This window comes from Panthera leo, chromosome C1, assembly GCF_018350215.1.
Source record: "Panthera leo isolate Ple1 chromosome C1, P.leo_Ple1_pat1.1, whole genome shotgun sequence".
Classification (NCBI taxonomy): Eukaryota; Metazoa; Chordata; class Mammalia; order Carnivora; family Felidae; genus Panthera; species Panthera leo.
In genome coordinates, this window is record NC_056686.1 from 107,464,466 (window position 1) to 108,041,181 (window position 576,716).

Consider the following 576,716-nt stretch of genomic DNA (forward strand, 5'->3'; position numbering starts at 1 on the left):
AGGGAGTCTGTGGAGCAGAGAGGACCCAAGCCTCTGGAGAGTGTGATAAGGTAAGGGCTAGTGTTCTGGTATTGAGCATTTACCCCAGGCTACACATTGCACTAAGTATGTAACCTCTAGGTTTTTGCAGCATTTCCATGAGGTCTGCATAGGAAGAACTCACATTTCACAGATAAGGAAACAAATGTAGAGAGATGAGCAAAGCTTCCTAAGGTTTCAAAGCCAGGATATCAATAACAGAAAGCCTGCTTACCTGAACTGGAGCGTGCCTTGTTCTTTCCCAGGCCACCCCACTGTGGGCCCCAACCAAGTGCACATAACCGTCTATACATTTCTGGATAACCTGTGATGTCCCAGCTGCTTGTGAGCCTCCCATCCTCTTCTCTCTCCTGCCTTCCGCCCCTTTCCTCTAGCATCTGTGCAGCCTCTGCCAAGTGGGGTATCTGTCTTGCCACACAGGGACACCACAAGAGGGCAGCTGAATGGTCTCCCATGTGGCGTCCTGTGTAGAAAGGTTGTGGGACACACACACATTCACACATAGGGTCACCTATGTGAGCATACCCAGGCCCCTCTAGCCTGGTACCACTTCCTGAGACCCTGTCATGTGCAGCCTCAGACAGAAGCTAGGCCTGTTCCACAGTCCAGAAATCCTAGCTCCCAGATGGCTGCTCCTTCCCTTCAGATAGGACTGCCTGACTATGACCACTGAATTCAATCCAATGTGGTGAGCATTCATTGCACACTCCCTGCTAGCCAACCAGACAGGTTTGGGGGACATCAAAATGGGGGACACTTCTCAAGAGATCAGAGATCAGTGACCAGTGAATCATGGCAATAGGCTGATCCATTTAGATGTGCCCACACACATGCAGCCAGGACAGCTGACAGCTATGCATGAATGTAGGAAGCCCTGTATGAGCAGAATTTTGCTTTGTTGTTTTATTTTTGTTAAACAGTCATCCCTAAGACCTGCTCAAGCTCAACATTTTTGCAGAGGAGTAGTACCATGAGGATCCTGCAGGGGAGATCTATACCTTGGGCGGGTACAGAACCAACCACCTGTGAGAAAGCCTGCCATTCCTGCCAGGAAGCCTGGGGGTTCAGTTGGCACCCTTCCCCCTGGACACAACAGGCTGGCCAGCCTCTGACCAGCTCATCAGCATGCCACGTTAGCCAGCAACACCTCCTAAACCTTGGGGACCTCAGGGTACCTGTCTCCGTGCTGTGTTGGCTGTTCCTTCCCTCAAGCCTGCTGGCTGCAGCCACACTGACTCTGGGCCTCCTGCTGCTGGCAACCATCCTGAAGAGCCAGAAGCTGTGGCAAGAGCTCCACTACCTACTGCTGGCTAACATCCTGCTTTCAGATCTGGCCTACCTTGTGTTCTACATGCTTATCTCATCCAGCAACCTGGGTGGCCGGACTCTGTGCCACATCACCTGTGGTGTTCTCACAGATGTTGTCTTTGCTACCTACACCAGCACCATCCTGTCTTTCATGGCCACCATGCTGCACACCTACCTGGCAGTTGCTTATCCTCTGTGCTACTTCTTCTTCATGTCCTGTGAGGCTGTCCAGAAAGTGGTGGCCCTCATCTGGCTGCTGGCCTAATTCTTCCCTACATGTGTCATTTGGCTTAGCAAGCAGCAAGATGCCAGTTTAGAGAAACAAGGGGCCTTATGCATCCTGCAGCTGACCCTGTGCAATGAGCAAGGCTGTGGCCCCCTGGTCACTATTACCCACACCTACATTTTATGCATTCACTTTCTATGCACAGGTCTCATCACCTACTGCTTCTGGAGGATCTATGCAGAGACCAGGACTTCAGGCATCTGGGTCCAGGGCTATTCCTGGGCCATGGGCACCCTGCTCATCCATACAGTGCTACTCATACTGTACATTAGCCCTGTTATGGTGTTTTGCCTGGATATCATGCTAACCAAGTACAACCACATTGATGCCAAAACTCATGTGTGGCTCATGGTAGCCAACAGCGAGGTGCTTATGATGCTCCTTGTGCCATGCTCCCATACCTGTATACACTCCACTACTGGTAGCTGTTGGGGATGGTCGGGGGCCACTTCTCCTCCAGGAGGCACAGTGACATCTTCACCATTTTTAAGAGCTACAAATTTCACAGTTTGGCAAGCTGAGGTTAAAAAGTATATGTTGGATGCATCAGCGTTCAATTATCATCAACTCCAGAGAACTGTAATATACTTGTGCAACAGGACCTTTAAGATGACCTCAGCATTCAACATTTCAAAAGTTTTTAAGTAGAGAAAGCTAACTTCTCACTGAAGCCCTACCTGAAAATTGAAGCAAGTAAAATGACTCAGCAGAGCTCTGATCAAAGTGAAGCTGAGGCCAGATTTGTGCCTTTCCAATGGTTTCCCCCATACCCTCCAAGGCCACTGACAAAGCATGCTGCTGACAAACACACAGAAGCCAAAAGATTACTGAAAGTAATCTGAACCTGAAAAGTAAGCAAGCAGATTTGCTGAATCTGGGACCAGGAACCTCCATTTGGGTAGCTTCTCAGGATGTGGGAGGGAGGAGAGCAAACCTAGGACCCATCTATACCAGGGAGTGTCATGAAGACATCTATAAAGCTGGAACCCCAAACGATTATAGTCTCAGAACAAGGATATATGACAACTAACAAACAGCAAGGACTTTACTGTCTTGATATTGGTGCTGTGCAGAAGAGGAAGAAAATTCCTCAAGAATTCTTAAATAGAAGCTACCCTTCAGACAGGACTAGAACTAGGTTTCAAATTATTTTTGTGGTCAACAAACCTCATACTGTGGTTGATGTGGCTCTTCTGCAGGACTAGAGCTTCAGCTCATGCTTCAAAGAATTTCCCTGGTAAAAGAATGCCAAAGAAAATGAATTGCATTTGGTCAAGACTCACAAAATCACACAAAAGAATAAGGCACCATGAAAGAAAGTGAGAAGAAAAAAGATAGCAGCAGTATACTCCATCCAGCTCCTTGAACTATCAGACACTTGGCTAATACAAAAATGTTCAATGTTTGTTTGTTTTTAAGTAGGCTCCATGCCCAGTGTGGGGCTTGAACTCATGGCCCTGAGACCAAGAGTCACACGTTCTACTCACTGAGGCAGCCAGGTACCCCTCAATATGTTTTAAGACATGAAAAATGACATGGGCCTATGAATAAAGAGCAATACATTTTTACAATAACTGAGAAGATTAGGGAAAAAATTAAATAGAACTTCTAGAAATAAAAATATATACATAATAATTAGAATTGGAAAAGATGGGTTATATTTAAAATGGGTTAAAAAGTATAGTATGCAGCAGATTCTTCATCACAGCTAATTTTGAACTCTCCGAAGTTATGTTAATAAATATTTTATGCAATACAAAAAAAAGTATATTAGACACAACTTAAGAGATATTTTGAAATCTGGAAGATAGGTTTAAATAAATGATCTAAAATTCAGCCTAGAGTGACAAAGAAATAAAAAAATATAAATGAGGGGCGCCTGGGTGGCGCAGTCGGTTAAGCGTCCGACTTCAGCCAGGTCACGATCTCACGGTCTGTGAGTTCGAGCCCCGCGTCGGGCTCTGGGCTGATGGCTCGGAGCCTGGAGCCTGTTTCCGATTCTGTGTCTCCCTCTCTCTCTGCCCCTCCCCCGTTCATGCTCTGTCTCTCTCTGTCCCAAAAATAAATAAAAAACGTTGAAAAAAAAAATTAAAAAAAAAAAAATAAATGAGAGATTAAGAGACATTGTATTTAGAATAGAAAAGACTGACATCTAAGAATACAATAGAGACAACGTGGAAAGGAAAATACTTAAAGAGATAATATCTGATAATTTTTCAGATGTTTGAAAGATATCAAACCTCAGACCCAAGAACTCTTAACTAGTTACAAATACTACAAATGACAAATAATCCACCTGAAGCACATCATGTGAAACTGCAGGAAACTGAATACAAAGAAAAGCTATTTAAGCAGGTAGAGATAAGAGACAAAAGAATAACAATTTAAAAGACAGCTGACTTCTGACAAAAACAGCAAAAGTCTGATGTAATGAGAGAAATAACTGTTGATCTGGAATTCTACACATGGGAAAACAATCTTTTCAGAAAGCAAAATAAAAATCATTATAGAACACAAAACCCAAAAGACATTATTCTTAACAGTGCACATTAAAGAAATTTTAAAGGATATATTTCTGGCAGATGGAAAATTATTCCACATGGATGATTTGAGGTGCATGAAAAAAATGGTGAGGAATAAACATTGAAATCTATGTGCATAAATCTGAACAGTCATGGTCTGGTTGGCTGTATGAAAGAAATAAAAATGTCTAATTAGGGGGTTAAAAAAAGTATCATACAAAAATATCATATGAATGGGATGGTATAATTGCACACAAATCATTCTAAAGTTCTAGCAGTCTTCAGGACGAGGGTAGAAATATTAATCTAAGACTTTGTTAAGCAAGTATGTTAAAATACCCAAGGTAACCACTAACAGAGTAGGCAAAAAGAGGAAAGCTTTCTAAAAAATCTATGGAACAAATACAATGAGTAAGAGAAAACTGAAATCATCCAAAATAAAGCAAGAAAGGAAAAACTATATAGAAAAGTCAGGAAAAATAGCATAAAATAATATGATAGAATCCAAACAACTAGTTTAAATGTACGAAAACAATACATTTAAATTGACTAAAATTTGATGATGGGTAGACAATATTGTCAGTTTTCTTTTAAATCAGATATATGTCATTTATAAAAGATAGCCCTAAATAAATAGCAGAGAACTGCTGGAAGTAAAAAGAACAGAAAAAGATACAGAAAGCAAATGCTCATTAAATGTAAGCTAACAGAAGACAGAAAGTAGACTTTCAAGCAAGAAAATCATTACTAAAAAAGCTCATTGCATAATGATATGAGGCCCAGTTTATCAGGACAAAAAACTAACACAGAATAACACTGAATAACAGAGCAAAATTGATAAAGTCATGAGGAGAAATGAATAAATCAACCCTCATAAAGAATTTGGGGATCATTTCTCCTTAATTGGTAGATCAAGCAGGCAAAATAAACAAGGATATTGAATTTTGAACAACACAATTGACAAGCTTGACCCAATGGACAAATTTAAAATATGACACTCAACAATTGGAGAATATATAGGATATCTAAACATCTGAAATTATTAAGAAAATTGACCACATGCTACCCACAAAGCAAATCTAAGTAAATTTCAGATAATTGAAATTCTTGTGCAGACCACGTCTTCTGAGTCCAGTGCAATTAAGTTAGAAATAAATATGAAAAAGATAATTAAAATATGCTTGGAAATTTATTTTTTTTTCAATATATGAAGTTTATTGTCAAATTGGTTTCCATACAACACCCAGTGCTCATCCCAAAAGGGATGGTTGCCTTTTATTCCATTGTGAATATAAACCACAATTTCTTTATCCATTCATCAGTTGATGGACATTTAGGCTCTTTCCATAATTTGGCTATTGTTGATAGTGCTGCTATAAACATTGGGGTACAAGTGCCCCTATGCATCAGTACTCTTGTATCCCTTGGATAAATTCCTAGCAGTGCTACTGCTGGGTCATAGGGTAGGTCTATTTTTAATTTTCTGAGGAACCTCCACACTGCTTTCCAGAGCGGCTGCACCAATTTGCATTCCCACCAACAGTGCAAGAGGGTTCCCGTCTCTCCACATCCTCTCCAGCATCTATAGTCTCCTGATTTGTTCATTTTGGCCACTTTGACTGGAGTGAGGTGATATCTGAGTGTGGTTTTGATTTGTATTTCCCTGATAAGGAGCGACGTTGAGCATCTTTTCATGTGCCTGTTGGCCATCCGGATGTCTTCTTTAGAGAAGTGTCTATTCATGTTTTCTGCCCATTTCTTCACTGGGTTATTTGTTTTTCGGGTGTGGAGTTTGGTGAGCTCTTTATAAATTTTGAATACTAGCCCTTTGTCCGATATGTCATTTGCAAATATCTTTTCCCATTCCGTTGGTTGCCTTTTAGTTTTGTTGGTTGTTTCCTTTGCTGTGCAGAAGCTTTTTATCTTCATAAGGTCCCAGTAATTCATTTTTGCTTTTAATTCCCTTGCCTTTGGGGATGTGTCAAGTAAGAGATTGCTACGGCTGAGGTCAGAGAGGTCTTTTCCTGCTTTCTCCTCTAAGGTTTTGATGGTTTCCTGTCTCACATTCAGGTCCTTTATCCATTTTGAGTTTATTTTTGTGAATGGTGTGAGAAAGTTTGTTCTGTTTTTAAGAGTCTCTTATGCTTTGGCTCTCTTCCACTCTAACCTCTTTTTTTTTTCCTTCCCCTCCCCCATGGGTTTCTGTTACGTTTCTCAGGATCCACATAAGAGTGAAACCATATGGTATCTCTCTTTCTCTGTATGGCTTATTTCACTTAGCATCACACTCTCCAGTTCCATCCATGTTGCTACAAAGGGCCATATTTCATTCTTTCTCATTGCCACATAGTACTCCATTGTGTATATAAACCACAATTTCTTTATCCATTCATCGGTTGATGGACATTTAGGCTCTTTCCATAATTTGGCTATTGTTGAAAGTGCTGCTATAAACATTGGGGTACAAGTGCCCCTATGCATCAGTACTCCTGTATCCCTTGGATAAATTCCTAGCAGTGCTATTGCTGGGTCATAGGGTAGGTCTATTTTTAATTTTTTGAGGAACCTCTACACTGTTTTCCAGAGTGGCTGCACCAATTTGCATTCCCACCAACAGTGCAAGAGGGTTCCCGTCTCTCCACATCCTCTCCAGCATCTATAGTCTCCTGATTTGTTCATTTTGGCCACTCTGACTGGCGTGAGGTGGTATCTGAGTATGGTTTTGATTTGTATTTCCCTGATAAGGAGCGACGTTGAACATCTTTTCATGTGCCTGTTGGCCATCCGGATGTCTTCTTTAGAGAAGTGTCTATTCATGTTTTCTGCCCATTTCTTCACTGGGTTGTTTTTCGGGTGTGGAGTTTGGTGAGCTCTTTATAAATTTTGAATACTAGCCCTTTGTCCGATATGTCATTTGCAAATATCTTTTCCCATTCCTTTGGTTGCCTTTTAGTTTTGTTGGTTGTTTCCTTTGCTGTATGCTTGGAAATTTAAAAGCCATGATCTAAGCAACTCATGGACCAAAAACCAGTTCATTAATATTGGAACTTAGAAAATGTTTAGAATTGAATAACAATAAAATATTAAATATCAAAAATTTTGACATGTCAGCAGAATTTAGAGGACAATACATAATCATATATGCTCTATCCAAAAGGAAAAAGTCTCACAATTAATGATCTAGTATCCAAATTAAGAAACTGAAGATAAAACATGTATGTTATCAGTTAGCAATGGCTGTGTCTCATCAGGATTTTGCAGATGGAATCCTGAAAAGGGAGGATTGTCCTGGATTATCTGCCTGGGCCCAATGTAATCACAAAGATTCTTACAAAGAAGTAAGGAAACAGGAGGATAGCAGGAGATGTGATGATGGAATCACAAGTCAGAGAGGGGGAACTGTTTGAAGATGCTATACTGCTGGCTTTGAAATGGAGAAGGGGCCATCTTCCACAGAATGTGGGAGGTTTCTAAAAGGTAGACAAGAAAAGAAAATAGATTCTCCCTTATGATCTCCAAAAGACACTTCAATTTTAGTCTAGTAAGACCCATGTTTGACTTCTGATCTTCAGAACTGTAAGATAATAAATTTGTATTATTTTTAACAACTAAGTTTTGGTAATTTGTTACAACTGCAATAGGAAAATAATACAGTGGGTTTGGTTATGGATGGCTCTTCTCTGCTCCCCATAGTGTCACATCTACCACAGATTAACCTGGGCAGTTCACATGGCAGCGGAAGTTTCATGGGAGGGGAAGCACTCAGAGACTTGGAACAAGCACACCATTACTTCCAACACATTCTATTGGATAAAGAACAGCACCACCCCACAGTCAAGAGATGAAACAACAGACTCTACCTCCTGATGGGAGGAGCTCCAAATCACATTACAAGGGACAAGGATACAGGGAGGGTTACTATAGGAATTTACAGCCATTTTGGAAAATAACAAGGTTGAAGATGCCCTACTCTATAATCCAGGAATTACATTTCAAGATACAGTCCCTAGAGAAACATTTGTCAGGTATTTTGTGTTCACAGCAGCACTGCTACTATAGCTAAAAATGGTAAATGACCCCAATGGCCAGGAAAAAAAGAATGGGTAAATGCATTATGGAATATTCATACAACAGAACACCATACAGCATTGAAAAGTGAACAAAGAGCGTACACATTAACATTGGTGAATCTCATAAGGATATTGTTGCTGGAAAAAGCAAGTGACAGAAGAATACATATTTTCCAGTTTCATTTCTATAAAGCAGAAGGAAATGGAGAAGATTAAACAACATGAAGTTTAGCAATACATGCTTATGTTTGGAAAGTATAAAAGAGAATGTGATTAACACAAAATTCAGAAAAAAGACTATATGTGGGAAGGAGGAAGATGTCACTGGAGATAACAGGGATTTTCTAAATTATGTTTAATATATTTTATAAGCAGGGTCCACAGTATTTGTTCCATTTCTTATATTTAAAATTGCATAGAACTTATACATACTTAACATATGCTGTGTTAAACAAAAGAATTAATAAAATACGTGACCTACAGACTTTCCTTCTTCAGCTCTCCCACCTTTCTACCTCCCTTTATATATGAGAAGGTAAAGACCTAGGGAGGGTAAGGAATGTGGTCAAGAGAACAAGCATTTCTAGGGCAACTGTAATTGGCTGTTACTGGCCCAGAGATGAGCATGTATATTAACTTTCCCATTAATGGCAGGGAAGTCTTGGACAATGGGACACAGATTTCTCATTTGTAGGCTCAATGGAAGCCATCTGTGGACACCTGGATGAGAGAGCTCTGTACTCTCTCGATATGTTTTGGGAAGTTAGAACATCCAGATTCTGCTTCCCCTCCCTTACAGTTTGTCCTGCCAGTGGTGGGTGCATGACTTGGGCTTGTTTGGTGGGATGTCCCCAACCCATACATGGAAACAGGAGCCAGTGATGATAGCAGAAGAGCCAGGTCCATGCTGTGTGGTCAATGTGAAAGCCACAGCCTCACCTTGCCAGGAGCAGAGGAGGTACTATGGTTTGGGCTGGGTTATGGCTACATGGCCTCTATGTCTTGTTCTGCAGGGCTGTTGAAAATTCTGAAACCTACTCAAAATTTTTCAGTGCAGTCTTTTCTCTGGATGAACCAGTCAGAGGACAGTTCTGTTGCTGGTGACTAAGAACATGAACTTATATAGAATTTGGTCCAGAAAGTGGGGGTGTTATAAATTATGAGTTTAAGCAACAACAAAGAAGCCTTGAACTCATAGAAAGCCCTGTCCTGAATATTCTACATCATACACTGGACAATTATTTCTACCAATTGATAGGTTTAACATTATACCAATCCATACTTACAGCAATGTTGCTTTGGGAAAAAGAAATAGTGAACAAAGATAAAGGAACGGGGAATATTCTGAAAAAGAAGACTGAGTGGGCATTAGTCATAGCAGAGACATAAAACAATGTGGTACTAGCACATGAACTGTCAGAAGAACAGAACAAAATAGAAAGTCCAGAAATAGTTCTAAAACATATGGCATGCAGGTTAGTAAGCTATTGTCCCCCTGCAAAAATTCCCACCCTTTATACTTATCTTTGTGATGCTGGAGCTGGGCTCTCAAGCCACACTCTCCTTTGCCCGCTCGTCTCTTGTTAAACTCTGTCCAAAAGGGTCCTAGAGAGAGAATGGAGGGCACAAGGAGGAATAAAATACTGACCCTTCCAGTTTTGCTCCCTGTCCTTGTCTGCATCACCTCAATAATAGCCCTTTACCTCAGCAGTAACAATTGGTTCCAGTTTCCACCCTTTTGGATTCTCTCTCTTTGTGTCCCTCAGAAGTATCACCAGAGAGACAGCACCTCTTCCTCTGAGAGTCTGAGTTTCAGTGACACAAAACTTCTTCACTGAGCTTCTAGGTCTGGTAACCCCAATCACTTCCCTTTGTTCCCAATCCTAGATAAGATAAAATAATATGATAAGATAATATAGATGGTAAATGGATGCTAGATAGATAGATGATAGATAGATAACAGATAGATAGTAAAGGCATTATTCTGTATCAGTGAGAAATGATGAATTATTCAATTATTTTAGGACACCTGGGAGGCCATCTAGCTTTAAAAACAATCTCACATGAAAGAAATATTTGAATATAAAAATAAAGCCATCAAAGGCAGTAGAAAGCCTTCTTAAATGGGATATAGAACACAGAAGTGTTACAAGGAAATATTAATTGATTTACTTATCTAAAGCTATAAAACTCTACAGAAGGGAAAAAATACCATAAGTAAAGTCAAAAGACAAATCAAAAGTTGTGACAAAATACTTGCTACTGATCTCAAAAATGAGTGGTTTCCTTAAAATATAAGGTCCAGGGGCGCCTGGGTGGCTCAGTTGGTTGAGCGTCTGACTTCAGCTCAGGTCATGATCTCATGGTCCATGGGTTCAAGCCCTGCGTTGGGCTCTGTAATGACAGCTCAGAGCCTGGAGACTGCTTTGGATTCTATATCTCCCTCTCTCTCTGCCCCTCCCAACTCACGCTCTATCTCTGTCTCTCAAAAATGAATAAACATTAAATACATATATATATAAATATATATATAGTCCATAATATATATATAATATATACATATGTATATATATATAATATATATAGTCCATAAGTTTAACCCCAAATCACACAATTAAAAACTGCTGAAAAACATATACCCGGTGCACATAAAAGAAACTAGTCAAGTCTTACAAGTTTTTGAAAAGGTGATTCACTACACTAATACAATAGACATGGAAAATAAAACAATGACATAACATTTTCCACTTCTTGAATTGATAAAAATTCCATAAGTTTAAGAATACCTTTTTTTTTTGACGACTGTGATAAGCATGGGTTGTAAGATTATAAATTGTTCTAAACTCTAGGGAGGGCAATTTGCAGTAACTAACAATGTTTAAAATTCACACAATAATAACGCTGTGTGATAGACACCATGTCATCTTTCCCACTTACAGATTAGGAAAGTCAGACAGAGAGAGAAGTTAAGTACCTTCTCCAACATCACACATCTAATAAGTGGTAGAATTGGGATTCAAACTCAGGCAGTCTGGTGCTAAATCACATGCTCACAAATCTTAGCCCATATGAGCGTTTTTACTCATACACCTGACCCAGGATTCTATTCCTAGTTATTTATCCTACACTTATCATTGTACATGCACATTTTCTTTAGTTAATTGAGATATAATTGACATATAATATTGTATATGTTTAAGGTGTACAATATGTTGATTAGATACATTTATATATTGCAATATGATCACCAATATAGCTTTAACAAACACCACTGACACAACACATAATTATCATTTCTTTATTATGGTTAAAACATTTCAGATCCAGTCTCTTAGCAATTTTGAGGTATATAATACAGTACTGCTATCTGTAATCATTATGCCATGCAAAACTCTAATCTTCCAGTTGCAATATTGAATCCTTTAACAATTTTCTATGCTATATCTACTCTCCATTTGTATGAACTTGCCTTCTTTGAATTCTATGTGTGAGTGATGTACAGTTTTTGTCTTTCTCTGTCCAGCTTATCTTACTAAGCATGATGCCTTCAAGGTCCATTCCTGTTGTTATCAATGGTACAATTTTCTTTTTTATGGTTGAATAATATTTCATTGTGTGCATATGTATATATACATCTTCTTTTTCTGCTTGGGTTATTTCCATCAATAATGCTGAAGTAAACATAGAGATGCAGATATCTTTTCAATATCCTGTTTTCATTTCCTTTAAATATATACTCAGATGTGGGATTGGTGAATCATTTGGTAATTCTATTTTTAGTTTTTTGAGAACCTCAAAAACCCGTACTGTTTTCCATAGTGGCTATATCAATTTGCATTCCAACCATCAGTGTACAGTGTTCCCTTTTCTCCACCTCCTTGCCAACTTGTTATCTCTTGTCTTCTTGTTGATAGCCATTCTAACAAGTGTGAGGTGATATCTCATTGTGGTTTTGGCATCCGTTTCCCTGATAATTAGCAATGTTGAGCACCTCTTCATGTAGTTGTTGGCCATTTGAATGTCGTCTTGGAAAAATTTCTATTCAGTTTCTCTGCCCATTTTTCAATCCAGTTGTTTGGTTTTTGTCATTGAGTTGTAGGAGTTGTTTATTTTTTAATATATCTTGGATATTAACATGTTATTAGATACAGATTTGCAAATATTTTCTCCCCTTCTCTAGGTTGCCTTTTCATTTTGTTGATTGCTTCTTTTTCTATGTGGAAGCTTTTTAGTTTGATGTAGTCTCATTCATTTTTGCGTCTTGTTTCTTGTGCTTTTGGTGTGTTAACTAAAAAATCATCGTGATGAGGTTCTTCCCTATGTTTTCTTCTGAGATTTTTATGGCATCAGGAATTATGTTTGTTTTTAACCCATTTTGAGTTAATTTTTGTGAATGGCTTAAAATAAGTTTCCAATTTCTTTTTTTCTGCATTTGATTACCCAGTTTTCCTAACACCATTTGTTGAAGAGACTATCCTTTCCCCATTGAGTATTCTCGTCTCTCTTGTCAAATAATAAATGGCCATATAAGTTTGGATTTATTTCTGGGCTCTTTATTCTGTTCCATTGGTCTTTATTATGTTGAGGTATGTTCTTTGTACACCCAATTTGTTGAGAATTATTTTTATCATAAAGGATGTTGTATTTTGTCAACAGATTTTTCAATCATTTATTGAAATGATTATATTATTTTTTCTTTTATTCTATTAATGTAGCTTATCACATTGATTGATTTGTGTATGCTGAACCATGCTTGCATTCCAAGGATAAATCCTACCTGGTTATGGTGTATTATTCTTTTCATATGTTATTGAAATCAGTTTGCTAATATATATTTTTTAATTTGAGAGGGAGAGAGAGAGGAGAATGTGAGTAGGGAGGTATGGGGAGGGAGGAGAGAGAGAATCTCAAGCAGGCTCCACACTTAGCGAGGAGCCTGATGAAGGGCCTGATCCCATGATCTGGGGATCATGACCTGAGACGAAATCAAGAGTGGAACATTCAACTGACTGAGCCATCCGGGCACCCCTAGTTTACTATTTTTTGCAAATGTTTGTATCTATATTCATCAGGAATTTAGTTTTCTTTTCTTGTAGTGTCTATATCTGGGTTTGGTATCAGGATAATGCTGCCTTTTAAAGTAAGTTAGGGAGGGTCCCCTCTTCTTCAATTTTTTGAAAGAGTTTAATAAATATTGGGGTTAATTTTCTTTAAATGTTTAGTAAATTTACCAGTGGTTTTGAACACTTCCATGCTAGGAGTTTTTTGAATACTTATTCAATATACTTAGTCTGCTCAGGTTTTCTATTTCTCCCTGATTCAGTTTTGATAGAATATACATTTCTAGGAATTTTTCCAATTCTCCTCGGTTATCCAATTCACTGGTATATAATTGTTCATAGAAGTCTCTTATAATCCTATGTAGTTCTTTGGTATCAGTTATAATATCTCCTCTTTCATTTAGAATTTTTTCTGTTTATTTATTTATTTTGAGAGAGAGTGAGAGTGGGAGGGGCAGAGAGAGAGGGAGAGAGACAGAGAATCCCAAGCAGGGTCTGCGCTGTCAGCACAGAGCTGAACACAGGGCTTGAACTCAGAAACTGTGAGTGAAATCGTGACCTGAGCCAAAATGAAGAGATGGACACTTAACTGTATTGAGCCATCCAGGCACCCCCATTTCTAATTTTATTCATTCGAGGCTTCTTGCTTTTTTTCTTAGTTTTGCTAATGGTTTGTTAATTTTTTCCCACCTTTCAATAAAACCCATTCTTTGTTTTATTCATCATTTCTATTGTTTTTCTGGTCTCTATTTCATTTATTTCTGCTCTGATCCTTATTATTTCCTTCCTTCTGCAAACTTTGGGCTTAATTTGTTCTTTTTTTTTCTAGTTCCTTAAAGTGTAAAGTTAAGTTGTTTGAGACCTTTCTATTCTCTTACTATATGCATTTATTGCTATAGATTTCCCTCTCAGAGCTGCTTTTGCAGGATCTCATAGGTTTTGGTGTGTTTTTATTTTCATTTGTTTTGAGATTTTTAAATTTCCATTTTGATTTTTTTTATGCATTGGTTGCTCAGGTGTGTGCTGTTTAGTTTCCATGTGCTTTAAAAATTTCCAGCTTTCCCCTTCTTGTTGATTTCTAGTCTCATGCCATTGTGGTCAGAAAGGATCAGTGGTATATGATCTTTTCAATCTTCTTAAATTTGCTGAGGTTTTCTGTGTTACCTATCATATGATCTATCCTGGAGAATGTTCTGTGTGCACCTGAGAAGAATGTGTGTTCTGCTGCTGTTGGATGGAACGTTTTATAGATGTCTGTTAGGTCCATTTTGACTAATGCATGGTTAAGTTCAATGTTTCCTCATTGATTTTTTATGTTTGGATGATCTATTCATTGTTGAAAGTGGGATATTGAAGGCCTCTACTATTACTGTATTGTCTGTTTCTCCCTTCAGATCTGCTAGTATTCAGTTTATATATTTAGGTGTTCTGATGTTGGGTATGTATATATTTATGATTGGTATAGTTTCTTGATGTATTGACCCAATTATCATTATATAATGATCTTCTTTGTCTCTTGTTACCTTTTATGGCTTAAAGTCTATTTTATCTAAATATAGTTACCCCACTTTTGTTCTATTTGCCTGGTTGTTTTTTTTTTTTTTTTTTATTCCTTCCCTTTGAGCCTACATGTGTCCTGAAAGCTGAAGTGAGTCTCTTACAGGCAGTATGTGAGCTGGTCTTGTGTTTTTAGCCACTCCAGCACGTTGTGCCTTCTGACTGGTAAATTGGGTTATTGTTGAGTTACTAATGCTATCTTGTTCATTGCTTTCTGATGTTATGTAGTTTCATTGTTTCTTCTTCCCTCTGTTTCTGCCTGCTTTTGTAAATTGGTGATTTTCTGTGGTGGTGTGCTCTGTTTCCCCTTTCTTTATTTTTTGTGAATCTACTCTAGGGTTTTGCTTTGTGATGATCCTGAGGCTTACATAAGACATATCATAGATAAAACAGTCCTTTTTAAGCCAATAGTAACTTAACTTTGATCACCTGTTAAAAAATTCACCTTTTAATCCACTGCTTTTATTTTTGATGTCACTTTTACTTCTTTTTATATTGAATTCATTAACAAAGTATAGTAGCCATAATTATTTTTAATACTCTTTCCCTCTGACTTTCAAACTATAGTTAAGTGGTTAACATACCATTCTATTACAAATTATCATTTTCTAAATCTGATTGCATATTTACCTTTACAAGTGTGCTACATACTTTCATATGTATGAAACACTCCCAAGCAAGCAAAATACACAAATCAATAAAATATGATACACCATATTAATAGAATGAAAGAAAAATCATATGGTTACTTCAATAGATGCAGTAAAAGCATTTGACAGAATTCAATGTCCTTTCAGGATCAATATGCTCAATAAATGGATATAAAAAGATATACTTCAATAAAAGCCATATATGACAAGCACACAGCTAACATCATACTCAACAGTGAAAGGCTGAAAACTTTTCTGCTAAGACCAGGAATAAGACAACTTTCACCACTCCTAATTCAACATTGTACTGGAAACTATAGGCAGAGCCATTAGCTGAGGAAAAGAAAAAAGAGAAATCCAAACTGGAAAGGAATATGTAAAACTGTAATTGTTTCCAGATGATGTGATATACATAGAAATTTCTAAGACTCCACCAAAACATTGTTGAACTAATAAACAAATTTAGTAAAGTTGAAAGATGCAAAATCAACATACAAAAATCAGTTGCATTTCTCTATGCATTTTAGTGTCATATTTTAAAATTCATTGCCAAGACCAAGACAGCTTTTTCCCTTGTCTTTTCTTTTATGAGTTTTATAATTTCAGGTCTTAAATATATTAAGTCTTTAATCCATTTTGAGTTAATTTTTATAAGTAATCCAAGATAGTGCTTGAAATGCACTCTATGCATTTCAATAATCTGAAAAAGAATTAAATAAAATAATTATATTTGTAATATTATCAAAAATAATACAATACCTAGGAGTAAATTTAACTAAAGAGGTAAAAGATTTGTACACCGAAAACTACAAGACATTGATGAAAGATATTAAAGATAGAAACAAATGGGAAAATATTCCAAGCTTGTGGAGGAAGAATTAATATTGTTCAAAGGTCCATACTATCCAAAGTCATCTATAGATTTAATGCAATCTTTATCAAAACTCTAATGGCACTTTTTAATGGAAACAGAAGAAACAATCCTAAAACTCCAAAAGACCACAAAAGACCTTGAATAGCACAAATCTTGAGAAAGAACAAAGCTGGAAGCATCACACCTCCTGATTTCAAATTTTATGCCAAAGTTGTAGTAATCAAAATAGCGTAGTACTATAGCATAGCATAGCTGTAGTAATCAAAATACTATAGCATATTTATAGACTATGAATAGTCTCTTCAATAAACTGTATATTCACATGCAGAAAAAAGAAACTGAAGCCCTATCTTAGATTACTTATAAAAATTAACTCAAAATGGATTAAAGACTTAAAATATTTAAGACCTGAAATTATAAAACTCATAAAAGAAAAGACAAGGGAAAAAGCTGTCTTGGTCTTGGCAATGAATTTTAAAATATGACACTAAAATCATAAGCAACAATAGCAAAAATAAAGTACAACTACATTAAACTAAAAATCTTCTGCACTGCACAACAAAAGAAACAATCAACAAAATGTAAAGGGCATCTATGGAATGAGAGAAAATATTCACAAACTCTCTATGTGATAAGGGGCTAATATCCAAAGTATATAAAGAACTCATACAACTCAGTAACAACAGCAACAAAACAATTGATTAAAAAATAGGCAGAGGAACTGAACAGATATTTTTCCAAAGAAGACTTCTAAATGGCCAAGAAACATGAAAAGGTGTTCAACATCACTAATTATCAGGGAAATGCACATCAAAACCACAAGATATTACCTCACAATTGTTAGTATTGCTATTATCAAAAGAACGAGAGACCACAAGTGTTGGAGAGACCGTGAAGAAAATATAATCTTTGTATGTGGTTGTTGGGAATGTAAATTGTCATCCACTATGAAAAAAAGAATGGAGGTTCATCAAAAAATTAAAAATAGAATTTCTTATGATCCAGCAATTCCACTTCTGGGTATATATCCAAAGGAAATGAAATCACTATCTCAAAGAGATGTCTGCACCCTCATGTTTCATTCCAGCATTATTCATAATAGCCAAGACTTGGCAATAACCTTAGTGTCCATCAATGGATGAATGGATAAATAATATGTACATGTATATACATGTATACACACATATATACACACAAACATAATGGAATATGATTCATCTATAAAAAAGGAAGGAAATCCTGCCTTTTGTGACAACATGGACGTATCTTGAGGGCTAAGAGAAATAAGTCAGACAAAGACAAATACTATATGATTTCATTTGTATGTAGAATCTAAAAAAGCTGAATTCATAGAAGTAGAGAGTGGAAGGGTGGTTGGCAGGGGATGGTGGGAGGAGAAATGGGGAGATGTTGACCAAAGGATAAAACTTCCAGCATAAGATGAATAAGTTTGGGGATCTACTGTACAACATAATGACAATAATTGACAATACTGTATTATATACTTGAATATTCCTAAGAGAGTAAACTTCAAATGTTACTACAACACCCTAATATTGAGGAGGGATGTTTTGCCATATATACATGTATCAAATAATCAGGTTGTATGCCCTAAACTTCCATATGGATATGTCAGTAATACCTCAATACAGCTGGGAAAAAAAAGACAATCCAATTTAAAAATACATAAAGGACTTGAACAGACAGTTCTCCAAAGAATTTATACAAATGGCTGATAATCACATGAAAGATTTCTTACCATCACTAATCATTAAGGAAATGCAAGTCAAAGCCATGATGAGATACTACTTTATGTTCGTTAAGATGACTATTAATTGAAAAACAACAAAATCATGGAAAATAGCAAGTATTGGTAAGGATGTAGAGAAATGGAGAACTTTGGCATTGCTAGCAGGAATGTAGTAAAAAGTACAATGTTCCTCAAAAAATTAAACATAGAATTACCATTTCTATCAAATAATTCCACTTCCAGGAATATACTCAAAAGACCTGAAAGCTGAAACTTGAACAGATATTTATATACCAATGTTTATGGCAGCATTTTTCACAATAGACAGAAGGTGGAAACAACTCAAATGTCTATCAATGGAAGAATGGATAAAGCAATGTATTCAGCCTTAAGAAGAAATGAAATTTTGATACATATTACAACATGGATGAATCTTGAAAACCTTAAGCTCAGTGAAATAAACCAGACACAAAAGGACAAATATTGTATAATTCCCTCATTAAGAGTGTGTTTGTTTGAGATTGGGGAGAACAACTTTCTGCAGGAGAACTAGCCTGAGTACTAGAGTTCCTCCTCCTCACCCAGATACCTACTCCAAATTGTGGCCCTTGAAGCATTTCTTCTCCAAGTTGACAGTCCCAGCCCTGCCAGCCTTCCTAGGATCCCATTGTCTCATTTCCCAGTCTTCTCTGATGTAGGATCCATAAGGAACTACTGAGTTCAGGCTGCAAACATGGATTCTTGCACCATGACCAATGCAGTTGACAGATCAGCACCTACGTATTGTATTTGTGTTCAGTCAACTGAAATCTTTTGGGTCTTTCAGAAAGCAAGGGTTATGGCCAGAAGGTCTGAGACCCGCTGGACAATCAAGAGGACAGGGAGCAAGGTCAGAGAACCCTAAGGACTCATGCCAGGGATGAAAAGAGTTACAGCCATGGCCCAAAAATGTTGTGAGGTCTGATAAGAAAACTAAGTGTGTTATAAAAATTACATAAAGGAAGTTTACAATAGGACACTATTAAAGAAAAATCATCAGTAGTTTCTGAACTGGGAAATCTTGCTGTGAAAGATCATTCCAGGGGATCCTTGTAGAAGACCTGATCCCATATCTTTGGGAAAGAAAAAAATTATATATTATAAATTATACACATAGTTTGTTTTGTTACCTAAAAGTATATTTTATATTATTTAAAAAATTTTTCTAATGTTCATTTATTCTTGAGAGAGAGAGACAGAGCATGAGCATGAGCATAGGAGAGGCAGATACAGAATCCAAAGCAGGCTTCAGGCTCTGAGCTGTCAGCACAGAGCCTGATGTGGGGTTTGAACCCACAAGCTGTGAGATTATGATGTGAGCTGAAGTCGGACACTCAACTGACTAAGCCACCCACCTGCCCCTAAAAGTAAGGATGTTTTAAAATTCTCTGAAAGGATGAGAGTAGATGGCTTAGAATAGCTCTCATTGGCCCAAGGGTGACAGGTTCAGATGGAAAAGAGCAATTATCACCCACTGGAAGAAGTTAAGCCCATAATTATCCTCAAAACGGGAGAAAATTAAGAAAAATATAAAGTCCTTGTAATGCAGAAGATGGAAGATCCTAACAGAAGAAAGTAACGTTTGTTAACTTCAGCTAGTGAGGACTGTGGAGTCTGTGGGAATCCTCCTCTTGATTCAGGGTGTATGTGGCGATGAAACATAGACCAGCCTTTGTTTCTACCTAACAGGGAAGAATTGACTGAGGGAAGTCTGATGGCCAGAAACTGCCAGAAAAGGTCAGGACTACACCACAGGGAGAGGGGACACCTGGGGTCATCTTGCATCAGTCACTAGGTAGAAAGGCCCTTTAACAGCAAGAAATGCAATTAGGTGGACTTATCCAAAGGTGGTGGCAGACACTTTCTGGAGGAGGGGACAGCAGTGAGAAGCCTCTTGACTCTAGGGTGAAATGATCTCAAGATGACTATAAAGAAGGTTGATGGGTTATGCCAAAGACAGCCCACACCAACATGACACACCCTGTGTCTAGGGGGGTTTTTGGACATGGGGACGAGGTGAAGGCCATCAGGCTGAAAGGAACTCATGGTCTTTGTCATTTTCCCTAGTCCTGACCTCTTTTGGGTCTCAACCCAAGGCTGGACTAGGCGACCCCTGACTCCTTCCTTCCATCATTCACTGCCTGCACTCACCCCTGTTGTGTGGGATCAGCCATCACCACCACCCGGATCTCTGTCCCCCTTACACACTCCTGAGGGATAGGCAGCTTCACCAGCACCAGCTGTGCGCTCCCGCCCCCTCTCCACCCCACACACCCTCCCCCATGGTCCTGGCACCGCTCCCAGAGCCATCCAGAAGTTATTTAATCCTTACTTTATTCCTTTCCCACCATCAGGTCCTTGGTCCTGAGCTCAGAGGGGAGAGTCCCCACAACATTTCTGCTCTTCCCCACAAAACTGCTGCAGGGCAAAGCACCGGCTGACTTCACACAGTAAGTACTTGTAAGGGAAGCGTTCCATTAGTAATACAATTCGGTACAAGAAAGGCACTCTGTAAAAAAGGTTCTGTAAAACTGAGCCCTGCATCCGAGACTGGACTGCCACTTCTTCCAAGCCAGCTCGGAATCTTGAGTAGGAATCTTTAACTAGGCCCCGTGTGCCCAGCCCTTCCGAGAGCGTTGGGATTAAATCTGCCTGGGCGCTACCGGCTGCAGGGATTAGTGCACCCACACCTGTTCCTCTAAGGGCTTCAGACCGCCGCGCAGGCGTGCAGTCGCGGACCAGGAGAGACCATTGGGCGTCTGTACATCCTGGCAGCCCTGGCAGCAAGGCCTGAAGGATGTAAAACCACAGCGCTGCGGGGAGACAGACACACAGAGACAGAGACCGGGAGAAATACTAACAAAGCGAGACCGAGCGGGGCCCAGGCGGTGGCGGCACAAGGAGGCTGCAGTTCTCCGGGAGCATCCCCCACCCAGGCCCAGAGCCCTTCATCTCGCCCACTGCTTCGCTGGGGGCGCCTGCCTCTCTGGCGAGCTGGCTCCCGGCCCGGCTCCGCCCCCGCCCCAGTGCTCTCCGGCAGCTTAACCCTCGCCTGCCCGCCTCCTGCCGCAGCCGCCCAGCCCCTCCAGCCGCTGCGGGCGGGCTCTGGCCCTCCTCCTCCCCCACTTGGCGGGGACGCGCGGCGCCGGGAGCTGACCGTGGTGCTGAGCTCCGTGAGCGGCTCGGGAGTGGCTCCCGGCCCTGCCAAGGACGCTTACTGCGACACTCCCGGCCGGCCACCAGCGGTAAGTCGCTAACGGCCCTCCGATGTAGACTTGGAGGAAAGATTTGGGGGGAATTTTTGTGCGTTATTTCGCGCAGTGGACGGGCTGAGTGGAGGAACCAGGGTCTGCACCCTCTCAACCCTGCGGTGTCCTGCGTGGCTGATGAGGAATCTGGAGTCTGAGGGAGAAGACCCTTTTAGGTCTGGCTACGGGAGGGGAGAGACCCACTGCGCGCGGATGCAGGGGCTGGGAAAGAATAGATTAGATTCAAGACCGATTTTCTTTCAGTTGAGCAGCCCAGGAACACCTAGAGACTCCCTTTAGAGGAGGTGGGCCAGAACCTTCGCTCCCTAAAGGGCCCTTTGTCTCCCTGACGTGGGGGTTGGGTGAATTGGTGATGTTTTCACTGCGGATTCTATTTCTGCTTCATTCCCCAACCCACACCCACCCCATAACACGAGGCTTTCTCTCCCCACAATAGCCTTCACTCCATCCATCCTGAAGGTTTTGGCTTAGACAGGTACCTTCTACAGAGATAAACTATGGCCCCATATATAGTCTCTCACCCTGGCCCCAATGTCCTGGATGTCCCTGGGCAAGGCTCCCCTCTGAGGCTTTTTCTTTCTAATCACTATTCACCTCTTTGTATGTCTAGGCTTCTGGTTTTACTGGGTGTTGGGGGCGGGGCCGGAGAAGGCATGGCAATGCCAAAACTATTAGTCAAAATGTTTATATCTCCAACCACTTCTGTTACATATGTGTACCTGAGCGATTTTTATTTTCATCCATGAAACACTCAATCACTTTCATGTTAAAAAAAAAAAAGAAAGAAGAGCACAGAATTACCTTCCCAAAGGAAAAAAAAATTGTAGGCAGTTGAGCTAAAGTTATTTATCATGTAGAAAAGCAGCCATTAGAATTACTTCATTTGCTCAGTTTGTAATAAATCCATATGCAAGTGCATACTTTGTGTAAGGTGCTGAGAGGAAAGGTTTACATACATGAGCAGTCTCTGTCACTACTTTCAGCTAGACCCTGCTCTGGCTCCTAATCTGTCTTTTTTTAATTTTTATTTTTTTAATGTTTATTTATTACTGAGAGACAGAAAGAGACAGAGCATGAGCATGGGAGGGGCAGAGAGAGGAGACACAGAATCCGAAGCAGGCTCTAGGCTCTGAGCTGTCAGCACAGAGCCCAAAACGGGGCTCGGGCCCACAAACTGAGAGATCATGACCTGAGCCAAAGTTGGATGCCTAACCAACTGAGCCACCCAGGCACCCCTAAAAACTGAATATTAGCCATGTTACTCACCCTTGATGGCTGGATCTCATGGTGCATAGGATAAAAGCATGGTGCATATGCTCTCCATGGTGCATAGGATAAAAGCCAAGACCCTCCCTGTGATCTCAGGCAGAGTACAGTCTGCCCTGCCCATTTCCCACCTTCATCCGGCTGCTCTGGCCACCTGGGCCTGCTTTCAGAGTTTTAAACATTCTTCCTCCTTTGCTCCTCAAGGCCTTTCTGCAGGATGTTCCCTCTGCCTGAAATATGCTTCCCACGTCTTTTGCCTGGTTGTCTTCAGCTGTCTTTTAGATCTTGGTTAAAATAGCACATCCGTGAATCAGAGTTGATTAAATAAAGTACATGGTATGGTTCTTGTTCTCGTGGAATTTGCAAGTTCATTTTAGAGATGAAGAACTCGGTCCAGGGTCTTGGTGTCACTGAGAACTGTCTTAAAGAATGATGTACATAAATTATGGAATTAAAAACTAGACTCAGTGTTCCATTTAGGAAACTTAGATGTAAATATATAGCTAAGATGTCTCAAAAACATAAATACTTCATTTAAATAAGTAGTAGCTCACAGTTGACCACCATTGGAGTCCTGAATCTTAAAGAAGTTTTCAACCTCACTGGGGAGTTGCAAGACCAAGCAAGCACCAGAATGAGCAGCCAGTGATCCCTGAGTGTTATAGACAAGAAGGCACCAAACCAGGAAAGGGACAGGCCTACTTTTTCCTTTGGGGAGGGATGTGGCACGTGGTAGAGGATTCTTTCTCAGGTTTCATGCTGGGATCCACTTAGGGGGTCTTTAGCCAGAGAGTTACAGAGCAGAGTGTACATTTTTGCAGCTGGGAACCTGGACATATTTGGCCTCTGCCCTTAGGCAATGACAGTGCCAGCATCTGGCTTTCCAGATAAATTCCATTCTGTCCCTGAGAACTGTCATGGAAGGAGACTGCTCAGCTTGTCTCCAGTTGGACAGTGAGGCCTCTGACCCCTCAGGGTGTTCCCACCCATGTCACATATGGGCTTCACATTTCCAGAGAGTCAGGCTCTGATAAATTATTTTAATGTGGAATGTGACCAGATTGAACATACACTGGATTTCACATGATTGCTCCAGTGTTTTGCAAGTCTCTCATTCATTATTCTGGACATTACCCCTTATTGTCCCATCAATGTGCCAAAGTATTAAATGAACTCAAGAAATAGGTTTGGCAACATCAGTGACACTAAGTCACACAAGCATCTTTAGCAGTGACTGCTATTCTGAGAGGCTATTTTACAAGTTCAGAATGTGGTGAAATTTCTGGTTCTTCATGAGTTTAAATCAGTTCACTGAATTGAGAAATAAGAAATCAGCAGTTTTATTGATAGAGATCGATATCAAATGAACCACCTTAGTTCTTGTAGTTGCAAATTCTGCACACAGTGAAGTAATCTTTGTCATGCTTACTTGAAATTATTTCCAAAAGTGTGTTAATAAAAATATTTTTCTAACATAGAATAGAGATCTCATAATAAAATATCTCCAAAATTTCTTGTCATAGAAAGTATATGACCTTCAATTATAATTTTTCTGAATTTGTGTAAGCTGCACTTTTGTTTTTAATCTCCATTTTCATTGTGCTTTCAAAATAATTCATAAGAGCACATTTAGTATTTGATTTTTAAGTTTCCCATGAAGAAGAGTTTGGGTTTTTGGTTCACAGAATGTCTGTTGTGATTAAGAGCACATGACCAGAATCAGACAGGCTTGGTTTCAAATCTTAGTTCTGTCACTTACCACATGTCTGACCCGGGCCAATTGACTGACTTTTTTCGACCTTATTCTCTCTCCTTTGTAAAATGGAAGTTATGTCTCTTATATGGTTATAGGTGAAGAACTCACCTGGTTAGGTAGATGCAACCATGACTCAAATCTGCGTTCTCCAACTCCAGAGTCCAAATATTAACCACTATGCTGTGTAAAGAAAATTCATCAGAGCTAAGGAAGGACTTGTCTCAGCCACAGAGGACTGTGGTGAGTGATAATGGGATTTGCAGGTATAGGGTAGGAAAGGCTTGGACGCATGACACCTCATAGGAGGCAGAAAGGTAACTTGAAGCACTGTCCCACTGTCCAGGATGCTGTCACCAAGAGCTGAGCTGCTGCCAGAGCCAAGTCCAGGTTCTGTGGTTTTCCCTGGCATAGCACTTTCTCCTATCTTCCAGCCAAAAGTCCCAAGTGTCCCCCTGTAGGGGAGGAAGTGCTGCCCATGAGTGGGAGTAGGGTTGAGGCCAATCAGCTTGTCCCTGTGAGCCCCTGCAGTGGCAGCTTTGTCACCACTTCTCATCTTCAGCTTTAATGTTGTCACCTGGGCTGTGAGGCAGCCCCTCTGTTCACCTCCAGGTCTTCATGTCTAAGCATTTGAGAGACTCCGAAGCTGACCCTGGTCAGCTCATAACTGTCAAGCAGCTTTCTGAAGGTAGCTGTAAAGCTTCCTGGGAAGTGGGTCTGAAAGGCAAGCAGGCTGACAGAGCCACTTGCCTTCACACCTGTGGTGTGCGTCCCTCACAGGCTGTGCACCAGGGGCGGGGGTGGGGAGTGAATTCAGATGCTCCCTATGGAGAAGTCCTTATGAAAAGCCAAAGAGGGGCACCTGGGGGGCTCAGTTGGTTAAGCTGCTGACTTTGGCTCAGGTCATGATCTCACAGTTGGTGGGTTCAACACCCATGTCACATGCCATGTGATGACAACTCAGAGTCTGGAGTCTGCTCAGATTCTGTGTCTCCCTCTCTCTCTGCCCCTCTCCTGCTCTCTCTCTCTTTCTCTCTCTGTCTCAAAAATAAACATTTAACAAAGTTGTTTTAAGAAGAAAAAAAAAAGAAAGTCAAAGAAACCATCCCCAAATTCTCTCTTCTAGTCTTTCCCTCACCAGACTGACAGGACTGACCCACAGGTCACTCACCACTCCCAGCTGCTGGGACAGACTGAGCTGTGAGCTGGGTACCTGTGAAGACACAGCAAGGGAGAGTCTGGGGAAGTTTGCAGGTGCCCTTGGGCATCACCTTCTTTTGGTCTGGTCTTGGGGGTCTCCAAGCTCACCCCAAAGGCCACATGTTTAAAACTAGAGCCTTGCTTCCCTTTTTCAAACCAGCTCTTAGTACAGGCCCCTTCCTCACCTTCACTCCACTCCCACTTCCTTACCGTTTCCCACTTTTCTTTGTCTGGATCAGTATTTACTGTTTCCTCATTGTTGATGACTTTTCTCTCTTTATTCAGCTGCCAAATCCTAGCATTTCTGCCTTTGAAAGGTCATTATAACTTTACCTCTCTTTTTCATGACTTTGACTGCAGTTTCCATCTGGATCTTATCTCCACATACTCAGACCACTTTAGTTGCCCTTTGTGAATCTTCTCTGCTCAAAGCTTCTCTCCTAATTTATTCTGTCCTCCACTTAGATATCAGATAAATGGTCTTAGACCACCAAATTCATTATGCCACTTTTTACACCCACCCACTCACTCAGAAGACTTTTATAGCTCTTCATTGATCTCAGAGTAAGGCCATACTCCCTAGCAATGCAAAAATGGTCAAGTTAAAACTCCTATGTGGCTTCCCCCTCCCATACCAGGACAGACATCAATAGTCAACCACAACACCCTTTCCCATTGAACTCAGACTGGGCATTCATCTGGATGGCACTCTAGATGGCATTCCAGGCATCAATGCCTCTCAGTTAAGATGTGCATAGAAGGTGATACCTGGATACTCTCCAGCCCATCATGTGTTGTGTCTATCTAAACTGTCTGATCCTGGCCTCATGCCTGCCTCCTCTCTTTTGCCTTCTACCATGATGCTGTCTCTCTTCTCAGTGCTCAAGCTCAACATGCACCATTAGATACTCAGCTGTGCCTTGCTGATGGTCTCTGTGTAGACCAAGTCTTACCTCCTAAGACAGATGCAATAGCTGTGAAGGGCAGTGTATGTGTCTCCCCTTCCAACTGATGAGCTACTCCATCCAGCCCAGGATACAGGCTTGGGTTTCCCTTTGAGTTTTGTCTCTTAGATGAAGTCAGGAACTTATTTGTTGAGTCCTTTCCTCCACCACTTGAAAGAGCGATGATACTTCCCCCGTGAGGATGGGTGCTATTTGTAGAGTGCCTGGGCATAGAAATGGGAATCTGACTTGGCCAGGTAAACTCTGAGATGATGCTTGGTTGAGTTGAGAGATCACAGACACAATAGAATCAGACCCCAGTCTGTCCTCATTTAGGCTCCTACTATGTGACTTTAGGCATGTGACTTAACTTCTCTGGGATCAGTTGTCTATGGAGCAATGAGCAGCCCTGGGGCAGTGAGTCTGGGTGGGGCCATCCCATCTCCCTCTCTCTTACCTCTGAAAGGATCCAAGTTTAGATGTCAGAGTTCAGCTCCAAAGCAACTATGTAAATAGGGACAGGCAGAGGTCTTCTAGAACCATAGGCCTCCATCTTGGATACTAAGTGCCTCCTGTTTTCCTTCACAGCAGCCTGGGGCACTGGCAGCATGGAGCTGAAGAGAGGAAAGACCTTCATCAAATCCAGCCTGCAGATTTCCCATGAGAAACCCCCAGACCCAGCAGCCACTGCTCCAGTCAGGGAGGATGCAGGTCCCTGGTCAGACTCACCAGGAGGGCAACAGCGGCCCTACAGTGAGAGAGCCCCACAGGTTAGTCCCAACGCTCAAGGATATGACAGATGCCCCAACAAGGGAGCGAAACCAGAACCCGAGGTGGGGGCTACAGCCTTCTGTGGGGCCACCTTCAAACTGGTACGAAAGAGCAAGACTCATGACAGTGTGCCTGGGGCTGGCAGGGTGAGTGCCACCACAGGGCACCTGGTGGGCAGCGCGAGTTTCCCAGGACCCTCTAGCAGCCAGCGCATGATTGACTACCGCCACTTTGTGCCCCAGATGCCCTTTGTGCCAGCTGTGGCCAAGAGCATACCAAGGAAGAGGATCTCCCTGAAACGACCTAAGAAGTGCTTTCGGAACCTATTCCACATTCGCAGAAACAAGACTGAGAACTTGGCCTCACTGGCAACCAAGAGGGAGAGCCTGTCCTCGCCTGGAGGCCCATCAGAGGCTGGAGGGCAGACAGACACAGGCTTCTTTCCCTTTGGTGAAGGACTGGGGCCAGATGGCCTATGTCAAGACCTATCTGACAGCGAGCTCCTGCCCGACTCTTCCTTTGACCTCTGTAGGGCCCTGTGTGAGGATGTGGCCTCACTCAAGAGCTTTGACTCTCTCACAGGCTGTGGGGAGATCTTTGCAGATGAAAGTTCCGTGCCATCCCTGGAACTGAACGAGGGCCTGGAGAGCCCAACTCAGGTATCACAGGCCCTTGAAAACAAAGTTCTTAGGGGCCCCTTCCAGGGCAGCATGGAACAGCTGGCATCACCCGCCCAAAATGAGATGTCTGACTTTGCCAAGTTCTGGGACAGTGTGAATCGCTCTGTGAGACAGCAGCATAGCACCCTACTGGGCCCATGGCTGGGGAGTCCCCAGGGGACAGATACAGACCGACCCAGGCTGGATACAGCTGGGCTTGCTGAGCTCCCCCTGTGTCCTTGCAGGGACCCCCACAGTGGCTCCAAAGCCAGCTCCATAGACACAGGTACCCCCAAGAGTGAACAGCCAGAATCTGTGTCCACAAGTGATGAAGGCTACTATGACTCTTTCTCACCTGGCCTCGAGGAGGATAAGAAGGAGGCTTCGAGCCCAGGCACACCTGCAGCTGCCTTCCCCCGGGATAGCTACAGTGGAGATGCCCTCTATGAGCTCTTCTATGACCCCAGCGAGGGCCCTGTTGGCCCAAGCCTGGATGATGACCTGTGTGTGTCTGAGAGTCTGTCAGGGCCAGCACTAGGAGCACCACTGTCTATGTGCAGCTTCCATGTGGGGGCAGAGGAGAACTTGGCCCCAACACCAGGTCCAGACCTGCTCAGCCAGAGCTTTTTGCAAAGCTCCTGGAAGGGCAAAGAGTGTCTGCTAAAGCTCTGTGACACTGAGCTTGCCATCACCATGGGCATTATCAATTGGCTTCGCCGTAGCCCTGAGCTCCGCACCCCGCCTGCCTCAGCCCCTGGGGATACTGCAACCTCACCCAGGGGACAGACAGAGAAACTGGAAGCTGGCTCTGAGCAAAAGAGCCCAGGTCCAGTGAAGCTGGAGGGCAGGGGGCCTGGGGCTTCAGATGCAGGTAGGACCATTGTGGGCTCAGTACCCAGCAGGCAGGAGCTGTGGGCACATTCGCTTACCAAGGGCCTACTTGCTGGAGAGAGCAAGGTCCTAGCAGGGCCTGAGCGGGTAACTAGCTCTCTGTCCAGGGACACATCTCTGGAGTGTGTGCAGGTCTCTGGGGAAGGAGGGACACAAGGCTGCTATGAAGGCTTGTTCTCCCCTGTGGGGTCTGCAACCTCTGCAACAACAGACACTTGCAGCAAAAACAAAGTCCCAAACCTTTGGCCTAGCTCCCAGGAGCCCAGACCACCTGGGAATCTGGAGTATTTCCGAGGTTCTTGGAGGCCTGGTCCTGGGGAAAGCACCCTCGATGTAGAGCCCACCCTGACAGGCTGTGCGGCCCAGGTTGCAGCCCTGCAGATCCAACCAGACTGCCAGCCCCCTACTAAACAGCCCCCAAGGCAGGACATGAGCAGTGGGCTCTGCAGGCAACCTCAAACCAGGGGCCCTGAAATTCTGCTGCAGAAACAGCCTAACAGCTTCCCTAGCGTGGCAGTTTCATGTGACCTGCCCTCCCTGGGTAGTCCACTACACAGCTCACAGGACCAGAGGTGCCCAGGCCATGTTCTTGACCTCAGCCAGCTCAGGGTGGAGCACACCAGGATGGATGCCCAGTCTCGTGCCTCTGTGGAGGACCAGCCCCTGTAGCTCAACTCAAGGGCTGTGGAGCAGGGGCACACAGGGGCCAGCTGGACTTATAACCCCTCTTGGCCCTGCTACCCAGCTGAAACCCCGGGGCAAATTGCCAGGAATCCTGGACTTCACTTCCAAAAACCAGCACGAGTGAACCCCTTCTGCAAGTGTCCCAGAAAGCTTCCTGGACCATAAGGGCCTCCCCTGAAACCAGCTGGAAGTAGGGGCCCTAAGCCAGCCATGTTTGAGCCTCACGTGTAGCACGGACCCCCAGTCACCAGGAACTGCATCTTTGTGGCCACATTCAAGAGGACTTAAGACCCAACTTTCCATCTTTGTCCCTGATGTAAGGACTATTGGGGGGTAGGAGGTGGCAGGACACAAGCAAGTGGAGCAGAGCATTTTAATATGGAGGCATCTATGCCTGAACCCACCAGCTCAGCCAGGCCAGATACTAGGTAGCCTAAGGCCAAGGACAGCTGAAAAGCTGCCATTGCTTTCAAAGTGTGCCTCACTGATTTCCCCACAGAGAAATGAAGACTCAAAACCTAGTTGGCTAAGTGGCCACACCTGGCTTCTCCTTATACAGCATGTCATAGAGAAGAACTCAGGCTTGAAACTGATGGGAAGATAACAGAACATCCTGTAAATGGGAGGTAGAGGGAGCCATGAAATCTGCATAGGGGGTTGAGAATAATAATAAATGTGTGATCCAAGGCTTAGGGGTGGGATGCAGAGAATGGGATACAGGCAGGATAGGGGGCCACGGATGAGCTCAGGAATGCCCACTGGCCCCACACAAGCCTGATCTCTACCTCCAGGACAAGCAGCCACAATGTGCTGGGGCCCTGAAGGACTTCTCATGGGAGTAAGAAGCAGGACAGGTCTCATCTCAGTAAGAGCCTTGAATCAACAGACACCATGTGTTACTGTGCAACCTTGCCAGGGCTAGCCAAACCCTGAAGATCCTGTGGGTGTTGGTGAGTTCTCAATTACAAATCAGCCCGACAATTTCCCTAAACTTTCACTCTCTAAATGAAGCCAAGGGTGGCAAAATATTCTTAGGGAAGAAGTTGATTGATTCTTCGCAACTCTGCCATTCTCATCCCTCCACACTGTCAGCATCCTTGCCTCCCCCTTCAGGAAAACTTACCTTGGAATGAAGCTGCAACTCTCATCTTCCCAAAAGCCACAACAACATGCACAACACCAACTGTCCAGAATCTTGGAGTGAAAGGTGGCCCACATCTTCAGGAAGAGCAGGTGTCAGGATATTGGGTACAGCAACAGACCACACATCAAGGTTCTCTGTGATAAGATCCTACCTCACCTGACATGCTGCAGTGAGATGTAAAGGATGGCCACCACAGATATGAACCTGTTTCTAGAGGAAAGGTCATCAGAAAGGGATAGGTTAAGTGGGGATAGGGGAGAAATGCCAACCATAGGGATGCAGTCTGATAGCTGATCACAGGCTGGGGCCTCTCCTGATTGAGGCTTCATTTCAGGATAGAAAATGCTCTGCCCTCATTAACAACTGCTTACTGGAGCCTACTGTGTGCTCCTATAGGCTGCTGACCAGGCCTATCCAGACCCTGGACACTGAGGAAAGACAGGGCCAGTCTTCCTGGGAAATCACACATGATGCTTCCTCTCAGGACCTCCACAAATGATTAGTGTTATTGAACTGTGCTGGGAACAGGTTACATGTGGAATAGTTTATCTCATCCCTGCATCAACCTGGATATAATTGTTGTCATCATTTTTCAGATATGGAGACCAAGGCACAGAGTGCTGATGTGACTTGCCCATGGATGCACACAGCTAGTGTGAGGGGTTGATGGGGTTTGAATCCCACACTTTGACTCCTAAGGCCCAGTTCTTCACGAGGCTCTAGAACTTCTCTTGCCGAGCTCCTGCAGCAAACACCTCTTTCAAAGCCTTCACTCCTCCCTTCTTTCAGGGCACAGATGTCTGAGCACTGTCTGGGTGCCAGCCACATGTCCCCCTGTAAGCAGGCTGAGTATCTCATTCAGTCATGGCCCTTATCACTTTGTACTGCACCTGAGCAGAGCAAGTGCTCAGTGCATATTTACTTGTTCAAATAATGAATTATCAAAAGGTTGCTCGTGGTTTTCTGATTTTTTAATTAAATGTGAGTCTTGTGTCTGGAGAGTAGCAGAGTTAAGGTTTTACCTTGGCAGAAGCTCTGATGGAACATTTCCTTGATGTGATGTGGTGACTGGTGGTGATGGAGGCAAATCCAGCCAGCTCCAAGAGCGCTGGGAGAGGCAGGAACTGAGGAGGTTCAGGCACAGTCAGGAGGGGCCTAGGGTCAGGATGACAGGACAAAAGTAGACCCAGTACCCAGAGGTTATGGTGAGGGTAGTCTACAGTGACACACAGCAGGGCAGGACAGACAAGGAACAGGTCCTGCCTCCTGAGAGAAACCCCCAACCCAGTGGCTCTCACTCTGGGAAGCATCTTAAGCAATCCTGACACCCTAGAAATTCTCATTCTCAGCAATGTTGGGGAAAGTCCCAGCAGTGGCCTGTTAGGCACCTTGCTGGGAGAATGGATGAGGCGCTTCCCTTTCTCTTGTGTCCAGAGGGTCTGAGGAAGCCAAAGACCATCTCTCTCCACATCCCACCCCTTAGGCTGCCCTCCCCTGCAAGAAGGGTCCAGGCAGTGCCCCTGTCAGGGTTCTGCAGGCCTCAAGGATGTTCTCCACGTGATCCATGGAGAGCATAGGATCGAACTGCAGGGCCAGCTCCTGGGTTGAGTGCCTAGCCCAGTGTTGGTAGTCGCAGAGGCCTATGAGGCATTTTCAGAATTCCGGTCATTTTTTACTCTCTCATTCACATGGCTATAGAGGTTATAGGAGCTTGTTTCTCCCATATAAAGTAAAATCCTGAGAAGTACGTCTAATTGTTGCAGCCCATAAATATTCCACAGAGTCTGACTCACCTAGGGTCATACAGTGGCAAGTAGAGAGCTGGGGTTCACCCTGGGGCCTGTGAACTATGCCTTTCAAACATCCAGTCTTCCAGGGTTGCATGGGGAAATGGGAGGTGCTGGGAGGAGGCCAGGCAGCCTCCAAGCCTGCCCTAAATGTGGTGGTGGCCTGGACCTACAGCAGAGTAACCTGGAGTACACCAGGGGGCAGGGCAGAGAACAGGGGGGAGGTGATGAAAACAGGTAAAGACCAGCACATGCTAAGGAAGAGCCTGTGAACTACATCAGGGGCTACTTCTTACCTTTCCTGGTTTCTTATTTTATTTTACTTTTTATGGAATGGGGATAAATAAGCAGGATACAGAACTCACAAGACACAGAAGAGAAGACAATAAAAAGTAAGTCTCTTTCCTTCTTTTATCCTTCTGTTGTTTTGATTACAAAATTTATTCCCATTTACTACAAACAATCCAAACAAAGCAAAGTGCTGAGCCTCCACTTCCTGGAGCTTCTTGAACACTGGGTATGTCCTCAGACCCTTTTTATGCCCATGAAATAAACACACATGAATGTTAATCTTTTTTACTGCACAGTGCATCACAGACATCTTCTTAGCAGGTGCCAGCAGCAGGCAGTTTCTCCACTCTCTTGAACAATTCCACAGCAATCTCCTATAGGTAACAATTAATTTAGATATTCTCCTGTTGATGGCTATTCAAGTTATTTTGATTTTTGCTGTTAAAAAACAATGCTTTGGTCACTTCTTTATTCTCCTAAGTCTTCTGTATTAAAGTCCTCTTAAAAACTATAAAAATGAAACTTAACAATGAAAAGATACATTTAAAAAGTGAACAATACATCCTGTTTCCTGTACTCACCCCCTGTCCAGCTGTCCTGAGGCCTTGATGTTAATGCTCTGGGCTCCATGGTGATACACACATATCACACACACCCATATTTAGGAAGGGAAAGGTGTTTTTTTGTTATTACATGTAAGGTGTTGAAAACTGCCATCCCCATCCTTACAACAAGAAAAAGCTGGACAAATTGAAAGTCAATGACTATTCATGACCTGTCAGAGAACAGAGCAAACAACTTCCTTGAAATATGGAGAAACAGGTGCATCCAGAGAAATATAGCAACCAAGACCTGGAGCAGAAGCTACGAAATGACAAAAACTGTTAGGAAGAGATAAAAAGTAATTTTGACAAATTGTTGCAGGCTGAGTAAGAAGCTGGAAGGCTGGACAGTAAAAAGGGGCTATGCTTTCATAGCCTTTTCCTCTAGGAACATTTTCAGGGTGAGGACAGAGAAAGATCTTCTCATAGGCCTGGCAGAGGGAGAGGAAAAGTAGCTACTATGAAACCCTCCAGACCATTCTCCCTAATAGGTCTACCTCACATGGGAAGGACTTCTCCAGAGGGCGATTCTGAAACTTTTCCAAGCTGAAGGAAAAGAACTCCACCCCACTCCAGTCCTCTCCAACCTTCCTTTCCCATGTGTGAATAAATAAGTAAATAAGTAAAGTATGTGACAGTCAATTGGAAGAGGGACTTCAAGAAAACAGATTGGAAACAGTAGGAGAGAGACTAAATCTTCTTAAGGTCTAACGCCACCCCCAAAGCACAAGCCCACAAAGGACTGAGACATACTTAGAAGCTTAGGTGTAAAGGAACATCCCTTCCCCCCCCACCCTACCCACTCACCCTATCAACACACTAATAAGCATCCAGTAATAATAACAGTGAATCACAGCCAGAAGATTTACAAGATAAATATTCCATCTAAGGACCAGAACAAAGGGAAGCAGAAGCAGGAGGAGGAGGGGGGAGGGGAAGAAGAAGATGGAGGAAGAGTAGGAGAAGGTGAAGCAGGGAGGGGGAAGAGGAGGAGAAGGATGGGGAAGAGGGAGAGGGAGAGGAGGGAGAAGATGAGGAGCAGGAGGATGAGGATGAGAAGGGAGGAAAAAGTAAGCTCACTAGAGTAATATGAAGCTCTTGTGCCTTTAGCTGCGACTAATATTAAAACAGACCAACTCTTAGCTACGACTAATATTAAAACAGACCAACTCTTAGCTAGATTAATGTAAATCCTTACACTAAAAGCCTATTTGCCTCAGTACATATTACTCTATACAATATGTCCTGCTTTCAACACAAAGTTATAAAGTTCAAGAAGAAACAAACTTTGAAGGACAAAGCTATCATCAGAACTGGACTCACAGATGTTGGAATTATCAGATAAGTATTATAAAATAAGTACGATTAATATATTAAGAGCTCTAATGAGAAAAAGTAGACAACATGTAATAACCAGTGGTAATAACAACTTACAAGAATAATTTTAAGAAAGAAATAAAAAGAAAATGCTTGAAATCAAAAGTACCGGCACAGAAATGAAGAATTCCTTTGATGGGCTCATCACAGACTCAACATGGAGGATCAGGGAACTTTATTTAAAAATACCTTGAGACAAATAAAAATGAAACTCAGCATACCAAAACTTATGGAATGCAGAGTAAGCAATACGAGAGAAATTTATATCTGTAATGCATACATTAAAAAAAGAAAGATTTCAAATCAATAATCTGATTTTATACCTTAAGAAATGAGAAAAAGAAGAAAAAACTAACTCAAAGCCAGCAGAAGGAAGGAAATAATAAAGCTTAGAGTAGAGATAAATAAAATGGAGAATACAAAAACAATTGACAAAGTCAACAAAACCAAAAGTTGGTTCTTTGAAAAGATGAACTAAATTGACAAATGTTTACCTAGATTGAAAACAAAAGAAAGACTCAAAGTACTAAAATCAGGGATGAAAGTAGGAATGTTACTACCATTTTACAAAAATAAAAAAGATTATAAAAGAATGCTATGAACATTTATATGTCAATTAATGGGATAATCTAGATGAAATGGACAAATCCTTAGAAACATACATCCAACAAAACTAAGTCAATAAAGAGACTTATGAACAATAGAATAGATCATTGAAGCCTGCAACTGGCTATTTGAAAACATCAACAAAATTGATAACACTTTAGGCAGACTCATCAAAGCAAAAAAAAGAGTGAAGACTCAAATAAATAAAATCAGAAATAAAGAAGGAAAAATAACAACTGACACCACAGAAATACAAAGGATTTTAAGAGAATAGTATGAAAAATTATATGTCAACAATTGGACAACCTAGAAGAAATGGATGAATTCCTAGAAACTTATAACCTTCCAAAACTGAATTGGGAAGAAATAGAAAATTTGAACAGGCCAGTCCTAGCAATGAAATTTAAATAATAAAAAATAAAACAAAGCAAAAATAATAAAAATAACAAAAAAAACAAAACAAAACAAAAAACCCTACAACAAAAAAAAGTCCAGGACAAGATAGCTTCACAAATGAATTCTACCAAACATTTGAAAAAGTAATACTTATTCTTCTTAAACTATTCCAAAAAATGGAAAAAGAAGGAACATTTCCAAATTTATTCTATGAGGCCAACATTACCCTGATACCAAAGCAAGATAAAGACACTAAAAAAAAAAAAACAAAAACTACAGGCCAATATCTCTGATAAACATATATGCAAAAATTCTCAGCAAAATATTAGCAAACCAAATCCAACAGTACATTAAAAAAATCATTCACCATGATCAAGTGGGATTTATTCTAGGGATGCAAAGATGGTTCAATATTTGAACAAGTCAATTAATATGATCATCACATCAATAAGAGAAAGGATAAAAACCACATGACATTTCAATAGATGCAAATATTTTCATCCTTTCAAATAGATTTCAAAATCTATTTTGGCAAAGTACAATATCCAGTCATGATAAAAACTCAACAAACTAGGCTTCGAGGGCACATATCTCAATATAATAAGGCCATATGTGGAAAACCACAGCTAACACCATACCCAATGGTGAAAAACTGACAGCTTTTCCTCTGAGATGAGGAACAAGACAAGGATGTTCACTATCACAACTTTTATTCAATATAGTACTAGAAGTCCTAGCCACAGCAATCAGACAAGGAGAAGAAATAAATGGCATCCAAATTGGTAAGAAAAAAGCAAAACTGTCACTATTTTCAGATGACATGATACTATACATAGAAAACCCTAAAGATTCCACCAAAAAACTACTAGAACTGATGGGGTGCCTGGGTGGCTTGGTCAGTTGAGCATCTGACTTTGGCTCGGATCACGATCTCGCAGTTCATGGGTTCGAGCCCCACATTGGGCTCTGTGCTGACAGCTCAGAGCTTGGAGTCTGCTTCAGATTCTGTGTCTCCCTCTCTCTTTTCCTCCCCTGCTCATGCTCTGTCTCTCTCAAAAATAAATAAAGATTAAAAAAATTTTTTTAAAAACTACTAGAACTGATAAATGAGTTCAGTAATGTTTCAGGATACAAAATCAAAGTACAGAAAACAGTTGCATTTCTATACATTAATAATGAAGTAGCAGGAAAAATTAATAAAACAATCCTATTTATAATTTCGCCCAAAATAATAAAATACATATAAGTAAACTTGACCAAGGAGGTGACAAAACTTGACTCCAAGAACTATAAAACTTGATGAAAGAAATTAAATATGACACAAACAAATGGAAAGATATTCCATGCTCATGGATTGGGAAATTAGTATTAAAATGTACATATTTCTAAATCTATCTATAGGTTTAATGCAATCTTTATCAAATACCAACAGCATTTCCCACAGAAAATGCTAGTTCTATTATTAGAACTAATAATCCTAAAATTTGTTTGGTACCAGGAAAGACCATAAATAGCTAAAGCAATCTTGAAAAAGAAGAATAAAGCTGGAGGTATGACAATCCCAGATTTCAAGGTATAGTAAGCTGTAGTAATCAAAACAGTACAGGACCAGCATAAAGTAGACACATATATCAATGGAACAGAATAGAGTACCTAGAAATAAACCCATACTTTTATGGTCAATTAATCTACAACAAAGGACACAAGAATATGCAATGGGAAAAAGACTGTCTCTTCAACAAATGGTGTTGAGAAAACCGGACAGCATCATGCAAAAGAATGAAACCAGACCACTTTCTTACACCATACACACAACTAAACTCAAAATAGATTAAAGACCTAAACGTGAGACTTGAAACTACAAAATTCTTAGGAGAAAACATAGGTAGTAATTTCTTTGACATCAGCCATAGATTCATTTTTCTAGATATGTCTCATCAGGCAAGGGAAACAAAAGGAAAATTAAACTTGAGACTACACTAAAATAAAAAACATTTGCACAGTGAAGGGAACCATCAACAAAGAAAAAGCACCTTTATTAATGGAGGAAGATGTTTGCAAATGATATACCCATTGGTTAATATCGAAAATATGTAAAGAACTGATACAACTCAACACCAAAATAACCAAATAATCCAATTAAAAAGTGGGCGGAGAACCTGAATAAACATTTTTCCAAAGAAGACATACATACAAATGGCCAACAGACACACGAAAGTATGCTCAACATCGCTCATCACAATGGAGATGCAAATTAAAACCACAATGAGATATCACCTCACACATATCAGAATACCAACATTAAAAACACAAGGAATAACAATTGTTGGCAAAGATGTAGAGAAAAAGGAATCTTCATGCATTATTGATAGGAATGCAAATTGGTGCAACCACTGTCGAAAACAGTATGGTGTTTCTTCAAAAAAATAAAAATAGGGGGCACCTGGGTGGCTCAGTAGGTTAAGCATCCAACTTTGGCTCAGGTCATGATCTCACAGTTCATGAGTTTGAGCCCTGCATCAGGCCCCACATCAGAATCCATGCTGACAGTGAAGAGCCTGCTTGGGATTCTCTCTCTCACCCTCTTTCTCCCTCTCTCTCTGCCACTCCCCTACTTGTGCTTTCTTTCTCTCTCAAAATAAATAAATAAAACTTAAAAAAAAGTAAAAATAGAATTATGGGAGGAGTTAAGTTGGCAAACTAGTAAGGGGACCCTAAGCTTGCCTCATCCCTCGAATAGAGCTAGATCAACACCAAACCATTTTGAACACCTAGTAAATTGATCTGAGGATTAACAGAACAATTTATATAATTTCAGGGAGAGAACACAGCAAGTACATGGTGCAGAGAGGTGAACTGGAGAGAAAGGAGCTGTGGTGCCACAGAGGGGAGGGAACCGTTTTCATGGAGAGGAGAAAGAGAAGGCAGGGAGAGAGCAGTGCATTAGGCTTCTGTGAGAAAGCACTCCCCTTGAAAGCAGCTAGAAAGAGTGAAAACACACACAGTGGACTGCACAAGAAAATTATTTCCCAAAACCATTGAAAGGGGGGAAATAGAGAGGGTTTCAATACTGTCAGTTTTTATAAATAGCAAAGCATAGAGTCTGAAGTTTCAGAGGTCAGCACCTGGTAGTGCTCCGGTGAGGAATCAGGATGGAGTCACAGGAGCAGGCAGTGTGGTCTGAGGAGTCCCTGTGTCACATGGAGAGAAGTGTTTCCTCTGCTTGGAGTGCGTTTGGTAGAGGTGTTATGACTTCTCCACAGACAAAAGACCCAGCAGGTGCCATCAATCTGCCATATTCATCCATTTAGGAACAAAGATGCCGGCTGAGAGCAGCATACCCTGGTGTCAGCTGTGTGTTGCAATTTACCAGAAACACTGAGACACTGCCATTGCCCAGTCACAGTGTCACTTCCTGAAACAGGCCAGCACTAGCAACAGTGCGGTAAAACCCTCCCCCAGAAGACCACTGCAGGTCCAAGCCCAGCCACAGGGGTCTCTGAAGTGTGTGGTTTTGAAATACAGCCATGCCTGAGATAAAACTCTGGAGGGAGGTACCACCTGGTAGGCAGACAGCTTGGACACAGACAGGGGAAGGCAGGGAGCTGACAGAAGTGGGAGACACAGGAGTGGTGATTGATCGCTCAGCTGTGAGGGTCTGAACTTCCCACTCCAGAGACTAGAGTGGGGTGAAGCCACTTTCACCAGTAGCCCAACACTGATGGACCTCAGTGAGCTAAACAGTACCACCAAGTGGGGAATAGAGCTGTTATACCTGTGCCTTCCAAGCACACCTCTACTAGGGCAAGTTGACCTGAGAATCAGAGCAGCAAGCCCCTCCCTGAGAAGACCAGTACAAATCCCGTCCACACTCTTTGTCTACTGACCATAGACTGCTGCAAAGTTTCAGCTCTATTTGTCTGCTTTTTTTGTTGTTTCAGTTTTTGTTGATGTTGTTGTCTTTCTTTTGTTTCTTGGATACAGAAAGAGCAAACTTGTATTTTATTATTTAATTTTTATAATTTTTTATTTTTATTTGTTTCCTTCTTTTTTTTTTTTCTATTAAGCTTCTCTTAACAAGCACACGAAAACACACCTAGGATCTAGCTTCCTTTATTTGATTTTTTTTAATTTTTAAATTTTTATTTCATTCTATTATTGTTGTTATTGTTTTTCTTCCTCCAAAATGACAAGACAGAAGAATTCACCTCAAAATAAAGAAAAGGAAGAAATGATGGCCAGGGACTTAATCAATGCAGATATAAGTAAGATGTCTGAACTAGAATTTAAAACAACGATTATAAGGATACTATCTGGGCTTGAAAAAAGCATAGAAGACACCAGAGAATCCCTTTATGCAGACATAAAAGAACTAAAATCTACTCAGGCCAAATTAAAAATGCTATAACTGAGATGCAAACACTATTGGAGGCCATAAAAACGAGGGTGGATGAGGCAGAGGAGCGAATTAGCGATATAGAAGGTAAAAGTATGGAAAATATTGAGACTGAAAAGGAGAGGCAAACAAAGGTCAGGGATCACAAAGGCAGACTTAGGGAACTCAGCAATTTATTAAAATGTAATAACATTTGTATCACAGGAGTCCCATAAGATGAAGAGAGAGAAAAGGGGGCAAAATGTTTATGTGAGCAAATTATAGCTGAAAACTTCCTTATTCTTGGAAAGGACACAGATATCAAAATCCAAAAAGCACAGAAAACTTGCATTAAATTCAACAAAAGCCAACCATCACGAAGACATATCAGAATCAAATTCACAAAATACACAGACAAGGAAAGAATTCTGAAAAAAGCAAGAGAAAAAAGTCTTTAACCTACAAGGGAAGACAGATGAGGTTCAAGGTAGATCTGTCCACAGAAACTTGGCAAGCCAGAAGGAGTGGCAGGATATATTCAACATGCTGGATGGGGGAAATATGTAGCCAAGAATTCTTTATCCAGAAAGGCTGTCATTCAAAATAGAAGGAGAGATAAAGAGTTTCCCAGACAAACAAAAACAAAAGGAGTTTGTGACAACTTAACTAGCCCACAAGAAATTTTAAGGGGGACTCTTTGAGTGGAGAAAAACAAAAAGGGACCAAAAACAACAAAGACTAAAAAGGGTCAGAAACACCAATTCTACAGGTAACAAAATAGCACTAAATCCATATCTTTCAATAATCACTCTGAATGGAAGTGGACTAAATGCTCCAATCAAAAGACATGGGGTATCAGAATGGATTAAAAAAAAAAAAACAAGATCCATCTATATGTTGCCTACAAGAGACTCATTTTAGACCTAAAGACACCTGCAGATTGAAAGTAAGGGGATGGGGAACTGTCTATCATGCTAATGGACATTAAAAAAAAACCCTGAATAGCCATACTTACATCAGATAAGTCAGATTTAAAATTTTTTAATGTTTATTTCTTTTTGAGAGAGAGAGAGAGAGAAAGCACAAGCAGGGGAGAGGCAGAGAGAGGAAAACAGCAAATCTGAAGCAGGCTCCAGGATCTGAGCTGTACACAGAGCCCAATGTGGGGCTCAAACTCAAGAACTGAGAGATTACGACCTGAGCCAAAGTTGGATGCTTAACTGACTGAGTCACCCAGGTGTCCCTAAAACAAAGACTGTAACAAGAGATGAAGAAGGATATTATATGGTAATTAAGGGACCTATCCACCAAGATCTAACAATTGTAAATATTTATGCCCCCAACTTGAAAGAACCCAAATATATAAATCAATTAATCACAAACATAAAGAAACTCATTGATAATAATACAATAACATTAGGGGGCTTTAACATCCCACTTACAACAATGGATAGATCATCTAAGCAGAAAATCAACAAGGAAACAATGACTTTCAATGTCACACTGGGCCAGACGGACTTAACAGATATATTCAGAACATTTCATCCTAAAGCAACAAAATACATATTCTTTTCAAGTGCACATAGAACATTCTCCAGAACAGATCACGTACTTGGTCACAAACCAGTCCTTAAAAAGTACAAAAAGATCGAGATCATTCCATGCGTATTTTCAGATCACAATGCTATGAAAGTTGAAGTCAACCACAAGAAAAAAAAATTGGAAACCCCTCAAATACATGGAGGTTAAAGAACTCCTACTAAGGAATGAATGGTTAACAATAAATTAAGGAAAAAAAAATACATGGAAGCAAATATTAATGAAAACAAGACAGTCCAAAACCTTTGGGATGCAGCAAAGGTGCTCCTAAGAGGTAAGTATATTGCAATTCAGGCCTATCTCAAGAAACAAGAAAGATTCCAAATATACAACCTAATCTTATACAACCTGAATGAGCTAGAAAAGGAACAGCAAATAAAGCTGAAAGCCAGCAGAAGAAGGGAAATAATAAAGATTAGAGCAGAAATAAATGATACAGAAACAAACAAAACAAATGGTAGGACAAATTAACAAAACAAAGAGCTGGTTCTTTGAAAGAATAAAATAACTGGTAACACCCTACCCAGGCTAATCAAAAAGAAAATAAAAAGAACTCAAATAGATAAAATCAAATGAAAGAGGAGATATCACAACCAACACCACAGAATACAAACAATTGAAGGAGAGTACTATGAAAAATTATATGTCAACAAACTGGGCAATCTGGAAGAAATGGACAAATTCCTAGAAACTCACAAACTACCAAAACTCAAACAGGAAGAAATAGAAAATTTAAACAGACATATAACCAGCAAAGAAATTGAATCAGTAATCAAAAATCTCCCACAAAATAGACTTCTGGGCCAAATGGCTTTCCAGGGGAAGCAGTCAGACATACATTTATACATACATACATACATACATATATTGCATCTAAATCAGCAGGAAGAAGTCAAACTTCTCAGATGATGATACTCTTTGTAGAAACTCAAAAGACTCCACCAAAAAAATTGCTAGAACTAATATACAAATTCAGCAAAGACTCAGGATATAAAATCAACATGCAGAAATCGGTTGCATTTCTGTACACAAAGCAGCAGAAAAAGAAATCAAGAAATCAACGTCATTTGCAATTGAACCAAGCACAATAAGATACCTAGGAATAAATCTAAAGAGGTAAAAGATCTCTGAAAACCATAGAAAGCTTATGAGAGAAATTGAAGAGGACACAAAAATGGAAAAGCATTCCATGCTCATAGATCAGAAGAACAAACATTTTGTCTGCTTGTTGAGGCTAAGACTTCCAGTGCTCTGTTAGATAGTAATGGTGAGAGTGGACATCCTTATCTTTTTCCTGACTGTAGTGGAAAGGCTCTTAGTTTTTCCTCACTGAGGATGATATAGCTGTGGGTCTTTCGTATATGGCCTTAATGAGGTATATTCAATGTATTCCTATGTTGTTGAGACGTTTTATCAAGAATAGATGTTGTATTTTGTCAAATGTTTTTCCTGCATCTATTGACAGGATCATATGGTTCTTATCCTTTCTTTTATTAATGTGATGTATCACATTGATAGATTTGCAAATACGGAGCCAGCCCTGCAGTCCAAGAATAAATCCCATTTGATCATGGTAAATAATTATTTTAATGTACTGTTGAATTCAATTTGCCAGTATCTTGGTGTAATATATCAATATAATGTAATATATCAAATTAATACAATGAAGGATGAGGCGATAGTGGGTTAATCACAACAAAGTTGGTGAGTAAATTTAATTTCCTGAAACAAATATAGTGTATAACTTGGAGTGAGTTGATACAATTGTCTATAGTAAACATTCTGAGAAATCCAGTTTCCTATAACAATTATCCAGGGTCTCAAGGACACAAGTTACAGACCTTAGGATCTGGATGTAGATGTAATACTCATCATTATTACCAGGGACTTCTTTGTTCTTTGTAGTAAATGATGCAGCTGGTGTATCAATTTATCGTGACAAGATGGAAAAAATATTCAAATTGACCTTTAATAGGTCCTTCACCTTATGAATTAATATGTGTAAATTTCTAGAACCAGTACCTGACTTATAATAAGTACTGTATAAGAATTTTTTTAAATAAAGTATTTAAAGGATAAGATTTTTATCCCATGCACCTTAATGATAACTAGTAAGTATTTCTCAACCTTCTTATTCTATTTCAAAGGGTTGGTTTCATGGACTAAAGTGTCTTCTTCCTCTTCCCCCCATTAATATGTTGAGGCTGTAACTCCATTTATGACTTGTATTTGGAGATAGAGCCTTTATGAGATAATTAAGGTAAAATGGGGCTGTTAGGGTGGGCTCTAATCCAATCTGACTGATGTCCTTATAAGAAGAGGAAAAGACACTAAGGTTGTGTATGCACAGAGGAAAGACATGTGAGAATACAGGGAAGAAGACAGCCATTCACAAGCCAAGGAGAGAGGCTTCAGGAAAAACCAAACCTGCCTACACCTTGACCTTGGACTTCTAGTCTTTTCCAAACTGAGAAAATAAATTGTTTAGGCCATAGGGTCTGGTATTTTATTATGGCATCCTGAACACACTGAGACAGCTGGCATTCCCAGAAGCACACAAGTTATCAATCCTTTTTTTTCTCCCTCAGGTTTTCTCTTTAAATATTACCATGACCTTTGTGTTTACAATTTTAACCAAGACAGAATCACAGTATTTGGGGCTTATAATTTTCTATTTCTTCCATATTTTAACAGCTCTAGCCAGCTTGATCATTATCTTAAGTAATAAGACTTGGTTAAGCAAGGTTTGGTTCAAAACAATTTAGATGATTTTCACCAATCCAATCTCACTCAAAAGTCTACGCCAGGTTGATTTTTTATTTATGTCATTAACAAAGTGGTTTTGGAGAGGTTTCCTCAAACTAGGCCCTGATGTGGAGCCTGCAATGAACAGACATGTCTCCTGGCTTGTTCTCTAACATGGCAGCCATAGCAGAGAGGGATAGAAGGGCCCATGAGCATGAAGAAATAACATGCACTGTCAGCTAGTCCAGCCCTGGGCACAAAGGGGTCAGGGTCTGGTTTCTTGTGGCCATGATTTCTAGGAAAGCACAACTGGGAAGCCAAGGTAAGAGTAGGACTGTTGAGCAAAAGTCAAAGAAGCATCTGCCAGAATTCAAGTATAGTCTATCAGCCAGCTTCTAGAAGATGAAAGATGGATGGAACCAGTAGGCATTATCCCAACATGGCTGTCCCATCTTGGTCAGGCACACAGTGGCCCCACTTTAAGATCTCAAGTGTGAATGGGTGGGTTTGTAATCAAGATGAATTAATAAGTACTTTTTTGTTCATTACAAAGGAGCTCACAAATCCTATTAATATTCTTCCTTAGAGATAGCACTTAGCAGCACCCTGCTGTTCCCCAGCTTCAGTACACACCACCTCTCACTTGGACAAGCCCCATCACCGGCTAGATGTTTGACCTCTTTCCTGTGTACCCCATCTACAGTGCAATTTCCACATCAATGTAACCTTCCTTAAACTCTAAATTCTCCATGTTGCATTGCTACTTCAAGGACTTTCAATGGATCCCTATTATCCCTGGAGTCAACATCAATTTTCATCATGGAACTCAGTATCACAGGCTATCCCACAGATACCTCCATGTTCCACACGTTCCAACCTGAGCTTAGCATCTTCACTTTGAACTGCTCTTTTCACTGTTCCCATGTCCTCAGTCTCACAGGGCATTCTAAACCTACTCTGTCTGTCCAACATGTTATATCCAGACAAGTTCTATCAGTTCATCTATTCTCCCTCTCAAACATTTATCTGTCACCCCATCCTCTGCCTCTGTTGGTCTTTCCAGCACTACTGTGCTACAAGACTCTGGTGTTGTTCCTAGAGCCTGGTCACAGCCTTTTTTCCACCCTTGGTTACAGACTTTTAATGGGGCTTCTTGCCTTTGGTTCTGCCTCTTTCAGTCTATCCTCTATACTTCAGCCTGGGAGATTTTCTCAACAACATCACTCCCCTGAATAGAAACTTTCAATGACTCTCCCTCACCAGCCACAGTGATTTTGAATGCACAGTTTTGGGCTAGCTGTACAAGAATCTTGGGTAACTGATTAGGACTTGAGGTGCTTCAGCCTCACCTGGGCCTCCTGGTCAGACCTTTAGGCAGAAGCCCAGATAGTTCTTGACTTAACAAATGCTCAGAAGAGCCTGTTTTTCAGACTTTCTGCATGGCCCACAAACTAAGAATAGTTTTTGTGTTTTAATTTTTTTCTTTTTTATTTGCTACTGATAATTTTTTCCAGCTTTATGGAAATACAATTGACATATTATATTGTGTAACTTTAAGAACTACAAGGTGTTAATTTGATACATTTATATATTTCAAAATGACTACCATCATAGTGTTACCCAACACCTCTATCACATCACATAATTATTACCATTTATTTTTTGTGGTGAGTTGCTCACTTTGGCAGCACATATACTAATATTGGAATGATATTTCTTGTAGTGAGAATATTTAATATCTAATCTCTTAAGCACCTTTGAGGTATATAATACAGTGTTGGTAATTATTATTAGTAATCACCATGCTGCACATTAGATCCCCAGAACTTAGTTATTTTATAACTGGAAGTTTGTACATTTTTTCCTAATATCTCCCCATTCCTCCTAACCCCCAGTCCCTGATAACCACATCATTCTACTCTTTCTCTGTATAGGAGTTCAACTTTTTTAGATTCCATGTATGAGTGATACCATATATTTATCTTTCTGTGTCTTATTTCACATAACAATGCCTTCAAGTCTTATCCATATTGTCATAAATGGCAAGATTTCTTTCTTTCTTATGGCTGAATAATATCCCATTGTACATATACCACCTCTTTATCCATTCATTTGTTAACAGACACTTAGGTTGTTTCTGTGTCTTGGCTATTGTGAATAATACTGTAATGTGCATGTGGTACAGATATCTCTTTGAGGTTGGTTATCTTTTCATTTATTTGGATATGTATGCAAAAGTGGATCAATGGTAGTTCTATTTAAAATAATTTTGGGGGGTGCCTGGGTGGCTCAGTTGGTTAAGCGTCTGACTTCAGCTCAGGTCATGATCTCATGGTTCGTGAGTTCAAGTCCCGTGTCAGGCTCTGTGCTGACAGCTCAGAGCCTGGAGCCTGCTTCAGATTTTGTGTCTCCCTCTCTCTCTGGCCCTCCTCTACTCATGCTCTGTCTCTCTCTGTCTCTCAAAAATAAATAAACGTTAAAATAATTTTTTAATGTTTATTTATTTTTGAGAGACAGAGAGAGTACAAGCAGGGAAGGAGCAGAGAAAGAGGAAGATATAGAATCCGAGGCAGGCTCCAGGCTCCGAGATCCCAGCACAGAGCCTGATGTGGGACTCAAACTCATGAGCTGTGAGATGATGACCTGAGCCACCCAGGCGCCCCTGGTGGTTGTATTTTTAATTTTTTGAGAAGGCTCCATACTGTTTTCCATAGTGGCTATACCAGTTTGCATTCCCACCATTAGTGCACAAGAGTTCCCTTTTCTCCATGTCTTCACCAACACTTGTTAACTGTTTTTTTTTTTTTAATTATAGCTAACAGGTGGTATCTCATTGTAGTTTTGATTTGTATTTCCTTGAAGGTTATTGATGTTGAGCATGTTTTTGTTTACCTGTTGGCCATTTGAATATCTTCTTTGGAAAAAATGTCTATTTAGGTTGTTTGCCCTTTTTAAAATTGGGTTATTTGTGGGTTTTTTTTTCAATTGAGTTATGTATGAGTCTATATATTTTATAAATATTTTCTCCCATTACATAGGTTGCCTTTTCATTTCATTGTTTCTTTTGCCATACAGAAAATTTTTAGTTTAATGTAGTCTCACTTATTAATTTTTGCTTTTGGGGCTGGTGCTTTTGGTGTCATATCCAAAAAATTATTGCCAACACTAATATTGATAAGCTTTTTCTCTATGTTTTTTTCCTAAGAGTTTTATGGTTTCATGTCCTACATTTAAGCTTTGAACTCATTTATTTTTTTTTATTTTTGTGAGTGGTGTAAGGTAGTGATCCATTCTTCTGCATGTGGTTATCCAGTTTTCCCAAAACTGTTCACTGAAGAGATGAACATTTCCCCACTGAGTATTCTTGGCTTGTCAAACATTAGTTGACTGTAAATGCAAGTCTTTATTTCTGGGCTTTGATTCTGTTCTATTGGTCTTTGTGTCTATTTTTATGCCAGAACTATATTGTTTTGTTTTCTATAGCTTTTTAGTATAGTTTGAAATCATGAAGTGTGATGTCTTCAGATTTTTTCTTCTTTGTTAGGATTCTTTTGACTATTTGGGGATTTTGTGCTTCCTATACAAATTTTAAGATTATTTTTTGTCTATTTCAACGAGAAATATCTTTGGAATTTTGATAGTAATTGCATTGAATCTGTGGAGGGCTTTGAGTAGTATGGACATTTTAATTACAGTAATTCTCTGAATCATGAATATAGGATATCTTTCCATTTGTTCATGTCTACTTCAATTTCTTTCATTTGTGGTTTTTTTGTTGTTTTTTTAATGTTTATTTAGTTTTGAGAGACAGAGCATGAACAGAGGAGGGGAAAAGAGAGAAAGGAAGACACAGAATCTGAAGCAGGCTCCAGGCTCTGACTTGTCAGCACAGAGCCCAGCGTGGGGCTCGAACCCACAAACCTGAGATCATGACCTGAGCTGAAGTTGAATGCTTGACTGACTGAGCCACATAGGCACCCCTCATCAGTGTTTTATAGTTTTCAGTGTACATATCTCTTACCTCCTTGGTTAAATTTATTCCTAAGTATTTTTATGCTTTTGATACTGTTGTGAATGAAATTGTTTTATTTCTTTTTCAAATGTTTCAACATTATTACACATGAATACAACTTATTTTTTTGCAACTTATTTTTGTATGTTGATTTATACCCTGTAACTTTACTGAATTCATTGATTAGTTCTAACAATTTTTGGTGGAATATTATGATTTTTTATATATGAGGTCATATCATCAGCAAAAAAAGGAGACGATTTATTTCTTCCTTTCTGATTTGTAGGTCTTTTATTTCTTTTTCTTGTCTGATTTCGCTGCAAGATTTCCAGTATTATGTTGAATAAAAGTGGTGAGGTGGACCTCCTTGTCTTTTTCCTGATCTTAGAGGAAAGGCTTTCAATTTTTCACTGTTGAGTATGATGTTAGCTGAGGGTTTGTCACATGTGGCCTTCATTACGTTGAGGTATGTTCTTTCTATACACAGCTTTGTGTATTTTCACAAAAGGATGTTGAATTTTGTCAATTTTTTTTTGCATCTACTGAGGTAATTATATAATTTTTATCCTTCATGGTATTAATTTGATATATTACATCTGTTTATTTGTATATGTTAAAACATATTTACATCCCAGAGATAAATCTCACTTGATCACGGTGGGCCGTTTTCTCAAATTATGTTGAAAAATTTTACATCTATATTCATAAAGGAAATTGACCTGTAATGTTCCTTTATTGTAGATCCCTTATCTGGCTTTGGTATTAGAGTAATGGTGGCCTTGTAAGTGGCTTTGGGAGTGTTACCTCTTCTTGAATTTTTTTTTGGAAGAGCTTGAGAAGAGTTTGTTGTTAGTTTTTCTTCAAATATTTGGTGGGATTCACCAGTGAAACCATTTTGTTCTGGGCTTATACTAGAGTTTAATAGTTAACACAACACCACATCACAGTATTAGAGTATTCTGAATCTGCTTGAGTATGCTTGTCTTCAACAATGTGTTTTATATTTTCATGTAAATAATTAATATCATGTTGTTTTAGCTTGAAAAACTCTTTTCAGCATTTCTTGTAGGACAGATCTAGTTGTGATTAACTCTTTCAGTTTTTGTTTGTTAGGAAAAGTCTTTCTCTAACCTTCATTTCTGAAGGACAACTTTTGTGGGTAATGTATTCTTGATTGGCAGTTTCTTTCTTGCCACATTGTTAATATGTCATCCCAATATCTTCTAGCATGCAAGATTTTTGCTGAAAACTCCATTAGTAGCCTTATGGAATTCCCTTATATGAAAAAATTGTTTTTTCTTGCTGCTTTTAAAATTCTGTCTTTCATTTTAGACAGTGTGATTATGATGTGTCCTAGAGAAGATTATTTTGGATTGAAATTTTGGGGGTGACCTATTAGCTTATCCAAATCTCTCCCCAGGTATGGAAATATCTCAGGCTTTATTTCCACCCCCTTTTTCCTCTCTTCTCTCTCTGGAACTCCAACGATAATTACATTATTTATCTTGATGGTATCCCACTAGTCATGTAGGCTTTCTTCATCCCTTTTCATTCTTCTTTTTCTTTTTGCCCCTCTTATTGGATAATTTCAACTGATCTTACCTTCTAGCTTTCTAATCACATCTTCTGTTTGGTTTAATTGCTGTTGAATCTCTATATTGAATTCTTCAATCACTGTATTCTTCATATCCAAAGTTTTGGTTTGGTTCTTTTTTATGTCTTCTATTTCTTTGTTAATCTTCTCATTTTGTTCTCATAGTGTTTCCCTGATGTCATTGAATCATTTATCTATATCACTTGTAGCTCTCTGCGCATCTTTAGAAATTTTATTTTGAATTTCTGGATCTCCATTTCTTTGGTGACAGTTATAGGAGGTTTACTGTATTGCTTTGGTGGAGTCATGTTTCCCTGATTCTTCATTACCCCTGTAGATTTGCAAAGTATCTGTACATTTGAGGAAATAGTCTCCTCTTCCAAACTTTATGAAATGACTCTGGTAAGGGAAGACTTTCACCTGCAGGTGGGGGCATGTTGGAATATACTGTACCCCTGGGTCTAGTGGTGCAGGGTGCCAAGTGTGGGGGCATATGATGGCATAGGTCCAAAGGTGCGTGATGTCTCTTCAGCTAAGGCTACTGGAGTCCACATCATTGATAACCATGTGGTTTTGGTGAGCACTGCAGGAAGTGTTTCAGGGTTTTTGGGTCCTTAGTATACCTCCAGTTCCAGTGAGCAGGCAACAATGGTGGCTGGAGACTTGGCTGCAGGGATTACCTGTAGGTGCCTAGGTGCAAGGTGCAGAAACACACCTAGTAATGGGGGCAAATGAAAGAAAAAAGGGCCGGAGCCAAGTATAGGCTCACTGGCAGTTGTAGTTGCCCAGGTTGTCAGCATGCTCTCCCTGGCTGCTCAATGTATACAGTAATAGAGGCTGGTGATGGAAGTTGGGCTGTAGACATGCAGGCACATAGCTAGAGGGGTTAGCCCTGAGCACAAGCATACAGAGGAGGATGGTCAGCTGTGGGTGTTTAGGCTGGTGTCTTGCGCTGTGCAGCCACAATGTCCTGGTCTGTCTGCCATTGCAGTTCTTAGGTTCTAAAGGTAGGGGGTGGAGAAAGTAAGGAGGGACTCAAGTGTCAACAGACATAAATACCTGTTGTGCAAAAGCTGGTGAAGTCTGCAGAGGGCCCAGGGTGGTTTTGCTGACTGTTTGTTTTTTCAGTGACAAAATCTGCTGGGTTTGTTTGCACAGCAGGTCACTGTGAACTACAAGTGCTCCTTCATCATGGCTACTATTGGTAGCCCTTTCTTTTCTTCCTTGTTCCTAGCTATTGATAGCCTCTGCATTTTTTCCCTTGTTCTTAGCCATTCCCATACATCTCAGCTTTGCCAATCTGAGCTGCATAAAACCAAAGCAAGAACTTTGTGTGGTTCTCCAAAAGGCTGGGAATGCTGGTGCTCACTCTACCCTTTCTGGTGAGAAGAGTTCTTTCTAGTGAAGAAATTCTCCCTTGGTACTGAGCAATGCTTACTTTGGGAATGGGATGATGCAGGCAAACTGAAGCTGTTTTCCTTCTCTTCTTTTGCAGTTCTTCTCAGGCTTTTATCCCACTCTGTTGCTAAAGTTTCTTAAGTGGACTCCAGAGATCTTCTAGAGCTGTTTATGCTGTGGATATCTGTCTAATTGTTGATCTTCATGGGAGACCAGAAGCTGAATGTCACTCATGTCACTTGGTCTTTATGTTTTTAAATGGTTGATCTTGTGGTTTTAAATTGTTAATCTTCATTCATGGGAGGATAGAAGATGAATGTCACTTATGTTACTTGGTCTTTATGTTTTTTAAATGGTTGACAAAATACAAAGAATCCTTTCATGATATGTGAAATTATATAAAATTCAAATTTAAGATCCATAATAAATTTTCTTTAAAGAATTTTTTTATTTGTAATTTAACTTTATTTTTTATTTTTTAAAATTTACATCCAAATTAGTTAGTATACAGTCAAGCAATGATTTCAGGAGTAAATTCCTTAATGCCCCTTACCCATTTAGCCCATTCCCCCTCCCACAACCCCTCCAGAAACCCTCAGTTTTTTCTCCATATTTATGAGTCTCTTTTGTTTTGTCCCCCTCCCTGTTTTTATATTGTTGTTTCCCTTCCCTTATGTTCATCTGTTTTGTCTCTTAAAGTCTTCATATAAGTGAAGTCATATGATTTTTGTCTTTCTCTGACTGACTAATTTCACTTAGCATAATACCCTCTAGTTCCATCCACGTAGTTGCAAATGGCAAGATTTCATTCTTTTTGATTGCTGAGTAATACTCCATTGTGTATATATATATATACACACACACATATATATACCACATTTTCTTTATCCATTCATCCATTGATGGGCATTTGGGCTCTTTCCATACTGTGGCTATTGTCGATAGTGCTGCTTTAAACATGGGGGTGCATGTGTCCCTTCAAAACAGCACACCTGTATCCCCTGTATAAATGCCTAGTAGTGCAATTGCTGGGTTGTAGGATAGTTCTATTTTTAGTTTTTTGAGAAACCTCCATACTGTTTTCCAGAGTGGCTGCACCAGCTTGCATTCCCACCAACAATGCAAAAGAGATCCTCTTTCTCTGCATCCTCAGCAACATCTGTTGTTGCCTGAGTTGTTCATGTTAGCCATTCTGACAGGTGTAAGGTGGTATCTCATTGTGGTTTTGATTTGTATTTCCCTGATAATGAGTGATGTTGAGCATTTTTTCATGTGTCCGTTGGCCATCTGGATGTCTTCTTTGGAGAAGTGTCTATTCATGTCTTTTGCACATTTCATCACTGGATTATTTGTTTTTTGGGTGTTGAGTTTGATAAGTTCTTTGTAGATTTTGGATACTAACCCTTTATCTGATATGTCATTTGCAAAATTTTCTCCCATTCTGTCAGTTGTCTTTTAGTTTTGCTGATTGTTTCCTTCATTGTAAAGAAGCTTTTTATTTTGATGAGGTCCCAATAGTTCATTTTTTCTTTTGTTTCCCTTGCCTCTGGAGATCTGTTGAGTAAGAAATTGCTGCGGGCAAGATCAAAGTGGCTTTTGCCTGCTTTCTCCTTGAAGATTTTGATGGCTTCCTGTCTTACATTGAGGTCTTTCATCCACTTTGAGTTTATTTTTGTGTATGGTGTAAGAAAGTGGTCCAGGTTCATTCTTCTGCATGTCACTGTCCAGTTTTCCCAGTACCATTTGCTGAAAGACTGCCTTTATTCCATTGGATATTCTTTCCTGCTTTATAAAAGATTAGTTGCCTATATGTTTGTGAGTCCATTTCTGGGTTCTCTATTCTATTCCATTGATCTGAGTGTCTGTTCTTGTGCCAGTACCATACTGTCTTGATGATTACAGCATTGTAGTATAGCTTGAAGTCTGGGATTGTGATGTCTCCTGCTTTGGTTTTCTTTCTCAAGATTGCTTTGGCTATTCGGGGTCTTTTCTGGTTCCATACAAATTTTAGGATTATTTGTTCTAGCTCTGTGAAGAATGCTGATGTTACTTTGATAGAGATTGTGTTGAATATGTAGATTGCTTTGGGTAGTATAGACATTTTAACAATATTTGTTCTTCCTATCCAGGAGCATGGAATCTTTTTCCATTTCTTTGTGTCTTCTTCAATTTCTTTCATAAGTTTTCCATAGTTTTCAGTGTGTAGATTTTTCACCTCTTTGGTTAGATTTATTCCTAGGTATTTTATGGTTTTTGGTGCAACTGTAAATGGGATCGATTCTTTGATTTCTCTTTCTGTCGCTTCATTGTTGGTGTATAGGAATGCAACCGATTTCTGTGCATTGATTTTATATCCTGCAACTTTGCTCAATTCATGAATCAGTTCTAGCAGTTTTTTGGTGGAATCTTTTGAGTTTTCCATATAGAGTATCATGTCATCTGCAAAGAGGGAAAGTTTGACCTCCTCTTGGCCAATTTGGATGCCTTTTATTTCTTTATGTTGTCTGATTGCAGAGGCTAAGACTTCCAATACTATGTTGAATAACAGTGCCAAGAGTGGACATCCCTGTCTTGTTCCTGACCTTGGGGGGAAAGCTCTCAGTTTTTCCCCATTGAGGATGATATTAGCGTTGGGTCGCTGGTATTTGGCTTTTATCATCTCGAGGTATGATCCTTCTATCTCTACTTTCTTGAGGGTTTTTATCAAGAAAGGATGCTGTATTTTGTCAAATGTCTCTGCATCTATTGAGAGGATCATATGGTTCTTGTCCTTTCTTTTATTGATGTGATGAATCACGTTAATTGTTTTGCGGATATTGAACAAGCCCTGCATCCCAGATGTAAATCCCACTTGGTCGTGGTGAATAATTTTTTAATGTATTGTTGGATCCAGTTGGCTAATGTCTTGTTGAAGATTTTTGCATCCATGTTCATCAGGGAAATTGGTCTATAGTTCTCCTTTTTAGTGGGGTCTCTGTCTGGTTTTGGAATCAGGGTAATGGTGGCTTCATAAAAAAGTTTGGAAGTGTTCCTTCATTTCTATTTTTTTGAACAGTTTCAAGAGACTAGGTGTTAACTCTTCCTTAAATGTTTGGTAGAATTCCCCTGGAAAGCCATCTGGCCCTGGACTCTTGTTTTTTGGCAGATTTTTGATTACTAATTCGATTTCCTTACTGGTTATGGGTCTGTTCAAATTTTCTATTTCTTCCTGTTTCAGTTTTGGTAGTTTATATGTTTTTAGGAATTTGTCCATTTCTTCCAGATTGCCATTTCATTGGCATATAATTGCTCATAATATTCTCTTATTATTGTTTTTATTTCTGTTCTGTTGGTTGTGATTTCTCCTCTTTCATTCTTGATTTTACTTATTTGGGTCCTTTCCTTTTTCTTCTTGATCAAACTGGCTAGTGGTTTATCAATTTCGTTAATTCTTTCAAAGAACCAGCTTCTGGTTTCATTGAGCTGTTCTACTGTTTTTGTTTTTTTGTTTTGTTTGTTTTTTTTTTTTTTTTGGTTTTGATAGCATTAATTTCTGCTCTAATCTTTATTATTTCCTGTCTTCTGCTGGTTTTGGGTTTTATTTGCTGCTCTTTTTCCAGTTCCTTAAGGCGTAATGTTAGGTTGTGTATCTGAGATCTTTCTTCCTTCTTTAGGAAGGCCTGGATTGCTATATATTTTCCTCTTATGACCACCTTTGCTGTGTCCCAGAGGTTTTGGGTTGTGGTGTTATGATTTTCATTGACTTCCATATACTTTTTAATTTCTTCTTTAACTGCTTGGTTAGCCCATTCATTCTTTAGTAGGATGTTCTTCAGTCTCCAAATTTTTTCTTGTGGTTGATTTCGAGTTTCATAGCATTGTGGTCTGAAAATATGCACAGTATGATCTCAATCTTTTTGTACTTACTTAGGGCTGGTTTGTGTGCCAGTATATGGTCTATTCTGGAGAATGTTCCATGTGCACTGGAGAAGAATGTATATTCTGCTGATTTAGGGTGAAATATTCTGAATATATCTGTTAAGTCCATCTGGTCCAACATGCCATTCAAAGCCATTGTTTCCTTGTTGATTTTTTGATTAGATGATCTGTCCATTGCTGTGAGTGGGGTGTTGAAGTCTCCTACTATTATGGTATTACTATCAATGAGTTTCTTTATGTTTGTGATCAATTGATTTATATATTTGGGTGCTCCACATTTGGTGCATAAATGTTTACAACTGTTAGGTCTTCTTGGTCTATAGACCCCTTGATTATGATATAATGCCCTTCTGCATCTCTTGATACAGTCTTTATTTTAAAGTCTAGATTGTCTGATGTAAGTATGGCTACTCCGGCTTTCTTTTGTTGACCATTAGCATGATAGATGGTTCTCCATCCCCTTATTTTCAATCTGTAGGTGTCTTTAGGTCTAAAGTGGGTCTCTTGTAAACAGCATATAGATGGGTCTTGTTTTCTTATCCATTCTGTTACCCTATGTCTTTTGATTGGAGCATTGAGTCCATTGACATTTAGAGTGAGGCTGAAAGATATGCATTTATTGCCATTATGATGCTTGTAGAGTTGGAGTTTCTGGTGGTGTGCTCTGGTCCTTTCTAATCAATTCAAACCTGAGTTCCTTGAGTACAGCTATCAGAAGCACAACTAGGAGACACCTGCTAGGTGTCCCAGGGAGGGTTCCTTGGACATTACTCACACATCTTTTTCTCCAATCCATGAGGTGGGAATGAATTTCACTAGCCTTTTAGGAGCCCCAGGATACCCTAAGAGGTCTCTGCCAATTCCTGAATAATCAGGCTGCTAGAAAATAAGGGTGACAGCGTGACAAGGAAGTAGACATAGAAAGTAATTCATCCCATAGTTATTATTTGTCCTTCCACACAAGTTCCTTGAGCTTTGGGGGTACAGCACAAACTCGATTAATTAAAAGTTGATCACTAACACTACTAGAAAAGGGGTCACGATCTAGGGGAAAATGGTTAAAGTCAGACAGAAACAAAATGGAAAAGAGCTGGTACTGAAAGAGGGCAGAGAACTCCTAACAGTTCTGAGGTAGGGGCTTCCAAGCTGGAATTGCAAAAGTAAAAGACTTCACGATTCACAGTCAACTTGAAGCCACAGAGCAGGGCCAGCCTTCTCCAATTTCTTCCACCACCCATGCTTGGTTTGAACTTGACAGTAAAAGTTGAAAAGACTAAGGATCTGTGTTTTCATGGAAACTCTGGTCTAAAACTACAACCACCTCACATATTGAGCACCAGCCATCTGTCTGGACCAGAGCATGTGTTTGCCCTCTCTTAACAACACCTCTGCAAAGTAGCTATGCTTATCTCCATTTTGAGCCCAAAGAGATTGGGTGACCCAGGTCAGAGATATGCCTTAACACCTGAACCTTCCTCCAGCCAAGGAATACACCAGCTGGTCAGCAAACAACACAGTTCTGCCCCTGCTTGGTACCACAGGAATCAGGTAAAAGCCTGGACCCAACCATGCCTGATTTTAGGTAACCCAGAAGAAAAGGTCCTTACACCATCTGGGATGTCATTTGTCCCTTCATGGTTGTAAGCCAGCAGACAGTGCACAGAAAGTAAAGCCATAGGAAGCCGGGGCCACAGGCAGGCCCTGCTGGACAACAGGCTCACAGCGACAATCAAGCCACAGTTACTATTGAGAGAATTCTTCAAGCCATGGAGTCAGCAGTAAATATCTGTTTACTGCCATTTATACTCCTTAGTAGTCACCTTCAATCATATAAGCCTGTTTACTTAAATAGGGTTGTAAAGTAAAGGCAAATATACTCTATTAGTAAGGAGGTATTAACCACCTAATTGTCATGTTGGCCTATGATGTATGTCCCAACATCTGGGCTGCACAGGAGGGTGCTTGACTCAGCAAGAGGTAACACAGCAGGCAGCTGGGTCTGTGCCAGGCCTTGTAGAATACTTACACCTGCCCCACACCCCCATGGGCTGGTATTCTAGCAGCTATTTTTTTTTTTAAACTTTATTGAGATATTATTTATATACCATAAAAGTTACCCTTTTAAAGTAGACAATTCCATGCTTTTTTAGCATATTCACAGAAATGTGCAGCCTTCACATAGTTCTGATTTTAGAACATTTTTGTCCTTTCTTTTAAAAACCCTATATTTATTAGTAATCACTTAACACCCTCTCTTCTCACCAGCCCCTGGAAACCATCAATCTATATTCTCTCTTTACAGGTTTTCCTATTCTAGACATTTCATGTAAATAGAATCATAGAGTATATGGTCTTTTGTGACTAGCTTCCATTAGGTAGCATAATGTTTTCAGATTCACCCATGGTGTCACATGTATCAGTATTTCATTCTTTTTTATGACTGAATAATATTCTATTCTGTAGTCATACCACATTTTATTCATCCACTCATAAGCTGATGGACATCTGAGTAGCTTTCACTTATTGACTACTATGAATAATGTTGCTATGAATATTCATGGATAAGTTTTTTTTGGATGTATGTTTTCATTTTTTTAAGATATGTACCTAGGAATGGAATTACTAGATCATATAGTAACTCTATGTTTAACATTTTGAGGAACTGCCAAACTGTTTATCAAAACAGCTGCACCTTCATACATTCTCACTAGTGATGCATGTAGGTTCCAATTTCTCCACATCCTTGCCAACACTTTTTATTATAGCCATTCTAGTGGGTATAAAATGATATTTCATTATAATTTTGATTTGGACTTTCCTGACAGCTAATGATATTGAGCATATTTTCATGTGCTTATTAATCACTTGGAGAGATGTATATTAAAATCTTTTCCCTGGGGCGCCTGGGTGGCTCAGTCTGTTGAGCATCCGACTTTGGTTCATGTCATGATCTCACAGCTCGTGAGTTCGATCCCCACATTGGGCTCTGTGCTGACAGCTCAGAGCCTGGAGCCTGCTTCAGATTCTGTGTCTCCCTCTCTCTCTGCCCCTAACCCACTCATATTCTGTCTCTGTCTCTCTCAAAAATAAACATTACCAAAAAAAAATGTTTAAAGATTTTCCCTTTTTAAACTTGGATTTTGTCTTTTTATTGTCATTGTAGTTCTTTATATACTTTGGATACAAGACTTTTATCAGATATACATTTTGCAAATATTTACTCTCATACTGCATGTTGTCTTTTCACTTTTTTGATACTGTCCTTTGAAGTACGAGTTTTTCATTTTGATGACATCCAACTTATCTATTTTTTTCTTTTATTGTTACGCTTTCATTTTCATATATAAGAAACCATTGCCTAACCCAAGTTCATAAAGATATACTTCTATGCTTTCTTCTAAGAGTTTAATACTTTTATGCACTTATGCCTATCATCCATTTAGAGTTAACTTTTATATATGACATGAGGTAGGGATCCAACTTCATTCTTTTCCACATGAATATCCAGTTATCACAGTACCATTTAGTGAAAAGATTTTCTCCCATTGAATTATCTTGGCATGCTTGCTAAAAACCAATTGACCATAAATTAAGAGTTTGTTTCTGGCTTCTATTTGATTCCATTTATCTATAGATCTCAACTTATACCAGTACCATGTTGTCTCAATTACCATAGGTTTGTAGTAGTTTTAGAATCAGGCAATGTGAAGCCTCCAAATTTGTTATTCTCTTTCAAGGTGATTTTGGCTATTCTGGGCCCCTGAATTTCCATATAAACTTTAAGATCAGCTTGTCAGTTTCTGACAAAAAGAAAAAAGAAAGAGAGTTAGCTAAGATTTCAACAGGGATTGTGTTGAATCTATGGATCATTTGGGGGAGTATGGCCATCTTTACCATATTAAGTGTATTAATTCATAAACGTGGGTGTCTTTCCATTTATTTAGGTCTGTGATTGTTTTCAACAATGTTTTGTAGTTGTGAATGCACAAGTCTTACACTTCTTTTTGTTAAATTTATTTCTGAGTGTTTTCTTCTTGATTCTAGACAGCTAATTTTTAAGAAAGGAAGCAAAGATAAAATTATTTTCCAAAATCTAAAATACAAACGATAGAGAAGACGGGAGGAGATTCATTTCTACTATCATCAATGGAGTTTCATGATGCTGGCCAACCATAGGCTGGATTCTGAAATCCAGGTTGTCTGTGCCACCATCCTGCCTTCACTACTCAACTATTTTTCAGGAAATGGGGGGTCAGTTACCTGTGTCCTCCACCATATAGTTCATCATCTTATCCTCAAACCCAGAGATGCACTCAATGACATGAATAATTTGATTTTTTTAAAGAACATTTTAATTCCATTCCTTCATCATCTGGTGTATACTAAGTAACTTGAATGTGGCAGGAGCTGATGGCCGATCAAGTAACTTCTAGATAGTCCCTGCTTTCAGTGGGTGGAGGCCCATTGGGAAGACCACCACACAGACAGTGATATCCAGGGAGGAAAGTGATTTGATGGAGGAGTGCACAGAGGAATCCTGGACCCCCAAAGATCATGGTCAGTTATACTCTTTAGGAGAAGTTTCCAGGAGGCCCCAACCTGCATCTTTAAGGATAAGGATAACAGCTGAATGCAGGGCTATGGATTGAAGGTCATGAGCTGAAGTGTGGAGATGGGCAGGCATGGCAGGTTGGGTTAAGGAGACACAGGAGCTCAGTGCAGAGGAGATGAGGACCTGGGGACAAAGGCAGACAGTAAGGTGGGAGGGCCCCATTTTCTCTGCCTCTGTAGAGAATCTCCTTCCTGTTTTCTTGAGGGGTTGGTGCCCACATGTTCCCTGAAACCTCCCCTTGAGGCAGAAGGGACTGTTCAGTGTAAAGAACTGATAAAGCTCCCAGAAGATAGATTTTTTAAAGAGAATTTTATTTATTTAGTACTATTTAAAAGATACCAAAACATATAAATACTGCACAGTGGATACCTGTGTGCCTACCACTAGCCTACAAAATAAAACATCATTCTCATATGCCTCTCCCCAGTTGCTTACACCTCCCTCCCTCCAGAGTAACTACTATCCTGAATTTGGTATGTATTGTTAGCACCATGCATCCCTTCATACTTTTACTCAATATAGATTAATTCTTAAACTATATACTGTCCTTGTAACTTGCAGTTTTTATATTTTGCATATAGAGTATCATTCTGTAGAAATTCCTGTGCAACTTGCTCTTCTCACTCAGCTTTAAGTCCCTGACATATATCCATAGTTAGGTGCACTTCTGGTTCATGTACTTCCCCTATGTAATATCCCATTTTTATTATCCCAATTTATTCTCTTGTTGCTCATCCTGTCATTTACTCATGATCTTTTTGTTCTTTCAAGTGCTGCAGTGACTAACTTGGTATTTCCTGATGCACAGACAGCTCTTCCTCCAGAAAAGAGGCTTTCAAACAGTTTTTTGCTGTGGTTCACAGAGGAAAATTGGTTTTATGTTGTAACTCAGTACACATATGTTTATTAGAATTCTATGAAATAATACTTGCTCTAACTACCTTCAGTGCACTGCTGATATTTTCAATTCTACAGCATTTTTGGATGCTGGCCTTGGCCTTTTAAACTAGGTTCATGGCTCACAATGGTTCCCACCAACCAGTGAAATTCCTTATTCTTACCTTTCTATTCATTTGACTGGGATTACTGAGTGTGAGGAGTGCATCCCCCAAATTGACTCCATCTGCCAAACTGCCCTCGTCTTAGCAATGATGGATCCTGCCTCCAACAGCAAACAGGACTTCCCATATTGTCAGAAACTTTTGTTTGGGGCCATCTGGTGGGTATAAAATATTTCATTGTCATTTTGCTTGGCATTTCTCTGTGACTAATGAGACAAACCATTTTTCATGTTATTCTGGGTTGTCCACACTTCCTTTTCTGTGAAATGTCTTTTTATGTCTCTTACCCATTTTTCTATATTTCTCTTACTGGTTTGCGCAACTTCATTATGCATTCTGTACACTAATCTACTATTTTCTCCCTGTTTGTGGACTGTCTTTTGGTTTTTGTTGCCTTTTTTAGGTTTTCTTCTTAAAAAATTTTTAAATGTTTATTTATTTTTGAGAGAGAGAGAGCAGGGGAGGGGCAGAGAGAGAGAAATCAAGACACAGAAGCAGGCTTCAGGCCATGAGCTCTCAGCACAGAGCTTGGCTCATGAGCCATGAAATCATGACCTGAGCCGAAGTCAGACAGTTAACCAAGTCACCCAGGTGCCCCTGGTTGCTGTTTTTTATGATGTTGTCAAATTCCTATATGATTTGCATTTTTGTGTCTTGTTTATGAAATCCTTACAGCAAACTCATAGCCTCCTCCAGATTTTTCTAACAGTTTTAAATGTTTTATTTTCATATGTAGATCTTTAGCCCATTGGTAGTTTATTTTTGTTTGTGGTTTAAAACAAAGATCCAATTTTATTTTATTTTCCATGCGGATAACAAATTGCTCTTGCAAATTGATCTCTCAGCCCACCCTTTGCCCACTGATCTGCAACCTCTCTTACAAACCAAATTTCCACCCATGGGAGGGTCTGCTGCTGAGTGCTCTATTCCACCACATGGTCAGTTTGTATTTCTCTGTACCAATACCATCGTGTTGTAATTATTAAATTATTACAGCTTTACTATAACATCTTGACTATCTGTTGGGCAATACCTCAAGTCTGTTTCTTGTTTTGTATTTTCTCCTTGGAAATTATAAGGAGGTTGTCTTAAAAGAAATAAATAAAAATTGGCAAAAACAAACAAACCTGGGTTTGGGGCCCATGGCAAATTATGTTGAACATCATCCCTGGAGAAGTCTTCTCTCTAAGCCTCTTTAATGTATGACCTTGTCTGTGAGCAGGCCAGGTAGAGGAAGGAGGAAGGGACTCTGTGACTGAAACTGAAAGCCTCAAAGCCTGAGGTAAAAAGGAACATGGTGTCTACAGGAGAGGCAACACTACCTCTGACAGCTGTAGCACCAGGGCCTCTGGGTCACCCAATGCCTAAGTTTCACCTGACTCTGTTCTCAGCCTGGAAGCAGTGGAGTGATCATTCCCCTTCCCCAGGCCTCTACTGTACCCTGACAAGAATCTCTTCATAATTCTAAAAGTCTGGAGCTGCAGCAGTGGCTGAGGTCTTATGACTCCCTCCACCACCAACCACCTCCTCCAGGCTGAGAGCATTCTTGGAGGGTCAAGTCCTCCTTCCTGAAGACCCTCTGCAGGTGCCTATCCCACAATAAGGCAACCAGCCTCTGTCATAGCACTCAAGGATATAGGGTGCTCAGACCCAGGAAGGGGTCCCAATACTTCTGGACCCTCAGGTCCAGTGTCCAGGTCCTTGGCCTCATGGCCAAGGGCAGCCATACTCCTGTTGGAGCAGCCTTCTACTGTGTCTGACCAAAGTGTCTACAGAGAAAAATGGAAATTCAAGGCTTGCCCAGGCCACAGTGTGATGGTTTCCTGCCAAGGCCACTACTGTCTATAGAGTTGAAGACCTTCCCACTTCCTCTGACTCAGGCCCTGGCTGCTGCACCAGCTCTATCCACTTTATGGTATAGAGAGAACCATTGAGGATGAAAGGTCTTACTGTAGCAGGCACCCCAGACAGTGGGTATTGCAGTGCAAAGACCTGGGGCCATGGGGCAGAGCCTGGTCAGAAGCAAGACTTCCTATAGATCAGCCATACCTACAGGTTGTGATTTAGACTTGATTGAGGAGAAGGATTTCCTTATGCAAGCTCAGCTGGCACTCCTCCTTACTGTGATGTTCTTTACTGGGCCATTCACACCTTCAGATGGAGGGCTGGATAAGACACAAATCACTGGCTCAACAGGTCTGAGGTAGGCTGGAGAATCTGCATTTCTAACAAGTTCCCCATCTGGAAGAGCCTCCAAAAGCCTTGCTCTCAGGGTTCTCACCAAGGGTTTTTCAGGTCCCCCCATACTGACGTATCCAGATGATGCCACCAGAGCCACTAAATCCTGGGCATTTCTTCCCAAAGGGGCTTCTTTATCCACAGAACTCCAAGCTTTGCAGAGGGCATGGAAAGGTAGCCTCTTTGAGGGCCTGCTTGGGTTCTCTCTGTCCAGCCCAGGGGCTGCTGGAAGAGGGAGACAGGCATCCCTTCCTACCACACTTGGGCTGAGCTGTTTTCTCAAATGAGTGCAAGGCCTCCCCACAATTCCAGAAGGAAGGGATTCTGATCCAGTTTACAAATAAAGAAATTGAAGTTCCAAGGTCATGATTCTGATCATTAGCAGAATAACAATTCAACTTGAAGTCTACTCAAAACCTGTCCTCCACAGCAGCCTCCTCCATTTGCTTTTGTAGTCTGTGCCTCCACTCCCACCCTCACCCCATGCATACCTGAGTTTTGTACACCCTGTATCCTCTGTTCAAGGGAGTCACATGTGGAGAAGGAGTGGCTAGCCTGACTAGACTTGGAGAGGTGTATTTTAGTTTATTAACCTGTCTGCTGGGGACACAAGATAACTTAATCCATTACTCCCTGTCACAGACGGGCTTCCTTTGAAGGCTCCTCACAGGTGTAAGGGCCAGTAAAGCACTCACTGCAGACTGTGTCCAATTGTCCATAGGATCCAAGATTTTCTGCCAAGCGCTTGCTCTGCTTTAGGAACCCAGCATAGTAGATGGGATGCTTCCAGCACAGCACAGGGCTAGGCCACATGCAATGCTGGTAGTCAGGGAGACCCCACCCCACATCTTCATGGACACAAGGCCTCTAACTTGGGGATGGTGGTGTTGGATTGGATATATGGAGGTCAAGGTTCTGCAGGGTTAGAGATTCATGATGTTCTGGAGATGAACTCTGAACTCACCATCATGTAAGGCCATAAGCCCAGGAAATGCTACCTTCCCTGCTCAGGGCAAAATGGGGAGGGTATGTCTTCTATCAGAGACACATTGTGCTCTCTGAACCTAAAAGTCAAGATGTTCATGCTGAAGAGGGCCCAGTGGGATCATTGACCTAGTGGGTCAATGGATTTTGGTCATTTCTCTTGACTAAAAGCAGTAAACTTCAGACTTTTGAAATTAGTTGCTAATAGTCCTTCCTTATTAACAGCAACTGCATTTACTGACCATATGCCCAGTGAGGGGACACTGTGGTTTTCTCCATTTTAAAGATGAGTAAACCCCTTCAGGGAGAGATTACTTGAATTGTTTATGGTCACACAAAGAGAGGCTTCCACACTGGTGGAGGGCCCAGAGCCTGAGCTTCTCATGCCACCAGCACAGCACCCAGCACCTGCCATTTCCACAGATAGCTTTGGCCTCTGCGAGAGGGCTCATGACATCATGACCATGACTGGGGCTCAGCAGTCATCTGCCTGCCAGAGAAACACATGGTGCTTCTCTCCTAGGTTTTTTGTTTTTGTTAAGATTTTATTTCTGAGTAATCTCTACACCCAAAATGGGACTTGAACTCACAACCCCCAACATCAAGAGTCACATATTCTTTCAAGTAAACCACCAGGTGCCCCTCTCCCGGGTTTTTTGATATCACTGAAGACCTGAATCTACTTTTCAGGGACCACAGGAAGGGTCGGGCCAGAAGCCCAGACACACCTATAGTCCCAGATTCTGCAGGGTCAGGTCCACTGCGTCTCCTGGTGGGCCTATCCAGTAATGCACTGTTGGTTGCTCAGCCCTTGCTAATGCAACACAGGGTCATTCCAAGGTGGCCTAAGTGCCCTCAGTCTGGCAAACAATAAGTGCTAACTCTGAGTCCAGTAGTGCAGCCTCCCCAGACATGTCTCGCACAATCTGCCCTTTGGGGCCACTGCTGGAAGGAGCATGAGGAGAACAGCAAAGCCAAGGGAGACAATGTGCTATTCTTTTTAGGGTCTCAAGAAGAAGGTTTGATACAGTAGGAGTGAAAGGAGATCTTTCATTTATCATTAGGTTGAGTAGGGAAGGGTGTCAGGGTGGAGTGGAAGCCAAATGAGGCCTTTTGTCACTGTTCCTGATGTCTTCTCTTCCCCTTCCTTTCTGGCCATTGGGATGGGGAGGACTTTAGTGGATAAAACAGGAATTTACATGTTATACTGCTTTCTGGAAACTGTGTAGATTGCAATAGCCCTCTTTGGAAGTAAGTCTGCCAGGCTGGTAATCACATCACCTAGAATCCAGCAATTCTGGAATCCATGTGCAAGAACCCCATTCCCCCCAATCTCGTGTGCATGGTCATGAGATTGGGAAAAGTTGGTGCAGGCAGAAAGAGTCATTTTGTTGGGATGTCACTGAGGGACAGGGATCTCCACATGGGCCAACTGATGGTTCAGTGCTAGACACAGAGCAGGACAATGGCAATGATTGTTCAGACTTTCAGTTTTTTAAGTTAGCCCCATCACAACAGGTGGGAAAGATGCTCTATGTAATTCCCATGGTAACCACGAAAATAACTATAGATTATATACAAAAGCATACAAGAAAGGAATCAAAGCATTGTCACTACAAGAAAAAAACTCAATGAAACACAAAGGAAGGCAGCAAAAGAGGAAATAAGATATCAAATACTTACAAGACATACAGAAAACAATAAACAAGATAGCAATAGTGATAGTTTTCATATTAGTAATTAAATGTGAATGGATTAGTCTCCAATAAAAAGACAAAACTGGCAGAATGGAATAAATAGGAAAAAAGATCCATCCTATAATTCTAAGAGACTCACTTTAGATCTAAGGGCACACCTAGACTGAAAGGGAAAGAATGAAAAAGATACTCCATGCAAATGATAATGAAAGGAGAGTAGGGGAGGCCATACCCTGGTCACACAAAAGTATTTAAGTCAAATACTGTAACAAGGGACAAAGAAGGACATTATATAATGATGAAAGTGTCAATTATCCAGGAAGAAATAGCAATTGTAACTATATATACACCAAACATCAGAGGTCCCAGATATATGAAGCCAATATTAACAAAAATGAAAGGAGAAATGGCAACACAATAATGGTAGGAGGCTTCAAAACCTCACTTTCAAAAATAGATAACACTACAATAATAGTAGGAGACTTTATACTCCCCTGCAAACAGTGGACAGAACATCCAGATGACTAAGGAAAGAGAGGACTTGAACAACACCATAGACCAATGGACCTAATAGACATATACAGAACACTTCACCTAAAAAACAGGATACACATTCTTCTCAAGCATTCCTGGGACTTTAAGATAGACCACATGTTATACCACAAAACAAGTCTTAATTTAATAAAACTGAAATCATACCAAGTATGTTTTCTGACCATAATGCAATGAAACTAGAAATCAACAGCAGAAAGAAAACTAAAGTTCACAAGTATGTGAAAATTAAACAACACACTCTTAAACAACCAATGAATCAAAGAAGAAATAACAAGAGAACTTAGAAAATATCTTGAGCCAAATGAAAACAAAATCATATCATACCAAAAATCAGGAGGATGCAGTAAAAGCAGTACCAAGAAGGAAGTATGTAGTGGTAAATATTTAGATTAAAAAGAAAGATCTCGGGCATCTGGGTGGTTCAGTCAGTTAGGCATCCGACTCTTGATTTTGGCTCAGGTCATGATCTTGCAGTTTCATGACTTTGAGCCCCACATCAGGCTCTGTGCTGACAGTGCAGAGCCTGCTTGAGATTCTCACTCTGTCTCTGTCTCTGTTTCTCTCTCTTTCTCTGCCTCTCCCGCACTTGCACTGTCTCAGTCTCTCTCAAAATAAATAAATTTAAAAAAAAGAAAGATCTCAAATCCACAATCTAACTTTACACCTCAAGGAACTTAAAAGAGCAGAAAAAACTGAACTCAAAGATAGCAACAGGAATGAAATGATAAATATTAGAGAAGAAATAAATGAAATAGAGAAAAGAGAAACAATAGAAAAAATCAACAAAACTAACAGTTTTTTTTTTTTTAAGATCAACAACATTGGTCAACCCTTAGCTAAATTAACCAAGGGGAAAAGAGAGGACTCAAATAACTACAATCATAAATGAAACAGGGATATTATAAGCAATACCAGAGAAATAAAAATGATCATAAAAATGTACTATGGACAATTATATGCCAACAAATTGGATAACTTAGAAGAAATGAATAAATTCCTAGAAACATACAATCTAACCAAGACTGAATCATGGGGGCACCTAGGTGGCCAGTTGGTTAAGCGTCCAACTTTGGCTCACAGTTCATGAATTCAAGCCCTATGTAGGGCTCTGTGCTGATAGCTCAAAGCCTGGAGCCTGCTTTGGATTCTGTGTCTCCCTCTCTCTCTGCTCCTCCCCTGCTCATGTTCTGTCTCTCTGTCTCTCAAGAATAAATAAATGTTAAAAGAAAAAAATATTGAATCATGAAGAAATAGAAATTCTGAATAGATGTGTAACTAGTAAGGAGATTGAATCATTAACCAAAAGTCTCCCAACAAAGAAAAGCCCAGGACCAGATGGCTTCACTGGAGAATTCTATCAAACATTTAAAGAAAAATTAACACCAATCCTCCTCAAACTCTTCCAAAAAAAATTGAAGAGGAAGGAACACTTCAAAACTCATTCTATGATATTCCCTGATATCAAATCCAGAAAAAGATGCAAGAAAAAACTACAGACTTTTATTCCAAGTGAGCATAAATGCAAAATCTCTCACAAATAATTAACAAACGAGTTCAACAGTATCTTAAAAGGATTATATACTGGGCATCTGGGTGGCTCAGTTGCTAAGCATCTGACTTCAGCTCAGGTCATGATCTCACAGTTCGTGAGTTCAAGTCCCACATCAGATGAGCTTGAGCCCAGCTTCAGATAAAACACAAGCCCCTAAGAGTCAAAACATTCTTTTAAAAAGAAGAATAAATTTGGAGGCCTTATACTTCCTGATTTCAAAGTATGTTATAAAGTGGCAATAATCTAAACAGTATGGCACTGGAATAAGACAGATAGAATAGAATAGAATAGAGGACCCAGATGAATCCTTACATACATAGTCAAGTGATCTTTGATGAGAGTTCCAATGGAGAAAATCTTTTGCAACAAATGGGGATGGGACAACTAAATATACACATGCAAAATAATAAAGTTGGACCCTTACCTTAACACCATATATAAAAATGAACTCAAAATGGATTAAATACCAAAACATTAGACCTAAAGCTGTATAGCTCCTAGAAGAAAACAGGAGGAAAGATTCATAACATTAAATTTGACAGTGGTTTCTTGGATATGATACCAAAAGCACAGGCAACAAAAGGAAAAATAGACAAATGTAACTACATTAAAGTTAAATGCTTCTTTGCATGGAAGGTAATAATCCATAGAGTGAAAGGGCAATCTAGAAGAAAATATTTGCAAATTGTAATCTGATAAGGGGTTAATATCCAAAATATGTAAGGAACTCCTACAACTCAGTAGCAAAAAAAAAAAAATCTGATTAAAAAATGCAGAGAGGAACTGAAAAGACATTTTTACAAAGTAGATATACAAATGGCCATGAGAAAGTGGTTGATATCACTGATCATCAGGGAAATGCAAATCAAAACCACAATGAGATATCACCACACACCTATTAGTATGGCTACTATCATAAAAAAGGGATGGGAGGGAATAATGAATACTTGTGAGGATATAGAGAAATTGGAATCTTTGTACACTTTTTGTGGGGACATAAAATGGTGCAGCCACTGTGGAAAACAGAGTGGAAGGTCCTCAAAAAATTAAATATAGAATTATCATATGATCCAGCAATCCCACTTCTGGGTATATATCCAAAAGAATTGAAAGCAGGATCTTCAAGAGATATTTGCACACCCATGTTCATTGCAGCATTACTCATAGTAGCCAAGAGACAAAAGCAACACAATGTCCACTAATAAATGGATAAAAAAACATGGTGTGTGCATATATATGTATATACATACACACACAATGGAATATTATTCAATCTTGAAAAAAGGGAAATCAAACACAACAACATGAATGACCTTTGAGGACATTATGCTAAGTGAAATAAGCAGGTTACAAAAAGACAAATACTGTATGATTCCACTTATATGAGGCACCTAGTGTAGCCAAACTCTGAGAAAGTCTGATAGTGGTGGCCAAGGGATGGGAAAGGAGTTTTTCCATGAGTATGGAATTCAGTTTTTTAAGATAAAAACGTTCTAGGAGTCTGTTCACAACAATGTGAATGTGAATATAGTTAACACTAACTGTACACTTATAATGGTTTGGATGGTAATTTTGGGTTTTTTTTTTTTTACCACAATTAAAACAGTTTTTTAAAGACCACAATTTACATGAAATGTTCAGAATAGGCAAGCTCATCAAGACAGAGGGTAGATTAGTGGGTTCCTAGAGCTGAGGAGGAGAGGATTTGGAGTGAATGCTAAGGAGAATGGAGTTTTTTGGAAGGGGAGGGAGGATGAAAATATTCTAAAATTATATTATGGTGATGGTTGCACAACTTTGTGGATATAATAAAAGTCATTGAATTGGACATTTTAAAAAGGTGAATTGTCCAGCCCCCACTCATCCACCCCCACATCCAATGGAGAACCAGACCTGCCCAACAGGGTCAGAAGCAGGATGTCAGGGCCAGAGAGGCCTGCTGAAACTATCCCCGGGCAGAGAGACACCCTTTAGCAGTAAGATTAGATAGATAGATGATAGATAGATATATAGATAGATACATGATAGATAGATAGATAGATAGATGATAGGTGCAGATGATAGATTTTTTTAAAGGTGGATTGTGTGGTATGTTAATTATATCACAATAATGCTTTATGTTTATTTTTATTTTTTAAATATAATTTGTTGTCAAGTTAGCTAACATACATTGCATACAGTGTGCTCTTGGCTTCAGGAGTAGATTCCCATGACTCATCGCTAACATACAACACCCAGTGCTCATCCCAACAAGTGCCCTCCTCAATGCCCACCACCCATATTCCCCTCCCCCCCGATCAACCCTCAGTTTGTTCTCTGTATTTAAGAGTCTCTTATGGTTTGCCTCCCTCTCTGTTTGAAATTAATTTTTCTCCTTCCCTTCCTTCATGGTCTTCTGTTAAGTTTCTCAAATTCCACATATGAGTGAAAACATATGATATTTGTCTTTCTCTGACTGACTTATTTCACCTAGCATAATACCCTCCAGTTCCATCCACGTTGTTGCAACTGGCAAGATTTCATTCTTTCTCAATGTCGAGTACTACTCCATTGTAAATATGTACATCTTCTTTATATATTCATCAGTTGATGGATATTTGGGCTCTTTCCATAATTTGGCTATTGTTGACAGGACTGCTATATACGTTAGGGTACATGTATCTCTATGAATCAGCACACCTGTATCCTTTGGATACATTCCTAGCAGTGCTATTGCCGGGTCATAGGGTAATTCTATTTTTAATTTTTTGAGGAACCTCTACAATGTTTTCCAGAGTGGCTGCACCAGTTTGCATTCCCACCAACAGTGCAAGAGGGTTCCAATTTCTCCACATCCTCACCAACATCTGTTGTTTCCTGAGTTGTTAATTTTAGCCACTCTGATGGATGTGAGGTGGTATCTCATTATGGTTTTGATTTGTATTTCCCTAATGATGAGCGATGTTGAGCATTTTTTCATGTGTCTGTTGGCCATTTGGATGTCCTCTTTGGAAAGTGTCTATTCATGTCTTCTGCCAATTTCTTCACTGGATTATTTTTTTTTTCAGTTGTTGAGTTTGGTAAGTTCTGTACAGATTTTGGAAATTAACCCTTTATCTGATATGTCGTTTGCAAATATCTTCCCCCATTCCATCAGTTGTCTTTTAGTTTTGTTGATTGTTTCCTCTGCAGTGCAGAAGCTTTTTATCTTGTTGAGGTCCCAATTGTTCATTTTTGCTTTTAATTCCCTTGCCTTTGGAGACGTGTTGTGTTACACGTCTTACATGTTCAAGTAAGAACAGAGGTCAAAGAGGTTGTTGCCTGTTTTCTCCTCTAGAGTTTTGATGGTTTCCTGTCTCACTTTTAGGCCTTTCATCCATTTTAAATTTATTTTTGTGTATGTTGTAATAAAGTGGTTCAGTTTCATTCTTCTGTATGTTACTATTGAGTTCTACCAGCACCATTTGCTAAAGAGACTGTCTTTTTTCCATTGGATACTCTTCCTTCTTTGCCAAAGATTAGTTGGCCATGTATTTGTGAGTCCAGTTCTGGGTTCCCTATTCTATTCCATTGGTCTATGTGTCTGTTTTTGTGCCAATACCATACTGTCTTGATGATTACAGCTTTGTAGTAGTGGCTGAAGCCCAGGATCGTGATGCCTCCAGCTTTGGTTTTCTTTTTCAACATTACTTTGGCTATTCGGGTTCTTTTGTGGTTCTATATAAATTTTAGGATTGCTTGTTTTAGCTCTAAGAAGAATGCTGGTGCTATTTTGATTGGGACTGCATTGACTGTGTAGTTTACTTTGGGTAGTATTGACATTTTAACAATATTTCTTCTTCCAACCCATGTGCATGAAATGTTTTCCCATTTCTTTGTGTCTTCTTCAATTTATTTCATAAGTTTCTATACTTTTGGAATACACACCTTTTATATCTTTGGTTAGGGTTATTCCTAGGTGTTTTATGGTTCTTGGTGCAATTGTAAATGAGATTGATTCCTTGATTTCTCTTTATATTGCTTCATTATTGGTGTATAGAAATGCAACTGATTTCTGTACATTGATTTTTGTACCCTGCGACTTTGCTGAATTCATGTATCAGTTGTAGCAGCCTTTTGGTGGAGTCTTTCAGGTTTTCCATGTAAACTATCATGTTGTCTGTGAAAATTGAAAGTTTTACTTCTTCTTTGCCAATTTTGATGTCTTTTATTCATTTTGTTGTCTGATTGCAGGGCTAGGACTTCAACACTATGTTAAACAATAGTAATCCCTTGGTAATCCCTCTTACCAAGAGTGGTATTCCTGATCTCAGGGGGAATGCTCTCAGTTTTTCCCCATTGAGAATGGGGCTTTTCATATATGGTTTTTATGATGTTTAGGTATGTTCCTTCTGTCCCAACTTTTTTGAGGGCTTTTTTTTAAGAAAGAATGCTCTATTTTGTCAAATGCATTTTCTGCAGAAAAAAACCATACTGACAGGATCACATCGTTCTTATCCTTTCTTGTACTGATGTGATGTATCACATTGATTGATTTGCAAATATTGAACCAGCCCTGTAGCCCAGGAATGAATCCCACTTGATCATGGTGAATAATTCTTTTAATATACTGTTGAATTTGATTTGCTAGTATCTTTTTCAAAATTTTACATCTATGTTCATCAGGGATATTGGCCTGTAATTCTCCTTATTAGTGGGTTCTCTGTCTGATTTGGGAATCAAGATAATGCTGGCTTCATAGAATGAGTCTGGGAGCTTTATTTCCATTTCTATTTTTGGGAACAGCTGGAGAACTCTGCTTTAAATGTCTGGTAGAATTCCCCTGGGAAGCCATCTGACCCAGAACTCTTATTTTTGGGGAGATTTTTGGTAACCGATTCAATTTCTTCACTGGCTATGGGTCTGTTCAAATTTCCTATTTCTTCACATTTGAGTTTTGGTACTGTGTGGGTGTCTAGGAATTTTTACATTTCTTCCAGGTTGTCCACTTTGTTGGCATATAATTTTCATAGTATTCTCTAATAAATTGTTTGTATTTGTTGTGGTGTTGGTTGCAATCTCTCCTATCTCATTCATGATTTTATCTATTTGCGTTCTCTCTCTTTCCTATTTGAGAAGTCTCTCTAGGGGGTTATCAATTTTGTTTATTTTTTCAAAAAACAATCTCTTTCATTCATTTATCTCTTCTACTGGTTTTTTTTGGGGGGAGGGGGATTCTGTATTGTTTATTTCTGCTCTAATCTTTATTATTGCTCTTCTTCTGCTAGCTTTGGGGTTTCTTTGCTGCTCTGCTTCTAGTTCCTTTAGGTGTGAGGTTAGGTTCTGTATTTGGGATTTTTTTGTTTCTTGAGATTGGCCTGGATTGCAATGTATATTCCTCTTAGGACTGTTTTTGCTGCATCTCAAAGGGTTTGGAGCGTCGGATTTTCATTGTCAATTGCTTCCATATACTTTTAAATTTCTTCTTTAATTGCCTGGTTGACCCATTCATTCTTTAGTCAGATGTTCTTTAACCTCCCTACCTTTGGAGGCTTCCCAAATTTTTTCTTGTGGTTGATTTCAAGTTTTATAGTGTTGTGATCTGAAAATATGCATGGTATGATCTCAATCTTTTTATATTTATTGAGGACTGTTTTGTAATGCAGTGTGTGATCTACTTTGGAGAATGTTCCATGTGCACTTGAGAAGAATGTGTATTCTGCTGCTTTTGGGTGAAAAGTTTTGAATATATCTGTTAAGTCCATCTGGTCTAGTGTATCATTCAAAGCCATTGTTTCTTTATTGATTTTTCTCTCTAATATGATCTGTCCATTGTTGTAAGTGCAGTATTAAGGTCACCTACAATTACCGTATTGTTATCAATAAGATTGCTTATGTTTATGATTAATTGATGTATATATTTGGATTTTTCAAGTTGGGGGCATAAATATTTACAATTGTTAGCTCTTCTTGGTAGATAGACCCCATAATTATGATATAATGCCCTTATTCATCTCTTATTACAGCCTTTAGTTTAAAATCTAGTTTGTTTGATGTACATATGGCTACTCCTGCTTTCTTTCCACTTCCAGTAGCATGATAGGCAGTCCTCCATCCCCTCACTTTCAATCTGAATGTGTCCTCAGGTCTAAAATGAGTCTCTTGTAGACAGTAAATAGATGGATCTTGTTTTTTTATCCATTATGAAACCCTATGTCTTGATTGGGGGCATTTAGTCCATTTACATTCAGATTGATTATTTAAAGATATGGATTTAGTGTCATTGTGTTATCTGTAGATTTCATGCTTGTGGTGATGCCTCTGGTCCTTTGTAGTCTTTGCAGCATTCCATTCACAGAGTCCCACTTAGGATCTCCTTCAGGGCTGATTTAGTGGTCATGATGTCCTTCAGTTTTTGTTTGTCAGGAAGAGCCTTTATCTCTCCTGATCTGAATAACAGCCTTGCTGAATAAAGGATTCTTGGCTGCATATTTTTCCTATTCAGCACATTGAATATTTCCAGCCACTTCCTTCTGGCCTGCCAAGTTTCAGTGGACAGATCTGCTACTACCCTTGTGTGTCTGCCCTTGTACGTTTTGGCCAGTTTATCCCTAGCTTCTTTCAGAATTCTCTCTTTATCTTTGTATTTTGCCAATTTCACTATTATATGTTGTGGAGTTGACCTGTTTTTGTTGATTCTGAAAGGAGTTCTCTGTTCTTCCTGGACTTGGATGTCTGCTTCCTTCTCCAGATTAGGGAAGTTCTCAGCTATAATTTGTTCAAATAAACATTTTTCCCATTTCTCTCTCTCTTCTTCTTCTGGAACCCCTATGATATGGATATTATTACATTTCATTGAATCACTGAGGTCTTTATTTCTCCCCCTCATGGTCTAGTATTTTCTTATCTTTCTTTTTTTTCAAGCTTCATCGTTTTTTGTAATTTTATCTTCTATTTCACTTATTCTCACCTCTGCTTTCTCCATCCTTGCTGTCGCTGCGTCTAGTTTATTTTGCATCTCATTTACATTTCTTAGTTCATTGTAACTATTTCTTAGGTCCTTGATGTCTGCAGCAATAGATTCTCTGCTATCTTCTATGCTTTTTTTTTCAAGCCCAGCTATTAGTTTTATGGCTATTATTCTAAATTCTCGTTCAGATATATTGTCTATATCTGTTTTTAGCAATCTTTGGCTGTCATTTCCTCCTGGAATTTCTTTTGAGGAGAATGCTTCCATTTTGTCATTTTGGCTAGTTTTCTGTCTTCTACATGTTTTAATAGTTTGTTATGTGAGAGTACTACTGAGAATACTACTATATTAAAAAGAGGTCCTCAAAAAAACAAATACACATTAAAAAAAACTTAGGGGCACCTGAGTAGCTTAGTTGGTTGAGCATCCAAATTCAGCTCAGGTCATGATCTCATGGCTTGTGAGTTTGAGCCCTGCATTAGTCTCTGTGCTGACAGCTTGAGCCTGGATCCCATTTGGAATCTGTGATTCCCTGTCTCTTTCTGCCCCTCCCCTGTTCATGCTCTGTCTCTGTCTCTCAAAAAATAAACATTAAAAAAATTATTAAAAAGAAGATGTCATACACTATCCAGGGCCTGGCCTTTGAGATGTTTTTTGAGTGTGTTGCATGTTCTCTGTTTTTGTGACTCTGGTTGCTTTATCTCCCTACTTGTAATGGTGGTTTGGACTTTCCACCAGGTGTGCTTTTATTTGTGTGTTGAAGTAACCCTGGAAAAAATTAAAAAGTTGGGGGGTGGGGTGGCAGAAGAAGCCTTATCCCATACAAAGAGAGAAATGACAAGGGCAGGGGAAAAAATTGACCAGGCAGAGAATCATAGAAACTATATGGCTTAATCCAGAAAGAGAGAGAGAGGAAAATAAACAAGAAGGAGATACAGAAGAGGTGTAAAAGGAATAAATTCAAAATGCCTGCTTAAACAAACCAACAACCAGAATAAAGAAGGGAAGAAAGATGAAAAGAGAGAGAGAAAAAAAAAAAAATATATATATATATATATATTGACCAAAAATCAGATCAGAAACTGTAAAACCACTGGACCATTGTGTGATGGTGCCTTGGAACCAGTGGCTGTGCTGGTCTGGAAGCGGCCCTCTGGTTTGGTCAGTGTCAATCTTGCTCCTGCAGATAGGAAGTTACCAGGCATGGAGGGGCGGGGTTTGGTGTAAGTGGGCCCCACCTCCACTGTGGGTCCCCTGTCCTGTTCCCTGAAGCCCCACCTTATTGGTGGTAGGGAGGAAAATGGCAACACCCCAGTCTCCTCTCTGGACTGGTGTCCCAGAGCACTCTGTTCAGTCCGTCCTCACAGTACCGCCCAGGTGTGAGTAGGCTGGTTTGTTCTGTTCCACAGTCTCCTGCGCCTCCCAGCTGGGATTCAAACCCTGATGTCTTAAAGGATCCCACTCCCCATGCCTTGTTCTGAGGTAACGCCACTCCACCCAGCCGTCAAAAGCTTCTGGCTGGCGCCTGCAGGGTCTTTTGTCCTTGGAGCGGCAATATATCTTCTTCCCACAGCACTGGAGGGAGGAAACTGTTCTCCCAATGCACCCCTGAGCTCACTACCGTGCCCAGGGCTGGCCCCCTCTCCCCTGGGTCAGGCATGCACACACAGCAGCCTGCTCCAGTCCAGAGAAAGTCGTGCAAACCTGGATCGTCACTCCCAAGGCTGTTTGCAAGTTAGAGATCTCCGTTTTTTCCACTCCCCAGTCCGTGGTCCAGAGAGGTTTTTCTCTTGTCCAATTATAATCCCACACTTCCACAGCTTCTCTTTCTCTTCCTTTTGTCTCTCCACTGAAGGGTCTCCCCCTGCTCTGTGCCTACGCTGCCTGTTTTCTCTCTCCTGATTTGCAATCATGCACCTCTGTCCCACCAAGCTGAATCCTTGTGGCTCTGGAGATGTTTCTATTACTCTGTAGCCAGGATTCCTGGAATTCCAAGTCTTCTGGCCTCAATACTGCTGTGTCTGAGGGATGAGGAAACTTCAAGCTCCCCCCTACTTCTCTGCCATGTTGACCCACCATAAAGCTGTTTAAAAAGGGCTGTGAGGGGTGCCTGGGTGGCTCAGTCGGTTGAGCGCCGACTTCGGCTCAGGTCACGATCTCGCGGTCCGTGAGTTCGAGCCCTGCATCGGGCCCCTGTGCTGACAGCTCAGAGCCCGGAGCCTGTTTCAATTCTGTGTCTCCCTCTCTCTGACCCTCCCCCATTCATGCTCTGTCTCTCTCTGTCTCAAAAATAAATAAACGTTAAAAAAAAATTAAAAAAAAAAAAAAGGGCTGTGAATAGTGAGACTCAGAAAGTAGAAGCCATTGGAATGGGGAGCAGGGAGAGAGGGAGGACTGTGAAGAGAGAGAAGAGGTGGGCATAGCACAGCAAGTGCCAGAGAGAGAGTGGGATTTATTATAAGTGATGTTTACATAGTTTGTTTGTTATAACCTGATTTTCTGTTCCTTATAAAAATTTGACAAAAGTCCATATTATTTGCACATGTTTTAGGAGTTTCACAAAGTCCATATTATTTGCACATGTTTTAGGAGTTTCATCTGCATATGTGCTGAGTGTGACCCCAGGGAGACCCAGCGATTCTTGAGGTACCCACACTTAGCACAGTGTATGTTGTAGGTACTCAGTACTGCTGATTAATTGCAGGAAGGAATCCATGAATGAACAAACAAACTGATATCTCTTATATTATCCTGTATTTCCTTCAGGGTCTGGTGCCTCTTTTCCCCAAATCATCTTTGCTGATTTCCTAATGCTAATGTCACCTTTCTTGGGGGCCTGGCATGCCAGTGGGAAAGGAATACCTATTCATCAAGCATCTACCTGTGCTAAACATCTTGCTAGATGTTTGACCAATTTTCTTCATTTAACCCCATAATAAACCATGTAAGATGATAACTATTATTACCTCATTTTACAGATTAATAAAGCTTAAGTGAGTTGCCCAAGACAACATAGAGAGTAAGGATATAAACCCATATCTCCCTGCTCCAGAGCTTTCCACTCCCCCTTAATTTCTTGAAGACCTCAAATCCTTTAAGTTTCAATGTATTAAGTTCTCTACAAGTGGACTTCCAGGCACTGGTGGGTGATGGTAGTGCAGGGAGATTCTTGGGGGCAGTAGTTCTCCTACAATGAAATATGTATCAACCAGATATTTCTCAGTAAAGACCAGAAGAAGCACTGAAAGCATTGTTTGAATCTTAAAAGTGGGTAGAAGAAAAGATTGGACCTCTGGAGAGGACAGATCTCATCAGGCTCTGGGGAAAGAAACCAACAGGCAGAGCATTAAACCAGACCTTGGCTACACCCAGACACACCCAACATCAGCCAGCACAGGTTCATGGCCAAGGAGAATCTGTGGCTGACTATAGTGGTGGAGGCTGGCTCACACCCTGGCAGGACTTGAGGGATGAGGACAAGTCCCTCAGAGGCACACTTCCTAGGCCCTGATTCTCAGGTTGGCACACATGAAGTCCCCTTTCTCCCTTCCCCCTTGGCCCCCCAGGCCTACTTCCACACCTGGACAACCCTCCCACTCCCTACACATGAGCCACTGCTAAAACCACATACTGTCACACCCACATTCATACATGTAACCTGCACTCATCTGCTCAGATGTGCACTTACACACCTGCACATACAGCTCAGAAGCTACTAGCTACTGTCCTAGGAATAGATTGATGGTTTGCAAATAGGAAAATCAACTCAAACCATTGCAATAAAAGTATGTGGTATATGAAACATTGAAATATTATTCAGCAATAAAAAGAAACAAGTTCTAATACATGCTACAACCTGGGTGAACCTTGAAAACATTATGCTAAATGAAAGAAGCCAGTTACAAAACACCAAACATTTTATGATTCCATTTATGTGATTGGCAATTCAAGTGAGGAGGGTAAAAGTGTTCTTTAGGGAGTGTTGAAAATCATATAGTGGTGATGGTTGTATGACTATGTGAATATACTAAAAACACTGAATTGTACTCTTTACAGAAGAAAATTATATGGATGTGAATTGTAGCTTAATAAAACTCAAACTCAGCAATATATACATACATACATAATAAAGTATGCACATATACATGTTTGTATGTGTCTGTATAGACCATGTCACTTTTCCTTTCAAACCCTCCAAGGTCTTTCTGTTTTATTCAGGGTAAAGACCAAGACCTTGCAATGCCTGTAATTCTTTACACCACCTATCACAACTGGTTCTCCGAAATCTCATACTATTCACCCCTGGCTCACTCCACTGCTGTCAAAATGACCACATCAGGCATTCCCAATATTAGGGTCCTTACACTAGCTATCCCTCAGCCTGGAATGTCCTTTCCTCTAGGATCTTCATGACTCACTCTCTCACCTCCTATGTGGAGAAAACAAAGTTGACCTTTCCTTCACCTGCTCTGCATTACTTCTATATGTAGGAGTGAAGGCAAAAATGTATGGAATAAACATCTTTTTTTTAACTTTTTAAAAAATATTTTTTGTTGAAGTATAATTAACATACAGTATTATATTAGCTTCAGGTGCATGACATAATGATTCAACAATTCTATACATTACTCAGAACTCATCACAGTAAGTGTATTCTTAAAATCCCTTTTAGTTATTTCACCCATCCCCCCACCGACTTTTGTTTTCATTTTTAGCTTTGAATTGTAACATCATATTTTGTACAACTAAAGCGATATTAATAAAATGAATACTTTGTACCCACCACCAAACTTCAGAAAAAGAACATTCCAAAGCCTCAGAAGTCCCATGTGTCCCTCCTTAATGCTATCCTTTCTCCCCACTACTTGAGGAATTTTGTGCAAGATATTCCCTTGCTCATCTTTATAGCGATGTGGGATAAGGAGTTTCTTATAGGAATTACACCTTCTAGCTTTCAGTGAAGATCTGGAAGGGACTGTGGGAGAGATGGAAGAAAAAACACTAATCAGCTCCTGAAGCTGTGTGTGGATGGGCCAGCCAACATCTCAAGGAAAAGCTAAGAATCCAAGCCACCAAGCAGGGCTACAAGGAGGCAGCTGCAGAAGACTGTGTAAAGTGACTGACTCTGCGTGGTGGTCCCTCTGTGAGTCCACTGCCAGCTACCTGCAGTTGGCCAAAGGGCCAGCAGTGGACAGAAGGGCTGGTAGCTGCGGAGAGGAGATGAAGAGTAAGCAGGAATCCAGCACCTCTGTGTCTGTCTGTCACCACATTTGACTGCACATGCCTTTCAAGAAAAGGGGCTGCTGCTTCACTTCTGCCTCCAGTATCCTGTTTAAGTTCCTCTTTTGGTCAGGTTTAACCTCAAACCACACAGGGAAGGGAACTCGGATTTGTAGTTTGTAATTTAGCCAAATTGGCAATAAAATACACCAGCACTGCTGCCTATGAGTGAAACTTAACCATGTACTATTGAGTTTTGGCTGCACTTTATTGTAACAGGAATCATGCAGCTTAAATTGACATAGAGAAGCAATCAAATGTTCTTGGAAAAATTGTGCCTGGAGATTTGCTCAGCACAGCAAAAAACACAAGTACATGTGTGCAGAAAACACAAAGTGTGGTAAAGCAAAATGCACTAAATGATGCAGGCTTGTAAATATGTAAATACCACGTGGAATAAACAACGAGGAGGGTTTGGGGTTTGGGGGCACCAGGGTGGCTCAGTCGGTTGAGCATCTGACTTTGGCTTAGGTCATGATCTCACAGTCTGTGGGTTCGAGCCCCGTGTTGAGCTCTGTGCTGACAGCTCAGAACCTGGAGCCTGCTTTGGATTCTGTGTCTCCCTCTCTCTCCACCCCTCCCCCATTCATTCTCTCTCTATATATATCAAAAATAAACATTAAAAAAAATTTTTTTAAAGAGGAGGGTTTTGCCATATCGATGATAATCTGTGAACCCTGCAGTAAGAATTAAGAATAATTCAACTCCCTGTGCCTCAAGTACCAAATTGAAAAAAAGACAAGCCAGGGACAGAAAAAACACTGCTGAAAATCATGCTGCTCTGAGAGGAAAAACTTAAGATAGAGATGAAAAAGAGGGAAAGAGACTTTCCAAACTAGTGTCCAGAAAGGCAAGAAAATGAGAATCATAGATGATACGAGAAGGTACTTCAAACATTTAATTGGACTAGAACAAGGAAAGGAGGAAACAAATGGGGCAGAAACAATATTTAAAGAATAAAGACTGAGAGTTTTCCAAAATTCATGAATATAAATCCTCAGATTCAGGAAGGCTGAGATGCCTGAAGCTGGGCAAGGAGCAGGGCCTAAGGTCAGGACCTCACTCCTGCAACCCCTGGGAGTGCACAGGCCAGCCCAAGGTGGAACTATATGCATGGGGACACCCATGAAACAATAGGCATCCACTCCAAATAGGAAGTGGAAGCCCTCTTGGTTGGACTACGTGCAAGGCCACAGGGGAACTCAGGGTTAAGCATGATCTAGAGCAAGGAGGCAGCCCCACGGTTCCATCTCCTTCTAGCCACCACCCTGGGGACTCACCAGTCCCTATGCATGTAGCAGAAAGGAAGATGGCAGCTCATAGCCATGGTGGCGGACCCAGAGCAGAGCTGGCATGAGGGTCTGGAACTAATGAGCAGAGTCAGCTGACCTTGGCATTTCCTGACATCTGCCCCTTGCCTGAACTGCGGGGATCAGGCTGTTCTGATCACCTCAGCTGTGCTGCCTGCTGGGTGCCTGTGAGGAGGGCTGGTCTTCGCCCAGCATCTTGGGCTGCTGCAGGCTGCTATCTGCAGGAAGCATCTAGGTCTGGCCCTCCCTCCTCTGTTGGTCGAAATGTTCAGAAAACCTTTTAATCACAACTAGACTAGGGAAGTAAAACCATTATTGTAGTTTTCTTCCTCTGCTAAACATCTGGCAGCCCTGTGCATTCACAGAAAAGCATGCCTAATGTGGAAAAACAACAACAACAACAACTACAACAATGTTATTCCCAGAGAGCTATAGAATGAATAGGCCGTACTGAGAAGGAAAGAAAACACCGCCAGCTAGAGGCGAACTTTCCTTAGCAGGAAAGGAACCTGGCCTGAGGCCACTGCTTATGATGACGAATTTGCTCCCAGAATCACAAAACAAAGTGCTTTCAGCCTGAAGCTTCCAGTTTTGGAGTTTTACAGAAGTCTAAGGAGGCATTTACATCCTAGTGTCAGAAAAGGTGCTCCCCAAGAGACAGGGAAGGAGGCACCTTCACACAGACTTTTTCAAGCTGGGATTGGGTATCTAAGCTGGGGCCTTGTGAGCAACTTGAGGAACCTTCTTCAAAGATGCAGCACACAGCACTATTAGGAAAATCACTGAATCCTATGAAATTAAGTAATAGTGCAGCTAACACATGAAACTTGTGCTTTAAATCCATTGTCTTTTAATCTTTCTAGTAGTCCTGTAAGGGAAATATTGCCATAATCCCTATTTTACAGGTAAGGAAATTGAAGCACAGAGGGGTTTAGCAACTTGCTCCAGGTAGCACAGTAAATGTGTCAAAGCTGGGATTCATCAGGCAGTCTAGCTCTAGTCCAAACTCCTACTACTATCTAATGAAATGAAATGAAATGAAATGAAATGAAATGAAACAAATGGAGAGAATGAAATGCCTGGCTCATAAAGACTTCATAACTATATCATAGAGGAAAGACTCCTGTTAGTAATAGTTGACTCTTGAAGTCTAAATCTGAAGTAGGTTCCTGACCACATCCCAGAACAGATTACTAAATACTCTGTGGATTTCAGAGAGTTTCAGCTCTGTGCTGAGATGGTCTGAAACATGAGGCCTGACCCACAAGGTAAAATCAAGCAGGATAAACCTGAGGTCCCAAGTCTGGGCTTGAAACACCTTCCACCTGAGTGTTCTCCGTGGCTGGAGATGCTGCCCAAGGGGACCATGTTACAGGTGTGTGGTTTCAGCTCAAGGTGGGGAGTCCCCTGCACCATTTCCCAAAGGGCTGGGCCCCATTCTGGCAGACACCACTTAAATCAGCAAGAGGGCTGGAGGGAATTCATGTATGTCCAAAAGGCTGAGGGGTCTGGGCAGGATACACAAAGAGGGCTGGAAGAGGAGAAGGAGTAGGTGTGCACACACCTGCACTGCCTGCAAACCAAGGCAGAACTGTCCCAGACGAGAGTGTGTGACCAGCTGAGCCCAGCTAATTTCAGAAGCAGGACTGGGACCTCTGTGCCTCTGGATTAGAGACTGTTGGGGCTTTGTGTTGGGGAGTAGGTGGGTAAGCTCACTAACAGACAGATGTTACCCAAAGCAAAGTGAACAGAACCTCTTGGGGTGACATATGATCAGAGCTTTATTTTAAGCATTTGATCCTACATGGTTGTGGAGGTGGGTAATCAGCCTGTGTAAGGCTCTTATTTTTGCCCATTGAGCTGGGGCTTGAAGTACGCTGGGAAGGAGAAAATTGATGTCCGTGAGGGAAAGCAAGAAGGGAAGGGACCCACTGGAATCCCCAGGACCATCTGGAACTTCCAAGGAGGATAATGAAAGTCCTGCAGGTAAAACTGCCACCCTTCCCCAGGTGCTGAACATGCTTCTGGCTCAAGGTGAGGGAGGATCCAGAAGGGGCTGGCAGAGCTGTGGCCAGGCTGCTGCTCACACCAACAAGGTGAACCAGCCAGCCAGGGAGCACTGTGAAACCCTTCACCAACCTCCTGAATAAAAATAATGTGACACTGCTTTGTTTTCACATCCCAAACCTCACAAACAAGGTCTCTTGTGACTCAGAGAGTTGAGAGCCCTCCTCCTTTTCTCACCTCCTCTTCCCAAGCACCAACAGCTCCCTCCAACTGTAGCCACAATCTGAGGGCTTCTGTACATCTCAGCTCTCAGGAATGCTCATGAGGAAGCAGCCAGCTTCATGCTGCAGGTTGGGAGCCCTGCTGCACCTGCAGGGCCAGCCTTGGCACCTAGAATGGTAGTTTCTATAAAATGGCTGGACAGTCCAGGGTGGCAGAGGCTAACCCCATCAGCAGCTCCCGAGGACTGGATCAGATTGCAGAGCATTATTGACGGCATAGCCCTGGTGCCCCGGCTCCCACAACCTAGCCTTGGCCCCTGTGCCTGCCACAGGGAGGCAGACAAGGGAGAGGTTGGGAAGGCAGAGGGCTTTGCCACGCTTTGCACCAGATGTACCATCGCTTCAAGGGTCGCAGTTGCAGAAAGGGCATCACCGTCCTCAGTGTATGGACGTGGAAAGTGATGGCAGTTAAGAGACCTGTCCACAAGTCAGTGAGAAAGTTAGAGTCCCCACTCATCTCTTCTCTCCTTCCCCTGTCTGGCCTTCCCTCTCTGATGCAGTGATAATCTCCAGGCTGTGCTGAGCTCAGCTGGGGGCTGGGGCAACTCAGGAGAAGCAGGCCTTATGGTGCCGGATGACACACCTGGCTGGGAAGCGGGAGTCCCACCTGTGGGACTGCAGAAGACGCTGCAGGTGGTACAGATCAAGGCCATCCGTGTGGGGCAGAGGCCAAGCTGACAGAGCAGCTGACCATGCCGTGTCCACCGCAGACTCTTCCTCACCATGACCCAGCTACCTACCTCACAAGCTGTGGGAGAACTAGCAACAAAGCCTAGCAAGAGCATCCAGCCTCGTTCACTCAGGAGGAGACTGGCTTCCCCGATGCCCATTCCTGAAGCCAGGATAAGGAGGTGTGGGAGACACACTTGTGGTCTCTGCACCCAGTTCTTGACACAGAGCTCCTAAGACCTTTGTAATTTCCTGATAGGAGTGTCTGCCACTGAGCTCCCAAATCCCTTGCAATGTCCTGGGTGGTAGGGGTGTTTTTTGTTTTAATGAGGCGACTCTCAGTGTGCTCCTGGATATAGACTGGTCACCAGAAAGACCAAGCCATGACTAGAAGCTTGGAAATTTCAGCCCCAGCTCCTATTCTGCAGAGAGGGGAGAGGGGCTGGAAATGCCTCCCCTGGTCCTGCCTCCATTTTAAAAGTACAGGATCCAGACCTTGTGAGTTGGTGAACATGTGAGTGTGGCATGCCCAGAAAGCATGGGAGCTCTGTGCTCCTTCCCATGCAGAGCTTGTGAGTTGGTGAACATGTGAAGGTGGAGTGTCCAGAGAGCGTGGGAGCTCTGTTCTCCTTCCCATGCAGAGCTTGTGAGTTGGTGAACATGTGAAGGTGGCATGTCCAGAGAGCATGGGAGCTCTGTGCTCCTTCCCATGCAGAGCTTGTGAGTTGGTGAACATGTGAAGGTGGCATGTCCAGAGAGCGTGGGAGCTCTATGCTCCTTCCCATGCAGAGCTTGTGAGTTGGTGAACATGTGAAGGTGGCATGTCCAGAGAGTGTGGGAGCTCTGTGCCCCTCCCCCTGACCTCACCCCATGTAGCATTTTATTTGGGTGTTCATCTATATTCTTCCTTATATCCTTTGCAATAAACCTGTAAACACAGTGTTATCCTTAATTCTGTGAGCCATTCTAGCAAATTGTCCAACACAAAGGAGGCAGTTGTGGGAGCCCCAATTTACAGCCAGCAGGTCAGAAGGAATGGGGACAAACCTGACCTTGCCGTTGTCACCTGGAGTGGGAGGGGCAGTCTTACCAGACTGGTGGGACGGAGTGCTGAACACATTCTGTCAGAATGTGCTTAAACTGTGGGACACCATCTGGTGGCATAAACCTCACACATGGGTGTCAGAGATACTGTGAATGTGTGGCTGAGTGTTCTTCCTAGACACTACTCTAGAGGGCACTCATGGTCACTTGGCCAGGCCCAAAGCATAGCACTGAAGGCAGAAACCCAGATACACAACTATAGCACAATAGTGTTTGTGTACTTTCAAAATACATTCACAAAGAAAACAAGACACCTGGTTCCAAGAACACACTCCAAATCCATTGCCTGTAGTGAGGGAGGGGTGGGGAGTGGCGGGATGGAGGGGAGGTGGGGGGAAGAATTCCACTAAATGTTATAGATCACTGCTAAGATCATTGAGAGTTAATGGGTGCTAAGAGAGGGTCTGTAACTAGTAGACCATGTGCCCTGTTTTCCCAGCATACTCCTGGTTAATGTCTTGATCCCAGTGTAACAACTTACAGTGTTCCTTTTACTTGCAAAGCATCCTGGTTTGGGGTGCACATGCTTTAAGACATGCCCATCTGAGTGCCTTCATGTTCATCCCTGGTTTGCCTCTGCAGCGGGCTATAGCTCTGACCAGTCCACTCAGAGACTCCAACTGGAGGAAACTAGTTTATGCTGACGGGCCACTGACAAGCTGGAAGGGTGACCCCATTGCCCTGTATTCCCCTACTGGAGAGAGGAAGGCTGCTTAGAGCTGACCACCTCTACCCAGCATCCATTCCTTAGGGAAGAGAGATGAACACCCCCTCTGTGCCAGGTGGAGCTGCCCTTCAGGAGTGTCCAGCCATTGCAGACAGAGATCCACGTGTTTCAGCTGGGCCACTGTTATCCTGCTGGCTGCCTCTTCCTCTGCTTATCCTATATCAAGGGGAGCCCCTGACCTTTCTGGGAGGAGGGAGAACAGATGGTATAGCACTTTCATGACATCCTTTCAGGCTGGATCGATGACCTCAAGAGTCCATTGGTGTAAGGCCCACCCCCTCCACACACTCCCTGTGCCTTGTCAGCCTGTGGCATTGCTGGTTCATGGGTGGCTCCAGGGCAGGTATGTGGAGTTTGGGTGTGGGATCAAGGAAAGGATTTACTCTCTGGGGTCAGGTGGACAGGGAAAGACAGGAACTGATGGCCACGCTGGGTCCTGCATTGAGTTGGTCCTGTTGGAATCTGCATGCCTGGAAAGATGTGGAGACTGCTCTCAGAACACAGCTGCTGATGGGGGTAGGAGGAGGTAGATAGGAGTAGGGACCTTGAGGCCACTTGCTGACATGTTAGCAGAAATCCAATCAGCTTTTTGTGGGTGGGATGTTTGGGCTATCCTGCTTCAGGAGAAGTTGGGTTCCGACTGTTGAGAGACCAGAGAAAAATCCTTTGTGTCCATCTCTGTAGCGTGTCTGTGCAGGACCAACAGCACTCCTGTGGGATGGAGCCCCTTGCTGTCATCTTGTTTCCAGGTGACAAGCGTCTGCAGGTGAAGCCACTCCAGCACAATTTAGCTCTAATCCATGTCTCCCTGCCTCTGATTGGAGATGTCCCGGTGCTCAAATTTCCTGGCTGTATGGACTTAGACATCTGGCCAGGCAACATCCATGGACAACCACCAAGGCACAGCAAAGGGGCAGTGACTAAGCCAAGCAACCCAGGGTACCCTTTTTCTTTTTCTTTTTCTTTTTTTATATAATTTATTGTCAAATTGGTTCCCATACAACACCCAGTGCTCATCCCAACAGGTGCCCTCCTCAATGCCCATCACCCACTTTCCCCTCTTCCCCACCCCTCATCAACCCTCAGTTTGTTCTCCGTATCCCTTTTTCTTATTCCTCATGCATTTATTCCAGTCCCCTCCCCACATAGGGACTTGCTGAGACCACATGGAAGGTCCCAGGTGAGAAACCTGATGCCTACAGAAGCTGGAACATTCTCCCAAGGCCACAAGAGACTTAGAGTCAGAAGCACAGCCTGGCCCCAGCCCTGCCACCTCCCCACTCTATCTGGCAGGCCTTCCCAGGGATGAGAGTAAAGCAATCTGCCCTGGGCCTTTCTCCTGGCAGCTCAGCTCCAGTTACTGCCCGCCCCCTCCAGGCATACTAAAGCCCTGCCACTCTCCCCCTCCAGGCACACTAAAGCCCTGCCATGCCCCTGTGACCTGGCTGCATCCCCAGAGAACCCTTTATGAGTCTCAGAGCACACCTCCTATGCCCTTTTCATTCAGTAGAAAGTCAGCCAAGCCTGAGATCATTCTTGATTCTGCCACTCCCTCATTGGAAGGGACAACTTTGGGAAATCATAACTTCTGAGCCCCCATTTCCTCATTTGTTAAATGGGCTACTGATGTAGGTAAAGTGCCTACTCTGTGGTCTGGACGCTGGGGACAGCAACTGTCAGAAGACCAACAAAGCTGGCCCAGCTCCCCAGGGCCACCAGCTGGGGCCTGTACACACCCACACAGACAGGACATCCTGAGCAGCCCACAGCATGACCACCTGATCATTTCTTCATAGGAAACTGAAATGTTCTTGTGAACACAGCTGAAACTGTTGCTAAACTGCTTTCTTTATTAAAAATTCTGATTGTTTTCTGTGTGACAGAATTGATTCACAAAGACAAAAACTCACACAGCACAGAAACTTCCAAATCTCTTCTGTGTTCTGCTTTGCATGGAAGGATGAGTCACCAAGACTCTCAAACAGACCCCTGATGGTGAATGGTGGTGATGGGCCCTCATTCAATCTTTTTGTTCTGCTTGAGCTCAGCTGTCTCATGTGTAAGCAGGAATGATTCACACACACACACACACACACACACACACACACACACACACATTCCCCCTCTGTAAAGGCGTTTCACACAAGTGCACAATCACAGTGGCCAGCAGCCAGACATGGCCTGAATTATGAGCAGATTTCTCCCTGTTCACCCCGTTGCTGAGAGCAGCCTTGGCCTAGCTCCCAGGCACAAAGACCCAATGTCTATCCTGCTGCTGGCATGAGCCATGGGGACAGAGTGGGGTGGGGTGCTCAGGTCCTACGGTGTGGTGGTGGTGCAGTAAAGAGAGTGAAGGAGTGGCGAGTGGGCAGTGCTGCAGGGTTCCCCTGGCTCTGGCCCCTGCCTGGTCCATCCTGTGTACATGGGCTCCGAGGACTGCCTTTCAGGACAGGACCTGTTGTTTGCTAGGAAGTGTTTAGTTTGAGGTCAGCTTCTGGCTTATAAGAGAGGCCAGACCAGGACAGCCACACAGTACAGCAGAACACAAGCCCTTCACTCAGGTGTGAATAAAATCCCAGCAATTTCCAAGGGGGTCCCCCCTTCCCAGGCTCCTCAGCCCCTCCTTTCAGAAAGTAGGTCTGTGTGAGTGAGAGGCCAAAGTGCATGGACTCCCCAGCCCCAGTGTCCTTCTCAAAGGAAAACCTGGTCTTACCCTATCTACCTGTCAGATGGGGGCCTCACCTGCCCCTGGGCAGCCTCCCCCACAGCTCAGATACGATAAGGCCAGGGCAAGGCACAGAGGCAGGGTGATGCCCAGGGGTCACTCCCATGTGACTGATGCTCCCCTCAGGTCCAGGCCTGCTCTTGAGACAGGAGACAGAATTCACAGCCTGGGCAGATGCGCTGTGGGAGGTGAGGCTGCAGCTCAGAGAACTTAGCCTTCTGGCTCTGATTTATTCTTCCTTCAACTAAAGCTCAGTGGCCTTTTGGCCTTCTGAGAGAGAGAGAAGTCTCTGCCATGGGAACAATCACTACTCGGCCTGCAAACACGCCCACTGCCCTGCTACATCCGGACAGGCACAGGCTGAGCCTTCTCCACCTGAATGGAGTGCTTCTCTCAGGCTCCAGAGCCCCTGGTCAGGCCCCTATTCAGAGCATGCAACTCCCTGGCCTTCTGGGCCTGGAATAAAACCTACTTGTTGCCTAGTGAGGGTACTAGGTGGGCATCTTCACCATGTTTTATAGCCCCCTTTCTTTCCTATAGTCATCTCCTCCCTCCGCCCCTTTCTCTCCATCAGGCCTGGGAACACACACCCCCTTCTGCTGCACACAAAAGCCCATTCTGGCCTCTCTCTTTGAGACCAGGCAGTGGCAGCGTCACCCCTGGAGACCGGCGCCTTCTGGCCCAACGCATCCATCCCCTTCCCTGCCCATGCTGGCCCAGCTCAGCCCCAAGTGAGCTCTCAGGTTATGGAGCCCTGCTAGCTGCCCCCACTTCAGCTGGACTGCTTCCTCTCCAGGGAAGCCTGGTATCCTATGGGCTCCCTGTTCTTCCCAGGAGCCCTGCTGGCTCTGGATGCAGTGTATTTCATTTGCAGCCATCACTCTCACTTACCTGTGGTCCCATGTTTGCCTCTCACTCCAGTCCTTTGAGGCCTCCAGAGCCTGGCTCAGCACCCCTCCCCCAACAATGCCCCCATGAGAGGTTCCAATCCTGTATCCCTTACTCTTGAGCCACAACCTGCATTACATTGCAGGGTGCGTGGGGGTGCCATGAGAGGCTCCAGCCCTATATCCCTTACTCTTGAGCCACAACCTGTGTTACATTGCAGGGTGCGTGGGCCACTGGTTCATGTCATCCCCTCCTGGAGCTTCACACCAATCAGGGTGGCAAATCACAATTCAGTAATAGAAGCAGACACAATAACTTGGGAGCTGATGCTGACCGGTGATTGCATGTGCTGGATGCTAGATGCTGCTCCCTGCTTTGTGTATTGACATTGGGCCTCACTTCAACAAAAGGAGACAGGAGCACCCCAAATTTAGGGGCTTCACACAATATTTTGTTATGATGTTTTACAGTTTTAGAGATTGAAAGGACTCAGCTAGGAGGTTCTGAGTGTGGAGGAAGAAGTAGAGGAGTGTCTGTGTAAGAGGCGCCCAGGCCCAGGGAGCTCAGCTGGTAGGGGGGGGGGTGCCTACTTTGCACACAAAAGATCCCACTTCCTCTTACTGGTATCATTTATCATTAGAGCTATAATAACAAACTGAATTCAAACAATGCACAGTATTTAAAGGGAAAAGCCTAGCCCCAGGGGTGTTGGTGCTGCCAACAGTTTGGGTATCACAGCATCCTGTCATTTTATCTTTCCTCACAGCCAGGACCTGGGAAGTGGGTCCCAGATCAGTGGTATGTGGCTTCACCTGATATGTCCACACACACTTGATCTGTCGGGCTAACAGCAGCCCTAGGGGGCAGGTGCAATGACTGCCCCTATTTAACAGAAAGGAAAGGAGGCGCAGAAGAATCAAGTAACTTGCCTCTGGCTAGGCCCAGAGCCCATGCTCGCAGCTGTTCTGTGCAGGTCCCCAGGCTACCTCAGAAACAGCATCCAAAGTAGGGAGCTCATCCATGCACCTGAGGGACCCCACGTTGAGCATCCCCAATCAGGGTCTGACTCAGAATCTTGAAGTCACTGGCTCCTTGTCACCTGCAGACCTTGGCTCAAAGGCACATTCCTACTCCTGCATCATCCTCAGTCAGTCCACCCTCAGTTGCAGTCCTGCCTCCTTGCTGAAGGTCAGCTGTGAAGAGAAGAACTATGGCACCAGCATCTTGCAGAAGCAGCAGCAGCACACCACTCCTGCTCTGGAGTTGGCAGGGGTGGGGGGGTTGGTGGTATGCAGAGGGTGTTCCCAGATGAGGACAGAATTCATCTCAGCATGTGAGGGGTGGCTGAAGTACAGGGCAGGAGAACATGAAGGCACAGAGTGCAGTGTGGTGGGGAGGAGGGGCTGTGGGTCAGAGTCCCTGAGGCTCCACACATGCCCAGGTTTCAGTAAACTTCATTTCCCCCACACCCTGCCTTTTATTGGAGGATGTGCCATGAGGAGTTACAGCACCCCCTTCACATACCAGCTTAGCCCCCAATGCCTTTCTTCAGCCCTGGCCACCCCTCTGGGACTCTGCCCACCCAGGGCTTGAACCCCTGGGTTCTCTTATGTCCCCTTGTCCATGGTCCTGACCTCCAGGGTTTTCCCTAGGAAGGTGGAGGGCACTGTATGTGTAAGAACTGCAGGCAGGAACTGAAGCTCAAAGGAGGTCCTGGGACTCTGAGAGATGCTTGCTTTGCTCTTAGCTTGAGGGTTCCAACAGCAAACACAGAAGAAGGTTCCCATTGTTCTCAAATAAAGATTCTGCTCGTTCTTCCTTCCTTCCTTTCTTCCTTTGTATTTCTTTTTCTTCTCTTTCGCTTTGTAATAAACCATCCATGGTATTAGCCAGAGACTCTGTGGACATTTCTTTGCCCTGCTCAAAACATGCTTCATGAGTCATGACCTCAGAGAGCTGGACAGAGGCTCACTTGAGTTTTTTTCAGACTTGAGGGCAGAGATGAGTTGTTTGTTAGTGCACTGAGCTGGTCATGCTATTGGCCAATCCTCCACTTTTTTAGGCTCAAAATGCCCCAGCTTCACCTGCATTATAGTCAGCCCTGTCCTGACTCCTCTGTTCAGAGGAGGTGGGAGGGAACAGCATCTAGTGAACATTCTGCAATGGGGGCTGGAGCTGTGGTCTGAACCCAGGTGGTTACCCCAGAGCTCCACCTCCCAGCTCTGTGGGAAGCATGGCCTGATCCTACCATAAGACCCATGCGGAGCTTTTCCTGGGGCACCAGTAACATATCTCTGTTGCGTAGAACATAGTTGATGGCCCTTCCTGCCTGAAGGTCTCTGAGTCCTTAGTCCCACCACTGGAAAGACATACCTGGGGTCTATGCCCTGCTCCTTTCCTCAGTAGAAGTTAATTGAAACACTGGTGCTCTCCATGACAGAGGGGCTGACTACCTACACAAGAGAGGGGAGAAGGCCTCAGGGGCAGGGCTTCCAGGCTGCCTTTGAGCCAGAAGTGCCTGGGAGGCTCCATTCAGATCTCAAAAGGATGGAATCAGAGCTGTCAGTTACTAGAGACCAGGAAATGCTGAATGTGTGTACCCAGGGGCTTGGGAAGGGCATGTGTGTCCTGCTCCTAGGTGCACACTGCATATGTCTGTGTCTCACTGAAAGTCTGTGTGGGTACAAGTTGCCTCCTCCAGGAAGACAGCCCAGGCCCTACATTGTGCCTGCTTCCCCACTCATTGGGAGCCCTCTGAGGGCAGACATCAGTCCATACAGTTCCGCCCATCTGGGGGTCAGATGGCAATTGATGGTGTGGGGCACTGGGATCCACACACAGCCACTGGAGGATGAGGGTGAGGCCATGCAGAGACTTGCTGGGAGTTGGGTGCAGCTGCTCCAGACCTCTGTGCCAGGACCCATCCGATTGAGGAGATTATGCAGCTATTTGTGCATGAAAGTCTGATATAAAAATGAGCTTAGGAGCACCTGGGTGGCTGAGTCAGTTAAGTGTCCAACTCTTGGTTTCAGCTCAGGTCATGATCTCATGGTTCATGGGTTCTAGCCCCATACTGGGCTCTGTGCTGACAGCACAGAGCCTGCTTGCAATTCTCTCTCTCCCTTTCTCAGGCCCTCCCTCATTAGCTCTCTGTGTCTCTCAAAATAGATAAACTTTTTTAAAAAGTTAAAAAAAAATGAGCTTCAAGTGCTATTCTGATATGGCCCCTTCTTCCTTCTGGGCACCCACCTTTGCCCACAGAGGCACCTTCTCTCTCTCAACAGGGTTTCTGGGGCACCTGGGTGGCTCAGTCGGTTAAGCAGCCGACTTTGGCTCAGGTCACGATCTCGCGGTCCGTGAGTTCGAGCCCCGCATCGGGCTCTGTGCTGACAGCTTGGAGCCCGGAGCCTGTTTCAGATTCTGTGTCTCCCTCTCTCTCTGACCCTCCCCCGTTCATGCTCTGTCTCTCTCTGTCTCAAAAATAAATAAATGTTAAAAAAAAATTAAAAAAAAAAAAAACAGGGTTTCTGAGGACCTATGAGCACTAAGGCCTCATCAGGTGGCAGGATTAGAACTTAATTAAAGGAAAGATTGCTAATTGTAGGAGCAAAGAATGACTCCTGACTGATAAGAGCATTTACCAGCCCTCCAACCTGAGGAAAGGGATCCACTCACTTCCCCAGACAGCAGAACTGTTCTGAGGGTCTGCAGTTCAGTGCATACATAGCTTAATACCACCCTGCACCCAGGAACCCCATCCTGCTAGAGGCAATGAGTCTGCTCTGGGTGAGGGCACCCAGGCACCACGGACAAGACAGATGGGCCACTTCCCAAGAATTGAGCAAAGTTGCCTCTGAGAGGTGGGTCTTGAGTCAAGCCTGGACACTGAGAAGATGTTTTTGTGGCACAGGGGAGCCAGGGGAGTTGGGAAGCATATGGGGGCAAAGATATTCCATGAGCAGAGAACATCATGACTAGATGTGAGGAAGTAGCATGGGAAGGTGAGAGGACAAGGGCCAGGGTTGGCCAAGATGGGACCTGAGGACCCTAAGGCTAAGGCTGTATCATCCTCTCTTTCTTCCCTGTGTGGGACCTGGACACAGGTAAGCACTCACAGGACAGCTTCAGCTCAGGCCTCTCATGCTGCACCCAGCCTGCATGATCCTTGCACCCCAATCCTCTACCTCCTCCCACCTGTGAGCTCCCCGGTCCAGGGGGCAGGAACCCTACTCTCATGCCTTCCAAGTCCCCTGGGACTAGACCCAGAGTAGCATCCCAAACTTCACATGTTCAAAACTGAATTCTTGTACCCCATGCCCACCCACAAGTCATCTTCCCTAGGGGTCCTCCCATCTCGCTGAATACCACTAGTATCCCTTTACTTTATCAGACAAAAAAAAAACTAGTTTCCTCCTTTTCCCAAAGCCTTACACCCAATTTACCAGCACTTCCTGTTGGATGTACCTCCAAAATGTACCCTAGTCCCACTGCTCCTAGCCACCTGCAATGCCTCAGCCTTGCTTCAACTATTGGCCATCTACCCCCAGGGCCTCCAAAGTGATCTCAAAAGCCTCCTTTCTTCTGCACTTAGCTCAGTGGCTTATCACTACCCTCCCTGTGGCCTCTTGGGCCCACTTGTTCTGTCTCCACACCTAGACTCCCACCTCATCCCCCAACTTTCCTTTCTTCTTTTAGCATCCGCACACAGGTACCACATGGGAACTTGGACAAGGTCTGGTCTCCTGCCCGTCACATCTTCCCTCCATAAGGGAAGGGGCTCATATCTATGCCTTGGGCCGCATGCAAGCCACACTCATGCCCCTCACAGCCACCTTGTAAGGGGTGGGCATTCTCCTACAAGTGCTGATAAAAATACCTGCCCCCCCCCCACTGACTTCAGGGCTAAGTGGGGTTACATAATCATGACATGGAATCCCGAGGCTATAAGGACAACATCCCTAAGAGCTGATACTATCATCACCCCATTTCACAGATGAGAACACTGAAACACAAGGGGTTAGGTGACTTGCTCAAGCACACACGGGCTCAAGCACACACGGGCACTGTTGCATCCTTCCTTCACCACAGCCTAGAGCCTCCATCATCCTTACACAGAACAGTGTAGTCCTGCCCACATGCAGATGTAGTAGAGAGATAGGAGAGCACCATAAGTTGGGTGTCCTGGCTGCAGTGCAGGACCCAGTGAGGTGGCCAGGAGAAGACCCCAGTGTCTAGAGAAGTGTCAGCCTGGCTTCTCAGACCGGGCAGAAGAAGATCACCTGGTGCCAGGCTAGAGTGGGGCCCATTTCCAGCCATCTCTGCAGGAAGGTGGGCCATATAGAGAACCCTGTGCAGAGGCCTGGGCTCCGGGCTCCAATCTTTCCTCCATTTCTTCTAGGTCTGTGTCCTGGGGAAGAGACAACGGAGCTGATGGTTTCCAATCCCAGCTCTGCTGATCCCTGGGCTGTCCCACCTGGCCTGGGCTCTGTCTGGCCTTCATGTACTGAATAGACTCTGCAGGGACCACTCTCTCAAAGACCAACACCCTCATGGGAATCCTCATGGAATATTCGTCCTGTCTCTGCTGCCCTCAAAGCTAAGCCAGGCAAGGGTCCAGCAGAGAGCTCATGGACACCCCACCCAGGATAAGAGTTTCTCCTCACTGAGTCCCCAACTCCTTTCAGGGTCCCTTCTCGCAGCTTCCCAGAGACTGACCACAAGGCTCACTCCTGTTCTGTTTGGCCACCCAGACCCTGGCTGCACCCCACACTCCATTGTGCCCTCATCTGTCCCTGACTGCTAGATTCCAGCTGTTGCTTCTCCAGGGGCCATCACACAAAGTGCTTTTCCTCTCAGAATCTCAGTTTCCTTAGGTGGTAAGACAGAAATACAGGTAAATCCTCTTGCCTATTCTGTAGGACAGTTTTCCATGCACAGCCAAGGAGTGTACCCATTTTCTATTGGGTGTTGTTTTGAATTGCTCTCCTGGGCCAGCCAGGCAATGAGTCTACAGGGCCTGCCTCTTCTGGCAGGGAGACAAGTGTGGAGAAAGAGATGGAAGGATAGACAGGGGTTTTAGAAAGACAGCCACAAAAAAAGTGGGTCCAAAATTAAAAAGACAGGGAGATGAGGACAGGAAGTGTGCCAGTGGAACAGAGTGGAGCAGGGTAGGATCATTGGAGCACCCAAGTCACGGATGAGCTGCTTTCTCACCAGTGAGTGGGTCTCTCTCACCCTCAAGAGAGGTAGTGAGGTCAGGTATGTGAGCTGCCTGGAATAGAGGAGGCTCTCATCCTGCAATTGTGGCACTTGGGGGAAGGCAGAAGGGGAAGGGAACGGTAGGTGGTAGGATGAATCCTTTGCAATGGGCTCAGCCTTCAGGCCCCACTTGCCCTCTTCCATGCGCAAACAGTTATCCTGGAACTTTGGAGGCTTGGGACTCTTTCAGGTGCTTTGCTAAGCTCCTCACAGGTGTCTCGGCCTCTGCTTGACTGTACTGTGGGCCAGCTGTCCTGCATCAGCCATCATCACAAAGCTCTTTACATCAAGGTCCATCCTGGTTCCCATCCTAGCTCTAAGCACTAAGCAAAGTGTGTCTGCCTACTTCTCCTGATGGCTCCTGGAGGATACCAGAGTGAGCTCCCCTTGGGCCTTCCCTAATTTCTTTCTGCCCTTCCCAAATGCTACTATTTCGGGATACCAATTTAGTTTGGAAGTCTCTGTTCTCAGAGCATTTCAGATCATCCCAGGGATTCATGAAAATCTGACTTACAGAGTTGGGCATGACAGGGCCAAGGCAGTGGGGGAAGGGAAGCCCCTCTCTTGGGCACTGCCTCCTGGACTGGCCAGGAGGGGACACTAATGCTGCCACATCTGTCTGGTGGCTGACCACCAGTGGTTGTGCCTCCTTGGCTGTCTGAGCTGTCTCTCTGCAGACCTGCTCTTATATCAGAGTTCATTTGGTCTCAGTTCAGCACTTTACATTCACTCCAGAGAATTGCATCATTTGGTGTCAGCTTGGCTTTCCAGCCCAAGGAGCTCTTTCAAATTCTATTTCCAATGTGTCTTGATTTGTCCCCCATTTGGTGACTGCAGTACAGGCAGGCTGGCTTCTTGCCAAGGAAGCTGAAGGCTCATCCTCTCCCTACCTCAGCTCCCCGGAACAGGCACACAAGTGGGGACTCCGGCAATCCTCAACTTTACATCTTGGGAGCTGATCCAGGCCCAGGGACCCAAGGGGTCACTGGCGGAGGTTGAGGCAGGCCAGAGGCTAGGAACAAAGCACAAGTGTTTGGGGCTGCAGCACGCTCAGGGAGAGGAACCAGCATCGGCCTCTCCAGAAGGGCATCTCTCTTGTAGTCTCAGCTGCAGCTGCCAGCTGCTGTGACAGCTTCTCCTGCTTTCTGCCTCTTCCCTGAATCAGCATCCCTCCACCTGCCTATGGATTTGTGGCCTACTCCACAATCTTCCAAAAACCCCATCATGCAAGATTAACTATGGGCGGCAGCTATTCTTTGTGACCCAGACCCTGGCTGGTGGTGTAGGCCCATCTACATGTGCACCTGGAGACTTGGGACAGAGGTGTAAAGCGAGTGAGAGAAGGCTACCAGTGAGGGGAAGCACGGTGCTCCTGAGCCCTGTCTGTCTGCCAGAGCCTATACTCTTCCTGTTGCCCCAGTGCCTCTTCGCATCTGGTGCAATGTTCTGTCTCTGACCACTTGACTCACCCCCTGACTTCCTGAACCTGCTTCAGGGCTATATGTGACAGACTCAAAATCGGGATCATAGAATTTAAACACTGTGCACGCACTTAGATTATTAGAAACCATGTCATGCAAATCCTTCTGAAAACCAAAGCGTCCTGCTGCCATTTGGTTTAATATACTATTTTTAGAGTAGTTTTAGGTTCACAACAAAATTGAGAGGAAGGTACAGAAATTTCTCATATGCACCTACCCCACAAATGCACAGCCTCCCCATTATCAGCATCTCCCCACCACAGAGGGACATTTCTCATAATTGATGAACCTACATTGACATGTCATTATCATCTGAAATTCAGAGTTTACATTGATTAGGGTTCACTCTTGGTGTTACACATTCTATGGGTTTTGACTAGTACCCACCATTGCAGTATCATGCACAGTGTCTTCACTGTCCCAGAATCCTCTGTGCTCTGCCTATTCATCCCTCCCTTGATGTCTAACCCCTGGCAACGACTGATCTTTTTCCTTTTATCTTTTAATAACAAAAGAGTGCATACCCTTTAACTCTACAATACAGTCAAGTTTCCCCAAAATCATGTTCTCCAGAAGGAAAACTCAGACATAAGACTACATTTAACTTACTTACCCTTCATCACCCAATGTTGTCATTTCCCCCAAGACTGCTGAGAGATTAAATGTCAGAAAATATGGCAAGGACCTAGTTCAGGGCTGAGACACAGTGGAGGTGCTTATAAATGGAACTGTTAGGATAGCTATTATCTGACCTGGGGTATGTCTCTCTGTTAAACTCTGAGACTGGTCCAGACCCCAGTTCCTGGTCCAGGGATTCTCTGAATGAAGTCCCAAGATCAGCAGCAGCAACAGCGTCACTTGGGAACCTATTAAAATGTAAATACTAAGGTGGTACCTGAGTGGCTCAGTGGGTTGAGCATGGACCCTAGGCAATGAAGAGTAAGGTTTGGGATCCAGGACTTTCTGCTCTGGTCTGGCTGCTCTGAAGGTCTGGGAAGAAGCAGAAGTAGGCTGGATGTGGGGGAGAAACTACTCTGCCAAGAAACACTGGACATGTGCTGCTGGTCAGAAATAGTAATCAAAGGGGCCAGAAATTGGGGAGGCCTGCAGGAATATGCAAAGCCAGTCTGGTCAGATGCTACCCCCCCCCCCCCCCCCCCCCCCCCCCGGCCATGAGGCTCTGGATCCCAGAAATGGTACAGAAATGGTAGGTTTGGAGCAGGAGTACAGTATGACACCCATGGGCCCTTGGCACTTTTCCTTCTTGGGTCTCTTTTAGAATAAATATATATAGATACAGATACAGATATATAGATATGATTTTAAATATATTTTTTACAACTGTGTTTGTATAAAGATTAATATAATCCAGGCTGGATATTATTACTATTATTTTACTCAAGTTCTTTTGTTTTTAAAAGCAATTAAAATTAAAACATTTTAGTTGGTTCATAAAAATCTTGTGGTTCTAGTGGCCCGTGGGAGTGTCTCTTGGACAGGCCTCCTGACCTAAATCCCCACAAAGAAAACAGCGAGGACTTCCCTTTGCCCCTGAGGGACGATTCCCAACTTATACCCTCCCTGCAGGGACGCGACTGGAACGGCAGGGAGAGGAGCTAGAGTGAATTCTTGAGCAAGAATTAGTCCTGGGGATTCTAGCTCATCCTCAGCGCTCGTCAGATACGTGAGCTCACACATGTTGCTGAGTCTGTCTGGGACTCAGTTTCCTCACATGGTAAATGAGAACCTCGGGCAAATGCTCTGCAGGCTCTCAAAGACTGAAAAGCAAAGCTCTCAGGCAGAAAGAGAGGCCTCACCTGCCCGGGAGTGGGGGCAAAGTCTCAAGACGAGGGTATGGCGTACAGGCCCGGGACTCGGCGCGACGCGCAACTGTGCCGCGTCGGGGCAGAAGCGCACGGCGCCAGTTCGCCCGCTCCTTCTTAGAGAGCGCTCCGAGGCTCCCCGCAAGCGCAGGAACCCCGCGGGAGGGGCGGTGGGGCTGTTCCCTGCGGCCCCTGGGCCGCGTCGCCGCCGATGGCTCCTAGTCTCGGGACGGGAGCGGGCGGGGCGGGCGCCCGGGAACGTCCCGGGAGACCCGCAAGTGCCCGGAGTGGCCGGGCGCGGGGAGGCGGGGCGTGTCGGCCCGCCTGGGGCAAGCGCCGGGGCGGGGCGGGGGCTGGCGTTCCGGGAGCGCAGGTTCTGCCGCTCGGCTGCGGGTCCTGCCGGCGGGCTCCGGGGCCCCGGCTCCGCGGGGCCACCATGCTCAGCGTCGTGCACTTCCTCCGGAGCTTCTTCAAGGTGAGAGGCGGCGTCTGGTCGCGCGCGGGGAGAGCGGGAGCGCCGCGCTGCGCCCTGGGCTGGCTGCTGGGCACCGGGTGGGTGCAGGCACCCTGGGCGCGCCTGGCCGCCCCCAGCTTTCCAACGTGCCGACCGGTGTTCAGAGAGTGTGGCTGCCCCAACCACAGGGAAGGAGAGGCACTGTGTCACAGGCTTGCCTGGACCGTCCTCGGCGAGGGCGACCGCCGGGTGCCGGCCTCCTGGGCACCTACTGGCCTTCCGCACGCGGGGCACTCGGCAGCCTAGGCCCCTCGGCGCAGGACGGCCGATTCCAGGAAGCACTGGCTTGTGCCTCAGCCAGTGGGCGCCCAGAAGTGTTTGATATTGTTATTACCTCAGCTGAGGGTTCCCAAGGGTACGAGGGAGGGGACCAACAAAGTTGGGGCACCATTTTGAGGAAGGTGTGTCTAAGCAGGAGGAGGGGAACAGGAACCTGACTCTCCCCAGGCCCAAAGTCCCGGACTGTTCACAAATGGCCCATGGGAACCCACTTATCTGGGGTACCTCTACCTCCCCTGCCCCCAGTGGGGGCCCCAAAGTGAGCAGTAGGTTCCAGGGCACTGTCGGATGGGGGAGCAGGGGGCATCTGCAGATTGCCAAGCTCCACCTCCCCAGGTGAGCAAGGTGGGAGGTGGGTGGGAGGGAGGCAGGGTGGGGTTGGCTCTGACTACCAAAGCAACTGTGTACAAAAGAAGCAGGGGAGTACTGCCAGAGCTACAGCCCAAGGAGGGAGCAGCTGTGAGTGGACCCAGGGCAGACAGTGGGGCTGTCCGTGGTGGGGGGAGTGGCCCTGCTTAGCAGGGAAGCCACTCTGTCCTGCCAGAGTGACAGCCCAAGGAGTGGGGGGCTGTGAGTGGACCCAGGGCAGACAGTGGGGCTGTCCGTGGTTGGGGGGGGGGGCCTGGCTAAGCAGCCCTGCTTAGCCAGAAGCCACTTTGTCCTCAGGGTGCAGACTAAAGGGTTCAATTCTCTGACTCTGAGAGCTCTGGGGAAAGCAGCAGGCTAGATGACCCAGAACTGGACCTGCGGGAGTGCTCCCCTCAGCCTGTTCCTCAGCCAGTGTGGACTCATCCCCAGGGATAATGACTTGTTTATAAACTTAGCAGGGAAGAGGGATGGAGTCTTTCAGCTTGCAGGGTACTCACTTCTGTTAGTGACTGCAGGAGATGCCTCAGAAGAACATAGGAGCCCGGCTGGTATCAGAGTTGTGGTTCTGAGCACACAGATGCCCTCTTTGAAGTCTGATTCTGTCATTGACAGGGTATACAATCTTGGGACAGTCATTTAACTGCTTTGGTGTTTTATTTTCCCATTTCAAAAATGTGGGTGATAATTCCACATCTTCCAGAGTGGATGGAAGGATCTTATTACAGAATGTACATGTTCTTATAAAAAGGTGAACCTGGGACCATGTTCCTTCCCGTCCATGCAGTGGCAGCAGTAGGTCACCTGGAGGGGAGTTGGCCAGGCAGAATCTGAGAAGCCTAGTGGACCCAGAAACTCACGGAGCAGACAGGTGTGGCTGGGGGAAGAGGTCCCTAGATATCTCAGGGCAACTGCCTTGCCCATCTGCTGACTGGGACCCTCCTTGGAAGGGGGACCTTTGGGAAGGTATTCTAAGGGGCACACTATCTCACATTCCCAACCTGTTCCGAGAAGGCTTTCTACCTCTCCTTGTCCCCAGACCCCATGCCTATCCTCAGGTCCCTGGAGGTGCTGAGACACCTCAGGCCTCTGTCTGTACACATATGATGATGATCAGATGTACCTCTCAGAGGATCTCTCTTTCTACTGTCCTTTAGAGCCACCCTTGGGAGGGGCCCTGAATGCCATTACAGTCCACTTCTGGCTGTGCAGGTATATCTTGCAGAGCCACCTGTAAACACAGTTCACACATGTTCTTCCTCAGACACTGGTCACAAAGAATGCTCTATAAGGCCACAGGTGCAGGAAGTGAAGGGAACCACCTGCTCAAGTCACCTCCTGATCCCTCCTGGTCCTGGGCCTGTCTTGATGGGTAACTGACTTGGTTGTTGGTTGATCAAGAACACTGCTTTGTCCTAGGAAACTCAGATCCTTGGGTCCCAGTCAGACTCTGGTAGCAGAGACACAGATAGACTCCACCAAGGCCCAGGGCAAAAACAGTCCCTCAAACCCCAGGCCCCAAGTAAGACTTGCTCCAGACTCTACACAGCATCCAGTTCTGCTGTGGGCACTCTTATGCTATGGGGTCCACAGGGTGTGACACCTCACAGTGCAGAGGGGGACTCTGCATTTGGGTGGGTCCCACACAAAGCTCACTGCCTTTGGGATCACTCAGCAAATGAATGGGAGAAGCACACCCAAGGAGGAAATATGTTGCCTCAAAACTCCACAGGCCCACCAAGCATTGTGAAATCTTCCTTCATGGTAGGGGGCCAATGTCTAGCAACATGTCTTTTGCTTTTTATTTTTCTTAATTGTTTTTAATTGTTTAATGTTTATTATTTATTTTTGAGAGAGAGAGAGAGAGACAGACAGAGTGTAAGCAGGGGAGGGGCAGAGAGAGAGAGGGAGACACAGAATCCGAAGCAGCCCCAGGCTCTGAGCTGTCAGCACAGAGCCTGATGCAGGGCTCAAACTCATGAACCACGAGATCATGACCTGAGCTGAAGTCAGAAGCTTAACCGACTGAGCCACCCAGGCGCCCTGCTTTTATATTTTTTAATGTTAATTTATTTATTTTGAGAGAGAAAGACAGAGACAGAGTGTGCACATGTGCATGAGCAGGGGAGGGGCAGAGACAAAGGGAGAGAGAGAATCCCAAGTGGATTCTGCATGCTGTCAGCCTGGAGCCCAACAAGGGGCTCAATCTCATGAACCGTGAGATCATGACCTGAGCCAAAATCAAGAGTTAGACACTTAACCAACTAAGCCACCCAGGTGCTCCTCTCTTTTATTTTTAAAGCGCTGTTCCAAAATGTTCCATACAGCTGTCCACTTCTGCCTGCCTGGAGCCTTCACCAACGTGGAAGGTCCTTCTGTTTTCATGGAATTTAGGTCCCACACTCTGGTGCACAGTAGGGTACCTTGCCACTTGCTGTTCTTTAAGTCCTGTCGGTATGATGTAGTAGACCAGCATAAGGTCCTTTGGGGTATAAAGGTCAGGGTTTCTTCTAACTAAATGGTGACACAGAATCAGGGAGCTACTGAAGCCCTGAGACAGGTGGTGAAGTTTTGTTGCTGTCCCTGTCTTGAGGAAAGCAACCTACTTCTGTTATTCCTATATGTTAAAATGGGAAACATACACACTCACACACGCACACACAAGCACAGTTTTCACCAAATCATTGGCTGAGGAGTGTAATAGATTTGTTCCATTTAAGAAGATCATTTGTAGGACAACATAGACCAGTCACAATTAAGCCTAAAACAGCGCACCAACATTCTTTAAGGTCTCACGTATTCTGCGCAAGCCAAGCTGGGAAGTTGAGTAAGGATGCAGTAGAGATCTCCACCCCTGGTTGGAGATTTTTTACCCACCAGATGTTAAATATTGCTTATGATGCCCTATTTTGGAGGAGAGAGGGTGTTCCAGAGGCTTCTGGTAAGCATTCCCTACCACAAAAGTCTCCACATAATGGATGAATGAACCAGGGTGGAGTTTCTATCAGGAACTGAGCATGTCTCTGAGCTCCCAGGGACTCACTATGATCCCCCAGGAACTGGGGAATCACCCAGGAACTGGGGTGATCCCCCAGGAACTGGGGAATCACCATAAGACAGATTCAGGATCCCAGGGGGCTGCTAAGAGGCTGGATGTACAGCAAGTCCCCATTTATGACCTGGCATGCCTCCTACCTCTTATGGGCCCTCATTCCTGGTGGTGAGCTTCCTGACCTTCCAGGAATTAGTGTTAGCTGTGAGCCAGTTTTCAGTAATCCCTGAAGTCTAGGTACTTTTCTGTATAGGAGCCTTTCAAAGACTCACAGTATGTGCTTAGGATGATTTTGCAAGTAACTATCTACCCCTCATTGAAGAAACTTTGGATCTATTGTTTCAAGTCTGAGAATCAGGCAAGAGGAGTGGAATCAGGCAAGTGGAGTTTAATCAGTGAACATTTTTTTTTTTTAATTTTTTTTTTTCAACGTTTTTTATTTACTTTTGGGACAGAGAGAGACAGAGCATGAACAGGGGAGGGGCAGAGAGAGAGGGAGACACAGAATCGGAAACAGGCTCCAGGCTCCGAGCCATCAGCCCAGAGCCTGACGCGGGGCTCGAACTCACGGACCGCGAGATCGTGACCTGGTTGAAGTCGGACGCTTAACGGACTGCGCCACCCAGGCGCCCCAATCAGTGAACATTTATTGAACACCTACTATCTGCCAGACACTGTTCTAGGCACTCATGGAGCCTTCTGTTTACCAGACCTAGTTTAATTCTTTGTAACATTTTTTTTTTATCAATATTACACAAGTACAATAGGACCCTATTGGTGTTGCTCATCCATTTTAGTTCTGGCAGCCCCATGATTGATTATTCAATGACAAAGAACCCCTGGCATCAAAAAATTCTGATATTACTTTGGCTTCTGGCACTTAAATACTGTTTCTCTTCCTTGTCATGCCAGCTCCTGCCATCCCATCTATAGAATTCCCACCCAAACTAGCATCTCTCATCAGCATTGCAAGCTGGTGGAGAACAGTGTTTATGGCAGTTTTCCGAGATGTTGACATTCTCTTTGCCAAAGTAGTTTTTCGTGCCTTGGTGGTAGGGCATGTCTTTTTGATCCTCCAGGGGACATAGTTAGGGGATGGTAAGCAGGTTGCTCTTGATAAATCCATTCCAACATTCTATTCCTTCAGATATTTGGTTTCCTTCAAGGACTTTCTGGCTTTTTAGTTTCATTTCATGGGTTGGTTTAGTTAACCAACACACCACCTACTGGAACACAGGCTGACTCTTGGAGCTGGTACATTGACTCCAAAATGGGTGGTCATTCCCATATCAATATATTTATCCCAACCCAGAATGTTTTCCTTACCTCCTTGGTCAGATAATCCCAGTATCCATTTCTACCCACCCGCTCAGCTTCTTTCCAGTACATGTTAGCAAAATCATAATTTTCTGAAACATGAGCCCTTTCCTCCATAGTTTGACTTTGATTGGTTCCCGTGGCCATGCGGAGATCTGACTCTACTTTGAGTCAGGGCAGGGCAGGCAGGGAAAGGGAAAGGGGTAGACGTGAGGAGAGGTGGGCTCAGTTTCCAGAATAGGGGCAAACAGGCTCTTGAAGCAGCCAGAGAGAGGAGCAAGGACTGCATGGGTTTATGAATTCCCTCACAGAGCCCCACTCCTAGGACCAGGGTTCCCATTTTTTCCTAAAAGACACTCTTTCACTCAAGGAGCAGGGAAACAATCCATTCAGCTGCCTTTTTAATTCAACAACCCACAGATAGATGGACTCAGACTGCTTTGGTTTAGGGATGTCTCAGGCCTGTGATTGCAGAGAGAAGAGACACTGTCATAGCGAGTCCCTGGGAGCTCAGAGACTTGACTTTGTTATTCTCTCTTTAAGCTGGCCAGAACAGTTAGAAGCAAGAAGTACACCCCATAGTACTTGAGTTCTTTGTGCCTTTTTCTCAGGTTTTGTCCTAAGAGTCACTTTTCCCCCCAAAAGCCCCTACTGGACATTTGGCCACAGCTGATTTAATTAGAGGTTTGCCATGCATGCAATGAGATGCCTGAGTTCCATAACTTAATTCCCAATATACTTTCACTGACTTTGGCATCAATTGGGTGTAATAACCAATCTCAGACACTCTTTTCCCCTTTCCTGACAGGTCTGTTATCTAAAATCATCTTGGCACCAGCTTCTTTACTACTGAAGTCTCTTCGTTGCAAAAGACAGAAATGGACTGCAGTCAAGTGAAAAAAAGTAACTGTCTTGGCAGGGTGCAGGGTAGCTCACAGGGATCCAGAGAGGCAAAGCACATTAGGTCCTTCTAGGTGGGCCAGCTGCTTAGGATGCTCCTGGGGGACACTTTACTGGCTCCTCACTAAGGATACTGTCTAGCTCCCTCTTGTAGACTTTTAGCTTTGTCCTCAAGTTCCAAGATCCTGGCTGGAGGTTAGCTGAGCTGCCATTTGAAAAGTAGGAAGAGAGGATATCTGCTCTCTTTCTATTTTTGACATGGATAGGCCCCAGTGTCTGAATTCTCTTAGGATCCCCTCCTTCCTCCCAATCATGGCTGCTGTTCAAATGCTGGGCAGGAAAGCAGAAAACACCCCCTCATGGCATGCAATTAAGGGAAAGTTCCACAAAGACTCACTCAGCCTCCCAGCTTTGGGGATGGGGGAGTGTAAGCCCCAGGTGCCTGGGGACATTTGCTAGTGGGTCACCCACATGTTTGAACTTTTCTGGATAAAGGTCAGAGCAGGTACCTGAGGCCACAGAGACCCTATCCTATGAGAGTTCATGGAGAGGCCTTCCCTTTGAGTCCTAAAGAAGCTTGTCCCACAGGATGGCAGAAAGGAGAGGGTAGATGGACAGGACAGACCAGGTATGGGGACCAGCTGCCTGCCAGGAGGCTGTCAGTACCTCCCCAGGGCTGCTGTCTCCCGGCCACCACTCAGAGACCCAGGGCTGTTCTCCTCCCTGGGGCCTGCTCTCCCACTCTGTCCGTCATGATCCTCAGCTGTGGCCATAAGTCAGAGGCCTTGGGGCATGGTTCCCACCTTTTATTCTAGCCCCTCACTCTGCTATCTCTGCCAACTTGGGAGGCAACCATGACAAGATCACCTCCACTCAACCATTCAACACATTCTTTGAGTACTTCCGTATTCTGGGTCCTGTTTTCTCCCCCTACACTGTAGACTCTGAGAGGGAAGGGCTAGGGGTTGAAGCATAGTGTGTCTTTGGAAGTGTGAGTGTAGCCTGTGAATTAACTGCAGAAGACCTCAGCCAGTGAGAGGGCCTCTTAATCCAGAGGTCCTGAGTAGGCAGGCAGGGTGGATGGTTCTGGAGACATGAACTCTTGCAACCTTCTCTCCAAACTCAAGTGAGCCTAGCCCTACTGTCCAGGCATGGGGTGGCCCAGCCTCCCCAACTCTGGGTGCCTGGCCTCCCCTTAGCTGTAGGCAGTGACAACACTCTACTACTTGCTGCAGACTCAGCCAACTGTGAGATTCCAGGCACCGTTTGATAACCCAAGGGAGGGTTTGGATTTACTCTTGGTCTCATGTGGGGCTTACTGAGCCTGAATGTTTTGTTTGCTTCTCCTGCATGGTGGAACTGGGTGGCATGCTCATGCTCTTTTGGGAGTCCTTTTGTGGTTTTTACATATCTACAGTGGGCAGTCTCTCCCTTGCCAGTTGTAAGGATGTGAGGTTTAAGTGATATTGCTAGTTCTGGCCCCATGCCTGGCTACTGAACCCTCCTGAGTTACCTAGTCTGAACCCTTTGGGGGTATGGGTGGTGCTGCCTGTGAGGCCCTCCACCCTCTCATCTGGTGACCCACAGGTATATCACAGGTCATTGGTTGGAGGCTCCCGCACACTCACAGGGTGCCCTGCCTCAGGGTGCCTCCTCACTGCACCAGCCTCTTGGAGCTTCCCGGCCCCATCTGTCTCTCAGGATGCAGTGTCACCTTCAGTATGTCTTCCCTGGATGCCTCCCCTCCCCCTTCGGGCCCCTTCTCTATGCTGCAGCTCAGCCTCCTGAGATACAGGAGTTCACTGGCTTGTAATTGTCTCTCACGCCTCCACACATATGTTCATTTAGATGTACCTTTATTAAGGGTCTTCTTACAGCTATTTCTGGTTTTCACTGTCCTTAGAAGACCCCATAACCACACAGTATAGTTTCCTCTTCCCTCAAATCCCCAGTTTTTCCATCTTACTCTGATGTGTGGCATGCCACAAACCCTAATGCAAAAACCAGCCTGATTACCTGAAGCTGTAGTCTTCCTCAGACACAGTTGCATGTCAGAACCACTGGCTATACCCAGACCAAGTGAGGCAGAATTCAGGGCAGGGCCCTAATCACCAATGGGTGACTCCATTGGGCAGCCTCGCTGAGAATTGCTGTACTATAGACCCTGGAGCTACCTGTATAGTCCATCAGAGCAGGGCCATTCTTGAGGCTTCGCTGGACTAAAGAGAAGCTGAGGTCAGACCATGCATTGCCCTCTAACCCTCACACCACCCTGTTATAACCGAGGCAGGGAGCATATACTTCCCTGCCCAGCAGACACCACCATGTTAACTGTAGTGAATGTGGGTAAGCCCCATTAAGATGCCACTACAGACCCATCCCACCCAGGCCAGCTTGTTGTGCCTTGAGCATCATCTGTGTTTGTACCAAGTAGGCTGATTGATCTCTCCTTGACCACATTTTGCCTGTGAGCTTGAGAAGGGATCTTCTTGGAGCAAGTTCTGGGTCTGGAAGCCACCTGCTGACCTGCTGTGGCACCTGCCCCTCCTCCTGGGTCCCCTTGTGTTGGTGGTGGACCCATGGATCCCCAGCATGGACCAGCTCTCTCACATTGCTCAGTGCTCCTTCATGTGAACCTGTCCATCTCAGGGGTGTTGTGGAAGTTAGCTGGGATAGTGAAAGCATGGGAAAGCGTGGGATTCAGGCAGCTCAGAGTGAGAACTCAACAACTATTAGTTATCTCCTTATATTTTTCTTCCCCAAAACAAATGGGTTTTTTTCTTATAGCCAGTGGAATTAAATGGAAACCCATGTCTTGTTACTGGGCCGTGATGGTGCTATTTATGCTGATGCCATGGGCTACAGTTCCTGATACAGGGACAAAGTCTGTGTTCAAGAGGAGAACACTATTAGAAACTCGCCTCAGAATGGTCCACACAGAAGATGGGAAAAGCCAGGGTCCTGGGAGTGTTTTCCTCCATGTGGACATTGAGGCTTGTGAGAAAATGGGAAACAGCTAAGTGGTGGTCCATCCACACCATGGAATACCATGCAGCAACAGAGAAAATGAGCTGCTGGTGCACTCACCAGCCTGGGTCACTCTCCAGAGAGCTAGGCTAAGTGTAAGAAGTCACAATGCTGTATAATTGCATTTATCTGAAATTCCAGACACTAATGAGTCTCTAGTGACAAGTAAACTCATCAGTGGTGCCTGGGGACAGGGTTCAGGGCAGGTGGGGGCAGGAGGGTGGGATGACAGAGGGACAGGAGGTGGTGGAGGCATGCGTTGTTTTGAGTGTGGTGATAGTTTCATGCTTTGTACTCATGTGGGAAACCATCCAGTCATACTTTCAGTGAGTGCAGTTGTACCTATCAGCTACCTCCTACCCTGGCAGAACCGGCCCAAGGTCTCCTGGCCAGAGCCTCTCAGAATACTCTTCCTACTCTGAAAACAAGGCCCTTTCTGGGTGCCACATGCACAGAGACCATGCTGGTTAGTGAGAGCATGGAGACCCTGCCTAAAAAAGAGACAAGGTGATTCTGGCTTCCTCAGCTGTGTGCTCAGCAGAAGAGGTCCTTAGGACATGCATGTCTGTGCATTGTTGATGCTGTGTCATTTCTGGCTGGTTCTGTGAGAGGTGTAAGGCCTGGGCACTGTGCCCACCTGGGGTACTTGGTCATCTGAGGCCTCACTCCTGAAAGTATGCAAATGCCTCCTTGCATCTCTGTGAGGTGGTATTAGAAGGACTGACTGTAGCATTTAGGCCTGGTGAGGAGGGTTTGGAGAGATTTAAGGAAGCAGGGCTTTGCTCTCCCCTGGATGTGGGAAGGAAGCAGGGGCAATTCTGTGATTGAGCGACTTAAGAAATCTTACCCAGCAGGAGGGACAACAAGTCTGAGGCTAAATCTGGGACTGGTAAAGCAGCAACTATCATTCAGAGTAGCCAGCATGGGGCTGTTAGTCTTTGTGAGCTGGACAATAAGCACATGCTGTCTGTGCCCAGCAGGAATATGACGGGGGCTTCTTCTTGTGTTTCTCCATCACTATCCCAGAGTAAAGTGATGTTCTGCCTAAAAGTGATGTTCTGTAACACTGTTCATGTTCCATAGGATGATAACAGGGCCCAGCTGTGACACTAGCCAGCTGCTGGATACTGTGGCTACTGTTGTCTTTCTTGCTCATTTGGAAACGAGTAGAGTACATATCCAGCCCCTAGAGAATTTTATCCACAAATACATGGCGAGACTCCTCCTGACCATGGTTACTACAGAGGGGACCCAACAGATATTCTAAGAAAAGCCCTAGGGTGATTGTGCTGTGTACCATGGCTAAGAACCCACATATATTCCTGACTTGCCGAGTCCAGCAGAGTTGGTACTCCATGCTCTTTCCACCACCACTTCCTCCTCCTGCCCCCTGCTAAGCCAACTCCACTTTCCAGCAGGTTCTTTCTTCCCCACTCAAGAATCTGGCCTTGCCCAGCATTGCAGGCCATCCACATGTTGCTCAGTGCCTAAGCCAAATCTCACCAGGGGGCAGCTGTGCACCCTGTCTCTGTCCTTTAATATCTACTTTTTACCTGTCTTGCAGAAGCTGCAAGACAGAGATGTTGATTACCATGGTGGACTTAGGGACACCACAATGTCCTAACTACATATTTGGTGTGACTTAATTATTCAAATCCACAGTCTTCAGACCTGTAAAATGGGCTGATGATGTCTCTGAAAAGTGGTTGTCAAAGTTAATGTGCTCACATTTGTAAAATACCTGGCCTAGAAACCTTGAGTGTTCCCAAGGACTAGAGCCCAAGTCTAGTCTAGTTCCCAAGGTGGGAACACATTGATATTCTGTCCATTCCTGTGTCTACTCCAGTCCCTTCTCTGTCTGTGAGTTCTAGAGTTTGTAAAATGTCAGGTGAGTGTTCACTGGAGAAAAAACACTGGCTTAGAGAAGGTGGAGGTGGCCTCTAGCTGGAGGGTGATGAGTAAGGTGTGGAGAAGATGGGCACTGGGAAGGCAGCTCCATGAAGGGGCAGCTAATGTGGCCCCACCCCTGTGTGCAGCCTGGTGCCTCTTACCCTATTCCACCTCCCTAGGCCAGCCTCTTACCTTCCCCACAGGCTCTTCCGCAACCCTGTCTCAGAACAGGGTAGGAGCTGAGTGTCTGGACAGGGAATTCTGTGGGCAGACGTGTATGGCAGGTCACCTCTGAGTGAAGCTGACTGGCCATGTGCAGACCACAGGTATGGGACAGGCCCTGTGGGAAGCAGGAACTCCTTAACTCAAAGGAAAAAGAGACGTGGACGTGGGACATTGGGGGCAGTGAACTGGCACTGAAGGCCCCAGTCTCTGAAGTAGGAGTGGGCTGTATTTGCAGTGTGATGGTATTTGTGTGAGGCAGTGTCCTCTGGGGCAAACTGTCCCCCTGACCACTGCTGTCTTTCAGGGCTGCCCTCGGCAACTGCCCCTGAATGGGCAGTGACTCCCTTAGGCCAGGATCAGATCTAAAGCATCCTACACTCTAGCCTGTTATACTGATTTGAACCCCAAAGTTCAGTTCATTCATTCCAACACATAGAATTTGCCAAGTCCTCTTTGATCCCAGGCCCTGTGCTAAGGAGACTAAGCTATGAGTAGGATACAGTCTGGCCAGCTGCAAGCCCCTGGTAAGTGATTCTGAACACTCTTGAATTATAAGGACAGCAACTTTTGAGAATTCAGTAGAGGATATATATGAACCCTCATGCTGCTTGAGGATTCATATGAACTCTATGCTTTTGTGTACATGGACCTTCTGCTTCCAATTTCAGAGGCCCACAAAGCCTGTGGATGGTGAGTTAAGACCCCTGCTCTGGGTTGCAACCTCCTAAGGACCAGGACCACTGTTTCTGTTTCCTTCCCTCAAGTGCCCAGCATGGAGCTTTGAGTGAAGTGGAGGTTCTGTACATGTTTCCGTGAAGGGACTGGTAACATGGCCCTTCACTCCAGGTCACTAAGACCTAGGTCCTAGGGGATAGGCGGGTTGTCCATGTTAGTGGGATAAGGTGTCAGACACTACCCATAGTGGGTAGGCTTCAGTGGGATCACAGTGAGGGGGGGTTGGCAGCCCCAGCCCAGAAGCATCTCCCTGCGGGTCCAGTGGCCTGGATTCTGGCTCTTATACCTCCGTTCAGTGTGGTCTTTAGCAGAGCAGCATCTCAGAGCATGTTTGTTCCTCTCTAAAATGGACACAGTGCCTACCTGGTGGAGCCCCCACCCCGAAGAGTTAACAAGAGAGTGTTAGGGGTCTCGGGGAGCCTTGGCTCCTCATAGGGGTTTGTAGAGAGGACACCCTGTTGAGTGTTCAGTGTCATGTCAGAAAAGCACAGAAATGGGCAGGGCAAGGAGACTTTGGGATGTGTGGAAGTTTTCCGTACCCTATACAGAGGTCCATTCCCTTTCCTGTCCACAGAGGCAGCTCTGACTGGGGCCCCAGGACCCTAGCTGCTAGGTACAAGCACAACAGCCACCTCCTCCTGGGGTACACCCAGAGGGCTGGCCCAGGTCACCTTTCTTCACAGAACCTGAAGGAGATTCACTTCAAATAACGTAGGAGAGGCACTGTAATGTCCCACCTTTCCTTGAGTTTAAGGTACACTTTAAAAAAATTGCTTAATACTTTTGAAATCAAGATGCACTTATACTTGATGTGTACGTTTAAAAGTGATTTATTGGGGCGCCTGGGTGGCTCAGTCGGTTAAGCGTCCGACTTCAGCCAGGTCACGATCTCGCGGTCCGTGAGTTCGAGCCCCGCGTCAGGCTCTGGGCTGATGGCTCGGAGCCTGGAGCCTGTTTCCGATTCTGTGTCTCCCTCTCTCTCTGCCCCTCCCCCGTTCATGCTCTGTCTCTCTCTGTCCCAAAAATAAATAAAAAAACGTTGAAAAAAAAATTAAAAGTGATTTATTCTTCCTTCTCAAAAGTTGTCATTAACTTAGTGGCATCTTTGCATTGAGGAAATAGGATAGTTGTAAACGTCACATATGATCAGGAAACATAGTGTGTGACCTCCCTGGGAGACCCCAATTCAAGCCCCCCCGCCCCATTTGGGGGCCTTATAACTCCTAGATCAGGCCAGTCTAGCCCATTGAGGGTTCTCGAAGGATCCTGGAATGCATTCTTCCAAGACATCCTCAAAGTGACACACAAAGACAGTTGGACAAGCCTCCCTGGCAAGAAGAAACAGATTCCCCCAAAGTCCCACAGAAGCTCCTTGCCCCAGTCCCCAGAGCTATTCATATCACCTCTTACTAGAAGTGTGTGTAGTCAGCATGTTTTTGTGTCTGATAGATAGAGCAGGAGCCATGTTGACTGAGTGTGTGCTGTATCCTTCTTCATGCAAATTGAGTCACCTCTCAGGGCATTTCAGGGAGCAGGCACTTCTGGTGACCCCTATGGTCTGGAGTCTGCCCAGAGAGCTGTTGGCACAGGCAGTGGCTGGGCCACAACATTCAAGGATTGTTTTTCTCTGGGGACTGGCTTTATGCTCCTCCAATGAGCCAGGTCCTGGGACCCCCTCCAACTTGTCTATCACCCACACCTCCCAACTCCAAATCCCCCCAAATTTGCCCAATGGCTGTCTCAGAACACACGGGCTCCCTCTGGCCCAGCTGCATGTGTCCTAACACAAGTCACAGAGTAAGTAAAACACACCACCAATGGGTAGCGGGGACAGACCATAGGAATGGCAGAGCCTCTAGAAGGGGTGATGTGGCAGCAGGCAAGCAGGTGTTTCTCATAACAGAGGCCTCATTTTGTAGATGCAAGAGTTAAAACTCAGGGGTGGTGAGCAGAGTGGTGATGGGGGAACAAGGAAATAATGGAACAAGATCCAACTTCAAAACCCCCACTTTTATGCATATTGGACAGCCCCCAGCAATTTAGGCTTTTCAGTGAGACCCTTTCTGATGACATTCTGAGGTCATACAGGGCCTTTGTCATGTATGTGCTTCTGTATCAGAAGAAGAAAACTCCCTGTGCAGGGTGTGATGTGCTACAGGCCCCACCATGCAGCCTGCACAGTGGCCTCAGAGCCCCCAGGTCCAGGCCCTGCCTTGGCTAGGACCTGGGCCTGCCATGCCTGCAGATCCGCTATAAGCCCTATTAATAGGTCTGTTCTGGTGCAAAACTGGAATAGCCACCCTGGTAAGTCCCCCACTCAGAGCTCTGGGAAGGTACAATGAGATGTGAAGTTCTCCAGGTTTGTGCACTGTGTATGGCACTAATCAAAAGTGAGGTGTACTGACTGGTATTAAAGTGCAGACATGTTTGCACTTGGAGAAGGACAAGTACTGCCTGTAACTGGGAAGGGATAGTTTCTCCATGACCAGAGGTCAACACACACCTTTCCCTTGCCTGTAGTAGGGTGGCAGGTTGAGGAGGGAGGAGTGATCCGGGAAAGGCAGAGCAGCGAGGACACAAAGCAGGATGCATCCATAAATGGTGATAGACATCGTCTGCCCACCACGGGCGGTTGATGCGCAGCTGGTATGTGGATCATTATTTCAGTTGTTGGGAGAAGAGCCTGTGCAGGTGCCTCACCTAGCTCTAATTTACATTAGGGGATTGTACAGTGTTGTTTCTTGGGCAGCTATGTTTTTTCAGAAAAAGGAAAGCCACACTTTTCTCCATGAGATGGACAACTAGGAAATGTGGGCAAGAGTGTGCCCCAACAGAGCCTGGGAGCAGTTCCTTCAGCTTGGGGAAACCTCTTTGGCTAAGTCTAAGGTGAACAGGCTACCCTCACCCTGCCAGGAACAGGATCTACTGCCAGGGTTTGGATGGGCGGCTTCATGCTGTCTCTGGTCGAGGAAATTGGAACAAAGCAGGCCATGGGCCTCGAGTGTACCTGCAAAGCTTCAGGTCAGAGTCCAGCATTTTGTGGGCCACATGAAGAGCAGAGTGACATCACCAACACAGACACTACTACTAATTATCCTGGTTACTGCCATCATCAGCTCACCTGTGATCTAGAGCTAGTCACCGACCCTTGCAGGGCCTCTGTGGTAATATGAGGATATGAAGACTCACTGTGCCAGTCTCCTGGGGATTCTATAATGTTTCCAAAACGTGAACATTCTATAATGTTTGTACACGCAGAGATTGGGTGTCAGAAAGACCTCATCCAGATTTAAATGCCACCAGTTATGCCATACCATACTTATGCAAGTATAGCTTGAGCAGATTGCTGTTCTGAGCCTCATAAGGATCCTGTAGAATAAAGACAATACTACCTGTATCCTTTTAGGTTTAAATAGTGTATATAAGGTACAGAGGATGTGGTGAGCACTTCATACATAGCTATTTTATTATTATAGGTGTTATTTTTATAATAGGAGAGACAAATTTCTCCAACTTTACAGTTTTTACTCAAGAGTTTGCTGAGCAGCTGCTCTGTGCAGTCCCTGTAACTGGGGTTCTGGAAGGGCCGAGACATTTTGTCCACTAGACTACAAGTCTAGCGGGAGAGACAGATCAGCCAACAACAGCAGCAGCAACAGCATCAATGGCAACAATAACAGCAACACCAGTGCAGCCAGGGACTGAACCCAAAAGTGGTCAGAGTTGGGGACCAACTCTGAGAGGAACACTCAACCCTGCCTGGGGCAAAATGGAGAATCCTGGGGAACCAGGGATACTGAGAAATAAACAGACCATGATGCAAAAATGTGGGAGTCACTAGTGTCAGGGGTGCCTGCTGCCTGGAGAAACTTAAGGCTGCATGGCTAATGTATACCTGAGGGAGACTCTGAAGAGTAAGCTGGAAGGAGCCTGGTGAGGCTGGTAAGGACAACATGCAAAAAGGCAAATAATCAGAGAGGGTGTGTATTGTGAGTGTAAGAATCTCAGAAAAATCACAGGGTATATGCTGGGACATGGAAGAGATCGTTCTGGAAGCAGACTAGGGCCAGGATGGGCCTTAGCCTGGACATTTCCTGAGGGCAGTGGAGACCCAGAATAGTGACATCAGATGTGGGTTGTGTAGAGCACAAAAGATGATTGATTGGGAATGAAGCCATATTGGACCTTACCAGATGATAATTCAAATCCATAAAAGGAAATGAAGAGAATCAGAAATGGTAAATAATAAGGTTAATATAACTAACTCTAAATATATATTTCTCTCAACTTTTAAAAAAATATAAAATTGTATAAAATAATAATTATAACAATGTGTTGGGTTAGTAATATTTATAGACACAAAAACATTAATAGCACAAAAAAGGAAGTATAGAGCTATATTGAAGTAAAGTTTTTATGTCTCACTAAATTAAAATCATATAAATCTGAAGCAGATCCTGGTAAGCTGAGTATTGTAAGCACTTAAGAAAACAGCTAAGAAAATATGGTTAAAAAAAAAGCACTAAAGGAATTAAAATGTCATGCTAGAAAATATTCTAAATGCCAGGAAGGAGGGGCAGAGGCACAAAAAAATATGACACATAAAGAAAATAAGAAACAAAGTGGCAGATATCATCTAAAGCAGAAATTGTCAGAATGGATAAAAAATAAAGAGGGACATTTTATAATGGTAAAAAGGTTGATCCATCCTGGGGCACCTGGGTGGCTCAGTCAGTTGAGCATTTGACTTTGGCTCGGGTCATGATCTCTCAGTCTGTGAGTTTGAGCCCTGTGTCGGGCTCTGTGCTGACAGCTCAGAGCCTGGAGACTGCTTCAGATCCTGTGTGTCTCTCTCTCTCTCTCTGCCCCTTCTTTGCTCATGCTCTGTCTCTCTCTCTCTCTCTCTGTCAAAAATAAATAAATATTAAAAAAATTTTTTAATAAATTAAAAAAAAGTTTGATTCATCCAGATAATATAACAATCACAAATACATATGTACTTACTAACCAAGACCCAAAGTACAGGAAGCAGAAATAGGCAGAATTAAAGGGAGAAATAAACAATTTAATAATAACAGTTGGAGACTTCAATATCAGACTTTAATTGATAAAATAACTAGGCAAAAGATTAACAAGCATACAGAGGTCTTGAATAGCACCGTAAAGTATTTAGACATAATAGACATCTATAGAGTGTTACTCCAAACAAAAGTAGAATGCACATTCTTCTCAAGTGCATATGAAATATTTTCCAGAATAGACCACATGTTGCATAAAACCAGCATGAAAAATGTAAAAGGATTGGGGTGCCTGGGTTGCTCAGTTGGTTAAGTGTCTGACTTCAACTCAGGTCATGATCTCACAGTTGTGAGTTCGAGCCCTGTGTTGGGCTCTGTGTTGACAGCTCAGAGCCTAGAGCCTGCTTCAGATTCTGTGCGTGTGTCTCTCTCTCTCTGCCCCTCCTCCCTTTGCATTCTGTCTCTCTCAAAAATAAATATTAAAAAAAATTTTTTAATGTAAAAGGATTGAAATCATACAACGTATGTTCTTCAATTAAAATGGAATTAAGAAATCAATGACTGAAGGACATTTGAGAAATTCATTAAATATGTAGAAATTAAATAACATACATTTATTTTTTTAAGCAACACACTTTTAAATAAACAATAGATCAAGAAAAACATCACAAGGAAAATTAGAAAATACTTTAAGATGGATAGAGGCAAAATCACGAGTTACCAGAACTTACAGGATACAGCTAGAGCAGTTACAGCTTAAAGGAAAGTGATAGCTATAAGTGCCTAATTTAGAAAAGAAGAAAGAATGAAGAATCCAAAAAGGAAATTTAAAAATTCCATTTATAATAGCATTAAAAAGAATAAACTATTTAGGACTAAACTTAATCAAGGAGGCCAAAGGTTTATACACTGAAAACTGTAAGATGTTGCTGGCAGAAATTAAACAAGACAAAAATAAGTGGAAATACATTCTGTGTTCATGGACTGGAAGACTTAATATTATAAGTGACAACACTACCCAAAATGATCTATGCATTCAGTGCAATCCCTATCAAAATCCCAATGACATTTTTTTGCAGAAATATAAAAACGCATTCTGAAATTCATACAGAATCTCATGCAACTCTAAATAGCAAAAATAATTTTGAAAAAGAATAAAGTTAGAGAAGAAAAACATAGGAGTAAATCTTTGTATCTTGGGCTGGGCAGTAGTGTCTTAGATAAAACACCAAAAGCAGAAGTGACAAAAGAAACATACAAATTTCGTCTTATTCCAGGGAAAAACTTTTATGCTGCAAACATAAAAATATGATCAAGAAAGTTAAAAGTACACAGAGTGGGAGAAAATATTTGTAAATCATATATCTGATAAGAGATTTATATCCAGGATATATATTAAAATATATAAATAAAATATATAAATTATTCTTATATAAATATAAAAATAAATAAAATATATAAATAAATATGTAAAAATAAAAAATATATAAAATAAATATATAAATATGTGTGTATATATATACACACACACACAAGCCTTAGAACTCAATAATAAAAACACAGCCCAAATATAAAACTAGGGAAAAGATTTGAATAAATATTTCTCCAAAGAGGCTGTATAAGTGGCCAATAAACACATCTACATTTGGTCAGCATCATTAGTCATTAGAAAAATGCAAATCAAGGGGCACCTGGGTGGCTCAGTCGGTTAAGGGTCCGACTTCAGCTCCCATCATGATCTCATGGGTTCGTCAGTTCGAGCCCCTCATCGGGCTCTGTGCTGACAGCTTGGAGGCTGGAGCCTGCTTCTGATTCTGTGTCTCCCTCTCTCTCTGCCCCTCCCCTGCTCACATTGTCTCTCTCTGTCTCTCAAAAATAAATACATGCAAAAAAATATTTTTAAAGAAAAATACAGATCAAAATTGCAGAGATACCATTTCACACCCACTAGCATGGCTCTAATAAAAAATATAGACACAAAAAAGTGTTGGTAAGGATCTGGAGAAGTTGGAACCCTAATACATTCCTGGTAGGACAGTAAAATGGTGCAACCAATTTGGAAAACAGTTTGGCAGTTTTTCAAAATGTCAAACATAGAATTGCCCCATGTTCCAGCAATTCCATTCCTATGCGTTTATCTAAGAGAAATGAAAGCAAACATCCACGCAAAGACTTGTACACAAATATGCAAAGTAACTTCATTTACAATAGTCAAAACCTGTGAACAACTCAAATGCCCATCAGCAGTCAAGAGGATAAACTGTGGCATATCCACACAATGGAATACTTCCCACAACAAATGAATGAATTATTGATACATACAACATGGACAAATCTCAAAATAATTATGGCTAGTGACAGGAGCCAGTCACAAAGATGACATGATGTACAATCCCACTTATAGGAAATAACCAGAATTAGCAAGTCTGTAAAAACAGAAGGTAGGGTGGGATTGAGGGTATGTTTTTGGATGTGTAATAGGGAATGCTAGTAAGATTTCTTTTGGGGGGAAAACATCCTCAAAGTAGACTGTGGTGATGGTTGTAGAACTTGATGAGTTTATTTTAAAAAATCCAATTGTCTACTTTAAATGGGTAATTTGTATGGTATGTAAATTATACCTCAATAAATATTTTAAAAGGTGGGGAGGTATAAGTGACAGCACCTGCATTAAATGCCTTCCATTTGATGGCAGAGACATGAAATGGCTTTGTGTTCTGGGAGTGGAACCAGTCAACTGGCCAGCATTTCTTGAACATCTCTGTCACATGTGGAACTCAAACAGTGCTGTAAAATACCGAAGTTGTGTTCCTTGTCCTCACAGGAGGAGCTTGTTTTTAAACAAGGGTTTGATTAGGAAATTTATCACCACAATTTAAGATTTTGAAGAATTCAGAGAGGGTTAGCATAGTCATAAACAGGCATCTCAAAAGAGGAAAATGTTTGCACTGGGCCTTTAGAGATAGGTTGGCTTTTGGTAGATGGTGGGGGTTTAGAGAATTGTTTTCAAGTGCTCCTTCCTTGTACAACCCTCGCAGGTGCCTTCTGAGGCAACTCACATGCTGTTGGGAAGCTCTAATTGCTGGAAAGTCTTTCCTTGTGTTAAGTAGAATCTTTCTCCTGCTGATAATACTGCCTTACCATTTATAATGCAGTTATTATTGCAAGACTGTGCTGAGCATCAGAAATAGTATCTCAAGTAATTCTTCCCATATGGGATAGGTGATGTCATTATCTTCCTCATCATTATCATTATTTTCCAGATGAAAAAAATCTGGCCCTTCAGTATTACATGAGCTGCCCACAATCACAGTCCCAGATCTCTTCTCCTCATGTGCACCTGTAGTACTGTCACTAGTGGATGTTCTTTCTTTCCTCTAATCCACACAGAACACGTCTAATTTCTCTTCCATGTGATAGTTAATAAAGGTAAAGATCTTTATCTTTTTCCTGCCTTTTAAGCCATTTTCCCCCCTTGGAGTTAAACAAACTCAGTTGCTTAATCATTCTTTATTTAGCATTGTTTTGAGATTCTTTCCCATCTTATTCACCATTCAGTGATCAAATCTGTCAGTCTTTTACTGAAGCATGGGCCTCAGAACTGAGATTAGTCTATTATGGCCTGACTAGCCCAGGAGCATATGGTACTGACCTCATTCTTCTCCTGTACTAGCTGTGTTTTTGAGCATCCTAACATAACCTTAGCTCTTTGGGCAGCCACATTCCTTTGTGGATTAAAATCCCTGCCAAGTTAGGTCCAGGGACCTGAACAGAGAAACCTTTTTAGAGCTGAATAAAAACACTGGGCCTGCTGTAGGATCTGGATGAGGTTTGGACCCACCAACAGCAGGATGGCCTCATTCCACCTAGAACCAGCCTTATACACAAAGAGGTGGCCATTCACATGGTACTCAATAAAATAACTCCTACTATCTCTCTTCCTAGAGTCACATTATTCTGGTGTCTGATACTTTTATTCTAGAATCCATTTCCCTGCCTTTTTCAGCTTCTAGTGACTGCCTAGATTCCTTGGCCTATGGCCTGCTCTACCTTCATAAGCATCACTTCATCTATGCTTTCAGCATCATATGGTCTCCTCCTCTGATCCTCCTTCATCCCCTTGAGAAGGTCCATGATGATTACAGTGGGCCCACCTGGATAATCCAAGGTGGTCTTCCCATCTCAACATCCTGAATATAATCATATCTTCAAAGTCCCTTTTGCCATAAAAGGTGACATTCACAGGTCCTGAATATTAGGAAATGAACGCCATGGGTGTTATTATTCAGCCTACACAGAGTTTTGTTGGAGAGGATGATGTGATAAACTGTCTAATTCATGATTTAGAAAGACCGGTCTGGCGACAGAGTGGGAAGAATAAGGCTGGAGACCTGAGAAGTACTTTGGAAGCTGCCAGTAATGAGAGCATACAACTGGATCAGTGGCAATGGGACAGAGAAGAGGATATATCTAGAGCACTCAGGAGGTATAACCCACAGGACTTGGAGCCAGCTAGGATGTGGGATGAATGAGAGAAGAGGTCTAGAAGGGCTCACTCAGGGTTTCTGCACTCATCAGATGGGCTGATGATGGTATCAGATGGCTGATTGGTGAGTAGGGAGTACAGAAGGGGCAGAGAGAGATGGTTTGTTTGGAACCTGACTTTGAGGTGTCTATGAGATAAGCAATGAGACCTGGTAGGCAGTTAGGTCTGTGGGTCTGGAGAGGAAGGTGGTGACAGCCGCTTGGTGTGCTGAGCACACAGACAGCACTTGAAGCCACAGTAGACCAGATGCCCCAGGACTGTCTAGAATTAGAGCATAGAAGCTGCCTAAGGGAGTGGGGGCAGGGACAATGGCTTCCACAGTTAGGGAGAAATATGGGTGTGGGAGGAAGCCAGAGAGGCAGGGGGAGCACCAGCAGAGTATGTTCTGTGTTGGAACAGAAAGTTGATGCATTTGCACTCAAACAGAGCCCTTCCTCCCCGGAGGAATGGCCACTTCTTATCAAGTGAAACCCTGCAGGAAAAGGGTAGAAATGGTTCTGTGTTTTGCTTGTTAACCTTGAGGGCCAGAGGCTCTGGCTGGGAACTGGGTTGTTTCTTGGACATTAGGTGCACGCACACATAGAAGGAGCTCAGTGAGTCCCTCTCACTGGAACTAGTCATGGCTAAGAGGACCTGTTTTGCTCTCAGGCTTGCCCTGGCAACAACTGAAAAGCTCTATTATTTGCCTTTCTGGGCACATTCACTGAAGAGGCTCAAGGTTTTGGTGCAATGCAGAAGTCTCCTGCCACTGAGAACAATATTCATCCTCTTCCGTCATTCCACTACAAGGGCACAGTGGAGAAATACTTCTGCAGGAGAGATCACTGGCCTTTGAGACTGTTTCTTCTATATGTGTTGCTGCCTTTCCTTTGTTCATGTTCCTTCCCAGCCCTGGGAAGAAAGAGGAGATAAGAGGATGGGACAGGTGAATGTTGGCAAAATGTGTAAGGACAGGCCTAATGGAAGAGGTGAGACTTAACATGTCCCCTGGGAATAGGATAGGCCTTTTGGTAGAACTGGATAGTCAAGAAGGGGTATATTTCAGATGGAGGGATGGGCATGTTAAGATGGAAAAGCAGAAGTGGGCACGAAGTGTAGAGGGGTGGGCCCAGAGATTGATTCAGCCAGAGGGCATATATCTCCTGGCCATGAGCTGCTGTGACACTGACCTAGAGAGGAAGCAGAAAAGGGGCTCTCTGACCTTGCTCCTTCCTCTAGTACAGAGCATTGCTTCATGTTTGAATGGTCCTTATTTTCCTGCATCCATTCCCAGGTAAGCCTTTCAGAATTGCGTGTATTGAGGTGAGCGAAAGAAAATTAAACAAGCTCCCAAAGTCATGGCAGTCAGGGTTAGTTCCAAGATGGAAACTGAGGGGGAGGGAACTATTTTTGAGTGCTACTTACGTGCGAGGTGTCTAAATACAGGTTGTCATTTGGGGCACCTGGATAGCTGAGTCTTAAGCGATCGACTTCAGCTCAGGTCATGATCTCGTGGTCCGCGGGTTTGAGCCCCATGTCAGGCTCTGTGCTGACAGCTCGGAGCCTGGAGCCTGCTTCAGATTTGGTGACTCCCTCTCTTTCTGCTCCTCTCCCACTTGTTCTCTGTCTCTGTCTCTCAAAAATGAATAAATGTTAAAAAATTTTTAAAAATGCAAGTTGTCATTTAATTGTCAGCTTTCTAGGACAAGTGCTGTCAGCCTTACTTTGTAAATAAGGAACAGAGATTCCGAGGTCCTAGGTAACACTGTAGTAAGCATTAGGATAGGGGTGGGGGTTTCCTAGAAGCATGTCTGCAGCCATGGAATGTCAAAGGAAGAGCAACTCCAAAGACATTACCATATAATAGTCACTTCAGTTTACTGACAGAAGACCTTGGTTCATAAAGAGGCCCAAGGGACCCAGCCTGCGGATGAGAGAGCTGTGGTGTGGGTCAGCTGTCTGAGCTCTACACTGGCCTTGGACAAGGGACTTTTCTAAACCTCAGCTTCCTACACTCAGAGCTTTGAAATCCCCACTAATGTGCAGATACTTTGAGAAGTCTGTAAGAAAAAACTCAATTTAACCTTAAGGCATTTTCCATAATTACCTAATTGTCAATCTCATCATTTGTTTTCCAAATCCTGTGGACCCTGCCTCAGGATATGCTTCATGCCAGCAATCTGGGAAACTCAGGTCTACTCCCCCAGATCCTGGGAAGACCCTCCAACTTCTTGTTAGAAATCAAAGAAGTTGGGACCACCTGGATGACTCAGTTGGTTAAGCATCCAACTTCGACTCAGATCATGATCTTGCAGTCCGTGAGTTCAAGCCCCACATCGGGCTCTGTGCTGACAGCTCAGAACCTGGAACCTGCTTTGAATTCTGTGTCTCCCTCTCTCTCTTCCCTCTCCCCCCACTCATGCTCTGTCTCTCTTTGTCTCTCAAAAACTAATAAACTTAAAAAAAAAATCAAACAACTTGACTCACTCCCTTACAGTTCTCCCACCACTGGAGCAAGAAAAAGGGAGAGACCTTATCTCCCTGGCTTTGATGTTAATTCTTCCTTCACAATCCACGAAACATGTTGGGCATAGCAACTGGTGAAATGTGGTTTCAGATCTTGGTGCATCACCTGTCAGCTGTTCACCTTAGGTGAGTACTTAACCTGGCAGAGCACAAACTGCATATCTGTAAAATTGAGCAATGGTGCCTTGCAAGGCTGCTCTGCTCTGCTAGGCAGTGCACCTAGCAGGAAGGGAACTGCTATTCTTTCCCTGGAGGGAATAGGCTTAGTTTTCTAAAAATGACTTCAAGCTTATTTCAAGTTGTTTACCTTGTTGGTAAGGGTTAATGGGTCTTTCTTTGCTGATTATCAAAATGCAGAGCCTAGGCTTCAGGGAGAAACTGGGGCGGCTATGTGGAGAAATGCCAGCCTTGTACCAGGCACACCCCAGTTTGTAAGCCTTGCTTTCAAAGACTTCTGCAGTCTAGAACTTGCCCTAGAAACTAAAAATAGTTTTGTACTAAAACTAGGAGTGTGTGATTGACAGCAGATGAAATTTTGAAATTGAGATTGTTTTGGGAAACCTGGCATTATTGACCTCTGTACCCACAAGCTCCTCTGTCCTAAAGCAAAACCCCTCTTGTTCCCCCACCCAAGCCTCTTGTCAGCAGAAATTACTCCAGAGTTTGGCTCCTTCTATTTCCCAGCTTTCTTCTTTGAGCTACTTTGAGCTGAATTATACCAATTGTGTGTCCCTTCCCCATGACCACTGGGTACAGTTGCAGTCTTACTGCTGGAAAACTCTTTTGTCTAATGTTTGCAAAGTTCTTAAAGGGGTTTCTAAAGGAGTCACTGAGAAAGAAGACTGTCTTTCTGCCAGTTCCTTACAAGAGGGAAGAATTTCCCTGTTGTTTTGGGATTATGGATTACAAGAAGATACAAAGGAGTAGAGGAGGAAGAATGGGCTGGGATATCAGTGCCATATGTGTAAAATGGGAGCACCAGTACCTCACAGGGCCATGATGCAATTTGATGGGATGGGGTCAGGCCTTCATGGTAGCCCACCTTCAAAGAGCAGGGGCCACCTCTGTTAGGCTGCCCAGGAGCACCTCCTGGCCTGCAGCTGTGCAACAAATGTTGCTGGTACCATGTCCATATACTCACCCATTGCCACTCATCCACACACTCAGTGTTAGCTTGTAGAACATGCTTTTAAAGGCTCCAAAGACTGCAAAGCTCCAAGTCTGACAACTAATACAGGGCTAACTGTGGACACTAATTTTCTTTTATTGCCTTTCTTAATCTTCAGAGGGATGGGCACACACAGGCTTGGAGCCAAACTGCCTGGGTTTAAATCCTGACTCACCACTTCCTAGCTTATGTGACCACGACCTAGTTACTTGATTTCTCTGTGCCCCATTTTCATCTTCTGTAAAATGAGGATATAGTACCTACCTCATATGGCTGTCATGAGACTCGTGTAAGGTATAGGTTCAATAAATATTATTGTCATTTCTCTAATTTTATGAAAGAAGAAAAGAAGACTCAGAGATTGACACTATTACCATAGCTATTCGTGGCAGAACTAACTAGGACATGTGTCTGATTCAGTTATAGTCCTCCCTAGTATGCCAGCTCTTTCATGGTCAAAGAAATGAATCCCAACTGGTAGGAGATCAAAAACCATATAGAGTAACACTGGGAAGTGTGTGTGTGACAGCAGGTGGGTAAGAGTGCTCCGGGGGTGCAATTTGGTTCAGTGATACACAGCCTTGGATTTCCAGGAAATAACTCCCAGGTTCCCTGGATAACCTGCATTGATCAAGGCCCTTTGCAATGAAATGACAACTATTTTGGGTTCCTTACTGCCCCCTGGTGGTAACAGATCACATGGGGCTCTTTCCCTAACAAATGAAAGCAGGAGGCTATTTTGAAATTGGCTTTCCAGATTAATGAAGAATTTTGAACTTTTTGTTTCTCTGTTTTAGCCTTCCTGGCACCTTTGGCCCAACAGCATAAATTAGTTCCTGTTTTTTTCCCTTTATGAATTAATGAATAGTTTACTAACTGCTTGACCCCAGCAAGCTACCAGCCTTTTAGGGATCTCCCCATCTGTAAAACCAGCATCTCAGTCTCACTCAGACACCCCATGATCAATTCCATTCTGTTCGTTTTTATTTTCAGCAAACCACAAGGTGGCAGTACAAGAGTGGGTTCCCCTGTTTTCTCCCCAAGTGGTGGGAGAAAGAGGAATTGTTGTGCATGCAGCATAGAGCTAAAAGTTAGTCTTCTACCCCAGGTCATGGCTACCCAGGACATGGTTAGGCTCAACACTCAGGCATGAGTCCTCAGTGTGATTTGCCTCTGTCTGTGTGTGCCTTCTCTTTCTTTTATGGCAAATAGAGACAAAATTTGCTCAGACTTCCTTAAAGGGCACCCTGAGGATTCACAGTAGCTAGTGAGTAGGGATAAGATTTTTTAAATAATTAAGTTAAATTTGGGGAGGGGGAAAGTTATTATGGATTCACATACAAGTTATAAGAAATAATACAGAGGGCTTCCATGTACTTTTCACCCAATTTCCCCCGATGACAGCATCTTGTAAAACTAAAGCACAATATCACAACCAGGGTGTTGACGTTGATACCATCAAGACATGTAGTACTTCCATTACTACAGGGATCTCTCCTGTTGCTTTTTTTATAGCCATACCATGCCCCCTCTTTAACCAATGACAGCTACTAATCTGTTCTCCATCTCTATAATTTTGTCATTTCAAGAATATTATAATGCTCACTTCGGCAGCACATATACTAAAATTGGAGTGATCAGAGATTAGCCTGTGCAAAAATGATACATAAATTCCTGAAGTGCTCCATATTTTTTAAAAAAGAATATTATATATGTTGCCATTTGTAACAACATGGATGGAGCTAGAGAGTATTATGCCAAGTGAAATAAGTCAGTAAAAGAAAGACAAATATCATATGATTTCATTCATATGTGGAATTTAAGAAACAAAAGCAACAAAGAGAAAGGGGGGGGGGCAAACCAAGAAACAGACTGTTAACTATAGAGGACAAACTGATGGTTACCAGAGGGGAGTTGGGGGGGGGGATGTGTTAAATAGGAGATGGGGATTAAGGAGTGCACTCATGATAAGCACTAGGGGTTGTAAGGAAGTGTTGAATCACTCACTATATTGTATACCTGAAACTAATATTACACTGTATGTTAATTAACTGGAATTTAAATAAAAACTTAAAAAATTAAAGAATATTATATAAATAGATTCATACAGTATGTAACACTTAGGTTTGGATTTTTTTCTCTTAGCATAATTCTCTGCAGATTCATCCAAGCTGTGTATATATCAATGGCTGTTGTTCCATTGGATGGATGTACCAGTTTGTGTAACTATTTACTTGTTGAAGGACATCTGGGCCATTTCTAGTTTTGATCTATTATGAATATTAAGCTATTCTGAATTTGAGCTATTATGAATAAAGTTGCTATGGGCATGCATTACAGGTTTTTGTATAAAGGTAAGTTTTAATTTCTCTGGGATAAAGGCCCAGAAGTGCAATTGCTGGATTGTATGGTAGTTTGTGTTTTTTGATGAATGGTTCCATTTCATCTAAGTTGTCAAATTTATATATATAGAATTATTTGTAGTATTCTTATCCTTTTGATACTGGCAGGGTCTCCTGTTTCATTTCTGATGTCAGTAATTTGTACCTTCTTTTTTCTTTGTCAGTCTGGCTAGAGCTTGGTCAATTTTACTGACTTTTTAAAGGACTAGCTCTTTCACTTTATTGATTTTTCTCTATTGTTTTTGTTTTCCACTTCATTGATTTCTGCTGTTTATTATTTATTTCCTTCTATCTTAGACTTATTATTATTATTATATTTATTATATTTATATATATTATTTATATTTATTATTATTATTATTATTATTATTATTATTTATTTCCTTCTGTTTTACACTTATTTTGCTCTTCTTGAACTAAGTTCTTGAGATGGAATTTAGGTTATAGATTGAGACTTATTTTTTCCCTAATGTGTGCATTTAGTGCTATAAATTTCCCTCTGAGCATGGCTTTAGCTGTGTCCCACCATTTTCTATATGTTGCATTTTCATTTTCATTTAGTTATTTTTTTTACATCTTCCTTGAAACTTATTCTTTGACCATGGATTATTTAGACATGTGTTCATTTGTTTCTAAGTCTTTGGATTGTTGTGTTCTATTACTGATGTCTGGTTTGATTTTGTTATGGTCAGACAACATATTCTATATGATTTCAGTTTTTTTTTAATGTGCTGAGGTTTGTTCTATAGCCAGAATGTGATCTAACTTGATGTATGTTTTGTACACTCTAGAAAAGAACTGCTGTTGTTGGGAAAAGTATTCTATAAATTTTTATCAGATTCTACTGGTTGATGGCATTGTAGAGCTTTTTGCTATCCTTGCTGATTTTCCATCTAGTTGTTCTATCAGTTGTTGACAGAGGGTTGAACTTTTCTACTATATTGCATATCTGTATATTTCTCCCTTCAGTTGTGTCAGTATTTGCTTCACATATTGTTCATTTGTGCATATACATTTAGGACTGCTATGTCTTCTTTTGGGATTGGCTCTTTAATCATTATGTAATGTCTCTTTCTATCTCTGGTCATTTTCTTTTTTCTGAAGTCTAGTTTTTTTTGTTATAAAATAGTCTTTCTTGCTTTCTTCTTACCAGTGTTAGCATGATGTATCTTTTTCCATTTGTCTATTTTCAACCTATCTTACAGGTGTATTTGGAGAAAATTTCTTGCAGACAGGAGGCATATGTATCATGCTTTTTAATCCACTCTGTCAATCTCTGTCTTTTTATTTCTATAATTAGATGATTTACATTTAATGTAAATATTGATATAGTAGGGGTAAGTCTTCCATCATTAAATTTTCTGTTTGTCCTCCCCCTTTTCTCTATTTTCTTTTTCCACTCTTTCTATGAGTTACTTGGGCATTTGGGGGTTTAATTTTTTATATACTTTATCTTTTTTAGCAATTTTAGGTTTATATAAAAACTGAACAGAAAGTACAGAGAGCTCACATATTTTTTCTTACCATCACTCACTGATTGTTTCTCTAGTTATTAACATCTTAATTGATGTGGTACATTTGTTACATTGATGCACCGATAGTAACACATTATTATTAACTAAATTCTATATGTAATTAGGCTTCACTCCATGTATTGTACAGTTTTGGGGCATTTTGAAACTTGCATAATATCATCTACTCACTATTACAATATTATACAACATAGTTTCACTGCCTGAAAAATCCCCTGTGCTCCACTTCCCTCCTACAACTGCTAACAACTACTGATCTTTTCATGTCTCTATAGCTTTGCTTTTTCCGGAATATTCCATAGTTGGAATCGTTTTATAACTGGCTTCTTTCACTTACCAATATACATTTTTGTTTCCTCCATATCTTTTGTGACTTGATAGCTCATATCTTTTTATCACTGAATAATATTCCTTTATCTTGATAAACTACATATGGTTTATCCATCTACCAATTGTATAACATCTTGGCTTTCGGGTTTGGGAAATTTTGAATAAAGCCCCTTATAAACATTCACCTGCAGCTTTTTTTGGATATAACTTTTCAGATTGTTTGGATAAATACCACTGAGTGTAATTACCAGATTGTAAGATAAGAGTCTGTTTAGTTTTGCAGGAAACTGCCAAACTGTCTTCCAAAAGTAGCTGTACTATTTTGCGTCCCATTCAGGAATGAATGAGAGTTCCTGTTTTTCCACACCCTTGTCAACATTGGTGTTGTCAGTGTTTTGGATTTTAGTCATTCTGATAGATGTGTAGTGATATCGCATAGTTGTCATAAGTTGCAACTCTCTAATGACATATGTTGAGCATCTTTTCATCACTTATCATCTGTATATCTTCTTGGTGAGGTATCCTTCAGATCTTTGTTCTACTTTTTAATCAGATTATTTGTTTTCTTATTGTTGATATCTCAGTGCTTTTTGTATATTTTGAATTTTAAGTCCTTTACCAAGTATGTGTTTTGCAAATATTTTCTACCAGTCTATAGCTTGCTGTCTTATTCTCTTAATAGCGTTTTTTACAGAGCAGAAGTTTTTCAATTTAATGAAATCCAGCTCATCAGTTTCTTCTTTCCTTGATTGTGCTTTAAATGTCATACCTAAAAACTCATTGCCAAACCCAGGGTGACCTAGATTTTCTCCTATGTTATCTTGTAGAAGTTTTATAATTTTGTATTTTACACTTGAGTCTATGACCCATTTTTAGTTAGTTTTTTTTTTTTTGTCAAAGATGGGAAGCCAGTGGCTAGATTAATTTTTTTGTGTGTATGAATGTCCAGTTATTCTAGAACTATTTCTACAACTATAGTCTATGGTGTTGACTTTTGCTCCTCTGTCAAAGATCAGGTGACTATATTTATGTGCGTTTATTTCTAGGCTGTCTATTCTGTTCCATTGATCTATTTCTTTCTTTTTTTTTTAACAAATACCATAGTGTTTTAATTATTGTAGCTTTGACGTAAATTAATACCATAGATAAATACCTTAACTATATGGTCTTGAAAAGTAGCTATAATTTGAATAATAGCTATATGGTCTTAAAGTCGGGTAGTTTTGGGTCTCTGAATTTATTCCTCTTTAACATTGTGCTGGCTAATCCAGGTCTTTTGTCTTTCCATATGAACTTTAGACCCAGTTTATATACCTTTCCACATAAACTTTAGAATCAGAAACAATTTAGAATCAGAACACAAAGTAGCCTACTGGGATTTTTATTGGAATGGCATAGCATATATATATCAAGTTGGGAAGAACTTAATCTTAACAATACTGAGTTTTAATATTCATGAATATGGACTATCTTTTCATTTATTTAGCTTTTCTTTGATTTCTTTTATCAGAGCATTGTAGTTTCCCTCATTTAGATCTTGTACCTATTTTGTTAGATTTATACCTAAATTACATATAAATTTAGATAATTAATTAGGTAGTAATGTAAGTGGTGTTCCTATTTTTTTTTTAATTTTAGAGATAAGAGTGTGTGTGTGAGTGGGGGAGAGGGGCAGAAGGAGATAGAGAATCTCAAGCAGGCTCCATGTTCAGCAGGGAACCTGATGCAGGGCCCCATCCCATGACCAAAATCAAGAATCAGATGCTCAACCGACTGAGCCACCCAGGAGCCCCTGGTGGTTGTATTTTTAATAAAAATGCCAATTGCTTATTGCTGGTATATAGGAAAGCAATTGATGTTTACATATTACTTTGTATCCTGAAACTTGATATAATCATTTATTAGGTCTAGGAGATGATGATGATGATGATGATGATGATGATGATGATGATGATATTGATTACTGATTCTTTGGGATTTTTCTGTATACACAATTACATCATCTATTGGCAAAGACAGTTTTATTTCTCCCTTCCCAGTGTGCATACATTTATTTCCTTTTCTCATCTTATTGCATTAACTAGGACCTCTAGTACAATGTTGAATAGAAATGGTGAGAAGGAACATCCATGGCATTCCAATTCCTTAGCAGGGAAGCATTGTCTCTATGATGTTAGCTATAGGTTTTTACATGTTCTTTATCAAGTTGAGGAAGATCTCCTATAATCCCATTTTTGAGAGTTATTTTTTTACCATGAATTGTATTAGATTTTATCAAATGCTTTTTCTTAAACATTAATATGGTCTAATTATCTTTTTTCTTTAGTCTTTTTATACAATGGATTGCATTTAGAATGTTGAACCAGCCATGCATAACTAGATCTCACTTGGTGTGTCAATTACTAATAGAGGGGTGTTGAAATCTCCAACTATATAATAATGGATTTTTCTATTTCTCCTTGTCCTTCTATCAGTTTTTGCCTCAGACATTTTTATTCTGCTTTTAGATGCATTTAATTCTTTTAGTACGTTGTTGGATTTAAGTTAATATTTTGTTGAAGATTTTTGTATCCATGTTCATGAAATATATTGGTCTATGATTTTCTTTTCTTATAATATTATTTTGTCTGGTTTTAGTATTAGGTTAAGGCTGGTATAATCTGGTCAGAACAGAAATAAACAATATAGAATCTAAAAAACCTATAGAGCAGATCAATGAAACCAAGAGTTGGTTTTTTGAAAAAATAAACAAATTGATAAACCTCTAGCCAGGCTTCTCAAAAAGAAAAGGAAGATGACCCAAATAGATAAAATCATGAATGACAATGGAATTATTACAATCAACCCATCAGAAATACAAGCAATTATCAGGGAATACTATGAAAAATTATATGCCAACAAACTGGACAACCTGGAAGAAATGGACAAATTCCTAAGCACCCACACACTTCCAAAATTCAAACAGGAAGAAATAGAAAACTTGAACAGACCCATAACCAGGAAGAAATTGAATCAGTTATCAAAAATTGCCCAACAAATAAGAGTCCAGGACCAGATGGCTTCCCTGGGGAATTCTATCAGACATTTAAAGCAGAGATAATACCTGTCCTTCTCAAGCTGTTCCAAAAAATAGAAAGGGAAGGAAAACTTCTAGGCTCATTCTATGAAGCCAGCATTACTTTGATTCCCAAACCAGAGACCCAGCAAAAAGAGAGAACTACAGGCCAATATCCCTGATGAATATGGATGCAAAAATTCTCAACAAGATACTAGCAAATCGAATTCAACAGCATATAAAAAGCATTATTCACCATGATCAAGTGGGATTCATTCCTGGGCTGCAGGGCTGGTTCAACATTCGAAAATCAATCAATGTGATACATCACATTAATAAAAGAAAAGATAAGAACCATATGATCCTGTCAATCAAGGCAGAAAAAGCATTTGACAAAATTCAGCATCCTTTCTTAATAAAACCCCCCGAGAAAGTCGAGATAGAAGGAACATGCTTAAACATCATAAAAGCCATTTTTGAAAAGCCCACAGCTAATATCATCCTCAATGGGGAAAAACTGAGAGGTTTCCCCCTGAGATCAGGAATATGACAGGGATGTCCTCTCTCACCGCTGTTGTTTCACATAGTGTTGGAAGTTCTAGCATCAGCAATCAGACAACAAAAGGAAATCAAAGGCATCAAAATTGGCAAAGATGAAGTCAAGCTTTCACTTTTTGCAGATGACATGATATTATACATGGAAAACCCAATAGACTCTACCAAAAGTCTGCTAGAACTGATACATGAATTCAGCAGTTGCAGGATACAAAATTAATGTACAGAAATCAGTTGCATTCTTATACACTAATAACGAAGCAACAGAAAGACAAATAAAGAAACTGATCCCATTCATAATTGCACCAAGAATCATAAAATACCTAGGAATAAACCTAACCAAAGATGTAAAAGATCTGTATGCTGAAAACTATAGAAAGCTTATTGAAGGAAATTGAAGAAGATACAAAGAAATGGAACGACATTCCCTGCTCATGGATTGGAAGAATAAATATTGTCAAAATGTCAATACTACCCAAAGCAATCTACACATTCAATGCAATCCCAATCAAAATTGCACCAGCATTCTTCTCAAAGCTGGAACAAGGCTGGTATAATCTAATAAACTAGGAAGTATTCTCTCTGCTTCTATTTTATGGAAGAGATTGTAGAGAATTATTTCATAACTGTTTGGTATTGTTTTAATTTCTTTAATAAATATAAATCTGTTCAGGTTATTCATTCTTTTTCACCCTGTTTGATAGTGTTTTGTGATGCACAAAAGTTTTAAGTTTTGATAGAAGTTCAACTTATTTTTTCTTTTGTTACCTGTGTGTTAGTGTCACATCTAAGAAATTATTGCCAAATCCATTGTCATGCAGCTTTCCTCCTATGTTTTCTTCTAAAAGTTTTATAGTTTTTTAGCTCCTACACTTAGGCCTTTGAGCTATTTTGAGTAATTTTGTAAGGTGGATATCCAGTTTCCCGAAACCCTTCATTGAAAAGACTCCTTTCTTGGCACCTTTGTCAAAAATCATTTGATCATTTATGTAAGAGTTTATCTCTGGGCTCCCATTTCTGTTTCATTGTTGTATATGTCTGTCTTTATGCCAGAACTATACTGTTGGTTACTGTAGCTTTGTAGTAACTTTTGAAATCAGGAAGTATGAGACCTCCAACTTTGTACTTTTTTCTCCAAGATTGTTTTGGCTATTTGGAATCCCTTGGTATTTCATAGGAATTTTAGGATATGTTTTTGTATTTCTTCAAAAAGAAGTCATTGGACTTTGATAGGAATTGCATTGAATCTGAAAATCATTTTAGGTAGTATTGTCATCTTAGCAATATTAAGTCTTCTGGTCTGTGAACATGGGATGTCATTTATTGGCATCTTCTTTAATTTCTTTCAGCAATGTTACATAGTTTTCAGTCTTTCACCCCCTTGGTCAAATTATTCCTGCTGTTGTAAATAGAATTGTTTCCTTAGTTTCATTTTGGATTTTTCATTATTAGTGCATAGAAATGCAACTGAATTTTGTGTGGTAATTTTGTGTCCCACAAAATTGATTTAGTTTTTGCTTAATTGCTTGTTTATTAGCTTTACCAGTTTGTGTGTGTGTGTGTGTGTGTGTGTGTGTGTGTGTGTGCGCGCGTGCGCGCATGGGTGTTTGGAATACAAGGTCATGTCATGTGCAAACAAAGATAATTTTATTTCTCCCTTTTCAATATTAATGCCTTCTATTTTTTCTTCTTGCTTATTTGCTCTTGTGAGGACTTCCAGTACTATGTTGAATAGAAGTGGAGAAAGTGGGAATCCAGATTTTGTTCTCATCTTGGGGGAAATACTTGTAATCTTTGACCACTGAGTATGATGTTAGGTGTGGAATTTCCATACCATATTGAGGAAGTTTCCTTCTAGTCCTGGTTTACTGAGTTTGTTCTATTTTTAGTGAAGAAAGGGTGTTAAATTTTGTCAAATATTTTCCTGCATTAGTTGAGATGATCATATATTCCACCCCCACGCCCCCAACCCCCGCCTTCATTCTAGTAATTGATTTTACTGCGTCAGTTTTCCTATGTTGAACCTTATCACATTCTGGAGATAAATCTCATTTGGTCATGATACATAATCCTTTTAATATGCTGCTGAATTCAGTTGGCTAATATTTTATTGAAGGTTTCTACAACAATATTTATGAGAAATATTGGTTGGTAGTTTTCTTGTATTGTCTGTCTGGTTTGGGTGTCAAGGTATTACTGGCTTCATAGAATGAGTTAGGAAGTGTTTCTTCCTCTGCAGTATTTTGAAAAGTTTGAAAATAATTTGTGTTAATTCTTTAAATGTTTGGTACTATTTAACAGTAAAGTCATTTGGCTCTAGGCTTTTTCTTTTCTTTTTTTCTTTTTTTTGGGGGGGGGGCTAGGGGGAGGTTTGGCCACTGTTTTAATCTATTTACAAGTTATAGGTCTATTCAGATTTTTTATCTCTTCATGATTCAGTTTTGGTGTATTGTGTGTTTCTAGGAATTTGTCCACTTCGTTTAGGTTAGCCAATGTGTTGGCATATAAATGTTCATAGCATTATTATTCCTGTAACATCAGTAGTATTGTCCTTTTTTTATATCTGATTTTAATAATGTGAGTTTTCTTTCCTCTGCCAGTTTTAGGTTTAATTTGCTTTTCTTTTTCTTAAGGCATAAGCTTAGGTTATTGATTTAAGACCTTCTTTTATCCATGTGTGCATTTATAGCTGTAAATTCCCTTCTTACCATTGCTTTCACTATATCTCATAGATTTTGGTATTTTGTGTTTTCACTTTCATTTGTCTCAATGTACGGATCTTCCTCAACTTATAGTAGGGTTATATCCCAGTAAACACATTGTAAGTTGAAAGTATCATAATTCAAATGGGAGAAGATATTTGTAAGTCACATATTTTATAAAAGATTAGTATCCAAAATATGTAAAGAAGTTATAAAATTCAACTACAAAAAAGCAAATAATCCATTTGAAAAATGGGCAGAGGACATGAACAGACATTTTTCCAAAGGAGACATACAGATGGCCAACAGACACAGGAAAAGATGCTAAACATCACTTATCATCAGGGAAATACAAATCAAAACTACAGTGATATATCACCTCACATCTGTTAGAATGGCTAAAATCAACAACACAAGAAACAACAGGTATTGGTGAGGATGTGGAGAATGGAGAACCCTCTTGTACTGTTGGTGGGAATGCAAACTGGTGCAGCCACTGTGGAAAACAGTAGGGGGTGTTCTTCAAAAAGTTAAAAATAGAACTACCTTGTGATCCAGGAATCACACTACTGGGTGTTTACCTAAAGGTTACAAGAACACTAATCTAAAGGGATACATACACCTTACATTTATGGCACTATTATAGCCAAGATATGGAAGCAACCCAAGTGTCCATCGATTGTTGAATGGATAAAGATGGTGTGGTGTGTGTATGTATATGTATAAGTATATGTATATGTATATGTATATTATATATAAATATATCTCGATATATCTACATAGAGATAGATGTAATATTATTCAACTATAAAAAAGAATGGAATATTGCCATTTGCAGCAATATGATAAGGCTAGAGAGTGTAATGCTAATTGAAATAAGTCAGAGAAAGACAAATACCATATGATTTCACTCACATGTGGAATTTGAGAAAGAAAACAAGCAAAGGGAAAAGAATAAGAAGGAGAGAGAGACAAATCAAGAAATAAACACTTAATTATAGAGAACAGTTATTGGTTACCAGAGGGGAGGGTGGTGGGGGAATGGGTTAAATAGGTGATGGGGATTAAGGAGTGCACTTGTTGTAATGACCACAGGGTGATGTATGGAAGTGTTGAATTGTACACCTGAAACTAATATAACATTATGTTAACTAACTGGAATTAAAATAAGAACTTTCAAAAATAAAAAAGTAAAAGTATCATAATTCAAAAATGCATTTAATACACCTAACCTTCTGAATATCATATTTAAGCCATAATAGTCTAGCCTACTTTAACCATGCTCAGAAAACTTACATTAGTGTACATTTAGGCAAAATCGTCTGACACAAAGCCCTTTTTATAATAAAGTGTCAAATATCTCATGTAATTTATTGACTAATGTACTAAAAATGAAAAACAGAATGGTTGTAAATGTATTTCCATTACCCTCATGATCACATGGCTGCCACTCCCCAGCATCACAAGAGTATTAATAGTATCACATATCACTAGCTCAGGAAAAGATCAAAATTCAAATTTAAAGTAGGATTTCTACGGAATGCATATCACTTTTGCACCAATGTACATCTGAAATATCGTAAGTTGAACCATCATAAGTAAGGACTGTCTGTATCTTCTAATTTCCCTTTTGATTTCTTCTTCCATCCTTTGGTTGTTTAAGAATGTGTGGTTTAATTCCCTGTATTTGTATTTTTTTTTCTGTTATTGATTTTTATCCACTGTGATAGCTAAAAATATTTTTTTATGATTGCAGTCTTTTAAAATTTATTGAGACTCATTTTGTGTCCTAACGTATGGTTTGTCTTGGAGAATGTTCTATGTGAATTTGAGATAATGTGTATTATGCTGTTCTTGGGTGTTCAGTATATTTCTGTTAGGTCTAATTGGCTTATGGTTTTGTTCAAGTCCTATATTTCCTTATTGATCTTCCATTGTCTGTTCTACCATATTAATAGTGATGTTTGGAAGTCTTAATTATTAATGTAGAGATGTCTGTTTCTCCCTTCAATTCTGTAATGTTTGCTTTATATATTTTGGGCTCTGATGTTTGATGCTTATATATTAAAATTGTTATATCTTCTTGGTGGGTTGATCCTTTTATCAATCTGTAATGTTTTTGTAATAGTTTTTGACTTAAAGTCTATTTTACTTGAATTAGTAGAGCCACCTTAGCTCTCTTTTGGTTAGTATTTGTGTGGAGTATATTTTTTCATCGTTTCAATTTCACCCTATTTGTGGCTTTCAATCTAAAGTGAGTCTCTTGTACATGAATAGACACTTTTCCAAAGAAGACATCCAGATGGCCGACAGACACATGAAAAGATGCTCAATGTTACTCATCATCAGGGAAATACAAATCAAAACCACACTGAGATACCACCTCACACTGGGCAGAGTGGCTAAAATTAACAACAGATGCTGGTGAGGATGTGGAGAAATGGGAACACTCTTTCCCTGTTGGTGGGAATGCAAACTGGTGCAGCCACTGTGGAAAACAGTGTGGAGGTTCCTCAAAAAATTAAAAATAGAACTACCATACACCCCAGCAATAGAACTACTAGGAATTTATCAAAAGGATACAGGAATGCTGATTCATAGGGGCACATGTACCCCAATGTTTATAGCCGCACTTTCAACAATAGCCAAATTATGGAAAGAGCCTAAATGTCCATCAACTGATGAATGGATAAAGAAGATGTGGTTATATATACAATAGAATACTAGTTGGCAATAAGAAAGAATTAAATCATGACATTTGCAGCAATGTGGATGGAACTAGAAGGTATTATGCTGAGTGAAATAAGTCCAAAATGTACCAAGGAAAGGTACATGTTCTACCAGTAGGAGACAACACAGTATAGCAGTCAAGAACACAGGCTTTATGATATGAACAGCTCAGCATCACTACATAGCTGTGCAGAATTAGACAAATTGCTTACTTGCTCCAACTCTCATTTTCCTCCTTTGAGAAATGAGTTCTGAAGGTGAAATAAGATAGTATTTGTAAAGCACTATACACAGAGCTTGACACACAAAGAACTATCCAGAAGAATATTGAAATTGCCAAGAATTAGGACAAGATTTTCGTTGGAGACAGTTGACAGTGAATTAGAAACCGAAATCTTGAAGGGATGGGGGTGTGTGATCCAGCGGTCAGTATATGGTTGTAGTCAGAGTAGTAATGGACAGCACAGTCCAGACATATGATATTCAAGGTTAGGTGACTTAAGACATTGAGTTACTGCCTTTTCAGGTTTGGAGTTCATCAACTAAGAGACTACAGTTGTGTGCAAGCTATCTTTGGAAGGCCTCCTCTTCCCCAGGGTTTTTGCTGTAGTGAATGCTACAGAGGCGAGTGTGGGCCAAAGTCAGTATATTTGGAAGGTGGCCCTTGAGTGTGGGGAGGCTGGAGATAAGGAGGAAACAGTGATGCAGAGTGCATGTGGTGAAGGTTTGCATGGGAAGCATCTGCTTGGAGCAGGTGTGCTGTCAGAGCAACTTGGGCCTGGGCCGAGATGCCTGGCTGGCTCAGTCAGTTAAGCATCTGACTCTTGATTTCAGCTCAGATCATGATCTTGTGCTTCATGAGTTCAAGCCCCATATCAGGCTCTGCTCTCTCTCTCTCTCTCTCTCTCTCTCTCTGCCCCTCCCCCACTCATGTGCACTTGCTCTCGCGCTCTCTCTTTCTCTCTCAAAATAAATAAATAAACTTAAAAAAAAAGAGAGAGAGCTACCTGGGTCAAAAGGGGTGGGTTGAGGCCAAGGCTGAGCTGGCTGGTCAAAGAAAGTATGCCCTTCTCTGGTCTGTCTGGGTGGCTGGTACATAGGCAGGATTCATGGGAGTCAACAGTGACTGGGGTGCAGACTCGAAGATAGCTTTGTATAGAGAATGGCCAGAGAGAAGGAGAGTTCACTGCCCAGAACAGAGAGGAGATCATTCATGATAGAATGGACTGAGGTAGCAAGTGGTCAAGCCAGACCTCAGGAGGAGAGGGTCTTCCCCTCATCCTCAGTCCTCTTCCTGCTTCTTGCCCTCAGGCCTGCAATCCAAAACCTGCCCCAACTCTCAGAGGCTCCTAACTCTTAAGGCAAAATGCCACTGTTCCAAATCAAGATGATGGTGACTTCACATGCATCATCTCCCACAGGTATTCACATTTTAAAAGAAGACAAACAAAATTAAATTTCTGATGGTGCAACAAAGAAGGTCATGTCCCTTTGGAGCATGAGGGAGCAATTGTCCTGACTTCTCAGGTTGCTCTGCATGGAGCAGCAACTCCTCCATCCATGTTATTTGCCATGGCCCCCAGGTACGGGGTCTTACATAGAGCTGCACGTCCTACCTAAGATTTTTGCTTTTCTGCATTTTAGCTTCTGTTTTATTTTAATTTCTTTTTGGCTTCCCTTTTCAACACAACATTTCATTAGCTAACTGCTCCTTACCCCAAGTAAGTGGTGATGCATCTTTTATTCCCTCTCTACCTCCCACTCTAAGAGTCATTTTCTAGGGTACTGTTAAGAAACTGAGATCTTTCAGGAGCAAGATGCTAGAGCCTTTGTGCTCTCCTGATGGCAGCCTGTTCCCCCTCAGTTAGAATTGCGTCTTACATATCTGTCTTTCCTATAAGATTTGAGTGAGATTTCAGGATTGAACTGACTCAATGAGATTTCAGAAATCTCATTCATCTTTGTATTATCAATGCCTAGAACATAGTAGACAGCTGGTATTTGTTGAAGTGAAATGAGGTAGAAAGAGGCTTATGGGACTTGGAGGTGGGGGATCCCTGTGTTTTCCAAAGAGTCTTCTTTCCTTCTGATCCTAAGCGCATTCAGGTGAGTGAGTACCGCCTGAATACTAAAAGTGCCCTGACGTCTTCAGGGATGCTGCACTCCCTCTTCTTATCTTTGGGATGTTGGTAGGCAGCTGAAATGGTAGGCAGCTATGGTATAATGAAACAAATCTTTTTTCTTATGGAAAAAAAAGTCCAACTCAAGGATATATGGATTTCTCAAATACCTCTTTCTTCCTCTCTCCCTCTGAAAATACTGTATTCTCTTATTTATAACACTTTTCTAAATTTCCTGCATGAGTGTTGACTTAGTTGTTCAGGCCTGGGGAAACCAGAAGCAAGTGCTACTCTCCTGGCTGTGACCCAGTCATAGAGCTGGTGGCAGCACCCATGTGTAACTATGGGTAACAGGGAGTGGGAGAGGCAGAGGCTGCTGTGAAAAGACTGTACATATCTGGGGCTCCCTCTCTGAGGTGTCTGACAGCAGTGGGCAGGTTGGTTTTCTGAAGAGCCTCAGGAAATCAATCTCCTAGGCCAGGGCTAGCAATGGTTCTGCCATTAACCATGTGTCCTTAGGTGAATTTCTTAACATTCTGAGCCTTGGTCTCCTCATCTGTAAAATATGTAATAATAGTATATGTTTCCAGGGTACTCATGAGAATTAATTTATTTAAAGTCCATACAATAATGGATAGCACATAATAAGTGTTCAAAAAATGTTAAGTATCATCACCATCGCCATCATCAGCATCATTATCATTATGTCCTCTTATACTGACATATTACAATGTTATTTTATGTTGTGAAAGCAAAAAATGGTATAGGAATTCTGAAAAGGATGAAATGTTTTCACCAAATAGTTTGGAAAGGCTTTTTGAAGGAGACAGGATATGAGCTGAGCCTGAAGAAATATAAGTAATGGCATATGAATAGACAGAAGAGCATTTAGAGAACTCAGTTTTATTTAGTTTAATGATTAAAAAGCACAGACTCTATAACCAGACTACAATTGTTAGATTACTGGTTTTGCCATTTATTAGCTATATAACATCGTGTAAGTTATTCAACTGCTCTGTGCCTCAGTGGATTCCTTTGTAAAATAGGGATGTTTATAATACCTATCTGAAAGGTAATTGTTATCAAAAGCCCTTAAAGACTCAACAGTGTTAGCTGACATTGTTAACTGTGTACCTAATATGTGGAGTTTGCCATGATTTTTGATACTTTGAAGACTAAAAGGCAGGTTGTATATCTTTTCTGAGCTGTCTGTTGTCTGTTGTCTGTTGGAAGATGCAAACTATTCACAGAGAACAGGTAATCCTAATACAAGCGATATCTCAAAGTGCCCTGACAGGTAGAGGGATTTGAGAAATACCGTTGATGGGCTAGGATGTGTGTTACTATTTTTCCAGGACTAGCCAGAAATGGCTGGGGGCCCTTGAAGCCAAGCCCTGCTGCCTCCCATAGAAGAGCTGATTGCAGACTCTAATTGCAGGCTGAGGATCATCCCCAGGATATGTCTAGACCAGGAAAGTCTGGCCTCTCTAGACCCTCTTCAGTGTCCTCATCACTAATATGAGGACAGAATCCATTATCTTACAGTACTATAGGGAAGAATTAAATGAGGTACCATATTTGAAAGTACAAACTATGTATTAACCAAACTTGGTTGTTATGGTTTTGTTTCTTACTATATTGCTGGATTTGGTATGATGGTACTTTGTTTTAGATTTTGCATTTTTGTTCATATGTGAGATTGATGGGTAACTTTTCATTCTCATTAATGTTTTACATTTTGAAATCAAGGATGTATTTACCCTATAAAATGAATTGACAGGTGTTACCTTTTTTAAAAATTCCAAAAAAGATTGTATAAAATTTTTATTACTTATTCCTTGGATATCTGGTAAAAATTCCTAAAGAAGTTTTTTGTGTGGAAAAAATATTTTAGTACTGATTCAGTGTCTTTAATGGTTATTGAGCTATTCACAATTCTACTTTTTTTTGAGTCGTTTTTGCTAAGTTATTTTTTTTTCTATGTGGTTATATAGTTATAAAGCATTGTTTGTTGAAAAGACTGTCCTTTTCCCAATGAATTACCCTGGCATCAACAAAACAGTGTATTTGTGGGTCCACATTGTTTAATTCCTTGTCTCTATTTGGTCTCATCAATCTAGTATTCTTACCCAATATCACATTGTCTTGCTTACTGTAGCTTTACTCTTGAAAGTCTAGAAGTCAGGCTATATAGTACCCCAGTTTTGTCTTTTTCTTTCAAGATTGTTTTAGCTACTCTAGAAAATTATGTATCTGTGTTAATCTCAGAATCACATTACAGTGTCTATGAAAAGCCTGCTTATGGGGCACCAGGGTGGCTCAGTTGTTAAGTGTCCGACTCTTGATTTTGGCTCTCAGAACATAATCTCATGGTTCGTGGGATCAAGTCTCACCTTGAGCTCTGAGTTGACAGCATGGAGCCTACTTGGGATTCTTTCTCTGCCCCTCCCCCTTCTCGCTCTTGCTCTCTCTCTCTCAAAATAAATAAATAAGCTTAAAAAAAAAGTCCTGCTAGAATCCTGATTGTGATTACACTTATTGCACACAACAATTTAGAAGAAATTGACATCTTAACAATACCAAGTCCAGTTTGTTAAATTATATTTTATGAGAATTTATAATTTCATTTAACCATTCAAATTAATTGGCTTTCCCCCCATAAACCTTCTTAGTGATGTTTTAAAATACCTGCAAAATATGTAATGGTATCATCTTTTTAATTTCTCACATTAGTGATGTATGCCTTCACTTCTCCCTTGACCTATCTTTTCAGAGGTTTGTGAATGTATTAAGTAAGGCATTCATGGTTTCTGCAACAACAACAACCAACAATGTGATATTATAGAAGTTTATTTCTCCAAATAGGTGCTTCTAGGTGGCAGTGGCTCTTCATCTTTCATTCTGTCATCTTCACAGTGTGGTTTCCAAGGCTGCCTTGCTTGCCTTTACCATGCTGGGAAAGAGAATGGAGGGCCACACATGAGAGGGCTCCATGGATTGGATTGAGAATGGCACATGTCACTGTTGTTCACACTCCACCACTAGAACTTTCACAGGACCACCACCATTCAGGGTGTGCTGGGCAATGTTAAGGAGCTGTGTGCCCAGAAAGAAGAGAAATAGGTTTGTACAGCTATCCTGTGTATTCTACAGAGATTTTTTGTTAGTCTTAAATAAAAACAAAAACAAAAACTCTTTACTGATTTTCTCTGTTATACATGGATTTTCTGTTTTATTAATTGTTCTTAGCTTTGTTATATTCTTTCTTATACTTAATTTGGCTTTATTTTTCTATTCACCTTCTAACTTCTTTTTTTAACTTTATTTATTTTGAGAGACATAGAGATGGGGGGAGGGGCAGAGAGAGTCAGAGAGAGAGAATCCCAAGCAGGCTCTGCACTGTCAGCACAGAGCCCAATGCAGGGCTCCATTTCACAAACCATGAAATTATGACCTGAGCCAAAACTAAGAGTCAAGAGTCATACACTTAACCAACTGAGTCACCCAGGCACCCCAGCACCTTCTAATTTTTTTAAAAAGATGCTTGATATATTAGTGTTCAACCTTTTTTTCCTATTATATAAAACTCTAAATTGTTCCCCTAAGAAATGCTTTGGCTGTATCCCATGAGTTTTCATATGGTATTTTTTAAATCATCCAGTTCAATTTCAATTGTTATTCTTTCTCCAATCCATGGGTTATTGTTACTTAATTTCTAAATATACAGAGATGAGACTTTGTTGATTTCTAGCTTAAGTGTATTGGATCAAAGAATGAACATGGAATTATTTCATTCTTTTGAACTGTGTAATCATTACAATATTTTTCTCTACTTTTTTAGAAGTTACACATTCTGTGTCCATTTTTTTAAATATTTGCCCAAGACTTATAATATGTATATTTAGCTTACCAAAATATAATAAATCAATTCCTTTATCTTCCTCATGGATAATACAATGATCTCAGAACAATTTGAACCTTATAATTTTACTGACTTCCTCTATATTGTTGTTCTATATTTAACTTTTGTTTTTTAACCCTACTAGATGTTACTATTTTATGTAGTCCATGTGCATTTTTATTTACCTACTCATTTACTACTTCCTTTGACTTCCTTCTTTTGTCCATCTAGGATTTCTCTCCTTCTGTCTGAAACTCATCCTTTATATGTTCTGAATTTTCTCAGCCTTTTGTTTTCTTAAATTGTACTTATTATTAAAAGATATTTTCACTGGAAATGTTTTATTATAGTTGGGCAGCTATTTTCTTTCAGAATATTAAAGATATTCTTCCACTCTATTCTGACTTCTGTTGTTTCTCTTATAAGTCTAACTCTTTGGGGCTCCTGGGTGGCTCAGTCAGTTGAGCGTCCGACTTCCGCTCAGGTCATGATCTCGCAGTTTGTGAGTTTGAGCCCCATGTTGGGCTCTGTGCTGACAGCTCGGAGCCTGGAGACTGCTTCAGATTCTGTGTCTCCTCCTCTCTCTGCCTTTCCCCTGCTCATGCTCTGTCTCTCTCTGTCTCTCAATAATAAATAAACGTTAAAAAAATTTTTAAATAAGTCTAACTCTTTGCAGTTAGTAATTATTTCCCCTCGTGCAACTTTTAAGGTATTTCTTAAAATACACCACCCCCTTATTTGGAATTTTTTGGTTTCACTCTAATTTGTCTATGAGTATATTTCTCTTTTTATTTATTGAACTTCAGATTTTTTGGACTTCTTAAATGTATAAATGGGTGTCATCAGTTTTACAGAATTCTCAGCCATTAATTAATTCTTCAAATATTGCATGTTTGCCATCTTCTTTCCCCCTCCCTTTGGAACTCTAGTTTGAACTTGTTACACCCTCCCACTTTATTCATCATGTGTCCTAAACTCTCTTCCATAATTTCCATCATTTTATCTCTCTGTGCCATTTTGTTAATTTCCTTTGACCTATCTTCTGATTCACTAATTTTCTCTCTAGCTGTATCTAATTTGTTGATAAAGCTGTTAAGTTTTTAATCCCTTTATTATAGTTTACTTCCAAAGGGTTTTGATTTATGGAAGTTAATATCTAGTTTCCTGTTTCATATATGTACTTAAGCTTGTCTCTGTTTCTTTAAACATAGCAAACAAACTTATTTTAGCTTCAGGTACTTAGCATTTGTTGTCTTCTTTAGTTCTCAAGACCTTATGTCTATAATAGTATCATTATGTCTATAATAGAGATAAAAACACAGAGACACTTGTCTCAAGGTCCACTAGTTCCTTTTCTATCATCTGCCTTCAGCTAGAAGCTGAAGCTCTGAAAAATTTCTCTGAGCCAGAGAGAAGTCTTAGATTTGATCCCTGCTGGGGATCTACAGAGAGATTGCCTCTGTCTGATGGAGCCTCCCCTAAACTATACAAGAGAGGCAGGGTCATTGAGCATGGAATAAGGTCTTATGGAACTAAGACTTACATTTCCATGATTCACTGTGAGCTTCCTGAGGGCAGGGATTGTGTCTGATGCATCACTACAGTGTTTAGCACAAGACTTAATAAATATTTGGTCATTGCATGACTCAGTGTTCTGGGCACAAAGCTAGGATACAAATATATGTGTAATAATTAATTAATAAATAACTAAAATATCAATATAATTAAAATAAACCATTTGGACTCTATTTGTTGAGCATTTATTAATATCTGGCTATGAATATCTAGATTGGAGCTTAGCAAGCTCTTTCTATGAAGGGGAAACAATAAGTATCTTAGACTTTGCTGACTGTATGGTGTATTTCACATCTACTCAGCTCTAGCATTGTAGCCTGTATTAGTCGTATAGGGCTGCCATAACAACAAAATACCAGACTGGGTGACTTAAACAACAGAAATTTATTTTCACATAATTTTGGAACCTAGAAGTTCAAGACCTAGGATGCCATAATGGTTGGTTTCTGATGAGTACTCTTCCTAGCTTGCAAATGGCCATCTTCTTGTTATGTCCTTATGTGGCCTTTCCTCTCTGTGTGTGCAGAGGGAGAGAAATAGTTCTTCTTATAAGGATATCATTGCTACTAGAAAGGCTCCCCCTTATGACCTCATTTAACCTTAATTAGCTCCTTAAAGGCCCTATCTCATTCTACAGTTACATTGGGGGTTAGAGCTTCAACATACGAATTTGGTAGTGGGGGGACACACTGTTCTGTCCATAACAGAGCCTAAAACAGCCCCAAACAACACATTAATGAATGAGTAAGGCTGTTTTCTAATAAAACCTTATTTACAGAAGCAAGTGGCAGACTGATTTTGTTCATGGACTACATTTTGCCAATTTCTTATCTAGATATATAAACGATTAACCTGTAAATGTGACAAAACTTATTTGAAATCATGTTTCTTTGGGGCACTCACTCTTGGCTTTTGACATTCAGAAAGAAGAGCACAGCATCTGAGGCATAGCCAGGGTCAGATGCTTTGTCCCCACTGACCAGCTGGGCGTTCTAACCTTAGCCTTTGCTAGAGAGGAGCCTAATTTATCAAAAGCACCTAAGTGATGAATTATAGTAAGTAGGTCCTGAACAAGTTCTATTTCATTGCCCTTTTATTTCTTATAGAATAAAGTACAAAATTTTATTTTTTTAAATTTTTTAGTGTTTATTTATTTTTGAGAGACAGAGATAGAGTATGAGTGGGGGAGGGGCAGAGAGAGAGAGGGAGACACAGAATCCTAAGCAGGCTCCAGGCTCTGAGCTGTCAGCACAGAGCCCAACATGGGTCTCGAACTCATGGACTGTGAGATCATAACCTGAGCTGAAGTCAGATGCTTAACCGACTGAACCACCCAGGTGCCCCCAAATTTTAATTTAAATGGCAGTTGGTGCAATGTATGTGAGACAGCCTGTATCATTCCAAATTCATGCATTTATTCAAATATTTTTTTAACAGCTCCTGTATATAAGACAGGGTTCTAAGTGCTAGGGATATAGATGTGATTAAGACAGACAAAACCTTGACCCCTCCTTGTGCATGCTGACAAGATATGACTCTTGCCAAAATTATAACCATTGAAGAAAGCCATAAGTCCTTGGTTGTGCTTCTTTCACAAGACTCTTTTACTCATTTCCATTTACATCTGCTTTTTGGGAGGTGCCTGCAATCAGGTACTTCACCTGAGTGAATGGATTTTCTTGGTTGCTTTCCTATTCTATGCAGTAGGTGTGGACCTGTTAAGTATAGCAAGTAGGTAAGACCTATGAGGACTTTGGGATTATAAGGAGAAATGTGTCTTCATTTGGGGTAAAAAGCTCTTTGGATTGACAAAGAAGGAAAGGTACCAAGATCAGCCTCAGTGCTTTTTCTCACCATAAGAGTTAGGTCTTCTTATACCACTCCCTGATTTTGGCATTCTGGTGGGTTTCATGCACAACTGCTGGTTTCAGTGACAAACCTGGGGCCATGCTGGTAGATGAGAGGGTCTAAGAACTGGCTCACTAGGATGTGATGGCAACTCTTAAAGGGGAGGCTGCCAACCCTGTTACTGGGAAAATGTTTCTGAGAGGACAGTGGAGTGAATGACCTGGTGAGTGGCTCCCTGTAGGTGGCTCCAGTACACTATGACCGGAGACAACACAGCCAGTCAGCCCACTGTCATCTAGCAGGCATTCACTGGGCACTGCCTTGTTATCTGGCCCCTATACAGGTGTGGGATGAGTGGGTGGATGGGACACAGAGGTAAAGTCATTGGAATATAATGGGTCAATGAAGAGCTGCATTTTCATCCTACCTTTGCCCTCTACCATTACCTCAAATAACTTTTCCAGGCTTTACCGAGCCTGTACCCCAAATTTAAGATAAAGGTTATTGACTATAACCTCTTCTAGACCATTCCTCTCAGGAGAAAATAGACGCTGGGTACCCATAAACTTTGCCCAGCAGCAAACAGCTCACTAGTGGTAGACTGAAGACTAGAACCAGCAGACAGGTCAGCTCTTCACCACCACCAACGAGCAGCAGTAGACCCCAACCCGCAATGCACATCTGTCCACAGGTTCTCCTCCTAGACTTCTAGCCTCCTCTCTCCTTTTTGAGGCCTGTGCAGATTCTGCTGCATTCAACAGCCCACCTAAGACCCACCTCCTCCAGGGAATTTTCTGTAGCCACCGGACCTGCCTCTGAGGTCCATGCATAGGCACTACCCTCCCTGCCTTCATTCTCAATGTCTGGATGTCTGTGTCTAACATGGCTCCCAGAGTGGATGTTCCTCACCCCAAAGTATGTTGATTTACTTTCTTATTTAAAAGCAGTGACTTGTAGGTCAAGGCCAGACCCTGAGCATGGCATACAAAACCCTTTGCATCCTGGCTCCTGCCTTCCAGTTGAGTCTTTTTTTCTGGCCATTCCCAATAAATGTTCCAGTTGTGCTAAATGACTCTATTTCATGGCATGTTTTCTCCTACAAGTATATCCTTAACACCAGATTTCCCCTCTGTGGTGCCTTCCTATATCTACTGGCTGAACTTCAACTCATCTTTCAAAGTTTAGCACATGCATTCTTCTTCAGAAAGCTGCTCCTGTCTGCCTTGGCTTACTTACCTGGGAGGTCCCACAAAACTTTTGCATTGGGCAATCCAGTACTCATCACTTGCCTTATAATTGTCTGCCTTCTTTTTTGCTTCAACTTCTGTGCTGACTTCCCTAAGGGTTAACACGGGGTCTTTTATCTTTATATCTTCATTACCTAGCATGGAACCTGGCACAGAGTATGTATCAACAAATTAATGTTTGAATAAATTATTGAATTATGGAGGATGAATATATTCCACCTGATTATAAACTGTCCTTCACTGTTTTTTAATAATTCACCTTGTGCCAGCCTTGGCTCTCTTCTGCTTTGTTCTGGCTGGTCTTAGAGCCTGGCACAATACCGGGAACAGAGCATGGCCTCAGGAACTAGGGTGTTGAATTGGGTTGAGCTGCTCAGTCTTCCATGCCAGTCAGTGTAGCCTCAGCAGGGTGGGGAGACATAATCTCCTCCCTGCTTGCCTTCAGGACTCAGTCCCACAGAGCCAGAGGGTGGAGCTCAGGAAGGAAAGCCTGTGCTTCCGTTTTTATCCATCAGGTGTTGTGGCCCCACCTGGTGAATCAGCCCAACCAGAATGGGCCTAGGGAAGCACGTGTTAGCATTGCAGGTACCCGGAGGCTCTTTCCAAACTTCACGAGGCCTCCCTCCCTGCCCAGTCCAGGCATGTTCCCCAGTTCTCTGCAGAAGGCTCTCTGCTGGCGAAGGCCACAACTTGGTTTACTTGTGTTCCAGGACAGCTGGACTTAACAGGTAAGAAAGGGCCACAAGTACTTCTAAGAGGGGAGACTAGTCTTGTGTCTGGGAAAACATTTTTTGAGAGATTTGGATGGGAGAGTAAATTCAGAGTTTAGATGGTCCTGTTACTGTTCTCAGAACCCTGCAGCCTACCCTGCCCTGCCCTGCTGTGCCTGGGTATGAAGAGTGTGCCAACCCACAGCCCACTGAAGCCATGATAGGGCACAGATAGACCCTGTATGAGTACACCTGGTCACTGAATATAGTTTCAGAATTTTGAAACTGTGTGCTACAAACTGGATATATGTGTCAATTTGCTATGGATGTGATTATTTTCTGTAAAAAAAAATCTGTTTATTAAACTAAATTGAACTTTAACTTAGTTACATAGAAACACAGAAATTGCCGTAAGGATGTTATCTACATGCATATTCATGCTCTTTGCTTCACCCACTGCCCACCCAGAACTGTTGCTTGATTTCTGTACCTACAGTGAGTGGTCAGAAAGGCCTTATTCACTCCTGGTATGATCCCTACAGAAGTGAGATTTGAGATTTTATGAGGAATACAAAGGACTGTTCAATGAATTCTGAACCCCTGGATTGAAAACTAAATCCAGGAGTGGATTTCAGTCCTTTTTCATTAAAGAACCACTGAGGAACCACCTGCAGAGGAAACAGGAGGACAGTGTGATGAGGGGTGTGCCCTGCCCCCAGAGGTCACTTCTGAGGCAAGGGCTGGGAGTCCTGGGATAGGGCATTCTACTGTCATTTCATATCGTTCTGCTTTATTGTTTTGTTTGCACAATGAACCATCTATTGCCTTTCTAATTTTTAGAAAAAAAACACTTTTCTCTGGAGGGGAAGAACTGGTGAAAATCTTTAACAGTTTCATCCATTCCAGGTTTTGCTGCTTCTCCCAGGGTCCTATTCTGTGGCTGCCTGCATGGCCTGCCCTGTCCCATGGTGTCAGGCTAGCCAGTTCACATCCTCTTCAGCAGATGAACCTCTGTTTATATGTATGCACCTTTCTCCTCCATTAGCTTCCTCCGTGGTTCTTTCCCTGACTATCCTAAAGATTACAACATAGATTTTTAAAATTAGCTTTATTGAGGTATAATTTATATATAATAAACTCACCACTTATAAATGTACAGTTCAATGAGTTTTAACAAATGTATACAATTGCATAATTTTCCCTGTAATCATCATATAGAACTTTTCTATTCCCTGAAAAGTTTTAACAAATGTGTACAGTTGCATAATATTCCCTATAGCCATCATATAGAACCTTTCTAGTCCCTGAAAAGGTTCTGCTCTGCCCCTACCTAGTAAATCCCCTTCCCACACCGAGTATCCCTTTCTTCTAGACTTTCACATAAATGGTAACATAGGTAGCCTTTGGTGTCTGACTTCTTTTACTTAGTGGAACACTTATGAGATTTAACCATGTTGTTGTGAGTGTGAAAAGTCCATTACCTTATCGTGGCTGAGTCATGTTCCGTGATGTCACTGTGTGTTTACCATACACCAGTTGGTGGACATTTGGATTGTTGCCAGCTTGGCTATTATGAATAAGTCTATTGTGAATATTTGCTTACAAATCTTTGTGTGAATATATGCTTCAGTTGTTTTTTCTGTAAAAACATAGGAGTCGAATTGCCAGTTGCATGGTAAGTGTATGTTTAACTTTATAAGACACTACCAAGCTCTTTCCCAGTGGCTGTGCCATTTTACACTCCCATCAGCAGTGTGTAAGAGCTGTGGTTTTAATTTACATTTCCCTAATGACTAAGGATGTTGGGCACTATTTCACATGCTCATTTTCCATCTGCATAATTTTCTTGGTGAAGTGTCTGTTTAAATTTTTTGCCCATTTTTTATTGGGTTGTTTGTCTTACCACTGAGCTATAAGAGTGCTTTAAATAGTCTGGATACAATGCTTGTCAAATGTATATTTTTCAAATATTTTCTCCCAGTCTGTGGCTTACCTTTTCATTTCTTTAACAGTGACTATTAAACAGCAAAATTTTTAAATTTGGATGAAGTTTGATTTTCACTTTCTTTGCGTGTTGTATGACTACATCATGTTTGCCTAGTCCAAGATGAAAAAGATTTTCTTATATTTATTTTAAAGATTTTTATGGTTTAGTTCTAATACTTAGGAATATGATCTATTTTGACTTAATTGTATATATGGTGTAAGGTAGAGGGAGTTTTGGATTTTGCATTTTTTGCATATGATTATACTTCTAGTACCATTTATTTAAAAGACTAGTATTCTTTTTACACTGAATTATAGGGTTTGGTTTTTATATAGTCTTTTTAATTAGTTTTTAATCTAAGGCACCGGAAAAATATGGTACTTAATATATAAGTTAATAAATGACCTTTTGTTATTTCTCTTTTTCTGGAATACTTGAAATGGCATAGTCTTATAATTCCTTATGTTACATAGAACCTTCCATGCTGGTGAATGGGAGAGATTTTATATGGAGTAGACAGGGAGAGCCTCCTATTTGTTGGGGTCCAATCAGAAACCATTCTCCTGGCAGCAGTGACTCAGGACCATTACAGTACTTAACTATGCAGGGCCTATAGCATATGGACAGTATGTGTACATGGGAAGGCAACTACTGTTCATTGAGCACATACTATCTTTTGGGTACCTAATTTAACTCTTACAATGACAGCACGAGGCTGCCTCATTTTGCAGGTAGCAAATGTGAGGCTTAGAGAGGATGGTTCACTGACCCACAGGAAACACACATCAGAGCTTGGATGTGAATACCATTTCTTTTTATTATACTGCTTCCACCAACACTGGCAGTTTTCACATTTTTTCTATATTAATTGTGTTCGTGTTCTCCAGAGAAACAGGATCAATAGGATATGTACAAATATATATGAGGAGATTCATTATAGGAATTGGCACCTGAAGTTACAGAGGCCGAGAAGTCCCATGATATGCCATTTGCAATATGGAGAACCAGGGGAGCCAGTGGTGTCATTCATTTTGAGCCCAAAGGTCAGAGAATTGGGGGACTGATGGTGTAAGTCCTGGGTCCAAATCACTAAACCAGGAGCACTGATGTTCAAGAACAGAAGAAGAAGGACATCACAACTTAAGAGAGTGAATCCCCCCTTCCTCCACTTTTTTGTTCTATTTGAGCCCTCAACAAATTAGATGATATCCACCTGCACTGATGAGCCCAATAATTTTTTCCTCAGTGTACACATTTAAACACTAATAATTTTTTCCAGGGACATCCCCACAGATACGTCTAGAAATAATGTTTCAGTAGCTATCTGGGAACCTCTTAGCTTAGTCAAGCTGACACATAAAATTAAACAACACATTAAGGATATTTTAGAACCAACTATCACTTACCAAGTGAGGGTACATTTGGCAAACAAAACTCAGGCCTCGTGGTAAAAGGGCTCAGGAATGAGCCTCTGAAGCCTAAGTTGTAGACCAGAGACCATGAGGGTAGGTGTCTGCATCTAGCAGCATCCAGGGTCAACAGTCCCCAGCTCCATATGGGTCCACACTGGTGGCTGCTCATGCCAGGGACTGTCTGCTGGTTCAGTAGAATTTAAGTCTCTATAGGAATAGTGGCAGTCATCCTCCAGGGTGGTGAGGATTGAATAAGATAGCACAGGTAAAATTCCTGGCATATGGTAGGAATAAATTATTGTTAGCCTGTTGGCCCTGATCACCAGACTAGGGAAGGACAGAAGAATGTAGTTCCTGTGGAATTTCAATGAAAGGAAGACCATAAGACACAGTGAAATCCATAAATGTTAGCTCCCATCCCCTAATGCTACCAGGATGAAAACATTTCTGCGGCACTGTACTTCCAGCCCATCATTAAACATGGCTCTGTGTTTTTAACTACAGCACACTCAAAAAAATGTATGTGCCATTTGCCTCCTGTGAAACAAAGGACAAGCAGTGTTTGCATAAGTGATTGTTGGTTACTAGGTGAGCAGAAGCTGCTGACTGCAAGTTAAGGAATGTTTGTTAGTTATCCTCCTGCCACAGAAAGACCTTCTTTCCAATGTGGAAGTGTGGGGGCTGAATGACTAGGTCAGTGTGAGCCAGGATGAAGGGCACTAAACCCAGAAGCAGGAGGCATGGACTTGAGTTCTGACCACGCTACCAAGTTGCTTAACTTTTCCCCAGCTTCAATTCTGTTAGTTTTAAAATAGAAGAGGTAGGGGCGCCTGGGTGGCTCAGTCAGTTGAGCAACCAACTTCGTCTCAGGTCATGATTTCACAGTTTGTGAGTTCAAGCCCCACGTTGGGCTCTGTGCTGACAGCTCAGAGCCTGGAGCCTGCTTCTGATTCTGTGTCTCCCTCTCTCTCTGCCCCTCCCCAACTCATGCTCTGTCTCTCTCTGTCTCAGAAAGAAATAAACATTAAAAAAATTTTTTTTAATAAAATAAAATAAAAGAGGTAAAGATCTAATATTTCTTGAATGTCTACTATTTGCTGGACATTTTACACCTACTATTTCATTTGACACACAAACACACATACACAATATGACATTTTTTCCTTCAGTCTTACACATCAGGAAACTTAAGTTTGGCAAGTCTGATGCCTTACCCTCAGACACAAAACTAAGTGGTAGCTCTTTCTGACAGCAGAGTCTTAATTTTTTGAAACATCATGCTACTATTAATTCAAAATTGAGGGTAATGTAATTCACAAGTAATTGTAAAGATCAAATGAGATAATGAATACAAAGATTACAAACTGTCAAGTACAATGGACCTATTTTAGCTATTTTTTTTATGTTTAAGCAACTAAATGAAACTTTTAAAAAAAATTTTTTTAACGTTTATTTGTTTTTGAGAGAGACAGAGCACAAGCAGGGGAGGGGCAGAGAGAGAGGGAGACACAGAATCCGAAGCAGGCTTCAGGCTCTGAGCTGTCAGCACAGAGCCAGATGCAGGGCTCAAACCCACAAACTGTGAGATCACGACCTGAGCCGAAATCAGTGCTCAACCAACTGGGCTACCCAAGCACCCCTAAATAAATCTTTATATTAACTGTACAGTGAACATGCCAGAAGAAACATACAAGTCGAGGCAGAATAGAGGGGTATACATATGCATGCTAAGATTAATATTTAAATATACAAATAGGAAGGGGTGCCTGGGTGGCTCAGTCGCTTAAGCATCTGACTCTTGATTTTAGCTCAGGTCATGACCTCACGGTTTCATGAGTTTGAGCCCCACATGGGGCTCTGCACTGGCAACACGGAGCTTGCTTGGAATCCTGTCTCTCTGCCCCTCGCCTGCTCATGCTCTTTGTCTCTTTGTCTCAGAATATATAAATACACTTTAAGAAACATACAAACAGGAAAAACAGCATTTTCTTTTATTTGTAGAGTAGTTTCATTTTATCCCCATTTTTCTCCTGTGCTATGAACATAAAAATGCTATTATGTACCCAGATGAGAGCCCTAGCTAGGTCAGGAGCATAGACAGATCTTCTGAATACTGTCCTGGATGTGAAGGTAAGACATAGATGTAGCTAAGCTCTGTGCAGCAGGGGTGGTGGAACTAAAGCCCATTTGAGCTCTGGACAGTGTGCTACATGTTTACACACACTATTTCAAGTCCTACTGCAGGCCTGGGAGGGAGGCCTTCCATAGGTATGGGCCCAGGGTGAAAGAAGTTATATCACTTTCCCAGGTCAGGGAACTGATAGTGGAGGGGTGAGTTAACTCTGTATTTGTCAGTATATTCCTAGTGTCGAGCACAGAGCCTGGCATGGAGCAGAGACTCTACACCAGATGGTAAATGAATGAAATAAAAATGATAGAAGGAATACGTAATTGTGGGATTTGGGTCTGGGAGAGCTTCAAGAAGTGGCAACCCTGAATAGGTTGATGAGTTGGTCAGAGAGAAGAGGGAAGTCCAGATTCTCAGGTGCAATAGGTAAGTACTCTGACTGGACAGACCCTTCAAGGCCCCAGGAGGAGCCTGGACACACCCATGAGAAGAAGGAGTATGTAGAAAACAGGGAAATGATAGGCAATGAGAAGCTGCAGACTGAAGCTGCTGCTTTCTCTGGACTAAAGCAGAGTCAAGAGTATGGGAGAGGGTTCTGGCTCACACAAATGCCGTCCTGGTGATAAGACTGATGTTAGCCACTATGCACATTGTATTTGTTTGATTGCCAGGCTATAGCATGACATGGGTTCAGTTTGATGTGAGGGTGCTCACCCTAGAAAATCTGCCCCCACTCTCAAACATATACACATATCTCACATTCACAGTTTCTCCCCGACTTATAGAATTCTTTACCACAGCTTCGTCTTGTGCATATCCCCTCCAGCGCAGAGCCAGTGAGGGAGTGTCCGAACTTTGCCACATATGGAATCTCTCTGCCTACTGCCCCATCTCACAGCCTTCTTCTGCTTTTAAGCATATGACTATTTTGGGCCTGCCCAGATAATCCGGGGTTATCTCTTTATCTTGATATCAACTGATTATCTTATTTATATCTGCAAAATCATTTTTGTCATGTAACATAGTTATGGGCATGATACTAGGGGCAAAAATTCTGCCTCCTGCTCTCCTTTTGCTTCCAACTCGAATGAGGGAATCAGAATTGATAACAGGCAGTTATGATGCAAACTAATGAATGCTACAAGGAGAGTAAGCACAGTGCTGTGGCATACTCAGGAGATCTCTCTAATTGAAGCAGGGGAAGCTTCCTGGAGGAAGAATATCTAAGTTGAGCCTGATGTGACGAGTAGAATGTAGTAAGGGATAGAAGGAAGAATAGCATAGACATGTGCTGTGCAGTGGCTCATTGTTGTCAGCCTGTGGAATTCACTTCAGGGAGCCCAAGAACAGGGCAGTGGAAGGACAGATGAGAGAGCCACCAATGACTCTAAGCTGGGAGCTGAGATGATCAGATTTTCATTTTGAAAGGTTGTCTGATAGCACTGTGGGCATGGACAGGATTATGTCTAAAAGGAGGGTGGCACACCAATGAGGAGGCTGTTGTGGTAATCCAAGCAAGATGATGATGGCTTGAAATGTGGAAATACCAGTGTGAGGGAGAGAGGTGAATGTGATACAATGTGGGATTCAGTGTGAGAGGTACCAAGTTGAGTGATTCCCGGGTTCTGGCTTAGCTGACTAAATGCAAAATGGTACCATTCACAGAGATGGAAGGATAGACAGAAGAATTGGAGACAATAAGCCGTTTTTAGAGATGTTTAACAATTTGAGGTGGCTGTGAGACAGTGAGTGGTGATGCCCCATAGGTAGCTCTAGAATAGTGGTAAGCTTTGGGAGTCATCCGTGAATGATTGAAACTATTCTCAATGGTGGGAGGGAGAAAGGGAAGCCAGAAAAGTGGGGAGAAGCAGCAGGTGTAGAAAAAAGAAATCCAGGGAAGCACCATGGCCCAGAGCCAAAGAAATAGGGTTTCAAGAAAGAACTTGAAGCCAAGTGCTTTTGAAAGGTCAAGTTAGATGAAGACCAAAAACGTCCATTGGATTTAGCACCAGCAAGGTCACTGGTGACCTATTAAGAATATTACCCATAGATGGTGGATAGGATCAGGTGGCAGTGCATTAAAGAGTGACACATGAGGTAAGGATGGTAGCTGGAGGGAACCAAGGTCAAGAAAGTTGGGGGTGTGTATTTTAAATGAGAGAATGAAGTTTATGTTTAAGTGCTATTGAGAGGAAGCCAGTGGAAAGGTGAACATACAGAAAAGACAGGATAATTGTTGGAGTTTAGAGGGCCCTAGATAAGCAGGAGAAGATGCGACTGGGAACACATACAGGAAGGATGGAGTGGGACTAGGTAGGAGGAAGGGATGTGTGACACTGCAGGTCCTGTAAAGGAGGAAACAAAATTGAAGGTACTCCTGAGTGACAATGTTGTGGTCTCTATGAAGGAGGTAGTCAGATTGTCTTCTGAAAGAGAGGAGAAGAGGAGATGGAGTAGGAGAACTGGGTAGCAGGAAGGTCTGAAGTAGCCTTGTGGGGAACAGGAGAGTGTTTGCTGGAAATAGAGAAGAATTTCAGGGCAGTGGTGATCACCCAAGTCTGCAGAGCCCCAAAGGGTTTGTTCTTCCCATTACATATGCTTAAGTGCACACTTAATGAGTGAGAGAAAGGAAAAACATTTTCTTTAGGGAAATAAAAACATATTTTCAAAAAATTTTAAAATGTCAATGCAATCCATATAAACAATATACTTTCCCCCTGGATATAGTTTTAATTAGATTAAGGGCTGGGGCAAGGGATAGAACATTCCCTCTTCCCTCACCCCCAGCAAATCTTGCTGTGAGCATGGCATTCATGTTGTCTAGGCTCAGAGGTGGACTTAGAATCTTTCTTAACATTGTATTTCTGGCATTACCAGTCAGTGAGAGTTGGAATGTGGTACGAAATTAAATTTGCTGTCCTTAGGACACTAAGTATCCAATAGGCACATTTATGTATTAATCAAGAAAGTATTCCCTAGATCTAGATAATGTTAAACAATAGTATATGCATTATATGGAATTTGAAAAAGTAGAATATTCAGTTAATTCATGCATTTATTCATGATTTTTTTTTGAGCACCTTCTATTTGCCGGTCACAGTGTATTCAGTATTAAAACAATGAACTAGAAATAGACCCTTTCATCAAAGAATTTATGTGGAAGAATATATATGGTAAATTAAATAACCATTAGGTCATTAATGATATAACCAAAATTCCCTACAAATACAACAAGATGCCCTATAAATGTGTATAATTTCCGCTAGATAGTGGTATAATTTTTACATATGTTCAAAGGAAAAAGAGATCATGTGAGTCTCCTGGTATTTATATAAAATGGCCTGGGCTCTGTAGGAAATATAGAATTTTTAAAGAAACTTCATAAATACATGGTGATTTTAATAGATACCAAAAATAAGAAGTCTCTAAGTAGGAATATCAGGCATTGCTGGAGAGTCACTCATTCTGATTCACCTCAATTGTTTCTTCCTTATCTTTAGTGATATTCTGGACTACGTCTGTTCACAAGGCTGGGTAGATGTTTCATAGCATTACTAAGTAACCCTATTAAAGATCATGAATCAGTGCTCTAGGGCCCTCCAGTCATGGCCAAATTATTAAGATTCATAAGTATGGCATCTCTCTCCATTTATATGTCTTCTCTAATGTCCTTATTTTTTCTTCATTCTTGAAAGAATTCCATTTTCACTGGAAGTAGAATTTTCAGTTGACAAGTTTTTCCTTTCAGCTCTTGAAAAATACCTACTTTCTTCCCACCTCCATAGTCTTAGATGAGAAATCCACTATCATTCATATTGTGTTTGCTCTAAAAAGTATGCCATTTCTCTCTGGCTGCTTTCAGGATTTTTTCTTTGCCTTTAGTCTTCATAAATTCAATTATGCTATGTCTTGGTATAGATTTCTTCCCGTTTATTCTACTTGGAGTTTGCTCAACTTTCTGAATCTTTGTAAGTTTGTGTCTTTTGCCATGTTTGAGACATTTTAGCCATTATTTCTTCAAGTAGTTTTTCAGGACTATGCTGTCTCTCCTCTCCTTGTGAGAGTCTGGTGATACAAAATTAGCTTTTTAATTATGATCCCATGTTTCCCTGAGACTCTGCTAATATTGTTACAACCTATTTTCTCTCTATTGTTCAGACTGGGAAAATTCCATTGATCTGTCTTCAAGTGTTTGTTGATTCTATCTTGTGTCATCTCTCCTCTGCTTCTGAGTCTATCTGGCAGATTTTTTCTTTCTGTTACTGTATTTTTCAGTTTTATAATTTCCATTTGGTCCTTTTGTCTTTTTTACTTTTTTAAAATTATTATTATTATTATTTTAAATAGGCTGCATGCCCAACATAGGGCTTGAACTTACAATCCTGAGATTAAGAATCATCTGTTCTACTGACTAAGCCCAGTCAGGTGCCCCTTTTTGTTTCTTATTCATCGATTAAAAAAAAAAAAAAGTTATCTTGTTTTGTCTGTTGTTGAGGTTTTCTAGTTTTAATTAGTTTCAAGAAAATTCATAACTGCTTGTTGAAGCATTTTTATGATGGCCGGTTTAAACTCTTTGTCAAATAACTCTGACCTCTGAGTCATCTTGGTGTTTGTATCTGTTGATTGTCTTTTCTCATCCATGTAGTGATTTTCCTGGCTCTTGGAAAGACAAGTGATTTTTCAGTTGTATCCAGGAAATTTGGATATTATAAGACTCTGGATCCTATTTAATTTTCCTTTTTTAGTAGGCAGTCCCCAGTTAAGATGTACTGCTAGGGCATGGTGGATGTGTAATGTTCATCTTCCCACTGGACCTTAACAATAACACCCCAATAAAAATGGAACATTGACATTGCCTCTTTGCCTGGACAAGAAGGGGAAGCAGCGGGCTGACTCATACCATGCTGTTGCTTCAGAGAGGGGTGGAAGCTTAGCTCCCAGCTGGGCCATAATGATACCAGAGAAGAAATGGGAAGGGGAAGGGTGAGGAAGGGTAAACAAAGTGCCAACAAGCCAACCTTTCACCACTCCTTCCACCTCAGTGATGCTGGGGCAGGGTAGAGGCTTGGTTGGGGGAGGTAGTGGTGAAGCATGGTGGTAATTACGTCCTCCTCATTCTGCCTTGTTAAGTCTGATTGCTACTGTTTTGGGGTTAAGGTCCAGCACCCTGCTGGCACTCGGATGGCAGAGCAGTCAGAGCACCACCTGCTTCCACTGAACAGGAGATCTTCTTTCTGCTGGGATCACTGACACTGCCCACCAGGGGCAATACCCACAGATGAGAAAACTTGAGTGCCACCTGCTTCCTGGGAGCAGTGGAATATCATCTGGGCACTCACCTTGCTGAAACAAAGGAACTGTGTTTTTCACTGGTATTCTTTTGTGAGGCTGCCCTTGTCCTGGCCCTTTTTTTAGGGCTGTTTTTGTCTGAGCCTGTTGTGAGTTCAGGTTTGGAAGTTCTTTTTTTTTTTTTTTAAATTTTTTTTTTTTCAACGTTTTTTTATTTATTTTTGGGACAGAAAGAGACAGAGCATGAACGGGGGAGGGGCAGAGAGAGAGGGAGACACAGAATCGGAAACAGGCTCCAGGCTCCGAGCCATCAGCCCAGAGCCTGACGCGGGGCTCGAACTCACAGACCGCTCACAGACCGCGAGATCGTGACCTGGCTGAAGTCGGACGCTTAACCGACTGCGCCACCCAGGCGCCCGGAAGTTCTTTGATATATATGGGAGGCAATAAGGAAACCAATGAACTTATGTCATTTCTTAAGTCTAGAAGTTTGTAAACAGCCACCTTATGCCTCCCACTTTTCAGAGACTTACTATGTCTTGTGTCTACAGTTATTTAGTTGTAAGGGGGAGAATGTGGGAGCAATGGGACTGCTCAATCTTTGGCAGAACAAGAAGTCCTATCATGTCATTCAATAAACTTTTAAATTGAAATTGAAATTTTACATTTAAAGTAAAAACAAAATTTTCCATGAAGCTCTTAGACAAATTTATATATATATTCTTAGGTACTGTTTTTGTTGTTGCTTTTATAAAAATTTGTCTCTTTTACAAGAAAGGATCAGAGAAAATCTTCACAAACAACCACAAAATAAGTAATAAAATGGTAATAAATACATATCTATCAGTAATTACTCTGAATGTAAATGGATTAAATGCTTCAGTCAAAAGACATAGGGTGACAGAATGGATTAAAAAAAAAAAAACAAGACCCACCTATATGCTGCCTACAAGAGACTCATTTTAGACCTAAAGACACCTGCAGATTGAAAGTGAGGGGATGGAAAAACACATATCATGCAAATGGATGTCGAAAAAAAAAAAAAAATGGAGTAGAAATACTTATATCAGACAAAAGATTTTATTTTATTTTAATTTTTTTAATGTTTATTTTTGAGAGAGAGAGAGAGAGAGAGAGCATGCACATGCAAGTGGGGGGGGGGGCAGAGAGAAAGGGAGACAGAGGACACAAAGCAGGCTCTGCACTGACAGCAGAGAGCCCAATGTGGGACTTGAACTTCCACCCAGGCACCCCTCAGACAAAATAGACTTTAAAACAAAGACTGTAACAAGAGGCAAAGAAAGACACTGTATCATAATAAAGAGGACTATGTTACAAGAAGATATAATGGTTATAAATATTTATGTACCCAACATAAAGCACCCAAATATATAAAACAGTTAATAACAAACATAAAAGAACTAATTGATAGTAATACAATAATAGTAGGGGATTTTAACACCCCACTTACATTAATAGATCATCTAAACAGAAAATTAACAAGGGGACAATGGCTTTGAATAACATGCTGGAACAGGCAGATTTAACAGATATATTCAGAACATTCAATCTAAAAGAGCAGAATACACATTCATTTCAAGTGTACATGAAACATTCCCCAGAATAAATCACATAACAGGTCAAAAATCAAGTCTCAAGAAATTAAAAAAAATCAAAGTCATACCATGCATTTTCCCACCACAATGCTATGAAACTAGAAGTCAACCATAAGAAAAAATCTGGAAAGTGCACAAATACCTGGAGGTTAAATAACATGCTACTAAACAATCAATGGTCAACCAGGAAATAAAAGGAGAAATTAAAAAGGGCATAGACACAAATGAAAATGAAAACACAATGGTCCAAAACCTCTGGGATACAGCAAAAACAGTTCTAAGAAGGGAGTCTACAGCAGTACAGGCCTACCTCAAGAAACAATAAAAATTTCAAATAAACAACCTAACTCTACAACTAAAGGAGCTAGAAAAAGAACAATAAATGAAGCCTAAAGCCAGAAGAAGGAAGGAGATAAGGACTAGAGCAGAAATAAATAATAGAAACTAAAAAACAAAAACAAAAACAAAACAGAACAGATCAATTAAACGAGGAGCTGGTTTTGGGGGAGAAAAATGAATAAAATTGATAAACCTCTAATCAGACTTCTCAAGACAAAAAGGGACAAGACTCAAATAAAATCATGAATGAGAAGAGGAGAGATCACAACCAACACCACAAAAACACAAAAAATCATAAGAGAATATTATGAAAAACTATACGCCAACAAATAGGACAACATAGAAGAAATGAGTAAATTCTTAGAAGCATGTAAACTACCAAAACTGAAGCAAGAAGAAATGGAAAATTTGAAAAGACTGATAACCATCAAGGAAATTGATTCAGTAATAATAAAAAAAAGCTCCCAACAAACAAAAGTTGAGGACCAGATGATTTCACAGTCAAATTCTACCAAACATTTAAAGAAGATTCATATCTCAAACTATTCCAAAAAAAAAAAAATAGAAAAGGAAGGAAAACTTCCAAATTCATTGTATGAGACCAGCAATACAATGATACCAAAATGAGATAAGGACACTAGAAAAGAGATCTGTAGGCCAATATCCGTGATGACTATACATGCAAAAATACTCAACAAAATATTAGCAAACCAAATCCAACAATACATTTTTAAAAGTCATTCACCACAATCAAGTGGGATTTATTCCTGGGTTGCAAGGGTGGTTCAATGTTCACAAATCAGTGTGGTACATCACATCAATAAGAGAAAGGATAAGAAACATATGATCACTTCACTAGATGCATAAAAAGCATTTGACAAAGTGCAATATCCATTCATGCTAAAAACCTTCAACAAAGTAGGTATGGAGGGAACATACCTCAACATAATAAAGGCCATCTATGAAAACCCACAGCTAACATCATCCTCAATGGGGAAAAACTAAGAGCTTTTCTCCTAAGGTCAGAAACAAGACAAGGATGCCTACTCTCACCACTTTTATTCAACATAGTACTGGAAATCCTATTTGCAGCAACCAGACAACAAAAAGAAATAAAAGGCATCCAAATTGGCAAGGAAGAAGTAAAACTTTCACTATGTGCAGACGGCATGAGATTATATATATATATATATATATACCATAGACCCCAGTTCTATGCAGAACTGATAAACAAATTCAATAAAGTCACAGGATACAAAATCAAAATACAGAAATCTCTTGCATTTCTATACACCAATAATGAAGCAGAAAGATAAATTTAAGAACATCTCATTTACAATTGCACCCAAAATAATAAGATATCTAGGAATAAACCTAACCAAAGAGGTGAAAGACCTATACTCTGAAAACTATAAAACACTGATGAAAGAAACTGACCATGACACAAACAAATGGAAAGACATTCCATGCTCATGGATTGGAAAAATGAATATTGTTAAAATGTCTATACTACCCAAAGGAATCTACAGATTTCATGCAATCTGTATCAAAATACCAACAGCATTTTTCGCAGAACTAGAACAAACAATCCTAAAATCACAAAAGACCCCGAATAACCAAAGCAACCTTGGGGGGAAAAAAAAGCAAAACTAAAAGCATCACAATTCCAGATTTCAAGTTATATTACAAAGCTGTAGTGATCAAGAGAGTATGGTACTTGTGCAAAATAGACACATAGATCAATGGAACACAATAGGAAATCCAGAAGTGAAACCACAACTATATAGGCAACCAATCTTTGACAAAGCAGGAAAGAATACCCAATGGGAAAAAGTCTTTTCAACAAATGATGTTCGGAAAACTGGACAACATGCAAAACAATGAAACTGGACCACTTTATTACACCATACATAAATATAAATTCAAAATGGATTAAAGGCCTAAATATGAGACCTGAAACCATAAAAATCCTAGAAGAGAATACAGGTAGTAACTTCTTTGACATCAGCCATAGCAATTTCTTTCTAGATATGTCTCCTGAGGCAAGGGAAACAAAAACAAAAATAAACTATTGGGACTACATCAAAATAAAAAGCCTCTGCACAGCAAAGGAAACAGTCAACAAAACTGAAAGCAACCTACTGAATGGGAGAGTATATCTGTAATTGACATATCCAATAAAGGATTAGTATCCAAAATATATAAAGAACGTATAAAATTCAATACCCAAAACCAAATAATCCAGTTAAAAAATGGGCAGAATACATGAATAGACTTTTTTTTTCAAAGAAGACATGCAGATTGCCAACAGACACATGAAAAGATGCTCAACACCATTTATCAGCAGAGAAATACAAATCAAAACTACAATGAGCTATCATGTCACACCTGTCAGAACGGCTAAAATCAACAACACAAGAAACAACAGTTGTTGGCAAGCATATGCACTATTTATGGGAATTAAAACTGATGCAGCCACTGTGGAAAACAGTATGGAGTTTCCTCAAAAGGTTAAAAATAGAACTACCTTATGACCCAGCAGTTGCACTACTAGGTATTTATCCAAAGGATACAAAAACACTGATTTGAAGGGACACATGCACCCCCAACGCTTATAGCAGCACTTTCAACAATAGCCAAACTATGGAGAGAGCCCAAATGTCCATCGTCTGATGAATTGATAAAGATGTGGTATATATATACAATGGAATATTAGTTGCCAATCAAAAAGAATGAAATCTTGCCATTTGCAACAACATGGATGGAACTAGAGTGCATTATGCTAAGTAAAATAATTCAGGCAGAGCAAGACAACTATGATATGATTTCACTCATGTGGAATTTAAGAAACAAAACAAACAAGCATGGGGACAAAAAGAGAGTCAAGCCAAGAAGCAGACTCTTTTTTTAACGTTTATTTATTTTTGAGAGACAGAGCATGAGCAGGGTAGAGAGAGAGGGGAAGACACAGAATCTGAAGCAGGCTCTAAACTCTGAGCTGTCAGCACAGAGCCAGACGTGGGGCTCAAACCCACGAGCCATGAGATCATGATCTGAGCTGAAGTCAGATGCTCAACCGACTGAGCCACCCAGGTGCTCCGCAAGAAAACAGCTCTTGGTCTGAGAACAAACTGATGGTTACCAGAGGGGAGAGGGGTGGGGAGATAGGTGAAATAGGTGATGGGGATTAAGAAGTGCACTTGTAATGAGCACTGGGTGAAGTATGGAAGTGTTGAATCACTATATAGTACACCTGAGACTAATATAACACTGTTAACTAAGAGTAGTTAAAATAAAAACTTAAGCCAAAAAAAGATGTCTTTTTTAAATTGCACTTTCTAAACATTCTTTGGTAGATTATAGAAATTCAGTTGATAATATTGATCTTTTTTTAATTCTTATAATTTACTTAAAGATTCTTTTGGAATTTCTATGAGAATATATGTGAGTAATGGTAACTTCATTACTTCCTTTGCAATTCTTTTTTTAACTTATTTTATTTTATTTTATTTTATTTTATTTTCAACGTTTTTTATTTATTTTTGGGACAGAGAGAGACAGAGCATGAACGGGGGAGGGGCAGAGAGAGAGGGAGACACAGAATCGGAAACAGGCTCCAGGCTCCGAGCCATCAGCCCAGAGCCTGACGCGGGGCTCGAACTCACGGACCGTGAGATCGTGAGGCGTTAAGGCGCCCCTTAACTTATTTTATATTTGAGAGACAGACAGAGAGTGAGCAGGGCAGGGGCAGAGAGGCAGAGACAGAATCTGAAGCAGGCTCCAGGCTCCGAGCTGTCAGTACAGAGCCCAATGTGGGGTTCGATCCCATGAACAGTGACATCATGACCCAAGCTGAAGTCGGACGCCTAACCGACTGAGCCACCCTGGCACCCCACTTCCTTTACAATTCTTGTATCAGAGAAACCTCGGAGATATTGCAGGTTTGGTTCCAGACCACTGCAGTAAAATGCATATCACAATAAAGCAAGTGAAATGAATTTTTTTTTTTGTTTCTCAGTGCATATGAGTTGTGTTTACACTATATCAATTGTGTATTACAATTATGTCAAAAACACACCAATGTACATATCTTAATTTAAAAATACTTAAGATACAAAACAGATGAACATAAGGGAAGCAAAAATAATATAAAAACAGGGAGGGAGACAAAACATAAGAGAGTCTTAAGTATAGAGAACAAACAGAGGGTTACTGGAGGGGTTGTGGGAGGGTGGATGAGTTAAATGGGTAAGGAGCATTTAGGAATCTACTCCTGAAATTGTTGCACTATATGCTAACTAACTTGGATGTAAATTAAAAAAATAAGTTCAATAAAAATACTGGTTAGGGGCATCTGGGTGGCTCAGTCAGTTAAGCATCCTACTTCGGCTTAGGTCATGATCTCACGGTTTGTGGGTTCGAGCCCCGCGTCAGGCTCTGTGCTGACAGCTCAGAGCCTGGAGCCTGCTTCGGATTCTGTGTCTCTCTGTCTCCCTGTCTCTGTCTCTCTCTAAAAGTTAAATAAACATTAAAAAAATTTTAACAAAAACAAAATACTGGTTAAAAAGCTAACCATAATCTGAGCTTTCATCAAATCATAATCACTGATTACAGATCACCATAAGCAAATATAATAATAATGAAAAACTTTGAAATATTGGGAGAATTACCAGAATGTGACAGACACATGAAGTGAGTAGATGTTACTGGAAAAATGGCACTGATAACTTGCAAATACAGGGTTGCCATAATCCTTAAATTAGTAAAAAAATGCGTTATCTGTGAAACTCAATGAAGTGAAGCACAATAAAATGAATTATGTTTGTGTTTTCTTGATTCTTCTGTCTTTTGTGCAGGATAGGATCTTTAGTACAATGTTGACAGTGTTATAGCAACCTCCTTGTTTTGTTCCTAATTTGAAAAGGTGCTTTCAGGGGTTGAATGTGATATTTTCTGTAGGCTTTCTAAAATACCCTTCATCAGATCTAGAAGTTTCTTTCTCTTTCTATTTTGATAAAAGGAATGAATGTTGAATATTTTCAATTTTTTTTTCTGACTCTGTTGAGATGGCTATGTTTTGTTTCCCCTTTAACCTGTTTTTTTTGTTGTTGTTGTTGTTTGCAAACTTAATCTACTTATGTGGTAATAATGAAGTGCTTTTTTTTACATCAGATTTGTTTTGCTCATATTTTGTTTAGAATTTTTGCATCTATGTTCGTGGGTGAAATTAGTAAGTGTGATATGCCGTCTCTGTTGAGTTTTTGTGTTCATATAATTCATCTTCATTAATCAAATGAGGGATAATCCCTTTTTTCACTTCTTTGGTAAGACTGGAATTATCTGATCCTTGACTATTTGGTAGAATGTTCCTTTAAGACTATATAAGTGTAGTACTTTCTTTATAGGATTTTTTTTTTTTTTTAAGAAAAGAATTTAACATGTTGCTGAGTACCTGGTAGTTCTCAGGAACTGTACTAGATTCTTATACATAGGCTTGTTAAATCTGTGTATCGGCTTCTTAAGGAGTCATCCCTGTCATTGGAGATGAAGAAAGTGAGGCACTGAGGGGCATGCCATTTCTCAAGGTCCCCAGCCAGAAATTGTTGGACCAGAAATTTTAATCCAATTCCATATGTCAAAAAAATGTTAATCATTCTTACTACACATTGCAGGAGACTTTATAAGAAACAAAGATGAATTCTAGTGTCATCATATCCACACAGCCTGGGCTCAGGGGTCTGAAAAACACTCACTATGCTGATAGATAGAGCCATCTCTATTTGTACATCTTTAGTTGATGATGAGGCTCTGCATTTCTCACAATTTTCTTTCTCTCTTTATTTGTTTTAAGTGTTCATTACTTCTCCTTTTATATAATTTATTTAATCATAAGTTTACATAATTTAAATTTGTAACTATTTACTTTGAGATAATTGTAGATTCACATGCAGTTGTAAGAAATAATAGAGAAATCCCACAGATGCTTTACCCAATTTTCTCAAATAATAGTATCTTGCAAAACTATAGTAATATATTACAAACAGGATTTTGACATTGTTATATTCCACTGATCTTGATCAGATCTCCCCCAGTTACTTGTACTTATTTGTGTTTGTCTTTGTGTTTAGTTCTATGCAGTTTTATCATACGTAGATTAGTGTACCTGCCACCGCAGTCAAAATACAAAACAGTTCCATAACCAAAAGTTTTCTTCACGTTGCCCTTTTATAAACACACCATGTTCCTCCAGTGCCCCCATTACTTATCCTTAACTATTGGCAATCACTAATCTGTTCTTGATTTGCATGATTTTTATCACTGCAAGAATGTTATACAAATAGGTACATATAGTAAACAACCTTTGGGGATTTGCTTTTTTTTTTTTTTTTTTTTTTTTTTTTTTTACTCAGGGTAATTCTCTGGAGATTTATCCCATTTATTATTTGGTATAATAGTCCATTCTTTTTACTACTGAGTTGTGTTCCACATTATGGGTCTACCACAATTTGTTTAATCATTTTCCCATCGAAGGACATTTGGGTTGTTTCCAGTTTGGGGTTATTACAAATAAATCTGCTATTAACATTTGTGGACAGGTTTTTATGTGAACACACTTGCTGGGTCATATGTTAGTTGCATGTATAGTTTTATGAGTATAGTTGCAAAGCCATTCTCCAGAGTGGTTGCACCATTTTATATTCCCACCAACAATGTATGAATGACACAGTTATTCTACATTCTCACCAGCATTTGATATTGTAATAGTTTTTTAGTTTTGCTATTCCAATAGATTCTTGTCATGTGCTTATTTCCCATCTGAATATCATCTTCAATGAAATATCAGTGCATCTCATTTTCTAAGTGATTTTCATTTTTTGTATGGAGTTTTGAGTATTCTTTGTATATTCTAGATACTAGTCCTTTGCCATACATGTGATTTGCAAGTATTTTCTGTCTGTAGCTTGTCTTTTTGTCCTGTTAGCAGAGTTTTCCACAGAGCAAAATTTTTAAATGTTAATGGAGTTCCAGTTTATCAAGTTTTCTTTCTATGGATGGGACTTTTGGTGTCAAGTCTAAGAACTATTTCCCTAGCCCTGGATCCCAAAGATTTTCTCCTGTTTTATTCCTTTTTTTTCCCTAAAGGCCTTGTGTTTTACATTTTAGTACATGATCCATTTTAATTAATTTTTCACAGGGTGTGAAGTTTAGATCAGGGTTTTTTGGGGGTAGGTTTGGGGTTTTTTGGTTGTTTGTTTTTTCCAAATGGATGTCCAATTCCAGGGTCATTTGTTGAAAAAGGTATTATTTTTCCTATGAGTTGCTTTTGCACCATTGTCAAAAAGCAGTTGGGTGTTTTCATGTGGGTCCATTTCTGGTTTTATCTCTCATTCCATTGATCTACATGTCTGTTTCAATGCAAATGCAAACTATCTTGATTACTGTAGCAGAATAGTAAGCTTTAATATAGGGTAGGTTAATTCCTCCCACTTTATTCTTTTCTTCAAGACTATTATTAAGCTATTCTAGATCCTGCTCCTTTCCATATAAATTTTAGAAAAATTTTTGTCTACATCTAAAAAATAAAAACGTTGCTTGGATTTTGATAGGAATTGTATTAAACCAATAAATCAATTTAGAGAAAAATGACATCTTAAATATATTTAGTCTTAGAATCTGTGAACACATGTCTCTCTACCTAGTTACGTCTTCTTTGATTTCTCTCATCAGCATTTTGTAAATTTCAGCATATAGATGCCGCATATGTTTTATTATGTTTACACTCAAATAGTTTGTTTTATTTGGAGTAATTAAAAATAGTATTGTTTTTAATTCTAATTTCTACATGTTCACTGCTAATATATAGAAATGTGATTGATTTTTGCATGTTGATATTGTATGTTGCAGCTTTGCTGAACCTCCTTTATTAGTTCTAGGAATGTTTTGTAGATTCCTTGGGACTTTTTAGCAGACGATCTTGTCATCCACAAGTAAGGACAGTTTTATTTTATTTCTTTCTTTCAAATCTGTGTGCCTTTTGTTTCTTTTTCCTGAGTGTGTGTGTGTGTGTGTGTGCATGTGTGTGCATGTTTGTGTGTTTGTGTTTGGGAGGGTGGGGGAATTGGTCAGAACTACTGGTTCTATATTATTATATATTATATTATATATTATTTATATATTATATATTATACATTTATATATAATATATACACAATATATATTATGTATATTTATATATATTTATATATTTACACAATTATATATATACATAAATAATATATATACACAATTATATATATATTATATATAAATATATATATATATTACTTATTGTCAAATTGGCTTACATACAACACCCAGTGCTCATCCCAACAGGTGCCCTCCTCAGTGCCCATCACCCACTTTCCCCTCTCCCCCACCCCCCATCAACCCTCAGTTTGTTCTCAGTATTCAAGAGTCTCTTATGGTTTGCCTCCTTCCCTCTCTGTAACTTTTTTCCCCCTTCCCCTCCCCCCTGGTCCTGTATTAAGTTTCTCAGGATCCACATAAGAGTGAAAACATATGGTATCTCTCTTCTCTGTATGACTTATTTCACTTAGCATAATACTCTCCAGTTCCATCCACATTGCTACAAATGGCCAAATTTCATTCTTTCTCATTGCCAAGTAGTATTCCACTGTATATCTAAACCACATCTTCTTTATCCATTCATCAGTTGATGGACATTTAGGCTCTTTCCATAATTTGGCTATTGTTGAAAGTGCTGCTATAAACATTAGGGTGCAAGTGTCCCTATGCAGAACTACTGGTTTTCTATTGAATAGGAGTAGTAAGAGTGGATATCTTTGCTTTGGACCCAACCTTAGAAGTAATGCATTTAGTCTTTCACCATTCAGTATGACACATCTGTAAATTTTGTGTAGCTGCTTGTATTGGGGTTCTCCAGAGAGATGTGATATATATAGATAGAAATAGAATATAGATAGATATGTAAAAAAGATGATTTATTATAGGAATTAGCTCAGAAGGTTATGGAGGCTGAGAAGTTCCACAATCTGCCATCTGCAAGCCAAAAAATCAGGAAAGCCAGTGGTGGTATGATTCAGTCCAAGACTAAAGGCTTGAGGACAGGGGAGCCAATGGTGTCTCAGTCTCAAGACAAAAACCTGAGAATCAAGGGGCCACTGGAGTAAACCTTGGAGTGCAAAGGACAGAGAACTCAGAGTTCTGATGTTCAAGGGCAGGAAAAGATGGACATCTAGGCTCAGGAGAGGGAATTCACCCTTCCTTCACTTTATTCTAGTGGGTCCCTCACTGGATTGGTTAATGCCTAGCTACATTGGTGAGAGTGGGTCTTCTTCACTCAGTCAATTGAATCAAATGCTAATATCTTCCAGAGACACCCTCACAGACACACCCAGAAATAATGTTTTACCAGCTATCTGGGCATCTCTTAGCCCAGTAAAATTGACACATAAAATTAGTCATCACAATGGTTCTTTATCAAGTTGAGGTAGTTCTCTGCTAGTCCTAACTTGCCAAGAGTTTTTGTCATGAATGGGTGTTGGATTTTGTCAAATGATTTTTCTTCATCAAGGTATATGATTTTTGTTTTCAAAGAACCAATTTCTTTTGTTTTATTGAATTTCTTCATTTTTGTCCTATTTTTAATTTTATTGATTTCTATTTTTGTTTTTACTATTTCCTTTTGCTTGCTTCGGATCTATTTTGTTCTTATTTTTCCTTAAGGTAGGAACTTACAGATTTGAGAATTTTCCTTTTTTTCTAACATAAGAATCTAGTGGTATAAATTTCCCTGTTGGCACTGCTTTAGTTTTCCATGGGTTGTACTTCCATGTTCATTCATTCCTGTGTACTTCATTTTAAACTTCCTTTGACGACTCCCCCTTTGACCCAAGGAAATGTGTTGTTTAATTTCCAACTATGAGAACACATTCTTGTTTTCCTGTTGTTGGTATCTAGTTGTATCTATTCTAATACAGAGAATATACTCTATGATATCAATTATTTCCAGTTTGTTGAGGTTTGTTTTGTGACCTGGGAAAAGGTCTGTCATGGCTAATGTTCCATGAGCATTTAAAAAGAATGTGTGTGGGGCGCCTGGGTGGCGCAGTCGGTTAAGCGTCCGACTTCAGCCAGGTCACGATCTCGCGGTCCGTGAGTTCGAGCCCCGCGTCAGGCTCTGGGCTGATGGCTCGGAGCCTGGAGCCTGTTTCCGATTCTGTGTCTCCCTCTCTCTCTGCCCCTCCCCCGTTCATGCTCTGTCTCTCTCTGTCCCAAAAAATAAATAAAAAACGTTGAAAAAAAAAAAAAAAAAAAAAAAAAAAAAAAAAAAAAAAGAATGTGTGATTTCTGGAGATGGATGGTGGGGGTGGCTCACAATAGTATGAATGTACCTAATGCCACTGAACTAGACACTGAAAAATTGTTAAAATGGTAAATTTTATGTTATGTCCATTTTACCATGATTTTTAAAAATAAATTAATTAAAAAGAATAAGTATTTTGCTCATGATGGGTGGAGTGTGTTATAAATGTCAGATCTGGTTGATTAAGTGTGTTGTTCAGTTGTTCTATATCTTTGCTAATTTTCCATCTAGTAGTTCTATCAATTGCTGATAGTGAGTTCTGTATTCCCCAATTATAATTATAGACTTCAATTTCTTTTTTGAGCTCTGCTTTTGTTTCATGTAAATTAAAGCTCTGTTGTTTGGTGTATACCATTTAAGATTGTTGGGTCTTCTTGTTAGATCATTTTTTAATCATTATTAAATTTCATTTATTTACCCCTGGTACTTTTTTTGCTCTGAAGTTCACTTTACTTGATAGTAATACAACCACTCCTGCTTTTTTTTTTTTAAATTAACGTTAGCATGATATACTTTGTTCCATCCTTTTACTTTCAACCTACCTATATTGTGCTTGATGTGAGTTTTTTTCCTAGACAGCATACAGTTGGATCATGTTTTTTTATCCACTGTCTTTTAAATTGTATATTTAAACTATTTCCATTTAAAAGAATTATAAATATGTTAGAGCTTAAATGTGCTACTTTATTATGTGGTTTCTATTGCTTGTTTCTCCATTTTTCTTTTCTTGCCTTCCTGAGGGTTACTTGAGCATTTTTTAGGATTTTATCTTATTTTATTCATACTGTTTTTGAGTATATCTTTTTTCTATAGTTTTCTTAGTGGTTGCTCAAAGTATTACAGTGTACATATGTAACCAATAACTGCCTACCAGTATAAACTTTTTACCACTTCTAGTGAAGTATTGTAACTTGATTTCCATTTAGGTCCCTTTACCATTCTGTCTTTTAAAATATAATTATCTCAAGTATTCCCTCTATATACACTGAGCACCACAACAGATAATTATAATTTTTTGCTTCAACCATCAAATATGCCTTAAGAAACTCATTAGGAGAAGGATAGTCTATAATATTTACCTCTATTTTTCCCTATTCTGTTGTCCTTCCTTTATAAGGTTCCAAGACTTCTTTTATAATTATTTCCTTTCTGTTGGGGAATTTCCTTTAGCCATTCTTTAAGATCTACTAGCGACAAATTCTCTTAATATTCCTTCATCTGAGATTGTATCTTGATTTCCCCTTTATTAGTAAAGGTGTTTCAGTGGATATTGAATTTGTGGTTGAATATTTTTTTAACACCACTTGAAAAATGTACCACTTTCTTCTGGCTTCCATGGTTTTATATTTTATTTTTTTAATGTTAATTTATTTTTGAGAGAGAGAGACAGACAGACAGACTGTGAATGGGGAAGGGCAGAGAGAGGGGTGCACAGAATCCAAAGCAGGCTCCAGGCTCTGAGCTGTCAGCACAGAGCCTGACACGAGGCTCAAACTCACCAACCATGAGATCATGACCTGAGCCGAAGTCTGATGCTTAACCGACTGAGCCACCCAGGCGCCCCTGGCTTCCATGGTTTTAGATAAGGAAAGGCTGGTCTTTGAACTGGTATTTCTCTATAGGTAATGCCTCATTTCTCTCTCATTGCTTTTAAGGTTTTGCCCTTTGGTTTTAGTTTTCAGAGGCTTAATTATGATGTATTTTTGCATAGGTTTATTTGGATTTATCTTATTTAGGATTCTTTCAGCTTCTTGAATCTATAGTTTATGTCTTTGGCCAAATTTGAGCCATTATTTCTTTAAAAACTGTTTCAGTTCTTCCTTTGCCCTCTCCTCCTAAGACTTCAATGACATAAATGCCTCTGAGGCTATGAAGTTTTTTTCAGGATGCTTTCTCTCTGTTCAGAATTCTATTGACTTGTTCTCAAGTTCACTGATTCTATTTCTGTTCCCCCTCATTCTGCTGTTTAACCTATCCATTCAGTTTTATTTCCATTATTATGCTTCTTTATTCTATGATTTCCATTTGGTTCTTTTTTATAACTTCTTTTTCTCCCCCTTTTGTATCAAGTGTATTCATACTTTTGAAGCAGTTTTATGATGGCTGCTTCAAAATCTTTGCCAGATTGTTTTGATTCTTCTCAGCATTAGTATCAGCTGCATGTTTTTTCTCAATTAAGTTGTGATTTCTCATTTAACTTGTGGCTCTTGGTGACAAGTGATTTTTCTGTTGTATCCTAGACATTCTGGATAGTGTTAAGAGACTCTTGTCCTATTTAAATTCTCTCTTTAAACAAAGATTTGCCCTATTTAGATTTAGCATGTAAGTCTGGCCTATTTTATTGGCTGAAATTCCAATGATAATTTAGTTTTCTGAGATTTTGCAATACTATTCTGGTTTGCTTCATTCTTCTATTTAAACTCTCCCTAGACTACTATTGGTGCTGTCTGCCTGGTCCAGAAATGGCTTCCCTGGGCTGCCTGACATTGTTTGGTAGGATGTGGGAATCCCAACTCACAGGACAGAGATCACTTCCCCTGGCCTGTTCACCAACAACCCAGTGCTGGTGGGCTTCCTACTCTACCTCTGCCATTGCCATTGGAGGAGAGAAGTGCCTACCTAGGCCACCTTCTGCCACTGAGAAGGGTCAGAAGCTATGGAGTCTGGGTAGTTCTCTGCTGTTAGGTGGAGTATTGGGAGACACCAGTCCTGTGTTGCTTTTGCTGCTGGGTAGAGGACTAGGACACACGAGGACAGCTGACACCACCTATGCAGGCAGAGGTTCCAGCTGTTCCAAGCAGGTGTTGCAGGGGGGGTTTATAGCTTGCCCAGGCTCTGCTGTTGGCCAATCAGCCTGCTCTTGCTGACATTTAGGGGGATTAGAGAACATGGCTTGACCTACCCAGGATCTGTTGTTGCCACTGCTGTGACCTCCATTATAGGTCCAAACTAATGGCCAAAATGGTTTACACTTGTCCTGAGATCCATACCCTGAATCCTTATCAAACTACCACACACCAAGCTAATATTCCTCCTGCCCTGAATCAGCCCAGGGCCAGCCCCTAATTCCAGAGCCCACTATAATTAGTCAAACTTGCTGATCCTAAGCTGTTTACCTTGTTCTGCCTTGTCTTTCTCTCAGAAACCCCAATAATGGCTCTGACCCAGGATGTCCCCGTGCTCCTTCTGCCTCCTGCCCAACAGTAGTGTTTTTTCCCATGTGGCCCTGTGTAGTATGGCATGCCCCTTTATCTTGGAAACTCTTAAGTAAACTAAATCTTCTTTTAAAGGCATTAGCCTCTCCATGTTGTTGCTTAGTCACCTCCATAACTTAAAATTCTATGGACACAAATGAAACAGAGAACAAGTTTTTCTTCCTTGTCTTCCTTCCTCCCCCACTTCTATCCTCCCTTCTTTCCCTCCCTTCTTTTCTTCCTTTATTTTTGCCTATTGATGGTTCCAGGTTGCTGTTTTCTCTGGCATCTTGTCTAGAACATTGGGGAGATAAAAAGACAACTCAAGGAACAAACTGTTTCATAGTTTTTAGTATACAAGTCCTACACATGTCCTTATCCACAGTCTGTTGCCATTGACACTTTACCAGTTTGAATGGAATGTAAAACTTTACTTCCCTTTACATCCCCTTACCCTCCTTCATTTATAATTATCTTAAATATTTCCTCTTTATATATTGATATCTGGCAGTGTTATAATTTCTGCTTCAAGAGTGAAACAAAACTTTATAAACTGAAAAGGATAAGGAAAATCTGTTTCCTGGATGTTATATCTTGTTGTAGTCCTGTAGATCCCTGAGGCTCTGTCCATTTTTCTATCCAATCTGTTTTCTCTCTGGTGTTCAAATGATATAATTCCCATTGTTCTGTCTTCAGGTTCTCTGATTATTTCCATGGCCTTCTCCATACTGCTTTTGAACCCATCCATTGAATTCTTAAATTTCAGTATTGTATATTTCATTTCTAAATGTTCCTTTTGGCTCTTCTTTATATCTTCTATTTTGGAGCAGGGGGACGCTGAGTCCACTTTTTCATTTGTTTCAAACACTTTTATGACGGCTGCTTTAAAATCCATATCAGATAATTCTAACATCTGTTATTTTGGTGTTGGCATCTGTTGAGTGTCTGTCCTTATGTAAGTAGAGATTTTCCTGCTTCTTGATGTGATGAGTTATTTTCTATTCTATTCTGGACATTTTTGGTATCATATTATGAAACACTGGATCTTAGTTAAATATTATAACTTAGCAGGCCTCCTTTGACACTGTTCTTACAAAGACAGGAGCACCACCTCATTACTGCCAAGTAGGGTTGGAACCCAGGTTCTCCACTGGTGAAATGAAGAAATGAAAGCTGTGAAGAGAAACAAGCACTATACTTTCTTGATGCACCTGCTATAGCTATGAATATTGATAATGAATCAGTATGAAGATATTGAGATCATTCTACATTATAAGGTCTTACAACTAAGCACTATGGGGTACAAAGAAGTAACTGACATAGCTCTTTCTCCTGAAGGTCTATTTAAATTAATAACAATGGGGCGCCTGGGTGGTTCAGTCCGTTGAGCAGCCGACTTCGGCTCAGGTCACGATCTCGCGGTCTGTGAGTTCGAGCCCCGCGTCCGGCTCTGTGCTGACAGCTCGGAGCCTGGAGACTGTTTCGGATTCTGTGTCTCCCTCTCTCTGACCCTCCCCCGTTCATGCTCTGTCTCTCTGTCTCAAAAATAAATAAACATTAAAAAAAATTTTAATTATTAACAAAATTACCTACAATTCATATTTATAAAAAGGGAATTCTTTCCAAATATTTTTAAGTTATCAGGGTAATTTAACCACTTTATGTGGCAAATAGAAAAAAATGTTTTGAGTATAACAAAAATGTTTCTTTGGTTTATTTCATTTCAGTGTTTTTGTATTTTTAAAACGTTCTATGGTCATAGAAATTCTGTATCCCACAATACATATTTTCTCTACTATTCAATAGCCTTTATAAATTACATTAAAAATTTTTTTTAACATTTATTTGTTTTTGAGAGAGAAAGAGCATGAGTGGGGGAGGGGCAGAGACACAGAATCTGAAGCAGGCTCCAGGCTCTGAGCTGTCAGCACAGGGCCCAATGCAGGGCTTGAACCCACAAACTGTGAGATCATAACCTTAGCCAAATTTGGACGCTTAACTGACTGAGCCACCCAGGCATCCCTATTAATTACATTCTTCATGGCTGCCTAATTGTCCATTGAGTGCATATGGCTTAATTTGTTTAATCATTTTCCTAGTGTGGATCACAAATTATTTCCCTTTTTAAATTTTGCAAATAGATCTTCAATGGACATGTCACATTACAGAGTCTTTCCTTAGGTTAGACTTTCTCAAGTGAGATTACTCAGTCAGAGTGTGAACCTTTTGATCACTCTTTACACATGACTTTAACATTCATTGGTAGATCTTCCCTGAAACAACTCTTACTGTGGCATTGTAATGGCAGTTTTCTTTTTCCCTTATTTTTTCCACATTCACTAGTTGTAATTTTTCCATAAAGAAGAATTTTCTTTTCTTCCTTTTTAAAAATTTATACAGTCATTTATTCATATTAGTATAGGCTTATGGATAATTGTTCTCTTCTTTGGGTTATAAGTCAATAATATGGTTATTTTTGTTACTCAAATTGTTCAAAAATGGGGAGAATTGGCTTCTTAGTAATATTAAGTAATAGTAATATTATTAATATTCAGTAATTATATTAAGCAATATTAAGTCCTTAAATCTATAAACAGCATACTTTCTTCATATATTTAGATCTTCTTTGATTTCTTTTATCAGTACTGATTAAAGAGCCATGCTAATGAAATATAGCATATAGATTCTGAATATATTTCCTTAGATTTATACCTATGGATATAATTTTTAGCTACTATTGTAAATTCTATTTTTTATTTCAAATTCTAATTGCTTATATAGAAATGCAGTTTTGTTTTGTTTTTTCTTGACCTTGTTGTCTTGTAACCTTGTTAAAATCACCTGCTAATTCCAGGAGGGGTTTTTATGTGTTTTTTGTTTGTTTGTTTTAGTTTCTTTGAGATTTTCTATATAGAAAATCACACACAGACTCTTTAGTTTCTTTCATTTTAATCTGTATTTCTTTTATTTCTTTTTATTGCCTTATTACACTGGCTAGGACTCCAGAGTTCAGTGTTGAGTTAGAGAAAAACCCTGGCCTTGTTGAAGTCCTACAGAGGAAGCATTCAATCTTACACTGTTAAGCATCAAGTTAGCCTTAGGATTCTTGTAGTTGACCTTTATCAGGTCCAAAACATTCCTTCTGCTCCTCGTTTGCACTCTTCATTTCTTTGTGCAGATCCAAGTTTCAGTCTGCTATCATGTTCCTTCTGCCTGGAGAAGTTTTTTTTTTTTTTTTTTTTTTTTTAAGTTTATTTATTTGTTTGTTTTGAGAGAGAGAGAGTGTGCGTGTGTGTGTGTGTGTGTGTGTGTGTGTGTGTGTGTGTATGAGGATGCCAAGGAGGAGCCAAGAGAGAGGGAGAGAGAATCCCAAGCAGGCTCAGCACTATCAATGCAAAGACAGATGCGAGACTCAATCACATGAACTGTGAGATAATGACCTGAGCCAAAATCAAGAGTGGGGCATTTAACTGAGCCACCCAAGCACCCGCTGCCTGAAGAAATTTCAACATTTCCTATGTAGTGGGTCTGCTGAAAATTAATTCCCTCAATTTTTGTTAGGAAGGTTCTTATTTTTCCTTCATGTTTGAAAGATTCTTTTGCTGGATATATTTTCTCTTTCAGCTCTTTAAAAAAGTCTCTCTGCTGTGTATGGTCTTGCATGGTTTCTGATAAGATTTTTGCTCTAATTCTTATCCTCATTTTTTTCCCTATAGTTTCTCTTTATCTATTTTCTTTCAAGATTTTCTCTTTGTCTTTGATTTTCAGTAGTTTCAGTGTGATATGCCTATATGTGAGCTTTTTTTCCTTTGAACCTTATGAATCTGTGGTTTAATATTATCATTCATTTAGGGAAATTCTTGGACTTCTTGCTTCGTATATTCCTTCTCCCCTATTCTTTCTCCTCTCCTCCTAGGATTCTAATTATGGTTGTGTTAGATCATTTGATATTAGTCTTGGATGTTTGGGTCTCCTGTCCCCCAGTAGATGTCTGTCTCTCTTCATATTTTGGGCCAGTAGTTTGTTCTGCAACCTCAGCTCTCAGATGTCCCCAAAAAAGTTATGAATTTGATGTTAATTTGGCTTTTTCATTGTAAGAGTGGGAGTAATGCTCCTTTGAGTTCATTTACATCCCAGGGCAGAAGCTACAGTCAGAATGCAGTCTTGGAAAATGCTAATCTAGTCATAAGCCTTCATTTACAAGTGAGGATGCTGAGGTACAGAATGGGGAAGTAAGTTGTATAACTCAAATTCTCATCACAATGAGTCACTAACTTTTTACCTCTCAAAGCTGTGTTTAAATGCCCATTTCCCACTGGGGATGGAGCTGGGTTGGTTTCTCAGGTGATGCAATTGACAACTTGGAGTAGTCCATGGGGAAAGTGTTGTAGGGGCCAACATGAGGGCATATAGCCAGACAATAGGGTGCCTTTGGTAGATGCCCAGCAGTGAGACATTAGAGGGTAACAGAAAAGACAAGTAAACAACTACAGTAGCTTTCCAACTGTCCAGGTTGACTACAGGTATACCACATCATGTTACTCTGTGTCTTAAATTCTTTGTTGGTTTCCTCTTTGAACTCAGAATGAGATACAATTCTTCAACCCACCTACGAGTCCCCACAATATCTGGCCTCTGTCTCCTTTTGCCCTTGCCTGTGAGGTCATAGAAACTGCCCCCTTTTACACTTTTCCCACCAGGCATCCATGAAACTTCATCTGTCATAGCACAGCTCGAAGGGCAGCCCCTGTAAAACCATCCTCCCCCTGAAATCACTCATTTTCATGTGTGTGTATAGTTTCTGTTTATACCATTGGTAGCACATGGAACACAGTTCAGTCTTGCCAGTTGTCTAGGTGGTTGTTCCTTTGTTAGTTCACAACTGCTCTGATAGAAGGGGCTTTGTTTTGTGTGTCTTTTATGTGAAATTGTTTCTGGCACATAATAGTTTCTAGTAAATGGCAACTTCTTAAGTAGCTCTGAATCCAGAATTTTGGCAAATGCATCTGTGCCCTTCCAGAAAAAATCAGACAGAGCAGAAGATAACTACAGGGCCTTTGAAAATAGAAAGTGTTGGGCACCTGGGTGGCTCAGTTGTTTGAGTGTCTGACTTGGGCTCAGGTTATGATCTCATGGTTTGTGAGTTCAAGCTCCAGGTCTGACTCACTGTTGTTGGGGAGCCCACTTCAGATCCTCTGTCCCCCCACTCTCTCTTCCCCTCCCCTGCTCATGCTCTCTCTGTCTCTCTCAAAAATAAATAAAATGTTTTTAAAAAGGGGGGAAAGATAGAAAGTGATATATGTGGAAATTCAGCCTGAGTGTATAGAATCAGGGATAATTAAGGGAAAAAGCAATTTGGAATTCTAGAATATTTTCTTTTTTTAAGATTTTATGTTTAAGTAATCTCTACACCCAATGTAGGGCTCAAACTCACAAGCCCGAGATCAAAACTCACACACTCCACTGACTGAGCCATCCAGGTGCCCTGGGATTCTAGAATATTCTTAAGTCAACATAATAGTAATACTTCTAGGATCACATTGTAACTCCCATTAACTGCCTAAAAGGACTTTACAGGTAGAAGAATTCCTGTCATCTAACAAATGGGTAAGAAGTAAGTGCATTTAGGTGCAGTGAGGTAGAAACTGCTTGAGTGAGTCCTTGGAGAGTGTAGAGAATACATCCTCCTTGTAATCCCATCAGTGGGAATGATTGACCTGGAAACCCATGCTTTTCAGAGAGTGAAAAGATAAATATAATCGGCTCAGTGTCAAATGTCAGGGATGGGTGGGGCATGAGGTTAGGTAAGCAAGTAGATGTGCTGGAGGTGATACCATATAGCTTGCTCTGAAACTGAGGTGAGCAGGGAGTCTCTGGGGCTCCTCACACTTCCTCAACTTTTTCTGGTCCTGTCAGCCTCTCTCCACCCCCATGATGTAACCTCCACTGCCTTCTACTCATTAGCTCACCTGCCAGACATTGACTGGAAAAATTTGCCCACTGTATGCCATGACCTGAGCTGTGACTGAAGGGTCACCAGATGCTCCTCCAGCAGCCAGAGGACAGACTGTAGTGACACTCACCCTCCCTCTCATCTGAGGTCTCGTGAGAATGGCACTTTAAGTCCAATTATTTGAATAAGAGTTTCCTTTTGTAAAAAAACAAACAAAAACCCCACTTCTTTACTCAAATAGAATAGTAAAATATTTCATTTCTGCAGCAAAATATATTCACAAATTGAAAAACTTAAACAGGAAGATATTCTGCCTCTGCTGGCACAGGTCTAATGCATACAATAAGTGGAACATGTGTATGTAAATCTGAATGTGCCTTTGAATATTATGTTTGGGGAAAATGACATATGAAAATAAAATGATAAGATATTCAGATCTTTAGCCGGAGTTTAAAATAGCCATCCATCAACAATAGCCAAATTATGGAAGGAGCCTAAATGTCCATCAACTGATGAATGGATAAAGAAGATGTGGTTTACATATACAATGGAATACTACTTGGCAGTGAAAAAGAATGAAATCATGCCAATTGCAGCAATGTGGATAGAACTGGAAGGTACTATGCTGAGTGAAATAAGTCAGTCAGAGAAGGACAGGTATCATATGTTTTCACTCATATGTGCATCTTGAGAAACTTGATAGAAGACTATGGGAGAAGGAAAGGGAGAAAAAAATAGTTACAAACAGAGAGAGAGGGAGGCAAACCACAAGAGACTATTAAATATAGAGAACAAACTGAGGGTGGATGGGAGGGAGGAGAGGGGAAAGTGGGTGATGGGCATTGAGGAGGGCACTTGTTGGGTTGAGCACTGGGTGTTATATGTAAGCCAATTTGACAATAAAGTATGTTCATGAAAAATAATAAATAAGTAAAACAAAAAAATAAAATAGCCATCCATTGCAGTGGTGATCCTGTGTAATTCTGTGTCCCTCAAATACTTACTTTGTGTTTACTCTGTACCAAGCCCTGTGCTAGATGCTACAGGAGATAACAGGTATGTGACATAATTTATGTCCTCAAGGTATTTGTGACCAAGCTAGCTGTGAAAAGAACTGATAGAATAGGGTGTTTATTTTCCACACTTGACATGGAAAAATCAAGATAACCTAGAGTGGTAGGAGAATATTTAGAATTTTTAGAGAGCTCTGATATCCTTCCTTCATCTTCCCCAAATCCAGTAGGGTAAGCACAATCGGCCACGTGGCAGTCATTGACAGAGATGTGGACTCAGGCAAGTGAGAAAAACAGGCCTGTAACCCAGACTCTTTACTGCACTGAAAAGACCATGACCTTTCTCTGGAAAACATCATAGTTCTATGTAACACAGTGCTTGGGCTTCATGCTAGTGTTACTACACATGCCCACTGTTAGACAACCATGGAAAACTCTCATGTGGGCTAAAACCAAGGAGTCAGCAGGACTGTGTTCCCTTCTGAAGGCTCTAGGGGAGAATCCTTTACTTGCTGTCTCCAGCTTCTGAAGGCCACCCGCATTCCTTGGCTTGAGGCCCTCCCCTGAATCACTCTGTTTCTGCTCCCATTATCACACATCCTTCTCTGACTCTCTTGCCTCCATTTTTCCCTTAAAAGGATTCTTGTGATTACATCAGGTCCACCCAGATAATTCAGCATAATCTTCTCAAGATATTTAACATAACCATATCTTCAAAATCCCTTTTGCTGTAAAAGGTAACACTGACAGATTTCAGGGATTAGGACATGGGGATCTTTTGGGGGAGAGGGATATTATTCTATCTATCATACTCTAGAAAAAATGATAGGAAAAAGTCTTTGCGACCTTAGGTTGTAAAGAGTCTTTAAAATTCAACACACAAAAATCAATGAATTGGACTTCATAAAAATTAAAAGTTTTCACTCTGTAAATAAAGAATAATTGTTAATAAAATGAAAAGGCAGGGCACAGGCTGGAAGAAACTTTGTGACCTATCTCTATCTCAAGCAGAAGACTTATATCTGGGATCTATAAAGAAGTCTTACAACTCAGTAATAAGACTACAACCCAAGTTTTTTTAATGGGCAAAAAATTTGAACTGATATGAAACCAGAGAAGATGTATAGATGGAAAAATGTGTATGAAAAGATGCTCAACATCATATGTCATTAGGAAAATGCAAATTAAGAACACAATGACAAAAAAAAAAAAAAGAACACAATGAGATACCACTTCAAACCCACTAGGATGGCTGAAATGAACAAAGCTGACTGTCCCAGATGTGGGTGGGGGTGTGGAGCACCTCGCCCCCATATATTGCCAGGGGAGTGTAAAAGGGAGTGGAAAGGAAAGCAGTTTGCTGTTTCTTAAGAAATTAAACATGGAGCCCTTCCATATGATCCAGGCATTCCATTCCTCCATATTTACTCAAGAGAAATGCAAGCACACATCCATACAAAGACGTACAAAAATGTTCACTACAGCTTTACTTGGAAAGCCAAAAACTGGGAGCAACTCAATGTCCATCAGCAGATGGATGGATAAACCAATTGTGCCACCTCTATACAATGAAATGTCACTCATTATCAACACATGCAGCATAGTGACTCTCAAAATAATTGTGCTGAGTGGACAAAGCCAGACAAAAAATATATACTGTGTGATTCCATTTCCATGGAATTCTAGAAAATTCAAAGTAATCTATAGCAGCAGAAAACAGATAAAGATCACCGGGGGGTGGAGGAGAGTGGCCAGGGAGAGTTGAGAGGGGGATGATGAGAAGGAACAAAAAAGCATCAGGTCGCTTTTGGAAGCAAGAGAAAGGTTCATTATCTTGCCTGTGGTCATGGCTTCCCGGATGAATGTAAAAACTTCAATTGTACACTTGCAATATGTACAGTTTATTTTATGTCAACTATACCTCAGTAAAGTTGTAAAAAATTAAAGTAAAAAAAAAAAAGTGAGCGAGAGAGGAAACCAGAGCCTTGGGTTTGGCAATGCAGAGGTCTTTAGGGGCGTCTGCCAGAGTGATTTCTGTGAGTGAGCAGACAGACAGCCAGGCCACGATGAGCAAAGTGATGGGAACTTTTCTGATTCTAGAATTATTGCAGATTGTATATTTCCCCAAATGCTCACTGCAACAAAAAGACATAAAACAAAGCATAACATTCCTTTAAATATATGCTGTTAAGCAAACCATTGCAGAGTTCACACAATAAAGGGAAATCCCTAGGGAAAAAAGGGGGAGGTCAAAAATAATAAAATATGGTGGTAAAAAGAAACCCAAACATACGAGTGGTCACAATAGATGCTCACAGGTTAAACTCTCTGGTTAAAAGTGACTGAAACATTGGGCTTCAAAACCCCAGCTCTATGTTGTTTATGAAAAATACACCTACGGGACATAAATTGAAAACTGAAATAAAAGAATGGGAAAGCATATATGAGGCAAATACCCAAAAGAAAGCTATTGTAGGTCTACTAACATTAGAGAAGATCACATTGAAAGTAAAAACCTTTATAAGGGATGAAGAAGGTTACTATGTAATAATAAAAAGAGCCACTCACTGGGAAGATGTACAATTATAAACTTTTTCATGCACCTACTAACATAGTGCTGAAATATGTAAATCAAAAGATGATAGAGTTAAAAAATAAATTGATAAATGTATCACTACAGTCAGTAATTTTAACGCACTTCTCTTAATAGCATATAAAAAACTGGTCATATTACTGAGGATTTAACAAGGATTTAACAATTCACAAACTTGAGCTAATGAGCACCTGTTAAACCCTGCATGAACCTGTTAGAGAATACACATTCTCTTCGAATATCCATGGAACATTTGTGAAATAAAGCCTTAATATGTATTAGGCCATAAACCCACTTTCAACTAATTTCAAAGAATCAATATCATACAGACCACACTCTCTGATTATAATATAATTAAACAGAAATCAGAAACAAAAAGATAACTAAAACATACATCTAAGTAAACCAGGGGTCAAAGAGCAAATCATAAAGGCAGCTAGAAAAAAAAAATACAGGAGGAAGTTCAAACATCTTACCCTAGTGTTTGAAGCTGCATATAGTTACAAAAACAAGATAATTAAGAGTGCCAAGGCTGTGACAAAAGAAAAAGAGCTTTTCTGCTTAAAAGCATTAAAATTTGACCACCACTCACCCCCCCCCAAAAAAAAAACTTCAAAAAGAATATTTTTGCCTCTAGCTTTAACCCGCAGGCCATCCTTTAGGATAACCCTGGAATTATATGGATCGGTGTTGAGAAATTATTTGAGGATTACTTACGAATCAAGTCAGAAGAAAATATTCTTTTTTCATAAGATTTAGAACCTAATATTCAACCAAATCAAATGCTTTTTTTAAAAAACATACTCTCCATATTTCAGCATTTGTACACTTTAAGGAAAATTAAATCTGCTATTCCAGTGCTCTTCCAGAGACTATGCCAATCTTGTGATCTGGAAAAGTTATATTTTTTTCCCAAAGTCTTTTATTTTTGTTGAGACATAGTGAGATCTCTTGCCAAAATGACCTGGAACTCCAAGAACAGCTTAGCCCTCAACAACACCCAGCCAGGGAGTCTGGTTTCTTGGTAGCAGCCCATCCCCTCCTGGCCCTGTTCTGGGAGGATATGCTGGGCAGAGGTGGGGACAGGAATGAGACCTCTGGTATTTTAGGGTACTCATTGTGCAGGTCTTCAGTCATTTGGAACTTGGGACTTTGAGATTCTCTGGGCCACTATGTGGCCCACTATGAGTATGTCAGGTGATGCATGTGAGTATGCCACTGTAAGTCTGTAAGGTGATGTCAGGCTATGACAGTGCCGAACGAACAGCCCACATGCTCCACGGTCAGAAGGTCAGTCCCAGCTTAATGACACGGTTGGCCAGATGAGTGAATAGAGGTGTTCCCAACGCAGCATTTACTGAGCAAGAGAACGCTGCAGGCCTGTAGCTGGCCTTCTCTCTTCACTTGTTCCCAAAACAGGCCTCTGTGCTTGCCAAGGCATGTTCACATCCCTGTCTTGCTTATCCTCCCCGGGCCATGGGAGGTGCCTGGCACCTGGCACACCCTTGCTGGGGACCCTGGGATCCCTAGCTTCTTAACCCTTCTCTCCCCTGGACCACACAGCAACCACAGGGTCCTCCTTTCCAAATGGTTTGATTTTTAATGTTTCCTCTCCTATTTCCCACTCCTTCCTACTTTGCAACAAATTTGAAACTATAGTATTGTGTTATTCCTGATATTCTGAATCTATCTTGTACCTTAAAAGCCTCACACAGCACATGCTTTGGTGTTCACCTGTTTTTCTCTTCTCAGTTTTGGAGAATTAAAAGCAATTTTACTTTGGGAAATCTCTTAAGACAAGTCCTGAGAAACCATGCTTAGGGAGGGCTGGTTGAGTGAATGGCTTCTGTACAAAACTTGTGTGGAGGCACCTTAGCTACAAGTGAAGCCAAGTGTCTGCCCCACTCCTGGTCCAGGGAGTCTGGGGAGTTTGGTAATTGAACGTTTGGTACAGCATTATCACCAAGTTCAAGGCACTATCTGTATAATACATGCTACAACCACAACCTACGGATGAAGCTCTAAAATACTATGCTGAAAGAAAGAAGCCAGACCCTGAAGAGTACATACGGCATATTCTGGTCATCTGAGAAACTCCAGAAAAGACAGATCTAGTCTGTGAAACAGAAAGTAGGTCACTGGGGCATGGGGGGAAGGGCGTGGGGAATGACTAGGAGGAGGGAGGGGGCTTTTTTGAGAAATAGAAATAGATTTTTATCATGGTGGTAGTTACATGGGTGTCTACATTTGTCAAAATGCATAAATCCATCCACTTTAAATGAATACATATAAATTTATAGCTCAAACAAGTTGATTAAGAAATGTATAATGACATGGGGGGCCTGGGTGGCTCAGTCAGTTGGGTGTCCAACTTCAGCTCAGGTCATGATCTCGTGGTCCATGAGTTCGAGCCCCGCGTCAGGCTCTGTGCTGACAGCTCAGAGCCTGGAGCCTGCTTCCAATTCTGTGTCTCCCTCTCTCCCTCTGGCCTTCCTCCGCCCATGCTCTGTCTCACTCTCTCTCTCAAAAATAAACAAACATTTAAAAAAAAGAAATGTATAACAACAAAAGGAAAATTTGCAAATATTTGCACAGTTCTCTTTTTTCCTTCCTGTTCTCAAAGCTGTTGGGCATTATAATGTCAAAAAAATATGTTTGAAATTCAATAATTCTTATATGTGTGTATATATATATATATATATGTATATATATATATATATATGTATTTTTTTTTTTTTACTCCAGTAAACCTAACTCAGAAAATACTTCTAAATATGAGGCTCTTGACTTTAATCCAGCTGATTATGTAAGAACAAACAACAGAAAGCAAACTTTTATTAATTTGTTATTTCCTGCTGAGAACATTAGACAGAGAGATGCTTTTTGCTGTGACTCACACGACGTATTTATACTTACTTAAACTTCACGTGTTTATTTGGCCTATTCTGACTTTTAATAGCGTTACGTTAACTACGCGCCACATTTTCTCCCTGCCGTTTGGGTTTGGCTTCATCACTTGTTTTCTGTGCTAATAAAAGGTAGCTATTCATATTCATATTTACCTTTCTTTTCTGAGGGGCACATGGGGGACTAATGAGATGTTTCTGAACCTTCCTCCTTCTGACAAAGGCTGGTGCAGTGTAAACGTGTGCAAATATCCTGAGGCCTCATCTCTGACTCCTCTCCTCTTGCCCTTCCAGCCTCCAGAGCCAGATGCACACCCACCCGGTGAAGACAAGATTGAAGATAAGCAGTTCCCCACTTCACCTGCAGAACCAGAGCAACCGGGATGGAGTCAAGAAACAGACCATGATGATTTTGAGACATTGTCCCACCAGAGCGAAAGTCAATCAGACACAAAAACCGACTCCTTTGAAAGTGCTTCCGACACAGAGTCCCTGCCTGGTGGCTTCACAGGGGGAACCTGCCTTCCTCTAAGTGGTACCTCTGTGGACAGAGAAGGACACTGGGGATGCCCTGACATACCAGCAACCAGAGCTCCTCAGGAGCAGCATTCAACTAATGTCCCTGAGCTTGACTCAAAAGAGGAACTAGATTTGTCCCCTGGCTTCAAGGAAGAGTCTTATGAAACTGGGTTCCAAACCTTTGCTGCAGTTGCTGGAGAAGAGAAGACAGAACACTTCCAGGACAGCAGTGTGGCCAGCCTGGAGCAAGAGTCTTTTCTGGCAGGGTCTCCTCACCACACAGAGGGCTGCTCACAGGGCACCACAGGCAGCTACAGTCTCCAGCCAGCAAAGGCAACTGCACAAGTCCTCGGGGGGTTCTCTATTTCTTCTCTTCAGAAATCCAGGTCTGAGAGTTGTCTGGACATCCCAGTGGTCTGGCCCTTCCTTCTCTGGTGCTGTGAACTGGGCCAGAGCTGGCCACATATCCACAGCAGGGCCAGGGGACCAGGGCTACCTTTCAAAGGCCCTGAGCACAGCACAGGCCCTGTGGGAGCCAGAACAAAAAAGGGAAGTACTCTAGGCCCTGAAGAGTACACAGACTTGCTCTGCTTCCAGCCCTGCTCTGATGCCCCTTGCCAGCTTCCTTTAGGGACATCTTGCCTCCTTCATGCCAAGCTTCACCACAGTGCCCCCGAAAATATTAATGACGAGGACAGAACATCCACAGAGCACTGCTGTCAGCACATGAGGACACTGACTAGGGCCCACTCCATAGCAGTGTTTCCCTTAAGATACCCTGAGAATCCTCCAGGGCAGAATTTTGTGAAATTTGGGACTCATTTGAAGGAATGGACTGAAGCAGAACGAGACCCAAGAACACGAAACCCTCTCCACCCTGTCTTCACCCGACTGTCTCCTTTACTTCCTGCTTCCCAGAGGAGGGCCCCTTATTTGCAGGATCAGTATAAACCCAGTGCTCTTAGCTGGAAAAGGGCCTTTCAGGACACACCCTGTGAACATCTCTGGCTGGAAAACCAGTTGGGACAGGATTCTAGATCCTGCCCAGTCTCTTCATGCCTTACTGCGGACTCCGTGAGCTTTAGCACAGAGGAAGTGCCAGTGCCCACAGAGTGCAAGTCGGAACATAGCCCAGAAAACCTACAAGAGGAACCCCAAGGCACTGGCCCTGCACCAAACGATGCTGATGTGAGTGACAGACAAAAGCACCTTCAGGACATTTCTGTTGAGGCAGGAAACCAAACCAGTAATTACGGATCAAAGTACATTCTCAGTGAGAAAAGAAAGCCACCTGTTAGGGCCAAGTTCCCACATCATTCCAGCAATAGCGGGACACAGGTGTGGAACAGAGACTGGATGGGTTGCTGCAAAGTGAGTGATTGTTCAGATACTCCAGAGACCACCCTGAAATCAAGTGCAACAGACACCTCAAAGGAGCTGGAAGATGTGATGGTTCTAGACCCCCAAGGCACAAAAAGTGCCTTGCTGGAATTTTCAGAAACCAGAGCAGCCCCTGTGTCTCCTTGCAGTGGTGGGGATGAGTGCAACCAGGGGCTGGCGGGTGGTGCCTGGCCCTCTCCTGAGGGCCTGAAGCTAGGGCCCAAGGTGGAAACATCTAGGGGCAGGTGCACACTCATCATTGTAGCTGTTGAGCAGAAAGGTCTGCAGGCCACCAGGAGGAAAACAGGTCCTCTTCCAGAAACACTGTCCGAATTTCTGGAGGAAAAACCAGGATCTCCCTGCGGTGCTGGGACGACCTCCTGGGAGTCTCCCAGGGCTGGGAAACCACAAACTTGCGGCAGTGAGTGTGAGCTGCCGGAGGCCAGCAGACTGGCAGACGACGATGGGACTCTTCAGAAGGGGGCCCACGACGCAGAGCTTGCGATAGTTCTGGTCCCCGAAGCTGCCTCGGAAGAGAGGCCCCGGGACAAAGACACTTGTTCCCAGGAGCCTGCCCAGGCCCGGCTGAGCAGGGGTGAGGCTGCCGAAGAGAAACCGCCTGGGGCAAGGTGGATCCCCGGTTTTGGGACACACAGGGCACAGGCTGCTAGGCCTCCCGCCCCCGGGCCTGAAGATGCTCACGGGGCCCAGGGCCTTCACCCCGAGACGGGGAGCCTGGCGGGTGGGACGGAGGCAGCGCAGATGGGTTCGGAAGCCCCAGCCTCTGCCTGCGCCCACGCACCCCCGCCGCCGCCGCCGCAGGGCCAGCCCCGCCGCCCCTGCAAGGCCTTGCAGGAGCCCGGGAAGCGCCGGACGGTTCCCAGAGTGACCTCCCTCAGGAAAGGCAGGTCCGCTTCCGACAGCCCAGGAGTGGAGCCCGGCGCGCAGGGACCCGGGCGTCTGCAGCCCACTCGCCCCGCTCCACCCGGTGCCTCCTTCCCGACCGCGGGTTCTTCGGGCCTTGAGGAACTGCGTGCAGACGGTCGGGGCCCTGCGGCCTATTGGCCGCTAGAAGTGGGCGCGGGCGCAGCTCTGAAGACCATTTCCCGGGGCGCAGGTGGGGAAGCTGCAGGGCTAAGGAAAGGGGACCATGTGGCAACACCAGAGGACCTGGGCAGCAGGACACCGTCCTCAGAAAGGGCTGATGCCAAGAGACTCAAAACTCCAGAGAAAAGGCTCAGGGCAAGACTGGCCTTAGCTCATAAGACCTTTGCAAATTTTTTTGAGTCAAAGGTTTTAGAAAAAGAGAACACTGATGAATGTTGTCCAGGTGCCCTCAAGGGCCGGAAGGAGAAGAGCAGGCCGCGCCAGAGTTCCTGGCGTGCATTTCTGAAAAACAAAGATGTAGAAGCCCCCAAAAGGCCCGCCGTAGTGAGTCTGGTTCCAGGACCGGAAATCTTGAATCTCCTCAGACCCTCTCCCCCAGGGACCAATAGTCACTGTCAGGAGCAGGCAGAAGACAAGGAAAGCTGTGTGTTTGGAGATCACTGGCCACCCCCACATGCTCCCACACCTTTGTCATCCAGCAATTTGGTCTCTCCAGATAACAGGAGAAAAAGTGAACCAACCATCAAATGCACAAGCCCCCAGGAAAGTGGTAGGTACCTAACTTCAGGTATCTTTCCTGAGAAGTCCTGGCTGATGTCACCCACCAGCCCTTGTGCCCAGCAGACTGGGATCAGCCGCACCCTTCCATCCAGCTCTGCCTGTTGCTTGGCATATGGGAGCCAAGGCATGCCCAGCAAACCCATGAGTCCCAAGCCCCGAAACCCCAGGCCTGGTGCTCATCGGGCAGATTTCCACTACCCAGGCAGGAGCAGTGCTGTCTCCATGGTTTCCCTTGGAAGCTACATGGATGTGGATAACAGCTCAGAGGCTTCTGAAAGGCCCAGGACCCCCAAGGCCCCAGCAAGCCTCCTACTTTCTCTGCAAACACTAGACCAGGATGACCAGAAGGAAGAGAGCAGGAAAAGAGGCTGGCATCACCATGGCCTGAGCACAGCACCCTCACTCATGGACCTTCCTGGGACTGAGGTGAGTTCCCTGTGATTCGCACCAACCTCTAAATGCAAGAAGCTACATGGTAAATGTTCCGAAGTGAGGGGAGAGGTGAAGCAAGAAGGCCAGTCTGCCTTCTGTGGGGAGGGCACCACTCACACTCCCAGATGGCCCAACCCTAATCAACACAGTGTGTGACCAATTTCTGGGAGTAAACTAAGTAAATAGCAATCTAACAAATAAGAACTGGCATTTCGCTATAATTCTGTGTTTCTGGCTTTTTGTTTGTTTGTTTTTTTTTTTTCCTTGATAAATCCAGCTGTTTAAATTCCTTTTTCTTCCAGCTACCTATTGATAGTCTTTGCCCACCAGGTGTTCGATGCAGGCTTTTTTTGTGTCTGCCTTCATCCTTCCCCACTGTGAAATTTTTAAAAAAGAAATTTCCCTATGTTGTCTTCTAGTATTTTTAATATGTTTATTTTTAAAATTTAGCTATAATACAATTGAATATGTTTCAGTATAAAGAGATAGTTGGTGCTTCTGAATTTCCACAGGTGCTCAATAAATGTTAGTTCCTATCCCTCTTTGCCTTTCAAATCTTACCGGAGGAGAGGGAAGGCCTAGTGTGCTTGCATATCAAAACACGTAGGAAGACAAGAGAGTACACAGGAATGGGAAGGGGAGAAGATCTTTGAAGTCTGCTCTCTGGATGAGTCCTGAGCAATCACGGAACTTGAAACTCAACGTGGATATATGAAGGCTCCCTCTTGTGGCTGCTTCTGGGAGAGCAGGCAGTGATGGTTGGAGTAATTAACAAGGAATTCAGTCCGCATTCCCGTTTCTGCCTTCCACAGTGAGTGCATTTAAGGAGCAAGAGTTTTTATTCCAATACCATAAGACAACCATTCTTAATATTTGTTAAATTTTCTTCCAGCTTCTTTTCTGTAAATAAGTTTTATATATTTAACATGGTTGTGATAATGCCGTCTAGAGAGGCCTTAGCTTTCTATGATTTTGCATCCTACAGTTTGTTTACTGAAAGCTCTTTTAAGGGAGAAATTCAGAAGTCATACAGAAAGACACAATGCACAAATGTATACATAATATACTGTCATAAAGCAAAAGCTGAATAACCTTCACCCACCAAGAAACACATTACCAGCCCCCAGCCCTTCCTGCTCAGCATGTCCTTCTCTCCGGCCCTAACCACTGCCAACTTTTATGGTGTTCACTTTCCTTGCCTTTTGTTATAATTTTACTACTTAACTTTACACCCCTGAACAACATAGTTTATTTTTGCCTGTTTTTGAACTTTATGTAAATAAAACCTTATGAATTCCTTTAAACCTATCCATTCTATTGTCTGCTTTCTTTAGCTCTAATTATGTTAAGACTCATCCTTAACGCTGTGTATCTAATGTTCTTTCATTGTCATTGTTATACAGAATTACTTTGAATTAGCACATGACCCTGTGTTTGTTAGTCAGCTACTTCAGGGCTTTTTCCAGTTTGGTGTATCATGATTAGGGCTTCTTGGATTGTTCATGCCCAGGTGCGTACTGCACAGGCACATGCATTTCTGCCTGGTGCATTATGAGGAGTGGGATAGCTGGGTCATTGGGGGGTGCAGATCGTCAGCTTTATTAGATACTGTCAAATATTTTTCCAAAGTGATTATGCCAATTTATACTCCTTCCTTTAAGAGTTTCTTTTGCTCCATATTCTCATCAGCATTTGTTTGGTATTGTCAGTCTTGCTAATGTTAGCCATTCTGCTAGGTGGGTAGAAATATCTTGTTGTGGTCTTAACTTTGCATTTCCTTTATGTCTAAAGAGGCTGAGCATTCTTTATATGCTTTCTGACAATTTGGATATCCTGTTTGAGGACATGTCTGACCTAATCTCTTGCCCATTTGTCTTTGAGGTTGCCTTTTTCTTACTAATGGTGTATATTCTGGATATAAGCCCATTGTTGATTAAATGTGCCACAAATATAATTTCCCACTCCATGGCTTATCTTTTTCCTCAGTAATGGTATCTTTTGATGAGCAGAAGTTCTTAATTTTAATCATTTCAAGTATATCCATATTTTCTCTATCCCAAAGTCATGGATAGAATCCCCTAAATCACTTTTATGAAAAATTTCCTGGTCTTTTTTTTTTTTTTTTGTATATGTCTGTGAGATGCCTAAAACGGGCTTTTGTGTTCTGTTGGTCGGCTTGTCCACCCTTGTGCCCATTCAGTGTCTCATCACCGTAGTAGCCGTATAGGAAGTGCTGCTGCCAGCTGATCAGATCCTCCCACCTGTTTCTTCAGTATGATGAACACGTACTGAGTGCCAGCCACCTACCAAGCCATATTCTAGGTGCTGTGGATACAATGTGGAAGAATATATAAAGATCTCTGTCCTCAAAAGAGGGGCAGGCATGGTGGGAGTAAATAAATAATTGAGGAAATAAGATTATTTCATATATTGAAGAGACTGTTAAAAAATGAAAATGTAATTAAGATATTCACAAGGTTAATGGGATAGAGAGTTAGGGGCTGTGAGGCTGGGCCTCCCTTACCTTGCAGGTTTGGAGTCTAACAGTTGAGCCAAGACTTGGGTCATGAGGAACCAGAAAAGGGGGCCTTTTAGGCCAAGCCCAACATTTCAGTGATGTGGAAGATTTCCCTTGCCTACACACTGCCATATAATTTAACCCTCTATAATGTCACCTCACACCTGAGAAACCACAGCATGTTTGTGTGTCTATATGATGGAAAACAGGAGGAGGCAGTCTTCGGGTGTGAAGGTGCCCTTTACTCATAGAGATTTCTTCCCCCCACCTTTTTTTTTCCTGAGACAGCTTTTCTTTTTTTAACTTTTTATTTAAATTTTAGTTAGTTGGGGAGCCTGGGTGGCTAAGTTGGTTAAGCATGTGACTTCGGCTCAGATCTTATAGCTCTAGAGTTCAAGCCCCATGTTGGGCTCTGTGCTGACAGCTCAGAGCCTGCAGTCTGCTTCGGATTCTGTCTCCCTCTCTCTCTACCCCTCCCCCATTCATGCACTGCCTCTCTCTCTCTCTCTCTCTCTCTCTCTCTCTCAAATATAAATTAATGTTAATTTTTTAAAATAAATTTTAGTTAACATACAGTGCAATATTGGTTTCAGGAGTAGAATTCAGTGATTCATCACTTACATACAACACCCACTGCTCATCTTAAGTGCCCTCCTTAGTATACATCATCCATCTAGCCCATCCCCCACCCACCTCCTATGGGAAGGAAGAAAAAAAGGGGGATAGAGGGAGATTTGTTCCTTTTTTAATTCAGGTTTAGCGGCAAAGAATGTATGATTCTAGGGAAAGCAAGCTCAGCATCTTATCTATAATCTTATTTGTGCACACAAGGGTTTGCACCCCTGGCTAAGGGGGCTTAGGAAGAAGACCAAGACCAAGAGGGAGCAAGATGAGAAAGAACTGTGGATGTGTGAGAAAAATGGGGAAAAGCTAGAAGTTTTGAACACCTGTGCGTGTATGATTCCCACTCTGTTACCTCCTAACCCTGAACCTTGCTGTAAGACCTCTGTTTTTGTATCTGCAAGGGTTGCATGAGGGGATCTCTTAGGCCTCTGCTAGATATTCATAAATATCAACTTTATGAATGGATGGTGGATAGTTTTCCTGACCTTCCCTCCATAGTCTTCTCTGATTTTGATAGCAAGGATCCAAGGTACTGCTTCTACTTAGATATTTTTAAATGGGGTCTGGAAGAGGGAACATTGTGAACATTTTCTAACCTTTCTGATGGGACTATAAAACAGTACAATTACTCTGGAAATAAAGGTTTGGCAATTTCTAATGAAACAAAACCTGGGTTTACCATACAACCCCACAATTTCCCCCTTGTACATTTATCTCAGGGAAACAAAACTTAGTTTACACATGAACCTACAAATAAATGTTCACAGCAGCTTTATAGCCCCCAAACTGGAAACAACCTAGATGTCTTTCTGTAGGTAAATGGTTAGTTAACACATGGTTTGGTTTTTTTAATGTTTATTTATTTTTGAAAGAGAGCAAGAGAGAGAGAGAGAGAGAGAGGAGACAGAACATGAGTGGGGGAGGCAGAGAGAGAGGGAGACACAGAATCCTGAGCTGGCTCCAGGCTCTCAGCTGTCAGCATAGAGCCATGGTTAACAAACTGTGGTACATCCCTAAAATATGAACACATGTAACAACTTTGACACATGTAACAACTTTGATGGATTTCAAGGGAATTATACTGAGCGAAAAGAAAAGCCAATAACAAAAGGTTATGGACTACAGGAGTCCATTTATACAACATTCTTAACAATGAAAAATGTATAGAGATGAAGAACACATTAGTTGTTGCCAGAGGTTGGGGGGAGAGTGGTGGGTGAGATTATAAAAAGCAGCAAAAGGATCCTGAAGTGCTGACTCTGTTCCATATCTTGGCTGTGGTGGTAGGTGCCTGAACCTACGTAAGTGATAAAACTGCACAGAACTACATATACACACACATGCGCACACACATGCACCCCACACACAGAAATAACTGCAAGGAAAACTAGGTAATCTGAGTAAGATCTGTGGTTTGTGTCAATATCCTGGTTGAATATTGTAATATTCTATAAAATGTTACCATTATGAGAATCTGAGTACAAAGTACAGGGGATCTCTCTACTTCTTATGTCTGCATGTATCTACAATTATATCAAAATTAAAAGTTTAATTAGAGAAAAGCACATTTATATCATTAGTTTAATGGCTGCATGCTATTCAACTGTATATACTCATTACAATTCTTAATCAATTCTCTGTTGATTTAAACATTTAGGTAGTTTACCACTTTTTAACCCATAAATAATGCTATATTGAACATCTTTGCAGATAAGTTATTCAGAATGTATTATTCTCTCTTTTTTATCCCATTTTTAAAAATTATCAAAATTATGCATGCACATGGTTATAAAATCACAAGGTACTTAGATAATGCTTCTCAAACATTAAAGTGCATATAAGTCACCAGGGCTCATTGGGGCGCAGGTGCTGATTCAGGTGTTTGGGACACCATTCTGACAAGTGTCCAGGTGCTGTGACAGCTGGTCCTCCCCCTCACTGGCGGTAGTGAAAGGTCAGAAGACTTCCTTTGAAAATGACAGCCACCTGGCCCATCCTTACCCTGCCCAGAGACAACCAAGTTAGGTTTTAATGGTAATTTCAAACTGCCATGTTGATTTATTATTTTAAAATATTATCTATTAACTTCCAGTTATGATAGTCATGAAGATTCCGCATCTTGCATTCCATCCCCCCTCCATTCCCATCTTCCTATACCTTCTTTCCCAACATACATTTAAGTCCATAACAAGTGATTATATCATTATGGATATGAAGATATTCTTCAATGTAAAGCGAAGCAGTGGACTACAGTGACATTTCTTATGTGTTTTTTTCTATAGTTAATAATTACTGCATTTTTCATATGTGTGGTTTTCTATAAATCTATCCTTAAATTTAACTATGAGATCACTTATAAACTATTTTCTAAATATTCCAACACATCAGCATTCTATCAAGTCTCTACTTTCTCCTCGAGACCTTCCTTCCAGAACTTTCTGACCTCCTGCCGTAAGTTGGACTAGTTGTTCCCAAGATACAGCTTTCTCCTCTGGTTTCCTGTTTCTTGGATCCTGAGGCTTCCTTTAGTCCTTTATTGTGTTCAAGAACATCCCTCATTAGCCTCCTAAGAATTTTAGGGTTCTCTCTTTTATCCCTAGTAATGAAATTTCTTAGCAATTGTTCTGGAAGTGAGTTTCTTTTTATTCATTGTGGTAAACATTCAGTGTACCCTTTGAACCTGGAGACTCTTAACCTTCAGTACTGGGAAAATATATATAAGATTTATTTGATAATTTTGTTCTCTCCTTTTCACCTGGGACTCCTGTTAGAGGTTGTAACTCCTTTATAAGGCTTTAATATTCTTAACATTTCTGTGAATGGTATCTCTACATCTTTGTTTTATTTTGGGGGGGTAGAGGAGAGATTTTCTCAGGTATATTTCCAACCCTCCTATTGAATATTTTCATTGTCCTCTAAATTTTATTTTGTAATAAAAGTGACTTTTTTCTGGTTGTATGAATAATACATGCTCATTATAAAGAACTCCAACAATATATAAAAATAGAACATAAAAATTCTCTGTAATCCTCCCACTTTGTTGTAATCAGCCCAATATTTTGGTGACCATCATTTTATTCTTCAATTTATGCAAACACACTCAAAGTCACATATACAATTTGTTACAAACAGGGTATCACTCTTGCTGTTGTGGTTTTTTTCGAGAGAGAGGGCGCAAGTGAGCAAGAGAGAGAGGGTGGGTGGGGAAAGTGAGGCTTACCTGGGGTTCATGTTCACTTGAAGCGGGGCACAAGTTCACCAGAAGAGGTTCACGAGCTCACCAGAAGCAGGGCTTGAGCTCACCAGATATGGAGACTTGAACTCATGAACTGTGAGAGCATGACCTGAGCCAAAGTCAGATGCTTAATGACTGAGCCACCCAGGCACCCACACTCTTGCTGTTTTTAATCATAGAGATGTTACCACTGTCCTTCTAACCTCCTCAGCATCACCTCATTGTGGTCCCCCATTAGCCCATGCCTCCAACCTAGTGACTGACATTCTATATTTTCTCCATACTCTTTTTTTTTAATGTTTATTTTATTTTTGAGAGAGAGAGAGAGTATGAGTGGACAAGGGGCAGAGAGAGAGGCGGACAGAGAACCCTGAAGTGGGCTCTGCACTGACAGCTTTGGTGCTGACAGCAGGGCTTGAACTCACAAACCGGAAGATCCTGACCTGAGCTGAAGTCAGACACTCAACCTACTGAGCCACCCAGGTGCCCTTATTTCTCCATACTCTTATAATCATATATAAATACATACTTGTACATGTGCATACACACCTATATAAACACCCTTTCCTGTATCTTATCCTTAACAACATTCATGGAAATGTTCCCAAGTTACTTGAAATTATAAGTAATGGGGCTGCATAATATTCCATGCTGTAAAGGTCTCAAAATTTGCTCCTCATTTCACCCATAGATAGCTACACACGTTTCCAGTTTCATTTAGTAAACACCATTTTATATATATAACTTTATAGATTAGTACATTTTAGTGGATAGAGTCTTGAGTGGAATTGCCAAAGATTATAAGCATTTTTACACTTTAATTGATTCCAGATTGTCTTCCAAAAAGGCTACAATATTTCATATTTCCAGTAGCATTTTACACTGCCCCACATCTCCATCAGTAATGAATATTATAATCTTATAGTTTTTGTTTTGGTTTGGTATTGTTGCTATTGTTTTAAAACTTAATTTAATTGTTTTAATTTTTGTTAGCACATATTTACTTAACTAGATTTGCTTTTTCTTGTTCCCTCTTGCTCTTTTTTAAACTTTTTATTTTAAAATAATTATAGACTCACAGGAAGTTGAGAAATAATACAGAGAGATCCAGGGTACCCTTCATCTAGTTCCCCAAGTGTAACACTGTATGTAACTGTAGAATAATATCAAAGCCAGCAACTGACATTGGTAGGATGCTTGAGTGACTCTGTCATCTTATCACACGTGTGGTTTATGTGACTACCACCATGAGCAAGATAGAGACTGTTCCATTACCCTGGTGCTACATTCCTCTACAGTCACATCCTTCCTCCCCTTCCCTGACTACTTGCAACCATGAATCTGAACTCCAGCTCTACTATTTTGCCATTTCAAAAATGTTACCTTTAGAGATTGGCCTCTTTCACTCAACATAAATCCACTGATTTTTTTTAAGCTGTTGTGTATATCCATAGTTCATACCTTTTTATTGCTGAATACTATTCCATGGTGTGGCTTTACCATATCTTCCTTAACCAATTACCTGTGGAAGGACATTTGTGCTGTTTCCAGTTTGGGGCTATTGCAAGTAAAGTTCCTATAAACATTCAAGAACAGGTTCTTGAGTGGACAAAAGTTTTCATTTCTCTGGGATAAATCCCCATCAGTGTGGTTGTTGAGTTGTATGGCAGGTATATTTTTAGTTTTTTAAGAAAGTGCCAAATTCTTCCAGAGTGGCTATACCATTTTTACATTTCCACCATCAATGTATGAGAGATCCAATTTTCTGCATCCTCAACCAACGTTTGAAATTTTAGATGTTTTTCATTTTATGCGTGCTAGTAAGCATGTGGTAATATCTCATTGTGATTATGATTTACATTTCCCTAAGGGCTAGTGATGTTGAACATCTTTCATGTGCTTATTTGCTATCTTAGTCAGCTCAGGCTGCTGTTAAAAAAATACCACAAACTGGGTAGCCTAAAATTTATTTATTTCTCACAGTTCTGGAGACTGGGAAATCCACAATCAGGTACTGGCAGATTTGGTGTCCACTTCATAGATGACCTTCTGCTCACTGTAATGTCACAGGCAAGAAGGAACAGGGTGCTTTCTGGGGCCTCTCTTACAAGGGCACTAATCCCATTCAAGAGGGTCTGCCCTCAAGGACTAATCACTTCCAAAGGCCCCACCTCCCTATACCATCACGTTGAGGGTTAGGATTTCAACATGTAAATTTTGGGAGGACAGACGTTCAGTCTGTAGCACTTGCCATGTATATATCTTCTTCAGTGAAATGTCCCTTCCTGTGTTCCTCATTCTCTAACCGAATTGTTACTTTTTACAGTGGAGTATTGAGAGTTCTTTTTTAAAAATGAGATAGACTTGACATAACATTGCATAAGTTTAACATGTATAATGTGTTGATTTGATGGAATTATATATTGCAATATGGTTACCAGCCCTAGCTAACATCTCTATCATGTCACATAATTTTCATTTATTTTTGTGATGAGAAAATTTAAGATCTTGTCTCTCAGCAACTTTGAAGTTTATAATACAGTAACCACTGTGCTGTGCATTAGATCTCCAGGATTATTCATCTACCAGGTACAAGTTTTTACCCTGTAACAACATCACCCAATTCTCCTACTCTCCAGCCCCGGGTAACCACTGTTCTGCTGGTTATTGGAACATTAAAGTGATCCTTGGGAATGTTATTTTCCTTTAATTTTTCACATTCTGTGAAGTTTTACATTGCTGTCTTCAAATTGACTTACTGCCTTCAGGACAGAAATACCTGCTATTAGCTCTGCTGGTGATTCTGAGGCTTTCTCAGACCTGGTATTAACCCGTTTCATCCTTCTTATCCCCTCTTCTGGTAATTTCTTAAGTTTATATGCCTTCTACATCCTGCAAAGCACCAGCCCGGGTGTGACAGTCTCCTTTTTGTTTTCCAGAAGGTGTTGCCAAAACTCAAGCTTGGGTTCTGTCCCTTGCCTACAGACTGAACTTGTTTTCTACATGTGCTCAGTAGCCACTTTTTCCACCCTTTTTATTTCAGCCTACCTATATCATTACCTCTGAAATGAGTTTCTTACAGTGCACATACACTTGGTTATATCATCTACTTTGCCCTTCTCCACTTGTAATCGGTCTTTTAACCATATACTATTGACCATTTATGTTTAAAATTTTTATTTTTTGTCTTCTGTTTATTGTTTCTATGTTCTTTTTCTCTCAGTCCTATGGGTTACTTGAGTATTTTTGAGAATTCCATTTTTATGTATGTATAGCATATTTTAATCTCTTTTTATAATTTTTTTGGTGGTTGGCTAGGTGTTACACTGTATATATACAATTTTAAATATGACTGGTGTGCACATTTTGCAGTTCAAGTAAAGCATAGAAACCTTACCTACCTTTGCCCTCTGCTGTTTATAATATAATTATCTTAAATATTTTCTCTAAATATACTGTGAACCACCTCAGGTAATGTTATAACTTTTGCTCCAGATATCAAAACATAATTTGGAAATCTCAAGACGAGAAAGAATGTCTGTTATATTTACCTATGCTTTTACTGTTTACATAGTTGTTTTTCTTTCCTGATGTTTGTTGCAAGATTCTAACTTTTACCATCTGTTTCAATACTTTCTTTAGACATTTTTTAATTGAAATATAGTTGACATACAATATTAGTTTAAAGCAGACAACAGAGTGACTTGACAATTATACACATTATGAAATTGTCACAACAACAAGTGCAGTTCCCATCTGTCACCATACAAAGTTATTACAACATTATTGATGTCCCCTACACTGTACTTTTTATCCCCAGGGTCTATTTATTTTATAACTAGAAGTTTGTACCTCTTAACCCTCTTCACCTGTTTCCCCCATCCTCCCATCCTCTCTTCTCTGGTAATCACCAGTTCTATGTATTTCTAAGTCTATTTTTAGTGTTTTGTTTGTTCATTTGTTTTTTTAACTCCACAAATACATAAATTATATCATGTGGCATTTGTCTTTGTCTAACTTTAACTTTAACTATAACACCCTCTAAGTCCATCCATGTTGTCATGAATGGCAAGATTTCATTCTTTTTTAAGGTTGGGTAATATTCTATCGTGCATATACACCACATCTTCTTTATCATTCACTTATGGATGATACTTGGACTGCTTTTGTATCTTGGCTATTGTAAATAATACCACAGTAAACAGGGGTGCATATTTATTTTCAAATTAGTGTTTTCATTTTCTTCAGTTAAATACTCAGAAGTGAAATTACTGAATCATATACTATTTCTATTTTTAATTTTTTGAGGAAAAAAATGTCCATGTGACTGCACTAATTTATGTTCCCACTAACACTGTACAAGGGTTCCCTTTACTCCACATCTTTTTTTAAGAAAATTTTTTTGCTTTTTAAAATTTTTTTATGTATTTTTTTCATCTCTCTGAACATGAGCTTTATTTTTTTTTTTTTAATTTACATCCAAGTTAGCATATAGTGCAACAAAGATTTCAGGAGTAGGTTCCAGTGATTCATCCCCTATGTATAACTCTGGTGATCATCCCAATAAGTGTCTTCTTTCATGCCTTTTTCCTATTTAGCCCATCCTCCCTCCAATAGCCCCTCCAACAACCCTCTGTTTGTTCTCTATATTTAAGAGTCCCTTATGTTTTGTCCCCTCCCTGTTTTTATATTATTTTTGCTTCCCTTCCCTTATGTTCATCTGTTTGGTATCTTAAATTCCTCATATGAGTGAAGTCACATGATTCTGTCTTTCTCTAATTTCACTTAGCATAATGCCCTCTAGTTCCATTCTTGTAGTTGCAAATGGCAAGATTTCATTCTTTTTGATTGCCAAGTTACTATATGTGTGGGGGGGATGGGGGAGGGGGTTGTATACCACATCTTCTTTACCCATTCATCTGTCAATGGACAGTTGGACTGTTTCCATACTATGGTTATTATTGATAGTACTGCTATAAACATTGGGTTGCATGTGCCCCTTCAAAACAGCACACCTATATCCCTTGGATAATACCTACTAGTGCAATTACTGGGTCATAGGGTAGTTCTATTTTTAACTTTTTGAGGAACCTCCATACTGTTTTCCAGAGTGACTGCACCAGTTTGCATTCCCACCAGCAGTGCAAAAGAGATCCTCTTTCTTTGCATCCTCACCAACATCCGTTGTTGCCTGAGTTATTAAATTTAGCCATTCTGACTGGTGTGAGGTGGTATCTCATTGTGGTTTAAATTCGTATTTCTCTGATGATGAGTGATGTTGAGCATTTTCTTCATATGTCTGTTAGCCATCTGGATGTCTTCTTTGGAGAAGTGTCTAATCATGTCTTTTGCCCATTTCTTCACTGGATTATTTGTTTTTTGGGTATTGAGTTTGGTAAATTCTTTACAGATTTTGGATACTAGTCCTTTATCTGATATGTCATTTGCAAATATCTTCTCCCATTCTGTCAGTTTCCTTTTAGTTTTGCTGATTGTTTCCTTTGCTGTTCAGAAGCTATTTATTTTGATGAGATCCCAATAGTTCGTTTTTGCTTTTGTTTTCCTTGCCTCCAGAGATGTGTTGAGTAAGAAGTTGCTGTGGCCAAGATCAAAGAGGTTTTGCCTGCTTTCTCCTAGAGGATTTTGATGGCTTCCTGTCTTACATTTAGGTCTTTCATCCATTTTGAGTTTATTTTTGTGTATGGTATAAGAAAGTGGTCCAGGTTCGTTTTTCTGCATGTCACTGTCCAGTTTCCCAGCACCATTTGCTGAAGAGACTGTCTTTATTCCATTGGATATTCTTTCCTGTTTTGTCAGAGATGAGTTGGCCATACATTTGTGGGTCCATTTCTGAGTTCTCTATTCTGTTCCATTGATCTGAGTGTCTGTTTTTTGTGCCAGTACCATGCTGTCTTGATGATTACAGCTTTGTAATACATCTTGAAGTCCGGGAGTGTAATGCCTCCAGGTTCAGTTTTCTTTTTCAAGATTGCTTTGGCATTCGGAGTCCTTTCTGGTTCCATACAAATTTTAGGATTGTTCTAGCTCTGAAGAATGCTGGTGTTATTTTGATAGGGGTTGCACTGAATACGTAGATTCCTTTGGATAGTATCAACAGTTTAACAATAATTGTTCTTCCTATCCAGGACCATGGAATCTTTTTCCATTTATTTGTGTCTTCTTCAATTTCTTTCATAAGCTTTGTATAGTTTTCAGTGTATAGATTTTTCACTTCTTTTGTTAGGTTTATTCCTAGGTATTTTATGGGTTTTGGTGCAATAGTAAATGGGATCAGTTCCTTGATTTCTCTATCTGTTGCTTCATTATTGGTGTATAGGAATGCAACCGATTTCTGTGCATTGATTTTATATCCTGTGACTTTGCTGAATTCATGGATCAGTTCTAGCAGTTTTTTGGTAGAATCTTTTGCATTTTCCATATAGAGTATCATGTCATCTGTGAAGAGTGAAAGTTTGACCTCCTTCTGGCTGACTTGATGCCTTTTACTCCTTTGTGTTGTCTGACTGCTGAGGCTAAGACTTCCAATGCTATGTTGAATAACAGTGGTGAGAGTGGGCATCTCTGTCTTGTTCCTGACCTTAGGGGGAAAGCTCACCCATTGAGGATGATATTAGCAGCAAGTCTTTCATTTATGGCTTTTATGATCTTGACTTATGATCCTTCTATCCCTACTTTCTTGACCCTTGAAGAAAGGATGCTGTGTTTTGTCAAATGCTTTCTCTGCATCTGTTGAGAGGATCATGTTTTTGTCCTTTCTTTTTTTTTTTTTTAATTTTTTTTTTCAACGTTTTTTATTTATTTTTGGGACAGAGAGAGACAGGGCATGAACGGGGGAGGGGCAGAGAGAGAGGGAGACACAGAATCGGAAACAGGCTCCAGGCTCTGAGCCATCAGCCCAGAGCCTGACGCGGGGCTCGAACTCACGGACCGCGAGATGATGATGACCTGGCTGAAGTCGGACGCTTAACCGACTGCGCCACCCAGGCGCCCCTTGTCCTTTCTTTTATTGATGTGATGTATCACATTGATTGTTTTGTGGATATTGAACCAGCCCTGCATACTAGATATAAATCCTGCTTGGTCATGGTGAATAATTCTTTTACTGTATTGTTGGATCTAGCTGGCTAGTATCTTGTTGAGGATTTTTGCATCCATGTTGATAAGGAAAATTGGTCTGTAGTTCTCCTTTTTAGGGGGTCTTTGTCTGGTTTAGGAATCAAGGTAATGCTGGCTTCATAGAGTGAGTTTGGAAATTTTTCTTCCATTTCAAATTTTTTTGGAACAGCTTCAAAAGTATAGGTGTTAACTCTTCTTTAAATGTTTGGTAGAACTCCCCTGGAAAGCCATCAAGCCCTGGACTCTTGTTTTATGGGAGATTTTTGATTACTAACTTGATTTCTTTACTGGTTATGGGTCCATTCAGTTTTTCTATTTCTTCTTATTTCAGTTTTGGTAGTTTATATGTTTCTAGAAATTATCCATTTCTTCCAGATTGTGTATTTTATTGGTGCATAATTGCTCATAATAGTCTTTTATTATTTGTATTTCTGCTGTGTTGGTTGTGATCTCTCCTCTTCCATTCTTGATTTTATTTATTTGGGTCCTTTCCTTTTTCTTTTTGATCAAACTGGCTACGGGGTTATCAATTTTCTTAATTCTTTCAAAGAACCAGCTTCTGGTTTCATTGATCAGTTCTACTGTTTTTTTTGGTTTTGATAGCATTGATTTCTGCTCTAAAATTTATTATTTCCTGTCTTGTGCTGGTTTGGGGTTTTATTTGCTGTTCTTTTTTTAGCTCTTTAAGGTGTAAGATTAGGTTGTCTATCTGAAACCTTTCTTTCTTCTTTAGGAAGGCCTGGATTGCTATATACTTCCCTCTTATGACTGCCTTTGCTGCACCCCAGAGGTATTGGGTTGTGGTGTTATCATTTTCATTGGCTTCCAAGTACTTTTTAATTTCCTCTTTAACTTCTTGGTTAGCCCATTCATTCCTTAGTAGGATGTTCTTTAGACTCCAAGTATTTGTTATCTTTCCAAATTTTTCCTTGTGGTTGATTTCAAGTTTCATAGCATTGTGGTCTGAAAATATGCACAGTATAATCTCAATCTTTTTACACTTGTCGAAGGCTGATTATGTCCCAGTATATGATCTATTTTGGAGAATGTTCCATGTGCACTCGAGAAGAATGTGTATTCTGCTGCTTTAGGATGAAATGTTCTGTATATATTTGTTAAGTCCATCCAGTCCAGTGTGTCATTCAAAGCCATTGTTTCCTTGTTGATTTTCTGTTTCAATGATCTGTCCATTGCTGTGAGTGGGGTGTTGAAGTCCCCTACTATTATGGTATTATTATCAATGAGTTTCTTTATGTTTGTAAATAACTGATTTATATATTTGGGTTCCCCACATTTAGAGCATAAATGTTTACAATTGTTAGATCTTCTTGGTGGATGGACCCTTTAATTATGATATAATGCCCTTCCTCACCTCTTGTTTCAGTCTTTATTTTAAAATCTATATTTTCTGATGTACGTATGGCTATTCTGGCTTTCTTTTGGTGACCATTAGCATGATAGATGGTTCACCATCCCATTACTTTCAATCTGAAGGTGTCTTTAGGTCTAAAGTGGGTCTCTTGTAAACAGCATATAGATGGATCTTGTTTTCTTATCCATTCTGTTACCCTATGTCTTTTGATTAGAGCATTTAGTCCACTGACATTTAGAGTGAGTACTGAAAAATATGAATTTATTGCCATTATGTTGCCTGTAGAGTTGGAGTTTCTGGTAGTGTTCTCTGGTCCCTTCTAGTCTTTGTTGCTTTTGGTCTTTTCGGTTTGTTTGTTTGTTTGTTTGCTTTTTCATCTTTTTTCCCATCAGAGAGTCCCCCTTAAAATTTCTTGGAGGGCTGAGTTAGTGGTCACAAATCATTTAGTTTTTGTTTTTCTGGGAAAGTGTTTATTTCTCCTTCTAGTTTGAATGACAGCCTTGTTGAATAAAGAATTCTTGGCTGCATATATTTCCGATTCAGCACACTGAATATATCCTGCTACTCCTTTCTGGCCTGCCAGGTTTCTGTGGATAGGTCTGCTGCGAACCTGATCTGCCTTCCCTTGTAGGTTAAGGTCATTTTTTTTCCCTTGCGGCTTTCATGATTCTTTCCTTGCCTGAGTATTTTATGAATTTGACTATGATATGCCTTGTTGATGGCCAGTTTTTGTTGACTCTAAAGGGAGTTCTCTGGGCTTCCTGGATTTTGATGTCTTTGTCTTTCCCCAGGTTAAGAAAGTTTTCCACTATGATTTGCTCACATAACCCTTCTATCCCTTTTTCTCTCTCTTCATCTTCTGGGACCCCTATGATTTTGATGTTATTCATTTTTAATGAGTCTCTAATTCTTATATTCTTATTCTTATATTGTGTTCTCTAATTCTTATATTGTGTTCTTTTGCCTTAGTCTCCCTTTTTTTCTGCCTCATTATTCCCCATAAGTTTGTCCTCTATGTCACTGATTCACTGCTCTGCTTCATCCATACTTTAATCATTGCTACTGTGGCATACATTCAAGATTGCAGCTCAGTTATACCATTTTTTTTTATTTCATCCTGACTAGCTTTTACTTCTTTTATCCCTGCAGAAAGGGATTCCAATCTATTTTCAATCCCAGCTAGTATTCTTATTGTTATGATTCTAAATTCTGGTTCAGACATCTTGCTTGTATCTGTGTTGATTAAGTCCTTGGCTGTCATTTCTTCCTGTTCTTTCTTTTGGGGTGAATTCCTTCATTTTGTCATTTTGGAGGAAGAAAAAGAATAAATAAAAATTTTTTAATTTAAAACAGCACAAAATAATCAAATAAAGGATGCTAGATCCTAGGTGTGTTTTGGTCTGGTTGTTGAAAGAAGCTTGCTAGAATATAGAAAAAACAGGAAAGAAAAGAAAGGGAAAGGAAAAAAAGGAAAACATTTGAAAATTTGGAAAAATAAATATGATAAAATAGAATAAAATGAGATGATTAAATTAAAATAGAATTTAAAAAATTAACAAAAAGGTGAAAATATAGTAGAAAAAGATTAAAGAAAAATCTTTCTTATATAAAAACAGAAAATAAAAATAATTTTTTCTCTTTATTCAAGAATAAGAAAAGAAAAAGGAAAAAAAAACTGAATAGATGGACCAGAGAACAGAATGAAATATGATTGAAATTACATCCAGTTTCCCCTAGAAGTCAAACTATGAAGCACTTTATAATCCATAAACTAAGCAGACATAAACTGAGATCAGATGGTTTGTCCAGTTGAAAGGGGCTTAGTGTAACAGCTCCATTCTCCACTAGATGGCGCTGTTTAGCTTACTGGGGTGGATTGTTGCAGCTCATGTAGTTGTGTATGTGCAAGTGCCAGAGGGGTGAAAATGGTGTCCCCCAGCTACCCAGTCTCTAGTATCAGAACTCTGTTCTCCCCGATCAGCAATCGCACACTAGTCTTTTGTCTCCAGCTTCCTTCTTCTCACCACTTCTACACTGTCCATGACCAAGCCATCAGACTGCCAGGCAGCACCTCCCTCCTGAGTTTTATCTCAGATGGGACTGTTTCCCAACCCCTCTCTTCTGAGGTACTGTGGCTTTGACCCATTCTGCCCCTCTACAGGAAGGTCTCACCGAGCAATGGCTGGGTGCTGGCCTCACCCAGGAACGTTTGTGGGAGATGTCCAGAGACTGTGGCTGGGTGCCAGCCTGCCCCAGAAAAAGTTCACGCAACCGTGTAGCAGCAGTGTTTTAGGGACTATGGCAAGTCAAAACACACATCTGGTGCCAGGCTTCACCCCTCAACATCCTTGTTCCAACACCAGCAAATGTGGCTGATCTCTGGGGTCCTACTGCTGATGTCCAGAGACTGTGGCTGGGTGCCAGCCTGCCCCAGAAAAAGTTCATGCAACCATGTAGCAGCAGTGTTTTAGGGACTATGGCAAGTCAAAACACACATCTGGTGCCAGGCTTCACCCCTCAACATCCTTGTTCCAACACCGGCAAATGTGGCTGATCTCTGGGGTCCACTGGGACCCTTGCCTTTGGCAAGGCTGCACAGACACTACCAAATGTCCTCCCAGCAGAGGAACTGCATCTCCCCAGGTGGCCAGAGAACCCCTCAGACCTCACTCTCTGCTCCTGGGGATTTGCCCTTCCCACCGGAGCACCATCAGATATAGAGCTGCAGAGTTTCAGACTCTGCACTCCCCCTGTTTATAGTGTCTTAATGGTATTGAAACCCTCTCCTTTCTCCTTTCTCCCTTTTTTGTTTAGTCCCTGTGGCTATTTCCACTTTTCTTTTTTCTCTCCAGCTACTTTGGGAGGGGGAGGAGTATGCTTTTCCCATACTCTCCCCCACCACCCCATCTCCGTCCTCTCTCAACAAGCAAAAACAGGTCCCTGCCCTCTGCGACTTCTCTCTCCCCCAGTTCACCTCTCTGCACTGTGTACCTGCCAAGTTCTGTGGTTCAGATTGTGCAGATTGTTGTGTTAATCCTCAGATCAATTTTCTAGGTGTGCAGGATGGTTCAGTGTTGATCTGACTGTATTTCAGGGATGAGAGATACAAAAAAAACTTTCATGCTGTTTTGCCATCATGGCCCCCTTTAAAGAATTTGTTTAGGTGTACTTTATTTATTTATTTATTTATTTATTTATTTATTTAGAGAGCAAGCAAGCAGGGGGCTTCCCTGCTTTCAAGCAGGCTCTGCACTGTCAGTAAGGAGCCCGACTCAGGGCTCAAACTCATGAACTGTGAGATCATGACCTCAGACAAAATCAAGACTCAGATGCTTAACCAACTGAACCACCCAGGCGCCCCTCCACATTCTTACCAACATTAATTTCTTGTCTTTTTGATACTAGCCATTCTGATAGGTATGAGGTGATACCTCATTGTAGTTTTGATTTGCATTTCCCTGATGATTAATGATGTTGAATATCTTTTCATGTGTCTTTGGCCATCTCTGTGTCATCCTAGAAAAATGTCATTTGAATCCTCTGCCCATTTTTAAATTGGATTGTGTGTGTGTGTGCATGTGTGTGTGTGTGTTGAATTGCATGAGTTCTTTAAGTATTTTATTTTATTTTATTTTTATTTTTATTTTTTTTTTATTTATTTTTGGGACAGAGAGAGACAGAGCATGAACGGGGGAGGGGCAGAGAGAGAGGGAGACACAGAATCTGAAACAGGTTCCAGGCTCCGAGCCATCAGCCCAGAGCCTGACGCGGGGCTCGAACTCACGGACCGCGAGATCGTGACCTGGCTGAAGTCGGATGCTTAACCGACTGCGCCACCCAGGCGCCCCTAAGTATTTTAGATATTAACCTCTTATCAGGTATGTCATTTGCAAATATCTTCTCCCATTCAGAGTGTTGCCTTTTCGTTTTCTCGTTTCCTTTGCTGTGTCAAAGCTTTTTAGTTTGATGTAATCCTGATTGTTTATTTTTGCTGTCCTTGCCTGAGGAGTAAGATCCAGGAAAATATTTCTAAGACCAATATCCAAGAGTTTATTGCCTGTGTTTTGTTTTAGGAATTTTATAGTTTCTGGTCTGACATTTGGACCTTTAAACCATTTTGAGTTTGTTTTTGTGTATGACTTAAGAAAGTAGTCCAGTTTCATTCTTTTGCATGTAGCTGTCCAGTTTTACCAACACCATTTATGGAAGAGGTTGACTTTTCCCCATTGTATATTCTTGCCTCCTGTGTCATAGACTAATTGACCGTGTAATTGTGGGTTTATTTCTGGGCTTCCTATTCTGTTCCATTGATCTATGGGTCCATTTTTGTGCCACTACCATAATGTTTGGGTTACTATAGCTTTGTAGTATATCTTAAAATCTCCAGCTTTGTTCTTTTTCAAGACTGCTTTGGCTTATTTGGGATCTTTTGTGGTTTTATACAAATTTTAGGATTATTTGTTGTAGTTCTGTGAAAAATTATATTAATATTTTGACAGAGGTTATACTGAATCTATAGATTGATTTGGTAGTATGGTTATTTTAACAAGATTAATTTTTATTATCCATAAACATAGGATATCTTTCTATTTATTTGTGTCATCTTCAGTTTCTTTCATTAGTGCCTTCTAGTTTTCAGAGTACAGGTCTTCCACCTCCTTAATTAAATTTATTAGTAGGTATCTCATTCTTTTTGATATAATAGTAAATGAAAAGGTTTTCTTAATTTCCCTTTCTGCTAATTCATTATTTGTGTATAAAGACAACATATTTCTGCAAGTTAATTCTGTGTCCTATAACTTTACTGAATTTCTTTATTAGTGCTAATAGTTTTTTCTATAAATAGTATCATTTTGTCTACAAATTGTGACACTTTTACTTCTTCCTTACTAATTCAGAGGCCATTTATTTCTTTCTTCTACTCTGTTTGGTGCATCCTTTACCATTTTTAAGGGTATATTGGATGGTAATAAATTCTCTGTTTTCCTTTCTCTGAGAATGTCTTTTTTTAAATTTTTTTTAATGTTTATTTAATTTTGAGACAGAGAGAGACAGAGCATGAGCAGGGGAGGGGCAGAGAGAGAGGGAGACACAGAATCTGAAGCAGGCTCCAGGCTCTGAGCTGTCAGCACAGAGCCCGATGCGGGGCTCAAACTCACAAACTGTGAGATCATAACCTGAGCCAAAGTCGTAAACTTAACCCACAGAGCCACCCAGGCACCCCTTCTCTGAGAAAATCTTGATTTTTCCTTCATTCCTGAAGAATATTTTCACTGCATATTGGATTCTGCATTAACAATTGCTTTCTTAAAAAAAATGACACTTGAAAATGTTGTACCACTTCTTTCTGGCACCCACAGTTTCTGAGGATGTCATTTAAATTGCTTTTCCCTTATAAGGAAGTTCTTTTTTATCTTACCACTTTCCAGATTTGTCTTTGTCCTTAGATTTCAGAAGTTTGATTATGATGTTTCTTCATGTGGATTTCTTTGAGTTTATCCATTTTGGGATTTGCTCAGCTTCTTAAGTCAGTAGGTTTATGTCTTTTACCAAATTTTGGAAATGTTTAGCCATTATTCCTTTGAATACATTTCACCGCCACCCACCTTCTTCTCTCTTTTTTGGACTCTATATACTGTAATGTTTGATTTTTATAGTCTCACAGGTACTTGAGCTTCTACTTAATTATCTTTTCAGTCTGTTTTTTCTTTGCTGTTCAGACTGGGATTTCTCTTTTTCTATCTTAAAGTTCAGTGATTCTCTGTCCTCTCCATTCTCTCTTGAAATCATTTAATTTTTAAATTTTGGTTATTATATTTTTTTTTAATTTTTTTTTAACATTTATTTATTTTTGAGACAGAGAGAGACAAAGCATGAACGGGGGAGGGGCAGAGAGAGAGGGAGACACAGAATCGGAAGCAGGCTCCAGGCTCTGAGCCATCAACCCAGAGCCCGACGCGGGGCTCGAACTCACGGACCGCAAGATCGTGACCTGAGCCAAAGTCGGACACTCAACCGACTGAGCCACCCAGGCACCCCAAATTTTGGTTATTATATTTTTAAGTTCTACAACTTCCATTTAGTTATATCTTCTATTTTTGTTAAGATTTTCTATTTTCTGAGATGTCCTTTTTTTTACTTGTTTCAAGAGTATTTCTATTGCTTGTTGAAGCATTTTTATGATGGATGCTTTAAAATCTTTGTCAGATATATCCAGCATCTGTGTCTTCTCAATGTTGGCATTTGTTGACTGTTTTTTCTTGTCCAAGTTGAGATTTTCTTCATTCCTGGTATGACAAGTTCCAATTTTATTCTGGGAATTTTGGGTAGTACATTTTGAGTCTCTGTATCTTATTTAAACCTTCTGTTTTGCAGACCACCTCTACTACTACTCCAGTGGGAGAAAGTAAGAACTGCCTCATTACTGCCAGGTGTGGGTGAACTCACAGATTTCTTATGTGGCCTTTTTGACCACCTGATGCAGGGGTGAATGTCTTGTTACTGGTCAGGATGGCGTTAAGGTTCACCATTAGAACTCCACTAACCCTTCCCTGGTTGAGCAGGAGACTGCTACCCATGGAGTCAGAAAGCTTTGTTAATGCTAAGTGGTGGTAAAGGTCCTGGCTCTCTACTATGCCTTCTACATCACCCTAGCAGGGCAGGAGAGAGATGCCTGTCTACTGCCAGGTAAGGGATGAAAGACACGATGGAGGAGAGCCTCATTACCAATGACAGGTGATCAGAGTCTCCACTTCCCACTAGGCCTTTTCAACACTGTCTGTCTGGAGAATTATGCCCAGTTATGGCTAGGTGAGGTTGGAAGTTCCCCACTCATGCTTTGCTGAGGAAAGCAGGGAATGAAGGAATGTTGCATGGTTTTCACCATGCGAGGATCGAGCAATTCTTGTCTAAAAGTTTTCTGTCTTGCTAGACCAGTCCTCTAGCTTTCTTTGGGGCTTTAATGTCGGTGCCTTGTGACATTTCCAGGTTGAAAGATTCTCCAGCACCTATATGTGGGGTATAAGAAAACCCAGGGAACTCATTGTTTGTTGTATTCTGGAATCCCCAGCTTGTGTGCCTTCTTCTCTGTATCATTCACTGCCTTTATACTTTTGTTTTATATATAACTCTCAAGTTTGTAGCTATACTTAGTAGGAGAGAGGGAGGGAGAAAAGGGAGTGGTGTGTCAGTGCCCTCTTGGCCAGAACTGTTGTTTATTTTTTCATAGCATCATTCTCTTGTGTCATGGTTAGTGTCTTCCTCTTTGTTTTTGAAGTTACCAATTTTAGCTTTTTTGAAGTCTTCTCTTCCCCACATTTCTATTTTCTATTTCTATTTCTATGTTTTTTTTCTTTTCCTATTTTTTTTTTTGTTTTGGTCTTTTTAGTGTATTGGAGTTTTTCCCTAAATGTGTGGCAGTCTTTGGCTGCATTTCATATTTATTAAGGGTAAAACACCAAACATCTGTTTGGTCTTATGGTCATGTTGGGAGCTAATCAACTACTGGGCTTCACTATAGGACAATTGAGTGAGAAGTTGCTCATTTTACAAATCAGTATTTAGAGGCCTTTTCTCTGGGGTGGGTAAATTTTACCAGAGAAGTATTTTCCCACCTCCTACCCAGGGACTGTAGCCTCATTTTGGGAATGCAGCAGGGAGTTGAGTCACCAACATACAGTTCATTATGCAGAATTTTTTTTGCTATCCCTGTTTTCATCCCAGATCTCTCCACTGCTTTCGCCAATCAGTGTGCTATCCCAGAATCTGAGTCCTCTGTACAAATATTCAATGCCATAAGTTACTGTGTTTTAATTTGGCTGACAGATGGTGTAGGAGAATGGAGAAATGGAGAGGGAAGTGTGCATAGTCCCCAGGCTGACTGAGCTAGAGGTTACTGGGGGGGCCACACTTTCACACACAGACTTTAACCCAAAGCCTCTGATGTTTCCCTAGGACTTGTGTCTGTCCTGCACAGTCCCTGATAACTTCTTTCCTTTAGTCAGCTTCCTGTGCTCAGCTATATCATTTACCTTTCCTGTATCCACTTACCCTTTTTCAGATTTTATTGAAATTCTTCACCTGCCATTGTCTCATCTTTTCTTAATTTTTCTCTTTTGGGGTTATAGAGGTGGACAGTGGGTACTTAACGATGATAGCTCCTTCAGTGTTTAGCTGCCTTATCCATAAAGCTGCTCTAGTGTTTAAATTAGCAGTTAAGAACAGAGGAGCTGTTGTTGTTTCAGTACCTACTATCTGCCATATACTTTTAATCTATATATAGAAGTTCATGCATTTATATGTTCCTATCATCCACTATATTTTGAGTTCCTGAAAAGCTGGGACTGTTTTGTCCATTTTTGTGTTCCCATTGCATAAGAAACTCCATGGCAGCAAACTTTGTTCTTTCCCTGCAGAATCTCTAGCATCTGCAGTGCTGTCTGTCACATACTATGTGCTCAAGAAAGCCTTGTGGAATGACTTCAGAAAGTGGCCTACCTACAGGAATATTCCTTTATTCTATAAAGTTCTAGTTTCACAAGATAGTGTACCTATGTCTTACACTATGTGGTAGTGGCTTTTGATATGCCTTGCTTATGCTGGCTGATAAAATGTCTAATATTAAACAGACAGACATTAGAACAGCATCTTCTTAATTTGTGGTAACAAGGTTACTTTACAAGGATGCAAACTGGATAAACTAAATCTGTACTGCCCAATACTATAAGGAGAGTTATAGATTTGTACTAGAAATTTACCCAAAGAAAGCCTTGAAGACACTCGAAAATAGAAATGAAAAATTGGAGAATGAGTTTAATGCTAAGTAGCATTTTTGCAGTGAAGTGATGAGGTGGGACCTGAAAGCAAATCATTCCAGAAAGATAGGACTCTCTTACTACCACAGCCATCTCAGCTGTGTCTTCCTATTAATAAACCACAATATTGGTTTGCCATATATTGATGTAATATATATGTGACAAGCATTATGCTAAGTGCTGTATGTTCACTATCTCATTTCATTCATATAACATTTTTGAGAGGAATTAGTATTCCCATTTTACAGATGAACAAATAGAGACGAAGTTAAGGTAAGTTGCCCAGAGTTATACTGCTGCTAAGAACCACAGCCAGGATTCAGCCTCAGTTTATCTAACCCCACAGTCTGCTCCCTGACCCTCCACCCTAGGACGCACACAAGGAACACGAGAACAGCCTGATCTGCCTTGCCTCTCTCTTATTTGCCTGTCTCTATAGTATAGTGATTCTCAAACTAGCCTTGCAACATAATCCCTAGAAGGTATTATAAACCGATTGCTGGCCCCACCCCCAGAATTTCTAATTCAGAAAGTCTTGATGAGGATTGAAAATCTGGGAACAGGATTGAACCTGTTCCCAAGGGTACCAGTTATCCATTACTGCATAATTGGCCTGACTTAGCTGGGTGACTTTGGCTCAGGATCTCTCATAAGGCTGTAGTCAACATGTTGGCAGTGGTGGCACTCATCTCAAGGCTGGACTGCAGGATGTCTTGCTTCCACACTTGCTCTGTGACAGGTCACAGATCCCTGCTGGCTATTGGCTGGAGACATCGGTTCCCTGTCACACGAATCACTCCACAGCACTACTCACAGTATGTCATCTGGCTTCCTGCAGGGCAAGGGATCCATGAGAGTCCCCCCAAAATGGAATCCACAGCCTTTCTTTTTTTATTTTTATTTTTTGACATTTATTCATTTTTTGAGAGAGAGAGAGAGAGAGAGAGAGAGAACGAACATGCGCACAAGTTGGGGAGGAGCAGAGGGAGAGGGAGACCTGGTATCTGAAGCAGGCTCCAGGCTCTGAGCTGTCAGCACAGAGCCCAGCACAGGGCTGGAACCCATGAACCGTGAGATCTTGACCTGAGCTAAAGTCAGACACTTAACCCATTGAGCCACCCAAGTACCCCGGAAGCCACAGCCTTTCTATAACCTAATCTCAGAAGTGGCATCCCATCCCTTCTGCTGTACTCTGTTCATTGGAAGCAAGTCACTAAGTCCAGCTCACTCTCAAGAAGAGAGGCTCAGACAAGGGCCTACACCAATGAGGTGAGGTCTTTGGAGATCATCTTAGAGAGTGCTCATCATACTGGGTGCTGCTGGTCTGGAGCCATACTTTGCAAATTACTGCTGTAATTAATGGCCTCAGAACAAAGACCTTTTTTCCTGAGAGCAAAGCTCTTTGTTAAGTAAATGGATATATGACCCTAGCCACCTCTCAAGGTAGGAAAAGGGGCAAGGGAGGAGTTAACTCTTTTCCATTGAGCATACAGAAAAAAAAAAATGAAGGTAAAGTTTTGCACTTAGGACACTTAGTCTCCAGCCAGCATTCTCTATAATGGCCCATAACCAAGCTGTGAAAGTAATAACATTCTAAAGTTATGATAAAACAGAAGTTGTGGATAAAACCGTCACTGATGGCATGAAGAAGCTCCAGTCAACAACTCAGGTTCAGGCTGGTAGGTTACAGAGTGGTGTGACGGAAAAGTCCGAGTTGCCTTCTAAGTTGAAAATAAGTGAGCTCATCTCTAATGGCAGTGAGTTACATTCTTGTGGAAGTGCCAGTACCAGGGAGCTTGCCTTCCTTCCAGAAGGCTTATGTCACTTGCCTAATGGCCCTAGAAGGACCCAGCTTCTTTATCTAGTGTACATAAAGTGCGTAACAGGGAGTCTTGCATAAAGATGTGCTCAATTAACATCCATTCCTTTTTGGGGGACTTTGAGAGTTATCAGAGTCTGAGGTGTTGTGCTTGCTTACTATGGAGTCATTCTATCTGCTTATGAAACAGTAATTTGTACAATGTTGTGAATGGACATGGAGTGTAGAGTCACAGTAGGATGACATACAGAGCCATGTGAACTCAGACAATCACTTAAGCTTTCTGAGACTCTATCTGTAGAATATGGATAATATACCAGCTGTTTCTAGCCCTCAGTAGAGTTGGGGAAAAAAAACTTAATGAAAGCACTTTTTAAACTTAGAGCAATATTTGGGAGCTAAAAAAATGAAACAAAACGAAACAGTGATTCTCAGCCTTGGGTGCATATTAGAATCACCAGGAGAGCTTTGGAAAGTCCCAGTTCCCAGGCTGTACCCCAAAACTATAAGTAACAGTTATGCTCCCTCCTCCTCTACCTTCTTCTCTCTCCCCGTGTGTGTGTATTCATATATATATATGCATGCATATATATAATTTAAGACAGACTCTTGAAATAGTTAACAGAAATTTCACCTTTGTGAAATTTTCACAAAGTATTTCACTATTTTCAAATAGTATACACAAAGTATTTGGAGATGACATTCCAAAGAAGTCTTGTGAAAGAGGTGTCCACCAGGGTGCAGTGGCAGGGGGCAGGAGGTGGGGGATAAGACTTAACACCTGTGAAGAAAAGGTGCACCTTTGGGTTGATCCCAGAGGCCATGTCAAACACAAAGGATGACCAAGGATGACAAAGAATGGCCATGTCAACACAAAGCCCACATAGTCTGTTAGTAGGGACAAATTTTATTTTGAATTCAGTTAGGTTGCCTGATAACTGTAAACTAGGACAAAGTGAAGGCAACACAGGTAAGGTGAAGCTGTGTGTACATTTAGTTAATGTCTGTGCCAAGAAAGAAGTAATAAGTGCCTAAGTGTGTTTGTGTTCAAATTCTGTTCTCAGGGTATGTTGTTTAAGCAAGAGCTTTCAAGTAATCACTTCAAGACTTTCAGTTATAACTTTCAGTAATCACTTTCAAGACTTAATTCTTTGATCAAGGTAGAAGACTTGATCTCTTTAAATAGTCTTGAAAGTACAGTTTTTAAAAGAAACAAGATTTGTTTTATTCCTAATCTTCACATTTTCCAGAATTACTGTGAACAAGGTATTTTACTGGAATCTGTATTTTAGGGGATTAACCCAAAGATGGGGGTGATACCCCAAAAAAAACTGAAAAGAAAAGGACACTGTGCCCAATTGATATGTTCTCCTCTCTGATCTCTAGAACTATATGCGGTGGGAAGAACAACAAGGCAAGAAGCCCAATTGCTCCCACAGTCAGAAAGCTTTTCACATTGAGCCAACACAGAGGCCATTCTCTACCACTGAGATGGTGGCATGGACCCTCCCCTCCGTCTCTGCAGAGGATATCCCCAGGGAGACTCCTTCACAACCTAGGAGCATCATCCCTCGGCACTCACGCATCAGTTTAGATGACCTGTGGCTGGAGAAGATGCAGAGGAGGAGGTTGAAGAAGCAGGTCCAGGTTGAAAGGAAGATGCACCCAGAGATAGCACATAAAGATGGAGTCCAAGTAAGCTGTTTACATGCCATGTATCATCAGACTTGGCCTGGTATCCCCTCTTCCTCTGCAGCTGCTTACATTTTCTAAGCTCTCCCTTGACTCTTTCCTGTGATATAGTTTGTTGCCCTTGGGCCCTATGTATACAGCACAATGACACCCTTCCTCATGCCCTCAGGCTCAGCATAGACTGCAGATGATATTCTACACAGTGGTATGTCTCAGAGCCAGAGGTTGTGGCTTCTCTTCCCTCTCTACAGTGTGTCTCTGCCTGTGTTCAGCTCTTTGCAAGGCACTGGAGCAGAACTGAAGAAGGCAGGGCCAGCCCTCAAGCTTTCCTGTAGTAATTACCATTTAGTGGGGACCTACTCTGTGTCAAACACTATGTTTGACACTGGACAGTATTATCTCTACTACTAATAAAGAACTATGACATTATGATATAATATTCTTAATTAAATTAATTAAACAAAGTTATACTAAGTCAATTAAATGCCATCCCTAGGGACATTTGACACCATGATTTTTTATGAAACTGTCATCCTATTAAAAAAACTTAATAGTGCACACAGCATACTTTTTACCCATTCCCAGACTCTGTTTCTTGTTCTTTCCCTTTATAAAATAGCAATTTTTTACTATCAAGTATTTGTGAAGTACACATCCCTGAGTCTCCCTCATCCCTTTTTTAAATTATGGTGAATTCACATAACATAAAATTAACCATGTTAAAGTATACAATTAAGTGGCATTTAGTAGATTCACAAGGTTTTGCAAGCATCACCTCTATGTAGTTACAAGACATTTTCATTATCTCAAAAGGAAACTCCACAGTCATTAAGCAGTCACTACCCATTTCCCATCCCCAGACCCTGGAAAGCACAAATATACTTTCTGTGGCCTATGGATTTGCCTATTCTGGATATTTCATATAAATGGAATCAATATGTGACCTTTCGTGTCTGTCTTCTTTCACTTAGCATAATCTTTTTGAAGTTCATCTATGTTATAGTATATATCAGTACTTCATTCCTTTTTAGGACTGAATAATATTCCATTGTATGGATATATTTGTTTGATGTCATTTACCCATATCATACCCATTGATAGACATTTGGGTTGTCTCCAACTTTTGGCTATCATTAATAGTGCTGTCAAGAACATCTATGTATAAACTTTTGTTTGAATACATGTTTTCTATTCTTTTAGAATAGGAGTGGAATTGTTGGTACATATGGCAATTCTATGATTAACTCTTTGAGAAACTGCCAAGCTGTTTTCCATAGTGTTTACACCATTTACATTCTCACCAGCAATGTATGAGGGTTGCAACTTCTCCACATCTTCACCAACACTTGTTTTCTGTTTTATATTGTTTTGTTTAAATTACACCATCCTGGTGGGTCTGAATGGTATACCTCACTGTGGTTTGATTCACATTTACCTAATGAGTTATGTTGAATATATTTTCATATGCTTGTTGGCCACTTGTAAACTTCTTTGGAAAAATGTCTCTTCAAGACATTTGCCCATTTCTAATTGGGCTTTTTGTCTTTTTGCTGTTGATTTGTGAGAATTTTTTTATATATGTGGATATATATTATGACATACATATATGTGTGTGTGTGTGTGTGTGGATATATATTATGACCCTTACTGAATAAGTGATTTGCAGATATTTTCTCCCATCTCTAGATTGCCTTTCACTTTCTTGATAGTGTCTACTGCCTTGATAGTGTCTACTTGCACAAAACTATTTAATTTGATATAATCCAATTTGATTTTTTGTTGTTGTTGCTTGTGAATTTAGTGTCATGTCGAAGAGTCAATTACCAAATCCAAGGTCATGAAAATTTACTTCCTTGCTTTCCTGTAAGAGTTTTGGGGTCTTTGATTCATTTTGAATCAATTTTTGTGTGTTGTGTGAAGCAGAAATCCAACTTCAATTTTTTCTATGTGGATATCTTGTTGTGTTAGCAACATTTGTTGAAGAGACTAACCTTTCCCTCATTGAATGGTCTTGGCACCCTTGGAAAAAAATCAAATGGCCTTCGATATATAGATTTATTTCTGGATCCTCAATTCTGTTCCATTGGCCTATATATCTATGGTTATGCCAGTACCACACTATTTTAACTACTGTAGTTTTGTATTAAGTTTTAAAGTTAAGATGTATGAGTTATCTTTGCTATTTATATGTATGGTGTAGAAGGCTATTGGTATTTTGCTAAGATTACAATGAATCTGTAGATAACTTTGGAGAGTATTGCCATCTTAATAGTATCAAATCTTTGAAACCATGAACACAGGTTGTTTTTCCATGTTTTAGGTGTTCTTTAGCTGTTTTTAGCAATGTTTTGTAGTTTTCAATGCAGAAGTCTTACACATCCTTGGTTAAAATGTTTCCTAAGTATTTTTTTCAAAAAACGTTTCTTGAGGGGCAGAGGGAGAGGGAGAGAAAGAATCTTAAGCAGGCTCCATGCTCAGTGCAGAGCCTGACGTGGGGCTCAGTCTCATGACAGTGAGATCATGACCTGAGCCAAAATCAAGAGTTGAATTCGTACCCAACCGAGCTACCCAGACACCCCTTTTCTTCAGATTTTTAATTGATGTATAGTTGAAATATAATATTATATTAGTTTTAGGTGAACAACGTAGTGATTTGATAATTATATACATTATAAAATGCTCACTACAATGAATATAGTCACCATCTGTCACCATACAAAATTATTACAGTAATATTGACTATATTCCCTATACTGTACTTTTCATCCCCATGACTTATTTATTTTATACCTGGATGTCTGCAGGTCTAATCTCCTTCATCTATTTTGCCTATCACCACCCTCCCCCTCTGGTAACCACCAGTTTGTTCCTGGTATTTATGGGCCTGCTTCCGCTTTTTGTTTGTGTTTGTTGATTTGTTTTGATATGTGATTTTTAGATTCCACATATGAGTGAAGTCATATGGTATTTGTCTTTCTCTGTTTGACTTATTTTACTTAGTATAATACCTTCTAAGTCCATTCATATTGTCACATCACAAATGGGAAGGTTCCATTCTTTTTTATGGCTGAGTAATGTTCCATTGTGTGTGTGTGTGTGTGTGTGTGTGTGTGTGTGTGTGTGTATACCACATCTTTATATATTCACCTATTTATGGACACTTAGGTCACTTCCATATCTTGGCTATTGTAAATAATGCTACAGTAAACATAGGGGTACATATATCTTTGATGTTTATTTTTTTTGAGAGAGAGACAGTGTGAGCAGGGAGGGGCAGAGAGAGGGAGACACATTTTCTTTTTGACAATAAATTGTCAGCCATTCTTACAAGTTACAGATTCCTCACTGTGGTTTTTATTTGCATTTCCCTGATGATAAATTGAGCCTCTTTTCAAGTGTCTGTTGGCTATCTGTATGTCTTCTTTGGAAAAATGTCTATTCAGGCCCCCCACCCCTACCCATGAAAATGTGTATTCATTACCCTACTCAGGGTAACATGGACCTAATAAAATAAGTTGGGAAGTATTCTCTCATCATCTATATTTTTGAACAGATTGATAAAGTTAGTTTTCTTTTTTTGTTTGTTTGTTTATTTTTGAGACAGAGACAGAGCATGAGCAGGGGAGGGGCACAGAGCGAGGGAGACACAGAATCCAAAGCAGGCTCCAGGCTCTAAGCTGTCAGCACAGAGCCTGACACAGGGCTCAAACTCACAAACCATAAGATCATGACCTGAACCGAAGTCAGGCACTTAACCCACTGAGGCACCCTAGCATCCCAATAAAGTTGTTTTTCTTTGCTCTGAAGTCTACTTTGATATGAATATATCCACTTCTTTTTTGATTTATGTTTACATATACTTTTTACTTTCAACCTGTTATTAATTTGAAGTAAATTTCTTATAAGCAACATTATTAGATGTTTTTGTTTTATCCATTCTGCTTACCTCTTTTAATTGGTGCATTTTGACCACTTCCATTTGAAATGATTATTGTGTTAGGATTTAAGTCTGCCACTTTATTATTAGTTTCCTGATTGTTTCTCCTGTTTTCTGGTACTCTTTTCTTACTTTTCTGTCAGTTATATGAATATTTTTAGGATTCAATCATAATTTATTTGTAGTATTTTTGAATGTATGGTTCTGTGTAGTTTTCTTAGTGGTTGCTAAAAGTACTGTTGTATACACACATAACTAATCACTGTCTACCATTATCAACATTGTATCACTTCCAATGAACTATAGTAATCTTACTCCCACCGAGGCTCATTTCCCCTCCCCACTTTATCATTGTCTAAAGTGTTTTCTCTATATACATTAAGCACCATATCAAATTTTTTAAATTTTTGTTTCAGTCATCAAAAATGATTTAAGACATTCGTGAGAAATGGATAGTCTATTATATTTACCCTAAATTTTACCCATGCCAATGTTCTTTCTTTATGAAAGTCCAGACTTTTTTTGTCATCATTTCCTTTCTCTTTAGAAAACTTTCTTTAGCCACCCTTTAAGGGTAAGTTTGTGAACAATATATCTTTTACTTTTCCTTCAACTAAAAATGTCTTTATTTTCCCTTCATCCTGAAGGAAAAAAGATACAGGCTTAGCAGTTGACAGTCTGGCCTGCATTGCTCAGACGACAAACTCCTTGTTAGGTGTACCATTTAAGGAATGTATGTTTGCTCTCTAGTTGCTCTCTTTAGTTTTCAGAGGCTTAACTGTGATATGCCTTAGAAATCATTTCTTTGGGTTTACCCTATTTGTGGTCCACTCAGTGTTTTAGTTAGCTTGGGCTGCCATAACATAATACCACAGACTAGGTAGCTTAAAGAACAAAAACATTTATTGCTCACAGTTCTGGAGGCTAGAGGTCCAAGATCAAAGTGCTGGCCAATTCAGTGTCTGGTAAGAGCCTGCTTCCTAGTTTTGAGATGGCTTCTTGCTGTATCCTCAAGGGCAGAAAGACAGATCATCTCTCCTGTGTCTTTTCTTATTAGGGCACTAATCCCATTTATGAGGGCTTCTCCTTCATGTTACCTTCAAATGCCATCACACTGGCGATTAGGGCTTCAACATCAGTTGAGAGGGGACATAAACATTCAGTCCATAGCATGAAGCTTTTTGAATTTGTGAATTCAAATTTCAAATTTCAAATTTCACTGAATTTGGGAAGTGTTCAGCCATTATTTCTTTAATACTGTTCCAATCCCATTTCTCTCTCCTTTCCTCCTAAGACTCTGCTCTTTTGTTATTAGCCCATGGGTCACTGGGACTGTTTTGTTTCAGTCTGTTCTCCTTCTGTTGTTCAGAATGAGCAAACTGTATTGATCTATCCTCAAGTTCAATGATTTTATCCTCTGTCATCTCCACTCTACTACTGAGCCTATCCAATAGGTTTTTGTATCAGTATTGATTCTTTTTTGGCTCTTTTTATAATTTCATTGTCTGTTTTTTTTTATTTGTTTCCAGAAAATGTGTAACTGATTATTCAAGTATTTTTATAATGATTGCTTTACATTGTCATATAATCCAACATCTTATTCATCTCAGTGTTGGTATGTTGTCTTTTTTCATTCATTTTGTGGTTTTTCTGTTTCTTTGTATAATGAGTGATTCTCTTGTATCCTCTATATTATGTGATGAGACTCTGCATCCTATTTTTCTTTCTTTCTTTCTTTCTTTCTTTCTTTCTTTCTTTCTTTCTTTCTTTCTTTCTTTTTTAGCAGTTAGTCCCCCTGATGAAAGTTGGGTACTCACTGTGTCATTGAATTTGGGTGGGGTAGAAGTTTATCTCCCTCTTCATCCCTACTTACAACTTCCTGGTAAAAGTAGGGCACCAACTCTACCATCTCATTGCTTCCAGCATGTAAGCTCAGCTCTCTGCTGGCCCCTGCCAACACAAGGAGAGAAGAAACAAAGTGAAATACCAGTTAGTCTTGACTCCCTTCTCTTCCCCTGCTTCATTACTGTCCAGTAGGTATGGAGGTTCATTTCTCCTATCTATCTGACACTGGGGCAGGTAGATATTAAAGTGGTAACTACTCCTGATTTACATGACATCATTCAGTCTCATTCATGCCAATTGTGGCAATCAACCTAGCTGCACCCCACTGACACAAGAGTGAGGGCAGTAAAACCTGTTGGTGCCTCACCCCACCTCACATTGCTTCCTTGTCTGGTTCTTGCTTCCTGAGGGTGAAGCTCAGCTCTCCACTGCACCTACAGACACTACTCTGGCAAGCAAATTGGCTCACCAGTGTTTGCTTCCCCCAGGCAAGGGATGGAAAGTCAGTTCCCTGCTTGGCCTGCTAACACCACTCATGGGGAAATTAGAGTGCCACCTACTTCTGCCTGGAAAAGAATAAAAACTTCCCACTCATTTCCATAGACATCACTGAGTGGGACATTACCTGCTTCTGCTTGGTGCGAGTTGGAATATAGCTTCCTGTTCAGCCCCACCAAACCACCTGAGAGGGGAATCAGAGCATGCCATCTGCTTCTGTGAGACAGGGAAGTGGGGTGAAAGATTAGCTCCCTGCTTGGCCCCACTTTCATTTCATGCTGTTTCTTTTGGTCTAAGCAGGTAGTGATTTTGCTGGTATAAAATTCTTAAGAACCTTTTGGGTCTCCCATGTATGCCACAGGGATTCCCTCAATTAAACAAGAGGCTCTTCCAAAGATCTTTCTGTTTTTGGCTTCTTTTGATATGGCTAAGGGGATTTTTGAGTCACGTGCTTAGTGTCTTCAAAGATCCTTTTGTATGACTGAATCTCTGACTTTCAGTATTTCTGAGGTATTAGCAAAAGGTAGTCTAGACACTCCATTTTTTCTCTAGACCTAGTTTTCTGAAAGTGATCTCTTAACTTTAGTATGTTTTGCCATCAGGGTAAGCTGAGAATTTCCGAAATCATCAAGCCCCTGTTCCTTGTTGTTCAGTAGTTCTTCCTTCTATTTCTTTCTTTCTTCTTGCATTTTAGCATAAGCAGCAAGAAGAAACTAGGCTGTACTTCTAACACTTCGCTTGGAAATCTCCTCACCTAACTATCCAAGTTCATCATTTACCAATTTGCTCTCTATATAACTACAGGGCACACTTATGCTTAAGCTTCCTACCACTAAATGACAAGGATTCTTATTTCCTTCTGAGCCCTCACGAGGCACCTTTAATCCATTTTCTATTAACAGTCTGTTTAAAACATTTTAGTTGTCCTCTAAGGCAATTTATGTTTTCTCTGTCACGGTCCTCACTCCCTTCTGAGCCCTCACTGCTAAGCATGACTTTAACATCTATGTTTCTACTAACAGTCTACTCAAGGAAATCTAGACTTTTTCTGTCATGCTTTCCCAAATTCTTCCAGCCTCTGCCCATTGCCTAATTCCAAAGTCATGTCCACATTTTTAGGTGATTATTACAGTCACACTCCCCTTCTAGGTTCCAAAATCTCTACCCATTTCCTATTTCTGCTATAAAAAATCACCACAAATCTAATGGTTTAAAACAACACAAACCTATTATCTTACAGTCCTGTACCTTGATAAGGTAAAAATCACATCAGTAAGGCTGTGTTCCTTTCTTAAGGACCTGAGGGAGAATCCATTTCCTTGTCTTTTCCAGCTTCTGTAGGCTGCCCACATTCTTTGTCTTCTGACCACTTCTGCATTTCAAAGTCATCACCATGGCATCTCTCTGACTGTTCTGTAGTTCCCTCTCTCTCTGAACCTGACCTCTGCTGGGAAATGTTATTTTAAGGACTCAAGATCAGGTTGGGCCCACCTAGGTAATCTCCCCCTCTCAAGACCCTTAACCTTAATCATATCTTCAAGGTCAGTTTGTTTGGTAAGGTAACAGGCAGGGATTAGGATGTGTGTACAGCTTATATTATCCTGTCTACAACAGCCATCCTTCTTCTAATGTTTTCTCCCTTGTTTAGAGGAAACAAGCTTTTCTTTGAGTTTTTCTTGTTTGTGCCTGTCATTGGTTCTGGTTGGAGGCTTCTGCACTGCCTTGTCTGGGATATATGAGAGGCATAAGGAGACCAGGTCACTCAGCACCCTGTTGCCTCACAAGTCTTGAGGTCTCTAGACAGCCTCTTTCTACCTTTCAGTCTTTCTACATTTGTTTGTTGTATTATATCTGGAAGTTTAGTTGGAAGAGGAAGGGCCTTGAAAGAGTGGGGCTACTCCATCCTAGCAGAATCAGAAATCTCTAAAAGTTTGCTTTTTAAGAACTAAGTGTTTTTTGTGGGGGTAGTGGGGGGGGTCCCTAAGGCACATTCAGTGATGTGCTAAAAGGACTCATGAGACTTAGCATATAATCATGGTGAGGCTTATTGCAGTGAAAGGATGTATGGTAGGATCAGCAAGGGAAAAAGACACAGGTGGATTCTGGGTAAGTAACCCACAAAGTCTTTCCATGCTTTCTCCCTCCTGTAAGGGTTCACATTGAGCTTGCTTCTTTCTCCAACAGGAGAGAAAAATGCAGTACCATGTGCCCAATGCTTCTGTCCAGGGAAGCCCACTAGATGCTGAGAGTTTAAGGTTTTTATTGGAGGCTGGTCACACAGCACCCCCTGCCTAACACATACTGAATTTCAGAATACTAGAAGGAAAGCAGGTGTTTGGCATACAGCACACTATACAATTGAAAACTGTAAGTTCTCACTTTAATTTGTTGATATATAAAAATTATACACATAACCCAGGCACAGGTGAACCCATCCTTATCAGTTAGGGAATGGTTCAAGGGCCTTCCAGATGCCAGCCAAGATACCAACCTTATACACAGGCACTGGTAAAGATAACATCCTCAGGTCTGCTCTTTGCTTTTTTCTGCATGTGAGTAACAAACTTATTTGGGATGTTATCAGATAGTACCTCTAGTCAACAAAATAATGTAACAAACAGCTTAGGATCTCACCAAATCCCACACCAGGGAAAATGCAGACCTATAGCTGGGAATCCAAGGGAGAATGGGTTAAGATTCAGAAATGGGGATAGTGCATAATATAAGGTCTTTTTACCATTTGACTATAACTCTCAAGGTGGGAATATAGGAGACAGTTATACATAACTAAAGGTCAGAGATATAAATTGCAAATTTATATCTTATAAATTATAAATTAAAAGTATTGTTTTACATTTTGAAATGAATGTTTTGATGCAGCTGCTACTGCAAACTGGCCATGTCAAAATGGTCACAAGTCAACCCATGAGTATAAACAGTTTTGTTATAACAACAGTCCTGTGAGGTGGTTATTATGTACTTGTTTTACAGATGAAGAAGCCGAGATTCAGAGACATTAAGAAACTTGCCAAATTCTAAGGTCATACGTTGGCAGAGACAGGATTTGAACCCAATTTGTGTGTCTCCAAAGCCTTTTCTCTTTCTAACTTGCATTGTTTCATGTAGGTTATGGAATGATGGGATGAAACTTCACATATTTTTTACTGTAAGTTCTCATTTTAATTAGCTTATATGTAGAAAAATTGTTGGAAGTATGTAACCACATAGGGCAAGAACAAACGCAGCATATTTAATATGGTACTTCTCTGGCTTCTAGACTCCCAATGAAAGGTGTACCTGCCAGAATCACTATCTAAAGAGGAAATAGCTCAATTCTAGCTATGCTACCAGTTTTTCATACTAAGATTTATACTGCCGTTGGGGAGGAACTCACTTAACAGTCAATGCATTTCAGTTTAAAGGAATAATTGAAAACTGGTCTCCCACCAAAAGCCACATTCCTGTCTGAGACTCAAAAGCAGAGTCAGGACACTGGTGTTCCCAAAGACTATATTTGCCTCCAGCACCCAGAATCTCAGAAAGCCTCTTCTCATTCCTTGGTGCCCTTTGTGTCTGGTGACTCAGTATGAGCTAAGAATGTTTTCCTCCGTGCTATTCTAACAATCAAAGAATGATTTACCACTAATTTTTATGAGGAATCTACAAAGTATGAAACTAAATACAGTTCCTTATTATTCATAGATTCCATATTTTTGAATTCACCTACTCACTAGAATTTCTAACCCCAAAATCAGTACTCAAGCCACTTTTGCAGTCATTCACAGGCATGTGCAGAGCAGCAAAACATTTGATTCACCCAATGCCAGGTCCTCAGCTCAGGTTGAACAAGGTGATGTTCTACCTTTATGTTTAAACTCTTTTACTAAACAAATGTCATTTTGTGGTCTATTTGGTATTATGTTTTTGGCGTCTTTGTGCATATTGTTGATGATTTTGCTGCTTAAAATGGCTTCCACACCTAGTGCTGAAGTGATGTCTAGTATTCCTAAGCACAAGAGAACTGTGATTGCCTTACGGAAGAAATAGATGTGTTGGATAAGCTTTGCTCAGGCATGAGTTGTATTGCAAGTGGCCATGAATTCAATGTTATGAATTAATCATATGGTACATTCAGAAAAAAGAAAGAGGAAATTTACTGATTTGTATATGAAGTCATTCTGGAAGATGCTAAAGTAAACAGCTGTAGTGTTATGATGTAACTATGGAAAATATGGAAAAGCAGCTAAAATGTGGACTCATGAGATGATGAACCATGAAAAAGTGTAGTGGGCAGCATGTTGTAAGACTGAAAGCCAAGGAGGGGAGCCTGGGTGGCTCATCGGTTAAGCATCTGACTTTAGCTCAGGTCATGATCTCACAGCTTGTGGGTTTGAGCCCCGCATCTGGCTCTGCACTGATAGCTCAGAGCCTGCTTGGATTCTGCTGTCTCCCTCTCTCTTTCTGCCCATATCTCTCTCTCTCTCTCTCTCTCAAAATTAATAAACATAATTTTAAAAATTAAAAAAAAATACTGGAAACCAAAGAAATTTATGGTCACCTTACCTAGGGTCAGGAAAATGTTAAACCTATCTACCTAGTGCTGCCCAACTCACTTGTTTCAAAGGGCTATATCATATAAGAAACATTAAACTTACAGGTGAGGCAAGTTCTAGGATCACGGGACTTCAAGAAAAAAATGTAAACACTGGCTAAGTGTTATACAAGAAAAGGGTTATGTGGAAGAGCGGATTTTCAATGCCAATGAGACTTGCTTATTTGACAAGGATGTTGACAAATGACACAATGTAATGCAAATAGTGTTTTGGTTGACAAAAAATTGTGTGACTAGAGGCTCACAGGAACCTATTTCCCCCAGGAATGAGGATTCAGTATTTGCCAATTCAATGTTTTCAAAGACTTTGTAAAATATGCATAGCACAAGTAGTGAGAATTGACTATAATTGGAAGACCACAGCTCCAGGAAGAGAGTATGCAGGAAGCATAGGGATGTGTGGATAGAAAGTTGTGGCTCATTTACTATTTTTATAATAAAAATCTTTTTCCTGTGGGATGCAGTCCCATTCCCTGCTTTTGTCCCTCCCACAACCAGACTGAACTTACAGAATTACTAAGGTTTTGGACCTGTTACTCATGCTGACAGGATGCTGTCCAGTGTTTATCAAGGCACTACATTTTACCTACTTAAAAGAGCTAGAAGCTAGATACTGAAAATATCTTGATTGAAGTAGAAGTTAGGGGACACCTGAGTGGCTCAGTTGGTTAAGTATCCAACTCTTGATTTCAGCTCAGGTCATGATCTTATGGTTCATGAGGTTGAGCCCCACATCAGGCTCTGCACTGACAGTGTGAGCCTACTTAGGATTCTCTCTCTCTCATTCTCTCTCTCTCTCTCTCTCTCTCAGCCCCCTCCCCTCTCTCTCTTTCAAAATAAATAAATAAACTTAAAAAAATAAAGTGAAATTTAGTTTTATTTATTCAATATGTTTAATTTTAATATGTTATTAGTAGTAGTTAAGGAAGTACCTCTCTTTAAAAAAAATTTTTAATGTTTATTTATTTATTTTGACAGAGGATGTGAACACGCACGCGTGAGTGGGGTAGGGGCAGAGAGAGAAGGAGACAGAGAATCCCAAGCAGGCTATGTGCTGTCAGTGCAGAGTCCAACTCTCAGCTTGATCCCACAACCCCATGACTGTGAGATCATGACCTGAGCTGAAATCAAGAGTCAGATGTTTAACTGACTGAATCACCCAGGCACCCCAACATATATTTAATTTTAAAAATAATGTATGGAGCACTAACATTGTTCTGGGTGGTGAAGATATAAAAATTAAAATACTACAATAGAGGAATGCAAGGATGGGGGAGGGGAGATGGGGGTGGGTCACAAGAGGAATGCTGAAACCAGTCTAGTAATGTAGATGTCCCTTGGGCTGAGTCTGAAAGCTGTGTAGGTTACTCAGAAAAGAAAGGAATGCAAAAAGGCTGTTAGAGCAGAGAAAACATCCTTAGCACAGATACGTTTGTAATTTTAAGGAGTTAGATTACCTAGTATGTAAAGTATGAGGGGGAGTGGCAGGAGATGGAACAGAGGATTAGGTCAAGGCCAAGACATAGAGCATTCTAGATGAAGAGTTTATAGTTTGTCCTTTGGCCACTATGTGGCTTTTAAGTGTGGAAGCAATATAGTCACTTGATGCTGACAATTGCATATCCTATTTAAAAAATAAGATACTTGGAAGCAGAGTAGAAGATGAATTTGAGGGAGACACAATAAGATATGAGGATCTGAATTAGTCAAGTGGTAGCCAGCATACGTAAAATTATAAAAATTGCTCTAGTATTTATCAAGCATGTTCTATGTAATAGTCACTAATTGATTCAAATGAAATAACACATTCATTCCTACAGATGGCATAAGATGCAAGTATTAATATTATTCTCATTTTTCTAGTAAGAAAATCAAGGCATAAAAAAACAAGGAGTTTGCCCAAGATCACATAACTAGCTGATAGCAGGGATATGATTCAAACCTAAGAAGTCTGGCTCCAGGGTCCATGTTTCAACCACCAGATGTTACATCCTCTCTAGGAGAAGGTTGGAGATGTATTTAATAAAGAAAAGTCTAAATATCATATGACTTCACTCATATGAGGACTTTAAGATGCAAAACAGATAGACATAAGGGAAGGGAAGCAAAAATAATATAAAAATAGGGAGGGGAACAAAACATAAGAGACTCTTAAATATAGAGAACAGAGGGTTGCTATAGGGGTTGTGGAAGGGAGGATGGACTAAATGGGTAAGGGGCATTAAGGAATCTACTCCTGAAATCATTGTTGCACTATATGTTAACTAAATAAATAAATTATTTGAAAAATAATAATACATAAGCAAAAAAAGAGAGGTAAAAGTTTATCAGATTTAGTTAGTATTGGATGTGAGAGATGAAAAAGGGAAGAAGCTAATGTTGGGTTTCAGCCAAACAATTGTGTAGATGAATAGTAACAGCATTCCCTGAGAAAGGAAATACAAGAGGAACTGGGATATAGAGAAAGGAGTAGAATATTAAGTTCAGGGGTGCTTGGGTGTCTCAGTCAGTTAAGCATCAGACTCTTAATTTCAGCTCAGGTCATGATCTCATGGTTCATGGGATTGAGCCTGACATGATGTCTGTGCTAACAGCACTGGGCTTGCTTGGGATTCTCGTTCTCCTTCTCTCTCTTTGCCCTTCCTCTACTCAAAATAAATTTTTAAAAAAGAATAAGTTTGATTTGGTACTTGTTCATTCAGGGGTACCTGTGGCTCATTCAAATGTATATATTCAGGAATCAGTGTTGAAATTATGAGTCTAAAGCTTAGGGAACAGGTCAGGGCTAAAATGGAGATTAAAGAACCATGAGAAGTTTGTATTCTGTCAGAAAAGGAGGAGGCAGAACCCAGAATGCCAACATGAATCATTACAAAGGAAGGAAAGCCAAGAGAGAAGGAAAAGGAATAGAGCAGAAACAGTGGAATGATCAGCAATGTCAAATACAGCAGAAAGCACTGAAAGTGACTCACTGGATTTCACAGTCAGAACTTAGTTATTGAGCTTTGTAAAGCAGTGTGAGTATAGAGTGTAGACAGAAGTCAAACTGAGTGAGTAGTAAAATGAGGAAAGTAGAGGAAATGAAGCAGTAGAAATGGAAATACAGTTTTATTTCAAAAATGATGGTCCAGAGAATAAGGAGATTTGAGACATCTAGCTTTGCTTAACCTCTTTGAACCTTTTTCCTCATCTGGAAAATGGAGATGTTAACTTCTTTCTATCTTGACTTGTAGGAATTAAATGAGAAATGATGAATGAACTGTGCAGTACATACCAGACACATATAAATTGCTTAATGAAAGCTATCCCATTTTTCTCTATCAGCCCCTTCCTGAATAATGAGCTTGATTCAGAATCATATGATGTGGATAAAAGATATAGATAGTCTCTTTCCTCAGGGAGCTTATAGTGTAGCTAAAGTGCCAACACAATAATAAAATATATGTTGTAATTCACTGAACACAAACCATAGAATAACCATACTGCAAAACAGATGCTGTAGTGATATCAACAGAATACTGTTAACAGAAAGGAGATGTGGGTAATTCTGTGTGGAGGGAGCATGGGAAATACCTTGCAGACAGGGAGATACTTGCATGAAAAATTGATAAATTTTCACCACAGAAAGCAAATTTTCACCACAGAAAGCAAAGTCAAGGGAATGGTAGGGGAAGTTGGTCCAAGATGGTGGTGTAGGAAGAAACTGAACTCACTTCCTCCTGTTCACACCAAATCTACAGCTACATATGGAACACTTCCATCTGAAAAAGAACTGGAAACTAGCTGAAATGTTTCTCCACAACAATGGATAAAAAGACCACATGGAGATGAGTAGGAGAGGCAGAGACATAGTCTCTCTAAAAACCCCACCCCAGAAGCAGTGACACCCAATAGGGAGGGATCTCTCAAGTCCAGAGTTTCTCTCAGAGGAGGGAGGGGTTTGTGCCCCACATCAAGCATCCCAACCCTTGGGACCTGCACCAGAGAGATGAGCCCCCAAAATGTCTGGCTTAGAAAACTAATGGGGCTTACATCCAAGGGACCCAAAGGACTGTAGGAAACTGAGATACTCCTTTTAAAGGACTTGTATGTAGTCTCACTTGCCCCAGAAACCAATGTAAAATCAGCAGTTTGAAAACCACTTTTACTACATATGAAGGGGATCCATTTGCTAATCTTAGGAGCAGGGCACAAGTAGGACTCTAGAGGCCAGCAGGGTACATGATTATAGCCCCCCAGGACTGGATATATTTGCATACTTTGAAAACTACTGCCTGAGAGTCAGACTTCCAATAAGCCTGAAACTAGGTGCTCAGATCTTTCTCCTTGGATCATGACAGGTCTTGGTGTACTCTCAACAATGAGGAACTATCAAGAATAAATCAAGCAGCTTAGACAACCAAAAATGTTTGAAAGACATTCATCACTTCCACAAAGCCACATTTTATCACTTCCACAAAACCACTCCTTCAAGACTTTAGAGTAGCTCTTTTTCATAATTCATAGAAACAAACACAAGACAGTCAAGCAAAATGAGGAAACAGAAGAATATGTTCCAAGCAAAATGGTAGGATAAAACCTCAAATATTATAAGTAATCTCTCTGATAAATAATTGAAAGTAATGATCATAAAGATACCAAACTTGGGGCAAGAATGGAGGAACACAATGAGAAGTTAAAGAGATAGAAAAATATAAGAAAGTATATTCTTTAAACAAAGTATATTCTTTAAACAGAAGTCACAGAGCTGAAGAATACAATAACTGAACTGAAAAATACACTAGAGGGGTTCAACAGCAGACTAAATGAATCTGAAGAAAGAATCAATGATCTAGAAGACAGAGCAGTGGAACTCACCCAAACAGAGCAGGAAAAAAAAAGATTTTAAAAAGTGAAGATAGTGTAGGGGATCTGTGGAACAAAATCAAGTGGGATAACATTCACATTATAAGGGTCTCAGAAGGAGAAGAGAGAGAGAGAAAGGAGTAGAAAAATTATCTGAAGAAAACATTGCTGAAAACTTCCCTAATCTGGGAAAGGAAACAGACAGCCAGATCCAGGAAGTTCAGAAAGCTCCCAACAAGGTGAATCCAAAGAGATCTACCCAAGACACATTATGATTAAAACGTCAAAAGAGAGAATATTAATGGCAGCAAGAGAAAAACAACTTGTTACATGCAAGGGAATCCCCAGAAGGCTATCACCAGATCTCTCAGCAGGAACTTTGCAGTTTGAAAGAGAGTGGTATTATACAGTCAAAGCTCGGGGCGGGGGTGGGGGTGGGGGGTCGGGAAACTTTCAACCAAGACTACTCTACTCAGCAAGATTATCATTCAGAATTGAAGGAGAAATAAAGTTTTCAACAAACAAAAGGTAATTAAGTCCATCACTACTAAACTGGCCTTACAAGAAGGGTAAAGGGGACTTCTTTGAGATGAAAAGAAAAGGCACTAATTAGTAACTAGAAAATATATGAAAGTAAAAATCACAACAATAAATTTAAATGCACAGTAGAGGTAGTAGATTAACCAGTTATAAAGCTAGTATGAAGGTTAAAAGACAAAAGTAGTAAAATTAACCATAACTACAAAACTTAGTTAAGGGATACACAAAAAGATGTAAAATGAGATATCAAAAAAAAAATGCTGAAGGGAAGTAAAAATGTGCTTTCACAATGCATTCAAACTTAAATTGCTATAAACTTAAAATAGACTATATATATATGTGTGTGTGTGTGTGTGTGTGTGTGTGTATATATACACATATACATATATACAGTCTATATATATATATATATACTATATATATAGTATAGTATATATATATATATAGACTGTATATATGTATATGTGTATATATATAGCCTACTATGTGTATATATATATATAGTCTAACATATATATATATATACATATATATATACACGTATGTATATATATATAGTATTATATGTGAACTTCATGGTTCATGTGAACTTCATGGTTCCACATAGCAAAACCCTATCATAGATACATGAAAGATAATGAGGAGTCTATACAACACTAAAGAAAATCATCAAAGCACAAGGGAAGAGAGCAAGAGAAGAAGAAAGATACATAGAACTATAAAAGCCGCTAGAAAACAACAAAATGGCATACCTATCAATAATAACTTTAAATTTAAATGGACTAAATTCTCCAATCAAAAGACATAGAGGCTGAGTGGATTAAAAACAACAGTCATCTATATGCTACCTACAAGAGACTCACTTCAGACCTAAAGATACATAAAGCAAATGGGAAGCAAAAGAAAGCTGATGTAGCTATACTCATATCAGATAAAATAGACTTTGAAAGAATAACAACAAAAAAGCTGTAATGAAAGACAAATAAGGGCATTACATAATAATGAAGGGATCAATCCAGCAAGAAGACATAACATTTATAAATACATATACACCCAACACAGTGGTACCAAAATATATAAAGCAAATACTAACAGACCTAAAGGGAGAAATTGACAGCAATAAAATAAAGGTTGGGGACTTTAAAACCCCACTTTACATCAATGGATAGGTCATCTTGAACAAACTCAATAAAGATACATTGGCTTTTAACAACACATTGGACAAGATTGACTTAACCAATATATACAGAACATTCCATCCAAAAGCAGCAGAATACACAGTTTTCTCAAGTATAGATGGAACATTTTCCAGGATAGATCACATGTTAGGCCACAAAACAAGTCTTAACAAGTTTAAGAATAATTAAATCATATCAGGCATCTTTTATGACCACAATGATAGGAAACTAGAAATCAATTCAAAGAAGAAAACTGAAAATATGACAAATGTGCAGTGACTAAACAACATGGGTTAATGAAGAAATCAAAAGAGAGATCAAAAACTATCTCAAGACAAATAAAAATGGAAACACAACTTTATAGAATCTAAGGGACAAAGCAAAAGCAGTTCTAAGAGAGAACTTCATAGCAATACAGGCCTATTTCGAAAACAAGAATAATCTCAAATGAATAACTAAACCATATACCTAAAGGAACTAGGAAAAGAACAAATAGAACAAAATTACTAGGAGGAAGGAAATAATAAAGATCAGAGCAGAAATAAATAGAGACTAAAAGACAACAAGGAAAGATCAGTAAGGGGTGCCTGGGTGGCTCAATTGATTAAGCATCCGACTCTTGATTTCAGCTCAGGTCATGATCTCACAGTTCCTAAGTTCAAGCCCCACATTGGGCTGTGCGCTGACGGTGTGGAGCCTGCTTGGGATTCTTTCTCTCTCCCTCTCTCTCTGCCCCTCCCCTGCTTGTGTGCACGCGCTCTCTCTCTCTCTCTCTCAAAATAAATAATAATCTTAAAAAATATCAATGAAACTGAGAGATAATTCTCTGAATAGATAAACAAAACTGACAAACCTTTAGCCAGGCTCACCGAGAAAAAAAGGGATAAGAGAGGGGACTCAAATAAATAAGTGAAATGAAAGAGAAGTTACAACTGATACCACAGAAATACAAGGACTGTAAGAGACTACTAAGAACAATTATACACCAACAAATTGGACAACCTGAGAAATAAATTCCTAGAAACATACAGACTTCCAAAACTGAATCATGAAGAAATAGAAAATTTGAATAGACTGATTAAAGGAGATTAAGGAGATTAAACAGTAATCAAAACCCTCCCAACAAACAATTCATGACCAGATAGCTTCACTGGTGAATTCCACTAAACATTCAAAGAAGACTTAATACCTATCTTTCTCAAAGTCTTCCAAAGAATTAAAGAGAAAGCAACACTTCCAAAACTCATTTTACAAAGCCACAGTACCCTGATCCCAAATCCAAAGACACCACAAAAAAGAAAATTACATGCCAATATCTCTAATGAACAAAGATGTAAAAATCTTCAAAAAAATTCTGAAGCAAGCCAAATACTACAAGACAATAAAAGGATCATACATCATGATCAGTTATTCCAAGAATGTGTGGATGGTTCAAAATCTGTAAACCAATGCAGTACACCATATCAACAAAATGGATAGAATCATGTGATCATCCCAATACATGCAGAAAAATGATTTGACAAAATTCAGTATCCATTCATGATAGAATTCTCTCAACAAAGTGGGTATAGAAGGAACATGACTCACCATAATAGAGGCCATTTAGGACAAGCCCATAGCTAACATACTCAGTAGTGATCTTAGGAAAGATCAGCAATAAGACTAGGATAGCCACTGTCACTACTTTTATTCACCTTAGTACTGGAAGTCCTAGCCAGAGGAATTAAGCAAGAGAAAGAAATAGAAAACATATAAATCAGAAAGGAAAAAGTAAAACTGTCATTATTTTCAGGCAACATGATATAACTTGTATGGAAAGCCCTAAAGACTCCACCAAAAAACTGTTAGAACTAATAAATGAATTCAGTAAAGTTGCAGAGTACAATATCAATATACAAAAAAAATTGATTGCATTCTATATACTTATAACAAACAATCAGAAAGAGAAATTAAGGGGTTTCTGGGTGGCTCAGTCAGTTAAGGATTTGATTCTTGATTGTGGCTCAGGTCACAATCTCACAGTTCATGAATTCAAGCTACACATCAGGCTCTGTGGTGACAGCACGGAGCCTGCTTGGGATTCTCTGTCTGTCTGTCTGTCTGTCTCTCTCTCAAAAGTAAATAAATAAACATTTTTTTTTAATAAAGGGCATTAGAAAAAATATTTTTAAAAAAGATAAATTGAGAAAACAATGCCATTTACAATTGCATCATAAAGAATACATTCTGGGGGACCTGGGTAGCTCAGTAGGTTAAGGGTCCAACTTCAGCTCAGGTCATGATGTCATGGTTAATGGGTTCAGCCCTGCTTCAGGCTCTGTGCTGACAGCTCAGAGCCTGGAGCCTGCTTTAGATTCTGTGTCTCCTTCTCTCTCGGCCCCTCCCCTGCTCTCTCTCTCTCTCTCTCTCTCAAAAATAAAATAAAACATTTTAAAAATTAAAAAAAAATAATACAATCCCTAGGAATCAAAGACCTCCATGGTTAAATTACACTGTACACTTAATTATAAGACATTAAAGAAAAACATTGAAGAAGACACAAATAGAAAGATATACCATGCCTATGGATTGGAAGAATTAATATTGTTCAAATGTGCATATTACCCAAAGCAATCTACAGATTCAGTGTAATCTGTATCAAAATTACAATGGCATTTTTCACAGAAAGAGAATGAACAATCCTGAAATTTGTATGGAACCACAAAATATCCCAAATAGCCAAAACAATCTTGAGAAAGAAGAACAAAGCTGGAGACATCATGCTCCCTGATTTCAAACTATATTACAAAGCTATAGTAATCAAAATAGTATGGTATTTTAGTTTTTTTGAGAAACCTCCATACTGTTCTCCATAGTAGCTGCACCAATTTACATTCCCACCAACAGTGACTGGGTTCTCCTTTCTCCACATCCTTGCCAAAACTTTTTATTTTTTGTCTTTTTGATACTAACCATTATGACTGGTGTGAGGTTAAAGCTCACTGTGGTTTTGATTGCATTTCTCTGATTATTGGTAATGTTGAGCACCTTTTCATGTGTCTGTTGGCCATCTATCTGTAAGCACTCTTTAGAAAAATGCCTATTCCTCTGCCAATTTTTAATTGGATTATGTATTTACTTGGTGTTGAATTGTAGGAGTTTTTTATATTTTGTATATTAACCCCTTATCAGATATACCATTGGCAAATACATTTATTTATTTGTTTGTTTGTTTGTTTGTTTATTTTAGAGAGTGTGTGAACAGGGAAAGGGAAGAATGAGGGAAAGAGAGAGAATCCTAAATAGGCTCTGCACTGTCAGCACAGAACCTGATGTGGGGCTCAATCTCATGAACATGAGATCATGACCTGAGCCAAAATCAAGAGCCAGACATTTAACTGACTGAGCCACCCAGATGCCCCTACTTTCTTCTATTCAGTAGGCTGAATTTTCATTTTATTAATGGTTTCCTTTACTATGCAAAAGCTTTTCAGTTTTATGTAGCCCAATTGTTTATTTTTGCTTTTGTTTCCTGCCTGGGGAAACATAGAAAAGTACTGCTAAGGTTGATGTCCAAGAGATTACTACCTATGTTTTCTTTTAGGAGACTTATGATTTCATGCATTAGAGTTAGGTCTTTAATCCATTTTGAGTTAATTTTTGTATATGGTATAAGATAGTGGTCTAGTTTCATTTTCCATATAGCTGTCCATGTTTCACAGCACCATTTACTGAAGAGACTATCCTTTCCCTATTATGCATTCTTGCCTGCTTTGTCATAAATTTATTGACCATACATGCATGGGATTACTTCTGGGCCATCTATTCTGTTCAATTGATCTGTGTTTGTTCTTATGCCAGTACAATATGGTTTTTTTTAACTGAGGTACAGTTGGTATAAAACATATTAGTTTCAGGTGGATCACATAGTGATTTGATAATTACATAACAAAATGCTCACCACAGTAAGTTAGCTACTGTCTGTCACCATACAAAGTTATTTACAATATTATTCCCTACAACAGTATTCCCTATGTTGTACTTTTTATCCCTGTGGCTTATTTATTTTATAACTAGAAGCTTTTACCTCTTAATCCCCTTATTTTATTTCATCTATTCCCCCACCCCCTTCCCCTCTGGCAACCACTAGTTTTTTTCTCTATATTTATGAATCTGTTTCTCTTTATTTGTGTTGCTTTTTAGATTCTACATATAAGTGAAATCATATATTTGTCTTTCTCCTGACTGATTATTTAGCATAAATCCCTAGTTCATCCATGTTGTCATGAATGGCAAGATTTCATTCTTTTTTATGGCTGAATAATATTCCATTGTATGTCTTCACTATCTATTCATCTACCAACGGACACTTGGGTTGTTTCCATATTACGGCTATTATAAGTAACGCTGCAATAAACATAGGGGTGCATATATCAATAGTATTTTTCACAGAACTAGAACAAAACAAATCCTAAAATTTGTATGAAACCACAGAAGAATAGCCAAAGCTATCTTGAGAAAGAACAAAGCTAGATATAAATACACAGTGGACTATTACTCATCCATAAAAGAAAATGACATCTTACCATTTGTGACAACATGGATGGACCTCTAGGGAATTATGCTAAGCAAATTAAGTCAGACAGAGAAAGATAAATACTGGATAAATTTGCTTATATGTGGAATCTAAAAAACAAAACAAAACTCATAGATACAGAGAACACAATGGTGGCTGCAGAAGGGAAGGAATGGAGAGTGGGCAAAACAGGTGAAAAGGGTCAAGAGGTGCAAACTTCCCATTATAAAATAAATAAGTCATGGGGACATAATATACAGCATGGTGACTATAATCAATAATATCATAGCATATGCTCAAAATTTGTCAAAAGAGCTAATTCTAAAATTATCTTTGTATGGGGACAGGTGGTAATTAGGTTTATGTGGTGATCACTTTGCAGTATACATAAATATCAAATAATTATGTTGTATACCTGAAATCAATATAATGTTATGTGTCAATTATACCTCTATAATTTTTTAAGGACATGGTAGTATGGAATTCATGGAGTATCAGGCAGTATTGAGTGGTCGGTTCTTGGTGGTAGAGAGGCAGATAATAGTGGTTGCCACAGTGGCTAGAAGACAAAATGTGAAAAAGTTGGCCCCCCATCAGTCAATCTTGACTTAATCCTATAAGAAATGGCAGGCTTTTAGGGCTTAAACAGGGAGTGGCATGACAAATATGGTGTACAGGAAGGAGAGAAGATTTAGGAGAATGTTTTAGTAATCCATGTGAAAGATGGCTTGACAGAAAGTTTTGGAAAAATGATATAGTGTCACCAGTTTATATGACTATTTTTAAAAATCAGGTGTAATTGGACCTACACAAATACATGTGTGGGGTCCATTGCCCCCTTAACCAGGACTAAAGTAGATTTCTAGAGAATTCTAAGTCTGAAATTCTCTGATTTTAACAGGTTTGGGGGCCTAAGAGAGAGTCCCGATAATTTAATGGGAAGTGGGGATTATGTACTAGTTGAGTCAAATAATGGTCTGATAGTTTCTACTAGTAAACACAAAAAGAATACTACAGTGTAACTTGAAAGAATCAGAACATTAGGAATTAAAAAAGCATATGTTGAAGGAATTGGAAAACTGGATTACAGTTCTCAAAGTGTGGTCACTGGACTACCATGGATTATTTTGAAGTGTGTTGCTTAATTTCTAAGTAGAGACTCTCTAACTTTCTATCACTGATTTCTAGTGTAATTCCATTATGGAGAAGCATATTCTGTATGATTTCAATCCTTTTAAACTTACGTTGTTGTTGTTACCATTGTTATTATCATTATCAGCAAGGATATAGTCTTTCAGTGAATATTCTGTGTGCACTTGAAAACAACACATATTCTGAAATTGTTGGGTGGACCGTTCTGTAATTGTCAGTTCTATTTGGTGGATGGTGTTGTTCCCTTCATCTGTTCACTTGCTGTTTCTTTTATTTTTTCACGGCAGTAGAAGTGTTAAAGTATCCAACCATAATTGTGGCATTTCTATTTCTCATATATTTTGAAGGTCTGTGGTTAGATGCATACATATTTAGGGTTGTCCTGCCTACTTGGTGAATTCACCCTCTTGTTATGTATGTAGTGTCCTCCTGTATACCTGGTAATTTTCCTTGCTCTGAAGTCTGTTGTGTCTGATATTAGTGTTTTCTTTTGATTAGTGTTTGTGTAGCATATGTTTTTCCATCCTTTTACTTTTTACCCACCTTCATCATTTTGAAAGTGGATTTCTTATGATAGCATATGGTCAGGGTCTTTTTTTTCATTAATCCATTTTGAAAATCTCTGTAATTATATGTTCGTATTTCAATTTAATGTAATTATTGATGTGTTTGGGATTAAGATCTACAGTGTTCTCTGCTTGTTCCTCTGATTCATTGCTCTGTTTCCTTTTACTGTCTTTGGATTATTTTTTAAATTTTCAATTTTAACTTATATGTTATTTTCTTTAACTATATATTGTTATGTGGATTTTTTTCTTAATAGCCAGGCTAGGAATTAATATACATCCTTAACTTTTCATAGTTCACTTATACTTGGTATTTTACTACACCAAGAGAGATGTCTAAAATCTTCCATCAAGGGGCACGTGGGTGTCTCAGTCAATAGAGCATAAAATTCTTGATCTCAGGGTTGTGAGTTCAAGCCCCACATTGGATGTGGAGCCTACCTCAGAAAAAAAAGAAAAAAGAAAACCTTCCACCATATAGGTCTCTTTAATATACCCCCTTAATGCTGTAGTTGTCATAGGTCATCTGCATATATCGAAAACCCTATCAGAAAATATTGTAATTTTTGCTTTTAAGTCAAACATACTTTAAAGAACTTAGAGAAAAATATCTATTATACTTACCTATATATTTACTATTTCTATTGCTCTTCCTTTAATTCCTGACTTTTGAAGTTTCTCTCTAGTATCATTTCCCTTTAGTTTGAAGAGCTTTAAAATTTCTTTAGCATAGGTCTGGTAGTGACAAATTTTCTTAGTTTGCTTCATCTAAGAATGTATTTATTTCACTTTCTTCCCTAAAGTATTTTTTTTGTTGGATATAGAATTCTGGGTTGACAGTTGGTGTAGCATTTAAAAAATACTGTTCCACTTCTTTCTGGCCTCCATGAAAAATGTGTAGTCATTTGAATGATTGTTCCCTTATATATATATGATTTGTTGTTAGTTTCTGGCTGCCTTCAAGATTTTTTTCATTGTCTCTTGTCTTCAGTAGTTCAGTTATGATGTGTTGGGCATTGATATTCTTGGGTTTTCCTGTTTGAAGTTTGCTGAGTTTCTTGTACTGTAAGCTAAGGGGTTTTTTTTTTCATCACATTTAGAATGTTTTCAGAAATTTCTTTTTTTTTCTTCCTCATTTTTTTAAATTTAAATTTTAGTTAGCTAACATACAGTGCAATATTGGTTTAGGAGTAGAATTCAGTGATTCACCACTTACGTACAACACCTAGTGCTCATCACAAGTGCCCTCCTTAGTACCCATCTATATCACTGCCTATCCACCTCCCTCCATCAACCCATATTTTGTGCTCTATAATTAAGAGTCTCTTGTGGTTTGTTTTCCTCTCTTCCCCCCACTTTCCCATATGTTTATCTGTTTTGTTTCTTAAATTCCAGAAATGAGTGAAATCATATAGTATTTGTCTTTCTCTGATTGACTTATTTCACTTAGCATAATACATTCTAGCCCCATCCATGTCACTGCAAATGGAAAGATTTCATTCTTTTTGATGGCTGAGTAATATCCCATTGTGTGTGTGTGTGTGTGTGTGTGTGTGTGTGTGTGTGTATGTGTGTGTATATATATATATATATATATATATATATATATATATATATACCACGTCTTCTTTATCCATTTGGACATTTAGGGTTTCTCCATAGTTTGGCTATTGTTGATAATAGTGATATATACACTGGAGTGCATGTACCCCTTTGAATCTGTATTTCTGTGTCCTTTGGGCAAATACCTAGTAGTGCAATTGTTGGATGGTAGGGTAGTTCTATTTTTAGTTTCTTGAAGAACCTCCATATTGTTCTCCACAGTGGCTGCACCTATTAGCATTTACACCAACAATGCAAGAGTGTTCCTCTTTCTCTGCATCCTTGCCAATACCTGTTGTTTCTTATGTTGTTAATTTTAGCCATTCTGACAGGTGTGAGGTGGTTATTTCATCATGGTTTTGATTTGTATTTCCCTGATGATGAGTGATGGTGAGCATTTTTTTCATATGTCTGTTAACCATATGGATGTCTTCTTTGGATAAGTATCTATGGATGTCTTCTGTCCATTTCTTAACTGGCTTATTTGTTTTTTGGCTGTTGAGTTTAATAAGTTCTTTATAGATTTTGGATACTAAACCTTTATCAGATATGTCATTTTCAAATGTCTTCTCCCATTCCTAGGCTGTATTTTAGTTTTGTTGATTGTTTCCTTCACTGTGCAGAAGCTTTTTTTCTTGATGAAATTCCAATAGTTGATGTTTGCTTTTGTTTCCTTTGCCTTTGGCAGTGTGTCTAGTAAGAAGTTGCTCCAGGTGAGATCAAAGAGGTTGCTGCCTGGGTTCTCCTCTAGGATTTTGATGGTTTCTTGTCTCACATTTAGGTCTTTTATCCATTTTGAATTTATTTTTATGTATGTGTAAGAAAGTGGTGCAGTTTCATTCTTCTGCATATTGCTGTCCAGTTTTTCCCAACACCTTTTGCTGAAGAGACTGTCTTTATGCCACTGGATATTCTTTCCTGCTTAGTTGAAGATGAGTTGACCATACAGTTGTGGGTCCATTTCTGGGTTTTCTATTCAGAACACCAAAGTTCTGTAGGGGTTCTGTATTCAGCGTTTTGTTTTCTGAACCCCTTAGCTGAGGCTAAGACTTCCAGTACTATTTTAAATAGTAATGATGAGAGTGGACATCCTTGTCTTGTTCCTAACTGTAGAGAAATGGTTCTCAATTTTTCCCCTTTGAGGATGATATTAGCTGTGGATCTCTTATATACAGCCTTAATGATGTTAAGGTATGTCCCATGTATGCCTACTTTGTTGAGGGTTTTTATCAAGAATGAATGTTGTATTTTATCAAATGCTTTTTCTGCATCTATTGACAAGACCATATGGTTCTTATCATTTCTCTTATAATATAGTGTATCATGATGATTTATTTGCAAATATTGAATCAGCCCTGCAGCTCAGGAATAAATCCCACTTGATCATGGTGAATACTCTAATGTACTATTAAATTCGATTTGTTAGTATCTTGTTGAGAATTTTTGCATCCATATTATCAGGGATATTGGCCTGTAATTCTCCTTTGAGTGGGGTCTTTGTTTTGGAATCAAAGTAATGCTGGCCTCAATAAAATCAGTTTGGAAGTTTTCCTTCCATTTCTATTTTTTGGAACAGTTTGAGAAGAATATGTATTAACTCTTCTTTAAATGTCTGGTAGAATTCCCCTGGGAAACCATCTGGCCCAGGACTCTGTTTGGTGGGAGATTTTTTATTACTGGTTCAATTTCTTTGATGGTTAAGGGTCTGTTCAAATTTTCTATTTCTTCCTGTTTCAGTTTTGGTAGTTTGTGAGTTTCTAGGAATTCATCCATTTCTTCCAGATTGCCTGCAGTTTGTTGGCATATAATTTTTCATAGTATTCTCATAATTGTTTGTATTTCTGTGGTATTGATTGTGATATATCCTCTTTCATTTGTAATTTTATCTATTTGGGTCCTTCCTCTTTCTTTTTGATCAGTCTGGCTAGGGGGTTATCATTTTTGTTAATTCTCTCAAAGAACTAGCTCTTAGTTTCATTGATCTGTTCTACTGGGTTTTTTGTTTGTTTCTGTAAAAGTTATTTCTGCTCTAATCTTTATTATTCCCCTTCTTCTGTTGGCTTTACTTTATTTGCTTCCTTTTCTATCTCCTTTAGGTGTAAGGTTAGGTTGTGTATTTGGGACCTTTCTTGCTTCTTGAGGTAAGCCTAAATTACAATATACTTCCCTCTTAGGACTCCCTTTGCTACATCCCAAAGGTTTTGGACTGTCATGGTTTCATTTTTATTTGCTTCCATGTATTTTTTTAAATATTTATTTATTTTGAGAGAGGGAGAGAGCATGAGAAGAGGAGGGGCAGAAAGCAAGAGAGAGAGAGAGAGAGAGAGAGAGAGAGAGAGAATCCCAAGCAGGCTCCACTGTCAACGCAGAGCACTACGCGGGGCTCTATCTCATGAACTGTGAGATCATGACCTGAGCCCAAATCCAAAGTCAGACACTTAACTGAGCCACTCAGGCATCCCTGCTTCCTGTATTTTTTTAATTTCTTCTATTTCCTGGTCAACCTATTCATTCTTTAATAGAATATCCTTTTACCTCCATGTACTTGAAGGTCTTCCAAACTTTTTCTTGTGGTTGACTATATGTTTCATAGTGTTGTGATCTGAAAATATGCATGGCATGATCTCAATCTTTTTGTATTTGTTGAAGGCTGACTTGTGACCCAGTATGTGATCTGTCCTGGAGAATGTTCCATGTGTACTCAAAAAGAATGTGTATTCTGCTGTTTTAGGATGAAATATTCTGAATATATCTGCAAAGTGCATATGGTCCAGTGTGTCATTCAAAGCCATTGTTTCCTTATGAGGAGGTATGTCCTGTGGTTTTCTGCTTAGATGCCATAACTGTAAGTGGGGTGTTAAAGTCCCCTACTATTATTGTATTATTATCAATGAGTGTCTTTATGTTTGTGATTAATTGATTTATATATTTGGGTGCTTTCAAGCTGGGGGCATAAATATAATTGATAGATCTTCTTGGTGGATAGACCCCATTATTATGATATAATGCCCTTCTTCACCTCTTGTTACAGTCTGTTTTAAAATCTAATTTGTCTGATGTAAGTATGGCTACTCTAGTTTTCTTTTGACGTCCATTAGCATGTTAGAGAGTTCTCCATCCCCTCACTTTCAATCTGCAGGTGTCTTTAGGTCTAAAATGAGTCATAGGCAGCATATACATGAATCTTGTTTTTTATTTATTCTGATGCCCTTTGTCTTTTGATTGAAATATTTAGTCCATTTACATTCAGAGTGATTATTGAAATATATGAATTTAGTGACATTGTGTTGCCTGTAGTGTTGGTTTCTGGTGACGCGCTCTGGTCCTTTCTAGTGTTTGTTGCTTTTGGTCTTTTGTTTTCTCCACTCAAAGAGTCCTCAAAATTTCTTGTAGGGCTGACTCCTGTAGTTTTTGTTTGTTGGGGAAACTCTTTATCTCTCCTTCTATTTTGAATGACAGCCTTGCTGGATAGAGTATTCTTGGCTGCATATTTTTCCTATTTAGCATGTTGAATATATCTCGCCAGTCCTTTCTGGCCTGTCAAGTTTCTGTGGACAGTTCTACTATGAACCTGATATGTCTTTCCTTGTAGGTTAAGGACTTTTTTTCCCCTTGGTGCGTTCAGTATTCTTTCCTTGTTTGTGTTTTTTGTGAATTTGATTATGACATGTCTTGGTGATGGCTGGCTTTTATTGAATTTGATGGGAGTTCTCTGTGTTTCTTGGATTTTATATCTGTGTCCTTTCCCAGAATAGGGAAGTTTTCATCTATAATTTGCTCACATAAACCTTCTGCCCCTTTTTCTCTCTCTTCATCTTCTGGGACTCCTAGGTTATAAATATTATTATATTTTAATAAATTGCTGAGTTCCCTAAGTCTGCCTTCAGGATCTCTCACTTTTGTTTCCCTCTTCTTTTCAGTTTCATTATTTTCCATAATTTTATCTTCTATATCACTATTTTGCTCCTCTGCCTCATCATCCATCCTCATTTTTATGGCCTCCATTTGGGTTTGCGTCTTGGTTATAGCAATTTTAACTTCAGTCTGACTAGATTTTACTTCTTTTATCTCTGCAGAAAGGGATTATCTTGTGTCTTCTATGCTTTCTTCAAGCCTACCTAGTATCCTTATAATCATTGTTTTAAATTCTAGTTCAGACACTTACTTAATTCTGCATTGATTAAATCCCTGGCTGTCATTTCTTCTGTTTTTTTCTTTTGAGGTGAATTCCTCCTTCTTGTCATTTTGGAGGAAGAAAACAACAACAACAATAATAGTAATAATAGAATGAAATAAAAATTTAAATTTTTTAAATATCAAATAAAGGAAGCTGGATCTTAGGTGTGTTTTGGTCTGCTTGTTAAGAGAAGCTCGATTAAAAAAAAGAAAAAAATTAAAATTAAAAAATAAAAAATAATAAGACAAAATAAAAAATTTTGCTCTTTTTGTGTCCAAGAAACAAAAGAAAAGAAAAACAACAACAAAAACAAAAACAAAACAACAAAAAAGTGAACAAACCAACAAACAGAAAAACCCAAATGAAGCTAGATCCATTTTCCTCTAGAGCTGAATCTTTGCAGCACTCTATGATCAGTAGGCTAAGCTCCCAGAAGGGATTTGTACTGGTCCTCTGGGGGAGGGGTCTGCTGATCTGATTCCAAGGCCCACTTACCCTAGTGGAGTTGGACCTGGAGGCAACAGGGATGCAAGGCTTGGTATAACAGCCCTGTTCTCCACTTAGTGGCACTGTTTTGCTCACTGGAGTCAATCAGTGTTGATGGGCTAATGGTGTAAATGGCTTCACCCTGCTCTCTAGTCTCTGAAGTGAGAAGCTCGCACTCTCACAGACATACGGATCAGTCACCCATCCTGTGCCCCCTGCTTCTGTCAGCTCTCTGCCTTCCTCCTGTCTGTGTCTGAGCTGTCTGCCTACCAGGCGGCACCTCTCTCCAGAGTTTTATCTCAGGTGCAGTTGTGTTCCAAAACCACACATCAGAGACTCCCATGGTTCAGACCTGCAGTGATCTTCTGGGGGAGGGTCTCACTGTGCTGTAGCTGGGGCCAGCTTGTCCCAGGAAATAGTCATCCCACTGCAGAATGGCAGAAGTTCAGAGTTTATGGTAACTCACAACACAGAGCTGGCACCAGGATTTGCTGCCCTAAGCTGTCATCCTTTGTTCCTGTATGGGTGCCATGGTGGCTTGATGGTGCCTACTGGATCTTCTACCTGTGGATAGGCCATATAACCCCTACCAAATGCACTCCAAGGAAGGGAACATCTTCTCCCCACATGATCCAGGGGATCCTCAGACCTTGCTGCCTGCTCCCAGGGCTCTGCCCTGCTTCCTCACCAGAGCACCGCCAGGTGCTGACCTCTGAAACTTCAGATTCAGTGCTCTAATGTTTATAAAAAACTGGCAGTATTGAAACTCTCTCCTTTTTCTCTTGTCAGTGGTTTTGGGGAACAGTTGTTTTGTGCAGTCCCCAGTTCGTGTTTTCACTCTTTCTCTCTAGTTGCTTTCAGAGGGAGTGCTTTCTTGTGCAAACCCAGTGCACTGCTCTCTCTCCCCCTCTCTTTTCCTCTCCATGAAAACAGCCCCCTCCCCTCTGGGGCACTGCAGCTCTTCACTTCCCCAGTTCCCCTCTCTGCACTATGTACCTGCTGTGTTCTTTCCTTCGAATTATTCAGACTATTCTGTTAATCCTCAGACTGATTTCCTAGGTGTTCAAAATGGTTTGATGTTGATCTCGCTGTGTTTGAGGGACAGACAAGTCCCCTTACTACTCTGCCATCTTAACTCTTCTTCCAAGAAATTTGTTGATATTGTTCTCCACCACACTTTCTCTTCTGTTCCTGCATCTCTGATGGCAGAATGTTAGATGTTTATTGTTGTCCTATAGGTCCCTGAGGCTCTGTTCATTTTTTCCAATACAGTAAAACCTTGGTTTATGAGTAACTTGTTCTGCGAGTGTTCCACAAGATGAACAAACATTTCTAATAAATTTTAACTTGATAAACAAGTGATGTCTTCCAATACAAGCAGTGTGTGATGCTGAACATTGCATGATCACAACTGAGCCAATGGTTCTTGAAATTCACTTTGATATATGAGTGCTTTGGATTACAAGCATGTTTCCAGAATGAATTATGCTAGCAAGCCAAGGTTTTACTGTATTATTGTTTCTCTGTTCTTCAGACTGGATCATTTCTTTTGAGCTATTTAGTTTACTGATTCTTTCCTCAGTAATCTTATGTTGTAATTAAAACTTACCAGTGAATTTTTTATTTCAGTTATTATATTTTTCAGTTCTAATATATCAATTTCATTCTTTTTTTTTCATCTATATTTAACCCTTGAACAACAGAGGGGTTAAGAGTGCTAACTTCACACACAGTCAAAATCCACACATAACTTTTGATTCCCATAAAATTTACCAATAGCCTATTGTTGACCAGAAACCTTACTAACATAAGCAGTCAGTTATCACTTCTTGTTCATGTTGTATGTATTACATACTTTATTCTTACAATAAGCAAACTAGAGAAAAAAAATGTTAAGAAAATCATAAGGAAGAGAAAATACATTTACAGCACTGTACTGTAGTTATCAAAAAAAAATCCACATGTAAGTGGACCCGCACACTTCAAAACTGTGTTATTCAAGTGTCAACTATATCTCCCTGCTGTTATTTTCCATTCAGTTCAAGAGTACTTCTTAGAGTCTGGTTATAAGAGCTGCTTTAAAGTCTGATAATTTCAACTACCATGTTACCTTGGTGTTGAGATCTGTTGGTTGTCCTTTCCCTTAAACATTACTGAGATTTTCATAGTTGTTTGTATGTTAAGTCATTTTGAATAATATCTTGGACATTTTGAATACTATGTTATGAGACTCTGGACCTTGTTTAGTTGCTGTGGAGAATGATGGCTATTACATTTTTTAAGAAGTTGATCCAATTTAGACTACAAGTTCTTACTGGCCTTCAGGGGCTTAGGTCATTTCAGTTTTCAAGGTGTTTTCAGTGCTATTTGGATAATTTAGATCACTCAGTGGCTAGTCTGGGACCTGTAAAATGTTCTATTCCATAGTTCAGTTCTCAAAGACTTTCTACCCTGTTTAGGCTCAGATCCACCCATGCACAGTTTGGGGTAAGTCCTGGAGTTTATACACTTTTTGGGATCATTTTCTTGAATTTCTTCCTCTCTGAATTCTTCCAGACACTTTATCGTTCCAGAAGCCCCTATATTCCTGATCTTTTTGCAAGAAAGCTGGGCTTTTGTTTTCCTACTTTGCAATATACTTCCTGCAAATGTGTCTGCCTCTAGAGCCAAGCAGCAGGAAAACAGATAGAAAAATGAAACAGGATTCTCCTCCCACCTCCATGTTCTTAGGACCAGAGCTCCTCTAGTCGTGGAGGATTCCCCTTCCTCAGGGTTTTAGGTGCCTATCGGGCTGTCACTGCCATACTACAATAGGATTTCCTGGGAATTGGGGGTGGGAGGAAACAACAACAGAGAAGATTTTCCCCATTCATTCATACTCTTAGGGGCCCCTTTTCCTTCTCTTCAGACCAGAAAGGGCTTCTTTTGGAGTACCTTTTGGGCACACCCAGTTTCAAGTTGCTGTTGAGATCAAGCCAGAGGATATCATAGGGACAACAAAAGAATTTTCTAAGCACTACTTGCTTAATCACTTCAGGGATACAAAAGAGAAGGAAAAGGAACAAACATTTATTTGAATACATACCAAAATTTTTAAATTTTTTTAAACATTTATTTATTTTTAAGACAGAGAACACAAGCAGGGGAGGGGTAAAGAGAGAGGGAGACACACAGAAATCGAAACAGGCTTCAGGCTCCAACCTGTCAGCACAGAGCCCGACATGGGGCTCAAACTCACAGACTGCAAGATCATGACCCAAGCCAAAGTCAGACACTCAACCGACTGAGCCACCCAGGTGCCCCTACATATGAAAATGTTTAAGCTAATCTAATAACCTTACAAAGTAGACAAAACTGGAAGGGGCCAATTTTATATCTGGATGATAGAATGATAAAGAATGGGACAATATCCCTTGTCTTCCCAAGACCCTATGCAACACTGGTCCTTACAATTTGAAGGGTAAGTCTGTCTCATATTTATGAAATGCCCAGGACTTCATGGGTAGTATTTTACTTAAGCACCCCTAAAATAATATGCCTTAATTAAAACTAACAGTCATGCTTTTGGAGAAATGTCAGGCTGTGTGACTGAGCAGCTGGAGATTTGGGAGTTTGGAGACCTTCTCAATAGTCCTTATTTCACATTGTTGAGTGACAACCTGTTCTGCCACAATTATCATATATGGCCATACAGGTTACAGACCCCAGGAGAAGTTTTCTGGGTTTTTTCCTCATGGATTTTGATGTAAATGGCACCTCCTGAAGCTGTGTGCATTTTGGCTGTGTATCCTGCTCACAGCAAAGATCCTGGACAATGATAAAAGTACGATGTGGCAATGACAGCATATCATCTCTTTTCTTCATTTACTCTCTGCCTCTTTCCTCCTCTCCCAGTGTTGGAGGAAGATGACTGTGACCTCTCCAGAGTCTTTGAGTCTCACTAGAAGAAACCATCCATTCTCCCAGAGTGCCCCAACAGGACTGAACTGCATGGGCTGGCCAGAGTACCTACCAGACACTGGTGAGTCATGTGCCTCTCTCTTTTGTTTTATACTCTGGTGTCCTAGAAAGGACAAGAAATGAGAGAGTATCGTTGACTGCTATGTTTACTTGTCTGGCAGAAGTAGCTTGAAGGTGAGACAGATAAACCAGTGTCTCTTATCCCTTCAGTTAGGAAGAGGTCCCTAGCACCCAGAGAAAGGGAATTATTGGCTTGGGGAAGATTCCATTATTGAATCCCCAAACCTGCCTCCATTCATTTATTTTGAGTAAAACTAATGTTCATCTCTTGGGTCTAGCAATAGGATATAACTATAGGATATACAACTTGCAGAAGAAATAATCACATAGAGAGTTGTCTTTAGTCTAGAATGGAACTTGAGTGTTTTCCCTTTGACAGACAAGCTTCTTCTGTGAGTTTTATGGCTGCCTCTCTGAGTCTCTTACCCAAATCTGTGGCAAACAGCATCACATCATATATTTGCCCATAAAAGCACTGGCCTTTGTGCCAGAAGGAAACTGGGCCCCAGTGAGAGCCAAGATAGGGCATCCTCATGCATAGCCACCACCTTTCCCAGACCTAACCTAGGAGGGGCTTGCATATGCTGAAAATGTTCAAGGGCTCCTGGTGTCAAGTGTCAGATCTTGAGCAGGTGCAGATTTTATTAGCAACCTTATTGTCTGAAAGCTGGCTGGAAGGAGAGGCCAATCTGGTGTTTAGGAAAGACAAAGAATGGAGGGCACCTGGGTGGTTCAGTTGGTTGAGTGTCCAACTTCAGCTCAGGTCATGATCTCACAGTTCATGAGTTTGAGCCCCACGTCAGGCTCACTGCTGTCAGCCTGTTAGTGCAGAGCCTGTTTCGGATCCTCTGTCCCCCTCACTCTGCCCCTCCCCGGCTTGCACTCACCCAAAAATAAATAAATATATATTTTTTAAATATAAAGAATGGTAAAGCCATAGACAGGGTTGAAAAAGCAAAATAGCTACACCTGTCAAACATGTACTTCATCCAGACTTGGGGAGTGGGAACAGGACTGACATTCCAGGCAAAAGATGATAGGAGCAGAGTGGCTAGGCTCTGGGGGTTCAAGTGCAGCATATGCCATCCTGAGGAAGGTCAGCTCTGATGCAGAACTGAGTCCTGAACTCTGAATCCAACTCAGTGCATACAAGGTGCTGGTCCTGGGGGAGCTAGCTGCTCTGATTAGGTGGTGGACATGATTATTTTCCATTAGAAATGTATGTGCTTATGCTGCATCATGCAGTGGACTTATTCTTTCCCAGATAGGTTGTGATTTAAATTCACAGTAAGCAAAGTCATGAAAAGGTAAGTTTGACAACTGCTGAAAGAATGTTTTCAAAGGAAACAGATATTTCTAACATAGGTCTTCATTAAGTTATGGGATTATTTACAGGCTCATGGAAGGAGCAGTAATTGGTGACAATAGTGTTTTTCCAGTGATAATTCTCAAGGCTAAATTTGCCCTTTGAAGTTAGAGCTTTCTTACAAATCCAAAGCTTAATAATCATATGTGCCTAAAATTTCAGAGGTTCATTTGAATTAACTGACAGGTGGGGGTGCCTGGGTGGCTCAGTCAGTTAAGCGTATGACTCTTGATTTTGGCTTAGGTCATGATCTCACGGTATCATGGGTTCAAGCCCCATGTCGGGCTCTGCGCTGACCCTGCGGAGCCTGCTTGGGATTCCCTCTCTCTCTCTCTCTCCCGCTCTCTGCCCCTCCTGATTCACGCTGTCTCTCAGAATAAATAAATAAATTTTAAAAAAATTGACAGGTGTGTGCGCCTGGGTCGCTAAGTCGGTTGAGCGTCCGACTTCGGCTCAGGTCATGATCTCGCAATCTGTGAGTTCCAGCCCCGCATCGGGCTCTGTGCTGATGGCTCAGAGCCTGGAGCCTGCTTTGGATTCTGTGTCTCCCTCTCTCTCTGACCCTCCCCCGCTCATGCTGTGTCTCTCTCTGTCAAAAAATAAATAAAACATTAAAAAAATTTTTTTTAAAAATTGACAGGTGAATTTATTGCAGAATAATCAAAAAACCTCAGTGACACATATGTCCTGACATGCTTGCACCCCAAGGATACTGCTCTGGATGTAAGAGATCGGGGCTCTGGCTCTAGCTGCACTAGATATGGGGGTGAGAAATCGTGCACATCCCTCATTTCTCTGTATTTCAGATTCCTTCATTATTCAAAAAAGGAATAATAATTCCTCTTTTCCCATTTCATCAGGTTAATATTGACAGTCAAGTTAATATGGACTTGGGTCTCTGTATTTAGCTTAGGAAAGCCTTCTTTTCTTTATCACTTCTATTCCAACTGTTCTATTCCAGACTTCTGGGGTTATATTTCCAGTCTCTATCCCCAGAACCTCTCTCATCATTTTCATTATTTTAAAAAATGTTTCTGCTTAGGTCTTGGAGAATTTCTGTTTTATCTTCTACTTTGTTTTTCTGGTTTTACCTACCTGTTCATTGCCTCCTAGATTTGTGATTCAGTGATCACACTTTTAATCTACAATAAATCTTTCCAATGTCCTATAGAAGTTTGGTAAAAACAGAATATTGAGAATTTCGTAACAACTTTCTCCTGTTCATGTTTTATAAATTTATTTGCAAATTCATCTGCATTTGTTTTGACTGGTAGTTTTTCTATAGGTGAAATTTCTCTATTTGCTTATCCTTACAGATATCAATCTTTCCCCAATGAGGGCTTGTTATCAAGTAGTTGGAGACAACATCCTTTCAGAGACTGCTATAGAGTGCTATTAAACTCCTTCAAACACAGCTGAAGCAAGAAGTGAAAGGCTTCCCTGTAATGTGTATCACAAGTTCAGTCACCTTGGAGGGAGCTGTAAGCAGTGCCAGCCGGAAACTTTGCTTCTTTTCAGCATTTCTTTTACATGTGTGGAGTAGTCAAGAATTATCCTCATGTGGGAGCATGCCACCCTTTGCCCCACAAGTTGGTGCCCAGAATAAATTGCACCACATCCACTCCACTCTCAGTGGAACCAGCAGAGCCAGATACAACTCTGCAAGTTGCCAGCATACAGATGCACACAGACTAGGGTAAAACCCTCTGCTCCTCCAGAGCCCATGCCCATTACTTAGGGAGGTTGGCGAGGTTCTACCAGGCACTTTCCTACTTGCCTTCTGTTTCCATTGTTATTTCGAAGGTATGGGTCACTTCTTTCTTCAAGCCAATTATATCTTATGGGTGAATTTCTCTACTTTTTAAACAGCTTTATTGAAATAGAGTTCACATTCCATAAAGTTCACCCATTTAAAGTGTACAATTCAGATTTTATTAGTCTGTTCACATATAGGTGTAATCATCACCACAAATTTTCCTATTCTGGATTTGCATATGAATTGAATCCTATAGGACCTAGTCTTTTGTGACTTTTTTCACTGAGAATAGTGTTTTCAAGGTTCATCCATGTTGTCACATGTATCATTCCTTTTGATGACTGAATAATAACCCATTTTATACAGATGTACCACAACTTGCTTATCCATTCATCTACTGGTGGACATTTGGATTGTTTCCAGCTTTCAGCTATTATGTATAATGCTGCTATAAAAATTCATGTACAAGTTTTAATGAAGCCATATGTTTTCACTCACATACATAGGACTAGAACTGGTGGGTCAGATGTTAACTTTATTTTGAATCATTTGAAGAATTGCTAAACTGTGTTCTTTTTTTTTAATATATGAAATTTATTGTCAGATTGGTTTCCATACATCACCCAGTGCTCATCCCAACAGGTGCCCTCCTCGATACCCATCACCCACCCTCCCCTCCCTCCCACCCCCCATCAGCCCTCAGTTTGTTCTCAGTTTTTAAGAGTCTCTTATGCTTTGGCTCTCTCCCACTCTAACCACTTTTTTTTTTCCTTCCCCTCCCCCATGGGTTCCTGTTAAGTTTCTCAGGATCCACATAAGAGTGAACGCATATGGTATCTGTCTTTCTCTGTATGGCTTATTTCACTTAGCATAACACTTTCCAGTTCCATCCACGTTGATACAAAGGGCCATATCTCATTGCCATGTAGTACTCCATTGATGGACATTTAGGCTCTTTCCATAATTTGGCTGTTGTTGAGTGTGCTGCTATAAACATTGGGGTACAAGTGCCCCTATGCATCAGTACTCCTGTATCCCTTGGGTAAATTCTTAGCAGTGCTACTGCTGGGTCATAGGGTAGGTCTATTTTTAATTTTTTGAGGAACCTCCACATTGTTTTCCAGAGTGGCTGCACCAATTTTCATTCCCACCAACAGTACAAGAGGGTTCCCGTTTCTCCACATCCTCTCCAGCACCTGTAGTCTCCTGATTTGTTCATTTTGGCCACTCTGACTGGCGTGAGGTGATATCTGAGTGTGGTTTTAATTTGTATTTCCCTGATGAGGAGCGACGTTGAGCATCTTTTCATGTGCCTGTTGGCCATCCGGATGTCTTCTTTAGAGAAGTGTCTATTCATGTTTTCTGCCCATTTCTTCACTGGGTTATTTGTTTTTCAGGTGTGGAGTTTGGTGAGCTCTTTATAGATCTTGGATACTAGCCCTTTGTCCAATATGTCATTTGCAAATATCTCTTCCCATTCCGTTGGTTGCCTTTTAGTTTTGTTGATTGTTTCCTTTGCTGTGCAGAAGTTTTTATCTTCATGAGGTCCCAATAGTTCATTTTTGCTTTTAATTCCCTTGCCTTTGAGGATGTGTCAAGTAAGAAATTGCTACGGCTGAGGTCAGAGAGGTCTTTTCCTGTTTTTTCCTCTAAGGTTTTGATGGTTTCCTGTCTCACATTCAGGTCCTTTATCCATTTTGAGTTTATTTTTGTGAATGGTGTGAGAAAGTGGTCTAGTTTCAACCTTTTGCATGTTGCTGTCCAGTTCTCCCAGCACCATTTGTTAAAGAGACTGTCTTTTTTCCATTGGATATTCTTTCCTGCTTTGTCAAAGATGAGTTGGCCATACGTTTGTGGGTCTAGTTCTGGGGTTTCTATTCTATTCCGTTGGTCTATGTGTCTGTTTTTGTGCCAATACCATACTGTCTTGATGATTACAGCTTTGTAGTAGAGGCTAAAGTCTGGGATTGTGATGCCTCCTGCTTTGGTCTTCTTCTTCAAAATTACTTTGGCTATTCGGGGCCTTTTGTGGTTCCATATGAATTTTAGGATTGCTTGTTCTAGCTTCGAGAAGAATGCTGGTGCAATTTTGATTGGGATTGCATTGAATATTTAGATAGCTTTGGGTAGTATTAGCATTTTGACAATATTTATTCTTCCAACCCATGAGCACGGAATATTTTTCCATTTCTTTATATCTTCTTCAATTTCCTTCATAAGCTTTCTATAGTTTTCAGCATACAGATCTTTTACATCTTTGGTTAGATTTATTCCTAGGTATTTTATGCTTTTTGGTGCAATTGTGAATGGGATCAGTTTCTTTATTTGTCTTTCTGTTGCTTCATTATTAGTGTATAACAATGCAACTGATTGCTGTACATTGATTTTGTATCCTGCAACTTTCCTAAATTCATGTATCAGTTCTAGCAGACTTCTGGTGGAGTCTATCGGATTTCCATGTATAGTATCATGTCATCTGCAAAAAGTGAAAGCTTAACTTCATCTTTGCCAATTTTGATGCCTTTGATTTCCTTTTGTTGTCTGATTGCTGATGCTAGCACTTCCAACACTATGTTAAACAAAAGCGGTGAGAGTGGACATCCCTGTTGTGTTCCTGATCTCATGGAAAAAGCTCTTAGTTTTTCCCCCATTGAGGATGATGTTAGCTGTGGGCTTTTCAAAAATGGCTTTTATGAGGTTTAAGTCTGTTCCTTCTATCCCGACTTTCTCGAGGGTTTTTATTAAGAAAGGATGCTGAATTTTGTCAAATGCTTTTTCTGCATCGATTGACAGGGTCATATAATTCTTATCTTTTCTTTTATTAATGTGATGTATCACGTTGATTGATTTGGAAATGTTGAACCAGCCCTGCATCCCAGGAATGAATCCCACTAGATCATGGTGAATAATTCTTTTTATATGCTGTTGAATTCGATTTGCTAATATCTTATTGAGAATTTTTGCATTCATATTCATCAGGGATATTGGCCTGTAGTTCTCTTTTTTTACTGGGTCTCTGTCTGGTTTAGGAATCAAAGTAATACTGGCTTCATAGAATGAGTCTGGAAGTTTTCCTTCCCTTTCTATGTTTTGGAATAGCTTGAGAAGGATAGGTATTATCTCTGCTTTAAACGTCTGGTAGAACTCCTCTGGGAAGCCATCTGGTCCTGGACTCTTATTTGTTGGCAGATTTTTGATGACTGATTCAATTTTTTCGCTAGTTATGGGTCTGTTCAAGCTTTCTATTTCCTCCTGATTGAGTTTTGGAAGCGTGTGGGTGATTAGGAATTTGTCCATTTCTTCCAGGTTTTCCAGTTTGTTGGCATCTAGTTTTTCATAGTATTCCCTGATAATTGCTTGTATTTCTGAGGAATTAGTTGTAATAATTCCATTGTCATTCATGATTTTATCTATTTGGGTCATCTCCCTTTTCTTTTTGAGAAGCCTGGCTAGAGGTTTATCAATTTTGTTTATCTTTTCAAAAAACCAAATCTTGGTTTCATTGATCTGCTCTACAGTTTTTTTAGCTTCTATATTGTTTATTTCTGCTCGAATCTTTATTATTTCTCTTCTTCTGCTGGGTTTAGGGTGTCTTTGCTGTTCTGCTTCTATTTCCTTTAGGTGTGTGTTAGATTTTGTATTTGGGATTTTTCTTGTTTCTTGAGATAGGCCTGGATTGCAATGTATTTTCCTCTCAGGACTTCCTTCGCTGCATCCCAAAGTGTTTGGATTGTTGTATTTTCATTTTCGTTTGTTTCCATATATTTGTTAATTTCTTCTCTAATTGCCTGGTTGACCCATTCATTCTTTAGTAGGGTGTTCTTTAACCTCCATGCTTTTGGAGGTTTTCCAGAGTTTTTCCTGTGGTTGATTTTAAGCTTCATAGCATTGTGGTCTGAAAGTATGCATGGTATGATTTCAATTCTTGTATACTTATGAAGGGCTGTTTTGTGACCCAGAATGTGATCTATCTTGGAGAATGTTCCATGTGCACTCGAGAAGAAAGTAGATTCTGATCCAATGTATCCTTCAGGGCCCTTGTTTCTTTATTGACCATGTGTCTAGATGATCTATCCATTTCTGTAAGTGGGGTGTTAAAGTCCCCTGCAATTTCCACATTCTTATCAATAAGGTTGCTTATGTTTGTGAGTAATTGTTTTATGTATTTGGGGGCTCCCGTATTTGGCGCATAGACATTTATAATTGTTAGCTCTTCCTGATGGATAGACCCTATAATGCCCTTCTTCATCTCTTGTTACAGCCTTTAATTTAAAGTCTAGTTTGTCTGATATAAGTATGGCTACTCCAGCTCTCTTTTGACTTCCAGTTGCATGATAGTTCTCCATCCCCTCATTTTCAATCTGAAGGTGTCCTCAGGTCTAAAATGAGTCTCTTGTAGACAGCAAATAGATGGGTCTTGTTTTTTTATCCACTCTGATACCCTATGTCTTTTGGTTGGCGCATTTAGTTCATTTACATTCAATGTTATTATAGAAAGATATGAGTTTAGAGTCATTGTGATGTCTGTAGGTTTCATGCTTGTAGTGATGTCTCTGGTACTTTGTCTCACAGGATCGCCCTTAGGACCCCTTGTAGGGCTGGTTTAGTGGGGACGAAGTCCTTCAGTTTTTGTTTGTTTGGGAAGACCTTTATCTCTCCTTCTATTCTAAATGACAGATTTGCTGGATAAAAGATTCTCGGCTGCATATTTTTTCCGTTCATTACATTGAAGATTTCCTGCCATTCCTTTCTGGCCTGCCAAGTTTCAGTAGAGAGATCCATCACGAGTCTTATTGCTGTCCCTTTATATGTTAGAGCATGTTTATCCCTAGCTGCTTTCACAATTTTCTCTTTATCCTTGTATTTTGCCAGTTTCACTATGGTATGTCATGCAGAAGATTGATTCAAGTTACGTCTGAAGGGAGTTCTCTGTGCCTCTTGGATTTCAATGCCTTTTTCCTTCCCCAGATCAGGGAAGTTCTCAGTTGTTATTTCTTCAAGTACACCTTCAGCACCTTTCCCTCTCTCTGGAGGGATACCAATGACTCCTCTGGAATACCAATGATGCGTAGATTATTTCTCTTTAGTGCATCACTTAGTTCTCTAATTTTCCCCTCATACTCCTGGATTTTTTTATCTCTCTTTTTCTCAGCTTCCTCTTTTTCCATAATTTTATCATCTAGTTCACCTATTCTCTCCTCTGCCTCTTCAATCTGAGCTGTGGTTGTCTCCATTTTATTTTGCAGCTCATTGATAGCATTTTTTAGCTCCTCCTGGCAGTTCCTTAGTCCCTTGATCTCTGTAGCAATAGATTCTCTGCTGTCCTGTATACTGTTTTCAAGCCCAGCGATTAATTTTATGACTATTATTCTAAATTCACTTTCTGTTATATTGTTTAAATCCTTTTTGATCAGTTCGTTAGCTGTCATTATTTCCTGGAGATTCTTTTGAGGGGAATTCTTCCGTTTCGTCATTTTGGATAGTCCCTGGAGTGGTGCAGAACTGCAGGGCACTTCCCCTGTGCTGTCTTGAATAACTTGCGTTGGTGGGTGGGGCCGCAGTCAGACCTGATGTCTGCCCCCAGCCCAGCGCTGGGGCCACAGTCACACTGGTGTGTGCCTTCTCTTCCCCTCTCCTAGGGGCAGATTCACTGTGGGGTGGCGTGGCCCGTCTGGGCTACTTGCACACTGCCAGGCTTGTGGTGCTGGGGATCTGGCGTATTGGCCGGAGTGGATCGGCAAGGTGCACAGGGGCAGGAGGGGCAGGCTCAGCTCACTTTTCCTTCAGTGATCCACTTCAGGAGGGGCCCTGCGGCACCAGGAGTGAGTCAGACCCGCCGCCGGAGGGATGGATCCGCAGAAGCACAGCATTGGGTGTTTGCGCGATGCAAGCAAGTTCCCTGGCAGGAACTGGTTCCCTTTGGGATTTTGGCTGGAGGATGGGTGAGGGAGATGGCGCTGGTGAGCACCTTTGTTCCCTGCCAAGCTGAGCTCTGTCATCCAGGGCTCAACAACTCTCCCTCCCGTAGTCCTCCAGCCCTCCTGCTCTCTGAGCAGAGCTGTTAGCTTATAACCTTCCAGATGTTAAGTCCCGTTTGCTGTCCAAACACACTCCATCCGGCCCCTCCGCTTTTGCAAGCCAGACTGGAGGGCTCTGCTTTGCCAGCAGGCTGCCCCTCAGCCCGGCTCCCTCCTGCCAGTCCGTGTAGTGTGCACCACCTCTCCGCCCTTCCTACTATCTTCCGTGGGCCTCTTGTCTACACTTGGCTCTGGAGAATCCGTTCTGCTAGTCTTCTGGTGGTTTTCTGGGTTATTTAGGCAGGTATGGGTGGAATCTAAGTGACCAGCAGGACGCGGTGAGCCCAGTGTCCTCCTACGCCGCCATCTTCCTCCCTTGCTAAACTGTGTTCTAAAGAAGTTGTGCCATTTTACATTCCCACCACCAGTGTAATTTCTCCAACATCAACATCCTCACCACACTTGTTATCTGACTTTTTGATTCTATTCAAACTAGTGGGTGTCAAGTGGTATCTCATTGTGGTTTTGATTTATAGTTCTCTTTTTATATACTTACCAGCCATTTATATATCTTTTATTCTTCTAAGAAATGTCTACTCTTTTACTCATTTTTTAAGTTTTTATTTAAATTCTAGTAAGTTAACATATAGTGTAATGTTAGTTTCAGGTGTATAATATGGTGATTCAACATTTCCAATACGTGTTGCTTATCACAAGTGGACTCCTTAATCCCCATCACGTATTTCATCCACCGCCCTCCACCCACCTTCCCTTTGGTAACCATCAGTTTGTGTTTTAATTGGGATATCTGGCTGTTTTTAATTGAGTTGTAAGTGTTCTCTATACCTTAGATGCACATGAATTATCAGATAAATAATCTTTACAAATATTTTCTCCTATTCTGTGGTTTGTCCTTTCATTTTCTTGATGGTACCCTTTGAAGCACAGAATTTTTTTTTAATTTTTTAATGTTTATTTATTTTTGAGAGAGAGAGAGAGAGCACGAACGAGGAAGGGGCAGAAAGAGATGGGGATACAGAATCCAAAGCAGGCTCCAGGCACCAAGCTGTCAGCACAGAGCCCGATGTGAAGCCCAAACCCACAAATGGCGAGATCCTAACCCGAGCTGAAGGTGGACGCACAACTGACTGAGCCACCCAGGTGCCCCGGAATTTTTTTTTAATATTGATGAAGTCCAGCTTATCTATCTTTTTCCTTTGTTGCCCATGCTTTTGATATCATATCTAAGAATCCTTTACCAAATCCAAGGTCATGAGTATTGCCTTTATGTTTTTTACTGAGAGTTTCATAGTTTTAGCTCTTACATTTAAGTTTTTTTATTTGAGTTCATTTTCATGTGGATATCCAGTTGTTCCAGTACCATTTGTTGAAAATAGTATTCTTTCCCTTTCAATGGTTTGGTAGCCTTGTAAGTTCATCATAGATATGGATTTATTCCTGGACTGTCAGTTCTATTCCATTGATCTGTGTCTGTCCTTGTACTAGTACTGCACTGTCTTGTTTGCTATGCTTTGTAGTAAATTTTGAAATTGGGAAGTGGAGTCTTTCTCTTCCTTTACCCTTCCTTTTAAGGAATGTCTTGGCTATTCTGAGTCTCTTGCAATTCCATATGAATTTTAAAATCAGGTATCAATTTCTACAAAGAAATAAGCTAGGGTTAGCATGAGGACTGTGTTGAATCTATAAATGAATTTAGAGAGTATCTTAACAATGCTGAATTTCTTGATCCACAAACATTGGATTCTTCCCATTTATTTAGATCTTCTTTTATTTCTTTCAACTATGTTTCATCACCTTCAGAATACAAGTTTGTACCGCTTTTGAAAAATTCACTCTTAAGTATTTTATTCTTTTTGATGCTTTGCGAATAAAATTTTCTTAATTTTCATTGAAAGTATATAGATCTATATAGAAATATAATCGATTTTTGTATATTGATCTTGTATCCTGCAACCTTGTTGAATCCATTTCTTAGCTCTAGTCATTTTTTTAATGGATTCCTTAGGATTTTCTACATACAAGATTGTGTCATCTGTAAATAGAGGTAGTTTTCCCATCTAGATGTCTTTTATTTCTTTTCCTTGCCTAACCGTCCTGATTATAGCCTCCAGACAGTAAAGTTGAATAGAAATGGCAAGAGTAGGCATCCATACCTTGTTCTTGATCTTAGGGGTAAAGTATCCCATCTTCACCATTAAGTATGTTGTTAGCTGTAGGTTTTTCATAGACACCCTTATCAGGTAAATTTACCTTCTATTCCTAGTTTGTTGAGTTTTTTGGCTTTTTCCTTAGTTTTTTGTTTTTTTACCATGAGAATGTGTTGAATTTTGTCAGTGCTTTTCCTGTGTCTATTGAGATAATCATGCAACTTTTGTTCTTTATTCTGATATGGTATATTACATTAATTGATTTTCAGATGTTACTCCACCCTTGCACTTCTTGTGGGATTTATCCTGCTTGGTTAAGATATATAAATCCCTGTATGTTTTGATGAATTTGGTTTACTAGTATTTTATTCAGGATTTTTGCATCCATATCCATAAGAGATATTGGTCTGTAGTTTTCTTGTAATATCTTTGTCAGTTTTGGTATCAGGGTACTATTGGCCTCATAAAATGGGTTGAGATATGTTCCTTCCTCTTCTACTTTTTGCAGTAGTTTGTAAAGAATTGGTATTAATTATTTTTTGAATGTTTGGTAGAATTCAGGGATAAAGCCAGGGATAAAGGGTCTGAACTCTTCTCTGTAGGTAGTCTTGTGATTACTGATCCAATCTCCACTTGTAGGTCTATTCAGATTGTCTCCTTCTTCTTGAGTGAGTTTTGAAACTTGTGTCTTCCTAGGAATTTGTCCATTTCATTTAAGTCATCTAAATGCCTGGTGTACAATAGTTTATAGTAGTCCTTTATCATTTTTATTTCTGTAGGGTCAGAAGTAACATCCCCTCTTTTATTTTTGATTCTAGTAATTTGAGTACTCTTCTTTATTCTTGATCCTCCTCTTCTTGAGTCTTCTTTCTTCAACTGAAGGTCTGCCAGTTTTGTTGATCTTTTCTAAAAACCAGCATTTGGTTTCTTTTATTTTCTCTATTCTGTATCTGTTCTCTATTTCTCTATATTTCTGTTGTCTGTTTTTTTCTGTAATGATTTCTACTCTAACCTTTATTATTTCCTCCCTTCTGCTTGCTTTAGGTTTTGCATTTCTTCTTTTTCTAGTGTTATAAGGTGCAAATTTGGTTGTTGACTTGAGAACTTTCTTCTTTTAATACAGGCATAAGCAGCTGTAAACTTCCCTATAAGTGTTGATTTAGCTGTGTCCCATAAGTTTGGGCATATTTTGTCTTCATTTTCATTTATTTCAAAGTGTTTTCTGATTTTTCTTTTGGTCTGTTTTTTGACTCATTGGTTACTTAGGAGTGTGTTGTTTAATTTCCACATATTTGTGAGTTTCCTAAAGTTCCCATTACTGATTTCTAATTTTATTCCATGTGGTCAAAAAACATGCTTTGTATTATTTCTATCCTTTAAATTTACTGAAGTTTGTTTTATGGACTAATATATGGTCTATCCTAGAAAGTGTCCCATGTGCACTTGAGAAGAAAATATCTTCTATTGTTGGGTGGTATGCTGTATAGATACTAGCAGGTCTAATTGGTTTGTAGTTTTGTTCAAGTCTTCTATTTGTGTGATCTTCTGTATAGTTGTTTTATGCATTATTGAAAGTTGGATATCCCTTTCTCCCTTCATTTCTATTGGTTTTTGCCTTATGTATTTTGGTTCTCTGTTATTAGGTATATATGTTTTTTAATTGTTATGTCTTCCTGATAGATTGACCCTTCTATTGTTAAACTCAGCTTTTAAATTCCACTGATTGGCAGCTGATTGGCCTACTGTTTACAACAATGCCTTGGGGCATAAGCTGCTCAAATTCTGGCTCCTTTGAAGGAATAGTTTCAGAGATCTGTGTTTGGTATTTGTTCTGATCCCAGAAGGGCTTATTCTTGGTTCTTTCTTGCAAAGAAATATCTCATTCCTGGTTCTTTCTTGAAAACGAATGGGCTTATAATTTTAGGCTGTATTTTCATTAGATCCATGAATATGTTCCCAAATGCCTTTCACCAGAAGCTTCACTGCTCTGGAGAGCACCTTTAGGTTTAAACTTCTCCATGCTCTAATACAAATGAGGGCAGTTCTTCTAGGAAAAAAATAGCAATAATCTGTTTACAGCCTTCCCACAGTCAAAATTCTACCCCTAGGCAAAATATTTGAGCAAGAGCTCTGGAGCTGGGGATGGTGATAATGGCAGACTTCTCTCTGAGTGACAATCACTGAAGGAGTGTACATTGGTTTATGGTCCCCTGGGCTTGCCTGGCATAGAATGACAGCCTCACAAGCAGGGGGAAGAGATATCAGAGCCTTAATATGCCCAGTGTGCTGAAAAAGGGAGTCCCCACTGCTCAACCATTCTCACCCAGGACTTAGCGTCAATAGCAGGTAGTTGGGGACAGAGTGAAAAATACTGCTCTTCTAGGGAAGTAAGCTCTCCAGCTGGGAGATGAGAGAGGGAGCCCCATGTTTTTTGCTTTAGCCATCTGGAGTGAAATCTCCCAACTCACTGAGCTGGGAAGAAGGGGAGAAGCAGTGGTACTGGTTCAGATATCACAGACTCTCACCTTTCTTAGTAAACTTTCACTGATTTTCTTGAACAGATTTTTTTAATTTTCTATTTTCCCCTAGGAATATATCTAGAGGTTTTAAGTGGCTATTTTTAAGTAGTTTCCACTAGTTTCACTGGGGAGTGGGTCAGTAGAATTCGTCATTGTCCTGCTTGCCTGAAGACAATCTCAATTTTCCCTATTATTATAACCTGTTAGTCATCTCAGGAAGAGTCTTAAAGGAGATAATTTGGATGGCTGAGCCTATATCATACTTATTCAATATCAAGATCCATTGCTTAAACTTCCTCATTATATCCCCAACAGCTAGCAGTATGCTATGTACAAAGTAGGCTCACAGTGTCTCTTGCCAATGATACTGATAATATTCCAGCAAGAACTGTCTAGAGAATCCTCAAAATCAGGAGGAAAGGAATTAACAATTACGTAGTGGTTCAAAGCATAGTTGGTGAGGACTGGAACCAATTCCACCACTTCCTAAATATGTGGCCTTGGGTTATTCTGAGCTTATTATTTTCAACTGAAAAATGAGGCTAATAATGGTACCTATTAAAGTTGTTGTGGAAGTTAAATAATATATGCAAAGTACTTAACACCTAATATATACTTAATAAATAGCTGCTAATAGTTCAGACATTGCTAGGCACTATTGTATATGCACATATCACTTCATATAATCCCTACAATAATCCTGCAAAAATAGTTCTCAGTATCATTATTTGATGGGTGAAGGGAGAAAGACTTAAGAAGTTTCAATAATTTGCCCAAAGTCACAAGTAGTAAGAGAAAAACAGAACTTGAACCCAGATCTCTCTGGTTTTAAAGCTTCTTTCTGTTTAACACTTTTGTAGAAACTGAAGTACAGGGTTAGCTAGGAGAGACAGGACAGAAGCCAATCTCTAAATTTAGACAACTGTCTGTTTCTACATGTGCAGCTGAACATTGCAGCTCCTATTTTCACATCATTGAACCAGTCTCAAACAGTGATCCTTCTGTGCTGACCTTTCTCATAAAGATGCTGTATTAACATTAATTTAGATAGATAGATAGATAGATAGATAGATAGATAGAAATAGAGATATAGAGATATAATTGTAAACCTACCATGTGATGGCAAGAAAACCAAAATCTCATCTCTCCCTTAATAGTATCAGAAATGGATGAGTTTGGAGGGTTTCCCATGTTAGGGAGGCAGCTAAGTCTCATTGCATCAACTTTCATCCCCCAAGATTCCCTTATCCTTGGATAGTATGTAGTAATTTCAGCTGCTATCACCACCATGGTCTTAAAAAATGTGGATCCCTTTTTCATACCATAGCTCAAATGAGGACACTCTGATCTTCCCTACAGCAGAGCTGAGACCGGGATAGCTGGTTCAAATAAGAATTTACTGAAGTCTCAGGAAGACTTAAAAGAAAAATGGACTCAGAAAAAGCATGGTGCTTGGCTGTCTGGTTGACTGTGGCTTACACAGGCTAGATCAGCCCATGCTGCTGCCATCTGGAGGCACCACCTTTGTTACCATCCATTCAGTATCACACATCATCTGCTCATCTGTTCTGAACCCACAGAACAAGAATGTTCTTCTCGTCCTGCTTAACTGGCCTCTTGCTCAGCTCCATGCCCCCACTCATTCCCCCATAGGCACTTACCAGGCACCCAGCCTGCAACAGGTGCTCTGCTCACACTGAGACACAGTGATAGGTAAGGAGCTGCTGCCCTCACAGCATCCGTGGTCTATGGGGGCAGACAACAGATAAACAACAAGCCATTGACAGATGAGTCCTAGGAAGAAATAAATGAAGTTTCACTGAGGAGATAACATTTTCTAAGATCTGATGTTGAGAAGGAGCCAGTACCTTGAAAAGCAAAAAAGAAGAGCATTCCAGGTGAAAGGAACAATAAGTGCAAAGGCCCTGAGGCTAGAAGGAGAAACAGCAAGGTGGCCACAGTGGCTGCAGGGCAGAGAGCAAAGGATGGGGGAGATGAACAGAATTGGAGAGATAGGTCAGGTCAGTACACGGGTTTTGAGGGTCTGGCTAATTGTGAAGAGATGCTTCTGAAGGGTTTGAAGCAGGAGCGTGACATGGTATGATTTATATTTTAGAGCTCTCTCGGGCTGCTCTGTGGAACAAGTTAAAAGACTAAAGCAGTCTTCCAAGCACAGTATGATTCTGGTAGCAGTAAAGTAAATATAGACAACTTTGACACTTATTCTGGAGGCAGAACCCAGACTTGCTGATGAGTTGGGAGTGGTGTCTCTTGATCTGTGCCTCATGCTGGCAATGACCATCTCCTTCCTGAGCAGTTCTTCCCACCCACAGGAACTTATCTCAGAGCCCTCAGCCTGACAGCCACATAAGAACATGAGGGGAGCCCTTCTTGCAGAACCTCCCATAATCAGGAATAAGGGGAGGACAGAGTTGTCCTTCCCGAGGGCAGGAAAGGATAGAGGCATGAATAAGAAGTGTGCATTCCAGGTATGGAGTGGTTAGGAAAGCACACAGTTTCCTGGAACAAGTACAGTAAGTTGAGGGAGGAGCTTCAAGATGCGGATTGGCTGAGTCACCCCCCAGGGCCCATCAATTGAACACCCAACAACACCAGCATTACCTTATGCTTGTATAGGGTTTTGTACTTTATATAAATGTTGGCATGCCATTGTCCCCAGCCCCTGAGTCTATTAAAAGCAGCAGATATTAATATATTAATCTGATAGAGGAGATAACAGAGGGCCTACAAAGAGAGGAGATAGATATTATGAAGACACAGGGTTCCCCATGGTACAGCGCTAGGAGCACACAGAGGAGACAGGCAACAGGAAACGGACCCCAAATGCAAAGAAGGGGAGAAAATGACCACTTTTGCAGCATCCGCCCTATACCAGCTGGTATGTGGCCTCTCATTTCATCCTCACTGTTGTTAATACTTCTGTCACTTTACAACCAGCTTGCTAGGGCTTGGAGGAGTTGGAGGAGGGATGTTGCTGGGGGAGGGGGGTGGGGTGGGTAGGAGGTTGGGAGGGAAGGGTCATTAAAAAGCTGATAAGTCCATATCAATCCATATTAGGACTTCCCTCACACATCTCACGTCCAAGACCAAGTCTCCCACTGTTTTCACCTCCCAGATTTTGTATTTCCTATAAGTACTTCTTGATGTATTGTCCTTGTATGGAACAGTGGATGTACTTCACCCTTTAGGTACACTCCAAGAACCTACAAAACGCTCAGGAGTGTCTGGGAGGGTCCGAGGAAACAGCAACTTTTTTCCCTAACAATCCCTATCCTCCCTCAAAACAAACCCCTGTAATCCCTGGCTGTCTTGTGCTTTGGGGCTCCCATTCTCATCTGTGCCTGCTGCTAGACTGTTTCAGGCACTTTCGTGGCGGGACCATGCTCCTGAGCGGGGCAGGCGCCTGCTGACTGGCTCTCCCTCCGCACACCTTGAGCGCAGAAGGCCCGGGGGCTGGGGGCGTGTCCCGGCCAAGCGCGCTCCCCCGAGAAGATGTTCGCGGAGGTAAGCCGTAGCCCGGCCCCGCGCTCCCGCCTGCGTTCCCGCCCCCACGTGGGCACGGACGCGCTGCCCGCAGTCTGAGCTGGGTCCCTGCGGAAGAGAAGCGAGCGCCCACCGGCCCTACGGGTGCGTCCCCTTGTCAGATGATCCCAGCCTAACTAACACACGCCCAGGAATGCTGGCGGCGGGGCGCGGCCGTGCGGGGACCCAGGGTGGCGGTGCCCCCGCGCGCCGCGCCCGCGCCCGCCGCCGCCGCCGCCGCCGCCGCTCCAGGTCTGCGTGCGCGCGTGCGTGAGCGCGAGCCGACCGGGCCCGCGACCCGCACCCGGGTGGCAGCCGCGGCTGTGCGCCCGCCAGGCTGGCCGGGGGCGGGCGGCGAGCGGTGGCGCCGCGCCCTGCCTGCTGGGCGCCCGACCGCGCCCCGCGCCCGCCCCGCGCGCGCCCCGCAGAGCCTGAGCGGGCGGCGGCCGACCGCGAGCCTCCTTAGCGGAGCCCCATGATGTCAGCCGGGCCGGAGCGGCGGCCGTGCGGCGGCGGGGATGGGGCCGGGGACGCCGCGCGCCCGCCCGCACGCCCCTCGCCCTCCGACGGCGCCGCCGGCCCCAGCCCGCTCGCCCCGCCGCCCGCGGCCCAGCCGCCGCCGAGCCTGTGGCTGGAGCTCGGGCCCGCCTGCAGCCGGGCACAGCAATGCCCGAGCGAGTCGAGCGGGCAGACGAGTGGCGACCTCGGCACCAGCAGCAGCGGGGGCAGTAGCGCTGGGCTGTCCCCGGGCTCGGACTCCGACAGCAGCGGCGTGGTGTGCGGAGGCCGCGGCGGCAGCGGGGGCATGCGCGGCGCCCTGTCGCGCTCCTGGAGCCTGGAGAGCCTGCGCTCGGCCACCGCCGGTAAGGGCGCCGTCCGCGCCCCTGCCGCGCCCCGCGTCTGTCCTCTCGTGACCTGCCGCTCCCCCTCCCCCGCGACACTGTCTCGCCTCCTCTTCTTTCCTGTCCTCTCCTCCCTCACTCTCTCTGATTTTCGCTTCCATTTTCTGGTTCCTTGCTGCCCGCTGCGTCGCCCTCCAGATTCCTTTTCTTTTCCCTGCTTATCTTCTGATTTACTGCCGCCCCGCCTCCCGTCATGCCTGTCCCTTCTTCCCCCCCACTTTCACCAGTGGGCTACCTGTTACAGCTGGGACCTTGTTTGCCCCCCACTCCCGTAGCAGGGCGCGTCGTCAGCCGGGAGACTGAGTGTTTAAGGTGAGAATAGAATTTGGTCCTTGATGCAACTGTTCTTGCTTGACCAACGGCACGTGGCTGGCTTTCCGAACTGCAGCTTTTTGACCTCTAAAACGGAAGAAGGTGGGAAAGGGCTCGCTGGTCAAGGGTGGACCAGATTCATTGTGTTTGGTCCTGGCTTCAGGACAGAGGCGCCCCACCCAGAGGAGGGGGCTTGTCTCGGGCCCTCTGAAGCAAGCAGTGCTATTTCTCCGAGATAGGGTTGCTCTGGGGTCCCCAGGACCATGTGCTCCCCGCTCTAGTCGGAGGACCGCGTTCTGGCTACAGATTTAGAAGACTTTGACCCTACGTATTAGTTAAGCAAGTCCAGAGTGGTTTTATAAATGGTGATCCCCAACCCTTGGTTAGTTGGCAAACTGGATTCTTTGTATTTTACTTCTTGCAAACATTCAAAAAGTTATTTTTGAGCCCCTGAAGTGGGAGCTGTAAAGGAAGACAGGTACTGCCCAGAAATCAGAAATCAGGCGGTAGGGGGCAGGAGGTAATGTGTGCATTATGCCTATGCATGGGGTAGAGGGTACAGTCTGTGGTCATACCCAGTGGTGGAGGTGGAAGTGAGGCGCTGTGTGTGCTCTGGTCAGAGCCGCCAACCCGAGAGGAGCAGGGGCTGGGGGTTGGGAGGGTGGCATGCAGACAGCAGTTCCCACCCTCCCCCAGGGGTGGAGCATAGATCACGTTGAGGAGTAGAGTCAAAGGTTGGCTCCCAAGGGTTGTACCTTTACTGGCAGATACAGGGTTGGGACTCTGCTCTAAAGTCAGTGGGTTTAGACAAGGAAGGTGATGCCCAGACGCTTGTATTGAGCACTCCACGATTCTCATCTGCGCTGTCCCAAAACAAACACATGAAACTCAGAAAAGTTGTTGTCTCCTCCAAATAAAAGGTTTTCAAAATTCTGCAGCTCTGACACCCCCCCCCCCCCATCTCAATTCCCTTGAAACTCTCCTTCCTCTCTGGGATACTTAAATAGAAACCCCACTTGAGAAAACCAAACTAGATAATACCGTAAGTGAGACTTTAAGGAAACTGGCAAAGGACTCCTTTTTTTCTCTTTGCCCAAATGGCTTTCCTTCCACTTCCAGAGTGAGAAGACATACCAGCTCCACCTTAGCAATGGCAAACAGGCCCAGAGAAGCTGGAGGAGGTGCCCTGGTGTACCCAAGGATTCCTTTGCCCCAGAGCAGGGGTGAGGCAGATGGAAATGGAAGAAACCCAGGTTTATTAGGTGACTCTGAGATTCAGGGGCTCTCCAGACCACACCAGGGGCATGGAGGCAGCCTGGATGAGTTTCAGAGATTATAGACAGCTGTGTGTGTGTGTGAAGTTCTGGGGTGATGTGTGTGTGTGTGTGTGTGTGTGTGTGTGTGTGTGTGTGTGTGTGTTGGGGGTGGGGCAAGGTAAAAGCTAAGGCCCAGAAAACTGCTCCTTGAGGGACTCAGAGATGCCCTTACAATGGGAGGGCAGAGTTTAAAGCAGCATGGTATTGGAAGAGTTTATGTGAGGCCCAAAAGCAAATGCCATGCCCCTCACAGAACACAGGTATCACTAGACTTATGGACAGAACAATGCTCGTGCTCAGGGAGTGCTGGTCAGTAACCAACTATGGAGACCCAGGGCTTGAAAGCATTTTGAATCCCCTCTTCATCCTCAGTCCCATCCCTCAACCCTCTACCACCTGCCTTGTTTTGGGAACCCTGTATCAGTAATATCCAAAACTAGATTTGTAACAGTGTACTTCCATGAACGCTGTAGAGCTTTGTGAGTCCATGAAACCATCTCAACTGGATTCCTACAGAGAATTAAGCCCTAATGTCCCAAGACATCTACTGGATGCAATGCAAGAACTCTCTTCTCTTCTGGAATGGTACTAGCTATTTGCCGTCCTTAGGAGGAATTGAGAAAATAAGCACTCAAGTAATACTCTTTGGATTTGTGGTTTAGATGAGGAGATCTCGGAAAGGCTGCCATAGATGGGGAGTCAATGGGAAGAACAAAGGGAGAGTAATTTTTTGAGTACCTTCTATATGCCAGGTATGATGCTGCATGTTACCTCCTTCACCACATAAAATCCAGTGAGGTAAGCATTATTATCCTACAGCTCAGGTACAAAACAGGCCCAGAGAGATGCAGTAACTCATCCCAGTCTGCCTAGCTAGGTCATGTCTCCCTAGAGCTCTAGGTCTGGATCCATGTGATTTGATAAGGGCTCTTTGCCAGATTTGGAGTGGAGGCTGGGCCAGGTCCAGAAAGGAAAGGTTGTGTTGGGTGGGGGAGGACATATCAAAGTACTGTCTTGGCTACTTCCATGCTATTATCTTTATTCAACACTCATGGCTTTTTTCTAGATCCCAGTTACCCCATTTTCAAAACGAAGACATTGAAATCAAAGACCTGACCTCTTCTCTAATCAACTATAAAATTCCATGACTCTAGTCAGAGCTATTGATTTGGGGTGGATACCGTCTGTGAGTCGGCATTTATTGTATGCTGTGTTTCTGTTTGGTCTATGGCTCTAAGACAAAGCATGTGTGTGTTTAATTGAACTACGTTTTTCTCTTAAGAAAGATTAAGAATTACCAGTAAAAGATCCTTAGCAAACTTAATTGTTGTTTTTGTGATTTTGTAATGGAGTCTATTGCTAAACATTTGTGTAGTTGTCATCAAGAACCAGAAAGGCTAGTACTGGAGACTGGAATTGCAGCTTACCTGCAGGGCAGAGCATCAGCCACGGAATCTACCAGAGACCTATAGATTCTCCTTATTTCCAAAAGACTTCTTGAATTTTAAATGTACACTCTTGGCATTTTCCATTGAAACCACACTTTTTCTGGTGCAGAGAGGGCTTTCGTTAAAGGCAGAATCTGAAAATAAAACATAGATGACAAGGTGGAATTTCTGTAACCCTTCTTTCTGTCCTGCTCTTCTCATCTCCCCCTAAGCAACCACCTAGTCTCCATAGCCCTCAGCCATGTTACCACATTGCCACTCCTGAGCTAAGGCTTTTAAAATTCCTACTCTGGGTGTTTTGTCTGACAGAATTAATTCTCAGTTCAGGCTTCTGGAGTTGACAGTTTTTACTACCTGTGCTTTTGCATGGTTAATGCCTTATGATTTCTTCTTAGGAGAAAAGGCTTGCTACTTCCACATTCCTCTGCAAGTCCCTGAGGCATTTTTCTGACTTGGATAGGAATCAGACTCATGAGAAGGCTAGGCCTCTCTTGCAGTCAGACATTTATTTAACACTCATCATGTTCCAGGCACAGTACTAGGCACTAAGCTGGTAGGCAAATCATACAAGGTTCTTGCTCTTAAATAAATGACAGCACAGAAAGAGACAGACAGTGACAGCTCATTATGAGTGCTCTGATAGAAGTGAACCCAGTGGTATGATGTGTCAGGGGGAACCCATGGCCCCAAGCCACTATCAGTGGAGGATTCTCTAGAAAGACTCACACAGCTCAGAAAAGCTGTTCCAGTTTATTATGGTGGAAGCATACAGATTAAAATCAACCAAGGCAAAATGATCATAGGCCATAGTCCAAGAGAAACCAGGAGCAAACTTCCAGATGTCCCCTCCCATGGAATCACATGGACCATGCTTGGTTCTCCCAGCAACAGCGTGTGACAACATGTAGGAAGTATTGCCAACCAGGAGAGTATGCTGAAGCCTTGGTGTCCAGGGTTTTTATTGGAGGTCAATTACTTAGGCATGTAGTGCCCACAAGACTGACCTTAACTACTTAAGTCTCCAAGCTCTCCAGAGGTCACACTGACACAGTGTAGCCCAGGGACCCCATGGTCAATCACACTGTTAGTATAAAGTCTGGAGTGGCTGAAGGCCCAGGTATACAAAGCCACTCTTATCAGGCAGGATATTTCAGACCCTTAGAGTCAATCTCCCTCAAACCAGCTGAAGGCCAGGCCTTTCTTCAAAATGTGTAAGGTTTGAACATCCCCAAGCCTTTATTGCACAAATGGGGAAGCTCAGAAGAGAGGCACCAGAGTCCACCCGTTATGAGGGGCAGAGATGGGGAGGAAGTGAGTCAGAGAAACCCTTCAGGAGAAGGTATTGCCTGAGTCTTCATGCCTGCAAGTTAGCTGGAGTGAGGAGTAGAAAGAGCCTTCATGAGAAAGGGCCAACATAAACAAATGCAGAACGATGTGCAAATGAAGAGAGCCTGTGTTTACTGAGTACCTGCACAGGTACTGTATCAGGTGCTTTAAATATGCAGGAATTGCAAATAATATGGAATGAGGAGCATAACAAGAGAGAAGGAGGACCAGGCTGTGGCTCCATGCTAACAACTGTGGACTAACAGTTCTTGGAGCTATGGAAAGGTTTCAAGCAGGATGTTGATGTGGTCAAATTGCTTGCATACTTTCTTTCCTTCTTTATTTTATTTTTGAAGTTATACACAGTAAAAGTTACTCTTTTTGCTGTATAGTTCTAAGAGTTTTGACAAATGTATACAGTCATGTAACCACCATGATAATCTAAATACAGAAGAGTCCCATTAATCTAAAAACTTAATGCTGTCCCTTTGTAGTCAATCCCTCTCCCCACCCCCAGTTCCTGGTAGTCTAGTCTCCATCCATATAGATTTGACTATTCCAAAGTGTCATATAAATGGACTCATTGTATTGCCTTTTGAGGTTGACTTCTTTCACCTGGCGTAACGCATTTGAGGTTCATCTGTGTTTTTGCATGTATCAAGTTAATTTTCCTTTTAATTGCTGAATAGTATTCCACTTAATGGATATACCACAGTTTGTCTATTAGTTCACTAATTTAAGGACATTTGGGTTTCCAGTTTTTGTCTATTATAAATAAAGCTACTATGAACATTAGTGTACGAGTCTTTGTATGGACATAATTTTATACCTAGGACTAAATTACTAGGTCATTTTCTAAGTGTATCCTTAACTATAAGAAGCTATCATACACTTTTTCAAAGTGGATGTACCATTTTCATTCTCACCATCAAAGTACGATGGTTCCCATTGTTCTGTATTTTTGTCAGTACTTAGTATTGCCAGTGTTTTATCTGTGTGATATCTCATTTGGTTTTAATTTGCATTTCCTCAGTGAGTATGATGTTGAACATTTTTTCATATGCTATTTGCCAGATATATATCTTCTTTAGCAGAGTGCCTGAATGTTTTGCCCAGTTTTCATTGGATTATTTGTTTTCTAATTACTGAGTTTTGAGAATTCTTCATATATTCTGAATACAGATACCTTGTCAGATATGTGATTTTCCAATAGTTTTTCCAGTCTATGGATTGTATTTTAATTATTTAACAATATCTTCTGCAGAGCAAAAGTTTGTAATTTCAGTGGAACCCAATTTATAATTTTTCTTTTATGGACCATACTTTTACTGTTGTATCCAGGAACTCCTTTACTGAACCTGAGGACACAGTGTTTCCTGTATTTTCTTCTAGACAGTGCCATAATTTTACATTTTATACTCAGATTTTTTATCCATTTTGAGTTAATTTCTATATAGTTTGAGATGAGGGTCAAATTTCTTTTTCTTTTTCTTTTTTTTTTTTTTTTTTTTTGCTTTTGTGTGTCCAGTTTCACAGCACCCTTTGTTAAAAAGGCTATCCTTTCTCCATTGAATTGCCTTTGTCCTTTTGTCAAAAACCAGCTGTCTACATTTGTGCCTCTATTTCTGGACTCTCTGTTCTGTTCCATTGATGTAAGGGTCTATCTTTTTGCCCATACCATTTGTCTTGAGTACGGTAGCTTTATAGTATGTCTTGAGAAAGATATATGAACCCTCTCATTTTATCCTTCTTTTTCAGTATTACTGTAGTTATTCTGGGTTTTTTGCCTTTCCATATGCAATTTATAATCAATTTATCAATATCTACAAAATGTCCTTCTGCAGTCTTGATACAGATTGTGATGAATCTGTAAATCAGTTTGAGGAGAATTGAGATCTTGACAATATGAAGTCTTCCAATTTTTGAACATTGTACATCAGAGGCTAGGAAGCCAAGCCATGGACTACCCACCAGATATCACCTCTAGTACCTACAGATTTGGGTGAATTCCTCCCTTCTAAAAGTTTCCTAAATATCCTCATGTTCCTGGGCCTGCCAGAAACTGACCTTCCTCACTGACCTATAGGGCTGGGAACTGTATAAGCCCCAAATCTAACCAGTTTTTCCAAGAAGGCTTTATGAGCATTGGCTGCATAAAGTCAGTTTTAGTTCCTTAAAAGCATTTCAGTGTACTTCATTAAATTCATATTCTTAAATATGATATTCTGTGCAAGGCTTTGGTTGTATAGCCAAGTTTCCAGGTGTGCCTCCTGTTAACAAGGAGGATAGATACTTACTGAACCTATGCAAACAATTATAATGCTATGAAAGTAAGAATACTCAGAGTGTCCAAATTCTAGAGGGCTCAGGCAGGGAGAGAAAGGTGTAATTAACAACTGTTTAATTTTACAAAAGCATGGTCTACCAAATGGTTATTCTTCAGCTGAAGGTAACTTAAGAGGAAAAAAAAGTGGTTCCTTATGTATCCAGAAAATAGAACATTAAAATATTAACAATATTTCAAAGAAAACCCACAATCATCCCTCATCAATTCATATAGTTTAATATAATTAATTCTTTCTCTGGTCTGTCTTGGTATTGCAGTCTCTAAAACCCATCTGCTTCTCTGCTAGAGTTTTAGGAATCCACTATTGCAGTCTCAAAGCCAATTATGTAACATCATCAGAACCCTACACTCAAAGGTACCTGTCATAGTCCCTTTCATGGGATTCTGAGACACTTCGTTGTTGCAGCAGCTCTTGGGCCAGTAGCTGAAGCATCAGAATAAAACAAAACAAAAAACCTATCTGCAGAAGACTTAAAGTGTCTGTGGTTAAATTATTACTAATAACTTTAAAAGTGAGAGATCTCATGAGATTCAAAATAAGAATAATATAACAGACAAGGAATTTTGGATCTTTCTGCAGTATACAAAACAAGATAATAAAGTCAATCAAAACATTTGAGACATAATTATAAACATAATGATTATCCCTATTTTCAAAGAAGATGGTTAACATTATAGCTAATTTATTAAAATAAATGAACATAATCTTTACAGAGAAAAAAATCTTCTGATATAATATATAATAATCCTGAGAAAATTTATTATGAATATACAAACCATGTAGTTAGAATATAGCAAGAATATCAATAAAGAGATTGAATAGTCTGGAGCAGGTCCTAAACATCTGTATATTAACAAAACTGCTTTATACATCTTATTATTTCAATCCCTAATTGAAAACTACTGGCCTACAAAATGCTAGATTCAAATTAAAAAAGTAAAAGTTGCAACCAAATTAACATTTAAAAATAAATGAGATCATGACTTATAATGCTATGTTATTGTTGTATGATACCAGGCAAAGTAGGATCAATACTCTGATAAATAGGAACACATCATGGATAGCAAGGGCATTGGCAATTCTCTATGAACTTGCCATAAAGCATACAATTTCTGAAATACTTATGTCAACCTTTTATCCATTCACATTTAACCTAGGGAAGGTCAGATATTTCTTTTGGACTTGACAGGTCTTCCCATCAACTCATCTATGGTAACATATCAGATAAACATAAATATTTATAACACTTGTATTTTTTACAAGGTGAAAGAACAAATGCTTTGTGATTTTCCAAGAACCCTCTGGGAGATCCCAAAGGCAGTTTCAGGTTCAGAAGTTATCTTTAAGAATTTAATTTTGGAAAGACAAAATATCAAAAGTTGTCAAGAGATTTGAACAGTGATTATGATAAGATCATGGGTTACTGAACAACACTTGACTATCTGTGTAACCAAAGTGTATTTCTAAAATAAACATGATTACGGGGGCACCTGGGTGGCTCAGTCAGTTAAGTGTCTAACTTTTGGCTCAGGTCGTCATCTTGCGGTTCATGAGTTCAAGCCCCATGTCGGGCTCTATGCTGACAGCTCAGAGCCTGGAGCTTGCTTTGGATCGATGTCTCCCTGTCTCTGCTTCTCCCTGCTGACACTCTTTGTCTCTCTCTCTCACTCTCTCTTTCAAAAATAAATAAGCATAATTGTAAGGAATCTTAGCTCTTGTCTGATTAAGAGATCTTTGTGATCTGGAGTGATCAGAGACATGGCAAAGTCAACATAAACACAAAGATTGGTTTCATAATATACAGAATCTCTGCTGTCTAGGCAAAGTACACAGAAAGCAATAAATAGCCCTATACAACCTCATATTAAGAGAAAACCAATAATCCAAGAAATTTTTGTTGTTTTAACAAAGGGAAAACCAAATTCTTCTTTTTTTTGCATAAGTATAATATTTGATACTATAGCTCCTTTTGCTAATCTTATAAAAGCTAGCAACTCTTCATCAGCTTTGACCATGACAAGTTGAACTCTTCTCTCACAACTTTCTAGTTCTATCTATACCCCTCACGGTATACTTCTCAAAGTAGAGAAAGGAAACACATTCATTAAAAGACCCAAATACATATATATAGTCTCTCTGTAGCATTAAAAGAACAAGAATACATAAACTTTATGTTTAGTAATCAATGAACGATTCAGTATTCTATCTTATTGAAATAATCTAAGTATCTATTGACTATCCATCAAGTTAACTCGAAGATTAAGTGACATAAAAATCTTGGAAATTATATTCAAGTTGACATACTTACTATTGAAAGAAAATTTGTTAGAATAATGATTCAAATTTGTTAAACACAAATGCATATTTTTCATAATGGGAAACATTTAGTAACAGTAATGCTAGCTTACTGGCATTAGCTTACTAGCTAGCTTACTAGTCAGTAGGCCTGTATAAATTTAGGAGGAACATACCCAAGTAGAATAAAAACCTACACATATATTAGTTAACACTAATAATTATTTAACATATAGAAAACATCACTCCATTTATTAAGTCACATATTAAACTAGTCAAACTAGTTAACTATTAAACTGTTAAACTGCCATATTAAACTGCCAAAGATTCACCTAAATTATCTGAACTTGAACAGTTAAACTGTTTCTCAGTTATTTTTTTCACGTTGAAAATATTTTAGGTTCAGGGCACCTGGCTGGCTCAATCACAACAGCATCCAACTCTTGAACTTGGGGTTGTGAGTTCGATCCCCACACTGGATATAGAGATTACTTAAATAACTAAAACTTAAAAATATATATATATTTGAGGTTCAATTTCCTTAACTTCTTTAATATTAGAAATATTCAATTATTACAAATGCTAATTTATTTTCAAGCTGATCAGAATAGAACTCCTTTAAGAGATTTTATGATCTAATTTGGTAATACTACCTGAAGTTAGGAAAATATTACACACCTACACAGTGAGAGGGAAAGACCTTTCTGATTACAAAGAGAAAGCTTATAAAAATTTCAGGCACAGGTCAAGCATACACAGAAATACAAAACTCGCCAGTCCAGATATCCACATGCTGGTGGGCATGAAATTCTTAATTGATTTGACCTTAACATAGACAGCTAGACAAACAGAAGACAAACCAGATTCTCTGCCATCTTCACTCAACAGAAACAAGATCTCTATAAACCATTATCTGTTTACAGAGATCACCAAATGGTCAAACCAAGAAACCAAATGAAGCCAGCACCAGAAATCAAGTGAGCACTCAAAAGGAATCAAAATCAAATCCTTACCATGCTACTGATGGACACAAGTGCAGAGCCCAGGACCAGGAGCCCCACACACCACTGTTTCCCCATCACCATTTGGAAAGGAGGGCTCATCAACTGCGTGGAGCAAACAGGGATCTGAAGGCAGGCTCTGGCACTGTACATGTCACAGAACCAAAACTGCCAAAGATGAAGAGCACTGGGCAATAGAGATGGTTTTATTCAGGCTACTGCAGTAGGGAGAATGTTCCTTACTGAGGAAAGTCTTGGAGAAGAGGGAGAAAACTTGGGCTTTTATAAAACAAGAGAGTCCTTACAGGACAGAGGTGGTCTTACCTTAGGATATGGGAGAAAAGGGTGGTACTTTGTGGTAGCCCTTTCACAGAACACAAAAGGATCACAAAAGGGGGGAAGTTTTTCTGTTTTCTGGGACCACAGGGCTCAGCTGAAGTTCAGCATTGTCAGAATTGTTCTTTTCTTTTCAATTTTCAGGAGATTATGTAGATTTGGGATTATTCTTCCTGCAATGTTTGATAGAATTAAGCAATAAAATTGTCTGGGCCTTGGAGGATTCTGCTGTTGTGGTTAGAAGGGTTTGTTTTACTATGAATTCAGTTTCTTTAACAGATATATGATTATTCAAATCATGGACCTTTGATAGTTGGTGTGTTTCAAGGAACTGGTCCACTTCAACTAAATTTTTGAATGCATAGGCATAAAGTGTTCATAGTTTTCCCTTATTGTGGTTTTAATGCAGGTAGAGTGTCCTTGCTTTTCTTGTTGTTATTGGTAATTTGTGTCTTCTTTCTTTTTTTATTTTTCAGTCAATCTAACTAGAGGTTCTTCAGTTTTATTGACTTTCCAAAGAACCAGCATTTGGTTTCGTTGACTTTTTTTATTTTTCTGTTTTTAATTTCATTGATTTCTTCTCCTTATTATTCCCTGCTCTCTGTTTTCTTTGGGTTTATTCTGCTATTTTTTCCTAATTTCTTAAGGTTTAAGTGTAGACAATTAATTTGAAACCTTTCTCTTTTTCTCATAGAAGCATTTAAACCTATGAGTCTTATTCTAAGCACTGCTTTAGCTATATCTCACAAATTTTGATATGTTGTGTTATTTGTATCCAATTAAAAATATTTTTTAGTTTCCCTTATGACTTCCTTTTTTATCCATAGATTATTTCATTTTTTTTAAACTTCCAAATATGTAGGGATTCTTCCAAATATCTTTTATTGATTTGTAGTTAAATTCAATTATTGTCAGAAAACATATTTTTGTATGATTTAGTTCCTTTAAATTTTTAAGGCTTTATTTTGTGGCACAGAGTATGGTCTATCTTGGTTAATGTTGGGTGCAAATTCCATCTTAAAATCATTTTTATTGTTATACAAGAAGAACAATTAGGAGTCCATCATGAACTAAGCTGAGCTGGAGAGAGTTGAGCTGCCAGGTTTTGGAGTAACTAATTAAGACACGCCAAAATGAAGCACAAGTCCAGCCTTTAATCACTCACTATGATTTATAAGCAAGAAGAGAAAGTACTGGCTCCCCCAGTGTTCCATTTTCCCAACTATCAGGGCAGATGGGGAGAATGTGTCACTACTGAGAGAGGACAAAACAAAAGACTCCTATTGTCTAATGGACAGGGGGGCAGGGGTTGGGAGCAGGGAAAGGATAGGAGTACTGGGTACTGAGTCAAAGTGGAGAAAAACATCTTCAAAGTTTCTCTCCTCCCCCCTATTAGGAGGTCTCTGCAGAAGCACCTGAGGAAGGCTAAAGGTCCCCAATAAAGAGGTCTCCAAATGGAGGCGCCTGGGCTAGGAATGCAAGTATGTGTGGGAGCATGGCTGGCCAGGAGGCCTGAGCCTTAACTACAACTCCCTTCAGAGACTGCAGTGCACTGTCTGCTGTGGGCAATGGGCAGGCGGGGGGAGGGGAGGGGGTGGGGGGTGGACAGCTTTCCCCAGGAAAAGTCTTTGTGATTGCCTGTGATCAGACCTAAAAGATCCCACATAGGTTTCTGGCCAGAAACCAGACTCTTCAGAATCTCTTGTGGATATCTAAGCAAGTCAAGATGGTGGCCATGAACTAAAACACTAATAATAGGGGAAGACTTGAAAGTAGATTTCACTGATGTGGAGTAGAAGATGTTGCCAGGACTTGGTAATAGATTGGTGTCATAGTTGTGTTACCTGAGAAACAGACTCAGAGAGAATCAACATCCATGAAAGAAGGGGAAGGACCTTCAGACTTGTCTTGATTTGGGCCAAGATGGCTCAGCCTTTAGCCTTCCACATTGACTGACTGTGGACAACTGGATAGAGGGGCAGGGCCTTTGGTAAAGGGTCTCCTTAAGGCTTTGGCAGTCCCTGAAAGGACTGTCACTGAAGACTGCCATCAGTTTCCAGCACTGGGCAGCAAGTCTTTTATCAGAAGGAGAACTGAGTGGTGGCTCACAGCAAAAGGGAGTCTATAATTCCTAGATGTTTGATCTAGATACCTGGGTAGATGGAGATGCTCTCACTGAGGTAAAGTAGTCCAGGACAAACAGGTTTAGGGAAGGAAGATGATGAGTTAAGTTCTAAACATGTTGACAACTTTGAAATCAATAAATAGGATCACATCCTCTTCTTCTAAGCGTACAAAGAATTAATTGCATTAATTATGTTTTTATTTGCTAATGCTTTGACATCTTGGGGCCTTGCTGACACCGTGGAGAAAGCCACTCCCAGACTACCTCTTTCCCAGAGAGCAGACACTCCATCTGAGACCATTCTCTTCTAATGAAGACTGACCAATCCAGAGCCCACACTCCCAACCCCCTCTTTTATGGAGCTCTCACGCTCAGTGCCACTATATATTCCCCTGCCCTAATCATCGCAGGGTCAATATGCTGAAATTATTCACACAAGGCCATTCTAGGCCTAGTTACCCCACCTCACCTGAAACCACCCATGTTTTCCCCCACTCTGCGTGCTTCTTTACTGATGCTGGTGCTTCCCCATGTGGCCTTGCATGGCATACCACACTTCCTGTTTGTAGGGAACTCTGAGTATTAATTTATTCCTTCATGAAAGTCGTTTCCATGTTCCCATGTCTTAACATACCTGATTAAAACAAATCTGAGGTACATTTTTAAACACCAACTTAGGTGATCTGGGCTTCCAGACTTATCAGTTAGGTACCTCTCCACCCACCCTCTGCAGTCAGTAGTTGAAAGGTGCAGATGAGGAAGAGAAAGAAGAAAGGCCACTTTAAGGATTTTTCTATGTACCTCACAGCTATCCTATTTCATAAATAAGAAAAATGGGATCTCACAGTTTAAGTAACTAATTTACAGTGATCACATCACAGCTGCTTGATTATCTTAGAGTTGACCTTAGGTCTATCAGATTTCTGGAACTGTTTGTTCATTTTAGCTGCCTCTGCTCTGAGGCTTCTATTTAGTCTCTGCTGAAAAACAAGGAATTGATGCATGGGGAGCTTGTCTGAGGCCATTCACGTGAAAGTGAAGCTAGAAATGTGTACCCGAGAGCATGTGGCCTGGAGCACTAGTCTTGAGCACTGTTCAGGGAAATCCATAGATCAAATCAGTTTGGAAAGCGCAGGTTCAAATGTTTCAGAAACTGTAATTTTCTTATCTGTATGTAATGCTTTCAAAATTCATTTGACTCCACAATTTTCCTGTGTGTGTGTGTGTGTGTGTGTGTGTGTGTGTGTGTGTGTGTTTGCGCGCACACATATGTATGTGTACATCTGAGGTACACACAGGAAATGCTGACTTCACCCTTCAGTTTCCTGCTTGCATGGGCACCGTGGGATACCATAAGCCTTTCCTGGGCTGTGAGGTCTCTGACAGGGATGGTTAGATAGTCGGGTGAGAAGTTATAAAGGAACCTTCTGAATAATGCTCGCTAAAATCAGCAAATAATAGTGCCAGCAAATAACTGACTTTGAGGGGAGGAGGAAAAATGAAGCCAGATGTGGAAACTCTTACTCCAGGAAGCTTCAGAAAATCAGATAGACAACTCTCAATGAATCCAAAAGTCTCTACTGAAAACCTGACATATGTTAAGATGCATTGAAGAAGAGATGGGACCCCATAGACTGGAGGCTGGCAATGTAAAATAAGAGATACTAGCTTAGGTAAAAGAAGGGATATGCTGTAAGAAAGGCAAAATGCAGTCTGGCCTGCAGAAAGCCTGGGAGTCAGGCAGGTGTGTGTGTGTGTGTGTGTGTGTGTGTGTGTGTGTGTGTGTGTGTCTATGCTGCTTTTCTGTGCATCAGCTTCCTTCTTAGTCTGCTTAGGAAAGCCTTTTGCAGGTTGCCTGGAGCAGCTCACAGTGTTCAAGGTCAAATGTTGCAATCTGTCCTCACATTCCCAATTTGAGGTCCCTTGAGGGGGATCCATGGCTTAACACATGTAATCATCTGAAGCCAGCATAGTCACAATTGCCTATTTCCAAGAGGTACCTACAGCAGGGATTTTCTAGTCTCATTAAAAAGCTGCTATTTATACACAAGAAGCAGTGGAGACACTGTTGCTGGAAAGCAGCTCAGACACCACTGTTGAGGAGGCTGAATGGGGAGAAGCTCCTGTGCAGGCTGGCGAGATTGGCTCCGAGAGGTTTGAGCTGGATGGGTGTGGAAGTGCAGCTGGTCTGTGCTTGTGCTCAGGAAGAAAGGGGCTGGGGGACTGCAGGATGGAACTCAAGACCTCCACTAGCAACTGCGGGGGGCAGGCTGGTTTGGGGCCCAGCAAAGGGAGCTCTTCTTATGGACACACTTCATTTCACCAGTGCCTCTGCCTGCTTTTCAGGTTGCAGCCATCTCCCCCAAGAAGAAAAAGGATCTTAAACGGGCTAGATGTGAGAGACAGGTGAAATTTTGGGAAAATAATTGGCAGTAGGTACCTAATAATAATTGCTTCCAAGTACCTGCAGTCCCAGTGCATCCCTTCACCTGGCTTCTCCCCCTTTCTCCTTCAGGCAATTCATCAGGCTTTGAAGCAGTATTCCCTCCCTCCCCCTCTCAACACTGTCTGAAGTGCCTTGGGTGCCCTGCCTGAGGTGGTCTGCATTGATGGGGGAGGGGCAGTTGGGAAGAGCACTTCCCTGGCCCTGAAGCAGCCACAGGGAGAATGAGACCCCTTCAGTGTGTTGTCACATCTCACCCACATTGCAAGTAGACTGGCTCTTCTGTATTCCTACACGGCTTTCTTTTACCATGTCTGTCATGGTGCTCCAGCAAGAATGCAGCTGGACACAGGGGGGCCAGGACACAGCCCAGGGAGCAGAGTGCAGTGCAGGGCTGTACTGTGCTGTCCTGGCCCTGGATACATCCATGCTGGGCCACAGGGAGACGGTTCTGTGAAGTCTGAAGGCAGCCAGCTTTCCCAGATTCTGGAAGGAGCTCTTCAAGAGCCCAACATGATGGTGGATCTCCACATTCTGATGCTGCTTCTCATGGAGGTCGTAGGCTGAGAGCCTGCAGACCCTCAGCAGTAGGTGTTATGAGCTGTGTCAAGGCCACATTCACTGTGAGATTTTAATGGAAATGCAGCTTGTGAATGTAGTGAAAGATATAGATTAACGTTCTATGCCTCAAATATGATCTTCTAATGTTTTAAAAAGAAATACCCCGTGGGAGGTACTGGAGGATTGCGAAGGACACTGGACTTGTCAGCCACACAGACACAGGGTTTGGATCTCAGGTGTGCCTCTCACTGTGACAAACTGACAAGGGACCTAATTCCCTGCCCTCAGGTTTGTCATCTGTAAAATCAGATGCACGAGATGATTCCAGTGGTTTTCATGAGGAATGAAGGCAGTAATGTGTGTGAAGTTCCTAATTTATTGCCTAGCACATAGACACTAGGTGCTCAATAAATGTATGGAATGAATGCCTAAATTTCTGGCAGTCTGCTGTGGATGAGATCTATGTGAGCCCCCAGAGTACCCAGGGAGCCTGGCTGTGCACCTGTAGTGCAGGCCCTGGCAGGCAGCCAGAGGAGGGCTTGGACGCCCTGAGTGCTATCCCGGGGCCCTCACCAGAGTCTGTCTCAGATTGGAAGCTTCCTCTTGGCCATGGATGACCAGAACTCACAGTTCCAGAGCTGCATCTGTGTATGCAGTATTTCATCCCTGGAAGCAGCTCAGGCCCAATCACAGCAGGTTGGAAATTAGTCACCTGAGAAGTTGTGCTGCATGGACACAGAGAACTGAAATGGATCTGGGGTTTAGGAGATTTAAGAATTAACTTTTAGTTGACTTTTATTGTTACAAAAACAATGTATGTTCATTATAGAAATTTTTTTTTAATCACTTATAATCTCCCAACCCAGAAACCATTGCTATTAACATTTTGGTGTATATTTGGCCAATCATTATTCCATGTATTAACTTTTTTATTAACAAAATGGAACACTTTCTGTATGTTTTGTTTCGGGACCTGTTTTTTTTTTCTCCACTCAATATATTGTGGCTTCTCTAGATGTTATTAAATATTCCTGTTATTTTCATGGCTACACATTAGTCTATTTTATGGATATGTCATAGTATTTTTAGTTAATAATGCTGTTGAGCATTTAGGTCTTATTTATAATTTTTTAGTATTTTAAGTAGCACCTTAATGGGTATCCTCCATATATCTTTATATTCTTCCATCATTCTTTTCTTTTTTTTAATTTTATTCATTTATTTTGAGAGACAGCGAGTGAGGGAGGGACTGAGAGAGAAAGAATCCCAAGTAGCCTCTACAACTGTCAGCACAGAGCCCAATGCAAGGCTCGAACTCACAAATTGTGAGATCATGATCTGAGCTGAAGTTGGATGCTTAACTGACTGAACCATCCAATCAATAAAGCCTTCCATGATTATTTTCTTTTTTAAATTTTTTTAATGTTTATTTATTATTGAGAGACAGAGAGACACAGAGCGTGAGCAGGGGAGGGGTAGAGAGAGGGGGAGACATAGAATCTGAAGTAGGCTCCAGGCTCTGTGTTGTCAGCACAGAGCCTGAGGCCGGGCTTGAACTCAACAAACTGCGAGATGATGACCTGAGCCAAAGTCGGTCGCTTAACCAACTGAGCCACCCAGGTGCCCCTCCATGATTATTTTCTTAAGCTAAGCTTCTAGAAATAGATTTGCTGAGTCAAAATACATAGAAAATTTGAAGGTTTCTGATAAGTTTGAGTTAGATTTTGATTGCAGTTTTAATTCACCTTGCTATGAATCCCTAGAACAGGATTATTATCTATAATTTCAATAATATATTAGAGCTGGTACATTATGTTAGGAAACTATACTATATCATAGATAACATATTTTCTAAAATATTTAATAGAAACACATTATATTCTTGGCAATGAGCATAACTATGATAAAAAATCTGAGAATGAATAAGCATAAAGGAATAGGACAAAATTGCCCCTAATCCCTCTTCCCAATTAGACTTATTCTTAACATCTTAGTATTTTCCTTCCAATTTTTTTTCTGTGCATTTAAACACAACTGAGATAATTCCATCTCCTTCATTTGGTACTTCTGCTCTTGTGATTTGTGTGTGGTGAAGGGTACTCAGCCGTTCTGTATCAGTTTTTTGATAAGAGGGCACATGTTTTATCCCTGCTTGTGGCCTGACATCACACAGCACTGTCACAAACCAAGCTGGTGCTCTATATAGACCTTCTCTGAACAGATTTGAGAGTCAGGAAAAGCAAAGGTAAAATCAGTCTTGTGGCCATATGGGCGGGAAATTACTGCCATGTTAAGCCTTAGAGCCTAAAGATGACTCTGCCCTTCCAGGATTAACTCACATTGCCCCATCTCAGAAGTCAGGAGAAAAACGGTTCCCTAGGCACAGATCCCTTTCCACAAGGCATGGATGGTGATCTTTTCCCCTGCACCGTCCCACACTAGTTTACCTGGGGCTTCCTAACCCCTGCTGTGTGTTGAGATCCATTCAGATTTGCAGCTTGGGAATCTAAAGGTGTTTAGGACCTGGGTTTTGGTTTCAGGTAAGCTTTTAGAGTTTGGCACATTCCAGGAAAAAAAAAAATTATTATACATAAAAGGATTTGATGTCAGGCAGACACAAGTCTTCCTTCTTCAGATGAGCCAATTGCTAATTCTATTGAGAAAAATATTCTGATTGGCCAAGGACTAAACAGTAAACTCTTTCTGCTTGAGTATTTTTGATTTTTACCCTAAACTTGAATCCATTTCTTCCCCTTTTTTAAGTAGTCTAGAAACTTTGATTTAATTTTATGTGTTAATTAAATATCAGCATATACTGAAGAAGTTTTTGTAATGGAGTAGACCTAGCATGGGCTTCAAGGTCAGACCCACCTGACACTGAGCCCTGGCTCCTTCCCTGGTGAACTACTTGGCCTTGGGCACTTATCTAGTCTGGAGCCTGAATTTTTTCATCTCTGGAATAGGACTAAAGATACTTCATTAGTTGAAATATTGGATGCAAAGTTCCTAATGTAGTATTTGGGACATATTAGATGTTTAATCAGTGTTTAATATTTTTTTTTCTGCTTTCCCTAAGAACCATAATAAGTGGTTATGACCTAAGACCCCAAATATCAGAAACTGGCCAAGAGCTGTAGGAGAAAAGGCATAGGAAATTAGCCCACATAAATAATGGTCTCTGGATATTAAGTCGTTACATTTTTTAATAAATCCTTAATAGCAGTTAGCTTTATTAGATTTTTTTTTCTAATAAAAATTGACTGTATCTGAAATTTAGTCTTCTCTCTTCTTAGCTCAATTTTGTTTCTTTTTGTCTCTGTGGCTGGAGGGAGAATATGTTTTATAAACAGTTTTAAAAGGTGTGTAAATCATCCTTGAGTAGAAGTGTTTTGAATGTTGGTAAAAAAAATAAGTTTTTTTTAAATTCACCAATCTGATATTTTCCATGATTTCTCTGTTAAAATTGATATTTAATTTTTTATTAGCTTCTTGATGAGTTTACAGTCTAAGAAGCTGCAATTTAGATAATGTTTTTTGTTGTTGTTTTTAAAGTTTACATATTTAAGAGAGAGAGCATGTTCTAGAGCAAGTGTGAACAAGGGAGGGGCAGAGAGAGAGAGAGAAAGAATCCCAAGCAGGCTCCATTCTATCAGCACAGAGCCCAACACAGGACTTGATCCAGCAAACCATGAGATCATGACCTGAGCTGAGATCAATAGTAGGATGCTTAATCAACTGAGCCACCCAGGTTTAGCTCCTGATTTAGCTAATGTTTTATGTATTGATAAAATTACAGCTTCAGTTCTGCAAGATGATAAACAGATAATCTGAAAACTTACCTGCCATAAACCCTTAAATATGCTGGGTAAAATGCAGCAAAAATTACCTTAACTGCATGACGCTGCTCGTAGCAATAGAGAACTTCTGGGTGCCAACATCAGGAGGCTCCAAAGAAGACAGTTGACAGTCACACACTCTGACACTGTATTTGATGAGGAAGAGAGGGATAGTTAGCCTGAAATAGCAGCTAGAGTTGTTGTCCATTTGGGAATGGAAGATTAGGCCTTGGGCCTATGCAAGGCAAGAGATGGAACTAAAGCCCTTCTCAAAACTGACATTCTCTAAGAGCTGCACTATCAGTGGGAGGGTGGATTTTTTTTTTTTTGGGGGGGGGAGGGTGGATTTTTAAATTGCACTCAACTCTTCCTATCTCTGGGTTCTGGGCCTGCATAAGGAAAGACAAAAAAAAACAAAAAGACGAAAACACTCTTCTTGAGAATTTGGAGTCTTAGGCCTGTACCTTACATGGATATAGGGTTCAAATTTCCATCATGCTGTCTGAGAACCTACAAGTTGGGAGATTGTCTAAAAATTAGTTTCTATTTATTGATAACTCAGGGCATTTGAGAAGCATTCATATATCTAAAGGTGTGCAAAAAGGGAAAAAATAGACTAAGAATCAATATTTGAAGGATTCATAGCTATAAATTTTCTAAAATAGATGAAAGATAAGAATCTTTAATTCAATAATCACAATATGCTGCTCACCATAATGAAATTACAGAACACCAAAGATGAGTGGGAGATACTAAAAGCAACCAGAGAGAAGCCAGGTCGCCTACCCTGGAATGATATTGGAATGAAAGCCTACTCATTAGCAGCAACTGTAGAGGCCAGAAGAATAGTAACTTCAGAAATTAACTTCAAAGTTCTTCCAAGTGCTAAGAATTCTTTATGCAAATGAAGTATCATTCAAGAGTGGGGTTAAAATAAAACATTGAGGCCCTTCCTCTTTTCTAATGCAAGTTTATATATTTTTCTCCAAGCAGATTAAGTTGCATTCTAGAGATGTTTATATTATTTTAATTAACATTCAGCTCAAAATATTTTCTAATTTCTATCTAAATTTCTTCTTTGGCCTGTGGGTTATTTAGAAGTGAATTATTAATTTCTAAATATATGCGGTTTTTCCAATTAGCTTTTTGTCCTTAATTTCTGACTTATTTGCATTAGGACATAGAAAAAATTTTTTGAATGATTTCAACCCTTTTGAATTTGTTAAAACTTGGTTGGTTTTCATAGTATTTTCAGTGTTTTTTTCTTTTATTTTTTCCCTTTTTTTAATTTTTTTTTTAATTTTTTTTAAAATTTACATCCAAGTTAGTTAGCATATAGTGCAACAATGATTTCAGGAGTAGGTTCCTTAATGCTCTTACCTGTTTAGCCCATTCCCCCTCCCACAACCCCTCCAGTAACCCTCTGTTTGTTCTCCATATTTAAGAGTCTCTTATGTTTTTGCCCCCCTCCCTGTTTTTATATTATTTTTGCTTCCCTTCCCTTATGTTCATCTGGTTTGTATCTTAAAGTCCTCATATGAGTGAAGTCATATGATATTTGTCTTTCTCTGACTGACTAATTTCACTTAACATAATACCCTCTAGTTCCATCCACGTAGTTGCAGATGACAAAATTTCATTCTTTTTGATTGCCGAGTAATGCTCCATTTTATATATATATATTATATTATATATATATATATATATATATATATATATATATATATATATATCACAACTTCTTTATCCATTCATCCATCGATGGACATTTGGGCTCTTTCCATACTTTGTCTATTGTTGATAGTGCTGCTATAAACATGGGGGTGCATGTGTCCCTTCGAAACATCACACCTGTATCCCATGGATAAATGCCTAGTAGTGCAATTGCTGGGTCCTAGGGTAGTTCTATTTTTAGTTTTTTGAGGAACCTCCATACTGTTTTCCAGAGTGGCTGCACCAGCTTGCATTCCCACCAACAATGCAAAAGAGATCCTCTTTCTCCGCATCCTCACCATCATCTGTTGTTGCCTGAATTGTTAACGTTAGCCATTCTGACAGGTGTAAGGTGGTATCTCATTGTGGTTTTGATTTGTATTTCCCTGATGATGAGTGATGTTGAACATTTTTTCATATGTTGATTGGCCATCTGGATGTCTTCTTTGGAGAAGTGTCTATTCATGATTTTGCCCATTTCTTCACTGGATTATTTGTTTTTTGGGTGTTGAGTTTGATAAGTTCTTATAGATTCGGGATACTAACCCTTTATCTGATATGTCATTTGCAAATCTCTTCTCCCATTCCATGTGCTGTCTTTTAGTTTCGCTGATTGCTTCCTTCACTGTGCAGAAGCTTTTTATTTTGATGAGTTCCCCATAGTTCATTTTTGCTTTTGTTTTCCTTGCCTCTGGAGACGTGTTGAGTAAGAAGTTGCTGTGGCTGAGGTCAAAAAGGTTTGCGCCTGCTTTCTCCTTGAGGATTTTGATGGCTTCCTGTCTTACATTTAGGTCTATCATCCATTTTGAGTTTATTTTTGTGTATGGTGTAATCAAGTGGTCCAGGTTCATTTTTCTGCATGTCGGTGTCCAGTTTTCCCAGGACCACTTGCTGAAGAGACTGTCTTTATTCCATTGGATATTCTTTTCTGCTTTGTCAAAGATTAGTTGGCCATACGTTTGTGGGTCCATTTCTGAGTTCTCTATTCTGTTCCATTGATCTGAGTGTCTGTGCTTGTGCCAGTACTATGCTGTCTTGATGATCACAGCTTTGTAATACAGCTTGAAGTACTTATTTTCAGTGTTTTATCTGTATGTGAAAATAATGTGTGGTTTGTCCTTGTTGAAGGCAATATTTGTCAGTAAGTCAAATATTGCTGTATTTGTTTGTCTGCTTGTTTTATCAGATGCTGAGAAAAGTATGCTTAAATTTTCCATTTGGATTTTTAATGTTTCTACTTGCTTTATAAATTTAGGGGCTATGTTATTAGGAATATATAAATTTAGATTTGGGTTATAGCTTCCTTAAATGTTAGCTTTTATTATTAAATGTTCTTTTTAATCTCTAATAATGTATTTTGCCTTAACATCTACCTTGATATAAATAGAGCTGCATCAGCTTTCTTTTTGTTAGTGTTTGATTGACATTTCATTTTCCATTAATTTACTTCTAATCTTTCTCTTAGACATATCTTTTATAAATAGTAAGTAAGGGGGTTTTTAAATCCAGTATGAAAACCTCTCTTTTAATTGGAATATTTAGTTCCATATAATTAGTGATATATTTTATTTTAAATCTACCATCTTAATAAATGTGTTTTATTTGTCTCATCTATTTTGAGTCGCTTTTTAGTCCTTTTTTTGCCTTTTTTTAGGATTGACTACATTTTTCCTTTTTTTTTTTTAATCTTCTGTTAGTTTGGAAGTTATAAACTTTATTAATCACTCAGTGGTTATCCTAGGGATCACATCATAAAACCACCTTCATCTTATAAGAGTCTAATATAAATTAGTACTTTAAATATCTTTCTGAATAATGCAAGGACCTTGGAACATTTATTACCTTACTCCTCTATTGACTTGTGGACCATTATTGTCATATATTTTAAGGTTTTGTGTATTTTTTTCTATGTTTTTTTAAATCAACAAGACATTATTGTTTTGTAGAGTAACTGTTTAATTATTATATTTTCCCATATATTTACGTTTTCATTGCTTTTCATTTCTTCCTGAATCTCCAATTCACACCTGGGATGCTTTTCTTTCTGCCGTGATAAACATGCCTAGTATTGTTTTGGGTTTTTTTTATGTGTATCTTCTAGTGATGAATTCCTCCAGTTTTTGTTTGTCTGAAGATGCCTTCCTTTTGCTTTAATTTCTTCATTTTTGAATATAGATATTGATACTTTGAAGATATCATTACACTGTGTTATAGTTTCCATTGTTTCTATCGAAAAATCAGCTGCTGGTCTAATTTTCCCACCCTTAAACTCAGTCTGTCATCTCCCCAGGTATTCTGTTTGCCTTTTATCAGCAGTGTTGCAATGCACCCAGATATAGATTTTTTCTTTTTCTTTTTTTTTTAATTTACTACTTAACATAGGATTCATAGAGCTTCTTAAATTTGTGGCTTGATGTGTGCAATCTGTTTCAGAAAAGTCTCAGCCATTTTTTTCAAATATTGCTTCTAGTACATTCCCTCTCTCCCATCTCCTGAGGCTATAATTACATGTAGACCTTCTCAGTGATTTTGCAGTGTCTTTTTACCTTCTCTTCTTTGCTTTCCATCTTTTTCTCTCTGCTGTATTCTGAATATTTTTATCTGAACTACCTTCTCTATTCAGCTGTCTAATTTTCAATTAAACCCATTCGCCAAGTTCTTGATTTCAGTTACTGAACTTTTTAACTCTGCAGTTTCCATTTGTTGTTGTTGCTGTTATTGTTATTGTTGTTGTTGTTGTTGTTGTTATAGTTTTAACTTCCCTGCTGAAATGATTATTCTTGTCTTTACCTCCTTGAACCTAAAAGTATGTTAATTTTAAGATCTGTATCTAATAATTCCATTCTCTTGATTGCCTGTGGGTCAGTATCTATTGAAGTTATTTCTTTTGTTCGTATTGCCTTTCCTCCACATGTGCCTGGTTATATTTGGTGATGAACACAGTATTTGCAGAATTGTTTATAGAAATAATTTTTAGTTTAGGAGGATATTATCTATCTCCAGAGCAGATTTGTATTTGTTTCTCCCAAGTAAGTCTGGGCACTAGCAATTAGAGTTACCTTGGCCCAGTTTAAAATTATTCAAAGCTAAGCCAAGTCCTGCAAGCGCCTATCTTTTATAACTTATCCACCCTCCTAGGATATAGTCCTTCAGAGTTCCAACACAAGGATAGACCCCACCCTGCCCAATTGTGTTCATTTCCTCCTCCTCATGTCTTGAGGTTTTCTAGCCCCTCAGCCATTCATCTGAGTTCACTTTTATTTTTTTTTAAGCTTATTTATTTATTTTGAGAGAGAGTGTGTGTGCGCGCAAGCAGGGGAGGGGCAGAGACAGAGGGAAAGGATCCCAAGCAGGTGCCACACTGCCAGCACAGAGCCTGATGCGGGGTTTGATCTCCCGAACCACAAGATCATGACCTGAGCCTAGATCAAGAGTCGGACACTTAACTGACTGACTCACCCAGGCACCCTACCATTCCTCTGTTTGATCAGGAGTCAGCACCTCTCTTCACCAGGGAAATACAGCACTTGGCTTCTCTGCTTATGCCTGTTTTCCTCTGGATCTTGAGCTGGTTGTTCTTCATATCTTAATCACCCTTACATGTCTTGAAACACATGTGTTGTATGCTTGTCTAGTTTTTCTGATTGTTCCCCATAAAAGGATTGTGTGAATTATAGTAGGCCATCACCAGAAGCAGAAGTTCCTTATCTTTATATTTTTTGATCTGCCTATGTTGCTGAGTATATTTTTAGTCCTTTGATTCTCACTGTAATCTATGTTGTGCATCGACTGCATTTTGCCTATTATTCCAGTGATAAACACCTAGATTGCCTTCAACGATTACCACAATTAGTACTACACAAAACATATAGCATTGTAAGTATTTCTTTATAAACATTGTTAAGTGTTTCTTTATAAAATGTGTGGGAATTTGGGGGGACTCTATCCCGGAAGAGTTTGCCAAAACATTGGGAATACCTGTGTTTGTTCTAATTAAGACCTGCCAGGTGACATGCATCAATCCAGTTTCATCACTATACTTTCCACCAGCACTGTCCCTACACTGTCACCAAAACCTGGAATGTTCCAGCTCCCCAATGTCTATCAAGTCTAATAGAAATAAAGTGATATCATAATTTTAATTTGCATTTCTCAGATTACAATTTTTCTATTGGATTTCTTTTGTCTCATTGATTTTCAAGAGTTCTTTTGTTTTTAAACAGTACCCTGTGTTAGATGCAGATATTGCAAATATATTCTCAATCTGCCATTTAACTACCATCTTATTCATAATGTCTTCATTGATAATATTGTTGGTTGATGACTTGTGCTTTGTGCTGTTATTAAGAAGTCGTCTACTGCCCTATTTCTTCTATATTATGGGTGTTTAATTTTATATTTTTACTGTTTAATTTATAAGTCTTCAAATCATCCGGAGCCGCCTTTCATATCATGTGTTGATAGGAATCCAATTTCATTTTTCTTGATATAAATAATCCAGTTTTCCCAACACTAGCTGTTGACATCTTACCTTTTCCTCTCTTTTCATTTCTTTTCATTTTTAATAAACTCCTGTCTTTTTTAAACATGTTAGTTACTAACCAGTTTTCAAGTTTTATCCCCCTAACCCCTTGTTCCCCCAAATCCTGTGATACTTGTTGCATGGTTTTACACAGCATCGTGCTTTTTAGGAATACATATGATACGTTGCAAAACTACATGTATTTGGAAATCTCCATGATAAAATCTTTTTACATTTTTAAAATAAAAACGTAAAACAAATAATTCTCTTTTATTCCAGTTTTGCTAAAAGGTTTTTTTTGTAAGTAAGCATTAAACTTTTTAATATGCCTTTTCAGAATTGATTGAAATATATTTTCAGTTATTTCTCTTTTTGTCTGCTATTTGGTCAGTTTTATCAATAGATTAGCTCATATGGAACCATCCTTGCATTTCTGGATGAATCCCTATTTTACCACAATATATTATGTTTAATGCATTGTTATATTTGGTTAGCTAAGATTTTATTTAGGATTTTTGCGTCTGCTTTCATAAAGGAGATCTAAACCTGATTCACTGTTGTCGTCGTATTCCCTTATTTGGTTTTGAATCATAGTTATACTACCCTCAAGTTAAGCAGTTTTTGTTCTTTTTCTTTTTTCTAGAACAACTTGTATAAGATATGAATTAACTATTCTTTTGAAGATTTATAGCTTCCTGTATAAAACAGTCTGGTCCATGGGATTTGACACAGGAAGTTTTTTGTTTTTACGCTACCATTTTAATTTCTTAGATCTTTGTTGGTTCAAATTTTCTTTTATGCCAATTTTACCATTTTATGTACATTTTCACCATTTAATGAACTTTTTCAGAATGTATTTATTTTATCTAGGTTTTCAGATTTAGAATTGAATGAGAAACACAACTACAACCATACCTAGAAGGAAAGATATATGCCTTAAAGTGGCTAGAGAAAGTCAAAACCAAAAAAGAAGCCCTAATATAAAGAAAAAAATTAATAAATCTGATAACATTAAAATATAAAACCATGCTTCAAAGGACAATCTAGACAATGTGACTTTTCAGACTAGAAAATAGGCCACATCATAGCGTAAGAAAGATATTTACAATATTTTGTAAATGGCAAAAGATTAGTGTAAAGAACTTCTAAAAATAGATAAAAGGAAGACAGACAGCTCAATATACAAATGGATTTATGGTACATATAGGCAATTCTTAGAAGAGGCACTTGAATAATCAATAAAAATATGAACAACGCTCAACATCACTGATAATCAAGAAAGCAACATACAAGTCATATCACATCCTTCAAATTGGCAGACACTTTAAGTGCAAAAGCGAAATATTGGTGAGGATGTACATGGTCAGGAATTCTTGTAAATTGCTGGTGGGAGTATAAATTTATATAGGCTCCTCAGAGAGTAGTTTGTCAATATCTAGTAAAGTTGAAGGTAATCTTCTGTGTATCCTAGATAAACTTGTCAGTATATGCATGAGTGTGTGTTGATTAGTGCTTCAAGGTTTCACTATAATCAAGGAACATAGAAGAAGCAGGGTTCAGAAGGATACATGCAGTATGATAGTATGATAGGGTTTATGTAAGTGTGCAAAACACAAATAACAGAATTCATAATAGTATACCTTTGGCTATATACATGTGTAGTATTAGCAATATAACAATACCTTTGGATATATACACATTTAGTCAGATTATACAAAATGCATGAGAATACAGGACAATTTTAAGTACAGAGATATACCTCTGGAGAGGAAGATAAAGAGTTTGCATGAGGATGGGGCATCAGATATACTCATAATATTGTCAGAGATCAACAGAGAATATAGCAAAATGTTAATTAGCACTTGTTTAATTTTTGTGATGATTGTGTAGATTTTTTCATTTTATTTCTGTACTTTTCTATATGTTTAGTTTGCATTTATTCAAAAAATAATTTACTGAGCACCTACTAGCTGTCAGGCTTTGTTCTGATGCTTAGGATAGAGCAGTGAACACGATGTACATGTTGTCCTGTCCTCATGGATCTTATAGAGTTTAAAATGTTTTAGAATTGGGGCACCTCAGTGGCTCAATCCAACTTCTGCTCAGGTCATGATCTCACAGCTCATGGGTTTGAGCCCCACATCAGGCTCTGTGCCGACAGCTCAGAGCCTGGAGCCTGCTTCGGATTCTGTCTCCCTCTCTCTCTGCCCCTACCCCACTCATGCTCTGTGTGTGTGTGTGTGTGTGTGTGTGTGTGTCTTTCAAAAGTACACATTAAAAAAATTTTAATAAAAAAATAAAATGTTTCAGAATTAAACTTTTTTAATGCTTAAGATAATTTTTTTAAAAGACCAATTTGCACAGAGAACAAACTGAGGGTTGCTGGAGGGGTTGTGGGTAGGATGGGCTAAATGGGCAAGGGGCATTAAGGATGATACTTGTTGGGATGAGCACTGGGTGTTATACGTAGGTGATGAATCACTGGATTCTATTCCTGAAATCATTATTGCACTATATGCTAACTAAGTTGGATGTAAATAAATAAACAAATAAATGACCCATTTGGGAGCTCTTCCTTCTATAAAGCTCTAATTACACTTTTAAATTCATCCAATTTCATTTCTCTTTATCCCTGGAATCAGGCACTTAAAAAGCTGCGGGGGCAGGGGAGCAGGGTGGTAGTTCACCTGGGTGGCTCAGTTGGTTAAGCATCTGACAGTTGATTTTGGCTCAGGTTATGATCCATCGGTTCGTGGGATGGAGCCCATGTTGGGCTCCACACTGAACGTGGGGCCTGCTTGGGATTCTCTCTCTCTCTCTCTCTCTCTCTCTCCCTCTCCCTCTACCTTTCTCCCTCCCTCCCTCTCTCTGTTTCTCTCTCTCTTTATGTCTCTCTCTCAAAATAAGTAAATAAGCATTAAAAAAAAAAGCTGAGGGCAGCAAACATACCACTATGGTGCAGAACATTGAGAGGAGGGTGCACGCGGCAGGAGGCATATAGGAAGCCACTGGACTTTCTGCTGACTTTTGCTGTTGCTGTGAACTTCAAAGTGCTGTTAAAAATAGTGTACTGGGGTGCCTGGGTGGTTCAGTGGGTTGAGTGTCCAACTTCAGCTCAGGTCATGATCTCAACTTTCATGGGTTTGAGCCCAGCGTCGGGCTCTGTGCTGACAGCTCAGAGCCTAGAGCCTGCTTCAGATTCTGTGTCTCCCTCTCTGTCTGCCCCTCCCCCTGCTCTCTCTCAAAAATAATAAACATTATTTCTGTCTCTCTCTCAAAAATAAATAAACATTTTTTTTAATTTTTAAAAAATAGTCTATTTAAGGGGCACCTTGGTGGCTCAGTCGGTTAAGCAACTGACTTGATCTCAGTTCATGTCATGATCTCACAGTCGTGAGTTGAAACCCTGTGTCCAGTCCCACATCCAGCCCCGCTCTGACAGCACAGAGCCTGCTTGGGATTCTCTCTCTCCCTCTCTCTCTGCCCTTTCCCCACTCACATATGCACTCTCTTTCAAAATAAATAAACTTTTTTTTAAATGGTCTATTTAAAAGGAAAAGAAAGCTATGGGGGAAGAAAGCTCTTTGTAAAATCAGCCTTCATAAACAGAATGTACAATCTAAATGAGCTATTGGTCTGCCTCCCATATTAGTTTTTCAGGATTGTGGTTTACACTTTTAGGTTCATAGTTTTTGTAAATAGTCACCTGTGGGAACTGTTTCCATGAATAAACAAGGGTGGCTTCTAATTACTGTGGTCACTGAACGTATTTGGGCATCCTTACTTTGTGCAAGACCACATAAGGGGCCATGGGGACCAGAGAACAATAAGCAGACTTCCCTGCTCCCAGAGCGCCAATATTGTTCGTGGTCATAATAGATACTAGTAACAGCAGCTGTGACCCTTCACTCTTCTACCTCCTGCATCAATTATTGAAAGATCTGGAAGACTGGGTCACCAGGGCACTCAAGGACTGCTGTGCACAGGACTCTGTGCCCAGAGATCTGGGGAGTCAGTAGTGGTTGAAGCATCAGTAAAGGATGGTAAAGGAGGCCCCTAAAAGATGAGCAGGCACAAGCTGACAGCCCTTTCAAACAAGGGAATGGCCTGACCAGAGGCACAGGGCCTGCCCAAGAAGTGTCAGAGCAGCCGAGTACTCAGGACAGGGAAGGTAGGTATCAAGCTATTCATGGATCAGAGGAGATTTTTTGAAACCACAGACATGAGTGAAAGGGCCAAAGGGGAATAAAAAGGCAGGAAGAGAGAGAACAGGAGAAGGCCAAGGGCAGAACCCCAGTACCTGGGTTTTGGAGTGTGGACACAATGGGAGGAGGTGAATAAGGAGCCAGCGCAGTTGTCCTATGCTGCTGAACCAAGGTTCTGAGTGGGCATGACAGGCAGCCTCTGTGCTCTGGGCTTGTGGGTCTGTCCAGGACTGAAAACAAGGAGCACTGCCTGACTGTGCAAACCACCATATACCCAAATTAGTGAAAGGCTTCCCCCAGGAAAGACCAGTAGTCACAGCTGGCAGCAGTTGTAGGACGGGCAGCATCCTTGCTGAGTCCTAGCATAGACACTGACAGGAGTCATATACACACAGGTGTCATATCAGGGTTCTGACAGTTCTATGGGACTTGCCACAGGCCATGTTCCAGAGTTAGTGAGGACCTGTGGTCCTCAGGCCCCCTTACTCCACTTCTACCAGATGCTCCAAATGTTCCATGGCCATGACCTGAGTTCCAGACTTTCCTTGAATGGAGGTCTCTTTCCTGAGGACCTGGTCAGTCTCACTTCTACTTCTGTACAGAAGTACAGGATGTACTGTACTTGAGGATGGCCCAGAGCAAAGCAGAGGCCACTAGTGGCAGTTGTGTGTAACCAGAGCAAAGGATTGGAGACAGTCCTTCCCCTCAGAACTTCACATGAAGCTCAGAGCTAAAGGGTCCCAGCCAAAAGAGTCCCTCTGGGATCCATGTCTGAGAGCTGGAATGTCCGAGTTGGACGTTTGCACCAGGTGTGTATGGGTGCCCTCTGTGGGTCAGGCCTTGGCAAGGTGGTGGGATACAGTTGAGAGCTGGAATGTCCCAGTCAGACGTTTGCACCAGGTGTGTATGGGTGCCCCTGTGGGTCAGGCCTTGGGCAAAGTGGAGGGATACAGGTGGAAACAAGAAGTTGTTCCAGGCTTTCACTGAAAGTTTACCCTAGCACAGGACCCAGACCAGTAAAAGGGGCAGTGAAACACACATTATCAGGAATGATTGCAGAGTGTTATTGTTCGTATTTCTGTAGACACAAGTACTGGGTGCTGTGGACATTGAGGAAGGAGGAATCTCACCAGTCTGGAAAGTCCCAGAAGATATCCAGGGGACATATGAAAAGGCCACAGCTAACATCCTACAAATGGTGGAAGACTGAAAGCTTTCCCCCTAAGATCAGGAATAAGACAAAGATGTTTGCACTCACCACTTCCATTCAGCATTTTACCAGAGGTTCCAGCTAGAGCAATGAGGCAAGAAAAAAAAATAAAAGCCACCTACATTGGAAAGGAGGAAGTACAACTATCTCTATTCACAGATGACATCATCTTCTATATAGAAATTTGAAAGAATACACACACATACACACTCACACAAAAACTAAAGCTGATAAATGAATTCCAGGATTCAGGATCACACACAAAAATGAATTCTATTTCTGTCGTCTTCTAGCACTGCACAATTTGAAGATGAAATTAAGAAAGCAGTTCCATTTACAGTAGCATCAAAAAGAAAACTTTTAAGAATAAATTTAACAAAAACAATGCAATTCTTATACACTGAAAACTATAAAACATAACTGAAATAAATTAAGGACCCAACTAAATGGAAAAACTTTCCATGATCAACAGATTCAATGCTATCCCTATCAAAATCCCAACTGCCTTTTTTGCAGAAATTGAATGATCTTGAACTTAATTCATATGGACTTTCAAGAGAACCAGAATACCCAAACAACCTTGAAAAAGAACAAAGTCAGAGGATTCCCAATTTCAAAACATACCACAAAGCTACAGGAACCAAGACAGTATAGTACTGCTATAGGATACACATATAGTTCAGGGCATCTGAGTGGCTCAGTCAGTTGAACATCTGACTTCAGCTCAGGTTATGATCTCTCAGTTTGTGAGTTCAAACCCTGCATCAGGCTCTGTGCTGACAGCTTAGAGCCTGGAGCCTGCTTCAGATTCTGTGCCTCCCTTGCTCTCTGCACCGCCCCTGCTCGTTCTCTCTCTCTCTCTCTCTCTCTCTCTCAAAAATAAACATTAAAAAAAATTTTAATAAAATAATAAAGGATACACATATAGGTCAATGGAATCAAGTTAAGAGTCCAGACATAGATCTATATATCTATTCTCAATTAATTTTCAACAGGTGTGCTAGGACCATTCCCTGTATGAAAGAATAGTCATTCAAAAAATAATGCTGACACAAATGGACATCCACACACAAAACAATATAGTTGGGCCCCTACCTCATGCCATATTAAAAAATTAGCTCAAAATGCAGCATAGACATAAATATAAGAAGTAAAATTTTAAAACTCTCACTGTGCAGGGCAGGATATGGGAGACATGGCTCCACAGGAGAAAAGCTACTGAGGGGTTTTAGTTGAAAACTAAAGGAGTCAGCAATAATAGGGTGGAGAGATCAAGCAAATTAAGACAGTCTTCCCAGCATTAGGCGGAGCGATTTGAAATCTAATCTTGGAGTGGTTGGCTAGGCCATTGCTGGGACATTGCAGATATGTGTACTACAATATAGGAAGGGCAGAGCAACCCAGAGTATGTTCAGAAGAGTGACAAGGCTCACTGTGCTGTGTCCACACCTCCTCTGAGATCTGTGTTCTGTATATATGTAGTAGTACTATCTCTTTCCCTGGGCACAGATGTGACCAGTTCTCTGGGTGTCACGAGGTGAACAAGACTGAGAGGTGCTTTTACTTGCCATCGAGGGCTTTCCCTTGTCTGAATGGACCTCTCCACATGGGTGTACTTGCTCTGATCCCTTACATACATCTGCTGACTTGAGAGTCCAAAATAGACTCTCAAGTACCAGCATGCTCATTCCTGTTTATGTGTCTCCACCCATGCACTTAGTAACCTCATTTTGAGTTCCTTCCCCACTCTTCTCTTTCTCTCCAAATCATACCTACCCTTCCCTGGCCATGCCAGCCCATATTTGTCTTTCTTAGCTCCTTTCTGGGTTACTCATTTACCCCTATGGAGAGCAGAGATGATCAGCTGTTACATTCCTGGACAATTTCTCAGTCTTCTGCTCAGTTATTGATGTGTATCATGGACAGTGGCAAGATTGGTATTATCTGTTCTTTCTGTTAACAGCTTGGTTGAAGTTATTTACATTGTTGCCTCATTTATCATGCATTGATAGTTTCATCAAGCAGACTGTCCCATCTCCCATAGATCATAACAGGAGTATTAAGCACATGGTTGTAGTTCAAGAATGCCTGTTACCTTACTGGTTCTACTGACTCTTTTGTTTGGGGACACAATTGTGTGATTACAAAGCCCATGTTGAAATCTGGAGCCAAAATTATTTACCATCAAAATGACTAATTCCACAAGGGTTTAGGGTCTTTGTACTCATAGCAACTTTCTCTGTTTTCATCTTTCCAAAGTTCTCCAAACAAACCTTTTTTCTCCAGTGGTCCAGAGCCCCTCACAGTCTTCCTGACAATCCAGAGCTTCTCCCACTCCTGGTCCTGCCCAAATTCCTTGCCCCTTCCTCAGGTTATCACAAATCCCAATTGTATATAAGGTCCAGCTCCAGTGTCTCTGGTTCCGGGAAGCATCCCCTCCACATGTCTTCCTTAGGGTCTTGTACATGGGAGTCCCTGCAATTCCTCTGCATTTGGTTGTTTACTATCATCTTGTTCACCGTGGTTTCTCAGCAGTAAGTAGTTTGCTCTAGATATAGCTAGACTTCACATCCAGGCCCTCCCACTTACTCCGGATCACAACCGCTCTGAGCCTTACTCAGTTCCTTATTTGTAAGACAGCGGTGATTCTTGTTTCACCCTATCTTTGTAGTGAGTAAAATAATATATATGAAAATTCCTGGTGCATCTTAACTTCTCAGTAAGCTTCTTAGTTTTATCTTCTCCTTCTTTTTAAAAAATATTTATTTATTTATTTATTTATTTATTTATTTATTTTGAAAGAAAGAGAAAGTGCATGTGCAAGCGGAGAAGGGACAGAGAGAGAGGAAGAGGGAGAATCCCAATCAGGCTCCATGCTCAACACTGAGCCCGATGCAGGGCTCAATCACACAACTGCAAGATCACAACCTGAACCAATAACAAGAGTCAGACGTTTAACCGACTGAGCCACCCACACACTCCTATTTTCTTCCTTCTTGAGCCTGAGAACCATCTCTTAAAATTTCTCCAGTAATCTCTGCAGAGAATTCTCTTCTCTGAGCAGAGTTCTGTCAAAGCAGAGACACTCAGTACTTAACACTGACTGATGGGAATGTATGGTTCACTGAGTCCCCAGAAGCACTGGGATGAATGCCCTTGTGGGCACATGGCTGAAAAATAATTTAAAAGACACTCTGTCCAGACTTACTGGGTCACTGAGAAAGATGACAGCCCAGCTGCCTAGGAGGGTCTGCCCTGTCTCAGAGACTCAAGTGACTCTGATGTTAAGATTGAGATAGTCTTTTCTGAACTCTGACTTAGCCAGCAGTCTGCCCTGCTCTGGACAGTACGTGACAACACTTGCCAGAATGCAGAACACTTGCTAAAATGCAGAAACATTGAGGAGAAAATGATATCTGACAACCTAGCCTAGAAATCCAAACCTAAGCAGTTATATGTCCATCAGCTGATGGCTTTCAAATCTGTCTCCTGGAGGAGGAGCCAAGATGGTGGAACAGCATGGAAGCTTTTGTGTGTCTCACGTCCATGAAATACAGCCAGACCAACACTAAACCATCCTACACACCTAGAAAACTTATTGGAAGATTAACAGATCTGTCTCCTGGAAAACAGGCTTTGGTGAAATTGATGGGCTTAATCAGAAAGAACTTAAGTAGGATAACTGGGTGATAATGGCTTTGAAACAGTTATGCAGAGATCCTTCACAAGGAGTTTTTGTTGAAGTAGGACTTTTTTAAACCTCAAAGCTTTCAACAGCCCAAGGGCCATCTTGGGAGGGACATCACGGGAGGGGAGCTGCACCCCACAGAGCCCCCCAATGCCCTGGAGGTCTGGACCTGCCTCTGGGGGAGATAAGTAAGGGAGGAGCCTGGGTCAAGTGTAGTGTGAATTCTGGGCACACCTTTGGAATCAAGATATGTTAGTTTTTAAACTACATTCTGAAATGTTTCCATTTTATGATTGTCTTTTCCCCTTTTAAATGCTTATTTATTTATTTTTGAGAAAGAGGTCAGGGGAGAGGCAGAGAGAGAGAGAGAAGGAATTTCAAGCAAGCTCTGTGCTGTCAGCGCAGAACTGGACATGGACTCAAAATCTCAAATCGTGAGATCATGACCTGAGCTGAAACCAAGAGTTGGACGCTTAATCGACTGAACCACCCAAGGCTCCCTTGTCTTTTCTCCTCAAAACAAAAAGAAAGGCTCAGGGAGGGAAGTGGGTTGACAAAGCTCACTTAGCAGCAGAGCTAAGCCCTCTTGGACACACCTCTGGAGCTGGTATCAATAGTCCTTCCAGGGCCATGCCCCAAGCTCTGCCTCCCTGTCACGTGTATTCGGACCACAGGGCCTGCCATCCTCAGCCAACCTCCAGGTGTGCGCAGTGGCCTCTGTGCCACCCACATCCTTGCAGAGCCCAGGTCTAGATCTCCGTGCCAATGTGAGAATGAAGAATGACCTGTACCCAGGGGGCACACCTTTCAACTGGTACCTTCTGGAGGCAACATCTCCACTTTTGTATTTAGTCCTGTGTTGGCATAGAGCTTGCATATTGTTTCATGGTTGCCTCATGGAGTGCAGGATCAATTCCTTGCTCAGTGTACTAAAACCTGGGAGAGATCTTGAGTCTGATGACACCACATATACACCAAGAGATTATGAAAAGGTTTGTTGCTCACATAAGGGGGCTCTCTGGGAAAATAGGGTAGACTGCCAGCATGCCTGGAATAGCTGAAGCAAAGAGTGGTATTGGTTTAGGATTTTATTGTGTTAGGGGTGGGTTGGGATGAGTGCTCTCCACTTCCTGCCACCTCAGAAAGGGCTGCAAAAGGCAGGGGGGATCCTCAACAGGATTTGTTAACCCCTAAAACACAGAGAGGACTTTGCCTTTCTGAGGGTCATAATCTAGTCCCGAGCTGTGCTGTTTGCAGTGTGAGTGGGCTTGTTCTATAGAAAAGGCTCAGTTGGAGTGTTTTTGGTTCAAAGCATGGATTTTATATAAGCCAGGCTTGGGGGGCATGGGTTTTGGAGCTAGAATGTCTAGATTTGAATCCAGCTTCATTCACTATTTCTTTGGCCATGTGACTTTAGACAGATTAATTTAAATGCTCTGTATCTCAGTTTCTTTAAACTGAGGTAATAGTGCCTATCTAGAGGTTTGTTTGGATTAAGTGAGATTATAATAAAACACTAACTGAATTTCTAATACATAGTGAAGACTCAAATTATTATTATTATTATTATTATTATTATTATTATTATTATTCTGAATGTACCAACACATGCAGTAAAATAAGAACATAAATCAGCCTGGGTGGCTCAGTCGGTTAAGTGTCTAACTCTTGGTTTTGGCCCAGGTCATGATCTCATGGTTCATGGGCTCAAGTCCGAAGTCAGCAGTGCAGAGCCTGCTTGGGACTCTCTCTCTCTCCCTCTCTGCCCCTCCCCAGCTCATGCTGCTGCTCACACACATACATACTCTCTCTCTCTCAAAATAAACAAATAAACATTAAAAAAAAAAAGAAAGAAAAGAAAGGCATAAAAATTGGAAAGGAGGAGGCAAAGGTATTATAATTTGAAGATTACTGTTTATTCCTGGAAAATTAAAGAGAATTAACTATTACATGCAAACAGATTCAGTAATGTAATTGGTCACAAAACTGGTGCACAGAATTATATATCTAATATAAAAGGCAAAATAAATAAAATGTTAAAAATCAGCCATTTTAAAATATATAAACAAGAATAATGCAAGAAAAGATGTCACACCTCACACCTATCTCTACTCAAAATTAAAAGATACCTTTTGATCTTGAAAAGAAAGGTGATGGAGCTATATAAAGAAGTTTTTAAAATTCTACTGAAACAAAACTTGAAAGTTAGAAAACTTATTTTTAAATATTATAAAGTCAAATCTCATCTCTTTCCTAAATTAATCTAAAAAGTCTACTTAGTTCAGTTCATTCATTTATTCAACAAAAACGGAGCATTTTCTAATGTCCTCCTGTCGTTGTTCTAGAAGTAAGGGCATAACCACAAACAGGACAGCTGTGGCATCTATCACAGTATGTGGAGGTAGCCAGGTAGTGGTGTTTGTGAAAAGTGGCATGGAGAAAAAGTTTAGAATATCATGAGGCCAGTTATACAAAAGTAGGTGTTCCAAACATGGTGGCCTACTTTTCTGAGTTAGAAGAAACTAAAAAGATACAACAATCAAATGCAGAGTGTAAATATTGTGGCCTTTTGTTGCTACCTAATACCTGATACCCTACCTGACCCCAAGTGTTCATTCATTCATCAAATTGTTATTGAGGCATTGTTCTTATTGCTGAGATACAATGGACACAGAAACCAGTTATAAAAACTTCTTTAGAGGATAATTGAGAGCGTTAATGTGAGCTATAGGCTAGCCGATATTATTGAACTAATGTTAATTTTATAATATTTAATAATAGTATTGTGCTCATATAGGAGAATGTCTTTCCTAGGAGTTATATGCTCATGCTTTGAAAGGTGAAGGGTCGCCATGGCCACAACTTACTTTTAAATGGTTTAGCACAAAACAAAGTGTGTGAAATAAATCACTTATGTGTGGGAGAAAAATGTATGTATAAAGAGAAAGACCTAGAGAGGTGCTGTTTAAGGGCACAAACCTGCAATTGGTAGCTAAGTAAGTTCTGGAGAAGTAATGCACAGCAGAGTGATTATGGTCAACAGTACTTACTGTATTATAAAACTTGAAAGCTAATTGTTCTCACCACAAAAAAGAAAGAATTATGTGCCTGATTACAAGTGTTAGCTAATGCTGCTACAGGGTGTTAATCACATTACAATATATAAATGTATCAAATCAACATGTTGCATTCTTTAAACTTACCCAATGTTATATGTCAATTGCATCTCAGTTAAGAAGAAAAAACTAGATGAAGTGAATGTGGCAAGTGTGAACAGCTGGTGAATCTAGGTGAAACAGCATACTTTCAGGTTTGCCATTTTCAAAATAAAAACTGGGGGGAAATCCAAGTTCTCTCTCTACAGTTAAAACCTCAGACCTCATACACCATTTGAGAACTGCCTTGTCAGCAGACTTTGGAAGACTTGTGAGCAGAGACTGGGCAGGGAGCTTTGATACTGAAGAGGAGAGAAAATTGCATCCTCACAGATGAGCAGGTTAGCATTTGAAAGAAAGGTTGCATTTCACAAGTCATGGTCACGTGCATTAGAAAGGCATTATAGGATCTCCTAATAAAACATTAAGGAGCTGTCATTTGTTGAGACTGTTTAGATTATGTCTAGTTTATGTCACTCAAGGTTCTCTCTGTTTAGGGGCCTGAATTTCTTCATCAGCATATTGGTTGTGAGAGCACAGTAATGGAGAACTGCCTCTTACAGTCTTCAAGAGACGGGGATTCCAAACAGTACTGGGTGCCTGAGTATTTCATGAAGAAAGAAAGTCCAGGTTCAACTCTGGACTCAAGCACTTACTATGAAATTTCACTATTTTTCTTCACCTCCACTTCCTTAGATTTAAAATGGAGATGATAAAATCTACTTTCTGAGTTGTTATTAGAATTAAAGAAGAGAAATGATGTAAAGCTCCTGGCAAAATGCCCTGCCATTTAAGAAGCATTCAGTGGTCACTGGTTCCATTTTTCCTTGGATAAATGTTAAGAATCATATATATGTGGATTTATATACAAGTTAAATTTTGAAAAGCTGAATCTTGACACGTAGGTATATGTATGTGTATAGAATATGGATCTAGAAAGATATCTGTCAAATTATTGATAGTGTTTTATACAGGGAGTATGGTGGGCAGTATTCCACTATTTACTTTAGATAATGTTTAAAATTTTTTTACAATGAGAACATATTTGTTTCATAATTAGAGAAAAGAAAGAAAAGCTGAGTGGTTTAAATGCATTGGATGTAGGAATGGGTTGCCTACTACCATTAAAAGGAATCTTGTGATGAATCCTTGTGATGAAGACTTTCCTTCTACCATTCATCTGCAATCATGATTTTATATGCAGGAGTTTTGTTTTTTAATGAGGTGTCCTAGACTTCTGGCCGGTAATGCTACACGGCAGGATGGGAGGAGAACAGAAATCGATAAGAAATCTGTCCTCAGGTATTTTGGCTTGCTCTACCCTTGCCTCCCCATTTCCTTCTAAGAGGATAGGATACGCCCTGGGCTCTGCTGGAAATGCTGGGGCTATGAGGGCCTGTCCAGGGGTCCCCTCTTCTATTCAGTGAAACTGTTTATATTCATTTACACTTTTAAATAACAGAAACTTAACTGAATGATTTAAGAGAACCATCATGCATGGCAGCATCCCATCTAGCAGACAGAAAGGAGCTTCATCAAACTGCAGAAAAGGAAAGGTTTTTAAAGGTAGAGAGCAGAAAAAAAGGAAATTATTAACAAAGAATCCATGGTTTTAGGCAAGGTCACCCTCCTCAGGGGGCCGGAAAGGGTCTATCAGTAAATTTCCAAGTGCTGACCAGGAAATTCAAGTTGATTCAAAGGTTGAAGATTACATTCCTGGGGAAGGAGGATAGTAAGTCTTGTTTGCGGATGTGGAGTCCTTAACAAAGTGTGTCTCCATTTTGGGCCTGTGGTTTTCTTTTTAACAATACTCATGGGACAGGCGTGCAATGGTAATATGTGCGCAGAACTAAGGCTAGTCTTTGGCTTGATAGAAGAATATCCCAAATGGCTAAAGGCCATTCTGGTTTAATCATTAACCACAGGCAAGAACCCCTTCATTATTACTCCCATCAGCCACCATTCCCCTCTTCCTGGATTGAATACATTAGTTTTGATTTTGGAAGACTTTATTGCTTTAGAAAAGGCTTCGTCCTTACACTGGGCCAAAATCAGCCTTTCTGTCGCTTTTCATTGTTGCTTATGCTTTAAAGTAATTCAGATAAAGTTTTATTGCTCTTAAATGTGACAACCCTATAAAAGCCTGAAAATCTTTCTCATCTACTCTGTATCCAAGTGTTCCCTTTGCCAGGATAACCACCAATAGTTACTTATAACTGTTCCTGACATTTACAGACATATCATTGTCCCAGTTACCTTCCACCAGACATGCTCATATTGGTGGGGGTTCATCTTGAAAGTATGTTGCCAAGTACCAGACATAGTATTCCAAATGTGTTCAGTCAGACACAATGGAACTTATACCTCCTTAGATCACCACAGTACTACATTTAAGATATGTGTATATATCTAAAGAAGTTAGAAAAAGAAGAGCAAGTTGAACTCAAAGTTAAATAGAAGGAAAGGAATACCAAATATGAGAGAAGATATTAATTAAGTATAAAGCCTTTAAAAAAAAAAAGGGGGGGCGCCTGGGTGGCTCGGTCGGTTAAGCGTCCGACTTCGGCTCAGGTCATGATCTCACAGTCTGTGAGTTCGAGCCCCGCGTTGGGCTCTGTGCTGACCGCTCGGAGCCTGGAGCCTGTTTTGGATTCTGTGTCTCCCTCTCTCTCTGCCCCTCCCCTGTTCATGCTCTGTCTCTCTCTGTCTCAAAAATAAATAAATGTTAAAAAAAATTAAAAAAAAAAGTATAAAGCCAAACATAGGATAAAGATCAACAAAAACAAATGTTGTTCCCTTGAAAAGTCTAGTAATTAATTTGTTAAAGTCTGAAATTCATAACCCCTACCAAGAGTGATCACAGAGGGTAAGAAAGAGAGAAGACACAAATTCCCAATGTGAAGATGGGAAAAGAACTCATTACAGATCATATAGATATTAAAGAAGTCTTAGGACCATATTTTGAGCAACATTTTGACAATAAACTTGAAACTTTGAAATCCTAGAAAAACCAGCTTATCAAATTTAACCAAGAAGAAACAATATCTGCAGAGTTTTATATCTAAAAAGAAATTAAGTTCATAATTAGAAAACCTTCTCACAAAATAAAATGGGAGTATGTGGCTTTACTACTGAATTCTACCGAACTTTTAAAGAAGAAATAACACCAATCTTATATAAACTCTTCCAGAGAATAATAAAGGAGCAAATACTTCCCACTTTGTTTTTTGAGGCTATATAACATTGAAACATTACAAGACATACTTATTAGAATAGAGAAAAGCTCTAAACAAAAAAATTAACAAACAATGCAGATTCTGCATTGTAAAATAATGGACACATCTAACCTGGTTAAATTCTCAAAAATCAGTCAGTAAGTATAACTACTGTGGGAAACAGTTTGGCAGTTTCTTAAAGAGGTAAACATACACTTACTGTATTACCCATTCCACTCCTAGGTATTTTCACATGAAAAATGAAAATATAAATCTTAAAAAAAATTATAGCACCTTTATTTTTAATAGTCACAAAACTGGAGGGGTACCTGGCTGGCTCAGGTGATGGAACATGCAACTCTTGATCTTAGGGTTGTGAGCTTGAGCCCCACCTGGTGTAAAGATCACTTAAAAAAATAAAATCCTTTAAAAAAAATAGTAGGGGTGCCTGGGTGGCTCAGTCGGTTAAGCATTCGACTTGGGCTCAGGTCATGATCTCACGGTTTGTGAGTTAGAGCCCCACATCTGGCTCTGTGCTGACAGCTCAGAGCCTGGAGCCTGCTTCAGATTCTGTGTCTCCCTCTCTCTCTGCCCTTCCCCCACTGTGTTCTGAAATAAACATTAAAAATAAACATTAAAAAAATTAATAAAAATAAAAAATAGTAAAAAATAACCTGGAAACACCCAAATGTCCATTAGTAGGTGAATAGGTAAACAAATGTGGTATATCCATACCATGGAATACTATTCAACATAAAAAAGAATAAACTACAGATACACAGAATAGCATGGATGCATCTCAGAACCATCATGCTGAGCAAAAGTCAGACAAAAAAGATTGAATGATTCCATTTACATAAAATTCTAGAAAATCCAAATTAATCTATATTAATAGAAAGCATAATAGTGCTTGCTGCAGACAGGGATAGATGGAGGACAGGATTTCAGAGGAGCACGAGGAAACTTTTGGGGATGACAAATGTAAGTAATCTTGAATGTAGTGATGGTTTCACAGGTGTATGTGTATATCAGCACTCATCCAATTTTACACTTGTCAGTTATACCTCACAAAGTTACAAAACAAATTGATCATTGTAACTGGCCACATGACAATAAAGGAGAAAATCATAAGATCATTTTAATAGGTCTAGAAAAAGCATTTGACAAAATCAACATTTATTCATGGTTTTTTGTTTTTTGTTTTTAACTTAAACTAACACTAAAAAGTGTTACCAATAACAACAAAGACCCTTAAACATCATACTTAATGGTCAGGTATTGGAAGCTTTTCCTCAGAGATCAGGAATACCACATGGATGCTGGTCAGCACCACTTCTGTTTAACATTGTATTAGATATCTTAGCCAGAACAACAAGGCAGGAGAGAAGAAATAACAACTGCAAAAAAAGGGGAAAAAACTCATTATTTCAGGATGACATGATTTCATAATTAGAGAAATCTGAGTCTTCCCATTGGAAGGTAATCAGGATAGTGATGTGTCTAGAAATACAAGGACACAATTAGAATTAATAAGTGTATTTATAAGGACACTAGATTAAAAGCCAATGTGCAAAAATCAATTGTATTTCTACACAGAAAACAATTAGGAAATGAAATTTTTAAATAATATATTTACTTATATTACTTAAATATATTTACTTATATTATTTAAATAATATATTTACTTCAATGCCAATTATTTGGCATTGAAAATACCAAAACATTAAGAAAAAATCTAGTAAAAGTTATTTAAGACCAGCAAGCTATACTATATAAGTGAAGGAAATTAGAAGACCTGAATAAATGGAGACATATACCCTGGCAAGGGATTAGAAGATCCATTCCTGTAAAGATGTCAGTTCTCCCCAATTTTCCCTTCCATTAACTTAATAATTATACATTCTTTTATTACTCGTTTAGTGGTTAGCCTACATATTACAACATCGTTGACTTGTTAAAGTATAAAATGGTATTTACAACTTCCTTGACAATGCAAAGACAATGTACTTTCATTTAATTTACCCGCCTCCCACCTTTTATATCCTGTTGTTTGTATTTTACTTCTATAGTTTAAATTCCACAAGATATTGTTACTGTGTACAGTCAACTGTCACCTAGAATTACCCACTTGTTGACTCCTTCCTGGCTTGTTGTTACTCTGTTAGAGATAATATGGCTTACTTAAGAGCAAGGGCTGCTGTCATAATTTTCTCTTTATCTTTGCCAATAATTTTACTCTGATGAGCTAGGAGTACTTTTCATTGTCATCATCCTGATCAGGTTTCACTGTGCTTCTTAAAACTATAGCTTCATATCTTTTGTCAGTAACGAAGAATTCCCAGACTGTACCTGTGTTTCTTCTGCCCCTGTTATCTCTCCTCTTTCTTTACTCCAGTTACATCCATATTAGTTTTTCTCATTGTATCTTTTATGCTCTTAACACTCTTTACTATATTTTCCACCTTCTTTCTCTTTATGCTTCAGTCTCAATATTTTTTCCAAATTGTGTTCCAGTTCACAAAAAATCTCTCTTCAGCTATATCTACACATTTAAACTTTCCTCTGGTTTCTTAATTTCACTTATTTCTCTTTCAGGTCTATAATTTCCATTTTGTTCTTTTTATAATTTCTAGTTCTGTGCTAAAATTCCCAACCTTTTCTTTTAATTCTCCAATGTATTAAGCATAGTTATTTGATTTTTTTTTTTTTTTTTTTTTTTTTTTTTTAGAGAGAGAAAGCAGGGGAGAGGGGCCGAGGGAGAGGGAGAGAATCCCAAGCAGGCTCCACACTCAGCACAGAGCCCACCTGGGTTCTATCCCTGAGTTCATGACCTGAACCAAAATCAAGAGTTGGATGCTCAACTGACTAATCCAACCAGGCGCCCTGTTAAGCATAGTTATTTTAAAGCCTGAGTCTCACATCTTCATTTTGAGTGCTTTGTGGATATGTTTCTATTGTCAATTATTTCCCTTAGCTTTCTTTTTTTTATTATTTAAAAAAAAAAACTTTTTTTTAATGTTTATTTATCATTGAGAGGCAGAGCATGAGACGGGCAGAGAGAGGGGGAGACACAGAATCTGAAGCAGGCTCCAGGATCCAACTGTCAGCACAGAGCCTGACATGGGGCTTGAATTTACGAACCGAGAGATCATGACCTGAGCCGAGGTCAGACACTTAACCAACTGAGCCACCCAGGAGCCTCTCCCTGAGCTTTCAATCTCATGCTTGTGTCTCCTCTTACGCCTAATTATTTTTTATTGAATACTGAACATAGTATACCTATATTTTGAGAAATAATTTATGGCTCTGAGTGATCCCATCTCCCACTAGAGAAGACTTTGTTTCTTATGGGCAGTTAGCTAGTGGCACTGTCAATCTTGTATCACCTCACATCTGGGATTCAGTCCCTGTATGAGAGCTGGTCTGTCTCTGTCTTATTTCTAGGGTGTGGCTCATTGAGGCCCCAACCCAAAGCTTTGGGAATTTACTAGGGTCTTTCCTCATTAGAATGTCCTGTCCCCCAGCCCCATGTGTCTGGTCAAAATCTCTGCTCAGCTTTTTCAGTCCCTGTTTCAATTCAATTTCAAACAAATAGGCAAATGCTTGAAATGGAAACAGGCCCACATGCTGCATATGCCCTCCAAGCCTCCCCTCCTCTCCTCAATTTTAGCCCTATAATTTCCTATTTCCTTAATATCTCCCTGGGACCTTCAAACAGATTATTTGTTTATATTTCACCCAACTTTTCTTAGCTATTATTCCTACCTTTTTTTTTTTTTTTTTTTTTAGCGAGGGTATTTTCTTCTGTTTATTGATTCCTCCCAAGTATTTGTTTTAAAATGTAAACAGCTTATATTTTCCTATTTATGAAAATAATATATTCTTCTTGGAAAATTCAAAATAACAGAAAATTATTAAAGTTAAATTCACTTGAAATCCCACCATTCAAAAAATTGACACTGTTAACATTTTGGTAAATAACTTTCTGTATATGTATATCTTTTTCATTATTTGTCTTTTCACTACTTTTCATAAATAAGGTCACACTCTACTTATGAATTTGTAACCTACTTTTTTTTTGAGTACTATGTTTTTAGTGACTTTATGTTTTAATATATAGAGAAAAATCATCCTTTTGAATTTGGCTGCATGATATTTCATTATATAAGTACTTATTTTCTTGGGATAAAGTCCTAGAAGTAGAAAAGCTAGATCAATATGGTTTTTTCTTTGTAAAACTTTTCTTGAACTATAATACACATACATAGAAGTACATACAACAATAATTGCTGTATACTTTGATGAATTTCACAATTTTAATTCCTGTGCAACCCACACCCAGATCAAGAAATAAGACATTATTCTCACAACAGTCTTTGTCTTTTAACAGGGGGTTTTAACTGAGAACAAACTGAGGGTTGATGGGGGGTGGGAGGGAGGGCAGGGTGGGAGGGAGGGCAGGGTGGGTGATGGGTATTGAGGAGGGCACCTTTTGGGATGAGCACTGGGTGTTGTATGGAAACCAATTTGACAGTAAATTTCATATATTAAAAAATAAAAATTAAAAAAAAATAAATAAATAAATAAAAAAATAAAAAAAAAATAACAGGGGGTTTTAGCCCATTACATTTAATGTGACCATTAGTATAGTTAGACCTACATTTACCATTTTTTTCTTTCTCTCACTTCTTCGTGTTCCTCTTTCTCCTTTCTGGTCTTCTTTTGGGTTAATTTATTCCTTTCATTAAATATCATTTTTGTTTACTGTTGGTTTGCTACTATTGCTTTGCATTGTTTTATAATTCTTGCTCTAGAGATTATAATATATATCTCTAACTTCTCACAGTCTACCAAGAATAATACTATGCCACTTCATGCAAAATGTAAGAACCTTGCATTTATTGCTTTCTCATTTTTTATGATAGGGCTGCCATATATATTCATCTACACAAACTATAAACCCCACAAAATAATGTTATAATTTTTGCTTTAAGCGTTTTGAAGAAGTTGACTTTTTTAAAGAACGTGTTGTGTGTGCCCACATTTCCACCACTTCCGGTGCTTGTCATTTCTTCTGAAGATCATCTCTTATTATTTCACCACAACCTGAGGAACTTAATATTTTTTGCAGTAATGATCTACTTGGTCACTAACACTCTTAATTTTTATTTTTTTTGAAGCTGTCTTTATTTTACTTTTATTCTTAAAAGACATTTTTGCTCTGCATTGAATTCTGAGTTGACAGCTTCTCCCCTAGCTCCCAGCAATTCAAAGATAGTCTTTTTATTTTTAATGTTTATTTATTTTTGAGGCAGAGAGAGAGAAAGAGAGACAGACAAACAGAGCGTGAGAGGCAGAAGGGCAGAGAGAGAAGGAGGCAGAATCCAAAGCAGGCTCCAGGCTCTGAGCTGTCAGCACAGAGCCCAACATGGGGCTTGAACTCATGAACCATGAGATACTAGTAGGATGCTTAACTGACTGAGCCACCCAGGCATCCCCCTTTTTTTTTTTTTATTTTTTAATGGTTATTTTGGTTTTTTGTTTTTTGCTTTTTTTTCAATATATGAAGTTTATTGTCAAATTGGTTTCCATACAACACCCAGTGCTCATCCCAAAAGGTGCCCTCCTCAATACCCATCACCCACCCTCCCCTCCCTCCCACCCCCATCAACCCTCAGTTTGTTCTCAGTTTTTAAGAGTCTCTTATGCTTTGGCTCTCTCCCACTCTAACCTCTTTTTTTTTTCCTTCCCCTCCCCCATGGGTTTCTGTTAAGTTTCTCAGGATCCACATAAGAGTGAAACCATATGGTATCTGTCTTTCTCTGTATGGCTTATTTCACTTAGCATAACACTCTCCAGTTCCATCCATGTTGCTACAAAGGGTCATATTTCATTCTTTCTCATTGCCACGTAGTACTCCATTGTGTATATAAACCACAATTTCTTTTTTTTTTTTTTTAATACAAATATATTTTATTTGAAATAAACAAAAATGCTTACACAGTTCAACTGGTCACTTGGAAACAAACTTGCTTGACTGTATTACTGAGCAAAAACAAAGCTGAAGCACAAACACCCTTCTTTTTTGACATGTATTTGGATAGGTAGGAAGACACTATTTGGTTTTTTAAAAACTGACCTTCCCTTAAGGCCTGGTCATAGAAGTGTAAACAATGTAAATGAATCCACCATTACCAGCTGTCATATCATATCTATGTCACCTGTGTATTCTGAGATCATACATATACCTGCCAATATACCTGGGAAGGGTTGCTGAATCACAGTTACATTTAAGTTCTTGGCAGGCAGGACTGAGGAAAAGTAATTTGGAACAAGTTTTACATCCTATTTAGAACAAATCACTAGTATTCCCTTAAATAACAGGTTACAATAGAAAGATACTGCCTGGAACGTATCCTTTTCACTTTGGTTCATTTTTTGTTTGTGTTTGTGATTTACATAGTTGTTTGAATCATCTGCTTATAGTATAATCCTGCCACAAAGTATTAAAGCACGAGATACTATTATTCCTTCAACATCTGCATTTTTCAAGTTTTATACTCTACTACATCCCTAGTACGTCAGCAGTTCTTGAATAATACAAAATAATAATAAATGGGTAAAACTCTTCTAAAAATGCAGATGTCTATAACTATAATGGTACTAGATGGGAAGGAGACAATGAGGGAAGAGAAAAAAAGCAAACACGTTCATGTGCAGGGAATGTGGTTCAAGTCTTTGGATTTAAAAACAACTTCCCCAGAGAAGCTGGCTATAATGGAATTTCCAGAAAACTTCCTTTGCCCCCACAAAAGGACCTGAAAAGCCCAATCCAAACTTTTGAACACTACAGTTATGAGATGTTATAAATGATAATCAAAGCAGTCAGAGGGAGAAGGATGAATGTGTCTTCCATTCAGCTAGTTTGTAGCATAGCCTCTTTACCTGTTGGTGGATCAGTAAAAACCACTAAAGTACCAGAAGTGCTTTGAAGGATAGGGGTAGAAAAGTACTGGGCATATTACCTGTCTGTATCAATAACAGGGCTTCATGGCTAGGAACATTTTCTAAACAGTAAAATGACTCCAGGATAGATCTCTCTCCATCATTAAATGTGGCAGAATTAAAAAAAAAAAAAATTACAAGTAGAGATAGTGAAAACAGAAAATTACAAGGCAGAGAACACAAAAGAATCAAGATGATGCTATAGGTTCAACAGTATTCCATGAGGCTAGAAAACCTGTTAACTTTGAAAGCCCTAGCAAAATATCACTCTTGTTTATAAATCACTTATTTATCATATGACCGCATGTTGAATCCTTTCTTTCCACATACTGAAGAATCCTACATTCAGCCTTTAAGCATTTTGCATTTCTTTGCCAATCTTGTAGCTGAGTATCTTGTTCCAGTCGATTTTGGTGCGGGTAACCGGAAGCTGCCGGCGCAAGGCCTTGAATGTGGTGTCTGACATTGTTTGATAGTTTTCACTAATTGCTGTCTGATATTCATTTTCTGCATGCTCTATGATTTTAATAAACTCCTTGGCAGTTTGGACTTCATTCGAAACAGTTACTGAATCCTGTACATCTTTATGACTAACCAACTGAACATTGCTATCTTCATAATAGTGAACCTGAATCTTAAGTACTCCAACCACCTGGGCTGTAGGTGGTGTGATGGTGAACTTCCACTCTGATCTCCAACGACCATTCCAGAAGTTTTTAGGCTGAAACTGGTGGCTTTCAATACACGCAATAATGGTCTGTTGCCCATCTATAGTTTTAGCATAAACAGTACAGAAGCCGTTGGAATAATGATCTTTCACATAGGCCCTTAAAGCACTGTCACAGGATTCTCTCCAAGACTTCAGACCTCCATCTACATCCTCTGGCTGGGGGTCACTTGCTTCTTTCCGTAGATGGTCAAACTTAAAGGAAATTTTGTTTCTTGGATCTAAAAATCTGCTATTACCCAGGTCACCATGTTCTGTAATTAAGACCTGATCTTCATATCCTTCTATCTTCACAGGCGTGAACTGATCCATGTTATACTGGGCAAATGCATGTGCTGCCCCTTCCCTGAGGAGATTGTCATTGTTAAGTAGTAGCCGGACATCATTGAACACTTCATTAAATTCCCCTGGGGGTGCATGAGTGATGAATTTAGCAGCTATGCGTACCTTCTCCTCATCCGACACCCGATCCTCGAAGTCGGCCATCCTGGGCTGCCTAAACCACAATTTCTTTATCCATTCACCAGTTGATGGACATTTAGGCTCTTTCCATAATTTGGCTATTGTTGAGAGTGCTGCTATAAACATAGGGGTACAAGTGCCCCTCTGCATCAGTACTCCTGTATCCCTTGCGTAAATTCCTAGCAGTGCTATTTCTGGGTCATAGGGTAGATCTATTTTTAATTTTTTGAGGAACGTCCACAATGTTTTCCAGAGTGGCTGCACCAATTTGCATTCCCATCAACAGTGCAAGAGGGTTCCCATTTCTCCACATCCTCTCCAGCATCTATAGTCTCCTGATTTGTTCATTTTGGCCACTCTGACTGGTGTGAGGTGATATCTGAGTGTGGTTTTGATTTGTATTTCCCTGATACGGAGCGACGTTGAGCATCTTTTCATGTGCCTGTTGGCCATCCGGATGTCTTCTTTAGAGAAGTGTCTATTCATGTTTTCTGCCCATTTCTTCACTGGGTTATTTGTTCTTCGGGTGTGGAGTTTGGTGAGCTCTTTATAGATCTTGGATACTAGCCCTTTGTCCGATATGTCATTTGCAAATATCTTTTCCCATTCCGTTCGTTGCCTTTTAGTTTCGTTGGTTGTTTCCTTTGCTGTGCAGAAGCTTTTTATCTTCACAAGGTCCCAGTAGTTCATTTTTGCGTTTAATTCCCTTGCCTTTGGGGATGTGTCAAGTAAGAAATTGCTATGGCTGAGGTCAGAGAGGTCTTTTCCTGCTTTCTCCTCTAGGGTTTTGATGGTTTCCTGTCTCACATTCAGGTCCTTTAGCCATTTTGAGTTTATTTTTGTGAATGGTGTGAGAAAGTGGTCTAGTTTCAATCTTCTGCATGTTGCTGTCCAGTTCTCCCAGCACCATTTGTTAAAGAGACTGTCTTTTTTCCATTGGATATTCTTTCCTGCTTTGTCAAAGATTAGTTGGCCATACGTTTGTGGGTCTAGTTCTGGGGTTTCTATTCTATTCCATTGGTCTATGTGTCTGTTTTTGTGCCATTTAATGGTTATTTTTGAAGGAGAGAGAGAGAGAGAGAGAGTGTGTGTGGGGGGGGGGGGGGAGGGGGGGGAGGGGGAGGCAGAGAGAGAAGGAGGCAGAATCCAAAGCAGGCTCCAGGCTCTGAGATGTCAGCACAGAGCTCAACATGGGGTTTGAACTCACGAACCGTGAGATCATGACCTGAGCCAAAGAATTCATAGTCTTAACACATTTCTGTCCTCATAATGATCAGTCAACTGTCATTCAACTAAGGTCTGTCTAATTATGTTTCTATTTATACTGCTTGGAGATCACTGATAACCTTGAATCTGTACCAAATTTGTGAAATTTTTGGCTGTTATTTCTTAAGATTTATTTCTGCCCCATTTACTCTCTCATGTTAAATATCAAATGTTAAACCATTTGATATTGTCCCACAAGTCACTAAGGTGCTGTTTATTATTTTCCAACATTTTAAAATCTCTTTTTCAGATTGGATCATTTCTTTGGTCTATATTCAAATTCACTGACTCTTGGGGCACCTGGGTGGCTCAGTCGGTTAAGTGTCATACTTCAGCTCAGGTCATGATCTCACGGTTCACAAGTTCAGGCCCTGCGTTGGGCTCTGTGCTGACAGTTCAGAGTCTGGAACCTGCCTCAGATTCTATGTCTCCCTCTCTCTCTGCCCCTCCCCTGCTCGCACTCTGTCTCTCTCTCACTCAAAAATAAAGAAATATTAAAAAAAACAAAACAAACAAACAAGAAAAACAAATTCACTGACTCTCTCCTCTGATATCCCCAATGTGCTATAAGCCCATCCAGTGAATATTTTTTATTAAACATACTATACTTTTCAGTTCTAGAATATCCATTTGATTCTTTGTTAGAATTTCCATTTCTTTGCCATTTCTTATTTCTTCATTCATTAGAAACGTGTTTTCCTGTATATTTTTGAGCATTATCACAATAACTTATTTGCTGATTCTGACATCTGGATCATCTAAGTGTTGGTTTCACTAATTGACTCACTTTTCTCTTGAGAACCAGTCATATTTTCCTTTTCTTCATGTGTATAATAAATTTGGATTGTATATTGCTTGTTGAATGATAAATTGTAGAGTCTCTATAATCTGTTTCTCTGTAGAGTAGTATGGTTTTTTTTTTTCTTTTGCAAGAAATTAAGTTTACTGAATTAGAACTTCACATTCCTGTTCAGTTTTTTAGCCCTAGCGAGACTTCTTAATCTTTCCCATGCCTCCAGAGTTCAGGAGTCAGCCAGAGATTTGGGCAGAGTTCCACCCAGAAATTATTTGTAGCTGTTCCCTCTCAATTGTCTCTTTTCTGGGATTGTCTTCCTCACTCCTGCTTTTATGATCACCCTGAATCCTGTTTTCTGATTCTCCTGACAATGAGACTGTGACCGCAGGTTCCTACCTGAGTTTTAGTGAGCTCTTGGACCCTGCCTTAAGGCAAAAAGCTAGAAGGACAGGAAACTCCTCCAGTAGTGTTCTGTTTTTCTCACCTCTAATTTCTTCTGGCTTTGGGTCATTCTCCAGGGCCATCAAATTGTTGACTTCTACATTTTTTTCAGTGGGTATAATTATCCATGGGAGAGTTTTTCTGATAGTTTATTGCACTATTAACTAGGAGCCTTTGAGATAAAAATATTTTATTTATTGAGTTGAGGGAGATATTTTGACATTCTCTGACATGGGAAAATACATTTTACTTGACCTTAAACACCTCGAAGTAGAATAATTTAGGATGAGTGTAAGTCACAGTGAGTGTTAGTGTTGTAACCAAGATTAATTTATTTGCACACTTGGTAATAAAGTCCTACATTTTATCATATTTTAAGGGACTTTTCTACTTCAGAAATCAAATTCGTTCACATTTGTGTTTTAAAAGGAGATTCAAAATGTACAATGTCTTTAAGTTAATTCTGGAGAGGTCTTCAGAAAAAGAAAAAAACAAGAGCTGGGTAAATTGGTAGTACAGAGGTATATGTGTCAGACTTGAAGACATAGGACTCAAGTTTGTATGTCAGTTCTGCCACAGTTTACCACTGTGACCTGGTAAAGCTCTCCAGGCTACAGCATTTCTCTCATGTAGAATGAAGACAAATAACTTAGTTCACATGACAGAGGAATAAATGCAATATTTGTTGAATCTGAATCTTAAAGGTTTAGACTGCATTTTCTTGGTATTAAAACAAAAGAGTCCAAGCATGTTAGCATACCTGATCTTTTAGCCCTCTTTATCTCAACTTTAACCCTTTTACCTCACCCCCAGATTATTCTAAGTTTCACAGTGTTCATGCCCATGGCCAGGATTTTTATGGGAAATATTTTGACAATGGGAGGAAAGTAGCCTTGAGCAAATTTATTTTATCTGTCTAAAAGACTATGATCATTTGAATAGACAGTATCAGGATTGATAGGAAAAGGGATGGTAGCAGAGAAGAAGAAAAATGGAATTTCTGGGAAGTCTTAATGATTCCAGCAGTATTCTAGGACTTGAGCCTCAAATGTCAGGATGTAAACACATGCCTCTCTCTGCATCAACTACTTTGGCCAGCAGTGCATGTTATTAACATCCACATGAGTGGTTCCCAGTAGCTTCAATCAAAATTGGCTAATCCTCAAGGCACCTAGGTGACTCAGTCTGTTAAGCATCCAACTTCGACTCAGGTCATGAACTCACAATTCATGAGTTCAAGTCCTGTATCAGGCTCTGTGTTGACAGCTCAGAGCCTGGAGCCTGCTTCGGATTCTGTCTCCTTATCTCTCTCACCTTCCTCCACTTGCACTCTGTCTCTCTCTCATTCAAAAATAAATAAACATAAAAAAAAGTGGGATTAGTAGATCATATGATAGTTCTATTTTTAATTTTTTGAGGAACCTCCATCCTGTTTTCCATAATGGCTGCAAAACTTTGCATTTCCATCAAGAGTATACACAAGTTCCAGTTTCTCTGCATCGTCTCCACTTGTCTTCTAGGTTTTTTTGATACTAGCCACTGACAGGTGTGAAGTGATATCTCACAGTGGTTTTGATTTGTATTTCTCTGATAATTAGTAATGTGGGGCACCTTTTTATTACCTGTTGGCCATTTGTATATCTTATTTGGAAAGACATCTATTCAGGTCTTTAGCCCATTTTTTAATTGGGTTATTTCTGCTATTGATTGTAGGAGTTCCTTTGGAGATTAACTTTTTATCAGATATATGGTTTGCAAATCTCCCATTCCATAGGTTACCTTTTCACCTTGTTACCTGTTTCCTTTGCGGAGCAGTAGCTTCTTAATTTGATGTAATCTGACTTGCTTATTTTTGTTTTTGTTGCCTTGTTCTTTTTGGGTCATACTCATTAAATCATTGCCAACACAAATGCTGTAAGCTTTTCCCCTGTGTTTCCTTCTTTACAGTTTCAGGACTTACATCTAAGTCTTTAATCCATTTTGAGTTGACCTTTGTGTGAGGTGTAAGATAAAGGTCCAGTTTCATTCCTTCATGTATGGATATCCAGTTTTCCCAACCCCATCTGTCAAGGAGACTATCTTTTCATCATTGTACATTCTTGGCATCCTTGTCAAATGTCAGTTGACCCTATACGCATGGGCGTATTTCCGGATTCCCTGTTCTGCGGCATTGGTCTACATGTCTGTCTCTCTGTCAGTACCATATTGTTTTAATTACTGTAGTATAGTTTTATAACATAATATAGTTTAAAATCAGGAAGTGTGATGCTTCCAGATTTGTTCTTCTTTCTCTGGACTGATTTGTCTGTTTGTGATCTTTTGTGTTTCCATATGAATTATACAATTGTTTTTTTTTTCTATTTCTAAAGAAATGCCTTTTGGATTTTGATAGAGATTACATTGTGGGTAGTATGAACATTTCAATAATATTAAGTGTTCTGGTCCATGAACACAGGCTGTCTTTCCGTTTGTTTTTGTCTCTTTGATTTCTTTATTCAGTGTTTTGTAGTTTTTAGTAGACAAGTCTTTCCTCTCCTTAGGCTCATTTCTAAGTATTTTTTTTTGGTACTATTTTAAGTGGAATTGTTTTCCTTTTCTTTTCAGATGGTTTTTGCTAGTGTATAAAAACACAAGTGATTTTTGTATCTTTATTTTGTATATCCATCCTTCACTGAATTCATTTATTAATTCTAACAGTTTTTCTAATAGAGTCTTTAGGGTTTTCTATATATAAGATAATAAAATGCAAGCAGGGAAAATTGTACTTCCTTTCCAGTTTGTATGCCTTTTTTTCCCCCTAGTTACTCTGGCTAGAACTCCCAGTACTGTGTTGAATAGAAGTGGTCAGAGTGGGCAATCCTTGTCTCATTCCTGACGTCAGAGGAAAAGCTTTCATGTTTTTACCATTGAGTACCATGCCAGCTGTGGAAATTTATACATGGCCTTTATACATGTGGAGGTACTTCTATCCCTAGTTTGTTGAGATTTTTTTATCATGACAGGGTAGTGAATTTTGTCAAATACTTTTTCGGCATCTCTTGAAATGATCACGTGATTCTTATACTTTATTTGGTTAATATGGTGCATCACATTTGTTGATTATCATTTGTTGAACCAGTTGTGCATCCCAGGGGTAAATCCTACTTGGTCATTGTTTGTAATTCTTCTAATGTAGTGTATGATTCTCTAATTTGGTTTACTAGCATTTTGTTGATGACTTTTACATCAATATTCATTAGGGTTATTGGTCTACAGTTTTCTTTTCATATTCTGTCTTTGTCTGGCTTTGGCATCAGGGTAATTACAGACTCATAAAATGGGTTTGGAAGTGTTCCTACCTCTTCAGTTTCTTGGAAGACTTTGAGAAAGATTGCCATTAAGTCTTCTTTAAATGTTTGTGCACAAACACCTTTTAGACAACATGAGATTGTGCTATTGCATTTAACTTAAGCAGCCTGTACACTAAAAGAAGAAAGTTGTATCATTTTAAAGCCCCAATTTATTTCAATAACAGGCTCAACTATAACCTACCATAAACAATCATGATATTTTATTTGGTACTTAATTTTTTGCAGTGAAATTTATTGCAGTAATGTATGACATGATTCTATTGCATTGCAGGGTAATGAGGTAGAAATGAAAACTTTCATTAAACCATGTGACAGTATTTTACTATATTGTAGAGTATAATTACTCTATAGAGTAATAATTGGATTACTCTACAGAGTAATAATTATAGAGTAATACTCTGTAGAGTATAATTGGATTATATTGATTTACTAAAACTTTACCAAAAATTTGGTCAAAGATATTTCTATCTTTGGATTTGTACTCCAAAAGTCTATGATCTAGAGTATTATATTGTGGGCTGGTCATATTAAATACAAAATCAAAGTCATTATGTAAATTTTGCAAGTCTGTATTAGAGGAACAGTTACTGACATCCTTAGCACCTCATCCTTAGCATCCTAACATAAAATTGCCATGTGTCAAAAACCATGCTTCACTTCTTGCTAAAGCATGACATGTCAAATTTTTTTACATTTGTTTATTTTTGATAGAGAGAGACAGAGCACAAGTGAGGGAGGGGCAGAGAGAGAGAGGGAGACACAGAATCCAAAGCAGGCTTCAGGCTCCAAGCTGTCAGCACAGAGCCTGACGCGGGGCTAGAACCCACAAACCATGAGATCATGACCCAAGCCGAAGTCGGACGCTTAATGGACTGAGCCACCCAGGTGCCCCTACATGTCACATTTTTTAATGTAATTGCTTTTTGAAGTAATTGTGATCACAAAGCCTCTTTTAGATGTGGAGACCTGCACTTTGACTGATTTCCCAAGTACTTAATTCTTTGAGTAATACGGAACCATAGCACCATGCAGCCAGGTGCAAGAGGGTGATCGCCGGGCACGAAGGCCAGAGGGAAACGAGGGGCTGTGTGCTCATGAGTGCAGGACAGCAAGGAGGCCCTCGAGAGGTTCAGGGAAGAATGTGGGCATTTGGGCAAGTTTTATCCTGCCTTTGCTGCTCGCTATCTGTGAGACCTTCACAAGCATCTTAACTCTGGGGGCCTCAAGTCTTTATCTATGTGATGTGTCTAATATTACCCATCTCATAGGTAGGCTTGAATCTGATGTGTAAAGCAACCAGCACATTCTAAATGTTCAGAAAAAAGTTATTTTCTCTCTCCATAAAAGGACAGGAGACTAGAAGGGACAAGAGATGTTCAGGTCTTTCCTATGGTAAAACCCTGCAAGCAGGCCTTGTGGGACAGAGGGCATTCAGGTTTGGTGCTATAGATGCCATAAAGTTTTATTTGCCAGATGAACAAAACTCTCAGAAGCTTAAATAAGTGAACCTTTGTGCACCTAAATAAAAAATCTTGATCTGTGGAGATCACTAAATGTGATATAGGATCCTGGAACAGAAAAAGGATATTAAGGAATCACTGAGGAAAAGCTGAAGAGAGGAGGGACTTTAGTTAATAATATGTATTAGTATTGGTTCACTTTTGTAACTAATGTAGCTCAAGATCTTAATAATAAGGGAAACTGGGTGTGGGGTATATGGAAACTTTATTATCTGCTTGATTGTTCTGGAAAGCTAAAATTTCTAACAAAATCTATTAATCAAAAAAAAACTGTTTTAACCCTGGAAGCTGGAAAGGATTTAGGGCAGAAGTCAAACTCCAACTCATGAGCAAAGGCACCAGTGCAAACAAGAGCTCATGAAGAGAGATTAATCATGTCAGGACAGCCTGGCATCGAGACCAGTGGGGGCTGGCCTGAGAGGATGCCCCTCGCTCTCCACCCTAATCCACATTCCTGGCCCCCAGACCTGGCCTGGGACACAGTGCAGGCCCCTCCCCACCTAGATCCACACTCCTGACCCCAGACCTGGCCTCAGACACAGTGCAGGAAGTGTCTGCTGCACCTGGTTACTGCTAGACGATGCAGGGCAGGCAGTAGGTTATTAATGAATGCATGGGCACTGCCTATGCTATGTGCTCCTTTAACAATCAACACAAACCTTACCATCCCTTGTCTGACTTGCCATCAGCAGGAACCCTTCGTGCAGAAGAAGAGAAATAAATGTAAACAAACTCAATTCAAACAAACTCAGTTCGGTGAAAACAGCCCAGAGATCTGGCTGGTGTCCGAGCTTTGGCTCCTTGCCAGCGGGGTGATTTTTCGAAAGGAACATTACCTCTCTGAGTCCCCACTTCCTCATCTGTAGAACGAGTTACATAATTTAACCTTTTCTGTCCATGTCACTAGGATGTAGTAAAAAGCCTATGTGGTGACAGACCTGAGAATTTACTTCAGTTGCTAAGCAAGGGGCTGCCTAGGACAATGCTGTTTGCACCAGCTGTCCTCCCCAAGAAGTGACCATCAGACCTTGCCTCGTCCTTCCCTTTCCCTTTCTCTATTCCTGGAATTCCACGACTCTTGCATGTCCTTGGACAGCCCCACCCTCTTGTTTCTGGGGCCTGATGCTGCTGCCCCCATTGCCTGGAACACCCTTTGCCCCTGGTCCTGAAACCTCGAGGTGTTCAGCACGTTCCAGGCTTGGCCAATGTCTCCTGGGCTTGCTCTTCCGCAGCTCTGCCACTTGTCAATGGTTCCATTCCTGTTTCCCTCCAGACACTGATCCCCACAAGAGCAAGGAGTGTGTCTGTCTTCTTCACACCACATCCTCAGAACCCAGTGTGTATCTAATGGTACACACACAATGAGCACTGAGTACTTCTGAGTGAATTCAGAAAGAAAGAAGCAAATGCATAGTAAGTGGACCCCCTGGCCAGTGCCTGGGGAACAGCTGAGGCTCCCTTCACCACTCCAGATGCTCCGACATTCTCGAGTTCCTGTTTTTACTCTGCAACTATGTGCCAGTCTCTTTACAGGTTTCTAAAAGTGCCCTGAGGCCACCCCCTAAAGAATGTATTTCCTGATCTGCTGGAGCAGAAATTTCCTGGCAGTTAGTTAAGTCACTTTGTTAAGGACTCTTGACTGAGAGCAGCAATCTCAGACTTTCAGCTCTGCCTGCTGGGTTCCACCCCAGAGGTCCTGGGAACCCCAGAAACCGTATCTGTAACGAGTTCCCAAGTGATGCTAATGTCTGGGGACCACACTTTGAGAACTGTAATTTCCAGAGGTCTAGAGCAGCACCGAAAAGATTCCCCTGGGACTGTCTCCACTTGTTGGCAAAACCGTGGCCTTTCCTTATAAGTGGAGACAAGGAATAGTTTGGGTGCTGTTTGTTTATCAGAGGTACAAAGGCCTTGCTGACCTTTATCTAGAATCCAGATTTCTTGGTTCTTTTGCTGTTTCAGTGTTCTAAATTGTTAGATTCTTAGAGTGGATCAGACAGCTGACTTGTCTTCCTACATACAAATTAAAAATTTAGGTCACAACTGACCTTGGTCGTGACCAAGGCCATGGCTTGGTCGTGTTGACCAGGCCATGTTGTGGTCGTGTATTTATTTACCCAAAGATGCTTGTGGTACACTTGCTTCCCCTCTTTAGCACTTTCATTTAAGCCAACTACATGTGAATCTTCCACTTGGCCTTGCTTTGTAAGAAAGGGGTTTGGGCTACCTCTCAGAGAGAAGGTGACAACTCTGTCCCTGCCCATTTGTACAGACCAGCCAGGGCCTGGGTTCCCTAACTTAGTCCTGGGGTCATTCTCCCACTATGGCCTCCACTCACTCCCAGAAATTTCCCCCTCTTTCCTTTTAATGCAAACACTACCTCCATTCTAGACCTGGGTGATGGAAGCTGGATATTAGACAATGAATAAAAATATTGGGACACTCATGTTGAAACACTTTTCTTTTCTCCTGAGCTGCAAGTTTGCTAGGTGAGCAATCCTCCTGTGAGCTGCTGAGACTCCAGCTGGGACTGGCTAAGAAAAAAGGCAAGGAAAGTAGGGACTCTTACAATGAGCTTTATTTCCCCCAAGACCACTGATTTTTAAATTCCCTAGAGAAGAAGGTGTGGCAGAGAGAGAGAGACAGAGACAGAGACAGAGAGTCTGTATCTTTAAGACATATTCTATAGTATTTACAGATTGAATTATATGATGTGTGAGATTTACTTTAAAATAATGCAGTGTGAAAGAAATCAAAGATCTAAATTATTGAGAGATATTTTATGTTCACAGATTAGAGGACTCAACAGAGTAAAGATGTCAGTTATCTCCAAATTGATCCACAGTTTTAATGCAATTTCTATCAAATCTCAGCAACTATAGTATTTTTTTAACTATAGACAAGATTATTCTAAAATTTATATAAAAGGGAAAGAAATGAGAATAGCTAAAACAATTCTGAAAAAGAGGAATAAAGTAGGAGGAACCACTCTACCAAATTTCAAAAATTATTATACAGCTACAGAATACTATATGGTACAGACTGTGTGGTATTGGAGGAATAAACAAATAGATCATTGGAACAGAGCAGAGTATTCAGAAATAGTGCCAAACAAAAATAGCCAACCAATGTTTTAAACAGCTTTGTTGAGATATAAGCCACATACCATACAACTCACCCACTTAAGTATAAAATTCAGTGGTTTGTGGTATATATTAGTAATTTTTTAAATTGTGGTAAATATATATTATAAAATTTGCCACTTTAATTGTATAATTCAGTGGTATTAATTATTTTTATGTGTGCAACCATCACCACTATATATCACCAAGTTTTTCATCACCCCAAATGGAAACTCTTTTAACTATTACGCAGTAATTTATCCCTATAGCCCCTTGTAACCTCTAATCTACTTTCTGTCACTAAGAATTTGCCTATTCTAGGTACCTTATATAAATGGAATCATACAATATGTGTCCTTTTGTGTCTGGCTTATTTCACTTAGCATAGTGTTTTCAAGGTTCATCCATGTTGTAGCATGTATCAGAACTCCATTCCTCTTTATGGCTGAATAATAATATTCTGTTGTATGTATATACTGCATTTTGTTTATCCATTCATCTGTTGGTGGACATTTGGGTTGTTTTCCACTTTGGGCTATTGTAAATAATATTGCTCTGGATATCGGTGCATAAGTATCTGTTTGAGTCTGATTTCAATCCTATTGGGTCTATACCTAGAAGTGGAGTTGTTAAGTCATATGGTAAGTCTATGTTTTGGTTTTTGAGGACCTGCCAAACTGTTTTCCACAGAAGCTGCACTGTTAACTTTCCTGTCAGCAGTGCCTAAGGGTCCTAGTTCGTTCAGTCTTCTTCAGTGCTGGCTATTTCCATTTTTTGTTTTTTGGTTTTTTTAATCATAGTTATCATAAAGGGTGTGAAGTGGTTATCACTGTGGTTTTGATTTGCATTTCCCTAATTATTACTGATGTTGACATTCTTTTATGTCTTTATTAGCCATTTGTGTATCTTCTTTGAAGAAATATCTACTCAAGACTTTTGCCCATTTTTTATTCAGTTTGTTGTTGTCCTTGTTCTTGAATTATAGGAGTTCTTTATATATTCTGCCTATTAATCTCTTATCAGGTATGTGATTTGCAATTATTTTTTCCCATTCTGTGGGCTTCCTTTTCACTCTCGAGACTATCCTTTGATACACAATGCTTTCAAATTTTGATGTAGTCCAGTTTATCTATTTTTTCTTTTGTTACCCATACTTTTAGTCATATGCAAGAAACCATTCTCCCATCCAAGTCTTAAAGACTTTCCTCTGTTTTCTTCTAAGAGTCTTACAGTTTTTGTTCTTATATTTAGGTCTTTGATTCATTTTGAATTAATTTTTGTGTATGATATAAGGTAAGGATTGAACTTCATTCTTTTGAATGCAGAATTTCAGTTTCCCAACACTGTTTGTTGAAAAGACTATCTTTTCCCCTCACTGACTGTCTTGGCATCTTGGTCAAAAATCAAATGACTATATGTATGAATGAGGGTTTATTTCTGGGATCTCTGTTTTATTCTTTTGGCTCATATGTCTATCCTTAGGACAGGGCTCACTGTTTGATTACTGTGGCTGTCTAGTAAGTTTTGAAATCAGGAAATGTGAGTCCTCTAACTTAATTTTAAAGGTTTTGTTTTTGGTTTTGTTTTGTTTTGTTTTTTAGATAATTTTGGCTATTCAGGGTCCCTTTAGATTCTATATAAATTTTAGGAGGAGTTTTTCTATTTCTGTAAAAATGCCATTGGGATTTTGATGGAGGTTACATTGAATCTGTAGATTGCTTTGCATAGTAATGTCATCTTAATATTAACTTTACCATTTCATGAATACAAAATGTCTTTCCATTTATTATATTTTTTGTAATGCCTTTCAGCAGCGTTTTGTAATTTTCAGTGTACACATCTTTTGCCTTCTTGGTTAAACTTATTCCTAAGTATTTTTATTATTTCCTTTTTTAATGTTTATTTATTTTGAGAGAGAGAGATAGAGAGACAGAGAGAACATGCACACATGAGCAGAGCAGGGGCAGAGAAAGAGAGAGAATCCTAAGCGGGCTCTAGGCTCTGAGCTATCAGTGCAAAGCCAGATGCAGGGCTCAATCCCACGTTTCATGAGATCATGACCTGAGCTGAAGTCGGACGTTTAACCAGCTGAGTCACCCAGCTGTCCCTGGTGCTAATTTTTATTCATGTGTTTGGTAGAATTCACTAGTGAAGCCATCTACTCTTAGGCTTCTCTCTTTTGGGTAGCTTTTGATTACTGCTTCAATCTCCCTACTAATTTTAGGTATATTCAGATTTTCTGATTCTTCTTTAGTCAGTTTTGGTAAGTGTGTGTTCCTAAGAATTTGTCCATATCATCTAGTTTATGTAGGTATACAACAGTTGACAAAACAAAACAAAACCCAACTCAAAATGGATCATAGATTTACATGTAAAAGGTAAAAGACTTTTAGAAGACAACATAAGTGAAAATATTTTAGAACTAGGGTTTGTGATGAGTTCTTAGGACATGATTCCAAAAGCATGATCCATAAAAGGGAAAATCAATGAATTGAACTTTATCAAAATTTAAAATTTTTCTTCATGAAAACCTTTGTTTTTTTTTAATTTTTTTTTAACGTTTATTTATTTTTGAGAGAGAGAGAGACAGAGCATGAACGGGGGAGGGTCAGAGAGAGGGAGACACAGAATCTGAAACAAACTCCAGTCTCTGAACTGTCAGCACAGAGCCCGACACGGGGCTTGAACTCACGGACCACGAGATCGTGACCTGAGCTGAAGTCATTCGCTCAACCGACTGAGCCACCCAGGTGCCCCATGAAAACCTTTATTAAGAGGATGAAAAAATAAGCTGCTAAGAGAAAATATTTTCAAATCACATATCTGACAAAGGACTCACATCTAGAAAATATAAAGAGTTTTCAGGGGTACCTGGCTGGTTCAGTCAGTAGAGCATGAGACTCTTAATCTTAGGGTTGTGAGTTCAAGTCCCATGTTGTGTGTGGAGATTAGTTAAATAAAATCTTTAGGAGTGCCCAGGTGGCTCAGTTGGTTAAGCATCCAACTTTGGCTCAGGTCATGATCTTACAGTTTAAGAGTTTGAGCCCTGCATCAGGCCCCACACTGATAGTGCAGAGCCTCCCCCACTTGCACTCTCTCTCTCTCCCTGTGTCAAAATAAATAAATACGTTGCTTCTCGTCAGGGAAATACAAATCAAAACCATACTCAGATACCACCTCATGCCAGTCAGAATGGCTAAAATGAACAAATCGGGAGACTATAGATGCTGGAGAGGATGTGGAGAAACGGGAACCCTCTTGCACTGTTGGTGGGAAAGCAAACTGGTGCAGCCACTCTGGAAAACATTGTGGACGTTCCTCAAAAAATTAAAAATAGATCTACCCTATGACCCAGCAAGAGCACTGCTAGGAACTTACCAAAGGGATACAGGTGTGCTAATGCATCGGGGCACTTGTACCCCAATGTTTATAGCAGCACTTTCAACAATAGCCAAATTATGGAAAGAGCCTAAATATCCATCAACTGATGAGCGGATGAAGAAATTGTGGTTTATATACACAATGGAATACTACGTGGCAATGAGAAAGAATGAAATATGGCCCTTTGTAGCAACGTAGATGGAACTGGAGAGTGTTATGCTAAGTGAAATAAGTCATACAGAGAAAGACAGATACCATATGTTTTCACTCTTATGTGGATCCTGAGAAACTTAACAGAAGACCATGGGGGAGGGGAAGGAGAGGAAAAAAAAAAAAGTTAGAGAGGGAGGGAGCCAAACCATAAGAGACTCTTAAAAACTGAGACTCCTCTTAAAAACTGAGAACAAACTGAGGGTTGATGGGGGGTGGGAGGGAGGGAGGGAGGAGTGATGGGTATTGAGGAGGGCACCTTTTGGGATGAGCACTGGGTGTTGTATGGAAACCAATTTGACAATAAATTTCATATTATAAATAATAAATAAATAAATAAATAAATAAATAAATAAATAACTTTCTCACAGATAAATAAATAAATAAACTTTAAAAATAAAATATTTAAAAATATATATAATTTAACATTTTAAATAAAAAAAAAGAAAAAAGAATTTTCAGGGGTACCTGACTGGTTCAGTTGGGAGAGCACATGACTCTTGATTTTGGGATCATGATTTGAAGCCCCATGGTGAGGGCAGAGTTTACTTGATAAAAAAAAAGGGTTTTTTAAGAATTTTCAAATCTCCACATTAAAGCAATAAACAATCTAATTAGGAAAGAGGCAAAAAAAAAAAAAAACCTGAAGGAATACTGCACCATTAAAAATATATGGATGACAAATAATCACATCAAAAAATGTTCAACAGCACCTGCCCTTTGGGAAATGCAAAATAAGACCATGATGCAATATCACTGTACACCTATCAGAATGTCTAAAATATAAAATTGTGACAATACGAAATTCAGGTAAGGATTCTTGAGAAATGTACATTACTGGTGAGTATGTAAAATGGTACCACTACTCTGGAAAACTGTTCTGCAGTTTCTTAAAAAACTAAACACTTGGGGCACCAGGGTGGCTCAGTCGGATGAATGTTCGACTCTGGATTTCAGCTCAGGTCATGATCTCACAGTTCGTGAGGTCAAGCCCTTCCTTGAGCTCTGCCATATGACCTGGCAATTACACTCCTGAGCAATTACATTCATCCCAGAGAAATGAAAACTTGTTCATAGTACCTTTATTTGTAACAGTGTAAAATTGGAAATCACTTGGATGTCCGTCAGTGGGCTGAATAGTTAAACAAACCTGTAAACCCATTGCATGGAATACTAGTAAGCAATAAAAAGGAATGAGGTTTAAATACAAACAACTCAGACAGACCTCAAGGGCCTTTGGCTGAGTGAAAAAGTCAACCTCTAAAGCTTACATACTGGTTGCTGTGGTGGTTACACAAATCTACACAGGTGATAAAATGACTTAGAACCATATACACACATTGTACCAAGGTCATTTTCCTGGCTGTGATATTATATTAGAATTCCATAAGCTGTAATCACTGTGTGAAGGGTACACAAGACCTCTTCACTACTGTTACAAATTCCCTACACTCTATGGTTATTTCAAAATAAAAAGTTTTTTTAATGCTCTAGAGGAGAAGGTATGCCACTCAGACAACCTTTGATGGATTATAGTTTGTTTTAGATGTGTATTGCAGCTACATTTTTTATAAAGACAGAGTCCTCATCTCTTATAAATATATACTACAGTATTTACAGATGGAATTATGTCATATCCTGGATCTGTGGAGAGGGGATAAAGATGAAGCAAGATTGCCCTCATGTTGAGAATTGTTGAAGCTGGATGATGGGTGTACAAGATTCATTTACACTGTCATCTCTTCATTTGTACATATTTCAAACTTTCCATTATAAAACAATTTAAAAACATAAATCAAATAAAAATGATGAGGGTTCCTTGGGACTCTTGATTGCGTGGGTCAGTGGCAGAACTATTAGCTCCTGCCCCCAAGCTGGGCTCAGACCATTGCTGCCAGGCTAGAGCAGAGGGCTTTCTCGGGTCAGTTCCAGGGACAGGATGTTGCTCTCAAGTCACATGCTTCTGTTTCCATATTCAGCCACATGCATGGAACTTTAACTGTATTCCTGGTATTGGCTCTGCCAGGCCTCATAGGCTCTGCCTTCAACTATTCCTCTTCTAGGCCTCTCTGCGTTCATTTATTCATCTCTCCACTTTTTTATTCATCTGTTCTGTCATTCCGCTGTACACCATTCTCCCACCCATCTGTCTACTCATTCATTTCTTTAACACTTACAGAAGTCTACATCAATGAATAAGGCATGGCTACTGCCTTTGGGAGAGACAGTCAGACAATGCAATATATAGGGGACGTATGATAAATGCCATAACCATTGTCTGTACAAAGCACCTCGGGAGTGAAATAGAAGCCGATGTCAGTCCTTGGAGTGATGATGTCTAATAAGACTTGCACAGAGGAGGTAATGCTTGAGGTGAGTCTTGAAAGTTAATATTTTCACCTATGTTTGGCTCACCCGGGTAATCCGGGATAATCTCCCTATTTTGAGGTCAGCTGGTTTGCAGACTTAATTCCATCTGCAACCTTAATTCCTCTTTGTCATGTAAAATAACATATTCATGGACTCCAGGGATTAGGATTTTGACATCTTTGGGGGTCCATTACTCTGCCTCCCACAAGAATAGAGTCAACAACTTGATTTAAGGACAGAGCAAACATTATGGATCCATAGGAAAGGACCATCTATTCCACAAATAGTGCTAAGACAATCGCTTATCTTTACAGAAAAAATGAAATTGGATTCTAAAGGTTCTGGACCCCATTATCATGTGTGCTCCCACCACCAAGCAATTCTCAGGCACCAGTGAGGTGTCCTACGATTCAACTCAATTCTCACACTTTCTACCTGGAGATAGCATCAGATCCCACAGATTAACAGGGCTCAGTCCTGTACGACTACCCTTCTCCCACTTTGGACACTAGTCACAAACTCCAGGTGCTTCTGACCAACAGGCTGTAGATTGGAGGTTCCAGCTGACTCCCACCTTGTGTTCAAGTAATTTGCTAGAGTAGCTCACAGAACTCAGAGAAACACTTTACTGACTGATTACTGATTTATTATAAAAGGATATAACTCAGGAACAATGAAATGGAAGACATGTATAGGCAAGTAACGCGGGAAGGGTCACAGAGCTGCCATGCCCTCTCCAGGTATGCCACTCTCCCAGTCTCTGTGTGTTCACCAACCAGAAAGCTCTCCAAACACTGTCCTTTGGGTTTTTATAGAGGCTTCATTATGCAGGCATGATTGACTAAATCATTGGCCATTGGCTATTACCTCAACCTCCAACCCCTCTCCCTGCCCCAGAAGTAGGTTGGGGGATGGGACTAAAAATTCTAAACCTCTAATCTCAGGGTTGTTTCCCTGGCAACCATCCCCATCCCTAGGTTACCTAGGGGCTTTCTGGAAGTCAGATTAACGTAACAAAAAACCTTTATCTCTCTTATCACTGGATATTCCCAAGGGTTTTAGGAGGTCTTTGCCTGGACCGGGTGGAAGACCAAATACAAATTTCTTATTATAAATCACAGTACCACAGATTCCAACCCACACAATACACGATAAACAATACACAAATATATTCCCAATTGCATAAAAACTTAATGTCAAAAGAAAAACTATAGGGGGTACCTGGGGGGCCCAGTCAGTTAAGTGTCTGACTCTTGATCTCAGCTCAGGTTTTGATCTCAGAACCATGAGTTCAAGCCCCATGTTGGGCTCCATGCTGGGCATGAGCCCTACTTAAAACAAAACAAAACAAAAACACTATAAAACATTGAAGAATAACATAGGAAAATATTGTAACTTTGAGGTAGGGAAGAGTTTCCTAAACACAAAACCATATAGGACAAGATTGATAAATTAGGAGACAGGACAAGCCACAAAGTGGGAGACCATATTTATGATACATGTGGGTGACAAAGATTTAGTATGGAGAATGAGAGCAGTGTATGTACATATATATATATACATAGAAATAAACTTTTTTTACATTAATGATTACATTAAAGACCAACAAGCTCAGTTGACATAGATATTTCATATGAAAGGAGATACTAGTGACTCATAAGTATAGATAAGGTGTGTTTACCTCATTAGTGATCAGAGACGGGTGAATTCAAACCACAGTAAGATATGATTCCATACCCATCAGCCTGTCAACAATGTCTGACAATGCCAGTCCTCAGAGTGGTGGGAACATTCATACACACTGTCGGAGGTCTTAAGTGGTAGAATAGCTTTGGGAAACAGTTTGGCATACCTACAACCCAGGAATGCCAAACCTGGGCACCTGCCCCCTAGAGCATGACTTCACACCAGGGGTAATAATTTTGCCAAAGGGGGCAAAAATCTTAGGTATTATGATAGTTTGTGGCTTTCCAAAGAGCCACAGAACATAAAACAAACACAAGGTGTATTTGTAGTATTAAATTTTCATTGAGATGATTAGGAAAACCATGTATAAAAGGCTCTTTAGGGGTTAATAATGAGAAAGAGTTGAGAAACACCATCCGAGGTGAAATTCTAAGACATGTGCCCAGGAGGTTTGTAGGTATGTTTGCAATGCCATCGTTCACACTGGCAACAACACAGAAAAGCACCCAATGTCTCCAGCAGTGCAATGGGTATGTAAAATGTGACGTATTCATAAAATGCAAGATTGTGCAGCAGTGAGACTGAATCAGTCACAGCTGCATAACCCAAAAAAAAGCTGTTGAGTAAAAAAAAAAAAAAAAAAAAAATTGAATTGAGAAAGAAACAAAGAAAGAAAGAAAGAAAGGTCAGTCAGTCAAAGAGAAGCTACTGGATGGTCCCATTTATGTAAGGTCAAACCATGCAAAACTTGACAGAAATAAATGCTAAATACAGCATGGGTATGATTTATAGAACTTTGAAATATTGGATAGCCCTAAAGGAAAGAGAGAAGAGAGGGGAATGCAATTGGAGTAGGGCATACAGGTGGTTCAATTCTAAGACTCTGGTGTTTTTCTTAAACAGAGTAAGTACTATGGGAGTTCATTTTATTAATTTTCTACCTATATTTAAATGTATATACTATATTTCTTTGGAGATATATATATATATATATATATATATATATATCTCCAAATACATATATTCATATATATATATATATATATATATATATATATATTTCATAATAAATTGTTAGCATTATTCTTAAGGGCCTTCTATCAGACTTGGCATGTTGGTTCAGATGGAGGGGCTCTTGAATGCCATGCTCTGGCAGATATATGAGTTTCCTTGTTTATGGAGTTGGTGGGAATTGAATGGTGATTAACAGTGATGGGGTGAAAGTCAACCAGTGCCCTCTTTCAACTAGACAACGATTTTGCAGCAAAAAATGGTTTGAGAAACTAGTTCCCAGGTCTTCTCCCTCCTCTCGAAGGAGCATTTATCCTGAAAAAGGTGATCTCCTTCTCTGCCTGTCCCTCTTCCTCAGCTCCTCTTTGCCAGCTGGTGTCTCTCCTTCCAGCTATCCCTGATGGAGTTCTGGACCCGGCCATCCGTGCTGACGAGGCAGGGAGTGAGGAGGACCTGTATGAGGACCTGCACAGCTCCAGCCACCACTACAGCCACCCTGGAGGGGGTGGTGAGCAGCTGGCCATCAATGAGGTAAGGTCAGGGCTGCATGGGTGAAGGGAAGGGACTGGGACAGATTGCTTGGCTGTCAGGATGAGTCCAGCATGCTCACACAGACCTAGATGTCCACAGGCTCTGTGTTCCAAGCAGATGGCAGTGGCACCAGCATGCACACAACACCATTTGAGCCTGTGGTTCTCCCTTTAGGATGTGGTATCTGCTAGCAGAGCTAGCCCAAATACAGAGCCCACCCCTCTGCCATTATGGACCTACAGGGAACCCAGAATGGCAGGCATGACTCAGGACCTACAATCAAAGTGTACTGGTCTATCCTACCCAATTCCTGGATGCAGGAACTCTGCTTGGTGGAAGGAAGGCCAGGGCTTAGCCCCCTCCCTCCAAGAAGTTTTCAGGACAGGAGGGGAGTGAGGCAAGTGAAAATTGATTTCTTTCCTGTTGACTCCTAGAGCTCAAAACTTATTATGGTTGCTATGACAACTGTGTGCAAGTTACTCTTTTTTTTCTCTTTCTGTTCCTACCTACGCAGAAGAAATTAGTGACAAACTTCCTCTAGGCAAAACTGGTTCCCATACCGAGGACTCCTTCTGCATTGTCCAAGGACAGAGAAATTTTGAGACCTTGACTCCTCTCTTTTTATCACTTATACTCCTATTTTCTCCCCTTCTTCGCTTTTAATTCGGGGGTGGGGGGCATTAAACATAATGTGGTCCATAACCCACATCCATAACAACACCATGTTCTCTTCCTAGTCATGAGCTACTATCTATTAATGCTTCATCAAAACCAGAATCTGACCACCCAGGATCTTACACCTCGGAAGGGATCAATTTACAGTTTGAGTGAATGAGTGGGCTGGTGGGCTTCTCAGAAACCCTCAAGGAGTGTCCTGTCCTTATTACCTACTTACTGGACAGATGGTTACAAACTGTTGATGGTGGATGAACTCTTTCCCCAGGCCCAGCTCTGAATAAATGATTTAAAACAGTCATTGAATAATGCTTTATTCAAGATCCATTTGTTAAAGAATACATATTCAAATAAGTTAAATAAGTTGATTTTTCCAATACATAAAGCCTTTCTTTAAGTGCTTCTCATAAGTTATTTTGAATGGAAGATGTCCTAAAATTATGTCTTCTTAAGCAGAATTCACAGATAATGGTTTTTCTTGAAGTCTCAGGCTGCCCTCCTCAGTCTTGGGCCCCAGCCCTGGTGGAGAGCAGCATGGTGAAGAGGGGAGAATCCGGACTTTGGGGCCTCCCACTCCTGGATGGGAGTTCCTCCCTGCCCAGTACCCTGCCTGGCGTAAAGCTCTGAGCAGCTAACCCTCTGAATTCTGGTTTACTTAACTGTAAACAAGGATAGCCATAAGCTTACATAAGGACTAACTGAAATAACATAGATAACCTGGCATATGGTGGGTTCTCCAGCAATGAGGATGATAGTGAGGAAGGATTGCTAACATAAAGCTTTTAGAGACTCTGAACAGTTGTGGGGATATTTGATTGGCCATCAGTGCTGCATTGTTAGAGGTCTTGTGTCTGCTTTTCATAGTTGTGTATCTCTTACTTGAGGGTGAAATTCTGGTCTGTCATATCTTGCTGCTGGTAAGGAAGTGCCTTCTGGGGCCCTTGACAAGTTATTCATTCTAAAAGGTTTTGGATAAGGAAAGCCAAGAGCCAGGAGTGCTCTAAGAGAACTAATAGCTGCTGGCAGAGGGCACCTCTATGAAGGAAATAAAGGTAATTTAGATCATGAATTGGATAGCGCCTATTTTAGCTGCTTAGAGACTTTGTTTCTTGTTTGGTTCAAAGGTCTTTCTTGGTATTTGAGGTTCCTGAGTAGACCGGGGGGGGGGGGGGGGTGGGGGGGGGGGCGGAGGGGTGATGTTGTATCTTATGTTTAGAGTGCTTGGTGCTTCAGGGTACTTGTCTTTCCTGGACATGCCCCTGTGGGGAAGGACATGTCACATCATGCAGGAGGGCAGCCAGTCAGACTGGGGAGCCCCTCTCCAGTGATGCAGCGGCAAATGCAGGTGTCAGTGTCCACCAGGCTGCTCTCCTTCATGAGACCCACCAGCACTTCTAGATCCCTTTTCAGGGCAACATAGCATGAAGGGCAGGGCCTGGGTTTGGAGGCTGGCAGCACTGCATCTGCCCCCCAACCCTGCCACTGGACAGTGGAGGACATGTGGCCAGTCATCCCCTCCTCAGGGCCTCAGTTTCCTCTGGTGGGATGGGTGTGTCACTTGAGCTGCACTGGCAGCTACAGGAGGGTCACTGTACCCAGGTGTATAAGGGACTTAGGAAAGGCAGCACCCATTTGTCGGCAGCATTGAATAGACCCACTTTATCAGAAACTGAAGAGATATAAAAGGTGATTCTGCAATAAGGCTAGTTCACTTGGCCTTCCAAGAGCAGTGAAGCCCCACCATGAATGCCCTGAACACACCAGCACTCACTGCTGGTTCACATGTGTGGCAAGCTGATTTGCTAGGGTCAACATGAGTTTCATACTTAAGAGATTATAGCAGCAACAGATGTCAGAGAAAAGTCCATACTAAAGAATATTTATCTTGCTCTAAAATCACATATTCACTTCTATTTTTTAGACACACATATCATGTTCTAAATTGTGACACTTTCTTGTTTGTATTGACCTCAGAAGAAGACACCACATCTCAGTTTCCTAAACAGAAGGGAGTTCAAACCATCCAGTCCAAAGCGCAGTAGACATAGGGGAGAATAGTGAAGCATTTTTGTATTCTGGGTACAGAAGAAATGAGTGCATGTGCTCACAAACACATGCACCTGCAGGTTTATGAGTGTGATGTGTATATGTGTGTGTTGGATGCATGTGACATATTTACTGAGCATGTAATTACTGTCAAGTAATGTCCCAGGCCCTGGGATACAGAATATATAGGAATGTTGAGGGTGGGGGTAGACAGTGCATGTCTGTGTGCTGACAAAAGTGAAAAGGGACACAATATCATATTCATTCTGTATTCTCTGCATCTCACTTGTGCCTTGCGCCTTGTGATGGTCCAGACCCTGCAACATGAGTTAACTGCAGTGCCTAGAAGTGTTCCTTTTTTTTTTTTTTTTTTTTTTAGCATCATGCGGTCTGGTACCTTGTCCAGATGCCCATGACTGAGGCCTATGTCTGTCTGCCCAATTCCTCACCCTCTTCCCGGCCTTTCCCAGCCTTTCCCTGCCTCATGAGGCTCTGAGCATACTTTGCTGGGCTGGAGTCAGGCCTGAGGGTATCATTAGCCCAAGGATTTTTTTCTGGGATTGAGGGCTGAAAGGAGAGGTGTCTTCTTTTCATTTCCACCAGTCCTACACCACCCCCCCCCCCCGCCCAGTTGTGAGATGGGACCAGAGGAGGGGAGGGCATGGCTCCTGGCCTGGGGTCTTCTGATGCCCCCTCCGCTGTGCTGTGGGTGGCAGCATCTCCCCTGGGGGTCAGGTCATGGCTGCATTAACAAAGGGCGCATGTGTGGAGCCAGTCTTCCCTAGTTCTGCCCACTACCTGACTCTGGCTCTGAGGGTCTTATTGTATCCAGGTCTGCTCCAAGCACCTGATGTCCCCACTCTAGGAGGGCATGGAGGGGGCGTGCCAAGAACAGTTCCTGGATCCTCCTGCTGAGAAGAGATAAGTGTGAACTAGAGGGCAGTCAGACATAAATCTTGTCCTCTAACCTGGGGCTTAGAGCATAATAGGAGCTCTACCAATAATTAGGCCAGCACAGCGGGTGGGAAGCAGGACTGTCCTGGCCCACAGGCCATAGGGTAACCTGAGGATAGAAGAGAGTCTTGCCATCCTCAAGCTCCCAGAAACTCTTTGTGGAACACTAAGAGGACACTCAGGACACCAGGCCAGCTTATGACCTCCCCCTCCATGGAGATAGTCTGACCTTCTCTCCAGGTGTTTCTGTCTTCCCCAGTGTCTGTGAGCCTGGAGATCCATCCCAAGGCCTACCTGGCTCTGGTACCCCTTCTGGCACCAGCCCAAGGGAAGAGCCTGATACTGGTCAGTGCCCCAGATACCTTTTCATGCCTTGTTGTTGGACAACAACCTCACTTAACTCTCCATGAGATGGGGTAGCAGGAGACCCTGGGCCAGGACTGTAAGTTGTCTGGTGGCCAGCACACCCAGAGCAGTTTTCCTCATCCATCCCCAAGCTACAGTGCTGGGGGCTTATCCCTCATCTGTCCAAACACCTATGTCACCTGTCCATCTCCCTGCCAGTCCTGTCACTGGCAGTGCCTCCCTGCAACTCCCTGCTACCTCCTCCACTTATCTTCCCCTCCCTGGCTTGGAACCATCCAGTTTGAACCCCTCAAGAGCCAAGGCCTTTGCTTTCAAGCTTTTCTGGCTTTGCTTTTTTGGTCATGAAACATACACAAAAAGGACGTTGCCATTGTGTTCCCTGCTATCACCCCAGTTCACCAGGATCAAAAGTCTGGGTGCCGCCCGGCAAGGCAGTGGCCACCTCTTAGGTCTTGGTCCCAGCCCAGGTTCAGAGGTTCTTCTGCCCCAAGGTGGTCAGCTACAGGGGAGACAGAGGTCTTGTTCCAGAAATGGGCCATGGCTGAAGCCCTAAAACAGGCCTCTGGGGCCAGTACAGCATCAGGTAGAGTGCTATAGACCCACAGCCCTCAGCACGGTGCTGACCAGTGGATTCCCAGAACTGTCCTCTGTGCCTTTCTTCCTTGGAACCACAGGAACACAATGAAACATCTGGCCTAAAGTCAGGACTTCTGAGCCACACCCTCCCAAGAGGGCATGTCACACAGTCTTACAAAGGAGCCCTGGGATTTGGGGTGGCTGGGAGCCTTTGATGCCTTCTGTTACCCCACTATCCTCCTGAGAAATTGAGGGAGCAAATCTTGAGCCTAGTTTTCTGAACTGAAGAGAAACAGAAAAATGACTTTCCCCTCACGACCAGACAGATGGGAACAGAACCTTTAGATCTGAGGAGGGCAGCCAGCCTCTCTGGATGTAATCCTAGCCCTCCCCTGGCACACACACAGGTACCCACATGTGCACATATATCCCGGCACCTGCTTGGGGTGTTCAGCAGGATGGTGGTGTCCACAGGTGACTCATCTGTACTCACTCACATGCATGTAGTACTAACACACACACAGAAACCTCAATATACAGGAAACAAAGTCACTCATGTGTGAACACGTGCCTCTGCCCAAATTCCATGACTCCTTCTACCCCGGGAGGCCATAGTGTTGAGCATGGAGCCTGGAAATCTCTGAGCAGGTCTTTCTGATCTGCCTTTAAGTCTCCTTGGCCTGCTTGGCTGCATCCTTCTGATCCATCAGAGGGGCATGGTGACTGTGACAGAGCACATCTTTGTGGATGGAGTGATAGACACCTGCACATGAGCTTTGAACCCTACAGGGCTAAGTGTACAGTCTGTCAGGGAGGCAGTGGGAACTCCCCAGGAGGGAGCATAATAGGAACTGACATAGGATACTCCTGCATAGCTGACACAGGATTTTTTTAAAAAGCTGCTGAACCACATGCAGAAGATGAAATTGGGCCCTTAACTCACACCATACACAAAAATCAACTCAAAATGGATTAAAGACTTAAACCAAAAACCTGACACCACAAAAGTACTAGAAGAAAATAGGGAAAAGCTTCTCAACATTGGTCTGGGCAATGTTATTTTGGATATGATGCCAAAAGCACATGTAACAAAAGCAAAAATAGATAAGTGGGATTACACCAGGCCTAAAAGCTTCTGTACATTAAAGGAAACTATCAACAGAGTGAAAAGGCAATCTGTGGAATGGGAGAATGTATTTGCAAACCATATATCTGATAAAGGATTAATATCCAAAATATATAAGTAATTCATACAACCCAGTAGCAAAAAACCCAAATAATCCATTTTTAAAATGGACAGAGGACCTTAATAGACATTTCTCAAAAGAAGATACACAGAATGGCCAACAGGTATATGGACAGATGTTCACCATTGCTAATCATCAGAGACATGCAAACCAAAATCACAATGAGATATCACCTCACATCTCTTACAGTGGCTATTATTAAAAAGACAAAAGATAAGTGTTGGTGACAGTGTGGAGAAAAGGAAACCCTTATAAACTATTGATGGGAATGTAGATTGGTACAGCCAGTAAGGAAGCTCCTCAAAAAATTTAAAATAGAATTATTATGTGATCCAGCAATCATATTTGTGGGTGTTCCAAGAAAATGGGATCAGGATCTCGAAGAGATATGTGCACTCCCATCTTCTCTGCAGCATTATTCAGTAGCAAAGACATGGAAACAACCTAAGCGTTCATTGCGTGATGATTGGACAAGCAAAATGTGGTTTATATGCCATGGAATATTATTCAGCCTTTAAAAGGGAAAGCCCACCATTTGTGACATCATGGATGAACTTGGAGGACATTATGCTAAGTGAAATAAGCCAGACACAGAAAGATGAAAAGTGTGTCATCTTACTTATTATATGTGTAATCTAAAAGTCAAACAAACTCATAGAAGCAGAAGATAGGGGATTGCCTGGAGTTGAGGGAGGGAAAAATAGGGACATGTCAGCCAAAGTATACAAAGTTTCTGTTGTGCCAGATGACTAAATTCTGGAGATCTAATGTGCAGCATGGCAGCATGGTGACTATAGTTAAGGAGTACTGTGTTGTATACTTGAAGTGTGTGAAGTGGTTAGATCTTAGTGTTGTCACCACACACACACACACACACACACACACACGAGAAGTGATAGGGTAATTAGCCTGATTGTGGTGATTATTTCACAATGTATACCTATTTCAAAACATCAAATTATATCTCTTAAATATATACAATTTTTGTCAGTTATACCTCAATAAAACGGTGGCGGGGGGTGGGGGGCGAGAAGGGGAGTAGCCACTGAAGAAGCCAGCTGCTTTCCCAAAGGAACAAAATGCTGCTGGGATGGGTCAGTAAGGAGAAGTCCTGAGTCAGGACCTTCCTGGAGCACCTCCATGTGGGTGATGCCTCAGTCTGTCCTGACTCCACCATCCCTGTATTCCTAGGGGCTTTTATGAGTGAGCAAATTACCTGACCTTTGCAAGATGCGTTGACTCCTGAAGTGGGGGCCACGACAGCTCTTGGTATTAGGGATCAGAGCCCCTGGCCTATCCCCATGGCCCGGTACCCCAATACTGTGAAGCTTTGAGGCACCCCCCACGCACCTCCTCCCACGCCCTGCCCCGAGCGCCGCCGCGGCCCTCCGCGCCCGGTCAGTGCGGGGCCCCCGATCACCGGGAGCGCGTCTAGGTCCCCCTAGGAACCCCCCCCCCCCCCCCCCCCGTCAGGAGGCGCCCCGGGCAGGCCGCCTCGCACGCCCGAGCCTCCTCACCCCTCCCACCCCGGCTCCCCCGCCCCTGCGGCCGGCTCGGTTGCTAGGGCTGCGGGGCCTGGAGACGCGGCGCGCACGTCGCGAGCTGAGCTGGAGAAGCCCCGGGCCCGGTGACCGCAGCGGCTCCGCCCCCCTCCGGGCGCTCCGGGCCACCCCGCTCCCGCCCTATCGCGGCGGGATCTCAGGGCCGCACGGGGCTGGCAGGCCGGGGCCATGGCCAGGGCCCCGCAGTCCCGGCGACGCCCCGCGGCGCCCGGCAGCGCCCTGCGCGCCTTGCTGCGCTGCAACCTGCCCCCCGGCGCCCAGCGCGTGGTGGTCTTCGCCGTGCTGGCGCTCCTGGTCCTCATCAACGTCGTGCTGATATTCCTGCTGGCCTTCCGCTGACCGCCCGGGCAGGGCGCCGCGGGGGATCGCGCAGGGGTGAGTGGCGCCGCGCCGCCAAGCATCTTCCTTTTCAGCCGCGTCCTCCGCAGTGCCCGCAGTGGCCGGAGGTGCGCCGGCTGACCCCGCCTGGCCCTGGTGCCCCCCTCCTCTGCCAGCTCCATGTGCCACGGCCCAGTGTGTGCGTGCGTCCCCCGGGTGATGCGGCCCTGCAGGTGACTCTGGGGCTTGGTGACCCTTGTGCCACGGGGTTCTTCTGCCTGTCCTTTGTGCCGTGCGCGTGTGCGTGTACCTAAAATGGCGTGTCTCTTCGTGTAACTGAGGATGCGGATGCAGCTGTGGACACGGCTGTCTGTGGTTGTCTGGAAAGTGTACGTGTGACTGCCGTGTGCGCGGAACTGGACATGCGTTTCTGTGTGGGTTGAAAAATGGGGAGATGAGTGGGTTCCTGTGCACGTGTCATCTATAGTAGCTTTATCCAGGTTAGTGGTCTCGGCCAGCATGCCGCTACTACGGGTAGAGCCCTGCCTGCATCCCTGGAACGTGGGCATTCTGAACACCCCCTCTCCCCTGCTGGGCCGCGGCCTGGAGGAGCTGAGCCATATTCCTTCCCAGACTGATTGGAATCCTCCACCAGCCCGCATGTGTGAGAGAGAGGAGGAGATAGGACAGGGTGGGCATGTGTGTGAGAGAGAGGAGGAGATAGGACAGGGTGGGAAGGGTCGTGAGTGGTCATCAAGAGCAGCTTTGAGGTAAAGCCTGGCTTCCTCCAGCCTGTCAAAGTCTCCAGGGCACAAGACTGGATCCTGCCCCCTCCCTCTCCCGACCTGCCCCCCGGTAAACAGCCCATGTCTCAGAGCCAGCTTCTGCTCCCCACTGCCAGGCCAAGAATGAACCTGCAACCCTTGCCCCTCAGCCTACTGGACTCGAATCTGGGCTTCTGTGCAGCCGTACCTCAGACAGAGAGCTTCAGGAAGGGCCTCTGCCCAGAAACCCATCTAGTGTGGGCCCTGATGGCCTCTGGACTATCCTAGAGGTAGAATGCATGTCTGACCTCTTGGAGCTACATTTTATCTTGGTGACAGAGTGCCGCCCTTTTGTGGATCTATAGAGGAGCTTTGTGGCCCAGGGAGAGCACATGGTTACTGTGGCATCAGTGAGGGAGACCAGGGGATTTGCTGAAGACTGTGAGTCTGTCAGGTAACTCCTGTGCACAGCAAGGTACTAGGACAAGGAAGTGACAAACGTGACCAACCCCACCACCACCGCCACCACCAAGGGCTTCTGGATAACTGGACAAGGCAGGTATTGGGGCTTGTCCATAAAGGTCAGGAACCATGGTCTCTCTGGGAAGCCTTACCTGTTTGTCCCATACCTGGAGCCCTTCCCCCCATAGCTATACAGGAAACCACTCTGTAGGATGTGCACCTCTCTGCAAGGGCTGGCAGAATAAAGCAGAAGGGGGAGCCATTGGGCCTGACAAGAGGGGCTTTTGCTCAGGGCTCACTTGAGAAAACCTGGAGTTAGGAGGAGGCACCTGGCCTAGTTAATATTAGTAGGAAACAACCTGGGAAGAGAAATGGTGGGAAGCTGGGCTGTGTGGGTATGTCTGCATTGCTTCCTCCCTGCCTGGGCTCCAGCAGTGAAGGTAGCATCCATGCTGTCCTAGAGACCTGCATGTGTATGTAGCTGGTGTGAACTGAGGGTGGACAGCATACACCTGCAATATGGCATACTGTTCTCCGGAGATCAAAGTGTAGCATCCTGTTAGTGAGTATGTAAATGTGTGTTGGCAGGTGCATGTCAGGGTGTGTGCAGGAAGAGGGGGGTCTCGGAACACCCGCCTCTCAAGGATCAAAACTACCCAAATAGCCTATAGTCACATATTCCCTCCATCGTGATGCACACATTTGCCTGATGTCATACACACCCTCTGTCTTTATGCCCACACTCACCCATCATCACACACACCTTCGGTCCCGATGCACATGCTTACCTGTGATCACTGTCCCTGAAAGAGGACATTCACCTGCAGCCCACATTCTCATTGGCTCACCCATACCACCCTTGAGTACTTTCTTCCTCGTCTTCAGGCAAGATCTTTCAAGGCCAGGAGTGGTAGCCTGCTTGTGTGGAGTGTGCCAGCTATGGGCTGCCCAGTCTAGTGCCTGCTCCCTAGGTACAGCAGGCTGGCTCCTTTCATGATGCCTTGCTGAGTCCTCTGGTCTCATCTTGTCATATTGCAGCCAGGAGGTCTTGATCCTGGGGGCCAGGCCTTCTTGCAGAAGAGGACATACCTGTAGTAGGTCTTTTTAGCTGGGATGATTGCAATGGTCTCTTGAGGAGGCATGCAACCCCCCAGAAATAACCCAGTGCTTGGTGCCTGTGGTCTCTGGTGGGCCTTGGGCATCTGCAGCCCCTGAATGGCTGTTGTGTGAGAGTAAATGTGCGTATAATCATTCTGAGGAATGATTTCATCAGGGTTTGGAGCAGGTTCCATTCCCAGAACACATAAACTGAAGGTTTCTGAATGTGCTTGCTCAGGCCCTACCCTAGGGAAGGTTCCAGCCTGAGTGGGCTCTGGTACCAGGTGGCCCGCCCTACCCTTCGCTCTGCCCATTCAGGGTTTGGGGAAAACATTTTAGCTACTGGAACTCTCAGGTGAAGACCCAGCTAGTCTTGCTGCAGCCCTGCTCTGGTTCCCATTTCAATCTGAGGAACAGAACACATACTGCCCTGGGAGCACCGAGGAAAGGTCCCTGAAGCCAAGGGAGGATTCACACTCATGAATGGGGTCAGAGGCAAGCAGCTCAGAGGAGGAAAGAGTTGGCACAGACGGCCTGACTGGTGATGCTCTGAGGGAGTGACTGCTTAACCAAAGAGCCAGCCCATGGCTGTGATAGAGCCAACACTTGGTCCCAGCAGAAAGGGGCATAGATCTCACCTCTTGTATAGCCCCCTGTCTACCCTTCCTCTTGTCCTGAGCACTCAGAGCCATTCATTATTCACGGAGCAGAAACTGAGCCCATGTTACAGGAAAGCAGGTGTCAGCCCAACAGGAAATGGAGCTCTGAGCACAAGGGCTGCCTGGGGGCTTGGGGGGGGGGGGGGGGGGCGGAATTCCATCTCCTCCTGATGTGAGATCCATGATAGGAGCGTCGCTCCTGATGTGAGGTCCATGGCCATGTTGGAGTAAGGAAACACCCCAAGTTATTTCAGCAGAGAGAAATTAATATAAAGAATTATGAGCCAGTTTTAAAGTACTTGACTCCATAACCCGAGTGCACAAGAACAATCCTGAGGTATCTGTTACAGAGGTAGCAGCTGCAAGGTGAACCTACCTCTCCTACAGCTAGGGAATATAGGAAAGAGGTTGGAGTAATTAAAGCTGAGGATCCTGTAGGGCTTGGGACCTAGAAGTCTGAGGATAGGTGCTGCTCAACTAGTGCTGGTGGACGTGGCAGGGGAGGGCCAAGAGACCGGTTCTGCCAGTGTTGGAAAAACACTGCAAACCAGATCCAGCTACCGTGATGGCTGGGAACCTCTGTCCCTGGGAGGAGTGGTGCCGTTGCTTGCCAGGTGACCTCACAGGTAATGCAAGTCCACAAGAAGCCAGCAGGAGGGAGCAAGCCCTTCTCCCTCCAGCCTTGTGGTACCCTCCAACGCCACATTTGGAGAACCTAACAGGGAGCAGCTGGCACAGAAGAAATGTAGCTTGCTGTGCTCAGCCCCAGCATCACAGAGCAGAGCAGAGATGGTAAATGAAGCTGAGAACAATAATTTAATCACTAGTCCAATGGGGATGGGAGGAAGATGTGCCCTGTGCAGGGGAGTGAGCAACATGCTTGCCTCTCAGATTCTGTGGCTCACCAGTATTCTAGTGGTCAAGTTCACTTCAGGCTTCATCATGAGCCCTGCCAGTCCAGACATGCCCAGGGCATAGTCCTGTTCCCTGAAGAATGGCTGGCTCAGGAGGAGCCTCCATTCACTCCTTTGTAACATGAGTCAGGATCCCCTCTTCTCAGGGCTGCTGAGGGGTGGGGGGGCAGAAAACAGGAACACCCTGCCCCATGAGGAGGTCCCTGGCAGCTTTACCCCACTGATCTGCCTGTCTGTGGCTCTCTCTACAGCTCATCAGTGATGGCAGTGTGGTCTGTGCTGAAGCACTCTGGGACCATGTCACCATGGATGACCAGGAACTGGGCTTCAAAGCTGGGGATGTCATCGAAGTAATGGATGCCACCAACAGAGAGTGGTGGTGGGGTCGTGTTGCTGATGGCGAGGGGTGGTTTCCAGCCAGCTTCGTGCGGGTATGGCACCAGCCTATGCTTTCTCTGGGTCCATAAGGAGCCAACTGGCTCTGCTCAGAAGTGCAGACCTGAAACTGCTCTGGGGTCAGAGGTGCTGGGCATGGACCCCCACCTACCTATGGCTGTGCTGGGACTGCAAGACTGCGGGCTGGAGATGGGAGGTGTGGGGACGGGGATGTGAAGAAGGCCAGCCACAGAATTGTGACACAACCTTCCTCCACCCGCAGACCATCACAAACTCCTGCCTGCCCCACCCCTCCCACCAGGGTGCCCTTGGTGTTCAGAAAGGAATGGGTCAGAAACGATGGTGTGTGGATTCCTCCAGGGGGAATCTGCATGTTAGAATGCCACCACCACAAACAACTCGGTGTATCAGGCATTTACTAAACACTATTCAGAAAAGTTGGATAGGCATCTCAAACTTCCGCAACGCTCTGAGAGCTGGGAACAGCCACTTATACCTGAGAAAATTGAGGCTTGGACAAGTTAAGTCGTTAGCACAAGAGATCACAGGGAGGAGACCCAGAACCTACCTATGGTGGCCTTTGGTGTCCAAGGAAGGAACCCGGGTGCCCTCAAAGGCCATGCAGAAGGCAGTGGGGAGTAGAGTTCTCAGACCTTGGGTTTCATTGCTTCCCCTGCCCCAGACCTCATGGATAAACGGCCCATTGTCCACCCCAAGCCTGTCCTAGTTCCAGGTCACAGAGCCAGAAAGGCCCCAATCACCCATTCACTTCTGTCACAGGCCCTAGAGGGGCTGGTGTGAGCAGACACTGGTTCGGAAACCCCCTAAGAGTGAGCATCCACTCTGCTCCCAGCACGGAGTCCAGCACCAGCGCAGGAGGGGGAGGGGGACAGAAGACGACAGAGAGGGAGAGGGACAGAAGCTGGCGCCTCTGGAGGGGCTGGCGAGCCTCCGGTGTTGGGGGCAGGGGGCTGCCATGCCTACCTTCCTCCCAGCCTCAGTTCACCACTGCCCCCGCGTGCGGGCCACAGGGGCTGACCCTCTGGGCACTGACTGGCCACGTGCTGCCTGCAGCTGCGGGTGAACCAGGACGAGCCCGCCGACGATGACACGTTGCGGGCCGGGGACAGCGGGGCCGAGGATGGAAGTGCCGAGGGGCAGAGCAGCAAGGACCAGATGCGGACCAACGTCATCAACGAGATCCTCAGCACTGAGCGGGACTACATCAAGCATCTGCGGGACATCTGCGAGGTGAGGCCTAGCAGGAGGTGCGGAGGGTGGCGTGGGGGGACCAGAGAGAGACCTGACAGGCCATGGGCTGCAGGGCTACATCAGGCAGTGTCGCAAGCGTGCTGACATGTTCAGCGAGGAACAGCTGCGCACCATCTTTGGGAACATCGAGGACATCTACCGGTGCCAGAAGGCGTTCGTGAAGGCGCTAGAGCAGAAGTTCAACAGGGAGCGCCCCCACCTGAGCGAGCTGGGCGCCTGCTTCCTGGAGCACGTGAGCACGCCCTGCCCCAGCAACCTCTCTGCCCAGGGCCCATTCTCCAGGCCTCCCAGCCAGGCAGTCCCCCTCTGCCCTTCTTTGCTGGTGGTCCCCACTCCCCTGCACACACACACCCTGGCCCCTGAGCATGTAAGCCGCCCTTTGCCCTTGGCTCCCATTCTGGCCTCCTCACAGACAGAAGTGGGCCCTGTAGGCTAAAAGCCCAGGCAACTTGCTCTTCTCTTCCCAGAAGCTTCCAGGCTCCACTCCCCTAGTGCCCAACCGCCTTCACCCTCCAGCGCTGTTTCAGCAATGTCTCTGCCTCTTTGGGAGGCAGACCAAGTCAGAGAAGGCTCCTTGGAGCAGGGGGCCTTAGGCATCAGTGGGAAAGGTTTTCTTGGGCTACAGGAAATAGAAGGCAAAGCTGGGCGGGGCCACCTGCTGAGCATCCTCAGAGCTGTCATAGCAGATTCTGGGCTTCCTCACACAGTGAGAAAACTGGAATTTGTGTAATGTGTAGCACTTCCACTCTAAATGCCAGTTGGATTGGTGATTTAATTGGATTTAATTGGATGGTGTGGGCTAGATGGACTCCTGGCCTTGCCTGGTAAGGAAGCACTTGTTTCTGTCTCCTGTGGCATTTATGTGGGGTTGAGCAGAGGATGCCAAGGCCAGCCCATCAAGGACAATATGGGTTCCTTCCTGGCTACTACCAGTGTATGTGGGGGTGGGGGTTGAGGGGGCTGTTGGAAGGGCCCTATTACCTGGCTCCAGTGGCAGGAGAGCTGGAAGGGGAGACCTTAGATTCCCTGAGCAGGAATGGGTAGCGGGGTCAGAGCACCTGAGTGAGTGTGGGATTTGGAGCCAGTTATGCAGCAGGCAGAGTTGTGATGGGGGCTGGAAGGGAGGGATAGGCACTTTATCGACATTACCCAGTATGACCATCACAGCAACTGGCCAGTGAGCTTACTGCTGTTACCCTCCTTTCCCACCTAAGTCCATGAAGTCCTAGTCACTAAAGACCCAGTCTTTCTCTGGGTCAGGTAGATAGAACAACAACAACAACAAAAAAAAAAAAAAAAATGAAAAGAAAAAAGGCACAGCGAGTCTCATGTGCCTCATGTGTGTGTGTCTCAAGACACACACACAAGAGGTACCTGGGTGGCTCAGTTGGTTAAACATCTGACTCTTGATTTCAGCTCAGGTCATGATCTCGTGGTTCGTGGGATTGAGCCTGGTGTCAGGTTCTGCCCTGGCAGTGTGGAGCCTGCTTGGGATCTCTCTCCCTCTCTCTCTCTGCCCCTCCCCCGCTCATGCTTTGTCTCTCTCTCTCTCAAAATAAATAAACATGAAAAAAAAAATTTTTTAAACAATACACACACAATGTGGACGTATCTGTCACATGGTGAATGGATAAAGTGGCACTGGCTACCCAGATATGAAGCCAGAGCTTTGTGAGGAAGAAGCGAGACACCAGGGGGCACAGACATAGACCCTGGAAGCCATTTAATCTCCCTTAATCTCCTTCTGTCTCTCTCCTCTCAATCCTTCTCTCTGTCCTTCTCCCTCCCTCTCTCTCTCCTTGTCTCTGTCCCTCCCTCTCTCTCTCTTCTCCCTCTCTCTCCTTCTTTATCTCCTCTCTTCTCTCCCCTTCACTCTCCTTTCTCTCCCTTCTTCCCCCCAATCCTCTCTCCTCTCTATCCTTCTCTCTCTCCCTTCTTCCCCCCACTCCACTTTCCCCTTCTGTCTCTCCTTTCTTTCTCTTCTCCCCCTTCTTTCCCCTGTCCTCTCTCTCCTTCTCTCCTTTCTCTCTCTCTTTCTAGTTTTTGGCCTTGGCAGTGCTTCCTTATTAACATCATTGATTTCACCCTCCAAAAAAAAAAAACTGACATACAGTCAAAATATCTGCTGAGAAATCTGGGTGGTGACAAGACACATACATGCCTGAGTTTTCAGTGTCTAATACGCCTGTGTCTAATTCCACATAGCTTGTGCCCAGTGACATGGGTACAGAGAGTCTGGGCCCTCTGAGCCCAGCTCCTGAGGGAAATACAGAGGCCCCTGCTCCCTCTCCTATGCTGTGCCCCAGTTGCCTGGGTGGCCTGAGGGAGCAGGAGGTCACCATCCTGACCTCCAGCTGTGCCCCCAGCAAGCGGACTTCCAGATCTACTCGGAGTACTGCAACAACCACCCCAATGCCTGTGTGGAGCTCTCCAGGCTTACCAAGCTCAGCAAGTATGTGTACTTCTTTGAGGCCTGCCGGTTACTACAGAAGATGATAGATATCTCCCTGGACGGCTTTCTGCTGACACCGGTACAGAAGATCTGCAAGTACCCTCTGCAGCTGGCTGAGCTGCTCAAGTACACACCCCCCCAGCACAGGTAGGAGGCTGCTGGAAAGGGAGGGCAGTCTGAGGCTCTTCATGCCTTGGGTCAGCCAGAGTGTTGAGTTCTGACAGCACATAGTAAAATAGTCCCTGCTGTCACATGCTGTCATTACAATGAGAGAAGAGGACAAAAATAGGATATTAAGTTCTGTGGTGCCCAGACGCACCATCTGGCATTGACAAGTGAAAACTGCCAAGGGCATAGCCCCAGAGGGAGGCAGCTCCACAGCCCCTCTCTGCCTTCCCTAGTACAACCTTCTTCCATGTCTATTATGCCCCAGGGACTTCAAGGATGTGGAGGCAGCCTTACATGCCATGAAGAATGTGGCCCAGCTCATCAACGAACGGAAACGGAGGCTTGAAAACATTGACAAGATTGCTCAGTGGCAGAGCTCCATAGAGGATTGGGAGGTGAGGGCCCCACAGCTCGGAAAATACCGTGGGGCATGGCTCCTTGCTTTAAAATCACGCTTGCCTTTGAAAAATCTAGGAAGGAGCTGAAGTGGGAGTCATGCTCTGGGAGCTGGCAGTAGGAGAGCTGGTCCTCTGCCCAGGCAGAGCATGGAGCATGGAGCTGCAGGCCTGGTGGCCTCTTTCCTGGTCAAGAGTGCCCAGCATGTGTGACATAGGATGCTGCTCCCAGTGTGGTCAGCTGGCCCAGCAGGAGGAGCTAGTCCTCAGCCCTCAAGGGACAGGCCAGATCCCCAAGTGGCAGTAACTACTGGGACTCCCAACAGAAGGGTTCAGGCCTGCCACAGCATGACCGAAAACGGATTGCCATGGGTTTTCATTCCATTCCTGATTCCATTCTTCAGGCTTGCACATGCCCCTTATATCCACCAGTCTTGCCTTCTGAAGCCACCCAGAGACCTGAACTAATGGGGACATTCCTGTCCTTTAGAGGCCTTCCCATCCTGCTCTTTCCACCCCCACCCACCAGCCATAAAATGTTATGAAAATACAGATTCCTGGACCCCACCCTAGAAACACAGAATTAGAATCCCTGGTGTAGTCTTTGGGGTTTTTTTGTTTGTTTGCTTGTTTTCTTTTCCTGGTGACTGGTTCTGAGGCCTAGCCCTGGCTAAGGACCCCTACAAACTCACTTATCCCAAACTGAATGGCTGCCAATAACTGGCTATGGTTTGCATTTTCTAAGGAGGAACCAGAGTGAGGCGGGGCTTAGCCTGAAAGTTTGAGGTCTGATGATGGAGCTTCAGGTACTAACTATATTTAGCTAAGAAAACTTCATAAGCCCCTAAAGACAAGGCTCACAGGTGACTTGAGCCAGGTCTAATTATTCTTGAGCATAGCACTGTCTAATCGAAGTATCATGGGAGCCACATGGGTCATTTTAGATGTTCTAATAGCCATCTGGAAACAGAAAAAAAGGAGGTAAAATTAATTTTAATAATGTTTTAAGTCAGCATATCCAAAGTGTTTCAATGTGTAAGCAACAAAATCATTAGTGAAATATTTCACATTCTTTATACTAAGTCTTCAAAATTGGTGTTTACTTACATGACATCACAATAGGGATCAGTCACATTTCAAGTGTGCACATGACTGGCCGCCACTGGCCCCATTTTGCAGAGACAACTAACTTGTAGGTTAAACCACCTTTTTACTCCTTAACACCCCACTGTGCCCACCACTGCCTTGGGCTTCAAGAGCAACCCCTCCCTCTGTGGCCTGCTGCTCACTGCAGACCCTAGCCCAGTGGGGGCCACAGGCAGACCAGGCCAGTGGGGAGCCTGCCCCACTCATGACAGAGGCAGGGGGCAGTGCCCAGTGGAGGGGGCTTCCCAGTTTGGGTACACTCAGCTCATAGTGTTCCTTGGGGTCCACCAGGGGGAAGATCTCCTGGTCAGGAGTTCGGAACTCATCTACTCGGGGGAGCTGACCCGTGTTACACAACCACAAGCCAAGAGCCAGCAGAGGATGTTTTTCCTCTTTGACCACCAGCTCATCTACTGCAAGAAGGTACCAGAGCTGCTGTGCCCTGCTGGACGAGCCGTTCAGAGCGGGAATGGAGGGGGTGAAGCTGGGGGCTGGGAGTAGCTGCCAGAGAAAAGGAGCCACACACGTCCTGAGGACGTTCAGTACAGCAGGCCCTTCCCTGGTCAGGCCCATAGGGCCAGGATGAGGATCACTGTCTGTGAAGGAAGCCAAGTAGCCCGAGGACCATGGGGTGGCCCTCACAGTCTGACCAGGGTCCAGTGCTGTTGAGAACACCCTCCTTCATGACCTAGCCTCTGCTTGCTTCTAAAGCCACCTCAGCTCCCCCTGAGCCCTGGCATCCTCTGCTCCTATTGCCTCTTCTTTGCCATTAGCTTCTGCTCCTCTCAGCACATGGCCCAAGTGGCCCTGTTCAGGAAGCCCTCCCGGTCAACTGATACTGGGCCCGGCCCGGTAGGCCTGGTACTCTTCTGTTGTGCAGTATGGGCCCTGACCCACTGTCTCCATGGCTGCCTCTCTGTGAGGCAGTGGGTGCCCTCCAGGCTAGTCAGTAATTTCACTGAAGGCACAAGGCTCCTCCAGCATGGGTTCAGCACATGGCTGTGGGCCACACCACACTCTGCCCTTGTGAGCTTACCACCTGCTGGGAAAGTGGGTGTGCAGCCCGCTGGCCCTTCTGACTGCAGGGCAGGGGGTGAGGCATAAACAGGTCAGGAGAGTGGTTCAGAGGCCTGAGAGGTAAGGACTTGAAAAGCAGGATATAGAGCAGGAGCTCACAGAGTCTCTGGTAGGACCTTCTCCGCCGGGATGTGCTGTACTATAAGGGCCGAGTGGACATGGATGGCCTGGAGGTGGTGGACCTGGAGGACGGGAAAGATCGAGACCTCCACGTGAGTGTCAAGAATGCTTTCCGTCTGCTCTGCGGCACCACGGGAGAGAGTCACCTGCTGTGTGCCAGGAAGCCTGAGCAAAAACAACGCTGGCTCAAGGCCTTCGCCAGGGAGAGGGAGCAGGTGCGGCTGGACCAGGAGACAGGTGCGAGACCCCACTCAGCCTTGATCCACTGTGAGGGCCCACCCAGCCCTCCTCACCCCTGAATGCAAGGTCAGGACAACCTTGAGACTGCGAGGTAGCCATGTGCTACAACCCAGGGCAGCTCTTCATTTCAGCCCCAAGGCATGGCATGGTCTGTTGGCCTGTCCAGGTTTTTCTACCACACACACTCCATAAGGTGGGGGCCTTCTCAGTTGCAGAGAACTGATGAGGCCCCTTTCCAGCACAAAGAATTCAAGTAGGATTTGGGCATGGGCTTTGAGAAACCTCACCCATCCCAACATAAGCAAGATACCTCCCTGCTGCATTCCTTTTCTCTCCATGGGCCCCTGGACATCACACTCAGAGTGACCAGATTGGCTCTTGGTCTGGGAAAGAGCCTCCACCATAGTGGAAAGGACACTAGATGCTGAATAATACATCAAGGACTGGGTCTGGGTGAGAGATGGGTAGGGCAAGGTTGTAGGGAGGGCCCACTGAGCATCTCCTCTGCCTGGTTGGCCAAGGCAGGCTGGCTGAGCAGGATACGGAGCATCTGCAGCATGATGGGACACCAGACCCTGTGAGAGATGCAGGATACACCAGGTGCCGAGAGGCACAGGACAAGAGCAACACTGGCTGGGGAGGGGGAGGAGGTGGAAGTCAAGTCCTCAAAATAAGCAGAGGTCAAGCAGAGGTCTCATTTGCGGTCCTCCCTCCCAGGCTTCTCCATCACCGAGCTGCAGAGGAAGCAGGCCATGCTGAATGCCAGCAAGCAGCAGGCCACTGGGAAGCCCAAAGGTAAGTGGATGGTACCCTACCTCCTCCCACAGCAGCCTGGCCCTACTACCTGATCAAGATCAAACTCCTCTCTGACTCCCAGAACAAAGCCAGCTAGCACGTAGGTCCCATCTGCTGCCCACTGCCCTTTCCAGGTGTTTGTTCCCAAATGTTGGTGGTAAGGGGCCACTGGTGACAAAGCTTTAATCAGTGTGCAGTTGATAATTTTGCTCTCAATCCCCTCACATCCCCCAGAGCAGTAGCATTAGTGACAGCACACCTCCCCAGGCAGGACTGCTTTCTGGCAGGCCTCCGTACAACCTCCTGGCAAGGAGCCCATATCCCCATTCCAACAGAGCTGATAAATGCCTGGCAAGGGGCCTGTGCCATGGAGAAGCTCCAGGGCCCCACACCGTCCCAGGTTTCCTGGCCATCCCCTCTACAGTGGCTCAGGCCACTGGATGTGGTCAGCCCCATGAAGGAACTTCCCTCCCATGGGATGGGACCCATTCCACCCCCCCTACCAAGCAGAGGCTGCCACTCTGCCATGTGACACCTGCTCACTAGGCACCAGTGATCCCTGCTTTCTTTTCCTGCTCAGCCCTCAGCCGGCCCTACTACCTGGCACGCCAGAAGCACCCGGCACTGCCGGCCAGCCTGCCCCAGCAACAGGTTTTGGTACTGGCAGAGCCCAAGAGGAAGCCATCCACCTTCTGGCACAGCATTAGCCGGCTAGCACCATTCCGCAAGTGAGCCAGCCCCCACCCGACAGCACCGTATGGACCTGTCCCTCCAGTGGGCCTCCAGCTTTTTCTCCCTGAGGCCCACAGCATGTGGCCTCCTCTGCCTGTCATATGCACTGGAAGTTACAGGCTGAGGGAGGGAACTGCTCGGCGCCCCATTCTTCGTTTCTTCCCCACCACTGGTGCACTGAAGACACCAGCTGGAGGGGCAGGGGCCCACAGCGGTGAGCCTTCCGCCACCCTCTGGACCTCTATGGGGCCTCCTGGGAGCCACAAGCTCAGAGCCACCGGCCAGGCCAACACGCGTGAGAGGACTGGCCACTCTGGACCCTCTTCTCTGGACATCTTATTATCCTTCCTCCTGCTGTCTCTGGGCAGACTGCCTTCAGCCCCTGCAAAGTTGGGCTGTGTGCCCCTCTGCCCTCCTTCAGGCCGCTGGTCCCCAGCTGGTGGTGCCAGGCAACTTGCATCCCTGGAGGGTGGGAACCAGAATTCTGTGCACAAAAATGTCGGGCCCAGAGCCCACCTCTTTTGCCTCCCAGTCCCTCTCTAGACACTCCTGGCTGCTGGACACCCTCTTCACTTGTGATGTGTTTATAGTGGAAAGAAAACAAAACCATAGTCACTGCATACTTCTGTCAGGGTTTGTGACCAGTCCACGTGTAGTTGTGGGTTGACTCCAGAACCTGCTCCCAGTCTGTCTGGATTGTTCTGTTTTTCTAACATTGGGGAAAAATAATTGTTATTAGTGACACAGAAAGATTGCCTTACCCTAAGTGAGTGTGAGAAGCCATAAGGACTGAATTCTGTGGCCCAGCATCCAGGACTGACCCACTAACCCAGAGTCCAGTGAGCATGTGAGTTAAGAGGGAAGCCCATGTCCTGCCGAGAAGGGTCACAAGTACAGCCAGGACCTGGCTTGTGGGTGCGGGAACACTGAGCTGCCCCTCTGGCCTAAGGGAATTCAGCAGCATGTACAGTCAGTCACTCTTGCACTATACCTTCTCCAAGCCAGAAGCCACATTTAATTTCATAAAGAAACATGAAAAATAACCTGTTGGCCCTGGTTTTTCCATTTGTGTCTATGCATTTTCTCCTTTGCATGCTCCATCCTTCCTATGACAGTTACCTTTCTCTGCCCTGGGCCTCTCCTTAAACAGAAAAGATGAGCCCAGCATCGCCCAGTGTGGTGGAAGCTCACTTACTTGCAAACCATACCCTCAGAGCTTTGGTGGAAAGAAGCGAAGGTGGCGGGAGAAATGCTTCAGACGCTCAGAAGGAGCTGCGAGGACAGCATGTGGTCTGGGAGCTGTCCTGGTATGGGATACAGCTGGCTTGGCTCCTCCAACCACAGGGGCCTGGAAGCCTGTTGGCTCCCTGACTGCTCCCAGAGTCCATGTTTAGCTGAAGTAAGCAAATGTGAATTTGGGGGATTGGCAGTCTGCAATCTTTCTGGGTTTTAGCATCCTCTTCAATGAAATAGAGAAGAATGTGTCCTCCAGGATGGGGACCAGGACACAGGACCAAGAGAAAAGGAACAGGGGGTAAGCTTTCCTCCCCTTTCCCCTGAGGAAGCAGTCTTCCCAAACTGTTGCCTCCACACACCCTTACACACCGTGCTGTCACGCCACACAAGGTCACCACGGCCCAGCACAAGGCCTTCTGCCCCCAAACCCTGCATGTCCTAACTAGAAAGAAACTACACCACCTTCCAGCCAGGCCATGCCACCTCAAAATAAAACCTACAGGAAAAAAAAAAACAAAAACCATAAAAATCACACTATGCAACACAAGTCAATCTTTATTGAAAACTGCAGTATTAATACATAACAAGTCTTGTTACAATAAACGTGCTTTTAAGAATTTTAAATCTGAGCTCTACTCATCAGATTGCATAAAAAATTAAAATAGTATGAATTTACACTTAATGGAACTGGCTCAGGATGGATGTTCCATTCCTTTGTATTGATTGACACCGTAAGTTCAATGCAGAGGTGAGGGATGCCTTTAACACTGGAAGACAATGCCGACATAAGCTTAAAAAAAGTACCAAGAAAACAGTCTAAAAAAAGTATTTAAAAATCATTAAAAAAAAAAAAAAAAAAAAAGGAACCATTTCCTAGTCAGTCATAACCCACGTGGCTCCTTGGGACCTCTCCTCAGAGCAGCTATCACGTTAAACCCTGCCAGGAGCACAGCAGAGCCCATCTATTTTACTGACCACTAGTCTACACAAGGACCCATGGGAGACTGACAGGGCTCAGGAGGCCCAAACAAGACACCTGTCATCTCCAACACAACAGCCCTGGGAGCACACATTTCCTGAAGCCCACTGCAGGTTCCCTAAACAGATGCCTGCCTCTCCTCTGTCTCCCTGTCCCAAGTGAGTAAACTTTAAGGTTACCCCTAGGGTTTTCTGTTCTTCAAATGAATGGGGGGCCGGGGGGGAGACAAATCCTCTAAAACACGTAAGACCAACTTTGCAACTTTCTACCCAAAATGATCAGACCCTCCTCTGCAGTGCATCATCTGCAAGTTTGTTCAAAATAGTCTGACGCACCTTCAGAGAGCTCAGGCTGAATAATAAACAGCTCAGGGGAAAAACACAAATATTTGAGATATGCTAGAAACAGCTAAGCAGTCTTCCCCTGAGCCAACTACACTCCTCTCTAGAGAACCCCACCCCCACCCTTAGAAAGCACCAGAAAGAACCAGAAGCTGCCCCTCACCCTCCAAGCACTTGCCCTTAAAACTGCCCGTGAGCCTGCTGAGGGGTCAGACAGGCATCCTGTCCTGACTGGGCAACACCCAGGTTAGTGACGACTAGGGTATCCAGCCATTAGCTGCCAGGTGGGGAGAAGGTGGCCCAATCAGTCAGAGTAATACTGTTTCCAAATGTGTACAGGAACAGGTGAAGAAGGGTGGATTTCCTTTTGAAGTAGGCCCCAATATTGATGTGGTTGGTGTTGCCACCCTTTCACCACCAACTGGCAGGCACACTCACAGAAACTCATGTGCCAGATATCAGCATATCCAAAATGCCATAAGAATATATTTCCTCTTATTACAGAAGCGATGGTGCCACCAGATGGAGCAAGGCACTGTACGCCGAGAGTGGGAAGGGCAGGATGCTCACCAACAAGTACCTAGCCCAAGTCTCAAGACCTCTCTCATGTCCTATAAATACTACATTTGCATAGCACTCAAGAAACAGATTCACAGAACAGCAACTGGTAGGCCTCATAACCATACCAACAAGAATGGTCTGACAAGATTTAACACAGAAGACATAAAAGGTTCTGGAAGCGCCTTGCCTTCATGCCTCCCACGAATGGCCCTGGTCCTGATATTGGCCTCAATTCTCAGAGGCAGCAGGCTGATGGGACCATTGCTCATCACTAAACACTCAAGTCACCCGGCCCAGATCCAAACAAAACTTCCATAAGCAGAGAAACAGGCCTCCTGAACCTTGGCAGAGAGGCTGTAGAAGATTTTTTTTAATTATCCATGATGATGACGTTCATGTTTAGAGGAATTAGGTCCTTGCCTACCTGTCTCCACTTCCAAAAGAACCATAATTCAGCTGAAAGAGTATCAAATTAGGAATGTCACATACAAAAAAAGGCCGTTTCTCTGTTCCACAATTATGCTTGGGATATCAAATTATGCAATTTTATAACAAGTTCTATTCCTTATTTTTACTGGAACTGCTGTTAAAATTACTATCTATGATAGTTTTGCTACTATTCATATGTCCAGATTCTTACCTACTAGGTAAGATCTACCTTTCATTATCATATTTGGTAGCTGATGCCCTGATGTGAAAAGATTTCCACACAGATGTATTCCATTATGCAAAGGTATTTGATAAAGTCTCCCAACTCACCTTCACAAAAGGGAAAAAAGACTTTAAAAAATTATAGGGGGTAAAGTGTTTATGAGCTGATGTAAATGGGGGCAAAATGCAACCCAACCTTCTTGCTCTTGAAAACACTATTTAATTCAGTGCTCGTGAAAACACTCACCCTGTGTGCACCATGTCTCAAGCAAGCCCAATGAAGCATCCGATGTAACTTCTACATTTGAATGACTCCACCCTTACACATAGGGTGTGTGTGTGTGTGTGTGTGTGTGTTCCCATTTTGATGTTTAGGGCTTTTTTAAAGCATACACTAAAATCTTATTTTCTCCTAATCTATTACACTAAACTGGGGAAATGGACTTTTCTGTTAATTGATCAGTTCAGCCCTGGAACCTCATGGATATTATAAACCATCCACCATACAGATGGAATAACCAGCACAGAGTTAAAGTAGACACAAACTGTGTGCCTGGGGTACATGGTACACACACACACACACACACACACACACACACACACACACACTCTCTCTCTCTCTCTCTCTCTCTCCACACACACACACACACACACACACACACACTCTCTCCACACACACACACTCTCTCTCTCTCTCCACACACACACACAGACACACGTGGGTTAAGTGCTAATGAAGCAATTTAAGGTACTTATCAGTAAGCACACTATGTTAATAGACATTAGGAATAAGGAACCTTCTGTTTACAATGATCCATGCAAAAATATTCCTAAACTTCTTATAAAATAAAATGTGAAAAAAGAAAATTATGGGGTACTTACTATAAAAAATAAGGTTACCAAAGGCTCAGGGGTCAGGTGTCCCAGTCAGGAAATGGGGCAGAAAGCCAAACCAGTGCCAGAGCCCTGACCTAGCTGCCAGAGACGTAAGAGCAGGGTCCCCTCCCCAACCAAAGCCCATACACTTGAAATGATGGGGTGAACAGGAGCACACCCACCCCCACCTGACAGACTGCTGAAAGGGAACAAAACCCTCACCCTCCCACCCCCTCTGTGAACAGACACACTCCCACTGATACAAGCTGGGCACATTTAAGCAAAAAAAAAAAAAAAAAAAAAAAAAAAAAAAAATCCCCTTCATTTCTTATGTACAATATTCTGACTTTAAACACAAATTCCTTTCTAAATAAATCCTGGCAGGCAAATGCATTCTGATGCTGCCTGGGCCCTTGCTGTCCATACCTGCTTTGTGCTGAGAGCCCTCAGCTACAGATGGCAGACAAGGCTCACAGACCAGAGGCACCAGCCCCTCCCTCACACCTCCCCAGACCCATCTCCAGAAGTCTCCTCCAGATGGTGTCAGATGACAAGTCCCCTTCAGGTGGATGGGCCGAAACACAGCCACAGCCCTGCCTCTCTACAAGAAACAATTTCAAATCAAGTTTTGTTCCCTTTTAATAGTTCTTGTAAATATGTAACTTTCTTCATAACAGACAGCTGAAATCTTTGCCCTTCGTTGGTGGGGGGGTGGTAGAGGACAGCAATGCCTACATATGTTTTCCGTGGACTGAAACTTCTGGGGGCGGGAGGGACGAATGGTTTTCTAAGCTAAACAAAGGAGAAACCAATACCTCCTCCAAGTGTGACTGTTTCTCCTTCACACATCTTCCATCCCAGGAAAATAATTTAGTTCTACATAAGACTTTCCCAATAAAGACACAGAAAACCTCATCTCTACGTGTAGGAGACTTGTAATGAAAATTGAGATGGCAGAGAAAACTGCTTTGCTGATACACAGACAACCTCTTGCCCCTAACTGTACTGGCCATACAACTCTATACTTTCATGATCATCTCTAAGAATGTCCACACCACAATGTTTAGGCAAGCCTAAACGGCAAGAAAAGGGACGTCCAGAAAGCTGGCTGTGCCCCAGGCAGTGGTGGCCCACCCTGCACTTTCCCTGTCCCTGCGACTCTCTTCCCGTGCAGTCAGTGTGAAAGAAACAGATGGCTGAAAACTCAAAGTCCACGTTACCAACTGGCAACCCACATCAACCCCAAAGGCTGAAGAATCATCCAAGGGATTTCAGATACTCTATGAAGAAATTCACTTTAACACTTATAACTTGAAGACTCTGCATACATTACAACAGTGCATTAGTGATACAAGTTGTAAAATGCTTTTCCATTCCTTTGGGTTTTGCATATGATGGTTTTGCATCAGTCACTGCAGGTAGATTGAGCAAGCTTTGTTTTTTGTTTGTTTTTTTAAACATGCATTCAACTAGATATGATTCAGAATAGATTAATACTCCCTTTTTATCATTACAGTTAGCTAAAAAATTGCCAGGCAGCCCACAAAACAGGAATTGCTTTAAGACCAACCCACAGAGTCCGTTGGAAACTAATGGCGCTGGGACCTGCTGGGCCGGGCCAGAGTAGTGTTAGCTAAGTGTCGAGAGCATTAAGAAGAAAGTCCAGGTTGGAGGCGCGAGGCCTGCAGCACCAGCTGTGGAACCTCCATGATGTGACTGCACAGCTCCATCCTCAAACCTGGCAGGGGGAGAAAGACACACATGGTCACACGGAGCACCCCTGGCACCGCTGCTCCAAAAAGGAATTTCATTTAAGTCAAGGAGGACAAAACCCACTAGGACCAGAAAGGGCAGCAGTGGGAAAGGCCACTGCTCCTGGTTGCCGCACACCTTAGAGAGACTCCTGGTCACAACCAGAATCCTAGTTCCTGTAGGAGGCAGTAGGAGATTAGAGCACAGACTAAGAAAGGAACAAGTATATAGTGTACACAGCAAGTACTCAATGGTTTCCTTTCCTCTACTTTCTAAGAGTCCAAATAAGAACAAATCTTTAAATGCCACACTGCCCTTGGATTAAGAGGGGCATTTAAAGCATTTTTCTTGTTAGTGCTTAAAATATAGATTTGCCATTCTGTACTGGAAAAAAAGCCAACCCAGGTTTCACTAGTCACTTACATTTGCAGGGTGATCACCACTGAGGGGGCACGTAGCTGTAGGTGGGCGTTCCTGGGGCCCGATACGTGGGCACAGTGACTGGGTGGGGGGCAACAGGAGTTGGGGAGTGGGCGGTCAGCAGGGTACCTGGAAGAAAGAGCAGCTGTCTCAATGGCAGGCAGCACTACCCACATGAGGCTAGCCTATGTTACCATGCAGCTCCATGCTGCCTGAAAAGAGAGCTCTGGCTTGGCCTGCTTTAACAGGAAGAGGGGTGGTCATGACCTAGACTGCTGTCAGAATTCAGATCATACACAACTCAAAGTTGTATAAACACAGCAAGCTCATATGATAATGTCTGTAGAAGGCTCTGTACCTTCCCTTCATATAAGCATACTCAATGATTTTTGCAGATCAGATGATAATCAACAAATTAATCATTATTTACCCTTAAAAAGGAAGATATTCAGGTGCCTGGGTAGGTTAGTCAGTTAAGCACTGGACTTCAGCTCAGGATCGCACAGTTCATGAGTTTGAGCCCTGCATTGGGTTCCCCAGGGACAGTGCAGAGCCTGCTTGAGATTCTCTCTCTCTCCCTCTCTGTCCCTCCAAACACCCCTCCCCAAATAAATAAGCTTTTACAATGAAAAAATTTTTAAAAAGGAAGGAAATTTGTCCATGCTACCATGGATGAATATACAGGATGTCATGCTAAGTGAAATAAGCCAGTCACAGAAAGACACACCCAATAGGATTCCACTTACATAAGGTATCTCAAGTAGTCAAACTGATAGAAAGTAGAATGGTGGTGGCCAGGGGCTGGGGAGTGGGAGGGTGGGGCAGGGGAAAAAGAGAGCTGTTATTTAATGAGCACAGATCTTCAGTTTTGCAAGGTGAAAGAGATCTGTTTTACAACAAAGTGAAAATACTTAACACTACTCAACTATACAGTTAAAAATGGTTAAGATAGTAAAAATTAAAGAGAGGGAAGGAGGGAGATTCTAAACTACATGACCTTGTAAGTACATGAAGATAAATGTATTTTCCCTATATCTGCAGAAAACTCAGCAACTCTGAGTCCATCTGTAAATCAGCATAACCTCCAACCTAATGGCCTCACCCTGCTTTTCTTCACTTCCCATCTTCCTGCCCACAACCAACCCAGGGCCTGCCATCTCTCCCTTCACGTGCCTCAAACAAGCAGTTTCTGTCTGTGCCTTCACAGAAAAGTATGGGAAAACCAAATACAAGGGAGACTCTGAGAAGAAACACACATGGTATCCTAACACACCTTTCTCTCTGGCACAATCTCCCTATATTGGAGTTAAAGGGGGAAAAAAAAAGAGAGGGAGGGAACAATATTAAAACACACACACACAGCCATGGGCAAGCAATGACATCTTCCGTATTTGGCTGCGTGCCACAGACAACCCATATGACCACTGGGGGCTCACAGGGAGATGTGCACATCCTAGCCAGGAGTCTCATTTCTCTGTGATGTATTTTCCTGAACAAGGGAAAGGGAAGCCTTGGGAAATAAAGGTGACCAATGCCAAAGATTTTCTATAAGAGGCTGTTATGTCCATGAACACAAAGCCAGCTTTCCTAGATTCATGCAAACACCAACATTCACACAACTTGCCCTGCAGCCTACACTAAAGGGGAGTTATCAGGAAGGCCAGCCCACCCAGATACAAAGTGATCACCTTCTGCCCAAGCTTGGTATGTTCACTGGTGTGCCCCTCAGCCCTACTGCTAAGGGCTCAGCTCACCTGTCTAATACATTGATCACTATCCACTCATGCCCTATGGGGAAGGTACTTGGTTCTTGGCTGGTCACACCTGTCTTCTCAACCAAAAGAAGAAGGGGAAGAAATAAAAGGAAGGGAAAGAAGGATCATATGCTGTTCCTTTCCCAAAGAGTATATCCTTCCACACAACTCAAGCCATTGAAAAATCAAACCAAGGGTCAGAGAATTAGTGAGCTCTCCCTTCTCCTGGCTCTCATAAAACAGGCAACCCAGGGTCAAGGACTCACCTGCTGACATGGCCATAGTGGTCCCAGCCACCATGCCCATGGTGACGCCATTGCCTCTAGGTGGAGGGATGGGAGCAGGGTACACTGTTGCTGGCATGCCGTTGGGCTGCACCACCGTGGTGTGGTGGATGACATGAGGGGGTGCTGCATACAGGGGCTGTGTGTAGTACGTGCCCTGCTGCAGGGAGGAAGAGAGACAAATACCACAGGGCTCCACACTTCATGGGTCAGAGTCCAGAGAGAACCAACCCTTCCCACACACACAATGCCCAAGAGCACTTAATTAAGGGACCCATAGCACACCCAGGCCTACCTGTGCATAGGGGCTCTGCTGGGGGTAGGCACTTCGCACAGGGTACACAGCAGTCTGGTAGGGGTTGGGGGAGGAGGAGTATGGTGGCACTGCCCCGCTGGTGGGGGAACAGGACACTTTGTAAGGTGTGCCAGGAGTGTAACCTGAAACAAAGAAGCCAGTGGCCAGTGAAAACCCAAGAGATTTCCTCTAAGATCAGGATCAAGACAAGGATGTCCCCTCCCCTCTTACCACTTTTATTCAACACATTAATAGAAGTACTAGCGACAGCAACCAGGTAAGAAATAAAAGGCATCCCTACTGGTAAGGAAAAAGTAAAACTATCACTATTTGCAGCTGACATGACACTATATACAAAAACTAAAGACTCCACCAAAACTGTTAGAATAGATGAATTCATTGGGGTGCCTGGGTGGCTCAGTCGGTTGAGCATCCATCCAGCTCTTGATTTCAGCTCAGGTCATGATCCCAGGGTCAAGGGATTAAGCCTGGCTGTGGGCTCCGCACTGAGCATGGAGCCTGCTTGGAATATTCTCCCTCTTTCTCACTTTCTCTACCCTCCTCCCTCCCTCTCTGTGTCCCTCTCCCCAGCTCACGCTCTCTAAAATAAAGTAAAAAAAAAAAAAAAAAAAAAAAAAAAAATTATAACGAATTAATGAATTCAGTAAAATTGCAGGACATAAAATACACAGAAACCTGTTGCATTTATATACACTGATAACAAAGTAGCAGAAAGAGAAATTCAGAAAACCATCCCATTTACAACACCAGCACCAAAAACAGTAAAATATCCAGAAATAAATGTAACCAAAAGGGTAAAAGACCGTATACTCTGAGAACTGTAGGACAAACTGATGAAAAAAAACTGATGACAACACAAATAAATGGAAAGAGACACCACACTCATGTACTGGAAGAATCAGTATCATTAAAATGTCCATACTACTGATAGCAATCTACAAATTCAATGCAATCCCCATCAAAATACCAACAGCATTTTTCACATAACTAGAACAAACAATTCTAAAATTTGTGTATGGAACCACAAAAGACCCCCAAACAGCCACAGCAATCTTGAGAAAGAAGAACAAAGCTGGAGGTATCACAATCCTAGATTTCAAGATATACTACACAAAGCTGTAACCAAAATGGTGTGATACTGGCACAAAAACAGACACACAGATCAATGGAACAGGATAAAGAGCCCAGAAATAAACCTACATTTATATGGCCAATTAATCTACAACAAAGGAGGCAAGAATATACAGTGGGAAAAAGACAGTCTTTTCAACAAATGGTGTTGGGAAAATTGGGCAGCTACGTGCAAAAGAATGAAATTGGACCACTTTCGTAAACTAGCCACAAAAATAAACTCAAAATGGATTAAAGACCTAAATGTGAGACCTGAAACCTTAAAACTCCTAAAAGAAAACAGGCAATAATCTCTTGGACATTAGCCTTAGCAGCATACTTACGGATCTCTTAGGCAAGGGAAACAAAAGCAAAAATAAATTAGGACTACATCAAACTAAAAAGCTTCTGCAAAGCAAAGGAAACAATCAACAAAACAAAAGACAACCAAACTACTGAAGGAGAGGAGATCTGCAAATAAATCTGATAAGGAGTTAATATCCAAAATACACAAAGAACGCCAAAATAAAAGCACCCAACTGAACAGTGGGCAGAAGACCTGAATAGACAGTTTCCCAAAGAAGAGATCAAATGGCTAACAGACACATGAAAAGATGCTTAACATCATTCACATCAGGGAAATGCAATCAAAACCACTTTGTGAAATGAGATATCACTTCACACCAATCAGAATGGCTACTAACAAAAAGACAAGAAACAGTAAGAGCTGGTGAGGAGGTGGAGCAAAGGGAACACTGGTACACCTTGGTGGGAATGTAAATTGGTGCTGCCAGTACAGAAAACAGTATGGAGGTTCTTCAAAAAATTAAAAACAGAAATACCATGTGATCTAATAATTCCCCTACTAGGTATTTACCCAAAGAAAATGAAAACACTAGTTTGGAAAGATACATACACTCCTATTTTTATTGTAGCATTATATACAATACCAACATACGGAAGCAACCCAAGTACCCAAAGACAGAACAGATAAAGATGTCATGTATATGTATGTACACATACAGCCACACACACACACACACACACACTCTCTCTCTCTCTCTCTCACACACACACACACACACACACACACACACACACACACACACACAGTGGAATATTACTCAACTACAAAAAAAAAGAATGAGATGTCATTTCCAGTAACACAAATGGACCTAGAGAGCATTATGTTAAGTGAAGTAAGTTAGACAGAGAAAGGCAAATACCATAAGATCCATGTGATTTCACTTATATGTGCAATCTAAAAAACAAAACAAAACAAAAACCAGAAACAGACTCATAAATAGAGAACAAAGTGGTGGTTGCTGGGCTGGGCAGGCAATGGTAATAGGTTGAAAAGGTGAGGAGGATTCAGAAGTACTAACTTCCAGTTATAAAATAAGTAAGTCATGGAGAGGAATAAAAAGTACAGCTCAAAGAATACAGTCAGTAACATTGTAATAACACTGTACGATGAGAGATGATGAATACACTTATTGTGCTGTATAGCACACAGACAGAACTGGATCACTATGTCATACACCTGAAACTAACATAAAATTTAAAAAGAAAAGAAAAAAAGGCTTTAATTCAAACCCACTTTTGGCCTGGCACAGGGAGGAACCAAGCAGTGTTCTAGCCCTGACCGCAGTCAAGATGTGACACCACTATGGACCAGTCCATCCTCCACAAAGATCTGACCTCATTTCCAGACCTGATACATGTATGTGTGTGTGGGGTAGGAGCACGGGGCCTTTGGGGGAGAAGGAAAAAAACAAGGAGAAAGTTCTACTGATAGTATACTCAACACAGGAACAGAAAAGATATACCTGTTCTGTAGGAATACAAATGGGTACACGTCTAGAGCACAATCTAGCATTAAAAGTATGTCTGTCTTTATATCCCGTAAGTCCACCAAAAAAAAGCATAGATTGGAACAGACTCAACTGTAAAAATGCTCATCACAGTGTTTATCACAGCAAAATAAAGTTGGGGGGGGGGGGGGAGGAATTATCAAGCACCAGGGCTATGGTAAAAAGATTTGACTTAAGACAGTAAGGGGGCACCTGGGTGGCTCAGTTGGGTAGGTGTCCAACTTGGGCACTTGGGCTCAGGTCATGATCTCAGTTCATGAATTCAAGCCCCATGTCGGGCTCTGTGTTGACAGCTCAGAGCCTGGAGCCTGCTTCAGATTCTGTGTCTCCCTCTCTCTCTGTCCCTCATGTTCTGTCTCTCTGTCTCTCAAGACAGAATCAACATTAAAAAAATTTTTTTTAAATAAAAAAGTTTTTTTAAATAAACTTCAAAAAGTTGAAAAATTTTAATTACATTATTGGACTGTGGTTAGAAGTGTACATATATTTTGTCATTAATTTAAGAGAGAGGGGCGTGTGGGTGGCTCAGTCGGTTAAGGGTCTGACTCTTGATTTTGGCTCAGATCGTAATCTCACTGTTTATTAGATAGAGCCCCACATCAGACTCTGCGCTAAAAGTGCAGAGCCTACTTGGGATTCTCTCTCCCTCTCTCTCTCTGATCCTCCCTGTTCACTCTCTCTCAAAATAAATAAATAAACTTAAAAAAAAAAGTTTAAGAGACAGAAAGAAAATGAATGACTCCCAGGAAGTACACCAGCTCTAAATGATGCTTTTCTCAAGTCACATGAAAGAAATACCCCTTTGACAAGGACCGAGTCAGTCTTAGAAGTTCTTCTAACTGTCATGTACTTTGTGTGCCTAGGTTCACTCCACAGAATGCCTTTCATGGCGTTCATTATGAAGATGCTGATAAAGATGATACTGTCCAAAAGGTCACCCAGTCCCAAGTAGTAGAGCAGGTACAAACCCAGACCTGACTGTGAGTCCTGACTCCTTTGTCCAAACCAGGCAACTCCCAAGCTCAACTACTTTGTTTTCACTCTGAAGAGTGAAAAGACCCTTCCAGGTTTCCCTAAATTATTCTGAAATTCGTTTTAACTGCGAGGTTAACTGTAAGTGGCAACAACGAATAGCCACTCTCCTCAGGTACAGTGCTTCCATCAACATGACTGGTCACAAGTGTGCCCACCATGCACCTCACTGATCCTAATACAATAAACTAATTCAGAAAAAGAAGAGGCTATTTGAGGAAGTGAAAACACACAAGCAACAAATTCATGACCTGGATGAAAAATTGGAGAAAAGAGATCCTCTAAAAAACTTATCACTATTCCTAACAAGTAAGTTCAAGACCATTTTGTCACTGTTCAAACTGCAAAAAGAGCTTGGAGTTTTGGACTGCATACAAGGTGGAAGCTACCAACCTGAGCGAGCTTCCAGGAATACAGTATAAATCCAAAACAATGAAGACCCAGGCATACAGCCCTCCACAGAGAGGTTCTCTGATTCAGAATCACTCTTTTGGTCAACTACATGCACTGAAAGAAGGTGAAGTCCTTCACTCGCAGCCAATGAACGGTCAACCTACAATGCCTTTCTTCTTCTAATGGAGGCCAGAGGCCTACTGTTGCAGAAATCCCTCCAGCTGGCCCTAGGTTTCTTAAGGTGGCTTTTGTAACACCTGCCTCATATGTATGCTTTGTTGAAGATGGTGAGATGACTCCGAAAAGCTACTATGTGTATGCACCTGTGAGATTATGATTGAATGGTACATTTCATGTGAAAACAAAACTAAAATAAAACTGCAAACAAATATGTATATATTTTTGAGAGAGAGAGCACAAGTGGGGGAATGGCAGAGAAAGAGGAAGAATCCCAAGCAGGATCTGCGCTATCAGTGCAGAGCCCAATGTGGGGCTCAAATTCACGAACTGTGAGATCATTACCTGAGCTGAAATCAAGAGTCAGATGCTTAACCAACTGAACCAGCCAGGTGGGTATCCCAGAGCTGCAAACAAATATTAACAACATGCACACTGGAGTAAATGGGGTCAAGAGTAATTGACGTCCACAACTTACTTTGAAACACGTCAAAAAGTAAGATGGACTGAAGGATAGACAGAGGGATACATATGTGATACAAGTAAAATGTAAATTTTAAATGTTGATTGTAGGGGCACCTGGCTGGCTCAGTCAGTGGAGCATGTGCCACTTGATCTCAGGGTCTTGAGTTTGAGCCCTACATGAGGTACAGAGATTAAACAAATAAAACTTAAACAGAAATAAAAGTTGATTTTAAAAGATTTTATTGTGGAATTTTGGCAGTCCACAAGAGATTCAATGTGAATTTGTTTTCAGTTTCTCTGTATACTGGAAAATTTTCACAATAAATGTTGGAAAAATAGTCACCCACTATTTCTACTAATGACAGTAATGGTTTTTAATGTATGTTATCTTACTGCATATTCTTGTAACTATGAGCTATGTCCTAACACTAACCAGAAAATTTTGTGTTTTTATAAACGCACCTTTTATCCAACACTCAAGACAAATCAGTTTCAAGGAATAAAACCCTGTCTCCCAGTCACGTTAAAAACTGAGTGTGTGCTAGGCTAGGCACCTTCTTTTCGCTGCTGTTGTTTTATACAGCACTAGACCCACCATGTCACACAGGAGACCCTCAACAGGAAACTTAAAATACACACACACCCCTATCACATGGCATCCAAAACTGACATGGCCTCCTAAAATAATTGTTAGACTTGTCAACCATTCACAATACAAAACCAAATACCTTCGCTGCTCAGTCTTTTAAAAATATTAATAGCTTTCCAGATTCTCCTTTCCTAAAAAGACCATCCATAGCAATGCAACCCAGACAACAAAATGATTAGAGCGCTTCTCCTTTCACTCTCATCAAACAAGTGAGTCACCACTGGCTGACTTCCTCTTAGGGAAACACTCATGTATAGGGCCACTGTTCTGAGACTGCAAATCGTGAGGTGCCAAAAACTTTTTGTAGTAGAATAGATCATTTCTTCTAAAAGTACTATATACCACACAAGATTTTATATATTAAGTTTCTGAGCATAAAAGATGTTTATTTAGAAAATTCAGAACAATAGGGGTGCCTGGCTGGCTCAGTCAGAAGAGCATGTGACTTTTGATCTCAGGGTTGAGTTCAAGCCCCATGGTTTGTGTAGAGACTAAATAAATACTTAGAAAACAAATCTTTAAAAAATATTTAAAAAGAAAATTCAGATCATAAAATGTATGTGAGGAGGAAAGACCTGCACCAAAACACAGCACCATGAAATTTCAAAACACTGGAGACAAAAAAAAAAAAAAAAAAAATTACAGAATACCAAAGAGAAACACAGGTTATATTACAGTCAATCAAGCATCAGCAAGGTATCAAAATTCTCAGCAGCAACAACAAAAGCTAGAAAACAATTAAGCAATATTCTCAAAATTCTGGGAGGAAATAATTGTGAGCCCAGAATTCTATAAGCCAACTACTGAAGTGAGTGCAGAACAAAATGTCCTCAGATATGAAAAATCTCAAAACTGTGACTCTCCCAATCTCTACTGGAAGACTACTAAAAGGGATCCTCCACTAAAACTGAAGAGTAAACTAAGACACGGAATCAAGCAGAAGAAAAGGGCACAAGCAACTCAAGATGATGGAGAAGAATAACCCCCAGGATAAGGCCTCAACTAGGATACCAGGTCCAGGGAGGTCAGAGCAGTTGAAGAAAATAACCACTCACCACAGGATGCTCAAGTGGTCACATACCAGGAGTGGGAAGGAGAATGAGGTTATCTGTAAACTATGTGCATGTTAAACCTTTAATTTAAACAAGACAGAAACAGATCCCATGACTCCACAACCCAGTAACACTGTAAGGCTTTTCTCTCCCGTGTGGCTGCCATAAATGAAGTTTATTTTTTAAACAAACCTGGGGTCTTACTTCACAGACATAATTCAAATCTTCCCCAATTTATCCTCCATCCAGCCCTGCAGGGCAAAGCAACCAAGGAAACTATTTCATCACTCCTAGCAACATTTTTTCCTCCCTTTAAAATGTGTGCTGGTGGGGTGCTTGGGTGGCTGGCTCAGTCAGTTAAGTATCTGACTCTTGTTCTGCTCAGGTCATGATCTTGCAGTTCGTGACACAGGGTTCCAGCCCTGTGTCAGGCTCTGTGCTGGCAGTGCGGAGCTTGTTTGGGATTCTCACTCGCTCTCTCTTTCTGCTCCTCCCCACTCATGTGCACACCTCTCTCTCAAAATTAAATAAACGTTTTTTAGAAAGTAAAAAAAAATGTATGCTGGTGGGTGGGGAGATGGGTTACACGCGTGATGGGTAATAAAGAGAACACTTGTTGGGTTGAGCACTGAGTATCGTATCTAAGTGATGAATCTCTAAATACTACACCTGAAACTAATATTATACTGTATGTTAACTTACTGAAATTTAAATAAAAACTTAGAAAATAAATAAATATCCCCCCAAAATATGTGCTAATGTAGTGTTTGAATCACTTCTTAAATAGAGTTTACTACAAAGAATTGAATGTTTTCTTGGTGACTTTACATGATAATTATAAATATTAATTTCAGATACTCATGACTAAACGGGGGAAGTGTGAATGTGCATCCTCAGGGCAACGGGAGCCTGACTGTGCATGCTGCTTGCCAGAATCCTCAAATAGCACAGCTGAGGGAACATGTGAATTCATTATACAAATGCCAATAATGAGAAAGAATGAAATCTTGTCATTTGCAACAACATGGATGGAATTGGAGGGTATTATGCTAAGTGAAACAAGTCAGTCAGAGAAAGACAAATATGTATTCTCACTCATATGTGGAATTTGAGAAACTTAACAGAAGACCATAGCGGAAGGGAATGGGGAAAAAAAAATAGTTTCAAACAGAGAGGGAGGGAGGCAAACCAAGTCTCTTAAATACAGAGAACAAACTGAGGGTTGAGCAGTGGGGGTGATGGGCAATGAGGAGGGCACTTGGGATAAGCACGGGGTGTTGTATGTAAGCAATGAATCATGGAAATCTACTCCCAAAGCCAAGAGCACACTGTATACACACTCTATGTTAGCTAACTTGAATAAATTATATTAAAAAGAAAAACATTATACAAATGCTAAAAATGAAATAAAATAACTTTCCCAGGAGTGATACAGTCTGGATTTGAGCCACATCTAGCTAACTCCACAGCCCAAACTCTTTCCAATGTATTCCTCTGATTCTAAGAAAGGACAGCCCACTCTGGCTGCATGGGTACTCAGCCTGCTACACTTGTCCATGAGGATGAAATGAATGATGCCTCCACCTACAGGCTCTGAGTAATGGAATCTTTCAGCAAAAGATATGACATATCATTACAAAGTTCTCTAAACCCTCATCATGTCACACTTAGAAGAACTAAGAAATAAGCAATATTAGGACTACTAACTCTCTGAAAGCCAATCTCCACAAACACACCACCTGTACTACGTTAGTTTTATCTACAAACCTGGTGTGAAGAGAACCAGAAGGCAGACTGAGAAAACAACAGAAATGGAGACAAACTTCTTTTTAACTTTTTTATAAGGACAACTCTGGCTTGCTCATCAGGTGAAATGAAAGGCCCACGGAAAAGGAAAATTTTTATTTTTATTTTTTACATTTATTTATTTTTGAGAGACAGAGCACAAGTGGGGGAGGGGCAGAAAGAAGGAGACACTGAATCTGAAGCAGGCTCCAGGCTCCGAGCTGTCAGCACAGAGCAAAGCAGGGCTCGAACCCACAAACCGTGAGATCATGACCTGAGGCGAGGTCAGACGCTCAACCGAGTCACCCAGGCACCTCAAAAAGGCAAATTTTTAAATTCACAGTACAAAAACATTGAGTAGATCCTAGAAAAAGATGGGAGCAAAGCCGTGGCCCAGACTCAGGGAAGGTGGCTGAAAGCACTGCGAGACACTGGAAGGACCTTCAAAGTGCCTTTTATTTTCTCATTTGCAAGTTTCATATACATCTTTATCCTGGTTTCTTCCCAGCTTATTTTTTATTCTCAGCTTACTTTGTCATTCACAAATTTCATATACATCTTTATTCCCAGCTTTTCCTAAAAATCAGAGGGTCTGACAATACTGCACCAGCAGTCTGGCAGCTGACAACTCTGGCATCTATCAGCAAATGCTCCTCTGAATGAGGCAGCCACCGTTCCCAACAATGCCATTACTCCCACCTGCCTAACCCAGCCTTGTGGTTACAACAACCTGAGAGCAGTCATGGCAAAGTAGCAAGAAAGGACCTATCTCCCATGGGAGAAGATGGAGGACACTCAGGGGCTCCCACAGGAGAAGATGGAAGGCACCCAGAGGATCCCACGGGAGAAGATGGAGGACACCCAGAGGCACCCACGGGAGACGATGGAGGACACCCAGAGGCACCCACGGGAGAAGATGGAGGACACCCAGTAGCACCCAAGGAGGAAGCTGACCAGATCTACAAACACCAAGCTTCCTCTTGGGAAGCTATACACGCTGGGCAAGGAGAACAGCTTTGCCAGCCTCAAACAAATCTGAAGGTTTTTTGGTAAAAGAATAAAAGAGTTGGAAGCTTTTAGTATGCTTTTACATTAACTTGTACTCCAAGAAAACATGAGAAGTGAGCTGCTCTATTTTTTTAAATTTTTTTTTTCAACGTTTTTTATTTATTTTTGGGACAGAGAGAGACAGAGCATGAACGGGGGAGGGGCAGAGAGAGAGGGAGACACAGAATCGGAAACAGGCTCCAGGCTCCGAGCCATCAGCCCAGAGCCTGACGCGGGGCTCGAACTCACGGACCGCGAGATCGTGACCTGGCTGAAGTCGGACGCTTAACCGACTGCGCCACCCAGGCGCCCCAGAAGTGAGCTGCTCTAAAAAATTCTAGAATGTGACATTTTAGAGTGATCTGCAGCATGATCATACATGGTAACAAACAACTGATTCCTTTTTCCTTTTTTTAAAACATTTTATTTTTAAGTAATCTCTACACTCAATGTGGGGCTCAAACTCGCATGCTCCACTGACTGAGCCAGCCATATGCCCCACAAGCAACTAATTCTTATGCATGAACTTCAATCCATTTTTACCACCATATGCAAAAACTAAACCAAAATGGGCCACAGACTTAAATGTAAAACCTAAAACTATGAAACTTCTAGAAGAAAATAGAACATCTTTGTGATCTGGGTTAGGCAAACATTTCTTAGAAATGATACCAAACATATGACCCATAAATGAACAAAATGATAACCTGAAAGTGATTAAATTTATTTAATCATTTATTTATTTATTTATTTAATGTTTATTTATTTTTGAGACAGAGACAGAGCATGAACGGGGGAGGGTCAGAGAGAGAGGGAGACACAGAATCTGAAGCAGGCTCCAGGCTCTGAGCTGTCAGCACAGAGCCCGACCCGGGGCTCGAACTCACGACTGTGAGATCATGACCTGAGCCAAATTGGACGCTTAACCGACTGAGCCACCCAGGTGCCCCGAAAGTGATTAAATTTAAAAGCTCTTGCTCTTGGGGTGCTTGACTGGCTCAGCTGTGGAACATGTGACTCTTGATCTCAAGGTTCTGAGTTCAAGTCCCACATTGGGTGTGGAGGTTATGTAAAAATAAAATCTTTAAAGAAAAACATAAATTAATAAAAACTCTTGCTCTTTTAAAGACAATGTTAAGAGAATGAAAAAAGCTACAGACCAGAAGAAAATATTTGCAAATCATGTATCTGAAGAACTCTCAAACTCAACACGAAAACAAACTCAAAACTGATATACAGTGAAAGATGTACACACTCAACCAAAGACATTACAAATGGCAAATAACATAAAAAAAAGGTCAAAATTATTAGTCGTTAGGTAAGTTCAAATTAAAACTGGAATGAAAAATTACCACACACCCACTAGAATGGCTAAAATTAAGAAGAATGGCTACATCAAGTATTGGGAAGAACTGGACCTCTCACACACTGCTGATGGGGAACATAAAATGCTACAACCATTTTGGAAGACAGTCTGGCAATTTTTTACAAAGTTAAATATACACCTGCTTTAAGAACCAGCCACTCCCCTCTGTATTTACTCAAGAGAAACGAAAGCATATATCCATACAGACTTGTACACAAATCTTCATAGCAGTTTCATTGATAACAGCCCCAAACTGCAAATAATCCATACGTTCACCAACTGGGGAACGGGTAAGCAAACTGTTATTTTCATACAAGGGAACCTCACAATAAAAAGGAATGAATTACTGATAAAGACTACATGGAGGCGCCTAGTGGCTCAGTCGGTTAAGTGTCCAACTTCGGCTCAGGTCATGATCTCATGGTTCATGGGTTTGAGCACTGCATTGGGCACTGTGCTGACAGCTCAGAGCCTGGAGCCTGCTTTGGATTCTGTGACTCCCTCTCTCTCTTCCCCTCCCCTGATCAAGTTCTGTCCCTCTCAAAAATAAAATAAACATTACAAAATTTTAAAAATTAAAAAAAGACTACAATACGGATGTTAATTACAGAAGAAGCCAGTCCACCCCCCGCCCTGAAAAAGTACATTCCATATGATTCATTTATACACAAATTTTAAAATACAATCTATAGGGGCGCCTGGGTGGCTCAGTCAGTTAAGCGTCCGACTTCGGCTCAGGTCATGATCTCGCAGTTCGTGAGTTCAAGCCCCGCGTCAGGCTCTGTGCTGATGGCTCAAAGCCTGGAGCCTGTTTCGGATTCTGTGTCTCCCTCTCTCTCTGACCCTCCCCCGCTCATGCTCTGTCTCTCTCTGTCTCAAAAATAAATAAACGTTAAAAAAATTAAAAAAAAAAATACAATCTATAGTGAGAGAAAACAGATCAGTGATCTCCTGGATGAGTGGTGCCATTTAGCTGTTAGAGAATTCAGTGAGTAATAATATAATACTACTGATCCCAGAAAAGGGATTTCTTTTACAGACCCCAAAAGATAGGCAACAAGGTAGCAGGTACTCTGTGCCAGGCAGGAGAAAAAGGGTAATTAAAAGCTCCCAAAAACACAAAACAAAAACTATTTTGGAAAAAACAAGTCAATGTGGCAAAAAACTAGTCTCATCTGGGAAACCTTCATCTGGGAACATTACTCTGGCGTACGCAGGCAGGGAACATGAACCACAGGAGAAAGCTTGGGAGCAGAAGACCAAGCCACAGAGGTCGACAGCCTATGAGCTACAAGCTGAACAGATACAGTTAGAGTAGGGACAGGAAAGGAGAAAGGGTGGGCACCTGGGTGGATCAGTTGTTAGGTATCCAAATCCTGGTTTCAGCTCAGGTGGTGATCTCACAGTTGGTGGCAGTCTGAGCTGGCAGCTCAGACCCTACTTGGGATTCTCTCTCTCTCTCTCTCTCTCTCTCTCTCTCTCTCTGTCTCTCTCTGTCTCTCTCTGCCCCTTCCTTGCTCATGCGCTCTCTCTCTCTCTCTCTCAAAATAAATAAATAAAACATTTTTTTAAAGAAAGGAAAAAGGGATAAAAGAGTCACAGAAGGAAGAATTTTATGATTGGCAAAATACAGAGAATTCAAGGTAAGGACACTACAGCTATCTGCTTTTCTATCAAAGTGAACAGTGCGTGGCTAGGTGTTCTGAAATGAAAAAAGGGAAGCACCCCAGCAGACTCATAAGACCAAGCCTGAATTCAGGTCACTGTGGGCTACTGCTGCAGCAGAATCACAAAGTCCAATCTGGGTGAACAGAGCCTGCAACAAGCCCACAGCAGAGTGCTAACTCACAGAGGAAAAGTCCCACTCTCTTTACAAGGTTACAACCCAAACCATGTAAACTTTCAACTCTATCACTGATTTCTAAAATCTAAAAATATTCTCATGCAGAGGAAATAAGACAGCATAGGGAATATAATCAATGGTATTGTAATAGGGTTGTCTGATGACAGATGGTAGCTATACTTTAAGCACAGCATAACTTATAGATTTATGGAATCACTATGTTGTACACCTGAAACTAATGGAACATTGTTAACTATACTTCAAAGAAAAGAAGTAAAACTATAACCAAAGTGCTGTAATATGGGAGAAATCGGTTATCTCTAAAAATGTTAGCAACATAGAATTCCACCTATTAACTAGACAAAATAATCTTTAGTTTCTAGTAATCAACACTATTTCATAACTATGTGTCCTGGCTCTAGTTACCTGCAACTTACAACCTATGATTAGAATGAAGATCCATGTTGTGGAAGAACATGAGAAACGCAGTGTCCAGAGACCTCTACATGCAGTAAGAATAAAGCTTTTATTGCACTCAACAACAAGGCTAATCTTATGAACCAAGAAATCAACTCAACCCCAAATCCTAATTCTATAACCTCTCTTCTCAACACCCACCCACTTTACATTCTCCCCGGCCATGCAAAGCACTTCTACCACCCAGCACATACAAGCTGCATACCTGTTTGGAAGGTAGGATTTGCTCCAGGGTACATGTTGGGGGAATAGGCAGGAGCTGCGGCCGCATAGCCCATGGGGAAACCAGCTGGAGAAAAACAGAACAATGTAATGTCACCACTTAAAAGAGTAACACAATTTTACAACCATGGCTCCCAGACCCAGTCGTTTTTATCTTCTCCACAGACTGACTTAAGGGTATGTATGCTAAGCAGTTTGTCACTAGGTGTCTCCTTTCCTCAGAATTAGGATGGGTCATAATCAAGTCTTTCAAACTTACCAGTTTTATTCTAGATTCTCATCATATAATTTACTACTTAGCAAGAGTAATGAGAATGCTGAGATTGTGTCGTGAAGGGGCTGTAACTGGTACCACTGACACACGGAAATGGGAAAAATCCAATGTCACAACCCACTTACAAGCAACCTAATTACAAATAATTACAAATGATGAATCTTTAAGAACACTAAACCACAACCACTACTAATTCATGTGAATACAACAAAAACATCAAATAAAACAGTGTTACGGTCAAAATCCTAGTCACCAGGTGTCCACCAGCAGTGAGTAGGGCCTCAGTTACTTGCTCCTGGCCTCTTCACAGCCTAGGGAGCCCTGTAAGGCCCATGCCCAGGCATTCCCCTGACCCAGCTGGCTCACAGTCCAGAACACTCCATTCATGTGACAGCTGGAGCATTAGAAAGCCTTCCTTATATTCAGGGCACAGAACCAATAAAGATGACCCAGATTCACTAGTCTTTAGTATTGTCTGTCACAAACTAGTTATGAAAAGCTGTTACCTTCTCTATTCCTCTTGCCCTCACCTGTAAATAAAGTTGAAATGGAACAGGAGACTTCAAAAGACTCTGTGTTGAAGAGACTCAAAGAAAGTGTCTCCTAGGGATATTTAAGGCACTGTGGTTCTAAGAGTAACCAAAGTGAAAAACCACAAGGGTAGGAAGGTGACAAAGGAGAAAACAGAGTAGAATTCCAGAAGGAAAATCTTTGTGGGTCTGGCTGTCACCTGTAAAGGTGTGGATAAAGTGCCTTACAGAAACCCCTGCATTCTCCAGCACAGCTTGGATGCCCTTGGTCTGCTGCATCTCCTGCTCCAGCAGTGGTCCTGTAGGCTCTACGGGTCTCCTCGCAAGGCAGGGGCTCCAGACCTACCACTCCCAAGGGATCCCTACTTGCAAGTGCCCATTTCTCATCTCATACACAATCCTCTGCTTCGGAGTCGCTTTCCTTTCTCAAAATTGATCCTCCTCCACCTCAGCAGAAGCTATTTTGAGTTTCCTTCATAGATCACCACTTTCCCATTTGCCCAATTACTTAGAAAACAGTGTGAGGAGATCAAATGCTTACCAAATTCACTCATTTTGGACATCAAGGACAGATTCAACTTGAAATAGACCTAAAATGTCTATTTTAAAAAGACCAGGAAGGTAGTTTTTAATCTGTGTTCTATGAACCCTGTACAGTTCCTTAGAGGCCTCAACTGTGAGCAGCAGGAGGTCAAGCAGGCTCTGGAGCCTGCCCTCAATTCACCCTGCTGCTCTAACTTACCTTAGTACTATGGAACTACTTACAAATCTTCGAAAGTTTCATGGTTAAGAAAATTTTAAATACTACTGACCTAGATCTCATCGGGTAGGCCTCTACAACAATCCCCTCAAAATCCAATGTCCTCATCTCTCCATAAATTCTACCAATAAATCCTCCAGGGGCATCATCTGCTCCTGTACTTGTCTTGTGTCTAAGAGGTTCCTGGAACACTACTATTATGTTTGCTTGGCGCTTCCTATCCTAACCTTCTAACAATGAATTATTGTGCTCTAAAATGAAAGAGAAAACCCAAATAACAAGTATTTAAAACAGCATAATTAAACACCAGCAACAGGACATCCTCTGTACACCACACTCACACACCACTCACACCACCACCCTGACCCAGGGCCCCACAGCAGGACCCTACTTACTCTAGTCCAAAGGTTTCCACCGTAGCCACACAAAACCCCCCACGTGGAAACCCTTGAAAGGACTGCCTCCCCAGCCCCTCACGAACATTGCTTTAACTGGTCTTGGTTGTAGCACCTTCAGTTTCTTAATTTTTCCAGAAAATTCTAACTTGCAGGGGGGCTCCAATAAATAAAGTGGAAAAGCACTGTGCCTTCCTATTCTTATCAATCTTCCTGGCCACAGCACTGTGTTCCTAAAAATGCCCCTCACAGTAAGTACCACAGACTGTTTCCTTCAACATCTAGTCTAGCTCCCTTTTGAGACAGAAACACTAGAAAGCTAGAAATTACACAACCTAGACTCCACTCTTGTAAAACACTGGAAGTAATCCCAAATCCTAATCACTTTTATGACTAATCACTTCATGAAAATAAGAAGTTCAGAACAGAAGATACCATAAGCTAAATTAAAAAAAAAAAATACAAAGCAAAAATACTTGCAAATTATACAAAAAGTTAATATTCCTAATATATAAATAATTCTTAAAACTAAAAAAAAAAAAAAAAAAACCAATAGAAAAAAATAAATAAATAGAAGACATGGATAGAACTGCCTACTACCACTACACTGATCCCATTTCTAACATCAGATTGGCAAAAATCCAAGGCTGAAAACACACTTTGTTGGCAAGGTTGTGGGGAAACCACCATCTCACATGCTTCTGGTAGGAATACAAAACAATAAAAATCCTATGGAAGGGAAATCATCAGTATTTTAAAAATTACGTATGTGTTTACTCTCTCACGCAGCAATCCCATGTCAAGGAATTCACCCTGGAGATAATTTCCACAATCAATATAAGCTGCAGTATTGCTGGAATACCAAAATACTTCAAACAACATATCTATCCAAAGAACTAGTTGAATAAACTCTGGAAACCCCACAAGATGCAAGATTACAACAGCAGCATTATACAAAATATAAAAAAGAACAAGGCAAACCTCTGTGAACCAACATGGAATGACTCCTAGTATATCTTAAGTTGACAAAACAAAGTGAACCTGCATCACTATTCCAGAAAAGAACCCCCTGCTCAGCCATAAGGAGTATGTGGGCTGACTCCCAGGGCCACTTCTGCCTAATGAGGGCCTCCTCTAACCACCAATCCTTCCCTCACAGCTCTCCCATGAGCTGGCTAAGACCTCAGCAATGTGTAGCACAGTCCTGAGGCTCTCCCTACCTGATTCTGCTTCCTCTTCATTAGACCTTTCACAAGTGTTATCCTCCCCCACTAAAAAGCCTACTTCTCTAATTCTGTGTCCACCATGTTTTATGTAACAAAAAGAGAAATTCGAATACATGGACATATTGGCATGGGGGCATGATATGAACTGAATATGCCCCCTCCAAAATTTGTATGTTGAAACTCTAATCTCCAAATATGATAGCATTTGAAGATACTCAATTACAGTAATCATTTCACAGTGTATACATAAATCATCATATACCCCTTTAAAAAAAACATGTTGTACAACCCAAATACATGTAATTTTTACTTGTCAATCATACTCAATAAAGCTGGCTTGAAGAAAATAAAGCTCAATCAGTATGCTATCTTGCCTCACAAAGGAAGACATCAACTGGACCACTTACAATTCTTATTTATATTTATATTTATATGCAAGTTAGCTAGCATATAGTGCAATAATGATTTCAGAAGTAGAATCCAGTGATTCATCACCTACATATAACACCCAGTGCTCATCCCAGCAAGTGTTCTCTCCAATGCCCCTTGCCCATTTAGCCCATCCTCCCACCCACAACACCTCCAGCAACCCTGTTTGTTCTCTGTATTTAAGAGTCTCTTGTGGTTTGTCCCCCTCCCTATATTATTTTTGCTTCCCTTCTCTTGTGTTCATGTTTTGTATTTTAAATTCCACATGAGTGAAGTCATATTTGTCTTTCCCTAATTTTGTTTAGTATAATACTCTAGTTCCATCCATTGTTGCAATTGGCAAGATTTCATTCTTTTTTATTGCCGAGTAATATTCCATTACATATATTTATATATAACGTAAATATATATATATATAAACACACATATATATGTATATATATATCACATTTCTTTATCTATCAGTAGATGGACATTTGGGCTCTTTCCATACTTTGGCTATTGTCAATAGTGCTGCTGTGAACTTTGGGGTGCATGTGGCCCTTTGAATCAGCACTCTCGTATCCTCTGGATAAATATCTAGTAGTGCAATTGCTGGGTCATATAGTAGTTCTATTTTTAATTTTTTGAGGAACCTCCATACTGTTTTCCAGAGTGGCTGCACCAGTTTGCATTCCCACCAGCAGTGCAAAAGGGTTCCTCTTTCTCCACATCCTCGCCAACATCTGTTGCTGCCTGAATTGTTAATTTTAGCCTTTCTGACAGGTGTAAGGTGGTATCTCACTGTGGTTTTGATTTGTATTTCCCTGATGATGAGTAATGTTGAACATTTTTTCATGTGTCAGTTGGCCATCTGGATGTCTTCTTTGGAGAAGTGTCTATTCATGACTTTTGCCCATTTCTTCACTGGATTATTTGTTTTTTGGGTGTTGAGTTTGATAAGTTCTTTACAGACTTTGGATACTAACCCTTTATCTGTTATGTCATTTGCAAATATCTTCTCCCATTCCATGTGCTTTTAGTTTTGTGATTGCTTCCTTCACTGTGCAGAAGCTTTTTATTTTGATGAGTTCCCAGTAGTTCATTTTTGCTTTTGTTTCCCTTGCCTCCGGAGACATGTTGAATAAGAAACTGCTGCAGCCGAGGTCAGAGGGGTTTTTGCCTGCTTTCTCTTCCAGGATTTTGATGGCTTCCTGTCTTAGGTCTTTCATCCATTTTGAATTTGTTTTTGTGTATGGTGTTAAGAAAGTGGTCCAGGTTCATTCTATTGCATGTCGCTGTCCAGTTTTCACACCATTTGCTGAAGAGACTGTCTTTATTCCATTGGATATTCTTTCCTGCTTCGTCAAAGACTAGTGGGGGTGTCTGGTGGCTCAGTTGGTTGAGTGTCCAACTGTGGCTCAGGTCACGATATCACAGTTTGTGGTTCGTGGTTTGAGCCCTGCGTTGGGTCTGTGCTGACAGCTCAGAGCCTGGAGCCTGCTTTAGATTCTGTGTTTCCCTCTCTCTCTGCCCCTTCCCTGCTCATGCTCTGTCTCTCTCTCTCTCTCAAAAATAAACATTTAAAAAAATTTAAAAAAGAAAAAAAAAGATTAGTTGGCTATACGTTTGTGGGTCCATTTCTGGGTTCTCTATTCTGTTTGATTGATCTGAGTGTCTGTTCTTGTGACAGTACCATACTATCTTGATTATTACAGCTTTGTAATACATCTTGAAGTCTGGAATTGTGATGCCTCCAGCCTTGGTTTTCTTTTTCAGGATTACTTTGGCTATTCGGAGTCTTTTCTGGTTCCATACAAATTTTAGGATTATTTGTTCTAGCTCTGTGAAGAATACTGGTGTTAGTTTGATACGGACCGCCCACCTCCAATTTTAGTACACTGTGTACTAGTACACTGAATGAAAAAACACTAGGCATGCGGAGACAGGACCACATGGCTGAGAAACAAACAAAAAAAGGGACAACTGACAATAAAAACAGACCCACAGGTGATTCACAGACTGCAGTCACCAAGCAAGATCTTTAAAATAACTGTAATTAGTATGTTGGAGAAAAGAGAAGATTGGAGTACATGAAAAAAGTCAATTCAATAAATGCGTTTTATAGCAAACTGGAGAAGAATTAGCAGGATTAGTGAAATGGAAGCAGGTTGGTACGAAATATCCACATTAAAGCTCACAGAGGGAAAAAATGTAAAAGACAAAAAAATGCAGGACACAAGAAACAGGTAAAAAGATTTACTACACTTATAAATGTAAGTCCCAAGAGAGAAGGGAGGAGAAACAAAAAAATACATGAAGAATCACTGCTACTGCTATTTTGAAAAAAAAAAAAAAAAAAAAAAAAATCAACCTACTGAGGCGGTTTCCAGTGTTACTGAAACACACACTCAGTACTGTCTATGGCTGCTTTTGTTCTGGAAAGTAGGGGTTGTATAGTTTTAACAGAGAGCCACAAAGCCTGAAATATATACTACACCTGGACCTTTATATAAAGTTTGCCAATCTCTGCTTTTGGCCAAAGAACAGGAACAAAATTTAGGTATCTTGCACAGAACTGGAATATGAAAGGCAATCAATATTTTATTAAAAACACTATCAGGCAACACTAATACCATAGGGTTTTGCCTATTTCCGTTGCTCCAGATCCACCCAGGATTCTCCTCAGCTATTTGGCATTCTGTTTAAACTAGTCTGATGACTTAAAGATAGTAGGTCTTATTACTAAATTTCTTTTTATCAATTCCAGAAAATTCTGTCACTCCTTTTCTTCTAGTCTCTCTATTCGACCTTATGGAGCTCTTAATTCTCCCCAAATCTTCTCATTCTGACATCTAGATTTCTTAACTGCTCTCCTATAGCCCTCCCCCCTTTCCTTATTTGGCATCCTGGTTCTCCCATTCAGTGGTGTTTTACCTGCAATTTAACCTGAATTTTATTCACATGCCATTCCTTTTTAAGTTCCTTTGGTTCTTTATGGTCACCCCCCACACACACACCCATGTCTAGTTCCCCTCTTATATTCTCATTCTTTCTTTTTGATCTTCAATTATTCTAAACTTGTTTGTGTGATGTTGTTTCTACCTGATGTTCTATTCCTGAAGTCTATCATGACTGGTGACTCTTACTTGCATTGTTAACAGGCAGAATTCTGTGGGAAACCCACACAACCTGGAATGGGAACATATGCCTCCATAGCAGTTCTGCATTTGCTGCTGTCAGGTGCTTAGGGGTAATGAAGGCTGCAGACTACTTTTTATGTTAGTTTCTCAATTATGGACCCCTGGTAAGTCTGAGTAATACAAAGTGGAGCCTCCAATATCCCTGACTGGTTATAAAGTGTTAGGAAGGATTTCCCCCTTCCTAGAGCCCAAGCAGAGATAAAATTCCCTTGTGGAACCAGTGAAAGAACTGTTTTAGTCTACATCTTCCCTGGGAGTATGACCCTCTGGAGGAACAAGATTGGTGTAGGGTCCCACTCCCAACTCTCAGCCTCACAATGGCCTCACTTTCTGTCCCCTTGTGGGATGTTAAAACCAACTAAGAGCACATGCCCCTTAAGACAAGCTAATTATCAGCTCAATGGCCAAATGCACTGGTTTTTATGTCACTTTCATATTTAGCTACAGATATTTCACTCACTACCCTGCAAGTTCAGTTGTACATTTTTTAAATGTTTTATTCAATTTTTTAAAAATATTTATTTTTAAGAGAAAGAGAGAGCATGCAAGCAGGGGAGGGGCAGAGAGAGAAGGAGACAAGGATCTGAAGCAGGCTCCCACTGACAATAGAGCTCACTAACCGTAAGTTCAAGACCTAAGCTGAAGCTGGATACTTAACCCAATGAGCCACCCAGGCACCCCTAAATGTTGTATTCAATTTTCTAGAGGTTTTATAGCAACAGGATTTTAAGGTTATCTGTTCCACCATATTATCAAAACCCACAAAAAAATTTAACATTACAAATAATTATTCCTTGGGGTGTCTGGGTGGCTTAGTGGGTTGGGTGACCAACTCTTGATTTTGGTTCAGGTTATGATCCCAGTGTCATGGGATCCAGCCCCGTGTCAGGCTCCACGCTGAGGATGGAGCCTGCTTAAGATTCTCTCTCTCCCTCTGCCCCTCTCCCCTACTCACACATGCTCTCTAAAATAAAAAAATTAAAAATAAAAATTAAAAAAAAATAAAATAATGACTCCATGTTAGATGTCACCAACTAGGATGACCATTTGCTGTTTTCAACCAATCAGCTCCTAGTCCCCCAAATTTGCTTTACTGCTTCCCTCACAGCCCAAGTTTGACTAGCTGACTCCAATAAGGGAGGAATATGCCTCAGACCTGAATTAACCAGCAGAATCTCCTTCTGGCCCAGGGATGGAAGCTGAGTGCAATCAGAACACACCCCAGGACTGGTCTGAATAGAGAACGAGAAGCCCCATGGGGGTTTCCTGTAGAGCAGATGTAACAAGGCTCATAGCCAGTATACTGCTGGGAGTAGCTAACCAGAGAGAGACCACAATGGGGAGAAGTGTAACCCATGACCAATACTGAGCCAATCCTGAGGAAGTGAAGCTGAGTCCAGGAGGCAGAAACCAGATCCCAGTACCACCTGTTGGAGCCACCAGATCAAGCTTTGACCAAATCCAGTCCTACCTCTTGATTTTTCAGTTCCATGAGCCAAAACATTTTCTTCCTTGTGTAACTCACTTTGAGCTAAGTTTGTCAACTAAAAGCATTCTTAGGGACATGGAAATTTACTAAGTGCTCAAAGTTCCGTAACAAAACAAAGTTTTACTTGCTTACCTGGATAACCAATTCCTTTGGCATTTGCATAGGGAACCCCAGAAGAACCAGGGCTATAAACAGGATTCATGATTTCAAGAACTAAAAAGGAAAAAAAAAAGTCATTTAGCCAAGCACTTTTATTCTCTAGTTTTTCTCCAACATCAGTCTCAAAATAGCAGACAGCAAGAGTCCCTCCTCTAGTCTACTAAAAACAAGGCATCTAAGGCTGCTGCCAATCTACTTAGGAAAGGAAGGCCAGAAGTCCTGATGAGCACCCACCTAATATTGTAAACTTTCCTTCACAGCTTCTTCAGTCCATAGGAAGTTAAAGGGAAAAAGTGCTCTCTACGGCCCTACTTAAACCAGTGAAAAAAAATGTCCTTATAATTTAAATGTCCTTATAACAAAGAATAGTTAAGTAAACCAGATCTATTCAGAATATGAAATAGTGTACAGCTACTTTTTAAAGTGTTTAAGAACATGACTGACATGTTATATAGAAAAAGGAAGGGAATGATGCTGCATTATGTAGTATGATATCAAATCTGCACCCGCACATAGTATAGGCACAGGCATGTGTACTTCCAACACAAGCAGAAAAGATCTGGGAGAATATAAAAATATGAACAGAGACTGTCTCTAGATGGGGTGGGGTTAGTGTTCTTTTTGCACTTTTCTCTGTTTCTTCAATAACTTTTGTTAAATATACATATATTTTCTTAAAAAGAAAAATCAGCTACAGCCCAGCAACTCTATTAACCCATTCAATGTTTTTTCACAATCTTTTTCCTGTAAAGTTCAACTTACCCAGCTACAACCATGAATTTACCCCTTCCTCAATAGAAATATGATTCTCATCAGTATCTTCAGCAAGCTCCTCTGAATTCTATCGCCCAAAGTATTTTCCGAAAGTGAGTTTAATCAAGACTATTCTGCATTCCTCGTCCAGTAAGTCACTCACACCAATTTACATGGTAGTAAGGATTAAGGGGGACCCTAAATTTAAAAATAAAAACACCACAGGGTGGGGGGATGACAGGCAACAGGTATATGGGAATTCTCTGTACTTTCTGCTCAATTTTGCTGTGAACTTAAAACTGCTCTAAAAAAGTCTACTTAAAAAAATTAATAAAATGTACATGTATTTACTTGTTTAGCGTGTGCCTCCCTTACCACATCCCCAACTAGAAAGTGGCCCCATGCAGACAGCGAACAGGGACTCAGTCCTATTTACTGCAGCACCAATAGCAGTATCTGGCACAAAACAGGTGCAAGTACTTGCTAATTTTCTTAAAAAACACATGCACCTTCAAACACTGTAGGTATCAAATTCCATTACAAAGACATATTGCAAAAATTAACTACCTCAAGGTCTCAGCTTACCCGACTCATTCAGCATATTCATAATCAAGCAGTTCAATACAGAAAAAAATATATAAGGTCCCATCCTTAACCTTTGTAACAAGTTCTAGTCTAAATTAGGAATAAATTAGGAACATCTGTGATTTGGATATTCATTATCTGAAAAACTAATTTTTTTTTTAAACTTCTAAACCAAAAGGCAGGTGCCAACTTTACCGTGACATTCACAATTACAGGTAAAAGATAAATCTAGATCAGTACAAGCCAACAGTACTCTCTGCAACTATGAGGATGCTCTCTGTGCCTTCCAACATGGCAGCCATTAGCTAAAAGTAACTACTGAGCACCCAAAAACATGGCTTGGCTACTGCAGGATCTGATTTTTAAATTTATCTGACTCAAATTTATTTTTCTAAAGTTTATTTATTTATATAATCTCTATACCCAAGTGAAGCTTGAACTCAAGACCCTGAGATCAAGAGTTGCACATTTCTCTGACTGAACCAGCCATGCACCCCTCAACTTAAATTTAAATAGTCATATGAGACTAGAGGCTATCACAGTGAATGGCACATGTCTACAACACAGATGACAGAAAATAATAGGAAGCCATAGAAAGCAAGCAGGAGAATTAATTATGTATCTTATCCCACAGTTTAAGAATAAGCAAATTGGCAAAAAATAAATAAATAAATAAACAAATTGACAACTTCCAGTCCCTATTGTCCTGCACTTTTAACCCATTCTTAGTGGATGTACAACATAAGAATTGTGGAAACCCTCACAAATTCCATCTATCTCTGTAGCTCAACTATGATCTCTAGAAAGTGCGTACCTTCCAAAACTCTGTTTCTCTATCCTGTGCCAGGATCTAATTTCATTTACTCAACTGAATTCAAGATAAACAAAGCACTATGTAAAGGCCACAGAGGGGGGGAAAAAAAAAGCAAGTCACAGTCCCAGTTCTGAGTTTACAATCTAGGAAAGTGCTGTCCAATAGAAGTTTCTGTGAAGAAAACATATGGCAAGAAAAGAAAAGAAAAGAAAAGAAAAGAAAAGAAAAGAAAAGAAAAGATATGGCTACCCTGTCCATGTAAATAGCCATTAATGGCTGGTTAGTGAACACTTGAAATGTGGCTAACACATGTAAGGAACCGCATTTTAGTTTAACTTCAAAAGTCACACCTAGGTGATGGCTATTCTACTGGACAACACAGTCCTGAAAAACAAAAAACATGAATAATGGTGATATAGAACAAACAGTAGTAATAGCCACATTAAGAGCCATAAAGGAATAAAGTATTATGAGGGGTGAGAGGAGAGAGCAAAAATTCAACAGGTGAGGGGGGGAATGAATGGTCAGAAAAAACTTGGATTACAGAGGTGATATTTTCAACAAGCTCTGGACAAGTAGGATCCCGAAAAGCCACAGAAGTGAGAAAATACAAGATGTACTTCAGTAATACTGGGCAATTGGACTTGTAGGGAATCAGCAAATATTGTTATGGAAGTGGGGCTGAGTAGGAGATGTCATGGAGTAGGCAATGAAGCTCATGAATAGCATAACAATTTAACACAAGCATTACCATATGATCTGGTAATTCTACTCCTTGGTAAATACCCAAGAGAAACGAAAACATATACATCCACACAAAAATTTGTACACAAATGTTTATAACAATGTTATTCATAACAACCAAAAATTTTAAATAACTCAATGAAGCACTGAATACCACAAGGCTCTCCTGCCATAAGGATCTCATAGCGTAAACCAGTAACACAATTCTACTGTACATTTGCCACTAAAAATGTACAGAATTGCACCTGAATTCTCAATACCATAAGTTCCAAACTACTCAGAAGTTACACTTCCTGAAAGCACTTTTACTTCCCCAGAGGCTAATAATGTTTCCTAGAGTGATTGAAAGTCTTTAATGAATTAAAAATTACAGGTTAAGAAAATATAACAAGACTGATAAAAAAATGTTGCAGTTCCCTCTCCTATTCAATAAAAAGGCCTGAATAATATAAAGACAAAGTCCGTGAACTAATGTCAAAAAGCTTCTTAGGTTACTTTTGAAATAATGAGACTTCCCCAAGATTCTGAGGCTCAAGGACAGGGAAAATAATTTTCTCAGCTCTGTCTCCTTGCATTTCACCAATGCTTGGCACACAGGTATCTTATATGTATCTTCTGAATGTTCTTGAATAAAATAACTATCTAATAGAAAATATAACTTTTCACAGCAATAAATGTGAGATTGAGAGGTGCCCGGCTGGCTCAGTCAGTCGAGCACGGACTCTTGATCTCTAGGTTGTGAGTTTAAGCCTCATATTCGGCACAGAGCTTACTTTAAATATATGTATATGTATATGTGTGTGTGTGTATATATATATATATATATATATATATATATATATATATATATATGAAGTTGAAACGTTTATTTAAAATATAACTCAGAATTTAGGGGCACCTGGTTGGCTCAGTCAGCTGAGCACGTGATCCTTCCTTGCCTTTGGCTCAGTTCATGATCTCACACTTTGTGAGATTGAGCCTGGCACTAGGCTCTGCCAGGATTCTCTCCCCCATCTCTCTCTGCTCCACCCCTGCTCGCCCATGCTCTCTCTCTCTCTCAAAATAAATAAACTTAAAAAATATATAACTCAGAATTGTTGAAAATTTCTGTTTACTGATTAGTGGATATGAAAGCTGAACCCACTGGCCAATCTTAACATCATCATCACAAGTCAAACTGTTTAACACTAACAAACCAAAAGGGGGCATTTTAAAAATCAAATGACCCAGTTTCTTCAGTAAGTCAAAGGTCTGGAAAAAGGTAGAGGGGTGGGGAGGGCAGTTCTAGATTAAAATAGATTTACACATAAAAGTCATTAGGTGGATTTTGTTTGGATTTTGATTTATATTGAAAAAAACTGTAAAAAGATTTTACAGTTATAAAAATGTCCTCTAGAATGCCCCACTTATGGGTTTGTCTGATTGCTTCATGGTGTTGCCCACCCTATTCCTCCAATTTGTCTGTCAACTGGAAGTTGGATGTATAAGATCTATTGATGCAGACTGTAATGTTTTTTTGTAGCAGTACCCTTAGGTGATGCAGAGTACTTCTATCACATGAGGATGCACGTAGTGTTAAATAGTTTGACTCGTGGTGATGATGTTAAGATTGGCCAGTGGGTTCAGCTTTCATATCCACAAATCAAATATAAAAAAATTTTAAGTGTGCACACTCGTTCTCTCTTAAAACTTTTTTTTTTTTTTTTTTTTTTTTTTAAAGAGGAGAAAGTTCTCAACTCCCTCAAACTCTACCTTCACTACTGAGGTAGAAATTGGAAGAAATTCATGTATTTCTACACAGGAGTGGAAAGACTTCAAAGGCATATACGTAGAGTGGAACACAGATATCAGAAAAATAACTATTACTCTTTTAGGTTAGTGTTCTGTTGTTTTAAAAGTGCTCTCAACTGATCTAGGAAAAGAAGCTGTTTATGTGAGAAATAAAATTTCCCTTTAAACTACAGAACATACAAAAAATTAAAATATTTTTACAACGCACTTAAGTTCTTATTTTCCAATTCTAATCCTCTACCTCTACTACTAATTTTCCCAATGTTTGAAAATTCAACAATTTTGGCATTACAATTCTAACCATAAAGTAGAAATGAGTTGAAAGGCAGGTGTAGAGCAGAACAGTAACTAAAAATCCTAACAAATTTATCACGGCCTGATAAGAGGGCAGGGGCAGTAAGAGCTACAGCAGCAGATGGTGCTTCCTCCTGAGTTGCAGGCACTCACCTCACACACAGAACCCAATCTTTCCACTATTTCCAAAGGCAGGAGCCAGGAGGAGCGGATGCTACCTGCTCAACACTTTTAGCAACTGCTGCTCAAGGACACCCATCAGAAGGCACAGGCTGCTGGCTCTGCTGTCTTCAACTCTTAAAGCCTGCGGGGACCTCTATCAAATCTTATCTTCCATTTAGTCACAAACACAACTAAACATTAGCAACATACAAACACTCCCACCAAAGCAAACCCACTTTATAAAGCTTAAGGGAAATCTTCACAGTGTGTACTACAGTAGCTTCAGCATTAGGAAAAAGAGCTTTAAATTGTCCAATTGGCTGTCAAAGCAAAAATAATCCACTACTTACTCACCAAAGTTGTAAAATGGATCCCTCTTATTGCTCACAGCAAAAACTTTCAAACTTTTTTACGTATTTGAGAAAATAATCTCAATTACACGATGACTTGAAAATTTAAAGTGTGGAAATGAGACAAACCTTTTCACTTATAATTTTTTCTTGCATGCCACAAACACTCCCGAATATTCTCATGTACGACTTTAATAAAACATTAATTCATACGACCCATTAAGACGCACACTTGAGTACGCTGTAAAAGAAAAATACCGTTTGTGGACAGGCTGCAAAGATTCACTTCTTTAAAGTTAACCCAGACTGGGCGACAAAACGTCCTTTCTGAAATTAAAAAGCCTTTCAAGCTGGAGGGCGAACACTAAGCTTCTGCCAGGCAAACAATCATTTTTACTTTGTAGGTAGACAAGGTGACTAGTTTACACATTCGAAATGACGGCAACCACAAGAATCCCAAATCTAAGTTAGAGAAAACAACACCCTGCTGCCTCCCCATTTTTCATACGTTTTCCTGACCCGATCTAAGTCGGACCTTAAAAAGATCCAGCGAACATTCTTGGGCACGGACTCCACCTCTCACCGGCCACCTGGGCAGCAGCCCCCCACCACCCACACCGCACCTGCCCGCGCGCCAGTCCGCGCCCAGTTCCTCCTCCCTCGGGCCCCCAGAGGCCCGGTCCGTCCCACCGGACAAAGCACAGCCTGGGTTACCGCCGCGGGTGCCGCCAGGCCGTCCCCCCGCCCGGGCACCAAGCGACCCTAAGCCGCTGGCCCGACCTTGGCGCCGCCCCAGGCCGGCCGCACAAAGCGCCGCACTTCCGGCCGGCAGCGCCGCCGCCCGAGCCCGCCGCCCGGGCCCGCGCTCAGCCCCGGGCCAGACAGGGCGCAGCGTCCCGCCCCGCCCCCGCCCGGGGGCGCCCGCCTGCACTCACCGCGCCGCGGCAGCGGCAGCGGCAGCCTGGGCCTCGATGACCAGCGCACGCCGGCCCGGGGCGGGCTCGGCGGTGGGGCTCGGCGAAGGGCGAGCGCCGCGGAGGCCTGTTCTGATGCGGGGGCTGAGCCGCGAGGCCCCCGTCTCCGCCGCCGCCGCCGCCTCCCCGGCCCGCGCTTCCAGTCGCTCCGCTCCGCCCGGCCCGCCTCTCCGCAGCCCGCGCTCCCCGCCGACGCTGCGCAGCCACCGAGCCACCGACCTCACTTCCGCCTGGAGCGCGCCGCCGCGGGGACGCGCCGGGCACGTGACTGTATGGCTCCGTCCGGACTGGGGTGGCGGCGTGCTCGCTCCCGCTGGCGTCTGAGAGACGCCCGGATGGAGTCTGCGGGGAGCACCGCGTGGTGCGACCCCTGGCTGGGCTACCCCAGGGTCCCGGCGTGCGGAGCTTGTAGGGCGAGAAGCCCTAGCAGCTAGCGGCGCCCGTGGGAACGTCTGTGTTGACCTTAAGGAATAGGTGCTTACTATGGACTTTTTCCTCGCGCCATTTTTGCCTTTCTAATGCAATATGGAAAGAACGTATAGGAACAGAATTGTACTGATTACAGAATTGTACTGATTTCTTAGAAAAAATGCATTTCATTTCGTATTTTTAAAATACGTACGATCCTGCCACTGTACTGCAGGAACCTGTGTGTAAATGCAGACGGCAAAGGTGCAGTAGTGGTGTGTGACCCGGTCCTGGCTGTGATGCCCAGTGGTGGCAACTGAGTAGAAGGCTCACTCAGCACCCCCAGCCAGGGCTGGTGTGGTGGCGTGCAGGTGAAGTGCTATCCCACAGAGCGGCATGGGAGCCCGGCCTTGAACACCCTAAGGACCGTCGCAACAAAGCACATCCCAGCGACGCTGGGGCACCACGTAGAGGCTGCAGGCATGGGCACTGACTGCATTCACTCTGCCAATCATTGTTTCCAGTGCTCTGCATTCCTTAAGTCATTTAATATTTGTGATAAATCATTTTACAATTGAGGGAATTAAGACACAAAAAGGCTGACAAGCTTTCAAGAACACGCTATTAGAAAGCCCACTAAGGATTCAAACCCCAACATCTGGCGTCAAAGCGCTTGCTTTTAAAGGGGGAGTTCTGAGTTTTAGTTTTCCCAGAACACCTCTAGCTACTTGCACGACATTAACAGAACCTACAAGGTCCTAGCCTGAACTGAGAGTCCGTGAGTCGGCTGTGGAGAAAGGTGGAGGAATCCTGAGATGCAGTCTGAGATGGGTCTCTTGTAAGGGTCTGAAGAGAGTTGGACAATCCTGTGGGCCTGTACTCAACAGAAAGAAACCAGCAGTTTATCTTGCTGACTGTGCAGGTAACAACCGGATCTGGAGGGACACTCACTACATACAGTTCCTAAAGACTCTACCCAGCATATCTGTTAAGAGTTCTGGGTACAGATTAAAGTAGTCTCAAAGGAGATGATTCCTGGCAAGCTGTAAATGTTGACAGTTGTAAAAAAAAACGTTACTTTTTAAAACATCCATGAGAATATAAACACTATGGTGATTCAATTCGCATTTTTTTTCCATTTAAAAAAGACATGAGTAAATTCTATAACTAAAAGTTTAATTGCTCCTTTTTCTCCTTCCACTGCCCCCACAGAATTTTACCCTAATATATTTGTGTGTTGAGCATCTTTTCTTTTTTTTATTGTTCTTTTTTTTTTTTTTAAGTTTTATTTCCTTATTTTGTGAGAGAGAGAATGGGACAGAGGATCCAAAGCGGTCTCCCTGCTAACAGCAGAGGGCCCGAAGTGGGGTTCAAACTCACAAACCCATGATCCTGACCTGAGCTAAAGTCAGATGCTTAACCGACTGAGCCACCCAAGTGCCCCCTTTTCTTTCTTTCTTTCTTTCTTTCTTTCTTTCTTTCTTTCTTTCTTTTTAAATTACCAGTTTCTGTCAGGATAACTAGGAAATGCTCCAAGACCAAAACCTCAGTGTCTTCACACAACAGAATTTCACTTCTCACTTACACATGAGGTCAAAAGCAGGAGGGATTGTCCGAAAAACTATACAAACAATAAGAGCATTCAGCAAAAACCAATAATCAAAATGAAAAAAATATATAGCTATCATGTATCTAAATAAAAACCAATTAGAAGATATAACGAAATGGTATAAAAGATCAATAGTATACAAGGATACTTACAGGATAGATAGATAAATAAATAAATAAATAAATAAATAAATAAAATGACATAATACCTAGCAATAAACTTTCATAAGAACTGCACAAGATTGACGTGAATAAAACTTTGAATAATCCCTGAATGGCACAAAAGAACACTTAAACACATGGAGAAAAACATATTCTTGGAAAAGTGGATTTAACATCAAAGAGATGTCAATGCTCCCTAAGTTAATTTACAAATTTAAATGCAATTCCTATAAAACGCCAATAATTATTTTTAACTAGATGAAGTGATTCTAATTTACCTCTAGGAAATAATCAAGAAGAATTAAAAGAAAGAATCTTTCAGGAAAACTTTGAAAGTAAAGAGTAATAGGGAGGGAGCTGGCAACTAGACCTACCAAATAAGAAAACATATTTAAAAGCCTCATTAAAGGGGCACCTGCCTGTCTCAGTCAGTAGTGCATCTGACTCTTGGGGTCATGAGTTTTAAAAAAATTTTTTAAAATAAAAGCCTCAATAAAGCAGTGTGTCACTGAAATATGAATATACAGACTAATGATATATATAACGTTAAACCCAGAAATACACCCAAATAATTTTGGGAAGTCACCAGGGATAAAGATCAATTATTCAATAAATGGCATTGGGACAAAAATATACCCATCTGAAAAAACATAAAATTGGGTCCATACCTTACACTATACTAGAATTAAATCCAAATGAAGAAAGATATGAATATATAAGAACAAGAAGAAAACATGGGAAAAAATCCTTTTTAATCTTAGAGTAAATAAGGCCATTCTAACTCCTGTTCAAAATCCAAAAGCCACATTATGAAAAACTTTGGTTTGGCAAAAAGTGCCATGAACATAGTCAAAAGACAGATGATTAACAAGGAATAAATAGTTCCAACACTTATGATAGACAAAGGGTTAATCTCCCTAGCACAGAGAACTTTCAGAAGTTAATAAGAAAAAAATCCTACAACTCAATAAAAAAACAATGAGGGGAGTTCACAGAAAAGAAAGTAAATGGCTCTTAATCACATGAAAAAAATCCAACCTCACTCAAGAGAAGAATGCAAGTTAAATTTCTTTGAGATAGCATTTTCCCCCATTTGATTGGCAAGCATCCAAAAAATTGACAGTACACCTTATTAATGTGGCTGTGGGGAAGCAGGCACATTGCTAGAGTGTAGAAGGGACCACTTGATGTATTATGACAAGTAATACACAAAATATTTGACTCAACAATTCTACTTCTGGGAATCTGTCTATAGAGATGCTTGCTGGTGTAAAATGAAATAGGTGCAAGCTCATACACTGCAGTATTTTTTAGAGTAGCAAAATATTGGAAAAACAACCCTAGTGTCCATCAATAGGGGACTGATTGGCTGGTTCATCTATACAATAAATTACTCTATAACTCAAAAAAGAAATGAGCAACCTTTCTATAAACTGAAATGGAGATACCATCAAGGTAGATTGTAAATAAACAAGGCAAAGGATGGAACTGTTTCACAGGCTGAGTTGTGTTCCCCCACCCCTAATTCATATGCAGAAGCCCTAACCCCCAGTACCTCAGAATCTGTACTTGCAGATAGGGCCTTTAAAGAAATAGTCAGGTTAAAATGAGGTCAGTGGGGTGGGCCCTAATCCAATCTGACTGATGTCTTTATAAGAAGAGGAGATTAGGATACAGACAACACAGATGTATGGACAGCCATGTGAGGACACAGTGTGAAGGGGTCATCTACAGGCCAAGGAGAGAGGCCTCAGGAGAATCTAACCCTACTAGCACCATGATCTTGGACTTCCAGCCTCCAGACCTGGGAGAACATAAATTTTTGTCATTTAAACTGTTTTTTTGTGTGTGGTGTTTGTTACAGTAGCCCTATTCAACTGTGTTAAAGAACATCATGATGTTCTTTAACTGTTAAAGAACATCATGTAAAAAGGGGAAATGAAACTATGTATTTACTTGTGTATGAATACAGACATAATTTCTAAAATCCAAGAAACTAAGCAGTGATTTACTGTAATGAGGCTACGGACAGAGTGGACCCTGAGCAAATGGAAGACAGGGAAGAGATGAATAATTTTCAAGGTTTGTTTTTCCTTTGAAATATATGAATGTATTACATACTCTAAAATTAAATCATAAATAAATAAAATCTCATAAATTTGCAGGAGTGTAAAATGGTATAATCATTTTAGGAAAAAGTCTTGTTATTTCTTAAAAAACTAATCATACACCTGTCCTATCGCCTAATAAATTGTAGGTATCTGCCAAAAAGAAATGAAAACATACATCCATTCAAAAGAATTGTACAAAAATGTTCATAGCAGTTTTATTGATAATAGCCAAAAATTGAAAGAAGTCCACACATCTATCATCAGGAGAACAGCTGAACCAATTCAGTAGGGTGCCTGGGGCCTGCTTACAATGGTTTGAACTGGCTCCTGAAAGCCAAAGGATACATTTTCAGGAATTTGGCAAGACACTTGGCAAGCACAATTATTAAGATTAGGTTATAGAAATTTATTAAAAACAAAAGACGCAAAAACTTATCCCTTCCTAGTTATTGTGTTTTACTGTTGCCTGTGCCCTAAGGCTCTTTGAGGCTCTTTGGGGCTATTGGACCTGCCTGGCGGAAATGCTCTATAACACTAAGCTGCAAGAGCTTCCTTTCCTGCCTCCCCTCCATGAGGTCACATTGTAGCCTGAACTCTGACCATGGTAGGACTATCTACATCATGCAACTTGTCCAATAATACTAAACAAGGCTTAATTTATTGCTTGCCAATTTTATAAACTTAAGAATATGATGGAGGGGTGCCTGGGTGGCTCAGTTTGTTAAGTGTCCTACTTTGGCACAGGTCATGATCTTGTAGTTTGTGAGTTCAAGCCCTGTGTCAGGCTCTGTGCTGACAGCTTGCTCAGAGCCTGGTGGCTGCTCCAGATTCTGTCTCCCTTTCTCTCTGCCCCTCCCCGACTCACACTCTGTCACTGTCTCTCTCAAAAATAAATAAACATTAAAAAAATAAAAAAAAAAGAATAAGATGGAGAAAATATTAATGTAGATTAAACTTCAAAGGGGATAATGTCTATAGTTTTCCCTTTATGAATAGCACAAAAAATTTAGGAAATATTTTTCTAATATCCAAAAACTACTATCCTACTTGGGAAAGAAGTCACTCATGTCATTGACAAGCAACCGAAGTTCCAATAAGGTTTTTTCACTCAAATCTTACTGCTTAATATAAAGGGAAATATCAGTCTAGGTTATGAGACACCGTAACAATAAATTGCTGTTTTAAAGCATTAAATTTTGGGGTGAATTGGTACACAGCAGTACATAATCAGAGCAGCTCTCTCTTGAACAGCAACCCAATATCAGTCCCACATTGTGAAATCAATCTAGTCATTTATTGCCTGCATTTTAGAGTGAACTAGACTGGAAAACAACAAAATAAAAGAGTGCCTAGCACAAGAGTATGGTTAAGTATTACTTTGTAACTCTTCATATATATGTTTTTTTTTTAGTATAATTTATTGTCAAGTTGGCCAACATACAGTGTAAACAGTGTGCTCTTGGCTTCAAGAGTAGATTCCTGTGGTTCATTGCTTACATACAACACCCAGTGCTCATCCCCAAAAGTGCCCTCCTCAATGCCCATCACTCATTTTTCATATATATGTTTTTACATATATTATGTACTAGGTTATGAAGTAAATTCATTATGTAGGCGATAGTCAAAAAGTTGGAAAATACTACTCTACCGAGAAACAGAATTATTTGTTCACAGGGTACCAGCATCTTAAAACTGACTAGATAGTGTCAAATTGCTCTCTAAAGGTTTGTAATAAGCTACACCATCCATAGTAAGATACAAGCTCTGATAGCTTCACGTATTTGTCACATTTAGTATAAAACTTTAAAATGTTTGCCAATAAGCTGAATGTGTAATGTCATCTCACAATTGTTTTAACTTCTATTTCTTATGCACCTGATATAATCCTTGTAAATAATTTTTGACCAGAGTCTGTTTATTATGGGATCATTGCCCTAAACAATTACTGGCTTACAGAGTACGAACTATGCTAAACTTCTATGTTAAATCTTATACCAAATTTAACTCTGGAAGGGTTGCACCAATCTATAGTTGCACAAGCACTGTATGCCACTCACCGTCCCATCAAATCCTTGTATTTAACATTTCATTAAAAACCTTTTAAAATTTGATCACTGAAAAACCACTTGTTTTAATTTGCATTTGTTAGATCACAGGCAAGCTTCATTTACAAGATTCATTTGTTGTATTTGTGTTTTCTCTTGTGTGAATGATTTACTCATAATTTTTTGCCTGTTTTTATACTGGAGTCTTAGGGTTTTTCATGTCAATCCGTTTGAGTTCCTTCTGCATAAAACTTGAGGAGTTAATAGGAGAACAACACTTTTTTCTCTTTACTATCTAGCTGGATACAAAGTTTTTAAGAGTGCAAAACTCTGTTTTGGTTCAGCATATTGGATTAAACACAGGGATCTACTCTTCCCTTCCAAACCCTGTTAAGGTAAAAGAAAATGTGTTTTTAATGTATTATTATATTTATTTTTTTTATTAATAATTTTATTATTACTTTAAGGAGTCTCCATGCCTACCATGGGCTTTGAACTCAGGACCCTGAAATCAAGAGTTGTATGCTTTACCAACTGAGCCAGCCAGGCTAGAAAAGTTATTTTTTTTATTTTATTTTTTATTTTTATTATTTTTTTAATGTTTATTTTTGAGAGAGAGAGAGAGAAAAAAAAATGTGAGTGGGGGAGGGCAAAGAGAGAGGGAGACACAGAATCTAAAGCAGGCTCAGGGCTCAGAGCTGTCAGCACAGAGCCCGAAGCGGGTTGAACTCAGAAACATGAGGTCATAACCTAGCTGAAGTCGGACACCCAACCGACTGGGCCACCCAGGTGCCCCAAGAAAAGGTATTTTTAAAAGAAGGAATCCTGGGGCGCCTGAGTGGCTCAGTCGGTTAAGCGTCCGACTTCGCTCAGGTCATGATCTCGAGGTCCGTGAGTTCGAGCCCCGCGTCGGGCTCTGTGCTGACAGCTCGGAGCCTGGAGCCTGTTTCAGATTCTGTGTCTCCCTCTCTCTGACCCTCCCCTGTTCATGCTCTGTCTCTCCCTGTTTCTCCCTGTCTCTCCCTGTCTCCAAAATAAATTTAAAAAATAAAAATAAAAAAAAAAAAGAAGGAATCCTGAATAGTCCTGGAAAACAACTTAAGGATACTATTGGTTGACCAGATATTTACAGACAGTTGAGCATGGTAGAAAGCAATTAGGGTCAGAAGCTTCTCACTCAAGATGGCAGACCAAAAACACACTTTGGTCTTCTATTCCCTCTTTAGACTTCTATGAAATAGATAGTAGGTGTTTAATAAGCAACACAGCAAACTGAAGTAGTAATAGAGGCCGTGGTGAATGAGGGAGGAGAGGGACTCACTTTAATGTAAATGGTTTAAATAGGCAGAGCTGGTGTGAGGAGGGAGAGGGAAAGGTGGTGAGAAATAGCCTATGAACAGGGACAGTAATAGCTCTCTTTCCCATTCTCGTGTGCATGGACAGTTTCATGTTTATAGCGGGCAAAACCCCAAAAGAAGCGGCTCAACTGTCTGAAGAAAACTAAGTCTTTTCAGTAGATGTTGAGGGCAAAATAAAGTCAAATTTAAGTATGCAAAAACTCTTTGTTTCCTACCCAATAGAGACATTTCAGAATTTCTGTCTAGGAAGAGCAAAGGTATAGCAAGCTGAGTGAAAGAGCTTCCTAGTCCTGGGCTGGACTTCACTTTGGCTTGACCCAAAAGCCAAGTCTGTTTTCACTAGAAGATTTCCATTCCAAATAAAGTGGGATGTGGCATGGAGAGACATGACATATTACTTCATGTCTTATTTATTTTATTGAAGTTTATGTACTTATGTATGTATGTATTTTAGTAATCTCTACACCCAATCTCTGAGGCTTGAACTCATGACCCTGAGACTAATAGTCCCATGCTCTTTCAACTGAACCAGCCAGGCATCCGCATTTCCTATTTAGATTTTCTTTTCTAACCACAAAAGACTTAACATTTTCTTTTTTCAATTTTAGTACTAGCAAACAGGACAAAAAAGGGAGCACATAATTTGGTTTGACCAAGTTGAGGACCACAAATTCTATGGAGCCATGGAGCAAGGCGACCGATGAATATGGAGTCCTAGCGCGGTTCCTTGAAGCCCTCTTTCAGTTCTGGACCAGAGGACACATGTTCAGTATTGGCAGATATGGGGCTGGAAAGCAGGTATTCTTACCCCCACAGTTGGCCTTTTTCCTCCTATACTTTCTTGTCAGTAAACTTGGACAGAAAACCAATTTTACTGAGCACTGCTCCTCGTGAGAGTGCCCTTCAACCATCCTCAGATCAAATGCAGCACCAGGCCTAGTGGCAGCAAGTTGGGCATGCTGGTGTCAAAATGACTTAGGTGATTTGAGAGCATGTCAGGACACTCCAGAGGAGACTTTCATTTACCTCCTGCTTCCACTTATGGAGTCCCAGGAGTCCAGGCTGATTAGGATCTGCAAGTTGCTATTCGTATCACCGGTGACTGGCACACTGTGATTTTTCAATTCACCTTTATTGAATAAAGTGTTTGTAACCATGCACAAAACATGGTGATGGTGAGTGCTTGTGAGCTCTGCTATGTATGGTGGGATAGTGTATTAATAGCATAAGAGAACTGTTTTGACCTGAATTCAGATTAAAGAGATTGGAAAATTAAAAAAGAAAGAAAGAAAGAAAGAAAAGAAAGAAAGCCAATTTTACTAAACCAGAAAACTTACTAGGAGACACTTCCTGCTCCGGCTCCTAGAACGTCCACTTAAACCAAATTGGATTCAAATATTACCTTTTTCCTGTTGTCTAAGTGATTTAAAGTCAAGTGATTAATTGAAGAAAATTTGGAAAATACAGAAAAGTATGAAGAAATAAGTCATCCACAGCCCCAATGCTCAAAGACAAAATGCTTGTGTATTTTGGGACATTTCAACTCCAAGCCTTGAAAGATACCTAAGATTAACACAGAAGATAGGGCTAGCCTTATCACTTTACTGACAGATGGTCAGGAACTTCAGTGATGTCAGGTAATTTGCTCAGGCTTATTCTTGGGTAGTGGGACCAGGAAGAATTCTAGAAGACTCCAATCTCTGAACTCTTTGTTTACTAAGTCACACTATTTTACAAAACATTAGATTGGAAAGCATCACAGGACTCCCCACCCTGAATTTCTTTTCCCAGAGAGAAGCGAGGTTAAGACAGGAGCTCTTGCCAATTCAGTTTGGAGTTTTGAAGCCCATTAACTACAGGCCTTTCCTCCAATTTTTAAAATTTAAAAAATGTACGTGTGTGTGTGTGTGTGCGCGCGTGCAGTGGAAAGAGAGAGAGTTTACATGCAGATGTTAAAAATGAGAGAGCAGTCCCCAAAGGGAGTCACTTGTGCCAAATTCCACACTACCAAACCAAGACTTAATACCTAAGTGTAGTTTCAACCTCCCAGGAATGTAACCTTTAATCATACAATATGGAATTACCTGGTCAGCATGGTGAGTTAATCTGCTTGATAGATCCCCTTAGGAAGGCATCCTTGCCTGAAACTGCATTCTTTGCTAATAATTTTCCTGTTCTGTCCTCTTTCCACCTTTAAAAACCTTTCCTTTTCTACAGCTCATTGGAGTTCCTTTCTATTTGCTAGATAGGATGCTGCCCTATTCATGAATCCTTGAATACAATCAATTTGATCTTTAAAAAAAATAAATAAATTAACTCAGTTACATGTTTGCTATTTATCACAGAAAAGAAAACAAATCTTAAGCGCACAGCTTGATAAATGTTTACACAGTACTTACCTTTCAGGAGTAGAGTTGCCCAAGATTCCCTCAGGCCACTTTCCAGGAAGTGTCCCAACCCTGACCCTAGAGGCCCCACAGGGGCTTAAAAGCACCATAAAAGTTTCTCAGTAAAGGTAACTAACATTTCTTTTCCCCCTCCATTGCCTTCTTTGTTTTTAAATAAAATTTTTATTTTGAAATAATTTTAAATTTGCGGAGAAAAATTAGTATATTCAGTTTCCCATGATGCTTACATCTCACATAACCATGGCACAATTCTCAAAACTAAAAATCACTAGTAATTATTATTAAAGTCAAGACTTTACTTGGAATTTACCAATTTTTTCACTAACGTCAATTTTTCTGTTCCAGAATCCATCTAGGATCCCTCACTGCACCTGACAGTTTCTCAGTCATTCCCTGTTTTCAATGACCTTCATAGTTTTGAGGCATACTGGTGAAGTATTTTGTGGAACATCCCTCAATAGGGATTTGCCTGATGTTTTTCTCATCATTCCACTGGGGTGGAAGACCACAGGAAAAGTGACATTTTCATTACATCATGTCAGGGTTAAATATTACCAACATGACTTACTACAACTGTTGATGTCAACCTTGATCACATGGTTGAGTAGCGTTTGTCAGGTTTTTCCACTGTAAAGTTATTTTTCCCCCTTCTCACACTTTACTCTTTGGGAGGAAGTCATTATGCAGATTGGGGGGTGGGTGGGTGGAGATTAATAGCCCCTCAGAATGGGGGATGATTAGAATTCCTCTACAAAAAAAAACTTTTCTCTTCTCCCCATTAATTTATTTAATCATTTATTTACAAAAGAAGGGCTTGTTTTACACTGTAAGTTATAATCCAATAATATATAACTTATTTTGCTGCTCAAATTGTTCCAGATTTGGCCATGGAGAGCTCTTTCAGGTTGACTTCTGTATCTTATGACACGCCTCCACGGTTTATTTTTTGAGCATTCCTTACTTCTGGAGCTACATGAAGCTCCAGACTCTAGGTTGTACTTTTCCTGCCCCACCTCTAGAGCCACTCATTTCTTTAAGGAGCCATGGCTCTTTTTATTGGAGGGTTATATTTAGATGCAAGATCAGGGTGCAAACAGTTCCTTTTCAGTTGAAAAGTAAGCCTCCCTCCACTCCAGCAGAACTGAGGATGTCCCAGCCCCCTCCCCTCCCTCTCCAGCTCTCCTTTCCCCTGCCCTCCCCTCGGCTCCCCTCCCCTCTCCTCCTCTCCCCTCCCCGCTAATACCCAGGCTCCGCCGTAGCCCCCAAGACCATTCCAGGCCTGCCCCGCGCGGCCAGGCGCATGCGCCAAGGCGGTGTGACGTTGGACGGCGGCCAGGACGCAGGCGTGGGGCATTTGCAGCCAGAGAGCCTCAGCGGCGTCCTTGCGCTCTGTCGCCCTGCTTCTGTGCTCCGCGGCGGCGGCCCGATAGTTCGCAGGTAAATGTCCCTGTCTGGTTCCGGCGAGCCCGAGCCAGACCCACCTGCCTGCGCCCCTTCTTCTCCCCATCCCCCGTAGTTGGTCCCTTTGGAGCCTCTCTTGGGGCTCAGCCCCGTACTCCTCCGAGAAGACCCCCTCTCGGCTAGCGTCCCGCCCCTCTCCAGTGTCGGTCCTTGCAGAGCCTCTGCCAGAGTTGCCCCGCTCTGCGCGCCCTCCCCTTCCCTAGCGTCGGTCCCTGCTGAGCTTCCCCTTGAGCCGCCCAGCCCCGCACCCTTCCGAGAGGACGCCCTCCCGGGCGTAGGTCCCAGCAGAGCCTCCTCTAGCGCCGCCCACTCGGCGCCCCTCAGAGTTGACCCCCGGCCCACATTCTTTTCTCCCGTTGCTGGTTGTCGGCCCCACCAGAGCTTCTGCTAGAGCCGTCCATTTGCGCGCGCCCTCCTCTTCCACCGTGTCGGCCCCTCCAGAGCCTTCCCTAGAGCCGCCCACCCCGCGACCCTCTGAGCGAACACCCTTGGCTTCTACCAGGCTGGAGCCGCCCAACTCCGCGCCGCTCTGCAGGGACTGCCCTCGGCCCGCGCCCTCTCCCCTCCCTGGTGCTGGCCTCTCCAGAGCCTCCCCTAGAGTCTCCCAGCCCCGCCCGAGCTCTCCCGCAGCCGTTCCGCTTCCCGCAGTTTCTCCCGACCGGCTCGCTGCCTTTCCGCTCCCCGCAGGTGCTCCCACCCGTCCCGCTGTCTTTCCTCCAGCTCGGGTGTCCTAGTGCCGGCTGTCTGGTCGAGGAGACTTGGGCTCTTTTTCGTTCCCCTCCGGCACGGAGATCGCACCCTCTTTAAGGAATCCAGAACGGTATTGAAACTCTGCACTCGCGGGTGCGCTCGGCCCCCGCTTCGTTTCACCTACTCTTAGCTGTGCAGTCTTAGGGTCTTGGTTGTACTTTTTCCACATCTGATCCTTTCATTCATCCAGATCAGAAACTCTGGACCTCAGCGGGGGTTTATTTAGTGTTGACATAGAGTTTTTTGTTTTTATCTCAAATGTAGAGTAAATTACATAGAAGAGGCTTTGTAAATGAACGAATAGTAAGTTCCCGTTTTTTCAGGGAAGTGGAGGGAATGAGGTACGACTGTCACACTACCAAAAAATCTAGAGCAACGTGATTAATTCCCAACACCATTGACTCCAAGTCCCTGAGAATTTTTTTTTAAGTACCTCCTCTGATTAGGACGGGGTGGAGCCACTGCCGGAGGCAGTTCCCTTGTATTTAAAGGGAGGAAAGGGTCTCCTGGTCTTTGAGGAAACCAAAGCCAGTGCAGGAAGTGAGTTGTCAGAAGTCACGAGGGGAATTAGGGCCGAGCTGGGACTGTTTAGCTGCCTGTTTACTTTGGCTGTCTTTATTTGTTGAACAAATCAATGACCAAAATATTTGCCTATATGTGCTTGTGCAGCCAGGTTATCTAAGGGCCAGCCTGTACATGGGAACGAGAATGTCTAGGGTTTCCTCTTCCTGGTAGTGATTTTTTTTACTTGACTCCTCCTCTTCACCCCCCCCCCCCCCCCAGCAGCATACTGATCTGATCTCTGAGGGCAGAAATCCAACATATGTTGGAGGATCATCCTGGCAGATGAGGTAGTGTTCAGTAAATGCTTTCTAAGGGAGGCTGCAGGAAATAACTCAGAATCTGACAAAGGTTCTTCACTAGCATATTTTTAATGATGTCAGTACATTTTGTAAGTAAAATTCCTAATAATCTCAAGGACTGAATTTATGAAATGTGTGCATCAGTGGTATAGAAAGAACAGATACCACTCTTGTTGTGATAGTCCTATTATTCTTCTGGAAGATACTAGTTTTTCCTGACTCTCCCTAGAAGCTATGCTATGCTTCCCAGTTTGCCACCCTACAGGAATATTTGGTTTCTTTCTCCTTACCTCTGCCTTTTTTCCTTTTTCTAGATGTGTAAAGAAATTAAAAATGGTTAGTGTCTCTAACTACAAAAAACTGCAGATAGTAAAATAAACTATTAAACATGTTATAAAAAGTGGGCTGTCATGTTTTATTGGTTGTATATTTGCTTCTGAATTTGATCATGGGCACAGACAGTTGAACTTTCTTATCTGTTTAGTTTGTCTGCCCTTTGATGAGTACTTGTATTAGGCTTGTTAAGAAGTGGTTGCTACTGCCAATGGTTGTAGTGCCAACGCTACACTGACCTCTGAGTGATGATGGCTCACCCAATTCTTGTCCCCTGTATTTAGGGTACACTTGGGACTTCTTGTTGCCTTTACATTATTGTTATTTAAAAACTTTTTTTGGGGGGCAACTGGATGGCTCAGTTGTTTAAACATCCGACTCTTGATTTCCATTCAGGTCATGATCTCGTGGTTTGTGAGTTCGAGCCTGGGCTCCACATTGACAGTGGGAGCCTGCTTGGGATTCTCTCTCTCTCTCCCCTACTTTCTTTGCCCCTTCTATGTTCTCTCTCTCTCTCATTCTCTTAAAATAAGTAAAATAAACTTAAGAAAAAATGGTTATAATTTAAAAGAAAAATAATTTTTTTCGGGGCACCTGGGTGTCTCAGTCAATCATCCAACTCTTGATTTTGTCTGAGGTTATGACCTTATGGTTCATGAGATTGAGCCCTAAATCGGGCTCTGCGCTAACAGCATGGAGCCTGCTTGGGATTATGTCTCTCTGCCGCTACCCTGCTCATGCTCTGTTTTTCTCAAAATAAGTAAATATACATTAAGAAAAACTTTTTTTTTTTTTTTTAAGATTTTGTTTTTAAGTTATCTCTACACCCAGCATGGGGCTCGAATTTACCACCCTGAGGTCAAGAGTGGCACGCTCCACCTGATCCATCCAGGTGCCCCTAACATTATCATTTTTTTTTTTAGGGTTTATTTTTTTTTTTGAGAGAGAGAGAGAAAGACAAGAGTTCTAGCTGGGGAGGGTAGAGAGAGGGAGATAGGGAATCCTAAGCAGGCTCGGACCCATGAACTGCAAGATCATGACCTGAGCCGAAGTTGGACACTCTACTGACTGAGCCACCCAGGCCCTTCCCCTACACTATTGTTTTTGAAGAACAAAGTTTTCCTCCCTTTGATAAGGTAGGAACTTTTACAGTTAAGGTACAGAGAGGGCTAACTAGAGGAACCAGGATATTGTGAATGAGTCAGTTGTAGACACGCAACTCTAAATTGCATTTCTTAAAATAGTAACGTAATTATAGCAGTTCTCAGTTTTGGAGCACCTACAGGGCTCTTTGGGCGTATTATCTCATTTAATTCTCACACTAACCTCCTATGAGATAACTAGTAGTGTCCTGTTGTACAGGTAAGAAGAAAAGTGAAGCTTGGGAGGATTAGTATTGTGCTCAGAGTCATACCAGTTAGTAAAAGGCAGAGCTCAGAACTGACAGATTCCAAAGGCAATGTTCTTTCTACCTCTTAAATTAATCTCTTTTGGATTCAGTGCTTTTAAAATGATTTCAGTTCACATTTAAAATAATTTGAATTGTTGAAGGGCACCTGTGTGGCTCCATTGGTTAGGTGTCCAACTCTTGATTTTGGCTCAGGTCATGATCTCATGGTTTATGAGCTCAAGCCCTGCCTTGGGCTGCTGGCTGACAGCATGGAGCCTGTGTGGGAATTCCCCACTGCCCCCCACCTTTCCCTGCTCATGCTTGATTTTTCTCTCTTTCTCAAAAATAAATAAACTTAAAAAAATAATATGAATTGTTGAATATGGTTTATGTTTAAAACTTCCTATAGGTTTTCTGGCATGTGTGTAATGTGGGTATTTTGCAGCTAGTTTGCTGGTGTTTTATTCTGTTGAGACCCAACAGCAGGACTTTTATCTGATGAGTTTTAGTTTATGCAGTAGATCTTGCTCCAGGATATAAATAGTGAAGCGTTGAAATAAGTTATGAAGTGATGTGGACTTCAGCAAAGTAAGGCAAAAAAATATTCCTGTTCCTTTAAAGATGGATTTGGTTCTGTATTCAGGGATGTTTTTTGTTTGTCTACAAGATTTTTGTTTTTACTTCTAGTGTATATATGTTCAAATTTTGACCTTCAAGAGCATCTTAATTTATTAAGTCTTCTAAGCCATTTGAGAAGCCACCTAATGTGTTTCTGTCTTCTGGAATGTTTTGGGCAAATTTTATTCATGTGCTAGTGAGGAAGTAATAGTGATGATAGTAATTGCTGCATGAGCAGCTACCAATTCTTGAATTTTAGTAAATGTCAGGCACTATGCCAAATATTTACATGTTTTTTCACCCAATTTTCCAAATATCTATCAAGTAGGTGTTGGTATTCTCATTATATGGGCTAAGAAACTAAGCCTTGGAAAAGTTAAATAACTTGCCCAAAGTTATCTATAAGTGAGTGAGTCAGGATTTGAACATGGGTCATCTGTTTTTGTCTCTGCTGCTGGTCTCTCTGTGATTTATGCTTTGTTTTCCCCTTAACTCATTTTAGTTGCATTTCAGGAGGGAGCAGAGTTAGCTGTTTATGCTCCTAATAATCCATCTTTAATGTTGAAAATAGCAAAGCAGTCATTAGCATGGGTAATCTTGACATTATTGGTATATCTTTTGTCTTGGATTCTCATTTTAATATCACTGTGTGTCTTCTCTCTTTGAAAATAACTCCCCTGTGAATTACAGTGTTTAGTGATAAAAATACGGATTTTACAAAACCGTAATATTTTTGTTTAACACAGAAAGAAAAATTTAAAAAATGGATGTTTAAAGTCTGCCTCCCCCGCCCCAGCACTGTTTCTCAAGGCAGGGCAGGCTAGTAGGATCAGGAATTGGCCTAGGCCAATGAATAATAGTAGGATACCTCTTTTAGGCAGTGACATGTGAGTGCTCTGTAAGGCTGAAGGCAGGTGGACTGAGTGACAGTGTCTCCTCTGTTCTGGTCAGGGTTCAGGAGCTTGGCAGGGTATGGATTCTAGACAGATACAGCTGCGGTCCAGCTTAGGTGAGGTGGGTCATTTAAGGAGCCAGGTACTGGCAACTGCTTATTTAAGAACTTGTTGCCCTTGGTTTATCTTCTTTATAGGGCATAGTGTGGAGAGTCTGTATTGTGTTACATACATGTTGCTTATGGGTTGGGAGCCAGAGGCAAGGTTGCTCTTGCTGCTGGAGGCTGAGACTAAGGCTGATGAGGCAATATGCTGCATGTGGTGCTGGTGATAACAAACTGGTGCCTGACAGAAGAGGCTAGTAGTCACAAAGGATACACATCTCTTCAGTGAAGATAAAGAACTTGTTTTCCTGCCTTCAGTTGAGTGCCCACCTTGCTGTGTCTGCTAGATGGCAAAATGCCCTTGCCTCAGTCCCCCTAAGATGTGCTGTGTGGATGATATTGCCTGACTAGAGTGAAGATCCCACAGGGTGCTTGAGGAGGCTTTCATTATCATGGGGCTTTAATATTTTCTTCTTTTTGACTTTTCTGGAGACTGGCTTGTGAGTGCCTGCCCAGCAAGTACAAGTAACCGGACTCAGTGTATTCCTGCAGGTGTGAATTCCAGGTTTGTTTCCTAAAAGTCCTGCTCTCCAGTGGTTTAAGTTTTAGGCTGGTTTGAAGTCTATTCCTACAGTCTTCTCTACTGCTAAGTTTTATACACTTGAGTCCTTAACTCAGAAGTCTAGACTTTTTGTCTTAAAAAAGAAATTGTGGCATCTTGGTAAACACAACAAATACCCCTTATTATTACCATAATAACCATTTGAATTATCAAGTGAGGAGAAGGTATTATACAAGTCAGAGTGTTTAAACTTTCTTTTAACACCCCCCTCCCCTGGGCCCCCAGTTGGGTGAAATCCAAACTCACATCGGAAGTTGTGTGCTTTCTCTAACACATTCTATAGCAGTGTATATGGTTTTAGTCATCATTTTATTTTTAGGATGCCTTTCATCCTCAGTTGGTTCTAATGAACTATAATTATTGTTTTCGATTTGGCATTATTAGATGCTCTTCCTTCAGCTGGTTGGTTTTTTTTTAATCCTTTCTAAAGACATTCCTTCCTGAAACCGTCTTTAATTTTTTAAAGTTTAATTTACATTTTTATTTGTAGAGACAGTGTGCATGAGCAGGTGAGAGGGTGGGGGCGGGGAAAGAGGGAGGGAGAGAGAGAGTGAGAGGGAGGGAGGGAGGGAGGGAGAGGGAGAGAGAGAGAGAGAGAGAGAGAGGGAGGGAGGGAGGGAGGGAGGATATGAATCTTAAGCAGGCTCCATGCTCAGCGCAGAGCCTGATGCCGGGCTTGATCCCACAATTCTGGGATCATGGCCTGAGCTGAAATCATGACTGACTGAGCCACCCAGGTGCCGCGTGTCTTTGCTTTTTGACAGTAGGCACAACTTGCGGTTTCCTGTCCCTAAATTGTAACCAGATGATTTTCAAGGAGCACAGACTCCTTTTTGAGAAGACCAGTATCAGAGATAAAAATCTGGACATGGGGTGCATGTGAGATTGTCCCACATAATGACTAAAGATAGACAGGATGATACCAGATAAGAAGCTACTTGAGTCCACAGAATTACCCTTTCAAAAAGTCACGAGTTTCTGTTGATAATTCCAGTTTAAGTTTCTTTAGACCTTGTTATAATAGTTTTCTCTTTCTCTAATGGTTTTGAATTATTTTACATAAGCACACCAAAGGTATGTTTACGATGTCCCCTTGATGTAGAAGTTGTTTTTTTTTCCTTTTTGAATTTTTATTCAGATGGCCTGAAATTGATTCCCAAGTCAGCTGATCAGATTCCTATTGTTGACATACCTTGAGTGCCAGATACCTGAAAAGTAAAACCCAGGCTTACGCCAAGGCAGTACCAAAGAGAACATGAGTAACTCAGATGTTGACCCATGCAGTTGGTAGATAATAGGAAATCTCAAGGTTTTTAAGGTTTTATTTGGAACTTCATTTTTGACCCTCTATTTTCAGGGGTGCTAGCATTGTTAATGGTTTTACAGGTATGTAAAGTTGTTGGACTTAGTTTCTTAAAAGACCTTTGAGTAAATGAAAGTTTTTTTTTGTTTTTTTTGTTTTAATGTTTATTTATTTTGAGAGAGAAAGGGAGAGAGAGCAGGCACGCAAATAGGGGATTTCAGAGAGGGAGAGAATCCCAAGCAGGCTCCGCAATGTCAGCGCAGAGCCCAATTCGGGGCTTGATCCCATGAACCTTATGATGATCACGACCTGAGCTGAAATCTGCGTCAGATGCCTGACTGACTGAGCCAATCAGGTGCCCCAATGAACCAGTGTTAACACCAGTCTGACATTTTGACTATTATGAATGACAGCAAATAGAGTCAAAATGATATCAAGAATCATTTGAGAATAGAAAAAAGTTACCAGAAAAGTTCAGGAAACATTTTTCTATTGCTCCACAGTTTTACACAACCACCAGCTGTTGAAGTACCAGCAAAGTTGTAGGACAACTTTGCAGCCAAGTTTTATAATAATCGTGTTGTGACTTGGTAGCTCCCAATACCTGCTAGTAATTTTTGGCCTATTCCCAGATATTTTCTTTTTCACATGAAATACAGACCGAGAATTCATGTTACGATGGTAGACACTTTACTATAATTACCTAGGATTTGGCATGAGTGAATGTGGTTTGATGTTCTGGGGTAATAACACAGCTGTTCGAGATGTAATGCTGTCTATAACATTGCATCACCCATCTGTTTAATTTATAAGTTTGACCTGTTGCTTTTACTAAAGTATAAGTACGTAAAAACGGGGACTTTGGCTTGGTCCCTGCTGTGTCCTTAGTGCCTACCACAGGCTGGGAACATATTAGCACTCAAAGGATATGTGTTGGATGAAAATATGGTGGTGTCCGTTTGGAACTAAATGATTGTTCTAGGATGTTTTAGGCTCCAAGTTTTAGGAAACCAGTTCAACCCAGTTTAAATAATAAAAAAAAACGTTCATTTTGCCTAACAGAGAGCCTTGGATTAGGGTGGGTTTCCCTGCCAGTGCACCTGCGTATCCACTGGGGGAAAGGGGGAGACATTGCCTTTCTGATTCTTATTCACCTGGGACTGTTTGAGCATCTAAATATGTGGGAGAAAAATGGGGAAAGACGGAAAACTTCCTTTCTTGGTGAGGACAGATAGCATGAGTTGGCAGAAATTGCAAGGACATTAAGAACCTTTAGAGTATGAGATTTTGGAGATGCTGGAGTATAGGATGAACCAAGCTTGTGGAGCTCTTTTTGCAAAGGTTTGGAGAGGGGAGAATTTAGCCGTACTTAGATGTGGGAAAAATTAAAGGTGGGGAGACTAATTTGTTCTTTTCAGGTGCCTACTTGGGCTTTTGCTCTGTTTTGCTAACTAACCCTTAAAGAGAATACCTAAAAATGCTAAAGTAGAGAACCAAAGTGGCCCATAATTTCAGCCTCCAAAAAAAATCTATTTTTTTAATTAAAAAAAATTTTTAAGTAATCTTCATGCCCAACACGAGGCTCAAACTCATGATGTGAGATCAAGAGTTGCACTACCACGTGAGATCAAGAGTTGCTCTACCAACTGAGCCAGCCAGGCGCCTCTAAAATCTGTTGATTAAAAAAAAAGGATAGAAGTTGCTGGGTGATTCAGTTGCTCGAACGTCCCACTCTTGATCTCATTAGTTAGTTCAAGCCCTGCATTGGGGGCTTGAAATATCACAAAAATGGTGTAATAGGACTGAATAGTCACTTTTCTGATACATACCCAGCATTGCCTCTCTCCTCTCTTCAGATACACATCCTTAGCAGTTTCTTTGATTTCCTTCCACAAAACAATTACGCAGGTATCAGCACATACTGTTCTACCCCCTTTTAAACATCTGCGAAATGATCTGTCATATGTGTGGAGGGCGTGTATCCTTTGAGTGGTCTTCTGATGTGGGGCACTTTGATTGGAGCTAGTTCTTTCCAGTATAAGCGATATTACCACAAATACACAGATATGTTGGTGAACCTCTGCACATGTATCAATGAGGTATAATCCTAGTAATGGTGAAATCGCTGGGTCAGAGTTTATGAACATTTAAAATTTTGATAGATGTTGTCAAAGTTTCCTCCCAAAAGTTTGCAACATTTTTTGTTCCTGCCATCATACATACTCCTTTCTGGATATAATAGTGTTTTTCATTTGTGCCCATCTGATAGGTAATATTGTTAACTTGTGTTTTGAATTTTGTCTCTTGAATTGAGAGATAAATTGAATGACTTACAAATTTATTGCTCATTTATTTATTTATTTTTTTGTGAACTGCCTGATGATAATCGTTTGTTATATGTGAGTTTTGTACATGCAGGAAATTAGCTTGTTTCTGCCATATAATTGTAAATGTTTTTTTTTTTTCCTTTTTTAAAGTTTATTTATTTTTGAGAGAGAGGGAGGGAGGGAAGGAGACAGATGGGGGGCTGGGAGGGACAGAGAGCTGACAGCAGAGAGTCCAGTTTGGGGCTTGAACTCATGAACCTTGAGATCATGACCTGAGTCAAAGTCAGACACTTAACCGACTGAGCCACCCAGGCACCCTGTGTTTTCTCTTAATCTTTTATCTTTTTGACTTTTTATTTTGTCACTCAGATTTTTATTTTTATGGAGTTAAATTTATCGCACCTTTTCTTGACTTCTGGTGTTCTGCTTTGACCGGGCCACTCTGCCTGTTGACACCAGTTCACATCTGACTGGGCTGTGTGAAGTCAACTGGGCATACCAAATATAAAGCTAAGGCAGCAGACCCCAGAGCCCCAGGACACTGGGCATGTTAGGAGAAGCTACAGGTCCTTGACAGAGTCTTAGTGTTCCTGGGGCTGCTTTATGTTTCTTGAGTGGCATTAGATTTCGTAAGGTGGGTAAGAGTGTTGAGGCCAAATTCTAGAGTGGAAGGTGGGGGGAGGGTTTATATTGACCCCACTGAGGAGGTATTAGGTAAATGCCAAGTGGCCAATTAGGTAAAATGGCTTTGGTCCCTTCCTCAGCTGACACAGAAAGGGATGAGAATGGAGAGATGGCTGTGATTTTGTGATGTAATAAGAAATATGTGAACTTCTAAAACCTTGTAATTTCTCCGGGATCCTGGGTGGCTCAGTTGGTTAAGTGTTTGACTTTGGCTCAGGTCATGGGTTTGAGCTCTGCATCAGGCTCTGCACTGACAGCTCAGATCCTGGAGCCTGTTTTGGATTCTGTGTTTCCCTCTCTCTTTTTCTCTGCCCCTTCCCCACTTGTGCGTGCTCTCTCTCTTCCAAAAATAAACATAAAAAAAAAAATAAAACCTTGAAATTTCCTGAGATAGAGGTGCTAGGAGTGTCTTGTGATTCATAATAAGTCCCTTTCAGCCATACATAAGTTTATGCTAATGAGGTGACTTGGTGGGTCCCCAGATAACTTCAAAATGGGGCTGGTTGCTGAGGGTCACTCTTGTGATTACAAGCTTAGAACATTCAGGGGCGCCTGGGGGACTCAGTCAGTTAAGCATCCAACTCTTGATTTCTGCTCAGGCTGTGATCTCACGGTTCATGAGTTCAAGCCCCTGCACTGTCAGCACAGAGCCCACTGGGGATTCTCTCCATCTCTCTCTCTGCCCTTCCCCTGCTTACACACTCTCTTTCTCTCTCTCAAAATAAATAAATAAACTTTAAAAAAAAAAAAAAAAAAGCTTAGAACTTTCAGCCCCATCCCTGGACCTGCAGGGATGGGGAGAGCCTGGGTATTAAGTTCAGTCACCAGTGGCCAGTGATGTAATCAATCATGCCTACCTAATGGAACCTCCCTTAAAACCCCTAAATGCCGGGGTTCCAAGAGCTTCTGGGTTGATGATCGCATAGAGGTGCTGAGGGGGTGGTGTGCCTAGAGAAGGCACTTTGCCCTCACTCTTCCATCTTGTTCTTCTTGAGTTATATCCTTTATGATAAACAGGCAATGGTAAGTAAAATGCTTTTTCCTGAGTTCTGTGAGCAATTCTGGCAGATTATCAAATTTGAGGAGAGGTTGTGGGAACTCCCAGTTAGTAGGTCAGAAATACTGGAGACTCAGGACTTGTGTCTAAAGTGGGAGCACTCTTGTGGAACTGAGCCCGGAACCTGTGGGGTCGGATGCTAACTCCAGGTCAGAATTGGGTTGAATCAGTAGACATCCAGTTGGTGTCCTGAGATAGGGAGAATTGGTTATTAATGTTGGAAAGACCCCACACGTTTGGTGTCAGAAGTGTTGTAAGTGAAAAACAGCTCATGTGGGCCATTCTCTTTTCTGGGTGTAACTTTGAACCTGGCTTTTTTTATAGGTGGAAAGATGGCGTTTGTGAAGAGTGGCTGGTTGCTGCGACAGAGTAAGTACAGGACATGAGCACCTTGGTCTGGGTTTAGTGTTGCCTTAGGGTACATATTTATTTCTGTTGCTGAAACAGATCACACTTAAAAACAAATAGGGGGACTGGGTGGCTCCGTTGTTAAGCATCTGACTTCCGCTCAGATCATGATCTTGTGGTTTGTGAGTTCAAGCTCTGTGTCGGTCTCTGTGCTGACAGTTCAGCCTGGAGCCTGCTTCAGATTCTGTTCTCCCCCTCTCTCTCTGACCGCTTGCATTCTCTCTCTCTCTCTCAAAAACAAAAACAAAAAAACAAATAACAAAGTCTTATTAATATTGTTGCTCTGGACTTTCTCTTGGAAATTTTACAGCTCTGTGAGCTGTGTTTCTGTTCACACAGAGTTCTTTCTTGGTTGCTGCCTTGACAGAAACCAGAGAATGGTGGTAATCCCTGCTGGTTTTTCTCTTTTTCTCACTAGCATGCTGTATTATTCATGGCTGACCTGAGGCCCTGCTTGAATGTAACCAAGCTGAGCTCTGATATATTAGCATGGAGGTACTGCTCTTTTTGTGGGAAATACCTGTCTTGTCTGGAGATTGAACAGTGACTAAAATTCTGAAATACTGGAGACTTTAATTATAGGGATGAAGATTAGACCTGAGGGAATGAGTTTATTTAAAGAAGGTCTTTTGGATCTCCAAAAGGACTCTGCAGAATAGACTCAATTCTTTATGGAGTTGAATTCACATTCTTAGACTCATCTGTGTGTGTGATGATCTTTCATATACTGTCTGTTCATCTCTGAGACTGCCACTAGAAGTAGAATTCATGGTATGTTCTGGAGCAGGGAGAACTGACTGCTCATTGAAGAAGGAGTAAACAGATTATTCTGCTGTTCTTCTAGAAACAGCAGAGTTAAGGGAAAAGTGACATCATTTATTACTCAAGAAAAAACCTGAGCTGTAGTTTACACTCTTTATTGTTGAGATACAAATTTCTGTATGGGGGATACTTTTAGAACTTAGCTAAAATGGAGACTAACTGTGAAGAATGGACTGCATACCTTAGATGGTTTATAAAAGCTATTATTTGTGAAGCTTGTTTGTGACCCTGGTATAAAGATTTTACATATATTATGTAATCACAACAGCTCTTCTAGTAGAAGAAATTGAATTTCAGTGATAATTGGTAACTTGGTAACACAGGGTAGCAAACCTGTATTCAGACGCAGGACTGTGTCATTTCAACATTGACACACTTTCTACCAGGAGAGAAGCTTTCAGCTTATTTGTCCTGTCACTAGTTCTACATTCCCAGACCTGGAGCTGAACCAGGTGTCCTTCAAGGTCTGTGACAGTTCTGTATTCTAAGAATAGAGAGAGCCATTACAATGTTGGCTTTAAAAAGAAAGTCCTGGCATATTGGAGCCTAGCCCCAGGCTTTGTGTAAGTTTTCTTGTCTTGGATTTTGTGATCCTGTCCTTCCCTAAATTGTCAGGGTATGAAGAGAGCCTTGCTCAGACCTTGAGGATATATGTGCCTTCCTTTCCTGGCCCTTTGGATTTTCTCTGGTTTTCTCCTTAGGCTTTACTGCGCCCTTGACTGAGGGCAGTCTCCCTGTCAGCGTAAGTGAACAGTGACCATTTTGACAATTGTTTTTTGCTCCCTCCCCACCCATCAGTGCCTAGCATGATGACGTACACAAAATAGATGTCTTTTAAATAAGTTGTATAGACTTTTCCAGTGTCCTGGTCCATGACAATCTCAAATCCGTATATTCAGAAGATTTACACCATTTCCCCATCTGCCAATGTGTGGGTTGATTTTCCTTCTTTGAAAAAGCAGAACTATCAATCACAATAAAATAAAATGAGGTGAAATGCATTATATTCACTGGGTAGCAGAGGTACACAGATAATTACATGTTTGCAAAGAGGTCTCCCAGGCTCCTTTTCTTGCCATTGCCACATAGACCCTTAGGACCTCTGGGCTCTGGAGGACGCTTAATTTGGGACTCTGCAGTCAGAGCTTCCGTGGCAGGTGAAATGTTTGGGTAGAACTCTCTAATCCAGTGATTCCACCTGTCTCTGTTTTGGTGGCTCTCTTGGGTAGTTTCTGTATAGCTCAGGGGCTGCCAATCACATGGATGCTAATGTCACTTATTTATCAGTTTGGGCCAGTGCTGTGGATGCCCCTCTCAGCAAGGAGGGTACCTGATAGTGGTAAAAAGTTTGGAAGGCTGATGTGTTGCCTATTTGGTTAACACTGGTAGCAGCCACAGGAGCATAAGCAGAGGTACACAGAATGGGATTTGTGCATGATGGCTGCCAACAACAGAGTGGGATCTATGGGAACAAAGGATATAGTACTTAGTGTCTGGGTGTGAGGAAAGGGTAGGAGTGACTTGGCCTTTTAGTTTTCCCTTCTCGCTGACAGAGATATTTGAGTTTTATGAAGTTGAGTTCCTAGCCCTACAAATGACAGGATGAATTCCTTAAACTGAAAGGGACATGTGCGGTAGTAGTAGGGATGCACACAGGATGGGGGTCAGCGTCCTGGTTGTGGGTGCCTCCAGTGTCTGAGCCACCCTCCCACACCCATGGGCTTTAAGGGAAGGTGAATGTTAGAGAAGAATAGATGTGAAAGCCCTTAAAGAAAAAGAAAAACATATTTTCCCTAAAGTGGAAGATACTATTGTTATCTGTATATAGAGACTTCACAGTGCCATGTTTTCTGAACAGTCTAGCAAAGTTAAATAGTACTGGGAAAGTTTTGAGAAGATAAAATATTAGATGTTCATTTTCTATTTAAAAAATGTTTTTAAAAACAGTTGACACAATTAGTTTCAGGTATATAACTCTAATATATATATATATATATATATATATATATATATATATATATATATATATATACTGTGCTCCCCACAAGTGTAGCTACCATCTGTCCCCATACATCACTATTACACTGTCATTGACTTTACTCCTTATGCTGTGCTTTTTATTCCAGTGACTGACTCATTTCATATATATTTTTTTTAGATTCCACATGTGAGTGGAATCATATGGTATTTGTCTTTATCAATCTGATTTATTTCATTTAACATAATACCTTCTAGGTCCATTCATGTCATTGCAAGTGGCACAGTCTCCTTTTTTTATAACTGTAATATTTCTTTGTATATAAACATTACATCTTCCTTTTCATGTTTGTCCATGGACACTTTGCAACTTAACGTTGCTTCCCTGTCTTGGCTATTGTAAGTAATGCTGTAGTAAACATAGAGGTGCATGTATCTTTTTGAGTGAGTGTTTTTGTTTTGTTTGTGTAAATACCCAGTAGAATTATTGGACTATATTGTCTTTTTATTTTTAATTTTTTGGGGAACTTCAATACCGTTTTCTGTAGTGACTGTACCAATATACATTCCCACCAACAGTGTACAAGGGTTCCTTTTTCTCTGCATCCTCACCAGTGCTTGTTAACAAAATCAAGGTTTTATTGAACTTTTTTTTGAAAATTTGGGCCTATTAATTTAGCAGCATTCTTAGTATCTTTAGCGTGAGCTGCATGCAGCCTTGGTACAGCACGGGTGTTTGTGCCATTGGAGTCTGCTTTCTTTTTCTTTTCTTTTCTCTTCTCTTCTCTTCTCTTCTCTTCTCTTCTCTTCTCTTCTCTTTTTTCTTTTCTTTTCTTATTTTTTTAATTTACATCCAAGTTAGCATATAGTGCAGCAGTGGTTTCAGAAGTAGATTCCTTAATGCCCCTTACCCATTTAGCTCATCCCCCCTCCCACAACCCCTCCAGTAACCCTCTGTTCTTCATATTTAAGAGTCTCTTATGTTTTGTCCCCCTCCCTATTTTTATATTATTTTTGCTTCTCTTTCCTTATATTTATCTGTTTTGTATCTTAAAGTCCTCATATGAGTGAAGTCATATATATTTGTCTTTCTCTGACTAATTTCGTTTAGCATAATACCCTATAGTTCCATCCATGTAGTTGCAAATGGCAAGATTTCATTCTTTTTGATTGCCGAGGAATACTCCATTGTATATATATACACCACATCTTTATCCATTCATCCGTCGATGGACATTTGGGCTCTTTCCATGCTTCAGCTATTGTTGATAGTGCTGCTGTAAACATTGGGGTGCATATGCCCCTTCGAAACAGCACACCTGTATCCCTTGGATAAATACCTAGTAGTGCAATTGCTGGGTTGTAGGATAGTTCTATTTTTAACTTTTTTGAGGAACCTCTGTACTGTTTTTCAGAGTGGCTGCATCAGTTTGCATTCCCACCAACAATGCAAAAGGGATCCTCTTTCTCTGCATCCTTGCCAACATCTGTTGTTGCCTGAGTTGTTAATGTTAGCTATTCTGACTGGTGTGAAGTAGTATCTCATTGTGGTTTGATTTGTATTTCCCTGATGATGAGTGATGTGGAACATTTTTTCATGTGTCGGTTGGCCATCTGGATGTCTTCTTTGGAGAGGTGACTATTCATGTCTTTTGCCCATTTCTTCACTGGATTGATTTTTGGGTGTTGAGTTTTGATAAGTTCTTTATAGATTTTGTTTTTTTTTATTTTTTAATTTTTTTTTATTTTTTATTTTTTATTTTTTAATATATGAAATTTACTGTCAAATTGGTTTCCATACAACACCCAGTGCTCATCCCAAAAGGTGCCCTCCTCAATACCCATCACCCACCCTGCCCTCCCTCCCACCCCCCATCAACCCTCAGTTTGTTCTCAGTTTTTAACAGTCTCTTATGCTTTGGCTCTCTCCCACTCTAACCTCTTTTTTTTTTTTTTTTCCCTTCCCCTCCCCCATGGGTTTCTGTTACGTTTCTCAGGATCCACATAAGAGTGAAACCATATGGTATCTGTCTTTCTCTGTATGGCTTATTTCACTTAGCATCACACTCTCCAGTTCCATCCACGTTGCTACAAAAGGCCATATTTCATTTTTTCTCATTGCCACGTAGTATTCCATTGTGTATATAAACCACGATTTCTTTATCCATTCATCAGTTGATGGACATTTAGGCTCTTTCCATAATTTGGCTATTGTTGAGAGTGCTGCTATAAACATTGGGGTACAAGTGCCCCTATGCATCAGTACTCCTGTATCCCTTGGATAAATTCCTAGCAGTGCTATTGCTGGGTCATAGGGTAGGTCTATTTTTAATTTTCTGAGGAACCTCCACACTGCTTTCCAGAGCGGCTGCACCAATTTGCATTCCCACCAACAGTGCAAGAGGGTTCCTGTTTCTCCACATCCTCTCCAGCATCAATAGTCTCCTGATTTGTTCATTTTGGCCACTCTGACTGGCGTGAGGTGATATCTGAGTGTGGTTTTGGTTTGTATTTCCCTGATAAGGAGCGACGTTGAACATCTTTTCATGTGCCTGTTGGCCATCCGGATGTCTTCTTTAGAGAAGTGTCTATTCATGTTTTCTGCCCATTTCTTCACTGGGTTATTTGTTTTTCGAGTGTGGAGTTTGGTGAGCTCTTTATAGATTTTGGATACTAGCCTTTTATCCAATATGTCATTTGCAAATATCTTTTCCCATTCCGTTGGTTGCCTTTTAGTTTTGTTGGTTGTTTCCTTTGCTGTGCAGAAGGTTTTTATCTTCATAAGGTCCCAGTAATTCACTTTTGCTTTTAATTCCCTTGCCTTTGGGGATGTGCCGAGTAAGAGATTGCTACGGCTGAGGTCAGAGAGGTCTTTTCCTGCTTTCTCCTCTAAGGTTTTGATGGTTTCCTGTCTCACATTCAGGTCCTTTATCCATTTTGAGTTTATTTTTGTGAATGGTGTGAGAAAGTGGTCTAGTTTCAACCTTCTGCATGTTGCTGTCCAGTTCTCCCAGCACCATTTGTTAAAGAGACTGTCTTTTTTCCATTGGATGTTCTTTCCTGCTTTGTCAAAGATTAGTTGGCCATACGTTTGTGGGTCTAGTTCTGGGGTTTCTATTCTATTCCATTGGTCTATGTGTCTGTTTTTATGCCAATACCATGCTGTCTTGATGATGACAGCTTTGTAGTAGAGGCTAAAGTCTGGGATTGTGATGCCTCCTGCTTTGGTCTTCTTCAAAATTACTTTGGCTATTCGGGGCCTTTTGTGGTTCCATATGAATTTTAGGATGGCTTGTTCTAGTTTCGAGAAGAATGCTGGTGCAATTTTGATTGGGATTGCATTGAATGTGTAGATAGCTTTGGGTAGTATTGACATTTTGACAATATTTATTCTTCCAATCCATGAGCAGGGAATGTCTTTCCATTTCTTTAAATCTTCTTCAATTACCTGCATAAGCTTTCTATAGTTTTCAGCATACAGATCTTTTACATCTTTGGTTAGATTTATTCCTAGGTATTTTATGCTTCTTGGTGCAATTGTGAATGGGATGAGTTTCTTTATTTGTCTTTCTGTTGCTTCATTGTTAGTGTATAAGAATGCAACTGATTTCTGTACATTGATTTTGTATCCTGCAACTTTGCTGAATTCATGTATCAGTTCTAGCAGACTTTTGGTGGAGTCTATCGGATTTTCCATGTATAATATCATGTCATCTGCAAAAAGCGAAAGCTTGACTTCATCTTTGCCAATTTTGATGCCTTTGATTTCCTTTTGTTGTCTGATTGCTGATGCTAGAACTTCCAGCACTATGTTAAACAACAGCAGTGAGAGTGGGCATCCCTGTCGTGTTCCTGATCTCAGGGAAAAAGCTCTCAGTTTTTCCCCGTTGAGGATGATGTTAGCTGTGGGCTTTTCATAAATGGCCTTTATGATCTTTAAGTATGTTCCTTCTATCCCGACTTTCTCAAGGGTTTTTATTAAGAAAGGGTGCTGGATTTTGTCAAAGGCCTTTTCTGCATCGATTGACAGGATCATATGGTTCTTCTCTTTTTTTGTTGTTAATGTGATGTATCACGTTGATCGATTTGCGAATGTTGAACCAGCCCTGCATCCCAGGAATGAATCCCACTTGATCATGGTGAATAATTCTTTTTATATGCTGTTGAATTCGATTTGCTAGTATCTTATTGAGAATTTTTGCGTCCATATTCATCAGGGATTTTGGCCTGTAGTTCTCTTTTTTTACTGGGTCTCTGTCTGGTTTAGGAATCAAAGTAATACTGGCTTCATAGAATGAGTCTGGAAGTTTTCCTTCCCTTTCTATTTCTTGGAATAGCTTGAGAAGGATAGGTATTATCTCTGCTTTAAACGTCTGGTAGAACTCCCCTGGGAAGCCATCTGGTCCTGGACTCTTATTTGTTGGGAGATTTTTGATAACCGATTCAATTTCTTCGCTGGTTATGGGTCTGTTCAAGCTTTCTATTTCCTCCTGATTGAGTTTTGGAAGAGTGTGGGTGTTTAGGAATTTGTCCATTTCTTCCAGGTTGTCCAATTTGTTGGCATATAATTTTTCATAGTATTCCCTGATAATTGTTTGTATCTCTGAGGGATTGGTTGTAATAATTCCATTTTCATTCATGATTTTATCTATTTGGGTCATCTCCCTTTTCTTTTTGAGAAGCCTGGCTAGAGGTTTGTCAATTTTGTTTATTTTTTCAAAAAACCAACTCTTGGTTTCGTTGATCTGCTCTACCGTTTTTTTTAGATTCTATATTGTTTATTTCTGCTCTGATCTTTATTATTTCTCTTCTTCTGCTGGGTTTAGGCTGCCTTTGCTGTTCTGCTTCTATTTCCTTTAGGTGTGCTGTTAGATTTTGTATTGGGGATTTTTCTTGTTTCTGGAGATAGGCCTGGATTGCAATGTATTTTCCTCTCAGGACTGCCTTCGCTGCATCCCAAAGCGTTTGGATTGTTGTATTTTCATTTTCGTTTGTTTCCATATATTTTTAAATTTCTTCTCTACTTGCCTGGTTGACCCACTCATTCGTTAGTAGGGTGTTCTTTAACCTCCATGCTTTTGGAGGTTTTCCAGACTTTTTCCTGTGGTTGATTTCAAGCTTCATAGCATTGTGGTCTGAAAGTATGCATGGTATGATTTCAATTCTTGTATACTTATGAAGGGCTGTTTTGTGACCCAGTGTGTGATCTATCTTGGAGAATGTTCCATGTGCACTCGAGAAGAAAGTATATTCTGTTGCTTTGGGATGCAGAGTTCTAAATATATCTGTCAAGTCCAACTGATCCAATGTATCATTCAGGGCCCTTGTTTCTTTATTGACCGTGTGTCTAGATGATCTATCCATTTCTGTAAGTGGGGTGTTAAAGTCCCCTGCAATGACCACATTCTTATCAATAAGGTTGCTTATGTTTATGAGTAGTTGTTTTATATATCTGGGGGCTCCGGTATTCGGCGCATAGACATTTATAATTGTTAGCTCTTCCTGATGGATAGACCCTGTAATTATTATATAATGCCCTTCTTCATCTCTTGTTACAGCCTTTAATTTAAAGTCTAGTTTGTCTGATATAAGTATGGCTACTCCAGCTTTCTTTTGGCTTCCAGTAGCATGATAAATAGTTCTCCATCCCCTCACTCTCAATCTAAAGGTGTCCTCAGATCTAAAATGAGTCTCTTGTAGACAGCAAATAGATGGGTCTTTTTTTTTTTTATCCATTCTGATACCCTATGTCTTTTGGTGGGCGCATTTAATCCATTTACATTCAGTGTTATTATAGAAAGATACGGGTTTAGAGTCATTGTGATGTCTGTATGTTTTATGCTTGTAGTGATGTCTCTGGTACTTTGTCTCACAGGATCCCCCTTAGGATCTCTTGTAGGGCTGGTTTAGTGGTGACAAATTCCTTCAGTTTTTGTTTGTTTGGGAAGACCTTTATCTCTCCTTCCATTCTAAATGACAGACTTGCTGGATAAAGGATTCTCGGCTGCATATTTTTTCTGTTTAGCACACTGAAGGTATCGTGCCAAGCCTTTCTGGCCTGCCAAGTTTCAAAGGAGCGATCAGTCACGAGTCTTATAGGTCTCCCTTTATATGTGAGGGCACGTTTATCCCTTGCTGCTTTCAGAATTTTCTCTTTATCCTTGTATTTTGCCAGTTTCACTATGATATGTCATGCAGAAGATCGATTCAAGTTACGTCTGAAGGGAGTTCTCTGTGCCTCTTGGATTTCAATGCCTTTTTCCTTCCCCAGTTCAGGGAAGTTCTCAGCTATAATTTTCTTCAAGTACCCCTTCAGCACCTTTCCCTCTCTCTTCCTCCTCTGGGATACCAATTATGCGTATATTATTTCTTTTTAGTGTATCACTTAGTTCTCTAATTTTTCCCTCATACTCCTGGATTTTTTTATCTCTCTTTCTCTCAGCTTCCTCTTTTTCCATAACTTTATCTTCTAGTTCACCTATTCTCTCCTCTGCCTCTTCAATCCGAGCTGTCGTCGTTTCCATTTTGTTTTGCATTTTGTTTAAAGCGCTTTTCAGCTCCTCGTGACTGTTCCTTAGTCCCTTGATCTCTGTGGCAAGAGATTCTCTGCTGTCCTGTATACTGTTTTCAAGCCCAGCGATTAAATTTATGACTATTATTCTAAATTCACTTTCTGTTATATTATTTAAATCCTTTTTGATCAGTTCATTAGCTGTTGTTATTTCCTGGAGATTCTTCTGAGGGGAATTCTTCCATTTGGTCATTTTGGATAGTCCCTGGAGTGGTGAGGACCTGCAGGGCACTTCCCCTGTGCTGTGGTGTATAACTGGAGTTGGTGGGCGGGGCCGCAGTCCGACCTGATGTCTGCCCCCAGCCCACCGCTGGGGCCACAGTCAGACTGGTGTGTGCCTTCTCTTCCCCTCTCCTAGGGGCGGGATTCACTGTGGGGTGGTGTGGCCTGTCTGGGCTACTTGCACACTGCCAGGCTTGTGGTGCTGGGGATCTGGCGTATTAGCTGGGGTGGGTAGGCAAGGTGCACGGGGGCAGGAGGGGCAGGCTTAGCTCGCTTCTCCTTAGGTGATCCACTTCAGGAGGGGCCCTGTGGCAGCGGGAGGGAGTCAGATCCGCTGCCGGAGGTTTGGCTCCGCAGAAGCACAGAGTTGGGTGTTTGTGTGGAGGGAGCAAGTTCCCTGGCAGGAACTGGTTCTCTTTGGGATTTTGGCTGGGGGATGGGCGAGGGAGATGGCGCTGGTGAGCGCCTTTGTTCCCTGCCAAGCTGAGCTCTGCCGTCCGGGGGCTCAGCAGCTCTCCCTCCCTTTGTCCTCCAGCCTTCCCGCTTTCTGAGCAGAGCTGTTAACTTATGACCTCCCAGATGCTAAGTCGCGCTTGCTGTCGGAACACAGTCCGTCCGGCCCCTCCGCTTTTGCCAGCCAGACTTGGGGGCTCTGCCTGGCCGGCGAGCCGCCCCTCCGCCCCGGCTCCCTCCCGCCAGTCCGTGGAGCGCGCACCGCCTCGCCGCCCTTCCTACCCTCTTCTGTGGGCCTCTCGTCTGTGCTTGGCTCTGGAGACTCCGTTCTGCTAATCCTCTGGCGGTTTTCTGGGTTCTTTAGGCAGGTGTAGGTGGAATCTAAGTGATCAGCGGGATGCGCGGTGAGCCCAAAGTCCTCCTACGCAGCCATCTTCCCCTGCATCCCAGTTCTTTATAGATTTTGGATACTAACCCTTTATCTGATATGTCATTTGCAAATATCTTCTTCCATTCTGTCCGTTGCCTTTTAGTTTTGCTATTGTTTCCTTAGCTGTGCAGAAGCTTTTTATTTTGATTAGGTCCCGATAGTTCATTTTTGCTTTTGTTTCCCTTGCCTCTGGAGATGTGTTGAGTAAGAAGTTGCTGTGGCCAAGATCAAAGAGGTTTTTGCCTGCTTTCTCCTCGAGGATTTTGATGGCTTCTGTCTTATGTTTAGGTCTTTCATCCATTTTCAGTTTATTTTTGTGTATGGTGTAAGAAAGTTGCCCAGGCTCATTCTCCTGCATGTTGCTGTCCAGTTTTCCCAGCACCACTTGCTGAAGAGACTGTCTTTATTCCATTGGATATTCTTTCCTGCTTTGTCAAAGATTAGTTGGCCATATCCTTGTGGGTCTGTTTCTGGGTTCTCTGTTCTTTTCCATTGATCTGAGTGTCTGTTCTTGTGCTGGTACCATGCCGTCTTGAGGACTACAGCTTTGTAATACAGCTTGAAGTCCAAGAAATCTGCTTTCATCTCTATTTTGATGTAGTGCTCTGGGCATTTGTATGCAGGTATACTTATGGGGCCAGAGGAAAGTTTCCTGTTTCTGTTACCTGTGGGTTAGAGGATAAAGTCCTTACTGTTTTAGCGTAAAGCAAATCTCTCTCATTTTTTTCAGGTACTATTTTGAAGCGTTGGAAGAAGAATTGGTTTGACCTGTGGTCAGATGGTCACCTGATTTATTATGATGACCAAACTCGGCAGAGTGTTGAGGATAAGGTCCACATGCCGGTGGACTGCATCAACATCCGCATGGGGCACGAGTGTCGGGGTAAGTGAAAGTGAGTCTGTCGTGGCTGGCTTCTGTCCTCTTCCTTTCCCCATTCTTGGTGGGAATTGAATCCTCTTTCTTACTCATTTTGCTTTCATTAGCAGACCAAAGAAGGGTTTCATTTGGGAGGTAACCACGGTGGACACCTAGATACTTGAATCATGAATCATATGATTGGGGCAGATTGAATTTTCTCATCTGAATTAAACCCAGCAGTTCACATTCCTTGTTGTCCCATGGAGAAGGTGGGGAAACAGAGTTCTGGGATCCCCAGGAAGAATGGAACCAACATAGGCAGTATAGGTTTTGTGACTCGGAACGAGCATCTTATTGATGACAACATCAGTCGGTTACTTAAAAATCCATGATACTTTGGTTTTTGGAGTTATCCCTTATATTCATTTTAAAGGAACAGATTTTTAGTAAGTATAAACTTAGATTTTTAATTTTTAGAGCGACAACATGAGTGGAGAAGGGACAGAGAGAGAGAGGGAGAGAGAGAATCCCAAGCAGGCTCCACACTGCCAACACAAAGCCTGATGTGGGGCTTGAACTCACGAACCATGAGATTATGACCAGAGCTGAAACCAAGAGTTGGACACTTAACTGACTGAGCCACCCAGGCACCCCTCTATTTCTAATTAATGGCATTTATAGACTTCCCAGTTTATTAGCTCTGTTTCTGTTTGGAATAAAGAATCTGTTTTAGTAAACATTGATGTTTGAAACATCCTGCTCTTACATAATAGGTTTTGAATTAAAGAGTCACAAGTGGCATATGTGCCTGTAGTAAGTATTGGTATTGTAACATCTTACTCCTACATGTTAGGTCTTGAAACACCAGTGTCCATGGGCCAGCTGTTGAAATCTACCTAAACCAAGCTCAAATATCATAGACCTTATTTCTTGGTACACATGAATTGTGTGTACACAATTAAAATATGATTTTCACTTTTAAAGCAATGATCCAGTTTAGTGTTTCCTGTGAATAAAAGCAGTAAGTATTCTGTTACCTGATGCTTTGTAACACTTTTCATTGTGTGGGGTTTATTCTTGTAATATCTGGGCTCTTCTGTACATCTCCATATGTGAATTGCCTTTTAGAAGGAACCTAAGTTTAATTGGAACAGAGTTGTGATTTATGTGCTTGGTTCTGTGGAACAGGACAAAGATGTTTTGTAATTGGAATGTTCTGAAGTACTGGTCTTTTGCTTATCAGAGCTGTTAGGTAAGAATAAATCTTGAAAAAAAAACTATGTAAATATTTCTTTATTCTACTTATGTTTCATAGATATTCAGCCTCCAGATGGGAAGTCAAAAGACTGTATGCTGCAGATTGTTTGCCGAGATGGGAAAACTATCAGTCTTTGTGCAGAAAGCACAGATGATTGTTTGTAAGTTTGGGTTTTTTTATGTGTATAATTTAAAAAGTGTCCTGTTTTATTTCTAGTTATCAGGAAGGAAGAAGCATGAGAATGGAGTTTTCTTTCAGGCATCAGAATAAGTGACTGAGAGGATGTGTGAAAGAAATGCAACAGGGCCTTGTTCCATCTCTAATAACTCTGGTCCTAGTTTCTGTGTCTCCAGAGCTGTCCGGGCGAGATCCCCGTTATAGTGGGAATGACAGGAGGTATTAGCATGTAGTCATTCTGCATGTGCTCTTTTTTCTTCTCTAGATGCACATTGGGTAATGGGCGTAGTTGAATGGGTTCTTAGAGCTTGTTCTTTTTATGTAAATGTCTTTTTAAAAAGCACGGACATCTGTATTATGAAGTCTTTCCCTTCCTTTGATGGTTCTTATTCCATCTGCCTTCTCTGAAGAAGGGATATGGAGCCAACACTGATTAAATGAAATTTGGGGGTGGGGTGGAAGAGTTTTTTTTCTTTCTGGCCACTCTGGCCACTCTGTATCACTCCCATGGACATTGTGAGAGTTCACTAACAGATTATTGTGATTTTTCATTTATATTAAAACATTCATATGTAAGTGACATTTTCATATAATCCAGAGAAGTTTGTCAGAGTGCCTGCTCTGCATTTCACATACATGTTCCTCTTCAATATAAACATTTATTCCATGCTAAACTCTAGAGTTTATTTTAAATCCCGTCTGTAGCTACTTTTTTACACTCTTCTTTTATCAGTGAATCTTCAGTGATACTTTCTGGAAGAGATACTGCTTTCCAATAGACTGATGGAGAAATGACTGCATGTCCAGCCAGTTTACTACTTTTTTTATAAATCGGGTCTATATATTATTAGTATCTAACAATTTAAACATGCATTTTGAACACTCACTTGGCCCTACGCACTGTGCTAACTGCTTTATATATGGTATTTAATGCTCACCATATCTTACAAGGTAGATGCTGTTCTTGTTACAAGAAATTTAGGTTTGGGGTGCCTATGTGGCTCAGTCAGTTAAGCATTTGACTTTGGCTCAGGCCATGGTCTCATGGTTCATGAGTTCAAGCCCACATTGGGCTCTGCACTGACGGTGTGGAGCCTGCCTGGGATTCTCCCTCTCCCTTTCTCTTTGCCCCTCCTCCACTTACATGTCTGTGCTCTTTTCAAAATAAGGAAATAAACTTAAAAAAAAAAACAGAAGAAACAGGCTTAGGTTAATTTCCTATATCACTTTTTTAATGCTCCTATAATAAATCATCCTGAGGTTAGTGGCTTCAAACAGTACAAATTTATGATTACATTTATGGAGGTCAAGAGTCCAACCATTGTTGGTAGGGCCATGATCCCTTCTAGAGGCTCTAGGGAACAATCTGTTTCCTTGCCTTTTCCAGCTTCTAGAGGCTTCCTGGTTTCTTGGCTTCTGGGCTGAGCCCTTCTCTTGTGGTCATCTCTTTGGTTCTTTGCATCTGGGGAAGGTTATATGCTTTTAAGGACTTAATGAATAGTTTGGGCCAATGTGGATAATCCAGGGTAATCTCCCTATCTCAAGGTCCTTAATTTGAATTCTATCTATAGAGTCCCTTTCCCCTGTGAAGTAACATTCACAGGTTTTGGGGATTAGGAGGTGGACATCATTCTGCTTACCACACTTGCCAAGATTTTAGAGCTGGTAGAATAGACTGAGGATTTGAACCTTTGTCTCCAGAGCTGCCGTGGAGCTGTGCTCTACTGTACACTAAGGTGTCAAATGGAATGTTCTTTTAAGTAGTGGAAAAAATATCTGGAATTAGCAGTAGTTAAACCAGTGATGTTTATGACCTCAATAAATGTGAATTGGTTAAATTTCCCTTAAGAAAAGTAAGATCTGAGATTGGGTAAAAAATACAGAGTATAACTTGTCTATTAACAAGAAACAAACTTGAAATAAAATGAGAATGCTAATAGAGTAAAGAATAGGAGAATGTTAGTTTGCTGTGGGCCACAAACTGGGTGCCTTAAAACAACAAATGTATTCCCTCACAGTTTTGGGAGCTAAGAGTCTGAGCTCAATATGTCAGCAGAGCCATGTTCCCTCTGAGACCTTTCAGTAGAACCCTTCCTGCCTCCTCCTAGTTTGGGTTGTGGCTGGTAATTCTTGGCATTCCTTAGCTTGCCACTGAATCAGTCCAATCTCTGCCTTTTGTTTCTCAGATTCCACAGATGAGTGAAATAATATGATGTTTGTCTTTCTCTGACTGGCTTATTTCACTTAGCATTATACTCTCTAGATCCATATGTGTATATATGTTTATATATACACATACACATATATATACCACATGTTCTTTATCCATCTATTGCTAGACACCTGGGGTGTTGTTTGGTCACTAAATGCTGCAATAAACATAGGGGTGCATGTATCTTTTCATATTCTTTGGGTAAATTAGTAGTGCGATTATGGAATTATACAGTGGTTCCATTTGAATTTTTTTCCTCTTTTTTTTAAAAGAATTTTAAAAAATTATTTTTGAGAGAAGGAGAGAGAGTGTGAGTTGGGGAGGGGCAGAGAGTGGGACAGAGGATCAGAAGCAGGCTCTGTGCTGACAGCAGAGAGCCCAATGTGAGGCTCAGACTCAACAAACCGTGAGATCATGACCTCAGCCGAAAATTGAGAGTTGAATACTCAATCAACTGAGCCACCCAGGCACTCCTCCATTTTGAATTTTTGAGGAATCTCCATATTGTTTTCCACAGTGGCTACACTAGTTTGCGTTCCTACCTACAGTGCACAAGGGTTCCTTCTTCACATCTTTGCCAACACTTACTGTTTCTTGTGTTGTTGATTTTAGCCATTCTGACAGGTGTGATGTGATATCTCGTTAAAGTTTTGATTTGCATTTCCCTGATGATGAGGGATGTTGAGCATCTTTTCATGTGTCTGTTGGCCATCTGGATGTCTTTGGAGAAATGTCTGTTCACATCTTCTGCCCATTTAAAAAAACTTTTTTTTTTTTTAACATTTATTCATTTTTGAGAGACAGAGACAGCGCGCGAGCAGGGGAGGGGCAAGAGAGAGAACGAAACACAGAATCCGAAGCAGGCTCCAGACTCTCTCAGCACAGAGTTCGAGGCGGGGCTCAAATCCATAAACCATGGGATCATGACCTGAACTGAAGTCAGATGCTTAACTGATTGAGCCACCCAAGCGCCCCTCTTCTGCCCATTTTTTAATTGGATTATTTTTGGGGGGTGTTGAGTTTGGTAAGTTTTTTATATATTTTGTATACTAATCTTGCATTGGATATATACCATTTGCAAATATCTTCTATTCAGTAGGTAGTTTTGTTGGTTGCTTCCTTTACTGTGGGGAAGCTTTTTGTTTTGATGGAGTCCTAATAGTTAATTTTTGCTTTTGTTTCCCTTGCGTTAGGAGTCCTATCAAGAAAGAAACTGCCATGGCCAGTGTCAGAGAAATTGCTGCCTGTGTTCTGCTCTAGAATTTTTATGGTTTCAGGTCTCACATTTAGGTCCTTAATCCATTTTATTTTTGTGTATGGTGTAAGAAAATGGTCCAGTATCAGGAAAAAGCTCTTTAACATTGGTTTTGGCAGTGAATTTTTGAATATGACACCAAAAATGCAAGCAGCAAAGGAAAAGGAAACACATGGGATTACATCAAACAGTAAAACTTTTAAAAAAACATTTAGTTAAAAAAATTTTTTTTAAAGTTTATTTATTTTGAGAGAGAGAGAGGGAGAGAGAGAATCCCAAGCAGGCTCCACACTGTCATCACAGAGCCTGACTTGGGGCTTGATCCCTTGAACCGTGAGATCATGACCTGAGCTGAACTCAAGAGTCAGACACTTAACTGACTGAGCCACCCATGCACCCAAACTGTAAAGCTTCTGCACAGCAAAAGAAACCCATCGGTAAAATGAAAAGGCATTGTATGGAATAGGAGAAATTATTTGTAAACCATCCACACGATAAGGGTTTAGTATTCAGAATATATAAGAATTTGTATAACTTCATAGCAAAAAACCACAATTTTTAAAAATGGGCAAAAGACTTGAATAGATACTTTTCCAAAGATGTACAAATGGCCATAGGTATGGGGAAAGATGCTCAACCTCAGTAATCACCAGGAAAGGCAAAACAAAATCATAATGAGATTACCTCACATCTCTTAGAATGGCTGTTGTCAAAAAGACAAAAAGGTAAATGTTGTGAGGAAGTAGTGATAAGGGAGCCCTGTGCACTGTTGGCAGGAATGTAAATTGGTATAAGCCACTATGGATACATTATGGAGGTTCCTCAAAAAAACTGAAAGTAGAACCATCATATGATGTAGCAATTCCCTTCTGGATATATGTCTTGAAGGAAATGAAATCCTTATCTTGAAGAGATTTCTGCACCCACATGTTCACTGCAGCATTATTCATAGTATCCAAGACATGAAACAGCCTAAGCAGTTGTTGATGGATGATAGATAAGGAAAATGTGATACACACACACACACACACACACACACACACACACACACACACACCACATACATTGAATATTATTCAATTAAGGAAAACAGAAGGAAATCCTGTGTTTTACAACAATATGGATGGATCTTGAGGGCATTGTGCTAAATGAAATAAGTAAAACAGAGAAAGACAATTACTATATGTCTCACTTGTAGAATCTAAAAAAGCCAAATTCCTAGAAAAAGATAGTAGAATGAATGGTGGTTGGGGGAAATGGGGAGATGTTGGTCAAAGTATACAAACTTCCAGCTATATGATGACTAAGTTCTGGGCATCTAGTTATGTAGTATTGTGATTATAATTAGCAAATACTTGTTACATGCTTGAACAAGTTAAGGGACTAGGTTTTAAGTGTTATGATCAGAAAAAATAAGTAATTATGTGAGGGGATGAAGGTATGAATCATATTGTCATCATTTTGCATCAAATCATTACATTGCATACTGTAAACTTACATGTAATATGTCAATTTCTCAAGCTGGCAAAAAAGTACTAGGACTGTTTTCAATCACAAAAAAATTGCTGACAATCTGAATCTCTTATCATGGAACATTATGTAGCCATTAAAAAAATGCAGTTGGTATTATGCTAAGTGAAATAAGTCAGGCAGAGAAAGACAGATACCATATGTTTTCATTCATGTGGATCTTCAGAAACTTAGCAGAAGACCATGGGGGAGGGGAAGGGGAAAAAACAGAGAGGGAGGGAGGCAAACCATAAGAGATTCTTAAATACTGAGAACAAACTGAGGGTTGATGGGGGATGGGGGAGAGGGAAAGTGGGCGATGGGCATTGAGGAGGGCATCTGTTGGGATGAGCACTGGGTGTTGTACGGAAACCAATTTGAAAATCAATTAATTTAAATAATAAAATCCCAGAATCAATCAATAAGTCAATAAATTAAAATGCGGTAGATCTGTGTGTGTGACATGAACTGACAAAGCAAGTTGCAGTAGAGTTAAACATGTGCATTTTTTTATACTTACTAAAGAGTAAAGCAAAAACTGTATAGTAATAGAGTAGGCTTTAAATACTATATAGTGTATGTGCCACAGATACATATTGTTTCACATATTGTGTATTGTGCAGATCTCAGATGATTTGATTGAGTGGGTCTTGGGGTAAGGACAGAAGACCTGTTCTTGAAACAAACTTTTCCAGAAATTTTGATGCCGACACAGGTTTGAGAATCCTTGAGGTAGATGTTGGATTGCCTTAAATAAGCATCCCTTTTTCTTTTCTCCAGGGCCTGGAAATTTACACTGCAGGATTCCAGGACAAACACAGTAAGTTGCTAAGGGCAATCACCTGTAACGTTTTTGCCTTGTCTTGCTGTAACAAATGGGATGATAGGGGATTAAGAAAGGGAAATGGGGATGGGTTTCTTGATCGTCCAGCCATGGCTGAGCACTCATAGCTGGGCAGGGCACCTTTTACTGATATGAGAGTAAGCTAGATTTTGCCAAACCTTTTAAGGCAGAAGGATCCCTGCCAGTACAGGCAACACTGGTCCTAATATTGTCTTCCAGAAGTGTCTGTATCTCAGAAAGTTTTGCAGCACTTTGAATTCTGCTGTAGTTTACAGAGAAGGCTCAAAAAGGACCAGAGTCCATTCATGGCACCCCAGCCTTGTGAAACAAGCATTTTGGGGACTTGTGCTTGATTCTAGTTCTGCTTCTGACCTTAGGAAGTCACTGAGATAGTAAACCCCGTTTGTAGGGGTCTAATGCCATTTTTGTGTCCGAGAATCAAGGCAACTTCCTCTGCAGGAAACATTTTTATTCTTCAGATAAGATTTTATTTTTCCCTATAAAGGGAGGAAAAGAAAAAGGTAGATGAAGCTTATAAAATAATTTGTACAGGTAGGAAAAGTAAAAAAGACTTAATATCCAAATGTCATTGTTTCCTACTCTGTTAGCCCGAGACAGTTCTTCCTGTAAGCCTACTCTGCAACTCCAGTTAGCTTTTCTTTCACAAAAATCTTGGCTGAAATTAGTGTTAATGATCCATACTGTTGGGGCTAAGATCCCAAGATGATTCTTTGCATGGATTTATTATTATTTTTTTAAGTTTATTTTTTTATTTTGAGAGAGAGAGAGAGAGAGAGAGAGAGTGCACACATGCTCACAGGGAGGGGCAGAGAGAGAGGAAGAGAGCATCCCAGGCAGGCTCTGTGCACCATCAGCGTGGAGCCAGACATGGGGCTCAAACCCACGAGAACCATGAGATCATGGCCTGAGCCGAAATCAAGTGTCAGATGCTTAACTGACTGAGCCACCCAGGTGCTCCTGGAATTTTTTTTAAAAGAGTACATAGATTTTTCTTTTTCCACTGGGAAGTAATTTAATGAAGGAATTTTTTTTTTAGTGCAAAAAGCAGGCTGTGTGTGTAGGACAATCCCTGACTGCTGTGTCTTCAGATTGTAGGATTTATATTTAACAGAAGGGTTGTTGAGAGTGGTGCCACATCTTTGAAAAGGCCTGGATAATGGCAGACTCTGGCCTCCTTAGTCAGTGAGAGCTCCATTCCTGCCTTCTGCAGATGGCTGAGGAGGACAGCCTCCTCCCGAATTCAGAGGACAGGAGAGTGCAGGATTAGAGGGGGTTGTGGGGAGATACTCTTGTTGTTCACTGCTTTTCAGAGACCTGTTGTATTTGCTGTTCTAATTTTTAAAATTTTGCTGAATAGAAAGGATATGTATACGTATAGAATCATGAGAGCCTGTATATGGTTGCTTTGTGACAGAAAGCTGTTTTTCATTCTCTCTCCTCTCGTAGGCTTATGTTGGCTCAGAAGTCCTGTATGATGAGACAGCTGTGGCTTCTTCCCCTCCTCCTTACACAGCCTATGCTGCACCAACCCCTGAGGTAGGGAGCAAATCTTGGTGTTTTGGAATCCAAGTTTTAGGGAGGTTGGGGTCTCTGTGCTACTCTTCTCCCCACCCCTCCCAACTGTGCTACTCTCCTTTTTAAGAAACAAAACAAAAAAAACCCTTGAACCAGTATCAGAGAAATTAAAAATGCACTCAACCCTTTTCTTTAAACTTTTTAAAAAACAGATTATTGTCATTGTTTGCTTTCATAAAATAAAGCTATTGCTTTATAATCTCCATGGTTACATTTTGTTTTTAAGATAGGCCTGATAATGATTCATGTTTTTTGTTTTTTTTTTTTTTTATTAAAAAAATGGTTTTTTTAATGTTTATTTGTTTTTGAGAAAGGGAGAGAGACAGAGTGTGAGTGGGGAGGAGCAGAGAGAGAGGGAGACACAGAATCTGATGCAGGCTCCAGACTCTGAGCTGTCAGTGCAGAGCCTGACGCAGGGCTCGAACCCACAAACCATGAGATCATGACCTGAGCCAAAGTCGGACGCTTAACCGGCTGAGCCACCCAGGCGCCCCTTTAATTTAAAAAAAAAAAAAAAGTTAACGTTTATTTATTATTGAGAGACAGAGCATGAGCAGGGGAGGGGCAGGGAGAGGAGGAGACACAGAATCCGAAGCAGGCTCCAGACCCTGAGTTGTCAGCACAGAGCCCAACGCGGGACTCGAACTCACAAACCATGAGATCATGACCTGAGCCGAAGTCAAACACTCAACCGACTGAGCCACCCGGGCGCCCCTAATTTTTTTTTTTTAATGTTTGTTTATTTTTGAGAGAGAGAGAGAGAGAGAGAGACAGAGTGTGAGCAGGGGAGGGGCAGAGAGAGAGGGAGACACACAATCTGAAGCAGGCTCCAGGCTTTGAGCTGTCAGCACAGAGCCCGACACGGGGCTTGAACTCATGAACTGTGAGATCATGACCTGAGCCAAAGTCAGATGCTGAACTGACTGAGCCACCCAGACGCCCCCTAGAAATGATTCATGTTAATCATAGTTGCTTTGATAATATGATATTGATGATTTTTATACTTAATGAATTACTTGAATTTTCTGTATAACCAGAAAAGATGCTTTATTTTTATTTTTACTTAAAAGATTCTGTTTATTTTGAGAGAGAGAGCAAGCAGGGGAGAGGCAGAGAGAGGGAGAGAGAGAGAATCCCAAGCAGACTCCACATTGTCAGTACGGAGCCCAACGTGGGGCTCAATCTCATGAACTGTGAGATGGTGACCTGAGCCGAAATCAAGAGTCAGATGCTTAACTGACTGAGCTACCCAGGAGCCCTACTTTTTTTTACTTTGAAAAAACAAAACTCAAGAAAAAAATCACATATCAAATACCTTAGGAGTATCTCCTAGTTAGATGTGTTAAGTGTTCAGTGCTACATATAGAAGTCTCTGTTGTGGGAGGGACTTCTGTTTTGTTTTGCTTTTTTAACTTTTAATAATTATAGATTTACAGGAAGTTCCAAAAATAATATGGAAAGATCTCATGTACTCCTCATTCAGCTCCTCAGTTGTTACATGAAATCAAAACCAGGAATTTGAAATTGGCAAAATGTTTATGTCTGGTTTCGTGTCATTTTATCATATGTGTAGGTTTGTGTAACCAGCCCTTCAATCAAGATATAAAACTGTTGATAAAATCTTCCCGCTACACCCTTACATAGTTATACCCTCATTCCCCTTTCTAACTCCCATCAACCACTGATTTGTTGATTTGTTCTCTGTCTGTATAATTTTGTTATTTCCACAATGTTATATAAATAGAATCATACAGCATGTGATCTTTTTTTAAAATTTTTTTTTAATGTTTATTTAATTTTTGAGACAGAGAGAGATAGAGCATGAACGGGGGGGGGGGGGGGGGGCGGTGGGTGGGTCAGAGAGACAGAGAGACACAGAATCCCAAGATGGCTCCAGGCTCCGAGCTGTCAGCACAGAGCCCGACAAGGGGCTTGAACCCACAGACCGTGAGATCATGACCTGAGCCGAAGTCGGATGCTTAACCGACTGAGCCATCCAGGCACCCCTGATCTTTTTGAGTTTGATGTTTTTCACTTAGTACAGTTCCCTTGAGACCCAGCCAAATTCTTGCATGTATACCCCATTAAGTATTGATGGATGTTTACTTGGGGTTGTTTCAAAGTTTTGGCTATTACCACTAAATGTACTGTGAATTCTCCTCATGTATAGCTTTTTATATAGGCATAAAGTTTTATTTCTTTGGGGAAAATGCCCCAAAATGGAATTGCTGGGTCTATTATATGGTAAGTACATGGTTAATTTTTTAAAAAGCTAAGAAACTACTTTCCAGAATGACTCTACTGTTTCACTTATGTGAATAATCCAGTTTCTCTGCGTCTTTCCCAGCATTCAATGCTGTCACCATTTTTTAATTTTAGCTGTTCTTACAGGTATGTAGTGATATTTCATTCTAATTTTAATTTGCATTTCCCTAATAGCTAGCGATGTTGGACATCTTTTTATGTGCTTTTTTTTTGCCATTGTATATCCTGTTCAGTAAAATGTCACTTCATGTCTTTTGCTTGTTTTCTAATTGTATTATTATTTCTTTTAACATTGAGTTTTGAGAGTTCTTTGAGATTGAGATAGGAACACTTCGTCAGATATGTGGTCTGGAGCATTGTGTTACTATCCTCTTAACAGTACCTTTCATGGAGTTTTAGTTTTCATGCAGTCTAGTTTATCAGTTTTTATGGTTTGTGCTTTTGTTGTCGTTTCATACTTCCCCCAAGACCAGGTTTCCTAAGGTTTTCTCCTGTGCTATTTTTTGGAAGTTTCATAGTGCCAGGATTTACATGTAAGGCGTTAGGGTTAGGGTTCATTTTTTTTGAATATGAATGTCCACTTATTCAACTACAATTTGATGAAAAGTCCTTTCTGGAATTGCTTTTGCATCTCTGTGAAAATTCACTTGGCTGTATTTGTGTGTGTCTATTTCTGGGTTCTCTGATTGTTCTATTGATCTATGTGTTTTTCTTCCTCTTACACCACACTGACTTGATTACTGTAGCTGTATAAGTCTTAAAATTGGGTAGACTGATCCCCCACTTTATCCTTTTCAGAATTCCCTGAACTATTCTGGTTCTATTTCCTTTCCATATGATGTGTCTAAATCTACAACAAAATCTTCTTGATAGATTTTGAAAGAAATTGTTTTAAACCTATGTATCAGGTTTTTGGGGGGAGAATTGACATATTATGTTGAGTTTTTCAGTCAGTGAACATGGACTGTCTCTATTTAGATCCTCTGATTTTTTTCATCAGCATTTTGTAGTTTCAGTATAAAAATCTTGGGCATGTTTTGTTAGATTTACACTTACGTATTTTTTTTTGATCGTTGTCTATGGTATTATGTTTTAAATTTTAATTTCCCCAAGTTCATTGATTTTTGTTTATTGATCTTATAGCTTGTGAACTTACTAAGCTCACCTGTTGGTTCTAGAAGTAGTTTTTTGTACATTCTTTGGGATATTCTACAATAGACGCAATCATGTCATCTGTAAATAGGGAGAGTTTTCTTTCCAGTCTGTGTGCCTTCTATTTCTTTGCCCTGGTTAGAACTTCTAATGTTATGTTGAATAGCAGTGGTAATAGCAGTCATCCTTGTCTTGTTCTTGATTTTAAGGGGAATGCATTCGGTTTTTCTACATTACATGTGATGTGAGCTGTAGTTTTTGAAGATGTTCAATAACAAGTTGAGAAAGTTCCTTTTCTAGTTTTCTGAGTTTTATCATGAATAGGTGTTGAATTTTGTCAAATACCTTTTCTGCATCAATTGGCATGGTCATGTGATTTTTTTTTTAAACCTCTGTCAATATGATGGATTATACTGATTGATTTTCAAATATTGAACCAGAGTTGCATCCCTGTAATAAACCTCTCTTAGTTGGGTGTATAATTCTTTTCTTTTATTGCTGAATTCTGTTTGTTAATATTCTTACAGATTTTTGCATCTATATTCATGAAGGATATTGGTCTGTAGTTTTTTTTACTCTTATTTGGTATTAGGTCATACTGGCTTTACAGAATGAATTTTGGGAAGTGTTCCCTGCTCTTCTATTTTCTAGAAGAGATTATATAGAATTTGTGTTAATTCTTTTTTAATTTATTTTTAAAAAATTTTTTAAATGTTTGTTTATTTTTGAGAGAGACAGAGACAGAGTGCCAGCAGGGGAGGGGCAGAGAGAGAGGGAGACACACAATCTGAAGCAGGCTCCAGGCTCTGAGCTGTTAGCACAGAGCCTGATGCGGGGCTCAAACTCACCAACCCTGAGATCGTGACCTGAGTTGAAGTTGGATGCTTAACTGACTGAGCTACCCAGGCGTCCCATGTTAATTCTTTTTTAAAATATTTGGTAGAAATCTCCAGTGAAACAGTCTGGGCCTGAAGATTTTGAGGGTGGGGTATTTTTAATTACAAATTTTATTTTTTTAAAATGTTTATCTATTTTTGAGAGCGTGCAAGTGGGGGAGGTGCAGAGAGAGAGGGAGACACAGAATTGGAAGCAGGCTCCGTGCTCTGAGCTGCCAGCACAGAGCCCCATGTGGGGTTCGAACTCATGGACCCTGAGATTATGACCTGAGCCGAAGTTGAATGTTTGACTGAGAGCCACACAGCCGCCTCCAAATTCTATTTTCTTGAGAGTTATAGTACTGTTCATTTTCTATTTCATATTGAGTGGATTGTAGTAATTTGTACTTTTTGAGTAATTGGTCCTTTTCATATAAGTTGTTTAATTTACGTGTGCACCTCTGTCATTGGTCCATAGACGTTTATATTTTCTTGGTGGGTTAACTGTATTATCATAATGTAATGTCCCTTTCTGTTTCTGGCAATTTTCTTTAGTCTGATGTTTGCTCTGATATTAATATAGTCACTTCTTCTTGCTTTTCACTGTTTGTGTGGTATCTCTTCCCATCTTTTTTTTTTTTTCAACCTACATATTTCATTTGAAGTGAGTTTCTCATAGATAACATGTATGTGAGTTTTCCCTATCTGACATCTGACAAATCTCTATTTTGTAATTAGTATATTTAGACCATTTACATTTAATGTAATTTTTGATATATTAGGTTTAAGTATGCCATTTTGTTTTTTGTTTCCCTTTGGTTCTGTGTTTTAAATTTCTCTGTGTTCTTGTACTTAAGCTTTTTGTGAATTATTTGAACATGTTTTAAAATTGCCTTTTGAGAGGCGCCTGGGTGGCTCAGTTGATTAAGCATCTGACTATGGCTCAGGTCATGCTCTCATTCTCGTGAGTTCAAGCTCCTCGTCGGGCTCTGTGCTGAGAGCCTGGACCCTGCTTCAGATTCTGTCTCCCTCTCTCTCTCTGCCCCCGTTCGTGCTCTGTCTCTCTGTCTCTCTCAAATATAAATAAACATTAAAAAAAATAAAGTTGCATTTTGATTTATCTATAATGTTTCTTGAGTGTGTCTCTTTGTATTGCTTTTTTAGTGGTTGCTCTGCATTATTCATATTTACATATTTTTCAAAGTCAAGTGTTCACGTTTCTTTTATATATGAGAACCACATCAGATGGTGTTAGAAATTTTGCTTCAGCTGTCAGACTTGTTAGAAAAGTCAAGCTGTGAAGGAAAGTTTATTTACATGTATTTCTGCTCTGTACCTATTTTTTTTTTCTTTTTTTACCTCCTGATGTTTTAGGGTTCTTTCTTTTATTGTTTACATTTTGTTCAGTGAAATTCTTTTTTTGCCATTCTCTTAGGATAGTAGCTCTGTTGGCAACAGATTCTCAGTTCTTCATCTGAGAATGTCTTGATTTTTTTCTTTATTTCTGAGGGATATTTTCACTAGTGTAGAATTCTGAGTTGACATTTCCTCCAGCATTTGTCAAGTGTGTGCTATTTCCTTTGGTCTGCATGGTTTCTAAGGAGAAATCTGCTATCATTTACATTTCCCCCCATGTAGGTAATGCATTGTTTGTTTCTTGCTATTTTCATTGTCCTTAGTTTTCAGAAGTTTGACTATAGTATGTTGGTATGGATTTTGGGGGCGTTATCCTATTTGGCGTTCACTGTCTTTTTGTTTCTTGCTAAATTTGGGAAAATTTAGGCCATTATTTCTGGAATGTTTTTTTCAGCCCCACCCCTTTTCCTTTTGAAACTAATGATATGGATGTTAGATGTCCCACATGTCTCAGATTCTGTTCATTTTCTTTTTATTAAAAAAATTTTTTTTTAATGTTTATTTATTTTAGAGACAGAGCATAAGCAGGGGAGGGGCAGAGAGGGCTGGAGACAGAATCTGAAGCAGGCTGCAGGCCCTGAGCTGTCAACACAGAGCCTGACGCGGGGCTCGAACCCATGGACCATGAAATCATGACCTGAGCTGAAGTTGGACACTTAACTGACTGAGCCACCCACACGCACCTTCTTTTCTTCAATATATTTTCCTCTCTATTCCACTTTATAGTACGTTTACTGATTCTTTTTCTCTGACATTTCTATTCTGTTTTTGGACAACTGAGAATACTAAAACATCAGGAGGTAAAAAAAAAAAAAAAAAAAAGTATGGTCAGAGCAGAAACTCTGATAAATGAGCATTGGCCTCAACTTAAAGTTGCCAGCTGCATTAACCCCTAACAAGGGAGTCCACTTGTCCTTTGAAGCCAGGCATTGACTTCTCATCTGTAGCTATGAAAATCCTTGATAATATCTTCTTCCAATATAAGGCTGTTTCATCTGCACTGAAAATCTCTTGTTAGGTGTAGCCACCTTCATAAATGATCTTAGCTGCCGTCTTCTGGGTAACTTGTTGCAGCTTCTACATCAGCTCTTGCTGCTTTACCTTGCCCTTTTATGTTATAAAGCTGGTTTCTTTTCTTAAACCTCATGAACCAACCTCTCTTAGCTTCATACTTTGTTCTGCAGCTTCTTTCCCTCTTTCAGCGTTCACAGAATTGAAGAGAGTCAGGGCCTTCCTCTGGATTAGGGTTTGGCTGATCTTCTACCCAGACCACTCATACGTTCTCTGTATCAGCTATAAGACTGTTCTGTTTTCTCACCATTTGTATGTTCACTGGAGTAGTGCTTTTAATTTCCTTCAAGAACTTTTCCTTTGCACTCACAACCTGGCTGTTTGGTACAAGAGGCCCAGCTTTTGGCCTGTCTCAGTGTTCAACATGCCTTCCTCACTGAGCTGAATCCTTTCTAGCTTTTGATTTAAAGCGAGAGATTTGCGACTCTTCCTCTCACCTGAGCACTTAGAGACCGTTGTAGGGTTCTTCTAAATTAGCCTCATTTTAATATTGTTGTGTTTTAGGGAATAGGGGACCTGAGAGGGAGAGAGATAGGAACTAGTGGTTGGTGGAGCAAGCAGAACACACGATTTATCTATTAAGTTTGCCCATTTATATGGTGTGGTTTGTGACACCCCAAAACAGTTATAATAGTAATATCAAAGATCACTGATCACAGATTGCTGTAACAAATATAATAATGAACGGGGCACTTGGGTGGCTTAGTCATTTGAATGTCTGACTCTTGATTTCGGTTCAGGTCATGATCCCAGGGTCATGGGATTGAGCCTTGTGGTGGGCTCTGTGCTGAGTGTGGAGCCTGCTTAAGATTGTCTCCCCCCCTACCCCTCTCCTCCTCTCCTCCTCTCCTCCTCTCCTCCTCTCCTCCTCTCCTCCTCTCCTCCTCTCCTCCTCTCCTCTTCTCCTCTTCTCCCTGTCTCCCCCTCTCCCCCTCTCCCCCTCTCCCCCTCTCCCTCTCTCCCTCTCTCCCTCTCTCCCCCCCCCACTCCCTCCCTCTGCCCTGCTCCCCTGCTTGTATGCTCGCTTGCTTGCTCTCTCTCAAAAAAAGAAAGATATTAATAATGAAAAAGTTTGAAATATTGTGAGAATTAGCAAAATGTGACACAGAGACATGAAGTGAACAAATGCTGTTGGAAAAATTGTGCCAATAGACGTGGTCCGTGTAGGGTTGCCACAAACCTCCCATGTGTAAAAACACAGTATCTGCAAAGTGCAGTGAAGTGAAACACAATGAAATTTCATTATGATGTTGAATAAAAATAGTAAGAGTGGGCAGGCACCGTATTGTCTTGTTTCTGATCTTAGAGGAAAGCTTTTAACTTTACACTGTTGTTTGTGATGTCCTGTGGGCTTGTTGCATATGGCCTTTATTATGTGGAGGTACATTCCCTCTCCACCTGCTTTGTTGGTGATTTTTATTATGAGTGGATGCTGAACTTCGAAATTGTATTTCTGATGGGCCTATTTCTTTTCAGCAGGCATATGGCTATGGTCCATACAGTGGTGCGTACCCTCCAGGAACTCAAGTTGTCTATGCTGCAAGTGGACAGGCTTATGCTGTACCCTACCAGTACCCGTATGCAGGTACCCCACGCCCACCTTCCATTCCTTATTTCTCTTCATTTACTGGGTGGATCTGTGAGGCCTGAAGGAATTGTATTTCTTAGTTTAAGGATAAGTGAGCAGTGCTTCTGGTTATAGACCACAAATGATTCTACTATGCTTTAAAAAAAAAAAAAAGTTATGTATTTTTACGTTGTCTTATAAAGTTGGAGTAGGCTTATGTTTTTTTTTTTTTATTTAAAAAAAATTTTTACATTTATTTATTTTTGGGGGAGGGGCAGAGAGAGAAGGAGACACAGAATCTGAAGCAGGCTCCAGGCTCCAAGCTGTCAGCACAGAGCCTGACGCAGGGCTCGAACTCACAAACCACAAGATCATGACCTGAGCCGAAGTCGGACGGTTAACCGACTGAGCCACCCAGGTGCCCCAGAGTAGGCTTGTTAAAACTTCACTGTTGTATCCAGATTTATTCCCAAGGAGAGAATTTGTACCTACTGGTATTCACTTATATCCCATTTTAAACGATAACTTTCTCCTGTTTTTTCTCTTCTGGTAACATCCTTCAAATATTATCACTACTGAGGCGATACTCCATTTTGCAAGTGAAATAAAGGCCTGGAAGGTTCTTACATTTATTCCAGGCTTTTGATGCACTTCCATTTTTCACCTTACCTGAGGAAAATTGTAGTTGTGAGTAACTGGCCTGTGTAGGTAGCATCAAGTCCTGGGTGCAGTTTGGGCAGTGGGAGGTCTAAGGTGGAGGTGCAGGAGAGTGCTGGCTGTGAGGCCAGAGCCTACAGTCAGGATGAGGGGGCCCAAGAGCCCCCATCATGTGGTTGATGGACCGAAGAACAAGGCCACACCCAGAAGCCCAGAGAAGGGAAGTCAGGCAGAGGCGGTTGCAGTGGGCATGGCATATCGGATCAATGTATAAGTGAATGAAGCTGGCAAATAGCTTACAAGAGTCCTGAGCCCATAGAGCGGTTGGGAATCTGAATCTGAGGGCGCTGTGAACAAACCTAGTGCAGTGTCTTACCACGGCAGTGGAAGTAGAATCTGTTGCCAGAGAGGTAAGTGGTCACTGATGCTAATCTCCCAGAGAGGCCCAGGGCTGCCGCCCCCTGACTCAAAGTATCCTGCTAATTAGTGGTGGTTACTTTGGTGTCTCATAGGTGAGCATCCAGTATGAGAGGTTCTCTGCTTATCTGTTCCTGCAATCTGATGTAGTTCACTCAACTAGCATGGACTGTGACTTTTTGACTTTTTTTCATGTTAAATTGAAAACTAATAAAATGATGATGCTAAAAAATGAAGTATTTGTTGGCCCTGTGATCTTAGCACAACTATTTTTGTTTGAATTACTTTCCCCATACAAAATAAATTTTTGTCATTGAAATCTTATATCACCTTTTGCATTTCTTTTCTCATTTTAAAATTCTGTGTATTCTGAGTGTTACATAATTTCCATAAGTATTTTTAATGACTGCATATTATATTGGGTGATCTTCTAGTATTAACTGTTTACTTTTTCCTGTTTGCAGTCATAAATGTTGCTTTGAACATGTCTAATGATTTTCTTTTTCATTCCTGTTAAATCTTAGAATACATTTTTCATTTCTGTGTATTAAGTTAATGTGTTAAAGGGCATAGACATTTATTTTTCTTTTGATACCATTGAAATTTAGAAAGCTTCTCAAACATGCAGAAGTATGGACAATAGTGTAATGAACTGTCATTTGTCCATTACCACCTTCAGCTAGCATATCATGCCTAATTTTGTTTCACCTCCATCTCCTGTCATCTCTGGATTGTTTTGAGGGAAATCCACACTGTATCCTTTCATCTGACAGTATTACAGTAAATCTTAATACCATTTATTTAATTTTTTTTAAATGTTTATTCATTTTTGAGACACAGAGAGAGACAGAGCATGAGCAGGGGAAGGGCAGAGAGAGGGAGACACAGAATCTGAAGCAGTCTCCAGGCTCTGAGCTGTCAGCACAGAGCTCGACGCGGGGCTCGAACTCACGAACTGCGAGATCATGACCTGAGCTGAAGTCAGACGCTTAACCGACTGAGCCACCCAGGCGCCTAAATCTTGATACCATTTACCCAGTTGATTCTCAGAACAGTTTGCCAGTTTCTTTCTTTCTTTTTTTGAAGAAAATCTATTGTTATTATTTTTAATTATGGTAAAAAAAAAACAAGTACCATAAAATTTACTTTTTTAAAAACCATTTTAATTGTACAGTTCAGTAGTGTACATTTAATTGTACAGTTCAGTAGTGTACAGTACATTCACATTGTTGTGCATCAGATTTCCAGAATTTTTCATCTTCCCATATTGAAACTGTACTCGTTAAACAACAACTTCCCTTTTCCTTCCTCCCAGCCCCTGATAACCACTATTATACTTTATTTTTCTGTGAATTTGGATACTTTAGACATTTCATATAAGTGGAATCCTATAGTATGTGTATTTTTGTAATTGGTTTATTTCACTTAGCATTATGGTTTTTTTTCTTCTTTCTTTTTTTTTTTTCTTTAAAGGAACTTTTATTTTTTTCTACTACTTCAATGATAGAATTGGAGATGTAGCCTGGTGGGGAGGAATCAATGATGGACTGAGTTTGAAAAGGGAATAATTTAAGACTGGTCCAACTGAGGCCAGAGACCATTTACATGAGAAGAAAGGCAAATGACTAATAACAAAAAATTCAACTTCACTAATAAAGAAATGCAAATTGAAATGAGATACCGTTTCTGCTGATCACATTGGCAAAAATGAAGATATTCTTCAGTGTTGGTAAAATTTGCCAGTTTCTACCACTTCTAGGAAGTTCCTGAAGCACTGGTTTCTCAGCTGTCCTGAAAGACTGCTTATTGTTATTAGCTCTAAAAGTTTTGATACCCTCCTTGGGTCTAAAGTGGATCCTTAGGTTGCTTTAGTTTACATTTTCTGCTGACTGGCAGAGATAAACATGGTATAATTGTTTACAAATTTGATCTCTTTGCCTGTTTGTCTTGCAGTTGGTGGGTTTTAAGCCCTAGCCTACCATGCCATGAGAGCGAACTTCTTTCTTACTCAGCCCCCAGACCTCTGACTGGGGTAATCTCAGCTGTTTCTTACTGTATAGAAGATCAGATGTTTTGCAGAAGTGCTAGTAAAGGGAATTTCTGTAAATTGGATTCTTTACTTGCTCTTGCCTTTCTTCATAGAAAAAGAGATAGCCCTCTCATGAGCACCCTCAATTTACTTGCTGCAGAGGGCAGAGTCAAGAAGTAGATGGGCATTCAGCATTAGCGTTGTGACCCATCTAGCAGGCATACTTGCTGTGGAGAGGGTGAGTTGAGTTTGTGGTCATCCCCCAGTAGCCTTGTCCTGATGACCAGATTGGAGCTTCTCAGTCCCTTTCTGGATACCCCAGTGCTTGGCCAGCTTCATGACATTATGTGGTCTTTAGACACCATAGTCATGCATATAGCAGGGTAAAGGCCTTCTCTCTTTTTAAAAAAAAAAAAATTTTTTTTTTTAATGTTTATTTTTGAGAGAGAAAGAGAGACAGAGCACAAGCAGGGGAGGGGCAGAGAGAGAGGGAGACACAGAATCCGAAGCAGGCTACAGGTTCTGAGCTGTTGGCACAGAGCCGGACGTGGGGCTCGAACCCACGAACTGTGAGATCATGACATGAGCTGAAGTCAGACGCTTAACTGACTGAGCCACCCAGGTGCCCCAAGGCCTTCTATTTAATATGATTGGAGCCAGTGGTCAGTCAGCCAATTAAAAAAGTACAAAGGGTGCTGTGTACACACTATGAGTGTTCTGTTTTAATTTACCTGTGTTAGTGGACAGTGTTCAGCTATCTTTTGACATGGGCTCTAGGATTTTGCTTTGCATTGGCTCCTTTGGTTGGAGTTTTCTTGTCTTGTAAACACTGTGCTCATGGGCTGTCTTTTGACATGGGCTCTAGGATTTTGCTTTGCATTGGCTCCTTTGGTTGGAGTTTTCTTGTCTTGTAAACACTGTGCTCATGACATATCACCGCATCGCGGTTTCCCTTGGTAAGTACAAACAAGTCTAGGTTTTAAAATTCTTTTTTTAGTTTTTTAGTTTACTCATTTCCTTGCTCTGATAGTAATTTGTGAGTTACCTGCCTTTATTCAGTCCACCCTAAAGTATCGAACTTAGTTATCCTGGAAGCAATAGCTGCCTATTTCACATTCACATTTTGACCATTTATGTAAAGCTTAGTTAAGTTAGGTAACTACAGTATGTACAACTTAGAAATGTCCTCAGCTGACTTGGGTAAGGATTTCTCTTCCTGGTAGGAGCAGAGGCAAGCAGGAGCTGCAGGAGAGGTCTCTCCTGGTCATGTAGTGCAGGAGGCCCTTGATGTGATCTACTGAGGGAATGTAGATTTAGATTGTCCAAGGGATCTTCTAATTAAGTCAGCTTGCAAGTTCCTACTATCCTACATTTCATAGTTCCATTTGCCTAATTGAAAACTTTTAAATTTCAAGGCAGTGAAAGTAAATACTACTAGCTCACCAATTTTGAAAGGTAAACATTGCATAAAACATTGTTTGCTTCCAGTGCTGTTACCTGTACTTGATCAGCCCTTTGTTTATAGTGGTGTTATTCTACTATGCAGCTTTGGTGTTTTTTCTTTTCTCTTCTCTTCTCCTCCATCATATTTGAGCTTTAGTGGTTTATGAGTGCACACTTGTAGCCTGAGTGCCTAGGTTTGCATGCCCTTATTGCCATTAACCCCTGTGTGCCTCACTTTTGCCCATCTGTAAAATGGGTATAATAATAAACTCAACTCATAGGGTTGTTAGTATTAAGTGAGTCAGTACATGTAAATGCTTGTAGTACTGTAATTGCTTAGAGTACTAAGGACTTCTAAATGTTAGCCTTTATTTTGCTGTTGGTTTTCATCTACATATACACATTACTGTTGTATTAGTTTCTTGCTCCCTTAGGGTTGAACTGTTAAGGGAACAGCAGGTCAGGGAGGGAAGTTAACATTATTTATATTTGAGTAATTTTAAAGCTAATTAGCTGTTAGATAGTATAGCTGTGAAGTATAGAACAGAACAAATAGTACATTTCCAGTTGTAAACTTTAGTCATGCAAATTAAATATTAAAGTTGTTTAAAGTTTGCTTTTAGAAGTTTTCCCCTTAACGTAAGTATTTTCCCCCATAAAGACCTATGATTAAAAATGAGCAAGTTTTATTAGCAGATTTAAGGTCTAATTTAAAAATGGTTTACATGAATATCAAGAAGCTAATTAGCTTTTAAATGGATTTTTCATTTTCAGCTTTAGGTGGAGATTCTTGCCTCTCACAATGCAGGCTCTGTGTATCTCCCATGCTCTCCTGTATCTACCTGTCATCCTAATAAGTGTGACTGGAGGGGAGAAGTGGACATTGGAGACTGGAGCTTACAGCTGCATTAGGATCCTGCTGTTTGCAGTGTTTGGGGGAGGGCAGAAGTGGACATTGGGGACTGGAGCTTACAGCTGCACTAGGACCCTGATGTTTGTAGCATTTGGGGAGGGCAGAAGTGGTCATTGGGGATTGGAGCTTACAGCTGCACTAGGACCCTGGCTGTTTGCAGCGTTTGGGGGAGGGCAGAAGTGGACATTGGAGACCAGAGCTTACAGCTGCATTAGGATCCTGCTGTTTGCAGCGTTTGGGGGAGGGCAGAAGTGGACACTGGAGATAGGAGCTTACAGCTGCAGTAGGATCCTGCTGTTTGCAGTGTTTGGGGGAGAAGTGGACATTGGGGACTGGAGCTTACAGCTGCACTAGGACCCTGCTATTTGCAGCATTTGGGGGTTTGGACCTTGGAAAGTTGAGCACCTTGGTTTCCTCTTACTGCAGTCTTAGAGACAGTCACCGTGGCCTGTTCTGGGGGAGAGCCGGGGAGCACCCACTCAGCGACTCCACACACCTGTTGAGAGGAAGATAGCACTGTAGGGGAGGGATGCACATGCAGGGAGATGTGACCTTTGCCACTTCAGGGCACACTGTCTTTATGAGGGAATGTTGGACTTCACAAACTGCTCCTCACAACATCTGCTTTTTCACTTCTTTTTTAGGACTTTATGGACAACAGCCTGCCAACCAGATCATCATTCGGGAGCGGTATCGAGACAGCGACAGTGATCTGGCACTGGGCATGCTGGCCGGAGCAGCCACTGGCATGGCCTTAGGGTCTCTGTTCTGGGTCTTCTAGAGTCCTTCAGATCTGGATGTGCATAGCTTCTGATACCCTGTGTGCAATAATATAATTTGCAGGGCATTTCTGTTGGTGATAAATGTTTTTAATAATAGTTTAATTGTTCTTTTGAAAGTGATGACATCATAGTTCTAACTAATCCATACACGTACTGTAGAGAAGGCTTCTGATTTGTGTTTAGCTAAAACATGGAATCTCTGGGGCACTGGCTCATTCCAGGAGTTTCATTCTAGAACTCTTGGAATACCTTATTTTGGACATACCTATTTAGAATGGCATTTTCTTTTCAGAGTTAGGTATAGTGCTTAAGGGATAATTTAGTGTTCTGTTTATATATGGTGATGTATGAGTGAGCAATGTGGCAAGGAGAACTGCATCTTCTTTCTGTGTAACATTGAACTTTGAAGCCTTGGATCAGAGCTGGCTGCATGTAACTTCAGGAGTTGTGGACTGGTAAGCAACCAGGAACTTCCCTGAGGCAGTGGGGTGGTATCCCCAGGACCTCTGGGGCCAGCAAGGCTGACTGCTCAGGATGATGGGGTAGGGTCAGCCCCCCTCCCCGCCCTCCTCCCTCCCTCCCCACCTTCCTCCCCACTTCCTCTTAAAATGATGCTTCTTCATTTTATTCTTTGTTCTTTTGGTATGATCCTTGGAAAATATCCCATATTAGGAATTGGCTTGAGCCTCAAAGTTTTATCCTTTAAAACTTGAAGAAGCCAAAACAGTTTGAAGTATGTGGAGGTAGATGTGCTTTATTCAGAGAAGACCCTATGTTTTTAGTGTCTGCTTTGGATATTTTTATTGCCACATCAGCCTACTTATAGCTTATTTTGCTACTTGTTGAGAAAGTGGTATTAAGAGTGGTGAGGAAATGGAATGAGAGCCATACTTACAGTGTGACTGTGTCAGGCCTCTGGGGATCACACTGTGCAGAGGGTGCTCTTTTCCTCTCTTCTGTCCTTCTGAAGAGCAGGTGTCCTGCTTTGTGCAGGACTGGGGCACTGTGATTGTCCCCCAAGCACTGGGGTTCATGGAGCCCTGGTGATGGATAGTGGGGGCTCTTGGGACCATGGCTGTTGGGGAGACTCAGGTTACAGATGGGAAATGATTGCCTAAGAACATGAATAACCTTCTGTCAAGGTATTACTCAGCTTGACCAGGACATGGGCTTTGTTTTTATTCCTGACACAGAAGCTTAAACCATGTAATTTTGAGCCCCAGCTATGTGTGAAGCTCTGGAAAACCCATAATCCTACACTTCTGTTATTTCTTTATATGAATTTGTAAAGCCCAAAATTAGTCCAGTCTTCTGTCCCGCAAGCTTTAAAAAATGTACTTCCACCAAGGCAGTTTAGCACAGTGACAGTCCCTACGCTGGCACTCCAAAATACACTCCCTAGTAGCACAAACTCTGTTTTTATTTTCTGTGGCCAGTTACATACATAACTTGTTTCATAGGTCAACTGACTCCATCTCTGAGCAGACTTAAATAGATGTCCATATGAAGCCATCTGCCAAACGACCTTGATGTCAGGTCTGTTTTCCTGGGCAGTTCTGCTGAACTTACACTGTAGAGTCTGTTTCTAGTTGAAAGGAGGTGCACTTGACTGTCACCCCTTTGGATATTTGAGACAGTGGAAAATTGCCAACTGTGATTTGTGACAAGGTTGGTTTTGATGATTAAAAATGTTGCTCTTATGATTTTACATCCTTTGTAGTAAGAATGGCTTTGTTTAGATGATAGTCATTATTAAGAGCTGTATGCTTTACTAATAAAATATTAAACAGTTTTTAATGTGGTATTGGGGTATTGATTTTGAACTTGGAGTTCCTGGAACCACAGGGTACTGAGTTATGTTGCTGAAATGCCTGGGAAGCAGAGTCCCCCCTCTGATGGAAGGGGCAGGTGTAAACTGAAGCTTGGGCACATGTGTGTGCACTCTGTTGGCCAGCCCCATTGGGCAGCCACAGTTGAACCTGGAAATTCAGTGTTGCCAGTGACTTGATGCTGTTAGGAAATGCATAGTAGGTATAAAGATGGGCTGAGATACTTCATTTCCTTGGTCCAGTTTCTGTAGATGCCAGCTTTGTGATTGCCTCAATTTAGGTAATCCTAAATCAAAAAAAGTTAGATGAGGTGGAAGGAACTTGTTCAGGTGTGAGTAAGCTTTTCTCACTTTCATGTGTGGAAGAAGTTGCCCACTGACATTGCACACATGCCAAGCTGATTGTTTTTTGGTTACTGGAGTGAACTTCAGAGTCTTAGATAGTAAGGAGAAAAGAAAGACCAGTGGCTGTGTTTCAGATGATCATCCTGAAACAGGCCAGACCTGGACCCAAGACACTGGTCTCAACCATGGTTGAGACGAATGGCCTAAGTTTATTTTCTACATCAGTTATGATCCTGTTTCATTTTTCTTTCTCCTTCCCAAGTTTATGTAGACACAGGCATGGAATGCAGTTCCATTTCTCCCCCCCCCTAGAATTGATCTGTTTTCTGATTGCTTCCCTCTCATAATCTCTTGTGTCCACAGAACCTATTTTCCCTGTATATGCAAATTGTATGTTTATAAGTGAAAATGTTAATACATTAAATGGTTAACCTTAAAGCAGGTTGCATTGTGACTTCTGTTTTTTTAAATTAAATTTAGTTAAACTAAATAAAACCCAGCTTACCTATTTCTCCCACTATCCACCCCCACTTCTGGCAACTACCAATCCATTTTTTAAAAAAATTATAGTAACACACTGTCAGTTTTTTCTGCTGCATCATGGGCAATAAGAATGGCAGTTACTGAGTGGGGCGCCCGGGTGGCTCAGTTGGTTAAGTGTCTGACTTTGGCTCAGGTCATGATCTCATGGTTCATGATTTGGAGCCCCGCATAGGGCTCTGTGCTGACAGCTTGGACCCTGGAACCTACTTTGGATTCTGTGTCTCCCTTGCTCTCTGCCCCTCCCCCACACGTGCTCTGCCTTTCTGTCTCTCAGAAATAAATAAACATTAAAAAGAGATTGAAAAAAAAAGAATGGCACTTAGAAATCCCTGAGTGCTGGGGAATGTATTATCACATCAGAAAAGAATGACTCATTAGATTCTTACAGTAACTCTATAAGGCACTATTGTCCAGGTTACACTGGATGAAACAGGCTCAGAAGTTAAATATTTTTCTTAGGAGCACACAGGTAGTAAGTGAAATGGGTTTATATCTGATATGAAAGCATATTCTTTTTCCTTATGCCATGTCCTATAAAGGTGTAATTTCCACAGGGACATATGGATGGCATGTGTAGTAATACTTGTAAGATGACTATGAGAAAACTGATCATCCTGAACCAGATCCACTTGGCAGTGCAGATTCAGTAACTTCTTCCAACTACATGTCTTTGGTTGCATGACTGTGTATTTTTTTTTTTTCCCTTTCCCCATCCGCAAATTAAATCTCTAGATCCTGAATTACCACAGTTTCCTCTGGGCTAGTTTTTCTGTTTACCTCACCTATTGCAAACTTTCATTAAATGGTGATGTGTGGTTGCGTGTTACAGTTTAAGATGAGGAGTTTTATTTATACCAGAAACTTTGAGTCTCTTGGTTTCATTTCTTTAGAGAGCAATCCTCCAGTATTTTGCCAGGAGACACTTTCTGGGTGTGGAGAAGGGTAGACACTCCACACACAGACCACAGCCCTTTCCCTCTCCAGCTTGACTTTATCGTCATCTGTCATGCTGACCCCTGCTGCCTCCAGCTGTATAAAATTTTTTTGAGTAAGTTATACATAGCACCAGAATTTTTTTTAAAAACAAAGATTTAGTAATGGGTTATCCATCTGCCCATTTCCTACCCTCTCTTGAGAAGAGAGGTTCTCTCATGAAGGTTTATCTTTCATGTTATCCTTCATGCATATATAGTCTAGTACAAAAAATATTCTTATTTTTCTCCCCTTTTTACACAGAGGTTGATATATACACCAGTGGTACCCAGACACTTTAGTCGCAGGATCCTTTTACACTTAAAATTTTAAGGCCTCCAAAGAGCTTTTAAACATGAGTTATATTTATCAATATTTTCCATATTATGAAATAAAATTGAGACAATTAGAAACTTAAAACCTATAACAGAATTTACAAAAATTATTTTCCAAACCAAAATCTGAGGCAAAGCATTTTCACATTTGAAGATATTTCTTTAGCATCTGGTTTAATAGAAACGAGCTGGATTCTCCTGTATGTTTCTGTGTTCGGTCTGATTTGATTTGTTAGTTGAGGCATAGAAGGAAATATGGCTGCACATAGACATGTAGTTGGAAAGGGAGGACTGAGCAGACCCCCTGAAAGGGTCTTGGGTACCCTAAGGAGTCCTTGGATCATACCTTGAAAACTGATGTATGAAAGCTCTTTTCTTCTTTTCCCCGACTTAACATATCTGAGGTGTTTCCATGTAGTACTTAAAGAACTTCCTCATTCATTTGATTTATCCTATAATTCCATCCAGTACCCATTTGACTTTTGCTATTGCTAACAATGCTATAATGAAGGATATTGTTCAAAAGTTTCTCATCCCAGTGTGGGGCTCTTGAAGGGGTTGTGTTCCTGTTGGCTCTGTGGAACTCATGGATGATAAGCTTCTCTGGAGCATAAGACCTGGAAGTGGGAGTCTGTGTCACTGTATGCAGAGGCTGACTGCTGTGATAAGCCACTTGAGATCTCAGGAGCTGAGTGCTGAATGCTTTACTGTTCAACTCCTAGTCCTGTGGTTGATTTCCCCAGGCTATCATTTAGGGACCACACTGGTTGTCTTGGAGTCCTTCGTGGATGCCAAATGGAACAGAAAGGTGGTGAAGATCTACCCATTCTTCAGCTTGTCAGTGGTGCTCAAACTTTAGACATTCCAGTGGTAAGAGCTAGTCACACGACCCTAGCTACACAGTGTAGTCCGAGTTCAGGAGCAATCTGTCCTGATGACAGTTGCCAATGAACATCCAGTGAATGGCAGATAACAATGGCCAGCTATCCTTGACACTCAATGGAAATCAGTTTATATTAACCCTCAGTTGCATAGTATTTACTGATTGGTACAGTAGGTGGTTGCAAATTACATGTAAATTGTTGGTTCATACAACACAAACATCATTGCTCACAGATTTTGTTCTTGTTCAATTATTTCTTTCCCTACTCCCCAGTTGACAGGCAGCTTGGGGCCTAGGGGAGAAGAGTCCCCCTTCCCAGCAAGGAATGTGGTCATTTCACTCATTTGTTCTTTAATACCTTAAACTCATTTATCACACCAAATAGTGGGCTTTGTGGCAGATTACATCATTGCCCCTGATTGTTCCTCCTCCCTTCGCTGAGAGAGTTTTACATTTTTGCTTGCTTCTGTGTGACTTACCTTGTCTCCTCAATCACTGGGAGGAACAGACCTCTCTGCCTCACCTGGGGTATGGTGTGTGGCATGAATTGGCTCAGGAACATGAGTGTTCTCGTCCAAACTGTAGAGCCCAGGTACTGATAACAAGTGCATATCCCTGGGGCTCAAGTCCGGAAAGGCCAGAGGGGTTCAGGGTAGACTGGAGTCTTCATTTTCACCAAACCCCAGGGTACTCCTTCCAGCCTCAATGCCCCAGTCCCAGGGTCCCCAAGCCCTGCCTCTCCAGAACACTTATGCCTTCCTCTCTTCTCTGCCAGGGGCACCTCCCTTCCATCCTTGCTGTGCCTAGGGAGATTTTCTGCCCCTTCCGGGTGAAAACAGCAAGGAGGAGAGTGACACAGTGGGAGGCAGTGTTTGGTACACTTTGCATGGCTCTCTGGCTGTTCCTCTACCTGGCCAGTGGTAAGTCAGGTCAGAGGCACCCCCTGCCCCCCCTGCCCCGAGCCCTAGTCATCCAGATGACATTCCTTAATTAAGCAGGGCCATTCCCCTAGTGGGCAGTGAGCCTTGGGCTCTCCTGAGCAGCCAACCAGGCAGGGCCCTACCTGGTTCTTCTGGTGATTGTCAAGAGGCCAGGTGAGCATGTCATGGGCACAGAGAATGTGTGCCAAACACAGTGGGAGGCTGAGGCCTTGGATCCTTGCAGGAAGGTGTGGTTATGGTCCCCATACCCACAGGCTGTTCATCCCAGTTCCCAGGAGCCGCCTCTCATGCCACGATGGGGGTGGCAGGTACAAGGCAGATGTGAAGGAAGGACCGTGGGAAGGACTTTGGGGGCTTCCCCAAGTCTCAGTATAATAATGACAGAACCAGCCCCCAGACACATAGCAGGAGCCCAGATGTTCCTTCTCTTCCCCTCCATTCCTTTCCTAAACGAGTGGTTCTGTGAGTGTGGTCTCAGACCACCAGCAGCCCCCCTCCCCCAGAAATCTACTGGAAATGCAGACTCTACGGGCACCTGAGAGTGGCTCAGTCAGTTAAGCATCTGACTCTGGATTTTGACTCAGGTCATGATCTTACGGTTTGGGAGTTTGAGCCCCATGTCGGGCTCTGAGCTGCCAACACGGGGCCTGTTTGGGATTTGGTCTCTCCCTCTCTCTGCCCCACCCTTACTCATGCTCTCTCTCAAAATAAATCAACTTAGAAAAAAAAAAAAAGAAAAGAAAAAAAAAAAGAAATGCAAACTCTGGCTCAGCCCAGACCTGAATCAGCAACTCAGCCCTCAAGTTGATTCCACTGCAAGTTCAAGTCTTGAGAACCATTGGCCTAAAATAGACTTCCTCCTCCCACCCTCTCCCACCCACTCTCTCCTTCTCTCTTTCTGTCCTTCCCTCAATCTCTCCCACCCCACCCCTTCTCTGCCTTTCTCTGCCCCCTGTCCCACTTCTCTGCTGGGGAGCAGCTACACTTCCTCCTTGCAGCAGCTGGTTCTGAGAATCACCACTGGGTGTCAGAGCAGCCTCAGGAATGTCTCTGCTGTCAACCCCTCCCAGGTCTGCCCTGTCTCCCAGGGCTCCCACACTTAGCCCCAAAAAAGACATGCTTGGATCGTGGTGTGGGTCTGACTGCAGAAACAGAGCCCCTGTACCCACATTCCCGCTCCCTGCTCACTCCCCTGGACTGAGGCCAGTGCTCCATGTTCCCATCTTCTGTCTCCAGTGTTTCGGGGCTGAGGAGGCCTTAGGTGCCGTCCCTAGAGGAGAAGGGGCTTGCTGAATGTCAGTCACTCCAAGACTGTCCAGGTGGAGAGTGTTTCCCTGTCCTTTCCTAACACCCCAGGGTGAGCCACATAGGCCCTGAGGAGGGGAATCTGGTAGTGTCTGTGTAATGGGGACAAGGACAGCCCCCAGCACCATGTAGGCTGTCATGAAGGATGTGAGGTTCATGCCCAACTCTCACTCCTCCCAAGGTGCCTCTCTCATGCTGGCCCTCCCTCCACAAAGCTTCTGCAAACTCCAAGCTTTGAGTCCATCTGTGAGCCCTGGCCTGGGCCTCCCAGGCCCTGAGGACCCTCCATACAGGTCTAGTCTACACAGTTAGGCCCTGTCTGTCCTGCCACTGTAGGCCCTGTCTCAGGCCCTGTCCAGCCTTGTGGTTGCTGCTTCCTCCACATGAAAGGGCAGTGTGCCTCCTGAATGCCCCCCCACCCTGCCCCGAGGCTATGCCCACAGTCCCTGCCAGACTCACTCAAGTCTTCCCCTCTATTTTAGGCCAGAGTACACCACCCATGCACTCAACACACACTGGGCTCTGCTCAGTGCTAGGCACTGGGGCATGAGACTAGAGAGACCAGGTTGTTGCCTTGTGGAGCAACCACCCCAGCTTAGTGGGTGCTGCACAGTGCTGGGAGGGGCTGCATTGGAGGGCAGGGGTTATGCTGGGTTTCCAGACTATGGCGGAGCCATGAGTGGCTTTAGCAGGGTGGCTCTGGGGACAGAGAACTTGGAGAAGCGCTGGGAGGAGCTGGCAGCTGTGTGGTGGAGGCCAAACCTTGGAATAATTGGAGATTTGTTGTCAAGTGACCCTTGTAGGACTTGCTGAGGGTTGGCTGGAGGATGGAGGAGTGATCCCTGACCAGGATCCTGGGCCTCATCCTGGGGCCTCTGGGTAGGACGGGGGCAGAGACGTTGGGAGTGTGCTGTGTGAGGTGTGGGATTTCTCCTGAATGTCCTATGGGAGCATCTGGAGGGCAGGACAGAGGTCTAGGCAGAGGGATGGTCCTGTAAGGCCTGGAGCTGGTAATCTGGGGCACAGGGACTCTCAGGACAGACCTGCCAGGATGTGAGGGAGCCACAGGGCACGTGGGCATGGGGGTTGGAGTGGAGAGGGGCTGGGCTGGAGAGGGTGTTGTCAGCAAGAGAGCAGCAGGGGAGGGTCAGAGAGAGAAGGAGGGAGAAACCCAAGCAGGCTCCTTGTTGTCAGCTCAGAGCCCCATGCAGGGCTCGAACCCACAGACTGGTGAGATTATGACCTGAACTGAAATCCAGAGTTGGACGCTTAGCTGACTGAGCCATCCAGGTGCCTGGTCTGCTACACCTCTTGATGTGTCCTTTTTGATGAGGGAGCATAAGGCAAGCTGACAGGCCACAAACAGCCCCCCACCCCCTGGTGGGATATGTGGGGATATTCCTCAGGCACTCTGGCTGCCCAAGAACAGAGGAAAGGGGAAAACAAAGGGTTAACTGATAGAGATCTTAGTGCTGCAGGACCTAAGTCTCCATCATCCCTCCATAGTGAGGTGGTGAACAAAGGCAGAAGGAAAAGGCAGGTAGAATTAAGTTTCCTTATAAACTGCAGCCCGTTGACAAATACTGGAGGTAGGCAGAGTAACTCCCTATGTCTTTTTGTTTTGTTTTGGTTTCATCTTTATTTATTTTTGAGAGACTGAGTATAAACAGGGGAGAAGCAGAGAGAGAGGGAGACACAGAATGTGAACCAGGTTCCAGGCTTAAGCCGTCAGCACAGAGCCTGACACGGGACTCAAACCCAGGAACTGGGAGATCATGACGTGAACCAAAGTCGGAAGCTCAACCTACTGAGCCACCCAGGCAGGAGTAACTCCCTATGTCTTAATGATAATGCTCTGCTAGAAGGAAAAACAACCCTAGCTTGACAATAGCCAGGCCTCCGGGATCCTGGGAGGCTTCTTTAGCATTATGAAAATCTCATTGGAAACTTCCCCTGGACTTACCTCCCCCAACCCCAGTCTCCTCATGGTCCCAGCCTCCTCATGGTCCCGGGGCAACTCTTCCCACCCACAGGTCCTGTCCCTGTGCTTTAATAAAATCACATTTTTGCCCTGGAGACGTCTTCAAGAATTCTTTCTTGACTGTCGGCTCCAGACACCACAAACCCCACTGTCACTCCCAAAAACCTCATCACTTTTGTCCTTTGGAGAGCAGTTCATCTAGTCTTCAGATCTTCTGGAGAGGGAAATGATTTATCTGCACCTATAGGTTAGGTGTGTCCACAGGAGGGGGTGAGCCCAGGACCCACCTACACTGCCATCTCGGATGCCATCTCTAGCTGCTTTCAGGATTCTTCTTGTCCTTAGTTTTCAGAAATTTAATTATGATGCACTCTTGGCATGAATTTATTTGGGTTTATTTTGCTAGGTATTTTTTCAGTTTCTTAAATCTGTGAGTTTGTGTCTTTTGCCAAATTTGGGAAGTTTTTGGCCATTATTGATTTGAATATTCTTTCAAACTCAATCTCTTTTCTCTTCTCCCTGAGACCATGATGATAATGAATGTTAACTCTTTTGTTTTCCCCCAGAGGTCCCTGAGGCTATACTAGTTTATTTTCCTTCTTTATTCTTTATCTTGTAAATTCTGTTAGTTTGTCTTCAGGTTCCCTGATTCTATCTTCTATCATCTTCACACTACTTTTGAGCCTAGCCATTGTTCCTTTTTTCCGTGATTGGCTTTTTCAATTCTATTGTTTCCATTTGTTTTTAAAATTACTTTTATTTATTTACTGAGATTTTTCAATTTTTTCACTTGTTTGTAATTTTTTGTTGTTGAAGCATTTTTATGATTGTTGATTTTGTGCCAAGTCTTAATTTATAAAGGTGACTGAATGACGACATGAAGAGGTTGATGTCATTGCAAGAAATTTAATGTTACTCACACTTTCCCTAAGAGGCATGCCATGTAAGGCCACAGAGGTGGGGAAGTACCTGTGTTGTTCAGGAGGCAGGAAGTAACAAAAGGAAGGCATAGGCCATGGCATTTTGGGGGATTTCTGAAAGAAAGGCAGGGCAGGGCAGGGCAAACAGTTTAGGATTGGCTACTTTGAATAATTCCAGCAGTTTCTGGGGAAGAGAGGCTGTCCCTAGTTGTCTGGTACCTGACTCTCAGTTGACTTAGGGTAGGAGAAATATTGCCTTGGTGTGACAGTTCCATAAAGGTTGGGGTTATGGACTCTGGATTGGTTGGTTTGCATCTGAAGGGTAAGTTTGCTGGTGAGTTGCTTACTATTTTTAGGAATTAGGTAGCCCTGGGAGTGCAATCTCTTTCTGGCTAGCCAGGTCAAAACATCATTAAATATGAAAAACATGATTAATATATGGTTCAAAATCCTTGTTGGATAATTTCAACATCTGATTCATCTTGGTGTTGGTGTCAGGTGAGTGATTTTTCTCATTCAGGTTGTGATTTTCTTGACTTTTACTTTTTCTTATGTTGAGAGACTTTGGGTTCTGTTAAATCTAGTTATGTCTATGCACAGGTCTGGGCCCACTTTTTGTTGGCTGTGGTTTTAATGGCAGTTGAATTTTCAGAACTTTGGAAGTAATATTTTGTTCTGATTTATCTGGTGTTGTTGGGGCTCCTGCTGGCACAAGGTGGTGCTTTGTCTGGGGGTGTAGGGGGTTTGTTCAGGTTGAGGGATTGGGAAGAGGAGCCTCAAGTTCCTGGGGACAGAGAAGTTTCTCTGGCTATGTGTTTTTCTGGTGGGATCCATCTGTGGGCAGGGTTGGAAAGCACCTCATGAGCTGTGCACTTACTGTGTGTGTGGATGCCCCCCAGCTACCTTGATGTCTTTGGGTCAGAAAGTAGGATCTCCTGTCTGCAGAGGGAGGTGAAGAAGCTTTCAGGGCTGGGTACTAACTGTGGCAGAATACCTCTTGTTCCTGCCACCCATCTGCCTTCATGCCTCTTTGCAGGTGGGTGGGGTGAGGAGAGGAATCTCAGGCCCATGTGTACAAAGAGGATTTGGGGTCCCTGCTTATAGTCATGGTTCCCCCCAGCAGTCTCAGTGTCTCCCTGTCAAGGAGGGGAGTCTGGCTCAAGGGCACAAAGAAGCTTCTTTGCCTAGGTCGTTTGTTGTGGTAGAAGCCTTCTTGCCTACACTTCCCTGTCCCTCATCCCGCCCCTGGGCCATCTGCAGGGGAGGGCAATCTCAGGCTCCCAGACATGAAGAGATTTCTTGTACTGGGCTACTTCTTGTAACCAGGCCATTCTTGCTGGTACCTCCAAGATACTATCTGGGCTGGGGTTGGAGAGTCTCAGGTCTGGTGAGGAAGGAGAATACCTCCTCAGCCACTACTGTCAGTGGGGCTCCTGACTGATCCCCTTGCTGGTGGTGCTGGGTTTGCTCAGTAGTGTTGGAGGGACTCCTGTTCCAACCAGAGGAAGCATGAGCCTACTTGTGCCACCTTGTCATACTAAGTTGAGGATGGGGGCCTGGGAAAGAAATGTTAGGCCTGGGTCATCTTCTGTTGGGAAGACAGAAGGTGCCCTACACTGTGCTATGCCTCCAGTCCTAGTTTGGGGGACTAAGCCAGTTTTCCTTCCTCTTTCCATCTTTGAGAATTCTTCTTGGTTGCTTTTTGTTATTTCCAGGGTTTGTAGTTGTGCCCCGTGGGAGAAGCATGGAGAAATGGCTCTGTGCCATCTTATCCAGGCTGGCACTTCTCTTGCCTTTTTGTTAAAACATTTTTGAGTATATTTGACACAAGACATTACATTAGTTTCAGGTGTACAACATAGTGATTCCACTTCTCTATATGTTATGCTCTGCTCACCACAAGTGTAGCTACCCTCTGTTATGTACAATGCTATCACAGTAACATTAACTGTATTCCCTATGCTTTACCTTTATTCTCGTGGTTTATTCATTCTGTAACTGGAGGCCTCTATCTCCTACTCCCTTTATTCATTCTGCCCATCCCCCCACTCCCTGTCCCTCTGGTAACCATCAGTTTGTTCTCTATTTATGGGTTGGATTCTGCTTTCTGTTACCTTGTTTTTTAGATATAAATGAAAATCATATGGTTTGTGTCTTTCTCAGTCTGACTTATTTCAGTTAGGTTAGTACCCTCTAGGTTTATCTTGTCATGTGAATGGCATGTGAATGGCATGTGAATGGCATGTGAATGGCAAGATCTTATTCTTTTTTATGGTTGAGTAATATTTCATTGTGTATATATATACCACATTTTCTTTATCCATTTATCTATTGGTGGACACTTTGGTTGCCTCCATATCTTGGCTATTTAAAATTTTTTTTAGGGGCGCCTGGGTGGCTCAGTTGGTTGAGCATCCAACTTCGTCTCAGGTCATGATCTTGAGGTTGATGAGTTCGAGCCCCGCGTTCGGCTCTGTGTTGACAGCTCAGAGCCTGGAACCTGCTTCTGATTCTGTGTCTCCCTCTCTCTCTGACCCTCCCCTGCTCATGCTGTTTCTCTCTGTTTCAAAAATAAAGATAACATTAAAAAAATTTTTTTTAAATTTTTTTTACATTTTTAAAAAATGTTTATTTTTTAGAGAGACAGAAGACAGAGCATGAGTGGGGGAGGGCAGAGAGAGAGGGAGACACAGAATCCAAAGCAGGCTTCAAGCTCTGAACTGTCTGCACAGAGCCTGTTGCAGGACTTGAACCCACAAACCAGGAGATCACGACCTGAGCCAAAGTCAGATGGCCAACCGACTGAGCCACCTAGGTACATCAGAGATTAAACATTCTAATGCTTACTCTTAAGTCTACAAACCAGACTTAATAGTGTCAAATTTGCCCCCTAATTGACACTGGATTCTTAGAATGTTGACCTCCCACTATCCCTGCCATCCATTCTCATCTATTATTGTCCAGTAGTTTAGCTCCTTTTTATATTCTCCAATTTATCATAATTATTTTATAGTAAACATTTATATTTGCCTCATTTGCTATTTCTTTGTATCTCTTCTCTTTTCTTCTACATGTAATCTCTTTCTCTTAGGAGTCATTTCCATTGGGTATGCAGTGATAAGCCATCTGAGTCTTTGCTTGCAAATATCTTTATTCTCTTATTACTCAGGAATAATGGTTTAAACAGTATAGAATACTAGAGTGACGGTCAGTTTATTTGTTTGTTTGTTTGTTTCGTTGGTTTCTGGTCAACATTTAGGATAGTTCACAATTGCCTGTTCTCCAATTTTTGCTTTGAGTTTTGCTGTGAACATAATTTCTGTTAATTTTGTTAGTAATCTGCCTTTTCTTTCTACTTACTTTACAGTTTTATTTTGTCTTTGCTGTTTATCAGTTTTGCTACAATATGTCTAATTTAGACATTTAAAAATCTTGCTTAAAACTTGTGATTTATGAATCTGAAGATTCATTTTTTTTTTTATTTTTGAGAAAATCCTCAGCCATTTTCTTTTCAAAAATTGTGTCTTCTCCATTCTATCTTTGCTCCCCTTGTAGAATTTCTGTTAAGTGAATGCTGGACCTTCACCTGTTCTCTCCCATATTTCAACCCCTTTTTCATATTTGTCATCTTTTGACTTTCATTCTTTTTTTAATTTTTAATTTAATTAATTAATTTTTTAATTAGTCAGGACCTAGTGCAACAATGAGTTCAGGAGTAGATTCCTTATTGTCCCTTAGCCATTTAGCCCATCCCCCCTCTTCCACAACCCCTCCAGCAACCCTCTGTTTGTTCTCTATATTTAAGAGTCTCTTATGTTTTATCCCCTTCCGTATTTTTATTTTTGCTTCCCTTCTCTTATGTTACCTGTTTTGTATCTTAAAGTCCTCATATGAGTGAAGTCATATGATATTTTTCTTTCTCTGACTAATTTCTTTTAGCATAATACTCTCTAGTTCCATCACGTAGTTGCAAATGGCAAGATTTCATTCTTTTTGATTGCCAAGGAATACTCCATTGTATATATATACCACATCTTCTTTATCCATTCATCCATTGATGGACATTTGGGCTCTTTCCATATTTTGGCTATTGTAGATAGCACTGCTATAAACATTGGGGTACATGTGCCCCTTCGAAACAGCACACCTGTATCCCTTGGATAAATACCTAGTAGTGCAATTGCTGGGTCGTAGGGTAGTTCTATTTTGAGTTTTTTGAGGAACGTCTATACTGTTTTTCAGAGTGGCTGCATCAGTTTGCATTCCCACCAGCAGTGCAAACGAGATCCTCTTTCTCTGCATCCTTGCCAACATCTGTTGTTGCCTGAGTTGTTAATGTTAGCCATTCTGACAGGTGTAAGGTGGTATCTCATTGTGGTTTTGATTTGTATTTCCCTGATGATGAGTGACGTTGAGCATCTTTTCATGTGTCTGTTGGCCATCTGGATGTCTTCTTTAGAGAAGTGTCTATTCATGTCTCTTGCCCATTTCTTCACTGGATTTTTTTTGGGTGTGTGTTTTTTGGGTGTTGAGTTTGATAAGTTCTTTATAGATTTTGGATACTAACCCTTTATCTGATATGTCATTCGCAAATATCTTCTCCCATTCCATGTGTTGCCTTTTAGTGTCTCTGATTGTTTCCTTCACTGTGCAGAAGCTTTTTATTTTGATGAAGTCCCAATAGTTCATTTTTGCTTTTGTTTCCCTTATGTCTGGAGACATGTTGAGTAAGAAGTTGCTGTGGCCAGAGTCAAAGAGGTTTTTACCTGTTTTCTCCTCGAGGATTTTGATGGCTTCCTGTCTTATGTTTAGGTCTTTCATCCATTTTGAGTTTATTTTTGTGTATGATGTAAGAAAGTTGTCCAGGTTCATTTTTCTGCATGTTGCCATCCAGTTTTCCCAACACCACTTGCTGAAGAGACTGTCTTCATTCCATTGGATATTCCTTCCTGCTTTGTCAAAGATTAGTTGGCCATACATTTGTGGGTTCATTTCTGGACTCTCTGTTTTGTTCCATGATCTAAGTGTATGTTTTTGCGCCAGTACCATACTGTCTTGATGATTACAGCTTTGTAATACATCTTAAAGTCTGGGATTGTGATGCCTCTAGCTTTGGTTTTCTTTTTCAGGAGAAAACTCCCTATTTGATGTTTTTTCTGGTTCCATACAAATTTTAGGATTATTTGTTCTACCTCTGTGAAGAATGCTGGTGTTATTTTGATAGGGATTGAATTGAATATGTAGATTGCTTTGGGTAGTATTGACATTTTAACAATATTTATTCTTCTAATCCAGAAGCATGGAATATTTTTCCATTTTTTTTATGTCTTCTCCAATTTCTTTCATAAGCTTTCTACAGTTTTCACTGTATATATTTTTCACCTCTTTGATTAGGTTTATTCCCAGGTATTTTATAGTTTTTGGTGCAATTGTAAATGGGATAGATTCCTTGATTTCTCTTTCTCTTGCTTCATTATTGGTGTATAGGAATGCAACTGATTTCTGTGCATTGATTTTATATCCTGCAACTTTGCTGAATTCATAGATCAATTCTAGCAGTTTTTTGGTGGAATCTTTTGGGTTTTCCACATAGAGTATCGTGTCATCTACGAAGAGATAAAGTTTGATTTCCTCTTTGCTGATTTGGATGCCTTTTATTCCTTTTTGTTGTCTGATTGCTGAGGCTAAGACTTCCAATACTATGTTGAATAACAGTGGCAATAGTGGACATCCCTGTTGTGCTCCTGACCTTTGGGGGAAAGCTCTCAGTTTTTCCCCATTGAGGATATTAGCAGTGTGTCTTTCATATATGGCTTTCATGATCTTGAGATATGATCCTTCTATCCCTACTTTCTTGAGGGTTTTTATCAAGAAAGGATGATGTATATTGTCAAATGCTCTCTCTGCATCTATTGAGAGGAAAATGTGGTTCCTGTCCTTTCTTTTATTAATGTGATGTACCACATTGATCGTTTTGCAGATATTGTATAAATCCTACTTGGTCATAGTGAATAATTCTTTTAATGTATTGTTGGATCCAGTTGGCTAGTATCTTGTTCAGGATTTTTGCATCCATGGCCATCAGGGAAATTGGCCTGTAGTTCTCCTTTTTAGTGGGGTCTTTGGTTTTGGAATCAAGGTAATGCTGGCTTCATAGAATGAGTTTGGAAGTTTTCCTTCCATTTCTATTTTTTTGAACAGCTTCAAAAGAATAGGTGTTAACTCTGCTTTAAATGTTGGTAGAATTCTCCTGGAAAGCTGTCCGGCCCTGGACTCTAGTTTTCTGGGAGATTTTTGATTACCAGTTTGATTTCTTTACTGGTTATGGGTCTGTTCAAATTTTTATTTCTTCCTGTTTCAGCTTTGGTAGTTTATATGTTTCTAGGAATTTGTCCATTTCTTCCAGATTGCTCATTTTATTGGCATCTAATTGCTCATAATATTCTCTTATTATTGTTTGTGTTTCTGCTGTGTTGGTTGTGATCTCTCCTCTTTCTCTCCTTCCTCCGTCAACCCAGTGGGCTATAATGGTCAAATTTTCAGAAGACAATCTTTCTAGGAATTTTAAGACCAAATGTACAAAATGTATTATTTTACTAACTCTATTCTTGTCATATACTGACAACCTCTTTAACATCTAGAAAGACTAAATGTTGAAAATTAGGACTCCTCTGTCCAGTATATACACTATATACACAGCTAAGTAATCCAAAATGCGGGAACAAAAGGGACAACGGTGAAATCTTGCCTCACTATGAATACACTGGCAGAACTCTTGGCCCTCCCTTTTCCTTTCCTCCTCTGAACCAGTGCACAAACACAATGGCTACTGTTCAAAGAGGTGGTTTGGCCATTCCCCCCAAATTAAAACCTATTTCATATGAATTTCAACAAAAATATATCTACAGAATGTCTTTTTACTACCTCTATTTTTAACATATCAGATACTTAAGAACATCTGAAAAGACTAGAGATTTAAAAAAAGTACTTAGCGTTGTCAACTATATATACAGTAGTTTAGGAATAAAATGCACACACACACAAATGGTTATAATATGAAAATGTCTTCTAAATATGACCAATGTGGCACAGAGCCTTCTTTCTTCCTCAAGGTCTTCAACTTCATGTCCTTTTACCCACTGAACAAACAGGAATGTGTGTGGCTCCTGATGTCACTTGCAGAGGTGGTCTAACAATTCCATTTCAAAAGTCATTTCCAGAAGACGTTTCTTTTCTATGATTAAAAAAACAAACAAACAGACATTTACAAGATGTGTGATTTTCTAGCTCTACTTTCTCATATGTTGGCAACCTCTTTACATCTAGAAAGCCCAGAGGTAGCAAAAGTTTTCTTTTGAAAGTTTGGGGGGTAACTTCATATTATATACACAGGCCTTCTATAAATGGCCAGTAAATCTTCCCAAAGGGTGGTCTTCCTTTTGGTCAAATGTGGTGTGAAATTCTCCCATTTCTATTTTCCAACATCAACCTCTGGTAGAAGGAAGAGCACTGTCTTATGGCCCGTTAACCAAAACACCTGTTGTGGACCGGGCCCAATAGAGCCTCTGTCCATTGTCTGGAGCAGTCCAACTGGGACGGAGCAGTCATCCCATGGCCCGCATCTGTGGGGCTCTGAGGCCCAGGGGTGGCCAAGCTCCCATCAATGTAGACCTGCCTTGCTGGGCCCTCCCACAACTCCAAGTGGCCTCCATTCTTCTCACCCCAGCACGCCCCACCTCTAAAGACACCACATCCCCACTGGCCGGGCTGGTGCTTAGCATAGGCCCCACAGACTTGGGCCAGGAGAGTGGGCAGCCAGCAAGTTTGGGGTTCCAAGAGGCTGCCTCCATTGGAGCCGGGGTGGGGGTGGGGAGAGGTTCATGGCTGCTTCAAGGCCTGGACCTGGCCAGTGGACAGCCACGGCCAGGGCACTGGGTCTCTGCAGGTCAGAGTCCGCGACCTGTCCCTGGGCTCCCTAGTTCACCCACTGGCCTGATAGATGCCTGCGCTGATGACTGCAGGCCCCCCAGGGACCTCAGTGAGGCCTCAGGGTGGGGATGGAATGTAAAAGCCAAGAAGCAAGGTCAGGAAGGTCACTGAAAGCCATCAGAAGGAGTTTGGACTTTATCTTGGGGCGATGAGGAGCCACTGAAGAGGGTGAGGGAGGAGAGAGGTTGACTGTAGGGAAGATCAAGAAGCTGTCGGGTCTGGGGTGAAGGGCCAGCTAGGAGGCTGCTGCAATTATCTCAGCCAGAGATGGTGAGTGTGTGGTGGAGGGTGGGAGGGATGCAGCTGTCCCAGGAGCCTGTGGGTCTGTGTCTGATCACAGTGCCCAAGGGTGCCCATGGAGTGAGCATCTTCTTCAGGTCATTCATCAAGTGCCTCCACACAGTGGGCTTGTCAGGCAGGTCAGTTTCCCTGTCTTTTCTGCAGTGTCCTCGCCACTTTCCCCACCAAGGGGGAAATGGGCAATGGGCCTCTCTTCATTAACCTACACCGAGTACCTTGCCTCAAGTTTCCCCCAGGAAGTGGTTAAGGTGAGGGCTTCAAATGCTTTCCTTAAGAACGTGGAACAAGTCTTAGTGCTGAGCTAGGTGCAGACACCAACCTGAGTTGGGGATGGCTACATCAGGCACAGCTGCTGGCTGCTGGCTCCCTGGTCCTCTGTAAGGCTGTCTCTGCCTCTGCCTGTCCTGTCTCCTGGCTGCCCAGGCTCAGCACTCTCTTTTGTGGGGGACATGTCTGTTTTTCTTTTACCTGGGCATCTGAAATTATGGCCTCTTAAAGTAGGCAAGACACAACACAATGGATGCTCTCATTGACTATGCCCTGAGGGACTGTCACCCCCGGTGCTGGCTGGGGAGCCCTTTTGCTAGCCCATAAAGGGGATTGAGAGATGCTCCAGGGATATGAAATAGTCTACAGTGAAAACAGATAAATTAACCGATGTTTACACTTATGCTCATTTAAGCTCCAAAGACGACTTGTGTAAAAAGCGGCCACCTAATTTGTGGAAGAGGAAGAATCGAGATTAATTGAAACAGTAAATCAACATTATGGTTGTGTGGGAGAATACATTTCCAGTGCATTTTTCACCAGCTCACCAAAGCAGCACCATTTAGCATGCTGATTTACAAACAGGAACAGGAATGACTGGGACATCAGATTGCTTTGATGTGCCACCAAATCAGAGGATTCCTCTGAGAAAGGCACTCTTTGGCATTTGAGTGTAGAGTCAGGCCATCTGTGGCAGGAAGGTCCCACGTTCCCCAGTTCTGTTGGTCTGTAGCCACAGGGGGCTGTGCTCTGGCAAGTTGGACAAGAAGACGAGTAGTAAACACAGGGCTTCCCAGAACATTTCACTGAGACAAGTCCCTGATGATAGACGGGTGTTTACATCTGCACCCTTTCCTGTGCCAGCAAGCTCTGCTGTGTTTTTCCCCTAAGAACTTAGGACAATCTAACAGGCTTAATCTGTGTATTTACTACCTGTCCCATCTTACTAGAGTGTAAGCCCCAAGAGGGTCAAGGGCTTATCTGTTCCATGCCCTGCCCTGTCACCCACCCTAGATAGACCTGGCACATCATAGGTGCTGCGTGAGCTTTTGTGGACTGACAGAGCCCAGCCCCTGCTGTGAGGACCTGCTCTGAGAACACTCTGCTCTCACTGCAGAGGATGCATGCCTAGGTCAGGACCCGTTTCATGATGTCACTCCACAGACATTAAGGAATATACCTTGCTGGGGACATTCATGTAGGCTGAGAAGAGAAGAGAAGAGAAGCCAGAGAAAAGAAGGCATGGTTTCCCTTTTCTCCTATCTTTCCGCTGGGGCAGGTGCTGAGGCCAGGAGGCTGATTTTTTTCCAGTGGAGCAAGCCCTGCCCTGCTGATATCCCTCCTGTAGGGCAAGTGTGAGGGTAGTTTTCCCAGTGGGTGTAAGCAGACGTGTTTGACATTGAGTGGTCCGAGTCTGGGGTGCCAGCTGTTTATAGGAGCTGCTCAGCACCTGGGGACTATCCCGGCAGGAAGCTGAGCTTACTTTTAGAGAATGTCACTTGTTGTACCACATTTTATGCTGAGAAAGCAGGCACAGAGGGTTGGATAATTTGCTCAAGGTTAAATGCCTGCCAAAGTAGAAGATATAAAGATTTGACTCCTAAGACTGATTCTGTCCTACTGAGCCATCCTGCCCTCACTCCTCCAAGCTGCTAAACAATCTGAGGAGAGACCCTGAATATCAGCACTGGGTTACCTCTGGAGGCCCTTGTGTCTGTGGTCTAGACTCGCAGGTGGTCAGGTCTCCTGCAGCAGGCAGGGAGATATGGAAGGACATGGCCTTTGTCAGTGTCTGCTGAATGCCCAGGGTTCTCCATGCACCCTCTCACTTACTCCTGGTGTCCCTACAGCTGAGGCTCTGGCATGTGGCTACCTGCCTAAGCTTACACAGTGAGAGATGGTGGGCCAGCGGTCTCAGGCCACTGTCCCGAGTGGTCTCTATGTAGGACCTGTTCCACAGCACTTCCACTGTCCTGTGGCAGTTCCCAGTGGTGCAGCTGCCGAGAGTTTTCATGGCACTTGGTATCCTGCGCTGGTCCCTGTGATTCTGCTATCAGAGACTGTGCCTGTCTCACCTCCTGTCATCTGGGGATGCCTTGTGAGCTCCAGCAGGGCTACTTTTTCCTGTGCCTTTCACCCCTGGACAGTGTCCAGGCCACCACATGCACCCTGCTATCTAGTTGTGACTGGCCTTTGGTATTTTGGAGCATTGTCTCAGCCAGCTTTGACACCACCAGGAACCAGTCCTTCTGGCGTGGGAACAGGACCACAAACCAGCTTCTCCACTGAAGAAGCCAGCCCTTAGCACAGAGATGGGGGCCTAATGTTAATGGAATGAGGCACAGCAGCATCCATATAAATGTATGGCCCACATGTGTGGGTCATATGCACACACATCAATGCAGAGACACGTGTGCCCTGCAATCAAACACATGCTCAGGTTTCATGCATGCCAGTTGCCCTGTGTGTGTGCCCATAGAGGGACAGACACCAACCCACAGCCAAACAGACATGCAGAGAAGTGGTGTTGGGTGGAAACAATCTTATTTGGCTCCTCTATCTGTTGACTTTTGATTCCTTCCCCTTGGAAATAAATCATACTTTGATGAGTGATTGAGCAAAATGTGGCTGAACTCAGGTTATGGGAGTAGTGTCGGCTGGGGTGATCTGAGTCCAGGGAGAGACTCCAGTGTCCAGGCCTGAGCCCACCAGTCACCTCTGCATTGCCAGGCCCACACTTTTTCTTGGGGCCTGCTGGCGAGCCCTTCCCCTCTTCCTACTGGGCACAGCCTGTGGGTCCCCCAGCCACCTCCTCCATGCCCCCCTTGTGACTGCCATGCAGAGTTTTGGTGCCATTTTGCACACTCTTCAGAGAAGACACTGTTCTCCTGGTGTGTCCCTGTCCCAAGGCAGGCAAACCTGCAGGGATCAGGATACTGGTTGTGGCACACCTGGCAGAGACCCTGGGTGAGCCACTGTGCTGCTCTGCCTCAGTTTTACTTTAAGAAGGAAATAATGAGAGGCACCTGGGTGGCTTAGTCAGTTAAGTGTAGGACTTCGGCTCAGGTCATGAGCTCAGGTTTGTGAGTTCTAGCCCCACATTGGGCTTCATGCTGATGGTGCGGAGCCTGCTTGGGATTCTCTCTCTCTCTCTCTCTCTCTCTCTCTCTCTCTCTCTCTCCCCCTCTCTCTCTGCCCCTTCCATGCTCTCTCTCTCTCTCAAAATAAACTTAAAAAAAAGAAGGAAATAATGACCCTACATGAAAGGAATTGCGGTGAAAAATAAACTGAAATAATTATGGGGAGAATCATAATTGCTTGAGGGATTGTAGGTCTCAGGAAAGGGGTGCTCTTTGTTAGGGAGGCTGGCTGTTCTCCTTTTGCCCCCACCCTCATTCCTTCCTCTGCTCTGTGCCCTGCCCAGGCCCTTGAAGGGCAGCCGTCCTCACATGCCCCTGGGACACCTCTGCCTGTTGGCATCCAGATGGGTTTGACCAATGGAGAGCACTGGCAGATGTGGGTGTGAGGAGAGAGGGCTGGGGCATCTCTTCCCTGTCTCCTCCCTGCTGGGCTCCGTTTCTGGGTGCCTTCTCACCTGCCCCCTCACCTAACCCTGAGGAATGCCATGGCCTCACTGTGGATGGCCCCCAAGGGCCATGTCTGTGTGCTCTCAATCCCACCTAGGCCTCAGGACCATGCCCTTTATTTGAGCCTCTTGTCTGGGAAGGGGCACTGGGCCTTCCCAGTGGGAGTGGGAGTGGGAGCCCTGGCAGGTGGGCTGGGGACTGGGAAATTTGTCTGGAAGGGGCACTGGGCCTGCCCAGTGGGAGTGGGAGTGGGAGCAGGAGCCCTGGCAGGCAGGCTGGAGACTGGCAAGGTTGTCTGGAAGGGGCACTGGGCTTGCCCAGTGGGAGTGGGAGTGGGAACCCTGGCAGGCGGGCTGGGGACTGGGAAGGTGGGTGGCCCACGAAAGAGTGGATCTGCCTAGTGGGAGAGAGGAATGGCATCTGCTGAGTTCCCACAGTGTCCTGGGCATTGCAGTAGGGACAACACCTGATTTATTGCTCACATTAAGCCCAGGATGTGAGTGTTATTGCACTTTCCTTGCATGGATAGGTGGGGCAGGAGAAGTTGGTGACTGCCAGACTCACAGAAAGCTGCACAGCACTGGAGGCCAGGTCCCTCAGCCATGGCCCTGACCGGTGCAGGGTCCTATGCAGGGAGGGCCTGGCTGTTGACCCTGGGACACAGCATGTGGTGAGCCTTGGAGAGGTAACTGCCCTGCCTGACTCAGCTGCCTCACCCGAGAGGAAGTAAGCTCCTGCTTGACTTGAACACCTCTGCTGGGATTGTCACTCGGCCATTCTTGTTTTGATTGGTCCTGCCACAGAGAGAGTCCAGTTCCTGCCTTCTCAGCAGCCTTCAAGTCTTCCTGGGCCCAAGGCTCAGTCCTGTGCAGCCAGACAGGCCCCTCTGGCACTCATGATAGATGTCCCCAGGGAAGAGACACAGCTCAGGGGCACTGCCCACACCACAATTCCACCCATCACTTAGCTGCAGGGTGTGCCTCTCTGTCTACGCTGGAAAGACCCAAGGCGCCTTACATAGAGGCACTTCCAATCCCATGGGTGACCACAAACAAGTGAGCAAGGCATGTGGGTGCAGAGAAAATAAATGCATCTAGTGCCAAGGGGTCCACACACAGAGCACTCCCCACAGGGCCTATCCATGAGCTTCCTTCTGGCCCAAGTAAAGAGGGAAAATGTTACCTGGAATTCACTTGCAACCAAGGAGTTCCTGTGGGCTGTTCCAGCCGTGGGGCCTGGAGTGCGGTGTCTTAAGCTGCCATCTGTCCAGGGCCAGCCTGTGACAGCAAGCTTTGCATTTCCTCGCCTAATGGAGTTAGACTCCTGGCAAGGCTCTGGCTCTTCACCTCTGCTCATTTCCCCTCCTCTTTCTATGGGGTTTGTTTGCAGGCGTTTATCTGCTGTACTTGAGGCTGAGCCTGGAGGAGAACCCAGAGGTCAGATGAGGCCCTGGCCATGGGTGGCACTTGGAGAAGGAGTCCCTGATGTGGAGACCTTGCTGCCCTGGCAGCATAGCCTCTGCTGTCCCTCTGGTCCCGTTACTTCTCATGACAGGTTGGGGTTGTAGTGAGGAAGAGTGGGAGAGAGCAAGAAGCTGAGCGGAAGTCACGGCTTATAAAGAAATTGTGTCGGGCTGTGGCATTTCTGCTTTTATAATTCTCAGTCAGAATGTACCTCTCTGAGCAAGGAATGGGGTCTCCAGTCTGCTCCTGTGATGCTGGCAGGTAGGTGACATGGCAGGACAGATGTCTGCATCCCTGAGGTGTGCTGGGCCCCACAGATGCCAGTCTGCTGAGGGGGTGGTCTTGGTCCCGCCACGGTGTGCAGGGAATAAAAGCCTAGCAGCGGCTCCTGTGGTTCCGCATGTAGGGTGCTGCTCCTACAGCATCCCACGAGAGATTCAGCCTGCCTTTCCTAGCACAGGCCTTACCATGCTGAACAATGCACAGAGCCCAGACAGCTCTGCACTGATGGCAGGCTTGGTGGGCTTCAGGGAAGAGCATTCCTCTGCAGAGCTGTGCCTTAGGACTGGGCCTCAGGGGTCCAGGGAAAGCAGATGGGGCTGGGCTTGAGCCCCCATGCCCACATTATGCAGACCCATGCCAGGCTTTCCTGTTCTATATGTGCTGCTTCCTTTTCAGACTTCATTTGCAGAAGGAGTCCACAGCTGAGAGTGCCTGAGAGAACCGATGGCCTCACAGGAAGGCTCCCAGCTGGTTCTTTGGCAGAATTTGTGAATATCTCTTCTCCCACTCGGCCTCTTTGTGCTGATGGGGCAGCAAAAAGCACTGCATGGGGGCAAGGACCGGGGATGCACAATGCTGGTGCTCTTGGTTGGCCCATGCTGGCCCTCCCTGCCCTCTCCCATGTTCCCACACCCTCCTCTCCTGTTGTCCCTCAGAAGAATGGGCTGGCAGGGAGTTAGGGAGAACCCTCCTGGGGAGCACAACATACAGGCACAGACAGCCACTGGGTGGGATTGGAGGATCCTGGAGAAACTTTTGTTAGAGGACCTTTGAGGCCCCATCTATGGATAAGTGTGGAAAAAGTTGTTTCATGAGTTTAGTAATCATGGCAGAATCAGTTTTCTGTGTAACCAAAAGTCCGCATCCATAACTTACTATAAAATATAGGCATCAGGAGGCAGGCCTTTTTATATTTGTGAATATTTCTGTATCACCTTGTGACAACCTTGTAAATATTGTTAAAGGATGGCAGTTTGACTCTGAAACATTCATCCTACCGTGGTAAATGGCTTGCCCCCCACTAGAATGGAGACTAGAGGGTGGGGCGTCGGTGCGGGTGGGGTGGACTCATGCACTCAGTCTGTGTGCAGGGATGCTTGCTCCCTAGGGGTGGGGGCTGGGCCCTGGGTGGCGATGGAGCGTCTAGGCTATGCCGACGCTTGGTCACAGCAGCTGGAAGGCCTGAAGTGAACTTTGGAGGGAGGGCCAGGGGTCAGTGAGAGGCTGCTAGGCACATTTTCTCTGTGTTGTCTCCCTCCCCTAGGACACCTTGCAGCCAGACTATTACTGTCTTCATCTTACAGAGGAAGCAGGGGCTGGAGAGGTCAGGTGCCAGGCTCTGGTGCCCCAGTGTGAGAGGCAGTTTGGAGTTTAACCAGTGCCACGCTGACCCTTGGGTCTCAATGCCGTCCAAGAGACTGCTGGTACCCAGGTAGCAGAGAGCCCAACTGCAGGGTAAGTTTCCACAGGGCACAGGGCTGCATCGTGGAGACTTCATGCCTGGACACGGAGCCTGGAGGCTGAGCCGCACTGTAAGTTTTATAGCTGTGGTCACTTGTGCTCTCCTGGTGGAGTTATTAGAGGACACAGGTGATTTCCGCACACTTAGACCATGACCAGCTCACTATGGTCATCAGCTGCTGTTGCTGCTGCTGCTGTTAGCGGGCAGTGAGTGGACCCTGCTGTGTTCTTCCGGTGTCCTCAGCAAGTGGACCCTGCTGTGTTCTTCTGGTGTCCCCAGCGAGTGGACCCTGCTATGTTCTTCCAGTGTCCTCTGTGGCTTTGCAGTTTTCCTGAAGGGTCTGGCTCACCCAGGCCATCCTTGGGCCCATCCTGTCTGCCCTGACTGTCATCAGGTGTCTGACCCCTATCTGTGCACGCTTATGTGGGGTGAGTTGAAGCTTCACATACATGGTTTCATCTAATTTTCCTGTATACCCATGAAGTGGGCTTTGTTATCCCTTTTCCTTGAATGAACTGGGGATCAGAGAGATTAGGCAGCTTTCTCGAAGTCACAGAATTTGAATGTGTGTTCTATTTTTCCTTTAAAGCCATATAGTTCTTGTATTTTATTGTAGTACATTGTACCACATTGCATGGCCTCTCATGCTCAGTATGAGCTAGGAACTTTTTGAACTGATTTGACCTGAGGTATCTTTCCATGAATGTCAAAGTGATATATCAGTGACCATCTGGCCTGTTGGGTGCAGAATGAAAGGCAAACTTTAGGGCACACAATAAGCATGTCATGGTGTTCTTGATTTCTCCTTGGCGATAGAGATTTGATTTTGGGGGTCTCTGATCGGCCAGGTCCTGCCATTTCTGGTGCATATGTGCCTGGAGGAAATAAGCCCTGGTGATCATGAGAAAGAAAATGACTTTGTGATTTAAAAAAAATTTTTAATGTTTATTTATTTTTGAGAAAGGGAGACAGAGAGTGTGAGCAGCGGAGTGTCAGAGAGAGAGGGAGACACAGAATCCAAAGCAGGCTTCAGGCTCTGAGCTGTTAGCACAGAGACCAACGCGGGGCTTAAACTCACAAACTGAGATCACGACCTGAGCTGAGGTCGGACGCTTAACCAACTGAGCTACCCAGGCACCCCATGACTTTGTGATTATTAACCTGGCCATATCCTCCTGGGCTATCCTCTGTCAGATAGAATCCAAGAACTTTCTGGGGAGATGGGGTGGATTACCATCCCTTGGGACACACGTGTATCTGCTCTTACCTGGGTACTGTTGCAAGAGTGGTGATGATTTGTTGGATGTTGCCTGACAGTCACATGTCTGGTGGTGGGGAAACCAAGTGCATGCTGTCCCCTCCAGGGGGAGCCTTGGGTTCTCCAGCAGATGCGGGCTCTTCTCTGGCACACCTCTCTTCTGGGGGTTACACCTAGGGACAGGCCTTGGTATCTGACCTCTCTCTTTTCTGCCTAGCCCTTTTTGCCTTGCAGCAAAGACTTTTGCCTCTGTCTTCAAAATTCTGGATTCCAGACCCAGACACACCTCGCCACTGCCCCATCTTTGGCCTGGTCAGGGCACTGAGTCTCTTACTTGGGCCTGGCTGCCACCTCCCACCTGTCTGTATGGAAGAGCCCTTGAAATCAGATTCAACACCCCTGCCTTGTCTGCTCTCCTTCCCTGACCCTCTGTGGGCTCCCTAGAGGCTCCACTGGATCTGCTCCTGGTTTTCTCCCCACCTGTTTCTTGTTGTCACCCCAGGCTTGTCTCATTGTCCCAGCCACTCTAGCCTCTTCTCTGTCCCTCACATGTGCGGGTGCATACCCTGTCCTCAGGGCCTTTGCTCTTCTTCCCACCACCTGCCATAGAAGGCCCATCTCATTCTCTCACACTGTTGTTCAGTTCCCTGCTCAATGTCACCTTGTCACCTGATCTACAGAAGCCTCTGTCAGTCTCCACCCCTGCTTTGTTTATTACTAGCAGGCAGGAGATGATATACTTCCTTGTTTACCATCTGTCTTTTTAGCCAGCCCACACCCTCTGCTCTGCTCGCTGTGGCATCCCTCCCACCTGGGCCAGGCCAGTGTCTGTTGTGTGCTGAGGCCACTGCTGTTGGAAGAGCATGGATATGAGCCTGGGCCCCTGACAGCAGAGCAGAGACAGGAAGCCCCAGAGCCTACAGGACTTGGGACAGGTACATCCCTTGAGGTTTTTGGTTCTGAGCCCTCCACTCTGGTAGTGGCACTGGGCAGGCAGACAGGCACACAGGGAAATGGGGACAGGTCATCGACCTGGGGTAACCCCTACCATTTACTGTAAGCCTATTCTGGGGCAGCTCTCCTTGGGCCCTGGATGTGTGTGGTCTCCCTGAGGGGTCAGGGTGATTGTGAAGCTTCAGGAGATGTGGAGATGCAGGACCTGCCTGAGCCACCTACTCCACCTACTGCCACCTACTCCCCTGTGGAGAGAGCACAGTGGGGGGCAGCATGCTGCACTCTCAGGCTCACTTCCTGTTGGCTGAGGGCTCCTGGCATCTCATTTATTTATTCAATAAATGCTGGCTGATGACACGGGGCCACTGACTGGGAGTGCAGATGTATAAATGATCCACTATTGTCAGGAAGGGTGGACAGGAATCAGCAGGGCAATGACAGGGAGGAGAGCAAAGCCTGGAGGGGGAGCCGTTCCCTCTTGGATACTCATTGCCATGTTCCAGCTCAAACCCGAGACTCATGGGAAGATGTATTCCCTGAGTGTGGGTTAGCTCATCCTCACCCTAATGGCATTGTGTGGAGACAATGTCAGTATGCATCTTAACTGCAGAAAAAATTCCTGGAGCAGCAAGTTGTTGGGGGTAGAGCTTGGATAGTAGTCTAGTTAGGTATGGCTGCATAACAAATACCCCAAAAATGTAACTTAAAACAATCAGTTTATTATTATTGATGATGATTCTGGGAGTGGAGTGGGCTTAGCTCAGAGAGTCTTATTCTCAGGGTCCCTCTATGTGATTGCAGTCAGATGGTGTGTGGTGGTAAATTTTCTGTGCCACCTTTGTTAGACTATAGGTCCAAATGTTTGATTAAATCCAAGTCTAGATGCTCTGTGAAGTTATGTTTCAGACATGATTAGTATTTAAGTAAGTAGACAATGGGTAAAGCCGATTACCCTCCATAATGTGGGTGGGCCATACCAATCAGTTGAAGGCCTTGAGAACAAAGACTGAGGTTGCCTGAGGAAGAAAGGGTTTCTTCCAGGCTGCTCCTGGACTCAAGACCACAGCAGAGCTCTCTCCTTGGTCTCCACCATTTGACCTGGGCTGCAGATTTTGGACTTACCAGCTCCCACAATCTAATGAGCCAGTTCCTTAAGATGAATCTCTCTACATGTGTGTACTCATCCCAGTGGTTCTGATACTTTGGAGAAAGCTAACACATGCTGTCATCTCAAAGTTTTACACACTGTGTATGTGGTGGTTGGGGTGAGATGTTGGATGGGTGGTCAGCCAGATACCCATGCATGGCCCAGACTTCCTTAAACATAGCACCTGAGAAAAGAAGGAGCTTGAGAAAATGGCAGAGTAGGACCCTGAGCTCACCCCATCCTGTGGTTACAAATAGATATCCACATCAAAGTAAATGAACTGGAGGGTGATTTGAAGACTGGCAGAACAAGTTCCACAACTAAATGTGGAGAAGAAGCTGCAGCTGAAAGGTTAGGAAGGTCAGAAAGGTAGAGGGAGGCTGCCCCCAGGAGGGAGGGAGGTTCATGGAGAGGGCCAAGAAACAGGCCCCTGCACCAGGGAGCTCTTACGGGGAAAATTAATCCTCATTGGCTTTGAAAACCAGAGAGTTTGTAAAACCAGTAGGAACCTGGAGCTTTGAGAGTCAGCTGAATGAGCACTGGGTGAGCCTGGAGGGCAAGGAATAGCTGGGTTGCCGCCCTTAAAGAGACAGCAGCCTTCAAGGAAAGGCAACATAAAAACAGCAGTTTATACAACACCATGGTCAAATGGGAGACAGATCTGTTCATACTGATTTTGGAGGGTGTTGGGGACTTCCCTGAAAATGAGGGAGCTGGCAGGTTCCATTTCCCTCCCCTGTCCCCCAGTGTAAACACAGGTCATCTGTGGGAGGTGACGCTGCACAGACTCTTACAACCAAACCATCTAGCAGTGTGCCATGCCTGTGAGTTCTCCTGAAGACTCACCCACTCTAAGTCTGTGCGCCTTGGCCCTGGGCTCAGAGCAAATTTTGTTAAAGCTGTGCACACTCATCCTACCCAGCCACAGGGCACACAGCTGCTGCCTCAGGCCATGCCCAGCTGCTGTGCAGCACCCAGCTGTTGCAGCACTTTGGGGGATCTGGAATAGGACTAGTGGCCTAGCACAAATTTGCTAACACTGCCACCCCACTCCCAAGTTCTGTGGTGGACACACCCTCTCAGAGCTGGCCTGCCTGGATTCCACTAACACCACAGAAAGCAAGCATGACCCACCACAGGCAGAGAGACAGTGCAGATGACTGCACTAAGAGGAATAGTGACTCAGATACAACAGCAGGGAATAAGCAACACACATAGGATAGTTTGTTGCACTGCCAGGTTCTGGTGAACAGGGGGCACTGCACGTCAGGGCACTCCAGGACCTCTTCTTCATAGAGCAGAAGACACAACTGACTTTCTTAACACACAGAGAGGCAGACAAAATGAGGACACAGAGAAATATATCCCAAATGAAACAACAGGACAAGGCCACAGCCAGAGATCTAAGTGAAACAGATATAAGGAAATGCCTGATAGAGAACTTAGAACAACAATCATAAGGATACTCACTGGACTTGAGAAAAAAGAGAAGACAGGAATAAGACCCTTAACAGACAAATAAAAAAGAGCATAGCAGAGATAAGGGGCTCAGTAAATGAAATGAGAAACATACTTGATGGAATGAACAGCAGCATGGATGAAGCAGAGGAACAAATTGATGACCTAGAAGACAGAGTGATGGAAAGTAGTCAAGCTGAACAAAAGAGAGAAAAAAAAGTATACAAAATGAGAATAGATTTAGAGAACTCAGTGACTCTATCAAACATAATAATATTCATATTATAGGAGTCCCAGCAGAAGAAGAGAGAGAAAAGGTGGCAGAAAATTTATTTGAAGCGATAATAGATGAAAACTTCCTTAATCTGGGGAAGGAAACAGATTTCCAGATCCAGGAAGCACAGGGAACTCCCATCAAAATCAACAAAAGCAGACCCACACAAGACATATTGTAAGTAAATTGGCCAAATATAGTGATAAAGAAAAAAATTAAAACAAAATTTTTAATGTTTATTTATTTTTGAGAGACAGAGAGAGACAGAGTGCAAACAGGGGAGGGGCAGAGAGAGAGGGAGACACAGAACCTGAAGCAGGCTCCAGGCTCTGAGCTGTTAGCACAGAGCCTGATGTGGGGCTTGAACCCACAAACTGTGAGATCATGACTTGAGCTGAAGTCTGGCGCTTAAACGACTGAGCCACCCAGATGCCCCAAGAAAAAATTTTTAAAGTAGCAAGACAAAAGAACTTATAAGGGAAAACTCATAAAGCTACAGGAAATTTTTCAACAGAAACTTTGCAAGCCAGAGGGAGTGACATGATATATTCAACATGCTGAATGGGGAAAATCTGTAGCCAAGAATACTCTATCCGGCAAGGCTATCTTTCAGAATAAAAGGAGAGATAAAGAGTTTCCAAGACAAAAACTAAAGGATTCATGACCACTAAACCAGCCCTACAAGAAATATTAAAGGGGACTCTGAGTGGAAAGGAGAGAACAAAAGTGACAGTATAAAGGTAGGAAACACAAAAACAGTAAACATGAATATTCTTTAAAAAAATCAGTTAAGGAACTCACAAAACAAAAGGATATAAAATGTAACAACATATACCTGAAGTTGGGGAGAAGAGGAGTAAAGAATCCATTCAAAGTTAAACAACCATCAACTTAAGGTAGAATGCTATTTGCATAAGAGGTTATATAGAAACCTAATGGTGAGCATATATCAAAAACCACTAATAAATATGCAAGTAATAAAGAGAAAGAGGAGATTGAACATGGTGGAGAAATAGGGGGACCCAAAGTTCCCTCGTCCCTCAAACACAGCAGTGTTGAGGTCAAAGGACTTTGAATTCCAAGAGTCCAGGCTGCAGAGTGACAGGGACATCTCCAGGGACCCATGGGGACAACCTGGTGGGCCATAGCTGTGTGATTGCAAACTGGGAGGGATAAAGTAGGCAGCATCCTCACGGACTGGAGGGATCCCCGTCTGCGGAGAGACAAAGGAAGAGAAAGAGAGGCTGGAGAAGTATAGGACCATATCTGGACAGGAGACACCACGGACCAGGATGGAGAAAGATCCAATATCTGACTGTGGGGCTTCCTCCGGACTGGGGCTGGATCTCCAGTTCGTGCACTTGAGAAGGAGGGGAGCCAGCAGGGATCAGTAACTAGTTCAGAGGTGCAATCTGCAGTCAGAGAAAGCAATCCCCTCCCTGGAGTGCTGTGGGAAGAAGGTGTATGACCGCTCAAAGGACCCTGCCTGCGTCCGCCAGCCAGAGGCCAATATTGGTGCACGGAGTGGCACTTCCCCAGAACTGGGGTGCATGGAGTGGGACCCTTTAAGACATTGGGGTTTAAATACCAGCTGAGTACCATGGAAGCACCAGAGCCAGCAGAGCTGGACAAGCCATCTGGTTCGTGCCCGAGTGGCACTGAGAGGAGGTCCTCCATCGGTGGGGTGGAGCACACTTCCCGGGAACTGGGGCGCACGGAGGATTCTTTAAGACATCTGGGTTTGAATCCCAGACAAGCCCCAGGGAGACGCTGGAGACTGTGGAGTGGAAAAAACAAAAACAAAAACAAACAAACAAAATGGTCTGCTCTCACCACTCAGCACTGTGAGGACTGCTTGAACAGAGTAGTTTGGGACACCCAGTCCGTGGAGGAAACACTGGGGTGTCACCATTTTTCTCCCCATCACCAACAAGGTGGGGCTTCAGGGAACGGACAGTGGACCCACAGTGGAAGCAGGACCCGCCTACACCAAACCACACCCTTCCCTGCCTGGTACCTGCATATCTAAGGAGTGGAATTGACCATGAGGAACCGGAAGTTCCTTCCTCCAGATCAGCACTGCCACCAGGTCCAAGGAACCCAGTGTTTTTGCATTTTCTGATTTAATCTTGGATAGTTCTTATCACGTGTGTGTGTGTGTGTGTGTGTGTGTGTGTGTTTTCTTCTTCCTTTTCTCCTTCTTATTTCTTCCCTCCTTTATCTGGGTATTCTGGTTGTTTGTTTAGGCAGACATATTTAATCTATTCTCTTTATATCTGTTCTATATCTCCTTTTTTTTTTTTTCTCTCTCTCTCTGGATTAAGCAGTATAGTTTGGTGAATTTTCTTTTCTTTTCTTTTTCCTCACCCCTGTCATTTCTCTCTTTGTATAGGAGAAGGCCTCTTCCATCAACACTGTGCCCCCCCATCCATTTTGTTTGTTTGTTTGTTTGTTGTTGTTGTTGTTTTTCCAGGGCTACTTCAAAGAACAAATCAAAGCACACCTGGTGGAGGGACCAAACTATCACTATGAGTAGGGAGATAAAACAACTAGAGTCCAAAAAACAGAGAGCAAGTAACATACTCCAAAAACACCTCCAAAACTAAGCCCTGGACAGTGTATGACCCCTCTTTTTTTAAAATTTTATTTATTTTTTTAAAATTTACATCCAAATTAGTTAGCATATAGTACGGCAATGATTTCAGGAATAGATTCCTTAATGCCCCTTACCCATTTAGCCTATCCCCCCTCCCACAACCCCTCCAGTAACTCTCTGTTTGTTCTCCATATTTAAGAGTCTCTTGTGTTTTGTCCCCCTCCCTGTTTTTATATTATTTTTGCTTCCCTTCCCTTGTGTTCATCTGTTCTGTGTCTTAAAGTCCTCATATGAGTGAAGTCATATGATATTTGTCTTTCTCTGACTAATTTCACTTAGCATAACACCCTCTAGTTCCATCCACATAGTTGCAAATGGCAAGATTTCATTATTTTTTGATTGCCGAGTAATACTCCATTGTGTATATATATATACACCACTTCTTCTTTATCCATTCATCAGCTGATGGACATTTGGGCTCTTTCCATAGTTTGGCTATTGTTGATAGTGCTGCTATAAACATTAGGGTGCATGTGTCCCTTCAAAACAGCACTCCTGTATCCTTTGTGTAAATACCTAGTAGTGCAATTGCTGGGTCATATGGTAGTTCTGTTTTTAATTTTTTGAGGAACCTCCATATTGTTTTCCAGAGTGGCTGCACCAGTTTTCATTCCCACCAGCAGTGCAAAAGAGATCCTCTTTCTCTGCATCCTTGCCAACATCTGTTGTTGCCTGAGTTGTTAATGTTAACCATTCTGACAGGTGTATGGTGGTATTTCATTGTGGTTTTGATTTGTATTGCCCTGATGATGGGTGATGTTGAGCATCTTTTCATGTGTCTGTTGGCCATCTGGATGTCTTCTTTGGAGAAGTGTATATTCTTGTTGTTTACCCATTTCTTCACCAGATTATTTGTTTTTTGGGTGTTGAGTTTGATAAGTTCTTTATAGATTTTGGATACTAACCCTTTATCTGATGTGTCATTTGCAAATATCTTCTCCCATTCCATGTGCTGCCTTTTAGTTTCGCTGATTGCTGTGCAGAAGCCTTTTATTTTGGTGAGGTCCCAGTAGTTCATTTTTGCTTTTGTTTCCCTTGCCTCTGGAGATGTGTTGAGTAAGAAGTTGCTGTGGCTGAGGTCAAAGAGGTTTTTGTCTGCTTTCTTCTCAAGGATTTTGATGGCTTCCTGTCTTACATTGAGGTCTTTCCTCAACTTTGAGTTTTTTTGTGTGTATGGTGTAAGAAAGTGATCCAGGTTCATTCTGCATGTTGCTGTCCAGTTTTCTCAACACCACTTGCTGAAGAGACTGTCTTTATTCCATTGGGTATTCTTTCCTCCTTTGTCAAAGATTAGTTGGCCATATGTTTGTAGGTCCATTTCTGGGTTCTCTATTCTGTTCCATTGATCTGAGTGTCTGTTCTTGTGCCAGTACCATACTGTCTTGATGATTACAGCTTTGTAGTATAGCTTGAAGTCTGGGATTGTGATGCCTCCTGCTTTGGTTTTCTTTTTCAAGATTGCTTTGGCTATTCAGGGTCTTTTCTGGTTCCATACAAATTTTAGGATTATTTGTTCTAGCTCTGTGAAGAATGCTGGTGTTATTTTGATAGGGATTGAATGAATATGTAGATTGCTTTGGGTAGTATTGACATTTAACAATATTTGTTCTTCCTATCCAGGAGCATGGAATCTTTTCCAGTTTTTTGGTGTCTTCTTCAATTTCTTTCATAACCTTTCTGTAGTTTTCAGTGTTTAAAATTTTCACATCTTTGGTTAGATTTATTCCTAGGTATTTTATGGTTTTGGTGCAATTGTAAATGGATTCGATTCCTTAATTTCTCTTTCTGTTGCTTCATTGTTGGTGAATAGGAATGCAACCGATTTCTGTGCACTGATTTTATATCCTGCAACTTTGCTCAATTCGTGAATCAGTTCTAGCAGTTTTTTGGTGGACTCTGGGTTTTCCATATAGAGTATCATGTCATCTGTGAAGAGTGAAAGTTTGACCTCCTTCTGGCCGATTTGGATGTTTCATTTCTTTGTGTTATCTGATTGCTGAGGCTAAGACTTCCAACACTATGTTGAATAACAGTGGTGAGAGTGGACATCCCTGTCTTGTTCCTGACCTTAAGGGGAAAGCTCTCAATTTTTCCCCATTGAGGATATTAGTGTTGGGTCTTTCATATATGGCTTTTATGATCTCGAGGTATGATCCTTCCATCCCTACTTTCTTGAGGGTTTTTTCAAGAAAGGATGCTGTATATTGTCAAATGCTTTCTCTGCATCTATTGGTCATATGGTTCTTGTCCTTTCTTTTATTGATGTGATGAATCACATTGATTGTTTTGTGGATATTGAACCAGCCCCACATCCCAAGTATAAATCCCACTGGGTTGTGGTGAATAATTTTTTTAATGTATTGTTGGATCTGGTTGGCTAATAGACCCCTCCTTAATATAGTAGTGCTCGCAGGTGTAGGACATATAACAAACTTTTAAAACACATAAGGGACAGAAAATAAGCCAAAATGATGAAACAGAAGAATTATCCTCAAAAGAATTTCTAGAAAGAAATGACAGCTAAAGAATTGATCAAAACAGATATAAACAATATAACTGAACAAGAATTCAGAATAATAGTCATAAGATTATTCACTGGGCTTGAGAAAAGCATAGAAGACAGCAGAGAATCTATTGCTGCAGAGATCAAGGAACTAAAAAATAATCATGATGAATTAAAAAATGATATAAATGAGGTGCAAAGTAAAATGGATGTGGCCACAGCGCAGGTTGAAGAGGCAGAAGGGAGAATAGGTGAATTAGAAGATAAAATTATGGAAAAAGAGGAAGCTGAGAAAAAGAGACAAAAAAAATTCTAGACGAGAGGAGAATTAGAGAACTAAGTGATTCAATGAGGCATAATAATATCTGTATCATAGGAGTACCAGAAGAAGAGGCAGAGAAAGGGGTGGAAGGTGTACTTGAACAAATCATAAATGAGAATGTCCCCAATTTGGGGAAGGAAATGGACATTGAAATCCAGGAGGCACAGAGAACTCCCTTCAGACATAATAGGAGTCAATCTTCTGCATGACATAAAGTAGTGAAATTAGCAAAATACAAAGATAAAGAGAGAATTCTGAAAGGAGCTAGGGACAAATGGGCCTTAACCCACAAAGGTAGACACATAAGGGTAGTAGCAGATCTATCTATGAAAACTTGGCAGGCCACAAGGGAGGGCAGGGAATTTTCAATGTGCTGAATAAGAAAAATATGCAGCTGAGAATCCTTTATCCAGCAAGTCCGTCATTAAGAATATAAAGAGAGATAAAGGTTTTCCCAGACAAACAAAAACTGAAGAAATTCATCACCACTAAACCAGCCCTACAAGAGATCGATCCTAAAGGGGACTCTGTGAGTGGAATGTTGCAAAGACCACAAAGGACCAGAGACAACACTACAAGCATGAAACCTACAGATAACACAATGACACTAAATCCATATTTTTCAATAATAACACTGAATATAAATGGACTAAATGCTCCAATCAAAAGACATAGGATATCAGAATGGATGAAAAACAAGACCCATCTATTTGCTGTCTATAAGAGACCTATTTTAGACTTGAGGATGCTTTCAGAATGAAAATGAGGGGATGGAGAACCATCTATCATGCTACTGGAAGTCAAAAGCAAGCTGGAGTAGCCATACTTAGACAAACTAGGCATTAAACTAAAGGTTGTAAAAAGAGATGAAGTAGGGCATTATATTATAATTATGGGATCTATTTATCAAGAGGAGCTAACAGTTATAAATGTTTATGTACCCAATTCAGTAGCACCCAAATACATAAAACAATTAATCACAAACATAAGCAATCTTTTTGATAAGAATGTGGTACTTGCAGGGGACTTTAATACTCCACTTACAACAATGGACAGATCATCTAGACAGAAAATCAATAAAGAAACAATGGCCCTGAATGATACACTGGACCATATGGACTTGACAGATATAGTCAGATCTTTTCATCCTAAAGCAGCAGAATACATATTCTTCTAGAGTGCACATGGAACATTCTCTAAGACACATCACATACTGGGTCACAAAACAGCCCTCAATAAATATAAAAGAATTGAGATCATGCAACACACATTTTCAGATCACCATGCTGTGAAAGTTGAAATAAACCACAGGAAAAAGTTTGGAAAACCTCCAAATGCATGGAGGTTACAGAACATCCTACTAAATAATGAATGGGTCAGCCAGACAATTAAAGAAAAAATATATGGAAACAATGAAAATGAAACCACGACAGTCTAAACGCTTTGGGATGCAGCAAGGCAGTCCTAAGAGGAAAATACATTGCAATCCAGACATATCTCAAGAAACAAGAAAAATCCCAAATACAAAATCTAATAGCACACTTAAAGGAACTAGAAGCAGAACAGCAAAGAAACCCCAAGGCCAGCAGAGGAAGAGATAAAGATTAGAGCAGAAATAATATAGAATAAAAAAACCCAGTAGAACGATCAATGAAACTAAGAGATGGTTTTTTTGAAAAAATAAATAAAATTGATAAACGTCTAGCCAGACTTCTCAAAAAGAAAAGAGAGGACCAAAATTGATAAAACCAGGAATGAAAATGGATTTATCACAACTAATCCCTCAGAAATACAAACAATTATCATAGAATACTATGAAAAATTATATGACAACAAACTGGAACACCTGAAGGAAATGGACAAATTCCTAGACACCCACACACTACCAAAACTCAAACAGGAAGAAATAGAAAGTTTGAACAGACCCATAATTAGTGAAGAAATTGAATCAGTTATCAAAAATCTCCCAACAAATAAGAGTCCTGGGCCAGATGGCTTCCCAGGGGAATTCTACCAGACACTTAAAGCAGAGTTAATACCTATCCTTCTCAAGCTGTTCCAAAAAATAGAAAGGGAAGGAAAACTTCCAGACTTATTCTATGAGGCCAGCATTACCTTGATTCCCAAACCAGACAGAGATACTACAAAAAGGGAGAATTACAGGCCAATATCCCTGATGAACAGGGTTGCAAAAATTCTGAACAAGATACTAGCAAATTGAATTCAACAGCATATAAAAAGAATTATTCACCATGTTCAAGTGGGATTCATTCTTGGGGTGCAGGGCTGGTTCAATATTTGCAAATCAATCAATGTGATACATCACATCCATAAAAGAAAGGATAAGAACCATATGATCCTGTCAATACATGCAGAAAAAGCATTTGACAAAATACAGCCTCTCCTTAATAAAAACCCTCAAGAAAGTTGGGATAGAAGGAACATACCTAAACATCATAAAAGCCATATATGAAAAGCCCACAGCTAATCTTATCCTCAATGGGGAAAAACTGAGATCTTTCCCCCTGAGATCAGGAAACAACAGGGATGTCCACTCTCACCAGTGTTGTTTAACATAGTGATGGAAGTCCTAGCATCAGCAATCAGATGACAAATGAAATAAAAGGCATAAAAATTAGCAAAGAAAAAGTCAAACTTTCACTTTTCACAGACGACATGATACTCTACATGGAAAACCCGAAAGACTCCACCAAAAAGCTGTTAAAACGGATACATGAATTAAGTAGAGCTGCAGGGTACAAAATCAATGTATAGAAATCAGTTGCATTTCTATACACCAATAATGAAGCAACAGAAGGAGAAATCAAGAAATCGATCCCATTTGCAATTGCACCAGGAGCCATAAAATATTAGGAACAAACCTAACCAAAAATGTAAAAGATCTGTATGCTGAAAACTATAGAAAGCTTTTGAAGGAAATTGAAGAAGACACAAAGAAATAGAAAAACATTCCATGCTCATGGATTGGAAGAATAAATATTGTTAAAGTGTCAATACTATCCAAAGCAATCTACACATTCGATGCAATCCCAATCAAAACTGCACTGGCATTCTTCTCAAAGCTAGAACAAAGAATCCTAAAATTTGTATGGAACCAGAAAAGAGTCCAAATAGCAAAAGTAATGTTAAAAAAGAAAGCCAAAGCAGGAGGGATCAGAATCCTAGATTTTAGCCTCCACTACAAAGCTGTAGTCATCAAGACAATATGGTATTGGCACAAAAGCAGACACATAGACCAATGGAATAGAATAGAGAATGCAGAATTGGACTGACAAATATATGGCCAACTAATCTTTGACAAAGCAGGAGAGTATCCAGTGGAAGAAAGACAGTCTCTTTAGCAAATGGTGCTGGGAGATCTGGACAGCAACATGCAGAAGAATGAAACTAGACCACTACACCATACACAAAAATAAATTCAAACTGGATGAAAGACCTAAACGTGAGACCTGAAACCATCAAAACCCTAGAGGAGAACACAGACAGTAAGCTCTTTAACATCAGCTGTAGCAACTTTTTCTAAGTATGTCTCTTGAGGCAAGGGAAATAAAAGCAAAAATAAACTATTGAGACTTCAACATAAAAAGATTCTGCACAGTGAAGGAAATAATCAATGAAACTAAAAGGCAGCCTACAGAAAGGGAGAAGATATTTGCAAATGACATGTCTGATAAAGGATTAGTATCTAAAATATATAAAGAACTTATAAATCTCAACACCCAGAAAACAAATACTCCAATTAAAAAAATGGTGCACAGTGTTACCTGGCTGGCTCAGTTGGTAGAGCATGCAACTCTTGATCTCAGGATGTGAGTCTGAGCCCCACATTGGGTGTAGAGATTACTTAAATATAAAATCTTTAAAAAAATGGGCAGAACAGATATTTTCCAAAGAAAATATCCAGATGGCCATCATACATGAAAAGATGTTCATCATGACTCACGATCAGGGAAATGCAAATCAAAATTACAATGAGATATCAACCCATACCTGTCAGAATGACTAAAATCAACAACACAAGAAACAACAGGTATTAGTGAGGATGTGGAGAAAGGGGAACCCTCTTACACTGTTGGAAGGAATGCAAACTGGTGAAGCTACTCTGGAAAACAGTATGGAGTTTCCTCAAAAAATTAAAGTAGAATTTCTGTATGATCCCACAGTCACACTTCTAAGTATTTAGCCAAAGTTACAAAAACACTAATTCAAGGGAATACACGTACTCCAATGTTTATAGCAGTATTATTTACAATAGACAAATTATGGAAGCAGAAAGTGTCCATCAACTGATGAATTGATAAAGAAGAGTAATATTACTGAGCCATAAAAAAGAATGAAGTCTTGCCATTTGCAATGATGTGGATGGATCTAGGGAGTATAATGATAAGTGAAATAAGTCTGTCAGAGAAAGACAAATGCCATATGATTTCCACTCATATGTGTAATTCAAGAAACAAAACAAATGAACAAAGGGAAAGAGAGAGAGAGAGAGAGAGAGAAACAGAGAGAGAGAAACCAAGAAACAGACTCTTAACTATAGAGAACAAACTGTTGGTTACCAGAGGAGAGGTGGGTGGGGGAATGGGTGAAATAGGTAATGGGGATTAAGGAGTGCATTTGTGATGAGCACTGGGTGATGTATGGAAGTGCTGAATCATTATATTGTACACCTGGAACTAATATAACACTGTATGTTAACAAAATGTAATTAAAATAAAAACCTACAAACAAAAAAAAAAAACCCTAAAAACAACAAAAAAAACACCCCAAACATGGCACCTGGGCTCTCATAGGGGAGATAGAGTCTCCCAGGTGGACTCTATCACCTGTCATGACCTCATCTTGGAAATGACCCAACATTTTCCCCCTAGACACAGCTCCACTAAATTCAAAGTGAACCCAGCCGGCCTTTTTAATTTTTAATTTATTTTTTAAAATTCAGGGTTGTTAACCTACAGTGTATTATTGGTTGCAGGATTAGAACCCAGTGACTCATCATTTACATGTAACACCCAGTCCCCATCCCAACAAGTGCCCTGCTTAATGCCCATCACCCGTTTTGCCCATCTCCCCACCCAACTGCCCTGCAGCAACCCTCAGTTCTCTGTATTTAAGAATCCTTTATGGTTTGCTTCTCTGTTTTTATCTTATTTTTCCTTCTCTTCCCCTATGTTCGTCTGTTATGTTTCTTAAATTCCACATATGAGTGAAATCATGATATTTATCTTTCTCTGACTTAGTTCGCATAGCATAATACACCCTACTTCCATCCAAGTTGTTGCAAACGGCAAGGTTTCATTCTTTTTGACTGCTGAGTAATATTCCATTATATTCCATATAATTATATATATTCCATATAATATTCATATATATATATATATATATATATATATATATATATACCACGTTTTCTTTATCTGTTCATCAGTTGATGGACTTTTGGGCTCTTTCCATAATTTGGCTATTGTCGTTAGTGCTGTTATAAACATTGGGGTGTGTGTGTCCCTTTGAACCAGCATTTTTGTATCCTTTGTGTAAATACCTAGTAGTACAATTGCTGGGTTGTAGGGTAGTTCTATTTTTGATTTTTTGAGTAACATCTATACTGTTTTACAGAGTGGCTAGCCTGCCTTTCAGTGCGAGGCATGTCAGCAGCACATGGGAAAGAGCTCAAGAGCTGGGTGGTCTTGTTGCTGCTAAGTTAGAAAATCATTGGCTCCAGTTGGAAGCTGGGGGAGGAAAGAAGAGTGGGAGGCTCAGGAGAAGCTGGAGGAGGCCTTTTGCTGGGGATATAGGCCCTGGGCATGTCTGGCCTGTAAAGCAGGTCCATGCACGGGCTCTCTGGACTTGGTCAGAGTCTGCTTTTAGTCATCTTGGCCTGGAAGGAAGGAAAGAGGCAGCTCCCAGAGAGCCTGGACTGGAAGTGAGAGGTGATGTCGTGGGGCCTGGTGTAACTCTGGGGGTGTGAGTGCGAGGGAGGCTATGGAAGGACAGTGGAGGAGTGAAGAGGGGAAGGGCACAGAGAGACTGTGCATGCAGGGAGGGGCTTTCTGGAGCAGGGTATATGTGAAGGGGGCCTACTGTACTCCCCCCAGCAGCTGCTTCCCAGGGCCAGAGTGTTCCCCTGATGCTGAAACCCTCACAGAAACAGACAGTGCTGTCCCAGCTCCTGGCGCATGCACACACACACACACACACACACATACACACACTCTCTCTCCTGTGTACACTCTCCTGTGTACACTCTCCTCCCACACTCTTACACATACACACTCATGCACACACACCCTCACAGTCATGCATGCAATCCCATGTGTACACACTCACCCAGACTCTCACACACATATTCATTCATCTTCACACACTCCCACGTACACACACTCTCATTCACATATACAAACTTCACAGTGATACACATATACACATTGACTCACATACACAATCACATACTCATATGTACAAACAATACCCCACTCACACCACACATTGTCACAATCTCATATTCTCACAGACTCACTAGTCACTTTCATACACTCACACACACAATACCCCACTCACATATATCCTCACACATAGACTCACACATACTTACACACTGATGCACACAGGAACAAAACCTCTTACACACTCACGTATTAACAGTCACATACAAACTCACAAAATCACTCACCCACATACTTACAAACACACAAAAACACTCCTCTCACTCTCACACTTGCCTCGGGACTACCACTTTCACTCATTGGTGGAAACCCACCTGCTCTTTTCCTCACGTGCAGGGTGCAGCTGTACATTGGGACCACCTGGGAGCTTTTGTTTTCCTCCATTTTTTAGAACGAATATTCTCAAGTGTACAGAAATGTAAAAGAAAGATTGCAACGAACATCTGTCTACCCACCACCTGGCTTCAACAATTGTTAACACTTTGTCATAATATTATTTTTGCCTGAGTATTTGACAATTTATCTCTACCCACTGCATGTTTCTCTCCCTCACCCCCCTCACATTATGGATTCACATTTTTAGTTATTATTTGCTTTATAATACCTTATAATCATTAGTCTGTTTGATGCTTACGTTTTTCCAAATTTATCCAGCAGAAGCCCCTTCAAGGTGCCTTCTGAGTCCTTTTGACTGAAGCATTTCTTTCGTTTTGGCCTAACAAAGCATCCCAGCTTCACCTGTCCTTTCACTGTCCCTGCACCAGAACTGGTCATTTCTCCAAGGAGCCCTGGTTTCTGTTGGTGAGGGGGTATTTGGAAACCAAAAACTGCACTCTGGGTGTGATCATTACCGCTAGGATATCAGTTTCTAGGCCTTTTCAGTGGATAGAGGTAGGAGACTTATTTTTTAAATCATGAACTTGTATTAATATTTAAAATTCCAATTTTACGTTGAAGATTTGTTTACTTTATATTTGCATCTTTTTTCTCTTACAGTGAAAAATTTGATTTCTAACTGTATTTACACAAATGTCTTCCTTGGTCTCACACCCTGGTCTTGGCCTCTTTGCCTCAAAGCCTATGCTGTTCATCATCTGCCCACTGCTCACTCTGCCACTGGAGCCCTGCTAAGCCCAGCTTTCAGGTGGGTGTCAGGTGGGTACAGTCAGTAGCACCCATAAGTTTCTGATGAATTGTCCATTTCCCCACTGAACTCTGATAGATCCCAGGGAGAATGCAGTCTTAGCCAAATGTGAAGCACAGTTTTATCTCCCAGAGTAGACTAAATCACTCTTTTTTTGGTGGAACCAGTCAGGAGAGATGTTTCCTGTTTCAGCTGGATTTCAGAGACAGAATTAGGTTGAAATGGGAAGCTGATATTGGATGAGGAGAGCAATGCGAATCAGTGAGAAAAATAGGACCATTTAAGAAATGAGTCGGCGTAACTGTCTAGATATCTGGGGGAAAAGAGAATTTATCTGCCTCCTACCTTACACCAGACTAAATTTTGGACAGACCAAGACTTTAAAACTAAAATATAAAACCATAAAGATAACTAGAAAAAACTTGAGATTAAAAAATTTTTTTTGTAATCTTATTTTAGGGAAAGCTTTTCCCAGCATGAAAACCGCAAAACCATAAATGAAAAGTGATAGATTCAACTATAAGACAGCTAAAAAAAGTTCCACACCAAAAACTAGAAATATATAAGCAGTCAAGAGGCAAACACAGACTAGGGTAGATATTTACATAAAAAGTGCTCATGTCCTTACTAGAAGGTTTCCTACAATTACCTATAGAAAACTGCCAAAGGCCATGAGGACACAGAAAAAAGCTTTGCAGGAAAGCAAAAGCATATAGCTCTTAAACCATCACCACCAATGGAAGTTCAACCTCACTTCTCACTTCTAATGAGAGAAATACAATTAAAGGTCCAATGAGTTACCATTTCCAGCTACTAGGTGGTCAAGGAACATGTTTCTTGTTAGCAAGGTTGTGGGTCAATGGGTACTCTCATACATTGGTGAAGGGAGTATGGAATTGATCCAGTGTCTATGGAAGGCACTCTGTCAGTATCTGTCAAGGTAGAAAGTACACAGAAATTATTTTGCAGCCATACAATCACTCATAGGAGTGGCATTTGTCTCAGGACATGCACTGCAATATTGTTAGCAGTTGCATTACATTTGGACACCTCACTGTCTATCACAAGGCACCATTAAATATATTCTGATATATTCAGGTACAGAATATGATGCAGCTAACTAAAAGTGTGAAGAGGCACCCTAACTGCTGATGTGCATTGATTTCCAAAGTGAAAACTATGAGATGGGGAGAGAGTGTTATTTGTCACAGTGGAGTTAAATCTGGGCAGGTATATGCACAGCCTGTGTCTGGACAGAGGCCCAGGACCTGGTGTGGGGGAGGGAGGGAGGGGATATTTTCACTATAAGGCTTTTGCATCTCTAAACTTTTTAATGTTGGTATTAGGAATAACATCTTACACATTAAATTTTACGTATTAAAAATAATTTTTAAAAATTACTGGAAAAAAAATTGATCTGGTTGATAGGTTTCTTCCAGGGAATACTGTATCATACCTCCAACCATGAGGAGATGTGGGGATTTCTGAGGCCACAGCTGGCCTGGGAACCCTAAGGCCATGTGGGGACTTGTGGTCACCACCCTTAGAACATGAAGTGTAGTTCATATCATAGAAAAAATGGGGGCCTGGAGAAAAATCTCTATCAGTCAGCGCATGCACTATAATACAGGTTTACGGCATCTCCATGTCTTATGGCCACTAGAATCTATGTCTTACATTCATGTCTGTGGGTGGCTGGGATGGCTGTGCTTCGAGGCTGGGAGGCAGATGAGATCCAAGCACTAGCAGTGCAAGAGGGTATCCAACTGCATTAGCATGAGTGTTGCACCTGTTAGCATCCCATTTGTCAAAGCAAGTCCCATGGCCAGGACCTAGAACTGTGGAGTAGAGGAGCATGATGTGCTGAGGCTGGGTCTGAGGGAGTGAAGCCTTGAGGCTCATAGTGCATACAGTATGCTTCCTTGCACACTTACTTCATGTGTCCTTCCCCAGAATCTACAGGGCACGTGGCAGTTTTAAGGAAGAGTCTTTCTTTGTCCACCTCATTTTCTTTCCAAAGGTTTCTTAGCCAAAGTTGTGTGAGTCAATACAATTCCTTCTCCACCTGACAGAAAGCATGGATAGGGTAGCAATAACCAGAATAAAAGGACAAAAATGGTTCAGCACATTAAAGGTTAATACAATTACTGGAATACTGATTCTGTAGCAGCCAGCCACAGACCCAGAAATTTGTCTAAATGCCTCCCAAACACCAGTGGAGAAACAGGGATGGGTTGATGCATGTAGAGGCAAACCTCTGAGAAACCCCAGAATCCCCAGTGTCTGGTGAAGACAATGGAGTGCTGAATGATCTCCCACCACAAGTTGCCCAGTGCACTCCAGTAATAGGGCTGGTTTGGGAAGGATTTGGGGCTTGCAAGGGTGCTTCACTCTGTTTCCCACAGCATCGCAGTAAAGCCAGCACTGGTTCAGGGTGCCTGGCTGGTCTTTGTGGGCCATGTATGGAGAGTTTAAGTGAGAAACTCTTGATGTGTAGCACTGATGCAGCATTGGTTTACTTCTGCCCAAGAGGATGCCAGAGAAGAGTGTTGGCTAAAGATGATGAACACAGGTGGAGCAGGCATCCTGCCCAGAAAAACAACTATCTGTAAAACTGAGGAAGATTCATGCATCCAGGGAAGAAGCCAAGCACAGGCATCCAGAGCAGAAAGGAGAGACCCTTTCACCGTCATCTCCAACTGTGAGCTCTTGGGCTGGGTCATTGTCTCTGAAGTGTTGGTATACTTAGGGATGACAGAGGCCAGCCTGGTGAGAAGTGGCCTTCCCAGATGGAGATTCATGAAGGGTAGGAGTGGCTACCAGTGTTACATTCTGAGTATTTGTGCTAGAGGCTGGCTCAGGATGGAACTACAAGTGTGGGCTCTACTGCTAGGTGAGGAGACTTCAGTGGGCTTTGTCAGATCATCAGGAGTGTACCTTGCAAAGATTTCACGATATCTGTGACCAAGTTTTGAGGGGACCCCATCCACAATGCATATGAATCCTAGGCACATGGATAGTCTCATTGTAGGGACATTTTATGGATGGCACTTTTATAATCCAGAGATGGTGCCATTAAAACTATTGTAAGGTCATTAGAGCACAAACCCACCAGCTGGGTGGATAGGATTTGGTTACATTGAGAGGGCCATGGATAAGGAGGGAGTGACTCTTTTAAGCATTGCTTCCATTGGTATCATTTAATGTAAAAGGAGGTGATCTATGGGTCAGAATCCATGCCTGGTGGCATGCTGGTCAAAGCTCTTCTAACAGAACCTGCCAGCACCAGCACTTAGCAATCCTGCAGTGCAGTTGTGTACCTGGCTGATTTTGTTCCCATACATCTCCTGAGACAGGGGGTCTACTAGCAACCCTATTATCCAGGCTGTGCACAGTAAGAGTAATAGTCACAACCAAAGGGAGGATTTACATTTGGGTAGCTTGCAGGGGCATCCTTTGGGACAAACAATCTGGATGCTGACCAAGGGCAGTATGGCTGCTTTGGAGCAAAAGGTTCTTTACCTCTTTGTCTGTGGTTGGGTAGGGCTTGGCCTGGGTCTGCTGATAGAAGCCACCAGATCCCAGGGTTTCATTTCTTAATGTGACTGACATCCACTTGGTGAAGGGCCTCTTCTCCTGTGAGATTCACACATTTCTGCTATTTGTCCTGGAGCTATAATGTCAATCTCTGCAAAATCTGTGATGAATCTGGTTTAATTAGCCAGGATTTATCACCTGAATAGTGAGGCAAAGCTGGTGGCCTTAGCTTCATATCTGGTTATGGATCATCATCTGGGCTAATAAATCTGTAGAATCATGATCTGTAAACAATTTAGTAGGGGTTTTCCCTTGGGATTTTTATCCTAAGGGGGTCAGACTGCATAATCTTCCCCTGTTCAAGTTGCCATCATGTGGAAGATGGAGAGACAATGGGAAGACCAGTATGGTGAGGGGAGCACTCATGTAGTGAACAGATATGTATGATGTCCTTCCTGATGTCAGAGGAGTGGGGATTCCCTGAAGCACTAGATGGGAGTTCTTAGCAGAAGACTGGTAACTGGTGGGGAGTGGGCATGGAGATCTGAGGGCCAGGGATCAAGCAGTATTGGAGACTGGGCTAAAATTTCTGTCCATGTAGGGGACTGCCTGTTGTTTAAAAGCTTGAGGAACACATCTTTGAATAGGCCATTGTCCCTCTATATATGTCCAGCCACTTGGAGCTGGCAAACTAGGTGGAGATTCCTCAAGATTCCACGTTATAGAGACTGTAACTGATCTGCCTGGGAGGTGAAACGGGTATCTTAATCTGAATCTATGATGTCTGGTGGACCAAAGGGGATGAGCACATATCTGGTTAAGAAGGAGATTCCATGATGAGCAGGACTGGTGCCTTGTGTATTGGTATATCCCAGAGCTGAGTAGCAGTTCCCAGGCCACTTCTGTGGGTATTTTACATTTAGTGAGGAGCTTGCTAACTCCCTTGGGCATTTTGGGTGGCTTTGACACTGGGTGCTCAGGCCATTAGATCTTGTGCCCCCATGTGCCATGGGTAAGGAACCATGATATCCCATAGTGTTGGGTGATGAGGTGAAACAGCAGCAAGGTGCACAGCAACAGAGGGACTGAGGGCTCCAGCTGCATCTGCTTTTGTGAGGAGCTACATCTTCCCGAGTGAGGGTGCCCTTAATGTATTGGTTAGGACTTGGAGTTGCAGTGCTACACACAAACATAGTGGAGTATCTCTCTCCCCCTAAGGGCATTGCCTGGCACCTTTACCCAGAAGCTCACCCTTGGGTGGGGGTTGCCACTAATGTGTCCTCGCTGTTAACTAACACAACAGGACCTTTCAAAATTCCTAGCCAATTCTCCTAACAGTTGATAGCTAGGTCCATGTTTAGAGTTGAGAAACACACCCCAAATTTAATACCCACTGGGGAGTTCATCTTCTGTGGAATGTTGGCAGTTAGAAGACACATTCAGGGCACCTCAAGCCAGCTTCAATGAGTGACACCCCGAGGTTTGGGAGGACTCTGGCTGTTTCTTTCCCAGCTTTCACTTTGGGATGGGAATTTGAGGCAGCACTCTGCATAAGCAGTACATTGCTGAGAAAAGCAGTGTGGATGAATACCAGCAAGTGGTGGATCTGTCTCTCCAGATAGAATTATCTGTCTGCAGAGCCAGACCACCATCCACAGCTAAAAGGCATTCTCATTGGGTAATAGCAAGCATGCCTCTACCATCCTGTTTGTGATGTTAGTCTTAAATTAACATCTTTTAAGTGGAGCATAGGGTGCTGGATGGTGAGCCATAATTCAAAAACAGACCACAGGAAAAATTTCAGTAGAGTTCATTACTCACAAGTTCAAGAGCAAGGACATGGCAGGCCTCAAGACACCAAGCAGGGAGATCAGGGTGGAGTGCAGGCAGGGAGAGCCATAGGACCTATGACTCATGCATTTGTTAGATTCCTTGGGTAGAGTGCTTTGGGGTTCCCAGGCTAAGTCTGGGTTGGTTAATCCAAAACAAAGAGAGTGGAGTTTTGGTGAGCTCCACAGGTGTCTTATCTAAGGGATGCACAAAGGGAAAGTCCTGGAAGGAGGGGGAGACTGATCACAAGGACCATTGGTAAGTCCTATCAGAAGCTAACTTGTGACTCTGTGGGCCATTATCTAGGGCATGCACTTGCATGTGGGGCTAGTGTCAATTTATGTTTCCCACAGGCTGCTTAGCCAAATGAAATGGATGTCAAGGCAGCAGTACCACGGAGTAGCTTAGCTAAACTCTCCAGAAGACCCAAACAAGTAATGGCTTAAAACAACAAAAATTTATTTCTTGTTCATGGGACTCACCTGGACTATTGAACAGATCTGAGGGCAGCACTTTTCCTTGGTCATTTCCATGGTCACTGAGGGACATAGGCTGATAGAGCCTCTGCCATTTTGGATACTTGACTTCTAAAGGGAAGAGCGTGGGAGCCTTTTGAGGGTGGCCAGAGCTCAGGCACAGGCACTGGCACTCTCATCTGTAAGGAGGCTGGGATGCAGCCTGGCTGTGTGCTCAAGAGGACCAGCTGGCTACTGTCTGCAACAGTTGCCTCAGGATGCCTTAGAGGTATGGAAACCATCTGTGACCAAGAAGTGTAATTACTGCTCTTTGTAATGGTGAAACCCTGGAAACAACCCAATATCTAGCAATGGGAAATTAGCAAAAATATCTATGCAGTGTGACATTGCATGGCTACTAGAGGTCATGCTTTGGGGGATATTTAAAGAATAAAATGAAATGATAGTATAAAATATTAACTGACAAAAGCAGGGCACCAAACTGAATATTCAATATCTCACCTTTGAAAAATCTAGAGCAGATGAATATGTACTGAATTAATAACAGTGGTTCTCTCTGGGAAGGAGAATTATGGATAGTTTTTATTTGTTCTTCATCTTTCCCTATTTCCTAATTTCCTGCAATGAATACAGATTTACAATCAGAAGAAATGATACAAAACTACATGCTGATTTACAAGGAACAGACTTGGAGGCCCTTCCCTCCTCTCATGTCTTTGTAACGACCTGGTCTGTGTTGATTGATTTTCTCATGGGCAGATCAGGGAGCCCTGCTGCAGCCTGGCAGAACTAAATTGGGTATTGGCCCAGCAGGCCTGGCAGCAGACTCAGGCATTGTCTATCTCTCTCCTTGGCTTTGTTTTCTCTAGAGGGTCCACCTTTTCTGCTCTGATTCTCACAGAAAGTAGAGCATGGGCTCACACTGCAGCCTAGACATTTGGGGCAGAATGAGGGAAGGTCCTGAGGGGCCCTTACCCAAGCAGACCCCCACCCTGGCATCCAGGTGCTGTTGTTGCACTGGGAGGGCCATGGAGAAAGCATACTCCCCACACATTGACTGCATTATCTATTTACTCCACAGAGCAGCTCTGAAATAGTGTTTGCTTAGTCAGCCAATGAGAAGGCAGCCTCAGGCAGGGAAGCACACAGTCATAAATGGTTGAGAATGGATGCAAAGATGTATGTGCCTGATTGCAAAGCCCTGGAGAAAAGTGTGCTTTACTCCCACTGAACTGATAGAAGCTCAGTGAACTTTTCCTTTCCTGAGGAATGGGCCATAAAAGGACAGTACTTTTCCTCTGCAGTCTGAGGCTGTCATGATGAAAATGCTGACCTGTGACCTCCTGGATTTTGGAGATACTTCTCTGTTAGAAGCAGGTCCAGCAGTAGTCTGGATGCAGAAGTGTAAGCACCCAGGGTCCAGATATACTGGCCTGGAAACACTAGCCCTTGAGACAGAGCCCAGCAGCAGGCACTAGTGGGTAGATTCAGGCAAGCTGGGGGCATTTAGGAGTGAGTCAGGAGCAGCCCACAGTCTCAGGGTTGGAAGTACCATTGGGGGCCTGGCCTCTCCTGCACTGTGTCCAGCACTGCTGAAATTCATTTTTATTGCTATTTCAGGTAAATGTCATACTGGTTCTGCCAGAAGAGACTGCCAATCTCCATTTTGTACAAGCCAGAAGTTGGCAGAGGATATAACTGCAGCTGTGGGGCACAGGACGTGTGGCTGGCTGGGGAGTTGACGGGTTGGTTCCAGACTCCTGTTCCTTTAGTCACTGTGTGGCTCCTGACATGGCACTGGCCATTCCACAGGAGCTGACAGGAAGCTTTCCATAGACAAGGCCCTGGGAGGCAGTGACAGGAGTCGAGAGCCAAGCTCTTTCCAGGGACAAGGCCTTGGGAGGCAGTGACAGGAGCCCAGGGCCGAGCTCTTGGCTCAGAGCTGCTCCAGGTGGGCCCAGCTTAAGGCAGGACCTCCCTGGACTACAGCTGGCAGACCCCACAGGTCAGGGTGAATAAGCAAAAGCGGTCACTGGTGCAGTGGGTGGTGAGGACAGGCTAAGTCCAGCCTCAGAGGTGGAGGACCTGGGGCGGGGGCAAGTTCCATGGTCAGTCCAACACACAAATGGCAGAGATAGGGCGTGTCCAGCTTGTCTTCAGTGACACTGTCCCTGACACTGTCCTTCCTTAGGTGCTCCTTTCTCTGTTCCTGATTAGTTTCACCTCTATCATCCACCCATCCCCGGTAAAAATCTGTGTTCAGGCAAGTGTTTGACATTACCCTGTCTAGGAACACAAGCGGGCTTGTTGGTGGAAAAGGGTTGAGCTACTGTGGTTATTGTCATCTCCCTCTAGGAGATGTTGGCCACAGCCTGCTGTTCTGCAGGGATTTCTATTTCCAGTCTCATGCCTAATTAAATTATGGAAAACTTTGAAGCCTCAGATAGCAGATAGGAAGTTAATTAAGGCATCAGAGCAACAGCAAATTTTTTTTTGAGTGCAGTGTCTTGGTAGTTGAGAAATTACAACAAAAATAACAATATTAAATCATACTTTAATGAATGTTCATCATGAAGCAACACTTTTCCTACATTATCTCATAAACCTTCATTTTACTGATGAGGAAATAGAGTAGGGAGCTTAAGCAAAGCAGGATCCCAAAGTCAGTGGAACAGGTGGTGCCAACCCAGTTGCTGATTCCTTGCTCTCCAGCACTGTACCACCCCAGTGGCTGCAGGCACCTCCTCCCTGCCCCTCTGTTCTCCTTCTTGTGTGAGTAGAAACCAAGGCCTCTCTGTTACTGTCACTGGCTGTGGTACCCATGTAGGGCTGCACTTCTTCACCCAGTCCAACCCCCTCCCCAGCCCCTCTGTGGGTGGCTTAGTCAAGCAGCTTTTGCATTTGGCTGATTTAGGTCGAGCAGGGGTGGGAGGGGTACGGTGGGGGGAGGCAAATGCTGGGGCTCTGGATAAGTTCCTTAGCTCTGAACAAGGGTCCCAGGAGAAAGGCAGCCATTCTCACCTCTAGTGTTTCTATGTCTGGATGTGGCCCCTTCCCAGCCTGGTGGTAATGTCACATTTAGCAGAGGGTAAAGACATGAGAAGGCTGTGCTCCAGCCAGCCATGGCCGCCTAGTTATGAGACCCACTCATACTTGCTGTTAGCAGCGCTTTTGGTTGGCTGCGGCTCCCTGCTGAATCACTCTACCCGAGACAGCCCAGGTCTGCACTGAATGTCGTGATAGCTTAACTGATTTAAGTTTGCCTCACTCACTATGTGATGTGGTTTTTGTTCCAGAACGTGGGCTCAATGATTTCAAGAAATCCTTGTGTGGTCTTCATGCAAACCTTAATTTAAGATCCCCCAGTTGTGTGTAAGGAACTAGATGTTCTGGAGACCTCCTACCTCTGTGAGCTGTGATTCTGGGTTCTAGTGTGGAAAATGCAGGTGGGCCTCTCTCCCGGAGTAAATGCTTTCACAACCAGGTTTGCTTTTGGCAGAGAATAGGATACATGGCATCTAATTTTTTCAGTCTTTGTGAATACCGCACACATGTCTGAAGATCCTAAAGGTCTAGCTGCATTTTTATTATTTTATTTTTTAATTTTTTTAATAAAAAATTTTCTTTTACATTTATTTATTTTTGGGAGACACAGAGAGAGCACAAGTGGGGGAGGGGCAAGGAAAGAATGAGACACAGAATCTGAAGCATTCTTCAGGCTCTGAGCTGTCAGCACAGAGCCCAATGCGGGTCTCAAACTCACAAACTGTGAGATCATAACCTGAGCTAAAGTCGGATGCGTAACCGACTGAGCCTCCCAGGCCCCCAGGTCTAGCTGCATTTTTAAAAATGAAATGAAAAAAGGGAGGGAAACCCAATGACACATATGCAGTGAAATCGAAGGTGGAATCTGGTGTGAGCTAACAGGCACAGACTGAGACCCATCACCCACCCCTTCATTCACCCTGCTAAAGCCCCTCCTGTCCAGGGTGCCCTTTTGATGAATGGTGATGAGAGGTGGCCCTGATGGGATTACTGAAGAAAGGATGAGAATTTCTAGGTAATGGCCATGGCCAGACCCAGAGGAGGAGCCCATTTTAGTTTGTCTTCTCTAAAACTATTTTTCCTAGATGATCACATCATGGTTTCTCTTGGCGAGTTTAATTGCCTGACTACTGATCTTTCAATTGCAAAGTTAGAAATTTCTGGGCTTCTCTCCCCTGGAATGAAATGTTTCATGAATGTCATGAACATCTCCCTGGGAATGGAGCCCATCATTGAATTGAGCCTTCCTATGGAGGCCTGGCTAAGTTTCAACCAAATCTCTCCCTCCCTAATGTGAATTTATTTAACTTCCCTCTGTTTTTATGAAACACATTTTGGAAGACATTGGAACAAACAAGCTTCACACCTTTGTTGTCTTCTGATGTCAATTTCCCCTGCCTTTCAGTTGCTGAAAATCCAGTCTTTTTTTTTAAAGACTTTTTATTTATTTATTTATTTTGAGAGAGAGAGAGAGAGAGAAAGAGAGAGAGAGAGAGAGAGAGAGAGAGAATCTTAAACAGGCTCCATGCCCAGCGCAGAGACTGATGTGGGGCTCAATCTCACGACCATGAGTTCATGACCTGAGCCGAAATTAAGAGTCAGATGCTCAACCGACTGAGCCACCTAGGCACCTGGAAAATCCAGTCTTTCTATCAAGCTCTCATCCCTCTTTAAAAGTGTGCCCTGAGAAGAGGCTGTCTTGGAAGTGCAGGATTTGATGGGCACAACCATGTTTGGATTTGATGGGCACAACCATGTTTACCCTTGGGAAAAGGATCATGGAGTGGTGCTATAGGGTTTTCAGAAAACAGTTCTCCTGGGCTGTCCACTGTGAGGGGGCCAAGAGATCCACAGAGCCAGCTGTGGATGACGGTGTCCTATGTGGCTTCAGACTGAATATGCCTACATATCTCCCAGGGGTCTCATTAAGGAGCAAATGTGGGTTCAGGAGTTCTGGATGGGGCCCCAGTTTCAGCATTTCTTACCAGCTCCCAGATGAGTACAGTGCTGCTGGGCTGAGGGCCCAGAGCTTGGGCAGAGCAGAAGAGAGGGGCTGCCAGGAGAAGCAGACAAATGTGGAGTACATGATAATCCACAGACTCCTCTGCTTTCCTTTTGTGCAGAAATAAATCTCATGAGCCCCGTCAAGTGTGAGACATGAGACATGGATCCAACCTAAGATAAGTCTCTCTTCAGACAGGCTGTCAGGACTTCAGAATGCAGCACCCCCATATCTGGATGTGAGTTATGTACTGACTTGGGCTGGGATATAGTGGACTCCAAATCTGTGGTCCAGGGCTTGGGGTAAACATGTGGAGCTGCCAATTGTCCCTGAAGGTTGCTGCATGGGGTTCCCAATAGCAGGGTGAGACGAGTTGCCACGTGTCACTGACTCTGTCTTCCCAAATTCAGAATCCACTTATGCTGGTCTTGTTGGAGTGTGCTTCTAGAGTTTGCTTTATACAATGCAATAGTTTTTCAAATGTGACTGTTCAGTTGAATTCTAAAAAAATTGTACACTAATCATAGGGCATTCTGAAGTTGGAGGACTTGTGTGTGTGTGTGTGTGTGTGTGTGTGTGTATGTGTGAGGAGGGAATGGAGATAAATTTGGCAAAATAGATTTTGTTACATTTCAACTGACCTGAGTTCTGGTTTGTCCAACCTTTGGTCAATTGTCAGCCCATCAACTAATCCACTATGTCATTTCTTCCTCTGTGCACCTGATCTGTGCCCAGACATGCTTCGATTATGGCAACTGATCACTGAGGGTCTGCAGTAGGCCACAGCATTGTGATATGAGGTCATCCTCTGGTCATTCCTCCCATTATGACTTGGGGAGTTGGAATGGTTCACACTTTATGGATGAAGATATGAAGTTTCAGGGAGGTTGAAGGCTTGGCCACATTATATGGCCTGCAGATGGCACAGGTGACATCAAACTGCCCAGACACCCAGCCTCTTTGGCTGCCACTGAATTCTCATTCTGTAATTGCAGACTTTGTTTTTTTTTTTTCCTTAAATTTTAATTCCAGTATAGTTAACACACAGTGTTATATTAGTTTCAGATGTACAGTACAGTGATTCCTGGTATTCATCATGACAAGTACACTTTTTAATCCCCATCACCTATTTAACCCCTCCTCCCCACGTCCCCTCTGGTAACCATCAGTTTGTTCTCTCAAGAGTCTGTTTCTTGGTTTGTCTCTCTTATTTTTTCCCCTTTGCTTGTTTGTTTTGTTTTTCAAATTCTACATATGAGTGAAATCATATATTTGTCGTTCTTGGACTTATTTCACTTACCATTATACCCTCTAGCTCCATCCATGTTGTTGTAAATGGCAAGACTTTGTTCTTTTTTTTTTTTTTTTTTTAAATTTTTTTTCAACGTTTTTTATTTATTTTTGGGACAGAGAGAGACAGAGCACGAACGGGGGAGGGGCAGAGAGAGAGGGAGACACAGAATCGGAAACAGGCTCCAGGCTCCGAGCCATCAGCCCAGAGCCTGACGCGGGGCTCGAACTCACAGACCGCGAGATCGTGACCTGGCTGAAGTCGGACGCTTAACCGACTGCGCCACCCAGGCGCCCCAAGACTTTGTTCTTTTTTATGGCTGAATAGTATTTCCTTATATATATATCACTTCTTCCTTATCCATTCATCTAATACTTGGGCTGCATCCATAATTTGGCTATTGTAAATAATGCTGCAATTAACATAGGGGTGCATGCATCCCTGTGAATTAACATTTTTGTATTTTTTGGGTAAATATTCGGTAATGCAATTACCAGATCTTAGGGTAATTCTATTTTTATTTTATTTTTTTGAGAAATCTCTATACTGTTTTCCAGAGTGGCTGCACCAGTTTGCATTCCTACTAACAGTGCAAGAGAGTTCTCCTTTCTCTACATCTTCACCAACACCTGTTGTTTCTTGTGTTGTTGATTTTAGCCATTCTAACAAGTATGAAGTGATATCTCATTGTAGTTTTGATTTGCATTTCCCTGATGATGAGTGATGTTGAGCATCATTTTATGTGTTTGTTAGCCATCTGGATGTCTTCTTTGGAGAAATGTCTGTTCATGTCTTCTGCCCATTTTTAAATTGGATTATTTGTTTTTTGGGTGTTGAGTTTGATAAGTTCTTTATATATTTTGGATACTAACCATTTATTGGATATGTCATTTGCAAATATCTTCTCCCATTCTGTTGGTTGTCTTTTGGTTTTTTTGATGGTTTCCTTCACTGTGCAAAAGTTTTTTATTTTGATGAAGTCCCAATAGCTTATTTTTGCTTTTATCCCCCTTGCCTCAAGAGACATATCTAGAAAAATGTTGCTATGACCAATGTTAGAGAAATTACTGTCTGTGCCCTCTTCTAGGAATTTTATGGTTTTCTGTTTCACATTTATATCTCTAATCGACTTTGAATTTATTTTTGTGTATGGTGTAAGAAAGTGGTCCAGTTTCATTCTTTTGCATGTTGCTGTTCAGTTGTCCCAACACCATTTGTCGAAGAGACTGTTCTTTTCCCACTGGATATTTTTTCCTGCTTTGTCAAAGATTAATTGACCGTATGGTTGTGGGTTCATTTCTGGTTTTTCTGTTCTGCTCTATTGATCTATGTGTCTGTTTTTGTGCCAGTACCATAATGTCTTGATGACTACAGCTTTGTAATATACCTTGAAGTCCAGAATTGTGATGCCTCCTTGCTTTGCTTTTTTTATTCAGAATCATGCTTATTTATTTAGTAATATCCAAGTTAGTTAACACATAGTATAGTAATCATTTCAGGAGTAGAATTTAGTGATTTATCACTTACATATTACAGTGCTCATTCCAACAAGTGCCCTCCCAGTACCCATCACCTATTTAGCTGATCCCCCCACCCAACTCCCCTCCAGCAACCCTCAGTTTGTTATCTGTATTTAAGAGTCTCTTATGGTTTGCCTCCCTCTCTGTTTTTATCTTATTTTTTCTTCCTTTCCCCTATGTTCTCTAGGGCTGACTCCTCCTCTGAGCCTCCACGGATCTTCTCCAGGAAGAGACCCTGCCTTCCCAAGGGCTGTGAGTATTTTAATATTCCCTGTCCTGAGCATGGTACATGGAATATAGTGGGATCTCAGTAAGTTATTATTGTCCAAGTGTGGAAAAGAGTGACAAAGTTTATAGTTACAAAGACATTGAATGGCCAAACCAATTTTGAAAAAGAAAAGCAGGTGCTTTGATGGTTTGTTCCATACTTGGACACTTATTCAACTTCATTTGTTAATAATAATTTACTGAGATCTTGCTATATTCCATGTACCATGCTAAGGACAGGGAATATTACAATAGTCATAGCTGTTGGGATGGCACATAGATGCACTGAGCATCAGTATATCAGGGTCCCTACCTGGAGCAAGATTCAATGGAGGCTCAGAGGAGAGGTCAGCCCAGCCAGGGGTCAGGGATCTGGAAGTCAGAGAAGATGTTGGTCCTGCAAGGTGCTCAGGAAGCCAGAGGAGGGGCTGCCTCTGTCAGGGGTCAGAGGTCTTTACAGAGGAGTTTGCCCCCTGCACGTGTCAGGGAGGACATACTGGGCAAATAGACTTAGTGTGCCACAGTGTGGAACATGGTTCCTGGTGTTCTTCTCCATGTGTACATAAATCTTGTCTTCTCAGAGGGTCACAGGCTCCCTGAGGACTGGTCTCTGTTTCACTTTTCTCTGTTCATGACTGGCCTGAAGAATGGGCTGTGACAATAAAGCAGAGCTGAAGGAAAACCTCTATTGTCTGAGGCTTGCATATCCCAGCTACTCAAGGCAGATAAAATAAAATGATACCATTTTGAGGGGACAATTACATTAGCTAGGATTTAATAATAGCCTTTTTACAATGCTAGCAAGTGTGAAAGGAGACACAAATGGATAAAGTGGATGTCAGGACCAACTTTCAAGAAAGCACTTTTTCACTTGGTTAACATTTATATATATATTTTTTGATTTGCTTATTCTGATTTTAGGAATCTGTTTTAAGAAACAGTAAGAAACTCAAAGCCACAGCAGAAACCTCCTGGTGTTGCTCAGAACCATAGAGCTGGAGTTTGTCTGGGGGTGGTTGTACAGGAGAGCTGAGGAGGGGTTTGGTGAGAGCTCTGTGACTAGTCATGAACATTGTGGGAGTTTGGAATAGCAGGGACATGCTTATGATTTGACGGTAATTGAGAAAAGGCCAATACAGAAACATGTGGTGTCATTGCAGCAAGTAGAATTGTATACAGACAGAAAGAAACACACTGGAGTATGACTAATGGTTAGCTTTGAGAGAGATACTTATAGCTGACTTAGTTTATTTCTCTGTAATTTATAAAATGGTCTGCTGTAAACCTTTGACAATTGTCTAGTAAAGACCTCATTATAAATAATTGAGATAACACAATTTTGGTTGAAGGAATGTGCAAAAGCATGTGGGGTGTATTTGTTTCCTATGGTCACCGTAACAAATTACCACAAAATTAGCAGCATAAAACACCACAAACTTATTATCTTCTCGTTCTGGAGTACAGACATCTGAAATGGGCTAAAATCAAGGTGTTAACAGGATGCATTCCCTCCAGAATCTCTAGGGGAAAACTTGCCTCCTTGCCTTTTTCAACTTCTACAGACTGCCTGCGTTCCTTGATTTATGGCCGGTCTCTTCAAGCTCTGCCTCCTCCATGTGTCCCCTTCTCTGGTTCTGCTATTCTGCCTCCATCTTGTAAAAACTCTGTGATTGCCTGAGCACATCTGGATAATCCAGGATGATATCCCCCATCCCCAGATCCTACATGTAATCACATCTGTAAAGTGCTTTTTACTGCATAAGGCAACATGGTCACCGGTTCTGGAGATTAGGGCATGGGCATCTTTTGGGAGCCATTACTCTGCCTACCAGAAGGGGCAATTTACCATGGGGGTTTGAGAGTGCCATGGCTGGTACTGGGGAACCTGCCTAGCACATCACCACCACCTTGCAGGAGTGTTCTCTAAAGTTCTTAGAAAATCCAGTGTAAGAGCTTGAGAAACAGAAATTGATCACCTGTCTGATGTTGTCCAGGTGGATCCTTCTTGGTAAATGCAGCACCCACAGAGACCTCTGGTGGGGTTCAGTGGTGGAGGTCTGGGTATCTGAGTTCCTGGAATTTCAACTGACAATCATCGTCACAGAGAAAAGTGAGGGGAAGCAAGTTTGGGGGTGTGTATGCAGAAGAGGATTTGACCATGCTCTGAGACAACTTTGTGGAGAAGTATAGGAAACTGGGGCCAAGAGTTGTATTCCAGAGCCCCAAAAGGCAGGCAGAATTATGGGCAGTGTAGGAAAAAACCATTGCATCTGTACAGTGCTTCACCTTCTACAGCATGTTTTCTTGAATTGTTTTACTTCATTTATTCTTTCATGCATTAATTCAGCACATTTTTGGGAGTGGCTATTGTGACAAAGGGACTAAAGATGGTGCCTTGCCACACACAGTCCCTGTTCCTGGTGGGTGCGGGATTTCTGCTGCAAGTCCAGAGGCAGTCCACCATGTCTCCTGAGAGGGCCCAGGTCAGGAGTAGGCCCCCTCTCACTCTGCCCACTAGACTGTGCTCTAGGGACCTCGGACTCTCCATCTACCTCTTTGGGTCTGTAGAGCCTCCTCCAGCCAGACCATGAGGCTTCCTCCACCCCTGCCATGAGTCTTGAGAGGGCAAGAGGCCCAGACCACTGTGTGGTCCATCCTGCCTTTCCCTGGAAGCTGAAGTCCTCCTGGCCTGGCCTTTCCTCATCTCTCTGTCCTTGCCTCCCTTCTTGTTTCCTCACCTTCCCAGGTCCTCCTTCTTTCCCTCAGGACCATCCATCCTTCCTTCCTCCCATTTTCTCTCCACAGAAGTCACATCCTGGGGTTGGAGCAACAAGAGTGGAAGACACTCCAAATTCCCCTGAGGAGTCCACCCCTTGGGCAGGCCCTGTTCCTATTTGTTTCTGTAGCATAAACAAAGTCCCCCTCATCAGGAGGCAAAGAAGACAAAGGAAAAGCAGAGAGAAAAGAAAATGCTTTTGGAACTGGGACCAGAATCTCATCTGACATTTGGGAAGTAGAGCAGACAGGTGCTGAAAGTAGGGCTCATGTTGTCCCATTGATGACCAGTGCCTGCTGAGAGAGAGGGTGGGAACCTCTGTGTGTGTGTGGCACTGTCCCCCGTACTGTCTGCCTCATCCCACACAGAGTGTTGGGGGTACAGGGTGGGAGGGGCTGTGTTTCCTGGGAACATCAGGTGAGTGTCAGGTTGAATGCGCTCTTGGTGGGGGTTGCAGGTGAAGCAAGTGGTTTAAGGCTGGGGGATGCTGTTCTCCTCTGAACCTCACGTCTGGGCATTTAGTTTACATGATGGCTCTGTTCCCTGCAGTGAGGTCCCACAGGTGTGTTCCTGGAGTACCTACATCCCGACATCGCTGACAGTGGCGAGGGGATGGCATGGAGGTAGACACAGGGTCTGGTGCCCTGAGCATTTCTCCATGCCAAGGATCAAGGATTACTTATTCCAGAGCTTGGGGCCAATGAAACTTTGGTGCCACAGGCCACTCCTAAGCCACTATGGGAGATGCCATAGGCTGAATTGTGCCCCCCACCCCAAGTTCATATGCTGAAGCCCTAACCCTCAGTGTGATCATATTTGGAAGTAGGACTTTTGACAAGCATTAGGGTTGGATGAAGTGATGAGGACCAAGCCCCAGTGATGAGATTACTACTCTTATAAGGAGAGTTGCCAGAGAGCTTGCTATCTCTCTCTGCCATATGAGAACGCAATGAGGAGACCATCTGCCAGCTAGGAAAAGGGCTCTCACCAGAACCTGTTATGTTGGCACCCTGACCTCAGACTTACGGCCCCCGGAACTTTGAGAAAACAAACTTTCTGTTGTTTAAGCTGCTCAGTCTATGGCACTTTGTTATGGCAGCCCGAGCTGACAAATACAGATTTTGGTACTGGGAAGTGGGATGTTGCTGTAACAAATACATGAACACATGGAAGCAGCTTTGGAATGATGGGGTGATGGGCAGAGGCTGGAAGAGTGTTGAGGTGCATTCTAGAAATATGGATGTTAAGGGTGATCCTGATGAGGCTCAGATGGGAATGAGAAACATGTTCTTGGATACTGGAGGAACAGTGATCCTTGTTATTAAGTGGCAGATAACTTGGCCACACTGTGTTCTAGCATTAGTGGAAGGTAGAACTAGTGATTGATAAAATAGGATACGTAGCTGAGGGGATTTCTTAAAAATTTTTTTTTAATGTTTATTTACTTTTGAGAAAGAAAGAGACAGAGAGAGGGGGAGACACAGAGTCCAAAACAGGCTCTGAGCTGTCAGCACAGAGCCCAATGTGGGGCTCAAACTCACAGAGTGCGAGATATTGACCTGAGCTGAAGTCGGACGCTCAACGGACTGAGCCACTCAGCTGCTGCTGTAGCTGAGATTTCTAAGCAAAGTATGTGGCCTTGTTTCTCCGGACTGCTTAAGGAATGTAAAATGTAAAAGGAATTAAGATGTAATTGTAAAGCAAAAAGGAGCCAGAACTTGAAGATTTGGAAAATCCTCAGTCTATCTATATTGCAAACAACAAGTAAGTTTTTTCTGCAGAGAGCACTAAGAGTGTGACTGAACGGCCATCTGATAAACAGGTCATGGGATGGGTGCCACTCATATGCTTAATCAGCCATTGCAGTGGAAAAGAGGGGTAGAGATGACATTGTGCCATCGGAGACACTGCCCACTTGGACTAGAAGGGACAGAGAAATAGAGACAGAATGAAGGAAGGCCATCAGACTTCTAGATCCTACAGGACCTGACTGGAGAGCCATTTGGCTGCCAGTATGAGCCATTCTTCAAGGAAAGGGAAGAAGGGTGAAGGTAATTTGGAGACTATCAAGGCCACTGTTTTGGTTCCAGCAGGTCAGGTGGTCTATGACTGAAGCCTTGGGACTGCCCTATGGAGCCTTGGGGAGAAGTGGCCTCAGCCATGGAGGCTGTCACTTCAGTGAGCCTGGAGGGCAGGGTGTTGAGCCAAAGAGGACTATTCTCATGCCTTAAGATCAGATGGAATCGGCCTTACTAGGTTCTGGACTTGATTGGGACCTGTCACCCTTTTCCTTCTCTCCTTTTTCTCCCTTTTGGAATGGGACCTCTGCCTGTGCTACCATTGCATTTGGGAAGTGTTTAATGTGTCTGATTTCACAGTTCACACAGCTGGAGAGGAATTTTGCCTCAGGATGGTCTGTGCCCAGAGTTTCACCCACACCTGATTTAGGTGACCTTTCTATTTTTCTGTCTATCTTTCTCTTTCCCTTCCTTCCTTTCTTGTGTTTTTTATTTAAGTATAATTGACACACAGTGTTATGTTAGTTTCAGGTGTATAACATAATGATTCACAGTTCTATACATTGTTCAGTGCTCATCACAGTAAGTGTAGCCACGATCTGTCACCAAACGACATTATTACCATCTTATTGACTATATTCCCTATACTGGACTTTTCATTTCTGTGACTGATTTGTTTTGTAACTAGGAGTTTGCACCTCTTAAGATGCCTTATCTATGCCACCCTCCCATCCTCCCTTCTGGATGCTACTAGTTTTTTCTCTATATTTGTCTGTTTTTTGTTCTTTGATTGCTTTGTTTTTTAGATTCCACATATAAGTGAAATCATATGGTATGTATATTTCTTTAACTGACTTATTTTGCTTAGTATTACACTCTCTATACTTTTATTCTTTTTATGGCTCAGTAATATTCCCAGTTTATTAACCCAATAAACATAGGGTTTGCAGCATTATGTACAATAGGTGATATTAAAATTTTTTTAATGTTTATTTATGTTGAGAGAGAGAGAGAGAGAGAAAATGAACAAACAGGGGAGGGGCAGAGAGAGAGGGAGACACAGAATCCGAAGCAGGCTCCAAGCTCTGAGCTGTTAGCCCAGAGCTCAGTGTGGGGCTTGAACTCATGAACCATGAGATCATGACCTGAGCCAAAGTTGGATGCTCAACTGACTGAGCCACCTGAACGCCCCTACAATAGGTGATATTTAGATGAGACTTTGGACTTCAGAGTTCAGAATTGGTGCTGGAATGAGTTCAGAGTTTTGGGGGCTCTTGGGATGGAATAACTGTGTTTTGTGTGCAAAGGACATGCATTTGTGGGCCAGGGCTGGAATATCATGGACTGAATAGAGGCTTTTTCTCAGGGGCACTTTGGAGGCGAACTCGCAGGGATACACTCCAGCTTGTAAGGTGAGGTTGTACCTGCAGTCAGAGGGCTGACTTGTGGGTGAGGGACAAGGAGATGGTGTGAGGCTGGCTTCATTTGCTTTCCCAGGCACCTTCCCGCTGAGTCCTGGGACAGCCCTGGGAGGCATGCAGGCACACCCTGTCCTGCAGGGGAGCTGGGAGTTGGCCAGGTGGACTGGACCTTACCCTGTACCTGTGCCCCCACATCATTTATCTCCAGCACACGCTTTCAGGTTTTGAACCAGGGTCACTGTCTGCATGCTAGTCACCTGAAAAGACTCAGTATTCCTGCACAGATGACCAGCTTTCCAAACATCATCAGGCAGTGTAATGAGTACATTTTTATAGACTCTGCTGTTGGCAAGGTTTGAGGGCTATCTGAGCTGGCTCTCCCTTTCTTTAAAACCTTGGTTTTCTCAATTTAGCATTGTTGTAAAGATGAAGTAGATAATGTGTAAAGTGCTTCATGAAGTGCCTGCCCCTTCCCCTTCCTCTCCGCACTCCCCATTATCTCATTTGACTCACCCACAGCCCTGTGTCTTCTCCTGGGGAGGAAGGGAATGGCCATCCTGAGCCTGTCTTCCCTGGACACTGTGGTGGGGCTTACACTGATGTTACATCATCCTTCTAAAGTCTCTGGACCTGACTGTTTTTCCACATCCCCCAAATCCACAATGAGAGTCTCTTATGTGCTACTCTGCATTCTAAGAGCTAGAGATTCAGCAGTGATGGAAACACAAACCTCCACCTTCTAGGGGCCTACATTTTTGTGGAGAAACAAATGAGATAAGTAAAACAAACAAACAAACAAACAAACAAAACCCTGTAGAGTAGGTGACATGATGCACAGTACCAAGAAGAAAAGTAAAGGTGGGGATGTGTGTGTCAAGTCGGAGATTTGTAACCACAAATAGATGGCCTGAGAAGTTGAGCAGAGGCTGAAGGAAGTGAGGGAGGAAGCCTTGTGAAGGTCTGGGAGGAGAGTTTCAGGCAGAGGGAGCAGCAAGTGCAAAGACCCTGAGAGGGGTATGAGAGGGAAAGACCAGAATTAATCAGGCCTGGGCCACTGCAGAGACTTTGGCCCTCACTCTTAGTGAGATAGAAGTCCAGAGGCAGCACAGAGAAGAGGATGGATAGGAACTGACTTTCATTTAACAAACTCACTCTGACTGCCTAGCCAAGAAGAACCCGAGGAACAAGGGTGGGGTGGCTGAGCAGGGATGCACAGAGAGATGCAGTGGCGCAGGCCAAAGGCTGGCAGGGTGGGTGGTGAGAAGTGCTTGGAGTCTATGTCTATTTGGAGGCAGACACCTGGATGGCCTGCTGGACTGTGTGTGGGCCTGGGGAGAGGGAAGGTCATAGCTCACTCCGCGGTTTGTGGCTAGCACCTGGCACCTGGCTGTCTGGAGCCATGATGGCTGACACAGGGCAGGGCAGGCTGACCTGCAGACAGGAGTGGCTGTGGGGCTCCAGCAGAGTGGGGAGCTGACAGCAGCAGGCCTGGGCTTCGTTCAGGGCAGAGGCACAGACTGGACTTACACCTCTGGGGTTCTTGGGGAGGCGCAGTTTACTTGCCAGGGCACTGGATGAGACCCAGAGTGGCCAGAGGGAGGAACCCCAGGTTCGCTTTCTACAAGTCAGAGACTAGGAGGAACTAGCAAGTGAAACAGGAAGAGGAGGGGCAGGAAGAGAGCAAGGTGTGTTCATCACACTGGGGCGCCAGGGGCAGGGAGGGCCCAGATATGAATCCTGCAGTAGAAGTGTGGGGCAGTGTCCTGAGGGATTAGTGATCCTGGTCAAGCGGGTTCAGTGGGGTGATGGAGCCACTTAAGGGGAAGGACCAGCTGTGTTCTGTGTTTGGGCTCCTGTCTCTTGCATATGAAATGTTGATATGGACAGCAGTGCTTGACACTATGTTCACCATCTCTTGGGTCTGGCTTCCAATGTCTCACTGTGAAGTGGGCATTCATGTCTCCATGCAGACATCCCGTGGTCCCTTTATTGATGATTGACTGTCACATGCAGCTGTGCTCCAGTCAAGAGCCTCGTTTTCATTGAAAAATTCTGTCATTGCCCTCACCTGAGGAGTCCTTTCAGCAAGGAAAGAAAATGTGTTCTACACTTTGGAAGATGCCAGAAGGGCCATCAGGTGGGGTGAGCAGAGTCGACTGGTTGACTTTGGTATCCTGTACTCTGAGAAACCCTCTTTCAGGGGGCAGACCCACCCTGGAGACCACCCTTTGACTCTTAGATGGGCAGGGACCCAGGGGGTGTTAAGGGACCCCCAGATGGGTAGGGATATCGGGGAACGGGGGGGGTGAGGGTATGGGGGATCAGGGTCCCCTAGAAGGGTGGACACCAAGGGAGGGGCACTTTGAGGTGTCAGGGCCTTGTTTATGGGGACGAGACCAGGTATTTTCCAGTCTGCATCTCATGGCTTGAGAGACATCTTATTATTTCTTCTCAGAGAAAGCTTTTCCTTCCTTTTTGAAATTCTCCTCATTAGTCATAAATTCAATTTTATACAGATAGGGTTTGAGACTTGGTCTCAAAAGGCTTACTTTTTAGCCATATTGGTCATCGCAGGAGTTGGTGCCTTTTTGGACACTGTTCTGCATTAAGAATGGATGTGAAATATTCCTGTACAACTGTGTTGTATGTCACAGCAGACTGGCTCCTGACAGCCTCGTATAAGGGTGTCACTATCCCCAGATAGGAATGTACAGAAAATATACCTGAGGTATTTGTTACTCACTTTATGTGTGTCTGGGAATTGTAAGGAGCCTGGCAGACCTTTCAGGGTCAGGAAGGGTGAAGCAGATTCTCTGCATGCTGGCTAGTAGCATGCAGGACTTGGGGGGAGCTGGAGCAGACTCCCCTGCTTATCTTCCCCGTCCCTCTCCATTGTCCCTCCTGGTCCCAGGAGTCCACGTAGCCTTCTGAGTGCAGCCAGGTCACACAGCCCCACAGATGAAATCTTCCAGGAGTGTCACTTCATCATGTCCACTTACATTCTGTTAGCTGAAGCAGATCAGGTGGCAGTGCTGAAATTCAAGGGGGCTGGGAGACGCAGTCCTGCCATGTGTCCAAGAAGGAGACTGGGAATTTTGTTACTTGTGTGGCTGGTTGAGGGGAGCTAGGATGTCTCCCTGAGCCCCAATGACACAGCTTCCTGTGCTCTCTTGAGGCCCTTCCTTTATCCCAGCACAAGCAGGGACCTCCTTGTGATTTGGGAGCTGCCCAGGCCTGGCCCCTCATCCTCTTAGCCATCCCCTTGGCCTGCACTTGGCTCAGACACAGAGACTTTTGTCTCTGGATCCATCTGGATGTGTGACTTCAATTTGGACTCTTTCCTCTGACCAGCTTCTTCCTTAGAGCCCTTCCTTCTGGAACCCCCTCCTCAGCCCCACAGGGACAGGTGGAGGAAGAGGAGGGGACCATATCTTATTGTACAGTGCTGGCTGTCTCCCTAAGGGGTGGGCTTTCTCGTAAGGCAGTATGGCAGCAAGGGGAAATAGAAGGCTCAGCCATTACAGAAAGAGAACTTTGGTTTTTCTACATTGTGGCCCTTATGTATGTTGACCCACTTGCAGGAGTGGCAGCTGTTGAGCTTCTCAGTGAGCACCTCCTATGGGCAAACATTTTGCTTCTTTCATCTTTTTCAAAGGCACTATTGGTTTAACAGATGAAGAGACTGAGGTCCAGAGAAAGAGAGATGAAGTTTCCAAGCTGACAAAGCCAAGCAGTAGCTGAGGGAGACTTGAACCTCAGTCACCTGGTGGGCCTGGACCTGCCTGATTCCACACTGCTGCGCCACCCCAGATAGGGGGCTGCTGCTCACCAGCTTTGTTGAACTGTGTAAAATAGAAATGGGAGCTCTGGAAGCCATAGTGTTTGTCACAGATGAGTTAATGCAACGGTGGAGTCCTGGTTCCTCCTCCGTGCATCCTGGGGGCAGCCATCCAGTCATGGGAGGGGACAGCAAGGAGGGAGTGGTCTGGGGCAAGACGCCAGGCCCGGCGCAGGTTTTGTTTTCCTTTCTCTTTCTCTCTCTCCCATTATCTATCTATGTCTATCTATCTATCATATCTATCTATCTATCTATCATCTATCTATCTATATCTATCATCTATTAAAAATTTTTTTTTAACATTTATTTATTTTTGAGATACAGAGAGAAGCAGAGCATGAGCAAGGGAGGGGGAGAGAGAGACACACGCAGAATCCAAAGCAGGCCCCAGGCTCTGAGCTGTTTGTTAGTACAGAGCCCAACGTGGGGCCCAAACCCACGAACTGCAAGACCATGACCTGAGCCGAAGTCAGATGCGCAACCGACTGAGCCACCCGAGCGCCCCTATCATCTGTTTAATCTATCTATATCTATCATGTATATATTTATGTATGTATCATCTATCATCATTGTCATCATCTATCATTCATTTAATTAAATGTGGATGCCTTTAGATCGGGTGGAGATACACTAGTGTCCACACTGATTTCCACTGGGATGTGCTCCTTCCTGCCTAGTGTGTGATCACCTGTCCACACAGGTCATTTGTGTCTGCATCTTGTTCTGACTGCAGGCCTCTATGGGCTCTTTCTCTTTCTCTGAGCCTCTTTACAGTCTTCTCTTGCTCTATTGGGAACATGTAGGACTCTGGACACCACTCTGGGGCTCTGGGAAACTGGGAGTGTCTCAGTCCCTTCTGCCATAAGAGACCTAATACCCTTCTGCACCCATCCTGGCACAGATGTGACTGTGCTTTTCTTTCTTTTTTAATAAAAATAATATTTACCATGAGATATTTAATATACAAAATGAAACATGCAAACACATGCAATTTAGGGAGCATAATGTCAAAATAACACTCTTATAGCTCAAATCCTAAAGTATCCCTAAAGCCACATGTCTTTCTTCCTGTCAGCCTCCCATAGGAAGCATCATCCTGAAATCTGTGCTTATTATTTCTTTGGATAAAATGGTTATATTAGGGGTGCCTGGGTGGCTCAGTTGATTGAGCATCTGACTTCTGATTTTGGCTCAGGTCATGATCCTAGGATTGTGGGATTGAGCCTTGTATCAGGCAAGATTTTCTCTCTCTCTCTCTCCTTCTGCCCCTCTCCCCTACTTGCTGTCTCTCTCACAAAAAAATGTATTTTCCCTAAATAACGTGTCATTTAATTTTGCTTTTTAAAAAGTGTTGAGTACTATAAAGGAGGTCTCAGAATTATCAGATGGTGCCAAATTGTTTATCACAGTGGCTGAATTAATGCACTTGCTCTGGTGGTCTGGAAGATTGTCCCTCTCTCCACATCCTAACACATAATATTATCAGACTTCTTAACTTTTGGCAATCTCGTGGGAGTATCTTAACTGTGATCTTAACTTCTATGTACCTGATAATTAATGAGGTTGAAATTCTTTGACTTTTGTGTATCTTTTGTTATGAAATGCTTATTATCTTATTATGTCTTTTTCTATTGAGTTGTTTTTCTTTTGATTTATGGGAATTTTTTCTAAGTATATTCTGAATACTAATCACTTGTCAGTTGTATGTGTTGCAGATCTTTTCCAAGTTTGTATCTTGTCTTTTCATCTTCCTTTTTGAATTAATTAACTAACTAATTAATTAATTAATTAATTTTGGGGGTATGGTTGACACACAATGTTACATTAGTTTCAGTTGTACGACATAGTCATTCAATAAGTCTATATGTCATACTGTGTATGACACAAGTGTAGCTACCATGTGTCACCGTACAATGCCATTAAAATACCACTGACTATATTCCCTGTGCTGTACTTTTAATTTTAACTTTAATTCCAGTATAGTTAAGATACAGTACTGCATTAGTTTCAGGTGCACAACATAGTGATTCAACAATTATATACATTACTCAGTGCTCATCATAATAAGTGTACTCTTAATCCCCATCATCTATCACACACATCCCTCCTCCCACCTCTGCTCATCAGTTTTTTCTCTATAGTTGAGTCTTTTTTGGGGGGGTTGTCTCTATTTTTCTTTGTTCATTTGGTTTGTTTCTTAAATTCCACGTATGAATGAAATCACATGGTATTTGTCTTTCTCTGACTGACTTATTTCACTTAGCATAATACTCTCTAGATTCATCTATGTTGTTGCAAATGGCAAGATTTCATTCTTTTTTATGCCCAGATAATATTCCATTGTATATATGTACCACATATTCTTTACCATTCATCTATTGATGGACACTTAGGCTACTTCCATAATTTGGCTATTATAAATAAAGCTGCAATGAACATAGGGGTGCATATATATTTCTGAATTTAGTTTTTGTATTCTTTGGGTAAATACCCAGTAGTGGAATTACTGGATCATAGGGTAGTTCTATTTTTAATTTTTTGAGGCACCTCCAGACTGTTTTTCAGAGTGGCTGTACCAGTTTGCATTTCCACCAACAGTGCAAGAAGATTCCCCTTTCTCCACATCTTTGCCAAAACTTGCTGTTTCTTGTATTTTTGATTTTAGCATTCTAACAGGTGTGATGTGATATCTCATTGTAGTTTTGATTTGCATTTCCCTGATGATGAGTGATGTTGAGCATCTTTTCTTGTGTGTTAGCCATCTGGATGTCTTCTTTGGAGAAATTGCCAGTTTATGTCTTCTGCCTGTTTTTGTTTGTTTGTTTGTTTGTTTGTTTGTTTGTTTGTTTTGAGAGAGATAGAGACAGAATGATCAGGGGAGGGGCAGAGAGAGAGGGAGAGAGAAAGAGAATCCCAAGCAGGCTCTTCACTGTCAACACAGAGCCCAATGCAGGGCTCCAACTCACAAAATCATGAGATCATGACCTGAGCCAAAACTGAGAGTCAGATGGACTGAGCTATCCAGGTGCCCCTCTTCTGCCTGTTTTTAATTTGGATTATTTGTTTCTTTATTGGTAAGTTGTATAAGTTCCTTATATATTTTGGATATTAACTTCTTAAAATTTTTTTTATATGTTTATTTATTTTTGAGAGAGAAATAGGGTGTGAGCAGGGGAGGGGCAGAGAGAGGGAGGGAGACACAGATCTGAAGCAGTCTCTAGGCTCTGAGCTGTCAGCACAGAGCCTGATGTGGGACTTGAACTCACAATCCATGAGATCATGACCTGAGCTGAAGTCGGATGCTTAACCAACCTAGCCACCCAGGTGCCCCTTGGATATTAACTTCTTATTGGATATGTCATCTGCAGATATCTTCTCCCATTCAGTAAGTTGTCTTTTTGTTTTGTTGATGGTTTCCTTTCCTGTGCAAAGATTTTTATTTTGGTGTAGTCCCAATAGTTTATTTTTACTTTTGTTTCTCTTGCCTCAGGAGACGTATCTAGAAAAATATTGCTAAGGTTGATATCCAAGAGATTATTGACAATGTTTTCTTTTTTAAAATTATTTAATTCATTTTTTAAATTTACATCCAAGTTAGTTAGCATATAGTGCAACAATGATTTCAGGCAATGTTTTCTTTAAGGAGGTTTATTGTTTCAGGCCTCACATTTAGGTCTTTAATCCATATTCATTTTATTTTTGTGTATGGTGTAAGAAAGTGGTCCAGTTTCATTCTTTTGCATGTTGCTGTCCAGTTTTCCCAACACCACTTGTTGAAGGGACTATTTTTTCTCATTGGGTATTCTTTCCTACTTTGTCATAGATTAATTGATCATATAATTGTTTTTTTTTCCTGGGTTTTCTATCCTGTTCCATTGATCTATGTGTCTGCTTTTTTGCCAGTACCATACTGTTTTGATCACTATAGCTTTGTAGTATATCTTGAAATCTGGGATTGTGATATTTCTAGTTTTGTTCTTCTTTTCAAGATTGCTTTGGCTATTCAGGGTCTTTTGTGGTTCTATACAATTTTTAGTATTATTTGTTTAGTTCTGTGAAAAATGCTGTTGGTATGTGATAGGGATTGGAATCAGTGTAGACTGCATTTGGTAATATGGACAATTTAACAATACTTGTTCTCCCAATCCATGAGCATGGAATATTTTTCCATTTGTTTGTGTCATCTTCGATGACATTAATCTCTATTTTATAGTTTTCAGGGCACAAGGAGGTCTTTCACCTCCTTGGTAAAGTTTGTTCCTAGGTATTTAATTATTTTTGGTATAGTTGTAAATGGGATTTTTTTCTCAATTTTTCTTTCTTAATTTCAACTTCATTATTAGTGTATTGAATGCAACAGATTTTTGTACATTGACTTTATATCCTGAGACTTTACTGAATTTATTTATCAGTTCTAGCCGTTTTTTTTTTTTTTTTTTGGAAGTCTTTGGATTTTCTATACATAGAATGTCATCTGCAAATAGTGAAAATTTTACTTCTTCATTGCTGATTTGCATTCCTTTTATTTCTCTTTGTTGTTTGATTGCTGTGGCTAGGACTTCCAGTACTATGTTGAATAGAAGTGATGAGAGTGGACATCCCTCTCTTATTCCTGACTGTAGAGGAAAAGCTCCCAGTTTTTCCCCATTGAGGATTATATTAGCTGTGGGTTTTTCACATAAGGCCATTATTATGTTGAGGTATGTTCCCTCTAAACCTACTTTGTTGAGGGTTTTTTCATGAATGGATGCTGTATTTTGTCAAATATTTTTTTCTGAATCTATTGAGGGGATCATATGATTCATATCCTTTCTCCAATCTTATCTAACTTAACATCGTGCATCACATTGATTGATTTGTGAATATCAAACCACCCTTGCAACCCAGGAATAAATTCCATTTGATCATAGTGGATGATTTATTTTTTAATGTATTGTTGAATTCAGTTTGCTAGTATTTTATTTTGGACTGTTGCACCTACAGGATATTGGCTTATAGTTCTCTTTTTTAGTGGTGTCTTTATCTGGTTTTGGTATCAGGATAATCCTATACTGTCCCTTTTATCCCTATGACTTACTCATTCCATAACTGGAAGCCTATACTTCCCACTCCACTTAACCTATTCTGCCCATTCCCCCAGTCCCAGCCCCTCTGGAAACCGCCAGTTTGTTATCAGTATTTATGGGTCTGTTTCTGTTTTGTTTGTTTGTTCACTTGTTTTGTTTTCTAGATTCTACTTAAAAGTGAAATCATATGGTATTCTTTTGATGAAAGAAGGTCTTAGTATTAATGCAGTAAAATTTGTCAGTCTTTCCCTTTGTACTTTGTGCTTTGTTGGTCTGGCTTAAGAAAGACTTTCCTTCCCCAAAGGCACAGAAACAGTCTTCTATGATTTTTTTTTTTACAAAATTGTTAACATTTTGATTTTGAATTTAAATAATTAAACCATTTGGAGTGAAGTAGATGTCTTTTTTTCCTCATGGAGGCAAACAGTGGCCTCAGGATGATTTATTCCATGTATTGTGTAGTGGATATTCCATGCCATCTCTGTGAACTGAAGTCCTACTTCTGCTACTATTTAATGTGCATGTATGGTTTGCTTTTTCTAAATTCTCTGTCCTGTTCCACTGGTCATTTTGATTGTCCCTGAACTGACAACTGATAACTGGTAGGGCAACTGTCCTTTCTAAATTCTTCATGAATTCTTTGACCTTTCTCTTCTATAAAAAATTTAAAAGCAACTTGCCAAGTTCCTTCAAAACCTTATTGGGGTCTTGATCGGATTTTGTTGAATCTATAGTTCAGTTTGGAAGAAACTAACCTCTTTTATAATATTGATTATTCCAATCCATGAACATCATATATCTCTCCATTTAGTTTATTGTTCTTTATTTTCTTTTAATAGCTTTATGATTTTCTTCAGATACATCTTGAATATCTTTTTTTATGATTTATTCCTAGGTACCTTACATGCTTTATCTCTATTGTAAATGGCATACATTTCTGGGGTTTTATCTTCCTTCATTTGGAACATATTTCTCTGTCTCTTCATTTTTCTTGACACCCTGTGTTTGTGTATTAGATGAAATAGCTATTTCTCCCATTCTTGAAGGAGTGACCTCCTGTAGGAGATGAATCTTATCATTTAACCTTACATTAGCTCTTGGTTGCCTCTGAATTTTTGTGATTGTTTAAGCAGCTTGGGTCTTTTTTTTTTTTTTTTTTTTTTTTTGTAAGTCCCAGTTGTTGAGGATGTGCTAACACCTGTGAGTCTTCCAAGGGAGGGGTCAGTCAGCACCTATGTTAAGGCTGATTCAAGCTAGACCCTCAGGCAGCAGCTTTTAAGGTAAGCAAATATATATAGACCACAGCTGTAGACCCCACTGTCCTCCAGAGCAGGCACTTGGGAGTTTACCTCAGAGACTGCATCTTCACTTCTGATACCCCCTCAATGTGGTGATAGCTGCAAAATTTGGGGCTCCAGGCAAGTGTATGGGCTCTTTTCTGGAAGGTGAGCTATATAGAAGACCAAATAAGAACTCAAATATGGTATCTCCCAGCCTACTTTCTTTGAGAGCCCTTCTTTAGCTTTTACATGTGTGGTGAGCCTCAAGCCTGCCCCTACGGCTGAAGCTCAGACTAAGTAAAAGGCCTTTTTCATAGGATGACTGGGGGTGGTTTTTAGTTTGCTGTCTTTGCAGCGCCTTGGCGGTGGTAGATTGCCAAGAACTATTTCTCTGATTATTTCAGAACCATAGGACCTCAAAATAATCCTTGGATACTAGACCCAGGAAGTTCAAAGAGCATCCTCTGTGTGGGCTTCCCACAGTTGGCTTTGTGGGGACCATGGTACAGTGGCATGCAGGCATGGTATGCCCCACTGGCCACCTTAAGTTGTGGAGTTATGGGCTCAGAGGCAGGGAAATGCCCACTGGCACTAGCAGATTAGAAGAGTACAAAAATGATGTCTGCTTTGTGCTTGTGTCTGCTAGGAGGGTAGATAGAAAACACCTACCTCTCCTTCCCCAGAGAGCATTCCAACAGGCTTCTATCCTTCCATCAAACACTTTAAGAATAGCAAATAAATCTCCTTCAGTTAAGGTCTAGGTGCTTTGTGAACTGCTACTTTTGTGCTGGATCCCAGGATAAGTGAGTCTGTGCATGAGCCCTTTAAGAGTGGAGTCTCCATTCTCTACAACACTATGACTTTCTTAGACACACATTCCACTAGTTTTCAAAACCAGATATTTTGGGGGCTTTCTCTCCTGTGCATGTCCCCACGGTTGGGTGCCTGATGTGAGGCACAAACCCCTTGCTCCTCAGGGAGAAATTCTATTTATATTTGTGAGATACTGCCTGACTTTGGGTCACTGTGCTATGGATGGGGTTTTTGGTGAGATTGCATCTATGCCTCTTTTACCCATTTTGATGTTGTTCTTTGATCCTTTGTTTTGGAGGAGCTTGTTAAGATGGTTTTTAGATTTTTTTTTAGAGGGTGGTTTTTCCATATGTAGTTGCAGATTTTTTATGTCCATGGGAGGTGAGTTCAGGATCTTCCTCTATTGCCATCTGAAAGGCCTTCTTGTAGGTCAATTTTATTTGAAACATTTTCAACATCTGATTATTTCTTTAATTAATGAGTTAAATGAAATATTTGGCAAGCGTTTATTTTATATTTGTATGATGAACATGGTTTCACCAGTTTGAAAGCTATACTTTAACATTGTGAAAATTTTCAAGCATCTATTCAATACATTGAAATTAGTGTAATAAATTCCCTTGCACTAGCCTCCAGTTCCACAACATTAAAACTGTTGGGAAGCCTGTATGTATTTCATTCACTTAATCTGCTCACTCTCTCCATGGAGCAGGTACAATTATTACCCCACCTTAGAGAGGATGAAACTAAAGCATGAAGAGAAGTGATGAATCCGACTCCACAGCTGGGATAGGCACAACTGGGATTCAGCTCTGGAGCACCTATTATTAACACTGCTATCTGAGAAGATTCCAATCCTGGAGGGCTTCCAGGGGCTAAAATGTGGGTGTACATTTTGAGCCTTCAGGAGGGTGACATTGTGCGTCCCCAAATCACTGGACTCAGTTAACACTTTCTTCCATACCCAGAACAAGGACCTCTGGATGTCTTTAGGAAATGCTGTTCTGGACCCAACTGAGTAAAATATGGTAGTGCAGAGCCTGGTAAATTTAGCATGAGCACTGAGCTCAGACCATGCTGGATGAGACCTGATATTTACCACCTGTACAGCCTTGGACATGTCATTTCCCCAAGAGCCCCAGTGTCCTCCCAACAGAGGGGACTGTCACAAACTTTGAGTCTGGAGTTTTCTCTTGTCCAGTAAGAGAGCAGATGCAGAATTAAATATGAGAGAGGCTAGTGTCTGGGAGGAGACAAGAGCCCTGAGTAAGGGTCCTTGCTCCATAGCTATTAGGATCAGAAGGCTCACAAATGTGATGGATGTGCAGCAAGAGACAATGAAACAGTGATCATCAACTCATGTGTGTGAGAGAAAAGGGGTTTCGAAGATATGCAGTGTTAAGGGTTTGGGTCAATACAAAGCAAAATCCCAGCACCGAGCAGATGGCTGTTTACTGCAGGCACCGGGCACTGTGTCTGTTTATCTTAACTTGCCTAGGGGATAAGACAGATATAGCATACTACCTCAGGGTCAACAAGGCACCTTTCTTTTGCTAATTAGCTCCAGGCAGTTTCACCCTGCTGTGTGGTCTATTGCCTGTTTACCTGTTTACCTATTCTGGACGCTTTTATCCTGTGCAACAGCTTTATGCTTTTGTTTCATGCTGGGGGTGCTTCTGCCCTGTTTATCTATTCTGGACACTTGTCCTGTGGAAGCAGCTCTATGCTTTTGTTCTATGCTGGGGACACTTTTGCCCTGTTTACCTATTCTGGATGCTTTCATTCTAAGCCTTGTTAACCCATTGGTGCAAGTTCAGGGACTGTCTAAACTTATTCCCCACAGGGGACAATCTACACAGCTCTTAGCAGCCAGTAGGATGGAAAATGTTTGCCTGCTCAGCATTCTTGGAAGTGATGGATATTGCCTTCCTGTCTTCCCAGTTTGTTGACTGACCATTGTTGCAGTCCGCCCTTGTCTGTGAGTCTGATGGGGGGGGGCACCCTATCCATGAGTCTAATGGTGGCAGGCTCCCCCTGTCCACAAATCTGATGGTGCAGATATGCCCTTGTCCATGAGTCTGATGGTAGGCAGTTACCCCTGTCCATGAGCCTAATGGTTGGGGGCTGCCCCTATCCATGAACTGATGGTGGGAGCCACACCTGTCTACAAATATGATGGTGGGGATCTGCCCCTATCTATGAGTCTGATGGTGAGGGGATGCCCCTGTCTATAAGTCTAATGGTAGAGGGGTTACCCCTGTCTATGAGTCTGATGGTGGGGAGCAGACCCTGTCCATGAGTAGGGTCACACAGCAGCCAGACAGCCCACTGAGGAATAGAAGCCTGGAAGCCCTGTTTCTTGCAAATGAAAGAACCAGCCTGATGGCCAGCACAGGGGTCCTAATTTGGGCCATTGATGGAATTTACTGTTCAACCAACCTCAAAGCACTGCTGGAGAAGGCTGGGGAGATGAGGGAAAATATTTTATATATCCAAACAGGTTGTTCTTAAAAGAAGCAAGCAATAAACTAAAAGCAAAAAGCAAAAGGAAGCATCCCATGGAATAGGAGGCTTGCAGGGACCACAAGTGACAAGGAGCTCCTGTCTCTCACAGAACCCAATCAGACCCTGTCCATAGACAAATGGTCACACTCTCAGAACTGGGCCAACTGCACGTTCCTTTTGCTGTGTTCTCTAGTGCCAACATTTCCATGTCACCTCCAGGGGTTTTCACAAAATCTACCTCTAAGGCACTGCTAAGGTACTCAGGAGCTGCCTGTGCTGTGTGCAAGTTTGGGGCCTGTAGGTGTGCATGTGTTGGTGCTTTGGTGACAAGGGCATGGTTAATCTTCTCACAGATGTGAGGTGCATCTTCTATGGGGGCAAAGACAGGGGAGAGCAGGGCTTCAGCTTTCAAGGTGGCAAAAGAAAGCCAGGACCTGAGGATAGGTATTTCTGGATTTGGAGCTTTACAAATTGATTCAGTTTCCTTATCTGTCAGTTGAGCTCATGTGGCAATAACTCTTTTACTGATAAAATGCAAGTAAATGATTTGGGGTGTGTAAATGTTGGCAAAGAAAGGCCAGTCATGCTTGGCCTTCCCAGGGATGGGCACTTATTTGTGATTCTTTAACATTACCCTGGAAAGGGTGTCAGCTCAGAGTGCCTCATCAGGAGTCCAAGGGGGGATAGACATAGTGATGTGGGATGGGGTGAGAGAACTGAGAACACACTACAGGTCTGAGAACTGGCGGTTTAGAAAGGGCAGGAGAGGAGGGAAGGGGAGGAAAAGATTGGATTGAGGATGGCTGGAGGCTCATTTCAGGAAATTTGGTAAAGGGATCAGATCCTGGACAGAGGACTAGCTCCCCGGGCCATTTCTGTGGAGACAAAGGCCCCAAGAAGGAGTCTTTGGGCTTGGAGAGGAAATGTGAAGCACTGTGGGCATGCAGGCATTCAGGTGGAAACTGGTTTCCTGAAACCATTGCATTAGGTGGACTGCTACCCTGCTCTTCTAACTCAAGGGCCCAGTCATCTGTAATGGTTATGATGATAATGATGATAATTAACATTTACTATGTGCTTCCTATGAGCTGAGAACTATAAGCATCTTCAATATGATCTCTCTATGAATTCTCACAGTTGTTCTGAGAAACAGGTACTACTAACTACCACATTTGACAGACGGAGGCAGAGAAAAGCTAAATTACTTGTCCAAGGTTGGGTCATGCAACCTCTGGGGTGTTGGGCTATGCCACCTCTGTCTCTCCAATGGCCAGGTAGCATCTACCGTCTATGTCTTATGTCAATAGCTGTCTCTGGAAGGACTCCTTAAATGTGAAACTCTAGGAAGCATAGCAATGAGATAAAACAGAGATGAGAACTATCAGTGGGCACAACACAAGACTCAAGGAACTTACAGTTGTTAAGTTCTGAACCTGGAATCCATATACTCACTGTAGGTGGTAGCTTCTAACATGGTCTTCAATGACCCCCTGTCCTGGCAAATGGGCCTAGTGCAAACTCTTCCCCTTGAGTATGGGCTGGACTTAGTGATTTTCTTCTAATGAATAGAATATGGTGGAATTATGAGATGTCACTTCCAAGATTAGGTCATAAGAAGACTGTACTGTTTGGGCTCTCCTCTCTGTTTCTCTCTGTCTCTATCTCATCCAATCTTGGATCACTTGCACTGGGGTGAAGCCAGCTTCCTTATGAGCAATCCTTTGAAGAGGCCCATGAGCCCTGATAAAGAAATGAGACCCTCTGTACAAAAGCCCATGAAGAAGTGAAGCCAACAACTGTGTGAGTGACCTTGAAAGTGGTCCACCTGCATCCCTACTGCCACAGTTGAGTATTCAAATGAGACCATAAATGAGACCAACAGCCTGACAGGTTGAGAGAGACCTTAAGCCCAAGATGCTCAGCTAAGCCTTGCTTGAAATCCTGAGCTGCCGAGACCATGAGATCATACCTGCTTGTTTTAAGCTGCTAAATTGTGGGATAATTTGTTAGGCTCAATAGGTAACAAAGACACTCCCTGTGAAGAACATGCTAATCCTCCTCAAGGAGGGGGATCATAGTATAATTAATTACCTTAACTAGAACAATTATGATAATAAAATTACCCTGGGATGGATGACAGGCATAAACCTGAACCATCCCTGGCAAATCAGAACACAGAAAAAAAGGAATACTTGTGGCATGTTTGGAATTCTCCTTGTGTAAGCTCCTAGGGTCCTTCATGTCCCACATGGACTCTAACTGGTCTGGAGATGCTTAATGCCAACCTCTTGCTTCAGGAACATCAGAGCTAGGGCTTGGCTTTCTCTCCTTTTGCATGTGCCTCTGGCATGACTTTCAAGGACTCAGTTTTTATTATCTGATTGCCATGATGAGTTTGCTGTCCCTAATTCTTTCTGCTAACTGAATTCTGGGCCTGCCTATTAGGCTTTGGAAAGAGTAGGGATGGAAAGCTATTTATCCTTTGTGTTTTCAGTTGAACCTGGCATCTTTGGTTTCTGTGACATGGGAGTGACATTTGAGGCAAGGAAGACCAACATCCTGCTGGGAGTCCAGGCCAAGCATGGGTCTTCCGGTTCTGGAAACATAGCTCTGGCAGTCCTTCTGGTGAAGGTTGAGCTTATATGGGGGCAAGGAACAGAGTTTCATGGAAGCCACCTAGTAACAAGGGGATTTATGGTGGGAATGTTTGTGGACTGGAATTGGACCATTTAGCATGGGTTCCTCTCTCCAGTTCTTTTAGTACCTGTTTCTTGGTCTCTTCCTGTAACTGAACTTCCATCCCAGATCCCAGAAGAGAGAATTCTGTTTGCTTTAACAAATTAACTCATTACTTATGTGTCAGGTCCTCATGAGCAGATCATCTCAGGGGTAGCTGATAACTTACTTATGGGAAGATGCCCACTCAGGTGCACATAACAACTACCCCTGGGCAAGAAGCAGACCAGTGTTGCTTCCTTCAGTAGGGGCTAAAGGCAGAGCCCATAGCTGAAATGGGACATTGGTTATGGTGGCACCCTTGAGTCTCTTCCAGAAGCATCAATATGACTTGACCATGTTGTTATTTCAACCATGTCTTGGGTGTCTCATGCCCTGGCATAGAGACAAACCCTCACAATGACTTATGACAAGTTGCACAGTAATAGCAATTTTTTTTGTCTGACTCTCTTGCTATTCTGAGCTCTGTTGTGACAGGAAACAAAAGTGGTCATAAGAGGCCTCAAAGTGGTGAAACACGTCATGTCAGCCCTGTCCTGTTGCCTCAGGGGTGGTAATTGAGATGCAATCACATTTGAGTTGCTGCCTAGTTCCACTTGGTATGACATTTGTGGATATATTTGTTCTTTCTCACTCTGTGGAGAATCAAGGACTTACAGTTGGCCCAAAAAACTGGGGTGTGCTGCACCTTTGGGCTCCATCTATCAGTGGGGGCTTTTGCAGAAGCTTCTCACTGGGCATTGCTTAAGTCCTCCTCTGGAGATGGGTGCCGACTCACTGCTAAGTATGCATTAAAAATGATGGAGACCAATTGATTTCTGTGTCAGGCACTCTAACTCCCATTTCAAAGTTTCTTTAAAAGGCCATAAAACATGAAGTTTTGATAAATCTCTGGAAGACAGGCATACAGGCAAATGCAATTTTACTCTCTCAGTTATTAGTGCTGTTTTCAAATTGATTAGCAACCAGGGCCCAATTCAATTTCTCTTAAGTGTCTATTTGAAGTAGTTAAAACTTTTCAAGAAATTTAATAGTGGGACACTTGCAACTTATCTCCATAGTAAAACAAGAGTGAATTATCTTCTTTTGGATTGCTCTATCAAGTAATTTTAAATAAGTATCCAAAAAGCACACTGAAAAGAATTTGGAAAAGTTTCTGGTAGGGAATTTAAATTCTTTTTGGAATGTGACTAATGAGAAGCTGAAAACGAAATCCATGTTTAGTGGAATTGTTGTTTGAACTAATTTTCAGACAGTGCTGCACCATCTAGAGAAAATTAAATAACCTTCTTAATGAGGGAGACACAAGGTAATTTAGAGTTATTAAATAAGAAATTAGAAATTACTTGTGTCCCTTGCCCTTTGTCCCAGTCAAAACTCCGTGGTCTGTGTGTGTGTATGTGTGTGTGTGTGTGTGATGTATTTCCCAAACTTACATTAAAAATAAAAAAATACATTTCTGAGAGTCCAAGGCATGTGTCCAAAGAAGTTGATTTCTTTCTACAGTAAGACTGCTTTTTCTTGCCATTACTAGGAAATGAAGTGTCCACATACTGCCTCTTCTTTCAGTGCAGAATTTTGTGAAATTGCACTGCTCCTGATCTCTTGATAGACTTATTTCCAGGAGCATTGCATATTTCATTTCTTCCTAAACAAAACATATTGACCATAATTTAAGGTTTCTTACATGACTCCAATCATCACTAATATCCATTCGACAGCTTCCAACATTCATTGAAGGCACTAATGTCCACAGTGGGCTGGACAGTGAGGCCATGTGAGAAGAACCACGGGCCATGGCTGATACAGGGGGTTCCAATCGGGGGACAGGCTCTTAAACAAAGACCTGTGCCTGGTCCCAAGATGACTGCAGCTACAGTTCCAGTTGAGGTAAGTTTCCCAGACAGGTGATACAGTGTGGAGTTTTGAGTAGCTGCTAACCATGTGGCCAGTGAGGCAGGTGCTGACTGGGGAGGGCCAGGGCAGCAGAGAACCTGGGGCAACACTTCCCCAGTGAGTTCTGTGGAATGGTTCCTCCCAGGAGGAATCTCTCTCAAAATGTTTCATGGTTAAAGAGACCGGGAAATACTCATGCTCCAGACCCATGTGGGTGATTTCTTAGGCTTAATATTAACATAGGAAAGAATTCAAGACATCCTGCCGGAAAGAAACTGCCTTGACTTTGTTTAATCCAGAAATTTCCACACATATTTGGTTATAGCCCTCCATCCCCCTGCCTATTGCCACACTGTTTTGGTATAATACCATTATGTTTTTGAAAAATGTTGTGCATATCATAAGGAAAGCTTCCAGACAGCCTCAAAGAATAGAGAAAACTTAAGTGGCTTTATACTCAGGGCTGCAGGAACTGCCCTACAGGGTCTCCCCACAGCTGTGCCAGGTGCCTGCTGTGTCTTCTTTCCATTTGCAGGGGCAGGGCAGGAGGACTGGAGAGATCCAGGCATCTTTCCCAGGCCAGTACTTCTGCCCACATCTGATTGGAGGGACTGTGCCGCATGACATCACCTTGTCTGGAGAGAGTCAAGGACCTTCCTCTTTCAGGGTCATTTGCTACCTCCAGAAAGGGGAAAGATTTGGAGTAGACAATTCCCAGTGTCAGGGAGAGCCTTATGTGACTCTGGCTAAGAAACTTCACTTTTCCCTATAGCAAGCAGTTGTCAAGCTGGTCTTATGGATGTCAGGTATCTGCAGAGGTACCTCAAGTGTGTGGCAAAAGCTTTATCTGAATTACTTTTTTAAGAAAGTATTTTAAATGGCTAAAATACCCACTCAAACATGTGGTGTATCATTCATGTGTCTTTATTCACAAGCAAGAGGAGATGACTCTGCAAATAAGCAATACTTGCTGGTTGCCTATGGCAGTGACTTGGAAACTTTTTATTTCTTAAAGCAACAAAACCCTCTTCAAAGATTATGTGCTACTTGAATAAATAGGACTGATAAGAGGAATGTTTGCTAGATACATTGATTTTATAATTTTTATCTATTATAAAGTTGATGACTTAGAAAAAGAAAAGGTACCACTATAAGGAAGAAGATAAGGTGAGCAGGGATACTGTTAAAAGTTTCTACAGTAGAAAACATGGCTGTTATATGAGCTTTTACAGTAGCCACTGTTGCAGCAGCTGGCTACTTATCTTAATATGAATATATGTCTATAGTGACAGTAAATATGTGTTTGGAACACATGAAACAAAATGGAACAAATGAAAAGAACAGAGGTTTTCTAACATTAATGGGAATTACAGTATTACAGGGGGGAACTAATTGCTGATTTGCTAGAGTCATTGAAACTTCTTCAGTGGTTTTCCCATAATTCAGATCTTGGATCTGCTCTCTGGAGCCTAAGTAGGAGATGGGGAGGCACTGTATGGAAGGGCCAGGGAGCTAACATTTACAGTGTTTTGAAGGCATGGGACCACTCAAGTCACGTCTGAATCTGTTGCCAGCATCCAAGCCTGAAGGGTGGAGCAGGATGAACTTGGGTATAGCAGTGAGAATATGAACAGGGATAGATGGAAGAAATATTAAGGAAGCACTTACTAACTGGAGAGTAAAGGAGAAGGAAGGGGGAATCTAGGAAAATGCCTAGGCTTTTGGAGAGGGGGGCTGGGTGAATAATTGTGACATTCACCATTAATGAAAATATAGGAAGAAGGTGCAGTTTTGTAGGACTCATTTTTGATCACGTTGGATTTAAGGTGAATTTATAAATAAATTATGTCACTCTGGATGTTGATAAGTTGGATGCCAAGGAATATTGTGAACCAGGTGTGAAAATTGTATACAGTACAGCTTGGGAGATAAAACATTCAGACTTAGGACATTGTTTAACTGGATACCATGAATCCAGATGGAATACTTTTTTGTTTTGTTATTTTTGTTATGAAGGATATAAAAAATGTTTGAAAATCTGAGCTCTGCACTGACAAGTGAAGAAATGGCCAACTCTACTTGCTGACCTCAAGGCATGTGAGGTGAAGGAGGAGGCTCCCATGCACCTGTTGGCCTCACAAGAGAAGCAGACTTCAGGGAAGGCAGAGCAGAAGGAAGTTTAATATTATGGGTTAGGTACAAGTTGTGGGGACATAAAATGGCATTTTAGAGAGCAGTTTTGATTTTCTTTGGAGGCAGATATGTTGATCCAAGACTTCAAAGATTAGTACTTAAATAAGTTTCTAAGTACAATGACTATACATAGTCTAAGATAGTAGGGCACACAAGAAAATGCATTCACAAGAATGGATAGAAGTGCCACTCTGCTGTCCCCAGAAATAAACAATGAACTTAAAGACCCAGGTATTGAAGTCATCAGACATGAAATATAAAACAATTCTGCATACTATATTTAATAAATTAAGGGTAAGCTTGGAAATGTTTGCAGGGAGCAGGAAACTATAGAAAGTTATTTAGAAAACTTGAAAAAAAAGACCTTTTAGAAATAATCAGGATTAAAAGTTCACTTAAGGTCCATTGTCCTGCTTGTTTCTGGATCATTCTTTCTGGGAGCCTTGGGCCACCATGTAAGAAAAGCAACTAGCCTGAGGCTCACTTGCCAAAAAGGCCACATATAGGCACTGTGGTCAGCAGTCCCAGCTGAGCCCAGGCTTCCCGCCACCCCCTCCAGGGTATCCTCCATGTGAGGGAAGCTGTATTGCACCTCCAGATGAGCCCATTCATTAGCTGAGCATTGCTGAGTCACCAGGCGGGTCACCCTGCTGAGACCTGCTTGAATTCTGACCCATAAATCATGATATAAATTAAAATAAACTCAAGCTAATGTCTTGCAAAGGAATGCCAAGGTAAAAAAAAAATCTTAAGCAACTTAAATGGCCAAAGGGCCCGCTCTACGATTGAGCTCAGCCACATATCCAGCAGTGGTACCAGCAGCATTGTGTGTGAACTTTGATAAAGTTACAGAAGTTTCATGTTGATGCCACCTATTGGCTACAAGGTCAAATGGTGGTGACTAGTATGATAATTACTGTGAATGACATAATGAAAAGTCTGCCTCCTGAACTTGTTGAATGAGTGCCAGCGGTTTGCAAGAAAGCCTGGAAACAGTGGAGGGGCACTATTATAAAAAAATTCCCCATTTCTAGTACACATTTTGCAGAGAAGATATTATAGCATGGAAAAAACAGATACAATACAATTCCAAAAGTAATATGGAGGGTGTGGAGTCTGAATATAAAGAAGTTTTAGGACAGCCTTAGCCAGTATACTTACCTTTCCCTTTTCATGTATGTACAAGGGTAATGTATAATAAGGCTATGTGTGGATAAGTCGTAAGTGTTCTTTTAATAAGTGTAAAATGAACATTCTAATCAAGAAAGTGTTTAATTGTGGGAGTTTTTTTCTTATTTGTACATAAATAATGATGTATTTCATAATTGATAGTGTTTTAGATATTATGAAATGTGGTATATTGTTTACGGATGCATAGGTAGATAGAAAAATGAAACACAAACAAGGACTGGCTGTCATAAAAGTCAAGATAGTGGGCACTGGTGGCATGAGGCAGGGGTCAGGAGGAGACCCCTGGCTTCTGGATGGTTACAGTGCCCTCTGTCTACAGGTGGCTGTGGTTGGGTATTCATTTTACTATTATTTGATGCATTATAAATATATGTTTTATGTCCTTTGCTATTTAGGTTATGTTCACAATAAAAAGTTTAAAATAAATTATGAACTCAGTTGTAAAGTTGGGTGTTCTTTAGCCTTTAGAAGTGACCCTATTCCTGAGAAAATTGCTGCAGATTGAAAGATGCAACAGCCTGGATGCAGCAAGCAAGCTACCTGTTTTTTGCTTGGCAGCAGGATGCCAGCTCTAGGTCAAGGTGAACTGTGCAGAATAGCAGTTACCAGGGTCACCCTCCTCAAAAAGGCAGATCCCAATTTGCTGAGAAGGGACCGGCCAGCTGGAAGATGCCAGCCATCAAGACTGGGTTTGGCACTATTTCTAGAATGGGTGAATTTTGTGCTTAGGTTGGTTAGCGGGTAAATACATCCTTTAAATAATTCTTTTGGGGCAACTCTTAACAAATGGCAGTGGAAAACATGTGGCAGTAAACTACAAACTGTAGCAAGGTCTTGAAGTGCTGGGGGTGGGTACACATAAACTTTGTAGCAGGCTTGGGAGCATGAAGTCCTTAAACTCACCAGTCACTCATTGTGGCTTTTCTGACTTCGGAAGAAAATAAGAAAGGCAAAATAAGAGAGGTCTTGCACTTAATTTGGAAATAGAAATCCAAATATCAGAGGCCTAAGCACAGCACATCAGAAAGGATGGGGTTCTGGGATGGGCTCTGCAAAGACCACCCTCTCCTTATAGGAGTGTGGGAATAGTCTTTTAGGCAGAGGACAGTGGATGGCTTTCCTTCTTGATGCCTTAGGGGCATCTGCCAGCAAAGGCTCCCTTTATTTATTTATTTATTTATTTATTTATTTATTTATATTCTAGTTAGTTAACATACAGTGCAATATTGGTTTCAGGAGTAGAGTTCAGGAGTTGATTTATCACTTACATACAACAGACAGTGCTCATTACAACAACTGCCCTCCTAATGTCCATCACCCATCTAGCCCATCTTCCACCCACCTCCTCTCCATCAACCCTTAGTTTGTTCTTTATTGTTAAGAGTCTTATCCCTTGAGCTATGGTCTTGGGGGAAGGAGGAGAACTCTTTTATTGTTGCATTAGGTTTGTGTCAATGTGAGAAGTGTTATCTGTACGTGTAGGTCTTAACCTGGTCCTCTGTAAACTCTCCCTCAGGGACTGGTTGGATTGAGATCTGGGTGCTTATAGTAGAGACCAACTTGTTATGAGGTATGGGGGACAAAGCAGGAAATGAACACTCATCCCCCAGTCTCCAACCATAGGTACCAGGGCAGGATAGCCTCTGGAGCCTGGGCAGGGGGGTGAGCCAAGGGAGCACCTGTGCCTAGTACATCTGTCCACTGCTCCCGTGGGTTGACACAAGGTGTCACAAGGACACACAGTGTCCCCAGTGTGGCAACAATATGAGGATTTCTAATTTTACTGGCTTTTGCTTACTCAGTGAAATAAAATTTAATAACACAAACACAAAAAGGAAGCTTCTGCTCATTAGTATGGGATTTTAGCTACTCCCTTCCCACAAAACAATAAACCTAATCTTTACATTTCAGCCTTCTTGTGATTCTCATTCTTCTTTTCCCAGGGTGAGATAATCATAATGATGTTCTGAGAGAGAGAGAGAGAGAGAGAGAGAGAGAGAGAGAGAGAGAGAATGTGCGTGTGTGTGCGTGTAACTTTTTCCTTTTCCAGCTGGAATTGAACTTACCTGGTGAAAGCAACAGCAGGGAAACAAGGGCAATACTTAGTATTTAGGTGAAACAGGGGGTTTCAGATATGATGATGATGACACACAGCTCTATCTTTGTGTCTGTAACACTGAGCATCTTAGAATGATATTTGGATTGTCTGAGAAGTGTGTGTGTGTTCCTGTGTATCTGTACATGCTCTGCCAGCTGCCTTAGAAATGTTCTCTTCTTCACTTATATTCTAATTTTTTTAATGTTTATTTTTGAGAGAGACAGAGAGAGACAGTATGTGAGGTGAGGAGGGGCAGAGAGAGAGGGAGACACAGAATCGGAAGCAGGCTCCAGGCTTTGAGCTGTCAGCACAGAGCCCGACGTAAGGCTTGAACCCATGAGCTGTGAGATCATGACCTGAGCTGAAGTTGGTCGCCCAACCGACTGAGCCATCCAGGCGCCCCTCTTCTTCACTTATATTCTAATTAACTGAAAATTAACCTGGCTCCAAAAAATTCAACTTTTCTTCCAGTTACAGTTTTGGGATTGTGATTCTGCATCTTTCAAGTCTATGAAGGCTTTACTAGCTTCATCAGGGGTAAGAACTCTAACGCTGCTGAAATAGGAACTATTATTGGGAATTGGATACCCTTTAACATGAGGAGATAAAGCAATACACTGAACATTTATTAGCATGAGGTAGATGCAATTTTTTTCTTTTCTTTTGCTCCCCCCCCCCAACTGCTTCCAGAAAATAATACAAGTGGCCATCTGATATGCAGGGAGACAGTGTGGGGAAGTGGAAGGAGTACAGAGTGCCACCTCTTGTCATTTGTCTGGGTCACCTTGGACAAGGTCGTCTATCTCAAATTCAGTTTCCTCATCTATAAAATAGGGGAAGCAGGGCCTAGCTCCCGAGGCTGTTGTGAGGGCTAGCAATAATGCACAAGGAGTGTCTGGCATTTACTAGGTGCCCCCATACGTGACATGTTTCTGCAGGCCTGCTAAAGGGAAAGTTTTATTTAGAAAGTCAGGTCATTTTTTCACTTTTTCATTTTCAAAAGGAAGGTTATGGGGAAACATCCCCTTGTTTTTTGAAGGGAGACCCATGGAGATGGGGTGTAGTCAACCTCACACATGTGGGGGCCACACACACTCAAGAATGTACCAATGGCTTGAGAGGTGCCTCTTCCTTGGGAATTCCTCTGTCCTGTTGTAAAGGATGAAAAATGGCCATCACGCTTCATGGGGAATATTCTCAGTAGGAAGATTTTGGAAAAATCTTCCTTTTAGTGGACTTGCTTCTCCAAATGAGAAAGCAGGTTTTGAAGGCTGTGGAAAGGAAACACCCGCTTCCATTCTGTGTCTCCCTCTCTCTCTGCCTCTCCTCTGCTCGTGCTCTGTCTCTCTCTCAAAAATGAATAAATTTCAAAACAATTAAAAAAAATAAAATGGAAGAATAAACTTGGGAATACAAATGGGGTGGCTGGCCTTCATATAATTCTATGTGGTTATATTTCTAGAGTTGGGGACTTTTTTAAACCTGATATTTTAATTTGATTCTAGAAATATATGTATAAGTAAATGTAGTTTAACCATTTCATTACCCCACCACCTTGTATGATCAAAGAAGACACCACATTGGTCATTTTCTACTGCCCCCTTAAGTGCCCTCGGGGTATTTTGGGCAGGCTCCAACATGATTCCAGTTCCTCTGAGTCTAATCTGATATAAAGGCGAGCACATTGAACTCCCATCCCAATTTAAGTCTTCCTTCCTCCCTTGTTTCCCCATCCTCTGGGACCACAGCAGGGGTTTGGGAGCCTGGACTAGGGGAAAGGGCCACTGGGGCCTTCTCCCCTGTTAGCTAGCTCTACGTTATCTTGCTCCTTAGTTTTGGTTTTTGGTCCCTGCAGGGTTGCTATGGGGAATGCAGACAGAAGAGGCAGGGAATGTTCCACCTGGCTGCTGTGCTTGTCACCTAGCTTTGGACATCGGTCATGGACAGTTGCTTACATTGTCTCAGCAACCTTGGAGGTTCTGTGAGATCTTCCTACCATCCCTGGATGAGGTCCTTGGTTCATCTGTCCTGGGGGATTTTCTGTCTTCCTTCTAGCTGTTGTCCTCTTAGGTATATTTCCCTTTGAGATGGTCTCAGACTTGCTTCTCTCTGTGAGACTAAGGAGACATGTGGCAAACATACTAAATCAGGCAGACAGTCTTGCCAAAAGTGTGGCTTGTCCCCAAGCTGGCCCAGCTTTCTGCTCTATATCTTAGGCCTCCTAACCTTACCTTTGCCTTTAGACTTCTCCTCACATCCTGCACACCCCAGGAGGCCTCAGCATGATGTCTGAGTAGTTCTCTCAAGAACCTCTTTGCCTGGTGTGAGGTGAGAAGGTGGCATACCCATTCCCCCTACATGGGGGAAAGGGGTGTCCCTGCATGCCCCTTCCTCCACATGGGGGCAGTGCCCATTCTCTCTGTGTTTGGGGGGGTGCCCTACACACAGTAACTACTCTTCCCACAGGGAGTCTCTGTTAGCTGGATGGAGGGCTAACACTTGGAGAACCAGGTAATAATCTCTGAACATGAATGTGATCTGGAAAGCTTTAGGACTTATGGCATCAGCTGAATTGTTCATGGCCTTTGCAGACTCTGGGAAGACTCACAGGAAAGGAGGGACCCCATAACTGTTTGTCACCCTGGTCATTATTGAGGTATATTGAATATATAGAGGTGACCATGAACTTTGTTCTTATGCTCTGTGATGGGAACATGGCTCCCACAGACTGGAAACTTAGAGATGGAATAGAAATGTGATGTGTTAAAAAAAAGAATTGTGATGTGTTTCATGCATTCAAAGAGTCTGTATGCATGTCTCCCAGGCCCAAGACCCCACAGATTCTGCCTGCCTCCTTGGCAGCCTCAGCCCTTGTAAATGACAACTGTGACATAGGGGGTTGGCACCAGGTCTGGGTTACTCTTCAAGAATAATTCTTTATCCTTGTCTAGGATGGTGGAAATGGCTGTTTGCTCTCCTAGTATCCACTCCCTTCTTTCTGAATACCAGAATCTTGATTTTGTTTGGGGGTCAATGTGTCCAGATAAAAACTCCTCCTTCCCTGGCCTCTGGGTATTTATAACTTGCCAGGTGATGCAGTCTGGCTGATGAGTTAGAAGATAATGGTTTCCAGTAAAGTTTTGCTTTTGTGACCTAGGGATGGTTTTCCCTGCTTCTCTCTTGCTATGGAGACAAAGATGAAGTTAGAGAAGTAGTCATCCATGGCCAGAGGATGGGACAGCAAAACGATGCACATGCATCTGCCTAGGATTTTCTCCTTTGAAATTTACTGCAGTAAAGTAGCCTCATATGTTTAAAATACTATGATTTGGGTTTTCTTTTGCTTGATGCTGAATGCAGTTCTAGGTGACATATCTGGAGGCTAGGAGTGGTTTGCATAGGGAGAGAGTGCTCCTGGAACCCAGTAAGTCTTTGGGAAGGGCCTTCCTGAATTCATCTTCATTGTCTCTTCATGGCACAGGGGAGAAGAGAGGAGGTGAAGGAAGAGGGAGCTTCCCAGGGACTGGTCTCCTTCACTCATTCATTCTAACATTCTGAACTCTGTGTGCATGCCTTATTCAACTGTGATGTCCTCAGAGGCTGGACCTGTCTTGTGTTCCTCCTCATTAAACCCAGCAAGGGGCTGGGATCACAAGGGTGATGCCTGTGGATGCATGTTCTGACTGGTGCTCCTACGGTCACAGCCAGCCCTCATAGGGGGGGTGGCCATGGGAGAGTGCACAGACCATGTGCCAGGTGCCTGATAAGGTGTGTGTTAGGCAGTGCCTGGGTTCAGTAGATGAGTAGGGGGACACACAGGGGAGATATCTCACCTTCAAACCACAATTGGTCTTGCAGACACACATTAGTTAGAAATAGTATTATGGAGTCTCCTGAGGTACAGAGAGAGGGAAGAGGGGAAAACTAACATTTCTTGAGTGTGTGTTTCCATCAGGGCTTGACATTGGATCCTCCCAGGCACCCAGAGTGGTGTTACTAGTACTGTGGTGGCAGAGACACAGCAAGGAGCAAGGAAGAAAAGTGCAGCACCCAAATCACACCTCTTCTGCAGCAAGAGCAGCACTTGGACCTGTGTGTCACAGTGAACCCCCCGCCCCTCCCCCTTAGCTGCCTGAATAGGAAGACTTGTAGCAAAAATTCCATCTCCCAGACTGGCCCGTGGGAGATTCTGAGCAGTTGAATTGAATGGAAATATGAGTGTTTTAAATATTGCTATAACTTTAGAAAAGTTTAAATTCATCGGCAGTTTTTCTCTTGCCTGGCCCTCTCCTCTGAATCCCCAGTTCTTTACTTGAATGTCTGATAGGCTTATTCAACTCTGAGACCTTCACTCCTGTGGCTTTGATAGCTTCATCTTTCGACTGGCTCAGCTCCAAGGCCTGCAGCTGACCTTGACTCCTCCCCATCCTGGGTGCTGGCAGCAGTGACTCCACCTGACCCATTTGTGGCTGTCTGTCTCCATTGGAATTGAAGCTCTCAAGGACAGGGATTGTCTCTTTATTCCCTGCTGGGTGCTCAGTGCCTGCAACAGAGCCGGCACTCAGTGAGTATGAGAGCAAACAGCCATCCCTTTACCAACTGCCTTAGGTCAGAATCTCCTGTCCCTCTGGCTGCCTTTCCCACTTAGCCCTGGGGCTGTTTGCTGGCACAGACACATTTGAGTCACTTCTGTGTCTTCAGGTCTGGCTGCCCTCATGGGTGCAGGAAATATTTCTTGAACTAAGCTGAACAGCTTAGAGCAGTGGGATCTAAACAGATGAATCTAAATGAGAGGAGATGGGGGCAAGTTTGGATCTGGTTCAGGCCCAGGGCTAGCAGCAGGTTTGATTCCCCCAAAAGCAAACTCTGAGATAAGAATTCAGGGCAAGGAGTTTGCTTGGGAGATGCAGGAAAGAAGTGAGAGCAGGGCAGAGAGCAGTGCAGTCAGCTACCACAGATGGGAGGTCAGAAACTCTACGCTGGTGCAAACGCACACTTTCCAAGGGAAAGGAGCTGGAGTATCTACACACCAACCCTTCAGGAGGTGTGAGTGCCCGGGGCTGGTGGCTGCAGGGGGTGCAGAATGAGCACAGCACTCAGCTCCAGGGACTGCAGTTGCATGGTGGGGTGTGGCTGAGCCCTGTGCGTGGTGGGTTTGGGGATGTGAGTGGGTGTCACACAGCTCCTGTCCCTGCTAGGGGAGACCCTGGAGGAGGATGTTCTGGCTCAGGACAGGGAGGGACAAGGCAGGGAGTACCTCAATAAACTGCTGATGTCATCATTTTATGTCATGCTCAAGAAACACTTTAGACTGAATGATGTTGTGGGAGTAGCTTTGAGCATGGAACCAGGACAAGCGGGAGCTCTGCTTTAATGAAAGAGCTCAGCTTTGGAATTGGACCCAGGTTAAATTCCTACCACTGATAAGTGCCAGCTGCCAGATCTTAAGCAAAGTACTTAACTCCTCTGAGCTACCTTTCCCTTGGTTGTGAAATGGAGATGGAGAGAACTCCTTGGTAGAGTGGTTGTAAATATTGCATCATACAACATAATAAGAAAGTCACCAGAATGGTTGTAAACATTACATGTGATAAGGTAAGGAAAGCACTGGCAGGATGCCTGGGGTGTAGTAGATGCCCAAGGTATGCAATTCGCAATAGCTCTCCCCCCTCTGCCAGCCTGAAGCCACCTAATGTCACTCTTTTTATCAGTTAAGGTAAGGCAGCTGCTATAATAGATGTACTTCAGCTTCTTGGTGGCTTGGCTAAATATCTAGCATCTTATTCCTTGTTCACATACAGTCCAGTCAGTCCATGGAGGTTAGGGGTGAGGGTGCTTTGTGCTGTGATCCACAGACCCAGGCTCGACATCTGGATGGAGCCCCTGCCATTCCCAAAGCCTGGCTTCTGGGATGCCCTTGACTTTGGCATCTGGCTGCAGACAATGGAAGAGATAGAAGACATGTATGAGGTTACATAGCACACATCGCCTCTACTCACATTCCATGTCACACAGCATGAGCTGAAAAAGGGGGCTGAGAAATGTGGTCCTTATTTTGTGTGGAGGAGGGAAGAGGGAGGGTTTGAGGAACAACTCACTAGCCGCTACCACAGTGTTGCTGTGAGATTTGAGTAATCAAATGTGTGAAAGCACTTGGCTGTCACAAGAGTAGGGTGTCCTGACTGCTTTGAGCCAGATTTTCCTCCAGATCACGCTCCTGTCTAGACAGAACATCTATCTTTTCTCTATCTGCTGAGTCAAAGAGGCCCCGTTCTCAGGGCAGAGTCCAAATTCCCACCTTGTACGAAATGAGATTGTCACCTCCGTGGCAAATAATGTGATGCCTACAGATTCCAGCAAGGTGTTCTCTGCACTGTGTGGTGGGGATCTGCAGCAGTCTGCATCCTGCGGGAGCTGAGCTGGACTCTGAAAAAACTGCAAGTTTAATTTCTCATAGAACACTAGATGCTGACTCAGATTTTCTGATGAAAATCAGATTTTTGGACACTCGCTCCAGTTTATAAGAGCTTTCTCATGAAGACTTTGCCTGTAAACCTTATGATATAGATACGAATGATGTTTCCTTTCTAGCGATCTCATTCTGTTCTGATATCCCTTGGAGCACACTTTGGAGTTCTATCTTGAATCTTTGCAAATTAAATTTTCTCTCTTTAGGGAGCCAGATAAAAGAATGATTCAAAGAAATGGAGCAATTTGGATTCATCTATTTTGGTATGTGAGTTAAATATCATTAAAGTGAAAGTTTCATGCCACCTAAATCATGTATTTGAGAGTGATTTGTCATTATTTCTAGAAACATACTTATAAATCTGCTCTACACAGTAAATAAATCCCACAAATATACTTATAATTCTGCCTAAATAGTAACTAAATTCAAAATGAAAGGGCAGTGTCCTAGATGAGCCTATGTTTGTGATACCTTCTCTGTTTACTGTAGATCAGCGTAGTGGCACAAACTAATACTAATGTGACAGGTATCTGAACATTTAAAAATCACAGATGTAGAAAACACATGCTGCCCCACAAAAGGCCAATGTCTTTCTGTCTGGGAAACCATCAGTGATGCAATGCATTTTCCATTTCCTGTCTGACCAGGTTGACTAGGTGCCCCAGTTTACTCTGGTCAGATCTGGCTTATGTCAGCTGTCCTGGTGTCATTAACAGAGCCCCTGGTCACTCTCAAAAGTGTCTTGCTTGGATGATGTATTTCATAGTCACCCTATGTCTGATTGATGTCCTATTAGTAGGCATAAAATGAACTTTAAGGAAGAACACCATTTATCTTTTGAGAAGACTAAATTCATTCTGAGAAACACTGACTTTATCAAAAGACTTCAATTCCTTCAGACACATTGATTTTTGACAACATGAATTGTATATATAAAGAGTGTTCAATAACATCAGAGAGACTAATTGAAAGGATATGAATCACAAAGAAATGGAATCTAGTATGAATTCTGGACACCAGCAACTCTACCTAATGGCTCTCTGGGCTGGTGAAGGCCTGGCTCATTGCTAATGCAATTCATTAGGACCAGGTGGAGCTCAGAGGCATGCCACTCAAGCTGTGCCTTTCTTTTATCTTCAGTTTTTTTTTTTTCAGTAGACTGGCAGCACCTCCTTTGTTAGCCTCAGGTTTTCTGCTGTTCACCTAGATGTCATGCCTGTAGCCACCTTCTGCTTGGAAACTTCAGTGCCATGTTGGCCTCCAATGTCCTCTGTCTAGTTCCATCAGGGTGACTGTTTCCATGGCCTCCAACATGGTGTGGAGGATCTGCTGTCTGGGCAGGGTCAGGAAGAAGGTGGATGTGGGCTCTTCCTCAGGGCCAGAATGGGCACTCTGAAGCCAGGTGCTACAGCTGGTATTAGCTACTAGCTTTCTGACCTTAGACAGGCTTCATGACCTTGTTGTGCCTTAGCTGTCCCACCTGTTAAATTGTCTAACAACAGTTACACAGTTGTTTTACCTGTTAAACTGTCTAACAACAATTTCTACTTCCTAGGGGTATCAGAAGGAATAGGCAGGTAAGTTAAGAGCTGTCAGGCATTGAGACTGTGCTGAACATAATAGGGGGAGTCACCCACATGCTTGCCACTGAGCCCTGTTGCATTTAACCCCATAGCCCTGGAAGGAGGGGTATCCATTGTTTATATAGGAACGTTTAGGTTCAAAGAGTCAGAGAGACTTGCTGGGTGTTGGGAAACTCTTACAATGTCACTAAGGAGGGTCTGGAACTCCAGGCACAGAGAGGTATCATAGGTTGGGAGGAGGGAAGGTCCCATAAGTACCTGGGAAGGGTACTGGCTTGTTCTCCTCAGGAGGTGTCTGCACACAAGACAACCCCCCTGCCTCTCAGCTTACACATACTCACCCATTTCTGAATTCAGGGAAGGATGGCCATCCAGTGGGTGGCTGGTACTCTAGAACCTCATCTCCTGGAGCAGGAGGTGGGCTTGGGTTTCCCTATCATTTTGTAGAGACCCTGGCACGCTGTTTCTTGCCTTCGCCTCCCTTTACACATCTTCTTTCACCTGAGACCCTAATGCCAGCTCCTCTGACCCACCCCTACTTGTTCTGTGCATGGCTATTGCTGTGCAGCCTTCCTGACCCCTTTCTGATGCCTATCTTGGTGATATACATCCCCCCTCCCCAACCCATAGGACTATTAGCTGCTTGTGTCAAGAAGCTGTGACTATTGTTCTGTCTGCCCAGCTCCCTGACAGGACATGCCCCAATCCCTACTTATTAGAAGAATGGATTATGTCACTGGAGCCTCTGATATATCTGAAATATGCAGGAAAATAGCCCCCATTTGCAATGGTTATGAGGATAACTAATTTAACATAAAGACCATGCTTGCAACATGTAGGTTTGCAACAAATATCCATTGTTACTATTATTTCTGTAGTTCATAGAGAGACACAGTGGCCACCTGAGGATCCCTGACTTTTGAACTTCCTCTTTCCTGTGCTCATGCATTACGTGTGCCCCAGCCCTCTTTGGTTGGGTGGTTGGTGGGTAGGAGGTAGGTGTAGCAGTAGAGGGCACTGATCTAGTCCTGCAACATTTCCAGCTCATGTGGAGGCTTTTCTTCAGTGCAAACTACAATTATTCATAATGAGGCAACTATTGGATATATTTCTTGTTCCTTCTAAGCTCCTGAGCTGTTGTTGAAAAGAATAGTCTTGACCATAAATGACATGAGTTAAGGACATAAAGTGAGTGATGGATGAGGCTAACAGAAAGTAGTTATTTAGAAAAGTTCAGATAACCATTGCCAATTGTGCAAGATTGCTGCTAAACCATGCAACTTTGAAGGCTGGGAATTAGTGAGTCTGCTGGAGCAGGGTCAGTGTGTTGTGGTAGAAAGAGTTTGGTGTGTCTCTGGGATTAGACACCTGAGCTCCATTCTTGTGCCACAAGGCAGGTTCTTCTAGCTCTCAGTTTCCTCCTGTGTAACTGTGCCTTCACAGTGCAGGATGAGGACATGACAGATGCACAAAACACACAGTGCCTGGCATAGCACCACAGGAATCACTGAGAACTTGTTTGTAGATCTTAACAGTATCCAGGTAGTTTCACCTTTATTAACTATATCATTTCTTTGGACTTTGTAAGACTCCTGTAAGATGTCTAAGGCAAATAATCTCATGCCTACTTTTTCAGTGATGATAAGTGGGAAGTTAAGGGCACTGGGACACAAGATCTGACCCTGCAGGAAAGACACTGGAAGTTTTAATCTGACTTTGGGTCCTCTTGTCTTTTTAAAAAACATTATTAATAATTGAGGTGAAATTCAGATAACATGAAATCAACAATTTTAAAGTGATTAATTTGATTAATTCAGTACATCCATGAGATTGTGTGCAACCACCATCTCTAATAGTCCTGAAATATTTTACTCATCCCAAAAGAAAACACTGTACCCATTAAGAAGTTGCTCTCCATTCCTCCCTGCCCCCATTGCTGACAATCACCAATGTGTGTTCTGTCCCTGTTACTTACCTATCCTGGATATTATATGAATGAAATCATATAATACGTGACTTTTGTGTTTGGCTACTTCACCTAGCATAATGTTTTGAGGTTCATTCATGTTGTAACATGTGTTAGTACTCATGCCTTTTTATGGTTGAGTATATTCCATTGTACGTATATAGCACAATTTGTTTATCCATTCATCCATTGATGGATATTGACGGTTTCCACCTCTCATAATGCTGCTGTGAACATGTGTATACATGTTTGATTATTTGCTTTTAATTCTTTTGGGTTACATGGAGGAGTGGAATTACTAGGTCCTGTGGTAATTTTGTTTAGCTTTCTGATCAACTACTATACTATTTTCCACAATGGCTAATTCATTTTACTTTCCTGTGATAAATGTACAGGGGTTCTAATTTCTCCACATCCTTGATAATACTTGTTATTGTCCATTTTTTATTATAACTGTTCTAGTGAGTGTGAAGTGGCACTTCATTTTGGTTTTGATTTGCATTTCCCTAGTGACCAATGAACTTAAACATCTTTTCATGTGCTTGTTGTCTATTTCTATATCCTGTTTGGAGGAATGTCTGTTCAACTCCTTTGACTTTTTTTTTTTTTTTTTAGCTTGTTTTATTTTTTAGTTTTTTTTTTTTACATCCAAATTAGTTAGCATATAGTGCAACAATGATTTCAGGAGTAGATTCCTTAGTGCCCCTTACCCATTTATCCCATCCCCCCTCCAACAACCCCTCCAGTAACCCTTGGTTTGTTCTCCATATTTATGAGTCTCTTTTGTTTTGCCTCCCCTCCCTGTTTTTATATTATTTTTGTTTCCCTTCCCTTATGTTCATCTGTTTTGTCTCTTAAAGTCCTCACATGAGTGAAGTCATATGATTTTTGTTTTTCTCTGGCTGACTAATTTCACTTAGCATAATACCCTCCGTAATACCCTCCAGTCCATCCACGTAGTTGCAAATGGCAAGATTTCATGCTTTTTGATTACCAAGTAATACTCCATTGTATATATTTACCACATCTTCTTTATCCACTCATCCATTGATGCACATTTGAGCTCTTTCCATGCTTTGGCTATCGTTGGTAGCGCTGCTATAAATATGGGGGTGCATGTGTCCCTTCGAAATAGCACACCTGTATCCCGTGGATAAATGCCTAGTAGTGCAATTGCTGGATCGTAGGGTAGTTCTATTTTCAATTTTTTGAGGGACCTCCATATTGTTTTCCAGAGTAGCTACATCAGCTTGCAATCCCAGTCCTTTGACTATTTTTAATTGGATTTTTTGTTCTTGTATTGTAAGAATTCTCTACATATTTTGGATACTAGACCCTTATCAGATATATAATTTGCCAGTATTTTCTCACATTCTGTAGGCTGTTTTTTCATCTCTTGATACTCTCTTTTTATTTTTTTTAATGTTTATTTATTTTTGAGAGAGAGAGAGAGAGAGAGAGAGAGACAATGCGAATGGGGGAGGGGCAGAGAGAGAGGGAGACACAGAATCCAAAGCAGGCTCCAGGCTCTGAGCTGTCAGCACAGAGCCCGACATGGGGCTCAAACTCACTAACTGTGAGATCATGACCTGAGCCGAAGTCAGATGCTTAACCGACTGAGCCACCCAGGTGCCCCTTGATAGTGTCTTTTTAAATGAATGAATGAATAGATGAATGAATTTTAAGTAATCTTTATACTCAGTGTGGGCTCAAACTTACAACCCTGAGATCAAGAGTCACATGCTTTTGGGGCACCTGGGTGTCTCAGTCGGTTGAGTGTCCGACTTTGGCTCAGGTCATGATCTCACAGTTCCCTGCATTAGGCTCTCTGCTGTCAGTGCAGAGCCCACTTAGGATCCTCTGTCCTCATGTCTCTCTGCCCCTCTCCCTCCTCAAAAATAAAAAAAAAACAAAAAAAGTCACATGCTTTTCTGACTGAGCCAGGCACTCTGATAATTTCTTTAAAAAAATTTTTTTACATTTATTTATTTTTGAGAGACAGAGCACAAGTGGGTGAGGGGCAGAGAGAGAAAGAGACACAGAATCTGAAACAGGCTCCAGGCTCTGAGCTGACAGCACAGAGCCCGACCTGGGGCTCGAACTCACAAGCTGTGAGATTATGACCTGAGCCGAAGTTAGACGCTTAACCGACTGAGCCACCTGGGTGCCCCACTCTGATAATTTCTTTAAAAAAATTTTTTTATTGAGTTTTATTGGACGTACAACACTGTAAGTATAAGGTGTACAACATATTGATTTGATACATTTATAGTGCAATACAATTTTCATAGTAGCATTAGCTAATACCTCTATCATGTTACCTAATGATAATTTTTCTAGTGTTAAAAAACAAAATCTAGTCTCTTAGCTAGCAACTCTAATGTCTACAATATAGGCTTTTTTGTTTGTTTTGTTTCTTTTGTTTGTAATCAGTATACTGTGTATTAGGTCTCCAAGACTTATTTATCTACTAGTTACTATCTAGTACTGCTAGACTTATTTATCTACTAGATACTACTAGTAGATACTGCTACTATCTACTAGATTATTTACCTACTAGTCCCATTCTTCCACCCTCAAACTCCTGGTAACCACCATTTTACTCTCTGCTTTTATGATTTTGTTTCTTTTTTTTTTTTTATCTTTTTCTTTTCTTTTTTAGATTCTACATGTAAGAGATACAATACAGTATTTGTCTTTCTCTGACTTATTTCACTTAGCACAATGTCTTGAAGTTTCATCCACACTTTTTTGCAAATGGAAGAATTTCCTTTTTTCCCCCATGGCTGAATAGTATTCCATTATGTGTGTGTGTGTGTGTGTGTGTGTGTGTGTCCCTATCTACTGTCTATCTATCTATCTATCTATCTATCTATCTATCATCTTCTTTGTCCATTTCTCCATTGATGGACACTTAGGTTATTTTCATGTTTTGGCTATTGTGAGTAATGCTGCAATAAACATGAGAATGTGTATGTCTATTTGGTATCTTGCATTCATCTCCTTTGGATATGGAATTGCTAGATTGCATGATAGTTCTATTTTATTGTTTTTTTAATTGAGATAATTGACATATAACATTATATTTGTTTCAGGTGTACAATGTATTGATTTTCTATTTGTATATATTGCAAAATGATCACCACAATATGTCTAGTAAATGTCCATCATCACACATAGTTAAATTTTTCTTTCTTGTGATGAGAACTTTTAAGATTTACTCTCTTAGCAACTTTCAAATATAGAATACGGTATTATGAACAATAGTCCCATGCTGCATATTGCATCCCTGTGACTTATTTATTTTATAACTGGAAGTTTGTAACTTTTGACCCCCTTCACCCACTCCCAACCCCTGCCTCTGGCAACTACCAATCTGTTCCCTGTATCTATCAGTTCAGTTTCTCTTCCTCCTCTCCCTCCTCTCTCACCCCCTCCTATTTCCCCTCTTCTTTTTCTTCTGTTTAGATTCTACATGTATGTGAGATCATATGGTATTTCTGTCTGACTTATTTGACTTAGCATAACGCTCTCAAGATCCATCCATGCTGTCACAAATGGCAAGACTTCTTTCTTTTTATGGCTGAATAATATTCCATTATTTCTTCATCCACTCATCATTGATGGACCCTTAGGTTGTTTCTGTCTTGACTGTTGTAAATAATGCTACAATAAACATGAGAGTGCATATATCTTTTAAACTTAGTGTTTTTGTTTCCTTTGGGTAAATACCCAGAAGCAGAATTGCTTGCTGGATTGTATGGTAATTCTATTTTTAATGTTTTGAGGAACCTCCATACTATTTCCCATAGTGGCTGCACCAGTTTGCATTCCTGTCAACGATGCACAAGTGTTCTTTTTTCTCCACGTTCTCACCAACACTTGTTATTTCTTGTCTTTTTGTAAATAGCCATTCTAACAGGTGTGAGGCAATATCTCATTGTGGTTTTGAATTTCATTTCCCTGATGGCTAGTGATGTTGAGCACATTTTCATGTGTTTGTTGGCCACCTGTATGTCTTCTTCATAAGGTGTCTATTCAGGCCCCCTTCCCATTTTTAAATTGGATTGTTTTTTGATTTTTTGTTTTGATTTTTACTATTGAGTTGTATCAGTTATTTATAAATTTTGGATGTTAACCCCTTATCAGATGTATGATTTACAAATATGTTTTCTTTAAAAAAATATTTCATTTAAATTTTATTTATTAACTTTGAGAGAGAGCTGGGGAAGGCCAGAGAAAGGGAGGGAGGGAGAGAAAGAGAGGAGAGAGAGAGAGAGAGAGAGAGAGAGAGAGGATTCCAAGCAAGCTCCACACTGCTAGCTTAGAGCCCAATGTGGGGCTTGAACCCACAAACTACAAGATCATGACCTGAACTGAAATCTAGAGTCAGATGCTAAACCAACTGAGCCACCCAAGCATCCCAATATTTTTTCTAATAAGGAGTTGACTTTTCATTTATTGATGGATTCCTTTGTTGTACTTTTTTTTTTTTTTTTTTGGTAAGGTCCCATTCATTTGTTTTTGCTTTTCCATTTGGTGTCAAATCCAAAAAATCATCAACAAAACTGATGTCAAGGAACTTACCACCTATGTTTTCTTCTAGGAGTTTAATGATTTCAGGTCTTACATGCAAGTTTTTATTTTTAGATTTAGTCTATTAATCTATAATGATTTTTATGTGTGGCATAGGAAGTGGTCCAGTTTCATTCTTTCACATGTATCTGTCAAGTTTCCCAGCACCATTTATTGAAGAGACTCTCCTTTCCCCATTGTATATTCTTGACTACTCTGTAGCATGGGTTTATTTCTGGGTTCTCTATTCTGTTCCATTGATTTATGTGTCTGTTTTTATGCCATTACTATTTCAGTTACTATAGTTTTGTAATATTAGTTTGAAATTAGGAAGTGTGATGCCTCCAGCTATGTTCTTCTTTCTGAAGATTGCTTTGGCTCTTTGGGATCTTTTGTGGTTCCATACAAATTTTGGGATTGTTTGTTCTATTTCTCTTAAAAATGGCATTGGAATTTTGAAAGAGATTACACTGAATCTGTAGATTGCTTTGGGAAGTGCAGAAATTTTAACAATATTAATTCTTTCAACCCATGAGCATGGAACACCTTGACTTTTTTTTTTTTTTTCTGTTGGCTTCAATTTCTTTCATAAAAGTCTTATAGTTTCCACTGAACACATCTTTAATTTCCTTGGTTAAATTTATTTCTAGGTATTTTATTCTTTTGATCCAATTGTAAAGGGGATTGTTAATTTCTTTTTTTTTTGGATAGTTCATTATTAGTGTATTGAAATACAACAGATATTTATATTATTAATTTTCTTTCCTGCAACTTTAGTGAATTTATTTATTAGTTCAAAGTTTGTGGCCTAACATATGATCTATCCAGGAGAATGTTTCATGTGTGTTTGAGAAAAACGTGTATTCTGTTGCTTTTGGATGGAATGTCATTTGTATGTCTGTTACATCCTTCTGGTTTAAAGAGTCCTTTAAATCCAATGCTTTTCTATCTGGATGATCTATCCATTAGTGGAAAATAGCATATTAAAGTCCCCTCCTATTTTGTATTGTGATCTATGTCTCTCTTTAGAAATGTTAATATTTGCTTTACCTATTTAGGTGTTCATTTGTTGGGTGCATAAATAATTACAAATGTTATTTTCTTGTTGGATTGAACACTTTATCATTAAATAATAATCTTCTTTGTCTTAAACTTTTTTTTTTTTTTTTTTTTTTTTTTTTAATTTATTTTTGGGACAGAGAGAGACAGAGCATGAACGGGGGAGGGGCAGAGAGAGAGGGAGACACAGAATCGGAAACAGGCTCCAGGCTCCGAGCCATCAGCCCAGAGCCTGACGCGGGGCTCGAACTCACGGACCGCGAGATCGTGACCTGGCTGAAGTCGGACGCTTAACCGACTGCGCCACCCAGGCGCCCCATGTCTTAAACTTTTTTTTAAACTCTATTTTGTCTGAAGAGCCAAGATGGTGGAACAGCATGGAAGTTTTCTTGCATCTCTTGCCCATGAAATGCAGTAAGATCAACACTAAACCATCTTGCCCACTTAGAAAACTGATTTGAGGATTAACACAACAATCTATATACATGAACCACAGAACTCAGCAGGTATGCAGTGTGGACACATGAACTGGGGGCAAGAGAAGCCACAGAGGGAAGGGAGCTGTTTTTGCTTGAAGAGAGGATGGAGACAGGGTTGGGAGGGAGAACAGGAAAAGGATCCCCCCTGAAAGCAGCTGGAGAGAAAGAGGAAGAGTGGAAAGGGCTGCAGAGACTGAACAAAAAAGAAAGGAGAAAGGAGAGGGTTTTAATTCCATTAAGACTCTATAAAGAGGGGACGTGTGGAGTCTGAAACTCTGCAGCTTGGTACCTGGTGGGGCTCTGGTGGGAAGCATGAGTCCCCAGGAGCAGAGAGAGAGGTCTGAGGGGTTCTCTGGCCACACAGGGAGAGGTGGTTCCCCTGCAGGGGGGACATTGGATAGAGGCTGTGTGGCTTTCTCATGGGCAAAGGTCCCAGTGGATCCTGGAGAACAACCATATTCTCTGGAGTTGGAACAAGGACATTAAGGATGAAGCCTTGTGTCAGATGTGCATTGTGATTTACCATAATCCCTGAAATGCTGCTGCTACATGATCACATGAACTTTTTTTGTTGTGGGCTGACACCTGGCCATTGCTTGGTGAGACTCTCCGCCAGAGGGTCTGAGGAGGTCAAAACCGCAATCACTCAGAAGTGAGGGGTTTGTAAACACAGCTAAAACTCAAGAGGGAGCTAAAACTTCTGAGCTAAAACTCAAGAAGGAGGTGATCCTGGCAGTCTAATGGCTTGGTCATGGACAGTGTAGAAGTGGGTAGTAGACAGAAGCTGGAGACAAAGGAGGGGTGCTTGATAACTGGTCATGGAGAGCACAGAGTTCTGATACTAGAGACTGGGTAATGGGGTGACCCCATTTTCACCCCTCCTGCACATATGCATACATGCCTACAAGCACCACAACAATCAACCCTAGTAAGCTAAGCAGTGCCATCTAGTGGAGAACAAAGCCATTACACCAAGCCCTGCCAACTGGGCCTATGGCGGTCTTGAGGAACATCACAAGTCACTCTGCCTGCTTAGTTTACAGGCTATAAAGTGCTTCATAATTTGACTTCTAGGAGAAACTGGATGTAATTTAAATCGTATTTTATTTTGTTCGCTCATCCAACTATTCGATTTTTTTTCTTTTCTTATTCTTGAGTACAGAAAGAAAAAAAAAGTATTTTTATTTTCCATTTTTATTAAAAAGATTTTTCTTTAAATTTTCTAGTATATTTTTTTACCTTTTTGTAAATTTTTAAAGTTCTATTTTATTCTATCACTTCATTTTATTCTATTTTATTGTATTCTTTTTTTTTCAAATTTTCAATCGTTTTCCTTTTTTTCTTTTTTTCCCATTTTTTCTCTAATCTATCGAGCTTCTTTCAACAATGAGACCAAAATACACCTAGAATAGCATCCTTGTTTGATTTTTTGGGTTGTTTTAAATTAATTAATTAATTTTTTACTTTATTAATTCCTTTTCTTCCTTCAAAATGACAAAACGAAGGAATTTATTCCAAAAGAAAGAACAGGAAGAAATGACAGCGAGGGACTTAACACAGATAAAAGCAAGATGTCTGAACCAGAATTTAGAATCACAATTATAAGAATACTAGCTGGGGTTGAAAATAGATTAGAATCCCTTTCTATGGAGATAAAAGAAGTAAAGCTAGTCAGGATGAAATAAAAAATGCTATAACTGAGCTGCAATCTCGAATGAGTGCCATGGCGGCAAGAATGGATGAAGCAGAGCAGTAAATTAGCAATATAGAGGACAAACTTTTGGGAGAATAATGAATCAAAAAAAAAAAAAAAAGAGGGAGACTAAGGCAAAAGAGCACAATATAAAATTAGAGAACTCAGTGACTCATTAAAAAGGAATAACATAAGAAGATGAAGAAAAAAAAGGAGTACAAGCTTTATGTGAGCAAATCATAGTGGAAACTTTCCTAACCTGGGGAAAGAAACAGACATCAAAATCCAGGAATCCCAGAGACTCCCTTTAGAGTCAACAAAAAACGACCATCAACAAGGCATATAATAGTCAAATTCACAAAATACTCAGGCAAGGAAAGAATCATGAAAGCAGCAAGGGGGAAAAAGGTCCCTATCCTACAAGGGAAGACAGATCAGGTTCACAGCAGACCTATCCACAGAAACTTGGCCGGCCAGAAAGGAATTGTAGGATATATTCAATGTGCTGAATTGGAAAAATATGCAACCAAGAATTCTTTATCCAGCAAAGTTGTCATTCAAAATAGAAGGAGAGATAAAACGTTTCCCAAACAAAAATTAAAGAAGTTCATGACTACTAAACCAGCCCTGCAAGAAATTTTAAGGAAGACTCGCTAAGGGGAGAAAAGATGAAAAAAAAAAAAAAACCCACAAAAAGACCAAAAGCAACAAAGACTACAAAAGACCAAAGAACACCACCAGAAATTCCAACTCTACAGGCACTCACTCTAAATGTTAATGGACTAAATGCTCCAATCAAAACACATAGGGTAACAGAATGGATAAGAAAACTTGATCCGCCTATATGCTGTTACAAGAGACCCATTTTATTTTTATTTATTTATTTATTTATTAAAAAAAATTTTTTTAACGTTTTATTTTTTTTTTTTTGAGACAGGGAGAGACAGAGCATGAACAGGGGAGAGTCAGAGAGAGGGAGACACAGAATCCAAAACAGACTCCAGGCTCTGAGCTGTCAGCACAGAGCCCGACACGGGGCTTGAACTCACGGACCGTGAGATCATGACCTGAGCCGAAGTTGGCTGCTTAACTGACTGAGCCACCCAGGCGCCCCAAGAGACCCATTTTAGACCTAAAGACACATTCAGATTGAAAATAAGGGGATGGAGAACCATATATCATGCCAAAAGAAAGCCAGAGTAGCCATACTTATATCAGACAATCTAGATTTTAAAATAAAGACTGTAACAAGAGATGAGGAAGGACATTATATCATAATTAAGGGGCCTATCCACCGAGATCTAACAATTGTAAACATTTATGCTCCAAACGTAGAGAACCCAAATATGTAAATAAGTTAATCACAAACATAAAGAAACTCATTGATAATAATACCATAATAGTAGGGGACTTCAACACCCCACTTATAGCATGGACAGATCATCTAAACAGAAAATCAACAAAGAAACAATGGCTTTGAATGACTGGATGGATTTAACAGATTTTATATATATATATAATACATTTCATCCTAAAGCAGCAAAATACACATGTTTCTCAAGTGTACATGGATCATTCTCCAAAAAGATCACATACTGGGTCACAAATCAGCCCTCAACAATTACAAAAAGATTGAGATTTTCAGACCACAATGCTATGAAACTCGAAATCAACCACGAGAAAAAATTTGGAAAAATAACAATTACTTGGAGACTAAAAATGGGCTAGCCAAGAATTTAAAAAGGAAATGAAAAAGTAAAAGGAAGCCAACGAAAAATGATAACACAACAGCCAAAAACCTCTATGATGCAACAAAGGCAGTCATAAGAGGGAATTGTATAGCAATCCAGGCCTTCTTAAAGAAGGAAGAATGGTTTCAGATGCACAACTCAACCTTACACTGTAAAGAGCTGGAAAAAGAACAGCAAATAAAATGCAAAACAAGCAGAAGATTAGATTAGAGCAGGAAATAATAAAGGAAATTAAAGAAGGAAATAATAAAGAAATAATAAAGATTAGAGCAGAAATCAATGCTATTGAAACAAAACAAACAAACAAACAAACAAACAAAAAACAGATCAATGAATCCAGGAGCTAGTTCTTTGAAAGAATTAAGAAAGTTGATAAACCCCTAGCCATTTGATCAAAAAGAAAAAGGAGAGGACCCAAATACATAAAATCAAGAATGAAAGAGGAGAGATCACAACCAACACTGCAGAAATAAAACAATAATATGAGAATATTATGAGGGATTATACACCAATAAAATGAGCAATCTGGAAGAAATGGAAAAATTTCTAGAGACATATAAACTGCCAAAACTGAAATAAGAAGAAATATAAAATTTGAACAGACCCATAACCAGTAAAGAAATTGAATTAGTAATCAAAAATCTCCCATAAAACAAGAGTCCAGGGCCAAATGGCTTTCTAGGGGACTTCTACCAAACGTTTAAAGAAGAGTTAACACCTATTCGTTTGAAGTTGTTCTAAAAAATAGAAATGGAAGGAAAACTTCCAAACTCATTCTATGAAGCCAGCATTACCTTGATTCCAAAACCAGACAAAGACCCCACTAAAAAGGAGAAGTATAGACCAATTTCCCTGATGAACATGGATGTAAAAATCCTCAACAAGATATTAGCCAACCAGATCCAGCAATACATTAAAAGAATTATTCACCACAACAAAGTGGGATTTATACCTGGGATGCAGGGCTGGTTCAATATCTGCAAAACAATCTATGTGATACATCACATCAATAAAAGAAAGGACAAGAACCACATGATCCTCTCAATAGATGAAGAGAGAGCATTTGACAATGTACAGCATCCTTTCTTGATAAAAACCCTCAAGAAAGTAGGGATAGAGGGATCACACCTCAAGATCAAAAAGGCATATATTAAAGACACACCGCTAACATTATCCTCAATGAGGAAAAACTGAGAACTTTCCTCCAAGGTCAGGAACATGACAGGGATATCCACTCTCACCATATTCAACATAGTATTGGAAGTCTTAGCCTCAGCATTCAGACAACACAAAGGAATAAAAGGCATCCAAATCAGCCAGGAGGAGGTTACACTTTCACTATTTGCAGATGACATGATACTCTATGTGGAAAATCCAAAGGATTCCACCAGAAAACTGCTAGACTGATCCATGAATTCAGCAAAGTTTCAGGATATAAAATAAATGCACAGAAATCAGTTGCATTCCTATACACCAATAATGAAGCAACAGAAAGAGAAATCAAGGAATTGATCCCATTTGCAATTGCATCAAAAACCATAGAATATCTAGGAATAAACCTAATCAAAGAGGTGAAAAATCTATACACTGAAAACTATAGAAAGCTTATGAGAGAAATTGAAGAAGACACCAAAAAATGGGAAAATATTCCATGCTCCTGGATAGGAAGAACAAATATTGTTAAAATGTCAATACTACCCAAAGCAATCTACAGATTCAATACCATCCCTATCAAAAAAACACCAGTATTCTTCACAGAGGTAGAACAAACAATCCTAAAATTTTATGGAACCAGAAAAAACTCCAAATAGGGAGTTTTCTCTTGAAAAAGAAAACCACAAATGGAGGCATCACAATCCCAAACTTGAAGATGTATTACAAAGCTGTAATCAAGACAGCATGGTACCGGCACAAAAACAGACACTCAGATCAACGAAACAGAATAGAAAACCCAGAAACAGACCCACACCATATGGCCAACTAATCTTTGACAAAGCAGGAAAGAATATCCAATGGAATAAAGACAGTCTTTTCAGCAAATGGTGCTAGGAAAACTCGACAACGACATGCAGAAAAATGAATCTGGACCACTTTCTTACACCATACACAAAAATAAACTCAAAATGGTTGAAAGACCTAAACATAAGACAGGAAGCCATCAAAATCCTCGAGGAGAAAGCAGGCAAAAACCTCTTTGACCTTGGCTGCAGCAACTTCTTACTCAATACGTCTCCAGAGGCAAGGGAAACAAAAGCAAAAATGAACTATCGGGACCTCAACAAAATAAAAAGCTTCTGCACAGTAAAGGAAACAATCAGCAAAATGAAAAGGCAACTGACAGAATGGGAGAAAGATATTTGCAAATGACGTATCAGAAAGAGCTAATATCCAAAGTCTATAAAGAACTTATCAAACTCAACACCCAAAAACAAATAATCCAGTGAAGACATGGGCAAAAGACATGAATAGACACTTCTCCGAAGAAAACATCCAGATGGCTAGCAGACACATGAAAAAATGCTTAACATCACTCATCATCAGGGAAATACAAATCAAAACCACAATGAGATACCACCTCACACCATTCAGAATGGTAAAATTAACAACAACAACAAAAGATGTTGGCGAGGATGTGGAGAAAGAGGATCTCTTGTGTACTACCTGTGGGAATGCAAACTGGAGCAAGCACTCTGGAAAACAGCATGGAGTTTTTTCAAAAAAGTTAAAAATAGAGCTACCCTATGAGCCAGAAATTGCACTACTAGGTATTTCTCCAAGGGATATGGTGTGCTGTCTTGAAGGGGCACATGTATCCCAATGTTTATAGCAGCACTATCAACAATAGTCAAAGTATGGAAAGAGCCCAAATGTCCATCAATGGATGAATGGATAAAGAAGAAGTGGTATACATATACAATGGAGTATTACTTGGCAATCAAAAAAGAATGAAATCTTGCCATTTGCAACTATGTGGATGGAACTAGAGGGTATTATACTAAGATAAATTAGTTAGTCATACAAAGACAAATATGTGATTTCACTCATATGGGAATTTAAAATACAAAACAGGTGAATATAAGGGAACGGAAACAACAATAATATAAAAACAGAGAGGGGGACAAAACATGAGACTCTTAAATATAGTGAACAGAGGGTTGCTGGAGGGGTTGTTGGAGGGGGGGTGGGCTAAATGGATCAGGGGCTTTAAGGAAGACACTTGCTGAGATGATCACTGGGTGTTATACATAGAGGATGAATCACTGGAGTCTACTCCTGAAATTTTTGTTGCACTATATGCTAGTGAACTTGGGTGTAAATTAAGAAAGAAATAAAGTTATTAAAAAAACAACTCTATTTTCACATAAAATTATAGCTACTCTAGCTTTCCTCTGGTTTCTTATCATATGGAATATCAATTTCCATTCTTTTACTTTCAGTCTGTGTGTGTCCTTACTTATGAAGTGAATCTCTTGTAGGCAGTATATAGATGGGCCTTGTTTTTTTAAATATGAAATTTATTGTCAAATTGGTTTCCATACAACACCCAGTGCTCATACCAACAGGTGCCCTTTTCAATGCCCACCACCCACTTTTCCCTCCCTCCCACCCCCCATCAACCCTCAGTTTATTCTCAGTTTTTAAGAGTCTCTTATGGTTTGGCTCTCTCCCTCTCTAACATTTTTTCCCCCTGTACCCTCCCATGGTATTCTGTTAAGTTTCTCAGGATCCACATAAGAGTGAAAACATATGGTATCTGTGTTTCTCTGTATGACTTATTTCACTTAGCATAACACTCTTCAGTTCCATCCACGTTGCTACAAAGGGCCATATTTCATTCTTTCTCATTGCCACGTAGTATTCCATTGTATATATAAACCACAATTTCTTTATCCGTTCATCAGTTGATGGACATTTAGGCTCTTTCCATAATTTGGCTATTGTTGAAAGTGCTGCTAAAAACATTAGGGTACAAGAGCCCCTATGCATCAGCACTCCTGTATCCCTTGGGTAGGTTCCTAGCAGTGCTCTTGCTGCATCATAGGGTAGATCTATTTCTAATTTTTTGAGGAATCTCTACACTGTTTTCCAGAGTGGCTGCACCAGTTTGCATTCCCACTAACAGTGCGAGAGGGTTCCCGTTTCTCCACATCCTCTCCAGTATCTATAGTCTCCTGATTCGTTCATTCTAGCCACTCTGACTGGTGTTAGGTGATATCTCAGTGTGGTTTTGATTTGTATTTCTCTGATGAGGAGTGACATTGAGCATCTTTTCATGTGCCTGTTGGCCATCTGGATGTCTTATTTAGGGAAGTGTCTATTCATGACTTCTGCCCATTTCTTCACTGGATTATTTGTTTTTCAGGTGTGGAGTTTGGTGAGTTCTTTATAGATTTTGCATACTAGTCCTTTGTCTGATATATCATTTGCAAATATCTTTTCCCATTCCATCAGTTGCCTTTTAGTTTTGTTGGTTGTTTCCTTTGCAGTGCAGAAAGTTTTTACCTTCATGAGGTCCCAATAGTTCATTTTTGCTTTTAATTCCCTTGCCTTTGGAGATGTGTCAAGTAAGAAATTGCTGCGGCTGAGATCAGAGAGGTTTTTTCCTGCTTTCTCCTCTAGGGTTTTGATGGTTTCCTGTCTCACATTCAGGTGCTTTATCCATTTTGAGTTTGTTTTTGTGAATGGTGTAAGAAAGTGGTCTAGTTTCATTCTTCTGCATGTTGCTGTTCAGTTCTCCCAGCATCATTTGTGAAAGAGACTTTTCCATTGGATATTCTTTCTTGCTTTGTCAAAGATTAGTTGGCCATACATCTGTGGGTCCAATTCTGGAGTCTCTTTTCTATTCCACTGGTCTATGTGTCTGTTTTTGTTCCAAAACAATACTGTCTTGATGATTACAGCCTTGTAGTAAAGGCTAAAGTCTGGGATTGTGATGTCTCCCACCTTGGTCTTCTTCGTCAATATTACTTTGGCTATTCGGGATCTTTTGTGGTTCCATACAAATTTTAGGATCGTTTGTTCTAGTTTTGACAAGAATGCTGGTGCAATTTTGATTGGGATTGCATTGAATGTGTAGATTGCTTTGGGTAGTATTGACATTTTAACAATATTTATTCTTCCAATCCATGAGCATGGAATGTTTTTCCATTTCTTTGTATCGTCTTCAATTTCCTTCATAAGCTTTCTATAGTTTTCAGCATACAGATTTTTTACATCTTTGGTTAGGTTTATTCCTAGTTATTTTGCGATTCTTGGTGCAATTGTGAATGAGATCAGTTTATTTGTCTTTCTGTTCCTTCATTATTAGTGTATAAGAATGCAACTGATTTCTGTACATTATTTTTGTATCCTGCAGGAAACAATCAGCTAAACTAAAAGGTAACTGACAGAATGGGAGAAGATATTTGCAAATGACATATCAGATAAAGGGTTAGTATCCTGTTTTGTGACCCAATATATGATTTATCTTGGAGAATGTTCCATGTGCACTCGAGAAGATAGTATATTCTGTTGCTTTGGGATGCAGAATTCTAAATATATCTGTCAAGTCCATCTGATCCCATGCATCATTCAGGACCCTTGATTTCTTATTGATCCTGTGTCTAGATGATCTATCCATTGCTGAAGTGGGGTATTAAAGTCCCCTGCAATTACCACATTCTTATCAATAAGGTTGCTTATGTTTGTGATTAATTGTTGTATATATTTGGGTGATTTTGAATTCAGTGCATATACATTTATAATTGTTAGCTCTTCCTGATGGATAGACCCTATAATTATTATATAATGCCCTTCTTCATCTCTTGTTATAGCTTTTAATTTAAAGTCTAGTTTGTCTGATGTAAGTATGGCTACTCCAGCTTGCTTTTGACTTCCAGTAGCATGATAGATGGTTCTCCATCCCCTCATTTTCAATCTGAAGGTGTCCTCAGGTCTAAAATAGGTCTCTTATAGACAGCAAACAGATGGGTCTTGTTTTTTATCCATTCTTATACCCTGTCTTTTAGTTGGAGCATTTAGTCCATTTACCTTCAGTGTTATTAAAAGATACGGGTTTAGAGTCATTGTGATGTCTGTAGGTTTCATGCTTGTAGTGATGTCTCTGGTCCTTTGTGGTCCTTGCAACATTTCACTCACAGAATCCCCCTTAGGATCTCTTGTAGGGCTGGTTTAGTGGTGATGAATTCCTTCAGTTTTTGTTTGTTTAGGAAAACCTTTATCTCTCCTTCTATTCTGAATGACAGACTTGCTGGATAAAGGATTCTCGGCTGCATATTTTTTTCTGTTCAAAACATTGAAGATTTCCTGCCATTCCTTTCTGGTCTGCCAAGTTTCAGTAGATAGGTCTGCTACTACTCTTATGTGTCTACCTTTGTAAGTTATAGGCTGTTTATCCCTAGCTGTCTTCAGAATTTTCTCTTTATCTTTGTATTTTGCTAGTTTCACTATGATATGTCATGCAGAAGATTGATTCAAGTTACGTCTGAAGGGAGTAGTCTGTGCCTTTTGGATTTCAATGCCTGTTTCTTTCCCCAGATCAGGGAAGTTCTCAGCTATGATTTGTTCAAGCACACCTTCAGCCCCTTTCCCTCTCTCTTCTTCTGGAATTCCTATGATATTACTCCGTTTGATTGCATCACTTAGTTCTCTAATTCTCCCCTCATACTCCTGGATTTTTTTATCTCTCTTTTTCTCAGCTTCCTCTTTTCCATAATTTTATCTTCTAATTCACCTATTCTCTCCTCTGCCTCTTCAATCCGTGCTATGGCTGACTCCATTTTATTTTGCAGCTCATTTATAACATTTTTTAATTCCTCAGACTATTTCTTAGTCCCTTGATCTCTGTAGCAATAGATTCTCTGCTGTCCTCTATGCTTTATTCAAGCCCAGCAATTAATTTTATGACTATTATTCTAAATTCTTGTTCCGTTATATTGCTTAAAGGGTTTTTGATTAATTCATTAGCTGTCGCTACTTCCTGGGCTTTCTTTTTTTTTTTTAATATATGAAATTTATTGTCAAATTGTTTTCCATACAACACCCAGTGCTCATCCCAAAAGATGCCCTCTTCATTACCCATCACGTACACACCCCTCCCTCCCACCCCCCATCAACTCTCAGTTTGTCCTCAGTTTTTAAGAGTCTCTTATGCTTTGGCTCTGCCTTGCTTGGAGGGTTGCTCCTCCACCGCCCTGGCTCTTTCCCACCAGTCTGTGTAGCACGCACTGTCTCTCTGCCCTTCCTACTCTTCCGTGGGCCTCTTGTCTACGCTTGGCTTTGGAGAGTTCATTCTGCTAGGCTTCTGGCAGTTTTCTGGGTTATTTAGGCAGATGTGGGTGGAATCTAAGCAATCAGCAGCTTAAGGTGAGCCCAGTGTCCTCCTACACCGCCATCTTCCATGCTGCCTCCTTGTTTCTTGTTTTTAATCTATTCAGCCACTATCACTTTGGTTGGAAAATTTAGTCCATTTATATTTAAAGTAATTATTAATAGGTTAATAGGCACAGGTTCCTTCTCAGGAATACTAATAACCTGAGGCAGGGCAGAGGGAGGGTACAAAGGTGGAACTATTGGCCTTCTCAGTCTCTGGAGAGGATTGTAGTCAGCTTCTAGCTGTGTGGTTAATTAGAAGCTTCCCTTCAGGCCATAGCTCTGAAGATAAGCTAGTTGGCCTCTTTAACAGATATGAGTGACCAAAGATGGTGCTAAGTGGTCTCTGTCCCCAGTAAACATCCCAGTAAGCCTCTAGATGTGTGTCAAGCCAGATGCCTGTTTCTCAGTCCAAAGCTCCAAGATAAGCAAATAGGCCTCTTTCACAGAAAGACTGAGGGTGTGTGTTAGTCTGTTGTCTTTGCACTGTGCTGGGGTTGAGAGCTGACCAAGAACTATATATCTGCCCCATGGGATCCATGAACACAAGCTCCACTGGCCACCACAGTCAGGCAAGAAAGAGGTATCCCTCAAGTGGGAGCCCCCAAAACTGATTTAAAACAGACATAAAAGCTGGGAATCAGGACAAGCTTCCCTGTGGAAGATACAATGCTCTGGAGTATAACAGAAGGTGAATGTGAACATAGTGTCACCCTCTGTGTTCTCTGTAGAGGATTGCAGTTGTCCCTTAGATGTGATCCATGTGTGTTTCATTAGATGTTTGCCCATTATGCCAGAACTATGAAGACAAGCTAATAGTCATCTTTCACCAAAAGACTGGGCACCTCAAGTCTGTTGTCTGTCTGTTGTGTCCTGGAGATAGTAGCCAGTTAAGATTTTTTTCTCCACTTGTTACAGTCCTGTGGGTCCAATGAGGATAAAGCCCTCTGGCCAGAAGTTCTTGATTCCTGGGTGGCAGTCACAAGTACCAGAGAAGCAGGCAAGTGTACAAGTCTTTTTCTGGGAGACATTGATGAGGTGGAGTGAGACAGGGAGAGGTCAAAGATTGTACCTACTGGTCTCTGTCTTTGGAGTATATCAGTACAGCCTTAGATATGTGTTAAATTAGATGCTGGCCTCTCAGGCTGATGCTTTCAGGTAAGCTAATAAGCATTTTTTTACAGGAAGTCTGGGTATTTTTAGTCATCTGCATCTGTGCTGTGCTCTGGGGTGGGTGAGTTCATGCAAGTCCTTTAAGAACTGTTTCTAAATTCACTATAGCCTTGTGGGTCTTGTGGATATAAGCTTTGTTAGCTTCAAAGCAAGATGTTTAAGGGCTTGTCTCCCAGGTGCAGGTCTTAGGAGTTGGGGTGCCAGATATGGGGTTCAAATGCTTCACTCCTCAGGGAGAAGCTTGGTGTTGTGAGTTCCCTCCCAGTGGTGGGTTACTGCACTAGAGGTGGAGTTTATGGAGAGATTGTGGCTCAACTTCTTCTGCCCACTTTGACATGGGTTTTTGTCTTATTCACCCAATGTGTAGGAGTTGCTCAGGTAGTTTTGGGGTATTTTTCAGAGGAAACTGTTCCATATGTAGCTGTAGCCTTGGTGTGTCTAAGAGAGAAGGTGAGTTCAGGATCCTCCTACATCTCCATCTTGAACCAGATCCTATTTTAAAATTCTTTGTGGAACTTCCATACTGCTCTCCAGTTGCTGAACCAGTTGATAATCCCACCAACTGTGCACAGTGTTTCCTATTCTCCACATTCTTACCAACATTTGTTATATCTTCTCTATGATAGCTATTTTATAGGTATAAGGTGACATCTCATCTTGGTTTTGATATGTATTTCACTGATAATTAGTGATGTTGAGCTCCTTTTCATGTATCTGATGGTCATTTAGATGTCTTCTTTGAGAAAATGTCTGTGTAGTTCCTCTGTCCATTTTTTAATTAGAGTCACATGAGTTCTTTATAAATTTTGAATATTAATCTCTTATCTGATACATAGTTTGCAAAAATATTCTATTTTTTAATTTGTATTTTCATTGTTGATTTTTATTGTTGTTGTTCAAAAGCTTTTACATTTAACATAGTCCCATGTGTTGATTTTTTTTCTTTTGTTGTCTTGGTGTCATACCAAAAAAATCATTGCCAAACCCAGTGTCAGGGAGACTCTTTTCTATGTTTCTTTCTAGGAGTTTTATGGTTTTAGGTCTTATCTTTAAGTCTAAGATCCATTGTGAATTGATTTTTGTGATTGGTGTAAGGTAGGGTCCAGTTGCATTTTTCTTCATGCGGTTATCCAGTTTTCCTAGTACCATTTATCAAAGAGACTATACTTTCAGCAATGGATGTTCCTAGTTCCCATAACAAACACTTGTTGACTGTATATATAGGAATTTAATTCAGACTCTCTACTCTGTTCCATTGGTCTATGTGTCTATTTTCATGCCAGTACAACACTAATTTAATTACTATAGCTTTATAGTATAGTTTGGAATCTGGAAGTGTGATGTCTCTGGCTTTTTTTCTTCTTCTTTCTCATGATATCTTTGACAATTTGAGGCCTTTTGTGTTTCCATACAAATTTTAGAATTTTTTAAGTTTCTGTGAAAATCTCCATTGGCATTTTGGTAGGGATTGTGTTTAATCTAATGGCTTTGGGTATGGACATTTTATTTTCTTCTAATCCATGAACATGGGATATCCCTCCATTTGTTTGAATTTTGTTGATTTCTTTTTTTAAGTTTATTTATTTTGAGAGAGAAGGAGAGAGAGAGAGAGAATGAGAATGTAAAGCAGGCTCTGTGCTGTCACCGCAGAGCCCAAGACTGGGCTCAAATACATGAATTGTGAGATCATGACCTGAGCTGAAACCAAGAGTTAACTGACTGAGCCAGCAAGGTGTCCCTTTCATTGATTTCTTTTAGCAAAATCTTGTAGTTTTTATTGTACAGATTTTTCACTTCTTTGGTTAAATTTATTCCTAGGTATCTTATTGTTTTTGATGTTATTGTGAATGGGATAGTTTTCTTTATTTCTCTTTTAGATTTCTCTTTTATTTCTCTTTTAGATCTTTATTTCTCTTTTATAGAAAAGCAACTGATTCTGTGTATTGATTTTATATCCTGCAGCTTTCCTGAATTCATCTGTTAAATTCAACATTTCTTTGTCTTTGGGCTTTTCAATATATAAGATCATATCATCTGCAAATAGTGACAACTTTACTTTTCCCTTCCCGTTTTGGATGATTTTTATTTTTTTGTTTTTCTTGATTGCTGTATCCAGGACTTTCCATATGATGTTGAATAAAAATGGTGAGAATGGACACCCTTGTCTTGATCTTAGAGGAAAAGCTGTCAGTTTTTTCTCCATTGATTATAACGTTAGCTGTGGGTTTGTTGTATGTGGTCTTTATTATATTGAAGTATGTTCTTTCTATCTTCAAACTGTTGAGGGTTTTTATCATGAAAGGATGATACATTTTGTTAAATGCTTTTTGTGTATCTATTGAGATGATTATGTGCTTTTAATCTTTCATTCTATTAATGTGGTGTATCACATTGATTAATAATGCATATGCTGAATCATCTTTGCATTCCATAAATAAATCCCACTTGGTCATAGTGTAATTATACACAGAATTGAGAGAGGCGGCAGTGAAGGGGGTGGCTGAGTTACAGTGACTGTCAAATACTCCATCTGGCTCCTCCTTGCTCTCTGCTTCCTGTGTTCTCTGGATGTGAATCAAGGTCTTGTCAATCTGAAAAAATAAAAAAAAATGAGTAAAATGAGCTTAATGATTTTTTGAATTTGATTTGTTAATATTTTGTTGAAGAATTTTGCATTTTGTTCAGTTAATGATCTATAGTTTTCTTGTAGTGTCCTTAACTGGTTTTGGCATCAAGGTAGTGCCAGCCTTGTAGAAGGAGTTTGGAAACGTTCCCTTCTGAACTTTTTTGGAAGAATATGAAAAGGATTTGTAGGGCATCCTGATTAGATTGGAGCTGATGGCACAGGCAGTGAAAGAATTTACCAAAGGCAGAACAAAGAGATAGAAATTTATTGAGTATACCACAAAGGAGCAATGGGCAGGACAGCAAAGGAGGTGGTGGCTAGGAGTAATAGTTATGAGCATAGTGAGGGAGTAAGGGGATGCATGGAATTTTCCCTTTTTGGTAACCTTAGGATCTGTGCCTGGTTGTAAGTAACCCATTAGTTAGTGCCTATGGCTATTTTGAGGTAGGTGGTTTAATGAGCCTGTTTGCATTCAGCTCGGTGGTCACTTGGGCACTTTTGCCTGGCTCAAGTTTCCATTGCTCAAACTTGCTGCCTAAAAATGGCCTCTACAGGATTTACATTAGTTCCGCTTTAAGTGTTTGGCAGAATTAGCCCATGGAGCAATCTAGTCCTGGGTTTTTCTATGTTGAGAAGTTTTTGATTATTGACTCAATCTTTGTACTAATTACTCATCTGTTCAGACTTTCTGTTTCTTTCTGGTTCAGTCTTGGTAGGTTGAATGATTCCAGATTATCCATTTCTTCCAAGTTGTCTAATTTGTTGGTGTATGTAGTCTCTTATGATCTGTAGTGTCAGTTATTACTCCTCTTTCATTTCTGATACTATTGAGTCTTTTTTTTCTTAGTCTAGCTAAAGATTTGTCAATTTGGTTTATCTTTTCAAAAAAACCCCACATCTTTTAGTATTGTTAATTTTTTCTATTGTTTTTCTTGTCTCTATTTTCTTTATTTTTCCCTCACCTTTATTTTTTATTTTCCCTTCTACTACTTTGGACTTAATTTGGTTTTTTTATTATTATTTTTAGCTCCTTATTAGTCTTTTAAAATTTTCAATCTTTCTACTTTCTTAATACATCCATTTTTTCACTATAAACTTCCCTCTCAGGACTGCTTTTGCTGTGCTCCATAGGTTTTGGTAAGTCGTATATCTATTTTCATTTGTTTCAAGATATTCATTGTTTTCCTTGTTGATTTCTTTTTTGATGTATTGGTTGTTCAGGAGTGTGTTGTTTAGTTTCCACATATATATTTCCCTGCTTTCTTCATGTTGTTAATTCCTAGTTTCATACTGTTGTGGTCAGAAAAGATATTCAGTATGATTTCATCTTCTTAAATTTGCTAAGACTTGTTTTGTGTCCTATCATATGATCTATCCTGGAGAATGTTCTGCTGCTGTTGGATGGAATGTCCTATAGATGTCTGCTAGGCCCATTTGGCTAATGTATGCTTCAAGTCCATTGTTTCTTTGTTGGTTTTCTGTATGGATAATCCACCCATAATTGAAAGTGAAGTATTGAAATTCTGTATTGTTAATATATTGTTTATCTCCCTTCTTATCTGTTAGTATTTGCTTGAAATATTTTGGTGCTCCAATGCTGAGTGTATACATATTTGTGATTGTTATGTATTCTTGGTGGATTGATACCTTTATCATTATATAATGACCTTCCTTATCTCTTATTACCATTTTTGGCTTAATGTCAATTTTTTCTAATATAACTATGGCTGTTTCTGCTGTCTTTCAGTTTCCATTTGCATGGATTGTAAATTTGTAACCCTTCACTCTG

The 576,716-nt window shown here is 41.6% G+C and overlaps 6 protein-coding genes across 9 annotated transcripts in view; 4 read left to right on the plus strand and 2 right to left on the minus strand.

Moving 5' to 3' along the window:
• The window catches only part of LOC122225972 (probable G-protein coupled receptor 148), a 23,894-nt gene extending 2,482 nt beyond the window's left edge, over positions 1–21,412 (plus strand). Inside the window, 4 exon segments of the mRNA XM_042948653.1 lie at positions 1,091–1,172; positions 1,174–2,009; positions 2,012–2,140; positions 20,859–21,412. Coding sequence (XP_042804587.1) covers positions 1,091–1,172; positions 1,174–2,009; positions 2,012–2,140; positions 20,859–21,412 — 1,601 coding nt within the window.
• Positions 21,413–27,195: 5,783 nt separating this feature from the next.
• AMER3 (APC membrane recruitment protein 3) lies at positions 27,196–29,577 on the plus strand. Its single transcript, XM_042954178.1, has one exon. The coding sequence runs from the start codon at positions 27,196–27,198 to the stop codon at positions 29,575–29,577; it is 2,382 nt and encodes a 793-aa protein (XP_042810112.1).
• Positions 29,578–113,896: 84,319 nt separating this feature from the next.
• Positions 113,897–363,272, plus strand: LOC122225973. The gene is made up of 16 exons (XM_042948654.1): positions 113,897–114,225; positions 121,287–121,425; positions 122,134–122,209; positions 188,977–192,675; positions 219,586–219,894; positions 253,779–253,905; positions 340,936–341,108; positions 353,001–353,180; positions 354,220–354,396; positions 354,470–354,649; positions 356,784–357,016; positions 357,303–357,432; positions 358,870–359,001; positions 359,769–360,012; positions 360,733–360,810; positions 361,391–363,272. Exons 1-16 carry the CDS (start codon positions 114,024–114,026, stop codon positions 361,540–361,542), a joined length of 6,231 nt encoding a protein of 2,076 aa, XP_042804588.1. The 5' UTR covers positions 113,897–114,023; the 3' UTR covers positions 361,543–363,272.
• Positions 319,175–321,448, minus strand: LOC122228748 (F-actin-capping protein subunit alpha-1-like). The gene has a single exon (XM_042954028.1). The coding sequence runs from the start codon at positions 321,446–321,448 to the stop codon at positions 320,588–320,590; it is 861 nt and encodes a 286-aa protein (XP_042809962.1). The 3' UTR covers positions 319,175–320,587.
• Positions 363,273–366,807: 3,535 nt separating the features above from the next.
• FAM168B (family with sequence similarity 168 member B) lies at positions 366,808–399,282 on the minus strand. Of its 3 annotated transcripts, none has more exons than XM_042954031.1 (7): positions 399,077–399,282; positions 392,622–392,702; positions 384,188–384,271; positions 370,692–370,834; positions 370,379–370,553; positions 368,362–368,487; positions 366,808–367,924 (listed from the first exon to the last, which is right to left on the minus strand). In XM_042954031.1, the coding sequence occupies exons 2-6, from the start codon at positions 392,689–392,691 to the stop codon at positions 368,375–368,377; spliced, it is 585 nt and encodes a 194-aa protein (XP_042809965.1). In that variant the 5' UTR covers positions 392,692–392,702; positions 399,077–399,282; the 3' UTR covers positions 366,808–367,924; positions 368,362–368,374. The 3 variants fall into 3 exon arrangements, with proteins under 3 accessions (XP_042809965.1, XP_042809963.1, XP_042809964.1); XM_042954029.1 differs by having other exon boundaries at positions 370,379–370,556; XM_042954030.1 differs by lacking the exon at positions 399,077–399,282 and adding an exon at positions 398,677–398,696 and having other exon boundaries at positions 370,379–370,556.
• An 11,263-nt stretch (positions 399,283–410,545) lies between these two features.
• Positions 410,546–459,414, plus strand: LOC122228750 (pleckstrin homology domain-containing family B member 2). 2 transcript variants are annotated; one of them, XM_042954032.1, is made up of 8 exons: positions 410,546–410,652; positions 421,945–421,989; positions 433,234–433,386; positions 434,678–434,780; positions 440,554–440,593; positions 442,085–442,174; positions 450,469–450,577; positions 456,663–459,414. In XM_042954032.1, exons 2-8 carry the CDS (start codon positions 421,953–421,955, stop codon positions 456,797–456,799), a joined length of 669 nt encoding a protein of 222 aa, XP_042809966.1. In that variant the 5' UTR covers positions 410,546–410,652; positions 421,945–421,952; the 3' UTR covers positions 456,800–459,414. The 2 variants fall into 2 exon arrangements, with proteins under 2 accessions (XP_042809966.1, XP_042809967.1); XM_042954033.1 differs by having other exon boundaries at positions 450,472–450,577.
• The last annotated feature ends 117,302 nt before the right edge of the window (positions 459,415–576,716 follow it).

Bases quoted from the DNA above. Each gene is read 5' to 3' on its own strand.
- AMER3 (XM_042954178.1), top strand. From the start codon at position 27,196: ATGGAGCTGAAGAGAGGAAAGACCTTCATCAAATCCAGCCTGCAGATT.
- LOC122225973 (XM_042948654.1), top strand. From the start codon at position 114,024: ATGTGCTTCTGTATCAGAAGAAGAAAACTCCCTGTGCAGGGTGTGATG. The intron at 192,676-219,585 runs GTGAGTTCCCTG...TCTGATCTCTAG, and splicing joins TGGACCTTCCTGGGACTGAG to AACTATATGCGGTGGGAAGA. The intron at 357,433-358,869 runs GTGAGGGCCCCA...GGGGTCCACCAG, and splicing joins GCTCCATAGAGGATTGGGAG to GGGGAAGATCTCCTGGTCAG.
- LOC122228748 (XM_042954028.1), bottom strand. From the start codon at position 321,448: ATGGCCGACTTCGAGGATCGGGTGTCGGATGAGGAGAAGGTACGCATA.
- FAM168B (XM_042954029.1), bottom strand. From the start codon at position 392,691: ATGAATCCTGTTTATAGCCCTGGTTCTTCTGGGGTTCCCTATGCAAAT. The intron at 370,557-370,691 runs GTAGGCCTGGGT...TCCTCCCTGCAG, and splicing joins AGCAGAGCCCCTATGCACAG to CAGGGCACGTACTACACACA. The intron at 368,488-370,378 runs GTGAGTCCTTGA...TCTTTCTTCCAG, and splicing joins CACTATGGCCATGTCAGCAG to GTACCCTGCTGACCGCCCAC.
- LOC122228750 (XM_042954032.1), top strand. From the start codon at position 421,953: ATGGCGTTTGTGAAGAGTGGCTGGTTGCTGCGACAGA. The intron at 440,594-442,084 runs GTAAGTTGCTAA...CTCCTCTCGTAG, and splicing joins AGGATTCCAGGACAAACACA to GCTTATGTTGGCTCAGAAGT. The intron at 450,578-456,662 runs GTACCCCACGCC...CTTCTTTTTTAG, and splicing joins CTACCAGTACCCGTATGCAG to GACTTTATGGACAACAGCCT.